The 517,281-nt window shown below is 35.6% G+C and overlaps 2 protein-coding genes across 3 annotated transcripts; both read left to right on the top strand.

Annotated features, from left to right (window-relative positions):
* Positions 1-30,103: 30,103 nt before the first annotated feature.
* On the top strand, positions 30,104-302,080 carry LOC150107633 (uncharacterized). Of its 2 annotated transcripts, XM_090391983.1 has the most exons (11): positions 30,104-30,637; positions 68,472-68,687; positions 85,318-85,404; positions 111,986-112,271; positions 148,750-148,853; positions 176,064-176,187; positions 200,108-200,215; positions 225,709-225,823; positions 244,229-246,208; positions 272,960-273,028; positions 297,947-302,080. In XM_090391983.1, exons 1-11 carry the CDS (start codon positions 30,111-30,113, stop codon positions 298,069-298,071), a joined length of 3,741 nt encoding a protein of 1,246 aa, XP_090248109.1. In that variant the 5' UTR covers positions 30,104-30,110; the 3' UTR covers positions 298,072-302,080. The 2 variants fall into 2 exon arrangements, with proteins under 2 accessions (XP_090248109.1, XP_090248110.1); XM_090391984.1 differs by lacking the exon at positions 68,472-68,687.
* Positions 302,081-342,459: 40,379 nt separating this feature from the next.
* Positions 342,460-506,325, top strand: LOC150107632 (solute carrier family 25 member 36-A-like). The gene is made up of 7 exons (XM_090391982.1): positions 342,460-342,599; positions 365,159-365,410; positions 387,923-388,000; positions 418,825-418,925; positions 478,952-479,018; positions 479,141-479,424; positions 505,323-506,325. The coding sequence occupies exons 1-7, from the start codon at positions 342,559-342,561 to the stop codon at positions 505,559-505,561; spliced, it is 1,062 nt and encodes a 353-aa protein (XP_090248108.1). The 5' UTR covers positions 342,460-342,558; the 3' UTR covers positions 505,562-506,325.
* Positions 506,326-517,281: the final 10,956 nt, after the last annotated feature.

The following is a 517,281-nucleotide window of genomic DNA, read 5'->3' as shown; positions in this document are numbered from 1 at the left end:
ATCTGCATTCGCAAAAAATCTAACAATTGTTGTATTTTATTCTAGTTTGTATATACCCCTGTTGATGTAAATCCGATGATTTATGAAACTTGCTAGGTTATGTTGTTTATTTTAATAAATTATTTTATGTTTAGAAAAAATGTTCACAAAACCAGAAGTTTAATGTAAATGTGATTTGCTGTTTTGGCTTCTTTTGAAATATGCCCTTTAAAGTTCAACTCCCTGTTCAAGCATCCCAAAGTACATGTGTCCTCTTCTGGTTCCTGTAGTTCCGTTTCATGAGTATAGTACAGAGCGATCTTAAGATGAAATAAGGCAATTAACTTTAAACTATGGGAATATGATTATCCACCGTATTCCGATAGTGGATCTACATTAACTGGAAAGAATTTCTTTTACCCCTAAAATAATGGTATTTCTGGAATGGAATCTGATTCGGAAATTAAATTATTTGTCCTACCCTGCCTTAAAATAATACCAAAACAAATAGAAAGTGTACGGTACTTTCTGATTGCATTCTAGCTGAGATAGAATGTTTATGAAGAATTGCATACTCATGAGCAGTACAATGTGCAAGCAGGAAAGGTGACTAGTATGGTAAGGAAGGCCAAATCAAACTATGAAAGAGAATTAGCCAAACAGGCAAAAGTCAACCCAAAAGAGTTGTTACTTAATGTAGCAAGTAAGAGGAAAAATCGCTATTGTAGAATCACTTTAAACAATGCTCATGATAGGAAGGTGACTAAACCAAAAGAAATAGTTGAGTTTCTCAGTGATCATTTTGCAAATGTGTATCATCCAGGTGGTGATGTTACAGTTGCTGATGTGAAAGATGTTACAGAGATGCATATTAACATTGAGGCGGATGAACTTGTTAAGTTCAGCTTATTAAAAACATGAATGTGAACACAGCAGTAGGATTGGATGACAATTCGGCCCGTGTACTACATGAATGTGCAAGAGAATTGGCATTGCCTCTGACGAAGTTCTTCAATCTAAGTCTCAGCTCTGCAAGGGTTCCATGCGAGTGGAAAGAGGGTAAGATAGTACCAATGCATAAAGGAGGCTCCAAGACAGAGGTAGCAAACTACAGACCAGTTAATATATCGGGAGTGGTTGCTAAAGTATTGGAAAAGTTAGTGAAAGGCAAAATACAACAGTGGGTGGATAGGGATGCGATACTCTAAAGTGAGTAGCATGGCTTTGTAGAGGTGGGGCCTGTCTTAGTAACCTATTCACATTTTATAATAAAGTGGGCAGCAGAATTGTTAAAAGGTAATGGCTACAGCAGAGAATGCTTAAGGAATTTGAAAGAATATCACATGGAAAACTATCACAAAAGCTGGGGTGGATGAGAATGGATATGACGCTAGAAGCATGTAGGGGTAGCTGACAGATAGAATAGTATATGGTGGGGTGGAGTATAGGAGAATAATAGTGAGAAGTGGAATACTGCAGGGTTTGGAACTAGGGCCAATACCAATTAATCTGTATATCAGTGATATAGGGGAAAGATTTAGGAGGTGATATTCAGTTGTTTGCTGATGATGCAAAACTGTGAAGAACAATAAAGGTGATGTAGATATCCTGCAGGATGATTGTCAATTTAATGTTAGAAAATGTAAGCTTATGCGCTTCGGGATGGAAAGGTTGCATGTGGTGTATTATATTGATGGATTTGGTCTGCAGGAAATTTATGAGGCTAGGGACTTGAGGATGATGGTGGACAAAGAGTTGAAGTTTAGAGGGCATATTGCAAAATTTGGTAAAATACCTCAACGAATTACTTGGATGTTGAAAAAAATGCTAACAAATAAAGATAAGGAGGTTATTATCCTTCTTTATATGGCTATGAGTAGGTCAAATCTTGAATACTGCACACAGATTATGTTACCAGGGTTTCTTGTGGACCAGAAAGTGATGGAAAGGATAAACAGATGAGTGACGTGGTGACAGGTCTCTGGAATACTCATTACAAGAATAGGTTGATTATTTGTTGGGTTACAAAGTTTAGTTAATAGGCTGAAAAGTGGGGACATGATAGAAACTTTTAACATAGTAAACGGGTTTTATAACATTGATGTAAGTGAAAATTTTCAATATATGACAAATAGTCAAAGAACTAGGGGCCATCCATAGAAGTTGTGGTTGTGGAAGAGTGTGGGTAGTAGGGGCATGCAGACCAGATTTTTTGCGTGGAATGAGTGGAATGGATTGCCAGAATTGGTTATGAGTTCGTTCAAGATAAATGGATTCAAAGAGCAGTATGATGAGAATTGTGTGTATGGTGGTTGTTTTAGATCTCCGATAAACCTCCAAACTCCTTGGAGATGCCATAAAATAATAATAATAATAATAATAAACACTATTAGGCCTCTGCACTCCTGTGGAAATGGCATTGGAAACCAGAGCGCTAGGCCACCGAAAGAAAATTGTTCAAATTCGATTATAGTCACCGAGTAGAACTATATTCGTTTCTTTTCCCGGTTCTCGAATTACTCTATTTTCACCACGGAATAGCCGAGGTTTTAATCCCGCAATTCAATAAAATCATCTGTAAAACTCACGTTATTTCAAACAATATTAATTTTTCGAGTTAAATGTCAGCAGTTAGTGCTTTTTTCCGCAGATGATGACCTTTAAAATAACTGGTAATCTTTGGATAGCTATCTATGATTGGTTGAAAAGAGAGGTTTGGGTCACCCTACTTTCTAAGTTACTTATGTCTAAACAGTCTTGGCTACTCCTTTTGTGTATTTTTTAAATTATTTATTTAAAAAAACGATCGAGACAGTTTATCAATAGAAAGAAGGAATGTCCATATTTTATGGGCGCAATGAGGCTAGACTTACTTTGGAAGGAGATGGAGCAATCCACAGCCTCTGCCTAATGCATCTTCATTAACCAAGGATACCAGTATGAAATCCATGGTTAATGGAGATGAGGTAGACAGAGGAAGGGGAGATGAGAGGTGGAAGAGTCATTTGGTCAGTCAATAGTATAAAACACGAGGCAGTAGTTGAATTTCTTCTACATTAAAGAGGTGGAGAAGTATTATTCGGATACAAACCAGAAATGACAGCAAGATTTTCATGAATATCATTTAACATCACAGTAGTTTAGGTCTAATCATAATTGAAAAAAAAAAAAAGAAATCAGCTAACGCCTTTTTATTCCCGTATAGGGAGTGGGCGAGGCATTTTAGCCATATCTAACTTTTGGAGACTGAGTGGGCAGCTCAATCTCCACCTGTAGCCAATCAGAGATAGCTGGCCCAAGGCTATCATTAATTAAGCAGCATGCAGTGAAGATGCAGCTAAGTGTCGCCATTTTCGTGGTACCTAACCCTTACACAATATTTTTAACCATGTCGCCGTCAATATGGATAAAATACATCACTCCTATACACTTCGCATCCATCATATATTTCAATGTAATATAAATGGTATTACAATTTTAATATGCACTTCGCATCCATGGTAAACTTGGACTTATATATACGTCTTGGCCGGTTGGGTGGTTAATGTCTGAAAATAATGTAGGTTCGACAGTCGGATTTCTTGAGTTTAAGGGAAGAAAAACCTGCTTGCCCTTCCCAGAGATCGACTAACTCGGGAACGGGTCGAAAAAAGGCTTAGAAAAAGTTCATCTAGTCAACGACTAGAATCGAACTCATGACGCTCTTTCTTCGGGCGGTTTAGCGCTGGAGCAAAGGAGTGCAAAAGCCACTTCCACTGAGCTACACAGGCACATCTTCAGAAACTATTGAAAAAGAAATACCGTTATTCTCTAGCAACTTGGAAATAACCTTGAAATCAATACCAAAGAAAGATATACTCATTTATTATTTAGTGTATGTCATATTACAAATCACAAAGCATGAAATTAATAACAAACGATTAAGACTTACAAGTTAACATCTAGATTACAAATAAAATCAATCAATTCTTTGGTTGCAAACAGGAAGTCACTAAAACTTCCTTTATAGGCTCTTAAGGGGAAGTCCCATGATGCACTGATTGCTTCTTAGCAACTCAGTTGCAGTACGGGGTAACTACATTGCCCCATTTGTGAAAAGCATAGCATATCTATCGTGTCCTGATGACCAGATTGTACGCAGTAATTCATCGCGGGGTTTCTCCGTGATACATGGCGTAGTGTGGCACTCTGCTGGTGATTCTTCAAACTGCCAATGAATAGGAGTTGACTTGATTTTACCTGAGATCAGGTGCATGGTGGTGTTATTCAGTTGTGCATCTACAAATTTTACATGGCACTATTCATCTAAACTGGATAGCAGTATTATGCAGCAAAGTAGGCAAGTCCAAGGGCTGATCACCTTAACGTGTTAGCTATAGCACACCAAGAGGAGCCTCAGAGTTTCTGTATTATATTATTTCTCGTTTTAGGTTTTCACGATGTTTTACATAGGTAATATTTGTACGATAATATCCTGTCAAGGATGCCTTTAAGGTGTTGTATTTATGGTACTGCTTATATGGAAGAAGGTTATCCTCATGATAATCTTCTAAAGGTCTATTTGCAAATATTTTTGTTTAGGTGGAAGCATGATGTTTCTGTTTTGGTTATATCACGCTTGATGCTCCATTTTCGAAAATATTTTATGCCGAAATTTATATCAGTAGTTAGGATTTCTTCCATCATTTCTTCATTTCAACAGATTTATGTCTAGCTGATATAGCCCAGTCATCAGCATAACCAACGTTTTGGAGCATGTACTGGGAATATCGGCAACATTTAAGGAGAATAATAGCGGAGCTATTTTTCTTCTTATATGTGGCCCTTATGTGAGCTCTCTTCTATTAGGCTCCTTATATGAGCCTTGTAGCAGGCCATTGTTTATCATCGTTAGTAGTATAGATGGGACTAAGAACAAGATCAAGATGTAGATAAGACAAGGAGAAGTGACGTCATTGACTGATAAGATAAGAGTGTTCGTGACGCCACTGCGATCGGTGTGTGTTATTATCAGATCTAGTGACGTCATTTGTTAGGTGTAAACAAGTGACGTCATTGAGGTGAAGTCGAAACGTTATTGTAGGAGGGGGATGTGTGACTTCCTATGTGTCTTGTCTGCATGAGTTGTGCGAGTGCCCTGTTTTTGTTTGTTTTCAGTGGTGCATTATGTGTAATGGTTCGAGTATGGAATTCTGATAAGATTAACATATAGATAAGATAAGAATTAGATAATTGACGTCACGTTGTGTGTTTGGTTGGAGTGTGGAATTGTGGGTGATGGTCAGAGCATGGAATCCTGAGGTTAGAGTATTGAATTCTGACAAGATTGAAATGTTCATAAGATAAGAATTAGATAAGTGATGTCACGTGTCTTTGGTTCGAGTGTGGAATTGTCGGTAATGGTCAGAGCATGGAATTCTGGGATGTGGCGGTATTTGTCAGTGACATAAGATGAGCTTTTTGTTTATGTGTGGCATTATAGATAATGATTAGAGATTGGAATTCTGGGAGGATATTTGGTTAAATATTGGTGTCAAATGTTTTCCACTTGACTGTGGAAAACATTTGACAGTAGGTACTAGTAGGCATTTTCTAAAATAATTAACTACTGTATATCAGTGGTGTTCCCCCCCCCCTAAAACACACACACACACACACACACACACACACACACACACACACACACACACACACACACACACACACACACACACACACACACACACACACACACACACACACACACACACACACACACACACACACACACACACACACACAGATCTGCAGCCTGAAAAATGAATTGCAGTAAATAAACTGAAAATGCACTCAATTCTTGTTCCTTATAGGTTTCTGTCTGTTTCCTTCATAATGTTACATTCGCACTGTGGCTCATGGGAATGTTTTCCCATGGTTGTGGTTGTGACCTAGAAGTGACGTGCTCTACATAGTGATGTCATCTGGGCAAAGTTTATTCATTGGTGTCCATGGGAATTAAGATCTTAAAAAGTTCATTACTTTTTTCTAATTAAATGTTAAGTTTATTATAAAATCTAGCCAGAATTCATTACTAGATAATTAATTACTAGAATAACTGAGCAAAAAAATTGTGCTCGTAAATGTCCCAAAACACAGAATCTTTATCGAAGTGAATAAAGTCTTGAAAGTCTAATTTTCACCATTGATGAATTTAGATGGTTAGCAATAATTTTTCCCAGGATATGAATATATGGTAATTCAGTTATCAAAAGTAGTAAATGATTATCAAGGTCATACATTTTTGATGAAAATCTCTCAGCTTCTTCACAACTAATAGAGAAAACTTCCACCATCTCCTGTACCATTGACGATTAGTTCAGCATCCTGCATTTCAGAATATAACAGTCTCTGATGTCCAATTCATACTCTCCTCTTCTTTGCAAGTATCGAAGGATATCAGACAACTTCTGTTGTAACTTTTCCCAAGTGCTCCTGGATAACCTCATCACAATGTACGTATCTTCCAAAATAATAATTAGTTTCCATCCTTTTAGAGCTATGTGAAGAGTTTTGTCTCATGCTATTTTCCTGAAGAAAGAAAATTTTAGACTTTTGTGGCTCTCCCATTATTTTACTTTACTGGACACAAAACAGTACAACACAATATGATATCTGCACTGTATGAACGAATTGAAGTAACTGAAAAGGCACTCGAGTATTATTCCTTATAGTACTATTTACTCTGACAGTTTTTCTAAAACATTTGTGCAGATGACTCATGGACATGTTTTCGCATGCTGGTGTCTATGATGCTGATGTGATTTAATCTTACTTTGTGACATCATAGGGCAAAGCTTATCTCTGTGCCTTGAATGGTTTTCTATATTATTTATCCTTATTATGTTAAATATTTTTTCCGACACAATTAAAGTAATTATTTATTATTATTAATGTTTCAACTTAACATTAGGTCTGATACTATACTTTTGATGTTAAATCTTCTGCAATGAAAAATCTGGCTGTTAATTTTACAGCTGATTCCTTGTGCTTCCAGACTACGTCTGTGGCTGAATGTTTTTTGTCCAAAATGTTGACACAGGTTCTTGAAATATTTAAAGATTGGCATGAACAAATAAGACTAATAATTCACTGAGCTATTTTCAAAAAAGGCTCTGCTTAGTTTGTGGCAAGAAATTTCACAAGATTTCAATTCTACCCAAATCATATAAGACTCAAACATATCATAGCACTGTGTGACAAAACTTATTTTGTACTCTATGTCTGCAAACTCGCAAATGTCTTTGGTTTTTTTACACTTACTGTAAAAAAAGGTGAATTTTTTTTTCTGCCCATTTCTTGTTGTAACTTGGCACAAACATTAGTTTCCATATCTTCTCATTCCCCAAAATAATTGTATTTGTGTTTTGTGTTATCTGCAGAATACAATACATTTTTTTTTTCTATTCCAAACTTTTTAAGAGTTTTACTCACTTGTCGGGTTAAAATATCTGCTCTCTCTCTCTCTCTCTGTTAAATAACCAAATTCTAGCAGTTGTACTTTAATTCCAAACTGTTGAACAAATATTCTAATCTGTTGGATACATATACAGATATAGTAACAAAATTGCCACTGTTCAGTTCATTTTGTACTTTATCTATTAAAAAACTCACGATTACGTTTTTTGCTAGTCTATCTGCCTGTAGAATAAAAAAGATAGTAAAGGTCATAAAGTTTTGAAATAAGTATCAACTGTCAGCCACATGATTTTAAACTTTTATCATGCACATCTGTGTGAAAACAAAAGAAAATGTACATTCATTTTATTTTTGAAAACAATATCGACCATTCCTAATATTACTTGTTCTTTCAGGCTTTTAATGTTTTGAATGTCTAGTTCTGTCATTCATATGTCAAAAATTGTTGGGATGGGGAAAAAAAGAAAGTTCATAGGAAATGAGACTTAGGTAATCTATTTCTAATAGTTTTTTACATTAGCGACTGTTTGGTTTGATTACAAGTCATAGCGTCTGCTGTATGTTATAATTATTTGATAAATTGTCATAGATATATAATTAAAGAAGAATTTCGTATGAGGGAGTCTTCCCTACACCCGGTCGACTACTCCATCACCCTCCACACCTAATGCTATATATATATATAAAATCAGCTAACGCCTATTTGTTCCCGTATAGGGAGTAGGAGGGGCCGTTTACCCTTTCTAACTTTGGAGACTGAGTGGGCAGTTCAATCTCCACTAGTATCCAATCAGAGAGATAGCTGGCCCATGGCTATCACTGATTCATCGGTACGCAGTGAAGAAGGCGGCAAGCTAGTGCCGCCATCTCGTGGTCCCTAATCCTAACACAATATTTTTAATGTCTGAAAATAGTGTGGGTTCGACGGTCGATTTTCTTGAGTTTACGGGACGAAAAACCCGAGTTACCAGGAGAAAAAACCCGCTAGCCCGTGCCAGAGATCGATTAACTCGGGAACTGGTCGAAAAAAGGCTTAGAAAAATTTCTTCTAGTCGGCGACTAAGTTTGAAAACCACCAAATCCTTTTTTCATGCGGTCAAGCACTGTAGAGTGCAAATGCCAATTCTACGGAGATATTTTATTTTCTCAAAAGCATCTATGTACATTCGGACGAACTATTTACATATATACAATAAGTACATAGCATGCTTATTTCAGTTAACAATTTTCATTTACAACATGATAATATATACAATAAAATACTACAATATACAATAACATATATGCAATAAGTACATGACATGCTTATTTCAGTTAACAATTTTTATTTACATGATAACATGCCCAATATCTATTTTCACCTAGAGTTATTTTGCCATTTAACATCCATTGAAATATTACAATATTTTAACCTTATCTGAAAATTATAAGACATATACTTCCTCTTATGCAAATAGATATATTCATTACTATACAATATTTTTACACTTATACATACATATTTACATTATGTCTTTAGTTTTCTATTCCATTATTTTCATTTCAGAGTGAATTGTATTGGCTTGTTCATGTTTTTTTCTTTATGGTGGGTCTTTTATTTCTATTATTTGTATGTTTTCTTCATATTCATCAGAGATAAGGCCTGTCTTCCGCCATTGGTGTTTTGTTATCGTTTTTCTGTTTATTGTGTCTGTTATGATTTTATTTAGTTTGTTGAGTTTTTGCATTATATCTGGGCCTGTATCTCTTCCATAAATGGAGTATATTGTTTTAAAAATAGAAACTTTGGAATAATCTTGTTGTCCCGACTTCTTTTCAAGAAAGTGAAAACTTTTTGAAAAGTTTTCAAAAATACTCCTTATTTTCAATATACTCCTTTTCACTTTTTTGAAAAGGAGTATATTATTGTTATAATTATAATTGCTTCGGTTATTATTATGTTTCCGTCCTTTATCCAGAATAGTGTGTGTTCTCTGACCAGTTCTGTGTGTTTTATGAATTTCTGAACAGTTTTCCACATTGGAGAGGTGTGTGGGCAGTATAACATTATGTGATATAGTGTTTCTGGTTCAGGGCAGAAGTAGCATTTGGCTGGGGCTTGAAGTGGAATACCTTTGTATGCGCACCACATTCTGGTGGGTAGGCAAGCGTGGTGAACTTTGTAAAAAAATGTTTTTAGTTTCGGGTGTATAGGTAATCTGAATGCTTTTTGAGTACATTGGATAATTTAATTTTACCTCTTTCAAACTCTCGGTGTTGTGGTGGTGGGATAACTCCTCGCGTGAGAGTGATATGTGCAATTTTTGGTTTCATTTTGAGGAAATCTTTTATTGCTGTATGATTATTAATGATTTTGTACCCCTCCGCAACTTCAATGAACATTTTTGGTATTTTACAATTCGATTGTGGAAGAGAACAAATTATTTGGTGGGGCATTATTCTTTGCATGTAGTATATGATATATGCATTCCATGCTTTGTGTTCCGAGTAAGCTCTCTCTCTATGATTTTTTAATTATAGAGCGAGATTAATCACTTAGAGTTTTTAAATGTACATTTATTAAACCAAGTCCTCCAGCTTCTATATCATGAAATATTGTACACCTTCGTGCACATTCTCTGTGAATTTTGTCAACTTCGTTGCCATTGTAATTAATGTTGGCTACAAGGTACCATATTTTTGATAGTAAGAACTGGTTACATATTTTTGTCCTGGTTCTAATTGATAATTGTCTGGGTCTCATTTGTGAAATTTTTTTTTTGTAATTTTGTTATGAGTTACTTCCCATGGCTTGTTATGATGGGTTTGGTCCCCTATGGTGATTCCTAAAAGAAGGAGGTGTTCATTGATTTTAATTTCGTTCAGCACGGTTGGCTTATTTGCCCACCTGCCGACGAACATCGCGTGACATTTATGAAAGTTGAGTTTTAATGCGGATGCCTTTTCAAAAGATTTAAATACATTACAAGCAATCGTGAAGGACTCGGCTGTGGTTAGCGTTAACGTAACATCGTCGGCATAGGCTAGTACTTTTGTTTTACCTTCTTCTCCTATATGAGAACCCGCTATGCCGGGATGTCCCGATATCGCTCGTATCACCGGATCTAAGACAAGAGCGAATAGGATCATAGATAAACTGTCTCCCTGTCTGACCGAGCAGTCAATTTTAACAGGTGCAGACAGTTTCTTGTTGATTATGAGTTGTGACTGTGCAGTGTTTCATATGTTTGACATTAAGTTTTGAAATTTCTTCCCGAAACCTGCAGCTTTAATGACTTCTTTCAGGTAGTGGTGACTAACCGAATCGAAGGCCTTTTAAATGTCCAAACTTACCAACAGGCATGGTTGTTGTGTTGCCTGGTAGTGTTCATATAGCATCTAACTGTCAGAATATTAGCTTCTATTTTTCTGTTTTTAACGCCGCAGGTTTGGGATTCTGATATTATTTTATGTATGTGTATTTGAATTCGTTGTGATATGATTTTGGATAAGATTTTGTAGTCTGTGTTGAGAAGTGTAATGCCTCTCCATTGTGAGTTTGCATTGTTTGTGGTGTCTTTATTTTTTGGTATCAGTGTTATGTATCCGAGGTTGAAATATTCTAGGATGCTTTCCGAATTCTGTATTTCGTTCAGCATTTTCACAAATAATGTCTCAAACATGGGGTAGTAAGCTTTATAAAATTCCGCAGTGAGACCGTCGGGTCGTGGAGATTTGTGCAGTGACAGGGACTTTATAGTATTTTTGCATTCAGTTTTTGTAATGGATGAATCTATACTTTCAGCTTCTTACTTTGTTCATCTCGGTAAGGTTTTTAATAAATTTTGTGTTTCTGTTTTGTCACTTTATTTTTGGGAGAAGGTACTTGTGTATTGTGAGTGGAAGAATCGGAGGAGATTTGCATCTCCCTCGACCTCTGTCCCCTCATGTTTTATTTTATGAGTGGTGTTTTTTGTTTTCTCTGCTCTTCAAAGAGCCAAGCTGCTTTGAACTTCCCTTCATCATGTTCCATTGTTCTGATTTTTGCACGTATCCAGGCCCCTTCAGTCTCTTTTATTTCTATTTGTTTCAATTTTGCTTTAAGAGCGTTGATAGCTATTTTATTTTCTGGGAGGGTTCTGTCTGTGTTGCATTGTCGTGTTAGTTCTTTGATTATGGTTCTTTTTTCTTGGTTTGTTGTATATTTCTTATGTTTTCCTATTTGTATAGCAGCCTTTTTTAAATGTATTTTGAATTGGTACACTGGATTTTCTATTTCTGTTATGTTGTCTAATATTCTTTTTATTTCTGTTGTAAATGTATCTGTGTTGATTATACTGTTGTTTAGCTTCCACAGTGGGTAGTTTCTGTTGGTGTATGTATTTCTGTCGTTAGCTTCATAGGAAAGTTTGCCCTTGACCATGTAGTGGTCACTAAAAGTCAATGGCAAGTGAAAAACCTCCTTAACGGTTAATCCCATATATATCGGCTTATGTAGATTCTGTCTAGCCGTGAGACATTGGTGGGGGAATAATGAGTACAAGCTTTAGATGTTGGATGTAATTCTCGGAATATGTCTTTGACACATATTCCGAGAATTTGTCTCAAATCATCGCTGTATAATGTGTGAAAAATCGTTTTTTGTTATAGTATTTTTACCTGTATGTCTAATATATATTGTTTTCTAAAAAATTCATGTCTCCAGCCGCAATTATATTTATTGTGTTTGCCAGTTTGGTTTCTAGGGTATCCCAAAAGTGTTTTTTGTGTGTGTGTGTGTGTGTTCAGTTGGGTCGTACACGTTAATTAACGACACTATTTGATCTTCCCAGACTATTTCAACCTCTAGCACTTTGTGTTCTATTAGAGTAGAGTGTGATAATAATTGTATGCTACTTCTCTTACTTATCAAAGTCATTAAACCTGCAATGCCATTACTTTGGCATTGTTCGCCAAGAATGTAATAGTGGCACTGCAGATTTCTGTGTAGTTTTTGTTCTGCTTCTGAATTTTTTTTTTAAATCTGGTATCTTGTAGCATTACTATATCTACTTGGTTCTGGTTTATTGTGTTTGTTAGCAATTTTTGTGAAACCTGGTTATTCAATCATTTACAATTTATTGTACTTATCTTAATTGGCTTATTCTTCATTTTTTTATATATACATTAGCAGGCTTTATGTCTTTCTGTTTTTCCTTTTTCTCTTTTTGCTTTTACATTAGGTATGAACTGGATTTTTTTACGTCTTCCTGGGGTAGAAGCGCTGCCGTTTGCTTCATGTTTTCCTCTTTTGTCAGGTATCATATTCTTTTCTTCCTCTTTTCTCAGAGATATCTGATCTTTATCTGTTTCTAAACCAGTACTTTTCCTTTCCCTTTCTTCCGTTGTTTTTTCGCCTTCTGGATCCACTGGTTTTTGATGGCACAATTCATTTTTTTTTGAGAATCACCCCGATCCGATTCCTCCTTGTTGGTGCCTATTTGGTTTTTTCTTCTAGATGATGTACAGTATCATTTTCTTGTACATCATCTACTGACTCTAGCTCTTGTTCTTGGTTAGGTTGGTTTACTGCTGGTCGTTTAACCAACATTGATGCATAAGTTTGCCCTTTAAAGTCTTCCGCATCATTCTTTTGCATTTATCACACTTAGGTGCCGTACACTGCTTTCGCAAATGTCTAATTTTCCTGCATCTGAAACATGCCGGGGGGGGGTCGTCCTGGAATTATGACTATTCCGGTCATTTTTTGAACCTTAATTATGTTATAGCTTAATTCAGAGTTATAGTTAATTTTTTCTTATTAGAGAGAACATGGGCCCACACTTTATCTTTACAACTGGCGATATTTTCTAAAATTTCAATTTTTCACGAATTTTTCAAAGTGCATAGCTACTAATCTGTTTGATATTTGGGGGTTAACCAGTGTATAACAATGTCAATTTTACGGCATTTACTAATGGGTATTATTTCACATTTTAAATTACGAACAATAATTTCTCTTAATTTAACAAAATTGTCTTTCACAGATAGGTGTTTAAAAGATATTCGAAACACATCATTTTTTTTTAACGCACCTAGATGCCACACATCAGAACCTCTTACCTTTGCTTTTAAACCTTCCATTACATCCTCCTCCTCTGTGTATGGGGCACCGACAGGGTCGCATTTCAATATGCAGACTTTTGTCCAGTCAAGTTCTTCGGGTAGGTTTAGCGAGTTCAAGAAGTTCATTCCGATATCTTTATAAGTATTCAGCGACGTTTCTGGAGATTTCATTGTAGAATCCTTTACTTTATTGTCTTTTCCAATAGAAGTGGCCAAACTGGATATTGTAGAATTGCAGGGTTGAGTTACAGATTTAACTATGGTGAACATTCCTATGGCAATTACTTGCGGGAACACGGAAAATCACACTGGTAATCGGCTTAAGCCGAACTAATCCACTTACGATGGGAAAATAGCTTAGACACACGAGCACAAAAAAAAAACAAAAAAACATCTCTGCACTGGTCACTGTCCAACCACTACCGAACTACATACTTCTACTGAACTACACAGGCTCTGCTATATTTTATTAACACTAAAGCATCTATGTACAATCAAAATAAATATATATACAATTATTTACAATATATACATTTGTACATAGAATGCTTATTCTAATTGGCATTTTGATTTACATTTCTTGATATCTTAATAATATATATATTATGTACAATTTATTTTTTCTTATTTTTAACATCATAATCTGCTGTGTCTGCTTCTTCCTACAGTCCTTTTTACATGAGATGAGCAGTATTTTTCTTTTAATGTAACATAACTTTACTATCCATGGAATTATGTATTATGAATTTAAGTTACCAGTCACATTTCTATTTCCATTAATCATATTTCCTTTTTGTAATAAAATTCCTATATTTTTGTGGTATATTTCCAATTACATATGGGATTCGATCTACGTTGTTATCTCTTGTGAGGATACACCTTTCCTTAAACCTATGTAAGGTTTGTTTTAAAATATACAACAATGGATTTTATATTGTTAACTAATCTGACAATATTCATATATAAAAATACATATTTATACATGTATATACATATACACACATATGCATACACATACATATATACCTATTACTAATTTACATACAATACGTCTTCTATGCATATGACTATTTTACCTATAATAAATAATTATTCTTTCAGAGACACTTCTTTACAGACCTTTGTTATGTTTGATTTGACATATACATTTTAGATTGTACATTATACATATACAGTTTTGATTATACATTATTAAAATAAAGAACTTATATTATTAAAAGACCAGAAGGTAAATGATAAAATATACAAAGAGCCAACAAGTTTCACTAGCCACTGTCTAGCATTTTCAAGGCTGAACTGGTGTGAAAACAAATGCATTAAGTTACATTTAAAACATACACTTTAGTAACTGTTAGGCCGTTACATTTGATCATTCGTGTTTGATGACGTGCATGCGTTCGAATGCTTCAGTCAGAATCCGGTACATGACCACGTGTTGTGTCGTTTTTTGCATATTGTAGTTCTGTTGAACTGAGAGAGATGATGAGATTTTTCCATATGTCTTTAAGAATAATACCTTGATTTCTATTTAAATTATTGCATGTGCATAGTACCACACCTGCTTCTTTTAAAGTTCTGTATCTGTAGTCATTCTCGATGTAAGGCATAGAACTGTTTTTCCAATCTATAACGTGATTTGATGTTGAGAAATTGATGAGCTAAACCAGATGTGAAGATTCTATTATGATTGACATCCCCCACATGTTCCTTCTGTCTTATTTCAAAACTTCTAGAAGTCTCACCAATGTAAGAAAAGCCACACGTACGTGCATGGAATTTCATATACTCCAGGACATTTGAAGAAAGGTACCTCATCTTTGGGTGAGCTTACGATTTGTCTGATCATGGTAGTTGGTTTAAAAACCACTCTGATGTTATGAGCTTTTAATATTCTCGCCAAAGTTGTGGAAACTGAATTAATATATGGAATGACAGCTGTGGACACATATTGGGGCACCGTAACACGTTGTTGGTGGTTGTCTTTAAATAGCCATTTTTTTTAAATGTTAGAAGGGTATCCATTAAGAGATAGAGTGTTAGCTATTAGTGACAGTTCTCTCTGTACATCTGCTTCTTTTGAAATAGACCTTAAGGTTCTATTACGGAGCATGTGAATGATGCTGTGTTTTTGTGATCTAGGATGGTTGGACGAATAATGTAGATATCTATCTGTATCTGTGGGTTTCTTGTAAATGGACAGTTGGATATTGTCTATTGGATACTGATGACATCAACAATCTCACAGTTATTGTGACAGATGGCACCAAATCAATGTGTGGTACTCAAACAGGCTTAGCCGTCTTATTAAGGAAGACTGGAATCAATGCCCTGTACTGCACTGCATTATACATAAGGCGGCTCTGTGTGGTAAAATTCTGGAGATAGAGGATGTTATGAAAACTGTAATGAAGTGTGTGAATCTAGTTAAGGGCGGAAATCGGGCCTTGACACCGCAAGTGTCTTTATTTTCTAACAGAAATGGGGGCAGAATATGACGATTTAGTGTTGTATACAGAAGTACGTGGGCTAAGCAGAGGGAACTGTTTGAAATGGTTTTTTGCTTTGAGAAAGGAAATAAAACAGTTTTTAGAGGAACACAAGAAGACAAACAAAGAACTAGTCACAAAGCTATGTGATCCTCATTTTAACAGCTTACTCGACTTTCTAACAGACATCACACGCCACATGAATTCAACGTAAAGTTACATGGACGTAACCAAACAATTTCAGATTTAGTTGGACACCTAGATGGGTTCATAAGTCGAACGAAGGTTCTTAAATTCACCCTAGTCAGAGAAAACTTGATACATCTCCCTTCCTGCAGGGAGTTGATGGAGGAGAGCCATGACATTGACTTCAAGCTTTCTGTGCCAATGTTAGACCAACTTTTGGGGCAATTCAGTAAGCGATTTTCTGCAGTGACATGCGGCCACAACTAGCATTATTTAACAATCCAATGAACTGCAACATTTCAGAGCCCCATGACACTATTCAATTGTCTGATCTTCAAAGTGACCAACGTTTTCCAATCAAAGGTGGAGATAAGCATTGACTTTTGGAAACTGCTACCAACGAAAAATATCCTGCATTGAGTGGTTTCAGGTTGATAATTGCATCTATGTTTGGAAGCACATACATACGTGAATGCACTTTCTCAACTATGAGGGAAGTTAAATCGTCACAAAGAGGCTGACTGACTGATGAACACCTTCAGGATTTGTTACGAATATCGTCATCATCGCTGAAAATCGACTTTGATGAATTTGTTGTCGCATATGAATGCCTACAGTGTTCTCATTAAGTTGTGTTACATGTAAAAAAACCAGGAATATGTATTATCAAATTTAACAGCTTATATTTAAATAAATCAAGTATTTTATATTGTTCTCCTAGTAGTAAAATGATTTGACAAATATAGTAATTCAAAACATATAACTATTGCCTTGAAAAAATGCAGAATTTATTTTTATTTAAGTTCTGTCTAAAAGTGTGCGGCCCGTGACGGTACCACTCATCATATATTTGCCGTCGTATACAATGAAGTTGGCCAAGCCTGATCTGAATGAAGCAAAAATTTGTAAATATACAATTAAATGCTATACCTATTCATGACCTGTACTTGTAAAGAATGGATGGCTGGAAAAAAGGGACTATGAGGAATATATATTATCTGAACGAATGAGGAATAAAACTATATTAATATTTATCAGTTGCCTTAAATTGCCTATTCTCCATTATCGCAAAGAACATTCCCAATGAATAAAGCCGATATTATCATTGATAGATCCTTTCGAAATGTTGGAAGGGTGGGGACAACGAATATTTTAGGGAAAAAAAATACTGGGGAACGTTTGATACCAGTTTAATTTAACAGCTGGATGTATGTTATAGCCTGAACAACAAGTATTGGTCAATATACATTGTGAGGATTGGATGATATTTTCAATTATTTAATATATCCAAGACTAAAACCAGGTTAAACATCCTTTAACTATAGTAGATAATGTGGTGAAGTTCAGTTTCCATATTGCAAATATTGCAAATGCAACTCACAACCTAATTCCAGTGCAGAAACAAATCTTGCCATCTATGGATAAGTAGTTCTTTTTACCTCTTCACAAGGACTTGACAGGACTTCATCTAGTCGTAGATTGTAGAGATTGGCTATCAAATCCCATTAGTCTCTTCAGCCACCCTGGCCATGGTAGAATTTTAAGAAGACTAGTTGGCCTGCTTTCTCTCTAAAATTTGACAAATATACAAGATAGATAGCACCTACTAGTTGCAATTATAGTAGATTTGGGGACCCAGTAATAAAGACAGCTAAAAAGACCGTACCCTGTGGATACTGTAGGGCAGTGGTTCTCAATCTTTGTGAAACTGCAGCCCGGTAAATTCTTTTTTATAAGACGAAGGCCCTGTCTCAACATATTTATTCGTAAATACCTTTCCAATTTTTTTAAAGTTCATTCATTACTCTAACATAAGTATTAATAATTAATTATGACATAATCATAAAGAGTATTAGTAAATTTATGTATACGATGTGGCATGTTGACAAATATAAAATTACATATAAATTAGTTATTAATCACCATCTTTAGCCGAGTGGCTATGTGCTTAATTACAGGGCACTGGGAAAGGAGTGCCCTGTGTTCGATTCCCGATGTCGACGTGAGGAACTTAAGATCTTTCTCAGACATAGCTAAGGTAGCCATCTCGTGGGTGGACCGCATGGTTTTTCTCCCCAGTTTATCTGGGATTTTTACTCTCTCAAGCAGGCAAACCTGCCCCGTGAACACACACTCTACAGACATAGGATACCTCCAGGAATAAGGAGCAACCAACCTATTTCGTAGAATTGCGGTTCCTAATGCATACACAGTAAAAGTGTAGGTCTACGTGTGAGCATAAATTAGGATAGGATCAGTCACCTGACTAATGAATTCTTGTAGCATATTGTAATTTCCTCAGGTCAACATCACTAAATTAATTTGTGCTGATTTTCTTTGATATATCCCATTCTGAACACCAAAAAATAAAAAATAAAAATAATCAGTGTAAAATTGATTATTGTATTATTAAATTGATTTTAATGATGTTGATTTGAAAAAAATACGGTAGAGAGAAAAAACGTTATGCATTGTAACTCATCATATAAGTAAATCATCATTCTAACTCATCATCCATCACTGTAATGTGAGGGAGTTTGTCCAATGTTATGTGTGTGTGATGTATGCATTCCTAAAGGATGTTGGAGTTTGGATGGAAAGTGATAGTGCTGGGAGAATGTGCAGAAAGTGTAAGCAAAGTGAGGAATTGAAGTATGTGTAAGGTCGTGAGATAGTTATAGGTGAAGAAAGCCAGAATGTGAGTGAAAATAGTGACTTCGTAAGGAATTACGATGTTGTACAAGTTGGCAATGAGAGCGGTTATCAAAGAGAGAGAGTGAAAGCAACTATACACAGGGACAAAATGATTTAATTGATGAAAAAAATGAGGAATTATTTGTAGGGATTGATATCGCTAGGTTGCGCGCAGTGATAGACAGTGCGCAGCGCAAGTTGGAGCACTTGCAAAACTCTTTCCAGAGTGCCTCTGCTAACGGAAATAAACAAGTGTTTGGAAGGAAAAATAAGCGTAAGTGTGTGAGAATTTCTGATATGAAGGAAAGAATGTTGTATGGTGACCCGTTATTAAGAGGAGTGATAGATGGGAGTGTAACTAAAGTGTACTTACCGGGTGCAAAATTTAAGGATGCATGTGAGAGTATTAGAGCGCAAAAACAGAGGGTGATAGAATTGATAGTTGTTGCAGGTACGAATGAATTGAAAGGAGATAAATGTTTTATGAGGGAGGACTTGAAAGTATTGTTAAAGGTAGTGAAAGAAAAGAGTGACAGAGTTAGGATGGTGAGTCTGTTGCTGCGGTACGACACAGAGGAGTTAAGAAGGAGGGCCATAATCGCAAATGATTCATGTGCAGATTAGGCAGACGGTGTGGTGTGGAATTCGTGGACGTGTGGAATGAGTTTGATGGGCGAAAGGATTTATACATGATGGCTGGCCTGCATTCGAATGGATTTGGTGTGCAGAGACTGGAAAAAGTGTTGATGAATGAAGGAAAAATGGATGTGCAGAACCAGGGCAACTAGAACTACCAAGGGGGGGGGGGAGTGGATATGCGGACATCAGTCAGACAGTTGAGTGTAAGAATGTATATAATGTACCCGAGTCAGTATTAAGGACAGAATCTGAATGGGATAGTTAGAATAACACATCAAGAGAGGGGTGGGATAAAGGGACCTCTGTATTTCATGTATACTAATGCCAGGAGTATTAGGAACAAGAAGGAAGAATTTTTGACCTTGGTTGGCTCTTCCTGGCCACAGGTTATTGGCATTAGTGAAACATGGCTGACTGAAGATGATAGAGTTAGTGATATAGAATGTGTAGGTTATAATGTGTTTAGGAGGGACAGAGAGAATAAAATGGGGGGAGGAGTGTTATTGATGATAGCTGACGAACTGCACCCAATGAGAATTGAAGTTGTATTGCAGGATAGTGAAAAGAGCTCATTTGAGGCTATTTGGTGTGAGATTAAGACTGGCAGAACAAAATATGCAGTTGGGTGCTGCTATAGACCAGGTAATGGAATAGATGGTGGAGATAGTATGCATAAGGAAATAGAAGCAATGAGTGGAAGGAGGGTAATTATTATGGGGGATTTCAACTAAGTTAACATTGATTGGAAGGAGGAGAGGACACATGTGAGGAAGGAACTGGATTTTATTCAGTTATTAAGGGATAACTATCTGAGACGGCATGTAATTGAAAATACTAGGGGTTTGAGAGTGCTTGACCTGGTAATAGCATTTGAGAATTTGATTGTAATGAATATGACCATGTTGCCACCTATTGGTGAGAGTGATCATAAGGTCTTGACCTGGGAGGTGGCTAAAGGTGTGGAATTTTCGATTAAGACAGGGTATATGTGGAATTACCATGCAGACAAATATAACAAGCTAAGGAGATTGCTTAGTTCAGTGCATGGCATGTAAAGCTGCAAGGGCTGGATGTCGATAGAGAATGGGAAGTGGTCAAGGAGCATTTACTGGAGGTTATGGCTGATTGTATACCTAGGGTTCGAATAGTAAAGCAAGTAGAGGTTAAATGGATATATAACACCATTAAGCTTGAGCTGCAAAAAAAAGAAACAACTGTGGAGGGAATTTAAAGAGAAAGGTGACCTGCAGGCATACGAATGTTATAAACTGCAGGCCAGAAGGATAACGAGTGTGGTAAAAAAAAAGCAAAAGCGGATTATGCAAGGAAACTATCTATGCAAGCTAAAGAGAATCCCAAACAGTTCTTTCAATATGCTGCAAGCAAGAAAAAAAAAAAACTGTACACGGCAGAATGATTTTAACGAATGACGATGGCAAGGAGATCATTTAATCAGTCGATATAGTGGAATTACTGAGCGAGCACTTTGAAAGAGTATATCATCCAGGTAGTGACATTGAAAAAATGAAGGAACCATTAGTTTATATGGGAATTGTGATGAGTGAAAAGCAGGTGAATAGTCTATTACAGAACCTTAATGTGAATACATCTGTGGGATTGGATGGTATACTGGCACGGGTCTTACGTGAAGCGGCTAAAGAATTATCAGTGCCCTTGACCATATTGTTTAATCTGAGTCTCGGGTCTGGCTTAATCCCGATGGTGTGGAAAGAGGGGAAAATAGTTCAACTGCATAAATGAGGATCCAACACTACTGTTGCAAATTACCTACCGATCAGCATATCAGGTGTCGTTGTCTAAGTAACTCCCTCAGTTACTCGCTGAAGTTTTATAACACAGTGACAGCTGAACTGGATAAGGGTAATGGGTTTATAGTGATACTGCTGGACATGACTAAGGCATTTGACAGGATATCACATGGAATTCTATTCCGTAAACTGCAACATATGGGAATGGATATATAGGGTTGGTGAGATAGATAGGTGGGTGGTTGAAGGAGAGATATCAGAGAGTAGGTTATTCAGGATTAGAGTCCAAAAGACGGCCTGTGACTAGTGGTGTGCCACAGGTTTCTGTTCTGGGACCACTGCTGTTTAATTTTTTCATTAACGATATAAGGAAGGATCTAAGAGGAACAGTTCATTTGTTCGCTGATGATGCAAAGTTGGGTAGGGCAATAGTGAATGCAGAAGGTCAAAATCTTGCATGACGACTTGGATAGATTGGAGTTCTGGGCTAAGGAGAATGGATGTCAATTTAATCTGACAAAATGTAAGGTTATGCATTTTGGGGTGAAAAGATTAGCAGCAGTATACCACATTGGTGGAACTGTACTCCAGGATATTGATGAAGACAGGGACTTTGGAGTGTTGGTGGATAGGGAGATGAAATTTTGGGGTCTATTGCAAAAGTGGTTAAATCATCAACTCACTTGGTTGTTGAAAAATACTTTGAAGAGCAGAGACAAGCAAGTTATTGTATCTCTGTACCGAGCCTTCATAAGATGTCATCTTGACTACTGCACCAAGATTTGGTCACCTAGGTTTCTTCTTGATGGGAAAGAGGTGGAAGGGATTCAGAGGCGAGTGACCAAGATGATAGCAGGTCTATGGAATGAACCTTATGAAACAGGTTGAAAATTTGTGGGTTGCATAAATTAGTTGTTAGGCGAAAAAGGGAATATGTGATTGAGACATTCAAATTGCTAAAGGGATTCTATAGGATTAATTCAGAGGATATTTTTGAGACCAGGACTGGTGGTTGGAGAACTAGGGGACATTTACGGAAGCTGGGCAAGAGTGTGGTTAGCAAGGGTGTTAGAGCTGGGTTCTTTACTTTTAGAGTGGTAAATGAGTGGAATAAGCTGCCAGAGTCTGTTGTGGGTGCTATGACAGTGTGTGAGTTCAAGGCAAGGTATGATAGATACTGTGAGAATATCGTACAGTTGTGTGGACATGATGATTAGGGGCTCCCTCGATGAGTCTAAGGACTCCCTGGAGTCGCCCGTAATAATAATAATAATAATAATAATAATAATAATAATAATAATAATAATAATAATAATAATAATAATAACAACAACAACAACAACAATAATAATAATAATAATAATAATAATAATAATAATAATAATAATAATAATAATAATAATAATAATAATAATAATAATAATAGAAGTCAGCTGAGTAAGGGAAGCAGCAGTACTGTCAACTTGTCTGTGAAACACTTAGTATCACATACACATGTCAATTCTTCATGTATGCAAAGTATGTAGTTTAATAAATAAAAATGTATGAATCTCTCACTTCTAAACTCTTGTTCCACACTAATTCATATTTTGAATTTAGAAAAGCAGCACTTTATCACAGCAATTATAAGTTACTGAAAAAGTTAAATTTAGTTTCTTTTATTAGAACTGAGTTTTTGTTAGGATAGTGAGACATTTGTTACTGTTTTCTTTCCATTAGCTTATTAATTCTAGGATGAAATGAAATGATAGTCGAACGGAGACCGTCAGAAAGTTGCAGGCGGTTCCTCTGTTTCGTTTTAAGCAAACTCATGGCAGAAAATGCAGTTTGACAGAGATATGTGGTAGGAAAACAAAGAAGAAATCTCATTGCTATTTCATTTAAATTTGGATATTCATTTTTCATTCTTATCTAGAATTTCGAATTACTCATAGAATTAAAAGTACTTTTCAATCCTTTGTCCAATGATAATTGAATAAGTTGAAGGGTTTCTTCATGGGAAAGGATTGTTTCTTTGTGTTCAACAAAGGGGGTTCACAATTCACATATTTATTCTCCGGGATCCCCATGTTCGGGATAATACAGCAATCTCTCGATTAATGCGTGCCCGATTAGTGCGTCATTTTTTTTTCGATACCCAAATTCGATTATTGTGCCTACATGCATCTTAAAAATAAGATGCATCCCCCCCCCTTTATCTTCTGTGTTTATCGAGATTTGATCACTTTTCATTATTTATCACTGTTTGTTTTAGACTCCATTTCTTTTTGATGTTTCTGATCATCATATATAGTTAACTTGTTCTGTATTCACGAAAGAATTTATCGATATCTTCTCTAGCCATTCTGATTCTCTCCTAACCGCCTTGTTCATTTCATTTCATTTTGCTCTATAGTGTTCTTCAATTACCGCAGAACTCACTCTCTCCCCTTTTTCTTGAATTATCTTGAATGTCTCCTGTGACACCCAGTTCTCCTTTGGCATTTCTGTCATTGAGACTGTTTGTTCAACTGCTTTTTTTGATTTTACACACAAACTGTTGCTTATATTCTCCAGTTATTTTTCCGTAACGGATTTCAATTCTTCCCCCAGCACTTTCCGTGTAATCTCCTCATTGAGATTCTGAAACTGGGCCTTTACTTTTTGTTTCCGTTTCAACTTGATTTTTGGCAATCACTTAGCCATGATTCGATTTCCTGTCTGCTCTGTGAGACGTTCGACACTGTTGAACTGATATGGTCCATCGCTCGTTTATGACTATCATGAGTAGCCTTTTCTACGTTTTAACAACTGGAAATTGCAATGTCCACTTCCTGCAGTATTTGTGCTGCAAATATATGTAAAAATGACCGACCAGAAGAACGTAGAAAATGTTCCAATCTGGATAAATCAAGATAAAAAGTATAAGCTGTGCCAAATGCTAGTACTTGTCAAAAATCTTGTTACCTTTAATTAGGTAAATAGATCTCATAGTAAGGATCTACATATACATATTGAAATACCGTCGAGAATGCACCTTACAATCAACTTCTACAGACAACACTATATATACTCACCTAGCTATGCACAGCTTGGTGAGTATATTCTACAGAGTACTTGTGCCGCCAAGAGATAGTCGATGTATATAAGTGATTTCAATAGCCACCATGAACAATGGAAATCCCGGTATTACGACCAACATGGAGAAGTCCTAGTGATTTCAAATGAGAAAAACATACATTTAATATGTTTTTGCTAATTCCAAATATTTATAGTCATTTTAGGATCCAAGATTGTGGAGACAATCGAATGCTTCCTTATAGTCTGAGCATGCCATGTTTAAGGTATATAAGTCTTTTTTTTGTCTTTTTGAATTCTGAAATTGCATTTTTGTTCATTCGGATAAATCTGATTATCTGATAAGTAATGGTATTTGGAATTTGCTACGATTGCAGTAGGCAGCTTAAGCATAGTTGGTAGGCATGCTATTTGACGTTAGTTACTTGCGCCCGCACTCTTATCCTTATCGTTCACGAAGACAAAAGCACGCCCATATATCACTAGTCTTCCAATGAGCCTGACTGCAACAAATAATTAAATTTTTCTAACATTGAACTATGTAGATTATTAGATGCGTTGGCCAAAATCCATGTAGTTCGTGTTTGCCATGTGCACTGACCATTTTTTTAGTAAAAATATTTTGCATTTGTGTTTTTTCATTTCTGATTCTATTTCCTTAATCCATGAGGCATCTCTATTATGTTCAACTAGATCATCCCAGATTGTCTTCCAAAATTCGAGTGTTTCTTCCTTTTCTGATGAATGATTGTTTGCATTTGTATTTCTCTGGAGTGACTGAAAGAAGTGACAGTCTAAATTGCATATTTGGTATATATTGGTTGATTCTTGCTTCACGTTTTAATTTCTGTGCAGTCGCATCAGAAATTTTCTTTATCCCTTTGGTAACTTCAGCAATTGTTTTGTTGGCCAAACTATATGAATTATGAGTTTTTTTTTTTCATGCAATTATTTTCCAGCCGTTCTTCTTTATGACTGATTAAGTTGCTCAGATCAGCTCAAAGGCTGTCGACTCTTCGTTCCAATCGAATTTTAGTGGTGCTCCTTGCTTCACCTTCAGCTTTTGCTCTTGCAGTATCACAGCGGTTACGTGTAAGAGGAGCTGTTTTATTTTAGATTTATGTAAAGCTTGTAGTTGTAGGCCTATATGGTCGCTTATGGAGTTAGTATGTTTCCATAAGTAACATTTCATTTTATACTGCACTTAAGCCAAAACATTCTGAGGTATGTTGTCAGCTTGATGCTCATTGACTTGAATTCCGATGTCCGATACAGCTTCCTCCTCACGATTTGCTGTTGGTTTATTAGGTAACTCTTGCAACTCAAGTTTAGCAAATATTTTATTGTAGAAAATGAAATTCTTTTGGTCCATAAGTATTTGTTCTGTCATTGCAAAACTCTAAATTATTGTTTTCAAATCATGTGTAAACGCTTTCTAAAACGGCGTTTTTCTGGTGTCGATCTGTAAAAACATTCAAAAATGTCTTTGTTTTCTACTTTACAAAGAATTACGTTTGGTTTCTTCCAGTCGCTTTACAACATCATGCCCAGCAAGACGGAGAGCTGCATCTTATATCTCACGACCTGATGCCCAGGATCCCCAACATACAAAGCAGTCCTTGATGATCTGGGCGTCGACTGATCAGGTATGGATTTCTTGCTTTTCACCATTAAAATGGCGGGTGGAACACTGTTACCTTATGAGCGAGGCCCTCCTGGTAGCTATGCTACCGTCAGTATAGCTCTCAGCATAAATGATGCACGCAGACGCCACCAACATGCCATGGTGTTCCTTGGAGGGTTAATGATTATTGTTGTTGTTATTATTAGCAGGCCTCCATCGAGTCCATGATTCATCATGGTGGTGAATTTCATTTTATGGAGGTGTAATGAGGACGGGAAATCATTCATGGAAAATTAGAATGAATGCGTAGATCATTCATGGAAAATTAGAATAAATGTGTTAACAAAAGGGATAGAAAAATGTTGAAACAATCTTTGTCATGTAAATGTAAGAAAGATTCTCACTTTTCTTCTTTATAAGGCCTTGATTCGACTCGACTCTGAGTAGGTCTGGTTCCTGCTTTGCATGGTGGTTCTGATACAGTTCAGAGTGCAAAGGAGAGTGACAAAAATGATATCAGGATTGTGGTATTGACTATGGAGATAGATTGAGAATTTCTAGGCTGTAGACACTAGCAAACAGGAGAAAGAGGGGGTTAATATGATTGGGAGTTAGAATCTTCTGAAAGGGTCATACAGAATTTCAGTAAATGGAATTGCTCATTTTGATCATGGAATGTTAGGAAACGACACGAGGGCATCGTTTGAAGTAGAGAATGAATGCATTTCCAGAAGGGAGTTGTGGATAGATTTTTCTCTCATAGAGTGGCGCGTAATTGGAATAGATTCCCACTAAATGTTGTGTGTGCAAGTAGCATGAAAGAATTCAACAGGTATGACAGCTAATTCAAATAACATGGCCTTCCTTGTTGTGTTCCTGACTCCCTGAAGGTCTATCTTAATAATAATAACAATACTACTACTACTACTACTACTACTACTACTACTACTACTACTACTACTACTACTACTACTACTAATAATAATAATAATAATAATAATAATAATGGGATTGGAATGGCTTACCTTTATAGGTGGTGAGTCCATTCCGGGTGAACGATTTCAAGAGTCGGCATAGCAGGTGGTAGTATTAATATGTCACCTCTCTCGATGAATCTCTTCTAAATAATAATAATAGACATTTAAACATATTCGGGAACACATTTTTCTTATTATTTTAGGATTCATTATGCAGTACCTTTTAAAAATTTATTGCAAAAATCCCACAAATTTATGACCTCTCATCAAAATTGGGAGGTCATCAAATTTCGCATAGTGAAACACTCCCATTCATTCTACTTAATAGATTCGTGATATAATTCTTGCCATGATTTGTTTACAGAGTTGGGTTACTCAGCCGCTTATTTTCTTCTCACACAGCGGCGCAAGTGTGAGCTTTGCTGAACACACAAATACTATTATTAACAAACAAGCCATCATCTTCTCATACGAACTTAGAACAGTTAAACGGGTGAGCATTTACCAGAGCATAATCTGGTAAATGTAACTCAACCTCATGGTATCTCTTAGAGATGCTTCCTGATCAGCTGGCAAATAATCCTGATGATGCTATTTATTCTACCAAATTGGCAATTGCAAATGTAGGACGAAAAACTTGAGTTTCAGGGAGAAAAAAAACCGGTTTCCCGTTATCGAGATCTAACTTGGGAATCGATCAAATGAAGGATTTGGAGATCGTTCCTCTAGTTTGTGAATATATTCTAACTGAGAATGGCTTTCTTCGTGCAGCCTAGCACTATGGATGCAAAGCTCATTTCCAGAAAGGTACAAATGGCTTTATATTATTTTTTATTTTATTATTTTAAATTAGGTATTGGTTGGCGTTTGCTCTTCTACTCATGCTATGGGGATGTTTTTTTTTTAAAAAAATCAGCTAAATAACTCTAAATAATTTTAAATAATTCATTTCAGTTATGTTCAGTTGTGAATATACTGAAGATGCCTTATTAATAGGAAAATTTTACATCTATTAAACTATTAAAATTATTACTTGTAAGTTTTTAATTTTTGAATTTAATTCCTAGAAGAAAGAACTCTCTGTATGTGATATGTGCTTGTGTATATGTGTGGACGTGGTAGATATCTTGCGGTTAATTTGTGTGGGTTTTTTGTTTATTTTACGATTTTTGTAAGTTTTTTTGAATACTTTGTATTTCCTTAATTATTTGTAATATAAATTCTTCTTGGTGATGTTAAAGTTTTTTTTTTTTTTTTGTGTGTGTGTGATTTTCTATGTGTGTGATTTTCTGTGTGTTTATTTATTTATGATCCCTTGTTTGTTGGTAATATAAGAGTCATTTAAGATTAGAAAGCGCACTATTACTCCTACTTTCATATTTCTATTTTTTAATTATCTTCGAGCCTGTTTAGCTCAGTGGATGTGGCGTTTGCACACCTCGGCGTTGACCCCATGAAGGAAGACTTAATTTCGAGTCTAGTCGGCGACTAGAGGAAATTTTTCTAAGCCTTTTTTTTCCCGACCGGTTCCCAAGTTAGTCGATCTCTGGCACGTTTTTTCTCCAGGAAACTCTGGTTTTTCGTCCCGTGAACTCAAGAACATCGAATGTTGAACCCACATTATTTCAGGCATTAAAAATACGAGTGTTAGGGTCAGGGACCACGAGATGGCGGCACTTATTGAGCCCCATTCTCTTCACTGCGTGCCGCTTAATTAGTGACAGCCTTAGGCCAGCTATCTCTGATTGGGTTCCAGTGGAGATTGAACTGCCCACTCAGTCTCCAAAAGTTAGATAGGGCTAAAAGATCTCGCCTACTCCCTATACGGGAATAAAAAGGCGTTAGCGGATGTTTTTTTCTTTATCTGAAGATTCTCTAAATGCATTATCTAAAATTTATTTAATTATATTTTCTTCCTCATGCCATTTCACTTTTCTATCAATCCTATCTTAAAATTAACAAAGTGGACTTTTTTTAACACTTTCATTGCCAAGCTGAAAATTGGAATTTCGTGTGGTGGCCAAATTTTTTTTATTTTTTTATTTAGTTAGCGACGTCCACGCGATAACGCGTGATCGTCCGTTTGGTGAGAACTCGCATCGCGCGATATCGTGTGATTGGCAATGAACGTGTTAATGAGATATGGTCGTATAATATTCGGAACTATATCTCTCTTCCTCTACACTTTATATATCTACGAATAGTGTCCATATCGCTCTCCAGAGTTGGTATGGTTTGTAGAATTACTTGGGGGGGGGGGAACTGCCTTGTGTCTTCCCATATGACTAACGGGTTTTGAAAGGTGGTCCCGTAATTGTGACATGCCGTTTTTTATGTCTCCATAACTATGTCTCCTAGGCTGTCATTAGGTTTCTGCTCTGGCAGACCATCTGTGTTTTATTCGCTGATGACAATACGTTTTTCGTATTTTATCTTAGGAAAATTTGGCACCACTTAAATTGTATCTTTTGCTGAATTAATCTAATTTCGGTTTTTTATTTTATTTGATTTTTACTAGAGCCTTCATAGCTCAATCAGTTTAGACCAAGCCTTTTGGTCTGAAAGACATGGGTTGGATTCCGGTCCATGACGTGAGAAACCTTTATCTGGTCTCTTTCGACTAAAGGTGAGTTAGCCTGTCTCATACGGAGGTAGATGTTTTTTTTCCCGGAGAACTCGAGTTTTTCGTCCCTTAGAACAGGCAAACCGGCTTATGAACACACGCTACTACAGTAAAAAAAAAAAACACCCCCCCTCCCCAGAGGCAGTCCAGCGACACGCCGGTTGTTGGGGGGGTGGGGAGATTGTACTAAGAAATATCGCACAATTGTAACATGCGGACCCTCCATTAGAAGCGGGATAAACGCTCAGAGGAAGATTTGATTTGATTTTTACTGGCTGAGCTAACAACTTTTAATACTTCCGTCATCCTTCACATCTGTTTATAGTTTCAGTATCATTTTTTTTTATGATATCCTCCAGAACTTCAAGTAGCATTTATGCGATTCTATTTCAATTGACTTCATTCATATACGACTAACAAATTTAATTTGTTGTATTCATAGCCCTTTCTTATAAGTTGGTTTTTATTGTGAGGGGGCGATGCGATCAGCGTTGGAGCCTTCAAAAAGCTTTATGTAAAATGGTGTGAAGTGTAAAAATGTTGCTTCGTGGTTACCGCCGATTATTTTGTATCGGTGGCATTTTCTTAATGTTAATTTTGTATTTTCTTCCCTTTGGTGCTGTGTTACTTTTTGTTAGCCTTATATGTTTATCGCGTGTAGTATATATACTGAGAAAAAACCAAAACCTTGCTAAACATCGTCTTCTGCAAATAGGCTTAGGTAAACAAGCTAGGTCGGCACGTTGCTCTAGAAACAAGGAACCGTGTTCTAATTCTCTTAAATCTTGTGAATTCAATTATGTTGATATAAAGTCGTGTAATTCTGAATGTAATCATGTGACTGTTTTCAAAAGTTCTAAGATGTCACCTAGTAATCATGTTTGGGAGAAGGACCCTGATTGCGATCATAAAACTACATCCATGTTACGACCTCGACTCCGCAACGAAACCATTCTTGAAAATCCACCTGACGTTACAATTGGAGGAGACAAGGAGCAGCATTCAAATCCAAGTTTTACATCCAATTCATCTGGTTTTGCAAGTGTCCTAGCGAAGTCATTCAAGTAAGAAACTGAACAACTGTGTTACATGTTTATAGCATTTTATATTACAGTAAGCATCATTAAATAAGTTTACATTTCACTTCGTTGATTCATATTTTGCTATCATTTTTCTTCAAGTAACATCCTTATTTCTTCCAGCTAGGTGGTTAACCCACAGGTCGTTGCCCAGATGGGCCAACTGTTTTGCATTTTATCAAGTATGATTGTGAAATGTCTATCGACATTTTATGAATAAGTTTTTCAAAAGTCTGCTGGTGTGACATATACTAAGTCATATCATATGGATATTTGAGAATGCAAATTTTGAACCCTTTCTATGTTAAAACTGGTTGATGAGTCATTTTTATTTTTTCTTGTCATTTCAATATCAGAGTACCTCTGGCTCAGTACTTGGTCCCCGGTTGTTTATTTTGTACTTCTATAATATTGGAAATAATTTGACAGGAAATATCCACTTGTTTCCTGATGATGCAAAATTCGGAAGAGTGATAGTCAGTGAAGATGATGTAGATTTCTTGCAGGATGATTTAACCCTTTAACTGCTGATTTTATATTCTACTGACATTGTCCCACGTGCTGAATTAATTTTGCAAAAAAAATTTATAAATAAAATCAGTTAAAATTCTTACTGAAGTAAGAAGTCCGGACAGCATCATACATTCTTGATATACACTTGTTCACTCACAAAAATGGCAATAATAGTGTTTTATAAAATTTACATAATCAAGGGGTGTCCACTTATTATGCAAATTGCATACATCAATTTATGTAGAAATTAATCAAAATATATAAAGAACATTATTATTTACAACACAGTTATTACTAAGCCTACCAAATGCTAGGGTATGAAAATCCTAAAAATTTAGCATGCAATGATATTTTTCAAAACAGGGCTGTACACAGAGTCCAACGTCACATTGGTACACATATACCGGCTTGCACGACCCTTCTGCTCAAGAGTGGTATTGGAACAGACATAACAAACTCAAGCTGCATTCTTCTTCTTCTTCTCAGTACAAGAGAAAGGAAATGCCTTTCTTTGAGATGCAGTGGTTGATCTCCAGGTGATGGATGTCCTTTCAACCTCCCTGTTGTTCTGGGGATATGGTACTTTTGAATTATTTCCCTGATAAGCATGAGTTGGTAGTCTGCTAACTTTGTGTTTTTTCCAAATTTTACATTATAGAGACAGTGGGAATTTAGTATGGTCATATCCAGAAGGTGGAAAAATAGTTTTTTGTACCACTTCGTAGTTTTTCTCATGCACTCAACAAAAGTAACCATCGTATCTGTCCTGTCTACCGCACCCATATTGATATTGTAATCCACCATGCATGTTTCACAATATTCTCTCCTGTCTGTCGATCTTTTTTGTCCATCTGTGTAACATAATTTTCATGTAATATTGTCAGCATAGAAACTTCTCTCCTGTCAAGCCACTTTATTGCAAGAATATTGTCTGTATGTTTTGCTTCTATTTGTCCCTCATTTAGTTTCTATGAAAATTTAGGCATTCCCTTTCCATTTTTCCTGACTGTACCACATGCATTGGTCTTGTTTTTATGCAACTAGTCGAAAAGTAGAGGGCTGGAATACCAGTTGTCGATCCATGTATGTTTTGCTTCTATTTGTCCCTCATTTAGTTTCTATGAAAATTTAGACATTCCCTTTCCATTTTTCCTGACTGTACCACATGCATTGTTCTTGTTTTTATGCAACCAGTCGAAAAGTAGAGGGCTGGAATACCAGTTGTCGATCCATGGTGTGTGACCCCTATGTAAATATTTCATCATAAGTGTTTTCACAACTGCACCCGACACACCAAGGTCACGCTCAGGGAAGATGTCTATGTCCTTCCCAGTGTACACTATGAAATATGTGATGAAACCTGTTTCACAGTCACAGATGAGAAATAGTTTTATTCTGAATCGACTTCTTTTTGAAGGAATGTACTGGGCAAATGATAATCTACCTCTTGAAAAGAACAAGACTTTCATCTATACACAAATTTTGAAAGGGGTAAAATATTTCACTGAAACTCTTTCTTAGACTTTCAATTACAGATTTCAACTTATATAATCTGTCTCCTTCAGGTTGATTTTCATTATCACTAAAATGCAATAATCCAAGTAACAACAAAAATATGGCCCTGGCCATCAAATCAGAAAACTGGGAGGGTTGAGAGGAGAGGATCTGTAGACCAATATTCAGAAATTTAAAGTTTTTTTAACCTTGTCATTAGCAGTGTAATAGCTAGAAAAATGTAAAGTTCTTGAGGAGTGGTGTTTTTCCACTGCTTTAGTCGTGAAGATGGTGTAGATGGTCTATTATTTATGGTGAAGGTATGAAACTTGTTTGTTTCGTCAGCTATTCTTTTTTCCCACCAACTCACAAATTAGAAAACTCCACAGGCTTCTTAAGAAGGTCACTTCTTGGCTTGTGGAAATCACTAACAAATTAAAACCATACAACTCCAACTCCCCCCCCCCCCCCCCGTATTTATGGACTCCCAAAAATTCACAAGGAAAATGTGCCATTACGTCCCATAGTGGATGGCATTGATTCCCCCACATACAAACTAGCTAAACATTTGGCCAAAGCTCTCACACTATACTGGCAAAACACCTTCATACATAAAAATACTCAGCCCACTTCAAAGCCAGCATAGAAAACCTTCCACTCAAACACACTGACATAATGGTCAGTTTTGATGTCTCCTCCTTATTCACAAATGTCCCACTCAAAGAATCCTTAGAGCTAATCCAAGCTAAATTTCCTCCTGATATCACAGCCCTATTTCAGTTCACAATGAACTCAGGCTATTTTGTTTGGCAAGGAAAATTCTACAAACAAATAGAGGGGACAGCCATGGTTTCTCCACTCTCCCCACCCTTGGCCAACTTTTATATGGAGATTTGAAGAGAAAGCCTTAAACTCTGCCCCACAAAAACCAACCGTTTGGCTTCGCTATGTAGATGATGTATTTGCTATTTGGCCACGTGGCTCCGATGCACTCCTCTCCTTCTTAACACACTTAAACAACCAACACTCCAGAATCAAATTCACCCTGGAAGAGGAAAAAAACAACTGCATTCCTTTCTTAGACACACTAGTCACCCGCCAGCCTGATGGAACCTTGGTTTTCTCAGTATATAGAAAACCCACCCATACAGGCAGATACATTCACCAACAACCCCCCTTCCTCCCCTCACAACAATATGGAGTCATTAAGACACTACACAACAGGGCTAAACTTATCTGCTCGAATGACAATGCCCTAACCACAGAACTAAACCACATTCTCAACACTTTCTCAGCCAATGGCTACCCCTCCCCCCCAAAAAAAATCCAAAAAATATTGAAACCAGTAAACCACAACCCCCCCCCTCACAACAAGGATTACTCTAAATCCATCACCATACCCTCCATCCGAGGCACCTCGGAAAAAATCACAAAAATCTTAAAAAAACATAACTTCTTGTTACAGACCATATAAAAAAATTGGCATCCCTTATCCGCTTTACTAAAGACCAACCTCCCCCCCCCTGCAGACCTACCTGGTGTATACCAGGTCCCTTGCAGCTGTAAGCTGTCCTACTTTGGCCAAACAGGCAGGACAGCAAATATCAGAATTTCAGAACACAAGGACTACATCTGTTTTCACCAATACAGCCACTCTGGTCTTGCTGACCATGCACTGGATACCTGCCATAGAATACGGTGGAAGAAAGCCAGGATAATACACCATAGCAAATACAGATATGAAAGGCTTTTCATGGAATCAGCTTCAGCCCTAAGAAATGATGCAAACCTCAACAAATTTGGCTGCATCAGACTTCCTCAAATTTGGGAAACCTGCATCAGAAGATCTTCAGCCCCAATCGCCCAAGAATACCAACATTGTCCGCTAGAGGGCACAATCAGGACTTTAGGAGAAATAATAGCTTCCTACTTTCCTCACTTACTGTTTTGTTGTGCCTGCATGCACGTGTCTTGTACTTAAGTTCTTGAAAATGGCAATGTGACGTTGCCGAAATATTGAAATATATTAAAAATTTATTTTAATGTATATCCTAGTACGTTGTAATTTCCTTAAATTATATAGTGAAAATTCGTCAGCCATTGTTGTCATTAGTTTTATGGTAAAAAATTGTTCAAAAATATCTAAAACTGAAGAATCATCAGTGATATTACCTGTGATTATTCCTGAATTACTGCTATCAAATTCATGTACATTTGGAGTAAATGCATCATCGTGCCACTTGAACAGTACATCTTCGGTATGCATTCGCTTATGCACGTTCGTTTCAAAAACTTTTGTCACTATCTTGCTTGCTTGTAACACTTACATCACCAGGATCTTCTTCATCTGAAGTACACAATTCACTTAACTTGGACAGTTCTTCTTTGACTCATTTGTTGTTAACAATTCATCAATTTGATCATCATCTTGCTGATGATCAAATTGATCATCAGCAAGATAACATAAGATATTTACTGGTAGATGCCATATTGTGACATTCCGGAAATCCCTGCAGTCATGTGGTTTATGCATCATGCTGCATATGATTAGTTGCACCAGTTCAAAATTTTCTCTTCAGATGTGATACAAGCACAGAAACCAAAGTCAAATAAACTTCAATTGGTTGACAATAGATGGAGGAACCTACCTGCGAAGTTTGAATATCTTATGACAATTCTTTCCATACTAAAAAATTGTCTGAATATAGGAGGCATGCCAAACGTATATATACGGGTTCAGCAAAGCAGGCATGTATTTCCGAGCTCGTAATAATACGTTCTCAGCAGTTAAAGGGTTAAATATGCTGGCAGTATGGACAAAAGTAAATGGCAGTCAGTTTAATTGACTATGTGTAAGGTGCTGCACTTTGATAGGATGGGATCACATACTATGTACTATATCAACGGAATTGAACTGCAAGAAGTTAAGAGCCTGTGTAGCTCAGCGGATGTGGCGTTTGCACACCACAGCACTTGACCGCACTAAGGAAGACTTCTTGGTTTTGAATCTAGTCGGCCAGTAGAAGAAATATTTTTCTAAGCCTTTTTTCGACCAGTTCCCGAGTTAGTTGATCTCTGGCACAAGCGAGCGGGTTTTTTCTCCCGGAAACTCTGGTTTTTCGTCCCGTAAACTCAAGAAAATCGAACGTAGAACCCACATTATTTCAGACATTAAAAATACGAGTGTTAGGGAGCACGAGGTGGCGGTACATGTTGAGCCGTCTCTCTTCACCACCTGCCGCTTAATTAATGATAGCCTTGGGCCAGCTATCTCTGATTGGGTACAAGTGGAGATCGAACTGCCCACTCAGTCTCCAAAAGTTAGATAGGGCTAAAACAGCCTCACCTACTCCCTATATACGGGAATAAAAAGGCGTTAGCTGATTTAGCTGAATTTGTGGTTATTGTGGACAGAGCATAAAGTTTAGAGGGCATATTGCAAAGGTGGCCAAAATAGCACATTGAATCACATGGTTGTTGAAGAATGCACTGACAAGTAGGTATAGGGAAGTTATTGTACATTATAAGGCATTAATAAGGCTACATCTGGACTAGCCGATAGGCATGAGAAAGGAGGTATGATATAAACATAAAAGTTATTAAAGAGGTTTTATAGGATTGATACTGATGACTTTTTTTTTTTGTGCAGTGCAGGAATGGAGAGAACGAGGGGGTCATCCCTGGAAATTGTGTAGAAGTGTGGTTAAAGAAGGGTGTTAGGACTACATTTTTGGCTTGAAGGGTGGTGAATGTGTGGAATGTGTTAATAAGAGAGGTGGTTGTTAGTGCTTCATCTTTTAATGAGTTTTAAGAGAAGTATGATAGCTATTGTTGGTTGGTGTGTCAATGTAGGGTCTCTCATGATGCATCTTCTGACACCATGGAAACACCATTATAATAATAGTAATAATTTATTACTTTATTTTTTGCTTATTTGACTGTTTTTATTAGTAAAGCAGTGTGAATAATAATAATTCTTTCCTGTCTTGATGCATTTCAATACAAATTTGGTAGCTATGATCAATATTGCATGTTCTTGGATGACGTTAATTGCAGAATTAGGCAAATGTCAAAAATGTCTCCAGGTTTTCAGTTGTTATGGTAACAAATACTCTCACTATATATGAAACTTACATTATTTGAAGTTATTTCCTTGTTTAGTAATCCCAATTACAGAAATATCTGCTGTGTGCAAAAACTGCAGTGAATGTAATTTTTGACCATGGGAACATATTTGATGTTTTCTCATATATATATATATATATATATATATATGAGTATATTCATATGAATGTACCTTTGCATGTTTTTATATGTATGAATGATATACATATAAGAACATGCAAAGGTATTCTCAACTTCAGAAAGTGTTCACAGTAAAGCCAGCTAAGGATCAGATTCCCAATTTTAACTTCAGAGAAATTTGTGGTAGTTAAACTAATCAGTTTTGAGGTTTGATTTTGTGGTTGTAATATCACTAAGGACTGAAGTGAGTTCTTCCAACTTATTCCATCAAGAATTTTCTTATATTGAATTACCAACTACATCATAGAAGGGAGATAAAGCCACAAATCATTTTCTGGTATGTACTCATATATGAGGAAACATATTAGTTTAACCCCCACATATTTCTTTGATAGTTAAAATGGGGAACTTGATTTATAATGACATAACTGGTGAGAATTTCATATGTTAGATCCCTACTTATTTGGCACAATACACAGGAAATCTAAATCTTAAAACTTCTTTGCTTTGAGCTAGGAGAATGATATAGATAGCAGTGAATTTAATGATGTGATATAGCACACATAAACATTTATCACCTTTTGAAGCAAAAAAAAGAAAAAGAAAAGAATCATTGAGTGAGTAATTGAAAAACAAATCAACAACAACAACAACAAAAAAAGTTACAAAGTTTTATGAAGTTACCTGCTTAAGGAGTTACTTGAAGAATTTTAGTGTGTTTCTTTGACTGTAGATGAGTTGCTGTCCTCATCTTGCTTTGGTAGCTCTTCAAGTTTCAGATTTTTCAGGGTGTTGGTGCTAGTTACAGTTTGTGGTCTTCATTAATTTTCTAGTATATAAACCTCAAAGGGAGGATGCACTACATTTGACAGTCAGTCACTATTATTATTATTATACAGCCATCTTTATCGAGTCAAAAGACTCATTGTGGGAAATCCATTATTCACACAATACTTATTGTACTTCTCCCTAAACTCATTCAGACTCCTGGACTCATCACAACCTTTGGCAACCTATACCATCCATTCAGTGCAAACTTTGTTTGCTTACACTTGGATAAAGGATTAAACTAAATTTATTATAATATAAACCATAATAATCACTTGACTCAAGATGATGACCTTCACATTATGATCATCATCTGGAATATACACATATATACAAAGCAACAAGCTACGTTACATTCTACATCGTATGCTAAAGTTACATTAATTTAGTCAACAAACAGGAGAAAAAGATATCCTTGAAGTATGGAGTAATTACTTTGAAAAATTGTTAAATGAAACAAGCAGTGATAGCACGGTGGTAAAAAACACACAACAGGCATACAGTCAGGAATACGTATCCATACTTTATTATTATTATTACCCAAGACCTCATGGAGTCAAAGACTCATCTGGGAGGTCCTTTTATCACACACACATCTCATCATACCGTGTCTTAAACATACTCAAACTCCTTGCAGACACCACAATCTCAGGCAAAGCATTCCAATCATTCACAACTATGCACGAAAAAAACTTGCTTCTCACTCCCCTACTCACATCCTCTTTATACAGTTTCCAGGGATGACCTCTGGTTCTCCCCTGATCTCCCACTATTCTCTGTAGAACTTCTCCACCATTGATCTTATAACAACCCCTTACCAACTTGTAGGCCTCTATCATATCTCCCCTCTTCCTTCTCTCCACCAGACTCTACAAATTACATCTTCTCAATCTTTCCTCATACTCAACATTCCAGAGGTCAGAAACTACCTTAGTCAGTCGCCTTTGAATCCTTTCCAACATCTCTTCATCCTTCTGAAAACCCGGTGACCAAATCTGGGCACAATAGTCCATGTGTGGCCTAATCAAAGCCTTATACAATGGAACAAGAATCTCCCTACTTCTACACGTCAGTGTCCTCCGCATCATTCCCAGAAGTCTTTGTGTTGTCTTCACAATTTTCGCGATGTGTCCCCTAAATTTTAGATCCTTATCCACTATCACCCCCAGATCTGTTATATCCTCTACCTCCAACAATATATTTTCACCAGTCATAAATTCTGCATCCCATCTTTGTTTTCCAAATTTTGAAACCTTACATTTTGAAACATTGAACTCATATCCCCATTTCCGTGCCCAATCACTCAATTTATTCAAGTCTTCTTGCAAGGCCACAACATCTTCACTACTCTTTATGGTTCGTCCCAACTTTGCATCATCTGCAAACAACTGAATATCTCCATCCAGATCTTTGCCAATATCATTAATATACAAGTTAAATAGTAATGGCCCTAAAAGAGATCCCTGAGGCACTCCACTAGTGACTTTCCTTTTCCTGGATATCGCACTCCCATACACAACTTGTTGATACCTATCAGATAGCCAGTCTCCAATCCAATGCACTAATCTAATATCCAACCCCATCTGCTCTAGTTTGACTTTCAACTTGTCATGAGGTACTCTATCAAAAGCTTTTGCGAAATCCAAGTATATTACTGTGTATCCTACTCCTCTGTCCAAGGAAGCAGTCACTTTATTGTAATAAGTAAGTAGATTACTAAAACATGACCTCCCTTTAGCAAATCCATGCTGTCCATCAAAGATTATATCATTGTTGTCAACCCAACTCTGGATCCTAGTTCTCACAAGCTTCTCCAACAACTTAACCACAACACCTGACAAGCCATCAAAGGCTTGAAATGTGGAAAGTCAGCAGGAGTAGATGATATTTGACCAGAAATGCTGAAATATGGTGGTATAAAAGTCTTTCAGTGGCTGCACTGCATAGTTCAGAAAGCCTGGACAGAGGGATGAATACCCGATGATTGGAGTTGAGCTCTAATAGTACCCATATATAGAAAGGGAAATAAAACTGAATGTGAGAATTACAGAGGTATTTCCCTACTGTGTTCCTGGCAAGATCTATGCAAGCATACTTGAGAAACGGTTGAGAAGAATTGTGGAAGAACAAGCTGGATTCAGGCCAAATAGAGACAGTCAGGATCAGATCTTCACTTTACGACAAATAGTTGACAAAGCATGGGAATATAACAAAGATCTGTATTTAAGTTTTGTTGATCTGGAAAAAGCATGTGACAAGGTGCCAAGAGAGAAGCTATTCAATACGCTACAGTTATATGGTGTCAATGAGGCATTATATCAAGCAATACTTAGTCTTTATTTGAGTTGTAAGTCAGCAGTTAGAATTGAAGGAAGTACAGGAAGATGGTTTAATGTTAAATCTGGTGTGAGACAAGGATGTACATTATCCCCTCTGTTATTCATTATGTATATGGATCACATTATGAAGGAAAGTGGTATTAAACATGATATTAGAATTGGAGATGTTAATGTCAGCTCTTTGCTTTATGCAGACGATGTTATACTTCTAAATAAATCCGCTACAAGTCTGCAAGATTCTCTGATTAAATTGAATAGATGTTATAATAGATATGGTATGAAGGTCAGCATTAAAAAGACAAAGACAATGAAAATAGGTAGAATTGTTGAAAATGTCATCTGTGTTGTGAACGGAGAACCTGTGGAATAAGTAAAACATTTCAGCTACTTAGGCACGATTTTTACTGAAGATGGTAAATTAAATATGGAAATAGATAACAGAATCAACAAAGCTGGTATGGTAGGCAGTCAATTGAATAAATTCATGTGGAATAAGAGAGAAATTAGTTGGAACGCTAAATTTGCTGTATACAAGACGGTGTTCAAACCAGTTTTAACTTATGTATCTGAGAACTGTTGCAGAAGTAAAACACTTGACCAGAGACTATAGATGTGAGAGTCCTGAGAAAGATTAGAGGCGTGAACAGATGGCATCAATGGCAATATCATATTAAAAACAAGGATATTAGGAAAGAACTTTACATTGTCGGCATCCAGGAATGCATTAGCAGAGCTAATCTCAGGTGGTATGGTCACTCAAACAGAATGGGCGAGGAAAGATTAGGAAAACAAGTGTTCTCTGCCAGGTTGCTTGGAAAACGACTCAGAGGAAGACCAAGATATAGGTGGATTGAAATGGTACAATGTGCCTTAGACGATAGAAATATAAGATCTGATAATGATAATATTGGAGTCTTGACAAGTGACAGACTGATTTGGAGGAAAATTATAGATAGGAAGTTAGTAATGATGTAAATTTTTCATGTAGTACTATCATGTCCTGTACATCCCTTGAGGGTACATGTCAGTAATTTGATGATGGTCAACTGACCAAAGTTTCACCTGTCCTCTGTTGTGGGGAATGGGACCTTACTACATCAAAGATAATTCCTGTTATTATTATTATTTATTTGGTTACAATTCCTTAAGAGCTATATTAAGCTAGAGAGCAACATGCTTTTACATAATTACTCATATGTACACATAAATTGGAACAAAACAATATGGTTGGTGGCCAATAAGAGCTGAAATTATTGCTTAGTCCTAAAGTAAGGGTTGCTGGAAATCTTGAGGAACTTAAGTGGGCTGAGTATGTGCCATCCAAATTATTGGGATTTTTATGCCACCATTATTTTATTAGTAATGGCCACTAAAACTGCAGTGAAAGGGGGGAAAATCACCATTATTAAAAAAACATTCATTGTAAAATTATCTGAGAAAAAAAAGAAAAGAAAATTTAAATGTTCATTCCATATAAGTGTTAATATAATTTTGACATATCCTGTATTAGATGGTATATGTAGGCTAGCTTAATATCTTTTAAGGAATTGTAACCAAAGAAATAATAATAACAGGACTCTAACTTTAATGTAGTAAGGATTTTTTTTTTTTTCACCAGAGTTCAGGCTAGTAGTTTAATTAATCAAATTAATGTTACTTTAGCATACCATGTAAATTGTAATGTAGCTCATAATATGTGTATACTCCAGATGATGGAGTATACACACTTAATATGAAGGTCGAAACATCGAGTGATTCTTTTGGTTTATATTAAACTGAAGTTTTACTATAACATGATAGTTGTTTCCATAATTTTATGGAATTATAATTTTATAATACTATGGTTGATATTTACTCTTCATAACTATCAGTGTTGAAGCAATTAAGTTAACTGCTTATAGATTAGTGTGTTTTTCAGTTTATTAAAAAATTCATGTATTTTATAAGTGGTACCAAATCATTCTTTTTTTTTTTTAATTATATATGATCCTTTTCACATGTTTTCACTTCTATAACACTTATGTCTTGAATCACTTATGGAAAACATCAGTTTCTTCTCTGCAATTATAAACAAACACTGAAAACATTCAGTATCATAAAAACACTTAATAAATAAATAAATAAATTCCGTGTGATGATACAGCATTCCCCCTTTATACGGGAGTTCACGGTACCATCTAGTCCCCCCAAATTTTTATCCATGCTCCGGAACCGGCATAGGCTGACGAATCAGTCCTATGGCTGGGTCAGTATTCCTGACTGTAATCAGTGTGTATCCTCGGACCAGTTTGCCTGCTTGCGGGATGAAAAACGCCAGATAAACTAGCGGAAAAAATCCTGCTGTCCACATCCAAGACTGGCTAACTTGGCTATGGCTGAAGAAGATCCTTGAGCTCCTCACGTCGTTGACGGGAATTGAACCTAGGACACTCCTTCCCCAGGCATATGGTTGCGAAGCGCAAAGCCACTAGGCTAACCGCGTGGACAAAACACTTAATAATAAAACCCTTAAGTCTACCATATAATTACATTAGTGGGTTTCTGAATTCTGATTGTCTCTGAAATGTTGTCAGATGGACAGGGCCAGTGATGTTATGTGACATGGTAGCATCTCAGAAACTGTCAAAAAACATAATGAGGATATTAAAGATCTGTCATGGTTTTATAGTCAAATGCAATCAGATTTTGAGAAGTTTCAAAACTTTGCGAGAGAGTTTGGGAATATAACCTACAGCATCGGAAAATTGTCTTGGCTTGCACTACTTAACACATGAACTTTGCCCAGGCATATTCACCTTTTTACTAGTGCACTGATTAGCTTTCACTGGCCTTACAACTATTTTGCACTGTTGGTTCTCATCAGAAATTTGACAGAAACCTAAGAGAGCAAAAAAAAACAATATATTCAATACTACTGAATTCCCATGTCAGAGAGTTAAGTTCATTATAAGTGAACTTGCGGTGCGTACATAAATATAATACTAAGATATATTATTTAAAAAAAAAAACATCAATATATATTTAGGTTAGAATTAATATAAAAAAGTCTGTAATACTTCCTCAATTTTCCAACTTTTAATATCCACTATTTATGGTGGAATTTCAATATATTGATCTTGAAAAGATAAAGGAATATAGAGAGAAATAGAACATCTATTTAGAATGGAAAGATATCAACTACCAAATGAGGTGGGTAGTTATAGGCCAAAGGGAAAGAGAGAGAGAGAGAGACTAACTGCAAGATGGAAAGAACAGTGAAGCTGGAACAGGCAATTCCTAATCCTTGAAGAGAAGAAGAATGCTAACATTATGCTAGAGAAATTTTAATAAAATCTTTAATAAATTTTGAAGTTTATTAATATTTCTCTAGCAAATGTTAACATTGTTATGAACATTTATATTTTAAGGTTAAACTATATTTCTGTTTTAATTCATTAAAATAAATGTTACAGTAACCAATATAAGTTTAAAACATAAATGTTCATAAATTAACTTGAGGATTATATTGTGTTTTTGTGATAGTGCAGTTTAAATTGTTCAGGTGTATATTCACCAAAGGAACTTTTGTCTTGTGTTGGGTATAATTCATTTTTTGTTTTCATTCTTATGCAGCTACATTACAGGTGGTCTAAGGCTAGAGTATCTGATACTTGCAATCTACTATTCTTTTTATTGTTTGATGATGAGGACTAATTCCTCAGTCAGCATATATCATGTCATAGCAAATTTTGGGTGAAAAACTGTTACCTAACAGTCAGTTTTGATGTAGTCCTTGTCTTACATAAAAAGCAAAGACAAATTACATTTTTTTGTAATAGAACTTGCAAGATGAAGTTCAGCTATAGAAAAATTTTGAGATTCGAAGAAAAATGTGAAAAGTTCTAAGTGCTTTGTTGAGTTGACAGATAAGTACTTGAGAATGATATAGATAGTAAATGTCTGCTATAAGAAGAATCATAGCATAGCATAGATATACCTTTCAAGAAGGATGAATGATTGAGGAAGTAGTTTGGAAAAGTGAACATGAATACATGTAACTACATACAAACTTTCGTAGCTCATTCTTTGATTTTGATGTATAACAATAGAGACTATGTAGAAGAAGCCACTTTCATATGACCAGCCAACTCATCACTTCAAAGGCACAATAATGGTTATTCATGACCTGGATGGGATTCAAACCTACATCTTTACAATCAAATAGCATTATGGTCATGAGTAAGTGTTATTATGCCTTTTGAAGTAATGAGTTGGCTAGTCTCATATAGAGGTGGCATCTTCATGAGACCAGCCTCTTTAGAATTTTTTATTTATTTTTATTTTTAAATCTTGAAACAGACAAACCTGTCAGAGAATACAACTGAACATAGCATTAGTTATATTTTTATAAAGTTAAATATGGCCTGCTTACCTTGTTATAAATACAAAATTAATGATGGAAAATCTCATGTAAAAAGATTTTTTTAATAGTATAATTTTCGCCTGTGTGTCACAGGCATCTTCAGTACATGTTAAGCTCAAATTAAACAATAACTGACAATTCCAAAAAGTGCCACCTAAGTAGCTAGTGTAAGATAACTAAAAAGGTCAATAAAATTTCCTAACAAAAAAAAAACCTATATATACAATAAAAAGTTAGGAAAGATTAGCTGATTTGTAAAGTACTATATCCCATAAAGGGGATAGACATAAACCATCAGATCTGTTTAAGTTAGGAGAGTGGAGTAAAGTTTCACATTTCTTTATAAAGCTGTTCTATGAGGAACCGACTTTTGTGAAGGATTCTTGTCTTTTTCCAATTAACTCTGTCTGGTTAAGATGGCATGTTCTGCAAGTCCAGACTGTTCAGGTTTAAGGTACTGAATTAAGGCGAAAATTATACTATTAAAAAAATCTTTTTACGTGAGATTTTCCGTCATTAATTTTGTATTTATGTCTACTCATGGTATTACCTTGTTATGTTTCTATTTCCATAATGCTAGACTGCCAGAAGAATGACCTTTAAGTTCAATTCTCTTTGCTAAGGAACTTGTCTAAGCTTTTTTCAGTTGGTTTGAGTTATTATGAGTTAGCTATGTGAAAGGTACTTTGCAGGAAAGGAGACCTGAATGAGGTTATGGTCAGAATTACTAACAGGAGAGCTGACATCTGCAGTATTTATCAGAACCAAGTAAGAAGAGTGTTGAGAAGGCAGAGAGTTTCAGCATTTCTTCAAGCTTAATCGGTGGAATTGGAGAAGGGAAGAAGTGGATATTTGGATTATCTACAATCCCAACCCACTGTTTGGGTATTTGGATTGTAGATAATCATTATGGATAAATAATGAAAAAGATCTGATTATCAGAATTTGGAGAGTAGTCTAGATTTGCTGTTTTCTGACATGGAATATCAGATTTGAGCTAGTGTACTGTATGATTGAAGCTGTTAGTTGAGGTACTTAATACCACTCTGCAGAACTTGATCTATTAAAAATAATGGTTGGATTTAGATGTCTGTATGTGGTGGTATGCCATTTATGTTTGGCTTAAGACCATGAATGTTGGGTGGTATGTATCTTTTATTTTGGTCAGATTTTTTTGTTTATGTAATTTTTTTTTTTAAGGGGAAGTAGGGGTATCTCATGTGGGTGAAAGACATAGGCATGCCTCTCACGAAAGAGAGGAGGTATGATAGAAACATGTACATGTTATAAACACAAATGAGATTTTACAGCCCATGATAGCAGGGAGAGAACTCACTGGCTATCTCTGAAAATCAAGTAGGACTTGGTTAGAAAGCATAGAAGGTTGATTTTTCTCATGGCATATGGTGATGAGTGTAAGGATGATGTTCTGGTTGGAACAAGGAACATCATCCTTACATTCAACACACCAAAACTACCAATCATCTGTCAAAGTGAGCTATTGCAACTGCATAGTAAGGCTCTACATCCCAAAGCTTTTGCACTGCTTTAAATATCAGAAGTATGGTCATTCTCAGACTGCCTGTCATGGTTCTGCCTTCTGTGCCCAGTGCAGCAGTAAAGACCCATGAAAACAAAATATTGTAAGAGCAAAACTCCAAAATGTCCTAATTGTGAAGGATCATCCAGCTTACTCCCGAGCATGCTAAAGGTGGAAGGATGAGAAGATCCAAAAAATAAAACGGAGCAATGCATCACTGGGAGATGAAGAGGCAATATATCACAAAAGTGGCAGCAATATCTAGTAAACCCTCTTATGCTGAGAAGGCAGCTGTAAAAAGGTGTCAATAGGCATCGATAGTCATATGTCGATCTTAGCTTCTCACAATTGGAACATTCCTGAACGATATGACTTGCTTGCCATCTCCTTTTGAGCAAACGAAGGAGACCGATCAGTATGAACTCCTGAAGACATGTCAAAGATGGTTTTGCTACATGAAAATCTACTAATCAAAAATATAATGGAATGTGCACTGTAGAGGGTCAAAGAAATGCCTCAAGACCCTCTAATAGACTGGTCATCTTCAGATGGCATGGATACCTCTGTTCTTTGTGAAGAAGATGTAAAATAATTCATGTACCTAGTGTCGTAGAGGGAGTAGCATATTAGAATGTTTTGGATATTTTTCTTGATGAAGAAGAAATAGATACTGGCTGTCTTCAATTCTCTGGAGAAGAAAAAAAAATCCAGAACTATTGGATTTTTTCTGGCCTTCCTGTGCAGAATTACTCAGCACAGGAAGCCAGATGATACCAAAAAGAAATAGTGAATGCATTCCTACAATGGAATTATAATGGATTCCACAAAAACATTCATGACATCAAGGCCCTCCTGAACAAGTATAACCCAAAATACTACCAGTATTTGTAAGGATAGGGCAGGGAGAATGGACTTGTCACACAGAGGAGTTGCCATCCTTGTGGGAAACCATATCCCTCCCCCCTCCAGCATGTCTCATTCAATATGGATATAGAAGCAGTTCCTGTCCGACTCAGTCGGAACTCCATTAACAGAATGCTGCATACTCTTTCTGAGGCAATCTCTCAAGATGATTTTGATTATATCATATTGCAGTTACCATCCCCCTTATTTTTAAGGTGGGATTTAAGTGGACACGACACTCTGTGGGGTAGTGCTTAAATATCAGAGGAAAAATTGTTGAGCATATACTCAACAGTAATAATCTCTCCTTCCTAAACTCAGGAAGCAACACCGTCTTACACATGCCAACCCAAACATTCACTGCCAGTCTTAACTGCTCACTTTTCCTTTTCCCACTCTTCAAGTGGAAAACTGAGAACTTATTTGGAAGTGATCACTTTCCTATGATATCCACTTTTCTGCATGAGCACCCATGCACTACATCATGGGTATCACAATGGAAAATTGAGCAAGCTGAGTGGCTCACCTTCTCATCATTAGCAGAATTTGATTTTCCAACAGTCAGCTCTTCTTCCATCACTAATGTAGTGAATCATTACAGTCATAACTGCAATTCCTGAAACATCTAGTTGGTTTTCACATTTCCTTAAGCTGTGGTGGATGGAATGACAACTGAACAAGCTAAAGAGGCTCAGAAAGAATGCTTGGGTATTTTTCTTTGACGATATCCCCCACAGCAAAAACACTCATTGATTTCAAATGTGCCTGAGCTCAAGCAAGATGCATCCAGCATCAGAGTCAAAAGGAATCCTGGATCCAATATTCATCCTTCATAAGAACATCAATCAGCACTAAAGAAGTTACCGACAAAAATCTGGAAAATGAAGGGCAGATATGCGTACTGGCTCTCTGTTGAGCACAGTGGTTACACAATTGCTGATCCAACCAGTGATTGCCAATACACTTGGAGATTTTTGCTAAAACATCAGAATCTTATTCCCTTCCTTGATGAAAAAGCAAAGCAGAAAAATAACAAATTCACTTTTCTCCGAACATTACACCAACAATTACAATAGGCCATTCACTAAAGAAGAAGAAATGAAATCTGTTTTGCTTAAATGCCATAGCTGCCATTGGATTAAAAAACATCCATTATGAGATTGTAAAACATCTGTCACTGTCATCCATGGATCAACTCTTACACACCTTTGGAACAGCATTTTCTGTGAGAGCATATTTCCAGATACCTTGCAAAAGGCTGTTATAATTGCCTTTCCCCAGTCAGGGAAGAATCCAAAATTGAAAAAAATCTCGATTGAAAAAAAAAAAAAAAAAAAAGCATTATACTTAAAACTGAACTTATCCTCTTGGTTATGCTATCAGGAAAGAGCAGTTCCCGCTCAGATTTGATCAAATAAGGAGTTCTTGATAAAATAAATAAATAAAAAGGGGAGATTCCATCCAAGACCAAAATTATGTAATGTTTTAGCATTCCAAATCTTCAGTGTTGTATGCTTTTTTTTAAAAAGGAAATTGATACTGGATAGGTATCTATAATGAATGCCTCAGTTGGACTATCTATTGTAGAATGATATGTTTGGAAAAAAGGATGTTTCTCTCCAGAATCCATAATGGTTTCTGGAGAGAAAATAACAATGGGTAACAAGAGTTAACCATTCCCCCCCAGAATCTTGCACAAGCAGCTGTTCAGAGCAACTGGACAGTGGTTTTTGGGAATTTTGGATTCTTCCCTCACTTGGGAAAGGCAATTATAATAGCCTTTTGCAAGGTATCTGGAAATATGCTCTCACAGAAAATTCTGTTCCAAAGGTAAATGCCATAGCTGCCATTGGATTAAAAAACATCCATTATGAGATTGTAAAACATCTGTCACTGTCATCCATGGATCAACTCTTGCACACTTTTGGAAACAGAATTTTCTGTGAGAGCATATTTCCAGATACCTTGCAAAAGGCTGTTATAATTGCCTTTCCCAAGTCAGGGAAGAATCCAAAATTGAAAAAAATCTCGATTGAAAAAAAAAAAAAAAGCATTATACTTAAAACTGAACTTATCCTCTTGGTTATGCTATCAGGAAAGAGCAGTTCCCACTCAGATTTGATCAAATAAGGAGTTCTTGATAAAATAAATAAATAAAAAGGGAAATTCCATCCAAGACCAATGTGTCACACACATTGACACACAAACAGAAAGAACACCAGGTTGCATGTTGTCAAAATTTCATCTATGCAGTTGATCAAGATCGTGATGTGTTGCAAAGAATTCATCACTGGTGATGAAAGTTGGTGTTTTCAGTTTGATTCGGAAATAAAATGCCAGAGCATGGAATGTCTTCTCCCCAGCAGAAGAAAATCGAGTTGCAGAAATCACGTGTCAAGACAATGGTCATTGTTTTTATTTTGATGCTGCTGGAATTATCCCCTGCGGATTTGTTCCTGAAGGCACCACGGTGAATGTTCAGTATTATTTAGGAGTAATGCAACGTCTGTATGCCTGCATGAGACATGTCAGGAAAGAACTGTTGAACAATAATGCACCCATGCATGTGCATTGCCTGTGAAGCAGTTTCTGGCTTCGAAGTCAATCTGTGTGATCGACCCTCCACCCCCATTCACCATATTTGGCTCCCACAGACTTTTTCCTCTTCCCAAAGATTAGGTGTGCCTTGAAAGTAGAGCGCTTCAGCAACATTGAGGATATCCAATGCGGTGTGGAGGAGGTTCGCGTTCAATATTTCTACCATGCCCTCAAACACCTGTACGACAGATGTAAATGTTGTGTGGAGTTGGAGGGAGATTATTTTGAATCTGTGTAATTGGCATTTCCAAATATAGTTTTGTTTTGATATAATAATTGTCCCATTATTTAATGGGCACACTGCATATAGAGTCTGTTGACTTCGGCTATTGATTATAAAAGCTAAAACCTTATCATTTCAAACCACACAGATATATGGTGTATCCAAAAGTCTTAAACCTAATATCCATCTTCATCCAGTAATTAACAACATTGATAGCCCACTTATGAAATGACCAAACATTTATCCTAATAACTTCTCTTCTTTCACAGTAAACCCTACCACCAATGTTCCCTCTAAGCTGTGCGCATGTGTGCGCGCCCATGTTTTATAACTAGCGCACAAAGCAAAAAATATGCACACACTAGATTTTCAAGATGAAATTAAAATTTATCAATTAAAGAAGTTCAACCTAAACATTAACCTATAAATTCTTTGAAAAATATGGTAACTCAGCAAAGCTCAAGCCTATAACCTCGCATTTTTTATTACATTCTCAAAGTTGCACAAAACTTATAAATTATTAACAGTAACCCTATTTGATGCCAAAGTGAAAGGGGTGTGGCTTAAATGTGTAATTTTTAAGTAGCATATAGAATTGTGTGCAGTTTGTTTACGTCTCAGGCCTGATTCATGGAAAATTCCCAAACGTGATTGGCTGATCAAATTAGTTCAAGATCATGACAAATTAAAACAATGGTTTCATAATTTTAATAAAAATAATTAAATACTTTTAAAAACTTAAATTAGAGTACAATTAAAAATATTGTAGCATTTCAAAATTCTCTAATTTTTAAAACGACTTTTAAAATAGTAGACTAAATAATAACATTCGTGTACACGCATTTAGATACAACCAAGTTAATTAAATCTAGCCTCTAGGCATATCTTTTAGCTCTTGTGTTGCCCTCGGCAATGTTTAGTGTTGGTTCAGCTTTTGCCTTGCCAAGTTATTCAGTGAATAGTGTACATTTGTAAATTTATAAAAACAATAAAAAACAATCTTCAAATAACCAATTGCAAAATACTGATGCACCATGTCAAATTCAAAGGAAGCAAAAGGTGTGAAGCGAAAACGAACTGCTAGCTGCTTTAAAAGTGAATGGCTGGATGAAATAGTGAAAACTACTACACCAAAAGCTCATGAGTTGATAAACATTCAGCTGCATGAAATATTTATGTATGATGCTACAATTGGTGTTGTTTGTATTTATTGTCGCGATGCAAAGGTTGCTGGGAGTTTTGCTAATGGGAAGAAATTTGATGTCACTTGGAAGTTGGACTTTTTGAAATGCCATTTGACAAGTAAAATACATCTGGATGGTGTACACAAATTTAGGCAACAAAATTGTTCATTGCTAGCTACAGGAGTACTGCGTATGCTACGTGAAAGTTCAGATGACCGAGAGAGAAAAAACGATCAAACCCAGAGCAGATTAAAGTTCTTATTGACAGTGTCATATTAGTTGTTAAGATGAATAACTCTTTACTTTCAGTTCAACATATTAATGAACATATGGAAAAGTATGTTCAACTCCCAGACAGCTGGCAAAGCAAAAATTATGCGTTTGAATTTTTTGGAAACAATCAATTTAATTGTTGAAAATGACATGTTTGAGCAAATTGCATGTGCAAATTTTCACACCTTAACCATTGATGAAAGCACTGATATAACTGCTAACAAATGTCTCATTCTCTATTTTAAGTTTAGACCTAAAGATTGTAATGAATATAAAACATATTTTGGCGGAATAATTCAGTTGCAGGCATGTGATGCCTCCTCCATTGTGTTAGCTATTAAACAGTTTTATCAAAAAAAGAAGATCTCCAAAAAATGGTGATGTTTACCTCTGATGGAGCTGCAGTGATGCTAGGCAAAGTTAATGGTGTCGCTGCAAAACTTAAATTAGGAGTTCCACATCTTGTCCAGCAACACTGTGTAGCTCACCGTGGGGGTCTGTGATACGTGGAAGGAAATTAAACTAATCAGAGATATTGATACATTAATGAGAACAGTGTACACACTCTTTTCTCGTTCCATAGTGAAAAGACATGAATTTAAAGAAATTGTCGAGGCGTCTGAAAATGAAGCTATTGCCTTCAGACCACTCAATGAAGTGCGGTGGCTATCCAGACATTTTGCATTACAGGCAATAATAAGAAACTATGAGGGACTGATCACATATTTTGAAAAAGACAAATCAAATGATCCCATGGTTAATTATTGTCACAATAAATTAACTAACGTGACATTTAAAGTAGCTGTTAATGTTTTAAGTGATGTTTTTGAAGAAATGGCTTCCCTGTGCAAAATCTTACAAAGGAGTACCTTACACCACTAGACAGTCATCATTTTGTCAGAGGGAAGATTAACAAAATCAGGAATCTGTATTTAGAAGGTGATGCTTGCTGGAGTGACAGAGTAAATGCTTTTCTTAAACAAGAAGAGACTGAACCAGTAGATACTAGGCCCCTGGTATCTACTAGTTAATTAAATTTTATAAATTGTTTATATGCACATTTAGAGGACAGATTCCCTGAGAATGAGATAGAAGATACAAGAATGGCCAGTGTTTGATATCTCCTCTATTTCACATTGTGATTTTTCATTTGGTAGTGACCATGTTAATGCCCTTTGTCTTAAATGTCATGATTTTCTGGATGATACTACAGAAATAATTAGTCAGTTTAATGATTTCAAATTTTCTGTACAAGAAAAAATTAAATGCAAAATGATATCAAATTTTACACAAATGGTTGCATTTGCTCTTCAAAATGAGCAGTTTTGTGATTTGGCAAAGTTGATGGATATTGGAGGAACCTTCCTTGCATCTAGTGCAGACTCTGAGCAAGGTTTTAGTCTAATGAATCAAATAGAAACCATTTAGGAGAATGTCATTTGGATATGCTAATGAGAGTGAAAAGTTACCAATTATATGGAAATTAAATTAATTTAGTGTGTATAAAGAGTGGGTGAATGCCAAAGACAGAAGAGAGATAGAAGCTAGAACTAAACAAGATGAGAATTAGTAACGGACTTATTATGAATGTTTAACAAGGTGAGAATTAGTAATGGGAATATTTTATTAGGTATGTTTAGTTATTTGCAAGTTAGAAAATTTAAGTAAAGGCAATCAGTCACTAGTGTTATCTTTTATTTCTTACTTCTAATCAGATCAATATTAAATACATATAAAATATTTATGTTAGCTCTGTGATTGATGTCACACAACTTACTTGGTGATGGTAATAATACACACACTTAGAATCCTATCTAGTACAGTCGGTATCGTGTTGGCCTCGCATGCGCGAAGTCCCTGGATCGAGTCCTGCCCAAGGCTTGTGAATCTTGATTTCCGACTGTTTACTGGGGAGGCTACTGCCGTGTGTGGGAACACGGTGGGGAGTTGGGGGTGACCTTGCTGACGTCCCATTGACACCAGAAGGTAAAGAGTGAACTAAAATCTTTTAACTTTTTTGCTTAAATGATCAGTATGGTGACTCGTATGGGTGTGCACATACTTTTCAAAAGAAGGCAAATTTTGCACACACACAAATTTCTGCACACACTCACAGCAAAAAATTAGAGGAAACGTTGCCTACCACCTTTATTAAAATGTTTCTCCACTTTAAAACATTATTAATAAGATCTCATCCTGACAGATTTTGACATTATGGTCAGAAACTGAAATTTCAATTTCAGTTTCTGACATTCCTGAAACTGAAATTCAAAATCTGTCAGGATGAGATTTTATTAAAACATTATTAATAAAATCTCATCCTGACAGATTTTGACATTATAGTCAGCTTTGACATTATTTTGTTGTTTACTTATGTACCTTTTGAATATTCTTGATTTCATTAAGTCACATTTCCCCTCTGATGTATTTGAATTATTTAGATTTGCCATTTATTTTGGTATATTTCTTATGGAAAAGACAAACACAAACAGCTAGATGGGAGGACTGCAATGGGTTCCCATCCTTCACTAGCCAACTTCTATATGGAACATTTTGAAAACCAAGCACTCAACACAGTCGCACTTAAATGAATAGTTTGGCTTTGCTATGTTGATGATGTGTTTGCAGTTTGGCCTCATGGTCTAGACACATTGGATACATTTTTAGTGCATCTTAATAGTTGCATCCAAAAATAAACTTCATGAAAAGAAAGTAACAATTGTTACTTTCTTTTCATGAAGAAAGTAACAATTGTTACTTTCTTCATGAAAATAAGAAACACTACTACCTAATGGCTCATTATCCTTTTCCATTTTGAGAGAATCCACTCATATGAGAAGGTATTTACATAAGCCACCCATCCCAACAGTATGACATCTTCAAAATGCTTACACACACACACACACACACACACACACACACACACACACACACACACACACACACACACACACACACACACACACACACACACACAGCCAGGGCTATTTGCCCAAATGACACAGCCCCTGAAACTGAACTCAGGTACTTTCACAACACTTTTAGCCAATGGCTGCATCTCCTGTTAAATAGATAAAATACTGTATGCATCCATCTCCCATCCCTCCTGTAACTAGCACACAAGATCACAGCAGAACCATCCCTTATATTCAAGATGTATAATACGCCCACCATTTGTAGATCTCTGCAGAAGAAAAACTGATTCCAAATGCTGTTGTTATAATTGATAATGCTTCATATCACTATTCGATTAAACAAAGTTCCAAATTGGTCTAATAAGAAGCAAGTTGTTATGGATTGACTCTCTACAAATAACATTTCTTATTCTCCAAATATGTGAAAAATTGAATTGCTTAATTTGGTCAAAAGAAACTCGCCCACAACTAAACTATTTAAATTCGACACGATGCTCAAAGAGCATGGATTTCTAGCTTTGAGGCTACCACCATATCATTGTGATATTAATGCTATTCAGTATGTATGGGCAGAAGTGAAAAGTTTCATTCGCCATCGCAACGTAACTGGGGATATTGACATGACGAAACTTTTTAAACTTTCAGAACAGACGATTGAAAGTATTACAGTTCAAAACTGGGGAAAATATTGCTTTCATGTCACCTCATTGGAAAATATGTATTGGGACAGAGACGGAATTATTGAAGAATTGTGTGAACCTTTGGTGATCAATTTAAGTGAAAGTGATGGCGATTCGGACACCGATTCAGATGACTATGAAGATTAAAAGGATTTGATAATGGTATTTTTTTCCAACCTTTTTTTTTGCATGGGTTTGTTAAAAGAGTCACAACAAGTCATAATTAATTAATCGGTTGAGGACATTAAAGTGTCTCAGTTCTCTCAACTGTAAGTTTAGAATATATAAGTTCATTTGAAAAAAAATTTCTGTTTTTCTGTATAATTATTTTTATTTTATATAAAACTTTCTTAAAAATAAATTTCGTTAAATTTTTGTTTTATGCTATACCTTTTTTAATTTTGTTAATACTCTACATACATTTTTCCAACTGTTATACAAGCAAAATAGTTACCACTTTAAAAACTACAATGTTTGTAAAAGAAAAGCTAAATATTCTGACCTGTAATAATAAACAAACTCATCCCAGAAGATGGATTGATTACCCTATTATCGGAATGGATTCTCCTTTTTGAGACATGCGCAGAAGTGTCGAAGGGTCTCTAATCTGTGGGCGAACTATATCAGAAAAGATAGTTCTTTGCAAATATAATCTCCATGCCACTTTTATACCATTCATTCAGTTAGCTACCATCTTCTGTTCTAAAGATCAGCTTTATCCTCTTATGCATCATGAAGTATATATAGCTACTTATTCCTGGCAGTTTAGCCTACTTGGGACTGACTGGCAGATCACTTAACATCTGCCTTGAACAAAAATTTATATCCTTGATCATTTGTATATGGTAAGTTGGGACTGGCAGACTGTGTTTTGGATATTCTTTCACACAGGATTAAACGGAAGAAAATGTTGGTATTATGTAGAAGTTGCTATATGTCTGAGAGAGTATTTTTGGAATCAGCATCAGCTATGAAGCATTTCCCCAGCCTTAGCAAGTATGTCTGCATTAATTTGCCAAAGATCTGGGAAACAGTCATGCTCAGACACCAACTAGCTTGACTTCTCGAAATTAACTTTATGGTTATCTGATCCATAGAGAGTTCCTTGTTAGGATGATGGTTCTTTTCAGTTAGTTTGAGCTGTTTCTACAGCTATCTAGTTGAGTGCTGTATGCATGTCACAGTTGTGAATTGTGTTCATGATGCTGGATAGAAAACCAGCAAAATATTAAACAAGTTCAATAATTTTTTTTTTTTTTTCTCTTGGTGTACCAAGAACAAATTATGAACAACTTACAACATGTAACCCTTTCTTATACATACCTTATTTCTGTAAGATGCCCATTTCATCTTTCAATTACCTTTTCTTGCAGTCTTTCACAGAAATATTTTTAAAGTTTTTGTCCTTGCAATTTCAGATAAGTAAGTTTTTTTTTTTTTTTTTTAATACTCTGTACTGAATTTGGACGCTAGCATGTACCATGCTTTCTGCAGCTGGTATTCCTAAGCCACTTGCATGACTTATTATCCCAGGTAATAGTTGATCTGGTATGACATATTTCATTTCTCAGCTTCAAAGGGGATGATTGTCTGTGTGTTTCAAATATGTTCTATTAATATCAAATTGTTTAATTTGTTATATATAAGTCTTAAATTTTCAAATGTCATGATGGACATTTAATCATCATCATCATCATCATGTGTATTTAGGCCTAGCATGGCCTGTTCCGGCCTTATAAGTAATGTGACCAATTTTTTTACAATGAAAAGGAGGACGAAAAAATTTAAGAAAAAAGTACAACGTAAATAAATGAAACATTTTATTAATTTAAACAAAAATATACTAATTATGCTTACACCCCTTTTAATTATTTAATTAAACGAGTATTTTTCCATTGAATGAATATTTTTTGTCAATATATCATTTTCTAACAATATATTGGAAATTTCGGAGCAGGAAATATCCTTCATATTGAATTTTACGGCAAGTGCTGCAGCTAGAGTATCAACATTCAATCTTGATTTCTCACTTGTCCAAAAATCATTACCAATTGAAAAAAACTCTTTCAACTGCTGCATTAGTTCCAGGGAAGCACAACGTAAATTCAACAAGAATAACTAAATTTCATATGGAATGTGTTCATTTTTGAAATGGTTAAATATTTCCACCCATCTTTTATCAATTTCAACATGTTGATTTTCCCATTGTTCTAATTTATCAGAATTTAAATATACATTCAGTCTTCTAATTTCTTCAAACAGACAATTATCATCGATTTTAATATCAGGCATTTCTTTCGATAAAAACTCAACACAATTTTCAATATCTGCCCAATTTACTTGCGATGAAGTCAAAAAACACCATTGAAAACTGTTATTTCCTGTGATATTTGTTTCAGACCATTCTTCGACATATTGGAAACATGTTTGGCAAAAATTCTGCACTTCTTGGGTAAACTTTTCCGTTATGCCTGGATTTGATTCCTCTAAGTTTGACAATTTTCTTTTTATTATTAAAGGAATAAATTTTTCTTCAAATCGTGATTTATATTGAAGGACAAAATCGTTCAAAATAAGACTAACTTCTGTAGCTGAAATATGTTCACCTTCAATCTTTGAATCGTTTTGTGGAAAATAGATGCCTGATTATGTACAAAATACATTAATATCTCCGATAATTCATAATTGAAAAAAGATTCCAGAATTTTTGGACATTTGTCTAAACTTAAAAAATATGAATGGAGAGACTCAAATAATTGTAAAACACGCTCTATAGCAGGTGTTAGAGTGAGCCATCTAACTTTTGAATATCCTAAAAATTTTTTGTATTCAGCATTTGCGTCTTCACAAAATTGTTTTAAAGTAGCCACACGAACAGTAAAACAACTAAAATACAAATAAATTGTCGTTATTATTATTTCTGCATCAATTGGCATGGCACATGACGCTGTGTTGATTGCATTTGACAAAATATGTGCATTACAATTCCTAGTATTTTCTTTTGGAGTAAATCTTGTAATTTTACATAGACATTATTCACTCCTTTGCGTCTTTGCCCACCAAAATTTGTGTTTGTATTATCAGCTGTTAGTGCAACAACTTTAGATTTCAAATTGTTTTCATTTATTACTCTGCATAGGTGGTTTGACAAAATTTCAGCAGTTTCGCCCTCAATGGATTCTAAATTTAAAATTTTTACTTGAATGCCCTTGGTAACATTATAATACCTTATTAGTATTGGATACAATTTGGTTTCGTTATGATTTGATGCATCAGATAAAACCGTTACAAATGCTGCATTTTTCAAGTCTTCTGCAAGTATTTTATCACAGTAATTTTTAAATACTGATTTAATAATAGCCTCACATTTTGTTCTGGCACATGAAAATTTAGCATTGTGAAAGTTTTTCAATAATTTAGTTGTACAATCCATACTACGAAAGCTTTGATTGTGAATTATGGTATGAAATGCAAATGTTCCATCCATTACAGCTAACTGTTTTTCATCTTCAGAATAAATAGAAGTTTTAAAAAAATAGGTTACTTTACTACTGGAAGCTGATGCATCTAATGATTGCTTATGTTTGTTGGTGTTCAAGTGTTTCGTTATAGCTGCTCTGCCTCCAACTGCAATACAAAATTCTCCTCTGCAAATATTGCAGAAAACAATGTTGTCTCTCTCTTTGATATCAGGAGTGGAAATTCCTTTTTCAATTGATCGTTGAAATGGCATTTCCTCTTTCTTGATTTTTCCATCCCTTAAATGAAATTAAAAATAAAATATAGAGCCACATGAACGATGCAAGCACATTATGAATAAATAAAATTAATAATTAAAACTAAAACTTTACTAAATCTATATTTAAATTATTTTACACTTGTGTTGAAAACAGGGTTGTATAAAATTGAATTAATGAATTAATAAAACGTGAATTGTATTTACCTGAGTATAATATTCACTGAGAAAGAAATAATTTCGTATTTCCGTTAGAAATAAACAAAGTGAAGTGCGCAATGGTGCGAGACACGTGAAGTTCTCCTATGCCCTGCGCATGCGTTTCATAATCGCGTCCTTCCAAACTGTACCATCACATGACGCGTAACAGTTCGGCGCTTCATCTCTGAATACAGAGATTAACAGATTAGTTTTAAAATATCGAAAAGGGGGACACTTTTCGAGAAAGGACAGAACCTACAAAAGAAGGACTGTCCTCCATAAAGGAGGACGATTGGTCACCTTATAAGTCATCGTTTAAGAGGACGTCCTGGTTTTCTTTTTCCTAATGGCTTGTACTTTAAGGCTTGTTTTGGTAATCTTTCTGTTTTTCATTCTTTGAACGTCCATTTATGTTTATATTTTTTAATTTTTTCTATTACTGGTTCTTGGTTTAATTCTTTCATAATTTCTTCGTTTCTTTAGTGATCAAATGGGTATACTTTGCAGTTTTTCTCATAAACTGCATTTCTGCTGTTATTAATCTTTGTTTGTCTTTTTGTTTTATTGTCCAAATTTCGCTTCCATACATTAAGACTGGTAGGGCTAATGTATTGTATACTTTTATTATTATTATTACCACCCCAAGACCTCATGGAGTTAAAGACTCATCTGGGAGGTCCTTTTATCACACACACAGCTTATCATACCGTGTTTTAAACACATTCAAACTTTTTGCAGATGCCACATTCTCAGGCAAGGCATTCCAATCATTCACAACTATGCACGAAAAAAAACCTACCTCACACCCTCTTTATACAGTTTCCAGGGATGACCTCTGGTTGTCCCCCAATCTCCCACTATTTTTTGTAGAACCTCTCCAGCATTGATCCTATAACAACCCCTTAATAACTTGTAGGTCTCTATCATATCTCCCCTCTTCCTCCTGTCCACCAGACTCTGCAAGTTGCATCTTCTCAATCTTTCCTCATACTCGACATTCCAGAGGTCAGAAACTAACTTAGTCAGTCTCCTTTGGATCCTTTCCAACATCTCTTCATCCTTCTGAAAACCCGGTGACCAAATCTGGGCACAATAGTCCATGTGTGGCCTAATCAAAGCCTTATACACCGGAACAAGAATCTCCCTACTTCTACACGTCAGTGTCCTCTGCGTCATTCCCAGAAGCCTTTGTGTTGTCTTCACAATTTTGGCGATGTGTCCCCTAAATTTAGATCCTTATCCACTATCACCCCCAGATCTCTTATTTCCTCTACCTCCAACAATATATTCTCACCAAGCATAAATTCTGCATCCCATCTTTGTTTTCCAAATTTTAAAACCTTACATTTTGCAACATTGAACTCACATTTCCATGCCCAATCACTCAATCTATTCAAGTCTTCCTGTAAGGCCACAACATCTTTACCACACTTCATGGTTCGTCCCAACTTTGCATCATCTGCAAACAAATGAATATCTCCATCCAAATCTTCACCTATATCATTAATATACAAGTTAAACAGCAATGGACCTAAAACAGACCCCTGAGGCACTCCACTAGTGACTTTCCTTTTCCTGGATATCGCTCCCCCATACACAACTTGTTGATACCTATCAGGTAGCCAGTCTCCAATCCAATGCACCAATCTAATATCCAACCCCATCTGCTCTAGTTTGACTGTCAACCTATCATGAGGTACTCTATCAAAAGCCTTTGCAAAATCCAAGTATATTACTGTGTATCCTTTTCCTCTGTCCAAGGAAGCTGTCACTTTATTGTAATAATAAGTAGATTACTAAAACATGACCTTCCTTTAGCAAATCCATGCTGTCCATCAAAGATAATACCATTGTTATCAACCCAACTCTAGATCCTAGTTCTCACAAGCTTCTCCAACAACTTAACCACAACACCTGACACACAGATAGGCCTATAGTTTGATGCTTGAGTTCGATCACCTTGTTTATGAAGTGGCACAATCTTGCCTTCCTCCACTCCTTAGGAACTTGACAGAGTGCAAGACTCATATTAAAAAAATATGACAAGGCAGGTGTCAACTCCCTGGCACATTCTTTCAGAATACGTGGTGATATATTATCAAGTCCCACAGCCTTATTAACATCTAGTTTACTCAACTCCCCATACACCTCTTGCTTACCTACAGTCAGTCTCTCCTCCCCATCATCAACTGCTCTCAATCCCTCCATGAAGTCACATTCACAAGATTGAAAATCTTTATGAACTGCTCATTAAGTATCTCAACCACACATTCTGCATCAGCTGTCTTTATACCATTTTCTCCAATCAGTGTCATCCTTCCATAATTATACTTTCTTTTGCTAGCTACATATCGAAAGAACTCCTTAGGATTCTTTTTGGCTTCATTAGCCAACTGCTGTTCATACCTCTCTTTAGCTCCTCTCACCAACCAAGTCACCCTCCTTGCTTGGTCTTTGTAGACCTCATGGAATTGGTTATTTCCACTTCTTTTATACTGCCTCCACAATGTCCTTTTCCTCTGTATCGCATGCTTAATCTCTTTATTCATCCATTTCACACCCACCTTATTTAATCTTCTCACCCCTTGGAATACATTTAGACATTGCATCTACTAAACAGTTTTTGAAAATCCCCCAAGCTGCATTGATCTCTTTTTCAGCAAGCTCTTCATTCCACGCTACACCTGCAAACTGTCTCCTGAGCTCTTCATAATCACCCTCCCCCCTTGTAGTTCCACATATACCCTTTTCTCACAGAGGTCTTGCACTGCTGGCAACCACCCAAGTAATCACCTCATGGTCACTCTCACCAATTGGCGGATGATTTGACATCTCATTTACAATTACATCCTCCGATGAGATGACCAAATCCAAGATCCTCAATCCTCATGTGCCCTCTGTTACATACTGTCTGAGGTAGTTATCCCTGAAAAACTCAAGAAACTCATATTCTTTACTTCCAGTTGCTATCTCATCATTCCAGTCTATATTGCCATAATTAAAATCACCCTTTTCTTATTTACTTGGCAAATTTGATTGTACATTTCATTATCACCATCATCCACATTACCTGGTCTATAACAACATCCCACCAAGTATTCGATTCCATTCACCTCTATCTCACCATACTGCCTCAAAACCACTGGCACTATTTCCCTCTTGCATCTCTACCTTATATGGACATAACTCTTTCTCTATCATCATTAGCACTCCCCCCTCCCTTTTTACCCCTTCTGTCCTCACGAAACACATCATACCCTTCCATCTCTATTCCTTTCAGGATGTCATCCTCTTCCAACCATGTCTCACTTATTCCGACAATTTTTGGGTGAACAGGTGCAATTAGTGCAACCATTTCATCTGCCTTGTTTCTTATACAGGGTGTTCGGGATAAATTTGACATATTTATAATTAATTATATTTTTCCGTAAGTTACATGTATTAACACACACTTCTCTTCATTTAAAAGTTTGGACCCTTCTTCATTCATATACAAGATGTCAGAAAGGATGGATAGCTGGAACCCACCTGAATCATGGAAGAGAATAACTTGTATCATGATGATTCGTGCCCGCCATCAAAATAAGGATATTACGACTGCTGCCCAATGCTCCCTGAATACAGTAAAAACAATCAGGCATGAACTAGAGACTTGCAATGGTGACTACGAGGATGTAGCAAGAAGAAAGATCCCTAGCAGACGATCTGATTGCGTTCGTACAGCAGAATTCCTCGCAAATCTGCAGGAACAGGTGTTGAAGAACCCCGGCATTGGAATTCGGGCTTTGTTCGTGGAGTTGCTAACTGTAGTCAAGCCCTGGATAACAAGGGTAGCCAATGGTAGGCCGTATGTATGGCAGCAGGATTTGGCCCCTTGCCACACCTCTGGGAAAAGTCAAAAATGGTTGTCTGAAAATTTCTACGACTTCACCAGTCCAAATGTTTGGCCTCCAAACTCCCCAGACCTTAACCCCATGGATTATTTTGTATGGGGCACAGTTGAAAAAGACACCAATCGCACTTCCAGTAATACAAAAGCCCAGTTAATGGATAAAATTAAAACAGTTTTTGCGGCCCTTCCCAGGGAGACTGTAGCATCAGCTTGTTCGAGGTTCCGAAGCAGAATTGAAGCTGTGATCGATGCTAATGGTGGTTATTTTGAGTAAATCTTGTTGATAGTATTGTAATTAACTCTGCCTGTAATGTTTTTTTGTCAATTCATTAAATTTAATAGATACAAAGAAGATTTTCTTTTTCCTTACGAAACTGTCAAATTTATCCCGAACACCCTGTACTTCTAGCATTTGTATACAAACACAACAGCTCATTTCTGGATCTACAGCGAGTTCCACTGATACTACTCACTCGATGTGATCTCTCCATGCTCAACTGGGGCTCTTTCCCTTTCTGCTTCTTCATTTTAAAACCCTTTTCAATTCCAACTGTTTCCTCTTGATCTCTGGTCATCCCATTCCTTTCCTGCATACACATGCTCACCTCCTCTTGGAGCATCCACCTTTCTCATGCTGTGTACCCCTGTCCACCCTGAGCCTCCCCTTTTCCCTGCTCCTCTTGTACTCCCATTCTCTCATTTTCTATACTCATACCACTCACTTCCCCATTCATAACCACCTCTTCAATCTCTCCTGTCTTACTCTCCCGCTCCTCCACATCACTTCCCACTCAATCTGATTCATTCTCTCTATTCACTTCTCTACTTTCGAGCAGCAGTCTCTCCACGCAGCTCACACCATAACCACTCAAATGCAGTCCATCGCTCCCATACAGCTCACTTTGTCTTTCAAACTCATTCCACACATTAACAAACTGTACTCCCTGTCTCCTCACACATTTCAGCCAGCAGCATATCATTCATAATCCTTGCTCTCCGCCTCATTTCTCCAAAGTTATACCTAGGTAACACACTAACTACCCTTCCTGTCACACTATTCTCTTTTATCCTCCTAAGCAGCCTCCTGATATCCATTCTGACACACTCTTTGTCCTCTCTCAAATCATTCGTACCTATTAATACTATTAGGTCTCTTGCTTGCTCCTGCCTCATATCTTTTAGTCTGGTTTGTTTTTGAACTAGGTTTGGTTTAAATATAGAGTTAATTACACCTGTTATTTTTAAATATTTTGCAATTTTTATGTTTATATCTTTTTTTATTTTCATATGTGATCATACATCCTAGGTAGTTAAATGAATTCACCTGTTCTAAGATCTTGTTATCTATTACTATTTTAGTTCATGCTGGATCTTGTCTTTTAAAGGCCATAGTTTTTGATTTTTCTGTTGATATTATCATACCATAATCTTTGGCTATCTCATTTAGATCTAAAATGGCTTTCTGTAAGTTACATTCAGAATTTGTAATTATTATTTGATCGTCAGCAAAAAGGAGGATGTTTCAGTTCACTGTAGGAGAAAGTTTAATTCCTTATTGTATATTTTTATTCCATTTTATTATTATTTCATTTAAGTAAATATTTAAAAGAGTTGCTGAGAGAGATAAACCAAGGGGTCTGACATCCCTGTCGGACCCCTTGGTTTATCTCTCTCGTATATGATAGCTCGTGATTTAATCTTATTTTTTTTGATTATTTTCATATATACTTGTGATAGCTTTTAGGATTATTTGGTATTTGCCTTTCTTTTAATATGTTAAATAATATGTTTCTTTTAACTTTGTCAAATACTTTTTCAAAGTCAATAAATGCAATATGTGTTTCTAAATTGTATTCTCTTCTTTATTATTAATTTTAGGCAAAAGGCCGGGTCTATACATAATTGCCCTTTTCTAAATCCATTCTGTACTTCTAAAATAAAGTTTTCGGAATATTTCATTAGTTTGCTATTTAAGATTCTGCTATATATTTTGTAACAGGAATTTAGTATACTGATACTTCTATAGTTTTTAGGGTCATCTCTATTACCTTTTTTAAAGATAGGAATCACAATTGCTTTTTTCCATTCTATTGGGGGATACCAGTTGAAAAAATTTTATTTAAAAATAAGTCTTTCTTTGAATCTTGTTCCTGCGTATTTATATAGTTCTGAACCTAGCTTATCTTCTCCAGGTGATTTTCCGTTTCTTGTTTCTTTCAGGCTGATTTCTAATTCTTCTTTAGTTATTTCCTTTTCATTTTTGTTAATTGTTTGCCAGTTGTCTTTTTTAAAATATTTGTTTGTCCACAATTCTGTGTAGTAATTTAGAAATTCTTCTAATTTCAATTCTGTGTTTAATTTTATGTTTTCTTTGGTATCTGCATTTAAGTGTTTCAAAATTTTATATACATTGGGTCTTATTTTATATAAATCATGTTCTAAATTAGAAACAAATTTGTTCCATGATTATCTGTCTTTTTCTGACTTCTCTTTTAGCTATGGCTCTTATTCTTTTATATTCTATTTCATCTTCTAATCTTTTACTGCTTAACCATTTGTGATATGCTTCTTTTTTCTTTTTGATTATTTCTTTCATTGTATCATCCCAGATCTTCAGTTTTTTCCTTTTATTGAATTTTTTGGTCTTTCCTAAGCTTTCATTTGCTGCTGCATTTAGTATCGTTTTTATATTAAGCCATTCTATTTCTATTTCTTCATTTTGTTTTATTTTGTCTAGATATTGGTTAATTCTTTGTTCATATAGTCATTGTACATTTGTGTCATTCAATACTCTAGTTTTATAAACAAATGTTTCAATTTTTCTTTCTGTTCTTGTTACTTGTAGCCATTTAGGTGGTAATCTTAATTTTATTTTAACAAGGAAGTGGTCACTGCTTATTTCATATCCTTTGTGAACTCTAACATCTAGTGAAAATTTTGATGTCTTTTCATTTAGTATAAAGTAATCTAATATTGATTTCCATCCTCTTGCTGCCCAAGTATATTTATGCATGGCTTTGTTTATAGAAGGAATTCATTATTTTTAGGTTATTATAAACTACAAAGTCAATCAATTTTTTTACCATTCCTGTTTAGAGTATGTGCTCCATGTATTCCTATATTATTATTAATTTTCGTGTTTCCAATTCGTGCATTTAAGTCTCCTGATAAAATTACGTAATCATTTTTATTTATTTTATTATATATGTTTTGTAGCTGATTATAAAAATTAATGTTATACTTCTCTTCCCTCTTCTGGGACATATAAACCAATTATTGTTAAATAGCCTCTATCTATTTTTATTCTAGCTTCTATTATTCTTTCATTCCATAATTTATAATGTTTTAACTGTTTTGAAAGGGAGTTATGAATCCAAATCATGCCTCCTGCTTGTGCTCTTTGGCCTCTGTCAACTCCACTGTATATCACATTAAAATTTTCGGTTCTCATAGCTCCTTTTAATTTCTTTTTTGTTTTGGTGATTACTGCTATTTTAAGATATCTTTCATTTAATAGTTGGTCTAATTCTATTTCTTTATATCCTATTCCTCTTACATTCCAGTTTGCTATGTGTATTATATTTTGTCGTTAACATTTTTGTTTTACCTTTTCCATTCCAGGGTCGTTTTCCATAGATTCAATCTTATTATCTTTTTCCGTCAGTTTAGAAGTAGAATTATGTTCTCCATGTCAGGGGACTAGCCTGACGTTGGAATAGTTCAGTGGTAGGGCTGCTATCTTAAGGCTTCTGAAGTAACCTTCTTCCAAATTTAAATCCATATTAGGAATAGGGTATATTGAAAGGGGAAGAGTAGATTATAGAAGAATTATAGTAAGGTTTATAGAGAGGGCATAGTTGTAAGGTCAGAAATGAAGACCCCATGGTCCTTTATTACTCTAATAGCATAAGTGTCATAAAATAAAAAGAGTTGGCTGATAAGGCCTTATAGGAAAGATTAAAGTAAGTAGATCTTCCTCAAAGTAGAGGAAGAAGAGGATAGATCCAGCTAGGGGTCCATGGGAGTGCCACTTCCCTTACAATCAAGATAAATAAATTCTGTGTGATGATACAGCGTTGCGTTCCCCCTTTATACGGGAGTTCACGGTACCATCTAGTCCCTCCAATTTTTATCTGAGCTCCGGAACCGGCATAGGCTGATGAATCAGACCTATGGCTTGGTCAGTATTCCTGACTGTAGTCCGTGTGTGTCCTCGGACTGGTTTGCCTGCTTGTGGGATGAAAAACACCAGATAAACTGGTTGAAAAAACCCTACTGTCTACGCCCAAGACCGGCTAACTTGGCTATTGCTGAGGAAAATCCTTGAACTCCTCACGTCGTTGACGGGAATTGAACCTAGGACACTCCTTCCCCAGGCATATGGTTGCGAAGTGCAAAGCCGCTAGGCTAACCACGCGGACACAATCAAGATGATGGCTCTGTTGGTCCACGAGTCCTTATTCAGTATATATTCGGACCATCCCACCATGTACACGCGTGCACAAACACACACACACACATATGGTGGGCTCCCCTATCTGCCATCCAGGGGATGTGTTCTCTAGGGGTTACAGCCGTCTTTCTTTTTAATACTCTAACACGTTCTTATTAAAGCAGTATATGGTGGGCTCCCCTATCTGCCATCCAGGGGATGTGTTCTCTAGGGGTTACAGCCGTCTTTCTTTTTAATACTCTAACACGTTCTTATTAAAGCAGTATATACAGTTAGCTTCAAAAGAGTTATTTACAAAAACATCTAATACACACTATACCGAGACAAACAAAGTTTATTTTTTTACAATATTCACATGGGACCTAACCTAACTAAAAAATCGATGTACTGTGCTTTGGAATATTTAATATTTAAGCTACAATCGAGTTTTTGCACTTTGCTTATGATCGTATTCACTTGGCTCGCTGTTTAACTTCCACTGATCCAAATTAATTCATTTACCCGCACTTATAAGAAGATTACTGATTTGACAATTTTAATGAAAAATAAATAAACAATAGCAATACACTTAAAGCGAATTAAAAATAATACAAAATAATGATAAATAAAATATTATGTTTTCAGTTTTAATTAAATTTGTAAGGAAGGAGGAATATACAGAGATCGACTAAAAATTGCTCCCCGATCGATTGCGATCGACGGGTTGAACACCCCTGCTTTAGGGTGTGTGCTTTGTATTCACATAGCATTATATTTCATGTGCAAACTTTGTTTGCTTACACTTAAAGGATTAAACCAACTATATAATTTCTTGACATCTTTAATTTGCTAATGTAAATAATTTAAACTGAAACTGTTTATTAGTTATATACACCAATGCTTTTGTCATGTAAATGAGAAAATTTAAATGAATAACTTTGACTGTTAATTTAAACAAGTCTACGTGTATGGTCTAGGCTTGCTATTTATGCTCAAATGGTCATATGGATGAAATATATCAGTGTATGTTTTGTATCCATGGTAATTCAGTTTCAATAGTCACTTTGCATCCAAGTATATGTGGTCATATGCCACCTCCATATTACATCAAGACTGATATGGGTTAATATTTTATTTAATGTGCTTAAAGAGAGGGTGTATGAAGGTGTGTGTGTGTGGTGGGGATCAGCACTCCACTTTTTCAAGAAAAAGTGCAGTCTTCATCATTCAGTTGGTTTAGTAATACTGATATAAAATACTTAATTGGAAAAAAAAAAAATCTATATTTAGACAAGGTATTATTCAAATTGGTCATGCATTTTCTGAAATTAATTTATTTTCTAGTTTACTTTAAGAGTTTTTTAAAAAAATATGTCTTGAAATTTATTTGAAAATGCCATTGCATTTTTTTTAAAAATTAGTTTAGCCCAAAGTAGAGAACGGGATTCATCGCGAAGGATAATGATTGCCCGTAAACGTTATCCAACTCATCAGGCACAGTATGCAAGTGTTGGAATGTTTCCAGTAGTGAAATTAAAGAAACCTAATATACCAATATATAATGAAAGTAGATCAGTTCATAATTCTTCTGCCCTGAAAGTAGCTCTACCTGATGTTAATACAAGACCAGTAACAAAGTAAGCACCACCAAAGATTGTATATTTATTTTTTTATTTTTTTCTCAAGATTTAAGGAGTTCATGTTTCTAATTTCTGGTGTCCATAATGTAATATTATGAATACTAGCTTAACTGCCTACACCGCATATGATGGAATATGAAAAATTTTGTTACACAGAATATTTGGAGGCACAGAGAAGAAATACAAATCATTAATTTTGAATTCTTTGTACAGTTCATTTTCGAGTTGGCAATAAATTTTATGCATTTTGAGAGAGAGAGAGAGAATTTTGTTATTTCTAAATGTATTGAGAATAAATGGAATAATAATTATTATTATCACCTGGTTAGACTATAGTAAATTTAGTTTAATCCTTTATCCAAGTGTAAGCAAACAAAATTTGTGCCTGAAGTATCTTCAGGACTGAGGCAACTTGTAGTAATGGTAGACCAAGCTCTCATCACTCCTTGTCTCAGTATCTCCCATAATGCAAAGCACATCTCCTTGCAGACATGTATAATGCTATGCATTAAGAGAAGGACCATTACCCAGACCTGTTTCGACCTTTATTGAGGTCTCATCAGTGGGAGCCAAACCCAGAAGTGGTGATACTAAGGCAGAAGCAATGGAGAGGTCCTAATACGTTGCCAAAAGGTGTACCACCTTATTATTAAATTACTCTGGATTTAGAGAATGATGTTGGAAATTTATTTTCCACTTGGTTAGACTATAATAAATTTATTAGACTATAATAAATTTAGTTTAATCCTTTATCCAAGTGTAAGCAAACAAAGTTTGCGCCTGAAGTATCTTCAGGACTGAGGCAACTCGTAGTAAAGATGGACCAAGCTTTCATCACTCCTTGTCTCAGTATCTCCCATAATGAAAAATAATGCATAAATTTATTATAGTCTAACCAAGTGGAAAATAAACTTCCAACATCTTTCTCTAAATCCAGAGTAATTTAATAATAAGGTGGTACACCTTTTGGCAACTCGTATAAGTAAATATGACCTCTCCATTGCTTCTGTCTTAGTATGACCACTTCTGGGTCTGGCTCCCACTGATGAGACTTCAATAAAGGTCGAAACTGGTCTGAGTAGTGGCCCTTCCCTTAATGCATAGCATTATACAATACTGCAAGGAGATGAACTTTGCGTTATAAGGAGTGATGAGAGCTTGGTCCACCTTTACTATGAGTTGCCTCAGTCCTGAAAAACTTCAGGCACAAACTTTGTTTGCTTACACTTGGATAAAGGATTAAACTAAATTTATTATATTATTATCACCAGAGACCTCCAGGAAGTCAAGGACTTATTATGAGATGTCATACATCACCTGCACAGGCTGTCATACTTTCTCTTAAACCCATTAACATTGGATGTACTCATTGCTCTGTGAGAGAAAAATCTGGCTCTCACCCTTTCTTAAACTGCAGACAAACCTAACTTCCATGGATATCTCCTTATCTTCTTCCCACCTTTCATATAACGAAAAATTTCATTAGTTGATAACCTATAACACCCTTTCAGAAGTTTATAGACTTTCTATCTTTCTTTCTTTCTCCTGTTAACCAGAATCTGTAGTTCACATACTTACAATCTGTCCTCATAATATACATTTCATAATGCTGATATAATCTTTGTAATTTCCATGGCCTCTTTATCCACTCCAAAAAGAGAAGACTATATATGTGTACAGTACTTCAGATGCAATCATATCAATGCCTTGCAAAGAATGAAAATGACTTCCTTGTCCTTGCACGTCAACGATTGTTTCGACATTACAGTTATCCTCTGAGCTGTATTTGCAAGCTTTGCAAATGTTATTGTGGTACACTACTGAATACTTTTAATTCTGATAGATCCCCCCCCCCCCCATACACCACTTTCTGTTACCTATCTTTTATATTCCAACTCCACATTCTCCAGTTTATGCAAAGCCTTTCATGTCATATTCTATCATATGACTTAGCCAAGTCAAACACTGTCATGGTGTCCCATCCCCTTTATCCAATTTATCCATAACATTATTATAAAATATGAGCAGATTGCTAAAACATTACCTCCCTTTGGTAAATCCATGCTATTCTTTGCAAAGTATAGTTTGTCTGTCAAACCATTTCTGTATATGTGTTTTTTACCATCTTCTCTAAAATCTTGTATGTATGCTACATTTCCACTGATTGTAAAATGCACAAGCACAGATCAAGTTACTTAATCCTAGAAAGTTTTTTTTTCACTTGGTTACAAGGTATCTTATACTTGACAGGAAATTAAATTCCTGTCTAATTCTTTACTCAAATGTGAGCAAAGAAAGTTGGTGCATGAGATATCTTCACAACTAAGCTACTTGCAGACACACACACACACAGTAGAATCTGCTTATTATGATCGTGGATAATATTATCAATCAGCTATTATCAAAATCAGTCGGTTCCAGAACACACCATTTAAAATGAATTCAAAGTGATCCATCTATAATAATCAAAGTTCCAGTTATTGTTATCAAAATCCTTGAATGTTTAGCCTTTTGCATCTCATAATTGAGAACTTTAAAGGTTAATCAGGAGAAAATTTGTTCCACATACTCACTGCTCTGTGAGAAAAAAAAATCTGGCTCTCACCCTTTTCTTAACTGCAGACAAACCTGCCTTCCATTGAAATCTGACTTTTGTGTTAATCTGCTTTTAATCTTATTCTTCCATAAATCTTGTATCTTCCATGCAAATGCAGGTGGGTATAAATATGTAGTCAAATTGTGATTTTTCGAGTTTATTTGTGTGCTCTCTTTCAGTAAGTGAATTTGACTTTCAGCACTCGTTAAAATACCCCTTAGCATTATGGCAGAAGCAAGTAAAAAACTTAAATTTATCTTTTCAAGAAAAGCAAAGAATTTTGGAGTGCTATGATAAGTTGCCCAAAATGAGTCAGTATAGTGTGGCTGTACATTTAAAAATTTAATTTCATAACCACTCTTGTGTAAGATCTTAAAAAACAGATCAAACATTGAAATTTCAGCTCTTACTAATGAGAACATGGATCAGAAGAGAGCCCGATCTGGTAAGGATTCCCAAGTTGAATCAGCATTAAATATTTGGTTTAGTAATGTTCATGAAAAGAATGTTTCAATTAATGGGCCTTTGATGGGTCAAAAAGCAGAACAACTTGCAAAAAAAGAATGGGCAAAGAAAATTTCACTGCAACTGATGTATAGCTTAACAGGTGTGGAAAAAGTGAGAGAATATTGTGTACAAGCGTATTCATGATGAAGAAAAAAAGTGCTGATTTTTTTATCAGCTGATGCATGGATTAAGATCAAGTAGCCAAAAAGTTTTGCTGAATATTCTCCCAATATATACAATGCAGACGGAACAGGAATATTTTCGTGTAATGCCTGAGCACCGGTGGTGGCTCATCCATAAGGACTGCAGTCCCTCCAGTATAAAACGAAAGTTCCTGTTTTATTATTGGCATTCTTAAATTTTTATATATTTATCTAAAAACCATTATTTTCTTGTTTGCAATACTATACTGCTCAATAGTATTTTATACAATTCATTTTGTAGCAATAGTTGTATTTTTCTACAGTCAATGTGCTGTGCGGGCTAGGGCTAGTATCAGTACTGGCTAGTATACTCAACGCTGGAGCTGCATTCAGTGCAGACTGCATCAAACCACTACCTCGTGAGGATAATGTATGGTGTGTGTGTGGGAGGTAATGTGTGATTTGCTTGCTGTTTGGGCTGGTAGCATTGCAGCCCCACTACTACAAATTCTTATGAGCCGCCACTGCCCAGCATACTTATTTGTTTAAAATGAAAGTACTAAAGGATTTAAATCTTCAAAAGAGTGTGTGATAGTTCTTTGTTGTGCTAATATGAAAGCTGAGAGAGAGATGAGAGCACCCAATGATTGGAAAAAGCCAAAATCCTCTGTGTTTTAAAGGTATCAAAAGTTTGTCTGTTGACACTACTGTTCGAATGCAAATGCTTGGATGACTAATGCCATTTTCAACAGTTGGTTAGTTAAGTGGGATCTTAAATTAATTCTCATAGAATTATGATCCAGATTGAACGTGGTATCTGCCACCTTCCAAACTACATCGCCAACAATATTAGACTGGATGTAGCCTGTGTTCTCACCAAAGCAAGACCATCAAAACCAACATATCCAATAGCGAATATAAGGCTCTACTTGAAATGAAGAAAGACAAAGAAGCAGTAATCACCATAGCGGATAAGGGGAAGGCTACCGTGGTGCTCAACCATACTGACTATACAGGTAAGCTTAATGCTTTATTATTAGATCGGGCTAGTTACCTCCCCGTTGAATACAATCCCACCAACTCACAAATTAGAAAACTCCATAGGCTCCTTAAGAAGGTCACTTCTTGACCTCTGGAAGTTACTAAAAAATTAAAACCTTTCAACTCTAGACCCCCCCCCCCCCAATATATATATATGGGCTCCCAAAAATACATAAACAAAATGTGCCATTACCTCCCATAATGGATGGCATTGATTCCCCCACCTACAAATTAGCCAAACATTTAGCCAAAGCACTCGCACACTATACTGGCAACACACCATCACACATAAAAAGCTCAGCCCACTTCAAAGCCAGTGTAGAAAACCTTACACTCCAACATAGTAATATAATGATCAGTTTTGACGTCTCCTCCTTATTCACAAATGTCCCGCTCAAGGAAACCTTAGAGTTCATCCAAGCCAAATTTCCCCCTGATATCTCAGCCCTATTTCAGTTCACAATGAACTCAGGCCATTTCATTTGACAGGGAAAATTTTACAGAGAGGGGACAGCCATGGGTTCACCACTCTCCCCCACCCTCGGCCAACTTCTTTATGGAGACTTTTGAAGAGAAAGCCTTTCTCTTCAAATTGCCTTAAACCCTGCCCCACAAAAAACCTACCATATGGCTTCGCTACGTTGATGATGTGTTCGCTGTTTGGCCACATGGCTCTGCACTCCTCTCCTTCTTAACGCACTTAAACAACCAACACCCCAGAATCAAGTTCACCCTGGAAAAAGAGGAAAACAACAGCCTCCCTTTCCTAGATACACTAGTCACCTGCCAGCCTGATGGAACCTTGGTTTTCTCAGTTTACAGAAAACCCACCCATACAGGCAGGTACATTCACCAATAATCCCCCCCCCCCCCACCACACACACACCACCACAATAATATGGAGTTATTAAGACACTATACAACGGGGCTAAACTAATCTGTCCAAATGACAATGCCCTAACCACTGAACTAAATCACATCCTTAACACTTTCTCAGCCAATGGCTACAACCCCAAAAAAATACTAAAACCAGTAAACCACAGCCCCCCCCCCCCATTCACAAAAAAGATTACTCTAAATCCATCACCATTCCCTACATATGGGGCACCTCGGAAAAAATTACCAAAATCCTGAATAAACATGATCTGACCTCTTGTTACAGACCATATAGAAAATTGGCATCCCTTAATCCGCTCCACTAAAGACCAACCACTTTCCCTAGACCTATCTGGTGTATACCAGGTCCCTTGCAGCTGTAAGCTGTTCTACTTTGGCCAAACAGGCAGGACAGCAAATATCAGAATTTTGGAACACAAGGACTACATCCAATTTCACCAGTACAGCCACTCTGGGCTTGCAGACCATGCTCTGGATATACATGCCACAGAATACGGTGGAAGAAAGCCATAGTAATACACCTTAGCAAGTATAAATTTGAAAGACTATTCATAGAATCAGCCTCAGCCCTAAGAAACATGCCAAACCTCAACAAATTTGGATGCATGAGACTGCCCCAAATTTGGGAGATGTACATCTTGAGAATTTCAGCCCAGTGGCCAAGAATACCTAATATAGCCTGCTAGGGGGCACCATCAGGACTTTGGGAAAAACAGTAGTTTCCTCGCTTCGACCTCATTTGCTGTTTTAGTGCCTGCGTGCACGTGTCTTAATATTATATTCCCATGAAGATGGCAACGTGACGTTGCCGAAATATAGGAAGTATATATTAAAGTTTATTTTAATTTATATTCCAGCATGCGTTGTGAATTCCTTAAGTTATTTAGTAATCATGATCTTAAATTAAAGCGAGGAATTTTCTTGTTAGTAGACAACTACACTGCACACACACACAAACAATTTATTGTTAGAGAACATCAAAGTAATCATCTTGCCTTTGAACACTACATTGTTAATTCAATTAAACTTGGTTGGATGTTGATAACAACATTGAAGTGGTGGCTACAATGATAGTGTCGGAAATATGTCAAGCTGCTTCCGATGAGAATTTTTAAACTAGTAGAAGAAAGTGAACAAAACCTAATACAAGTATAGAAGAACAAATTTTAGAAGCTCCTCCAACCGATGTCCAGATGCAAGAAGCTCTACAAATACTTCATCACGGTGTGCAACATAGAGCAACAAACTTCAAAAGGCATTATGAGTATGAGCAATTTATTCACAAACTTATTCTTTATTGAAATTAATTATTATATATATTAATTAATTATTAAATAAATTATTGAAATTTATTCAAACACACAACAGACAACATTAGATAAGTTTTTAACATAACTTTTATGTTGTAAATGTTATAAATTTTATAACAATAAATTGAAATAAATGATGCAATTTTTTATATCCTTTGCTTAATGCAGCCAGTTATTGTTATGTAAAAGTGATTTAGTGATCACAGTAAGTACCATCTACTGTGTGTGTGTGTGTGTGTGTGTGTGTGTGTACACATGAGCAGTTGAATTAGAGATACCTGCCGTGTTGGCGAAATGGTGCTGTGGTCGCCCCGGTGAATAGAATACTGGCGCGTGATGGGGATGTCGTCAGACCTTGTACTGACCGTCTGAGTAATAGTCGAGCACAGAATGGGGAAGACTTGAGATCTCAGCGAATTCGATCGCGGCCAGATAGTTGGAGCCAGACGTATGGGGCACTCCATCTCCGAAGTCAGCAGGCACTTTGCTTTTCACGGGCCACTGTGTCAAGAATGTACCGTGAGTACATGGAATCGGGTATAACCACAGCCGCCAGGGAAAACTGCCATAGTGTACAACGTGTCGATGACAGGGGATGCCATCAGCTAGCTTGGATGATAACGACAGATAGATGGGCCACAGTGCCGCAGATCACCCGCGAATTCAATGCCGAACAACAAAGATGTGTGAGCAGCAACACCATCCAGAACCATCTCCTCGCTATGGGGTACAGAAGCCACCACATATGACAAGACACAGCGATTAGCATGGCCGCAGGAACACTGCCATTGGACCCTCGACGCATGGAAAAGGGTCGCCTGGACCGACAAGTCGAGGTACACGCCAATAGCATGGTACAAGTGCATCGCCAAGCACATGAAGCAATAGATCCCTCATGCCAGCAGGATACAGTTCAGGCCGGTGGTGATGGTATTCTCGTATGGGGACTGTTTACATGGGATGAAATGGGTCTCCTGGTACATCTACCATCGTCTCCTCACTGGCGAACGATACAGGGACCTGCTGTCAGATCATGTGCACCCATTTCTGCACCTACAGTACCCTGCAGGAGACCTGTATCTACAGCAAGATAATACACCTGCCCACGGCTCTCGAATTGTGGCTGAGTGGGTGGATGAACACTCCATGGACATGAGGATGCTTGGCTGGCTCCTGAGGTCCCCTGACCTCAGTCCTATTGAACACATCTGGGATGCTGTCGAGAGAGATATACGCGCCCTGGACCCTGCTCCGACCAGTCTCCATGCATTGTGGGAGGCTGTGCAGCAGTCATGGATCAGTTTGGTTCCCCAACGCTTCGGGTGCCTTGTGGAGTCCATGCCATGCTGCATCACCACCATCATCAAGACGAAAGGGGGTGCTACCCGCTACTAGGCAGGTATCTCTAATTCAACTGCTCATGAGTGTATATATATGAAAGAGAGGCTGTTGACTTCACATCACTTGTTTCAGTGTAAGTTAAGATAGAAAAATATAATTTCTTGTTGAGTATAATTTATAAAGCTACTTAATTTGAACTTTATCTTTCTGTTAAGTAAATTTCCCCATTGTTTTATAGAAGATGAAACAAAATGTTAAAATTTTTGTTGTTTAAAATTGTTAAATCCCAATTTATTTTGCATAAATGGCTGCTTATTTAGTGCAGGTACCAATAAACTGTTTATCCATTAAACAGATTCACAAAATACTACACTGGACCACAACCTTAACATGGATGAATTACTGTATTTTGTTAAGTAGGATATGCAGATCATGAAAATGATAGTAAAAAATTGATGACACAATTTTTTTAGTCCTTAATATTTGTCTTCAAAATATATGAATATATCATCTCTTCTAACTTTAAAAGATAGACGTTTTATCGAGACTTTCAGCCAATAAGTATAATCATAAAAAAACTGGATTTTATTTGTTTTTGGATAACTACAGTTGCAAAAAAAAAAAAAATGCCATGCATCACTTTCCTTGATGGCAGGCATTGCTCTATGATGCTTATATCTGGTGTAATCTTGTTATATATTTGTGTCGTGTTACTTTTCCTATAATAATTTACTTCCTTTATGGAATTTACCTCTCTACTTTAACTACAAGAGTTATAAAATTTCCCTGACTCTAATATCTGTATCACTTCTTACGTGTTCATTCTATAAGGAAAGCAAATTCTTTATCTCTAGTCGATTCCTAATTTTTCTCCGTGCTTACCCTGACTGTTAAAGGTTATTCCTTGCTAAAAGAAATGGATCCTCTAATTTCTTTCTGGGACCGTCTCCTCTTCAGATATTGACAAATTTATTTTTTAAAGCTGTGCCAGCCAATATAATATAATAGAGGGGATTCTTATTCAGGGAAACTTTTCCAGACTCTTGGTGCACGTAGGTGAATAAATTTAGTGCATATACTTATAAATCAAATGCTTTACTGTGGCTAAGTAAATTCTGGTTTGCAGTCATAACCTCTATAACAACATGTTATACCTTTCTTTCAACCCCCCCCCCCTTTATCAGATTACTGTTTCTTCTCCATATCCAGATACTCGTGATCTTGGTGGTCAAAGGAAAGAAAACAGCTTATCGTAATCAGCTTGAGACAGAAACTCCAGCTTCATTCATTGCCTAAACTGCAGGCTGCAATACTTGCAAAACCATCACGAACATGGCTACTTTGAAAGGACTAAATATACAAAACTTGCCACCTGTGTTAATTATACTGCATTTTGATCCTTTACAGAAGCTGTTGTGTGCAGTTTCCGTCCATCTGTGCTCCTCTCTCTCTCTCTCTCTCTCATCCATATGGCAGTGTTGCAGCATCGCTTAACGATAAAGTTGATCCCCGCAGCATCATTCTTCTTATCCAACTCCTGTGTAGATGACCAAGTCAGATAACCTCCTTCTTTAACTGCACAGAAACTGCACCCAACCTCTTCTGTAAGGGATCAAAAGGCACTACAATTAATACAGGTTGGCAAGTTTTCTACATTTAGTCCTTTCAAAGTCAAACAGCCATGTTCATGATTGTTTTGCAAGTGTTGCAGGTTTCTGAAATGTTGTCATGTATACCAAAAAGATTTCTGACTTCGATGGTTCAAAGGCATGCTTCTGAACTGACATCTGTTTTTTGTCATCCCTGCACAGTGTAGAGATGATAAAGAACACCCCACAAAAGGTGATAAGTGTCTACCTTCAAACTGTTGACTTATTGCTCTCACCTCATTCTGTAAAGTAAGATAAGGTCATCAGTAGTAACTTTTGACACCTGGAAAACTTTCAGCTAGTCAGTGACCACTAGTTTGGGTTTTATCAGTCAAAGCTCTTTACTTGCATCACCCATCTCTGGACATGTGCCATGGAAATGGTTTGGAGAAACCACTGCTGTTGCGCTTGACATTGTCAAGGTATTTGATAAGGTTTGGCATCAAGGGCTTCTCAGCAAATTGCTATTATGGCTTTTTCCTCTTTTTGCAATTGGAATGCCAGTTTTCTCTTGCTTCATTCATGACATATTCTGGTGGAGGATGTTCTCTCTTCAGATTTTCCCTATTAATGTAGGTCTTCCTAAGGGCTATGTAATTGCTCTCATTGACTTCAAATCTTGTTCCCAGTTTTGCTGATGATAGAACTCTCTACTCCTATGACAAGCCTTGCAGTGCTTAACCTCAAACTTCAAGATCATTTACAATTAGTGCTTAAACACTAATCTCCACACCAGCTTGCAAAGGGGAAATAACAACCTAGTCACTTACAGCTTCCAAAACATAGGTTTTGTCTTTTTTCCTCCTAAAAAAAAAAAAAAAAAAAAAAAAAATCCTTAGATCTTTTCTTCCTATATTTGACAATGCTCACCTTTTAATTCAACATCAGATTTCTTATCCCAGACTGATTCTTACTCTTAGCCTTTCCTGGCATAACATATTACCTCTATAGCAGTGACCTTTTTGATGTCGCAGACCCCCTATAGCAAATGTTAATTCACTGCAGCTCCCATAAAATCCAAAATGGAAATATTTTATATTTTACATATCATAAAGATGAAGGAATAAATTGCAATTTTACAACAGTAAATGTGTCATTTATGACAGTGCAATACTGTTATGAATGGAGATATTTGAAGAATATGAACATATCAATTAGGCCTAATATTATGAATTTAACACTCGCCTAATGTGATGGCTGGTGCTGTTTTTCAGACGTCAACTTTCGCATGTCAGGATCAAAACTGGATAATTTCAGACGTAGATCTGGCTCCACGTTAACTCTGTTCCTGTATTTGTTTTTCATATATACAAGATGGGAAAATGTTGTCTCGCACAGATATGTAGTGGCAAATGGCAACAGATGTCTTACAGCCCTTTTGGTTCCAAGAAAGAAGTTCATATTCTGAGTCTAGAAAGAGAGTTTTCATCCAGTAATTTTTTTCAGGACAAAGCGGAAAGTACAGATGTAGTTGACATGCCAATGACCTCATATGTTCAATCATACTTTCAGCAACATCACTAGAAAGAGGTTGTTCACTGAAATCAATGAAATCGCTCATCGTGTGAAAGGAATCGTGTTTTCCTTTCTCAATATGGTTATACCACAAATTTAACTTCTTGATTGTTGCCTCTATCTTGTCTTACACAGAAAACACAGTGACAGATATACCTTGAAGGCTCGCGTTAAGCCTATTCAAGATGTTAGAAATGTCCGATAAGTAAGCAAGAGATGAGAGCCACGAGAAATCATTTAAATAGTGTGTTAATGCAAATTTGGAGTTTATAAGGAACAACCTTACTTCGTCGTGAGGCTCATACAACAGCGTCAGAACCTTACCCCTGGGCAGCCATCGGATTTCTGAGTGCAATAATAAGTGTTCATGATCACTTCCCATTTCATTATAAAGCACAGAAAATAACCAGCTGTTAAGAGGACGGGCTTTAATAAAATTGACATTTTTTACTGCCTCATCTAGAATGGTTTTCATTTTGGAGGGCATACGGCATGTAGCTAGTACTTCGTGGTGTATACAGCAATGTGTCCATTTCACAAGAGGTGCAACCAAATCTTTATGTATTCCAGACATTGCCTGAGCACCATCTGTGCTGATACCTACACATTTTTCCCCATTGAAGTTTATTTGTAGTTATGAAGTCATTGACAACTTTGAAAAGGGCTTCAGCAGTTGTATGAAGAGGTAACAATTCACAGAACAAAAAATCTTCACAAACTTTATTTTATTTTCGTGTTCATATCGCACAAAAGCTAGCAAATTGGCATTATTTGAAATATCGTGGCTTTCATCCAACTGCAACGCAAAATATTCACTATGATATAACCGTTCTAGCAAAATATCTTTCACATTTCGAGCAATCTTGTCGATTCTTCTTTTCACAGTATTGTCAAATAACGATATTAGAGACACCTCGTTGACATGTTTTTCACTAAACAAGTTCTTTGTTATTGCTTTTGTCGCAGGCAAAATTAAATCTTTCCCAATTGTATGGGGTTGTCCATTTCTAGCGATCAGAAGGGCGACTTTGTAAGAGTCAAGAACAGCCTTTTCATTTTTTGTTTCACACACAATGTCCTTAACTAAATTCTGTGAACCACAAAGTTGCAGTTTTTTAATTTTGAAAATATTCTATTATTGGTTTATTAACTGATTCGCCATGTTTTGTTTCAGAGTGGCATCTCAACTTCGACGGTTTCATAGATTCATTTGATAACACTTCGCAACAAAGAACACACTGTGGTCTGTCTTCACCATCTTTATTCAGAACGGAAAATCCTATTTGCATATAGGATGGACAATGTCTGCATGATTTTTTGTACGAAGGAACTTTATCTGCACTAGTACTATTTTCGACAACACCAGATCCACTCGAATTATCGTCTGTCTTGCATTTCAACGATCCACACTTTAACTACCGATCCATATCTAAATAAGGTCGTGAACAAATTGAAAATCAGAAGTTTTGTTGTGAACTCAATTATTTGACCAAAAGCAGAAAAACAATATTAAACCAAGAAAAACACACTTGTATAATATTATCAAATTTATTTATAATATAAATTATATTATAATATTATAAATCTCAAATCCAATATAATATTATAAGTAATAATTTATTAAATTAAATTAAATTACAAAGAGTTGGCTATTATTCACCTGTGCTTTACAAAGGGAAGAAGTAACGGTATACCAACATTCGTGTTAAATTTTACTTAAACCATTGGCCTCAAGAAGCCAGAGATATACATTTCCAATATCCCAGGTGTGAGTAACATGATAAGATATAAAGTTTAATGAAAATAAACTATCCTGCAGACCCCAGATTCTATTAAAGAGGTCTTTCAGGACTGGATTTGGTGTGTGTGTGGGGGGGGGTACTCAGACTTTGATACTTTTAATGGAGCAACAAAAATGAAAAAAGAATCAAAATTACTGTTAAAAATACCAAGCTATTTTAAACCTGGTTTTACTCCATTTCCCAAGTAAGCAAACAAACAAGTCAAGTTTGCGCCTGCACGTATTGGAGGTCTAGCTGACCCTCAAAGTAGTGCAAGACCAGGGCAACTCCTTGGTAAAAGTAGAATAAGCTCTGATCACTAATCATAATATTTACCCTTAATGCAAAGCACATCTCCTGGAGGAGATGTATGATGTTTTGTATTAAAGGCAAGGGGCCACTACCCAGACCGGTTTCGACCTTTATTGAGGTCTCATCAGTGGGAGCCAGGCTAGAAATACCAAGATTTAGTAATACAGAGCTTATAAGTATTTTACCAGAACAAGTTACCATAAGGTGTTTTAACCTTATTAAATAAAAATCTCAGGAGAAGATATAAATGTAGAAAGTATTTTACCTTGGGTATAATAAATGTTAAAAATACCAAGCTATTTTAAACCTGGTTTTACTCCATTTCCCAAGTCTCTATAAGAAACAGCACACTTCATTGAAAAGACAAAAGATTAAGTAAGAGAACCATATGACCTACTGGACCTGAATAGAGAACTCTCTCAAGAATTATTTCTACGAGAGACACTAATGACTAATGTTATACGAACATTCCATCAATTACACCTTGACTTCACTGTCACTGCTTTTAGTGAACCTGATTATGGAGTCATTTGAAAACTGGCACTAGAGACTCATGAATTATGACTTAAAGTTTGGCTACTGTGTGTGTGTGTGGGTGGTGTTCCTAATATGGCCTAGCTCTGCAAATAAACTACAACACTTAATTTTTTGTCTTAACATTCATCTCTAGATTAAGTTCATTGTGGAATTAGAAACCAGTAATCTCTGTTTTTAGACACTCTTCCAGATGCCTCTGAACAAAATAAACTTATCTATTCAGTTTATTTCAGAAAGACACAGGGAGATACATGCAAAGTCCCTCCACCATTTATCACAAAAGATTGCCATTATGAGAACCTTCAAAGGCTTAAATTTTTAGCTAAAATTTTTGCTGTCCTCCAAGAAACTTTACCATTCCACAAATAGATGAAACTGGCCGTAGAACACATTCGGGCTTATAATGTACTTGGTCTCATAGCTTTAGTTGCTCGGCCATAAACTCTAAATTAATCCAAATTTCTGTCATATTAAATTTCTAATGTTGATTGAATTCTACATTGGCATGCCATAAAACAGCATTTCCCAAATTTTACATACATGTGGACTGTTTATCACATACATGCCTGAATTAAATAAGTAATTTTGTAACATAGTATCATTTTTACTCCTCTCTAATATCAGTTAAGCAATGAGCACAGATGTTTTCTGTGTATTATATGCATGCACACAATTACATTTTTTTTTCTCAAAGTGTTATTTTTTTATTGTTTATAGCTTGATTTTCTCAAGATATAAACAAAAAAACAGTTCGCATCATATTCAAAATACTCCCCTCTCCTCCCCCCCCAAAAAAAAAGAAAAAAGAAAAAAAAAACGACAGTGTGACCAGATCAGAAGAAATTCTGCTATAGAATATCTCAAAATATGCTCTTTAGTTTTGCATCATTTATATTAGAACTTATTTATGCAGTTTGACTGCACTGCATTTAAAATAAACTAACAGCAAAATGCAAATGAAACGCTTTGATTTTTAAAAACATACTAATGTTTTTTGTTATAAAATTTTATTATGTGGCTAATGTTTCACTTTTTTTTAAACACACATTTGTCATAGTTGTCATACTTCCAGTAGTTGTGGAAGCAATTCAGAATTGTAACAAATGAAATAATATTAATATGAAATAACTCAACATTTCAACCTTTCTACATGTCTGATAATATACATTTCTATTAATTATATTTAAGATGTTTCTTTGTTAAAATTGTTGCTTCATGCTACAGTGATAGTTATGAGAAAGCTCTCGTCTTTTGTATTTAAGAATTAAAGAGAAATGAACTTATTTAAAGACAAGATTTCATAACCAAAAACATAAATTTTTTTGTTGTGTCATTTTACGTACATGCTTGATTTCATTGATAAGTATTTGATAATATGGTAAGCCTGGTGTTAACCTGCAGATATTGGAGGAAAAGATATGGGAACGGAGCTTCTTGCAGTTAAATTCTTAATCTAGTATGAACTATACTCTAGGCCAGTGTTTTCCAACCTTTTTGATGTTGCGAACCCCCCTGTAGTGAATATTAATATGGCGCGGACTCCCTGTGGCAAATGTTAATTCACTGCGGCTCCCATAAAATCCAAAATGGAATTTTTTTTATATTTTACATATCATAAAGATGAAGCAATAAATTACAATTTTACAACACTAAATGTGTCATTTATAACAATGCAATACAGAATATGAACATATCAATTAGACCAGGTGTGAACAACGGGCGTGAGCAACATGATAAGATAAAGTTTAATGGAAATAAACTACCCCGCATTCCCCAGGTTGGGAAATGCTGCTCTAGGCTATAAACATGTTAAAGAGGGAGTGTTAATACTGATAAACTGCTTTTTGTTGTTTTGTAACACACCCAATGAGTATCTCCGATTCTATTTTATTACTGTTTTTATTTTTGATTTCCATTATAATATACTTCCAAAGTTTCACATTTTTTATTTTATCCTTTTTCAGACAGAAAGTGTATTTTTTCAGAGGAGTTGATTTTCCACCAATTTCCCCTCATTTTGTCATTTTTGTTATGCAGTGTCTTGAAATTTCTTCGTTCAGTTATTTTCTTATTATTGCAAAATGTATATTTTCATGAAGCCATAAACAAAACATTGTTCTTAATCAGTGCGAGTCCTGTTCAAATGACAATGATCCAACAGTTTCCATATAATTTTAGCTAGCACTTTAACTATAAAAATCTCCAAATCCAACTCATGAATGTGAATTTGAGCATACCTCTTTTTTCTCTCATACATAATTGATGTGAGCTGAGCTTTCCCTTTGATACCATGTTAACTGATTATATGGATTTGTCATGCTATCAGATACATTTATGTTAGGGGAAGTAGGCTTAGTTCAAAGTATTTTTTCAAACACTAATAAGGTGTGGGATCTATTTACTTGTGTATGAAATATATTATTCTTTTTTAAAAAAAAAAAAAAAAAATTTCTACAAACACTAATATTTTGTCTACAAGCTATTTTCCTGCAGCCAATAGTGCATATAATATCACATGATTTCAATTAAAATGTTGTTCTTTGTAGTGTTTTCCTATAACTGTATTGCTTTGAAACTTAGCAGAAAATTTTACAAATAAAGACATTAAATTAAACAAGTGATTCTGGTAATATTTTATGATGAACATTAATAAGGTGTGGGATATATTTACTTGTGTGTGAAATATATTATTCTTCTTAAAGGTGTGTTGTGATTCCTTTCAAATACATTTATAGTAGAGACAGTAGGCTTAGTTCAGAACATTTCTACAAATGCTAATAAGGTATGGGATATATTTACCTGTGTGTGAAATATATTATTATTCTTTAAAAAATACTAGGAAAAAGTTAAGTGATTCTGAGCATAGGAAAATACTTATTTGTATATAATAATTAATTATTAGTTTTTCATTAATCAAAACATATTGATTCCTTTTCAAATAACATTTATTTTAAAATATATTTTGCATGCTTTCACTGTCTTTTTCTTGTTTCTACAGCTGGAATTTTATATATCCATCATCCGAGGTGAAAAATAGTGATCCTTGTGATCCCAAGACCGTTATAGCCGCTCTGAAGGAAAAAAGGTAAGTTTATATATACAGTAGGCCCCCGCCCTCCGTATCTGCAGTTTTGGTGTCCGCTATTTCACTTATCTGCATTGCGAAAAAGCATGCGAAACGGTCGAGCGGCACGCTGTTTGAAACATGCATACGCACAGGCTAAAAACTTGTCGAAACATTCTTGTTTTGCTAGGTGCATGGACTTACGTGCGTGTTTGTTCATGTCTAGTTTTATTCGAATTGTTGAATAAAACAGTCAATTGTCTGTCATTGCAATTAAAAATTGCGTTTAAATTCAAGCAAATAAATTGAAAAATTTAAAAATGGCTTCAAAACTGAAAAGAAGACGAAGTGTTCAGTATTAGTGAAAAATCAGATTATCAATATGATTGAAGTAGAAAAACAGTCAATTGCAACTGTTGCCAAGATCTATAATAAAAATGAATCTTCTAGTTCAATCAATCAATTTGTTCTAATGAACAGGCTCTAAACCAGGAATACAAGATCATCAACCAAACATTTATCAAAAATGGATACAGTAAAAAAACTATTCACAAGATCTTCCATAAAGATACCAGTAAGAACAAAAAAGATTTCAAGAATGCTATTGCCATTCCTTATGTTAGTGGCATTTCTGAAAAAATAGACAGAACACTTCACAAATACAACATTAAAACCACCTTTAAATCCCCAAATAAGCTAAGACACTTACTCAGTTCTTCTAAAGATCCTCTTCCACACCTAGCACATCCAGGGGTATACAAAGGGGTATACAAAATACAATGCACATGTGACATACCATACATAGGGGAAACGGCGAACTATCCCAATCAGACAAGACGAACACAAATGACACATTAAATACCTCCATTTCGGTAAAACCGGCCTTTCTGACCATGCACTCCAAACATACCACAGAATTGACTGGAAAAATACAAAGTCCCTACACCGCACCAAAACCTGGTTTGAGAGAAAATTTAAAGAGTCGTGAAATGCTTAAACACAACCCAAATCTCAACAAAAATGATGGCCTCACACATTTCAAGAATGTGGAGGACCCATCTACAACCTGTATAACATCCTAAACTAGCCCTAGAAAAATCCCACTACAAGAAGACAACCTGGTGAAGTGTTTGGAACATTCAACTGAAAGAAATCAGTTTATAACAGTCAGAATTATCCAGAAGAATATTAATACATGAGGACTTTAGCAGTTTATTGTAGTTGTATTTATTTATTTATAATATATATATATATATATATATTCTTTATTTTATTTTTTATTTATTTATTTATTTTTTTTTTTTAATTTTTATTTATTTATTTTTTTATTTTTTATTTTTATTTTTTATCACTAGAGGTCAGGCTAGGAAAAAGGATTTATTAACTACGTAGATTTATTTTCCCGGTATGCAAGGCATGAACATGTAGCTTGGTTCCGTATACAGTTGTATTCTTCCGATGATGACCTCGATATAGAGGTTGAAACGTCAAGTTTTATTTTATTAGTAATTAATAAAATAATCTGTTCAACACGTGTGTTTTTGTGTGCCTAAATCTACAAATATGAATCTTCGATATGTTAAGTGTTGAAGAACAAAGAAAAAATTCGTGCCAGTCTTTCCATTGCACCCAAATCTGCAAAAGTTACAGGTACAGTGCATGATAAGGCATTACTCGAGGTAGAGAAAGCTTTGAATTTGTGGGCGGAAGACATGACAAGAAAAAGGATTCCTATTGATGGTAACACATTACGACAAAAAGCATTGATCCTATATGAAGACATGCGGCCACAAGACGAAACAGAAGAGGAAGAAAAGTCGTTTACAGCAAGCAAGAGCTGGTTGCATAGATTCAAAACTAGGTTTAATCTAAAAAACAAATTACAGGAGAATCTGCATCGGTTGATGAGAAAGCTGCTGCATTGTTCTCAGCAGAAATTAAAAAAAATTATTGCAGAGAAAGGTTATCATCCTAAGCAGTTTTTAATTGTGATGAAATCGGCCTCGTTTGGAAGAAAATGCCCCAACGGACCTACATCCATAAAACTGTAGAGCAAGCACCAGGCTTTAAAGCATTTAAAGACAGATTGATGCTGATACTTTGTGGCAACGCAGCTGGTCACACAATTAAACCTGGCCTTGTTTACTGAACACAGAATCCACGTGCCCTAAAAACAAAAGTTGTCTGCCTGTTTTTTGGCAATCAAATCTAAATACGTGGGTCACGGCCGTGTTATTTACAGAATGGTTCTATCGATCTTTTATTCTGGTGGTGAAAAAAATACTTGGAGAGGGAAGGATTACCATTTAAAGTTTTATTGATAATAGACAATGCTCCAGGGCACCCTGAGTCACTAGTCACCAAAAATGAAAATGTTGAAGTGGTTTTCTTCCCACCTAATACGACCTCATTGCTTCAGCCACTCGATCAAGATGTCATTAGATGCTTCAAAGCCTCATATGCTCGGCGGTTTTCGATATAATTCGTGCAATTGTTGAGGATTCTGCTGATGTTGGAGGCATGGAATGCTGGAAATCATTCACAATTGCAGATGCAATTGTATTCATCAAGGGAGCAATGGATGAATTGAAACCAGTTGAATGGATAAATTGATGCCCCTGATATTAACTCACAGATAACAATGATAATTAACACAGCATGGAACATAGGTGGAGAGGGATTTGACGATATGACAGAAGAAGAATTGAATGATTACATAGATGGACGTTGTGAGGTGCTCACTAATGAGGAGTTGAAAGATTGTAGCAAACACATAGGAATCAAAAAATTATGCTATAGTGGATAATTTTGCTTCACTGCATTTTCTTTTTTAGTTCATCAACAGTGTAAGAGTTTGGCCACAACTTTTTGTGCTTGTTACAGCAAGCTCATTGGTGGTGTCTGCTATGAGAGTCCAGTGTTTCTGCTGATTTTTGTACTTTTTAAGAGACTGCATCTCTTGCCAAATCTTCTACAGAAGAAGACGACGATGACGATGAAAGTGAACAAGAACCATCAGCGTGGACACTCAAAAAATTTGCTGCGATATTTCGAACAGCTCAAACATTAAAGGAACAGATTATGGATTATGATTCAATGATGGAGTGCAGCATAAAAATTACTCGCACAATAACCGAAGCTTTTGGAACCTTTGCAGAACCTGTTTACTGAATTGAAGAGACAAAAACGGCAGCTTCCAATAACAATGTTTTTTTAAAAAAAAGTCGACAAAGCTTCTACTATTGATGATCCTCAGCCATCCACATCATTTGCTCAGTAGGCAGGCAAGCAGCCGACTGCCAAAGATTCGGAAGATGAATAAATATGTAGCTGAACAACGAGGTGTTCTGATCTCAGTTGATTCCTCCTAATAAGAATAAAAATGTTAAGATTTTATTAACAATTACATTTTCATTAGCATATTTTATCATTTTGTTCTACATAATTAATATGTGGGTTAAATTTTGTCTAAAGACAAAGTTTTATTGAATGAGGCAATTTTTTTGGTTTGTCACTTCACCCATACTACTCGAGTGCTTTCTACCGCATTTGGACACACATTCCATTGCTCCTCATAGATTCTAAAGACGTAAAAATTGTTTCATGATAATATTAAATAAGTATGTAATATTATTATCGAGGAGCAATGGAACGTGTGCCCAAATGCAGTAGATAGCATCCCTGGATAGTACGGGTAAAGTGGTAGTGTAGAAATTACCTCATTTAATTAAAAAAAAAAAAACTCTTTTTATTATTATTTATTTAGTCATACAATTTAGTGTATACATTATATATTAACTACATAACATATTCACTAAAGAACCCTAGAGTCCTAGCATGTGAGACTGAGTCAATTTACTAATAATTTCCTGCTTCAATTTTGCTATATATGTTCAAAAATCTAGGTCTCACTAATGGTTCGCTACTATCCACGGAAGACGATGGAACCAAGCCTCCGCAGATATGGGGGGCCTACTGTATTTATATTAGGTTTATTTTATCTGTATGGGGAAAAAAAAATGCTAATTCACACCAAATGGCCAAGAACTCACTTTAAAATTACTTGTCTATTAACTTTCCCTTTAGGTGCTTGTGGAGATTTAGATCACCATTCAAAATACAGGTATCCCTCGATTAACGCGATTAATTAATCCCTTGATGTTACCGTGTATATCAAAATCGCGTTAATCAAATCTAATAATCAATGGTAAAAAGTATAATTCATCCCTGATCGATTACTGTACTAAGAGTTCGTTTTATATGGTACTCTTTTAGGAAAGATAAAAAATGAATGCAAAGTAAATGTTTAATAAATACTTGTACCCTACATTAGTCACTGCAATTTTTTTTAATCAAAAGAAGTTATAAAGAGTCATTTGTACAGTTTTAGTTTTTTTCTTATCGGCATAAATTCTACGATAACAAGCAAAATGACTCTCCAGACCTCGGCAAACAAGCATTCTTCGATTAACATCTGGATCCATATCCATTACTTGCTGCTTAAGCGATTCTAAACTGCGAAATATTCCATCCAGTTCTTTGACTGTTATTTCCTTTGGAACCTCATCTTCGCATTCCATTTTTTCATTCTCTTCATATGTGCGTTGTTCAATTTCAAGAAGATCGTTGTCACTGAAATCTTTTGAATCTGAATCCAATAATTCTTTAACATCTTCTGCATCAACACCATCAAAACTGAGGTCTTCACCATTTGCAATGATTTTTTTGACCACATTGTTCACAGGATTTTGAAAACAACCCAAGTCATTAGAGCATTCTGGCAGGTTTTTCCAAACGGCTTCATGCAACTAGAAGACGCTTGCTTCCACGAGTCACGAATGTTCTCAATTGCATGTTTAATGTTAAATTTTTTCCAAAATTCGTGGAGCATAATCGCATTTTCTCCTGTTGTTGTTTCTACTGCCTTTGAGAATGTCTTTTTAAGAAAATAGGCTTTGAAAGTTGCAATGACGCCCATGTCCGTGGGCTGTAGCAATGATGTCGTATTTGGTGGGAAAAATAAAACTTTCACATTCTCACACAGACCATTAAGAGAATTTGGATGACCATGAGACTAGCAGCCTCATGGCGTGAACATGATTTTGCGTGGTAAATTTAAAGGCGCATTAATCAAAACTCTTGCTGCGTATATCAAGGGATTGCCGCAATTAATTTCACCGCGATAATCAAATCAGAGTTAAGCAAGGGATACCTGTACAGAGCATAGTGGAAACTTAAGCTGTTATTGTAACTGGTTTAAAAGACAAGTAGACAAATTTTGAATAAACTCGATTCACTATTCAATATAGCAGTAGCAACTTATTCCTTATTCAGTTGGAATTTTGTACTGGGTATTCACCTTATTGCTTATGAAATTTAGCAAATAGCAAGATTTAATGCCAACTATCTAATTGGTGTTGCAATCTTTCATGAAGATCCTTCAGCTCCTCACATCACTGACGGGAATTGAACCTAGGATGCTCCTTCCCTAGGCATATGGTTGCGAAGTGCATAGCCACTAACCTAGTGGCTGTGTGCAGGAAAAAAAAAAATCTAGTCCTTATATCATTCTAATCACACTCATAATTTTTTTTTGTGGGTGGGGGGGCTTCATCCTTCAAGTTATACCAAAAATTTGCTATCCTTATCTGCTCACCAAAAGCTACATTCCATCACCTTGACCATTCTGGGGTCTTATGCATCCCTTGCTCCTGCAAGCTATCCTGTCTTGGATAAACAGGAAGAACAGCAAATATCTTCATGGAAGAACACAGGAACTATGTCCATTACTTGTAATAGCCATTCTGGTGAGCAGACCATGCCATAGATACTGATCAGTTTCTATGGCATGGTCTAGATACTGATTACCAGTTTTAATGGAAGGAAAACCTCCCTCTTATACAGGAATAAGAGGGAGGTTTACAGATATATCAGAGAGACTTTTTCCTAGAATCTACCTTAGAATTGCAGCAATGCTAAATCTCAACAAATTTGACTAACTCGCTTTACCTAAGATCAGAGAGATTTTCATCATGAGATCTTCAACTAGTTTCCATCATTGCACATGTAGAGGGTGATAGTTAAGGCTCTAGAATCCCACCATTCATATTTAGTCTGTGTTTGTTTTCTTACCAGTGTGACTGTGTGCACATGCTCAGTGTTTGTGTCCATGAAAATACCTAGGTGACCTAGGCAAACTGTGGCATAATTTATTAACTAAATAAATTCAGTTAATATTTATCATCTGTATGTGTGTGTTTATTTCACTAAACCTCAACATGAGTGATAATCAATGTCTAAGTACTCATACAAGATTAGTGTCACCCTTTCTAGTTTTGCATCATCAGCAAACAACTGGATATTTCTCTTTAAATTATTTTCTGTATCACTAATATACAAATTAAATTGCAGCAACCCAGGTCTAAGAAAAATCCCTAAAGGTTTATTCCTTGAAGTATTTTGTTTTGCTTCAGAGGACTTTGGTTTTTGCTATGTAAGTAGTTTGTTAAGCCTGATAAGTATTCATCATAGATCATGATAATGAAGTATTGGTTTGACAAAGCAGTTAGTCCCACTCCGTTTATGAGGACTAGCAACAATGCTTGGGCACCTCTTTATGCATGATTAAATTGGGAAAAAAAACTGCACCTTACTCTCTCTCACTGTAGCAAACTATTAACACTCCTAAGGATAGTTTGTCAGAAGACCTATAGATAGCAGAAAAGTTTACTATAGCGAATTTCTTTTAGCAGAATATTCTACCCATCGGACTTTTGTTCGGTGTTTTTATTAATTTGTTATAGTAGTGTTTGCTGTAGTGAGAGTTGACTGTTCATAGAAATCATAGTCTGAGAAGCTATTTTTAGCTTTAGCATAAAGCACACTGCTTGAAACCTTAACAAGTATCATTCTCATCCACCTACCATGAAGGGCAGATTTCCATTCCAGTCTCTCTGTGGCTAAAGAATTAAAATACTATATTCAAATCACAGCAACAATCAGAGAAAAGTTACAATGGTACGAACATACATGTATAGCACACCTACTGAAAGACTTCAGAAATTCTCAAAAATAGAAGAGAAGAAAATATACTAGAAGATCATAAAGGAAATGGATAGAAAATAAGACTAAGTAGACTGAACTCAGAAATCTAAATAACTTTATTTAGAAAATTATTAAATTTCTATTTTTAGAAATCTAAATGTCTAAAAAAAAATTTGTTACAGCTGTTATTCAATTTAGTTGGAGAATCCTGAAGATTTGCACTGGTTGTTTAGGAGTACATCATCTGCATAAAGCAAAGAGCTAAGTTTGATATATCCGATTCTAATACCAGGTTTAATGCCATTTTGTGTATCCTTGTCTCACACCTGATTTTACATCACCATCTTCCTGCATTTCCTTCAATTCTAACTGCTGATTTATTTAAATATAGACTGTTCCAATAATGTTAATGTCCCATTTACCCTGTATAACTGTTGTCTTGGAAAGCTTTTCTTTGGACTAGTCATACTCCCATAATTTCTCATCTATTTGTTATTAAGTGAAAGCCTGACCTGACAGCCTTTATTTGGCCTGAATCCAGCTTGTTCTTCTCCCAGTTGTTTTCCACAATTTTTCTCGGCCTCTTTTCAAGTATGCTTACATAAATCTTACCTGGAATACTTAGTGGAGAAATTCCTCTGTAATTCTCACATTATTTTATTTACTTTATTTTTATTTATTTTTTATTTTTTTTAATAAATGGGAACTACCCCAGTCATCTGGAATTTGACCTTCTGACCAAGCTCCCCGAATTATTTATACAAAAGTTTTATACCTCCATATATATGGGCATTTCTGGTTGAATTTCATCTACTTCAGCTTTTTCACATTTCAAGTTTTTGATTATTTTTTTTCCCACTTGAAGTAGAAAACTTTCAAATACGAATAATAAGTTTAGTTTAATCCTTTAACCAAGTGTGAGCAAACAAAGTTTGCGCCTGAAAGTATCTTCAGGACTGGGGTAAGGTAGTGCAACAACAGGCAACTCGTTGCAAAGGTGGAGAAAGCTCTCATCACTCCTATCTCAGTATCTCCCATAATGCAAAGCACATCTCCTTGCGGATATGTGTAATGCTATGCATTAAGGCAAGGGCCACTACCCATACCGGTTTCGACCTTTATTGAGGTCTCGTCAGTGGGAGCCAGGCCCAGTAGTGGAGATACAAAGGCAGAAGCAATGAGAGGTCATCCCAACCCATAGGAGTTGCCAAAGGGTGTGTAACCTTATTATTAAATTACTCTGGATTCAGAGAAAGATGTTGAGAGTTTATTTTTCACTTGGTTAGACTATAATAAGTTTAGTTTAATCCTTTATCCAAGTGTGAGAAAACAAAAGTTTGTGTCTGAAAGTATCTTCAGGACTGGGGTAAGGTAGTGCAACACCAGGCAACTCGTTGCAAAGGTGGAGAAAGCTCAATTGGATGCTAGAGACCAGGATCTCTGAAGCAGATCAAACTGTATAGTATGTATTTTTCTTGTAAAAATGTTCAAGTAAATATATACTATACAGTTTCAATATTGTCATGTACAGTAATCCCTCGATTAGTGCGTCATTTTTTTTCAATAGGAAGATCCCGAAGAATATGAAGAAAATTTAACCACTGATAGTCAGCTAAAAGAGATTTCACAGAAACAATTTGAAAATATTTTTTGTACAATTGAAGTTTTGAAGCAGCAATGCTTAGAGGCTGACCCTGATGAAGAGAGAAGCAGTAAAATTTGCAGAAGAGTAGAAGAGGCAATAGGGCTATACCGTTGGTTGTATGAAAATAAAGAAACAAAATGCCTGCCAAACTACTTTAGCTCAATTCTTTGTTAAGAAGTAGAATAATAAAATTTATATTCTGAATATAAAGGCCCTGAGACATACCTTAATTCTTTTAGAAAAAAAATTAAGGTTCAGAAAAGAAATTTGAGGAACGAATTATACTTTTTCCCATAGGTTATTTAGTGCGTTTAATGCACCTGTTTTAAAGAACGCATTAGGCGCACTAATTGAGGGATTGCTGTACACTATCATTTCATATTATCATTTACATGATTTTCCTGGAATTGAAGTTATTGACCAATTAAAATGACTTCAATTCCAGGCAAATTGATGGAAAAAAATCAAACTCCATTTGAATTACTATCTAAACAAAAATAATATACTACCACATTTTCAGGCTGCCTTCAGAAGAAATCACTCAACAACTCATCAACTTTTTCTACTTAACCCAGTCAGTTCAAGATAACCTCCAGATCAAACCTACCAAATCCACCATTGCAGCTTTTATAGATTTTAGCAGTGCCTTTGACAAGGTGTGGAGGCAGAAACTCTTTTCCAAACTTGATCATGTTGGAATAGAAAGGAAAGTTCTAAACTGGATTTATGACTTTCTGAGAAACAGAACAATTCAAGTTAAAATAAATAATGCCTTTTCCAAGAAAGTGAAAATGAGACAGAGACTTTCTCAAGGCAGCATTTTGAGACCACTCCTTTTATCCATCTACTTAAACGACTTAGACAAAAAATATAAAGAAACAAAGATAGCTATGTTTGCTGATGATTTCGTCCTATTATCAGCTCACAACAACTTAGAAATAGCAGAAGGTCCCTTAAACAAATCCATTGAAAGTTCATACTGTGAAATTCAGAACATCAAAATTAACCCTACTAAATCAGAAATTTGTGTATTTACCATTAAAAAGTGCTTGGAGTGTTTGAACAAGAATAAAACTGATTTTGTGCATTGATTTATTACTATGGATGAGACTTGGATTCACCATTACACCCCAGAATTCAAACAGCAATCAAAGCATTGGATAGAAGCCGGTTGTTCAGTGCCAAAGAAGACAGAGTCGGTTCCATCAGCAGGAAAGGTTATGGCATCGGTGTTTTGGGATGCTAAAGGCATTTTGTTTATTAATTATCTTGAAAAAGGGTAAAACAATAACCAGGGAATCTTATTTCAATATTTTAACCAGACTAGATGAAAATGTTTGCGAGAAAAGGACCCGGTTTGCAGAAGGAAAAAAAATCATCTTTCATCAGGACAATGCACCTGCCCACAAAGGTGTTATGGCAGTTGGCAGTGGGAAATTAAGGGATCTGCACTATGAATTCTTAGAACATCCATCCTCTTTCCCAGATTTGGCTCCCTCTGACTTCTATCTCTTCCCAAAACTTAAAACTCTTTTTCGCTGGGCAGCGTTTTTCTTCGAATCAAGAGGTGATTGCAGCTGTAGAGGGGTATTTTGCAGATCTTGCTGAGAACCACTACAGGGACGGGATAATAGCGCTTGAGCATCGCTTGAATAAATGTATTAGTCTTGAGGGAGATTATGTTGAAAAAGAAAAATAATTTTGAAATTATAAATTCGTTTTTTTCATTATAACTGAGAAGAGACCTCCACATAATCTTTAAAGGAATGTGGAGAACTGATCAGAGCTTCTGACCTAATGTCAATCGTCACCTTCTGGTGGTGCACCCTGTTAGGTATCTACCTGGATACTGAACGAACGAGGATGGGCTGGTAGTTTGGGATTTCGCCGACCAAATTGTATTCTTATTGGCTTAAACCAAAATAAAAAATGAGGTACAACATGACAGTATTTCATGCCAGCTGGGGTTTAGCCCGGTTAAATAAGTCCCCCATTGTTTTCACCACAGAACCAGGGTAAACAGCAAAAAGTCACCTACTGGAACAAATCCTAAAACCCACCCCAACTCAACATCATCAGAGTTCAAGATCGGTACTATCGACATAAGAAGCCTGAATGGCAAAGAAATGGAGCTATCTGAGGAATTAGATAAGTACCAGATCGACACAATATTGGTGACTGAAACAAAAAAAAAAAAAAAAAGGCAAAAACTGGTGAGATCTTTCTGAGCAATAAATACAAAATGTTACATTCAGGAAATGACAATCAAGGAAAAGAAGGCGTAACCATAGTATTCAACACTAAATGCAAGGCTAATCTTGAATGGCAGGCAGTCTCAAGTGGAGTGATGTGGGCAAATATCAGAATGGGGAACTGGACAATGAGACTTATTTGTGCCTATGGTCCCACAGAAGGTTCTCCAAAGTTAAAGTGGAGGAGATTTTTGAGGCTTTATAGAAATCAACTGACACAATAAAAAAGGAAAATTTGGTCCTTGTTTGGGGATCTAAATAGCAGAGTAGGAAATGATTTTCAGACATACAAAAATATATTGGGAAAATTTGAAGAAAAGAACAGTGCTAATAATAATGGCAAATACTTGTTGGATTTCTGTTCAGGACATGGACTGGTTATTATTAACACAATGTTCCAGCATAAAGATGTGCACAAATTCACATGGAGAGAAGAGGCAAGGAATAAGAAAAGTCTCATTGACTATGTTATTGTTGATAGTGATGTTTTCTCCCTAGTGCAGGACACCAGAGTGTACAGGAGATCTGAAATTGGAAGTGATCACCATTTAGTCTTGAGCAGTATAAAATCGAATATCATCCTGACAAGAACATGTAAGAAAGTTTTAAAGCGAATAAAAGTTGAGCAGCTCTCAGGTGTGAACTGTAGACTAAAATACACAAACATTATTGAAGAAAAAGTGACAGTTTGAGAACAAGGACCAAACCTTGGAGATTCATTGGCAAGCCTTGAAGAAAACACTGAGAGTCAGAGAGGCATGTGGTGAGGTTGTCTGTAAGGATAGAAAAATTAGAACTCCATGGTGAACACAGGAAGTTAAAGTGGCAGTGAAAGAAAAGAAGAAAGCACATCAAAAGTTTCTTGCAAATAAGTCAGCTTGTGCTCTTAGAGAAACTTTTGATGTGCTTTCAACAAATGTAAGAAAGCTAAACATTGTGTAAAACTAGCTAAACAAAAGCCATGGGAGGACTTTGGTAAGAACATAGAAAATAAATATCAAGAAGTGGGAAGATATTCTGGAGGTTGTTGATGAAGCTTAGAAATGGAGGAAAGAGTGCTGTAAAATGAGTTAGAGATGATAAAGGTGACATGAAAACAGGAGAAAAAGATATCCTTGAAGTATGGAGTAATTACTTTGAATAATTGCTAAATGAAACAATCAGTAATGACAGCACAGTGGTAAAAAAAACACCGACCAGGCATGCAGTCAGGAATACATATCCATACTTGAAGTAGAAAAAGCCATCAAAAGCATGAAATGTGGAAAGGCAGCAGGAGGAGATGATATTTGACCAGAAATGCCCAAGTATGGAGGTATAAAAGTCTTACAGTGGCTGCACTGCAGAGTTACAACAGAGGGACAAATTCCAGATGATTGAAGTAGAGATCTCATAGCACCCATATATCAAAAGGGAAATAAAACTGTGAGAATTACATAGGTATTTCTCTACTGAGTGTTCCTGGTGAGATATATGCACGTATACTTGAGAAACGATTGAGAAGGATTGTGGAAGAGAAGCTTGGTGAAGAACAAGCTGGATTCAGGCCAAATAAAGGCTGTCAGGATCAAATTTTCACTTTACGACAGATAGTTGAGAAATCATGGAATATAACAAAGATTTATTTAAGTTTGTAGATCTGGAAAAGGCATATGACAAGGTGCCAAGAGAGAAGCTATTCGAAATGCTACACTTATATGGTGTCAATTGAGATACTTAGCAATGTATCAAGCAATAATTAGTCTTTATTTGAGTTAGTGTGAGCAAACAAAGTTTGCGCCTGAAAGTATCTTCAGGAGCAGGGTAAGGTGGTACAACACAAGTGAAAAATAAACTTTCAACAACCTTATTTGAATTGTAAGTCAGCAGTTAGAATTCAACTAAGTACAGGAAGGTGGTTTAATGTTAAATCTGGTGTGAGACAAGGATGTACATTATCCCCTTTGTGATTCATTATCTATATGGATCACATCATGAAGGAAAGTGGTATTAAACCTGATATCAAAATTGGAGATGTTAATCTCAGTTCTTTGCTTTATGCGGATGATGTTATACTTCTAAATAAATCCGCTACGAGTCTGCAAGATTCTCTGACTAAAGTGAATAACTGTTGAAATAGGTATGGTATGAAGGCCAGCAATAAAAAGACAAAGACAATGAAAATAGGCAGAATCATTGAAAATGTCAACTGTGTTGTTAATGGAGAACCTGTGGAACAAGTAAAACATTTCAGCTTCTTAAGCACAATTTTTAGTGAAGATGGTAAATTAAATATGGAAATAGACAACAGAATCAACAAAGCTGGTATGGTAGGAAGTCAACTGAATAAATTTATATGGAATAAGAAAAAAATTAGCCAAAACACTAAATTAGCTATATACAAGACAGTATTCAAGCCAATATTAACTTATGGACCTGATATCTGGGTCAGAAGTATAACTCTTGACCAAAGATTAGAGACTGCAGATATGAGAGTCCTGAGAAAGATTAAGGCATGAATGGCAATATCATATTACAAACGAGGATATTAGGAAAGAACTTGACATTGTCAGCATCCAGGAATGCGTTAGCAGAGGTAATCTCAGAGGTTCTCTGTCATGTTGGCAGGAAAAAGACCCAGAAGAAGACCAAGAAATAGGTGGTTTGATACAGTAAAAAGTGCCTTAGAAGATAGAAATATAAGATCAGGTAATGTTGGAGTCTTGACAGATTACAGACTTATTTGGAGGAAAATTGTAGATAGGAAGTTAGTAATGATGTAAGTTTTCATGTAGTACTATCATATCCTGTACACCTCTTGAGGGTATATATATCAGGAATTTGATGATGGCTGAGAACTTTTCAGACCACCCACGTGTGTGTGTGTGTGTGTGTGTGTGTGTGTGTGTGTGTGTGTGTGTGTGTGTGTGTGTGTGTGTGTGTGTGTGTGTGTGTGTGTGTGTGTCACATTTGGATCGATGTCTAAGTGCGCAGAAATATAACAAACAGTTCACAGAATAAATATTATATATGATATCCTTTCTCCCTATACCTATTCCAGTTTTGTAAATATTAATATTCAGTAAGCAGAACCTGCAGTATTCTAGTAATGAAAAATATTTACAACTTTTTAAGATGAAACAGAAATTAAGAAACTCATCGATCAATAATATATTACTTTCATTGTAAAAGAATAAAAATATTATGAAAATCTGATTAAAATCTAAACAAATAATACATAAAAAACTATTTTGTAAAATTTATCTTGCACTGCATTTACTTTTCATGCATCGCTATCAATACAATATCATTTCAGTTTTCTCAGTAATATGTTTTCCTCCCAATGAATTTTGCTTATGATAAATTTGTCATGCGATAAATTTATTCTTGATGAATTGTCCGTGATCTTTCTGAATCTAACTTCTCCAGGTGATTTTCCATTTCTCGTTTCTTTCAGGCTGATTTCAAATTTTTTTTTAGTTTTTTTCATTTTCATTAAATGTTTGTGTTATTTTTTTAAAATATTTACCTGTCCACAATTATGTATAGAAATTTAGAAATTCTTCTAATTTCAATTTGGTGTTTAATTTTATGCTTTCTTTAGTATCTGTTCATAACTGGTAATTTGTTTACGGAATTAACAACGCATATAAAGTATATTAATTAAAGGTAACTTTAATACATCTATATTTCGACAACGTCAAGTTGCCATCTTCAGGAACATAAAGATATGGTATGTGCACGCAGGCACGAACAAAAGTAAATGAGGAAGAAAGCAAGACACTAATATTGTTCCTAAAGTCCTAATGGTGCCCTCTGGTGGGCTAATTTGGTTGACTTGGCAGTTGGGCTGAAGTTCTCAAAATGTAAGTCTCCCAAATTTGGGTAGTTTCATGCACCCAAATTTGTTGAGTTTAGGAACGTTTTTTTAAAGCTGCTGAAGATTCCTTGAATAATCTCTCATATTTAAACTTGCTGCGGTGTATTATTTTTGTTTTCTTCCAACGAATTCTATGGTGGGTATCTAAGGCATGGTCTGCCAGCCCAGAGCGGCTGCTGGTGAAACCGGATGTAGTCTTTGTGTTCTGAAATCCTGATATTTGTTGTTCTGCTTGTTTGGCCAAAGTAGGACAATTTGCGGCTGCAAGGGACCTGGTATACACCAGGTAGGTCTAGGGGAAGTGGTTGGTCTTTGGTAGAGCGGATAAGGGATGCCAACTTTTTATATGGTCTGTAACAGGAAGTAAGGTCATATTTTCTGAGGGTATTGATTATTTTCTCAGAGGTGCCCTGGATGTAGGAGATGGTGATAGATTTGGTGTAATCTTTATTGTGGAGGGGGGGGGTGTGGTTTACTGGTTTGTACCTCATATTGTTGTGAGGGGGGGGGGGGGGTTGCTGGTGAATGTATCTGCCAGTATGGGTGGGTTTTCTGTAAACAGAGAAAACCAAAGATCCATCAAGCTGGCGGGGTGATAAAAGTATCTAGGAAGGGGAGGGTGTTGTTTTCCTCTTTTTCTAAGGTGAACTGGACTCTGGGGTGTTGGTTGTTTAAGTGTGTTAGGAAGGAGCGGAGTGAGTCTGAGCCATGTGGCCAAATAGCAAACACATCATCCACGTAACGAAGCCAAATAGTGGGTTTTTGTGGGGCGGAGTTTAAGGCTTTCTCTTCAAAGGTCTCCATAAAGAAATTGGCCAAGGGTGGGGAAAGTGGTGAACCCATAGCTGTCCCCTCTATCTGTTTGTAGAACTTTCCTTGCCAAACGAAATAGCCTGAGTTCATTGAGAACTGAAAAAGGGCCGAGATATCGGGAGGAAACTTGGCTTGGATGAGCTCTAGGGTTTCTTTGAGTGGGACATTAGTGAATAGGGAGGAGACATCAAAACTGACCATTATGGCAGTGTGTTGGAGTGAGAGGTTTTCTACACTGGCTTTAAAGTGGGCTGAGTTTCTTATGTGTGATGGTGTGTTGCCAGTATAGTGTGTGAGCGTTTTGGCTAAATGTTTGGCTAATTTATATGTGGGGGAATCAATGCATCCACTATGGGACGTAATGGCACATTTTGTTTATGTATTTTTGGGAGTCCATATAATCGGGGGGGGGGGGGGTCTAGAGTTATAAGGTTTTAGTTTGTTAGTGACTTCCACAGGCCAAGAAGTGACTTTCTTAAGGAGTCTGTGGAGACTTCTAATCTGAGAGCTGGTAGGATTATATTCAATAGGGAGGTAAGTAGTACAGTCTAGTACTAAAGCATTAAGCTTACCTTTGTAGTCCTTTTGATTTAGCACCACAGTGGCGTTTCTCTTATCCGATTTGGTGATTACTATTTTTTTGTTATTCTTCATTTCTTGTAGGGCTGCATATTCGTCTTTGGATCGGTTGGTTTTTGGAGGTTTGGCTTTAGTGAAAACACCGACTACATCCAGTCTGACGTTGTTGGCGATATGGTTAGGCAGGTTGCAAATCCCACGTTCTATTTGTATCATGATATCTTCTTCGCCATCGCACATAAAAAAACTCAGCCCACTTTAAAGCCAGTGTAGAAAACCTCTCACTCCAACACACTGACATAATGCAGTTTTGATGTCTCCTCCCTATTCACTAATGTCCCACTCAAAGAAATCCTAGAGTTCATCCAAGCCAAGTTTCCTCCCGATATCTCAGCCCTTTTTCAGTTCACAATGAACTCAGGCTATTTCGTTTGGCAAGGAAAGTTCTACAAACAGATAGAGGGGACAGCCATGGGTTCACCACTTTCCTCACCCTTGGCCAATTTCTTTATGGAGACCTTTGAAAGAGAAAGCCTTAAACTCTGCCCCACAAAAACCCACTATTTGGCTTCGTTACGTGGATGATGTGTTCGCTATTTGGCCACGTGGCTCAGACTCACTCCACTCCTTCCTAACACACTTAAACAACCAACACCCCAGAGTCCAGTTCACCTTAGAAAAAGAGGAAAACAACACCCTTCCCTTCCTAGACACTTTAATCACCCGCCAGCTTGATGGATCTTTGGTTTCCTCTGTTTACAGAAAACCCACCCAACCACCACCACCCCCTCACAACAATATAAGGCAAAATTAATCTGCTCAGATGACAAGGCCCTAACTACTGAACTAAACCACATCCACAACACTTTCTTAGCCAATGGCTATAACCCCCCAAAAAATCCAAAAAATACTCAAACCAGTAAACCACAACCCCCCCCCCCCTCCACAATAAAGATTACACCAAATCTATCACCATCCCTTACATCCAGGGTACCTCTGAGAAAATAACCAATATCCTCAGAAAATATGACCTTACTTCCTGTTACAGACCATATAAAAAGTTGGCATCATTTATACGCTCTACCAAAGACCAACCACTTCCCCTAGACCTACCTGGTGTATACCAGGTCCCTTGCAGCTGCAAATTGACCTACTTTGGCCAAACAGGCAGAACAACAAATATCAGGATTTCAGAACACAAAAACTACATCCGGTTTCACCAGTACAGTCTCTCTGGGCTGGCAGACCATGCCTTAGATACCCACCATAGAATTCGTTGGAAGAAAACAAAAATAATACACCGCAGCAAGTTTAAATATAAGAGATTATTCAAGGAATCTTCAGCAGCTTTAAAAAAACGTTCCTAACCTCAACAAATTTGGGTTCATGAAACTACCCCAAATTTGGGAGACTTACATTTTGAGAACTTCAGCCCAACTGCCAAGTCAACCAAATTAGCCCACCAGAGGGCACCATTAGGACTTTAGGAACAATATTAGTTTCTTGCTTTCTTCCTCATTTGCTTTTGTTAGTGCCTGCGTGCACATTCCATATCTTTATGTTCCTGAAGGTGGCAACGTGATGTTGCCGAAATATAGAAGTTATGTATTAAAGTTACCTTTAATACATAACCACTTCTTTTTAAAAAAGTTACCTTTAATTAATATACTTTATAGGCGTTGTTAATTCCGTAAACTAATTACCAGTTATGTATGACCAACATATAAGCCTTGCTACTAGAATTAGTATTTGTTCATGTTCTAAATTAGAAACAAATTTGTTCCATGATTCTCTGTCGTTTTCTGACTTCTCTTTTAGCTTGGCTCTTATTCTTTTATATTCTATTTCGTTATTTAAAATTATAATAACAGAATTAACTCGTGTAAAATATTATTTATTAAAATTTTCACCTGAATATCACAGGCATATTCAGTACATGTAAAAATCTAATTAAACAATAACTGACAATTCCTAAAGGCACCACCTAAGTGGCTAATATAAGATGACTAAAAAAGGTCATTAAATTTTCTAAATTATTTAAAAAAACATAGATAAATAAATAAGTAATATATATATATATATATATATATATATATATATATATATATATACAATTTAAAAAAGTTAGGAAAGATTGGCTGATCTAAAAAGTTCTATCTCCCACAATGAGGATAGACGTAGACCATTGGATCTGTTTAAGTTAGGAGAGTGAAGTAAAGTTTCATGTTTCTTTATAAAGCCGTTATAATTTTAAGTAATATGTCTACTCATGGTATTTCCTTACTGAAACATTCTATTTCATCTTCTAATCTTTTACTGCTTAACCATTTATGATATGCTTCTTTTTTCATTTTGATTATTTCTTTGATTGTATCATCCCATACGTTCAGTTTTTTCTTTTTATTGAATTTTTGGTCTTTCCTAAGCTATCATTTGCTGCTGTATTTAAGTATCGTTTTTTATATTAAGCCATTCTATTTCTGTTTCTTCATTTCATTTTATCTAAATATTGGTTAATTCTTTGTTCATATAGCCATTTTAAATTTGAGTCATTTAATAATCTAGGTGTATAAACAAATGTTTTGAATTTTCTTTCTGTTATTTGCAGGCATTTAGATGGTAATCTTAATTTTATTTTAACGAAGAAATGGTAACTACTTATTTCATATCCACTGTGAACTCTGACATCTAAAGAAAACTTTGTCTTTTCATTTAAGATAAAGTTAAGATTAAGATAATATTGTTTTTCATCCTCTTGCTGCCCAAGTATATTTATGTATGTCTTTATGTTTATAGAAAGAATTCATTATTTTAAGGTTATTATTAACTACAAAGTCAATCAATTTTTTACAATTCATGTTTAGAGTATGTTCTCTATATATTTCTATATTATTAATTTTTGTGTTTCCAATTCTTGAATTTAAGTCTCCTGCTAATATTACATAATCAGTTTTATTTATTTTATTGTATATATTTTGTACTTGTTTATAAAATTCAGTATTATCTTCTTCTCTTCCTTTTTCTGGGGCATAAACTAATTATTGTTAAATAACCTCTATGTATTTTTATTCTCGTTTCTATTATTTGTTCAATCCATGAACTGTTTTGAAAGGGAATTATGAATCTAAATCATTACATCTGTTTGTGCTCTTTGGTCTCTGTCTACTCCACTATATATTACATTAAAATTTTCATTTCTCATGGTTCCTTTTAATTTCTTTTTTGTTCCAGTGATAATTGCTATTTGAAAATTTCTTTCATTTAATATTTGATTAAATTCTATTCTTTGTATGCTATTCCTCTTATTACGTTCTAGTTTGCTATATGTATTCCGTTTCCATTTTCATTTTACCTTTTTCGTGGATTCATTTTTATTATCTTTCTCTATTAGCTTCAAAGAAGATTAACGTTCTCGTGTCAGGTTACTAGCCTTGCAATGGATAGTCCATTGGTAGGGCTGCTACCTTAAGGCTTCTGAACTAGTCTTCTTCCAAATTTAAACCCGTAGGAGCAATAGTGTATATTGAAGGGGAAAGGGTAGATTTTATAGGGAACATAGATATAGGCCAGAAATGGAAAGACTGTATAGCTCTTGAGTACTCTAATAGCATAAGGGTAATAAAATATGAAGAGTTGGCTGATAAAGCCTTATAGAAAAGATTAAAGTGAGTGGATCTTCCTTAAAGTAGAGGGAGAAGAGGATAGATTCAGCTATGGGACCATGGGAGTGTCACTTCCCTTACAATCAAGATGATTGCCACTTATGGCCCTGTTGGTTCACGAGTCCTTATTCAGTAAATTCGAACCACCCTACCATATCTGGTGGGCTCCCCTATCCACCACCCAGGGGGATGCACTCTCTTGAGGTTACAGGGTCCCCGGAAAGCTTTTCACTTTCACTAACTACAAACATTTTCTTTGGCAAAAAATATTTTTGGAACTTGTGTGATTATACAGGGTACCACATTGGACCTCCCTAGTTTCAGCATGTTACTACTCTACTTATGTGTATGGACCATGGTGTCAAAATTTTACAAATGAAAAGGAATAAATAATAAATTACGCGATTACCACAGTAATTAACTTTAATGAAATAAAGGTACAAATATTTCGTACTGAAATTAACAGTACATCATCAGTGTAGAACAAACAGTTCAAAGGAATGGAATACAAAATACATAACAGTCGGTGGATTACCAATTAAAATTATTTCCATGTGCTAGAAATTAATATTAATAAATATTATTAAATAATTCTTAAAAACTATTTCTTTGATGGTTACATAAGATAAGAATCTCCCAAACGTTTGTGAGAGAGACAGACAATCATTTCAATTCATATTTGGCTAATGTAAAAGGGCTTCGCAACTTTCTTTGAAAAGGCGTTTGTATTTAAACTTGCATCTATGGAAAAGACGAGCTTTATCCCACTGGATATTGTGTTTAGCATCAATACTATGTTGTGCCAGACCAGACTTTTGATGTTTCATGTATTTTTTAAAAATTAAATGAAAAGGAACACTCACCAAGTTTTTGTAAAAAAAAAAAAAATAAATAAATAAAATATAAATAAAAAGAAAAAAAAGAGTCCGTACACTTCCATGTATACACCTTTAGTAGCATGCACAATGTCAAGTCGATAGTCTATCTCTGTCCAGGTTCTCTGAAGCATGTCAGCAGTGATATAGGACACAGTAGCAGAAATACAATGTTTCAGGTTCTCTAGGATATCCACATTAGTTGCATAAACTGTGTCCTTCACATATCCCCACAAGAAAAAAATCGTGGTGGCAAGATCTGGCAATCGTGGTGGCCAGGGAATCGATCCTCCACGTCTGATCCACCGCTGAGGGAAGACCCTGTCAAGAGTTGCACTGACCTCCAAATGCCAATATGGCAGGGCACCATCCTGTTGAAAGAGGATGGTGCATGAAGCCTGATAAAATCCTGGTGGATTTTGTTGGGCTTCACACAAAGGTCTTGTGAATCCTTTCTATCCCCTCTTCCGATATTGGCTGCTTCCCTCCTCCATGATGTTTTGAAACATTTCCTGTCATTAGGAAATTTTCTTTCCACAAACGGATACGCTTGGGGTTGGGTGCTGCCTTCTTGTACACCTGACAGAACTTACACTGTACTGCTTTGATTGATTTCAGCTCAGCTAACCACCACACAGCTTGCACTTTCTTTGCCCTTGACACCATGCTTAAAACTATGATAGCCCTGTCCAGCAGTGCCACTGCATCGCGATGCTAGAAAAAATTCTGGATGAAACTACAGTCTCGGAACTTTTGAACAACCCAAACCTTACATATTAATACATTTTGATTTTTTACCATTCTTTGAAACTAGGGAGGCCCAATGTGTACATCCTGTATTACTAATTGAAAGTTTCTAGTCTTGTGTGAGTAGGAAGTAGCCAACACCAGTGCTGGCATCTCCATGCAGCTGCCACAAGCCAGTTATCAACTTGCCACTGCTGTCAAAATGTTCTTAGTGTTTTCTCTTCAGTAATATATAATTCTTGTTAAAGAAACGACTAAATTTTCTTGTAGTTGGCATATGGATAAATACTTATTTTATGTTCTCTACAAGATATCTCGCCAAGAGTTGTATATCAGCTCCTGAGAATTAGGTTACATCTATGCAAAACTAAGGAACTCATGTTAACTGTCTGTCGATATAAGTATCATCTTAGTGTAGCCTATTTCTAATGAACTGGGTGCTCTTTTCCTTTGAATCTAGAAACTGAACCAGTAATATAAGCACACAAGCTCCAAAATATTGTTGGCACAACTCTGGGGTTACAATTTTTGAATTTATTTTACAAATCTGTTAAGTTAATTCTCTCGTTTATTCACTTGTAAAAAGTATTTAGTTTGATTTCACTATAATTACTCTGTATGTCAATTTTCCTTTTCTCATTTGAAATACCTGCATCAGCAACAATTTATTGTGCAGTTTGCAACAGTGTTCAGTCAGTAAAATAGGATATCAGATGACTCAGTTGGCATCCTAATACAGACACCCAGTTGCAAAAGCTTACACTGCAAGGATTGGATGTGATATTGGTACAGATGCTGAAGGAATGTGCAAGAAAGTTTACAATGCTCCTGACCTGGTTGTTCAACTTGAGGCTATTATATTTACTCAGTGGGGTGGGTATTGCCAGATAAATTTGTGATATGGATATGATTCTCATATCCATAGCCTGATAATCAATGAGATACGAGTGAGTGATTTTTCCATATATCGAAAAATGATGTGTAAAGAAAGTGAGAGAAGGAGGGTGACCAGTGGTATATTACAGGGTTCTACTTTGTTTTTATATATATATATATATATATATATATATATATATATTTATTTATTATATTGGGTATAGTTTAGAAGGTGATATCCAGTTATTTGGTGATGATACAAAGGTGTAGCATGTGATAACCTGATACAGAATCTCTGCAGGCTGACTTGAAGACTAATGCTATATGCAAATGTTGCGTGTCAACTTAATCTATCTAAGTGCAAAGTTATGCATTTTGGACTGGTGACATTGCAAAGTATTATATGCATGGGGAATCTGATGCAAGTGATCAGTGAAGCTAAAATTGAACATTGAAAAAAACATCTAGAAGCACTGAAGTTAATTGGATTTGAAATCGGGCAGCTGCAAAAGGCCGCTTTGTTCGGCACATCATTCATATTCTGAAGGTATTTCCATAACTCATAGGCCCTTGGGTAGGGCTTGAATTAGTGGAATATAACCAGCCTTTTACTTAAGGCTGAGGAAGCAAATCAAGTTTGGATGAATATCTCTCACACACACACACACACACACTAGAAACTGAGAGAAGAGGGGATTTGGGAAAAGGGATGATGATAGCATTACTAAAATCTTTCTGAAGAGAAGGCAGAGGATTAGGGGAATGAGTATTTTTTAGTTGAGCAGATAAGGGTAGTTAGTTTTAAAATGGGGCTTGAAAGTAGTACAGAGATTGTATTTCTTTAAGATTCTGGATTTTTTTATTTTTTTTAACATGCCTCGAACATAGGGGGATGATGATAGCATTATTAAAATGTTATTGAAGAGAAGGCAGAGGATTGGAGGAATGGTTATTTTTAATGGTACCGATCTGTAGCCATCAGATAGAAAGGCATGGTGTATATGATTGAGTTCTGTTGCAAAAGAGGCCTAATTGGAACAAAAGTTATAGACTCTGTTAGTGTTTTAATGTTACCACACTGTTGAGAGGGAGGGATAGCAAAGTTTGTGAAATGTATCTGCGGGTTTCCTGTATACCGAAAAGGACAGGTTACCTTAGGTAATGATACCAAGGTGTAATAATAGTCTAGAAAGGCTAGACTATTATTAGTTTCCTTTTCCGTAGTAAATTGGATTCTGGGGTGATGAAAGTTTGAGATGACAGAGGAAAGAGTGTTTGGGCCATGAGGCAAAATGAAAAACACATCATCCACATATGTGAGTGGTCAGTATATTTAACACTTCTGTGAAATTTGTGATTTTTATCTGTTTTATTATGATTTTTTTTAGAAAATTAATGTTTTATAGTATATTGGAATAGAATTTTTGTTTTTAGAGTATTTAGTGTTTATGTAACATATTTTTATTATGATAGTGCAATATTAAATGTAAAATGATGCCACAATCACACGAGAAATTGTACGCTAACAAGAACAGTTAAGTAGAGAACACCTTCCCTACTAAAGGTGATACTGAAAAAAAATTAACTTCTGAATTTGTAAGATTAAAGCAGATTATTAGACAGATGATGTGGGAATTACAACAAGTCGAGCGGCGTTTTTTCGTGGAACACATAAAATGTAAGAAAGTTAAGCAGCAAAATGGGAAAACAACAAAACACAGAATCAGGTAAATTAGTGTGTAATGAAAATCAGGTAAGCAAAGTTGATTGTAAAAAGAAGGATTATTTTGTATAGCAACTCTATCATAAAACATGCCATTGATGAGCAAGTTATAACTTCAAGATTTCCTGGAGCAGAAATTAAAAATAAAATATAGCATGCAATTGAAAAACAGAAAAAGCAAAACAAAAAAGATCGTAATTCTAGTAGTTACGAATGACTTGACTAGCAATAAATTCAGTATAAGAGAGGATATGGAAAGGTTGTTGGAAGTGAGAGTGAGAAAGTGAAAATTGTTAGTATATTACCTAGATATGACTAAAATGAATGAAGGGCTATGATGGCAAACAATTATAATGGAAGGAATGGTGAAAATCTATGTGTAAGAACGACAATGTTATGGCTGTGTTAATGATGGGGGATGGGTATTATTACAAAAATTATGAGGGGAGAATGATTTTGTGTTTGTCTCCAGGGAGCAAACATGTGCAAGAATGTCTGCATAAGTAGATAAGGTGCTAGATAAGAACAGAGATCTGAGTTTTTCAACTATGTCACACAGACTACAGAAAAGAGTATACAAAAAAATAAAATGAAATAAGAATGCAGATAACTTATGTTTGTACATGAATGCTGGGAGTACCAGAAATAAATGGATAGAGTGTGTTGCCTTGATCAATACATTGGAACCTCAGATTATAGTCATTAGTGAGACCTGGCTAATTGGTATCGAGTATAAAGGGTGCAGTATTTTTAAGAAGGATATACAGGATAGGAGATGAGGGATGTACTGCTAATGATATTAGATGACTTGAATTAAGTTAGAGTTGAGGCCTATGACTGCAATACTAGTTGCAGTTTTTCATGTAGCAGTGAGTTGGAAGCCATTTGGTGTGAGGTGGAGTCTAACAAGATCAAATACATAGTGGGATAACATTATAGACCTACTAGATCAGATGCTAGTGATGAAGATATATACATTGCTAAATAAAGATGATGGATGAGAAACATTTGAGAATCATAATTGGGGACTTTAATTATCCGAACATTGATGGGTAGCTGTGAAATCTCATGAGAAGAATGAAACTGAATTTATTGAGCTATTGCAAGACAACTTCCTCAAGCAGCATGTTATAGAAGTAACTTGAGGTCAAAGAGTGTTAGATCTGATTTTAGTGTCAGAGAGAATTTTAGTTTAAGATGTAACTATTCTGCCTCTGGTTGATGACAGTGATCACTTAGTACTCACTTGGGAATTGACTAAGTTTATGAATGCTCCATTCTGAAAAGGTTACATGAACTACATAGCAAGAAATTATGATTACCCGAGAAGAATGCTAGGTTTTGCACCATGGTATCGATTGTTGGATAGGAAGGATATCGACAGTGCATGGGAAGTGGTTAAAAAACACTTAAATGACATAATGTGTCCCTAGAGTTCAAAGAATAAATAGGGTAGGAGTGAAATGGATGTGAAATCTAATTTAGCAAGAGATTTGTAAGGAAAAAGATGATGTTGAAGGAATACCGTATACATAAGGATGATTTCAGTTATGAAAGAATAACTTGACTGAATGCAGATGATATATGACTGATGCTGAATAGATTGTTCAACTAATGAGTGGTTCAGTGAAAGTAACTCAAATAAATTATATACTTTGTTCCTCTAGTGTTATTTAAATGTTATTTTAATGGTATGTGTTATTGTTATCAGGTCTTCTATCATGAACAGGTAACCACCACCACCACCACCCAGACTTACTCTCAGATACCTTTTGAATTTGATAGGAGTTCTTGACCTATATGCCTATTATTATTTTTTTTCTCTCATTTCACAAGTTGAAACAACAAAAAATTTGAAATATGCACTGATTAGAAAAATAAATATCAAGTTATACAGATCTACAGTCAACTGTCACTATTTCAGATATCACTTTAACAAAATCATTCACTCACTATAACAAACTACTGAAAAGTCCTGACTAGAATTCCATTAGTACAATGCTATGCAAAGAAATTCACTATAGCAAACAATCTTGTGTGGTATCTATGATTTTGTTATAGTGAGAGATGACTGTAGTAATTTTTATTGTAGATGTTTCCTCCAAAATCTAAAAATACTTTTTGTTATAGTGGCAAGGTGGGCAGTCTCACACCAGCCATCAAATTTACTATCACCTAAAGACTTTCACAAACATCAATGCCATAGTGGGATTCAAATATACAGCCTGTAGATGGGAGTGGGTATATTATCCACTTAGCCGTAATTCGACAAACTCTGAAAATAACAAAAGGTACTGTTACATACAGATTTCTCTTCTGCAAAAAAATTGTACATGTTTGTAAAATTTGGAAATTGATAGGAAAAAAAGTATTTTGAATATGTTATGAAAATTAAGCCAAGACTCTATAGTTAGTTTTTAATTTTAATATATGTGGTTTGAGATTTGAGAAATGAAGTAACAAAAACAATGATTGCTTAAATTCAAAATTATTCTGTTTTTGTAACCTTGTTTAATTTTTGTTCCAGAAAACGCACTGTAAAAGATAAAGAAGATTCTTTTGATTTAGAACTAAAAAATAAAAGGCAAAGGCATGATAGTAGTTCTAGTAGTGGATCAGCATTTACTGCGGCTAATTCGAGCTATCTTGGTTGTCGAATTCTAGATTCCTCTTCTGCTTATGAAAAAATTTCTCAGAAAAGGCCACCATCGCCAGGAGGATCCATAGTGTCTGCTTATCCAGCAATGAAGAGGGTTAAAAATAATGCTATTTTCAGTTCTTATAGCTCAACATTACGCCTGGTTCAAAGCACGGTAATAAAAATTATTTTAATTTTACTTTAAAATTAGATTCATTATAAAATAGTAACTTTTTATTTAACTGCTTTTGCATTAGCTTATGATTTTTCTGTATGGAATTTTTTTCATATAGCATTGAAAGATTTATGCAAAGATTGGCACTATCAACATAAGAAGCATCAATGGAAAAGAAATAGAACTAGCAGAAGAGGATAGAAAGGATTGGATAAGAAGAGAGAATATTGAACGTTCCTGGCAAGTAAGTCAGCTTGTGTTCTTAGACAATACAGAAAGAGGTATTGTGATAGAATACCATTTGCAAGCCTATCTGTTCGACAATACAGAGAAAAACTGTAAGTAATTGAAGTGCTGTGTAAAACTAGCTAAACAAAAGTCATGGGAAGACTTAGGTGAGAACATTGAAAGTAAATATCAGGAAGGTGGCAAAATATTCTGGAGGCTGGAAAGGCTTAGAAATAGAGGGAAAGAGTACTGTAAAATCAACTGGAGGTGACATGAAAACTGAAGGTGAAGATAATCTCAATGTATTGAGTAATTACTTTGAAAGATTGCTCAATGAAACAAGCAGTGTCAGCACAGTTGAAAACACAACCAGAATGCAGTCAGGAATACATAACCATATCTGAAGTAGAAAAAGCTAGCACAAACCTGAAATGTGGAAAGGCAGCTGGAGTAGATTATATTCGACACCAGAAATGGTCAAATATTGAGGTATATAAGTTTTACAGTGGCTACACTGCACAGGAAAAAGAACTAACGAAGGACCAAGATTTAGGTGGATTAATACAGTCAAAATGCCTTAGAAAACAGAAATTGATAATGTTGGAGCATTGACAGATTAATTTGAAGGAAAACTATCGATCTGAGGTTGCTAATGATGTAACTTTTTCATGTCATGCTATCATAATATCCTGCACATCCCTGAGGATACATATCATGAATTTGATGAAATATTGCTATGGTTTTTGTATGGCTAACAACAAGCTGGTCATGTTGGAAGTTTTTCCACTTGGTTATACTATAAATTAAAGATGCCAAGAAATTATATTCTTGGTTTAGTCCTTTATCCAAATGTAAGCAAACAAAGTTTGCACCTGAAGTCATTTCAGGACTTCGGCAACTTATATAGAAGCTAATGACTTCACATCACTTGCCTTAGTATTCCATAATGCAAAGCACATATCTTTATAGACATGTATAATGATATGCATTATGGGAAGAGTCACTAACTAGACTGGTTTTGACCTTTATTGAGGTGAAAAAGTAAAGGGTTGCTCATGATAGACCTAGAGTAGTTAGTATAGGGGTGCAGGAGAGCCTGATAGTATTAGGAGAAAGAAAAGACAGATAACATGAGAGATAGAGAAAAGGTCTCAGCTCTTTTATATCATCATATAGCCAAAGCCTATCAGTTTTCCTTTTTCACCAGTCTCATATAGATGAACAACCAAAAGACCAATGGAAAATAAAGCGCAAAGATGATTTATACACAGGTGGTTAGCTCCATATGACTTATAACTGCCTTGAGTTGGCCTTCTCTGCCTGGGATTGCTCTCCAGTCACCCCTGCAATTGACTATAAGACCGCATTGAATTAAGAGGGTGAAACCATTTAAAAAAAACCTCTCATAGAAAGAGTAGACAAAATTTTATTCCCACTGGTGAATATTGCATAATGTGGGTGGTCTACACCATCTAGTCATTAATTTGATATCTCCTAGAATGCTTCTTTCTAAATACAAAAATCATCTGACTGAACAATAAAATTTCCACAATACAATATTATAAAGCATTCGGATGTCATGTTTCTGTTTTTTAAATCTGTTTCTTGTAACCTTTCATAAATGGTATTTTAATATTCATTAATTATAAAAATAAAAATTCTCTTCCTATTGCTGACAGGTGGTTGGTATTGCAAAAAAATAACCTGTTCTGTTGTAAGCAATGGAATGCCCAACATATCACGTAATCTGTTCCAAATATGCAGGGCAAGAGGGCAGCTGTAGAATGCATGTTCTACTGTTTCCAATTGGTAACAGATTGGATCTCCAATGTTCAAGTATCTCCATTTGATGGTATTGACTGGAAGGTGGCCATATGCAATTCTCCCAAGATCATTCCTGTTATGGCATTCTTCAAATTTCAGCAAGTTATGAAACAAGATATTGTTGTCAATACCCAACTGTGAAACTTCATTGCAAAAGAGATTAAAATTTCTTTTTACCAAATTTTACTTTTTTTAATGGAAAGAATGTAAATTTCAGAGTGCTTTAGTAGTTTTAGAGTTAAGTACACAGTGTTGTAGTATTCAGGAACAATCTAAGCTTTTGGACCTTTATAATCATTACTCCAAACAGATGAAGATGAAAACCCAGATAGTACAGGAGATGGTCTGCATATGTGTGATTAGTCTGCAATACTTTATGAATTTTTGAAGCTGTATTGCTTAAATAGCAGAATTTTAATACTGGAAGTTAAAATCCTTTATGCTTCTTTGATAGTTGGAGAAATTCCTTTTTAACTTCATGGTATCGGCTGGACCAAAAAAATTGCACATGTTTACTATATAATTATCCTTTCTTTTAGTGTTGCAGCATGATCAACATTCATTTTAGAAATTATGGACTTTATAACCATGTTATAAATAACTCTTTTAATTTCTTGACGTTTCGATCTTCACATTAAGATCATATACAAATATACAGGACAAGCTGAGTTACATTACATACAGTAAGCTAGAGAAACAATGATTTGATCATAGGGTATTTTACTGGCATGACCTCTAGTGAAAAAAAAAAAAATTTAATTCTTTAGAAACCACATCAAGCTAAATTCTGTTTATGATAACATGAATAAACATTTTTTCTTATAGATTGTTTTCTTTCAGTAACAATGATGTCCTAATTTTAGCCTTAGAATTGTTATTTTTGAATTAGGATCCTGGATTATCTACACTCCTGTTTATAGTTACTCTTAGAGAGGAAGGTTCCGTGGGTCGAATATGTGCCTTCCATATGTTTGGGATTTTTAGACCATCATTATTGTTCAGATTGGAGTGGTTGATAATAATCTCACAGGCTTCCTTAAATTTGCATTCATACCATGTTTTGGTGTGATGTTGACAACTAGTGCTTTTCCAGTCAATTCTATGTAAGGTGTTTAGGGCATGATCAGAAAGCCCAGCTTCACCATAATTATTATATTTAATGTGTTGTTTATGTTCTTTTTGTCTGATAGGAATTGTGCATCCTGTTTCCCCTATATATGGCATGTTACAGATGCGGTAAATATGGTATACTCCAGGGTGGGCCAGTGGAGGGAGTGGGTCTTTGGATGAGTTCATCATCATCATCAAATTCCTGCCATGTACCCTCAAGGGGTGTACAGGATATGACAGTACTACATGAAAAAATTACATCATTACTAACTTCCTATCTACAATTTTCCTCCAAATCAGTCTGTTACTTGTCAAGACTCCAACAGACAATATCAGATCTTATATTTCTATCGTCTAAGGCACTTTGTACCGTATCAATCCACCTATATCTTGGTCTTCCTCTGGGTCATTTTCCTGCCAACCTGGCAGAGAACACTTGTTTTGCTAATCTTTCCTCTCCCATTCTATTTAAGTGACCATACCACCTCAGATTACCTCTGCTAATGCATTCCTGGATGCTGACAATGTCAAGTTCTTTCCTAATATCCTCATTTTTAATATGATATTGCCATTGATGCCATCTGTTCACCCCTCTAATCTTTCTCAGGACTCTCATATCTGCGGTCGCTAGTCTTTGGTCAAGTGTTTTACTTCTGACCCAGCTCACAGATCCATAAGTTAAAACTGGTTTGAACACTATCTTGTATACAGCTAATTTAGTGTTCCGACTAATTTCTCTCTTATTCCATATGAATTTATTCAATTGACTTCCCACCATCTTTGCTGATTCTGTTGTCTATTTCTATATTTAATTTACCATCTTCAGTAAAAATCGTGCCTAAGTAGCTGAAATGTTTTACTTGTTCAACAGGTTCTCCATTCACAACACAGTTGACATTTTCAATGATTCTGCCTATTTTCATTGTCTTCGTCTTTTTATTGCTGACCTTCATACCATATCTATTACAACAGCAATTGAATTTAGTCAGAGAATCTTGCAGACTTGTAGCGGATTTATTTAGAAGTATAACATCATCCGCATAAAGCAAAGAGCTGACATTAACATCGCCAATTTTGATATCAGGTTTAATACCACTTTCCTTCATAATGTGATCCATATAGATAATGAATAACAGAGGGGATAATGTACATCCTTGTATCACACCACATTTAACATTAAACCATCTTCCTATACAGCCTTCAATTCTAACTGCTGACTTACAACTCAAATAAAGACTAAGTATTGCTTGATATAATGCTCCATTGACACCATATAACTGCAGCGTATTGAATAGCTTCTCTCTTGGCACCTTGTCATATGCCTTTTCCAAATCGACAAAACTTAAATACAAATCTTTGTTATATTCCCATGCTTTCCCGACTATTTGTCGTAAAGTGAAAATCTGATCCTGACAGCCTCTATTTGGCCTGAATCCAGCTTGTTCTTCACCAAGCTTTTCTTCTACAATTCTTCTCAACCGTTTCTCAAGTATACTTGCATAGATCTTGCCAGGAACACTTAGTAGGGAAATACCTCTGTAATTTTCACATTCAGTTTTATTTCCCTTTTTATATATGGGTACTATGAGAGCTCTATTCCAATCATCGGGAATTCGTCCCTCTGTCCAGGCTTTCTGAACTATGCAGTGCAGCCACTGTAAAACTCTTATACCACCATACTTCAGCATTTCTGCTGAAGTATGGTCGAATATCATCTACTCCTGCTGCCTTTCCACATTTCAAGCCTTTGATGGCTTTTTCTACTTCAAGTATGGATATGTATTCCTGACTGCATGCCTGGTCAGTGTTTTTTATCACTGTGCTGTCATCACTGCTTGTTTCATTTAGCAGTTTTTCAAAGTAATTACTCCATACTTCAAGGATATCTTTTTCTCCCGTTTTCATGTCACCTTTATCATCTCTAACTCCTTTTACAGCACTCTTTCCTCCATTCCTAAGATTCTAAATATTTTGCCACCTTCTTGATATTTATTTTCTATATTCTTGCCAAAGTCCTCCCATGACTTTTGTTTAGCTAGTTTTACACACTGTTTAGCTTTCTTACATTTGTCCCTGTATTCTGTAAGAGTAAAAGCTGACTTATTTGCCAGGAACTTTTGATATGCTTTCTTCTTTTCCTTCACTGCCTCTTTAACTTCCTGTGTCCACCAGGGAGTTCTGATTTTTTTATCCTTGCACACAACCTCACCACATGCCTCTCTGGCAGAATCAATCAATGTTTTCTTCAGAGTTGCCACTGAATCTCCAAGGTTTGATTCCTGTTCTCAAACTCTTTCATTTTCTTTTCAATAATCTTTCTGTATTTTAGTCTACAGTTCACATCTGAGAGCCGCTCAACTTTTATTTGCTTTAAAACTTTCTTACATGCTATTCTTTTCAATATGAAATTCAATTTTATCCTGCTCAAGACTAAATAGTGATCACTTCCAATTTCAAATCCTCTGTACACTCTGGTGTCCTGCACCAGGGAGAAAACATCACTATCAACAATAACATAGCCAATGAGACTTTTCTTATTCCCTGCCTCTTCTCTCCATGTGAATTTGTGCACATTTTTATGTTGGAAAATGGTGTTAGTAATAACCAGTCCATGTCCTGAGCAGAAATCCAACAGATATTTGCCATTATTATTAGCTTTGCTCTTTGCTCCAAATTTTCCCAAAATATATTTGTATGTCTCACAATCATTTCCTACTCCTATTTAGATCCCCAACAAGGACCAACTTTTCCTTTTTCATTGTGTCAGTTGCTTTTTCTAAAGCCTCAAAAAATTCCTCCACTTCTACCTTAGTAGAACCTTCTGTGGGACCATAGGCACAAATAAGTCTCATTGTCCAGTTCCCCATTCTCATATTTGCCCACGTTACTCTACTTGAGACTGACTGCCATTCAAGAAGATTAGCCTCGTATTTTGTGTTGAATACTATGGCTACTCCTTCTTTTCCTTGATTGTCATTGCCTGAATATAACATTTTGTTTTTATTGCTCAGAAAGATCTCACCAGTTTTGGTCTTTTTTGTTTCAGTCACCCCTATTATGTCGATCTGGTACTTATCTAATTCCTCAGCTAGCTCCATTTCTTTGCCATTCAGGCTTCTTACGTTGATAGTACCGATCTTTAACTCTGGTGATGTTGAGTTGGGGTTTGTTTTCAGATTTGTTCCAGTAGCTGACTTTTTGCTGTTCGCCCTGGTTCCCTGGCGAAAACAACAGGGGCCTTGTTTAACCGGGCGACGCCCCAGCCGGCATGAAATTTTGTCATGTTGTACCATCATTTTTTATTTTGGTTTAACCAATAAGAATACAATTTGGTCGGCTAAATCCCAAATTGCCAGCCCATCCTCGTTCATTCAGTATCAAAGTAGATACCCAACAGGGTGCACCACGAGAAGGTGAGGATTGGACATTAGGTCAGAAGCCCTGGTCTAAGCTTTTTAATTTTGCAGGAGGTTTAAAGGTGGCTTTAAGGTGATATTTTTGTAGCATTCTGTTTATTTTATCTGATGTCCCTTTAATGTAAGGAATGGTTATCATATTTATTACCAGACTAGTCAACATCAGATAAAATAAGCAGAATACTACAGAATACAACCTCAAAGCCACCTTTAAACCTCCTGCAAAATTAAAAAGCTTACTCAACTTATCCAAAGACCTACTCCCTCTGCTGGCCCACCCTGGAGTATACCATATTTACTGTACCTGTAACATACCATATATAGGGGAAACAGGATGCACAATTCCTATCAGACAAAAAGAGCATAAACGAGACATTAAATATAATAATTATGGAGAAGCTGGCCTTTCTGATCATGCCCTAAACACTTTATACAGAATTGACTGGAAAAGCACTAGTTGTCTACATCATACCAAAACATGGTATGAACGCAAATTTAAGGAAGCCTGTGAGATTATTATCAACCACCCCAATCTGAACAATAATGATATTCTAAAAATCCCAAACACATGGAACGCACATGTTTGACCCACGGAACCTTCCTCTCTAAGAGTAACTATAAACAGGACTATAATAAGTTTAGTTTAATCCTTTATCCAAGTGTGAGCAAATAAAGTTTGTGCCTGAAAGTATCTTCAGGACTGGGGTAAGGTAGTGCAACACTAGGCAACTCGTTGCAAAGGTAGAGAAAGTTTCCATCACTCCTATCTCAGTATCTTCTATATTGCAAAGCACATCTCCTTGCGGATATGTGTAATGCTATGCATTAAGGCAAGGGCCACTACCCATACCGGTTTCGACCTTTATTGAGGTCTCGTCAGTGGGAGCCAGGAGATACAAAGTGGAGATACAAAGGCAGAAGCAATGAGAGGTCATCCCAACCCATAGGAGTTGCCAAAGGGTGTGTAACCTTATTAAATTACTCCGGATTCAGAGAAAGATGTTGAGAGTTTATTTTTCACTTGGGCCTGGCTCCCACTGACGAGACCTCAATAAAGGTCGAAATCGGTATGGGTAGTGGCCCTTACCTTAATGCATAGCATTACACATATCCGCAAGGAGATGTGCTTTGCATTATGGGAGATACTGAGATAGGAGTGATGGAAGCTTTCTCGACCTTTGCAACAAGTTGCCTGGTGTTGCACTACCTTACCCCAGTCCTGAAGATACTTTCAGGCGCAAACATTGTTTGCTCACACTTGGATAAAGGATTAAACTAAACTTATTATAGTCTAAACGAGTGAAAAATAAACTCTGAACATCTTTCTCTGAATGTGGAGTAATTTAATAATAAGGTTACACACCCTTTGGCAACTCCTATGGGTTGGGATGACCTCTCATTGCTTCTGTCTTTGCATCTCCACTACTGGGCCTGGCTCCCACTGACGAGACCTCAATAAAGGTCAAAACTGGTATGGGTAGTGGCCCTTGCCTTAATGCATAGCATTACACATATCCGCAAGGAGATGTGCTTTGCATTATGGGAGATACTGAGATAGGAGTGATGGAAGCTTTCTCCATCTTTACAACAAGTCGCCTGATGTTGCACTACCTTACCCCAGTCCTGAAGATACTTTCAGGCGCAAACTTTGTTTGCTCACACTTGGATAAAGGATTAAACTAAACTTATTATAGCCTACTAACCAAGTGAAAAATAAACTCTCAATATAAACAGGACTGTAGATAATCTAGGATCCTAAATCAAAAATAATAATTATAAGGCTAAAAATAGGACATCATTGTTACTGAAAGAAAACTATCTATAAGAAAGAATGTTTATTCATGTTATCATAAATAGAATTTAGCTTGATGTAGTTTCTAAATAATTTAATTTTTATTTTTATTTATTTATTTTTTTTACTAGAGGTCATGCCAGTAGATGATCAAATCATTGTTTTTCTAGCTTCCTGTATGTAATGTAACTCAGCTTGTCCTGTATATTTGTATATGGTCCAGATGATGATCTTAATATGAAAATCGAAATGTCGGGAAATTAAAAGAGTTATTTATAACACGGTTGTGAAGTCCATAATTTCTAAAACGAATGCTGATCACCGTGCAACACTAAAAGAAAGGCTTATGATAATTCATGGAGATTTGACCCACAAGCAATGCAATCAATATGGTGAGCTGAAGATTCATGTTTCTGGTTTGATCAATCGACTGGCCTTTTTAAAACAGTGTAGGGACAACAATAGCATTCCGAATTGCATCAAACTAAAGAAAAACTTTGCCTCAACAAAGTTATAACGAATATACCACTGCATGGAGAAAGCGCCTACTCAGAGAACAGATCCAGGCTAGTAGAAAGAACTTAGCTGTTACTCAAAACCAGCTACAAAATGTAAAATCGGAACTTTCAAGCTACTTAGACGCAGATATCTGGATGATCCTGTAAATGAAAACGAAGAAAGAAAACCTAATTTCCAAATTTCATAGACTAAAAGATCGACAAAATTAACGGCCATATTCAAATTTCGCCACACTGAATAATAACAACCAACCAGAAGCAAGAAACAACAGGAGCCATCAATTGCCTGCAAGTAACGGTAACGTAGTTAACCTATCCAACCACGCTTTAAACAACGATGAACTCTTGGTACTTAACAAAGGTCTAAATTTTGCTGTAGCACCCAGATCGATAAACAAACTGGAATTTATTTTGAAAGAAGCTTAAGATTCATCCCAAATAACATAGCAGATAAAATACGTTTAGAAACTGTCAACATTTTAAATCAGTGCTTCCCAAACTTCTGGATGTCAGGGCCCCCTTTGCAAAAAATTAAAATATTTCACGGCCCCCCTCGAAACAAAATTGTAATAGAGAGATATATTATTATAATGTTTATTGTATTTATATTCAATACAAAACATATTAGTGTGTTTTTATCCCAGTTGTCTCTAATTGCACTATTTGTTGAGAAATATATTACACAGACTCCTTATACCTTATTCACTGGCATAATAAAAGTACTTGTTTTTATTATCTCTGCAGTATATTTTTACGAATATTGCAAAAATCAAATGCATATATTACATTTTTTGCCTCTTACCGTTTGGTTCTGAAGACGATGCGGGCTGTTCTGGTAAAATATGAAATACTGTCCCTTTTTTCTTTTTTTTTTTTTTTTAGTCTGTTTCTGCTTCTGATTGTGCATGGGATTTTTTTTTTTTTTTTATCAGCCACTTATCCATCTCAGGGTTAAATTTTTTAACGTAGAATAGATCAAATAATATCACCACAGACTGATAACATGAAATTAGTGAATATTACCTGAATAAGGGAATCCCCGGACCAGGAACATTTTTCTGTTTTGTGACTTTTCTCCCTTTACGGTAATCAAGTCTAACGTGAAACAGACAGCAAAGCAGGTTAATAAAACGTGCATATGATTGGTGCGGTATTAACAAAAGATCGCTCAACCGAAAGATAAAAGCATAGCTGACAGTTGAGTTAAAATGCTAACTCTTTTCAACTGAATTCCATATGTGAAACTGCCATAACATTCATTATATATATATATATATATTACTTAGTTTAACACTTTTACGAATTTTAACACGTTCGGTTGAATTTTATTGCTGCCTTGGGAAATCGAACTCACACATATCTAATTAATAACAATAGTTTATAGTTAGATACTATGTTTGCCCATGCAACATATGGTTTTGTTTCAGTCTATACAGCATAGTTTATGTATGAGGGGACATGTGATTCATTAATTAGTGTGTTTTTATCCCAGTTGTCTGTAATTGCACTATTTGTTGAGAAATATATTACACAGACTCCTCATACCTTATTCACTGGCATAATAAAAGTACTTGTTTTTATTACCTCTGCAGTATAGTGGCTGTTAGGGAGGCATGTTGTTTACCACTGCAAGCGAGTTACTATCTCCCCACATGAACTTCTTTAAGCTTTTTTTCATGTGTGAAGTATATGCGAAACTTTTATTGGTAACAGAAAACTAGCTCGGATGACAGTGATAATATAAAACGAGTTTTGATATGTATATAAAGTCAGTATCAACAGTTCTTGATATTAAAATATAAAAAATAACAAAAAAGAAATAATAAATAATAAAAGTTAAATACGTTTCTTTTAAAATAAAAAAATTACTTAGTCTTAAAACATTTTAAATTTGTTTTCATTATTTCACGGGCCCCCTCAACAAAACCTACGGCCCACAGTTTGGGAAACGCTGTTTTAAATCATAACAAAACAATAACAAGCAACTTAACAAAACACGAATTAACAGCGGTGAAATCATTAAATCAAATCCGAACATCGTAATAACTAGAGCCCGATAAAGGAAGTGCCACCATTATTTTAACCGAACCACTTATTTAGAAAAAATGAATCTGCTAGTCTCGGACAATAATACATACCAACTCGTTAACTACAACCCAACCAATAGAATAAAAAAGAAAACAGAGAAACTGCTTAAGTCAATTACCACATGGCCCGAAGATAAGGTCAAGAAACTATTTCTGCACTATGCTCGTTCCCCAAGAATTTATGGGCTACCAAAAATACACAAAGAAAACACACACCACTCCGGCCGATAGTCGAAGGGATAGATAGCCCAAATTATCACTTAGCCAAGAAATTAGCAGCAACCCTCAAGGAGTTGGTAGGTCATTCCCCCTCCTATATCAGAAACACATAACACTTCATAAACATTATCAAAGACATTACATTAGAAAAAGATGATTTATTAGTCAGTTTTGACATCTCTGCCCTCTTTACGAATGACTCAATCAATGATATAATCCTTCTTTTACAGAACAAATTCCCTCCAGATATCACGGTGCTCTTTGCGCATGTATTACGTTCTGGTTATTTTGTATGGCAAAACGCTTTCTACCTACAAAAAGAAGGCACAGCCATGGGCTTGCCATTATCCCCCTCTATTGCTAACTTTTATATGGAACATTTTGCGCAACATGCTTTAGATTCCTCTTCTTTAAAACCCAAAGTCTGGCTTAGATACATTGATGGTGCTTTCGCAATCTGGTCCCATGGCTGCTAGACACATTCCTTAGCCACCTAAACAAACAGAAATGCATACAGTTCACAATTGAGATTGAAAAACAGAACACACTTCTGTTTCTAGATACGCTTGTCACACGTCTTCCTTCTGGCAATCTTTCCTTCACTGTTTACCAGAAACTGACACATGCTGGCCAATATATACACATAAACTACTACCACCACCCAACATAAAAACTAGGTCTCATTAATACTCTAAAAAACAGAGCTCTGAAGATCTGCTCCAGTAAACATGCACTGAAAGACGAATTTAAAGTTATCAGCAATACTTTTCAAAAAAATGGGTACAGCCAAAACACTACTAACAAACTTCTCTACAAGACCTCAATAAAAAACAAACCAGATTACAATAAAACTATAACCATTCCTTACATTAAAGGGACATCAGATAAAATAAACAGAATACTACAAAAATACAACCTCAAAGCCACCTTTAAACCTCCTGCTAAATTAAAAAGCTTACTCAACTCATCCAAAGCCCCAATCCGCTCGCTGGCCCATCCTGGAGTATACCATATTTATTGCACCTGTGACATACCATATATAGGGGAAACAGGATGCACAATTCCTATCAGACAAAAAGAACATAAACAACACATTAAATATAATAATTATGGTAAAACTGGCCTTTCTGATCATGCCCTTGAAATACCTTACATAGAATTGACACCAAAACATGGTGTGAATGCAAATTTAAGGAAGCCTGTGAGATTATTGTCAACCACCCCAATCTGAACAATAATGATGGTCTAAAAATCCCAAACACGTGGAAGGCACATATTCGACCCATGGAACCTTCCTCTCTAAGAGTAACTATAAACAGGACTGTAGATAATCCAGGATCCTAAATCATAACATGAATAAACATTCTTTCTCTATAAGAAAGAATGTTTATTCATGTTATCATAAATAGAATTTAGCTTGATGTAGTTTCTAAATTATTTTATTTATTTTTATTTTTTTTTCACTAGAGTCATGGCAGTAGTATATCCGATGATCAAATCATTGTTTCTCTAGCTTTCTGTATGTAATGTAACTCAGCTTGTCCTGTATATTTGTATATGCTCCAGATGATGATCTTAATATGAAGATCGAAACGGCCGGAAATTAAAAGTTATTTATAACACGGTTGTAAAGTCCATAATTTCTAAAATGTTTACTATATAATTACTTTTCTTCAGTTTCTCTGTCCGTAATATTTATTATAAACTACTAGTAGGAAAGATTATGGTTTTGAGTACTATGACTTTAGAAGACAAGGAGAGTAGGTCTATTTTCCAGTCTTCTAACATTTCTTGTATACAAGTTCTTGGACTGGTAATATTGGGTGAGTGGAGAAGGGAATACCAAGTATAATGAGCAGTTCTTTCTCAGGGGTTAGTTCAAAAGGAATGCCTCCAAGATCCCGCTTTCCAAAAACTTAATTTTGTCTTGTCTGCATTAATAGTTAATACATTACTTTTGCTGAATTTTTCCAAAATATCAAAAAATATATATAATCATTATCTTTCAAAGTTCCCATTACATCATCGGCATATGCTAATACCTTATTTTCCTTTATAGTTGAAGGAACTGTTATTCCTTGCACTGCATGTGTATTGTAGACTTCCTGTAAGAAAGGTTCAAGAACCAATGCAAAGAGCAGCGGACTAAGAGGACAACTTTGCTTGACTCCTTTTTGAATTTTTACCATGTCTGACTGGAACCCATTAACTAGGAGGCAGGTAGTTGAATTGGCATAGGCTCCTTTGATAATGGATAGCAGTTTTTTACCTATATCAATTTGCTGGAGGATGTGGAACAGAAAGGGATGTCGGACATTATCAAATGCTTGAGTAAGGTCTACTGATAGCACTGCCATCGACTGCTTTTTCGTGTTAAGCGGATTAGATCGCGTAGCAGAAATAGATTAAATTCTACTGCTCGACCTGGTACTCCATACACCTGTGTGCTTTTAATTATGTATCTCATCCCCACTTTGAACCTGTTATTGATAATGCAAAAAAATCTCGTCAGTATTGGATAGAGATATAGGTCTCCACCTTGCTTATTAAGGTGCGATCTCTATTAGGTTTTTTTTTTTTTATACAAGAGGTTGGTAGATCAACCTATAGTACATTAGTACTGTGTATGGGTTGGGAAAGAAGGTACTTGTTCACATCAGATTCGAATGATTATAGATTGTATTCCCTAGGAAAACATCAAGGGGAAGACTTTCATAGTATAGCAGTTGCAGGGACAAAGGAGGAGGAGAAGAAATTTGTTCTGTGGGTTTCAAGGTGCACTGTGTAGGGATGTTGAGCAGCAGCTACACATGTTCCATTGAGCTTAGTACTAAGTGGGAGAATTATTGATGCTATTTCAGATGAACATTTTCCATGAAAACACATAGTGCAGAGACCAGTCGTCTGTGTGAGAGTGGTGGGGGGGTGAGTTGGTAAGAGATGGGTCATTAATAAGTCTGCTTGCTCTCCTCTGTATGGAGTTGAGCAATTTGAGGGAGCTTTTTGAGGCCCACCCCATATGTGGGAGCAATATTCGATGGTTGGGCAGATTTGTGATTTGTATAGGGTTAATAGCTGTTTGGGGATGAAGTAACGTCTTGAGCAAAAGAGAAATCCTAGTTTTTTAGAAGCTGAGGATGCAATGGTTGTTATGTGTTTATGCCAGGAGAGGCTTGATGTCAGGGTAATTCCAAGAAGAGAAATCTCAGATTGTCTGGAAATTTGGGTATTGTCAAAAATAATACTGGGAGAAACTGGTTCTTTTTTTATGAAAATGAGACAGTACTGGGTTTTATTTGCATTGAAATTGACTAGGTTATCTGAACCCCATTGGAGGATGGCTTGGAGGTCTGAATTAAGGGCAGTGGTGGTTGCTGAACTGTATGTTGAGGTGAGGTTGTGTGGAGTAAGGTTTATCAAAAGAAAGGGAGGAGTGCAATGTGCTCTCATCTGCAAAATTGTGTATTGGGTTGGAGGTAAGCTGAAGTAGGTCATTGATATATATATAGTAGGAAGAGGGCTGGTGAGAGAACAGAACCTTGAGGAACCCCATCATTGGTTGAATGGTGAAAGGATAAGGAGCCATCCACCACCACATATAGTGAGCATCCAGACAGAATGCTGGCAATCCAATTACAGAGGTCTTGAGATAGACCAAATGATGGCAGCTTGCTTAGTAAGCCTTTGTGCCACACCTGGTCAAACGCCTTGGAAATATCAAGTCCAACCGCTTGAGATTTGCCAAATTTCTCCATGGCATTTGACCAGAAATGGATAACATGTGAGCAGATCTCCTGTTGATTGGCAGCAATGGAATCCATACTGGCAGTCATTTATTAGACAGGTAGCTTCAAGGTAGTGTAGGAGTTGGTAATTGATGATTTTTTCCATTACTTTAGACAGGACTGATGTGAGTGAGATGTGGCGGTAGTTGGACGGCAGTGACTGGTTACCCTTTTTGGGAATGGGTTGAATATAGGCCAATTTCCAGGCTGTGGAATTGATACCAGTGGAGTAAGACAGTATATATAAGCAGCATAGGACAGGAGACAGTTCTGGTGCACAAACCTTCAGGACAATTGGAGGAATGCCATCAGGGCCAGGAGACTTTTTTTGTGTCTTGCTGATTTCTTTCTGGCAAAAGGATATGGTTGGCATTGTATGTTGGGCATCTGGAATGGTTGGGGGACATTTGCCATTGTCGATTGCATGTGCATTGGAGGCAAAGTGTGAGGCCAAGAGATTAGCCTTTTCTGTAGGAGATGATGCAATGGAGCCATCCCATCCGGATACGATAGAGGTGGGAATAGTGTTGGGCAGAAGTTATGGCTGATTGCTTTGGTGAGAGAACAAAAGGCTCGGCTGCTAATTTCTTGTTTTTTGCTCTTTCGAACTCTATTTAGCGTTGATTGTTTTTTTGCATTTATTTTGCGCTTGGGTATAAGCTCTAAAGAAGGATGGGGGTTCTTGATCTGAGCCAGTGATGGTATGTTTGGTTTTTTATTTGTACTGCCTTGGCACATCTTTGGGAAAACCAGGGTTTAGTTAGGGAATGGCAAGTCAGAGTACTGTGGGGAATGTATGATTCCATGCCAGTGAGGATTACTGTGGTTATGAGTTCAGTGCATGTGTTTGGGTTGGAAGTTCGGAAGCAATAGTCTAACCATGGGAATGAGGCATAGAAGTTGTGGAAGCTGTCCCACTTTTCACTGTTATAATGCCAAACTACTCTTGTATGGGAGTGGCTGTGTAAGTGTTGTTGCATGGGGGGGAGATGAGCGCTAGGTTGTGGTCAGAATTGCCTAGTGGGCCCTCTACTTTCACTGTATATTTGGAAGGGTCATTAGTCAGGAAGAGGTTTAGGGTGTTTGGAGAGTGGTTTGGGTTATCAGGTATTCTGGTTGGCATCTGAATGAGTTGTAAGTTCATTTGAAACATTTCCCATTAGTGATGGCAAATGTTTCAGCATCTCTGCCTGCAAGATCTGTACAGCTGGAGGAGGAAAGCCAGTTGGTGTTGTGGACATTAAAATCTCCTAAGAGGATGATTTCGCTGTTGGGAAAGTGGGACTGGAGAAAGTCAATTTTTAGGGAGAGGAAATTAAAGAGCTCGGAGTGGTTGGTTGCATTTGGCGAGCGATAGAGACAGCATATGAATTTGACTGAATTGGGCAGGGATATTTTCATCCAGAGAAGAACAAAGTTAGGTGATTCTAGGTTGGGTGCTCTCTCTGGCAAGGTATGTCAGAATGGATGTATACACAGCCTCCACCCTTGGGTTGGCAGGTTCAGATGAATAGTGCTGAAGGGAGGTGAGATCTGAGTTTCTACCTGAAAGAGTAGGTGGGGTTTGATAGACTGCAAGTGGTAGTGGACACTATTAAGGTTGGAGTTTAGGCCACGGGTGTTGATGAAGTGGATTTGTAGGGTTTATGAGTCATATGTTTGACTGCAAGGGGAGGGGGGGGTCCTGCACGTTTCCTATGCAGTGTCTGCATATTGGTCACCATGGTGGTTTCTAGTGGCATCAGTTGGTTTTTATACCAATTTAACTTGTCTGTAGTCACCATTTTCACGTTTTTCTGCAAGTTGTCTTCAAAGATGGCATCCTTGTTTCCTTTGTGCAAATGATAAATCTGGGCAAGCACATGTGGGACTGGGGACAAGTGTCTTTGAACTTGTTGATCGCTGCTATTAGTTTTGATGTGCGTGTCGCAAGTCACTTTTATGAGGCGTGGAAAGTTCTTTCCATCCTTGCTTTTGTTTTTGGGTCCGAAACGATGGCACCTGATGATATTTTTATGGTCGATGTCGCATTCTTCAGCTAGTTTTAGTGCTTTTCCGTTTTCTTTTTGAAAGTTCAAAATGGCGGCGTTGAATTTTTTGTTTTTGGCCTCCATCGAGTTATGCACCATTGATGCAATTACTTCATGGATTTCATTTGCGGGGAGGGATGAACTTGCGTTGCGCCGCTGTTCATCAGTTGATTCGAGCTTGGTTTCTAGTGTGCGTATTTTGGAGGAGAGTTTCGTTCATAACACTGATGTGTTGTTCAAGACTTTCCATTCGTTTACCTAAGTTCAGGAGCTGTTTTGCAGACAGGAGGCACAGCCAACAGAAATAGGGCTTGTTAAGGTCGATATATATCTTGTGTGCCATTTCATCCATTTTTGTGCAGGAAGCATGTAACCAGTGGCAGCAGAACTCGCACATTATACCCTTTTTTTATCGCTGATATCGATTTTGCAGCTTTATGTGTTTGTCAGCAATTGTCGGTGCTATGCTGGCGAGACATGGGGTGCTTATTCGTCATTGGCTTTTGTTGCCGCCATCTTTGCTTCATACGGTAGGCATATACGGGTGCTTGTGCTGAGGTTATCTGCTTCTTGGTACCCGCTGTTAAGATTTCCTTTTGGCATTTAATTTGAATGGAAAACTCTTGCAGTAGCAATAAAATGCTGGAGCACTACTTTATAGTAACTTACTCACAGATGCCCAATTAGGAATGAGGACAGTATGGCTTGCTATAAATTCACTTGGTATGTGTCCTGATGAGAGAAAGGAATTAAAACTAGAATGGGAAGAATAAAATCCGAGGCCTTGCGATAAATTTTTATCCCTAAACCATCAGGTCGTGGGGATTTTCTTGTCTGGCATTCTTTATAGGCTGTGGTAACTTCAGATGCTGTAATGGGTCTGTTAAGCCTTGGATATGAACAGGAAAGCCATTAATGTTCCAAGAGTTATAATTTCCAGCCATACCATTGTCTTCAAGCAGATTTTTATAGTGTTTTTGAAAGGAGTCAAGGATGTCTTGAGTGGTGGACATGTCTTCTCGATCAATGCAGATTTTAATGATAGTCCTTTCTTTGCAAAATTTTGTGAATTGTCTATTGAAGAATGCAGCTGAAGGGTTATCTGCTAAGTGCTGCTGTATTCTTATATTAAAATTTCTTCTACTTGTTTCTGCCTTTCCACTTCTATCTCTATGTTAATGTTTCTAATAATGTTGCTACATTCTATACCATTGCAAAATTGTTGGAAGTTTTTCCACTTGGTTATAGTATAAATTAAAGATACCAAGAAATTATATACTTAGTTTAATCCTTTATCCAAGTGTAAGCAAACAAGTTTGCTCCTGAACTATTTTCAGGACTGAGGCAGCTTGTATAAAGAAGCTAAGACTTCACATTACTTGCCTCAGTCTATACCATTACGTTGGTTTGTTATGAACCAGCTTCTCTTTTTATATAGGTCTTTCAACTTTTTCCTTTTGAGGAAAGCCTGTTCCTTTCCCCATTCCATCATTAATATTATTCCAATTTCAACAGAGGGTCTGGAATTTGGATTAAAAGATCAACGAAAAATTTGGTGGAAGTCTTCATGGTCCAGAACACATACTTTTTCATGCAGTAGAATGGGATTATGATCTGACATTTGATGTCAAGATGTTTTATCTGAATTATCCTATTTATAAGGGAAGAAGATATATAAATTAGATCAGGGATCGGCAACCTTTTCAGACTCATGGGCCACATTCAACTTTTATTTTTAATAATCGGGCCGCAAGCATTTAATTAACACTTGTGGCCTGCAAGCGAAAATAGTGAGTGAAAAAAATACTTAAGTTATCAATTTTTATTATATCAATCTTGAAAAACACAGAAATATTTTAAGTACGAGATATGAAACAAGCATGAAAATGAAACTCGATGAAAAATTATCACGTAAAAACAAAGTAATATAGTTTATGCATCGCAATATGGAGCCTCCATCGTTCAGTCAGTATAGATGAAGCCCTTTGGTCGGAAAGACCTGGGTTTGAAGGGGGGGAACCCTCTCATACAGAGGTGGGGGGTCACCCTGTAACTCGGGTTTTTCGTCCCCTGCAACAGGCAAACTGGCTCTGTGAACACGTACGAGTATTAGTCATGAATATGTCCCAGCCATATGCCAGTCCCAAGCCCAGATAAAATGTGTGTGTGGGGGGGGGGGGGGGAAGCATTGGTGTGAACTACCCTGTAAAAATCTCACCAGGAATACTTTGTGGGCAATGCCTACAAAGTCACCTATGATCTGAAATGACTGAAAAGGTAAAACCAGGAAAATCACAAATGTATAATTCGTAGTATAACCAAGTGGAAAACAACCATTGACTATCTCTAATCCAGAGAATTTTAATAATAAGTTGTGACACATTTTGGCAACTCGTATATATAAATATGACTTCTGCATTACTTCCACTTTGGTATCACCACCTCTGGGTCTGGCTCCCACTGATGAGATCTCAATAAAGGTCGAAATCAGTCTGGGTAGTGACCCTTCCTCTAATGTATAGCATTATACGGATTCGCAAGGAGATGTGCTTTGCATTATGGGATACTAAGACAAGTGATGTGAAGTCATACCACTTTTGTCATGAGGTGTCCCATTCCTGAAATTACTTCAGGCACAAACTTTGTTTGCTTACACTTGGATAAAGGATTAAACCAAATATATAATTTGTAGGAAAATCACAATGTGTGTGTCTGTGTTATCTACCTGCTTAAAGCAACTTTATTGATTGTTTCCCTTAGCCAAATTATCTATATCCACTTTATAACCTGAGGTGCAAATTTGAATCTAGGCATGCAAATGTTCGTCAGCCAGTTGAGAAGAAATTTTATTTTTTTTTTAAACTCGTGGCAGAAAATGCTTGTTTACAAATGTATGTGCTGCTAATGCAACTATCATCTTCTTTGCGAAACTGATTAATCCTTCAAATTTTTTTTGATAAGCATCGATAAAATTTTTTGGTATTTTCTAATGAAAATGCGTTCTTTAATGGTTCCTTGTGTTGTAATTCCAAAACTTCCATCTGTAGTTGGTTTGGTACGTCATCAATGTCGACATTAAAAGGTTCAAAAATAATCGCATTTTGATGCTATTTTTATGAAAATCCACAAATGTTGTTAAAAATTCTGTTTGTAAATCTTCAATAATACCAACAAAAGTTTCCTTTTGTGTATGCCATCCAACTGTAGATGCAGATTTGCAACATATATAATGATGTAAATTTTCTTCCATGACATGTTTCTTCAACGTAGTTTGCCTTCAGAAGCTGTCAAAAAACAGTTCTGCTAATAATTTACCTTGGCCCTGTAGCTTCAAATTAAGTTCATTAAGGTATGTTGTAATATCTACCATATATGCAAGTTTTATCCGATAGTTGTGGGACAGTATTTTTGTGTTCCATCATGAAAATATCTATTTCTTCACGTAAATTAAAAAATCTTTTCAGCACAGCACCTCTACTTAACCATCTAACAGCTGAGTAGTAGATAACGTCCTTATACTCCAATTCTATTTCTATCAAGAAATGCAAAAGTTCATCAATCTCGGTTGTCGTCGGATGAAGTCGCCTTTGCTATCCCCCGCTCATGATGATTCACACAATTGATTCGCACCAAGTTGCACAGCAATATCACGAAGTATAGGTATAAAATAATTTTTAATTTATTATTCATATTATAAAATGTATTATTTAAATAATTCAACATATCATGTAAGTATGGTCAACCTTTTATGGGCTGCCAAAAATGCACGTTTGGGCCACATGCAGGCTGCTGTTTGCCGACCCCTGAATTAGATCAATATGAGTACCATTGTCAAGACATGTTTCAAACTGTGCATATCTCACTTTTTTACTCCTGGGGTGTCCTCCTATTTTGTTTAATGTGGGGTTTTCAATACAATTCCAGTCTCCAGCTTCTATGATGTAGTGGGCACTGTATAAATATGGCTCCAATTCCTGGAAGAATTTTTGTCTAACTGTTCAATTGGATGGCGCATGAACATTTATAAACCTTATTACACATCCACAGTATTTCCAGTCTATTGTCAAGATTCTCCCTTTTGCTTCCCCTGGATATTACAAAATGACCCAAGGAGGGAGGGAAAGAATAAGAGCTCCTCCTCCAGCCCTGTTAAATCTTCCAAAGCTCCAATAAGAAAAAAGTGGATACCTATGTATTAAACTTTTTATATCTGCAGAAGTATGTTTCTTAGAGAAACAAAAACCTGATATTATGGCATAGCATAAGTTTCCATATAGTTTCTTGTTTAATTTGCCTGTGGAATCCTCGTACATTTAATAAGGCAGTGCAGAAAGGAGATGCTATGATTAATGGAGTGTCTGGTGAGTCTTCAACTTCTAAATCTTGGATGAACCTGATGAGGTCTTCAATCTGTGAAGGAGCAACTGTGTAGCCTGCTTCTTGTAAATTGTTTTCCAGTTTTTTACAGTTGCTTTCCATTATTTCAATTTCATGCTTATCATTCTTGATTTTGAAGCTAGTTATTTTCTTATCATGTAGATGGTAATTGTACTGAGAACACTTTGAATCAGTAAACCCTTTATTAAATTTTCTTTAATTGTATCTCTTACTTTCCCTTTATTTGCATGAGTTGGTTCTTCATAATCCATAAACTCTTCTGAGCTTGAAGAGTTTTTATTTGATGATCCACAGCCTTCTCCATCTTTACATTTTTTATTACTTCTTTTTCTTTTAGTTGTAGTTCCTTTTTTTAATTTTTTTCATTAAATCATCTTTCCTTTTTAATGAGCTTGTCTACATATTAAGTTCTTTCAGTTGTCTTACTTGCTTTTCTGTTTCTTCTCCAATTTCTCCTTGTAGAACAGTTGCATGTTTTTGCATTTCGTTTTGTACCTGTTCAGATGTTATACTAGATTCATTATTGGTAATTTCAACTGATATTCCATCTGTAATTGACTGGGAAAGTCGCTCCTGCTGATCTGGAATTTTGGGGCTAATTTCCAGCTGATTTGGTCTTGCACTTTTTGTGATTTTTACAAAGTGTAGTTTGTTTAAAAGTGCCATCTTTACTAGACTGAATTGGAAGATCCGGGAATGCTTCATTATGCCTCTCTGATATATACGGTGTTATAATTGGCTCTATCAGTGCTTCCACTCTTTCAGCAAAAGATCTAAAAGGACAGGTGTTAATGTGGTGTTCAGAACTTTCTTTTGAGGCACTAATTAGCAATATGTCCAATCTCCATGCAGTTGAAACATTTAGATTTGGAGCATTTACCATCCAAGTGATCGTATGAACCACAATGCAGGCATTGTACTCCAGGATAGTTTATCATAACTCAGGTAGTGCCGATGTTGACAAAATTTGGTATGGGCGTCTTCATATCCGTTGTGACGGTGACATCACCAGAAAACCAATTTAGATCTTCACCTGATAAACCCTTTCATATATTACTAATCTTACCCCACTTTGAAAATGTCTGTATAAGAATTTTATGACTGTTCTCTATATGTTCCATCGGAAATCTTTCAATTTTTACTGTTTTTACCTGGCTCCCAACCATTACAGGAATAATTGCTGCCTTCGAAAGTAAAACCCTGTAATAGTTTGTCCCTTGTTTCCACATCTTTAACTACAATTAAATATTTCCCTCCACCATAAGGGATGAAAGAATAAATCTTATTTGTGCCGACTATCTCTATTGAAACCTTAGTTACCCATCTCGCTTCTTCACATCTGGGAATTTCAGTTCCTAGAGTTTGCACCCTTGGAGGAATTAGTACCATTATCTCAGGTGGGGAAATGACTATAACCAGGGCTGGTCCGAGAGTATCTGATGCCCCTAGGCAAAGAAAATTTAGGCATCCCTATACGTTGTCTCTCTATATGTATTTTGTCATATTCACATAAGCACACATACACATATGGATATTTATAAAAATAAATAATCACCCCTAAGCGATTGCCTAGGTGCGCCTAATGATAAAACCGGCCCTGACTATGACCTCTGTATTTGATTGTAAGAGAAAAAAAACCTTTTCAGTCATAAGACTGATAATTAAATAATTCCAAGTTAATATGTGCATTACAGGATTACTTTTGGCCATGATACCTCCAAAAGTAATCCTGTAATGCAGATATTAACTGCATTACCAGCTTTTTTTTATTTTATTTTTTATTATTATTTTAAAAAAGAAACCATTGCTAGTGGGGACAAAACTACCACCTATCACCAGTAGAAGAAGTGAAAAACAAAGAAAAGAAAACCAAAGTACTTGCCAAAAACTGAGATCTCATCAGTGAGAGCCAGACTGAAGGTTGAAGTAATGCAGAAGTCATATTTCCATATATGAGTAGCCAAAAGGTGTCACACCTTATTATTAAAATACTCTGGATTAGAGATAGATGTTGGAAGTTTTTCCACTTGGTTATATATGAGTTGTCTATCTTTATCTTGGCATCTTTAATTTATAAACAAGCTAGTCAATCTCACAATAGCAAACCTTTTGGCACCACCCTCTGAATAGTCTGTCATTGTAGAACAATGACAGATAGCCTTTTAAGATTGATAACTACTAGTATTTAATTGCTGTCTTGCAATTAAATACTAGTAATTAAATACCAATATACCATTAGCAAATATTACATCTTTCTCAAGATTATATGGTCTGATTTATGCACCCAGATAGCTTCTGTTCTTTCAACTAAAATAATCTTGGGAGAGATATAACCTTCTTGTGGTGCACCCTGTTATGTATCAACCTGGATACTGAATGAATGAAGATGGGCTAGCAATTTGGGGTTTAATTGATCAAATTGTATTCTTATTGACTTAAACCACACGTAAAATGATGGTACAACATGACAGCATTTCATGCTGGCTGGAGCATTACTTGGTTAAACAAGGCCCTCATTGTTTTTGTCAAGGAACCAAGGCGAACAGCAAAATGTCAGCTCTTGAAACGCACCTAAACTCAAGATCAGTACTATCAACATAAGAAGCCTGAATGGCAAATAAATGGAATTAGCAGAAGAATTAAATAAGTACCAGATGGATATGATTAGGGGTGACTGAAACAAAAAAGACAAAAACTGGTGATCTTTCTAAGCAGTAAATACAAAATGTTATATTCAGGAAATATAACCTGGATTAATTTTTTGAAGCTTTGGAAAAAGCAACCCCACAGTGAAAAAGGAATACCAGAGTAGGAAATGATTGTCAGACATACAAAAATATTTTGGGAAAATTTGGAGAAAAGAGCAAAGCTAATAATAATGGCAAATACCTGTTGGTTTTCTACTCAAGACATGAACTGATTATTACTAACACCATGTTCCAACATAAAAATGTTCATAAATTCACATGGAGAGAAGAGGCAAGGAATAAGAAAAGTCTTATTGATTATGTTGATGGTGATGGTTTCTCATAGTGCAGAACACTAGAATTTGAAATTGGAAGTGATCACCATTTAGTTTTGAGCAGGATAAAATTTAATTTCATAATGAAAAGAAGAACATGTAAGCAAGTTTTAAAGCAAATAAAAGTTCAACATCTCTCAGTTGTGAACTATACACTAAAATACACAAACATTATTCAAGAAATCGTGAAAGAGTTTGAGAACAGGAACCAAACATTGATTAATTGAACCAGAGAGGATGTGGCGAGGTTGTCTGCAAGGATAGAAAAATCAGAACTCCATGATGGACACAGGAAGTTAAAGAGACAGTGAAGGAAAAGAAGAAAGCATATCGAAAGTTCCTAGCAAATAAGTCAGCTTATGCTCTTAGAAGAGAATACAGAGACAAATGTAAGAAAGCTAAATACTGTGTAAAACTAGCTAAACAAATGTTATGGGAAGACTTTGGCAAGAACATAGAAAATAAATATGTCATGGGAAGACTTTGCCAAGAACATAGAAAATAAATATCGGAAAGGTGGGTAAGATATTCTGGAGGCTGTTGAAAAAGCTCAAGATTGTGGAGGAAAGAGGGGTGTAAAGGGAATTAGAGATGATAAAGGTTACATGAAAACTGGTGAAAAAGATATCCTTGATGTATTATTATTACAGGCAACTCCAAGGAGTCCTTAGACTCATCAAGGGAAGCCCTAAACATCATATCAACAACTATTCGGCATTTGCACAGTATCTATCATACTTTGCTTTGAACTCATTTATAGTCATGGCACCAACAACAAACTCTGGCAGCTTATTTCACTCTCCAAGTAAAAAACCTAGTTCTATCACCGTTGCTAACTACACTCTTGCTCGGTTTCCATGGATGGCCCCTAGTTCTCCCATCACCAGACCTGTTCTGAAAAATTTCCTCTGAATTAATCTTGTAAAAACCCTTCAGTAATTTGAATGTCTCAATCATATCACCCCTTTACCGCCTATCAACCAATTTCTGAAACCCACAGATCTTCAATCTGTTCTTGTAAGGTTCATTCCATAGACCAGCTATCATCTTGGTCACTCGCCTCTGAATCCTCTCCACCTCCTCCCCATCAAGAAGAAACCCAGGGGCTCAGATCTGGACACAGTAGTCAAGATGGGGTCTTATGTATGGAGTAATTACTTCAAAAAAATTGCTAAATGAAACAAACAGTGACAGCACAGTGATAAAGAACACTCTACAGGCATGCAATCAGGAATACATTAGAGAAACCATCAAAAGCTTGAAATATGGAAAGACAAGAAATAGATGATATTTGACCAGAAATGTTCAAGTATGGTATAAAAGTCTTGCAGTGGCTGCACTGCATAGTTCAAAAGGTTTGGACAGAGGGATGAATTCCAGATGATTGGAGTAGAGCTCTCATAGTACCGATATATAAAAAGAGAAATAAAACTGAATCTGAGAATTAGAAGTTTTCCCTACTGAGTGTTCCTGGTAAGATTTATGCAAGTATACTTGAGAAATGGTTGAGAAGGATTGTGGAAGGGAAGCTTGGTGAAGAATAAGGATTCAGGCCAAATAGAGGCTTTCAGGATCAGATTTTCACTTCATGACAAATGGTTGAGAAATGATGGGAATATAACAAAGATCTGTGTTTAAGTTTTGTAGACCTGCAAAAGGCATATGACAAGGTGCCAAGAGAAAAGATTCAAAATTCTACAGCTGTATGGTGTCAATGGGGCATTATTAAGCAGTACATGGTCTTCATTTGAGTTGTAAGTCAGCAGTTTGAATTGCAGGAAGTATAGAAACATGGTTTGATGTTAAATCTGGTGTCAGACAAGAACATATGTTATCCCTTCTGTTATTTGTTATCTATACGGATTGTATTAAGAAGGAAAATAGTATTAAACCTGATATCAAAATTGGAGATATTAATCTCAGCTCTTTAGTTTATGCAGATGATATTATACTTTTAAATAAATCCATTACAAGTCTGCAAGAATAACAAGACAAAGACAATGAAAATAGGCAGAACATTGAAAATTTCAACTGCATCGTGAATGGAGAACCTATTGAAGAAGTAAAATTTCAGCTACTTGGGTACCATTTTTAGTGAAGTTGGCAAATTAAATATGGAAATAGACAACATAATCAACAAAGCTAGTATTATTGGAAGTGAATGAACTGAATTAATTTATATGGAATAAGAGAGAAATTAGTCAAAACAAATTAGCTGTATACAAGATAGTGTTCAAACCAATTTTAACTTATGGATCTGAGAGCTGGGTCAGAAATAAAACACTTGATCAAAAACTAGAGACCACAGATTTGAGAGTCCTGAGAAATATTAGGGGCATGAACAGATGGCATCAATTGCAGTATCATATTAAAAATGAGGATATTAGGAAAGAACTTGACATTGTTAGCATCCAGGAATGTGTTAGCAGAGCTAATCTCAGGTTGTATGGTCACTGAAACAGAATGGAGAGGAAAGATTAGCAAAACAAGTGTTCTCTGCCAGGTTGGCAGGAAAAAGAACCAGAGGAAGACCAAGGTATAGGTGGATTTATACAATAAATATGCCTTAGAAGAGAGAAAGATCTGATAATATTGGCTTCTTGACAAATAACATTGATATGGAGGAAAATTATTGATAGGAAGTTTGTGATGATATAAGTTCTTCATGTAGTGCTATCATAATATCCTGTACACGTCAGGAATTGGATGATGATGATGATGATGATAAAATAGGCAGAATATCTTCCTGTGTGTGTGTTTGTGTGTGTTGGTTTCTATAAATGAAAAAAGATAGCGAACCATCTGAAAGCCAAGTGACTAATGTCTCAAGAAAAGGCAAACCTTTTTTTTTCCCTACTGTGAAATGAATTTTGGGGTGTTGGCTATTTAGACAGGTTTAAGCAGTATCTACAAAGGAATTCAAGGTGTCTGTGGGGATCAATTGATAAACACATCAACAAAACATAACCACATTAAGGGCTTGTATGTAGCTGTGGTAAGTATTTTGTTTTCGAAGTGTTCCATGTAAAAGTTAGCTGGGCAGGGAGGGGGAATCCATAGCAGTATCATTAGTCTGCTTGTAGATATATCCTTGTCATCTAAAGTAACCTGCATGCATAGTAAATTTGAATAATTCAAAGATATCAGGGAGGAAATTAGACTTTATTAATTCTAGTGTGTATTAGTGGTACATAAGTAAACAAAGACGTGACATCGAAACTAACCATTATATCTGTCACTAACCATTAAAAATACAATAGACAAAGTTCATTGACAAAATTAGTTACCTGGCTTTCAGATGGTCCACTATTTTTTTTCCATTTACAGAAAACCAACACACACAAGAAGATATCTACATCATCTTCCAGCTGTGGCTGTTTGTTCTAATGATGCAGCTCTTTCCAAACATAAATATCGCACCAAACTTTTTTTTGCCAATGGATACAGCTCCTACAAAATAAAATACTACATGGCCTTCTTACTTCCCCCTCCTTAAATACAAGAACAAAATCACTATTCTCTTGTTATAATTCTGTTATGTAATTCTCAACCCTTCTTTGTCGTTTACTTAATATTCATGAATAGTCAACTGCCGCCATTTATTTATTTCTATTAGATCTTATTCTCACGCTCTATAGTGTAACAAATTTATTAATTTTATGACTGTGCAAGTTAGACTGTGTCTTGAGTGCAAGATTATAAGAATTTAAACTAAAGACAAAGCAGTTATTTCAGCATTATAGTACTCCCACAGATACGAGACCCTTCGACACTTCTGCGCATGTTAAAAGAAGGAGAATCCATTCCGATAATAGGGTAATCAATCTGCATTGTGGGATGGGTGCTTATTATTACACATTGGAAAATTTATCTTAATTTATCTTTTATGATCATTGTAGTTTTTAAAGTGGTAACTATTTTGCTTGTATAACAGTTGAAAAATTTTACTTATGAAGCACATGATTTTGTGTGTTGATGACCAATTCGTACATTGCCTTATTTTTTTCTCCCCTTCAACATGAATTGACTCTTCTTGACAGTCTGCCAACGACAGCTCTCTCTTCTGTGTTCGGACTATACCCATTTATGTTAATCTTTACCTTTAATTAGTCATGACTTGATTAACGATCACCTAAACTTTATCTTATGCAGGTTCAAAATTTTCAGGACATTGCAACTACAGAATTGGTCTAGTGTGTCGTTCACAAACCATTTAATTAAATCAAAAAGGAATATTTATACAGATTGGTTCACATTAACATATATATATAATTCCATTACAAGTTTTGTCAATTTCAGTTCTTTCCGACTCACACTTAATTCTATGTTTCTTCCCTTAAAGTTAAATCACAATTTTGAGAGATGTACGCATGTGTACATCTCTCAAAACTTCCATATAGGGTCATGTATTGACATTCGTACGACATACTCCGCACGTTTTTTGAAATTGCAATACATGGACGTGGGTTAAGCATTACATAATGATGTCATGTGCCACATTATTATAACAAAGGCCTATGGTTAAGTTATTACAAATACAAAATTATTGCAGTCAAAAACATGATGATAAGTTACATAGTAACATATCATGAAAGATTTTACACCCTGTGTACAAGGTACATCTGAAAAGATAGCCAAAGTACTAATAAAATATAACCTTTGCACCACATTCAAACCGCTCGTTATATTAGCAACTCTGATCTGCTCTTCTAAGGATAAACTCCATCCCTGTCATATCTTGGAGTGTATGAAGTTCCACACGACTGACCTGGCCTGCTATGTGCAGACAGGAAGAATTGTTAACATCTGCCTTGAAGAACATAAAAAATACATTCATTACAATTATTATGGCAAGTCTGGACTTGGCAGACCATGCTTTGGACATGCCTTCACACAGGATTGGATGGAAGAAAAGGAGTGTGCTTTATAGAAGTCATTACAGGTACACAAGATTATTTTTCGAATCAGCCTTGGCTATGAAGCATTCTCCTAACCTGACAGTATGGTTGCATTCTTCTTCTTGAGTATTCTGCAATTGAGCAGGTTCTTCTTTTAGCAGCAGAAACTTTCCTTCCGGTCTCTTCTGAGCCTTCTCTTTCAAGGTTGTGTACCTGTCTCCATTCAGCGTGTCATTTAACAAAGGAAATGCCATCAAAGGAAAAATAGACGGAAAAAGAACATCCTCTGGATCTTTTTCTGTCTATTTTCCTTCGATAGCATCTCTGATGATTCCATTTTCTCTCAGAATATGTCTGATCCAGTTTCCCTTGCTTCTTTTTATCCTCCTTAAAAGACTTCTTTCTTCTTCTACTCTTTTTAAGACCTCTTCATTAGTTATTTTATCTGTCCATTTGATTTTTTCCATCCCTCTCCAAATCCACATCGCAAAGCTTTCCAAAATCTTAATTTCTGCTTTCTTCAATGTCCAAGTTTCAGCTGCATAGAGGGCAACACTCCACACATAACATTTTATTAGTCTTTTCTTTAGGTTTCTATCCATTTTCTATTAAAGGCATCTCTTTCCATCATTATTCTTGCTTTTATGTCACTTTTACATCCTCCATCACTGCTAATAATGCTTCCTAGATATTTAAAATGTCTTTATTTGATTAATTTTTCCCCATTTATTCTGATATCCATATTTGCCTCTTTCCTTGCTATTTTCATTATCTTTATTTTTCTGATGTTAATTTTCATAATTGATACAAGATTCCAGTAATCTGTTCAATAGATGTTGTAGTCCTGTTTCAGTATTTGATAATAATACTTTGTCATCTGCGTATCTTATTGCAAATATCTGTCTACCTCCAATCTTTATTCCTTCTTCCGTATTCTCCAGTGCTGCTTTAAACATTGCTTCAGAATACATGTTAAACAAAATGTGACAGAGAACAGCCTTGTCTTACTCCTCGTCCAATGATACCTGGTTCTGTTGTACCATATATATCTCTCACCATGGCAGTTTGTCCCATATATAGTGAAATAATTAGCCTTCTGTCTTTCCAATCTATACCGATCTTTTCCATTACTTGCACCATCTTATCCCATTTTACAAAGTCAAAAGCTTTTTCAAAATCTATATAACAGATATTAACTTCTCTTTATTCACTTCCAAACTTCTTTCACTTATTATTCTTAACAGTCCAATTGCATCTCTTGTTCCCCTGCCCTTCCTGAAACTCAAACTGATCTTCAACAAGAAATTCTTCCACTTTAGATGTAATTCTTCGTGTTAAGATTCTCATAAGTATTTTTGATGTATGGGAAATGAGGATTATTGTTCTAAAATCCTTGCAGTTCACTGCATTACTTTTCTTTGGTATAAATATTAAGGCTATAAAATCTTTTGGTAGTACTCCTTTGTTATAAATTAAATTTATTATTTTGGTTATTTCTACAGTTTCTTTCTTCTGAAGTTGTTTCAGGAATTCTGCAGGTATTTCATCTATTCCTTCTGCCTTTCCACATTTTAGTTTTTTAATGGCCATTTATACTTCTGTCTTCAAAATCTCTGGGCCTAGATCATCTTCATTTACCTTCTTTATATCTTCTAATGGCAACTCATTTGGTCTATTTTCCTTGTCATATAGATGTTCAATGTATTCCTTCCATCTCATTAGGATTTTATCTTCTTCAGTTATGATTTCTCCATTCTTATTTTCTATGCCTCTAGCTCGAATTCCATATCTTTTGTGATTCATGCTTCTTGCTTTTTCATATAAAAGATCATACCTTCCCACTCTCTCATAATTTTCCATTTCTTCACATTGTTTTTTTAAGCCAATCTTCTCTATTTCTTTCTGCTTCCCTTCTCAATTTGTCATTCAGGGTTCTATATTGTATTTTCCGTTCTGGGGTGTCTTTATTTTTCCAATGTCTTCTTTCTTCCATTAGAGAAATCATCTTATTAGTTAACCCGAGTTTTTTTTTTTTTTTTTTTTTTTTTTTTTTGTAGCTCTTACATATCCAATTTCTTCTTCTGCGATCTTCTTTATTTTCTCTTTAACTTGTTCCCATTTCTTTTCTGGATCTTCAGTTTTGACAAAATGGTTGCATTAATTTGCAAAAAATTTGGAGATTGTTATCTTAAGATCAACTTTTATATAGCTGTAATATTTCTTTTTTATAACATTATAGGGTGCCAAATTAGGACTTTAGATCTTGTGTCAATTACAACTTTAAATGTTTCATTTGTTCTGTTTTCATTGTCACATGTTGACTGTAATGTGTTCTGAAGATGCTGGCTTGAAATCCAGCAAAATATAAACCAGTTAATAAACATCTTTTATATATATATATATATATATATATATATATATATATAATTTAGTTGGTTTGGTGTTGTGATACCATTAAAATAAGTTATACATAACATTCAACACCTAAGCTTGTCTATTAGATAGAAGACCAACTGTTCTTAACTAAAGTTGCCTGTGCCAATCTCTATTGGATGCTGTTCATTCATCATTTGTCCCTGAATCAGAACCTTCATTTTCCGTCAAAAAATTTCCAACCTTGGATAAAATTCACCTTGAAAAAGGGAAAAGGATAGTTACCCTTTTTGGATGCTCTTCTTATAAGAGAAACAGATGATACCCAAGTCCTGTATGCATACCACAAGTCATCTTTCCCAGGTAGATACTTGCAGAAAAAAAATCATGCCATCTGTTACAGAAATATTGCATTGTGTAAATGTTATTAAGCAGTGCCCATACAGTATCACTTTTGGAAAGAACTGTGTACAGTCAAATCAGATGCAACAAAATGGGTACATTCTGAAAATTATTTAAAGAATCATAGATAATAACTGCATACCATCTCAAATCATTCTGCATTTGAAAGAAGAGTTCTATCAATGATGTACTTTAGAGGTCTCCAGAATATATTAAATAGTTTCAGTTCTATATTCGCATCTATTTCTGCTTTCCACCAACACAACAGACCCCCCCTTATCTTTGCCCAGAGTGTCTAAAATGCCATACAAATGCAGTTTCTCTCTTACGTTAATCAAACAAGTCATTCAACAGACATAAGGATTGAGGGACATGAAGGATACATTTAATGTATCATGTCTCACAAGTTGAATTGGCCTAAATGATGTTCAGAATTTTTTGGAGTTGTTCAGAAAACTACTCCAAAAATTTGTGAGACTAATATTTTCACTGCATCAAAGGCATTATAATAGGATGATAACATGCATTCTCTGGTATTCAGTCTTTATTCTTGAACTCTTAGTCAATTATTGAAGTTATTTTTTAATTTAAATGGTGTGATTGAAAGACTTAGGCATTGTATTCATAGTTGTGCTTCACAATATGAACACCACCAAAGGAACAAAAAATTAAGTTGCGTTGCTAATCTTTTATGGATTCAAATAAAACATCTTTAGAGTACAAAAATATGCTTCTTATTGAAACAACACAAATATGAGGTGGTTGTCGAAAACATCTCAAATTGGAACTGATAAAAGGAACTAATGTCCTGTTGTACCCTTTAAGCCCAAATGAAAGAAAGTTTATTGAGAGATGTTAGCTTAGATGGTCTTATAATGACCTTTCCCAAATCTTAAGTAAATTAAGGCAGTCATACTTATTGTGGCCAGGGAAATTTCTTTACAGCTGATGCTGACACCAGAAATAATCTTCTTTCCCCTTTCTTCCTCCTTCCCAATCATTAATCCATCCCATGTAGGCATACTGGTCCTCGAGCATCTAGAGCAGTGGTTCCCAACCTTTTTCCACTTGTGTAGCCCTTTTAAAACCATTTCTATAAATTGTATCCCTTGTTTTTAAAATAGTGGAAATGAGGTTTTCCCATGATGATCTAGAGCATAGGTTGCCAAATTTTTTCAGGCCACTGCCCACTTTGCAAGACATAAATTTTGTAACGCTCCCCCATTATAACAGTTTGAATAAAACCATATTTCAAATATTTGAGACTGAATAAAACCATATTTCAAATACTCAGTACTGTACTGTCGACAATTCTTCTTATATTCAGACATAATAAGTAATAAAATTTGCAAAAATATTCACAAAATAAAAGATTTATTTACACTTTTTATGACTCCACTTATCTATCTCACTTTTGACTGATGATTGTTGGCAAAGCACACAAAAAATAACGAAACTTATTTCCTAAACCACTTGTATTTATAGATTTGAAATCTAGTCCGAATCGACTTGCATGCATTGACTTGTTTGCGATACCATCGTACTCATGCTTTGAACAAGTCACTGCAAGCACCCATATTCCTGTCAAAACAAGCTGAATTGAGTGAATTACCTACGTAATAGTTGACCAGCATACTACTAGTTAACACTTGTCTGCTGCGTGGATAGACTAAAGCCTGTATGGCACGATCAATTTTTACAATAGCAAAAAATGAATACATTTTTTAAGTATATAAAAAATAGAAGTTAAAATATCCTGTATGACACGTTCAATTTTCTCATTGACATAGAAAATTGACATCTATTTCTATCTGGCATGGTAAATTTTCAAATGATTAAATAATTGAAATAGAAAATTGATAAAAAAATTGATGATGTAAGTAATTTCTTCTATAAAGAGCCATAGACCGCCTGAATGCCCTCAAATGCTTCTGATCCCACTATAGCCCCCCCCCCCCCCCCCAGAAGGCTTCAGTGCCCACTGGGGGTGGCACCGCCCATTTTGGGAACCTATGATCTAGAGCTTCCACCTGTCCCAATTTCCATAACATTGACAGGGAGGGTTTTTTTTTTTTTTTTTGCTCCCACCTATAGTGCCTTTTGTACCCTGGGTAGGTTAAAGAGGATTTTTTTCCTTCTTTTTTTACTGATTTTATATATATATATATATATATATATATATATATATTTTTTTTTTTTTTTTTTTCTTTCCAATTTTATTATTTTTTTGTAAATTCTTTGTAAAAGAAGATTTAATGCCAAAAGAAATTCATTTGAAGTTCATAAAAGTTTATGGGCACTCTTCTCCTTCATTTTCGACAATTAAGAAATGGGCTGCCGAGTTTAAACATGGCCGTGCCAGCCTTGAAGATGATCCACGTGAAGGACGTCCAAAAAGCGTAACAACACCAGAAATCATTGATCAAGTGCACGATATAGTATTGGGTGACTGGCGAGTCAAAGTTTGTGAAATTGCTGAGACTATAGGCATTTCAAAAGAATGTGTAGGATATATTTTGCATGAAGAATTGCAAATGAGAAAGCCGTGTGCAAGATGGGTGCCATGCTTGCTCACAGCAGATCAAAAATGCACTCGCATGAAAAATCTCTGAACAGTGCTTGGAGCATTTTAACAAGAATAAAACTGATTTTGTGTATCGATTTATTACTATGGATGAGACTTGGATTCACCATTACACACCAGAATCCAAACAGCAGTCGAAACAGTGGACAGAAGCCGGTTGTTCAGTGCTAAAGAAGACAAAGTCAGTTCCATCAGCAGGAAAGGTCACGGCAATGGTGTTTTTGGATGCTAAAGGTGCATTTTGTTTATTAATTATCTTGAAAAAGATAAAATAGTAACTGGGGAATATTATTCCGATCTTTTAACCAGACTAGAGGAAAACATTTGTGAGAAAAGACCCAGTTTGCAGAAGAAAAAAATCATCTTTCATCAGAACAATGCACCTGCCCACAAAAGTGTTGCAATGGGAAAATTAAGGGATCTGCACTATGAATTGTTGGAACATCCACCCTATTCCCCAGATTTGACTCCCTCTGACTTCTGTCTCTTCCCAAAACTAAAACTCTTCTTCTCTGGTCAGCGTTTTCTTTGAATCAAGAGGTGATTGCAGATCTTATTGAGAACCACTACAGGATGGGATAATGGCACTAGAACATTGCTGGAATAAATGTATTAGTCTTAAGGGAGATTATGTTGAAAAATAAAAATAATTTTGAAATTATAAATTTGTTTTTTCATTGTTAGGCCAAGGACCACCCTCATATCTAATCCAAATTCTTTACCTTCTTCAGTTAGTAGCTGAAATTTGATTAACTTGTTTCTGTTTTCTGCTATGGTATCATCAGAATATCTAAGATTGTTGTATTTTACCATTGATACTAATTCCTAGTTTTTGTTTTTCAATCTTTTTCATCACTGTCTCAGTATAGACAGTGATGCCCCCCCCCCCCCCCCCACACACACAGAGGATTGGATGGGGAAAAGACACTTTCTTCATGTGAATCACTGTGGGTGGGAAGACTATTCCTGGCATCAGCTGTGAAGCATTATCCTCATCCCAGTAAGTATGGCAAATTAATTTAAAGATTTGTGAGACAGTCATATCAAGACCATCTGTAACCTAACCTCTGTAAATAAACTTCCTTTTCTTTCAGTTAAAATATGAGATGTTTCTGTGACTGCTGAATTATAGTATTGTATTCAATAATAAGCATATTTTTGTATTTTTTGAAGATGGTAGCTTGTGAAATTTCAAAGCTTAAGAAATAATTTTTGTTCTTTTAATATTCATACTGTGAAGTATAACTATGAATTAAAATTGACTTTAAACAAAATCTACAAGAATGAAGAAGAATGAATTCATCATTTGAGTAGTTAATTAATAAGAAATTATTGCTTGTATTCTGATAACATGTTTGTCATCAGAATACAAGTCAAATTCACCAGTATCATTAAGGCCACAGTTAACAATTGCCCATGGGGTTTGTTTAGCTATTTTTACATAGCTTTCCCACATTCTTTGAAATAATTCTTTACGAATATTCATTGCCTTACTAGTGAAAAATTTCTGATATGTTTTCTTCTTTTATGTTCTTAAATGTATAGTGAGTGAGTTATTAATTCTGCACTCATTTCTTCTCAGTGAAGTTGAAAGCATGTGCATAGCATAATGTTTGAATGAGGAGTACAGTATCTTATATGCATGCTTCTCCATTTCCTTTATTTTATATAGAAAACTTGTTTTCTCACCATATTATTATGTGCAGAAATTTTCAAGAACTTGTCTTTTGCATTAATGTTGCTGTAATTTTTTATACCCTGTGTTTAATCCATAATTATTTTTATATTCCAGCCAAGACCAAACACCTTGAAGAGAAAGGCTGTAGAAAATTTGTTTTCCACTAACAAGTTATCGAGACTTGGTGATGCCGTTTGTAAATACAGCAGTGATGATAGGTATGCATTGAGATGTTAATTTGCCTAGTTTTTATGATTTGTATCCATTTGTATTCCATGTACTGCAAGAATGACCAATAAGACGGTTTTAGAGAGTATGAAGACAGAAGGCTTCTTGGAGGCAATGATCGCTACACAGAAGTTAATGTACTTTGGACATGTTTATGCAAGTAGACAAATTATTGGAAATGGCAGTTATGTTGGGAAAGATTGAGGGAATAAGAAGAGGAAGAGAACAAAGAGTTGGATGGAAAATATAAAAGAACTTACCAGCTTAAACTTATAATTGCTGTAAGAAAGAACAGGAGGCCAAGTGGGATAGGGAGCCTTTGTTCACAAGATCACTAAGGATTGAAAATGATTGGATGGCACATGACAACAACATCCATTAATAGGTTTAGGCATAATTGTATCAGTGTAATTATTATAATTACACTGATACAACACATCAGGGGATTATTCCTTAGGATCACAACACTTGTTGCATAAAATTGCTTAAGCAACTTTTGACCCTTAAGGATCAAAGCCAGATAACCAGGAGAGACAAGGGCTTCTGACCTAATGTCCAATCCTCACATTCTTGTGGTGAACCCTGTTACTTTAAATGCATGCTATAGTGAACACTATAATGAAATGTTGCACTATGGAAAAGTCCCATACCATCAATGCTATTTTAAGTTCACTATTAAAAATAGTAAAAGCTCAAAACTTTCACAATACTGAAGTGAATATCCCAGCAAATGTCATGATCAATAGACATAGGAAATTGTATATTGATGACAGAACAAATGCAAACAATAATAGGAAAGATGTGTGTGAAATTATAAAAAGGAAAATGTAGAATTAATGTATAAATTTTGATATATTGTGTTAGCCTAAATGATAGTTGTGGCAGGTACGAATGAATTGAAAGGAGATAAATTTTTTATGAGAGAGGACTTGAAAGTATTGTTAAAGGTAGCGAAAGAAAAGAGTGACAGAGTTAGGATGGTGAGTGTTGCCATGGTACGACAGAGAGGAGTTTAGAAGGGCCATAATCACAAATGACTTTATGCGCAGGTTATGCAGACGGTGTGGTGTGGAATTCGTGGACGTGTGAATGAGTTTGATGGAAAAAAAGAATTTATACAAGATGGATGGCCTGCATTTGAATGGATTCGGTGTGCGGAGATTGGAAAAAGTGTTGCTGCATGAAGTGAAAATGGATATGCAGAACCTGGGAAACTAGAACTACCAAGGAGGGGGGGGAAGTGGATATGTGGACATCAGTGAGACAATTGAGTGTAAGAATGTATATAATGTACCCGAACTAGTACTAAGGACAAGAAATCAGAATGGGATAGTTAGAATAACGCATCAAGATATGGGTGGGACAAAGGGACCTCTGCAATTCATTTATACTAATGCCAGGAGTATTAGGAACAAGAAGGAAGAATTTTTGGCCTTGGTTGGCTCTTCCTGGCCACAGGTTATTGGAATTAGTGAAACATGGCTGACGGAAGACGATATAGTTAGTGGGCTATAACCTACACATTCTATCCCACTAACTATATCGTCTTCCGTCAGCCATGTTTAGGAGGTTTAGTGTGTTTAGGAGGGACTGAGAGAATAAAATGGGGGAAAGAGTGTTATCGATGATAGCTGATGAACTGCAGCCAAGGAGATTTGAAGTTGTTTTGCAGGATAGTGAAAAGAGTTCATTTGAGGCTATCTGGTGTGAGATTGAGACTGGCAGAACAAAATATGCAGTTGGGTGCTGCTATAGACCAGGTGATGAAATAGATGGTGGAGATAGTATGCATAAGCAAATAGAAGCAATAAGTGGAAGGAGGGTAATTAATATGGGATATTTCAACTATGGTAACATTGATTGGAAGGAGGAGAGGGCACGAGAGGAAGGAAATGGATTTTATTCAGTTATTAAGGGATAACTATCTGAGACAGCATGTAATTAAAAATACTAGGGGTTTGAGAGTGCTTGACCTGGTAATAGCATCTGAGAATTTGACTGTAATGAATCATAAGATAAGGTGAGAGTGATCATCAGGTTGACCTGGGAGGTGGCTAAAGGTGTGGAATTTTCGATTAAGACAGGGTATATGTGGAATTACCGTGCTGGCAAGTATGACAAGCTTAGGAGATTGCTTGGTTCAGTGCCATGGCACGTAAAGCTGCAAGGGCTGGATGTTGATCCGAATAGTAAAACAAGTAGGGGTTAAATGGATGAATAACACCATTAGGCTTGAGCTGCAAAAAAAAAAAATGGCTGTGGAGGGAATTTAAAGAGAAAGGTGATATGAAGGCACACAAACGGTAAAGCGCAGGCCAGAAGGATAACGAGTGTGGTAAAAAAAAAAAAAGCAAAAGCGGATTATGAAAGGAAACTAGTATGCAAGCTAAGGAGAATCCCAAACAGTTCTTTCAATATGCTGCAAGCAAAAAAAAAAACTGTACACGGCAGAATGATCTTGAGGAATGCCAATGGTAAGGAGGTCACTGAATCAGTCAATATAGTGGAATTACTGAGTGAGCATTTTGCAAGAGTATATCATCCAGTTGGTGAAAGAATGAAGGAACCATTAATTTGTACAGGAATTGTGATGAATGAAGGAACCATTAATTTATACAGGAATTGTGATGAATGAAGTGGAGGTGAATAGTCTATTACAGAACCTTAATGTGAATACATCTGTGGGATTGGATGGTATACTGGCATGGGTCTTACGTGAAGCGGCTAAAGAATTATCAGTGCCCTTGACCATGTTGTTTAATCTGAGTCTCGGGTCTGATTTAGTCCTGAAAGTGTCGAAAGAGGGGAAAATAGTTCCACTGCATAAAGGAGGATCCAAGACTACTGTTGCAAATTACCGACCGATCAGCATATCAAGAGTCATTGTCAGGGTCTTGGAGAAAGTAATCAAGGGAAAAATACAGGAATGGATTGATGAAAATGAGATACTGTACAGGGGACAGCATGGCTTTGTGAAGGGTAGCTCATGCCTCAGTAACTTGCTCAAGTTTTATAACACAGTGACAGGTGAACTGGATAAGGGTAATGGGTTTACAGTGATACTGCTGGACCTGGCTAAGGCATTTGACAGGATACCACATGGAATTCTAATCCGTAAACTGCAGCATATGGGAATGGATATGGGGTTGGTGTGATGGATAGGTGGGTGGTGGAGGAGAGATATCAGAGAGTAGTTTATTCAGGAGTAGAGTCCAAAAGACGGCCCGTGACTAGTGGTGTGCCACAGGATTCTGTTCTGGAACCACTGCTGTTTAATTTGTTCATTAACGATATAGGGAAAGATGTAAGAGGAACAGTTCATTTGTTCACTGATGATGCAAAGTTGGGTAGGGCAATAGTGAATGCAGAAGATGTCAAAATCTTGCAGGATGATTTGGATAGATTGGAGTTCTAGGCTAAGGTGAATGGATGTCAATTTAATGTGACAAAATGTAAGGTTATGCATTTTGGGGTGAAAAGATTAGCAGCAGTATACCACATTGGTAGAACTGTACTCCAGGAGATTGATGAGGCCAGGGACTTGGGACTGTTGGTGGATAGGGAGATGAAGTTTAGGGAACACATTGCAAAAGTGGCTAAATCAGCTCAACTCACTTGGTTGTTGAAAAATACTTTGATGAGCAGAGACAAGCAAGTTATTGTTCCTCTGTACTGAGCCTTGATAAGACCTCATCTCGACTACTGTGTCCAGATTTGGTCACCTAAGTTTCTTCTTGATGGGGAGGAGGTGGAGAGGATCCAGAGGCGAGTGACCAAGATGATAGCAGGTCTATGGAATGAACCTTATGAGAACAGGTTGAAAATTTGTGGGTTGCAGAAATTGGTTAATAGGTGGAGAAGGGGAGATATGATTGAGACATTCAAATTGCTAAAGGGTTTCTATAGGATTAATTCAGAGGATATTTTTGAGATCAGGACTGGTAGTTGGAGAACTAGGGGACACCTACGGAAGCTGGGCAAGAGTCTGGTTAGCAAGGGTGTTAAAGGGATCTTTACTTTTAGACCGGTGAATGAGTGGAATAAGCCGCCAGAGTCTGTTGTGGATGCTGTGACAGTGAGTGAGTTCAAGTCGAGGTATTCTGTGATAATGTCAAATAGTTGTGTGGACATGATGTTTAGGGCCTCCCTCGATGAGTCTAAGGACTCCCTGGAGTTGCCTGTAATAATAATGATGATATAGATGACAGATCTTTGTTCTGCTGGCTGACAGATCAGAATATTTACCCACGGTTTGTGGAATTGATAAGTAGAACTTGTGGATAGAGTTAGCTTTCATTGCATAGCGAGTAGTAAAAATTTGAATAACTGAAAATTTTGAGTTTTAATAATAGTCAGAAACATTTGGAACTTGAATCACTCTTGATGAGCTTGTGTAGCTCTGGTTGTGGCGTTTGCATACCACAGTGCTTGATTGCACAAAGGATGACTTCTTGGTTTCAAATCTAGTTGGCGACTAGAAGAAATTTTTCTAATCCTTTTTTCGACCGGTTCCTGGGTTAGTTGATCTCTGGCACGGGCGAGCGAGTTTTTTCTCCAACGAACTTGGGTTTTTCGTCCTGTAAACTCAAGAAAATTGATTGTAGAACCCACATTATTTCAGACATTAAATACAAGTGTTAGGGACCACGAGGTGGCGGCACTTGTTGAGGCGTCTCTCTTCACTGCATACGGCTTAATTAGTGATAGCCTTGGGCCAGCTATCTCTGATTGGTTACCAGTGGAGATTGAACTGCCCACTCAGTTTCCAAAAGTTAGATAGGGTTAAAACGGCCTTGCCTACTCCCTATATATGGGAATAAAAAGGCATCAGCTGGTTTTTTTTTTTTTTTTTTTTTTTCACTCTTGATATACACCATCCTATGAACTTCCCTGACACTGTCAGTAGTGAATGTTGATTGGAAGCCAGTGGGAGAATTACCCCTCCTTTTGTGAAATTAGAACAAATATTATTGTAAATTTTCATTGAAAGAACCGAAAGAGAATCATAATACTAATTACAATTTGATATTTGACCAGAAACTCAAATATTAAGGTATATAAATTTTACAGCAGTTGTTACACTGCATAATTCAGAAAGTTGAATTAAGATGATTTGAATAGAGCTCACATATTACCTATCTATAAAAAGTGAAATAAAACATTGTGAGAATTACAGAAGGGATTCTAGAAAGTGCTTCAGTTAAAATTTAGGCAAGTATATTTGAGAAGATTCTAAGAAAATTGGGAATCACAAGCTCAGTGTACAGAAAAATGTGTCGCCAATTTTTTTTTTTTTTACTTTAAAATACTTTAGAAAAACATAGAAAAATAATAACTATCTCTTTAAAATAGTGATTTTATTACCTTTGTCATTTTTTATTATTATTCTATTATTACAGAGCAGTTAAAGAAGTAGGTACTTATGATGAATTGAAGAAAGATTTAAGTTCAGTATCACTGATCTTGATAAAATGCCACTTCCTTTCATGATGTGATCCATATACATGTTGAATAACAGTACAGATGGTGTGCACTACATAAAAAGTAGTATTGAATGCTATTGAGATTAGTGATGTTTTAACTTAGGTCTTTCTTTATATTACACTAATAATACTCCATTCCTAAATAAATCTGCTAACTGAATTGCATATTTGCTGAAAATGAACAAAAAAGAAGAAAAGAAAGCAAATAGGAAATAATACAGAATCATTTTAGCCTCTTTTTATGTTGAGCCCATACACGAGAGGTTGGTTGATCAACCTATAGTACATTAGTATCATATATGGGTAGTGGGTTGGGAAAGGAGGAACTTGTTTACATTTGATTTAAAAGACTGTATATTGTATTCCTTGGGAAACACAACAGGGAGAAGACTGTTTCACAATACAAAAGTAAGAGGATGGAGGAGGATGAGTAGAAACCTGTTCTGTGGGTTTCAAGGTGTACTGTGAAGGGATGCTGGGCAGCAGCTGCACATGTGCCAACAGAGTGGGGGAATTATTGATACTATTTCAGATGAACATTTGCCATTGAAATATTTATAGAATACACATAATGTAGAAACCAAACATCTGTGCAAAAGTGGGAGGAGTGAGTTGGTAAGAGATGGGTTATTAATCAGTCTAATTGCTCTCCTCTGTATTGAGTCAAGCATTTTAAGGGAGCTCTTATGGGCCCCACTCTAAATGTGAGAGCAGTATTCATTAGCTAGGTGGATTTGTGATTTGATTAAGGTTAACAGCTGTTCAGAGGTGAAGTAATGTCTTGAGCAAAAGAGAAATCTTTGTTTTTTAGAAGCTGAGGATGCAATGGTTGTGATATGTTTACGACAGGAGAGGCTTGATGTTGATTCCAAGAAGATAAATCTCATTTTGTCTGGAAATTTGAGTGTTGTCAAAAATAATAGTGCAGTTAGTGTGTACTACATTAAGAGAAGTATTGAATGGTATTGAGAGCAGTGATGTTTAACTTAGGTCTTTCTTTACATTACACTCATAATAGTATTGGTGTATAGCAGTAATGGCGAACCTTTTTACCCAGGTATCAAACATCTTTTTTTTTTTTAAATATTGACTTTGTTGATGTGCCACTTGCATACATGCATTATAAATTTAACTACTTAATCATAGATGGTGACTTATGCATATCATATTAGGCTATTTAATTAATAGGACATTGATATACAATCTATGAATTCATATTATACAATTAATTTAATAAACTGAAATTATTAAAATTAGTGTTTTCATCAGAATACCAATATTTTTCAACATCCAAGGTGTATCACCTGAAACCCTCAAGTTTGTCAGTGCTGACACGCGTGTCATAGGTTCGCCATCACTGGTGTATAGTAATAATAATAGAACCAATACCATAGAAAATGGTATTGGTTCTTTTTTGTAGGAAATAAGACAGAACTGTGTTTTATTATCATTGAAATTGATGTGGTTATCTGAACCAAATTGGTGGATGGCTTGGAGATTAGAATTATGGTTGATGTTCTGTAGGTTGAGGTGAGTTGTGTAGAGTAAGGTTTATCAAATGAGGGAGGAGTGCAGTGTGCTGCCAACTGCAAAACTGTGTTGGGTTGGAGGTAAGAAGTAGGTCATTGATATATAGCAGGAAGAGGGTTGTTAGAGGACAGAACCTTGTGGAACCCCAGTATTAGTTGAATGGTGAGAGTATAAGGAACCACCACCACGACTACAGTGTGCATCCAGACAGAAAGCTGGCAATCCAACTACAGGTCCTCAGTTTGCTTAGTAAGCTGTTGTGCCAGACCCGGTCAAAAGCTTTGGAGATATCAAGTTCAACCATTTGAGATTCACCAAACTCTGGTCAAAACATCTCTGGACAAATGCCATGGATGGATGACATATGTGAGTAGATCTCCTTTTGATCGGCAGCGACAGAGTCCATGCTAATGCCCACGTGCTTGTGAATATATACCATTGTGGACATGTATCTGCATCATACGGACGAGGCAACATAGAGCTATGAGAATGTCTGGATACTTTTGACAATGTCGTGTATACTATAACTATTATTAAATTGTCTTTTTCACATCTCTCATCCAGATATTTTTCAGACTTTGAAAACCATATTTCATTGATGTTGAAAATTTTTCCACTTGATTATACTATAAATTAAAGATGCCAAGAAATTACCATAGTCCCCCCCCCCTTATCCGTGGGGGGGATACGTTCCAAGACCAACTGCAGATAGTACAGACCCTATATTTACTATGTTTTTCTCTATACATACATATATATATACATACATACATACATACCTATGATAAAGTTTAGTTTATAAATTAAACACAATAAGAGATTAACAACAATAACTAATAATAAAAGTTATAAATATAAAAGTGGTTAGTAGTTGGAAGGGGATCAATCATTTGATACTGTTGGCACACTCTCCCTCGATGAGTCTTTGGACTCCCTGGAGGTGTCACATAATAATAAAATAGAACAATTACAACAATATACTGTAATAAAAGTTATGTGAATGGAATCTTAGCGACTTCAGTATAATTTTTTTATCATTTGTTTATTTATTATTTTATGTTTATCTTAAAAGGAATCACTTTATGGCTTCTCTTTGGCATATCCGAATTGCCATCATCTCTACTCTTGCACTTTGGAGCCATTTTTAATTAAAATAATGGTTACTTGAACACAAGCATTGCAATACTCTACAGTTGATCTGATAACCGAGAGCTACTCAGAATGGCACACAATTTAAAACTTATGTAATGTTGATTTCTGAAATTTTCCGTTTTCAGGCTGGGGTTGACCACGGATAACTGAAGCTGCAGAAAGCGAACCCCTGAATGGGGGGGGGGGGGAACTACAGTATATTCTTGGTTTAGTCCTTTATCCTTAGGAATTTATCCATGGAAGGTAACTTCACAACTGGGCAACTCATATATAAAGGCTAATGACTTCACATCACTTACCTTAGTATCCCATAATGCAAAGGCAGATATATGAGTTGCCCAGTTGTGAAGTTACCTCACATGCAAACTTTGTTTGCTTATACTTAGATAAAGCACTAAACCAAGAAAATGATTTCTTGGCATCTTTAATTTATAGTATAACCCAGCACTTCCCAAACTGTGGGTGCGGCCTTCTTGGGAGCCGTAGGTTTTGTTGAGAGGGGGGGGGGGGTCCTTGAAATAATGAAAACAAACTAAAAATCTTTTAAGACTAAGTAGATTTTTTTATCTTAAAAGAAACATATTTAATTTTTATTATTTATTATTTCTTTTTTGTTATTTTTTATATTTTAATGGAAAAAAATCACACATTGGTGCAGGTTTGTAAATTTTGCTTCCTGTGTATTTCGGCACTTAATGAATATTAGTAAATATATGCTTATTCATATAAGTTTCATTTCAAAGCAGAAATCTAATGCAGTTTCAAATATTTTACCTGGTGTTTTTTTTTTTTTTTTTTTTTTTTTTTTTTTTTTTTTTTTTTTTTGTAGCGATATTGAAACACATCCATCACATTAAATTGTTATTAAACTTCTTTTATGTTTTTAATTCTTTCTTTATTACTAATCGTTTTACGTTTCATGTGCCTATACTACAGATGTACAATAACAAGATACTACTATATGAAAATATAAGATAATGTGAAATGTGTATGTAAGACTTTAAAAATGTAATATTTGCATCTGATTTTTGCAATATTTGCGTGTATGTTTTGTATTGAATTTAAATACAATAAATATTATAATAACATATGTTTATATTACGATTTTTTTTTCAAGGGGGGGGGGTGAAATATTTTAATTTTTCCAAAGAGAGCCTTGACCATTCAGAAGTTTGGGAAGCAGTGGAAAAACTTTCAATATCTATCTCTAATCCAGAGTATTTTAGCAATAAGGTTTGACATCTTTTGGCTATTTGTATATGGAAATATGACTTCTACATTACTTCAACCTTGGTATCACTTCTGGGTTTGGCTCATACTGATGAGATCTCAATAAAGGTCAGAACTGGTCTGGGTATTGACCCTTCCCATAATGCATTACATTATATATGTCTGCAGGGATGTGCTTTGCAATGTGGGATACTAAAGCAAGTGATGTGAAGTCATTAGCCTATATAAGAGTTGCCCAGTTGTGAAGTAACTTCACGTGCAAACTTTGTTTGCTTACTGTCATGTCATTGTTGTTTTTCTTAATTTTATATCTTCCCTTTCTATCTTTCAATCGCTATTTTAATTCTTCAGATATTGGGCCTCATATACTTACATCTAGGATTGTTACCTCTTCGGATACTGGCAAATTTATATTATGCTGCGCCAGCTAGTATCCTATAGCAGAAAAGATCCTTACTCAGTGAGACAATACTAGATTCTGAGGCGTTCTTACACTATATTTTACTTTAATATGGCTGTATAGATTCAGACTGCAGTCGTGACCTAAATCTATGATTATATACACTTTCTAATTCCTTCCGGCCAAAAGAGGTTCAATTTTTATAAGTGGTAATTCGGAATCGTAATCAGGCATGACTCAAGTATAGGCAAATAAATCATGTCAAAGCAAAATACGCTAAAGAAATTCAGGCATTCAATTTATCTCAATACTAAATAAGGAAACTCGAGTTAAAAGATCAACACACTTTAAATTAAAGGTTATAAAGCATATAAGACACAGTGACTGATAATTGGGATAGATAGCAAATGATATGGTGTTAAGCTAAAATTCCCTTCTGCAAGCTATTCATAAGATAATATAACTAATATTCTAATGTTATTCAGTTACTATAAGTCTACAGTCCTAATCTCGTTATTTCAAATCAATCACATACAACACAAAAGACCTCCTCCAAACAATTCTTCTTATTCTCAAAAGGAGACTAACATTCTAATTATAGTCTGTCCACAAAGTTCTTTAGAATAATGTTCATAATTTACATTCACAAGTAATTTTCTCTCTTCTATGCCTTGACTCTACCATATTCATGCAAGATGAAGCACCACCTTACATTGGATTGCTGGTACAGCAAATGTTACAAAAACATTTCACAGTACACACAGTGATTAGTCGTGCATTTCCCACATTCACACAGCATGATAACCTTCTTTGCCTGAACTCAACCCCTGTGACTTTTGGTTGTGGAGCCATCTGAAATGTGTCCTTCATACATGAAGGACATATTCCTGATTTGGCAACCTTGATAAACAGAATAATGCAACTTGTGAGGCAAATTGATGCAGATCTATTATGTTCTGCTGTTGCAAATGTCATTCATAAAATGCAGGTTCTTAAGACATCTGAAAGGAGGACATATTGAATCACATCGGTAAGTTATATGAACACAAAAATTTATTTGTTTTATCTCTTCTAGCCATTGCTGTTTAATTAATTCCAAACCATGTGCTTATAGCTTCCAATGTCCTCTGGTGGCAGAATTTTGTACTATTTTTTATCTTGTTCATCTTCTGTAAATAAAAATCCCATGTTTCAGAGTGTACTTACACCAAGTTTGGTTGAATTTCTTCCAATTCATATTTTTCACTACAGTGCTCTGAAACACCTCTTTAATTATGCCACTCTGTATATATAAAATATATAAGTATGTATAGACTTTCTCAATTCATGAATATGTGACTAAGAGTGAGTTTGTGGCAGAACACCAGAATAAGATGATAACATTTATTTTAATTGACAAAACAACAAAGGTGACAACTGTTATGTAGTTATAGAAGAGGTTGATGTTAAATATTTTTAAATATTTCTACTTGTTCAGAATGTCGTGCATGTTTACACATTCACATGCACATATTTGGCTAACGAAGGCTAGGATGTACTCAAACAAGTTGATACTTGGGTTAATATTTAGATGTTTAGGATCTAATGCCATTTCCAAAGACTTCCAGATTTTTCTCTCTATTGTATCATAGCAACATTGTATTTTTTGTGAAGTGTCTTGTGGGTCAACTGAAGAAGCATGTGATGACAAAACTGAGGCTCAACTCCTATGGTATTCAATATCTCAAATGTGTTCTTCAATACATTGTTCAATTGATTTTTCTGTCAGTCCATAGGAAGATGACTGGCAGTTGTACAATAGCCAATAAACACCTGGATATTGAAGTGGGCTGTGTTGAGTTTTTGTGGATCGGAGTAGTGGCCTCATCTTGATAAAGGGGGTAAATGCTACTTTGATTTTATATGAATCTCCTGTTTTGAAGGAAAGTGTTTTTAAAATGTTGAAGTTCTTTGGCTGGTTCATCCTTGTCAGTGTGCTAGTGTGAAAATAATACCCAATTTTTGAGGTCTATAATGATGGGAAGAGGCATGTAGATATCTGTCAGTATGTGCAGGCTTTTGAAATATAATTTCAGAGACTTTTAATTTACCCAATTCCTTAGTTAGTAGAAGGTCCAGAAATGGGAGTGAACATTAGATTCTAATTCATATGTGAATTTTATATTAAGATGTTGATGATTCAGGTACTGATGAAAAAGCAGAAGTGAAGGTAGTCCATGGTTCTAGACATCAATGTACCTTTTCCATAATTTTGATTTATGATGATATTTTCTAGGACCTTGTTTTCGAATGTTTCCACATAAAGATTTGCTAAAACGGGTGAAAGAGGGCTGCCCATGGCTAGACCAGAGTTCCGTTTATATATTGCATTTCTATATTTGAAGTATCCAGGTGAAATACAGTGTTTGAGCAGTGCCATAATCTTCTTAGAGAATTTATCTTGTAGCAGCACAAGAAGATCATCAGTAGGAACAACATTGGTAAACGGATAAACTACATCAAAGCTGGCTAAAATGTCATGTCCATCAAGGATAATATTGCTGATGCTTGAAACAAAATTCTTGAAGTTTTTAACAAAGTATAGTCTGTGTCCTGTCAGGCCCTTTTTTAAAGAGTTTAGCTAGATGTTTGTCAAGAAGGTATGTCAAAGAATCTTTCCCTTCTGCTATTGGACTGTGTCTACTTTATGAATTTTAGGTATCCCATATAGACATGGAGGAAGAGGATGAAGAGATCGGAGAGCTAGTCTGGGTTTTCTCTTAAACTCATAGGTTGTTTTCAAAAGGTTATTGGCACAATTTTAAAACTCTTTAGTAGGTTCATGATCCATAATGGAGTAAGTGTCAGTATGAAAGATTATCAATAGGAGGTTTTGCTGCATTTATGGCATTTGAACCGAGGCTTTGATGCTTCTTGTGCAGAGGAGATAGGTGAAGCTCATTCAACTTTTGCTGACAAAATTTCTTTCGATACTTTTCAGGGTCACCGCAAAGCTAAAACCCTTGCTGAGAACATCTTGTTCCACCATAGACAAGACATGCTTGGATTTATTAACAGCTGTTTTTGAAACGAAACATTGATTATGAGGTTTTATCTTCTGTATTTTGTCTGACATTAAGATATCAAAATTTTTAATCAAAAAAAAAAAAAAAATCAGCTAACGCCTTTTAATTCCCCGTATACGGGGAGTAGGCGAGGCCATTTAGCCCTATCTAACTTTTGGAGACTGAGTGGGCAGTTCAATCTCCACTGGTACCAATCAGAGATAGATGACCCAAGGCTATCACTAATTAAGCAGTACTCAGTGAAGAGAGACGGCTCAAATGTGCCGCCATCTCGTGGTCCCTAACCCTAACACAATATATTTAATGTCTGAAATAATGTGGGTTCTACGGTCGATTTTCTTGAGTTTACAGGACGAATAACCTGAGTTTCCGGGAGGAAAAACCTGCTTGCCCGTGCCAGAGATCGACTAACTCGGGAACCAGTCGAAAAAAGGCTTAGAAAAATTTCCTCTAGTCGCCGACTAGACTCGAAACCAAGTCTTCCTTCGTGCGGCCAAGCGCGGTGGTTGGCAAACGCCACATCCACTGAGCTACACAGGCTCCTAATTAATCAATTTAATTTTATTATATATTCATAAATTCTATCTGCTTGTCTTTTGAGAATGGAAGTTACATTTTGCCCAAGATAATGTCAAATTTGTTTTGAAGTATATTAACAACATGTAATTTTCTGTTCTCAATAATGCCAGGAAGATGCTTAGTATCAGCAATGCATTTAAGTAGCATGTTTTTGTTTTATTATATATTCTAGATGCTCTAGGTGTGTGAAACTTTTCTTTAAATTCAATAAATATGGGCCAGATGTTTTACACCAGTGTAGAAACACTAACCTGTTGATATATGTAGACACACTATTGAAGTATGTGGACTTTGCCAGTTCATGAGTATGTGACTAATAGTTTATAAGGCAGAATACTAGAATAAGATGATAACATTTAATATATATATATATACACACACAGTAATAAACAGATGGTTGCAATCAAACTACATGATGGGACCATCACCAGAGATAGATATGCTATAGCAAAAAGAGTTGAAGAATTTTACTCAATATTATATCAGGATGATGAATTAAATGAAGAAGACAACTACGAAACAGATGAAGTACCACAGATTCTACCAAAAGAAGTTATATGGAGCATCCAAAGCTTGCAAAAATCAGAAAGCTGCAAGGGAGGATGGAGTTACAGCTGAAAACTTCTAAAAACAGGTGGAGAAATAACCTACAAACTCTTAGCAAAACTATTTACTTTATGTCTGAAGAAAAATTATGTACCAAGAACATGGAAGAAGACTACCCTAATTCTGATACATAAAAAAAAAGGTGAGGTAGATGACTTGACAAACTGCCGACCTATCAGTCTACTATCAGTGGTTTACAAAGTGCTTACAAAAGTCTTAATTCATAGGTTTTGTGCGTCTCTAGACCCAGCACAACCAAAAGAACAGGCTGGCTTTCTAAGGGGCTTTAGTACAATGGACCATATTCTAGTTGTACAGCAGATTATTGAACGGTGTAATGAATATCAATTACCACAATGTCTTGGTTTTATTGACTATGAGAAAGCCTTTAATTCACTTAAAACTTGTGCAATACTTAAAGCATTACAAAACCAACAAGTGGAGGAGCCATAAATCAGGACCATGAAATCAGCATACGTCAATGCCACAGCAGCAATTCATTTCAATGGAAAAATCTCTACTGTGGAAATACAGAGAGATATAAGACAGGGTGACACAATATCTCTAAAATTATTCACAGCATGCCTCGTCTCTCAGAACTGGCAAACCGGCCCCGTGAACACACACACCGCTACAGTCATGAATGCTTACGGCAACATGTGGAAGAGATATGGTCCTCACCACATGTCATTACTCCCGTAGTTAACCATGAGTATCATCATGGTAGTCAACCTCCTAGATAGGAGATGGCACATGAATGGATGGATGGATGCCTAGAAGAAATATTCAAACTTCTTGACTAGGAAGGGAAAGGTCTGAAGATAAATGGAAGATATTTAAGCCATTTACACTTTGCAGGTGACATAGTTATCTTTACTTCAACTGTACTTGAATTACAGACTTGCATCCATGAACGCCAAATTGCTAGCAATTTGGCGTTCATGGATGCAAGCAGCTGGCCTAAAGATAAACCTAAAGAAGACCCAAGTTATGTTCAATAGCTATGTCCAACCAGAAATAGTAAAAATCAATAAATTAAACAATTTCCTCATTATTGATTTCAATGGTATCAATGGATCAGAATATCATGACGAAATTAAAAGGCGCATGATGCTTGGGTGAAAAGCATTTGGAAAATTACATTCAATATTCAAAAGCCAACTACTATTATGTCTGAAGAGAAAAGTTTTTAACTAGTGTATTCTTCCTATATTAACATATGGCTGTGAAACAGGGACACTAAATGCAAAGGAAATTCAGAAATTAAGAACAACATGATTTAGTATGAAAAGAAGTATGCTTGGTATCACAAGACTGGATCACAAAAGGAATACGTGGATAAGAAACCAAACAAATCTCTGTCATCATAGGAAGAGTGAAACAGTTGAAGTGGCAATGGGCTGGTCATATTGCTCGAAGACAGGATCAACGATGGACAAAAGAAGTACTGGATTGGATTCCACAAGAGGAAAAATGAGCGCGACGCTGACCTAAATCATGTTGGATTGATGATCTCATCAGCTTTGCAGGAGTGACATGGAAAAGGAGAGCCACGGACAGACAGTTTTGGAGTAATCTTGGAAAGGCCTTCATCCAGCAGTGGATCGACAATGGCTAAGAATGATGATGATGATAACACTGCCAACAACAAAAAAAAAATTTTTTCTGCTGATTATGATCTGACACTTGTTTTTTACTAATTTGGGTGCGCCGATTTCAAATATCAAACCTTTTTCTCTATCACATCAGGTTTTTCCTCTATGGCATTTTCTTTTTGCTAATTTGTAAGTTTTTGATAGTTTTAAGGAGGTAGTACTATTTAGAGGATCAAAAAAATCGATTTTTTAATATTATTTTCTGAAAGTACGTACTTTTAAAAATCTGTTCCTAGCTTTTTATTAAGAAATTTGAAAAATTCCCAAAGATATAGCCTATTATTCAAAGCGGTGCGCAGATCAGAATCGGAGCGCTCACCGCTCTCGCTTGTTAGCAAACAAATAAATGCTTAAGAACCTGCAACAGCATGTACTGGTGCATTGAATGGGAGAGAGGCCGATAACCGACCTAATACATTTAGGTGATGAAAAGTAGGCGATGACAACTGCCTAAACAAATGAATGGTATATGCATCATAGCGGACAAAGAACGATCGAAATCAGTTAATCGATCGTGAAAGTATGATGAGCGCTTATAACGTTTCAGTAAAGTCTCTGGTTTTTTTTTGTCTTGTTAATTGCATGTTAGTCGGCAGTGAAGAAAATACATCATGTCTACTACTCGAAAATGTGTCAATAGTGTAGATTCTTTCTGCTACATTTGTGGCAGCTTTACTGTTCCTAGTCAAAGGACAAATATCACTGATTTCATTAAGAAAGTGTACTTTGCATACTTTGACGTAAAACTTGCAGATCAGGACAATTCATGTGCTCCAAATAAAGTGTGTAAGTCATGTGTAGAAAATTTACGACATTGGAGCAAGGGAAAACGCCAAAAATTAGCTTTTGGCGTGAACCGAAAAATCGCGTAGATGATTGCTATTTTTATTTAGTTCAGACTTCTGGTTATAATAAGAAGAATAAGAAAAAAATTGTGTATCCAACCAGTTGCTCATTCCAATGAAATAGCCGTGCTAATTTATAAAGGACTTCCTTTACTTGAGAACGAGCATGATCGGGATATGCCAGATGTTCTTGAGGAGCAAGACCCGGATGTTGATTTAGACAATGAAAATTTAATTTCTAGTTCTGGACCACAACGTTTTACTCAAGCGGAATTGAATAACTTAGTAAGAGATTTGAGCCTATCAAAGGAATCATCGGAATTGTTAGCTTCAAGATTAAATGAAAAAAACTTACTGGAGCAAGATACGAAGATAACTTTTTATCGTAGCAGGGAAAGTAATCTTGTACAATATTTTAAACATGAGTGTGGGTTTGCTTACTGTAACAATGTGTCAGGTTTACTAACCGAAATGAGTGTTGTACATTATCATGCAAATGGGTGGCGTTTATTTATTGACAGTTCAATGGGAATGTATATGGCTCAATTCCTATTGGCTATTCAGTCCACTTAAAGGAAACATATGAGGACATTAAAAAGGTTCTGAAGTTATTAAAATGCACAGACCATAACTGGATCATCTGTGTGGATCTTAAAATGGTGAACTTTTTACTTATCTTTCAAAGAGGCTATACAAAGTTTCCGTGTTTTCTATGCTTCTGGGATAGTCGAGCTAGAAACCAACATTGGAGTCGGAAACATTGGCCTCTTAGAATATCCTTAAATGTTGGAGAACAGAATGTTATAAATCAACCTTTAATCGACAGAAAAAAAATCATTTTTCCACCTCTACACATCAAACTAGGTCTTATGAAGCAGTATGTTAAAGCTTTAGATTTACAAGGTGACTGTTTCCAATACACATGTGAAAAATTTCCACGACTTAGTTATGAAAAAATTAAAGCTGGTGTATTTGATGAACCGCAAATTAGAACTTTAATGAGAGAATCAAATTTCATCAACTCTATGAACGAAATTGAGAAAGAGGCCTGGACTTCATTTACGATGGTTGCGAATAATTTTCTTGGAAACAAAAAAGCGTGCAATTACAAAGATCTAGTGGAAACAATGTTTGAAATTTTCCAGCGCCTAGGTTGCAACATGAGCATAAAGCTTCATTTCTTATACAGTCATCTTGATAGATTTCCCGAGAATTTAGGTGCTGTAAGCAATGAACAAGGCGAAAGATTTCATCAAGACTTAAAAACTATGGAAGATCGGTACCAAGGAATATGGGATTCTCACATGATGGCCGACTACTGTTGGAATATTCAAAGGGATTGCCAAAACAGAACACACAGCAGAAATTGCTACAAACAAAAATTTATTCTCTGAAACTCGTGTAAGTAAAATTGTTATTTTTTTATAAATATTCTTGTAATTTTTAATGAATATTGTTAAGTAGTTATGTATCTAATTATCGGCCTCTCTCGCATTCAAAGCGCCAGTACGTGCCGTTGCAGGTTCTTACGCATTTTTTCGTTTACTAACAAGCGAGAGCGGTGAGCGCTCTGATTCTGATCTGCGCACCGCTTTGAATAATAGGCTATATCTTCGGGAATTTTTCAAATTTCTTGATAAAAAGTTAGGAACAGATTTTTAAAAGTACATACTTTCAGAAAATAATATTCAAAAAAATCGATTTTTTTTGGTCCTTTAAATAGTACTGCCTCCTTAAAACTATCAAAATCTTACAAATTAGCAAAAAGAAAATGCCATAGAGGAAAAACTTGACGTGATAGAGAAAAATGGATTTGATATTTGAAATCAGGCGCACCCAAATTAGTAAAAAACAAGTCTCATATACAAGTCAGCAAAAATTGTGTTGGACTGTGTAATATATATATAATATTCATCCAAGCTTTGATTTACTTCGTCAGCCTTAAATTCTCTTTGCACAATCTGCATTTACTGTCTTCTCGAATTTTTTGTATTTTTGCTTTCATAACATTGGTTTCAATGACCTGTTCTTGTGCTGCAAAAATTACCGACTCTGTTTCTTTCTTTAGTGCTCCATTTATCAATCATTGCCAGGTCAAGTGCTTTCAGCACTGTCCTCTATGCTGTGAAGGTAATTTCCATGCAGCCTGCTGAATATATCAGAACAGGTTTGCCCCAGGTGTTAATTGCTTTTATCAAATTTCCGGCATTAAAAAATAAGGCTGGTTATATTTCACTAATTCGACCCCTACCCAAGGGCTTATGAATTGTGGGAAATACCTTCTGAATATGTATGCAATGCCAAACAGAGTGGCCTTTTGCAACTGCCCAGTTTTTAATCCATCTAAGTCGAGTGCTTCTAGGTGTTTTTTTCTGTGTTTTATGGATGGTGCCTAACCTATTATTATAGGAACAATTTTTTTTTCTTTTGCCAAATTCGTTCAACTTTGATTTGCAACTCGCGATACTTTGTAATTTTTTTCATTTTCTTTTTCATTAATTTGGCTCTCTCCTGGTACTGATATTTTGATAAACTGTGAACACTCTTGTTTTCACCTTTTACAACCACTGTTATATCAGGTGTATTACATTCCAAGCTTTTGTCAGTCTGGATTTTAAAATCCCATAGTATTTTAGCTTTTTCATTCATAATCATCTTTTTGTCAACTTTATGCTTCTAATAGTCTTTAGATACTTTAGACCTGTATTTTTTACATAAATGCCCAGTAAATTATTTTAGTCACGTTATCGTGCCTTTTACGGTACTCAGTTTGTGCGATTTTGCTGCACCCGCTTATAATGCGGTCTTCAGTTTCTTCCTTCTCTTTGCACAATCTGCATTTATTGTCTTCTTGAATTTTTTGTATTTTTGCCTTCATAACATTGGTTTCAATGACCTGTTCTTGTGCTGCAAAAATTACCGACTCTGTGTCTTTCTTTAGTGCTCCATTTATCAATCATTGCCAGGTCAAGTTGCTTTCAGCGCTGTCCTCTATGCTGTGAAGGTGGTTTCCATGCAGCCTGCTGAATATATCAGAACAGGTATGGCCCAGGTGTTAATTGCTTTTATCAAATTCCCGGCATTAAGCATTGACTTAAGGAGTTTTCTTAGCCACCTTATGTATTCTGTTCTAGTTTTTTCCCTGATCTTATTGTGCAGAATTTCTGATGCTTCTAAAATTCCCAAATATTTGTAGCTATCTTCGAATTTTATTGGTTTGATTTTTTCGCCAATTGAGCAGCTCGATTTCGTTCAGGTCTTCAAACTTTCCTGTTGTTATTCCAAGAATTGCACATTTGTCTAATCCAAAATCCATTGATATATCTTGACTGAATATGTGCACAGTATCAAGCAATCATTCAAGTTTATTCTTTGATTTTGCATACAGCTTCCGATTATCAATGTATAAAAGATGAGATATCTTTGCACTTTTTTTTTTGCACAGTTTGGTAACCATGAGCAGTTTTATTTAAAATTCTAGTTAAGGGGATCAATGACAAGGTAAACCAGCAAAGGTTGGTCAATCAATTGGTAGAGCCTCTGCTACTAATGGCTCATGCAAAAAGTTAAGCAAGTTTGAGCATGGTTAGTAGTTGGAAGGATCAATAATGCTGTTGGCATACTCTCCCTCATGAGTCTTTGGACTCCCTGGAGGTGTCGCATAATAATAAACAATAAAGGAGATAATGAGTCTCCTTAAAAAATACCCCTTTTTATGTTTACCTCCCCAATTTCTTCTCTATTCAGGATCAACATTGTATTCCAATTTTTCATGCTGGTTTTCAAGAATTTTTGTACTTTTTTTCTAATGCGAATAATTCTGTGCATTTTAAAATCCAAGTATAAGCCACAGTATCAAACTCCTTTTTATAATATGCCACATGAAGGCTGGTTTTTCTATGCGTACAATTTTTCAGAATCATTTTGTCAATCCACTTTGTCTTATTATTATGCCTTTTAGGGTTGTCTCATAGGCTTTGCCAAAATTTAAGTGCATTTTCTTTAAAATTATCATTCCTGCAGCTATTTATATATATAGTTTTGTCTACTAGTTTGTATGTTTACACCTGAAGAAATCCTGTGCAGTTGAGATGAAATATCATGTTGTCAATTAAAATGTTATCTGGTTGGCCAAGTGGTTAGCGTATCCACTCTCCAGCCAAGAGGCTGCAGGTTCGAATTCTGCGTAAGCAGGGATGTTTGCGATTGTTTTCCACCTTCATTCATTCATTCGTACAAGTGAATAAACACTCTCCCAAGATGGAGTGGGTCACCATGGGAGAAGTAGACCCAACCCTCCCTCAACGGGAGAGGCCTTTATCCCTGCAGTGGGGAAAAGTTACAGGCTGTTAAAAAAAATAAAAATAAATATATTATGGGATTGCTTAAGGACCAAAACCTGGGCGGTGTCCTCCCAGTTATCTCGAATGCAGGAACCAAGTGGGACTTCTGACGTAATGCCCAATCCTCATCTTCATATATTGCACCCCTTAGTAAGTATCTACTGGGTACTGAATGAATGAGAATGGACTCACAGTTTGGGACTTAGCCTACCAAATTATGCTCTCTATTGTCTTAAACCACAAATGCATATGATGGTACAACATGATGAGATTTTCATGCTGGCTGGGGCTTTCCTGGTGCAAACTCCAGCTCAACATCTAGAAGAAGAAGAATAAATGCAATGTCAGAAGAACTGAAAGGAACTATCAATATAAGCAGTATTAATGGAAAGGAAATCGAACTCGCAGAAAAATTGGAAAGTACAATGTGAACATAATTGGCATGAAGTTCTGAAATGAAGACTAAAACAGGTGAGAACTTACTGATGATCATTAGATCATCAAAGAAAGGAATGAGTAGTGATATAGGAAAACTTCAAAATGGACAATGAAACTTATTTGTACCTATGGTCTAACAGAAGGTGGTTCTAAGAAAGAAGTGGAAGAATTTTTTGAGTCATTAGAACATTCAGCTGACATAAAGAAAATGGAAAAAGCAATTTGTGTTGTAGATCTAAACAACAGAATAGCAAATGAATTCCACCAGACATAAGGAACATTTCAGGAAAATTTGGAGAAAAGGTCAAAGCTAATAATAATGGTAAGTATTTGCTGGATTTCTGCTCAGTACACTGACCAGTCATTACTAGCACCATGTTCTGACATAAAGATATGGACAAATTCACATGAAGAGAAGACCCAAGAAATAGGAAAAGCCTCATTGACTATGTCATCGCTGATAGTGATATCTTCATGCTGGTTCAAGATGAGAGTGCACAGAGGATTTGAAATTGGAAGTGACCATTACTTAGTTCTAAGCAAGATAAAAATTGATGTTACATGTTACTTATGTAAGAAAGTTTTTAAAAGAATTAAAATAGAGCAGCTTTTACAAATAAAATGTAGACTGGACTATAAAACATTATTGAAGAAATTTCAAAGCAGTTTGAAAACAAGAACCAAACCTTGGAGTCTTAGTGGCAAAATCTGAAGAAGACATTGATTCAGCTAGGAGGTATGTTGTGAAGTTGTCTGTAAGGATAGAAAAATAACAACCCCATAGCAGATACAAGAAGTTAAACAGTTCTGAAAAAGCACACCAAGAGTTCCTAGCAAAAGTTGGCGGATGCCCCAAAAGAATACAGAGAAAAATGTAAGAGAGCTAAGCTCTGTGTAAAAGTAATAACTAAACAAAAGTCATGGGAAGACTTTGGTGATAATATAGAAAATAAAATCAGGAAGGTGGCAAAAATGTTCTGGAGGCTATTGAAAAAGCTTAGAAATGGAAAAGAAATGGAGTACTGTGAAGGGAATCAAACATGAAAACTGAAGATAAGGATATCCTAGATGTCTGGAGTAATTACTTTGAAAGACACTTAAACAAAACAAGCAGTGACAGAACCATACTAGAGCATTGCAATGAGGAGTATGTACCGATACTTCTTCTCTTCAAGGATTAAGCATTTGCCTGTTCCAGCTTCACTTGTCTTTCCATCTTGTCACTAGTTGGTCTATATCTATCTGCCCCTTTTGGTAGCTGATATCTTTCCATCCTAAATAAAGGTTCTTTCCTTAATGGTATCTCCACTTTGATGTGGTAAGGAGGCTTGCGTGCACCAATGATCTCAAGAGCTATGCTAGCTATAGCTAAGCTACTGGTAGGACCTCCTTAGCTGGACAGGTCGAGAGGTAGAAGCCAGACTAAGAGAGATATCCTGGTCCTCCAGGTTGGGGGTTTTTGTGTAATGCTGGTTTCCTTACTAAGTAAAACATTTCTACAACTCAGATGCTGGAACTGGAAAATTCATGTATCAGTACTTGAGGTGGAAAAAACCATCGTAAACTTAAAATGTGGAATGGCAACTGGAGCAGATGATATTCAATCAGAAATCCGTAAGTATAGAGTGTAAAACTTTTATTGGGGTATAAAAGCTTTGCACTGCATAATTCAGAGGACCTGGTCAAATTCTGGATGATTGGATTACAGCTCTAATAGTTCACATTTATAAAAAAAGACAAAGCTGAATGTGAGAATTACAGAGCAATTTCTCTGCTAAGTGTCCCAGGTAAGATGCATGCTAGCATAGTATGAAATTGTAGATAGGAAAGTAGGAATGATGTAAATTTTTCATGTAGTACTATCATATCCTGTACATCCCCTTGATGGCATGGCAGGAATTTGATGATGATAATGACATCAAAATATCAAAGGGGGGGGGTGTTCCTAGCTTGCATCCACATGGTGCACCCTGGGTAATACTAAATGAGCTAGAGCTATTGCTGGCAGCCAGATCTATCTTAACAATCTCCTGGCTATAAATACATGAAATCACAACTATACAATCACCAAATGGTCCTTTTCAGGACCACAAGAAAAGAAAACTGGGTGCTAATTTCCAGATTTGCCAACTCAACATTGAAGGAATCAGCTTTGCTAATAGTCTGAATGCTCTAATTGTAATGAAGACCACTCAGTGTACTCACGACCATGCAAAAGGTGGAAGCATGAAAGTTCAAAAAAATAAAAACTGTGTAGAACATCCCTTATCATGATACAAGGCAGCGGTATACTACAAAAATAGCAACATCTAGTGGTAAGCCCTCCTATGCTGAGAAGGCAGTTATAATGAAAGTCTGAGTAAGTACCTTAATGTGCATGTCAGTCCCATATTCTCACAATTACAGTATCTGTAAATGGTATGATTTGTTTGCTATCTCTTTAGAACTTATCAAAGAAAAAAAATATATGTATGGGCTCATTCCCGATGATATAAAAAAATTATGGTTCCATTAAATGAGAAGCCACTAGTAAAAAAAAAATATATATATATATAAATAACAGAACATGCACCATAGAAAATCAGGTGTATACTTCCAGACCTGTTAATAGATGGCATGGATATTCTTTCTCACTCCCATTCCCCATGCAAACAAAGGACAAAGCAGTTAATATGCCTAGTGTCCTAGAGGAAGTCCAATTTGATATTTGGATATTTTTCCTAATGAAGAAATGATGGACACTTGGAATCCACAATTTGTCAAAAAGAAGGGAAAAAAATCCAAGATGAATGAAAGCAAAACCTCACGTCATCAGAAGCCAAATGATATCACCAAAAATAAATAATGAAAGCATTTTTAGAATAGAATTTTCACAGATTCATTCAAAACATTGATGACATCAGTGCTCTTTTGCAGAAACGATCTGCTTTTCCTGCAAAGAAATTTACTTGAAACCTGGTGATGCAAAATATAACCATCATTTGCAAGGACAGGATGATGTGTGATGGACCTGCCCATGGAGGAATTGCAATTCTTGTGGGCAACCATACCCAACTTCCAGCAAGTCCCACTTCATATGAACATAGAGGCAGTTGCTATCTGACTCTCAGTCATGTCTTTTGTAATAGTATACCACAGGTAACTCTCAAGATGACATTGTAATGCAGTTACCATCCTTTTTACTTTTAATGGAGGAGTTAAACAGACCCACTGCTCTTTGAGGTAGTGCCCAAACTAATACCAGAGGAAAAGCTGTCGAGCATATGCTTAACAACATAATCTCTTCTTAATACATGGAGCAACATCTTCCATGTCCCTACATGAACATTCACTACTGCTGATTTCACTATCTGCTCACCCCACCTCCTCACTGTTTAAGTGGGAAACTGATGACAGCTTAGTTGGGAGTGATCATTTCCTTGTCATTTCTCCTTTTTTGCTTGGCAACCATGTTCTATATCATGGATATCATAGCACACAAGTGCCACTAAATGCACTGCTGCCATGGCATTTATACATACCCCTATGTAGCTTTTCTTTTTGTAGGCTACCAAAACATTCCAACCCTCCTGTTGTCTACAAGCAGCTCTTTCAAGCACATAGAAGGAAATACTCTGAATTTTGTGCCTATCTACACGGATGTTTCAAAATCAGAGGATCTAGTGGGGTCTTCTGTCTTCCCAGACAGCATAATATCTGCTCTGATCTCAGTGTAAGTAACAAATTCACTGCTAAACTGTATGCATTAGAGCTCTTGGTTTAAACTACATAAGACTGCATCACTACCAAAGGTGCATTTTGTATACAGATTTGTGAAGTTGTCTATAGGCAATAAGATGTCTAGAGCTGTAGAAACATCCAGGGATCTCTTTTATCCAACATTTGCTCTTTTGTTATAGAAGCTGCACTTGGATATATATTTCTGTTGGATTCCAAGTTACATTCGGATTAAAGGAAACAAGGCTGTAGATTCAGCAAAGGTTTGTCAATTGGTAGAGCCTCTGCTACTAATGGCTCGAAAAAAGTTAAGTTTGAGCGCGGTTAGTAGTTGGAAGGAGATCAGTCGTTCAATGCTGTTGACACACTCTCCCTCGATGAGTCTTTGGACTTCTGGAGGTGTCAAATAATAATAATAATACTGTAGCTAGGTCAACTCATTTCTCACTTTCACCATCTGCTTATCGATACACTGATTACTGGCAAATCATCAAACGCAAACTTTTTATATGCCAGTTTTTTATATACCAATATATACTTTTTATGTAAAAGCTTGTGTTTTTATAAACACAAACTTTTTTGAAACCAGTGGCAGTTCGTCTTGAATTGAGAGACCAATAATAAGTCCTATCAAAGTGTGACAGTCTATTCTAGTCTTTGCGGAGACTGTCATGGGGGAAGTTGTTTTTGTTTGGCTCTGCATAGATCATAGTCTCCCCCCTCCCTCCCTCCCTGTTTAGAGGTGATGACATGCCTGTCTGAGGTTTGTGGTACCAGACTAACTATCATTCATATTTGAATCGACTGCCCTCATTTTGCCAATGAACACAATCATTATTTTAGTCTCATTCATAATCTGACAACTGGGTTATTTGCAAATGCTTTATGATTTTTTTTTCTACTCCTTTTTTATATTTATTTCTGTGTACCTTTTACATTTGTTTTGTATATACTAATTTTTTTATACTTGGCTATGCCCTTTATTTATTACCTTCTGTACTGGCACAGTATGACTACAGCTGTTGCTAATTAAATCCAAAACAAAAAACCACACTGAACACCTTCCATAGATTCGTCACTTCCATACATCAGTTTCTTGTCGTACACTTTTATTTATGTAATACACGGCTTGTAGTTTTCATCAGAATTGCATAAGTTTCAGACATTGAATTGATAACTGTTATCCTGTTTTTGAGTTCAGTGTTCGTGGCACCACAGTAGTCAGAAAAACAACTCAATACCATCACCCTCCCCCACCACCATCCCTAAATTTCATAGTTGGAGGTTACGTACTCTGATAAGAGACCTTCGCCAGGCATCTGACACACTCACACCTGTCTAGGATGTAGCATGATTTGTCTCCATAACACCACTTTACAAACTTCCACATCCCACTTGTACACACTCTTTGCACAACTGAAGACACTGCATGTTGGTTCAGGTAATGTGAAGCTTGCCTATTGTGGTCCTACAATGGAATCCCATTTTGCGAGCCTCGGTTATGAATGTTTTGTGCAGATTTGTGTTTCAATCGATGCCTGGAATTTCGCATTCATTCAATGTGTAAGCTGAAAAATGGCAGTATATATATATTATCCTTTGTAGCAGCCTACGGTCATGTTTGATGAGTGTGTTGGGTCAACCACTTCGGATAGCACTTGCAGTTGACTCCTGTGCTTCCATATCAGTATGGTATTGCTAATTGTTGACCTGGGATGGCCTGCAACGTGACATCCTATCACAACACACTTTTCAACTCCATCAGTTCCCTTCTCATAGCCATTTCACCCAGGTGCAGTTGCACTGACTTGGGAGCATCACATTCCTCCAATTTATACAGACACATGATTCCTTACATGCCATGATGCACTTTGCCCATGGGGTGTCCATTGATTTCTTTCCAAGCAGTGTATAACTGCTTACTTAAAGAGATGAGGGATTTTTGAAGTTCTAGAAGCATAACATTCCTTATATGCCGGAACAGCATTCCTTGGAGGTAAGGTAGAGCTGAGATTTCTTCAGAGTTCATTTTGAGAATAGTCCCTTATGGGGAATTAATAAAGTTATAAGTAATAGATTTATTTTCATATTAAAATAGCACTTAATTAATTTAAGAAAAAAGAAAGTTAAAAATTTCATTGTGAAATATTTTTTCAGTGTGAAAGGAGATTTACCAGAATATAATTCAAAAGCAGAAAGCAAAAAAGAAGAAAAAGAGAATACACCAGAAACTGTTAGGAGAAATAGGCTGAACAGTTTGTCTTCTGAAATTTTGTTAGAGGTAAGTTATAATAATAATGTGTTCTGTTGCTTAAAACTCAGTTGTAGCTTTGTTATCCAGATTTATAAATATATTACCCCCCACACACACACACAGAGGTCTCAAGACAATAACACATCAGTGTGTGGGAAAGGGATTAGAAAAAAGAAAGCAGTATATAATGTGCTTCTTGAAGAACTGGAAGTTGTATTGATTGGTGAAAATAGTATGGAGAAGACTGTTCTAATGTATGGAATGAAGGAAGAGGATGAGGCGTTTGTTGGATAAGTCTGGAGCTGAACCATATATGGATGCTGACCGACACCTGTCCATGTTCATACACGATTATAAAAAAGGAGGAATGATAGTAGCCAGTTCAGTAGAGCAGTCTGGAGGACAGTAACTGGAGAGAATCAGTAAGAGATGGGTCATTTATTGAGCGAATACCTTGCTTCTGGATACAGTCAACCATTCTGAGGAAGATTTTTGATGTGATCTCAGATGTGAAAACATGTGTCTAATATTAGGTGCATTTGTTATTTATTAAGTTAGGAGTTGAGCTGAAGTGAGGTATCATTTAGAATGAAAAAGGATACAAACTTTGCGAAGCCTGAAGAGGCTACAGATTGAGTGTGTGCTTGAGGATAGGCTAGATGTGAAAGTTGACCTGAGGAAACTTTCTAAATTGTGAGGAGAGTAAAGTATGGTCTTTCATTCAGGAAATAAGACAGAATTGTGTTTTGGTAACATTAAGGTTCACTAGATTATCGTCACCCCATTTGAAAATGGCAAGATGAATGTTTAAGGCACATCATAATCATGAAACTCCTGATACATACCCTCAATGGTGGATGTGATGATACATGAAAAGCCACATCATTACTAACTTCATATCAGTATATTTCCTTCAAATTAATTTTTATCTTCTGTCAGGACTTCATTATTGTCAGATCCCTTATTTCAGTCTTCTAAAGTACTTCTTACTATCAATTCACCTAGAGTTTGGGTTTATGACCTCCTCTTTTCCTGTTATCCTGCAAAAAGAAAAATTGTTTTGCTAACCTTTCCTCTCCCATCCTGTTTAAGCGACCCTATCACATTGAGCTTAGTTCTGCTTACACTACTCTTACTAATAACATCAAGTTCCTTCCTGATATCTATATACTTTATCATGCCTTTGCTGGAGCTACAAACTTGAATACAGATCCTTGTTATATTCCCATGATTTTGCAATTAAAGTGAAAATCGGATCTTGACAATCTCTTTCTTCTGAATCCAGCTTGTTCTTTTCTATATTCATTATCACCAAATTCCTGACATATACCCTCACAGCATATACAGGATATGATAGTACTACATGAAAAATCTGCATTGTTACTACACCGTTGAACCAGTGTTGAAGATATTACTGTCAACAATAACATAGTGAGTTTTCTTATATCTTGTGTCTTCTCCCTCATTGTGAATTGTGTACATCTTTATGTTGAAACATGGTGTTAGTAATGGCTAGTCCATGTGCTGAACAGAAATCCAGTGCGTGGGGGGGGGTCACTTAAGTGTCAAAGCTGGATAACTTAGATCTCCATAAAGCCTTTTTAGAACCAACCAGGGATTCCAGCCTTATGTCCAATTCTCACTTTCTTATTTGCAACCTGAGTAAGTAGGTTTCTACCTGGACTTAATGAACAAGGGTGGTCTGGCCATTGGGGACTTAGCTAAGCAGATTGTATTCTTTATTGGTTGAAACCAAAATAAAATAATGGTTAAGGCACTAGAGGTTTGGTAAATGAAGAAGAAGAATGGAGTATGCTGTCATCAGCAAATGCTATGAATAGGATTTGATATTAGAGAGAGAGAGAGAATAAATATCTTGAAGAGAAGAAAAATGTAGGTGTACTGGCATTGATGGAAAAAGTTAAATAAGAGGAAACCACCCTTCATGGCATGCATTGAGTGACCAGAGAGGAAGCTGGCAGTCCTCTCATAAAGATTAGGAGGGAGACAATAAGATTATATGGAGGCTGTTCAATAAGTTATAAGACTATATTTATACAGAAATTATACAGATTTATACAGATTACCTTTAATCGTCATCATTTACATGGTCTTTTTCGAAGTAACTACCTTGAGATGCGATGCATTTGTCCCAACGTTGCGTCCACTTCTTAAACACATGTGAAAGTCCTTTTTTTGAGAGTTCTTTCAAAACTGCCTCCGCAGCTTTTACACATGCTTTGTTGCTTTCGAAATGGCGGCCTCTTAGTGGTTTCTTGAGCTGAGGAAACAGCCAGAAATCGCATGGTGCGAGATCAGGACTGTATGGAGGGCGTGGTAGGATATCTATGTTGTTCTTCTGCAAAACGTCCACTACACAACCAGCAATATGTGGCCTTGCATTATCGTGGTGCAATAAGAAGCCATTCTTCAGCAATGGACGCTTCCTTTTGACGTGCTGTACCATTGTCCGTAAAACATCCGCATAAAATGGGCCGTTTACAGTATTCCCGGGTTCTACAGCATGTTGGTAAACGATGCCTTCGTCGTCAAAAAAACATTATGGTCATAACTTTACCAGCTGATTTTACAGTTTTTGCTTTCTTGGGGGTAGGCGAAGACGGATGCTTCCATTCACTGCTTTGTTGTTTCATTGTAGGGTCATAGTGATACAACCAAGCTTCATCTGCTGTAATGATGCATTTTAAGAAGTTGTCGCCTTTTTGTTCCAGTCTTTCTTTCCATTCTGTGCACACATCCACTCAATGCTGCATTTGCTCCGGTGTCAAGAGTTTGGGAATCCATTGGGCACAAACACGTTTCAGTCCCAAATGTTCAGCCATGATTGAGTGAACACTTCCCACAGAAATATTCAGGACAACATGCAGCTGGCATACTGTAATTCTGCGATTCTCTTTGATGATAATCGCTACTGTGTTCATCATTGTCTCTGTGATGGACGTTGAAGGTCTTTCCTTACGTTCAAGATCTTCCACATTTTGCCTTCCTTCCTTAAAAGTTTTATGCCAGCGAAAAACACTTGCCCTCGACATTGCTTCATCGTGGAAAGCTTCGCATATCATGTTAAAAGTGTCCGATGCCGATTTTTGCAAATGCACACAAAATTTAATTGTATAATGCTGTTCCAAGGATGCTTCCATTTCGAAGACTGGTCGCGCCTCGTAGGCACGCCAAAACCAGCTTGCGTTTAGTCACGTGACACTGGCACATCAGCCCGTATACGCCATCTATCAACCTCTTTTGTTAATACAGACAGCAACATTTCTTTATTCCACAGAAATTAATATTATGATGAGTGGTTTCGCGACAATAAAATTAGTCTTATTACTTATTGAACAGCCCTCGTACTTGGGAAGAAAGTTGTAATGCCAGACTTGATCGGATGTCTTGGAAATATCAAGAGCAACCACTCAAGTTTCTCCAAATCTTTTCATGGCCTCTGTCCAATTGGTGAGTAGAGCTAGTAAGAGGGTCTACTGTAGAAAGAATGGCAAAATCCACATAGATAACTAACTAATGGGTCTCTAGGTAGTGAAGTAACTAGTTATTGATGACATGACCTTCTCAATCACGTTTTGAGAGTATTGAGGTGAGGGCAATGGGGCGAACAGTTTGATGGCTGAATTTTCTCTCTCTTTAGAAACAGGTTGGATGAGGCTTGTTTTAATGATTTTGAATAATTCACATGCCAGATGAGTAGGATAGTATAAACTCTAAACCAGATAGATATGTTAAATTCTGGAGCAAAAGGAGAATTTATTAGTGCATGCTGGACATCATAAAAATATTCCAGCATATACTAATAAGTTGGTTATTATTAGCCCTCCTCATGTACTAATAAGGTGGTCACTGAAGGTGTTTATGGAATAGTAGGAGAGAATTCCCTTGGTCATCTAAACAAGAGTTAGAGCAGAGGACTGATGCTAAGCAGTCTGCCTTATCTTTAGGAGATGCTACTATTGTACCATCAGGATGAGTTGGGGGGTGGGGGGGAGCTAAAGTTATGCCTAGTGTCTTTGTTTAGAACCAAAAGCCTTCAGTCCTTTAAAAAGGTCGCAGTAGATTTTTGCATTTGTTAAGACTGTGGTGTAAGTTGAGTGAGAAGTTGGAGTTTTTAACTTGGATTATTTAGGCTCATTTGTTGGAAAACTAAGACTTGGATAAGGGTTGAGGATTTTGAGTAGTTGGAAATAAAGACCTCAGCTAGCAAGAATAACTTCACTTATCAGATAGAAGCAACTGCTTGGATTAGGAGAGCAAAAGCATTAGACTACAGAAAAAAGATTTAGAAATCCTGAAGGTCCTCTCAGTTGCGACCAGTGCAATGCCATATTGGATTCAGGGCTAAGATTGGCTCGGAGAAGGGATAACCTGTAGAAAAAGAAACATCTCATCTATTTTCCATTTCATGTTAGGCAAGTCTAGATCTGATGCTCTTTGGCATGGGTGAGTTTCATTTGTAGAGGATACCAGTTGAGTGAGTGATAAATAACAGATTCAATTTGGATGTCTGGAAGTGGGAGTGCATATTAGTGATGTTGTTGCAAAGTCCCCTGGATACTGGTAAAGTCAATGTGGAAGTTTGTTTGATTTTTTACCTAGAATTTTGTTTTGTTGGATTTTTTGGGGTATATATATATATATATATTTTGCAATTTTTTGTTGGTTTTGTGGATAGCTTTTAATTGCAGTGGCGTAATTTTTTCTACCATCTGTCTTGGCAGTGTTATGCAGTAGACCTCTCCCCCCCCCCCCCCATGCACTTTTGCAACTAAGAAATTTTCTATTATTAATGTATAAAATGCTGGACCACAGAAGAGAGACTATTGGGATGCATATTCTTCTATACAGTGTTGCTGACTTAACAGATACGGTGCACAACTGAGAATAAATTATTTTAATTAGTATGAATGATTTCTAATAACTGAATGAACAAGGTTTATTTTTTTTTTATCCAATGATAGTTTTACATCATAATATATTGCATACATATTTGTGTTTAAAAAGGAAAAAAAAACAGTCACTTTTCCAGATCATTTCACAGGTTCAGAGGGGAAGTCTACAATCAAAAGAAACTTATCAGGTCATCCCAAAAGTAATGCCATTTTTAGCATTAAGTTTTAAAAGGATAGAAAAGATAAATCTCTTGCTAATTTAATCAAGTATATATTCCCTATTTGGATATCAATAACACTCTTCCAACATTGTGAAAGCTTCACAATGCCATTTCTACAGAATTCAGGAGGTTTGGGGACAAAGAAGTCACATAGGCTCAATTTCACTGCCTCTAATGTATTGTATTGTATTGTTTTTCATTAATGAAATGGTGTAAACTTCGAAATAAGTGGTAATCTGAAGGTGCAAGATCAGGAGAATACAGAGGATGTGGAAGATTGTCCCAGCTGAGTTCCTCAATCTTGGTACAGATGATTCTTGCACTATGAGGAAGTGCGTTATTATGGTGAAAAACACCCCCTTTTGATTGACCAGAGAACACCTCTTTTCTTTCAGTTTTTTCATTCATTCAGTCAATCGAATTGTTCAGCTGTGATTGTTTGGTTTTGTGGCAAGAGTTCAAAGTGTATAATATCAGCCATATCCCACCAAATGCTTAACAAAACCTTCTGAGGGTGAAAGTCTTGTTTTGGCTGAGGTTTAGCGTGTTCCCCTGAATGAACCCACTGTGCCTTCGATGCTTAACATTCTTGTAAAGTATCCACTTTTCATCATCAGTGACTACGACTCAAAAACTGAGATTGAACCTCTCGAGAATGAAGAGCAGTACAGATGTTGACGTGCTCTCTTTGATTGTTGTTTGTCAGTTCATGAGGAATCCACTTGGCGAGCTTAGACGCTATTCGAAGTTCTTGCAAATGGCGATAGATGGTCAATGACAATGAATTAAGATCTTTTGCTAAATCTTCAACAGCTGCATTGGCATTTCTTGCAATAGCGGCTTCCAGCATATATTATCAAGAGAGATAGAGTGCCCAGAGCTAGGGGAGTTTTTCAAGCTAAAGTCTCCTTGTCGAAATTTTTGGAACCATTGCTGGCACATTCAAAACATTATTGCCATATACTTGCATATTTTTTTACAGTGTTAGCAGCATTGTTGCCTTTTTTGAACTCATAAAGCATGATATGTGCATAATGGGCTTTTCAGTGATCTTCATAGTAATAAAGGGTTAAATAATAACTTATGTATGATGTTCTTGCAAGGTGGAATTCCTTAGAATGAGGCTGCCTCAGCTTAGCAGTACTTATAAAGCTTTAAAATTCATGTTTAGACAAGCTGAGACATGTTTGAACAAGTACAGTATAAAAAAACATTACTTTTGGGATGACTTGATATAAATTGCCTCGGTCTCTATTTATTGTCAATTTAGTTTAAAATTATTTACAGTGCATTATATATTTAGCATAATATGGGTGTATTTAATTAATGCTCCTCTGAAATTAATGATTTCTTTCAGTTTTACTGTGTTATTTTCTTAGAATTAGTTTTTTTTTAATAGCAATATTACTGCTGATTATTGTGTATTTATAGTTTTTAATCTATTTCCCTATATTTTGTTGGAATACTGTAATGTTCAAGTAGTGTCATTTTATGACACCACAGACTTGCAAGAATATAGCAGCAACAAAGAGGAATGCTAGTGAAATTGTTAACAAAGTGACTTGCCCCATTGAACATATTCATGACATTTTAGAAACTAACAAGGATATGGAGTATGAATTAACTTTGAAACAATAGATGGCAAGGGAATTGGAAAAGGTTTGAAAAATGATTAGAGAGGCATTGGAGGGCATGAAGGGTGAGCAGCAAAAGGAGAAACAAAAAAAAGCACTGAATTAAGTAAGATGTTGTGTATTGATAATTCATGTTCCTCGTATAGTTTTACTAAAATTAAAGAGGAAAAAAAATGTAATTATTATACAGACACCTCCATGGAGTCTGAAGACTTATTGTGGGAGACCCATTCTATCCACACAATCTATCATATCTCTCCTTGAACCCATTAACAGACATAGCACTCACAACTGACTGTGGCAACCCATTCTACTCATTCACCACTCTCCAAGCAAAAAATCTAGTCCTCACAGCCCTACTGACCACACCTTTATTTAACTTCATCTAGCCAAGTGCTGAAACATTTCCCCTACATCTATTCTATAAAATCCTTTAAACAACGTAAATGTTTCTATCATATTTCCCCTCTTTTTCTCCTATCAATCAACTTCTGCAATCCACACTAGGATCAAATAATTTGTCTGGTGATAAATATGGTATGGTGGTGGGGGGGGGGGGATATGAAAGGACTGCTGGATGAAGTGAGAGTGATGAGTGAGAAAGTGAAAATAGTATATTACTGTTGTTTTTATAATGTCTTTATTGTGTAAATTTGTTCACATGGAACAGATAAATAGGGGAATAAAATCAAGTGCAAAATCATATTAGCTCATATGTGATTTTTCATAGGTTGATTATGTTTTGCTACCTGGTAGCACCAGGTGAACTCAAAAAATGCCATCTGGCTGAACATAGTTACCTGCAGAGGAATGCATGAAGCATGCATGTCTCAACTTCTCTCTCTCTCTCTCTCTCTCTCTTTTACTGCATTATACCCACATGTGTTTCCCTATAATTCTTGTAGAAAGGCTTATTCGCTGTTAGACATGATAACTAAATACTTAAGGAATTCACAGCGTAAACTAGAAATATAAATTAAATCAACTTTAATATATACTTTCTGATATTTCGGCAACGTGACATTGCCGAAATCTTCACGGGAACTTAAGATAAAGACACATGCACGCAAGTACTACATAACAGCAAATGAGAAACGAAGCGAGGAAGCTACCATTTTCCTAAAGTCCTGATGGTGCCCCCTGCCTGGTTATATTAGGTGTTCTTGGCCTTTGGGCTGAAGTTCTTCTGATATATGTTTCCCAAATTTGGGGCAGTCTGATGCATCCAAATTTGTTGAGGTTTGGCATGTTCCTAGGGGCTGAGGCTGATTCCATGAATCGTCTTTCATATTTGAACTTGCCGCAGTATATTATTCTGGCTTTCTTCCACCTTATTCTGTGGCGAGTATTCAGAACATGGTCTGCAAGCAAAGAGTAGCTGTACTGGTGAAATCGGATGTAGTCCTTGTGTTCTGAGATTCTGATATTTGCTTTCCTGCCTGTTTGGCCAAAGTAGGACAATTTACAGCTGCAAGGGACCTGGTATATGCCAGGTAGGTCTAGGGGAAGTGATTGGTCTTTAGTGGAGCGGATAAGAGATGCCAATTTTCTATATGGTCTGTAACAAGAGGTGAAGTCATGTTTTTTTAGGATTTTGTTGATTTTTTTTGAGGTGCCTCGGATGTAGGGAATAGTGATGGATTTAGAGTAATCTTTTTTGTGAAAGAGGGGGGGGAGGTGGGTTGTAGATAACTGGTTTTAGTATTTTTTTTAGGGGGGGTAGCCATTGGCTGAGAAAGTGTTAAGGATGTGATTTAGTTCAGTAGTTAGGTCTTGGTCATTTGAATAGATCAGTTTTGCCCTGTTGAATAGTGTCTTAATAACTCCATATTGTTGTGAGGGGGGTGGGGGATTGTTGGTGAATGTATCTGCCTGTATGGGTGGGTTTTCTATAAACTGAGAAAACCAAGGTTCCATCAGGTTGGCGGGTGACTAGTGTGTCTAGGAGGGGGGGCTATTGTTTTTCTCTTTTTCCAGGGTGAACTTGATTCTAGGGTGTTGGTTGTTTAAGCGTGTTAAGATGGAGAGGAGTGTATCCGGGCCGTGTTGTCAAATAGCAAACACATCATCAACGTAGTGAAGCCGTATGGTAGGTTTTTGTGGGGCGGAGTTTAAGACTTTCTCTTCAAAAGTCTCCATAAAGAAGTTGGCCAAGAGTGGGGAAAGTGGTGAACCCATAGTTGTCCCCTCTATCTGTTTGTAGAATTTTTCCTGCCAAATGAAATAGGCTGAGATATCGGGAGGAAATTTAGCTTGGATTAGCTCTAAGGTTTCTTTGAGGGAGACATTTGTGAATAAGGAGGAGATGTCAAAACTGACCATTATGTTGGAGTGTAAGGTACTGGCCTTGAAGTGAGCTGAGTTTTTTGTGTGTGATGGTGTTTTGCTAGTATAGTGTGAGAGCGCTTTGGCTAAATAATTAGCTAGTTTGTAAGTGGGAGAATCAATGCCATCCTGGCTAAATTTTTGTTAAATCTTTGGCTAAATATTTAGCTAGTTTGTAAGTAGGGGAATCAATGCTGCGGGGATAATCAGGTAATCCCAAATTGTGTAAAATTTAAGCACCGTTTCGTTTCACAGAAACCTCTCTGTATCTACAACTGGGCGAGCCAGGCTTTACTTCAGGAGCAAATTAACGCTATGCACAGATCCCTAGCCAACGTAAACAGAGCTATTTTAGCTCTAGAGAATGAGGTTTCAAATATGCTAAATCACGAACTTTGGACAATTCTACATGACGTCTCGTGCACTGCAGCAAATAAAGAATTCGAACGAATAAAGAGTTGACATATCAACAAGTTTGATAAATTAAAAAAGAACTCTATGTCCGAACCAAAACTACAAACCAACACTGTAGTTAACCTTTCTCCAGTCATCTTCAAGCCTGAAGCACTCAACCCTCTGTCATTTGGTCACAACTTCGCCATTGCTCCTTGGAAATTACCGGCCGAGGGAATTAATGATCCAGATTGAACGTGGGATTCGCCACCTTCCAAACCACATCGCCAACGATATTAGATTGGATGTAGCCTGTGTTCTCACAAAAGCAAAACCACCAAAAACCAACATATCCATTAGTGAATACAAGTCTCTACAGGAATTGAAGAAAATCAAAGAAATAGTTATCACCAAAGCGGATAAGGGAAACGGCACTGTGGTACTCAATCATAATGACTACACAGGTAAGCTTAAGGCTTTACTATTAGATCGAGCTACTTACCTCCCCACTGAATACAATCCCACCAACCCACAAATTAGAAAACTCCATATGCTCCTTAAGAAGGTCACTTCTTGGCCTGTGGAGATTACTAACAGACTAAAACCATATAACTCTAGACCCTCCCATATATATGGGCTCCCAAAAATACATAAAGAAAATGTGCCATTTCGTCCCATAGTGGATGGCATTGATTCCCCCACTTACAAACTAGCTACATATTTAGCCAAAGCGCTCTCACACTATACTGGCAACACACCATCACACATAAAAAACTCAGCCCACTTCAAAGCCAGTATAGAAAACTTTACCTTCCAACATAATGGTCAGTTTTGATGTCTCCTCCTTATTCACAAATGTCCCCCTCAAAGAAACCTTAGAGCTAATCCAAGCTAAATTTCCTCCCAATATCTCAGCTCTATTTCAGTTCACAATGAACTCAGGCTATTTCGTTTGGCAGGAAAAATTCTACAAACAAATAGAGGGGGGACAACCATGGGTTCACCACTTTCCCCACCCTTGGCCAACTCCTTTATGGAGACTTTTGAAGAGAAAGCCTTAAACTCTGCCCCACAAAAACCTACCATATGGCTTTGCTACGTTGATGATGTGTTCGCTATTTGGCCACATGGCCGGATACACTCCTCTCCATCTTAACATGCTTAAACAACTAACACCCTAGAATCAAGTTCACCCTGGAAAAAGAGAAAAACAATAGCCTCCCCTTCCTAGACACACTAGTCACCTGCCAACCTGATGGAAACTTGGTTTTCTCAGTTTATAGAAAACCCACCCATACAGGCAGATACATTCACCAACAATTCCCTCCCCCTACAACAATATGGAGTTATTAAGACACTATTCAACAGGGCAAAACTAATCTGTTCAAATGACCAAACCCTAACTACTGAACTAAATCACATCCTTAACACTTTCCCAGCCAATGGCTACCCACACACACACACACCTTCACAAAAAAAATTACTCTAAATCCATCACCATTCTGTACATCCGAGGCACCTCAGAAAAAATCAACAAAATCCTAAAAAAACATGACTTCACCTCTTGTTACAGACCATATAGAAAATTGGCATCCCTTATCCGCTCCACTAAAGACTTACCTGGCATATACCAGGTCTCTTGCAGCTGTAAATTGTGCTACTTTGGCCAAACATGCAGGACAGCAAATATCAGAATTTCAGAACACAAGAACTACATCAGATTTCACCAGTACAGCCACTCTGGGCTTGCAGACCATGCTCTGTATATTCGCCACAGAATAAAGTGGAAAAAAGCCACAGTAATACACCGCAGCAAGTTCAAATATGAAAGACGATTCATGGAATCAGCCTCAGCCCTTAGGAACATGCCAAACCTCAACAAATTTGGATGCATGAGACTGCCCGAAATTTGGGAAACATATATCAGAAGAACTTCAGCCCAAAGGCCAAGAACACCTAATATAGCCTGCCAGGGGGCACCACCAGGACTTTAGTAAAACAGTAGCTTCGTTTCTCATTTGCTGTTATGTAGTACTTGCGTGCACGTGTCTTTATCTTAAGTTCCTATGAAGATGGCAACATGACGTTGCTGAAATATCGGAAAGTATATATTAAAATTGATTTAATATATATTTCTGGTGTACGCTGTCAATTTCTTAAGTATTTAGTTATTGTGTTTCCCTACAAGTGTATACCATGCTGCTGTTCTCGAGTTTGTGTACTTTTCTTAATATGGCATCACAAACATGAGTAAGCATCCTGGTCCTAAGAATCCAAGTAAGGAGAAGGAGTGAAAAAAGCAAAGCCTTAAGTACTGAGGATATGCTTGAAATAATAAAACATTTTGAAGGAAATGAGAGATCATGTGATGTTGCAAGAGCAACAGGCCTGAAGGATCCACATTGCATACCATCAGAGACAATACTGCAAAAATAATCTTTAGCAGGAACATCTGCAAGTGCTACAAAGTATTTACTGTAGTACTGTTTCTTTATTCATTAGAAATTAAAAATGCTTAAAACTGTAGTAGATTATTTATTGGGTTTGTTATTTTTATTTTTTTAAAAATTAACTTAATTAATTTCATGGCACCGAATTGAAGCCTTTGACTCTTTATATAATTAATAATTGTTTTTTTATTTTTTTTCTTACAGTATTTCTGTTGAGACTGTACAGGTGTTCTGTCCCTAATTCCAGTTTGTTGTTTGCCATAAAGTAGAAATGATCATCTGGCATTATAAGAATACTAAGTAGAACAGTCCTTGCAATATTCTATACCTTGATTGGATTATCTGTCCACACATTTGCACTGAACACATCACTAAAACAATTGTTACTTGTATGAAAGTGTTTATTTCTCATTTTGTTTTATTAAATTCTGATCATTATCTAATCAGCACTTCCAAAAGTGATTTTGAAAGGGCCAGAAACAGGAAATGCACATTATGTCCAAATGGCAGACATATTTCTATCTGTTTCTGTGTTGGCTGCAGTTTTATCCACCACTTCTCCCCCCCCCCCTCCCCCTTTTCTTTTTTTTTTTTTTCAGTGGTGTTTCACCATTGCACATGGTAAAAGCAAATCTTGTGGTTAGCTTACTTACTTAAAAGGCTTCTTGCTTTTTCTTCAATTCTTGCATTGATGTCCTCTACCATTCCAGAAACATGCAGCATTCAATGTTCAAATGATTTTTTTTTATCACAAAAGATCAGAAGACTTGACTAAATGGATATCAAAAAAGGCTCCTCATCCTGAATGCATTTCTACTATTTCCTGAAGATCTGTGCCTCAGAATTGACAGTGTTGCCATTTTATTCTCCTTTCACTGGTTTTCAGTCTTACAGCCTGGAAATTTGCTCGTATTCAACCATCATATTATCATCTTCTTTTCTTTCTGAAGTAATGGAGAAAAACATTAACACTCAACATGGACATTTCTTAACTGTAAATCACCAATATGGATTTCACCATTCTCAACAGGAGACCTTCTTCTTTGTCTCTCTCTCTCTCTCTCTCTCTCTCTCACACACACACAAAGAAGTTCCCCTGTTGTTTGAACAAATGACACAAAAATGTTTGGGGAATTTAAGTAATTGTTCTTTATAGATTAATTTGTATTTGACTTCTGTAGCTGAGTTGCCAGCTTTCTTTCTAGTTATACATCACATGCGATAGTGGATCCTTATCCTCAAACTTTATTTGATAGTCTTAAACCAATGCTGGTATTCAACATGACTCCGTTTAACCTACTTTCTTCCTTCTCTATATCTGTGACCTTTTCCAGTTAAATGAATCTAATCTAGTTTTGTTGATAATGATATGCATTACAGTATTCCTCATTAGACAAACCTTGTACTGCAGAAATCAACAAAATCTTCCAAATTATCAACTTCTGTGTTCTTAATTCCGATCTCCAAATCATTTTTCAGTGAGTTCTGATAACTTTGTTAATTTCATTACTAATTAAACTCAATTTGAATCTTGTTTCTCACAAAAAAATTCTTTCGCACTTACTTTCAACTTTATCCCAACTCTCTTGACAAAATAAGATTTCTCTTGGAATAATATGTAACCTTTAATCTTTCATTGCATGAACATATTAAAATATGTTGTTATCGTTTGCCTTAGCATGTAAGAAATTAACTTTACTCTTTTGCTCAAGGTGTCACTTTACTTCTGAATAGCTACTGAAGATTGTTTTCACATTTGGGGTGATTCCTCTTAAGAACTCCAGAAGAAATCAGTTAGGTTGATTAATGAACCATTTATCACAAATTTACTGTTCGCTTTCATATATGTTTAGTTTATGCTGCTTGCATTTTTGAAGAAATATTTCCACAGTAACAGCTCTTTAGATGTAATGCTAAATTGGAAGCCCTGTGGACTGTACATTCTAAAATATACCATGGGGAGGGTCTCTCTCTCAGAGAGAAATTTCATGTGAAGACTGTAGCATAAACAAAGATAAATGGTGACTGGTCATGGTATGGTATAAACAAGGCTATAGCTTATTGATTCGAAGAGCTCGAAAATTAACTCAGCAGTAGTATGTATTGTCTTAGGAACAAATTAGAGCAGGTCACTTAGAACAACGAGTGGAATATATCATGCAGGAGTGGACACAGTCTAAAGGAGAAGGGAGATCATCCATTTGACATATTTTGTAATTTAAATGATCAGACCAACTGTATCTTTTCCAATGTAATCTTTCTTCAGATGTATACTTTGCATGGAAAGTAACAGAAATATTATTGGAAAATTGGGGGAGGGAAGCTTACGATTAATAGCAATAGTAGGTATCTGCTTCTGTTCAGGATATTGACTAATCTCTGTTCCAATATAAAGATATATATAAATTCATATAAGAGAGAAAACAGAAATAAGAAAAGGCTTGTTGTTTAAGTTAGGGTCTATTGATAACTCCATATTGCTTTAAAATACAAGCATATCAGGGATTTCAAATAGGAAGCAGTTGTAATACAATTTTGAACAGAATAAAAATAATGAATATCCTTTTTATTTTATTCTTTTGTATGCAATTTTGTAAAATGCACACATTAAAATAATAAATAAAAATGGGGTGCTAAGGGTCAAAGCTGTATAACTGAGAGGAGACCTCCACATAGCCTTTAAAGGAATGCAGAGAACCGACAAGCGCTTCTGACCTAATGTCCATTCCTCACCTTCTCGTGGTGCACCCTGTTGGATATCTACTTGGATATTGAACGAACAAGGATGGGCTGGCAATTTGGGATTTAGCCGACCAAATTGTATTCTTATTGGTTAAACCAAAATAAAAAATGATGGTACAACATGACAAAATTTCATGCCGGCTGGGGCGTTGCCTGGTTAAACAAGGCCCCCGTTGTTTTCACCAGGGAACCAGGGCGAACAGCGAAAAGTCAGCTACTGGAATAAATCTGAAAACAAACCCCAACTCAACATCACTAGAGTTAAAGATCAGTACTATCAACGTAAGAAACCTGAATGGCAAAGAAATGGAGCTAGCTGAGGAATTAGATAAGTACCAGATCAACATAATAGGGGTGACTGAAACAAAAAAGACCAAAACTGGTGAGATCTTTCTGAGCAATAAATACAAAATGTTATATTCAGGCAATGACAATCAAGGAAAAGAAGGAGTAGCCATAGTATTCAACACAAAATACGAGGCTAATTAATCTTCTTGAATGGCAGGCAGTCTCAAGTAGAGTAATGTGTGCAAATATGAGAATGGGGGGAACTGGACAATGAGACTTATTTGTGCCTATGGTCCCACAGAAGGTTCTACTAAGGTAGAAGTGGAGGAATTTTTTGATGCTTTAGAAAAAGCAACTGACACAATGAAAAAGTAAAAGTTGGTCCTTGTGCGGGATCTAAATAGCAGAGTAGGAAATGATTGTCAGACATACAAAAATATTTTGGAAAAATTTGGAGGAAAGAGCAAAGCTAATAATAATGGCAAATACCTGTTGGATTTCTACTCAGGACATGGACCGATTATTACTAACACCATGTTCCAATATAAAAATGTGCACAAATTCACATGGAGAGAAGAGGCAAGGAATAAGAAAAGTCTCATTGACTATGTTATTGTTGATAGTGATGTTTTCTCCCTGGTGCAGGACACCAGAGTGTATAGAGGATTTGAAATTGGAAGTGATCACTATTTAGTCTTGAGCAGGATAAAATTGAATTTCATATTGAAAAGAATAACATGTAAGAAAGTTTTAAAGCGAATAAAAGTTGAGCAGCTATCAGATGTGAACTGTAGACTAAAATACACAAAGATTGTTGAAGAAAAATGAAAGAGTTTAAGAACAGGAATCAAACCTTGGAGATTCAGTGGCAAGCCTTGAAGAAAGCCCTGATTGACTCAGCTAGAGAGGCATGGGGTGAAGTTATCTGCAAGGATAGAAAAATTAGAACTCCATGGTGGACACAGGAAGTTAAAGAGGCACTGAAGGAAAAGAAGAAAGCATATCAAAAGTTCCTGGCAAATAAGTCAGCTTGTGCTCTTAGAGAATACAGAGACAAATGCAAGAATGTTGAACACTGTGTAAAACTAGCTAAACAAAAGTCATGGGAGGACTTTGGCAAGAATATAGAAAATAAATATCAAGAAGGTGGCAAAATATTCTGAAGGTTGTTGAAAAAGCTTAGGAATGGAGGAAAGAGTGCTGTAAAAGGAGTTAGAGATGATAAAGGTGACATGAAAATGGAAGAAAAAGATATCCTTGAAGTATGGAGTAATTACTTTGAAAAACTGCTAAATGAAACAAGCAGTGATGACAGCACAGTGGTAAAAAACACCGACCAGGCATGCAGTCAGGAATACATATCCATACTCGAACTAGAAAAAGCAATCAAAGGCTTGAAATGTGGAAAGGCAGCAGGAGTAGATGATATTCGACCAGAAATACTGAAGTATGGTGGTATAAAAGTCTTACAGTGGCTGCACTGCATAGTTCAGAAAGCCCTCGATAGAGGGACGAATTCCCGATGATTGGAGTAGAGCTCTCATAGTACCCATATATAAAAAGGGAAATAAAACTGAATGCTAGAATTACAGAGGTATTTCCCTACTGAGTGTTCCTGGCAAGATCTATGCAAGTATACTTGAGAAACGATTGAGAAGAATTGTGGAAGAAAAGCTCGGTGAAGAACAAGCTAGATTCAAGGCAAATAGAGGGCTGTCAGGATCAGATCTTCACTTTACGACAAATAGTTGAGAAAGCATGGAAATATAACAAAGATCTGTGTTTAAGTTTTGTCGATTTGGAAAAGGCATATGACAAGGTGCCAAGAGAGAAGCTATTCAATATGCTGCAGTTATATAGTGTCAATGGGGCATTATATCAAGCAATACTTAGTCTTTATTTGAGTTGTAAATCAGCAGTTAGAATTGAAGGAAGTACAGGAAGATGGTTTAATGTTATCTATATGTTATCTATAATTATCTATATGGATCACATTATGAAGGAAAGTGGTATTAAACATGATATCAAAATTGGAGATGTTAATGTCAGCTCTTTGCTTTATGCGGATGATATTATACTTCTAAATAAATCCGCTACAAGTCTGCAAGATTCTCTGAATAACTGTTGTAATAGATATGGTATGAAGGTCAGTAATAAAAAGACAAAAACAATGAAAATAGGCAGAATCATTGAAAATGTCAACTGTGTTGTGAATGGAGAACCTGTGGAACAAGTAAAACATTTCAGCTACTTAGGCACGATTTTTAGTGAAGATGGTAAATTCAGTATAGAAATAGACAACAGAATCAGCAAAGCTGGTATGGTGGGAAGTCAATTGAATAAATTCATATGGAATAAGAGAGAAATTAGTCGGAACACTAAATTAGCTGTATACAAGACAGTGTTCAAACCAGTTTGAAATTATTGATTTGAGAGCTGGGTAAGAAGTAAAAACACTTGACCAAAGACTAGAGACCGCAGATATGAGAGTCCTGAGAAAGTTAGAGGCGTGAACAGATGGCATCAATGGCAATATCATATTAAAAACGAGGATATTAGGAAAGAACTTGATATTGTCAGTATCCAGGAATGCGTTAGCAGAGCAAATCTCCGGTGGTATGGTCACTTAAATAGAATGGGATAGAAAAGAGAAATTAGTCGGAACACTAAATTAGCTGTATACAAGACAGTGTTCAAACCAGTTTGAAATTATTGATTTGAGAGCTGGGTAAGAAGTAAAAACACTTGACCAAAGACTAGAGACCGCAGATATGAGAGTCCTGAGAAAGTTAGAGGCGTGAACAGATGGCATCAATGGCAATATCATATTAAAAACGAGGATATTAGGAAAGAACTTGATATTGTCAGCATCCAGGAATGCGTTAGCAGAGCAAATCTCTGGTGGTATGGTCACTTAAATAGAATGGGATAGAAAAGATTAGCAAAACAAGTGTTCTCTGCTAGGTTGGCAGAAAAACGACCCAGAGGAACACCAAGATAAAGGTGGATTGATACAGTACAAAATGCCTTAGACGATAGAAATATAAGATCTGATAATGTTGGAGTCTTGAAAAGTAACAGCCTGGTTTGGAGGAAAATTGTAGATAGGAGTTAGTAATGATGTAATTTTTTCATGTAGTACTATCATATCCTGTACACCCCTTAAGGGTACATGTCAGGAATTTGATGAAGATGTAAATAAAAATTGATGTTGAGCAATTTCAGGCATGAATCAAACATTATTTGAGAAAAAAAATTAACGAGTTTGAAAATAAGAACCCGATATTAACGACCCAATGATATTTTGGTCTCTAAATCAAAATGTTGATTGCAGGTGTTATCTGCAAGGATAGAAAAATCAGAGATCCGTGTTCAAGAAAAGGCAGTCCCAGAAACAAAATCATACTGAAAAGTTTCTGGCAAGTAAAGCAGCATTTGGCCATAGAGACTACAGTGGAAATGTAGGAAAGTTAGTCTTGGGAAGACTTAGGAAGAATATAAGGAAATAAAATATTCTAGAGGCTATTGCAAAGAATTAGAAATTTTAGAGACCTATAAAAGGAAATGAAGATGGTAAAGGTAAATTAAGATAAGATTATTCCTGTTGTATATAATAAATTTAGTTTAATCCTTTATCCAAGTGTGAGCAAACAAAGTTTGCACCTGAAAGTATCTTCAGGACTGGGGTAAGGTGGTACAACACCAGGGAAACTTGTTGCAAAGGTGGGGTGGAGCAAGCTACCAACACTTGGGTAGTGGCCCTTCCCTTAATGCATAACATGAGACATATCCGCAAGGAGATATGTTTTGCATTATAGGAGATACTGAGACAGGAGTGTTGGTAGCTTGCTCCACCACACCTTTGCAACGAGTTGCCCTGGTGTTGTACCACCTTACCCCAGTCCTGAAGATACTTTCAGGCGCAAACTTTGTTTGCTCACACTTGGATAAAGGATTAAACTAAATTTATTATATACTCTAACCAAGTGAAAAATAAACTTTCAACATATTCTTGTTGTATCTAGTAATTAGTTGAAAAATTATTATATGAGATATGAAGTGTCAGAAATATTAGAAAATATCCAGGAAGAATGTACACTTCAGTACTGGATGTAGAAAGGCCTCTCAGAAAATCAAAAATGTGAAATAATGCTGAAATATACAATATTCAATTTTACACTTCAGAGGTGTAATAGTTTTACAGTGGCTGTGTTGCATAATTCAGAAGATGAAATTCTGGATGATTAGAATAAGGTGTCTATATTGCCGGGCTGGTTGGCCGAGTGATTAGCGTATCCGCATTCCAGCCAAAAGGCCACGGGTTCAAATCACGCCATGGGCATGGATGTTTGTGATTGTCAGTGATAGCACTAGTGGTGGCAGTCGGCGGTAGATGGCATTGGTGTTAGATGATTAAGGTTGTGGAGTATTGAGATTGTAGAGTAGATGCCCTCCCTCGATAAGTCTTTTGAAGTAGCAAAAGAAAAGAGTGAGAGAGAATGATTAGTCTTTTGCCACGGTATGACAGTGAAATGTTTAAAAGGAGGGCCATAATTGTGAATGACTTTATGCGTGGGTTATGTATGACGAGTGGTGTGGAATTTTTGGACATGTGGAGTGAGTTTGATGGGCAAAAGGATCTGTAGAAGATGGATGGCTTGCATTTGAATGGCGGTGTAAGAAGACTTGAGAAAGTGTTGCTGAATGTAGTGGATGTGCCAATTCAGGGAGGCAGTTGAATGTAAGAATGAATATAATATGCCAGAGCAAATAAGGACAACAAATCAGAGTGGGATAGTTAATATAAGGCATCAAGGTAGGGTTGGGGCTAATGAGGGTCTTAAATTCATGTACACTAATACTAGGAGTATTAGGAACAAGAAGGAAGAGTTTTTGGCCATGGTTGGCACTTCCAGAACACAGGTTATTGGTATTAGTGAGACATGGCTGACTGTAGATGATAGCCAATGGGATTGAATGTGATGGGTATAGTGTGTTCAGGAATGACAGAGAGAATAAAATGGGGGGAGGAGTATTGTTGATGATAGCTGATGAGCTACAGCCAACGAGAATAGAAGTTGAATTGCAGGATAGAGAAAAGAGCACATTTGAGGCCATTTGGTGTGAGATTGTGGCTAGCAGAACTAAATATACAATTGGGTGCTGCTATAGACCAGGTGATGGAAAAGATGGTGGTGACAGTATGCACAAGCAAATAGAAGAAATGAGTGGAAGGAGGGTGATTATTATGGGAGATTTCAACTATGGTCGCATTGATTGGAGTGAGGAGAGGACACACGGGAGGAGGAATTGGTTTTATGCGGTTATTAAGGGATAACTATCTGCGACAGCATGTAATGGAAAATACTAGGGGTCAGAGAGTGCTTGACCTAGTAATTACATCTGAGGATTTGGCTGTAACAAATATGACCATATTGCCACCAATTGGTGAGGTGATCATAGGGTCTTGACTTGGGAGGTGGCTAAAGGTGTAGAATTTTCAATTAAGAAAGGGCACATGTGGAATTATCGGGCTGGAAAGTATGACAAGCTTAGGAGTTTGATTGGTTCAGTGCCATGGCATGTACAACTGCAAGGACTAGAAGTTGATAGTGCATGGGAGGTAGTTAAGAAGTTCTTGCATGAAGCAATGGCTGACTGTATACCTAGAGTCCGAATAATAAATCAAGTAGGGGTTAAATGGATGAATAACACCATTAAGCTTGAGCTGCAAAAAAAGAAACAACTATGGAGGGAATTTAAGGAGAAAGGTGACCGGCAGGCACATGAACAGTATAAAGCGCAGGCCAGAAGGGTAACGAGTGTGGTAAGAAAAGCAAAAAAGGATTACGAAAGAACATTGGCCATGCAGGCTAAAGAGAATCCTAAACAGTTTTTTAGATATGTAGCAAGTAAAAGGAAAAATGTTCATGGCAAAATGATTTTAAAGAATGCCGATGGTAGGGAGGTAACTGAATCAGTTGATATAGTTGAGTTACTTAGTGAGCACTTTGCAAGAATATATTATCCAGGTGGTGACATTGCAGAAACGAATAAACCAGTAGATTATACGGGAATTGTGGTGAATGAAGTGGAGGTGAGTAGTCTATTGCATAACCTCAATGTCAATACATCTGTGGGATTGGATGGTATACCAGCTCGTGTTGTACGAGAAGCAGCTAAAGAATTGTCAGTACCTTTGACCATTTTGTTTAATTTGAGTCTCGGGTCTGGGTTAGTCCCGAGCTGGTGGAAAGAGGGGAAAATAGTTCCACTGCATAAAGGTGGTTCCAAGACTGCTGTTGTAAATTACCGACCGATTAGCATATCAGGAATCATTGTCAAGGTCTTAGAGAAATTAGTCAAGAAAAGAATACAGGATTGGATAGATGAAAATGGGATATTGTATGGGGGACAACATGGTTTTGTGAAGGGTAGATCATGCCTCAGTAACTTGCTCACGTTTTATAACACAGTGACGGCTGAACTGGATAGTGGTAATGGGTTTACAGTGATACTACTGGACCTTGCCAAGGCCTTTGATAGGATACCACATATAACCCTAATCAGTAAACTGGAGCAGATGGGGATAGATATAGGGTTGGTGAGATGGATAGGAGGGTGGTTGAAGGAGAGATACCAGAGAGTGGTTTATTCAGGAGTGGAGTCTAAAAGACGTCTTGTGACTAGTGGAGTGCCGCATGGCTCTGTTCTTGGACCACTGCTTTTCAATTTGTTCATCAATGATATTGGAAAGGATTTGAGAGGAAGTGTTCACTTGTTTGCTGATGATGCAAAGTTGTGTAGAGCAATTGTGAGTGCACAGGATGTCAAAATTTTACAGGATGATTTTAATAGTTTGGAGGACTAGGCTAGGAAAAATGGATGTCAATTTAATGTGGCAAAGTGTAAGGTTATGCACTTTGGGGTGAAAAGAATAGCAGCAGTATATCGCATTGGTGGAACCGTACTCCAGGAGATTGATGAGGCCAGGGATTTGGGAGTGTTGGTGGATAGGGAGTTGAAGTTTAGGGGGCACATTGCAAACGTGACTAAAACAGCTCACCAAATCACTTGGCTTCTGAAAAACACTTTAACATGCAGAGACAAACAAGTTGTTGTTCCTCTGTATCGAGCCTTGATAAGACCCCATCTGGACTACTGTGCCCACTTATGGGCACCAGGGTTTCTTCGTGATGGGGAGGAAGTGGAGAGGGTCCAGAGACGAATGACCAAGATGATAGCATGTCTGTGGAATGAACCTTATGAGAATAGGTTGAGGATTTGTGGGTTGCAGAAATTGGACGAGAGGCGAAGGAGGGGTGATATGATTGAGACATTCAAATTACTGAAGGATTTTTATAAGATTGATCCAGAAGATATTTTTGAAAATATGACTGGTGGTGGGAGGACTAGGGGCCATGCATGGAAGCCGTTACCCAAGTCTCCACTTAAAATTGAATGTACAGAAAATGAGTTATATTAGTCCCTACTATCCCCTTCTTATTCATTTCTATTGTTATTCATCTCTGTTGTTATGTTATAACATATTGTTATATGTTATGAAGGGAAGTGGTATTCAACTTATCTCTTTACTTTATGTAGATATGTTATATACTCTTTGATAAATCCAGTACAGTTATCTTTATTTAAATTGGATAAATTCTATAACAAACTGGCATGAACATCAGCAGTAAAGTGATAAACTGTGAAAATCATCTGCACTGAATAGTAAACCAGCTTTCATTTATGGATCAAAATGTAGGATGGGAAAAAAATACAGATGTTAGTTCTGAATAGAATTAGCAGTGTGTAAACAGCTGTCATCATTGACAGAATCATATTAAAAAGGAAGATAGAAATTAACTTCATATTGAAGTTAGTACAGTCACTTAAACAGAATGAGAGAGGAAAGGTCAGTGATCCCAGGTGTTTGATGCCAGGATAACTGGAAAAAGATCCAGAGGAAGACTAAGATTTAAGTGTGTTAATGCAATTAGAAGTGCCTTCAAATGTTTGAAATGTAAGTGTTGACATATTGATGACCTAAGAATATATTAATTCGAAAGAAAATTGTTAATAGGCAGCTGGTAATAACATAAACTTAATTATGTAGGACTTTCATAGTATTCTGTACACTCCCTTTAAGAGAAAATTATATTGATGATTTTGAAACAATCCTTTTTTTTTTTTTTTAACTTAGACTTACTGGTTCATATATTTGCCCCTTCCCTTACAAATAACATTGTGTATCTTTCTTCTAGATATTAGTTTCTGTCAGTAATACATTTTTATTTCTACTCATACTGATAAGTCATTGTAGCATCTCATTTTTTGACTGGTAGTAGCACTTCCTGTAATTAAACTCGAACTGAGATCCCTATTGTGATTAAAAGGATGGTGTGAGAGACAAGAAAACCTCCAAATTTGCATTCCATTCTCTTGTGAGTGAGTAGTAAAATTTCTCATTTTAAGAGAATGCTGCTAAACTTAGATTCACAAAAATATCACCTTAGTACAGTTAATCAAAAGTTGGGAATTGGTGGCTCCAAACGTGATAAAATATGCTCTCATTTTGTACATAGTTAAAGCTAAATCTTTATTTTTCTTACTCTTGCTTCTTTCAACATTCTGAAATCATAAAAGTAAACTTCAAAACATTGGATAAAATATCACCCATAGAAACAAGCTCTCCTTAGTGCTTGTGTGAGTTGTGTATGTTTTATGAAATAGATCCAGCAATGCTTTTCATCTCTAGATGCAAATTACATGTGCTAATCTAATTTTCAACATTGGTATTTGATATTCAAAAAGTTTCCCATTCTGCTGAATTGTTATGTTTTCTGACATGCAGCTTACTCCTGATATTTTTGTAGTTAAGACATTGTATTTACATTTTTGTTTTAATAAATATATGCATTTAAGTCTGAACTTAGTATTTTGTCAAATTTTATTTTATATGTTATTATTTCTTCTAGCAAAATGAATTGCAAAGTTCTCATAAAGAAATTACTCCACATTCTGCATTATCATCTAAACCACTTGTATCCCATTTTGAACGTACTATATATGATATCTCAGAAATGGTAAGCTTCATAAATATTTAAACATTCTGTTATCTTTTTACCCATCACTTTATTCAGGCTAGCTGACTATCTGCATATAGTCAGGTATATAGTCTGTATACAGGATATCATTAATTGTATTTTATTTAATGATATAAGAACCAAGAATTTTTCATACTTTTTGATGTTATGACCCAAAAATATATTTAAAATATTAATTATATATTTTATGTTGCTTCCACCCGTGAAAGGTTATTTTGTAAACCTGTAGTATATAATTTGTACTGTGGGCTAAGGGTTTTTAAATCAATTTTTAAATTTTTTTGTATTTTTTATTTATATTTTTACATAGTCTGGAAACCCTGCTCTAGAGACCAAACACAAAACTTTTTCAGGCCTCCAATAAGTGGGGTGGTGGTCTTACACCTGGCAATGACATTCATCTTCCACCTAAAGACGATCACAAACATTCATGACCACAGCAGGATTCGATATATATACCACTTGGCTAACCAGGCTGGGGATATATATAATGTGGATAAGAAATCAAACCAACTTCTCTGATGTCATAGGAAGAGTGAAGCATCTGAAGTGGCAATGGGCTGGGCATATTGCTCGAAGACAAGATCAGCGATGGACAAAATAAGTACTGGATTGGATTCCACAAGAGGAAAAACAACCACAATGCCGACCTAAATCACGGTGGATTGATGATATCATCAGATTTGCAGGCGTGACGTGGGAAAGGAGAGCCATGAACAGACAGTTTTGGAGTAATCTTAGAAAGGTCTTCATCCAGCAGTGGATTGACAATGGCTGATTATGATGATGATGATATATAGGTATCCCTTGCTTAATGCGGATTTGATTATTGCAGCAATCCCTTGATATTATTATTATTATTATTATTATTATTGTTCCGGGAAACTCCAAGGAGTCGACAGACTCATCGGGGGAGGCCCTAACATCATGTCAAGAACAACTATTCAACATTCACACAGTATCTATCATACCTTGCCTTGAACTCATTCACGGTCGTAGCACCCACAACAGACTCTAGAAGCTTATTCCACTCATTTACCACTCTCCAAGTAAAGAACCTAGCTCTAACACTCTTGTCAACCACGCTCTTGCCCAGCTTCCGTGCATGGCCCCTAGTCCTCCCACCACCAGTCATATTTTCAAAAATATCTTCTGGATCAATCTTATAAAAACCCTTCAGTAATTTGAATGTCTCAATCATATCACCCCTCCTTCGCCTATCGTCCAATTTCTGCAACCCACAAATCTTCAACCTATTCTCATAAGGTTCATTCCACAGACCTGCTATCATCTTGGTCACTCGTCTCTGGACCCTCTCCACTTCCTCCCCATCACGAAGAAACCCTGGTGCCCATAGCTGGGCACAGAAGTCCAGATGGGGTCTTATCAAGGCTCGATACAGAGGAACAACAACTTGTTCGTCTCTGCATGTTAAAGTATTTTTCAGAAGCCAAGTGATTTGGTGAGCTGTTTTAGTTACTTTTGCAATGTGCCCCCTAAACTTCAACTCCCTATCCACCAACACTCCCAAATCCCTGGCCTCATCAATCTCCTGGAGTATGGTTCCACCAATGCGATATACTGCTGCTATTCTTTTCACCCCAAAGTGCATAACCTTACACTTTGCCACATTAAATTGACATCCATTTTTCCTAGCCTAGTCCTCCAAACTATCCAAATCATCCTGTAAAATTTTGACATCCTGTGCACTCACAATTGCTCTACCCAACTTTGCATCATCAGCAAACAAGTGAACACTTCCTCTCAGATCCTTTCCAATATCATTGATGAACAAATTGAAAAGCAGTGGTCCAAGAACAGAGCCCTGTGGCACTCCACTAGTCACAAGACGTCTTTTAGACTCCACTCCTGAATAAACCACTCTTTGATATCTCCTTCAACCACCCTCTTATCCATCTCACCAACCCTATATCTATCCCCATCTGCTCCAGTTTACTGATTAGGGTTCCATGTGGTATCCTATCAAAGGCCTTGGCAAGGTCCAGTAGTATCACTGTAAACCCATTACCCCTATCCAGTTCAGCCGTCACTGTGTTATAAAACGTGAGCAAGTTACTGAGGCATGATGTACCCTTCACAAAACCATGTTGTCCCCCATACAATATCCCATTTTCATCTATCCAATCCTGTATTCTTTTCTTGACTAATTTCTCTAAGACCTTGACATTGATTCCTGATATGCTAATCGGTAATTTACAACAGCAGTCTTGGAACCACCTTTATACAGTGGAACTATTTTCCCCTCTTTCCACCCGCTCGGGACACAAATTAAACAAAATGGTCAAGGGTACTGACAATTCTTTAGCTGCTTCTCGTACAACACGACCATCCAATCCCACAGATGTATTGACATTGAGGTTATGCAATAGACTACTCACCTCCACTTCATTAACCACAATTCCCGTATAATCTACTGGTTTATTCGTTTCTGCAATGTCACCACCTGGATGATATACTTTTGCAAAGTGCTCACTCAGTAACTCAACTATCTCAACTGATTCAGTTACCTCCCTACCATCGGCATTCTTTAAAATCAATCTGCCATGTACATTTTTCCTTTTACTTGCTACATATCTAAAAAACTGTTTAGGATTCTCTTTAGTCTGCATGGCCAATGTTCTTTCGTAATCCTTTTTTGCTTTTCTTACCACACTCGTCACCCTTCTGGCCTGCGCTTTATACCGTTCATGTGCCTGCCGGTCACCCTTCTCCTTAAACTCCCTCCATAGTTGTTTCTTTTTTTGCAACTCAAGCTTAATGGTGTTATTCATCCATTTAACCCCTACTTGATTTATTATTCGGACTCTAGGTATACAGTCAGCCATTGCTTCATGCAAGCACTTCTTAACTTCTTAATATACGTGGCAAGAGTTTTGATTAACGCACCTTTAAATTTACCATGCAAAATCATGCTCACGCCACGAGGCTAGCAGCTTCGTCATCCAAATTCTCTTAATGATCTGTGTGAGAATGTGAAAGTTTTATTTTTCCCACAAATACAACATCATTGTTACAACCTATGGACATGGGAGTCATTGCAACTTTCAAAGCCTATTTTCTTAAAAAGACATTCTCAAAGGCAGTTGAAACAACAACGGGTGAAAATCATGCCACGAGGCTATGAAAATTCCGAGAAAATCATGCCACGGGGCTGAGTGCCAGCCAGTTACTTTGCTGCTAGCATTAAGAGTGGGTGCATTACAAGCTACAGTTGTTCTGTTGTATGTATTTACAAATTACCTGCTTCGTAAATTTTACAGCCCATTGATCATGTCGAAGAATAAGAGCAATCCCACAACCAGGTCATTAAGTGAAAAAAAGAAGAGGAAGGTAAGTTTTGTATTTTAATTATGTCAAGTTTTATATCTAATTACCAGAGATACAAAACTTGATATAATTAAAAGATTTAAACGTGGTGAAAGTAAAAGTAAGATCGCATGCGAATTTGGTTTTAACGAGTCTACAATAAGCACTATTTTATCCAAAGCTGATGAGCATTGCAAGCAAGGTAAAGTGGCATCTACATCTGCAAGTATGCAATGCACGCGTAACCGGAGCGCTATAATGGTTGAAATGGGAGATCTGTTGATTATTTGGCTGGAAGACTGCCATCAAAAGAGAATTCCAATTCGATGAGAATTCCAATCCTATAATATCACGGCCAAAGCTCTAAGCCTGTTTTCAAGATTTAAAGAGACTAAATATAAAGAAGACAATTCAAAATTCGTAGCTAGCAAAAGCGGGCTTGAAAATTTTAAATCTAGAGCTGGACTAAAGAATGTGAAAATAACAGGTGAAGCTGCAAGTGCCAATGAAGATGCTGCATCCACATTTCCTGCTGAGCTGCAGAAAATTATTGAAAATGATTACGATTACTGCCAAATTTTCAATGTAGATGAAACTGGACTCTATTGGAAAAAAATGCCATCTAGAACTTTTATATCAAAAAAAGAAGCAGCGCAGCATGGCTATAAAGTATCAAAAGATCGCTTAACTGTTATGCTTGGAGGGAATGCTAATGGAGATTTTAAATTGAAGCTGCTGCTTGTCTATCGAACTCAGAACCCAACGGCTTTAAAAGGGTGTAACAAGAACTCTTTACCTGTAATTTGGTGGGCGAATCAGAAGGCTTGGGTTAACCAAATTATATTCGAAATTTGATTTAAGTCTTATTTTTGCCCAGCAATTCAAACTTATTGCAAGAGAAATAAATTAGCTTTCAAAGCTCTTTTGCTTTTAGACAATGCACCTGGTCATCCAAATTCTTTTAATGATCTGTGTGAGAATGTGAAAGTTTTATTTTTCCCACCAAATACGACATCATTGCTACAACTCATGGACATGGGCATCATTGCAATTTTCAAAGTCTATTTTCTTAAAAAGACATTCTCAAAGACAGTAGAAACAACAACGGGAGAAAATGCGATTACGCTCCATGAATTTAAAAAAAAAATTTAACATTAAACATGCAATTGAGAACATTCGCGACTCATGGGAGCAAGTGTCTTCTAGTTGCATGAAAGCTGTTTGGAAAAACCTTCTGCCAGAATGCGCTAATGACTTGGGTTGTTTTCAAAATCCTGTGAACAACATGGTCAAAGAAATAGTTGCAATTGGTGAAGACCTCAGTTTTGATGGTGTTGATGCAGAAGATGTTAAAGAATTATTGGATTCAGATTCAAAAGATTTCAGTGACAACGATCTTCTTGAAATTGAACAATGCACATATGAAGACAACGAACAAATGGAATGTGAAGATGAGGTTCCAAAAGAAATAACAGTCAAAGAACTGGATGGAATATTTCGCAGTTTAGAATCGCTTAAGCAGCAAGTAATGGATATGGATCCAGATGTTAATCGAAGAATGCTTGTTTGCCAAGGTCTGGAGAGTCATTTTGCTTGTTATCGTAGAATTTATGCCGATAAAAAAAAACTAAAACTGTTCAAACGACTCTTTATAACTTCTTTTGATTAAAAAAAATTGCAATAACTAATATAGGTACAAGTATTTATTAAACATTTACTTTGCATTCATTTTTTATCTTTCCTAAAAGAGTACCATATAAAACGAACTATTAGTACAGTAATCAATCAGGGATGAATTGTACTTTTTACCATTGATTATTAGATTTGATTAACGCGGTGACATCGAGAGATTAATTAACCACGTTAATCAAGGGTTACCTGTGTATATATATGTGTGTGTATTTTTTTTTTTTTTTTAATTTACAATTTTGAAATTGTAAATTGTATATTTTAAATTGTGCATACACACACACAGTAGACTCAAGTTCCTTCCTATGCCTTGATAGAAGTCACCAGTGCAACACTGATGAGCAATTCGGAATTAATAGAGGCTGCATAAAAGTTTGAAAGCACTTCTTTCATATCATGGATCTTATCTTTGCTCAGCAGGTTCAAGATCATAGATCCCATGAAAAAAGCCATAGTGGTGGCTAAGTGTAAGAAGTTGATTAAAAAAATTCTATTGCAGAAATCAAATGCTGCTACTGATTGCTGTCATGGAAACCAGAATACAAATAGGGAGTGTGTATGATCCCTCTCTCTCTCTCTCTCTCTCTCTCTCTCTCTCTCTTCCAACCTGAGTAATGTACATTTTCATCTCCAGTCTGTAAAATCTTACCTGCTTTTTGCTGACAAACTAACGTTTTAACTCCTCACGTACTACTCATTTCAACTTTTCCAGTTACACAGTATGTCAGAAAGTAACTTAGAATCCCATGATTTTGATCTTGTTTAGCTAAAAATCTCAGCTCTGTTTATCAAATTCATTAGCTGTCTCTATCACTCTTTTAATGCCACCAACCCTTCTGAACTTTTCAACTTCTTTTCATTAAATGTTGATGTTCTTTAGTCCAACTTTCCTAACAGTGAAGTCACCTTCCTCTGAGATTTTGATGTTCACAACACCAACTGGCTTTTTTCCTCCAGCTGCAGAGATCAAGCAAGTAGAAGATGCTGAGATATTTGCTGTCACAAGAGATCTTACACATTGTCCACGTGACTACCAGAGTATCAGACAACTCCAGTCACTTTCCAAACACTCTAGATATCTTGTTTACTAGTAACCTCTAGGTATTGTGGATGTAGTTTGTCCTCTAGGCAATTCAAACCACAATGCAGTAATCTATTCTCTTCTCCACCTGCTTAGCCTCATTCCCTTGGATTATTAATTTTGGCCTTCCAACCCAAACATTGAAGTAATCCTTATTGGTATGTAAACATTTATGCCCAGTTTGACTCTACAAGTCTCATCCCCTTTTTAAGTTTTGGTTCTCCAAAAGGTGTACCACGGCTGTACAAGAAAAGAACTGGGCATATTGTAACTGGCTTTCATCCCAATCTCTTTCTCCTTTAACAGCATACAAACCTGAAATAGCTGCAAGAAAACTATCAATACATCCAAAACCGATTTGAAATATCCCAAAGCAGGAAACTTGCATCCATCTTGTCCAAATAGTAGTTATGCCTTGCGTTCTCTTGCCATATCAGTTGATCACAATTTCTCTTGAACATTTCTCCCATCCCTGTTATGCCTGAATTATTCTATCACATCGCCCACAGAAAAAGCAACAATCCCCTGGTTTCAGGCTTTTTCCTCAAATGTGTACATAATTGATCTTGGTAAATGTTCCCCAACCATTCCCACACTGTCCCTTTGACTTTTGTTCAGAAAGAGAGTAGAGGAATCTTATTCAAATTAGATACAAAGAATCTCCTGTTTTGTGGTTTTCATGATCTCTTAATCCATTGGCATCTACCCAAAACAGCCATGAAATCAGTGTATGTACAATTCATGAAAGGTGAAGACTCATTCAACTATCATCTAGTTTCTCACATCTCAATACTCTCCAAAACCATTAACACTCATCTTCTGCACTGCCTTAAAGGATCTCACCTGATAAACTTTATCCAGTAGGGATTCCACTACTGTTGTTCAACAGGCGATCTGCTTATCTATATCACCAATCCTTGGACAGATGATTGTAAAAGCCTGCTCTGGATGAGTTTGTATAGCTCCTTGAGTTTATAAGGCTCATCTTTTTTTTTAATTAACAAATCATAAAGGATTCCTCTTGATATCTCCAAAGCCTTTGACCAAATCTGGCACACTCCTTCCTGTATATCAAGAAGCATTATCAAAAGTAAGTGGAGAAAACCTGAGGTCTTTTTTTATTGGAAAACAAACAAAACTGCATTTTGGAAGCATTGAAGTTGACTAGATTGCTTTTACCCCACAGATTGTGTGAAGATCAGTGTTCAGGGCACTTATTATAGATGATCTTGAAGCATGAGATGTTTGAGCAAGCACTGCAAGGCCTGTCATATGAGTAGGATGAGTGGAGTGTGCTGTCATCGGCAAAACTATGAATAGGGTTTATGGTGAATGAGAGCAGGTCATTTATATAAATCAGGAAGAGGATAGGTGAAATAACAGAGCCCTAGGGAACACTGGCATTAATATATTCATATCAAAATAAAAATGTCACTTTCTCAGATTGTGAAATTATTATCAAAAGACTTTAACTTTGCAATTAGCATCAAAAGTTATTCCTAAAGTAGATTCATGGTGAAAATTGATCATGTATTACTAATTTATTGAATGCAAAAATGAATGGCACCCGTCTTTAAATTACCTTGGTTTGTTTACATTATCATTCTCCTTTAAATTAAAGATGACCAGAAACCCCTGTGGGATCTCAGAAAATAAAACATTGTCTTCTTATCTGAGAGAGAGATAATGGAACTATAATCTGTGTGCTACTATTTCTTGCTATTTATAAAGCCTTCTTGGTTACTGCGCCTTTTGAAATACCGTTATTCTAATTAGCAGTGCGCAACTTTCTCTCTCATAACCTTTCTTGCTTATACTATTGCATGCTATGTTTATCTACCTTTTGCACTACGAGTCTTATGCCTACGGATACTAGAAAAATTATTTTATTGAGACTCTGCACTAATATCTTTTAATTGGCATAAAACTCAGTAATATGGCCGGTTGATTTCTCTCTCTCTTTCTCTAACACAAATTCCTTCAGTAAAACTTTACACAAACAGTCCTGGTCTATTTTGCACTTAACTATACGCTTCGGCTATCTCACTTGGTTTACTGCTCACAAGTCCGAAATTTTTTTAGGAACAGTGCATTGTAAAATAAACAATTAGGTGGCACTCTATAGACATATAATTAAAACACATTTATTTACATTTAAAATAAAGTACATTAAATAAGTGATAAGGAGGTTACTCTTCTCTCTCTACCTATCCTTTTGGTATAAAGAAACAAACTTTCTCTTTTCAATATTAAATGACTAAACTTGCCATAGCTAGTTAATCTCATAAAGAGATTAACTAGCTATGGCAAGTTATCTTACAATTTATATTCTAGTTAACAACAACTCAGAGGACTCTGCAGATTAGCTAGTTATGGAAAGTTATCTTACCAATTTATATTCCAGTTAACAACAAATCAGAGGACTCTCTTATAGATATTTCTTATTACTATTTCTTATCAGCCCATCTATGACATATCTCCTAGATTACAAAAAGAATGTACATTAGAGGTTGGACACACTTACCGAGGCTCTTTGTCATGCCACCTTCCATAGGTCCAGCATCAAAGACTCTGTGATTCTTCTTTCATCTCAGGCCTTGCTTCAGGGGGCGTTTCATCAGTGTATTACCGGTTCTTGGACTGCAGTTTTCCCGGTACTCAAAAGCTCAGGCAAGAAGTTTCAGCATACAGGCTTGAAGATCGTTCTGTGGCTTTTGAATTTGGTTGACTTCCCAATTTTTTTCTCTGGCATGGGTTTGCCGTAAGGTCTGTTTCTGTGGGTCAGTATGATTCTTGGTTCTCCGCCGACTGCCTCTGACTCTCTTCGTAACAGCGCCTAGCCTCTCCTTCTGTCAGCAACTGGACCTTGCCTCTTCTCGACTACCTCTAGTTCTCTGCTGAAAACTTGCCACTAGTTCTCTGCCGGAGACTGTCCCACAATGTTCAGCTCAGTCCTCTTTTATTTTCGCCATCTTGGGACCTTGCACCAAGGGTTTTAAACCCCGAAGAAATCGGCAGTTCCCCTTGATCCTTTTGTTAAGGCCAGCCCATTCTTTTTTTATTTTCATTGTCTTGTCGGGCAGTGGAAATTTCTCTGAAACTAGCAGACCTCTTTAATACTAGCTTTGAAGGTGTTCATGCGCAGAGCTTACAAACAACTTTCTCACACACTTAATCGTAAACAACTTTCTTGTGCTCTTATACATAGCTATTATACAAAGTTCTGATGGCATGGCATTGCCTTTGTTTTTGACATTCTAGAAACTTTAGTTAAAACAGTAAATACAATCAATTCCCATAGGGTTATTTACATTAATAAAATACATATAGACAAACAAGGTTATTTTTGTAACAGTTCTCATGAGACTTGACCTTAGTAAAAATCGATGTAAAGCGCTTTGATATTTTTAAGCTACATTGAATTTTACAGAACTATCATTTTACACAACAGACTATGAAAAGATGTTGACCATATTAGAAGATTGAAATCTTTTATATGAGAATCAACTGAGTTCCTACATGGAAAATTCATCTGAGGACAGATGATCTCGCAGATAATTTTCTTGGTGTCAAGAACTGAAAATAAACTATACTGGTTCCACTAAGATTCAGAAGTCTCGAGATACAGAAAGGAGATATTTCACTTACCCAGTTGACGATGTCAACAGACTTGCTCACTCACTCACTCACTCACTCACTCACTATTTACTTCATGATTTTAATGTTTTGTACAATTCCCTTGCAAATCCAAATGTAGTGTCACTTTTCACAGATGAACCTGTTGAAAAAATGCTAAGCATTCAGGAAGGAAATAGAATTTATACTGCTGAGAGATAATTACTTAAGGGAACATGTGATCGAGGGGTCTAGGGGTGGGAGAGTATTGGACTGGTCATAGGATCAGGAGAGCTATCCATAATCAAGGTGAAATGTTAGTGAAAGTGACTATGCAGTCTTGACTTGGGAGATTGTAAAACATGAAGAATATTCTATCAAGAAGGAGTATTTGTGGAACTACAAGGCAGTTGATTATGACATGCTTAGGAAGAAGCTTAAATCTATACCATAGCATGAAACACTGCAGGGTAAGGATGTTAATAGTACATGGGATATAGTTAAGGGTCATCTAGAGAGAGAAGCAATATTGAATTCTATACCTAAGATAAGGAGGGTTGATTAGGTAGGAGTTAGATGGATGAGTAATGTCATTAAGCACTAGCTGCAGAAGAAGAAAATACTGTCAAGAGTATATAAAGAGAAAGGTGACTAGTAAACTCATGAATTTTTTGAGTTTCAGCTCTGGTAGAACTCCAAGGGACTGGAAAGAGGGCAAAATAATTCCCTTGCATAAGGGAGGTTCTAAGACTGCAGTAGAAAATTATAGACCAATCAGTATCTCAGGCATGGTGGTAAAAGTACCTGAAAAATTGGTAAAGAGAATTCAAGAATGGATAGATAAAAATACGATACTGTATGAGGGTCAACATGGCTCTGTGAAGGGTCAGTCATGCCTTAGTAATTTACTAACTTTTTATAATAGAGTAACAGCTGAGTTGGATAAAGGAAATGGCTACATGATGATTTTGCTGGATTTTGCAAAGGCATTTGACAGAATACCACATGGAACTCTGTTATGCAGATTAGAACAAATGGGGGATGGATATGACACTGGTTAAGTGGATAAGATGGTGGCTGCTGGACAGATATCAAAAAGGGGTATATTGAGGGACAGAATTGAGGCAAAAACAGGTGACTTGGAGGTGTGCTGCAAGGTTCAGTCCTGGGACCATTGCTGTTTAATTTGTACATAAATGATAAAGGAAATATTCATTTGTTTGCTGCCGATGATGATGCAAAATTGGGAGAGTAATATTAATCAAAGCAATGTGGAAAGCTTGCAAGATGATTTAAATAGGCTGTCATTATGGGTAAAAGTTAATGGATATCAGTTTAATGTTGAGAAATGTAAAGTTATGCATTTTGGGATAAATTGATTACAAGCCATGTATCACATTGATGGCACTGCTCTCCAGAAAATAGATGAAGCTAGAGATTTAGGGGGTGGTAGTAGACAGAGAGTTAAAGTTTAGAGGACATATTGCTAAGGTTGTCCATAAGATTACTTGGCTATTGAAGAACACATTAACAAGTAGAGATAAGGAATTTCTTATTCCTCTTTATATGGCCTCGATACACCCACATCTGGATTACAGTGCTTAAGTCTGGGTTTCTTGGGGATGTGAAAATGGTGGAGAGAATTCAGAGGCGAGTGATCAAGATGATGAGTAGCCTGTGGAATGTTCCCTATGAGGATAGATTGAAGGTGTGTACAATGAACTTCTGCAATGTGGATTGCAGAAGTTCATTGATAGGACAAAAAGAAGGGGTATGATAGAAACATTTAAGTTGCTTAAAGGATTTTATGGGATTGATGCAGGGGAAATGTTTCTGCACTTGGCTAGAGGGACCAGAACAAGGGGTCGTTGAATAAAGGTGTGGTTAGTAGGGATGTGAGGACTAGATTTTTTGCTTGGAGAGTTGTCAATGAGTGGAATGGGTTGGCAGAGTCAGTTGTGAGTGCTTTGTTAATTGGTTCAATGAGAGGTATGATAGATTGTGTGGATAGATTGGGTCTCCTTGGCACCTTGATGGAGGTGTCCATATTATAATAATAATCCTAAACAACATGTTACTGAATAATCAGGTGCTCCACTTGATCTCTCCATTTAATAGTATTACACCACACCAAAACAATTGTAATAATAAAAAAATTATTAACTTGAATGGCTTATATTTCACTGGATTTCAAACAAGCATTTTCAGAGCACAGTTACATGTTACAATACACCAGCAACAATGAGTATTGGAAACAATTCAAGTTGTTAGGGCCAAAAGATTTAAAGTCCTCCAATATTGTATAAATTTTTTTATCTTAAGATGACTCCCAGAACTTCCTCTTTGTCAATAGTAGGCCAGTGACAATCATGGGTCACTTTGTACATGCTCTGGGATGTAATAGAGACCAAACTTTGTCCTTTGGTGAGGAGATTGTGGTTTTGAGTTTCAAGTATGGGTCACAAAGAAATATAACCATGTAAATATGGCATGAAGATTGCATTTCTTCACAGTCTGTTTGGCAAAGTGGTTAGCATAAATGTTCTCCAACCAACAGGTCACAGATTCTAATCCTGCCATGGATATTTGTGATTGTCTTTAGGTGGGAGATGAATTTCATCATTCAATGTGAGATCCCACTCCTTGCTTATTGGTGGCTTGAAAAAGTTCCATGTTTGGTCTCTAGAGCAGTGTTTCCAGACTATATATATATATGTTTATTTGTTTTGCTTTCTTGGGAAAAGGATTAAAGCCAAGTATAAAATTTCTTGGTATCTTTAACGCATAATACACCCGGTAAAAAACTTTCTACATTTTTCTCTCATCCAGAGATTTTTATTAAGAAGGTCAAGCACCTTTTGTCTACTTGTATCTGAGATATATATGACTTCCGCATTATTTCAACATTGGAATCTCTCCTGGGTCTGGCTCCCACTGAAGAGACCTCAATAAAGGTCAAACCGGTCTGGGTAGTGGCCCTTCCTATTATGCATTGCATTATACATGCCTGAAAAGGGGGTGTGCTTTGCATTATGGAATACATGCTAAGGCAAGTGATATGAAGTCATCAGCCTCTATATACAAGAAATAGCTCAGGCGTGAATATATTTCACTTGCAAAACTTTGTTTTGCTTACTTGGGAAAAGGATTAAAACCAAGTATAAAATTTCGTGGTATCTTTAACGTATAATACACCCAAGGTAAAAAACTTTCTATATATATATATATATATATATAAAGGGTGCTTAAGGGTCAAAGCTGTATAACTGAAAGAGACCTCCACATAGCCTTTAAAGGAATGTGGAGAACCAACCAGAGCTTCTGACCTAATGTCCAATCCTCACCTTCGCGTGGTGCACCCTGTTGGGTATCTACCTGGATACTGAACGAACGAGGATGGGCTGGCAATTTGGGATTTAGCCGACCAAATTGTATTTTTATTGGCTTAAACCAATATAGAAAATGATGGTACAACATGACAAAATTTCATGCTGGCTGGGGCATCACCCGATTAAACAAGAGCCTCTGTTGTTTTCGGGAGGGAACCAGAGCAAATAGTGAAAAGTCAGCTACTGGAACAAATCTGAAAGCACACCCCAACTCACCAGCGTTAAAGATCGGTACTATCAACATAAGAAGCTTGAATCGCAAAGAAATGGAGCTAGCTGAAGAATTAGATGAGTACCAGATCGATATAATAGCGGTGACTGAAACAAAAAAGACCAAAACTGGTGAGATCTTTCTGAGCAATAAATACAAAATGTTATATTCAGGAAATGACAATCAAGGAAAAGAAGGAGTAGCTGTAGTATTCAACACAAAATAGGAGGCTAATCTTCTTGAATGGCAGGCAGTCTCAAGTAGAGTGATGTGGGCAAATATCAGAATAGGGAACTGGACAATGAGACTTATTTGTGCTTATGGTCCCACAGAAAGTTCTACTAAGGTAGAAGTGGAGGAATTTTTTGATGCTTTAGAAAAAGCAACTGACACAATGAAAAAGGAAAAGTTGGTCCTTGTTGGGGATCTAAATAGCAGAGTAGGAAATGATTGTCAGACATACAAAAATATTTTGGGAAAATTTGGAGAAAAGAGCAAAGCTAATAATAATGGCAAATACCTGTTGGATTTCTGCTCAGGACATGGACTGGTTATTACTAACACCATGTTCCAACATTAAAATGTGCACAAATTCACATGGAGAGAAGAGGCAAGGAATAAGAAAAGTCTCATTGATTATGTATTGTTGATAGTGATGTTTTCTCCCTGGTGCAGGACACCAGAGTGTATAGAGGATTTGAAATTGGAAGTGATCACTATTTAGTCTTGAGCAGGATAAAATTGAATTTCATATTGAAAAGAATAACATGTAAGAAAGTTTTAAAGTGAATAAAAGTTGAGCAACTCTCTGATGTGAACAACTGTAGACTAAAATGCACAAAGATTATTGAAGAAAAAATGAAAGAGTTTAAGAACAGGAACCAAATCTTGGAGATTCAGTGGCAAGCCTTCAAGAAAACCTTGATTGATTCAGCCAGACAAATGTAAGAAAGCTAAACAAAAGTCATGGGAGGACTTTGGCATGAACATAGAAAATAAATATCAAGAAGGTGGAAAAATATTCCGGAAGGTTATTGAAGAAGCTTAGAAATGGTGGAAAGAGTGCTGTAAAAGGAGTTAGAGATGATAAAGGTGACGTGAAAACAGGAGAAAAGATATCCTTGAAGTATGGAGTAATTACTTCGAAAAATTTGCTAAATGAAACAAGCAGTGATAGCACAGTGGTAAAAAAACTCTCAACAGACATACAGTCAGGAATACATATCCATACTTGAAGTAGAAAAAGCCATCAAACGCTTGAAATGTGGAAAGGCAGGAGTAGATGATATTCGACCAGAAACGCTGAAGTATGGTGGTATAACAGTCTTACAGTGGCTACACTGCTTAGTTCAGAGGGATGAATTCCCGATGATTGGAGTAGAGCTCTAATAGTACCCATATATAAAATGGGAAATAAAACTGAATGTGAGAATTTCAGAGGTATTTCCATACTGAGTGTTCCTGGCAAGATCTATGCAAGCATACTTGAGAAACGGTTGAGAAGAATTGTGGAAGAAAAGCTTGGTGGAAAACAAGCTGGATTCAGGCCAAATAGAGGCTGTCAGGTTCAGATCTTCACTTTACGACAAATAGTTGAGAAAGCATGGAAATATAACAAAGATCTGTGTTTAAGTTTTGTTGATCTGGAAAAAGCATGTTACAAGGTGCCAAGAGAGAAGCTATTTAATACGCTATAGTTATATGGTGTCAATGGGGCCATTATATCAAGCAATGTTTAGTCTTTATTTGAGTTGTAAGTCAGCAGTTAGAATTGAAGGAAGTACAGGAAGATTGTTTAATGTTAAATCTGGTGTGAGACAAGGATGTACATTATCCCCTCTGTTATTCATTATCTATATGGATCACATTATGAAGGAAAGTGGTATTAAACATGATATCAAAATTGGAGATGTTAATGTCAGCTCCTTGCTTTATGCAGATGATGTTATACTTCTAAATAAAGGCGCTACAAGTCTGCAAGATTCTCTGACTAAATTGAATAGCTGTTGTAATAGATATGGTATGAAGGTCAGCATTAAAAAGACAAAGATAATGAAAATAGGTAGAATTGTTGAAAATGTCAACTGTGTTGTGAACGGGGAACCTGTGGAACAAGTAAAACATTTCAGCTACTTAGGCACGATTTTTACTGAAGATGGTAAATTAAATATGGAAATAGACAACAGAATCAACAAAGCTGGTATGGTAGGAAGTCAATTGAATAAATTCATATGGAATAAGAGAGAAATTAGTCAGAACACTAAATTAGCTGTATACAAGACGGTGTTCAAACCAGTTTTAACTTATGTATCTGAGAGCTGGGTCAGAAGTAAAACAGTTGACCAAAGACTAGAGACCGCAGATATGAGAGTCCTGAGAAAGATTAGAGGCGTGAACAGATGGCATCAATGGCAATATCATATTAAAAACAAGGATATTTGGAAAGAACTTGACATTGTCAGCATCCAGGAATGCGTTAGCAGAGCTAATCTCAGGTGGTATGGTCACTTAAACAGAATGGGTGAGGAAAGATTAGAAAAACAAGTGTTATCTTCCAGGTTGGCAGAAAAATGACCCATAGGAAGACCAAGATATAGGCGGATTAATACAGTACAAAGTGCCTTAGACGATAGAAATAAAAGATCTGATAATTTTGGAGTTTTGACAAGTAACAGACCGATTTGATGGAAAATTGTAGATAGGAAGTTAGTAATGATGTAAATTTTTCATGTAGTACTATCATATCCTGTACACTCCTTGAGGGTATATGTCAGGAATTTGATAATGATGACGATGATGATATTATATAATTGAAAAAAATCCTTAGCCCACTCACTAATAACATTTTTGTGGGTGGGAACCACATTAAAAAAAAAGTGAAGGCAGTACATTTACCTTCGTGTTTTTTTATGTGGCTACCAACCATGAAATTCATGTAAACATATAGCGCATTCCTTTCTTGGTGGGCTAAAGATTTTTTTTTTTTTAACATTATCTGGAAACTATACTTTAGAAACCAAATATGGAACTTATTGAAGTTAGTTAAGGCCTAAAATGAGAGAGAAAGGTTGTCTCACACAGAGTGATCTAGCTCATTTCCCATCTAAAGAAAATCACAAACATCCATGCCCATAGTGGATATGCTCAGCTGGCCAGATACACCCCAGAAGTATGGGATGTGGGAGTTCTGTGGCAAGAGCTGCATCACTAGAACAGATAATCCTGATTCTACGAATTAGTGTTTTGAGGATCACATACTTTTGGGATAGTGTGATTGTTTATGCATTATCGTGTGTGTGTGTGTGTGTGTGTGTTGACTTTCTATGAATAGAAAAAGATAGTGAGCTGTCTGAAACATGTGCAACTAATGTATCAGGAAATGACAGGCAGCTTAGTAAAATACATGTCCCACCTTATCTCCCTCTCTCCAAACACCTCAAAGCAATACTATTCTTATCCCATATGTCTGAAATTATGGCTAAAGTACTAAAGACATACGACCTTCACCACAAAATTCAAATCATTCTTCAAACTAACAATCTTGATTCATACACCAAAGGACAAACTCCACCTTCTTTTACATTCTATAGTGTATGAATTGCTCTGTCGTTATAGCTTGGCCTATTATGGACAAACTAGATGGTTAACATCTGCCTTGGACAATACTAGGAATACACTTAGTACCTTCATAATGACAAGTCAGAACTGACAGCCATGTTTTGGACATGCCTTTATACAGCATTAGTTGGAATAAAACCACTGAGCTATATAGAGGTCATATCAAGTCGAGAGACTATTTTTAGAGTCAGCAATGACTGTGATACACTCCACTAACGAACTTCAACAAGTGTGGCTGCTTTAATCTGCTAGAGGGAGGAGACCATGAAGTCATCCCTAGAAATTGAGTAAGAATGTTTTTAGCAAGGGCATGAATACTAGAATTTTCACTTGCAAGTGGAATGGGTTTCCAGAATCTGTAAGTGTTTTGTCAGTCATCAAATTCAGTGAGTGAGAGAGATATTATAGATATTGTAGTGGACTGTGTGAGTCTCCCATGATGAGTCTTCAAACTCCTTGGAGGTTCTCATGCAGTAATAATATTAATATCAGTTGCTTGCTGTTATGAAAGGGCAAAATGGATGTCAGTTTGCTGTGGTTAGCCAATAAGGCTAAATTGAAATTGTAATTTTTGCGATGTCTGAAAAGTATGGAACACAGTTGCTGTGAGATATATGTAAATCTTTGAGTTCAGTTAGAGGAAAGAACCACCATCAAAAGTGCAACACATGCTGGACAGTTGATACTTTTTAGTACACTTGCACTGAAGCTGAAAAAAATTTGGTTTGGAATGTGCTGTGTGCAAAATATTTCCAGTTTAAATTTCTGTAGCTGTGGCTATTATTCATGGGGAAGTTTCTGTATTTCTGTTCTTTTTGTCAAAAAAATAATAATGCTGAATAAGTTGAGATGCTTAGATGTTAAGCCATGACACAGCTATGGACAACTTTAGTTATTTTGCACATATTCTTCATGTCGAAGTTTCTGGAAAAGAAGACTATGTAGACACTGGAATAAAAAAAAAATAATTTACTACCTAAAATTAATTATTTACAGAGATGTTTTGCTAGCATTATCAGATGCAATTTAACACCACACACTCTACAAAAACACAAACTAAAATGACCTAGATAACAAGGGCAATCATGTGCATGTAGGAATACAATGGCACTCTTTGTGGTGATTCCTGTTGTTAATGCTGATGGGTAGATAGGGAGGTACAAAATCTATTTAAAATCATACCGTCTGTTCTGTTACAGTTAACCGGATTCTGTAGAACTTGTGCAGCCTCTAGCACTCCCTCTGATTTAGACTGGGATTTGTAAAATGGCTTTTTTCCATCTTATGAAGTAGTCTTTCTTGAAGGCATTTTGAGATAGTCTGCCTTTTGGCTTTCCATTCCAGGTGTTTTTCTGGCCAAAATGTTTGCCCTGTCTGTCCAAAGTATTGAGTTCTACACTGACAGAGGATGCTGTAGACCAGTGCTTCACAAACTTCTGGATGTCAGGGCTCTCTTTGGAAAAATTAAAATATTTCACGCCCCCCCCCCCCCGAAAAAAAATCGTTATATAGACATATTATTATAATATTTATTATATTTATATTCAATACAAAAATGCACAGCGAATATTGCAAAAATCAAATAGAAATATTACATTTTTAGTATCTTACATACACATTTGACATGGCACATTATCTCATATTTTTATATAGATAGATATATTGTTATTGTACATTTGCAGTATGAGCACATGAAACGTAAAATGATTAGTAATGAAGAAAGAATTAAAAACATAAAAGAAGTTTAATAACAATTTAATATGATGGATGTGTTTCAACACTGCTGCACAAAAAGTCAATATCAGGTGAAATATTTGAAACTGCAATTCTTAGATTTCTGGTTTGAAATGAAACTTATATGAATAAGCATATAATTACTAATATTCATTAAGCGCCGAGATACGCAGGAAGCAAAATTTGTGAAAACCCGCTCCAATGTGTGATTTTTTTCCATTAAAATATAAAAAATAACAAAAAAAAAAGAAATAATAAATAATAAAAATTAAATACGTTTCTTTTAAGATAAAAAAATCTACTTAGCCTTAAAAGATTTTTAATTTGTTTTCATTATTTCACGGCCCCCCTCAACAAAACCTATGGCTCTCAAGGGGGCCGCGGCCCACAGTTTGAGAAACACTGCTGTAGACATCTGGGAAGGAGAGAGAGAGAGAGAGAGAGACAAATGGGGGGGGGGTATCCAGGCAATTCTTGATTTCTTTTAGGCAGGTAGAAATTTTGTTTAGAGGTTTGTATACAGTTCTGATTGTGTGTCATTTCAGGAGGGAGCCTAGTTTATCTGTTGTGCCTTTGATATGGGGCAAATATCTAGTTTATGTGTAGTCTGGTTTGGGGCGTGAGAAATTGTTGTTCTTGTTAATGAGTTTGGTGAGGCCTTTATTTTTGTATTCATTTTGTTGGATTGAGGCGAGTAGAGCCTGTTGTTGCACATGCCACTTCACACCACCATCCTGCTCAGAAACTTGGAATTTCAAACCTTTAGCCTCTAGGGCAGAGCATATTTTGTCCTCAGGACCAGCAATCCACTTGGAACAACATTCCATCAAAATGGATACAACAAAAAAACTTTTTCTAAACTCCTTAAAAAAGAGTTTGCAATGTTTTATCCTACATTCCATCAAAGGCACAGATAAACTGGGCTCCCTCCTGAAACAATACAGAATCGGAACTGTATACAAACCTCTAAACAAAATTTCTACCTGCCTATGACAAATCAAGGATTTCCTAGACCACTTATTCAGATGAAAGAATATCATGTTACTGTACAAATCCCAGTTTAAATCAGATAGACTGTTCCTGGAAACTGTAACAGAAAAGATGGTATGATTTTAAATAGATTTCGGCATACCTCCTATCTACTCATCAGCATTAACAACAGAAATCACCATGAAGAGTGCCACTGTCTCCCTTCATGCATGTGACTGCCCTTGTTATCTAGGTAATTTTAGTTTGTGTTTTTACAGAGTGTGTGGTGTTAAATTGCATCTGATAATGCAAGCTTAAGCGAGTAAATTATTTATTTTCATTCCAGTGTCTATGTAGTTTTCTTTTCCAGAAACTTCAACATGAAGAATGTGTGCAAAATAATTAAAATTATTAAGAATATCCATAACTTTGTTGTAGCTTAACATCTAAGCATCTGAACTTATTCAGCAATTTTATTTTTTTGACAGAAAATAACAGAAGTACAGCACCCTTCGTATTTGGTTCCATGTGATTTGTTCCAAAAAAAAATGTAATGCATTAAAACTTTTTGTATATTTCAAAAATAAGGTTTTATAAATATGCTAGCTGTGTCAGAAATGATGACTGTGTTGCCACAGGTGACAAAACTTTGCATCATTCTATATCTGCTTATCATATTTTTGGTACTGCAAGTAGTTTAGTTCACCATAGTTGTTTGATGTGAAGTACACTGGTATTGAATGTTTAAAAAAAAAAAAAAAATTAAATGTATAAGCCTTGTAGATTTTGGCTTTACTTTTGTGTAAGATCACCATATGAAGTATCACAGATTTCATAAACAGTTGCTTAAGGAGAGTTTACCCTGAACTAGCACTGTGCATGTGTGTCATTTTTCTCATATACCAATACCAAACTTTTTTTAAGAAAATATGTTCTGAATGTACTGTCATTTCATTCATGGGGTGAATAAAACGACAATGAAATGAATATATGAAATGATATATTTTTATTATCAACATGGGTTTTTATGAATATACAATTATCATTTCATACAACATCTCTTGAATAAAATGATATAATGTATATTCATAAAAACCCAGGTTGGTAATAAAAATTTATCATTTACTAACTATTATAATAACGGAAATTGACTCATGTAAATTATTCTTTATTCATAGAATTTTCACCTGAGTATCACAGGCATCATCAATACAGATACAAGGCTAATTAAACAATAACTGGTTATATTCACAAATAGTTAAGGTTAAATTTCCTAAATTTATTTAATTATTATTTTTTTCTATTTTTATTTATTTAATTATTCAATTATAATAATTAAAAAAAATTTTTAATATTTTTATTTTATATAATTAAATATATATGTGTATACAATTATATGTTAGGAAAGATTTGCTGTTTTATAAAGTGCTATCTCCCACAAGGGGGAAAAACATAGACCATCGGATCTGTTTAGGTTAGGAGAGTGAAGTAATGTTTCACGTTTCTTTGTATAGCCGTTGCATTAGGAACCGACTTTTGTGAATGACTTTTGTCTTGTTCTGCTTAACTCTATGTCTGGTGTTAATGGCATGTTATGCAATTCCAGACTGTTCGGGTTCAAAGGTACTGGATATACGATTGGTGTTCTTCTAACTGGACCTGAGTAGATCTTCCTGTTTGTCTGAAATATGATAATCCACATGAGCAGGGAATCTGGTAGACACCTGGATAGCTGAGATGTGGGAGCTTGTCCTTTGGAGACATTAGGAATGTGGAGATTTTTCTGATGGGTTGAAACGCCACATAGATATTTAGTGGTTTTAGCACCTTAGCTATGCGTTCACTAACCCCTCGTACATAGGGCGGGGGTGTTCAACCCATCAATCGGGAAGCGATTTTTGGTCGATCTCTTGTGTATTCCTCCTTACTTACAAATTTAATTAAAACTGAAAACATAATATTTTATTTATCATTATTTTGTATTATTATTTTTAATTCGCTTTAAGTGTATTGCTATTGTTTATTTATTTTTCGTTAAAATTGTCAAATCAGTAATTTTCTTATAGGTCTGGGTAAATTAATTAATTTTGATTAGTGGAAGTTAAACAGTGAGCTGAGTGAATAAGATTATAAGCAAAGTGTAAAAACTCGATTGTAGCTTAAATATTAAATATTCCAAAGCATATTACATCGATTTTTTACTTAGGTGAAGTCCCATGTGAATATTGTAAAAAAATAAACTTTGTTTGTCTCGGTATAGTTTGTATTAGATGGTTTTGTAAATAACTCTTTTGAAGCTAACTGTATATACTGCTTTAATAAGAATATGTTCGAGTGTTAAAAACAAAGGCAATGTTTTTGTTGCCGATGCTGTACATGGCGTCATTAGAAAGATTGTTATTGAAACTTGTACATATGAGAAAGGCTTGCAGGCTCTAAGTGTAAACATCTCCAAAGTCAGTCAGAAAGAGTTCAAACAACTTTCCGATGGCCGGCAACTTACTATCAAAAGAAAGCGGAGGAGAACAAAAGGCGTGCCGAACTTGAAACTTAAGATGAAAGACTCATACCGATTCTTTGGGGGTTGCCAAACTTCATGCAAGGTCTCAGAGGAGGCCTAATAAAAAAGGACTGAAGCAAGCAGAAGGGGTCCTGGTTCCAGAATTGCTGTCAGAGAGGAAGCCGCCCGGTCCAGAGTCGCTATCAGAGAGACTGCCCAGATCCACGGATTAACGATATAAAAATTTTTCTTGATGAAAAAGAAGATTTATCCACAATTGAGTGATAAAAGATGGTTGTTACACTTATCATTTTTAGTAGATTTCTGTACAAAATTAAGCAATTTAAATTTAGAGTTACAAGGTAGAGATAAAAATTTAATTGACATGTTAATTCAATAAAAACTTTCCAACAATACTTACTTTTATTGAAGGAAAATATAAATGACCGCGAATTTAGACATCTCCCATATTTATTAAAATTTTTTGAACAAAATCAAGAAATGCGTCGCTATGATTTAAAAGAATTTATTCGTGAAATAGAATTAGTTGAGGAAGAAATAAATTCAAGATTTAAAGATTTTAATAAAACTGAAATGATTGTATCTTTTATCAATAATCCATTTCAAGAAAACTTCAACATCACAGAAATTTCAAATAAAATTAGTGGGCTGTTTGATATAAACCAAGCTGAAGTAGAACTTGAGATAATAAACATTCAGAATAGTTTACATTTAAAATCAATAAACAATGAAGTCATTTGGAAGTATGCACATGAAAAGTTCCCAATATTAACTGATATCGTGCGAAAAATTCTGTTGTGTTTCGGATCGACATACTTGTCGTAATCTGCTTTTTCAAATATGACCGTCATAAAAAATCAATTAAGAAACCAAATTACAAATGATCATTTGGATGATTGTCTGCGATTGGCCACTTCTTCATATCAACTTGACTATGAAAATATTGCGAGGCCCAAACAATGCCAAATTTCACATTATCTTTTTTTTTTTTTAACTTATCTGTTGTTTTTTCTAACTTTGGTTTTCCAAAATAAAGAAATATATTATTCCAATATATTTGTTTTTGTTTTGTTTTTTGTTGTATTAAAATAATTAAAAGTGATAAATAAATTTTTAAATACACAAAGTTTTTAGTTGTTTATTTGTGCGTAATCAGATATCAGGTTGGGGGAACATGATCTATATAAGAGAGTAGATCACCGAATAACTTTTTATAGAAAAGTAGCATGTGTAGTAAAAAAGGTGTTGAACACCACTGACATAGGGGATAGGTATACGTGTAGGTTCTTCTGTACTTGAGGAGGATGCTGGAGCACGACTACTTAAAGCTCTTTTTATGAAGGACTTCTTATAGCCATTGGATATGAAGGAGGAATTAATATACTGTAATTCTTTTTGTAAAAGTTCTTCTGAGGAACAAAAAGGAGTAGGCTCTATGAACCTAGTGTTTTTATAGTACCTGCCTCTTGACTGGGATGGTGATGTAATTCAGCGTGGATGTACTGGCGCCTGAATGAGTCTCTTTCCTATAGACTGTGAATTGTAGATAACCATCTGGTTGACGAAGAATCAAGAGGTCTAGAAAGGCTAACTGCTTATTTACTTCTAGGATGAAGTGCATTAATATTGGAGAGAAACTGTTGTAGTTTTTCTGAGGTGTCCTTCCATATGGCAAAAATGTCGTCCACATATCTGAAATAAATGTTAGGTCTGGGTGTAATGTTGTCAAAGATTTGCTGTTCGAAATGCTCCATGAAGTAGTTGGCAATAGTAGGAGATATTGGATTACCCATTGCTGTCCCTTCAATTTGTTGGTATAACTGGTTTTTGAAGGAAAAATAACCGGACTTTATTACAAATTCAAATAATTTGACAATGTCTGGAGGAAATTCTTGGTAATTTCCTCCAGACATTCTGGAGGAAACATTCCTTCTAGTAATTCTATGCTGTCTGCCAGTCTATAGGAAAGAGACTCATACAGGCCAGTACATCCACGCTGAATCACATATCCATCCCAGTCAAAAGGCAGGTACTATAAAAACACTAGTTCATAGAGCCCACTCCTTTTGTTCTTCAGAAGAACTTTTACAAAAAGAATTACAGTATATTAATTCCTCCTTCATATCCAATGGCTATAAGTTGTCTTTCATAAAAAGAGCTTTAAGTAGTCGTGCTCCAGCATTCTCCTCAAGTACAGAAGAACCTACACATATACCTATCCCCTATATACAAGGGGTTAGTGAACGCATAGCTAAGGTGCTAAAACCACTAAATATCTGTGTGGCATTTCAACCCGTCAGAAAAATCTCCACATTCCTAATGTCTCCAAAGGACAAGCTCCCACATCTCAGCTATCCAGAGGTCTACCAGATTCAAGATTCCCTGCTCATGTGGATTATCATATTTCTGACAAACAGGAAGATCTGCTCAGGTCCGGTTAGAAGAACACCAGTCATATATCCAGTAACTTGAACCTGAACAGTCTGGAATTGCAGAACATACCATCAACACCAGACATAGAGTTAAGTGGAACAAGACAAAAGTCATTCACAAAAGTCGGTTCCTAATGGAACAGCTATACAAAGAAACATGTGAAACATTACTTCAATCCCCTAACCTAAACAGATCTGATGGTCTATTTCTTTCCCACTTGTGGGAGATAGTACTTTATAAAACAGCAAATCTTTCCTAACATGTAATTGTATACACATATATATATTTAATTATATAAAATAAAAAAAAAATTTAATTATAATTGAATAATTAAAATAATTTTAAAAATAAATAAAAATAGAAAAATAATAATTAAATAAATTTAGGAAATTTAACCTTAGTTACTTAGGTGGTGCTTTGTGAATATAACAGTTATTGTTTAATTAGCCTTGTACCTGTACTGATGATGCCTGTGATACTCGGATGAAAATTCTACAAATAAAGAATAATTTACGCGAGTTAATTCCATTATTATAATAGTTAGTAATATGTCTACTCATGGTATTTCCTTACTGAAACTTAAATTTATCATTTCATGTTCATTTTAAACAACTTTGCAATGAAAGAAAATGAATTTCAGTATTTTATTTATTGGCTTTGTTAATTCTTACTTAAAGTTATGTTTGTTACAAACAAATCCATATACTAATTATTTTCATGTAACTAATCATCAGGGTTTTTACTTTGCAATTATTAGATGACAAAAATGAACTTTATTCTTTTTCTTAGCTATTCACCTTTTCTAGTTAGTATGGTGTCTTAAATTTGTATATTCTGTCTGTGTTATAAAGTGTCATTAACTGTAGCATGTCTCTTTTGAATTAGGCTAATACTGTGCCTATTCATTTATCTACTTTGGAAGAGCATCAGCAAGATAAGAAGAGAGAGCAGAAACGATTACAAATACTCTTGGCTGGAGTCAAAGAAGCCTTTCAAAATGGTAATATTTTTGACTCTGGAAAATATTTTATAATATGCATGCTATACAACCTATCCCTTAATATTGTTAACATGCAGAAAAACCTTGATGCAATGAGACTGATTTTTAGGTACAGATACTCATTGTAAGATTTAATGGTAAAGAAAACAAACACATGAAGTATATCAAATGACACAAATTGTATTTGTTGAAGATTATTGTTATAATTTTTCAAGCACTTTCATCTGTGTGTGCGCGCACGGTCAGTTACTGTGTTTTGATTAAAAACAGGAAGGATTGTATCCTGCTTTTTTGCAAGAGAAGCATAAAAAAAAATCATCAGGACCGTTTTTTCATGCCATCTGTTCCTGTTATCCTCAAGAGATAGATATACCATGATACATAAAGAAAGGTTTAGCTGTTGTTCATTATTATGCTAAGAAAATGCATATTTGGAATTATTAATCAGGCATTTGTAATAAACTGAGAAGGCAACTTGAAGCAGTACCTTGGCATGAGAAACTGCATTGTAGAAGAATCGGTAGTACAGGAATTAGTCAAAGGGTGTCTAAAGGAAGCTATATCTGACTGCATTGCCAGAGTTAGAAGAATTAATTGTATGGGTGAATAACACTTTATTCATTAAATGGATGAATAACACTTTAAAGCGATAGCTACAACAACAAAAGAGAGAGAGAGAGAAGGAAAGAAACAAAGGATATTGTGCTTCCAGTATCGTGAGATTAGTGGTGGTGAGATGAAATGCTATAAAAAGCAGACAAGGAGAGTGATAGCCATGGTGGGGAAGGCTAAATTATATCATCAAAAAAAGTTATCAAATAGACCAAAGAAATTTGAAAACCAATTTTATCGGTATGTGTTGCCGATAACAGAATCCCTACAAGCTGAATTGAATATATTGACTATATGGACAAATGGCAGTGAACATCATTTCAGTGTTTGTGTTTTGGACAGAGGTCATTACAGCCAGAGTATTGTATTAATGGGAATTTGATGGAAGTAGTCAATGAAGCTAGAAACTTAGGGTTATCATGGACAGAGAAAGTCGCATTGTGAATATGGTTAAGCCATTGCATCAAGTAGTAGCACTGTTAAAAGGAATACTAACTTAGAAATAAGGAAAATTTTTTTTTTTTTTTTTAAATAACGAAATCTGTGGTGCGATCATAATTAAAAGAAACACACGTATTAACCAAAGTGAAAATTATTTAATTGTAAATATTTCATTTAATTGTAAATATTTCATGTTTAAAGTAACACAACTATTTAAATCCGGTAAGTACATAAATTGGGGTGTTTAAGGGTCAAAGCTGTATAACTGAGAGGAGACCTCCACATAGCCTTTAAAGGAATGTGGAGAACCAACCAGGGCTTCTGACCTAATGTGCAATCCTCACCTTCTCATGGTGCACACTGTTGGGTATCTACGTTGATACTGAACGAACGAGGATGGGCTAGCAATTTGCGATTTAGCTGACCAAATTGTATTATTATTGGTTAAACCAAAATAAAAAATGATGGTACAACATGACAAAATTTCATGCCGGCTGGGGCGTCGCCTGGTTAAACAAGGCCCCCGTTGTTTTCGCCAGGGAACCAGGGCGAACAGCGAAAAGTCAGCTACTGGAACAAATCTGAAAACAAACCCCAACTAAACATCACCAGAATTAAAGATCGGTACTATCAATGTAAGAAGCCTGAATGGCAAAGAAATGGAGCTAGCTGAAGAATTAGATAAGTACCAGATCGACATAATAGGGGTGACTGAAACAAAAGACCAAAACTGGTGAGATCTTTCTGAGCAATAAATACAAAATGATATATTCAGGCAATGACAATCAAGGAAAAGAAGGAGTAGCCATAGTATTCAACACAAAATACGAGGCTAATCTTCTTGAATGGCAGTCAGTCTCAAGTAGAGTAACGTGGGCAAATATGAGAATGGGGAACTGGACAATGAGATTTATTTGTGCCTATGGTCCCACAGAAGGTTCTACAAAGGTAGAAGTGGAGGAATTTTTTGACGCTTTAGAAAAAGCAACTGACACAATGAAAAAGGAAAAGTTGGTCCTTGTTGGGGATCTAAATAGCAGAGTAGGAAATGATTGTGAGACATACAAAAATATTTTGGGAAAATTTGGAGAAAAGAGCAAAGCTAATAATAATGGCAAATATCTGTTGGATTTCTGCTCAGGACATGGACTGGTTATTACTAACACCATGTTCCAACATAAAAATGTGCACAAATTCACATGGAGAGAAGAGGCAAGGAATAAGAAAAGTCTCATTGACTATGTTATTGTTGATAGTGATGTTTTCTCCCTGGTGCAGGACACCAGAATGTATAGAGGATTTGAAATTGGAAGTGATCACTATTTAGTCTTGAGCAGGATAAAATTGAATTTCATATTGAAAAGAATAACATCTAAGAAAGTTTTAAAGCGAATAAAAGTTGAGCAGCTCTCAGGTGTGAACTGTAGACTAAAATACAGAAAGATTATTGAAAAGAAAATGAAAGAGTTTGAGAACAGGAATCAAACCTTGGAGATTCAGTGGCAAACTCTGAAAAAAACATTGATTGATTCTGCTAGAGAAGCATGTGGTGAGGTTGTGTGGAAGGATAGAAAAATCGGACCTCCCTGGTGTACACAGGAAGTTAAAGAGGCAGTGAAGGAAAAGAAGAAAGCATATCAAAAGTTCCTGTCAAATAAGTCAGCTTGTGCTCTTAGAGAATACAGAGACAAATGCAAGAATGCTAAACACTGTGTAAAACTAGCTAAACAAAAGTCATGGGAGAACTTTGGCAAGAATATAGAAAATAAATATCAAGAAGGTGGCAAAATATTCTGAAGGTTGTTGAAAACGCTAGGAATGGAGGAAAGAGTGCTGTAAAAGGAGTTAGAGATGATAAAGGTGACATGAAAATGGAAGAAAAAGATATCCTTGAAGTATGGAGTAAGTACTTTGAAAAACTGCTAAATGAAACAAGCAGTGATGACAGCACAGTGGTAAAAAACACTGACCAGGTATGCAGTCAGGAATACATATCCATACTTGAACTCCAAAAAGCCATCAAAGGTTTGAAATGTGGAAAGGCAGCAGGAGTAGATGATATTCGACCAGAAATGCTGAAGTATGGTGGTATAAAAGTCTTACAGTGGCTGCACTGCATAGTTCAGAAAGCCCTCGATAGAGGGACGAATTCCCGATGATTGGAGTAGAGCTCTCATAGTACCCATATATAAACAGGGAAATAAAACTGAATGTGAGAATTAAGGTATTTTCCTACTGAGTGTTCCTGGCAAGATCTATGCAAGTATACTTGAGAAACGATTGAGAAGAATTGTGGAAGAAAAGCTCGGTGAAGAACAAGCTGGATTCAGGCCAAATAGAGGCTGTCAGGATCAGATCTTCACTTTACGACAAATAGTCGAGAAAGCATGGGAATATAACAAAGATCTGTATTTAAGTTTTGTCGATTTGGAAAAGGCATATGACAAGGTGCCAAGAGAGAAGCTATTCAATACGCTGCAGTTATATGGTGTCAATGGGGCATTATATCAAGCAATACTTAGTCTTTATTTGAGTTGTAAGTCAGCAGTTAGAATTGAAGGAAGTACAGGAAGATGGTTTAATGTTAAATCTGATGTGAGACAAGGATGTACATTATCCCCTATGTTATTCATTATCTATATGGATCACATTATGAAGGAAAGTGGTATTAAACCTGATATTAAAATTGGAGATGTTAATGTCAGCTCTTTGCTTTATGCGGATGATGTTATACTTCTAAATAAATCCGCTACAAGTCTGCAAGATTCTCTGACTAAATTGAATAGCTGTTGTAATAGATATGGTATGAAGGTCAGCAATAAAAAGATGAAGGCAATGAAAATAGGCAGAATCATTGAAAATGTCAACTGTGTTGTGAATGGAGAACCTGTGGAACAAGTAAAACATTTCAGCTACTTAGGCACGATTTTTACTGAAGATGGTAAATTAAATAAAGAAATAGACAACAGAATCAGCAAAGCTGGTATGGTGGGAAGTCAATTGAATAAATTCATATGGAATAAGAGAGAAATTAGTCGGAACACTAAATTAGCTGTATACAAGACAGTGTTCAAACCAGTTTTAACTTATGGATCTGAGAGCTGGGTCAGAAGTAAAACAGTTGACCAAAGACTAGAGACCGCAGATATGAGAGTCCTGAGAAAGATTAGAGGCGTGAACAGATGGCATCAATGGCAATATCATATTAAAAATGAGGATATTAGGAAAGAACTTGACATTGTCAGCATCCTGGAATGCGTTAGCAGAGCTAATCTCAGGTAGTATGGTCACTTAAATAGAATGGGAGAGGAAAGATTAGTAAAACAAGTGTTCTCTGCCAGGTTGGCAGGAAAACGACCCAGAGGAAGACCAAGATATAGGTGGATTGATACGGTACAAAGTGCCTTAGACGATAGAAATATAAGATCTGATACTGTCTGTTGGAGTCTTGACAAGTAACAGACTGATTTGGAGGAAAATTGTAGATAGGAAGTTAGTAATGATGTAATTTTTTAAAAAAGGGTGGCACACCATTTGGCAACTCCTATAGGTAGAGTTGACCTGCTAATGCTTCTGCCTGGTATCTCAACTTGGGCCTGGCTCCCACTGAAGAGACCTCAATAAAGGTCGAAACTAGTCTGGGTAGTGGCCCTTCCCTTAATGCATAACATTAGACATATCCACAAGGAGATGTGTTTTGCATTATAGGAGATACTGAGACAGGAGTGTTGGTAGCTTGCTCCACCTTTGCAACGATTTGCCTGGTGTTGTACCACCTTACCCCAGTCCTGAAGATACTTTCAGGTGCAAACTTTGTTTGCTCACACTTGGATAAAGGATTAAACTAAATTTATTATACTAATGTATTGTATACTTTTAGTCTAGTTTGTTTTTGAACTAGGTTTAAATATAGAGTTAATTACACCTGTTATTTTTAAATATTTTGCAATTTTTACTTTTATATCTTTTTCATTTTCATATGTGATCGTACATCCTAGGTAGTTAAATGAATTCACCTGTTCTAAGATCTTGTTATCTATTACTATTTTAGTTCTTGCTGGATCTTGTTCTTTAAAAGCCATAGTTTTTGATTTTTCTGTTGATATTATCATACCATAATCTTTGGATATCTCATTTAGATCTAAAATAGCTTTCTGTAGTTTATCTTCAGAATTTGTGATTATTATTTGGTCGTCGGCAAAGAGGAGAGTGTTTGAGTTTACTCTAGGAGAAAGTTTAATTCCTTGATGTAAATTTTTATTCCATTTTATTATTATTTCATTTAAGTAGATATTAAAAAGAGTTGCTGAGAGGGGACATCCCTGTCGGACCCCTTAGTTTATCTCTCTCGTATATGATTGCTCGTGATTTAATCTTATTTTTTTTGATTATATTCATATATACTTGTGATAGCTTTTAGGATAATATTTGGTATGTCTTTCTTTTAATATGTTAAATAATGTTTCTTTTAACTTTGTCAAATGCTTTTTCAAAGTCAATAAATGCAATATATGTTTCTAAATTGTATTCTCTTCTCTATTATTAATTTTAGGCAAAAGTCCGGGTCTATACATGATCCATTCTGTACTACTAAAATAAAGTTTTCGGAATATTTCATTAGTTTGCTATTTAAGATTCTGCTATATATTTTGTAACAGGAATTTAGTATACTGATACCTCTATAGTTTTTAGGGTCATCTCTATTACCTTTTTTAAAGATAGGAATCACAATTGCTTTTTTCCATTCTATTGGGGGGGGGGGTACCAGTTGAATAAATTTTATTTAAAAATAATAAGAGTCTTTCTTTGAATCTAGTTCCTGCATTTATATTTATATTTATATAGTTCTGAACCTAGCTTATCTTCTCCAGGTGATTTTCCGTTTCTTGTTTCTTTCAGGCTGATTTCTAATTCTTCTTCAGTTATTTCCTTTTCATTTTTGTTAATTGTTTGCCAGTTGTCTTTTTTAAAATATTTGTTTGTCCACAATTCTGTGTAGTAATTTAGAAATTCTTCTAATTTCAATTCAGTGTTTAATTTTATGTTTTCTTTGGTATCTGCATTTAAGTGTTTCAAAATTTTATATACATTGGGTCTTATTTTATATAAATCATGTTCTAAATTATAAACAAATTTGTTCCATTATTATCTGTCTTTTTCTGACTTCTCTTTTAGCTATTGCTCTTATTCTTTTATATTCTATTTCATCTTCTAATCTTTTACTGCTTAACCATTTGTGATAGGCATCTTTTTTCTTTTTGATTATTTCTTTGATTGTATCATCCCAGATCTTCAGTTTTTTCCTTTTATTGAATTTTTTGGTCTTTCCTAAGCTTTCATTTGCTGCTGCATTTAGTATCGTTTTTATATTAAGCCATTCTATTTCTGTTTCTTCATTTTGTTTTATTTTGTCTAGATATTGGTTAATTCTTTGTTCATATAGTCATTGTACATTTGTGTCATTCAATACTCTAGTTTTATAAACAAATGTTTCAATTTTTCTTTCTGTTCTTGTTACTTGTAGCCATTTAGGTGGTAATCTTAATTTTATTTTAACAAGGAAGTGGTCACTGCTTATTTCATATCCTCTGTGAACTCTAACATCTAGTGTAAATTTTGATGTCTTTTCATTTAGTATAAAGTAATCTAATATTGATTTCCATCCTCTTGCTGCCCAAGTATATTTATGCATGGCTTTATGTTTATAGAAGGAATTCATTATTTTTAGGTTATTATAAACTACAAGGTCAATCAATTTTTTACCATTCCTGTTTAGAGTATGTGCTCCATGTATTCCTATATTATTATTAATTTTCGTGTTTCCAATTCTTGCATTTAAGTCTCCTGCTAAAATTACGTAATCATTTTTATTTATTTTATTATATATGTTTTGTAGCTGATTATAAAAATCATTATTATACTTCTCTTCCCTCTTCTGGGGCATATAAACCAATTATTGTTTAATAGCCTCTAACTATTTTGATTCTAGCTTCTATTATTCTTTCATTCCATAATTTATAATGTTTTAACTGTTTTGAAAGGGAGTTATGAATCCAAATCATGACTCCTGCTTGTGCTCTTTAGTCTCTGTCAACTCCACTGTATATCACTTTAAAATTTTCAGTTCTTATAGTTCCTTTTAATTTCTTTTTTGTTTCAGTGATTACTGCTATTTTAAAATTTCTTTCATTTAATAATTGGTCTAATCTATTTCTTTATATGCTATTCCTCTTACATTACAGTTTGCTATGTGTATTATATTTTGTCGTTTCCATTTTTGTTTTACCTTTTCCATTCCAGGGTCATTTCCTATAGATTCAATCCGATTATCTTTTTCTGTCAGCTTACTAGTAGAATTATGTTTTCCATGTCAGGGGACTAGCCCGATGATGGAATAGTTCAGTGGTAGTGCTGCTACCTTAAGGCTTCTGAACTAGTCTTCTTCCAAATTTAAACCCATAGGAGGAATAGGGTATATTGAAGGGGGAAAGAGTAGATTATAGAAGAATTACAGTAAGGTTTATAGAGAGGGTGTTGGATTCTGATTATGTAGAAATTAGAATAAATGTTATTTGATTCAGAATCCAACATGATTTTCCGTCACAAGAGCTACATTTGTAAATATTATTTACAATAAATATTAAATATTTAATATTTATTGAAGAATTCAAAGGAATGTGTTAATGATAATAAGATTCTGTATTAAATATTATTAAGCTATTTTATTTATTGTTATGTCAATATTATAAGAACTTATATTTGCAATTTAACTACGCATTTATTGAAAAGCAAATATTCTAATTATACCTATTTTGTGAAAGCTTAACGTTATGTAATAACTCAATGTAGTAGTATAGCCTAATGTAACATTGGCGAGAATGTTTACGTTTATCTGTTGTCATAGAGACGCGTGAAATAAACGAGCACGAGTGGAACAGAGCGTGGGCTAAATAAAGAAGAGAAAATATATAGGAGGTAAGAGAGAGGGGACAGAAACTTGGAAGTGAAAGGAAGCAAGGGGATAAACTAGAGAAGTAGAAGTAAATAAAAGGTTCTTAAGGGTAGGACTTAAGTGGATAATTTTTATAAGTGAGCAAGGATGAAACAAATTTTATAGTTAGCTGAAAGTGAAATCAGCAGTAATAATAGAAGGGAAATTAATGCTACAATCGGATAAAATAAAAAGCTGGAAGTTTAAGGAAGAATTCTGAATAAAACCAGCTGGTCTAGAATTGCGGCTTATTTCCGATTTGCCCTAAAAAGAACCTCACAGTGTTTTAATTGGTTTATGAGTGGTAACAAGGATAGTTGAAGTACCCTGTAATATATGTCTAGAATTCTGAAGTACGATTGATAGTGCTTTAAGTATAACTGTGGATAAGTCTTGTAGATGTGTTTTTTTTTAAGTAAGATAAATAAATTCCAAAAGTTTGCTCGCAACATAATTGATGTACTAGGAACTATTTCCAGTAAGGTCTATCATAGTGTATTATTTCAATGCTTGAAGAATTGTGTGTTAATTACGCTATGATTAACCTAACTTTAACTGTGGAAACTCTTCGTGATTGAGAGTTGGAGATAAGAATTGTTTGAAAGATATTTTCAGCTATTAGTGCCTGTGATATTTTGAACTTATAGCATGACTAGGAAATGTGTGAAAACTGATTAGATTGGATGTTCTATTATATTTGTTTAAGTGTAGAAACTTTGTAACCCAGAAGCTGAGAAAGTGCATGTGAAGACTTGGAAGATTGTGCTAATGTGATTAACTTGACTTAATGTTCGACTTGTTTCTTCTATTAAAAATTAGAAGTAAAATTTATGTATGTGTTATATGACCTATATTAAATGCTTCATTTGTTAATCTAACTATTGTATTTGCCTGAATTTCTTTTTACTGCACCGTTCACAAAAATTCGAATCTAGTGGGAATCCCAGAAAGAAAATAAATACTTCGGCCTGAATGAATGAAAAGACTGCTAACTAACTTTGAATTGATATTACTATTTCATATAGACTTATCTAAGGATAGAGTGGCGCAGTATAATAGAAATTTCTCTACCCTTGGATTAGTGATCAATTTACAATTAGTTGTGTTTTATTTTATGAAAGTAACTTGTAACAAGATGGCGGATTCGAACACGACATGAAGAAAACAACGTCACGACAAGGGCATAGTTGTAAGGCCAGAAATGAAAAGACCCCATGGCCCTCGAGTACTCTAATAGCATAGGGGTCATAAAATAAGAAGAGTTTGCTAATAAGGCCTTAAAGGAAAGATTAAAGTAAATGGATCTTCCTCAAAGTAGTAGAAGGAAAGGAGATAGATCCAGCTAGGGGTCCATGGGAGTGCCGCTTCCCTTACAATCAAGATGATTGGCCCTGTTGGTCCACGAGTCCTTATTCAGTATATTCGGATCATCCCACCATACACACACACACACATGCGTGCGTGCGCACACATGGTGGGCTCCCCTATCTGCCACTCACGGGACGTGCTCTCTAGGGGTTACAGGGTCCCCCGAGAGATTGTATTATAAGGCTATTCAATAGCAGCTATTGACTTGAATGTTTTGAAAATCCTTAATGTGATGGATGGGCTTCATGGAGACATAGTTTTCCTATGTCTGGTTTAATATAACTTGGCAGTAGTCTTAAATATCCACATTGAGTTATTTGGAGTCTTATTCAAATTAAGTGGATATTGAATCCAACATTATTTCAAAGCCGAATAGAGAAACTACAAAAGTTTCATACCGAATAGAGAAACTACAAAAGTTTTGGCGGATCAAGGCGTAAGCAAACCTTTTATGACAGGAGCAACTCGTAGTAAAAGTGGAGTAATACTGATCACTATCCTTAGTATTTCCCATAATGTAAAAGACATCTCCTAGTGGACATGCATAACATCATACATGTCCAATAGGAGATGTGTTTTATGTTATGAGAAATGCTAAGGATAGTGATCAGAGCTTACTCCATCTTTACTACGAGTTGCTCCTGTCATGAAAGGTTTGCTTACCCTTGGATCCGCCGAAACTTTTATAGTTTCTATATTCGGCATGAAATCTCTTTGCAGAAAGAGCAGAGATCTCTTTCTACAACCAAAACTCTTCATAAGATTTCTTAAATTTTGGCATCAGCTCAAAGTCATTTTGCAGCTCAATTAGTTTTTCCTCCATGGCTCCCACTACCTCAGTATCGGAAAATGGATTTATTATCTAATCTGGAACTTCCAACGAAAGTAAATCCTTGATCTACTTGCCTTGTCAGGATGTACCATCTTCAAATGTTCGATTATTTTGGAAGGCTTCATGGCCTCATTTGAGAAGACCCTTTCGCACATTGGCAGCTGCTGGTTTGTTGGTGCTGGTATGCATCCATATTTTAGGTATTCAAAGCTATTTCTTCTTTGACATATCTGCATCTGCCATTTCTATTCTGGAACATGCAGAAATAAGCGTACATACATATTTGAAAGCAGTTTTTATAAATAATAATCTTTATCTTTATATCCTCACAATATAACAGAACCTATAATTTGCCAAGCTGTGACACAACACTTGCATAGCTAAACGCTTCACATTTTTGTTCAGTAAATAAGAATATGGGAAAATACATTATAACACACTCAATACTATTAAGGTATAAAAGGACCACTTCAGAAATTACCAACAAAAAACTCGAAAAATATCTTGGAAACAGTATATGTCTTGGAAAACAACAAAAAATGTCTTGAAAACAATAACAATAATAATAATAATAATCAAACAGCCGCAATTAATTATTGCACATTTCAGCATTTTGCAGCACACCTTCAGTGCCCCCTTCCCCCCCTGCTTGCCTGAATGGCCAATTTGGAACCACTGATCTAGATCTTGGTCTTCCTTTTTTTTTGCGTACTGGCACTGGCAAAGAACAGTTATTTTATTAACTTTTACTCTCCATTCTGTTTAAATGACCATATCACCAGATTAGCTCTGTTAATACACTCCTGAATTCTAACAATGTCAAGTCCTTTTGTGATATCCTCATTTTTAATATCTGTGGTCTTCAGTCTTTGATCAAGTGTTATATTTCTAACCCATGTTTCAGATCCATAAGTTAAATTTGGTTTGAACAGTCTTGTATACGGCTAACAGACAAAGCACTTACAACTGACTCAGGCAACCGATTCTATTTATTCGCCATTCTCCAACAAAAAATCTAGTCCTCAGACCCTTGCTAACCACACTCTTACCAAACTTCCAGGGATGAATTTGTGTTCTGATTCTTCTAACCAAGTGTTAAAACATTGCCCCTGCATCAGTCCTATAAAATCCTCTAAGTCAGCACTTCCCAAACTGTGTGCCATGTCAAATGTGTATGTAAGATGCTAAAAATGTAATATTGGCATTTGATTTTTGCAATATTCGATGTGTATGTTTTGTATTAAATATAAATACAATAAATATTATAATAATATATGTCTTTATTACGATTTTTTTTTTTTTTTTTTTTCGATGAGAGCCGTGAAATATTTTAATTTTTCAAAGGGGGCCTTTACATCCATAAATTTGGGAAGCACTGCTCTAAGTAACTTAAACATTTCTATCATATCCCCACTTTTTTTCTTTTTTTTTTTTCCACCTAACAACCAACTTTTGCAATCCACAAAATTGCAATATATCCTCGTTGGGAGCATTCCACAGACCTCTCACACCAATCTAACTTAATTTAATTGTAATTGACCAGACCCGAGCACAGTAATCCAGATGTGGTTGTATCAAGGCTTTATAAAGAGGAATGATAACTCCCTTATCTCTGTTTGCTAGTGTGTTTTTCAATAACTAAGTAAACCTAAGCAATAACAATGTGTCCTCTAAACTTGAACTCTCTATCTACTATTCCCAAATCCCTGGCTTCATCAATTTCCTGGAGTACAGTTCCCTTAATGTAGTACATGGCTTGTAATCTTTGTATCCCAAAATGCATAACTTTACACTTTTCCGCATTAAATCGGCATCCATTATGTTTTGCCCATATTGTCAATCTATTCAAATCATCCTGCAAGATTTCTGCATCACCTTGATTAACTATTACTCTACCCAGCTTTGCACATCAGCAAACAACTGAATATCTCCATTCAGATTATTTTCTATATCATTTATGTACAAATTAAACAGCAGTGGTCCAAGTGCTGTGCTGTGGCACACCACCACTAGTCACCTGTTTCTCCTGGATTCTGCTCCTACATATACCACTTTTTTGGTATCTGTCCATGAGCCACCCTTTTATTCATCTCACCAGTTTCATATCCATCACCATTTGTTGCAGTTTGCATAATAGAGTTCCATGTGGTATCATGTCAGATGCCTTTACAAAATCCAGCAGTATCATTGTGTAGCCATTCCTTTTATTTAACTCAGTTTTCACCCTATTATAAAAAAATTTATAATTACTAAGGTATAGCCTACCTTCACAAGGCCATGCTGCCCCTAATAGAGTATCATAGTCTTATCCATCCATTCCTTTTCGGTATTTTTAAAAAGTACTCTTTTTCGGTACTTTTCTATGACCTCTCCTGAGATACTAATTGGTCTATAATTTGCTTCCACATACTTAGAACCTTCTTTATGGAAAGGAATTATTTTGCCTTCTTTCAACTCTCAGGAATTTGCCAGAGCTGAGACTTGTGCGTTCTCTTAAAATGTGAGCCAATATCCCATCCAATCTCATAGCTGTATTTGCAATTTGCATTCAGATTCTGCAATATTCTAAGTACCTCTAATCCATCAATCTCTGCCATAACAGTATCTTCACTTGGATAATATACCCTTGCGAAATGGTCACTCAGTAGCTCAGTGATTTCTTCTGCCTCTATTACCTCTCTACCATCTGCACTCATTAAAGTTATCCTTCCATAGTTATTCTTCCTCCTACTTTTTACATAGCGAAAAAACACTTTGGGATTTCTTTTCACCTCTTCAACTAATATCTTCTCATAATCTGATTTTGTCTTCTTTACCATGCTGGTCACCTTTCTTGCGTGATCCTTGTATTGTTCATGAGTTAGCTGGTCATCTTTTTCCTTATATAACCTCCATATTTTCTTTTTTTGCAGCTCATGCTTAATGATACTGCTCGTCCATCTAACTCCTGACCTTAGGTATACAGTGTGATATTGCTTCCTCCAGATATCCCTTGCAGATCTTTATACCATTGTACTGCTTCAGCTGCCTTCTAAGTGTATCATAATCATCTGCCTTATAGTTCCACATAGATCCCTTCTTAACTAGAATTTCCATGTTTCTCTACCTCCCAAGTCAAAACTACATGATCACTTTCCCCAATTGTAGACAATGCATCCACCTTAGTTACGGACAGGTCTTCTGACCCTATAACAAAATTGAACACTCTCATACCCTAAGTCTCTTCCATCACATTCTGCTTCAAGTAATTATCTCTCATTAAGTGTATAAATTCCATTTCCTTCTGCCATGTGATCTTTCTTCCTTTTGTTCTATGTCTCTGAAATTCCCCTATAACAATTATTCGACTTACACTCATTGTACTAATCTGCTGATGCATATCTTCCACATCATCCCTGACGTCCCGTGGCCTATAGCAGCAACCAGTTTTATATTTTGTTGTATTGGACTCAATCTTATGCCAGATTGACTCAAAAGAACTGCTATTGCCTGAGTAGACAGGACAGGAGGTGGGGTACAACAGTACCCCACCTCCTGTCCTGTCTACTCTATCCTGCCTGAAAATACTGAATCCATCACATTCTATCCCTATAACTTTGTCATCTAATGTTAGTCAAGTCTTACTAATGCCTAAAACTTTTGGCAAGGTTACACTAACCAATGCCAAAAACTCCTCCCCTCCCTCTTGTTCCTGATATTTCTGGCATTAGTACATAGAAAGTGCAGCATCCCTGTAGGTCCCCAACCATCTTTATTTCCTGACTATCCTATTCTTCCTATCCTATATTTTTGCTTGAAAGACTAGATTCTGCATTTGTTAGTCATTGTATACCCACTATATACACACACTCATTCGCTTCATGGGTACTTTCACTCACTCACTCACTCACTCACTCTCACACACACACACACACACACACACACACACACACACACACACACACACACACACACACACACCTGTATCTGCCCTAGTTGCTTTGATTTTCCTGACTTTGCACTTTCACACACAGTGAATAAAGCTCTCTCTCTCTCTCTCCAGACATCTAACTTTGAATCCATTAAGTGTATTCATCATCATTGTACCAATCTTTCCATACATCAGACTCAGGCCATATTTCCACAAACTCTACAACATTCCTTCTGCACAACCTGTGTATTGATGCATTAGCCATCATCTCTCTCTCTCTCTCTCTCCTTCTCAATTTGCTTCTATCATATCATGGCAGCAGACTTGCAAACTTCACCCTGTCGTTCTTCTTTTTCGCTTCTTCCAGTAACTCTGACAGCATTGCTACTATTATTAATTTTAGCACCAGGGAAACAAGATTTTGTAGCACTTGAATGAAAATTCCTCTTATCATAGAATTGCATTCTCAATTACAATCTCATTCTCTCGAGTATTCTTACAATTATCTTTTTGGTTTTGGACCTTTTCCAGTTTCGACTAATCTCTTGACATTTCTGCAGCCTTTCAGAAGGACTACTGCATTTTCAGTATTATCACCAATATTAACATTTTCAGTGTTGTATCAATGCTCTCTACTTTATTATCATGTAGTTTGTTCTCTCTATATTTACTTATAAAGCATTTATTACACACTCTCTCACTAGTTTTGTTTCTCCTTCCACAAATCTTTTAACTTACGCAATGAGTACACCTCGCAAATTTTACTCTGCACAAAATCACGTAAATTTAGTTCACGCAACATTGTTCTGCTATGCACAGGTATCATACCAAGAATATATTTAATTTAAGGAAATATAATCTTTTACTTATGTCTAAATAACTCTCTCTCTCTCTCTCTCTCTCACACACACACACACACACTTCCTTGTTAGACATCTTTGTTATATTCTTATGATTTCTCATCTATTTGTCTTAAAGTGAAAATCTTATCCTGACAAATTCTGTTTTGATGGAACTCAGCTTGTTCTTCACCAACCTTCCCTTCCATAATTTTTCTCAACTTTTTCTGAAGTATACTTGCATAAATATCACCAGGAAAACTCAGTAGGGAAGTTCCTCTGTAATTCTCAATTCAGTTTTATTTATCTTTTTAGAGATGGATAATATGAGAGCTCGACTCCCAATCATCAGGAATTCGACCCTCTGACCAGGCCTTCCGAATTATTCATTATAGCCACTGTAAAACTTTTATGCCTCCATATTTGAGCATTGCTGGTTGAATATCACTTACTCTAGCTGCCTGTCCACATTTCAGTTTGTTATAGTTTTTTTTTTCCACTTCAAGTATTAGTATGTATTCCTGATTGCATTCCTGTTGAGTGTTTTCCACCACTATGCTGTTACTAGTTCTTTCATTTAGTATTCTTTCAAAGTAATTACACCAGGCATCTGGAATATCTTTATCTTCACTTTTCATGTCATCTTTATCAACTTTTTTTACAGTACTCATTCCTCCATTTCTTTCTGAATTTTTTCAAGCCTCCAGAATGTTTTTTACCATTTTCCTGATATTTATTTTCTATGTTCTCATCAGCAAAGTCTTCCCATGATTTTGTTATAGATTTCTCTTTGGTTTTCTCCAAATTTTCCTAAAACATTTCTATATATATGTCTAGTAATAATTTCCTACTCTCTGTTTAGATCTGCAACAAGGACAAACTTTTCCTTTTTCATTTTGTCAGCTGACTTACTTTCTAGGAACCTTTTATTCGTTTTTTTTTTTTTTTTTTCCCGACTGCCTGTTTAACTTCCTGCATCCACTATACACATCTGATTTTTCTATCCTTGTAGACAACCCCTGCACATGCCTTCTGGGTGAAGCAATCAGTGTTTTTTGGGATTTGCCACTGAATCTCCATGGTGTGGTTCTTGTTTTGAGTCTAGTTCATCACTGAAAGCTGTTTCATCCATTTAAAAACTTTTTATATACCCTTCTTTTGGATGTGAAATGAACACTAAAAGGTGTTCACTTCCAATTTGAAATTCTCTTTATACTCTTGCATCCTGAAGCAGTGGGAAAACATTGCTATCAACAATAACATAGTCAGTGTGACTTTTCTTATTTCTTGCATCTTCTCTCCATGTGAATTTGTGCACATCTTTATGTTGGAACATGGTATTAGTATTAACTAGTCCATGTCCTGAACAGAAATCCACCAAGTACTTACCATTATTTTTAGCTTTGCTCTTTTCTCCAAATTTTCCCAAAACATTTTTATATGACTGGTAATCTTTTTTTTTAAATCTCCAACAAGAACCAACCTTTTCTCTTTTTGTTGTTGTTGTTGTCTGCTGCCTTCTCTAATGCCTTGAAAAATTCCTTCACTTCTTCCTTAGTAGAAACTTCTCTGAGAGCACAGGAACCAAATGTCTTATTGTTCAGTTCCCCATTCTGATATTTGCCTATATCACTCTTTGATATTGTCTGCCTTTCAAGAAGATTAACCTCATGTTTAGTTTTGAATACTATAGCTACCTTTTCTTTTTGCCTGAATGTAGCATCTTTTATTTGTTGTCTAGAAAGATCTTGCCTGTTTTTGTTTCCTTTATTTCGATGACACGTATTATGTTGACCTGGCACTTATCCAATTCTTCTGCTAGTTACATTTGTTTTCTATCGATGCTTCTTATGTTGATGGTACCAGTCTTGACCTCTGCTGATCTTAAGTTTTGATTTGGTCCAGTAGCTTTTTTTTTTTTTGCTGTTTGCCCAAGTAACACCCTATACTATAGCTACTTTTTCTTTTTTTCTGAATGTAGCATCTTGTATTTGTTGCCTAGAAAGATCTTGCCTATTTTTTGGTGGTACCACATGGATTTCTGTCGTGTGGTACCATCATTTTGCAGTATGGTTTAAGCCAATAAGAATACAATTGGGTGTTGCTAATTCCCAAATTAGCTGCCCATCCTCATTCATTCAGTATCCAGGCAGATATCCAACAGGATGCACCACAGCAAGAACGTGAGAATTGGACATTAGATCAGAAGCCCTGGTCAGTTCTTTGCATTCCTTAGAAGGCAATGTTGAGGTCCACTCCCAGTTACAAGGCTTTGACCCTTGACCCTATATTTTTTACTGTTATATTTAATCATATTGAAGCAGTACATACAAAATACAGTAAAAAATGTAATTTAGCTGTAGAAAATAAACTTTAGATTGTTTTTTTTTATTTTTATAAAATTTGGACAACAAAGCAGTCTTTAGATTGTGAAATGCCATTCAGTGGTGCATACAGACTGCCTCTTCATGAATTAACTTGCTTAGGAATTTCAATGTGGCTAACAGATTTATAAATAGAGCCAGTTAGATCAGTAAAAATTAATGGATTTAGATTTGGAGATTTCCAAATTTAAATTCAATTTATTTTTGCAAATGTGGAAGTGAAATAAGCATTGCTGTCAAGAGCTTTTTATTTGGCATCATTCTTTCTTCTTTTTTTATTAAAATATAGGTAACTTTTTCCATCACATTTTCAAATCACAAGGGCAGACAACAGATTCAGTAAAAATTTACCTTCATAACCAGTTCTTATACATGGACATTTATACATAATTTATAAATAGTACTATACTGAACAGGGTCCTTGAAAAATGTTAGAATGAAATTGCAGCTGGAAGTAGAATAATGCAAACCATTGTGTATAAAGAAGTCTTATAGATGAATATCACTTTCATTTGTGTAAAATTTTTTGTTTCAGTTAATGTTAATTATAAGAAAAAAAATTTCACTTTATTGAGTGAATATTTCCCACAGTTTTGATTTCATTTATTATTAATGTGCAAGTTCAAAAATTATTTCCTTCTGTGGAAGTGTGAATTGTTCAACTAATCAGACTTTAATTCATTGTTTCATTCCACTTTTGTATTCTTATTGGTTTTATCAATGGATATTTGTCCATGTTATCAGCCTTCCATCAGGAGATCAGTCCATCTTTGTTACCTGGTGTAAATACCACCAATCATCTGCCCAGACAATTTAAATATAATACTACTTCCAAAAATGTGTATCCAGACAATTTTATAATCACCAATATTTAAATGAATTGTCATTTAAATTTTGGTGAATTATATTTTTATCTCCTTTTGAAAACTTTAACTTCTGATTCTGTCTTTCTGTGCATGTGTGCAGATCTGCATGCACAGCACATTGCGTTTATTCATGTATGTAATGTATTTTCTTTTATTTTTCAGACTCGCATGGCAGCAAGACATCTTTTATTCTGGAATCCACTGGCATTGCTAAAAGAGCATCAGATGTTGAACTTCCAGTTACTCCTGTTCCTTTATCAACATCATCTTCGAGTCCCTTTTCAGCTGGTTTATTGATGTCATCGCCTCTTGGCTTATCAACTCCTAAAAAAAATCTTGTTCCATCAACAGTTACAGCTGAAGGATCATTGTCACCATTAAACACTTCTGTTACACAGTCTATTGTCTCATCAGTTATGTCAACTGGAATAACTACTGTTAATTCTAGTACTTGTAATAGCTTACAGTTTTCAGTTCCTGTATTGACAACCACAGCTTCATCTGCTGTGAATAACAGCTCATTATCAATGAATCTCCAAGTAAAAGAACATGAATGTTCAAACAGCACAAGCCAACCTGGTATATTCACTAAATCTAACAATGGTCAAACTAAAATTTTCATGTCTTCCTCCAGTGGAATTACTGCAGCTAATACCACAGTGTCTGTTTCACCAGAAAAAATTGTCAAAGATTCTAAAGAATTGGCCCAGAATAATTCAAATTTGACACCGGTATCACATAATACAACTGTTACTCCAAATAAAGATTCAAGTATTACTGTTCACCATAAAGGAACTGATTTATTGAAAACAGCACCTGAAGAAAAATTAGCTACTGGTATTACAACTGAAAATAAGAGCTTTATACCATTGACTTCTTCAGCAGGATTGGGTGGATTTCAGTTTGATTCATCCAAACTAACTGCACCTTTTACAAATTCCAGTTTACCCACTAGTGGTGGATTTCATTTTAGTTTTGGAACAAATGGTAAAACAGTAGAAAATGTTACCAGAACAAATCAGTCAACTTCATCAGGAAATGCAACAACTCCATTTCAAATTGCAACCTCCTCCAATTCATCTTTGGTAATTCAGAATACTAACAAAACACCTACAGTATCATCAGGCTCTGAACAGCTGCCTAAATTTGGTTCATCGTTATTTTCATCAGGGGTTGTTCAGAACATAAATCAGATACGTGGCACTTCACTTGCAATTTCTTCTAGTAATCAGAATGTGTTTTCTTCATCTGGAATGCCCACTCATTCAAGTACATTGCTTTCATCACCATTTTCAGTAGCAAATAACACTCAAAGTTCACAGCTTTTTGGAACAGCCATTCAAAATCAGACTTCTTTTGGCACTGTAAATAATCCTAATAGTTTTGGATCTACATTTCAAAGCTCATTTTCTACACCCATTCAACCACAGCTTCCAAGTAATAGTCCTTTATCACTTAATCAAGGAAAATTAGATAGCCAGTCACCATTTGGTGGAACTGTACAAAGTGCATCTGCCAAGACATTTTCTTTGGGGTCAGTAACTACTTTGTCTGAAAATGCCTTTGGTTCTAACAATCAGTGTGCTAATACTCAATCATTAGCAACTCCAAGTATTTTTGGTTCCCAAACATCAAATTTAGAAAAATCTGGAACAGGATTGTTTGGATCTAGCAACTTGAAAATGCCTTCTTTTGGTTTATCAGTTCAAAAAGAAAACAGTTTTGGAAATCAAGCAAATGTAAATTTGCTATCTTCAAGTAAACAAGAGCAGATTCCAGGTACAACTAATATCCAGAGTAGTTTCTCCTCTGGAAATTTATCTCATAGTGCCTTTGGACAAACACAGACAGTATTTGGCTTAACAAGTCAACCTACATTTGGTGTGCCCTCCACAACAAAAGATTTGTTTGATGCCACTTCTAACACTGTTCTTACTACTGCTAGCATTAATGCACCACCATCCACCTCAGGACAGAACTTTTTTACATCTCCAAGTAGAATTGTTAATTCTTCCACGCCTTTCCAATTTGGTAGTGGTGGTGATGGGAGTAGTAGTCAGAATCCAGGAACATTTTCTTTTTCCACAACTTCATCTAATTCTGCTGCATTTAACTTCAGTGCCACACCAAAACTGGATTTTGGTAAGAAAGAGTCAGTCTTATGTATATTATTTGTAATTTGCTTTGATTTTACAGAGGTGTAAACACAAAATTAATTCACCACATATTTTTATTTTAAAATAGTTTCCATAATATCTTGTATTTATTTCTGTATTGTTGATAGTTTTTAATATGACATTACAGGAGGCCAACAATTTTATCAGGCATGCCAGTTAAGGAGCATAGTTGTTTTTTGTTTTGTTTTTTTCATGCCTTGCCATCTTGCTAGTATATTTGTTTAACTGTTATATTAATAGAAATTTTCTCACATGCAAGAAAGGTGAAAGTATTGATCTATATCATCATCAGCCACTGTCAATGGCTTTCCTTTCCCTGTTACTTCTGCAAATCTTATATCATCAATCGACTGTGATTTGAGTTGATGTCGTGGTCATTTTTCCTCTCTTGAACTCCAATCCAGTACTTCTTTTGGCCATTGTTGATCCTGTCTTTGAGCAATATGCCCAGCTCATCACCACTTCAGATGCTTCACTCTTTTTATGATGTCAGAGACTTTGGTTTGATTTCTTATCCACATACTCATATTCCTTTTGTGATCCAGTCTACCAAGCATACTTCTATACTAAATTGTGTTGTTCTTAATTTTTGAATTTCGTTCGCATTTAGTGTCCATGTTTCATAGCCATATGTCAATATAGGAAAAATACATTGGTTAAAAACTTTCCTTTTCAGACATAATGAAGGGGGAAAAAAAGCATATCAAAAGTTGTTGGCAAATAAGTCAGCTTGTGCCCTTAGAGAATACAGAGACAAATGCAAGAAAGCTAAACAAAAGTCATGGGAAGATTTTGGTAAGAACATAGAAAATATATATCAAGACGGCAGCAAGATATTATTATTATTATTACATAGCACCTCCAAGGACTCATTGAGGGAGGGCACCTACTCCACAACTCTTCGTCACCACCACTCAACTACGTTCATCATCTACAACAACACCATATACCGCCGACCACCACCACTAGTATTTTTCACAAACATCCATGCCCACGACGGGATTCGAATCCCCCAGCCTTTTGGCTGGAGAGCGGATACACTAACCAGTCATTTATTCTGGACGTTGTTTAAGAAATGTAGGAAAGAGTGCTGTAAAAGGAATTAGAGATAATAAAGGTGACATGAAAACTGGAGAAAAAGATGTCCTTGAAGTATGGAGTAATTACTTCGAAAAATTCCTACATGAAACAATCAGTGAGTGCCCACTGGGAAATAACAGTGACCAGTCATGCAATAAGGAATACATATCCATACTAGAAGTAGAAAAAACCACCAAAGGCCTGAAATGTGGAAGGGCAGCAGAAGTAGATGATATTTGACCAAAAATGTTCAGGTATGGAGGTATAAATGTCTTACAGTGACTGCACTGCATAGATCAGAAGGCCTGGACAGAGGGACAAATTCCAGATGATTGGAATATGCTCTCATAGTACCCATACATAAAAAGGTAAATAAAACTGAATGTGATAATTACAGAGGTATTTCTCTACTGTTACTGGTAAGATTTATGCCAGTATACTTGAGAAACGGTTGAGAAGAATTGTGGAAGAAAAGCTTGGTGAAGAACAAGCTGGATTTAGGCCAAATAGAGGCTTTTCACTTTACGGCAAATAGTTGTGAAGTTATGGGAATATAACAAAGATCTGTATTTAAGTTTTGTAGATCTGGAAAAGGCATATGACAAGGTGCCATGAGAGAAGCTATTCAGAACACCACAGTTTATTGTTATCAAAGGGGCATTTTATCAACCATTACTTAGTCTTTATTTGAGTTGTAAGTCAGCAGTTAGAATTGAAGGAAGTACAGGAAAATGGTTTAATGTTAAATCTGGTGCCAGACAAGGATGTACATTATCCCCTCGGTTATTAATTATCTATATGGATCACGTTATGAAGGAAGGTGGTATTAAACCTGATATTAAAAAAAATTGGAGATATGATATGAAGGTCAGCAATAGCAAGACAAAGGCAATGAAAATATCAACTGCATTGTGAATGGAGAATCTATAGAACAAGTAAAACATTTCAGCTGCTTAGGCACAATTTTTGAAGACTGAATTAAATATGGAAATAGACAACAGAATCAACAAAGCTGGTATGGTAGAAAGTCAACTGAATAAATTTATATTTAATAAGAGAGAAATTAGTCAAAACACTAAATTAGCTGTATACAAGACAGTGTTCAAACCAGTTTTAATTTAACTTATGAATCTGAGAGTTGGGTTAGGAGGAGTAAAACATTTATCCAAAGACTAGAGACCACAGATATGAGAGTCCTGCGAAAGATTGTGGTGTGAACAGATGCCATCAATGGCAATATCATTAAAAACGAAAATATTAGGATAGAACTTAACATTGTTAGCATCCATGAATGTGTTAGAAGAGCTAATATTAGGTGACATGGTCACTTAACAGAATGGGAGAGGAAAGATTAGCAAAACAATAATTCTCTTCCAGGTTGGCCAGAAAATGATCCATAGGAAGACCAAGATATAGGTAGATTGATATGGTAAAAAGTGCCTTAGAAGATAGAAATATAAGATCTGATAATGTTGGAGCTTGACAGGTTACAGATTGATTTGGAGGAAAATTTAGATAGGAAATTAGAAATTATGTAAATTTTTCATTTAGTACTATCATATCCTGTACGCCCCTTGAGGATACATGTCAGGAATTTGGTGGTGGTGATGGTAATTTTCCAAATGCTTTCCATCCAAGCATCATGATATTTTGTTCCATTGTCCTAAGTATATTTAATGATATACTTGTTCATTTTCATTATTATTGATTTTTATTATTTCTGGCTGTACATAGGTATCAAACATAACTTTTGACTTATTTAGGATTGTCTAGGCCAGCTGTTTTGCTAGTAATTTGAAGTTCATGGGTAGGAGTCTGTCATTCATGCGCAATTGAAGTAAAGATAATTATGTCATTTGCAAAGCATAATGGCTTAAATATCTTCCATTTGTGTTTGGACCTTTTTCTTCATAATCAAAAAGTTTGCATATTTCTTCTAGGCTTGGTGTGAATAGTTTTAAGGTATTTTGTCACATTGTCTTATACTTCTCTGTTGTATTAGGGTATGCTAATTTCGTGGTCCTGACATATGGCTCCTCTACTTTCTGGTTTCATTATTCATTGCATAAGTTTTTACTGAATCAAAGGCTTTCTGATAATTAATAAAAGCAAAACATAATGGTAGTTGGTATTCATCACATCGTTCGATAATCTGTTGTACATTTTGAATAGGGTCCATTGTGCTAAAGCTACTTCAAAAGTCTGCCTGTTCTTTTGGTTGTGTTAGGTCTAGTGCTGCACAAATCATGACCCAAGACTTTTGTAAGTCACCGATAGTAGACTGATGGGTCAGTAGTTCATCAAGTCTTCTACTTCAGTTTTTTGTATCAGAATAAAGGTAGCATTTTTCCGTTAATGTAATTTATACATTAATGGAAAATTTATACATTAGGTACAAATTCTCATACAAAATATACATAGCAAGTCTGAGAAGCAGAACTGGTCACAAACTAGTATCTTAAAAAGAGCAACATTCATTTTAAAGCAAATTATGCCAAAACAAGGCAATGGTGTTACCATTGCTTTGTCAATTATTAAAGCTGGAGGTGAGTTTTTGAGGAAGGCTAGTTCATTCACAACAAAGCAGGTGAAATGAAAGAAGAAAGAGAAGCAGGTTCAATGGAGTTGCATTGGGCTATAAAAGAATATAGAGTAGCACTGCCCTTGTTTTAATAGGCCCTGCAGAAAATTGAGAAAAGTGGATCTTTTGAAAATATATGAGAGGGTAGATTTTTCAAAAAGGTGGTACCAGAAGGAATGAATAAAAAGTAAAAAAAAACTTTGTTTGCAAGTTTGAAGGTGAACTGTAAAGAAGTGTTGCTGTGTGTTTTAACAGATTAAGAACCATGGAAATATATATAGAAATACAAGTAACAGAAACTGAACATCTGTGTGAAAGAGTGGAGTGTGAACTGGTGAGTGATGGCTCATTAATCAACCTGATTGCCCTCTTCTGTTCTGAGTCAAATGGTTTTAGAAAGCTCATGTGACATAGTATTGAATCGTCAGATGGTTTTGCAATTTGCATAGAGTTAATAGCTGTTGACATTTATGTCAAGAATTCTGTTGAATAGTTCCAGAAGTATCCATAATAAAGCTTAATTGTATAACTAACACCAGAAGGAAAAATGCATTTATTAAACTCACTAATATTTTGTTGGTTTTTCTACCCAGTATCATCAGAGCACAGTGCAACTGTGACAGGCACACAGCACTAAACCAAATTGTAGAAACACTTTAAAATTGTAACTAAAACCTAATGTCCTAACGTGGGGTGCGTCCTCTATGGGTCAGATAACTACAAAGTTAATTCAGAGAAGTCTGGCTATTAGGTCTTAAAATGATAGTCTCCCAGATCTTTGGTTAATTAATGCAATCATATTTGTTGAGGTTGGGAGAGTGCTTCATAGTTGATGCTGATTCTAAGAATTGCCTCTCAGACCTGTAATGACTTCTGTGTAATAAAGATGTTTTTTCCCCATCTGATCCTATGTGAAGGAGTATACACAGCATGGTATGTCAATCCTGATTTGCCATACAGATGATCTTGGGTGTAATTTTTATGTTCTTCGGGGTAGATGTTAACTACCTGCAGTTAACAATAGTCAACAGTCTATCTTTAGGAGAACATATGAACGTAGCTAATTGAATGAAAGGCTTGAAAGTGGTATAAGATCATATTTGTAAAGAATTGGCTACTTTTTGTATGGCAAGTTAGGATTAGCAGACCATGCTCTGGATACTCCTTCACACAGGATCAAATGGAGAAAAACATCTTTATTACATAGAAGTTATTACAGGTCCGAGAGGCTGTTCTTAGAATCAGCATCAATTAGGAAGCACTCTCCCAACCTCAACAAATGATAGTTTCCCAAAGATCTGGGAGACTATCATTTTAAGACCTAATAGCCAGACTGCTCTGAATTAACTTTGTAGTTATCTGACCCATAGAGGATGCCATGTTATGGCATTAGGTTTTAGTTACAATTTAAAGTGTTTCTAGAATTATTTGGTTTAGTAGTGCTTAAGGGTCAAAGCTGTATAACTGAGAGGAGACCTCCACATAGCCTTTAAAGGAATGTGGAGAACCGACCAGGGCTTCTGACCAAATGTGCAATCCTCACCTTCTCATGGTGCACCCTGTTGGATATCTACTTGGATACTGAACGAACGAGGATGGGCTGGCAATTTGGGATTTAGCCGACCAAATTGTATTCTTATTGGTTAAACCAAAATAAAAAATGATGGTACAACATGACAAAATTTCATGCCGGCTGGGGCGTCGCCTGGTTAAACAAGGCCCCCGTTGTTTTCGCCAGGGAACCAGGGCGAACAGCGAAAAGTCAGCTACTGGAACAAATCTGAAAACAAACCCCAACTCAACATCACTAGAGTTAAAGATTGGTACTATCAACGTAAGAAGCCTGAATGGCAAAGAAATGGAGCTAGCTGAGGAATTAGATAAGTACCAGATCAACATAATAGGGGTGACTGAAACAAAAAAAGACCAAAACTGGTGAGATCTTTCTGAGCAATAAATACAAAATGTTATATTCAGGCAATGACAATCAAGGAAAAGGAGTAGCCATAGTATTCAACACAAAATAGGAGGCTAATCTTCTTGAATGGCAGTCAGTCTCAAGTAGAGTAATGTGGGCAAATATGAGAATGGGAAACTGAACAATGAGACTTATTTGTGCCTATGGTCCCACAGAAGATTCTACTAAGGTAGAAGTGGAGGAATTTTTTGAGGCTTTAGAAAAAGCAACTGACACAATGAAAAAGGAAAAATTGGTCCTTGTTGGGGATCTAAATAGCAGAGTAGGAAATGATTGTGAGACATACAAAAATATTTTGGGAAAATTTGGAGAAAAGTGCAAAGCTAATAATAATGGCAAATATCTGTTGGATTTCTGCTCGGGACATGGACTGGTTATTACTAACACCATGTTCCAACATAAAAATGTGCATAAATTCACATGGAGAGAAGAGGCTAGGAATAAGAAAAGTCTCATTGACTATGTTATTGTTGATAGTGATGTTTTCTCCCTGGTGCAGGACACCAGAGTGTACAGAGGATTTGAAATTGGAAGTGATCACTATTTAGTCTTGAGCAGGATAAAATTGAATTTCATAGTGAAAAGAATAACATGTAAGAAAGTTATAAAGCGAATAAAAGTTGAGCAGCTCTCAGATGTGAACTGTAGACTAAAATACACAAAGATTATTGAAGAAAAAAATGAAAGAGTTTGGGAACAGGAATCAAACCTTGGAGATTCAGTGGCAAACTCTGAAGAAAGCCCTGATTGACTCAGCTAGAGAGGCATGTGGTGAAGTTATCTGCAAGGATAAAAAAAAACAGAACTATCATATCCTGTACACCCCTTGAGGGTACATGGCAGTAATTTGATGATGATGATGATGATGGTGGTATTGTGTTCTGATGATGCTGGGCAGAAAACAAGTGAAATATTAGTGAGTTTAATATTTTTTCCTCTGTGTTAGCACCTTAAGCTTTACTACATACATCCATGATGTAGTAACAGGACACTACATCATGGATGTAGTGTCCTGTCATCTCCATCCTGGAGGTGGACTCTTATGGATGTCTACCTGAGATCCATAATTTGCAATAGAGAGATAACATGGTGTGGCTCTGATCTCTTCCATCTCACAGTTGGGTTTTTTTTTTTTTTTGCCTATTTTTAAGGACAGAAGACCTGGAGAAAAAAAAGCTCCCAGCCTCCATATGAGATTCAGAGCTTTTTCCTAATAGAGATTCCTCATATCATAGATGGGATTTGAACTAAGGTCTTTCCATCCAAAGGGTTCTGTTGAAGACTGCTGATATACATATGCTTTTTCAAATGAGAAAGAGGCATGCAGTATCATTGGGGAGGCGAAAAACTAGATTTGAATGGAGTAACCGGAGATTCTTTCATTGATACCTATAGCTCTTTCTATACGTCAAAGAACTGTGTTGTGGAACCCAAGATTTATTGCAAAGTTTGAGGATAAAGATCCATCTACTGTAATACGTATTGTATGAGAAAGCTGACATTCTAGTTGCAGAAAGTCGAAGAAAGGTTATGTGATTGGGATCTTATTTTGTAGGCTTTTGTGCAAAACATGATCTACTTTAGTGGTATCAGTGTAATCATTTGAGATTTCCCAAACTTTTTTCCATAGCATTTATCCAAGGTTGAATGGCATAAACAAGATCTCCTGTTAATAGGCCTTGGTGATCATTAATTAGGTGAAAAGTTCCAGGTAAAATAGAAGTAGTTTTAATAGTCTTCTCTATTACTTGTGAAAGAATTGAAGTGAAAGAAAATTGCTAATTTCCAAGTTGCAAGCTAAATACCAGTAGAATAGGAGAGATAAAAAGGTGATGTTGAACAAGAGTGAACTCTTAGAGCACAGACTTTCAGAAATTTGAGAAATGCCATCAGTTCTAGGAGACTTTAGTTTAGAGAACAGAATTTTGTTTGAAAAATTAAGGGGATAGGGCATTAAATATTGGGTGTTTAGAATGGTAGAAGTCTTTTTACCAGGATTGTTAATGAAAGAGTTGAAAGAGAAGTGATGCAACATGTAAACAGTTCATGTTAGATAATTGGTAGTAGCAAATTCCTCAACATCTCTCTTTCGGTAGAAACTAACACCAGGTGTATTTGTGTAGTGAATCAGTTTTCACGTAATCTTTCTTTTTTTCAACTTTTTCATGGCTGTTGAGTTGAATTGCAGTGGAATATACAGTAATGTTCTTTACTAGATCATAAACACAGAGAATTTCACTTAATTCCTCTGCAAATCTTGGCCTCAGCAGTATCCTTGATATACCATTACTTGGATATCCACCAATCGCATTTGGCAGAATTGTGGCAGCAAGATTGATCACTAGCTGACCTGGAGGCCTCCCAAAAGTCTCTTCCTGTCTCCCATTAAGTTAAATCTGAGCTACTTTGTAGTAGCTAGTCTACACGATCCCTTTTAAAGCTATTTCTTTGAAAAGGAGATGTCTTGAGTTTATGATGCTGTAACTCTGAAAACATCACTCATGTTGCTTGCTGGAAGAAATAGGGGGAAAGTAAATCTTTTTCTCTGTAATCTATGTAGTCTTGTAATGTAACATATAAATGTAAAGTTTCTCTTTGGTCTTGTAATGTAATATTTTTTTCTGTAACCTTGACATTATTTTTAACCATTTAGACTTTCAGTAAGCAGTGTGGTAGTATTATGCTGAGAAATAAACTCTTCTACCACATAATGGTGTTTAGTACTATAGAGACTTGGCCTTTCATCTTAGGGAGTTGTGGATGCCGCATCTCGATTCTTGCTTCACTTCTAGATGGTTTGATGTTTCCTCCAACTCGATGTTTTGGAATGGGGTGGGAAAATTGACATGCATTAATTACTATTGCGAGGGCTGAGGAGAAGAATCCAAGCATTTTTTTAGTTTAGAGATAACTTATGGACCATTTAATACCAGCTTAGAATCTTCCATTCTGAGTCCAGTTGGCAGAGTGGTTAGTGTATCTGCAGAAACAGACTGTTATTTTGGATGTTTGTGATTGTCTTTCAGTGAGAGATTAATTTCATCATCTAATGTGAGACCACTGCTCCTCTTACTGGAGGCCTGAAGTTGCTTGAAAAAAGTTCTATGTTTGGTCTCTAGAGCAGAGTTTGCAGACTATGTAAAAAATCAATAAATAAAGAAATTATATTCTTGTTTAATCCTTTATCCAAGTGTAAGCAAACAAAGTTTACACATGAAGTATCATCATGACTAGGCTATATACAGAGGCTAATGATTTCGTAACAGTTGCCTTATTATCCCAAAATGCAAAACATACATCCTTTTAGACATATATAACACTATGAGAAAGGCCACTACCCAGACCAGTTTTGACCTTTATTGAGGTGAGGATGGAAAAAGTAAAAGGGTGTTCGTTATACGAGAGTGGTGCCATAAGTTTCCAGCCTGACTAACTTTTAGGGGAGATAGAAAGAAAACAACTGTGTCACTTTTCAACATAATCTCCCTTTACTTCAACACACTTTTCACATCTTTGAATTAACATTTCTATGCCCTTGAAAAAATAGTCTGTACTTTTGTCTGCAAAATGACCTAAAACTGCTTCTTTCACCTCATTGTCATCTGCAAATTATCTTCCTCAAACGTCTTTTCAATTCTTCAGTTTCAAGAAGAGGTAGTATCCACTGAGTGCTAGATCTGGGCTGTAGAGTGGGTGTTCAATCTCCTGGAAGTCACAGTCCTTCACTGCAGCCTTTGTAACAGTAGCTGTATGGGCTGGGGCATTGTTGTGAAGCAGGCGAACACCATGAATCAGCATTCCTCGTCTCTTCTCCTTTATGGCATTGCACAGTTTGTGGAGGAGTGAAGCATAATATTCTGCATTCACAGTGGTATTTCTTTCCTCAAAGTCAGTCGAGAAATTTCCCGGCAATCCCAAAAGATTGTTGCCACGATCTTCTTAGTGGACTGAGTGACCTTGGCAGTGCTTCATCTGGTTTGTGCCACTCCATGGATTTCCTTTTGGAAAGAGGATCATAATAAAGTAGCATGGTTTCATCCTTCGAAATGCTGGAATCCGTGACAATGGATTCCAGCATTTCTCTCTAATTCCATTGGCACAGCTCTAAAAACTTGCAGAAACAGGTTGCTCAATGCTCCTTCTGAATTGAAGAGAGAAGTTGTGGCACCCACCTTGCACTGACCTTCATCATGTGAAGCTTTTCATGAATGATGTGAAAGACAGTTGTTATAGAAAGCCCCAACCCTGTTAAGATTTCTTTGAGCTTCAGCCATCTGTCATTGAGCAGTTCCTCTACAAGAAGAGAGACATTTTCCTCAGTCATCACTTCCACAGACCGACTATCACAAGGATCATCTTTGATGCTTTCTCTTCCTAGGCAAAATTGTTTAGCCCATTCCTTCATAGTGGAATTTGTACAAGAAGCTTCCCTATAAACACCATCATCCAATCATTGTTTGATAGCACTTGAAGAAAGCTCTTCTTCAGGGAAAAAGTTTATCACAGTGCAGTACTAAATTTTTAACACTACACCCACTTAGTGTGCCACGTGTTAGTCAAATGAGTGCCTCCAACTGAATGACACAAGTAGAGAGTTGAAACTGGCACTAACCTTCTCATAGATAGTGTTATCTGTCATGCATGGTGTTTTAAAATTGGCAAAAATTTTGTGTGTCAGGCTGGAAACTAGGCCTACTACCTTGTTGGCATAGAGTAGTTAGTATAGGGGTGCAGAGGAGCTATATAGTATTAGGAGAAAAGAAAGATAGATAGTATGAGAGATAGAGAAAAAAGGCTGCAGCTCTTATATCCATCATATAGCCAAAGGCTATCAGTTTTCCTTTTCAACCAGTCTCATACAGATGAACAACCAAAAAACCAATTGAAAAACTAAGACAAAGATGACTGATATCCAGGTGGTTAGCCTTGTCTGAGTTAACCACCTTGAGTTGACCTTCTCTGTCTGGGATTACTCTCCAGTCATCCCTGCAATTGACCATAAGACCATATTGAACTAAGAGGATGGAACTATTTAAAAAACTTCTCATAGTAAAAATAGAATTTTATCTCGCTCTCTGTTGAATATTGCATAATGTGGGTGGTCTATGCCACCTAGCCAAAAATTTGTTATCTCCTAGAATCAGTGGTGGCTCATTCATTATGGATGAGCCGCCACTGCCTAGAATGCTTCTTTCTAAATACAAAAATTGTCTTACTGAACAATAAAATTTCCATAATACAATATTATAAAGCATTTATATCTCATGTTGCTAGTTTTCAAATCCATGTTTTTTCCTAACCTTTCATAAATGGTATTTTAATTCATTAATTATAAAAATCAAAATTCTCTTACTATTGCTGACAGGTGGTGAGTGCTGCAAAAAAAATAACCTCTTCTTTTGTAAGTATGGAATGTCTAACATATTACATAATCTGTTCCAAATATGCAGGGCAAGAGGGCAACTGTAGAATGCATTGTCTGTTTCAGTTGGTAGTAGATGTCACAGATTAGATCTCTGATGTTACACTACCTCCATTTGATGGTATTGACTGGAAGGTGTCCATATGCAATTCTCCAAGCAAGATCCCTCGTTAGCGTATCCTTGGAATTTCAGCAAGTTATGAAACAAAGTACAGTGGTGCCTTGGTTAACGATGGTAATCTGTTCCAGGATTATCGTCGTTAACCAAAACCGTTGTTATCCAAGGCGCGATTCCCCATAAGATTTAATTGAAAATCGATTAATTTGTTCCATCTCCTCCCCACAACCATAGTACATATTAAAAATGCAGATAAAACTCATTTAAAATGTCATAAAAATATGGTAAATATAATTTATTTATTATACAGTACAATATATGTATTTGCTACAAAAAAAATAACATTAATAAAATGAATTGTTCACAAAAAGAGTTTAATTATCAATCTTCACCAGAAGGACAATTGGGCTCACTTCGGAGTTTTTTGACAAATGGACCTGTAAAAAACATGTCTAGGGTTGTTTGCTTCTGCCTCTTTTTTAAAATGTTTCTGAAAGGCTGCGTGGACTTTTCATTAAATAAATCTACAGTTCTGATAACCTCAGATTTGTTTGGATTCCATTTCATAGCAACATTTTGAACTTCCTCCCACTTTGCCAAAACATTTTTGATTTCAGCAGTCATAATAGGTTGAATCAGAGATGTAGTCTTGGGTGGAAGATAAAATCTAATTCTTCTGGTAGCTCTTCTTGTATGCCCGTTAGATGGCCAGGTGCGTTATCCAAGGTTAAAATGGCTTTTAGATGCAGATTGTTTTCCTTCAAGGTAGACTTTGACAGTTGGTCTAAACACTTTGCGAATCCAGTCTCTAAATTCTATTCTTGTGACCCAGGTTTTGCTGTTAGACTCCCACAAAACACCGAGATTGGATATGGAGACAGTGAACTTTTTGAATGCTCAGAGATTCTCTGAGTGGAAGATTAATATTGGTTTCACCTTGCAGTCTCCACTTGCATTTGCTGCTAAAAGCAATGTTAACCTATCACTCATTGGTTTATGCCCAGGAAGTGTTTTTTCTTCTTTTGTGATAAATGTCCTGTTGGACATTTTCTTCCAAAATAACCCAGTCTCATCACAATTGAAGACTTGTTAAGGTAGGTATTCTCCTTCTATAATTCTTGTAATGCTATTGACAAATTTATCTGCTGCTGCTGCTTTGTCAGCACTAGCTGCCTCTCCGTGTCTGACCACACTATGAATTCCTGTTCTTTTTTTAAAGATGTCAAACCAACTTCTGCTATGTTTTGAAATCATCATCATCTAGCTCATCCAGGATTCCAGGGATCCCGAAGTCTTCTTTTTCAAATCTTGATAAATCTGTTTAGCTTTCTGACAGATTGCATTTTGAGATGTAGTATCGCCCACCATTTCTCTTTCTTTGATCCAAATTAGTAATAGATTTTCCATTTGCTCAAAACGAAGCCCTCTGACATTCAACCTTGAAGTTCCCTTAGCTACCATAAGTTCTTCTTTCTTAGCCAAAATGGTTGATATTGTAGAATGACTGGTTTCATATATTTGAGCTAGCTGCATAACTTTCACGCTTTCATGATGTTTTGCTATTATTTCTTTCTTCTGTTCATTAGAGAAAATTTTTCTGTTTTTTTTCCCTCATTAGCTTTTTTTTTTTGGGACCCATTTTGTCACACGGCAAAAAAATTCACTCTATAAAAAAAAAAGATACGCAAAATACGGTATTACAAATTGTACAACACTAAGACAAGGGATACAAAGAACATATCGTCTCCTGAAATAAAAGTAAAAGATCAAATAAAAAAAAAAAACTTTTTGAAATAAAAGTTAACAGTTAAATTCAAAACCTGTAATTTTTGACTTAGTGCATTTTGCTTGTATCATCATCATCATCATCATCATCAAATTCCTGCCATTTACCCTCAAGGGGTGTACAGGATATGATAGTACTACGTGAAAAAAATTACATTGTTACTAACTTCCTATCTATAATTTTCCTCCAAATCAGTCTGTTACTTGTCAAGACTCCAACATTATCAGATCTTATATTTCTATCGTCTAAGGCACTTTGTACCGTATCAATCCACCTATATCTTGGACTTCCTCTGGGTCGTTTTGCTGCCAACCTGGCAGAGAACACTTGTTTTGCTAATCTTTCTTCGCCCATTCTCTTTAAGTGACCATACCACCTGAGATTAGCTCTGCTAACACAATCCTGGATGTTGACAATGTCAAGTTCTTTAGTAATATCCTTGTTTTTAATATGATATTGCCATTGATATCATCTGTTCATGCCTATAATCTTTCTCAGGACTCATATCTGCTGTCTCTAGTCTTTGGTCAAGTGTTTTACTTCTGACCCAGCTCTCAGATCCATAAGTTAAAACTGGTTTGAACACTGTCGTGTATACAGCTAATTTAGTGTTCTCATTAATTTCTCTCTTATTCCATATGAATTTATTCAATTGACTTCCTACCATACCAGCTTTGCTGATTTTGCTGAAATGTTTCACTTGTTCCACAGGTTCTCCATTCACAACACATTTGACATTTTCAATGATTCTGCCTATTGTCTTTTTATTGCTGACCTTCATACCATATCTATTACAACAGCTATTCAATTTAGTCAGAGAATCTTGCAGACTTGTAGCGGATTTATTTAGAAGTATAACATCATCCGCATAAAGAAAAGAGCTGACATTAACATCTCCAATTTTGATATCATGTTTAATACCACTTTCCCTCGTAATGTGATCCATATAGATAATGAATAACAGAGGGGATAATGTACATCCTTGTCTCACACCAGATTTAACATTAAACCATCTTCCTGTACTTTCTTCAATTCTAACTGCTGACTTACAACTCAAATAAAGACTAAGTATTGCTTGATATAAAGTCCCATTGACACCAAACTGTAGCGTATTGAATAGCTTCTCTCTTGGCACCTTGTCATATGCCTTTTCCAAATTGACAAAACTTAAATACAGATCTCTGTTATATTTCCATGCTTTCTCGACTATTTGTCTTTAAGTGAAGATCTGATCCTGACACGCCTCTATTTGGCCTGAATCCAGCTTGTTCTTCACCAAGCTTTTCTTCCACAATTCTTCTCAACCGTTTCTCAAGTATACTTGCATAGATCTTGCCAGGAACACTCAGTAGGGAAATACCTCTGTAATTCTCACATTCAGTTTTATTTCCCTTTTTATATATGGATACTATGAGAGCTCTACACCAATCATCGGGAATTCGTCCCTCTCTCCAGGCTTTCTGAACTATGCAGTGCAGCCACTGTAAGCCTCTTATACCACCATACTTCAGCATTTCTGTTTGAATATCATCTACTCCTGCTGCCTTTTCCACATTTCAAGCCTTTGATGGCTTTTTCTACTTCAAGTATGGATATGTATTCCTGACTGCATGCCTGGTCAGTGTTTTTTACCACTGTGCTGTCATCACTGCTTGTTTCATTTAGCAGTTTTTCAAAGTAATTACTCCATACTTCAAGGATATCCTCTTCTCCCGTTTTCATGTCACCTTTATCATCTCTAACTTCTTTTACAGCATTCTTTCCTCCATTCCTAAGCTTCTTCAATAACCATCCAGAATATTTTGCCACCTTCTTGATATTTATTTTCTATATTCTTTCCAAAGTCCTCCCATGACTTTTGTTTAGCTAATTTTACACAGTGTTTAGCATTCCTGCATTTGTCTCTGTATTCTCTAAGAGCACCAGCTGACTTATTTGACAGGAACTTTTGATATGCTTTCTTCTTTTCCTTCACTGCCTCTTTAACTTCCTGTGTCCACCAAGGAGTTCTGATTTTTTTATCCTTGCAGACAACCTCACCAAATGCCTCTCTGGCAGAATCAATCAATGTTTTCTTCAGAGTTTGCCACTGAATCTCCAAGGTTTGATTCCTGTTCTCAAACTCTCATTTTTTCTTCAATAATCTTTGTGTATTTTAGTCTACAGTTCACATCTGATCAGCTGCTCAACTTTTATTCGCTTTAAAACTTTCTTACATGTTATTCTTTTCAATATGAAATTCAATTTTATCCTGCTCAAGACTAAATAGTGATCACTTCCAATTTCAAATCCTCTGTACACTCTGGTGTCCTGCACCATTGAGAAAACATCACTATCAACAATAACATAGTCAATGAGACTTTTCTTATTCCTTGCCTCTTCTCTCCATGTGAATTTGTGCACATTTTTATGTTGGAACATGGTGTTAGTAATAACCAGTCCATGTCCTGAGAAGAAATCCAACAGATATTTGCCATTATTATTAGCTTTGCTCTTTTCTCCAAATTTTCCCAAAATATTTTTGTATGTCTTATAATCATTTCCTACTCTGCTATTTAGAACTCCAACAAGGACCAACTTTTCCTTTTTCATTGTGTCAGTTGCTTTTTTTAAAGCCTCAAAAAATTCCCCCACTTCTACCTTAGTAGAACCTTCTGTGGGACCATAGGCACAAATAAGTCTCATTGTCCAGTTCCCCATTCTCATATTTGCCCACATTACTCTACTTGAGACTGACTGCCATTCAAGAAGATTAGCCTCCTATTTTGTGTTGTATACTATGGTTACTCCTTCTTTTCCTTGATTGTCATTGCCTGAATATAACATTTTTTATTTATTGCTCAGAAAGATCTCACCAGTTTTGGTCTTTTTTGTTTGTCACCCTTATTATGTCGATCTGGTACTTATCTAATTCCTCAGCTAGCTCCATTTCTTTGCCATTCAGGTTTCTTATGTTGATAGTACCAATCTTTAACTCTAGTGATGTTGAGTTGGGGTTTGTTTTCAGATTTGTTCCAGTAGCTGACTTTTCACTGTTCGCCCTGGTTCCCTTGCAAAAACAACGGGGGCCTTGTTTAACCGGACAATGCCCCAGCCGGCATGAAATTTTGTCATGTCGTACCATCATTTTTTATTTTAGTTTAACCAATAAGAATACAATTTGGTCGGCTAAATCCCAAATTGCCAGCCCATCCTTGTTCGTTCAGTAGATACCCAGCAGGGTGCACCACGAGAAGGTGCGGATTGGACATTATTTCAGAAGCCTTGGTCGGTTCTCCGCATTCCTTTAAAGGCTCTGTGGAGGTCTCTCAGTTATACAGCTTTGAACCTAAGGTGACGATATTAGATACAGCACTTACTGTAACATACACTGATTATCAACTTATAGATACGACGATTATTATACAGATGAGATTTAATTTTGCCTTTTGATGGTGAACGAACAGTGACACACACCTGCCGATTTATTGTCTATAATGAACCAACACACAAAAAATAAATGCTTAAATATTCATTTTCATCATAAAATGCATTTATGACCACAAATTTTAAAATAAAAAATTTGTGGTCACTGCAAGAAAAGAAACAATAAACGGAAAACGTAAACAGCTGGCTATGATGGGTCAAACATATCTTAGCTTCACAGCTGTGCTGCATGGCTCTTCTCTATTCGACAATGTCTTCCGGTGTGTCGCTGAGTGCGATCGGACAATTTCAGTTTTTTAGATCGGATAGAGGTTCACATAATTGAGTGTCATCAACCAAGAGATATTTTTCTTACAGCCACTCATCGTTAACCAAGTACGCCATTAAATGAGGCTGTTGTTAACCAAGGCACCACTGTATTGTTGTCAATGCCCAACTGTGGAACTTTGCTGTGAAAGTGATTAAAAATTTCTTTATACCAAATTTTACTTTTTCTTTAATGAAAAGAATGTCAATTCCAGAGTATTTTAGCAGTCAACATTCTGTCTTAGAGTTAAGCACAGAATGTTGTAGTATTCAGAAATAATCTCAGCTTTTGGACCTTTATAATCATTTATTTCAGGGAGAAAATGAAAACCCAGGTAGTACCGGAGAAGGTCTGCAACTTTTTATGGATTCTTGAGCTCTCATATCAATGAGAACCAGATCCAGAAGAGATACTATACCATTAACGTTACTGACAGGATGGGTGAAGCACTAGTGCTTTTCATATTCCCCTTTATCTGTAATTGAGAGTTGTTTGCGAATGGGAGATTTGTGAGCAATTAAGCTCTCCCTCTGGGGGCAGTTGTGTTAGCTATGATCAGTTGAGAGAAGAGAGAGATACTATAGTTGAAGTAACAGTCATATATTAACCATATACAAGTAGTGAAAAGGTGTATCGCCTTATTATTAAAATACACTAGCTCAGATAGATAGTTGTAGAAATTTTTTTCAGTTATAAATTTAATTTAGATTTAAATTCTATGTGGGGAAAAATTGTACAACTATCTGATCCATTGTATTTTAATAATGGAGTGATACACCTTTCTACTACTTGTATATGGGAAATATGAATTCATTACTTCAAGTATGGTATATCTTGTGGATCTAGTTCTCACAGATATGAGATCTCCGATGAAGGTCGAAACTGGTCTGGGTAGTGGCCCTTCCTATAACGCATAGCATTGTACATGTCCAGAAGGATGTACTTGGCATTATGGGATGCTATAGCAATTAATGTGAAGGCATAAGCCTAAGTAGTTCATGCACAAATTTTGTTTGTTTATGCTTGTATAAAGGATTAAACAAGAATATAATTTCTTGGCAGGTTTTTGGTATTTATTGACTGCAGAAACACTTTCATTTCTAAAATTCACAAGATTGTGTACTGAGGATAATATTTTTGAGAATGATGTATTGCGACCATGAATTGTAAATTCTTGAAAGATAATTTGCCACGTGTACATGTAGGTGATGTCTTTCATTGCCCATTCACCACCCTGCCTTTTGGAAGCTTGTACTCAGAACTTGCATCATTGCTTCAAGATATCATACACTTTGGCATCTATCTAGCCTGTTCCCAAAAAGGAGATAAGTCAGCTATTGCCTTATTTTCCTTTTCATTATGAAATTCATTTTTATCTTGTTCAAAACTAAATGGTACACAAGAGTACACAGATATATTTCATATCCCTGTCCACTTGTGTCTTACACTAATGGGAAGATATTAGTATCAATAATATGGTCAGTGAGACTTCTTATTTCTCGTGTCTTCTCTCCACCTGAATTTGTGCACATCTGTATGTTTGAACATGGTGTTAGTGATGACTAGTCCATGTGATGAACAGAAATTTAGTAAGCTCTTATCAGCATTATTCTGACATAATTCTAAAATGTTACCTTGATGCTCTAAAAGAAAAGCAAAATATTAGGATTTAAATGTGTAACATGAACGCAGGAGTAAGAGGCATTGAAGCTTATGCTCTTAGAGAATACATTTGTCTCTGTATTCTCTAAGAGCATAAGCATAAGAAAACTAAACAAAAGTCATGGGAAGACTGATAAGAACATAGAAAATAAATATCCAGAAGGTGGCAAGATATTCTGGAGACTGTTGAAAAAGCTCAGAAATGGAGGAAAGAGTGCTGCAGAAGGAATTAGAAATAATAAAGGTGACATGAAACCATAGAAAAAAAAGATATCCTTGCTGTATGCAGTATATGTATAATTACTTCAAAAAATTATAATAAATTTAGTTTAATCCTTTATCCAAGTGTGAGCAAACAAAGTTTGTGCCTGAAAATATCTTCAGGACTTGGGTAAGGTAGTACAACACCAGACAACTCGTAGAAACGGTGGACTAAGCTAACATCACTCCTATCCCAGTATCTCCCATAATGCAAAACACATCTCCTTGCAGATATGTATAATGTTATGCATTAAGGGAAGGGCAACTACCCAGACTAGTTTCGACCTTTATTGAGGTCTCTTCAGTGGGAGCCAGGCCCAGAAGTGGAGATACCAGGTAGAAGCAATAGCTAGGTCATCTTTACCTATAGGTTGTACTACCTTACTCCAGTCCTGAAGATATTTTCAGGCACAAACTTTGTTTGCTCACACTTGGATAAAGGATTAAACTAAATTTATTATACTCTAACCAAGTGAAAAATAAACTTTCCACTTCAAAAAAATTGCTAAATGAAACAAGCAGTGACAGCACAGTGATTAAAAAAAAAAAAACACTCAACAGGCATGCAATCAGGAGTACATATCCATACTTGAAGTGGGAAAAGTCATCAGAAGCTTGAAATGTTGAAAGGCAGAAGGGGTAGATGATGTTTGAGCGGAAATTCTCAAGTATGGAGGTATAAAATTCTTACAGTACCTGCACTGCATATTTCAGGACAAATTCAGATGATTCAAGTTAGAGCTCTCTTAGTACCTATATGCAAAAAGGGAAATAAAACTGAATGTGAGAATTACAGAGGCATTTCTTTACTCAGTGCTCCTGGTAAGATTTATTTAAATATACTTGAGAAACGGTTGAGAAGGTTTGTGAAAGGGAAGCTCAGGGAAGAACAAGCTGGATTCAGGCCAGATAGAGGCTGTCAGGATCAGATTTTCACTTTACAACAAATAGTTGAGAAGTCATGGGAATATAACAAAGATTTGTTTTGTAGATCTGGAAAAGGCATATGACAAGGTAGTACCAAAAGAAAAGCTATTCAAAACACTACAGTTATATGGTATCAATGGGACATTATATCAAGCAATACTTAGTCTTTATTTGAGTTGTAAGTCAGCAGTTAGAATTGAAGGAAGTACGGGAAGATGTTTGATGTTAAATCTGGTGTCACACAAGGATGTACACTATCCCCTCTGTTATTCGTTATCTATATAGATCACATTATGAAGGAAAGTGCTATTAAAGCTGATATCAAAATTTGAAATGTTAATCTCAGCTCTTTACTTTATGCAGATGATTTTATACCTTTTAAATAAATCCAGTACAAGTCTCTAAGACTCCCTAACTAAATCGAATAACTGGTAATAAATTTATATCCCTGAACACTTTACATAGTATTGACTGAAAAAGCACCTCTTGTTTACATCACACCAAAACATGTATGAACGTAAATTTGAGGAGGCCTGTGAGATTCTTATCACCCACCCTAGAATATAGAATACACATATTCTATCCACATACCCTTTTTATGTTTTATTTTTTTCCATTAGAGGTCAGGCCAGTAGAATAACCGTTGATCAAATCATTGTCTCTTTAGCATTCTGTATATACTCCAGATGATGATCTTAATATGAAGGTTGAAATGTTCTGGAAATGACACGGTTGTAGAGTCCATAATTTGTCTAAAATGAAGGGATTATATAGAGTAAGAGAGAAATTAGTTAAAACCCTAAATTAGCTGTATATAAAACAGTGTTCAACCGATTTTAAATTATGGATCTGACAGCTGAGTTAGAAATAAAACACTTGACCAAAGACTAGAGACCACAGATATGAGAGTCGTGAGAAAGATTAAGGGACTGAACAGATGGCATCACTGGCAATATTGTTACTATTATTATTATTATTATTATTACATGACACCTCCAGGGAGTCCAAAGACTCATCGAGGAAGAGCATCTACTCTACAACTCTCTTGTCTTCACCAACGCCATCTACCCCCCCCCCCCCCCCCTTGTAGCATCCAGGAATATGTTAGCAGAGCTAATCTCAGGTGGTACGTTCACTTAAACAGAATGGGAGAGGAAAGAATAGCAAAACAAGTGTTCTCTGCTAGGTTGGCATTAAAAAGACCCAGAGGAAGACCAATGTAGGTGGATTGATACAGTAAAAAGTGCCTTAGAAGACCGAAATATAATATCTGATAATGTTGGAGTCTTGACAGGTAACTGATTGATTTGAAGGAAAATTGTATATAAGAAGTTAATATGATATAAGTTTTTCATGTAGTACTATCATATCCTGTATACCACTTGAGGGTACGTCAGGAATTTGATGATGATGATGATGGTGATGAACATGGAAAAATTCCATAATAGCCAGTGATAATAGAAGTGTTAAAAGCAAAACTAGATTAAAATTTTCACATTACTGTCATCATATAGAAATGCTTTTTTAGCACAGTAAATAATGGAAAGGAAAAGAAACCTGTTATTAGAAACAAATGCAGGCTATTCTAAGAATTTTTGTAATTACATTAATAAATTTCTAATGCTGAAAAACTTAATTCTGAAATTAATTGCCAACTCTTTGGTGGGGGGGGGATGGACTTTAAAATGCATTGGATAATTTTTGAATAAGTATTTTGAAACCGGAAAAATACCTGTAGAATATTAGTCATTTAAATAACTTGTTCTTTTAATAGATTGACAGTCCTATTTTTTTTGTATGGGAAACTTCTTTGACATTTTGCTTTTGTATTTCAAGGATCATAGTTTAAACATTACAAAGAATGCATCATAGCGGAGAAATTTTTTTTCTTTGTGTGTTTCTGCAATAATTTAAATTTTAAAAATGCATAATAAGTTTAGAAACACTTCCAGCAGTAATGAAAGTTGACTTTAAAAAAAAAAAAAAAAAAAATTGCTGTTGTAACTTCTTTATTTTTCCTATTTCTCTCTCCCTTTTCAAAAAGTACATCAAATGTGCATATAATAACCTCTGTGATTCTAAGAATACACCTGGGTTTGGGGTGTATTCGGGCATTAGAGTGTATTTGGGCACTCATTTGCTCATCCATAGTGAGTGGGAATTTTTGGTTGATGAGTAAAAAAAATCAGAAGTTTTATTTATGTAATTGGAATTTTATTATATGTTTTATGTCATAAATAGATTTTTTTATTTGTATATTTTTACCTCATTGCACCTATTGGGATGTGTTGGTCATAATACATGTTTTGTCAATTATTAATTTTGCCACAATGAAATATGACCATTAAGAGGATAGGATATTCCATTTCATCTTTAGAGAACACTCAAGCTTACCATGAAGTAACCAACTAAATGTGACATTGTAACCTGAAATAGATTCTCTGCAAACAGCAGCAATTAGCTTGTTTCATGCTAAGTGACTTTTCTCAATTATACATAATCTTTGATGTTTATCACATGAAGGTGACATTTGTACGTTATTTGCTCTGATACTCCATGTCAGAGTGTGTTCAACTTAATCCCTTTTTATTTCTTAATGTACCAACTTCTGGACTTTTTTGGTTTCCTTTCTCTAAATGCTGATTTTCTTTCATCTTACTTTTCTAATAATGAAATATTTCTTGGAAATTTTAATGTTCATGATTCTGGCATTTTTTCTTTTCTGATTGCACTGATCTACCATGTAGAAATATTGAAACATTTACCTATCACTAGTAATCTTACAAATTGTGTGTGCTATCTTCCAAACATTGGATCTTTTTCTCACTAGTGATCTTCTTAATGGGGAACCTACCAACCTATAGTATGCTAGTACTATAGATGGGCAAGAAGGAACTCATTTACATTTATCTTAAAAAGCTATGGAATGTATTCCTTGGGAAACATAAGATGGAAGACAGTTTCAGAGGGCAGCAGCAGCAGAAGGGTTAAATGAAGAGAAGGAGGAATTTGTTCTGTGAGTTTGGAGATACACAGTTAAGGAGTGCTGGTTAGTTATTGCACACATTTGAACTGATTTGACAGGGAGTGGGGGGGGGGTATTATTGATGCTAATTCAATGAACAGTTGCCATAGTATTTGTAGAAGATGCAAGTAGCAGAAACTGAGGACCTGTGTGAAAGTGAAGGGGATTGTATTAGTGAGTGGAGAATCATTAATCAATCTGACTGCCCTTTTCTGTGCAGAGTTCTAGTATCTTTAGGGAACTTTTGGGAGCACCCCATATAAGTTTATAAGTTTTGCTTTTAACAAATCCATCTGACCAATATTCAATGGTCAGATGGATTTGTGATTTGTTCAAAATTAAAAGAGTTGTTTGGAGTTAAAATAACACTTTGAGCAAAAAAGAAAACCTAACTTTTTGGAGGTAGAGGAGACAATATTTGTAATGTGTTTGTGCCAAGAGAAATTTGAAATCAGTGTTATTCCAAAAAGATAAATCTCATCATGCATGTGGATTTGGGTATTGCAAAAGCAAGGCTACAAGAGAAGGGTTTTTTTTTGGGTGATATAAGACAGAGTTACGTTTTGTTTGCATTGAAATTGACCAAGTTATCCAAACCCCCATTGATGAATGTTTCAGAGATTTGTATTTTATGGTGGTAGTAGTGGAGATTGTGGTGATTTGTGAATTGGCAGATTTGTCAAATGAAAGGGAGAAATGCAATGTGCTGTCATCAGCAACACTATGTATTGGTTTGGTAGTCTGCTGGAGTAAGTCATTTATATATAGAAGGAATAGAGTGGGTAAGAACAGAGCCTTGTGGAACCCCCTGCATTGGTTGTATACTTAGAAGATAAGTAACTGCCTACCATCACCCAAAGTGAGCATCCAGTCAGAAAGCTGGTGCAGAGTCAGGGAGTTGACGAATCGATAGGAGTTTACTTAACAGGCCTTTGTGCCAGACGCAGTCAAAGGCCTTAGAGATATCAAGGGACTTGCCAGACTTTTCCATGGTATTTGTCCAGGTGTGGATATAAGTGAGTAGATCACCTGTTGACTGACAGTGACTGAACCAATATTAGTGATCATTTATTAGCTGAGCATCTTTTGGATAGCATAGCAGTTGAGTGTTGATAGTTCTTTGTATTACTTTGGAAAATACTGGAGTAAGAGAAATTGGACAGTAGTTTGAGAATATTAATTTGTCTCTCTTTTTAGGGATAGGTTGAATATGAACTAATTTCCATACTGCTGGATAGATATAGGTGGAATAGGAGTGTGTAAAAAAGATGACACAGGATGGGAGTCAACTCTACAATACAGACCTTTAGGACAATTGAAGGAATACCATTGGGGCCAGGAGACGTTTTTTGTATCCAATTTGAGCTGAATTCTCCTAATCTCTTTTTGGCAAAAGGACACACTGGGAATTGACTGTAGAGTGTGTGGGATAGTTGGGGATATTTTACCAAAATCAGCAGTGCAGTAATTGGAGGAGAAGTAGGAAGCAGGTAGATTGGCTTTTTCTGTGGGTGATGATGATGTAACTTTTTTTAGTATACTATGGATGTTTGTCACTTTTGAGACATTAAAGGAATGTGAAGTTAGGGTTGATCTTCATTATTTATACTCATTTACTTGGTTTTCAATTCTTATCTAAATTTTGCACAAAATGCATCACCAGATCAATATTAAAAACATCCATTCTTATTCAAGTTTATATTATCACTTATTTAAACCTTGATTATCCAAGAGGTGTACTAAGTCTGTTCATTTCAGAGAGAAAGAGAAACAAACAATCATATCACAACTGGTTTACATTAAAATCTCCATGTTCTTTTTTTTGCCTATACTAAATCTCTATACATTTACAAGCAAAGAAAAATACAGTAGATTATAACTGATGCAAAACTGATTATGAAAAGTGGAAAGCTAGCATCATAATAAATTTCCTAGCTCCTTACTTTTCTTTGAATTTGTGTAGTTGATGAGCTTTGTAAATATTCTCCTGCTATTCCAAACTCACAACATTCAATTTCTTTGATTTCTAATCAGATAGGAATTGGAAGAGTTTTCTAAACTGAATACTGGAAAGTTTCTTGATCTCCTGATAACATTTCTCTGATTATTCCGAAAGTGTTGGTTCACAGTTGACTCCTGTTTTATGTCATTTTTTTATGTTCTCCTATATATCTGCAGCCATCCACTTCCTAAAAAAGGATGACATTCCTTTATCATCCAATTACTTTCGCTTTCATTCTTGCCAAAATAGTAGAGGAATTCTTTCACGGTCAGCACCTGTGTTTTATGGAAAATAATAAACTATCACTAGTATAGATTCTCTTGCTGTGCATTAATAGATCTTGTGTTTATGTCCCTTGCCTTTGAACAAATACCATAGAAAGGTTTGGAGAAATCAGCTGATTTATCATAATATTACTAAGGCTTTCAGTTAGATTTGACACAAAAAGCCATTATTCAAGCTTCCATCTTGCTTCATAGAAATTTCTGGCCATATATTGGGTTGACAAATAAGTTTGTTCGGCTTATGCGTTAGTATAAGTTTATGCCGCTTCGCCTGTCACTATTGTTGCGGTACCACGCAACGCTATTGCGCAGTTGAAAGGCGACATTTCACATAACCTTTCAGTGAATTTTCGTTCGGCCTACTTCAGTTGCATGTGTGTGTAACATTTTTAGAAATGGAGGGAAATAACGTACATTACCAGCATATTTTGCTTTTTTTTATTTTAAAAAAGGCAAACGAGCTGTGGAAGCCCATAAAAAATATGCAGCGTATATGGGGATAGTGTCTTAACAGAACACATATTCCAAAAGTGATTTGCCAAATTCCGTTCTGGAGATTTCGACATCAGTGATGCGCATCGCACTGGTCACCCGACCGAGGTTGATTCGAGTGTTGTGAAGGATATTGTTGACAAAAATCCCTCACAAACAGTGCGGCAGATTGCTGCAGTACTGAACATATCCCATACAAGCGTTGAAAACCATTTGCACAAGCTGGGATATGTTTCAAAACTCAATGTTTGGGTGCCGCATGAATTGACTGAGACCAAAATATGACTGCTCACATATCTATCTGTGATTTGCTGCGATATCGCCAAGAAAACGACCCATTTTTGAAGCAGATGATTATGGGAGATGGAAAATGGGTCGTGTACAATAACGTGGTACATAAAAGATCATGGGGGCACAAGAGCAAACCGCCGCGAATAACCTCGATTGCACCCAAAGAAGATCATGCTCTCTGTGTGTGTGTGGTGGGATTATAAAGGTGTTGTCCACTACAAGGTGTTACCGTCAGGCAGAACGATTGATTCAACTGTCTCTTGCTCACAGTTAATGCAACTGGCCCGTGCAATTAGCACAAAACGTCCTGAATTGGCAAATCGGAAAGGAGTTGTCTTTCACCACGACAACGCCAGACTTTTGCATTATATGATAAAATAGAATAGTAAGTTTGATAGTTCATCCTGTTCATTATTAGGAATAATGCTCCCATCTTATTCCTCTCACATCATTAATAACCCGGAGTAAATTGTTACGTCTTGGCTGGGATGTTTTGCCGCATCCTCCGTATTCACTGGACCTGGCACTTTCCAATTGCCACTTATTCCGATCGTTGCAGAATTCTCTGAACAGGAAAACCTTTGCTGATGAGGAGGCTGTCAAAAGACACCTGGATCAGTTTTTCGCCAGTAAACCTCAGGAGTTTTATGAACGTGCCATAATGAAGTTGGTGGACAGATGGCAAGGGGTCATTGATAAAGAGGATCAATATATAACTGACTAGTATATATTATATATATATATTAAATAAAATGGGTTTCATTCCACTCTGAAAAATCGAACGAACTTATTTGCCAACCCAATAGTATGTATCATGGATGGATTGTTATTCTCAAACTTTGCAACTAATGCTACAGTACCAGTGAGCTATTTCCTTTTTCCTATTCTTTTCTTCTAATTTGAAAGTTGTCCAGTAACTGCAGATTCAGCCAGTACTTTGTACTTTTTTTGTTTGGCAAGTATAAATCATTATGTAAATTTTATGAGTATATTTTGTTGTGGTATTTATATTTAATGACATTTAAAATAATGTGTGTTAGTGTAGTTAAATATTTTAAAAAAAATTTATTTCAGCTGCTACTGCTGCTGCTTCTCCAAACAGTGGGTTTGCTCAACCAACTCAGCCATTCATTTTCTCTGGAGGTAAATTTTTTTTGTGTTTTTCATTCGGATTATAGTGATTAAATAGACATTATTATAACTGAATAAATTCTGTTCATTTCCTGATGCTCACAACTGTGAGAATTTAATACGCATGTTTTAATATTAAATTTTGCATTATATGATAAAATGGAATAGTAGGTTTTGATAGTTCATAATAAATTTAGTTTAATCCTTTATCCAAGTGTAAACAAACAAAGTTTGCACCTGAAAATATCTTCAGGACTGAGGTAAGGTGGTGCAACTCCGAGCAAAGGTGGACCAAGCTCTCATCACTCCTTGTCTCAGTATCTCCCATAATGCAAAGCACATCTTCTTGCAGACAAGTATACTGCTATGCATTAAGGGAAGGGCCACTACCCAGACCGGTTTCAACCTTTATTGAGGTCTTGTCAGTGGGAGGCAGACCCAAACGTGGAGATACTAAGGCAGAAGCAATAGGAGGGGTCATATTTACCTATAGGAGTTGCCAACAAGTTGTACCCTTATTATTGAATTACTCTGGATTTAGAGAAAGATGTTGGGAGTTTATTTTTCACTTGGTTAGACTATAATAAATTTAGTTTAATCCTTTATCCAAGTGTAAGCTTCATCCTGTTCATTATTAGGAATAAGGCTCCCATCTTATTCCTCACAAAATACCTTAAACACTATTTTTCTTGAGATTAACTTGCTAATGAGATTAGAAGATCCCATTAGCAAGCTTTGATATGGTTGAGAATTAAATATTATGGATAAATAATTATGCTGATTTTGAGATTTTATATATATGTATACATATATTTATATAATCTTTCAAAATAATCATATTCATTTTCCATTGTGCATCCTGAAAAGGCCTACCAGGTTTGGATAGTCCAGTCCCATATTTCACGATGCTAGTTTCTTGTCCACAGCTTTCTTCCAGGTGACGTGTTGTTTGTAAGATACATAGGCTGGTGTACCTTAGATCAAAATTAAAGAACTGATTAAATCAGAGGTCTTTAAAAATAAATGTGTGAATATATAGTAAAAATATTTTCGGGATTCCCGAGGGGGAGCCTGAGACTTTTAGATGGCATATCTCTTAGTGGTAGATAGATATGAGTGTTAGGAGAAACATGAAATACTTCCCATGGACCTGTAAAAATATTTATGTAGCTATAACAAGTCTAAATATTTTTACATAAAGTTTACCAAGGTCGAGCCCAGTAACTTTATTAACTTGTAAATAGTTGTATGTTATATGTAAATAATCCCAATGGGAATTTGTATGTGCTCTATGCCAAATAAGGGAATATTCTAGAAGGTATAGTATTAAGGCAATACCTTGCCAATAGTAAGCAGTATAATTTTAGATTTTTGCAAAGACGTCAAACTTTGTGCGTGTTCTACATGGGAAGCTCAAGGTCTTTGCTAGGTGGACCGACAACAGCTTCAAACAAATGTCCGCTGCCAGAACGAATAGGATTTGGGGAGGGTAGGTGAAAAACAAAGGAAGGGTCAGTCAAAGAAAAGGATCGAGGGATTTCGCCGAAATGTTCGGGGTTCACATATCTCCACACAAGGATTCGGAAGTGACCGAATAAAAGGCGTTAGCAAAAAGATCGCAATCATCTGTTCGAGAAATTTTCATCAAGGATCCCGAAGTCAGGATCGAGAAGTCGCCAACGGTTGTCCGGCAGATGTAAGTCATTGAGGACGCGATGTCGGGAGAAATTATGCCAATGATCTGAAAGAAAGATGATGAGGAGCCAATCCGCCAGGCAAAGCTGATAGTCGATGACGAATTGACGAGTCTTCGCCGGGAGCTGTTGTCAGAGGGAAGAAATTGCTCCATTAATCCAACGCGCATGCAAGCATTCCACAAGCCGATAATCTTCATCCAAAGTGCGGCAGTACAGCGTCCCAAGGAAGCATCAGTGACTCATCGCCAGCATAAAGAGGGATTGAGAAAAAAGACCTGACACAGAGTGGAAATCCAGTTCGAAGTCAAGTACACAGAGGGTAACAGCTGTAAAGTGAGTTGTCCCATTTGTTAAATTTCCTTGAGCTTTTAAGAGAACACTTATTAATGGACTGTAAGTAAGTAGAGGCTGATCTAAATAGTCAAATCTAACAGTTAAAGAATTATAAAGTAATTAAGTGTCAGGAATTTGTAGGTTGAATTATGTCATAGTATAACTGTTTGCTGAAACCTGCCTATAGAATATTCCCAGCATAGAAAGGAAAGAGCAAATATCTTTTGTGTAAAAGATATTGTTTATGTGCTAGATGAGTAAGAGTTAATATTTAAGTAATAAGTACCATTGCTCAGTATAAATGATTTATGTGATATTAAGAAAATTAGTTAAATATGTAATATGATTTGTGTGAGAAAATGCAGGAATTTAACTAGTCTATTTATGAGGATTTGAATTGTGATGTTTCTTTTTATTATTGAAAATGCAGTGTAAAACTTGTCCTATGTGAATTAAATCTTTGTTTTTTAAATATTAATAGAGTGTTGCCTGATATTTTAATTCTTTGATGCACTGTTCTAAAAAAACAACCGAGCTTGTGAGCGGGGAAGATAGATAATTAATACGAGATTTAGATAAAGGGATAGTCACGACTGTATATAAGAGTAAGGAATGATATCTACCGAAAGTAGTAATATTTAATGCCATAAAAGGATTTCCGGAGGCGCAGTCACTAATTCAAATAAATATCTAGAGATCCTTGGTAAAATAAAAATAGGAATACTGGAGGAAAAAATAAGGAACAGGAGGATATAAGTTTAAAGTTAATAGAGTTGTATAAGGGAAAGAGACATAAGTTAAAAAAGTGGGTAAGATATATAAGTGATATAATAATAGAAGAGATATATAAGATATAGAAATAAAATATAGAGATAATATAATATAGATAAAGAAAAACCCTAAGATATAAAGAGGATATTAAAGAATATTAATAAGATAGAATAAAGACAAAATAGAATAAAAACACTATTAGTTTACAGACCAACAGGTGACAGCAGCATCTGTTCCCCATTTTCCTCAATGTGTACATAGTGGTGGTGACTTCCTGGATAGTCTTGGTCCTTTTTGTTTTTATTCTCAGTTCTCCTGAGTTATTTTTACTATCCTGTCTTCCAGACCACCATCACTGGGATCCAATTCCTTACCACACATTTTCCATGTGGTACAATTCATGGACATCCAGAAAGGAGGATCCTGGTAATCTAGTGCTACTTTGGCCTCTGCTTTGGCAAAAGAAGGCCCTGGAAGTTCCAACTAGGATCATTCAGCTAATGAACTTTCTTGCATCATCAACATCATTTGTTTGGTATATCTCCTTCCCCATGGTCCCCAAGGACAGAGCCTAAAACTTGCAATGCCACTAGTATAGCATCTAGGGTAGCCCTGGCATTCCACTCTCAAGCACAGTCATTGTTTGCCAGATAGTGGGTGTCCATGTGTTGCATTGTGGCAAGTGGGGAGCTCTTGCATTAAATAAAATTCCCTTTGAGAATGAGTTAATTTTTCATCTTCAAGTTTGGTTATCAACTTGATAACCAAAGAACTTCCTCCAACAGTAACTAATAATTTTCTCTATGTGAATGATTTTACCATCTTCTCTCATTCATGTAATATGATGATCATAGAAAGACAGCTGCAGCAAGGCCACTGACTGTCTTTCAAAATGGGCACTTGCAAATGGATTCAGATTTTTCACAGCAGAAGACAGTTTGTGTGCATTTTGCTACAGATGTTGTCTTCATCCCAACTCAGAACTCAGGAAAAACTTTAATCCCTGTTGCACCAGAAGCTTGGGGAATCATATTTGGCATGAAACTAAATTTTCTCCATCACACACATCCATTACGAGACAAGTGGCAAAGCGATGAACATCCTTTGCACTGTCTTCCACCTCTTGGTGCGCAGACTGGTATTCTTTGCTCTGTTTGTATCACACATACACAATTGAAACTTGATTATGGGTTCTAAGTCTATGCCTCAACCAGAGAGAGCACTCTACAATGGCTAGACCTTATTTACCTATCTAGTCTCCATCTTGAGACAAATGAACCACCTTTGTTGCTTCAACATCAACAGCTGTCTCTATGATATATTATAAAAATCCCTGATAGACCATTCCAGATAGCCAACTATTTTTTTTGTTCATGATGGGGAAAATCTGTGTAACACCCATCAGACTACCATAACCTTTTCATTTGCAAATAAAAGCTGTCTTACAAGCTGTAGATATTGAGGTAAATAACACAGCTTAGACATCACTGAACACACCTCTACCATAGGATACTTACATACGTACATACCATTATAGTATATATGTATGAATGTATACCAGCGCCCTCCTGTTGTCTATCAACAAGTCTTTAAGGCTCATAAAATTGAATACTCTGATTTTATACCTGTCTTCACAGATGGTTCAAAATCAGTGCCACTGGTGGGATCTTCTGCTGTCTTCCCATACAATACATTAATTTGCTAAAATTTCAATTTCATGAAGTTCTCTACAGGCAATAAGATGTCTCAAGCTACAGAAACACCCAGGGCTCTCTTAAATCCAACATCATCTCTCTCAGTTAAGGAAGCTACAGTTAGATGTATGTTTCTGTTGGGTTCCATGCCACATTTGAGATCCAAGGAAATGAGGTTGAAGATACTGCAGATAGGTCATCAGCTCATTTATCAAGTCTCCAACAGCCTGTCCCACACATTGATTATTGGCAGACTATCAGACACAAACTTATGACAGTGATAGATGCCATGAAATGGAGAGACTAATAATAAGCTCTATCAAATCAAGCCTGAAATTAAATGGTAGTCTAGTCCAAGCACAGTCCATAAAGAAGTAGTTCTTTCTCAGCTTCATGTAGGTCATAATAATCTCACACATTCCTTCCTATTAAATGGTAATGGCATGCCTGTGTGCTAGTTTTATGGTACTGGCCTAACGATCAGTCATTATTTTATTCACTTTAATAATCTGTCTGAGCCCTATACACTCAGACAGATTTTATCAGACTCACCGATGTTTCATTGATTTATAAATTTTTACAAGAAATAAATGCTTTTCACTGTATATAATGCATATATATTATTATATATGTTATTTTTATCTAATGAATTCATCTTTGTATATAGTCTTTTGTTACCTAGTTGTGCAATTTCCTTTTTAGGAAATTGCACAACTAGTTATTTGATTTCCTAAAAAGGAAATCAAAAAAGATATTAAAAGCAAATCTTCACAAAACTGGAAGCAAGATGGATTCAAAACACATAAAAAACAGTTTCCTACGGTGGATTGTTGCAGATCTTTAAAACATGGATGATATCAAGGCTCTCTGTCTGCATGAGATGTATTTGAAACCTGGCAAGAATTCAGTTGTGGTATTCTTTGCAAGGAGACTGGATAGGGGACAGACTTTCCCATGCGAGTTACCATCCTTGTGGGCAATCATTTCCCTATCCAGCAAGTCCGATTTAATATTTAGAGGTATTAGTGGAATATTACATAGGCCGGATATCTTATTACTGTATGTGTACTGCATTTATCTACTGCACAGTTCAGATGTTTTTAGGATGATCTAGATAACCTTTTGTTGTATTTGCTACTCCATACTCTTAATAGGAAATTAAATGACCATGCTACTTTTTGAGCAGTGCACCAATCAAAGGAGTTATAGACACATCTCAACCCCCCCCCCTCCTTCTAAACACTGGAGGTAACAACTTTTTCCACATGCCTACCCTACCATTCACTGCTATTGATCTAACAGTTTGTTCACCATCCTCTTCTGTTTAAATGGAAAGTAGAGATAACATCTATGAGAGTGATCATTTTCCTGTGATATCCAATCTCTTATATGGTCTACCATGTATTCCATCACTGATATCATAGCAAAAAACAGCTATCATATTACAGTCATATTGTAATATGATTCACTGCTCCATTAATGAAGCAATGAATCATATTATAGTGTATAATACCATCTGCTACAACTACATTGCCCAAAATATCAAATCAGTTTCTGCCTTTCCCCAAACTTGAACAGTGGTAGAAATCAGAATGTCCAGCAGCCAAGAAAGCCCAAAAGAAAATCATCTTCCATAGATATCCCTGCCATATGAAACTTTTAATCTTTCAAACTTGCTCATGTTCAAGCATGATACATTCAGTATCAGAGCCAAAAGGACTCATGGATACAATTCACTTCTTGTGTCACCAGATCAACAAATACTAAACAGGTATGTGTGGCAAAATCTGGGAAATGAAGATGATATATCCAAAACATATGCTGCATCCCTAGCCCTTAAAGCAGCAAAGTGAACACCTGTTTGCTGTTGCACATGTATATGGCTCTGTTGTGTTATAAGTCTTTGAAGCCTCTTGTGTGAGGTTGATACATAAATATTTGAATGGCCTGGAAGATTACAATAGGCTATCCAAGAAAGAAGAACTGAAAGCTGCTTTGCTTCACTGTTGACCAATAAGTGTAGGACTAGCTAACATCCATTATGAGATGATTAAAATGTCACTATCCTCCACCTTTTCCATGGATCAATTGCTCTACTTTTTCAACAGAATTTTCTGTGAGAACGAATTTCCATAGTCCTGCTAAAAAGCAATTATTGTCCTGCCAGAAATACCAACATTTGCTCTTACCATATGTTCTACAGAATATGGCTTTCAGATGAGCTGACAACATACATACAAACTATTATGATTGCTAATGTTAAAACCAAGGTATCATTTATAGGAACTTTGGTAAATATCAGTCCTCAACTAAGCAGCAATCAGATGTTATCTGTTGCCATACTCTCCTTACAGTAAGGATAAGCTAGCTATCTTCTCCTATCCTGGAGAAGATAGCTAGCCTGGTTGACCAAGATGGCTTTCCCACTCTCCAACCAACAGCTTGTGGGTTCGAATTCTGCCATAGGTTTAGATGCTTCTGAATGTCTTTAAGTGCAATATGAATTTCATTACCTGGTGTGAAAAGGTCTGCTTTAGGTGTTAGATTGTGTAAAAATAATCTATTAACATATTAGTGTTGGATTCCAACACTAATAAGTTGGTTGGTAGATGTCCTAAAACAACACAGAGAAAAATGTAAGAAGATAATCTTTGTGTAAAAATAGCTAAACAAGTAATGGGAAGACTGTGGTAAGAATATATAAGATAAATATCAGAAAGTGGCAGAATGTTCTGGAGCAGGGGTTCCCAATCTTTTTGTTTCCTAGAGCACATTCTAAAATACCGATAGGGCGACGGGCACCATCTATTTTTTCAAGCAAATTTTTTGAATTCGTTTGTTAAATGAATACATACAAAGTTTACATTATAATCAAATGTTTTATTACTTAAAAGTGTACATTATATAAAAATTTAAATATATATATATATGTAAGTTAGTGTGATCTTCGGCATAGTATTGCATTGGCCAGTGCTTCATAATTAGGAGAATATGATCATATTCCAGTTCTTAATCTGGAATGAGCAACTTTGAATGCGTGTCTACTTTACATTGTATGCGTTTAATACTTGTCATGTGTCATTAACACATGCGTCATATAGCATGCCATGAATTGTTGCGTGATTATTTCAAACTATACGGCACACGGTTGAACAGCGGTGGACACACACAAATTGGTCGACGGGTGCCATGGTGCCCATGGACATAGGGTTGGGAACCCCTGTTCTGGAGGATGTCGAAAAAGCTTAAAAGTAGTGGAAAGAGTACTGCAAAGCTGGTTAAATGAAGCAAGAAGCGATAGAACAGTAGCAAAAAATATTTAGGAGGAATGCAAACATTTATGTACATAAGAACATCAACATAGAAAAGCTGTCAAAAGCCCAAAATGTGGAAATGCAACTGGAGCAGATGATATTCAACCAGAAATGCTCAAATATGGAGGTATAAACATTTTGCTGCGGCTATACTGCATAATTCAGAGCACCTGATCAGAAGGTTGAATTCCAGAGAATTGGAGTGCTTGAGAAGAAGCTTTTTAAAGTTAGATTTTCACTTCACAACAAAGATTTGTATTTAAGTTTTGTAAATCCAGAAAAAGCATATGACAAAATGCCTAGAAGGAAGCTTTTCAAAATGCTCAATTATATGAGGTAAAAATGGAAGGATTCTACAGAGCAGTTCATAGTCTATGTTTAAGTTGTAAGTTAGCAGTTAGAATCAAAGTAAATACAGGAAGATGATTTGATGTAAAATAAGGTATATGATAAGGGTGCACACCATCTCCATTTATCTATATGGATCATATTATGAAAGAAAGTGGCATTAAACCTGATATTAGAATCAAACATATTAAACATAGCTCTTTGCTTTGCTCCAGTAAAAGTCTCCAGGATTTTCTGACTAAATTGCATAACAGCTGTAACAAATTTGGCATGAAAACCAGCAATATAAAAACTAAAACTATGAAAATAGGTAGGAACATAGAAAACTTCAGCTGCATTCTCAATGGAGAACCTATGGAACAAGTAAAATATTTCAGCTATTTAGGCACAGTTTTTAGTGAAGATGGTAAATTAAACATGGATTTAATCAAAACTGGTTTGGCCATAAATGCATATGGAATAAGAGAGAAATTAGCCAAAGCACTAAACTTGCAGTGTTCAAGACTGTTCAAACCAGTTCTAAGTTATAGGTCTGAGGGTTGGGTTATGAATAAAGCACTTGATAAAAGATTAGAGACCACAGATATGATAGTTCTGAGAAAAATTAAGGGACTTGACATTATTAACATTCTTTCTTTTAAGGTTATACGGTGATCAGCATTCATATTTATGAATTTAGAGACACAAAACACACCTGTTGAAAAGATTATTTTACTGATTAATAATAAAATAATAACTTGATGGTTCGACCCCTGTATTGAAGTCATCATCAGAAAGATACATGTGTATAAGAACCAAGCTACATGCTGTTGCACTATATACAGGTAAATTACAACTACATGGTTAACTAAGTTTGAGCGCGGTTAGTAGTTGGAAGGGGGCCAATCGTTCGATTGGCCCCCTTCCAACTACTAACCGCGAATGTAAGATTGACAATCATACATTTGCTAGTTTTCTGGTAGTAATTGGCTATTTAGCATCTTATTCATGGATTCTAGTATTTTGTATCTGAAGTTATCTCCAGAGCATTTGAAACCTTCCATATTGATACCATCTTCTCCTGGGCTTCTATAGTTCTTGCATTATTTAAGTGTTGACTCAAATTTCAAGAGTAAAGGAGTCTGTTGAATTATTTGCAGATAATGGTTTTTAGTGGGTTGTCCATAATTCTTTATAGTATTTAAATCAGTCCTCCAAAGGTATGGTATTGATCTTGATGGATTCTCTAAGGTTATTATTCATGTGTCTTATAAATTTATGTTTGTGTTTGAGGTTTATCAATATTGTTTTCTAAATTGGTAACGAAATTGTTCCATTGATTTCTGTCTACGTTTTTCTCTCTTTTGTGTTTATATTCAATTTCGTCCTCTATTTTGTTTGTGCTTAACCATCTTTCATAGACCTTCATTTTTTTTTTACCTTTGATTTTCCTGATTTTTGGGTCCCAGTTACAAAGACTTTTCTTTTCCATTGTTTTTTCATTCCCAAGATTTCTCAGGCTGGATCCCCTAAAATATTGCAGAGATGATTCTGCTCTTCATTAATAGATTCATCTGAGTAGTTGCTGTAATTTTTCATTTATTTTTTGCTAGTATAGTTTTCTTTTATCACAATCAGATAATGGGCTGACTTTGAACCTAAGGTCTCAGTTGTCTAATGGATACTGGTTCTTTATCCCGTTTGGTTTGGGGCGGAACCATATTGATGTCACACATAGATAATGATCTGATTCAGTTTCAAAAACCTCAGAAAACTAACATCACAAATGAATCTACCTATTTTATTATCTGCTATTGTATAGTCTATAATAGATTTCAATCCTCTTGCTGATCATGTGAATTTATGAATGTGTTTGAACATTCTATTTATTATTCTTAGATTATTGTAGATAGAGAAATCAATTGAACTTTGGGCATTTCTATTTTTTTTACTAATTCTTCAAAAGTTCCTATATGATTTTGGATTTTCATATTGCCTACAGGAGCATTTAAAATCACCCAGCTGTAAAAACATGTCATTTTTGTTTATCTTCTCTATTATATTTTGGAGTTGATTATAGAAGTCTGAACTTTCTTCTTCTTCCCCCTCCTGGAGCTTATAATCCGAGAACTGTGAGATATCCTCTATTAAGTTTCAATCTGAGTTGTAATATTCTTTGGTTCCAGTATTTATAGTTATTGATGTTGTCTTTAAGGGCTTTGTGAATCATGATTGATACTCCTGCTCTTGCTCTCTGGTCCTCTTGTACTCCACTATAGATATGTATGTAGTTATCAGTTTCTTTGGTTCCCTGATTTTTATTTTTTTAAATTTTTTTATTCTTTGTTTCAGTTGTCTAATACTGCAGTTTCGATTTTCTTTTGATATAGAATTTCATCTATTTGGTTTTCTTTGTGAGATAACCTTCTTGCATTCCAAGTAACAAAATCAGTGATAATCTTTTTCCGGTTAGTACTTTTAGCCTGTCTAGGGTTATTTCCATTTTGAGAGCCCCTTGAATTCTTTCATTTTAATTATTTAATTAAATTAATTATTTGAAATTTGAAATTGATTAGAATACTTGTTAATTGATTACTAGCCAAAGCACAAGGTGTCTCTAGTGGTGGGGTTGCCACCTTGAGGCATTTAGGCTTGCCTTTTTTTTTTAGTTGGTAGTGGGAAATATAGTTTGAGAGGAATGAGTCACCCCTTCTTCCTCAAATTGTTCTAATAGCACTGGGGGTGAAGGAGCAAAAGAGAGTAGAGGAAAGAAGAGTAGAAGACCAGTCAACAGTTATAATATACCAAGTGGTATCTTTGGTTTGCCATGCCTGTACTCAGTAGTGTGAGCCTCTGATATAATGAAAGGTTAGCAAAACAGATTTCTGGTGTTAAGATTGCAGGAAAAAGACCCACGGGAAGACCAAGATATAATTGGATTGATGCAGTAAGAAGTGCCTTAGAAGACTGAAATGTTAGATAGGACACTATTGGGAGTGCTAACAAGTAATAGACTAATTTTGAGGGAAATTGTTGATAACAGATTAGTATGATTAGTATTATATGATAAACTTTATCATGTAGTACTGTCATAGTAGTCTGTGTTCACCCTTTGAGGAGTAGGAAATTGATGACGATTAAGAGATTATTTAGGTGATTGATATATAATTAGCAATGCTAAACATGTTGATATTGTCACTCTGCACATTTCTCACAAACATATACTTCTGGTGAACTGGCTAACATGATTTCTCAATTTCTTCTAACCTTGTAAAAAAAATGTTTGCAGCTACTGGTTGACATTTATTTACAGTCTAACTAACCCATAGAACTAACTTCTCTTTCTTCTGGAGTGTGACAACCAATTGTGTGCTTATCCCTTTTTGCCTACACCTAACCCTAATGTACTGTAGGTTCCTCTGTTTGCTGCATGCATGCAGGAGAGGATTATTATATATAACATCAATAACTTTAAAAAAAGAGGAAAAATAAACCCAGTGATCCTTTAACATCTGAAGCTTTAAATTCATCAGAGACTCTTAAACACTTATTTCCATACTATCCTTCAGTGGAGTAATAACAACCTAGTTACCTTTCAAAACACTTCCCCACTCCTTTCTTTCTCTAGCTCTCACAAGAAAAAGATCTTAGCTCCTCCACTCCTTGTCTTTTATAACTCTCAGCCCAAACACATCACTATAGAATCCTTGGCATTCTTTTTTCCTTAAGGCGTTACTTTTTATCTGTCTACTCCTAACTCTACAAATCAAAAATTCATCCAATCTTGAAATACTGCTCACATTTTTGGTGATTCACCTAAGACCTCTCGAAAAGTTATTGATACTGTTCAAAAGATTGCAGTTTCACTAATTGATGACTCCATTCTCCTCTCCAGCCATTCCTCTCTTAGAATGGCTAGTTTCTGCATTGTCTTTTCTACAGATAATTTATATGGATGATGTTTAGTAGTACTGGCATTCTTTTACAATTGCATTGCTGGCTTTCTGAACCTTCTGCTCCCTTTCATTTTTCATTCCACCTACCACTGTTCTGTGGAACAGCCTTCAAAAAAACTTCAGTATACAATAGGAATTGGATGAGTTGCAGAATCGTTGCTGTTGTCATTTTTATCATCTCATTCATTATTATTATACTGCAGTTACTCTGTAGTTTCCCAACTACAGAGTAACTGCAGCATAATAATAATGCACTTATGAACTCAAATAGAAGTAGTTTTCAAGATAGTGAAGAGTTGTATATAGCAGTGCTTCCCAAACTTCTGGATGTAAGGGCCCCCTTTGGAAAAATTAAAATATTTCATGCCCCCCCCTCGAAAAAAAACCCCTGTAATATAGACACATATTATTATAATATTTATTGTATTTAAATTCAATACAAAACATACGCATTTGACATGGCACATTAGCTCATATTTTTATATAGATAGATTTATTGTTATTGTACATTTGCAGTACAAGCATGAAACGTAAAACGATTAGTAATAAAGAAAGAATTAAAAACATAAAAGTAGTTTAATGACAATTTAATGTGATTGATGTGTTTCAATACTGCTACACAAAAGGTCAATATCAGGTGAAATATTTGAAACTACAATTCTTAGATTTCTGCTTTGAAATGAAACTTATAATGAATAAACATATATTTACTAATATTCATTAAGCGACGAAATATGCAGGAAGCAAAATTTGTGAACCCGCACCAATGTGATTTTTTTACATTAAAATATAAAAAATAACAAAAAAGAAATAATAAAAATCAAATACGTTTCTTTTAGGATAAAAAAATATACTTAGTCTTAAAACATTTTCAATTTGTTTTCATTGTTTCACGGTTTTGGAACAAAACCTACGACCCCCAAGGGGCTGTGGCCCACAGTTTTGGAAGCGCTGATATATAGTATGCAAAAATACTGCATTTTTCCGAGTATAAGACGCACCCTACTTTTTCCAACCCAAAATTAAGAAATCAATATTTTAAACATAAAACAGAACACATTTGATCATCTCTCAGGGGACCCTGTAACCCCTAGAGAGCGCATCCCGTGGGTGGTGGATAGGGGAGCCTACCATGTGTGTGTGTGTGTACATGCGCTTGCGTGTGTGTGTGTATATATATATATGGTGGGGTGGTCCGAATATACTGAATAAGGACTCGTGGACCAACAGGGCCATAGGGGGCAATCATCTTGATTGTAAGTGAAGCGGCACTCCCATGGACCCCTAGCTGGATCTATTCTCTCCTCCTTCTACTTTGAGGAAGACCCACTTACTTTAATCTTTCCTATAAGGCCTTATCAGCCAACTCTTCTTACTTTACCCTTGTGCTATTAGAGTACTCGAGGGCCATGGGGTCTTTTCATTTCTGGCTTTACAACTATGTCCTCTCTATAAACCTTACTATATTTCTTCTATAATCTACCCTTTCCCCTTCAATATACCCTATTCCTCCTATGGGTTTAAATTCGGAAGAAGGCGAGTTCAGAAGCCTTAAGGTAGCAGCCCTACTACTGAACTATTCCATCGTCAGGCTAGTCCCCTGACATGGAGAACATAACCATACTTGTAAGCTGACAGAAAAAGATAATCGGATTGAATCTATGGGAAACGACACTGGAATGGAAAAGGGAAAACGAAAATGGAAACGACAAAATATAATACACATAGCAAACTGGAATGTAAGAGGAATAGCATATAAAGAAATAGAATTAGACCAGTTATTAAATGAAAGAAACTTTAAAATAGCAGTAATCACTGAAACAAAAAAGAAATTAAAAGGAACTATGAGAACTGAAAATTTTAATGTGATATACAGTGGAGTCGACAGAGACCAAAGAGCACAAGCAGGAGTCATGATTTGGATTCATAACTCCCTTTCAAAACAGTTAAAACATTATAAATTATGGAATGAAAGAATAATAGAAGCTAGAATAAAAATAGATACAGGCTATTTAACAATAATTGGTTTATATGCCCCAGAAGAAGGAAGAGAACAGATAATATTGATTTTTATAATCAGCTACAAAACATATATAATAAAATAAATAAAAATGATTACATAAATTTAGCAGGAGACTTAAATGAAAGAATTGGAAACACAAAAATTAATAATAATATAGGAATACATGGAGAACACATTCTAAACAGAAATGGTAAAAAATTGATTGACTTTGTAGTTTATAATAACCTAAAAATAATGAATTCCTTCTATAAACATAAAGACATACATAAATATACTTGGGCAGCAACAGGATGGAAATCAATATTAGATTACTTCATATTAAATGAAAAGACATCAAAATTTTCACTAGATGTTAGAGTTCACAGAGGATATGAAATAAGCAGTGACCACTTCCTTGTTAAAATAAAATTAAGATTACCACCTAAATGGCTACAAGTAACAAGAACAGAAAGAAAAATTGAAACATTTGTTTATAAAACTAGACTATTGAATGACATAAATGTACAATGGCTATATGAACAAAGATTAACCAGTATCTAGATAAAATAAAACAAAATGAAGAAATAGAAATAGAATGGCTTAATATAAAAACGATACTAAATGCAGCAGCAAATGAAAGCTTAGGAAAGACCAAAAAATTCAATAAAAGAAAAAACTGAAGATCTGGGATGATACAATGAAAGAAATAATCAAAAAGAAAAAAGAAGCATATCACAAATGGTTAAGCAGTAAAAGATTAGAAGATGAAATAGAATATAAAAGAATAAGAGCCATAGCTAAAAGAGAAGTCAGAAAAAGACATAGAGAATCATGGAATAAATTTGTTTCTAATTTAGAACATGATTTATATAAAATAAGACCCAATGTATATAAGATTTTGAAACACCTAAATGCAGATACCAAAAAAAACATAAAATTAAACACTGAATTGAAATTACAAGAATTTCTAAATTACTACACAGAACTGTGGACAGACAAATATTTTAAAAAAGAAACTGGCAAACAATTAACGAAAATGAAAAGGAAATAACTGAAGAAGAATTAGAAATCAGCCTGAAAGAAACAAGAAACGGAAAATCACCTGGAGAAGATAAGCTAGGTTCAGAACTATATAAATACGCAGGAACAAGATTCAAAGGAAGACACTTATTATTTTTAAATAAAATTTACTCAACTGGTATCCCCCCAATAGAATGGAAAAAAGCAATTTTGATTCCAATCTTTAAGAAAGGTAATAGAGATGACCCTAAAAACTATAGAGGTATCAGTATACTAAATTCATGTTACAAAATATACAGCAGAATCTTAAATAACAAACTAATGAAATATTCCGAAAACTTTATTCTAGAGGTACAAAATGGATTTAGAAAAGGACGATCATGTATAGACCCAGCCTTCTGCCTAAAATTAATAATAGAGAAAAGAAGAGAATATAATTTAGAAACACATATTGCATTTATTGACTTTGAAAAAGCATTTGACAAAGTTAAAAGAAACATATTATTTAACATATTAAAAGAAAGACAAATACCAAATAATATCCTAAAAACCGTCACAAGTATATATGAAAATAATCAAATACAAATAAGATTAAATCATGAGCTATCATATACAAGAGAGATAAACCAAGGGGTCCGACAGGGATGTCCCCTCTCAGCAACTCTTTTTAATATCTACTTAAATGAAATAATAATAAAATGGAGTAAAAATTTACATCAAGGAATTAAACTTTCACCTACAGTTAACTTAAACACTCTCCTCTTTGCAGACGTCCAAATAATAATTACAAATTCTGAAGATAACTTACAGAAAGCTATTTTAAATCTAAATGAGATATCCAAAGATTATGGTATGATAATATCAACGGAAAAATCAAAAACTATGGCCTTTAAAGGACAAGATCCAGCAAGAACTAAAATAGTATTAGATAACAAGATCTTAGAACAGGTGAATTCATTTAACTACCTAGGATGTATGATCACTTATGAAAATGAAAAAGATATAAACATAAAAATTGCAAAATATTTAAAAATAACAGGAGTAATTAACTCTATATTTAAACCAAACCTAGTTCAAAAACAAACCAGGCTAAAAGTATACAATACGTTAGCCCTACCGGTCTTAATGTATGGAAGCGAAATCTGGACAATAAAACAAAAAGACAAACGAAGATTAACAACAGCAGAAATGAAGTTTATGAGAAAAACTGCAAAGTATACCCTATTTGATCACAAAAGAAACGAAGATATTATGAAAGAATTAAACCAAGAACCAGTAATTGAAAAAATTAAAAAATATAAACATAGATGGATGGAACACGTTCAAAGAATGAAAACAGAAAGATTACCAAAACAAGCTATTAGGAAAAAGAAAACCAGGACGTCCTCTTAAACGATTCAACGATGACTTCTAATTCCGGAACTGGCCGTACTAGGCCTAAATTCTTGATACGTATGATGATGATGACATTTGATCATCATCATCAAATTCCTGCCATGTAGCCTCAAGGGGTGTACAGGATGTGATAGTACCACATGAAAAATTTACATCATTACTAACTTCCTACCTACAAAAATTTTGTCCAAACCAGTCTGTTACTTGTCAGGACTCCAACATTATCAGATCTTATATTTCTATTATCTAAGGTACTTTGTTACTAACTATTATAATAACGGAATTAACTCACGTAAATTATTCTTTCTTCATAGAATTTTTACCTGGGTATCACAGGCATCATCAGTACAGGTACAAGGCTAATTAAACAATAACTGTCATATTCACAAAAGCACCACCTAAGTAGCTAAGGTTAAATTTCCTAAATTTATTTAATTATTATTTATTTATTTTTAATTATTTAATTATTCAATTATAATTTTTTTTAATTTTTATATATATATATATATATTATTGAAAAGAAAATGAAAGAGTTTGAGAACAGGAATCAAACCTTGGAGATTCAGTGGCAAACTCTGAAGAAAACATTGATTGATTCTGCTAGAGAGGCATGTGGTGAGGTGGTGTGCAAGGATAAAAAAATCAGAACTCCCTGGTGGACACAGGAAGTTAAAGAGGCAGTGAAGAAAAAGAAGAAAGCATATCAAAAGTTCCTGGCAAATAAGTCAGCTTTTACTCTTACAGAATACAGAGACAAATGTAAGAAAGCTAAACAGTGTGTAAAACTAGCTAAACAAAAGTCATAGGAGGACTTTGACAAGAATATAGAAAATAAATATTAAGAAGGTGGCAAAATATTCTGGAGGTTGTTGAAGAAGCTTAGGAATGGAGGAAAGAGTGCTGTAAAAGGAGTTAGAGATGTTAAGGTGACATGAAAACAGGAGAAAAAGATATCCTTGAAGTATGGAATAATTACTTTGAAAAACTGCTAAATGAAACAAGCAGTGATGACAGCACAGTGATAAAAAAAACACTGACCAGGCATGCAGTCAGGAATACATATCCATACTTGAAGTAGAAAAAGCCATCAAAGGCTTGAAATGTGGAAAGGCAGCAGGAGTAGATGATATTCGACCAGAAATGCTGAAGTATGGTGGTATAAAGCCTGGACAAAGGGACGAATTCCCAATGATTGGAGTAGAGCTCTCATAGTACCCATATATAAAAAGGGAAATAAAACTGAATGTGAGAATTACAGAGGTATTTCCCTACTGAGTGTTCCTGGCAAGATCTATGCAAGTATACTTGAGAAACGGTTGAGAAGAATTGTGGAAGAAAAGCTTGGTGAAGAACAAGCTGGATTCAGGCCAAATAGAGGCTGTCAGGATCAGATCTTCACTTTACGACAAATAGTCGAGAAAGCATGGGAATATAACAAAGATCTGTATTTAAGTTTTGTCGATTTGGAAAAGGCATATGACAAGGTGCCAAGAGAGAAGCTATTCAATACGCTGCAGTTATATGGTGTCAATGGGGCATTATATCAAGCAATACTTAGTCTTTATTTGAGTTGTAAGTCAGCAGTTAGAATTGAAGGAAGCACAGGAAGATGGTTTAATATTAAATCTGGTGTGAGACAAGGATGCACATTATCCCCTCTGTTATTCATTATCTATATGGATCACATTATGAAGGAATGTGGTATTAAACCTGATATTAAAATTGGAGATGTTAATGTCAGCTCTTTACTTTATGTGGATGATGTTATACTTCTAAATAAATCTGCTACAAGTCTGCAAGATTCTCTGACTAAATTGAATAGCTGTTGTAATAGATATGGTATGAAGGTCAGCAATAAAAAGACAAAGACAATGAAAATAGGCAGAATCATTGAAAATGTCAACTGTGTTGTAAATGGAGAACCTGTGGAACAAGTAAAACATTTCAGCTACTTAGGCATGATTTTTACTGAAGATGGTAAATTAAATATGGAAATAGACAACAGAATCAGCAAAGCTGGTATGGTGGGAAGTCAATTGAATAAATTCATATGGAATAAGAAAGAAATTAGTCGGAACACTAAATTAGCTGTGTACAAGACGGTGTTCAAACCAGTTTTAACTTATGGATCTGAGAGCTGGGTCAAAGTAAAACACTTGACCAAAGACTAGAGACCGCAGATATGAGAGTCCTGAGAAAGATTATAGGCGTGAACAGATGGCATCAATGGCAATATCATATTAAAAATGAGGATATTAGGAACGAACTTGACATTGTCAGCATCCAGGAATGCGTTAGCAGAGCTAATCTCAGGTGGTATTGTCACTTAAATAGAATGGGAGAGGAAAGATTAGCAAAACATGTGTTCTCTGCCAGGTTGGAAGGAAATCGACCCAGAGGAAGACCAAGATATAGGTGGATTGATACGGTACAAAGTGCCTTAGACGATAGAAATATAAGATCTGATAATGTTGGAGTCTTGACAAGTAACAGACTGATTTGGAGGAAAATTGTAGATAGGAAGTTAGTAATTATGTGATTTTTTCATGTAGTACTGTCATATCCTGTACACCCCTTGAGGGTACATGGCAGGAATTTGATGAATTGTATGTTAGGAAAGAATTGCTGCTTTATAAAGTACTATCTCCCACAAGGGGGAAAGACGTAGACCATCGGATCTGTTTAGGTTAGGGGAGTGAAGTAATGTTTCTTTGTATAGCTGTTCCTTTAGGAACCGACTTTTGTGAATGACTTTTGTCTTGTTCCACTTAACTCTATGTCTGGTGTTGATAACATGTTCTGCAATTCCAGACTGTTCGGGTTCAAGGTACTGGATGTACGACTGGTGTTCTTCTTACCTGACCTAAGCAGATCTTCCTGTTTGTTCAGAATATGATAATCCACACTAGCAGGGAATCTAGTAGACTCTTTCCTATAGACTGTGAATTGTAGATAACCATCTGGTTGGCATAGAATCAAAAGGTCTAGAAAGGCTAACTGCTTATTTACTTCTACTTCTAGGGTGAACTGGATCCTTGGATGAAGTCCATTAATTTTTGAGAGAAACTATTTGTAGTTCTTCTGAGGCGCCCATCCATATCGCAAAAGTGTCGTCCACATATCTGAACCAAATGTTAGGTCTGGGTGTAATGTTGTCTAAGATACGCTGTTCGAAATGCTCCATGAAGTAGTTGGCAATAGCAGGAGATATTGGATTACCCATTGCTGTCCCTTCGATTTGTTGGTGTAGCTGGTTTTTGAAAGAAAAATAACCGGACTTTATGACAAATTCAAATAATTTGACAATGTCTGGAGGAAATTCTTGGTGTAGTAATTCTATGCTGTCCGCCAACAGAACATTCGTAAATAGCAAAACAACATCTAGACTAATCATAATCTCCGAATCATCTAGATGCAGATTGGAAATTTTATTTCTGAAGTCCACAGAATTTTTTATATATGTAGCAGTTCTTCTAGTTGAAGAAGTGAGTAAATTTGACAGAAAGTTTGATATTTTGTAAGTGGGACAACCTATATAGTCTACAACCGGTCTTAATGGAATTCCTGGCTTATGTACTTTTGGAAGACCATATAATCTCGGTGGGAGTCCGAAGAAGGTCTTTAGTGTTTTCTTTTTATCTTCATCCCCTATTGATACTTTTTTTCCTATAAGGGCATTAAGCTTTTTTATTTGACTACCGGTAGGATCTGAAGTGAGGGGTCTACATAGAGTTGAGTGGAACAAGACAAAAGTCATTCACAAAAGTCTGTTCCTAATGGAACGGCTATACAAAGAAACATGTGAAACATTACTTCACTCCCCTAACCTAAACAGATCCGATGCTTTACGTCTCCCCCCCCGTGGGAGATAATACTTTATAAAGCAGCAAATCTTTCCTGACATATAATTGTATATACATATATATATTTATAAGAAAAAAAAGTTAATTATTATAATTAAATAATTATTATTTAATAATTAAATAAATTAGGCAATTTAACCTTAGCTACTTAGGTGGTGCTTTGTGAATATAACAGTTATTGTTTAATTAGCCTTGTACCTGTACTGATGATGCCTGTGATACTCAGGTGAAAATTCTACGTATAAAGAATAATTTACGTGAGTTAATTCCGGTATTATAATAGTTAGTAATATATCTACTCACGGTATATCCTTACTGAAACTTATATCAAAACCTCACGGAGAGTCTACTTCCAAACGATGTGCCAGATACGGTGAAGTATTAGTTAAGAAGGCGAATTGCATTAACAGAATAATATTCCTAAAGTGATGTAAGTTGGCTCAGGTTATTGCTACCTGCTGTAAACTAAAAGAAATTTTTAAGTCTCAAAGAGCCTATCGGATTTATATAAAGGCCAGTAGGTCACTGTTAAATTGTCAGCTACAAGAAGTAAAGAAATCTCTTGCACTTCTGAATAAAGAAATAATAGATATCAAGAACGCTATAGAACCAGTATTAGAGACTGAAAATTTTAACACCGTTTTATGCATTTCATTGATGTCATACCAAAAGGTTTTTAATGCTTCCCGTGATAGATTGAAATGCAAGTTTGATTCACTGGTGAGCCACCCCAAATCTAGTAATACTGTCATTGATACAGATACTGTCCACTGACAGACAGTGAACATTTCGTTCTGTCAAAAGGGCATAATTTTGCTATTGCTCCGAATAAAGTACCAATAATAGACTTTTTCCATAGTATAGACAGAGGTATTCCATCCTAACCCCAAAAAACAGCTAACAGAACAAGATTCGAGTGTTTAAAAATTCTTTTTAACGCCAAGCCTCCGTGGTCGAACCTATCATATGCTGGACAAAAAGCACTGAAATCGCTAAAAAATAACAAGAACCTAATTATTACGAAAGCTGACAAAGGGAGGCTGTAGTCATCCAAGACAGATGTGAATACGAGAGAAAAATATCACTGTTACTCCGGAACTATTCGACTTATAGGCCCTTCACTTCAGATCCTACCAGTAGTCAAATAAAAAAGCTTAATGCCCTTATAGAAAAAATATCGATATGGGATGAAGATAAAAAGAAAACACTAAAGACCTCCTTCGTGCGCCCACTGAGATTATATGGTCTTCCAAAAGTACAGAAGCCAGGAATTCCATTAAGACCGGTTGTAGAATGTATAGATTGTCCCACTTACAAAATATCAAAATTTCTGTGAAATTTACTCACTTCTTCAACTAGAAGAACTGCTACATATATAAAAAATTCTGTGGACTTCAGAAATAAAATTTCCGATCTGCATCTAGACGATTTGGAGATTATGATTAGTTTAGATGTCGCTTCGCTATTTACGAATGTTCTGTTGGCGGACAGCATAGAATTACTACACCAAGAATTTCCTCCAGACATTGTCAAATTATTTGAATTTGTAATAAAGTCCGGTTATTTTTCCTTCAAAAACCAGTTATACCAACAAGTCGAAGGGACAGCAATGGGTAATCCAATATCTCCTGCTATTGCCAACTACTTCATTGAGCATTTCGAACAGCATATCTTTGACAACATTATACCCAGACCTAACATTTGGTTCAGATATGTGGACGACATTTTTGCAATATGGAAGGGCACCTCAAAAGAACTACAAAAATTAATGCACTTCATCCAAGGATCCAGTTCACCCTAGAAGTAGAAGTAAATAAGCAGTTTCTAGACCTCTTGATTCTTCGCCAACCAGATGGGTATCTACAATTCACAGTCTATAGGAAAGAGACTCATCCACGCTGAATCACATCACCATCCCAGCCAAAAGGCAGGTACTGTAAAAACACTAGTTCATAGAGCCAACTCCTTTTGTTCTTCAGAAGAACTTTTACAAAAGAATTACAGTATATTAATTCCTCCTTCATATCCAATGGCTATAAGAAGTCCTTCATAATAAGAGCTTTAAGTAGACTGGTGTTCCTCTAACAGGTCATGTTAGAGGAACACCAGTCGTATACATCCAGTACCTTGAACCTGAACAGTCTGGAATTGCAGAACAAGCCATCAACACCAGACATAGAGTTAAGTGGAACAAGACAAAAGTCATTCACAAAAGTCGGTTCCTAATGGAACAGCTATACAAAGAAACATGTGAAACATTACTTCACTCCCCTAACTTGGACAGATCCAATGGTCTACGTCTTTCCCCCTTGTGGGAGATAGTACTTTATAAAGCAGCAAATCTTTCCTAACATATAATTGTATACACACATATATATTTATTAAAAAAAAATAATAATAATAATTAAATAAATTTAGGAAATTTAACCTTAGCTACTTAGGTGGTGCTTTGTGAATATAACAGTTATTGTTTAATTTGCCTTGTACCTGTACTGATGATGCCTGTGATACTCAGGTGAAAATTCTACGTATAAAGAATAATTTACGTGAGTTAATTCCGGTATTATAATAGTTAGGAATATGTCTACACACGGTATTTCCTTACTGAAACTTATAAGGTACTTTGTACCGTATCAATCCACCTATATTTTGGTCTTCCTCTGGGTTGTTTTCCTGCCAACTTGTCAGAGAACAGTTGTTTTGCTAATCTTTCCTCTCCCATTCTGTTTAGTGACCAAGCTAATGCATTCCTGGGTGCTGACAATGTCAAGTTCTTTCCTAATATCCTTGTTTTTAATATGATACTGCCATTGATGCCTCTGTTTATTCCTCTAATCTTTCTCAGGACTCTCATATCTGTAATCTCTAGTCTTTGGTCAAGTGTTTTACTTCTGACCAAGCTCTGAGATCCATAAGTTAAAACTGGTTTGAACATTGTGTTGTATACAACTAATTTAGTGTTCTGACTAATTTCTCTCTTATTCCATATGAATTTATTCAATTGACTTCCTACCATACCAGCTTTGTTAATTGTGTTGTCTATTTCCATATTTAATTTACCATTTTCACTAAAAATCGTGCCTAAGTAGCTGAAATGTTTTAATTGTTCCACAGGATCTCAGTTCACAACACAGTTGACATTTTCAACGATTCTGCCTATTTTCATCGTCTTTGTCTTTATATTGCTGACCTTCATACCATGTCTATTACAACAGTTATTCAATTTAGCCAGGGAATCTTGCAGACTTGTAGTGGATTTGTTTAGAAGTATAACATCATCCACATAAAGCAAAGAGCTGACATTAACATCTCCAATTTTAATATGTTTAATACCATGTTCCTTAATAATGAGATCCATATAGATAATTAATGACAGAGGGGATAATGTACATCCTTGTCTCACACCAGATTTAACATTAAACCATCTTCCTGTACTTCTTTCAATTCTAACTACTGACTTACAACTCAAATAAAGACTAAGTATTGCTTGATGTAATGCCTCATTGACACCATATAACTGTAGCGTATTGAATAGCTTCTCTCTTGGCACTTTGTCATATGCCTTTTCCGGATTGACAAAACTTAAATACAGATTTGTTATATTCCCATGATTCTCAACTATTTGTCATAAAGTGAAGATCTGATCCTGACAGAATCTATTTGTCCTGAATCCAGCATGTTCTTCACCAAGCTTTTCTTCCACAATTCTTCTCAACCATTTCTCAAGTATACTTGCATAATTCTCACATTCAGTTTTATTTCCCTTTTTTAAAAATGGTGCTATGAGATCTCTACTCCAATCATCGGGAATTCATTCTTCTGTCCAGTCCTTCTGAACTATGCAGTGTAGCCACTGTAAGACTTCTATACCACCATACTTCAGCATTTCTGGTCGAATATCATCTTCTACTCCTGCCTTTCCACATTTCAAGCCTTTGATGGCTTTTTCTACTTCAAGTATGGATATGTATCCCTGACTGTGCCTGTTGAGTGTTTTTTTACCACTGTGCTATCACTGCTTGTTTCATTTAGCAATTTTTTGAAGTAATTACTCCATACTTCAAGGATATCTTTTTCTCCTGTTTTCATGTCACCTTTATCATCTCTTTCTGAATAAACCAACATTCTGATTGGTTTATTCAGAATCAGCCGTTAATGACTACATAATGACGTCAATTTCCATAGTTAACAAAGGCTAGTGATTGGCAGAAACCTGTTCGTGGAGACAAGGTACCAGCAGTTTTGCCACGGCAACTGTGGGTCTCTCAACCGGTTACTTCCAATTTTTGGTCTAAAAATTTTAGAAAAAAAGTATTGTCTTATATACAGAAAAATGCGGTAGTACTGAGGGTTCCCCCCCCCCCCTCATTGTTGGTACAGAGCTCACAGCCTTAAATTCATCTAATATTAATCAGATGTCCAACATTTAGTCATCTTTCCTGTTTTTTTTTTTTTTTTTTTTTTTTTTCATGATCAAAATGATGTATAACTATATATTGTGTTGGTATTTTACACTCTTAAGCTATAAGTTATTTAACATATGCCTTTTTATTGTTAGCACCTACACATTTTGGTTCGACGGGTACTCCAAGTGCCGCTTCGGGACCTCTTTTTTCCATTGGAACAGTTAGCAAATCTGAAAAGAAAGGAATCCCAGCAAGAAGACGACTGCCAAGAAAGTGACGTTTCTGTTTTGTTAATGTGCATGTGTGTATATATATATATTTATATTTATATAACGTGCAAAGTTTTTCAGGTATTTTGTTGCACTTAATTCTAGACACCTTTGTATAGCCAGAAAATACATTGCAATTCAAATACCTCAGAATTCATTAGTGGGGGAATGTATGTCTCTGCTCTTCCATTTAATTATAAGTTAGATAACTAATTTATTTTAAAACAAACTGAAAAAAAATTGCAACAAAGAAATTTGATTGTAAATGAGAGCATTGTTGTTATTGTAATAATTAGTACAAAATTATAATGTTGAATATGAAATTGGTGAAAAAGTTCAATATATAATTAAAAATTACAAATATTTCTGTAATGAGGCAGAACAGTTTGTTTTACTTCATTACAGAAATTAATATAATAGATCACAATAATAGAAAGAAAAAAAAAGCCAAATTAATTTTCATTCATTTATATTATAAGCGAGAAGTTTTGAATTCAGTGGATTATGTTGTTCTTTTAACTTTCTTTCACAACATTCACTTTAACAATGCCAGTGAAATTTTTTTAAGTGCAAATTTTAGCTATATTTTATCTGACGCATACTTTAAACAAGTATGAAGCATCTTTCGTTTTTGAGAGTTTGATTATAGTGATGAGCATAGTTTGAATGACATGGTTATTTGAAATCATGATTCTTGGGAACCTTATTTTTTTTTTATGATAGCCTATTTTACTTAAAATTCTCCCAGCTTCTGCTCCTGTTTTGATTTTCTGTATGTATTAGATGTACATAAATTTTCAGCACGGGTTTCCATTGAAATCCATTCGTTTTCATATTTCTAAAATATTGTACCTTAATTAATGCCTGGAAGAAAAAATTATATGAAAGATTTTCAAAAATGGTTTTCTTAAGTTAATCAAATATACACTGAGTGGCTACTTTATTAGGAACACCTCCCCTCCCCATTGTTCTAAATGGGAAGGTGTCTCTAATAAAATTTTGAAACATAGCTAATTATTTGATATTTAATCCAGCTTGTAATGATCATTGAAATTTTAATAAATTCATAAAATAAGCATAATGGATTTTTTAAAGATTGATTTAATGCTTTCTTTAATGAAATTTTGATTATTATTATTATTCTGTTGAATTAAATATTTTCATGATTTTGAACCTTAAAAAAAAAAGAATACAGACATCTTTACTAAAATATTAGTTTCTTAGCATAATCACTTTTTATAGCTTATACTAATGGAAATATTTCTAAATTTTTGATATGACTTCAGAATTTATTAACTTTGCTTCAGCTTTTAAATTTTTTTAGGAAAAAAGAATTCAACAGAAATAATAATTTTATTAATAACAGAAGTCTAGATTCATGTTGCACTCCAAGGTTGCACCTCTTACTTTACTACAATCAGTTCAGCAGTTTTGGGCTTGGCTTACTGTGGTAATAAATCTGATGTAATATGTCAAGTATTGTATGTGGTTTCTTTACAGCTGTTATATAATTGTTTTCTTTTCTGCAGGATGTTCAAATATTTTTTTAAAAATAAGTTTATTATATTCCAGTACCTACAGCGTTGTATGTGGGAAATGCCATCAAAAGTATTTTTTTTAGCTCTAATAGGATTATATAATATCTCTAGATAATGAAAATATTGCTAGTTTCTTATATATTAAAAATGTTTTCTTTTTTTCAGTTCAGAATGTTGATCACATTTGTTAATTAATTTTTATAATCTTCCTACAGTTTGTATTCAGTAACTATCTTTCATTATAAAGTGAAGGTAGTAGTACTTCCTAACTAAATTCAGAACCTTACATATATCACTGTAAACACAAAACATAACATGGTTTGAGTATATGTAAATATTCACTTACGAAATACAGTTCACATTTTCATATACCATATGGACATATGGAAATACTGACAATATAAATAATGTTCAAATTAATTTTTTTATATTTTCGTAGTTATTCGAGAGATAGAAGGTTATTAATTAATCTTGGTTGTCATGATAATTTCCTTAACTATACCTTAGACAGTTTTCACTGTGGAAGCTGTGTGACATTGATTGCTAATATCGGCCAAATTAAAAGTTTAACGATTCAAATTTAAATATTTACATGTTGCAGAAATAAAATTTCTTTTATTAAGCACTTCAGTACTAATTGATATTCTATTATGAATATCAATTAGTACTAATGAATGATACAAAGACATGCCTTTCACAGAGTATGTATCTGAAAAAAACTAGTTCTTTTGTATAATATTTGAATTTGACTTTTCATAAGAATTCTGACTCCTGGTTTGAAATAAATATCCATTTGTTTCTAATGTGCGAGTTTTATTAATCACAAATTGCAACCTCCACTGACTGTTTAAAAAGAATTTGATCATTTTCGGATGAATTGATTATTCTTTTGCTGTTGCCATTTTTTTTTTTTTTTTCTATTCAACAAAGTAATGTCTTTTTTAATTTTGATTAGACATTAATGCAGGAATTTCATATTATTTTGAAATGAATGCTTACTTATTTTATTGACTTCTAACTTTTAATGTGTTATTGGAATTACTATGTCAGTTTTATTAGTAACAAAAATATAAAAAAATTATTTTATTAATTAAAAAGCATATAAAATTAATGCCCAGTTATAGTAATTTTTTAGTGTATGTGTGTTAGACATCATGAATTACTGAAATACTAATTTTAAACTGTTAAGTAAGTAATCATAGAGAAAATGAAAGGTACTATGCTATTTAGGAATATTTTGTAAAATTGTTATTTCTGCTTAAAATTATATGGTACTTGGGCAAAAATTATTGCAAACAACAACTTAATATTTAGATAATCAGCAAGAAAACTTATTACTTGCCTACTTTTCTCTTTCTATACATGTGTTTACAGAAGGTATTGCCCTCCCTCTTTATGTATATTCACGTACAAAAAAAATGTGCATCCATGAGAGGGGGAGAGAAATTGTATATAGCATAGGCAGTATTACTCTTTTATAAAATGTTTTTCTTTAAGAGTTGAAAGAAGCATCAGTAGGCAGTTTTATGCCTTCTCACTAATGTGATTAAGCATTTTCCTTTAATCAGTGGACTGTAAATTTTTTTATGGTTTCTTTTTAATTTTAGTAATAGTAGGATGCCATTTATAATTTTATAATTTGCTATGAAATGTATTTTATTCTGTGTATAATTGTTGATAAAAGGGAAGCATTCATTAAGTTGACATTTTAGTAAGCATGCTTGGAATGAGAGCGGTCATTGTATAAATTTCATAATTGAGTATTAAAATGAATATGTGATATTGTTATTAGAATGAAAGGTAACTGTTCTCATAATTCGAAACATCTTAATGCATGCTTCCTTTTATTATATGTTGGCACTCAATGCATTGTATAGTTTGGCATGTGCAATTTGTTTGTCTAATTGTTAGAACTGTAAGAATGTTTGTATTACTCATTGAACTGTCCAAAGAAAAGTTTTTTCGGTATAATCATTTGTTGTGTTGATTGAATCTTTTAAGTAGTGTGTTTATGTAAACACACACATGCACACACACACACACACATGCTATTTCTTCTATTGTATATTTTTGAATTTGCTTAAATTCTACAAACAAACATTTTGTATAGGTGTTTTATTTTATATTCATATGTATGCGTGTATATATCTATATGCATATATGTATGGGCAGCAGAGTGAAAGCCGTGAATTAGTAACATTTCAATATAATTTAGTGCATCATTTAATTTTTTTGGGGGGGGGGGGGTAAAAAAGTGAGAGATCTTTAATTCGTGGCTGCCATGTATAGACTGTAAATTCATTGCACTTTTATTAGGAATTATGTAAGAACCATTTGATCTTCCAAGGGATTTCATTTGTTTGGGGAAAACAGATTAATCAAGATGAAGAGAATGTTAACCCATAATTACTTCAGCTTAATGCTGAAGGGTGTATTCTGAAATGTGTTCAAGTTGTAAATAAATACATTGTATAGTGAACTACACTGCAATAATTTCTTTCTTGTATAGTATTTAATGAAATGTAAATACTTCACTTATTACTTAATATATTTTATATATTATGAGCACTCAATAGTACAATTTGCAGGAACCACACAAAACATTTTGGTTACACGACCTAAGTTGTGATCCCATCTAGGTTGGAAGAACACCTCCTCCAAATACCTTACAAAACAGACAAACCATCTAGAGAATACAAGCAGTTAATTTGTAGTAGACAATGGCAACAGAATTAAGCATTACTTGGCTATAACAAGCCATTTGGGCCTAATTTATTAAATAAAGAAGATTTGGAAGAACCTGTGTCCTGATTCCATCTGTTCACTGAGAAGTAGACACTAATCTTAGAAAAGATGTTTAACACTGCTGAAAAATGAAGTATTCTAAAATAACAAATGGTGCACTAGTATAACTGCCAATTTGTCAGGTTTTTTATTACTAGTTGATAGCATATTGTTTTTGATAATGTGCTGCCATCTCATGATACCTAACTCTAATGATATATGTTTTTGTCTGAAATGATGTGGGTTCCAAGGTCAATTTTCTTGAGTTTACAGGACGAAGAACCCGAGTTTCCGGAAATAAAAATTTGCTTGCCTGTTCCAATTAATAAAGAAAAGCTTAGAATAAGTTCCTCTGGTGGGAAACTAGACTTGAATTGAAGTCTATCTTCGTGCGGCCTAGCACCGTGGATGCAAGCGCCACTCTAACAGAAAATATTGCGATGTTAGAACTAAAAAATACAATAAATAAGACGAAAAAACAGGAGAACACAAAAATGCAGATGAAAATTCTAATGAAAGACTTCAGAAATTCTTTAGCATGTTCTGGATTTCTTAAAGAAATCCGAACACTTAGAAAAAACATGTCATCTTAATTTATAAAAAAAAGAAATAAAGATGATCGCAATAACTGTAGGAAAAATTAGTCTCCTAAATGCAGAGTGTAATGCAGGAATATTAAAAGAGAAACTGAACAGAGGAGAAACTACAAGAAAAACAGTGGATTCCGGAAAAAAATAGAACTTGAATAGACCCGATTATCGTTCTAAAAATATTAATTGAAAAGCGAAGAGAATTTCAGAAAGAAACACATGGCTTTCGTTGATTATGAAAAAGCCTTTGATAAAATCAATAGACGAAAGTTATTTAAAATATTAACCGATCTAAATGCACCAAACCAGGTCTTACAGTCCATTTGAGAAATATACACGGGAAACAAAATAGAAGTCAAATTAGAACATTCGTTGATTATGAAAAAGCCTTTGATAAAATCAATAGACGAAAGTTATTTAAAATATTAACCGATCTAAATACACCAAACCAGGTCTTACAGTCCATTTGAGAAATATACACGGGAAACAAAATAGAAGTCAAATTAGAACAAATATCAGAATGGAAAGTCATATCAAGAGGAGTACGACAAAGATGCACCCAAACGTCAGTGCTTTTTAATATTCATTGAAAGGAATGAAATTAACAGACACCATAGGATAATGAACAAACAGCCATAGTGCGCACTTTAAGACTTAAGATGTAGAACCTCCTTTCGCTGCGATCACTGCAGCAATCCTACGGGACATACTTTCCACAAGTGAACGAGATAGCGATTAATGGGAATTTTAAATCATTCTTACCTTAAGCATGTAACGAACTGCTGGACTGTTATATGGCGGACATCCCTTAACTTCACCCAATGCTTTAGTTCATCCCACAGATGTTTAATAGCATTGAGATTAGGACTCTGGTTGTCAGTCAGGGGTAAAGATGTTAATATCCACAAACCATGCAGTTACAGCAGCAGCCTTATGACATGTATTATCTTGATGAAAGAGACAATGGTCATTTATGCCACGAAGTAGGAAGCCTTGTCTTTCAGAAGGTACAGACTTCTAGGAGTTCATTGTTCATGGCACCACAAGCCGAAGTCCGAGGAAAAACAACTATACCATCACCTCCGAATTTCATAGCTGGGGTTATGCATTCTGGTAAGAGATATTCACCACATCAACACCTCTTCATGTTCAGTAGATGGTGTAGTATGATTTGTCGCTACATAACAGCTGTCCACGTCCTACTGTAAATGCTCTTTGCACCACTGAAGCTGCAGTGGTGCTTTGGGTAATGTGAGGCTTGCATATTGCGGTCCTATACAATCCCATGTGATACTCGGTTCGGAATATATATGTGTAGATTCGTGTTCCAGTCGATGCCCAGAACTCCGCATTCATTCAACGTGTCAGCTGACGAATGGTGTTATTTACATATCCTTCGTAGCGTCCTACGGTCAAGTTTTGTGAGTGTAGTGGGTCGCCCACTGCCAGTATCACTTGCAGATGACTTTGTGCTTCTGTCAGTATGGTATCAATTATTGATCACCTGGGATAACCCAATTTGTCAACCAGTTGTTGAGCAACAGATAGACCTGCATCAAAGGATTCTATCACAATGCCTCTTTAAAACTTCGTCAGTTTCCTTCTCGAAGCCATTTCGCCCGGACACAGTTGCACTGACTTGGGAGCATATTATTCCTCCAATTTATACCAGTTACATGTTAGAAAACACCTTGCCCATGGGATGTCCATAATTATTTCCAAGCTGCTGTGTGTGTGAGAGAGAGAGAGAGAGGCTTTTTAAAATTCCAGCATCGGAAGTAGGCAAGGCCGTTTTAGCCCTATCTAACTTTTGGAGACTGGGGACAGTTCAATCCAGACCTGTAGCCAATCAGAAGTAGCAGGCCCAAGATTATCACTAATTGTACATAGCGTCCGATGAAGAGAAGCAGTTGAGAAGTGCCGCCATCTCCTGTTCCCTAATCTTAACGCTATGTTTATTGTCTGAAAATAGTGTGGGTCTACGGTCGATTTCCTTGAGTTTACGGGACAAAAAGCCCGAGTTTCCAGGAGTAAAAACCGTTTTCCCCTCCCAGAGATAGACAACTCGGGAAACGGTCCAAAACTAGCTTAGTAAAAGCTCCTCTTTGCGACTAGAACAGAACTACTACGTTCTTTCTTTGGGCAGGCCAGTGCCTTGGACAGCACACGCCACTTACACTGAGCTACACAGGCATTATATAGAAATTGGGGATTTTAATCCCCGAACTTAGAAAGTGATGGAACGCGTACTATTTCAGAGAATAAATACTAGTTAGGGATACAAGATAGGTGTTGTATGTCGTATTCTCATCACTGCAAACCAGTAATTTGAGTTCGGTTTGGAGGTAGATTAATTGGGCCAAACATTTTGCAATACAACCATAGAAGATATTTGTGCCTTAGTACCATATCCTCTTACAAAACTATGTAGAAAACATTTTTCATAGTGTATTCAATGACGTTTTCTCCCTTAAAGGTTTTCTAAAGGATGGATCGGTACAGCTGGCCCGATTACATGGCCTCTTCAATCATCTGATCTATGAATTTTTTTCTTTTTTTTATCTGAACCCATTTGAAATTATTGATGTTCCCAATCTCAGTGGGGAATGTTGAAATCACAGGAATTGTGTGGAACATGCACACACTGCTGTTAGACACTAGCCAGGTACTTGCGGACGTGTGAGGCCGTCAGTAACGAGACATCCCAACGGCTGCATGGCTGACCATGGTGGTAAATTATAACACTTGCTGTGAGGTATGTTCATCTTATAGTTACAAAACGATTTATGATTATTTCATGATAGTTTGCCTTCTATTGGAGGTTGCCCATTCTTTCTCGTGCTTCAACTACAAAATATAAGAGGTTTCTGAATCTATGTTTTGGGATATTTTGATTAGTTTGAAGGTGTAGAATTCGTTAGGAAGATAAAATTTGTGCGATTTAAAAAATAAATAGATTATTGCAGTCTATTTTTCTTTTAACCTCTGATTTTACAGACGTGATAAATATTTCAAAATGACTGATAGTCAGGAAAGTCTTGATTGAAAGTGTTCGAAACAGATATCTAAATATATTTTGGATATTTTCAATCACACTATTAAAGAAATGTTAATATCAATAATCCATACACCAAGTTTGTGTGTGTGTGTGTGTGTGTGTGTGTGTGCGCGCACACACACGACTCCACTTAAGTCCTAATGAAAGAAGGGGACGGTGGGTCCTTTTTTTTTTTTTTTTTTTTTTTTTTTTTTTTTTTTTTTTTTTTTTTGGTGAAGAACTATTAGCATACTATTTTTCAAATTTAAAAAAAAAATCATTTCATTAGAACATTACTGGAAGATCATAAGCGGATGGCAATTTTATCATTATTTTCCCAATTACATTCAAATAAAATCTAGCCACTTCCAGAAGATGTCTAGGCCAACACACACCAAATAAGAAGAATGATGGGCAATTATTTCATTTTTGTGATCTAAAGATATCGCAGAAGTAGAAGCTTGCAAACTGTAAAAAAATCATTCGAGGCAAGTAAGGCGACTAAATTTACTCCTTACACTTGGGATATATTTATTTTCCTCTGAAGAGGATGAAAAATAAACAAATCGATAAAGGTTTTTGATTTTATTTTCATGCTGTTTCCATACACAACAGGCAGACATATAAAACCGTTGGTGGACTAAGGTTTACATAATCCAGTTTACCCAGTCTAGAAACTAAACATGAAACCATTTCAAGTAACTTCCAGAAAAAATCGATGCTAGTTCCGTACTTGGCAAACGACATTATCAAATTATAAACTATTTTAAAAAGAAATCAAAAAAGATCTTCCCTAATTCAGATAACACCAATTTTAAGGATCCATTATGGTCATGCGAACATAGTCGATCCTGCTCTCTCAAAAGGAGTCGATCCGACTCCTTTTGTGACCCATTTGGTCCATCGAACAGAACGTCCCTGCATTGACCAGACCAAATGTAAATAAAACAGTCTTCTTTCGTTCTTGATATGTTAGCGGTCACTTTTTTTTTCTATTTCTATATTTTCCCAGGTCTTCAATTCAACAGACCTCTACAGAAGCACAGTAAATTATTTAAAAAGTTAGACTCGTTATCATTTATTTATATACATAATTGTTTCTGTGCATAACACTTGTTTAATCGTAGTATTATACGAACAATTTTCGCTTCTTACGAAGATACTTCTTGCGTATCCTTCAGTTGTTCAGTTTAGTGCATTCTACTTGTAGTGCATTTTTATAAAGCCAATTCATTTTTATTGGTAGTAATTACGATTCTTTTTCTTTGGTAATGGCTATTATATATCAGAAAAAAGAAAGGCATGGTAATTCAAGCCTCGAATGGTTCTCAAGTTAAGGAGCTACTGGCTAGATGCTTACCAGAAGACTAATCGGAGAAGACTCCACACATAAAGGAAGGAAATGTAATCATAAAGTGATTAAACCATCGAGTTTCTGTGTAAAATCAATGGAAGCAAAGTGTGGCATAAGATATTAAATTCTATTATATCGGTCTACGTATCAATGAAGTCATTTGGAAGAAATTCTGTAAAACAGGAGTTGGGATCCTTCGTTGCATTCAGAGCCATGAACAAGCGGGGAAAGTTAATTATGTACAGTTTCATAATTTTATATTCTGTCCTGTTTCGGAACGGACACAAAAGTCATGTGAAAGTTGGAAAAAAAATTATTATATTAAAAGCTTCTACGTTTTTACAGATTTTAAGTTGTTAATAAATTAGAGTTAATGTCAATAAACAGAACTCTAAATCCCAGTTTAGTTAAAAAAAAAAAAAAAGCATTTAAATGTACAGTATCATAAATGCACTTATATGCTTATGAAAGTGAAACATGCATAATAATGCAAGATAAACAAAGAATAAAAAAAGTGTAAATGAGTATATTAGAACTGTAAAATAAGACTTTATTTTATCATAAAAGAAACGATGATACATTAAACAAATTAAAAGTGATATCAATAATGAAAAAAAATAAATAAAACAAGATCAACATAACTGAATAAACACAAATCGAATGACAAATATTCGATATCCTAAACTAATGTTTAATTATGTCTATCATGGTAACTTCCAGCACTAGATTAGCAAGCAAAAAAAAAAAAAAACTGTTACAGGTTCGATTCTTTCCATGATCCGATAAACTTTTTCTGCTGATTCCAGATTCAACAAAATTAATAAAATTGGAATTTTATTAACCGATTCCAATTGATTAATAAAATATAAACCAATTGGAAAGAGAAGGCCGGATATACCTCAAAATGATATCAGATGGATAATGAAACCGGAACAGACCAATATGGTTTATATCCGTAATTAGCGCTAAGATGATGATGATCATGATCATGCGAATCATAGAAAAATTCTGTATTCTCTATTTTGCCTTTGTTTATTTTCGACCAAAGGAATATTTACTAACCTTTTTTTCGACCGGTTCACGAGTTAGTCTATCTCTGGCACGCCAAACGATTTTTTCTCCAGAAAACGGTTTTTTTCGTTCCGTATTTTTCGCATCTTTGAAATGGCGGGGCATTGGAAACCATAAAGTCAGGCAGTGGGAAGAACGGGGTTCACGTTAGGTTAAAGTGCCAGGAAGTGTCATTATCTCGGCACTGTGGAGACGCAAATTTTTCATGAGACAGAAACCAATACGAGAAGGGCTGGTCAAGGTTGCCAGGCGGCTTCGTCGCAAACTGCCTTAGTTAAATCATATCGAGTAAAGTGTTATGTCAATTTTCTTGAGGAATGTAGAAGTGTGAAAATATAGTAAGGAAGATAAAATTACAACATAAGCAGAGACAAGAACTGCAGACTAGGGAAATTCGAAGGGATTCTTTTGTGGCAACCAGGAGAAGGACATTATAGACGAATAAGCTTGCTAATTTCACTACTTGACAAAGTAGTGAATACTTTACTATGTAAAATCGACTGTAGAACCCACACTATTTTCAGACAGCAAACATAGTGTTAGGATTAGTGAGAACGAGACAGCGCCTCTCTTCAACGGATGCCATGTATAATTAGTGATAATCTTGAGCCAGCTTTCTTTAATTAGTTACCGGTGGAGATCGAACTGCCTCATCGGTCTTCAAAATGTTAGATAGGGCTAAAACGGCCTCACCTACTCCCTACAGGGAAATCAAAGGCGTTAGATGGTGATTTTTCCCGTCGACGACATGAGGAGCTTAAGGATCTTCCTCAGCCATAGCCACGTTAGACGGTCTTGGGCGTGGACAGCAGGAATTTGTTTCGCCAGTTTATCTAGGGTTTTTCATCCCGCAGGCAGGCAAACCGGCCCTGTGAACGCATATGGATTACACAATGTGATCCATATGCGTTCATGGCATTGACCGTGAACGCATATGGATCATATTACATATGCGTTCACGAAATACAGCGCTGACTATCTTAATCTGGTGTTTTGGTTACTGAATTCAAGCATGTTTGGAAGGTTGTGGGGGCTTAAAGGCCTGATAAAGCCACTGCATAAGATAAGTTCGCGATGAAACCTTCGGGAAACTTTGAACAACCCTTCTTGTAATGGTTCCCTGTTTCCTGAAAAAATTGCCTCCATAGTGCTGGGATGACGGCATTTCTGGCACTAAGTTAACGTGCTGTCTATTCTCCCAGTTGCCTGACTTCACGTTTTCCAATGGTCCACCAATTTAAAGAAAATAGCTTGTCATCTTGAATGCACTGGAGATGTGAGCAAGCTAAAAATACAGAAATGAAGTGATGTGATCATAGCCAGTATTTTTATAAGCATGAATAATTCATACTTTGCGGAGACCTTCTGAGCAGCAAATCAGTTTATATTGGGTATTCGGAAGTTCACGCAAGAATGCGTGTTATATCAAATATTCGCTTGCAGAGAGACTGTTAGATATTCGTAGAACGCATTTGTTTGGTTTAAATTTGTCTACCAGTATATTCCATATGAACACATAAAATGCCCGTGTAACCTCGTGGAACTTATGAAAGATTGCAGAAGAAAGAATCTAATAAATTCGGTTGTAGTCATGCCCAGAGAAATTCTTTTTAGACCTAGTTTTCAACATACCTTAAGTAGCTGAGTGGACCAAGGATCAAATAATCAGATAACCATGTTGTAGAAATGAACTATGAATATTTTCCCCCAGAACACCTCAGTCCTTCGAGAGGAAGGTTACCGGACATGCAGCCACTTATTGCATTCACGAACATCTAGATTCGAACATATCCAGAGGTGTAGCTAGGGAGGGGAGAAGGGGGAGAGGTCCGCCCCGGGCGGCACTTTGAACCTTTTTGAACTTTTGCAGTTAATTCTAAAATACAGTCTCGAGAACTCATTTCGAAATATTGTAATACTACTGCAAATTTTCCTCACAACTGCTGTAAGTGTTGCTAGTTGTGAGAGGAGTTTTTCTAAATAAAATTGATTAAGGATTACCTACATTACTATGAAATAGACTTCGCCAATGTCATCGACGATTTTGCTAACAGAAAAGCAAGAAAAATAATATTTAGAATGTTGAAATTAAAGTTTTAGTTCAAATAAACATAGTGTTTTTAATTTATTTACCTATACGTCGTTTTGATTTTTTTGTAGTATTTTTAGTGTGTATTGAGAGGGGTGGCAAATTCACGGATCCCCGGGCGACAAAAGCCCTAGCTACACCACTGAACATATCACTCCACAACCTATTGGTTGGAAAGTATAGCAGCTATCTACTCGGCCATCCAGACCAACAATTATATCTTTATGACATAGTTACTTGTATCTTTGAAGAGGAACAATCGTTGCATCATTTGCTCAGCAATGGAAATATTTCTATTACGAACAGAGGATACATAATAAAAATGACTCGCGGGGTTCTTTTGCTGTAGTAATTCTTGCAAAACAGACAAACTTGCTAAAGAGAACAGCAAGTTTGTCTGTTTTGATGAACAGCATTGTATGTTGTTCCTCAGTTACCCTGTCCACATTTTTAATACCCATATACCATAAAAAATTATACCAAATAAATTTTTATAGGCCTTTCTTCGGCCGGTTTCCGAGTTAGTCGGACTCTAGCATGGGCAAGTAAGATTTTTTTAAAGATTTTACCTCCTTAACACCTGAGTTTCTGGGAGAAAAATCCTGCAACTAAAAAAAAAATAATAAAATAAAAAAAATAAAAAATAATAAAATAAAAAAAATAAAAAATAATAAAAAAAATCGATAATAGCACTCATTCGAATTCAGACAATAATGTAGAACATTACTTATGGATAACAAGATGGCGGAAGTTGTCTGATGTATTCCCTTCACCAGATGCAATTTAGAATGATTGATAGTTTGGGCCAGCTATCTTTGATTGGCTAAGGGTAGAAATTGACTGCTTGTCCATCTCCAAAAGTTAGTAGGGGTAATAGGGTTAGATAGCAGCCTCGCCTACTTCCTTTGGAGAATGATAGGAATTAGCAAATTTCTTTTTGTTTATTGATAATAATGTCACCATGTTTTCATATTTTATGTTTAATGCAACTGCATTCATGAACTAAAAGTATGTTATGACGATGATCTTCCTATTACTTTTCCTTCTGAACAGGCTTCATTATTCAAACGTAAGTTTCTATGGTTCAGCAGTTCTGCGGGAAGTTTTCGGTATTGAGAACACAGTGGGATATAAATAAAGAGTTTAAAAGAAATAAGCAATTAAAACCCGACAAGTTTCATAAGTCGAAAGACTTACATCATCATCAGGGGTATTGGTACAGAAAAGTTTTATATGACAAATTAATTCATTGAGTAAAACCTTTTTTTGTTGCAAAGTAATTAATCGTTAAAAAATAGCCTTTTTTGTGTAAAACCTTTCTGTACCAGTATCCCTGATGATGTAAGTCTTACGTCTTGCGAAACTATTCGGGGTTTTAATTGTTTATTTTTATTAATCTCCTTATTTACATCACAATGTTGTATCAATACTGAAAACTTCCCACAGGCTTCGTTATTATTATGCTCCAATTATTCAAATAATCGATATGACGTCATCAATGAATAATGTCAGAAAACAACTTTTAATTGTTACATCATCTTGAATTCAACAATAACAAATAACAAAAAAATATATAAATGTGATCTGAACTCATGCTTTTTTTCAATAATTGACCGTGAGATGCGGTGATTAATACTCTTGGAGGGTAATGGATGGCAATGCTGTAGCCAATGAAGTTCTAACTGAGGCTCGGCTATTGCTGTTACCCACTTGCCATGATCAGAGCTTTAATAGCTCAATAACACCTTATCCCTACACTCTCCTCTACAGATAACAGGGAAGATGAAAAGCATTCTTGCTTCGCCCCTTTAAGTCAGTCCTTTTTTGTGTAAAACCTTTCTGTACCAGTATCCCTGATGATGTAAGTCTTACGTCTTTACGACTATAAGGACTTTTTTTGGGATGGTGGGAGGGTGATTGAATTGGTGCATAAATTTCAAATCGACTGCTTCAGTTTGCACTTTTGTGGGTTTGAAATATTTCATTATTAAAAAATGACTTGTGCCAGTTCTAGTGGACTGATCAATTAACGATAATATTTGATTATCATATACGATATAAGTTTATTGCGTAATCATTCTGGTTTGGTATGAGGTTGATTAATGCTCAACAAACGAAAAGTGCTTCGCTCCCAACTATAGTGTGAAAAGTTTAAATTTTCAGCTGTGGTTTGGAACATGGAAGAGAGGAGAGGAAAGAGGATGGGTTTGTGTTGTTCATATCAAGTGGAATATTAGTACTAATGCTGACACTGGCCCAGGCTCGTGATCTGTTAGTATAAGGGTTTTGGATAACCAATGTCACTTTGAACTGACGTTTTGTGGCAGTGGCGAGGTGAGGAGCAATGAATGAGTAACTAAGTAAGTTCGATTGGAAGACATGAGGTGGGAGGGTGGGAGAAGCAAAAATTCAGTAGTTGCACAATGGATGAAGTTGCTTGCACATAACAAGCAGTTTCATCCAACTGAAACAAGTAAGTCAGTGTGTAATTTCTTCTTTTTCTTTTCTTCAAAGATTAGGCATTTTCCTGTCCTGGCTTCATTGATCTTTTCATCTTGCCGCGGACTCCCCCCCCCCTCTCTATTTCATTTTGATCTCTCCACTGCTATTGGTAGCCGATAATCTTCCGTCCTAAAGAGATGTTCTTTCCATTTCTCTCTATATTCCTTGATCTTTTCATTTACGTTATTAAATATCTGGTTCTTTTCTGATGTCTTAATTTCTTATATGGTCCAATTTTTTGCATCCTTTAACTGCTCTTAAAAATTTAATCTCTGCAGCTTGTATTTTACTTTCATCTTTCTTTTTAACAGAACATGTTCCTGAGTGGGAGTGGCCATTACTTTATAAAATTTTAGCTGAGTTTCTCGTCGTTTTTTTTTTTTTTAATTCAGTGTCCTTTTAATTGTTCCACAGATTTTCTGAAATTTGTTTATTTTTTCATCTATATCTTTATCTTTCAGATATGTTATTATGCAGTCTAAATAATTAAACTGTCATCTGTTCTATCGTTTTATTTTCTATGATCATGTTAGTTCAAAAGTAGTTATACTTTAGACCTAACATGATCCCGACCTTTAAATTCCAATGACTTTTCGTTTTCTTTTGTGAGATTTTTAAATTGTTATTGTTGGCTTATTTTGTTTAATTCGTTAACTGATTTTTGAAGGTCATCTTCACTGTCATGCAATATAATCTGATCATCTGCATACAACATTGTATTGATAACAGTTCTTCTGGTTAACTGGATACCTTGTTTTATCGTTGCTTTCCGTATTTTAATAATGAGATTATTATCTCTTTTTCGATATCTTTATTACTTCTTTTAGTTCTTCCAATTTTATTGCTTCTATATCAGTACTGATTTCTTTATTATTTTTTTTGTCATTAAATTTGGGTCATACTATAAATTCTTATAATGTTCTATCTATTGTTTCTCTTGTATTATGTTTTCGGTTGTCTCTCTTTCTTCGTTGTTTGATTTCCTTAATATTTCCTTAATATTTGTAAGCTGTCTTGTTTTTCATGTATGTCTTCTTTTATTTTATGAATAAATCTGTCCCAGACATCTTGGTGAGCTTTCTGTACCATGGTTTTAGCTGTATTTCTTTTGTTTTTGTATATTTCTTCTGTTTCCTTTGTATGCTTTTGAAGGAATGATTTGTATGCCATTTCTTCTTTTATTGCATTTTTTATATCTATGTTCCAAAATTTTAAAGTTTTTCTTTATTAATATTTTATTTTTCTTTCGAAGTACTTCAGATGCTGCTTTATTTAGTTGGCCCAAGACCGTCACAAATTGTGAATGGCACCCTACTTCAAAAATAAGTAACTCAAGTACCATCTCACGCAAACACGAACTCGTTAAACTTCAAGATCCTACATGAACTCCGGCCTTAATCTTATTTTATTTCTGATCTATAGCTGTATCATTAGAGTAGAATGGGCTGACTACATCCCGTTTATTAAGATAAAGTGACATGTCAAGAATTTTGAAATAAAATTTTGAATTAAATTTTATCTGCAAAGATAAAATTTAATTCAAAAATAGATAAATTCATCTTATTTGAACTGAAAGCAACGTAGACAATATTCATTGAACTGTCTGTGACTCTGGAATTTAATGTAAATGCGATATTACTGAGAGACTGCATGCACTCTGTTCGGCTCAATACAACAATAATTTAAAATGACAACTTATATTCGATCTTGATGAAAGTTGTATTTGGTCTTTTTTTAAGATTAACACATACTATTTGGATTACAAGACCATAGGTTTTAATACACATATATAAAAACGTCGACTAGTTTCGCTAGCTGTAACTGACTAGCTTTGTCAAGACGAGAAGGTAAAGAACTACTAGTAAAAAAAAACAAAGGAATGCAGTAACTGAATGCTTTTCGCAGTAAAAGGATGTAGGACCTCCTTTCGCTGTGGTTACCACAGCAATCCTACAATTGTGTGATAGCGATCAATGGGAATTTTGGACCATTCTTCCTGTACAAATGCATGCAGTGAGGTCCTAAGCTGTTGTCAGGCGGATGTCCCTTGACCTCATCCGACGCTCCAGTTCATCCCACAGGGCTCTTTGGAGGTCTCTCAAATGTGATGACGTTCATGTCCACAAAAGCATGCAGTTACAACAGGCCTTGACTCAGTGCATTGTCTTGCTGAAAGAGAAAGTGGTCAGTTAAATCACGAAGTAGGAAGTATTGCATTGTTAAGAAAGTTCCTCTGAGAGTTCAATTTTCGTGGCACCGCAGAGATATGAGTCCAGACCAGGAAAAACAGGACCATACCATTAACTGCCACTTCCAAATTTCGTAGTTGTATTCACCACACCCACACCCACCATATGCTGGTAGAGGGTGTAGGTGATTCTTCGCTCCATAAGACAGCTTTTCAAGTGTAAACGAATTCTGCGCCATTGTAATCATATGCTGTTAATTTCTCTTTATTTTAAGTGTCTTTATTTTCTCTTAAAACCTTATATACCGTTATTCTTATATTCTTATTAGTTAATTAGCTGTGTGCGTTTTCTCTCTCGTAACCTTTCTCACTTACTCTATTGCGTATTATGTTTATCCACCTTCCGTATTTATCAGTCGTATGCCTATGAACACTGAATAATTTATCTGTCAGACTGCGCCATCAGTATATCATTTAATTGGCATTAGACTAAATAAAACGTTCGGTAGATTTCCCTCTCTCTTACTAGCGAACTTTCCTTTATTAATGTTTACTTAAACAGTCGTGGTTCGTAAGTAACAGAACTGCGCTTTTATTGCCTTAAATTATTTCCCACTCACAAGTCAGTTTTATTTAGGAACAGTGCAGTTGTGAAATAAAAGACCAGGCAGCACTCCGTTAACAAATAATTAAAACATATTGAGTTACAAATTATACATGAATTAAACAATAGGGAGATTGCTTTCTCTATCCATTTATAAAATCTTTAGCATAAGTTAGAACCTTTTTATTTTAACACTAAATACTATCTTTAACTCAAAAACTTAGTTATTCTCTGTTTACAATTTCCACTTATTAAACTCCTAGTTTACTTACAAGGAGGTTAGCTGACTCTCGGTTAAGTTATTTTTACAATTTTTATATCAACTACCAACATGCCAATTGATTCTCTTAATGACACTTCTTACTGCTATTAAACAAATTCTTAATAGTCCTAATACATACCATAAAAGGAATTGTACAAAAGGGTGTAACTTACAAAGGCTCTGTATTCACATTCAGTCAAAGGTCTTGCACAAAAAAGTTCTGTGACAATTCTCTCATTTCAGATCTCGAGCTTCCTCAGGAATGTCTGGCTTCAGTAATATCTCATTCAAAAAAAAAAAAAAAAAATAGCGGGCAGCGTAATGCGCCCTGCGGTACTCATACAGCTCCGGCAAAAGGTTATTCTCCTACGGCGAAAATAAAAACTTCCGAGCGACGCTGCTTCGGGTAATTTACATCGCCTTTTCTCCTCTGCTTTGGCTCACCGAAAATGCTTGGACCACTGCCGTCTCCAATAGCTCGAACTTCCGCCTCCAAGAAATTGAAACTGCCGCCAACTCTCAACCGGGTTCCCTCTTTCTAGCATCTGGAAGCCTTCTCCTCAGCAATGTTTGGAAGCTCCATCTCTGGTGACTGCTGGAACCGGGAAGACCCATATGCTTGGCTTAGTCCCTTTTTATTCTGCGATCTCGTGACCTTGCACTAAGGATAGAAAACTCCGAAGAATTCGGCGTGACTCTTTCCTCTTCCTTTTAAGTTCGGCCAGCTCTTTGTACTCCTCTGAGCTTTCTGTTGATTGTAAGTCGCCGGCCAGCGGAAAGTCGTTTGAACCTTTCTGACTGACTTGAAGGTGTTTACGCGCAGAGCTTTTAAGTCTTTCTCATACACAAAAAAATCATAAACAACCTTTCTTATGCCGTCATCATATAGAGCTACTATTACATAAAGTTTTGGAGGCAAAACCTTGCCTTGTTTTTTAACACTCTGAAATATTATTATTAAAGGAGTATATACAGTTAACTTCCAAAGGGTTATTTACAAACATATCTAGTACAAAATATACAGACACAAACAAGTTATTTTTACAACATTCTCATGGGACTTGACCTCTGTAAAAAATCGATGTGAAGCGCTTTGGTATTTTTAAGCTACATCGAGATTTTACACAAGCTTCTACCACTGTATATACACTGTTTGCTCCACTTAAGATGACGTTACATGTTGTTCGGGTAATGTAGGACTTGTATATTGCAGTCCTACCATGCGAAAGTATGTTTTTGTGCAGATTCGTGCTCCAGTCGATGCCTGGAAGTCCTCATTCAACGTGTCTGCCAACGAATGGCGGTTTTTACATACTATTCTTCGTAGCACCCAACAGTCACATTCGGTGAGTGTGTGGTGGATCACTCATTGCGAATAACATTTGTAGTTGACTCCCTGCTCTTCCATCTCAGTATGATATTATTTACTGTTGACCTAGGATACCCAGTTTGTCAATAATTTGCCGAACAGAACATGGCATCCTATCATAACGCTTCTTTCAAACTCCATAAGGTCCCTGAGATAGCATGTACAAACACATCAGTCATCTATTACTCTATATCTCAGTAACTGGTTTTAAATCATGAGTTATTTATAACTTCATTTTATCTGTCTACGAGAGGCTCAGAGAAGAGTGGTCTGTGTTCTGTGTGTTAGTGTATGTACCAGTGTCGACCGGTGAAAATTTTAAGTGGGGGTGCTGCATATATTTGAAAAAAAATTCTAATCAGTAACGAATTTATTAATAAATAAATTTACATATTAATAATTGCTTTATTAAAAATATTTCATCCTCACCACGAACAAACACCAATAATAAAAGTTTCGTATCAATAGCAATGACAAGCGCAAACGAATATCGGCGTTAGATCGCAGTGCATTTTTTTCGTGTAACGATAATTGAAAAAATATAATTCTTTTCATATTTTCAACAGTGTGACACTCGTCATAATTCAGCCTTGTATCTATAATAAATAATTATACGTTATTTTTACAAAATAAAATAAGATTTACAAAATATAGTTCACTACGCACATGCACTAACAACATGCGTTTCATATATAAGTCGTTTTTAGCACCTCCATAGCGCAATTGGAAGAACAGTGGTACATTGCGCCTTTCGATTGGAATAGGCCTAAGTTCGATTCTCGTCGTGACGGGAGGAATTTTTGTGTGGACTTTTTCAATCGAAGGTGAGTTAGCCGATCTCATATGGTGGTAACAGGGTTTTTTCTCCCGGAAAACTCGGGTTTTTCATCCCGCATACAGACAAGTCGGCCGTTCAGAACACACGCAATTTACAGATAAAAAATACTAGTTGTGGGGGTGGGAGGTAGATGGCGTTGATAGAGATGATTAGTAGTAGAGGTGTAATGGTGGAGACAGTTGTATAATGGGTGACCTCCCGCGATGAGTCCTCGGACTCCTTGGAGGTGTCATGAATAATAATAATAAATATAATAATATCTCACAGAAATAACGTGCATAAGGATACTAAAAATACACTGCCGAATGGGCAGTGTGGGAATGACGTAACGTGCAATGACAAGCGCAAACGAATATCGGCGTTAGATCGCAGTGCATCTGTTTCGTAATCTAAAGCGTTAATTGAACAATTCCAATTATTAACTATGCAATCACTGTTGAAACATAAACTGTAACCTTTAACATTTATATAATGTTGTAAGCATTGTTATTATTTATAAACACAAACAAAATTAAAATTTTTCATTTTTTTCTTGGGTGTGCTGCAGTATCACAGTGCTTATGTACGGGCCGCCACTGGTATGTACTGAAATACAAAGAAAAAAAAGAGAGTGGAAGATTCGGGAGCTGGAAGAGTACTGCCTTTCAGGGCTTCCCGCTTCGAGTTTTCCTTCACAGCTTAGGTTCACTTAGAATTTCCACTTCGTTAAGAGAATAGAGGAAAGCAAATTGAAAAGAAGAACAAAAACAACTGAATCTTGTGCTTACCTCGATCTAATTTGGAGATAATGGCTGGGTTACACCACTATTCTACCAAGCCTGATGTGCTTAAAAGAGCTTTTCCAAGATGAGGAAGCTGAAAAACGAGTGAGAAAACGTACCAGTTATAGTATTATATAACTTTCGTAGGGGGGGGTGTAAGATATGTCGTTCTCATAGATATATTTAATTTGTTGCCGTAAATTCGCTCCTACTCCTGTCGAACACTCTCAAAGGCTTTCTCCAAATCTATAGCGACAAATCATTAAAGAGTAATTTTTATGACGTCTCACAGTAAAAAGAGGGAAAGTCATTTCTCTGCTAGAAAACTCGTACGCCTACGTTCTGGTAATTACACGACACGAGATATAGAGATCTTGAGCCTGTTATTTATGATCCGTGTTAGTAACTTGTACTCAACATTAATTAGAGAGATTGGGCACCAATTTCCTATGATCTTGAGATCTTTTCCTTATTATTTCCTATACTATCCTATCCTTCTCATCCGTCTAAGACGAGTTGAGTTCCCCTCCTAATGAGGGGTTACTGGCGTATTAATGTAGCCGGTTCGCCACTCCTCTACTGCATCTCCTAAGGGAGATATTCATGACTGTATCCGTGTGTGTTCACGGGACCAATTTGCCTGCTTGCTGGATGAAAACCCCCAGATAAACTAGGGGGGAAAACCCTGCTGTCCACGCCCAAGCCGGCTAACTTGGCTATGGCTGAGGAAGATCCTTAAGCTCCTCACGTCGTTGACGGTAATCGAACCTAGGACACTCCTTCCCCAGGCATATGGTTGTAAAGCTGTGTGCTTTGCAACCATATGCCTGGCTAACCGCGCGGACTATTATTATTCATCTATTTATTATTTTTTAAAATATTAATACGGTATAATTTCTACAGAATTCAGAAGGTATGTATCCTGTATGCAAAATTCTATTTAAAAAAATCAATAGTACCGGTGACACAAAAGCCCACGCTGACTTAAAAGAATTCTACTGCAACCCCATCCGATCCGGGCACTTTCATATTCTTGCAACCTTTAATTGCCTGCTTGAGCTCCGCTTCCACTGTTTTAGCATTATTCCGCTGTAGTTTCTACTATATTCCCGTCCGTGATAATTCTGTTAATGGTTTTGTCTTCTATTGTTCTCAACAACATTTTCTTATGAAATACCTCTGCTGGAACTTCCGTACTCCTAAATTTAAGCTTGACGTTGAGATTCTGTTGATCGGCTATTCGTTTCTTTTCGCGGTTGATTTCCAAACCTGATGTTTAAGGGGTGGATAGCTAGTCATTGTTATTTATTGTTTATGCCCCACCTTAGTTCCTTGGAGAGTCTGCAGAGCTCTCTCTCTCTCTCTCTCTCTGTTGAAATTTTCCCTCTACTTCCCAGTTCTTGAAATAATCTTTTACAGCCCTTTTGAAGCCAAGCCAGTTTTCTCAGCTCCAATCCGTGTTACAATTACGAAATCTGTAACGTCAGAATTACAACAAACACCACTTCCAATGAGCTACACAGGCTCTTGGGTTACACAGCCTCTGCTAAACAAGGATAGCTATTATTATTATTATTATTATTATTATTATTATTATTATTATTATTATTATTATTATTATTATTATTATTATTATAGACATCTACAAAGAGTCCGTGGACTCATTGCAGGAAGGCACTCTTGTCTACTCCGCTACACACATCTTACCTTCTACCTTACTATTTGATTCTCCAACTCACACAAGGACACTACCAACGTCAACGCCATCTACCGCACATAACCACCAACAACAATCGTCTCTAAACAATTTATTTTGCAAATGAATGCCAATTAATTAGAACCTTTTTGCAATCGACTCAGGACACTAATTTAGCTGCAAGCAAAGTCAAAGTTCCTCTCACGGATAAAAGGTTCTAGATTAAATGCAATACTTCATTTTGCAACACGAAACGAAAAAGCAGGTATTGACATGTTAGTACAGAGGAAAAGATGTCAGGTTTCAGGATCAAAATCAAATTTAAAAAAAGTACTCGTACATAAAAATCTTTATTTTTGTAAGTCAAAATTATGTATTGAAATAATTTTCTCAAAGTATGAATAAAATGTAATTGAACTTATATTTTCTAAACTTGTTATATTTTTAAAATTTAAAAATTAAAATGGTTATACATTTAAAATTTAAAAATAAAAATGGTTATAAATTTAAAATTTAAATGGTGGTGTAACTGTTTTCATAAGTCGTAAAGGCCCAGGAACAAAAGGGATTTTGTCAGAGCCTTTCTTTTTTTAGTTTATGTTTTGGTTCACAGAATAATACTGAATACGGCCCTCGTCAGCTATACGTCTAATTGGCTGGCCCTTTGCTGCGTTTGAGTTTGAGATCCCCTGGACTAAAGCTTTAAAGCTATTGCATTTGTCTGTTAGTTGTGTACTCTTCTGGTAAGTTTGCGATTTTGTGGAATAATAATAATAATAATAATAATAATAATAATAATAATAATAATAATAATAATAATAATAATAAAAACAGTTTTCGGGAGGATAAACCTTTCCACTCCCGTATGAAGCCGGCTAAATCATGCAGGGCCGACTCCGGTGAACACCTACATTTGCACGGGGCGACAAGTTTTTTCGGGCGACAAAATTGGCCTAAACTATAAAAAATAAATCATAAAAAAAAAGGTCATTTATTTTCCTTCTGTGTTGAAACCAGACTTCAGGATGTCGTTAGTTAAATTTTACATAATAAAAGTTTTACTGTATATTTTTTAAAAATCATAATCATTTAAACTAATGTAGTATTGTGTTGCGTTTAATATCGCACTATCGGTGTTAATATCAGACGACATGACAATAACAGAACACCTATCTTGCGTTTATTTCCGATTCCATTGTTGGCCTTGAGTTGACCTCGACCTGAGGTTAAAATACGTGCATATTTATCAAAATTGCTTAATGAAAGTACAGTAACATATTCTTAATGAATATAGAATTACAAGATTGGATTATATATAAAATTTCCGAATGATTGAATTAATTTGAAATTTTGTACGACGTGACAATGGTCGTTATTCTGTCTTCTATGTCGCTTTCCGTCGTTTCTTATTTGTGAGCGAGAATCCGATGAGTCCGCAGTGCAGTGTTAAAATTGATGTGGTGACTGTGTCTTTCGTGCAGGGAATGCAGCTGGTACTGACGTAGTCTTCAACGATACCTTAAATGCGGACACTGTCTTTTCCCAAGCGGCGAGCGTAGTATTTCAAAACTAAAGATTATTAAAACTTATTATTATTATTACGTGACACCTCCAAGCAGTGATGTAGCTAGAGCTTTTGCACCCCAGGCGGTCCCTGAGTTTGTTGCCCCTCTCAATACACACTAAAAATACGACAGAAAAAAAAAAAAAAACTACGTATAGGGAAATAAATTAAAACACTATGTTTATTTTTGAAGTAAAACTTTAATTTCAACATTCTAAAATGTTATTTTTCTTGCTTTTTCTGTTAGCAAAATCGTCGATGACATTGGCGAAGTCTATTTCATAGCAATGTAGGTAATTCTTAATCAATTTTATTTAGAAAAACTCCTCTCACAACTAGCAGTTTCCCTAGCTACGCCTCTTCCTCCCAGGAGTGCAAAGGCTGATCGAGGGGAGAGGGGGGGGGAGCACCCACTCTACAGCTCTACGTCTCGAATACTCAATCCACCAACTACAGCGAACCGCATCATCTACACTAGGGCTGTCCAAAGCATTGCCGGCGGCCCGCGGTGCGATTTTGTGCGGCCCGCATGTGGGTTTTGATTTTTACGAGCGAAAAAATAAAATAACAATTTGAATCGAATGCGTCTTAGATATTTTAATTCTATCACTAATCGATAATCTCGATGTTGATAATTTTATTTGGTGGTTTTATCACTATATACCCACGTGTTTTTCAAAAATTAGATGTGTCAAAGAAGTTCTTACACTGTTTTGTTCCAAAAACAGTGTAAGAAGAGGCATACTCCGGGTGCTCATGGGGAACGTAAGCGCACGATTAGAGTTGTTCGTTTGTTCAGCTTTCGAGGTTGTGTCGCTATTGCTCACCGAATTACTAGATACGCATGATGGGGCCCTCGGGTAGATTTTTTTTTTTTTTTTTAAATGCGACTTTCGGATTACCAAAGGTTAGACAGCCCTGATCTACACCAACGCCATCTTCTGCCTACCATTAGTACTTTCACAGACAATCACAAACATCCATGCCCACGGCGGGATTCGAACCCCCAGCCTTTCGGCTGGAGAGCGGATACGCTAACCATTCGGCCTACCAGGCCGGAATTTACGTTCTACAATGGCCGAAACTCGATTGGAAAGTCTTGCCATGATTTCAATTGAACATGAAAACGGTCAGAAACTAGATTATATTGGCCTTATTTGTGATTTTGCGAATATGAAAGCAAGAAAAGTTTCGTTTTAAAAAGTTAATAAGTTAATTTACATTTTAACAGTGAAAATGTAAATTAACTTATGTTAAGACATGATACGTGTTCTAAAATCTAAAAAAATTATATTTACCATAGTTACGTGTTTGCGATTTAGGTTCATTCTACATGACGTGATGAGTATTACATGTAAGTTAATATATAACAATTGCCACTTTGTTATAATTTAATTAAAATTTATAGCAGGTGTGTTTACTCTGCGTTTGACGAGTATACTTGTCTTCGCTTGATTTTAATTACCCATGCAGATGCACATTTTCAGAACAAAATTCCACCGTTAAAGGATTAATGTAAAAATATAGATTATGATCATTTTTCATCTGGCCTGTTCGGTCTCATGCCATCTCTTTCTTGGTCTTCCGATTCTTCTTTTTCCACTTATTTTGTATCTGTATAATATTTTTGGTAGTCTGCTGTTGTCCATTCGATTTAAATGTTCTAGCCATTTTTGTTTATACTGTCTTATGTAGTGATTAATTGGTTTTATTTTCAGGGATTGTAAGATTTCTTCATTTGTTTTGTGGTCCCACTTAGTATATCCAGCTCTTTTTTCTGAGGAACTTCATTTCTGCTGTTTGAATTCGTTTTCATCTTTCCTTTTCATGGTCCATGTTTCGCTTCCGTATAGTAGAGTTGGTTTTGACAAGACATTATATAGTCTGATTCTAGTGTGTTTTTGTACCAGGGATGGCTTAAATATATTATTTATTATGCCATTTACTTTGACAAAGTTTGATATTTTATTGTCTATGTCTTTTTCTTCTTCGTATGATAGATCACATCCTAAGTATCTGAAAGTGTTTACTTGTCTAGTATTTTATTATCTATCACTATTTTACTTCTTATTGGGTTTTCTCTTTGAATGCCATTATTTTTGTTTTTTCTTTAGATATTGTCATATTATATTGCTTTGAGATATCATTTAATGATTTTAATGATCTTTGTAAGTCATCTTCTGATGTAGGTAATACTATTTGATCATTTGCAAATAGTAGTGTAGCTATCTTCATTTGCGGGGTTATTTGTATGCCAAATGGATTATGTTGTTTCCAGATTGTTATAATTTTATTTATATATATATTGAAAAGCAGAAGTGAGAGGTACATCCTTGTCATACTCCTCTTGATATATCTTTCCATTCTGAGATGTGTTCTAATTTAACTGCTATTTTATTTCCTGTATATATTTCTTAAATGGATTGTACAAAGTTGGTTTGGTATGTTTAAATCGGTTAATATTTTAAATAATTTTTGTCTACTAATTTTGTCAAAGGCTTTTTCATAATGAATAAATGCCACGTGTGTTTCTTTTTGAAATTCTCTTCTCTTTTCTATTAATAATTTTAAAGTAAAAATTGGATCTGTGCAGGATCGGCCTTTTCGGAAACTATTTTTTCTTCTAGTAATTTGTCTTCTACAATGCTGCTTAGTTTCTCTTTTAATATTCCTGCATATATTTTATATCCTGTATTCAGCAGGCTAATTCCCCTATAATTATTGCAATCGTCTTTGTTTCCTTTATTTATAGATTGGGATAGCCAGTACTTTTTTCCAAGTGTTAGGAGTTTTTCCGGACATCCAAACCATATTAAAAAATTTCAAAAGTCTTTCATTAAATTTTTTACCTGCATTTTTGTATAGTTCTATATTTATATTGTTTTCTCCTGGTGTTTTCCTATTTTTCATCTTCTTTATTATATTTTGCAGTTCTAATATTGTGATATTTTCTATTAGGTCATTCTTTGCCTCATAAAATTTTATTTCATTGTTCTTCATTTGTCCAGAGATTTTGGAAATAGGTCACCCATTTTTCTAAATCTATTGTTTGTATTTTTATTTTTTCTTTTATTTCTTTATTCATGTATTTTATTACTTTATAGGTTTTGGGTTGTGGCTTAAATAAATCCTTTTCTAGTTCTGTTACGAAATTGTTCCATCTTTCTCTATGTTTTTTCCTTACTTTGAATTGCACTATTTCTTTTATACTCTATTTCTGCTTCTATTGTTTTGGAATTTAGCCATTTTTGGTAACTGTCCTTTTTGATTTTTATTATATTTTCTATTTTTTTGTTCCAGTCTCGTAGTCCTCTTTTTCTAATCCATTTGTGCTTTATTCCTAAGGTTTCTGTTGCTGCTTTTGTGAGAATTTGTTTCAAATTTTCCTTCATCATCTATATCACTTGATTCATGTGTGGTTTCTGTTAAGTTTGTGCATTTTAGATATTGTTGTCTAACTTGAGGATCCTCCTCATGAAGAAATTTTGTAGCTTGGCTGGTAAGAATTTTCAATTTTATGTGTTTTTAGCCACTTTGGTTTAAATCGAATTTTTGCTGATACCATATAATGATCAGAGTTTAATTCAAAACCTCGATATGCTCTTACGTCAAAAATTACCGTAACTCCGCTAATTTAAAATTTGTGATAACGTAGTCAATTACTGATTTGTATCCTCTGGCTGACCAAGTATATTTACGTATTTCCTTGTGTTTAAACATTGAATTCATTATTCTCATATTATTATAAATGACAAAATCGCGCAATCTGCGACCATTTTGATTACATGTATCTTCGCCAAATTTGCCTATGTTTGTTTTGTATTTTTTGTTTCGTATTCTGACATTTAAATCTCCTGCTAGCAGCAAATAGTCAGTTTTGTTTGTTTTATCTATGGCTGTAATTTATCTGTAATTCTTTATAAATATATTACTTTCTTCTTCTTTTCCCTCTTCTGGTGCATATGCACCAATTATTGTTATGTGGCCTCTTAATATCTTGAGTCTAATTTCTATTAGTCTTTCATTCAAATAGTTGTAATATACAATATTGTTCTTTAGGGATTTATGTACCATAATCATTATACCTGCTTTTGCTCTTTCTTCTTTTTCTACCCCACTGTGGATTTGTATACAGTTGTTTGTTTCTTTTGTACCTTTTTTTTTCTTTGTTTCTGTTACTATACATATCTGTATGTTAGCTTGGTTTAGTTGTTTATCAAGTTCTTCTTCTTTGTGTGCAATGCTTCTCACATTCCATGTTGCAATCTTCATTATGTGTTCCTTTTTATAATTTCGTTTACAGTTTCCTGGATTGTGATCTTTTCCCTGATAGTCCGTCCGGCTTTTCTTTACATGAAACTTGAAAGTATTTTGAATTTCCCTAGGGCAGGTTACTAACCTGTCGCTGGGTAAGTCCAGTGGTAGGGCTGCTACCTAACGCCTCTGGACAGGCATTATAGGAGATACTAGGATAGGAGTGTTGGTAGCTTGCTCCACCTTTGCAACGAGTTGCCCTGGTGTGTACCACCTTAACCCAGTCCTGAAGATACTTTCAGGCGCAAACTTTGTTTGCTCACACTTGGATAAAGGATTAAACTAAATTTATTATACTCTAACCAAGTGGAAAATAAACTTTCAACATCTTTCTCTAAATCCAGAGTAATTTATTAAAAAAGGGTGGCACACCAATTGGCAATTCCTATAGGTGGAGATGACCTCCAATGCTTCTGCCTGATATCTCGATCTCGACTTGGGCCTGGCTCCCACTGAAGAGACCTCAATAAAGGTCGAAACCGGTCTGGGTAGTGGCCCTTCCCTTAATGCATAACAATAGACATATCCGCAAGGAGATGTGTTTTGCATTATAGGAGATACTAGGATAGGAGTGTTGGTAGCTTGCTCCACCTTTGCAACGAGTTGCCCTGGTGTGTACCACCTTAACCCAGTCCTGAAGATACTTTCAGGCGCAAACTTTGTTTGCTCACACTTGGATAAAGGATTAAACTAAATTTATTATAGCTCTAACAGCATTTACTCTGTTAGGGTTATATCGCCCATACTCGGTCGCCAGTGCCTCGTTTGTACTTTTAGAACAGGATGGACAAGGGAAGGTGAGGTTGACATTTGAGCGGGAGAGGCTATGTATTGCTCTTCACCACCCCATCATTTTTCATTAACTTATGAATATGAATTTTCATTAGGTAATGCTACTATTTAGAATTTATGATCAGACATGTCGAAGTCTAGCTTAACATCATGGCTTTTAAGACGTCATTAAAAGAGTTTTTTTTTTTTTTTAATGGGAAGGGGCGGCAAAATATGCTATTGCATGGAGCGACAAAATTCCCAGTCGGTCCTAAACCCATGTTCTGTTGAAAAAAAAAATCCTTCCAAATATTTTTCAGGTCCTTGACTGGATTTATACCTTGGTGTTCCCAGCCGAAGGGCATCGTCGATATCGACTAAGCTCCGTAGGCTCCCATACTACCAGTGAAAGAATTAAAACAGTGTCAATAAATTTTTTTAAAAAAATTATTTTTTTATCTACAAAAAAGAAATAAATTAAAATCATCAGGCCATGAGCGCTGAATAATTAAAATTTTACTGTTAGATATTCGCAGGACTGCGTCTTAAAATTTTGCTTTTTCCTAATGTTTCTTTCCTTTATATTGGCATGCTAATATCCTTGTGCTAAGAGACCATTCAAAATAATAAATGCCTACCCATCGATCTGCAGCGGGATGGCTTGATCATCGGTTCATGACAGATTTGAAATGATGGCACAATCATGATATATACACCTATCCTTCCATTGCGAGTAGCGGAAAGAAAGAAAATGCTTTTCCTCTCTACGACATTCAATCTGTTTAAATTAGACATCTCTAAGCAACAACTAATCCCATTTGTTTGTATGTACCCATCACATCCCTTCCACTTCTCACACCAGGGCTTTGTTCAATCTCGTGTTAGCTGTCTTCGTGAGAATCTGTAGTTGTACTGAAGTTGACTAAATCTGATAACAGAGTACTCTGGTGGTTTTTTGTTGTTAAAGAAGTGTCATAAAGTTGCTTATTCTGAATTATCTCAATTAATAGACGAAAGTGAGTTTAAGTAACAACCTAAAAGTACCAGTAAAATTTAGATCAGGTGTAAGTAATGTTGAAAATATTTGTACATATTGCTATAAGAAGTATGCGAAAAAAACAAAAAAATAAAATAAAAAAAAGAATAATAAAAATAAACTGTTATACTGTTAAATGTCCTACAGAGAATGAGAACACAGAGATCTTTATTACAGGAAATGATCCAGAGAAAGATGAGATTCGCAGGACATGTACTGAGAGGTTCAGCAGAACAGAGGATATTAACAGTTTTAGAAGGGAAAATTATGGGAAAAGGATCAAGAGGCAAAAAGCGAAGGACATGGCTTGAAGATATAAGACCATGGGCAGGATCACATGGCTATGCAGAAACAAAAGCCACCAACAGAGAGAACTGGAAGGACATGGTGCTTCACCCTCTCACTGAGGAAGCTACATGAAGAAGAAGAAGAAACTGTTAGAACTTATATCCGGTAAGGCTATATGCACTGCCTCTTGAAAATTTAAGCCTCTAGAATTAGAAGATATAGAAGAAACATGTTGCGATAAGATCATTGAGCCAAAGTGTATTCTTCTAGAATTAATTAACCAGGTATGTGCTACCCTGGATAAATCTTCCTTCTTTTTGGTTACAGAAACTACCTTTTTTCTAAAAGAAGAAAAACGCAGCGTAAAGCCGACAACTAGCAAATCATATCAGAAGGAAATTAGAAACTGGTTTTTCTATTTCCTGATGATTTCAGTAATCATAATGACGAAAGCTAACTGTTTGAATTAATACTAGAATTAAAGGAGAAATTCCAGAAAGCTAAAGTAAAGTTTAAATAAACATCACTATTTATTTAAACAGTGACGTTTATCCTCTTTGCCCGTCAAAGTCATCATCAATTCATTAGTCACACATCGACCGTTATGAATACGTGTCTAGCCAGCCGTCGAGGTTACGTGACTCGGCGTCCGTACGTATTGGTTTCTAGAAATATGCAAGATCTAGTCATGCTGTCTGTGTGGCATATTATCTCTGAAAAATATCCCACTAACGATCCTTTTTATCAGCAGTTTTTCGGTTGCTTTTTTATCTTATCGTCTTGGCTTGTAAGCAATACATTTCATGTTCCGAACATTCTGATGTCATTATTATATATTTTTAAATACAAAAAAAAAAAAAAAAAAGAGTTTTTCCATTCCATTACATGAGAGAATTTATTTATATTTGTATTTCGTGACACCTCCAAAGACTCATCGAGGGAGGACATACTCAACAACTCTCCCATTTCAAAATATTTTATTTTCACCAATTGTCATTACACTATTTTAGCTAATATGTTATCTTCTTCTTTACTATATCAATGCATAATTTGATTTTATTTACTGTTGCATCTTAAAACGTGTTTAAACAATAAAGAAAGATTATTTATAGGAAATGTAGCAAGGTGGAGAAGGGTTGAGCCCTCCTAATGACGGATTACGAATATATATTTTTATGAATAAATCCGTGTATGTTCTTGGAGTTCGTTTGTCTGTTCTGAGGGAACAGACATGAGGGACGAAAAACCTGAGTTTCCGAGTGAAAAAACTCATCTATTTATTAGTCACACATCGACCGTTATGAGTACGTGTCTAACCGTCGAGGTTACGTGACTCGGCGTCACGTAACCTCGACGTATGAGACCGGCTAACTCATCTTAATCACGTGAAAAGCAACTAAGGCTATGATAGCAGTATGTGTTTCATAACTGACGGCGATAAATATGGCTGTCAATTGTGCATGTGTTCTTCGGCTGTTTTGAGGGATAAAAAATCCTAGTTTCTGGAGTGAAAAAAAAAAAAAATCATATCAGACTGGCACCTACTTTCAACTGGAAAGCCCTTTTACATAGTTGCTTAGACCAAAAAATATCATAGCTATGATAAAACAAAAATAAGCAGGGGCGGCTCGTGCATAGGCACTGTGGAACTGCAGCACCCTCAATTTTTCTCGATATATAAATATATTTATTAATTTATTTATATTTGCTTGTAATATTTAATTTTATCATCAACAATCCTATACAATTCTCTTATTTTGTATAAAAAATAATAAAAATCGATCTTGTAGCACTTAGGAGGGCGAAGGACGCTAGCAGCAATGTGTTTATACCACAGTGTCATATTGCTACACGCGCAAGCATATACACGTCATAGTGAGATGCCAGCTATTAACGAAATACTGCACTGTTCGTCGCGCAGTTCCACTGTTGTCTATATGCAGTTTGCGCCAGGCCAGTAGTAGAGTGTTCGTAGTACTTATCGTGTTTACTCCGTCTCTTTAAATATTTGGCCATTACAATTAAAGAATCAGGATAGGTTAAATGCACTTGCGATGATTTCAACGGTGATTTCAAAAATTCTTCAGCAGTCACACAAACATCAAGGAAAAAGTTATTGACCTTTTCGCTCGAAACAAAACAGGAAGAATGGATTTTATTTTAAAATAATTTTGAATTATACCAAACTGTATAATTTTAACGATAATAAACAATATTTTTTCATGTTTAATTTATTTTTTTTTAATTTTTGCCATAATTTTGATATTTTATCCAAACACGTATACACTGCACTTACAGTGTGTATGTTGTATATTTCGAAAGTTGCAACACCCCTACGATTTCAAGCCATGAGCCGCCACTGAAAATAAGGTATGGTAAATATTGGGTAAATAATGGTAGTTTGAGCATCTTGAGGTGGGGGGGGGATATAAGAAATATGATAGGGACATTGTGAAATGGTTACTGTGGGTCTTCCGCAATGAGTCTTAAACTCCATGGAGATACCTAGTTGATGATGATGATGATGATGATGATGATGATAATAATAATAATAATAACAACAACAACAACAACATAAAAAGTAGATCCAAGTCCGCCATGTAACTTACTTCATCTCAGCTCTCTGAAATATAATGGAAAAGATCATGAATAGTCGACCGCTCACAATGTAGAAATTCACCAAAGCAATAATCCGTAATCACCAGTATGCATTCTGCCACTTTCAGTCCACAGGAGATCGCCTCACTCACGGGTATAACCTCTGAGAAAGTCATGGTTGACAACAGCCAGCTTGGACGAGTGTCAACCTGGCCATTGACAGACTACATTTAATCCCGTTGTGGCATGGGTGTTTGTGAATGTCTTTAGACGACAGATGACTCTCGTCGTCCGGCATGGTGTGAATTCATTCATAGTGTGTGTGTGTGGGGGGGGGGGGGGGGGCTGAGATGGCTTGAGAAACATGGACATGTTTGTCTGAAAAGTAGGTTTCCTGGATTATCGAATTCTTAGTTCAACCATGACACTAAATTATGCCATAGATTTTCAGCTTTTCGTGAACGGGAATTACATTTAAAAAAAAAAAGAAAAAGAAAAGATTACTTTCTTAGCTCTTAATGCTATCAAAAATTATGAACTTCATGCCGCACGAAGTGTGGTAAAAAGTTCATATTTTTTACTTAATTTTTGACGAGACTTTTGATTATTTGTGATAGTTAACAATAGGCGAAGGCATTATTTATGGAACAAGTGAAAAGGAGGTTCAGCATCATCTCAAAAAAAAAAAAAAAAAAGGAATATAAACTCGTGTATAGATTTCTGTGAATATTTTTTTCACCTTTTTAAGCTCCCTTTTCCCCCCTTGATGACATTTTTAGAAATGCTAAGTAAAATGCGTTGGTTAGCATTTCAGATATTATATGAATTAATTTTTTCTGTTGTTGTTGTTATTATTATTATTATTATTATTATTATTACATATGGGCACCTTCACGAGTCCATAGACTCATTGCGGGAGGTCCATCATATAAACGTTAATTATCAATATCAATAACACCGACAAAGCACACACAACTGACTCTGGTAAGTAATCTGTTCCACTCATCCACCACTCTTCAATCAAAAATCTTGCCTTGCTAACCACACTCTTACTCAGTTTGCATGGATGACTAGTTTTTCTCACACTATTCATGTACTGAAACATTCCTACGTAGACATTGATCCTATATATCTCCAATAAGAATTACATTCCCCCCCCCCTTATCAGCCAGCCTCTGTAATCCATAAATCTTCAATCTCATATAGAGCAGCACGCCATCTTTGTCACTCACCTCTGAATCGGCTCCACCTCGTTCACATCTCTAAGAAACCCAGACAACCAGATCTGTGCGCAGTAATTCAGATGATGCCTTGCCTTATAAAGAAGAAGAATAATCTGCGTCAGGGTGTGTTCTTCAATAACCAGGTAATCACAAGGCCTATTTCAGTCACTTTTGCAATATACGATCTAAATTTCAACTCCATATCCACCAACACCTCCAGGAAATCAGTTTCCTGGAGTACATTTCCATCAATAATGGTACAAAGCTGGTAATCTTCTCACTCCAGAATGCATAACCTTACACTTTGCCACATTAAATTTACATATGTTCTCATTTGCCCATACTGCCAGTCTATTAAATCACCCTGTAAAATATCCACATAATTATTCTTATTGAGTATTGCTATACCTAATTTTACATCAGATGCAAACAACTTATTTATATCCTTCAGATCATTTACTGTATCATTAATGTACAAATTAAACAGCAGTGATCCAAGCAACATTTTAGATATTTAAAATTATCTGGAGCTTGCAGCTGTTAAAACCCTCATTAAGTTTATGCTCTTCTGATGCACACATCTCGTGTACAAGTATTCACTATAGGTTGGCATTTAGAGATATTTGTGACCTTTCTTATCTACAACGTGAAACTGCCTGATATTAAACTATGACAAGTAAGTGTGCTATATTTATACATCGCTTCGGCCACTGTACCTTAAACACTATACGATCTATTTAGAGATAAAATTTGTTTTTATCTCTAAGTGAAGAAGCTAATAAAGTAATTCTTTATTCTTGTTTTTCTTGAATTATTTATCTCTAGTAATAAAGTAATTCATAAATTTGTTTGCCATGTCTATTTTTGACTGCCGAAAGTAATTATGTGAAATTATACATATAAAAAATACGATACTAACGACAAAAATGCAATAGTAAAATGTTATGGTCATTTTTGCTGAATGGTGGCTTTTTAAAAGTAACGTTCCTATGTTAACAAAAATTGAAAAAATTTCAGACATGCTCTACGGTTTATACACACATACACACACATAAATTTTCCTTTCACCTATATAAAACTACTTGACTTGTAGAGAGTATAAAGTTACTGGTGGATGTTTACCGAAAAGTTTGTTTTTCATCGATTATCTCAACGCAAGTTAGGTTTGCGATAACGAATCAGCCACAAATACTAAGCACACACGGTGTTTATTCAGAACTGAATAAACATATAGGCACTTGGCTGGAAATCTGACGGATATCAATGAAAAATCCCTTTACATTTTCTATGCGAATGCCTAGCTAACACGTTCGACTTGACATCATCAGATATTTTTTTCAAGGTTATCTAAAGTTTACCCGATGAAGTCTCTTAACGAAATATAGATACACAGAAATATATCTAAAACCTATATATATATATATATATATATATATATATATATATATATATATATATATATATATATATATATATATATATATATATATATATATATATATATATATATATATATACAGGGTGCTCGGGATAAATTTGACATATTTATAATTAATTATATTTTTCCGTAAGTTACATGTATTAACACACACTTCTCTTCATTTAAAAGTTTGGACCCTTCTTCATTCATATACAAGATGTCAGAAAGGATGGATAGCTGGAACCCACCTGAATCATGGAAGAGAATAACTTGTATCATGATGATTCGTGCCCGCCATCAAAATAAGGATATTACGACTGCTGCCCAATGCTCCCTGAATACAGTAAAAACAATCAGGCATGAACTAGAGACTTGCAATGGTGACTACGAGGATGTAGCAAGAAGAAAGATCCCTAGCAGACGATCTGATTGCGTTCGTACAGCAGAATTCCTCGCAAATCTGCAGGAACAGGTGTTGAAGAACCCTGGCATTGGAATTCGGGCTTTGTTCGTGGAGTTGCTAACTGTAGTCAAGCCCTGGATAACAAGGGTAGCCAATGGTAGGCCTTATGTATGGCAGCAGGATTCGGCCCCTTGCCACACCTCTGGGAAAAGTCAAAAATGGTTGTCTGAAAATTTCTACGACTTCACCAGTCCAAATGTTTGGCCTCCAAACTCCCCAGACCTTAACCCCATGGATTATTTTGTATGGGGCGCAGTTGAAAAAGACACCAATCGCACTTCCAGTAATACAAAAGCCCAGTTAATGGATAAAATTAAAACAGTTTTTGCGGCCCTTCCCAGGGAGACTGTAGCATCAGCTTGTTCGAGGTTCCGAAGCAGAATTGAAGCTGTGATCGATGCTAATGGTGGTTATTTTGAGTAAATCTTGTTGATAGTATTGTAATTAACTCTGCCTGTAATGTTTTTTTGTCAATTCATTAAATTTAATAGATACAAAGAAGATTTTCTTTTTCCTTACGAAACTGTCAAATTTATCCCGAACACCCTGTATATATATATATATATATATATATATATATATATATATATATATATATATATATATATATATATATATATATATATATATATATATATATATATATATATATATATATATATATATATATATATATAAAAATATATATATATATTTTTATTTAATAAAAATATATATATATTTTTATTAAATAAAAATAGAATATTTTTATTTAATAAAAAAATAACTAGGCCTATGTAGCTCAGTGGACGAGCTTATAATATTCAAAAAACAAACAGCAATGTAAAAGCAGAAAAAATTCGATTAAAAAAATAAAAGAACTACAATGCAATGAAATAGAAGGTGCATGGATACGGGCGTGTTTAAAAACTGTAGAAAATGATGAAGGCAAAACATCTACTGGCTGACTGTTCAAAAGAGACAGCAACGAAAGAAGAAGGGTAAATGCTCTGCATTATGAAGGGGAAATGCTCTGTTGCAAGAAGATGCAGACTTACTGAGGGTGTCTTACAAATACTTTACAGCTATATTTACAGAAAGAGAGAGAGAGAGAGAGAGAGAGAGAGAGAGAGAGAGATACCATTGAACGAAATGAATTCGTGTCATTTTTACCCAAGATAACTAGAATGGAGGCTGAAGAGATTGATGCTCCATTACAATATCGGAATGCAAGAATACAATAAAGCATCTCCCAGAAAGAAAATTTCCCGGAGCAGATGGTTTAACTGGTGAATTCTACAAAAGATATTTTCAAAAGTTTGAAAATTTGTTTATGAGGATGATTAAACAAATGTTAGAAACAGGCAAAACCAGAAAACCTCAACGGTGGATACATCACCTTAATACCAAAAAGAAAAACTGAAGGATACAAAAAAATGGAGAGGTATAACATTGTTAAATACAGATATAAAAGAATTTAAAAAATTCTCACAAACAGAATACAGAGATTTCTACAGAAACTTCGCCTAATTAAGCTTGCGCAATTAAAGAAATATAACAGATGCCATAACACGTCTTAGTTGTATATACGAATACTATCAATTGATTAACAGACCATGCATATTACTAAGTCTAGAACATCGAAAGAGCATTTGACACTGTGAGTCAAGAATACATATTTGAAGTGATAAAAGAAATAGGATTTGGAGAAACTTCAAGAACTGGTTAAAAATATTTTATGAAAATGCAGAAAGTTGTATAATCATAAATAAAAAACTCTCCGCACCTATCCAAATCAATTGTTCTGTACGACAAGGTGACCCCCTCTCTATGGCCCTTTTTGTATTAGCACGTGATCCACTAATCAGGGCAATAAACTCAGATAAACAAATTCAAGAAACAAATATTCATGGAGAAAGCGAAGCAAAATTGGTAGATTATGCCGATGACATAACACTCACTCTAGAAAATGAAAAATCCATGGAGGAAACAATAAGAATATTGGACTCCTTTGCAAAGGTCTCAGCTCCTAGGGTGAACGTGGCGAAGTCTTGCTGTTTGGTGGTCGGCGATTGGAAACAGGAACCAAACTACTGGTGGGAATGTTGAGAAAAAACCACTTGCAGTATTAGGAATAAAAATTGGGGGGCCAAGACACATATGTAGATCAATGGAAAGAGTTGTATGAAGCCATATTAAAAAAAAATTAATAATATGCGAAATAGATACCTTTCTGTGAGAGGCAAAGCTAGGATTTGCAATATGTACTTAGCCTCTCGACTGTGGTACAAAATACATAACATTCCACACCACGGACAATGGGCAGATAAAATGCATAGGCTCTTTGCGACATACATATGAGGTTCGCAATATGAACCAATGCGCCATACAACACTCTTCCACGAAATAGAAGCTGGAGGTCTCGGTCTAGTTAATATACACCTAAAAACATTGATTATAATCAGAGCAATAAGTACAGTAAAAGCACATAATAAATTATACCACTGATACGCAATTGTTTTTCTACAAAAATGCCTTCCTGACAAAGTCATCAGCTCTCTTCCTTCGATCAAAAAAATACCACCAAGAATGTTCACTAAAATGGCTGAAGGATACCGGTTTATAGAAGAAAATTACGGCATTGAGAAGTTATAAATACCAGATCAAGAGCAATATATGCAAAGGTAACTAGAACTATTTTCCCAATACCTTGGCATCGAGAACAAAAAAAAAAAAAAAAAAAAAAAAAAAGGAGAGATCAAACTAAGCTCAGTCTTAAACAATTTATTTCGTCTTTCAATAAGTCCCTTCTATAAAACATTTTTCTTTAGAATTCATCATACATGTTTGCCAACCAAAATGTGGGTTGTTGCAAAAGGAATGCCTTTGGATGGTCTTGCAGCCTGTCAATTCTGTAAACAGGCAGAAACACTTTACCACATGATGATTTATTGTAAAAAATCAGAAGAAATCTGCAGTCTTGTGAAACAATGAATACCACAGAATCAAATAATTAATGAAAATCTAATATTTTGGCTAAGGAAAAGTTCTTTCTGTTCAGCTACCTTTCAGATAGCTGAACAGAAAGAACCTTTGTATATAGGGTGTGTGTGGGGGGGGGTGAGAGAGAGAGAGAGAGAGCATCAATGAACTGGAATGCTAACAGAACTTTAAGAAATCAAAATGTGTAATCAAATAACGGTGTGTTAAAATATCTAACAATTAAATAGTTAATAACATTAAAGCAAAGATATTAAGAGTTAAAACGTGAATGTAACTATTCACCGTTAATGACTATGAGGTTAAAACATATGTAAATATAAGATTTATATATCTATTTATGATGTATTTTTTTTTACTACTATATATTTATTTGTTATTGGTTTAATAAAATATACTCAGTGGAAGTGGTGCATGCTTCTTCTGCGCTAGGCAGCCCGAAGATAGACTTCAGTTCGAGTCTACTCGCCGACTGGAGGAACCTTTTCTAAGCCTATCTCCGACCGGTTCCCAAGTTAGTCGATCTCTGGCACGGGCAAGCGGGTTTTTCCTCCCGGAAACTAGGGTTTTCATCCCGTAAACTCAAGAAAATTTTAATTGACCGTAGAAACCACATTAATTCAGACAGTAACATATTCTGTTAGGGTTAAGTATCAAGAGAGGGCAGCACTTGCCTGCTGGTCTCTTCATCTGTGGCGGCTTGAAATTAGTGATAGTCACGGGGCCCCAATAAATTTTCATAGCTGGAAGGAGTCTTTCAACATATGTGCCATAGTGGTTCAGTCAGCAAAAGAAGTAGAAATACTGGACAGACGTGAACAATATTCGTTTTAATGAATACATTACAGGTGCCTGTGTAGTTTGTGGTCATTTTACGGCAAGAAAGGCAATTATTTTATCAGCAGAAGAAAGAACGTTATTTATTTATTATTTTTTATGCCAATCCAACTATTTTTATGTAAATAAAAAACTTTAAAATATTTATTTTATTCATTTGAATCTCATAGGCCTGGGACGTTTGCTTCTATCGCTAGGCTGCCCGAAGAAAACCCGTTCCAGGTTCGATCCTACTCCCCGCTTTTCTTAGGCTTTCTCAGACTGGTTTCGAGGTAGCAGTGGCGAATTCTCCATGCATGCTATGCTTGCTGCGCAAGCTCATTACTTGAGAAAGAAGTGATATTTATTTGTTAATAAATGTATGCATTCATAATGCATACATCATAAGCATTCCATTTAGGCTTTTATTTTTGTAGACAGAAGACGTTTTAAGCTTGCGCGAAAATTATTAAGCTCTGCGTTGTGTATCGAAGGCTGATGCTAGTCAAGCTACCTTGACTTGCTCGGTTGTGGGAGCATCCAGGTCCTCTCTTCAGCACTGTGCATAGCTATTTCCGCTTCCTCCACGTCATCTCAGCTTGTTGCTTCTATGTTTTTCACCGCGCGACTTAAAAATCAAATTTTATCTTCGTTAAATTTGTGCCTGCCTGTATCCCGCATGTAGTTATAAGTAGCGAATTTATATTAGGGGAAATACCCTTTAGCACGCATGTACCGCAATTGTTTACCGTATAAAACGTTTATTTTGAAAATTATCCTCGTTTCTGCCAGGAAAGTGCATTAAAAATCATAAGTGTGTTAGCTGAGCACTTTATTTTCTGGTGAGTTACATACAATATGAAATGCTTGCTTTTTCGTGAAAAAAAAAAGATTTTTATAATAATGGCCACATACTGCAACGAAGGGGAAAAACCAACATTGAAAACAAAATTAATTTCTCTCGAAGAAAAAAATTCAAAATCTTGGATCTGTTGAAAAATGGAGAAAAACCAGGAGTTTTTGCGGGACTTTGAATTTAAATGAATCAACAATTCGAACAGTCAAACAAAATGAACATAAAATCTGAGAAAGTGTTTATTGCTGGGTCAACGATAAGTGCAAAGCGCGTTGCTCGTGTACGCGATATTCTAATGGGAAAATGGAGAAATCTCTAATGATTTAGATAGAAGATTGCACCTCAAAAGAAAATTCCTATGGATGGAAATCTTATTAAACAAAAAGTTCTCAAAGTTTATAAACATTTACAGTGCAGACTAGATGTTCAATGAGGATGAAATCGGGTTTTATTGGAAAAAAATGCAAAAACGCACCTATATTTCGAAAAACGGAATCTCAGCTCCTGGACTCAAAGTTTCCAAAGACAGAATTACTCTGTAATGCATCACGTGATTACATGACAAAACCAATGTTTATTAACCAATCCTCAAATCCTCGTGCTATGAAAGATTAAAATACGCACTTATTTTTATTTCGCCTAAAACATCTATGCATTATGTGCAATGAAGTTTAAGTACAATTTATAATTTTTATACTTTTATACTATGTATTTGTTTCATAGTTTATATGTTTTCTTAACTTACATGAATTACCCGAATTAAATAAAAATATTTTTTTGTTGGATATGTCATTGTTGTTTATATAATTAAAAAAAAAACGATTTCGGAACATAACCTTACTTTTTCTATGTGATCTAAGTCTCGCATAACGCGATTTATATAACGCGGCATTTCTGCGGAACCTAACATTCGCTTTATACGAGGGTTACCTGCATATAATTTTAAATGGTCAGTAATTCATCATTCTGCTAATTAGGCTTCAATCACACCTCTCATTCCCTGAATGATAACAAGAGCAAGTATGAATTTCAAGACCAACATTCGCCCCTGCGAGGTAGTCATTCTTTGGTTCGGGCAAGCAGGGTTCTTCTCCCTGAAACTCGGGTTTTTAATCTGCAAATTTGAGAAACTTTACTCTAGAAGTCTTCACTATTTCAGACAATAAAATATTGCATTTTGGTTTGGGACTACTTGTTTTCCATACTCTCCTCAATGGATGCAGGGGCACACCAGTAGTGTCCGGCGCCTATGTGCAAAACTTTAGTTGGCTTTCCTATATTCCCCCCCTCCCCCAATAAAAAAACACTTTATAAAAACGCCATTTTTAATATTTGATGCCAATAAAGTGAGTATTTCATTTTGAATTTTATCTCCTAAATAGGAGGGCACATTTTTAAAGTCCGGATCATTAGCTACACGTAGCGTGTGTTCCGATATAAAAGGATCAAACTTTTCTAAAATCTCAATGGATTTTAAAAAATTGCCATTGTTGCGATCGTAAAGTTTATTACTTTTACCATGAAGAGCTAGATTTTGTTTGCCTAAAAACTGTAGTACAAAAATTATTCTTTTTATAACTTCACACCAACGTTTCCTTTCATTATCTAAAACTATTTGTTGCAAATGTCAATACAAGTTTTATTTTTTAAGGATGTAATTAATTCTGTCCATTTTTGTAATTGTTCTAATGATTTAAATTTTTCTCATGACAATTCAGGTACATTGCAAGATGTTGCCTATAGAATAAAGTTAAAAACTGCAGCAGATTTTCTTATATATGTTTAGAGCAAATGCGGGTGTGAAAAAGATTAGACAAATTCAAACGCGCGTCATCCTGTAAACAATAAACTCACGCAAGTTCAAGTTTTTACACTAAACTACTTGTTAGAACTAGGATCAGAATAAAATAAGATCAAATAAGGAATAATAACAAATAAGTAATTAGAAATAATTTGCTTAAGACAAATTGCCGGCGGGCGCGCCCCTGATTGGATGCCATTTAACTTGAATAGTTTTGGCCAGTTATATCTGATACCCTTCAATCTGCGAAAATTTGATAGAACTACAACATCCTCTCCTATTCCTTTCATGGAATATGGGAGGATGTTTGGTTGAGGAAAGTTGAACTTTTTTAATTTCGAAAACGTTTTTAACTATGGAAGTAAAAATAATGAAATAAATAATAATCAACTGTAGAAGTCATACTATTTTTGGGATACGAGATGGCGGGAGTTGGTTGTTGTACTCATTTCCAAAAGTTTGAAATCGTCAGTAGCTTGAACTGAATTGTAAGTATATAAAAGCGAGTAGAACTGTCTACGATTTCCAAAGGTTACAGCCTAAAGGAGTTCCACCTATTTCTTTTTTGGGAATAAATGGCGTTAGAAAATTTGTTCATGTTTGTTTTTTCTTTATTTTAATACTTCAAAAAAAAAAAAATTGTGGTTAGTAGTTGGAAGGGGACCAATCGTTCGATGCTGTTGGCACACTCTCCCTCGATGAGTCTTTGGACTCCCTGGAGGTGTCAAATAATAATAATAATAATAAAATCTTAAATAAAATTATGCTTAACTATATTTTTATCTTAACTTTGGTGAGCAATAAATAAAACTTCTAATTAAAGTTTTGGAATACATTGACGCAACAGTTTAGAGAAAAGCTATTATTTTAAACATCATTTATTCAAAACTCATCAAACAATACTGCTACTCTTGTTTAACCAAACAAAAATGTAATTTTGGCGAATGAAAATATTCGGTCTATGAAGCAATAAAAAAATGTTTCATCTAATTTATTTATTTATTTTTTTTATTGGCATTTTATGAACATTCACATGATCTGTTTATCAGTCAAAACAGTCTTTTTTTAATTTCTTTTTCGGAACGATCTGCATATGTCATTCTACTTTACGAAAACGAAATGCCACTAGCTGTTGCAACTTAGTACGACTAACACCGAGTTTTGTTCATCGGTCATATTTTCTGAACCAAAACTTTATTCAGAAAATACGGAAAAATTTGTATGCACTTGGTTTCTTCTACGGTCGCTATTGCTGAGCTCTGCAATTAAAAACCCTGCTAACCTACATCAGATTGACTAACTCTGGATTCTGCTGAAAATTGGCAGAGAAAAGAATAAGCTCAGTCAATGACTGGATTGAACTAAGTCTTTCTTCTACAGCCTTATAGGTCCAATCTCTTTAAAACTTTAGAATGATTAAAAGAAATAGGACGTCGATTTTAACTGTGTTGCTCAAATCTGATTTATTGCTGAAATTTTGTCAACTACGTTCACGTGCACTCGTGCTGTTACGAGTCACATGGGTAAGATAGACACCAATGAACTGTTCTGTTGCACGTGTCTGCATCGTGACCAATAGTACGCTTCAGTTTCTCATCTGAAAGTGCCGATGTGTCTGTATTTTCAGTTTTACTTAATAAATTGAACAGTTTATTTGAATTCGATAAGCATTAATAGAAACAAATGTCGGGATATGATGCAGCAGTGCATCTGCTGGCCGGAGGGTAATGTAGTTAATTTTGTATACTGTAATTAAAAATGAGGATAGATGTATATATAAATAATAAACATACTGGTGATGTTCTGTTGATAATATAGTGGTGGTGCAATTTTTAGTTTGCCATGGCTTCGTCTAACGAATGTCTGATAGTTTTGTTCATAAAGTTATTTATGTAGCTAGAAAATGCGAAGATTGGTTATTACAACCAAGATTGTAAATAGTAAAAATAGTCATTTAGTTGTTCTTATCGGTTTTATCAAATATTGTAATTTATTACGCAAAGTTACGGAAATTTCACAATTAGTCATTACTGTAACATTTGGTTTCTTACCACCTAGACAGAATTGAAAACCCACGATTATTATTATCCATACTACTTTGAATCACTATGGAATCCAAGACTCATCTCAGGAAGCCTACTTGGTACCTGCGATGCGTTTGAACTAAATTGCAGTTATATCAGTCGTATCAACGATATGCATTAATTTATTAGCTGGCTACTTTCAAGGATGACATCCTCCGTTTTCATAATTATTATAGTAAATTAAAGTACTTTACTTACGTTGTACTCATCACCCTTACCGCAGCATATTCCTGAGTGATGAGCCATCCACTGACATCCCTTGCCATGAGAAAATCTCTTCCTTGCTAACTGCACTCTAACGCAACCACAAGGTTGAGTGATTTTTCTCCTCCTACCCTATAAAATCCCCCCCCCCTTTTGGCATATATCACAAATTCATAGGCCTGTATTTTATTTAAATAGACAAGTCTTATAAACTTGAGGAGCTATACAAACATCCATGCCCACCGTGAGATTCGAACCCACGACCTATTGGTTGGAGAGTGGGTTTGCTATTCACTTGGTCAACCAGGTTGGGGCATGAGAATTTATCCTCAGTTAACATGCCACAGTTCTGAAATTATCTTATTTCTTAACCTTTGAATTCTTAGATTTCATCATCAACCCTACTGAGGTGACCAAATCTGTACATGAGGTGGTTAAAATGTGATCAAATCAACATCTTATATATAATGGTATTGTTACTTTTTTTATACTAACTTATTAGTTTGGTTCATTATTTTGACACTCCTCCATGATCTTTAGTGTCTTTTTTTTTTAATTTTTTTTTTTTTTATGTACATCCCATGAACTTAAGCATTCTTCTTATCCTCATATCCCATGCTTCCATCTTTTGTAGTGCATTCTTCACCTACATAGTACACTATATTCCATTCCCTTTGCTCAAAATGTAAAACCATACACTTGCACTACTGAACAGATTATTTACTCATTTGTCCATTAGAACTAGCCTGTTAAAATCCTTATGGTGATGCATCCACATACCATGTCATCAGTATTTAAATTAAATAGCACTCCACTTGCCATGTGCTCTCTCTCTCTCTCTGACATACTGATCTCGTATATGCATCTCCCTGATAACTACTATGTAGATAGTCTGAGTCTTCAATTTTTGTTGTTTTTCCAACAGTTTAAAATATTTACACACAGAACTTTGTGAAATGCCATTAAAAATCCAGAAAGGTTAGTTGTATCCCACATTGTTATCACTTGGGACGAAGTGTTATTAAAGTCCCTCCTAACTCACTGAATCTCTTACTTGCTAATTGCATCTGTTGAAAATTTTCTATTATCTTTCATTATTACTATTATTTAGAGCATAAAAATTGGGAAAGGGAGTTTTTCCTTGAAAGTCATTGTTTATCATATTCTGTTTGATAACTGTAGTAGTTGGCACTAATATTGAGTATTTTGGTATTGAGTGGTAGCGATGGAGAGTTGTAGAGTAGGTGCCCTCCCTCGATGAGTCTTTGGACTCCTTGGAAGTGTTACATATTATTATTGCGTGACACTTCCAAGGAGTGTCACGTAATAATAATAATTAACACTAAACATTATTGAGTAGCTGTCATATTTAGCACTAAACATTATTGGCTAACTATGATTTCGTAACATTAAACATCATCAGGTAAGCATTAAACATTATTTGGTAACTGTGGTATTTAGCATTAAATATTGAGTAAATTGTGGTACTTAAATATTACATTAAATAGTATTGAATAACAGTGAATTACTAAATACGGGAGCAATTTCCCATTTCTTGAATGGGAAATTGATTCAAGTAGCATGATGTGAGCAGAATTCAATGACATGGATTTATTTAGCTTCCATGGAAGCTGCCAGTGAGGTCTTTAGAAAGAATACTTTACCTAAAGAAAAGTAGATTCTTGCAGGAAACTTAAACAATAAAGCATGGCTAAATAATAATTGTCTGCAGGATTTCTACACTGGGAATAGATTAGTCATTAATTGTCATTATTCAAGTATCTCCACAGACTCAGAAGACTCATTCTAGGTGCATATCATGCCTCTCCTCAAAATCATTCACTCTCAGCACTAACAATCACCTCCAGCAATCCATTCGTCATTTACCATACTCAAAGCAAAAGTTCTAGTCCTCATACCCTTTACACAACCTAGGGGTGACCCTTGTTCTCTACCTACTCATCATATATTGAAAAAATTACTTTTACATTAATATTATAGAACCCTTTTAGTAATATATAAGTTTCTATTGTGTCCGAGGACTTTACTGCTTGTCAGCTGGTCTTTCCAATCCATGCACCTGAAGTATGTCCTCATAAGGAGCATTTCACAGATCTGTCACCATTTAGTCACTCATCTTTGGATCTGCTTCACTACCTCTTTGTCCTTAATAAACCTAAGTGACCAAATCTATATGCATAGTAGTAGGGATGTAGTGTATCATAACCTTATAAAGAGGGATGATAACATCCCTATCTCTGCTTATCAATGTTTTCTTCAACATCAAAGTAATTCTTTGAGCTATTTTGCCTACTTTTGCAATATGTCCTCTGAACTTCAACTTCCCATCTACCATCACCCAAAGTCCATATGTAACTTTACATTTTTTCACATTAAATTGACAACCTTTATCTTATGCTGCCAGTTTATATTTTTATATATTAGTGGCATGTAAAAGATCCTGAGAACTATGTCACAAGTGTGTGTGTGTGGGGAGGGCAAGTGGTTAGAAAGAAAATAATTTGTTAATGTGTTTCTTGAAGCCCTTTGGATGCAGTGGCATTGAAAAATATGATCTATTAGACCCATGAATGACTGGAGAGGAAAACCAATCCATTTGTAAAGGGAAGGAATACCATAAGATTGTAGCTTGGTAAGAAGGTTACGATGTGAAAATGATCAAAAGCGATCACTTGAGTTTCTCCAAACATTTCCGTGGACTATGTTCAAATGTGGATGAGGTTGGTAAGATCTGCTATGGAATGAGAATGCTGATATCTGAATTGATCATCACTAAGCATTTGGTATCTCCAAGTAATGAAGCAGTTTATTATTATAAAAACCTCCATGGAGTCAAAGACTCATCGTGGGAGGTCCACTGTTATACACACAGTTTATCATACTATGCATTAAATATATTCATCGTCTCTGCACACACCACACTCTCGGGCAAAGCATCCCAATCACTCACCACTTCCTTGCTCACACCCTCCTTATACAGCTTCCAGGAATGACCTCTTGTTCTGCTATCCTCACCCATTTTGTTCAAAACCTCCCTGACATTAATCTGGTAATAACCTCTTAACAGCTTATATGTCTCAATCATACCCCCCCCCCTCCTCCTCCTATCCACTTTCTGCAAATTGCATTTTGTCAATCTGTCTTCATACTCTACATTCCAGAGACCAGAAACCACCTTAGTCAATCGCCTCTGAACTTTTTCCAATGCAATTTCATCTTTTTGAAAACCGGGTGACCAGATCTGTGTACAGTAATCCATATGTGCCTGATCAAAGCCTTATACAAAGGAACCATAACATCCTAACTTCTACAAGTCAATGTCCTCCGCATCATTCCCATTATCCGCTGTGTTGTCTTCACTATTTTAGTAACATGTCCCTGAAATTTTAGATCCTTGTCTACAATCACTCCCAGATCTCTCATTTCCTCTACCTCTTCCAAAATATTTGCACCGATTGTGTACTTTACATCCCATCTCTGCTTCCTAAATTTCAAAATCTTACACTTTGAAACATTGAATTGACATCCCCACTTATTTACCCATTCAGCCAGTGTATTGAAGTCCTCTTGCAAAGCTACACCATCCACACTACTCCTGATAGCGCTCCACAACTTTGCATCATCTGCAAACAAGTGCACATCTCCATTCAGACCTCTCCAGATATCATTTACATACAAATTAAACAGCAATGGACCCAAAACAGATCCTTGAGGTACACCGCTAATAACTTTCCTCTTCTGGGATATTGCTCCTCCATAGACAACTCGCTGAAACCTATCAGACAGCCAATCCCCCATCCAGCGAACCAATCTACTGTTCAGCCCTATCCATTCCAATTTAATTACCAGCTTGTCATGTGGCAATTTATCAAATGCCTTTACAAAATCTAAATATACCACTGTATATGCAACACCCTTATCCAACACATTTGTCACTTTATTATAAAAAGTAAGCAGGTTGCTAAACATGATCTTCCTTTAGTAAATCCATGCTGGCCGCCAAAGAGTATTTTTCTGTTGTCAACCCAATTCTGAATCTTATTCCTAACTAACTTCTCTAATACCTTGATCACAACTCCAGACACACAGACTGGTCTATAATTCAAACTCTTATCACTACCCTTATGAATTGGAACAATTTTACCCTCTTTCCACTCTTTTGGAACTTGACCCAGTGAGAGACTCATGTTGAAAAGATATACAAAAGCTGTTGTTAACTCTCTGGCACATTCCCTCAAGACACGTGGTGAAATAGCATCAAGTCTCACAGCCTTATTTACATCAAGTCTATTCAATTCCTCATATACCTCCTGTTCACTTACTAACAGTTCTTCCTCCTCTTTTCCCACTGCTTTCAAGTTCTGCATGATGCCACATTCACAAGAATGAAATATCTTTAGAAATTGCTCACTAAATATCTCAACTATATCCTCCACAGCAGTTATCATTCCTCCGTTTTCACCAATCAATCCCATCTACCATAATCATTCTTTCTTCTACTGGTGACATATCGAAAAAACTCCTTAGGATTTTTTTTGGCTGCTTTAGCTAACTGCTGCTCATACTGCATTCTTGCTACCCTTATCAAGCTAGTCACCTTCCTCGCCTGCTCTTTGTACTTCTCATGCAACTGGTTGTTATAAATACTCATTTTGTGTTTCTTCCATAACACCTTCTTCTTCCAGATTGCATACCTTATCTCTTGATTCATCCATTTTACGCCCATATCGAGGTCAGAGCAATAAGGCTATAGTTTGATGGTTGGCTTTTATCTCCTTTTTGGAAACAGCCTGGATAAAAGCTTGCTTCCAGGCTGTAGGGTGATGCCAGATGAATGTGATAACTTGAAGAGATGATACAAAATAGATGTAAGTTCTGGAGCACAAGCTTTTAGTGCACTGGATGAATACCCATCAGGGCCAGGAGGCTTATCGCTATCAAGGCAACTGAATATTTTTCTGATGTTCTTCTGTCAGAATTTCAGAGGTGGCATACTGTAGATAGTATGGAATATTGGGAGGAGATTAGAAGTCCTTATCTTTTAGATGTCACCATTTTATTATCAGGATGTCAGAGGTGGAAATTTGGAAGGAAGCCTTGATAAAGTAAAGTATCAGAAGGCTCAGCTGCCATTTGAACAGGAGATAGGTATAGTGCATTTGACCCTAAGAAAGTCTTCTTTGGATTTGTTGACAATTTGCAGTTGTTACAAGCTGTACTGTAAGATGAGTGAGAGTTTGAAGTTTCTAAGTTGCGCCATTAGGCATATGCATAATTTTTTGGCCTGGATTACTTGGATGCAAAAGTTGAAGAAGCAAGGTTTGGATAAGAGTTGTGGGATTTGAGTTGAGTGGGAAATAAAAGCACTCATTTTAGTGAGAATAATTTCTATTATTAGATCAGAGCAGGTGCCAGAATCAGCAGAGTTGAAGCAGAAATCAGGCTATGGAAACAAGGTGCAACCAGGGATGGAATCTACATTCCATCCCTAGTTTCGCATCCTTGGCAAACAACTGCATACTGCTTCTCAGATCATTCCCTATATCATTAATATACAAATCAAATGGTGCTGTCTTTAGTACAGAGCCCTGAGGTTCTCCACTAGTTACCTCATATTTCTGAATTCTACTCTGCCATGTACTACTTTCTGCTGTCTGTCAGCTCCCCCCCCCCATTACCACCAGCTTAATGTCCATTCTGTTTGCTTCAGTGTAATAGTTACTGCTGTGATATGCTGTCAAATATCTTTGCTAAGCTCAGTATAATAATGATGTAACCCATTTCCCTTATCCAACTTAGCTGTCATTATGCTATAAAATGTGAGTCAATTACTGGGGCAGGACCTGCCTTTCACAAAGCTCCTCAGCCCTCCATAGAAAATCATATTCCTATCCATCCATTCCTGAATTCCATTTTTTATCAACTTTTCTAGTACATTACTTTAATACCTTGATCACCACTCCTGAGATATTAATTAGTTTGTAATTCTCTGCTTCTCTCTTGCAGCTTTCTTTATGGAAAAATTTTGCATTCTTACTATTTTCTTAGAACTTTACCAGAGCTGAAATTTAAACAGTTTGGTTCAAGGCAGTGCCAGTTTTCTTGCACATTCTCGTACATCCTGCTGCATTTATGTTGACATTTCTCCATATGCTGAGCATCTCGAGTTTATCTACCTTGTTAATTACTTTTAGTATGTCACATTGACAAACTTCAGTATTTCTGCCTAGATGATACACCCTTGCAAAGTGATCACCCAGTAACTGAACTATTTCTCCTACTTCTATCACTTTCCTACCATCGGCCCCAATTAAGGATATCTTTCTTCCTTCCAGTTCCCTATGTGGAGGGGGAAAAATAAAATTGAGGTTCTAGTTTTTTTTAATGTGAATTGGAAGAAATGGGAGTTGGCATGCTATTAAAAAATAAATGGAAGATGTTAAATAACTTGATCTTTAATGGTAAAATTTTTACGTAAGTGTCATCATCTTCAGTACAGAAATGGAACAGCATAATATTCACATAACAGAAAGATTCTAAACAAGCACCACCACCATAGCTACAGTATGGTCAACAGATTACTAATTTTATATATATAAATATATAAACAAATGTATAGTTTTAGAGCCTCTGAACAATTTTGTAACAAAACAAAAAAAAAATTAAACAAATTAGTACTTTTGCAATCAATCTGCTAACTTTTTATCTTCCATAAAAGAGAAAAATGTAGACCATCAGATCTCATTATTATTGTTAACTTGTATCACCATGGAGTCCAAAGACTCATTGCAGGATGCTCATAGTATAGTTCACAGTATATCTATCATACAACTCTCATTCCAACTAGAATTTCACCATGTGTGGCAGAAGCTAACATTATTTACATTGTACCTATTCATACTTCTCCTTAAATGATTCACTGATAAAGAACTAATAACCACATTAGGCAACCAATTCTACTCATTCACCACCCTAATAGCAAAAAATCTAGACCTTGCATCCTTGCTAACTGAAGCTTTATTCAACTTCCAATGATGACCTGTTGTTCTATCCCCAAGAATTATTCATAAGAATAATTTCTCTCACTTCCATTTTATAACACCCTTTCAGTAACTTAAATGTTTCTATCATGTAACCTCTCTTCCTTCTATTTGCCTTCATGTGGAATCAAAACTATCTTGGTTACCTGTATCTTCTCAATCACCTCCATATCACTAGGAAACCCAGGAGACAAAATCTGAGCACAATAGTTCAGATGTGGATGTATCGGAGACCTGTAAAGAGGAATAACTTTTTTTTTTTTGGTCCCTGCTGGTCAACATATTTTTGAGCATTCAAGTGGTCTCCTGAACTGTTTTGCAATATGACCTCTGAATTTCAGTTCCTAATCAATCATAACACCCAGATCCCTGGCCTAAGCCTAATTAATTTTCAGCAATGAAACGTCATCAATAGAATACACAGACTGATACTTTTTTTTCAATCCAAAGTGAATAACTTTACATTTAGCTATATTAAAAGAAAAACCATTACCCTTTGACCACAATGACAATTTATTCAAATCATCCTGCAGGAGTACTACATCGACTTTATTTACTATAGCTTTTCCCAACTTAGCATCATAAGCAAAAACCAACTTGATATCACTCTTCAAATTATTTCCACGACCATTAATATACAGATTTAACAACATTGGACCAAGAACAGAGCTATGTAGCACACTTCTGGTCACCAAAAAGTAAAAGCTTTACCAAAAAGACTGGAAAACTTTGTAAACTATCTGTACTACAAGGTAAGCTATGAGCAAGGATTATTTTTCTAAAAAAAAAGCCGTGACAATCAGATCATTCCAAACTTCGCTAAGATAAAAGAAACTATTAAATCATCTGGAGCTCATAATGTCTACAGGAATATTAGCTTGTCTTTAGTCCACAATCAACTCAGAGCAGCTAAACATGATCTTGCTATTAACCCAACATTAGTAAGGTGGGGTGTCACAGACCCCAAAGATTTTAAATTAACTAACTTTTTAACAATGCGTGGCAGTGAGCATGCCTCAGTATAGCTCCCCCCCCCTCCCTTAACCCACTACTCGATGGCATAGACAACAGGCTGTTGTGCGCAAGCAAGTTTGGGGGGGGGGGGACCCCCACCTTACTAACGCCGGGTTAACATTCGTCAGGTTGCTGATCTCCGAACTTTTATCTCCGCAAACATAGACCGACAACTTTCCTAAATAGTTCTAAACGCCCTCTGCAACGTTCATTTAATGAACAAAATCGACATCTAAACCGTAAATTCAAAGTCCTTGTTACTACACAAATTGAGCCTTTCCATGTTCCAGATAATTGGGTTATCAACGTGTCCAGATACCCTTTAACGGACAGTGAAACGCTTATCCTCCCAGTAGGACATGAATTTGCTATAGTCTCTAAAAAGATTCCATGTTTAGATTCCCTTTTTAACATCGGATGAAACTTATTTCACCTCTCCAGTGAAAAGGCTAATACTCTCTGCCTAGAAGTTGCATCCATCATGCTTAAAGCCAAGCTTCCCTCCATCTGAAAAGAAAGCTCTACATTCCCTAAGAAGCAACAGTCACCTTGTTATCACTAAAGCAGACAAGGGAAAAGCTACAGTAATTATGGATTCTTCAAATTACAAAAGAAAACTACGAGATCGCTCAACATACCAAGAACTGGATCATGACACCACTAACAGGTAATGGAAGAAATTAAATTCCCTTCTAGATGAAATTATAAGTTTAGATGCAGACACCATAGAAAGGTTAAAAATTCATTTTGCGAGACCTCCTAGGTTTTATGGTCTACCAAAATTCCACAAGACAGACATTCCTCTCTGTCCTATTGTAGACTGTATTGATTCATCTACTTACTGCATAGCCAAATGTTTAGTGAATTTATTGAAACCACATATAGGCAATTCTCGCTCTTTTTTTTTATAAAGCTCTCTTCTGATTTCTTAAAAAAATTTAAAAAATGTCTCAATACAATCTACTGATCTTATTGTGAGCTTCGATATAGAATCTCTATTCACAAATGTACCTCTCAAAGAGACTTTACAATTACTTACTGACATCTTCCCACAAGATATAGTAAAATTATTTGGATTCGTAATGCACTCTGGATATTTCTTGTATCAAAACAAATTCTACAACCACGTAAAAGGAACTGCCATGGGAAGTCTGCTTTTCCCTGTTCTAGCCAACTTTTATTTGGAGCACTTAGAAGAAGACATTCTTTTTTCATCTATACACAGGTTAGATATATAGATTACATTTTTGCAGTGTGGCCTCACAACAGATTCCTTACCTTCCTTTTTTAGCCAAAATCAATACTTTACACCCTCGTATCAAGTTCACCATGGAAATTGAAAAAGACAACAAATTATCCTCTTTAGACATCCTTCTCATCCGCTCGCCATCAGGTAATTTAACATCTGTTTACAGAACACTCACTTTTACTGGAAGTTACATTCTCAAACAATCTGCTCATCGTACTTCTCAAAAGACAGGAATCATAAAATGTTTAATTCGATGAGCTAGAACTAAATGTTCAACTCGCCATCATTTACAGAAAGAATTTTCTATTATCAAACAAAACGTGAAGTTAAATGGCTTCTCCAAAAGGACCACATCTGTTTGACTCCTATAAGCCATGCCAAAAAACAAAGAATCAATAATTTCAGAACCAATTTCAAGAATTTTAAAGAAATATGATCTAAAAGCTACTTATATTCATCATCATGCATATCAAGGATTTAGACCTAGTGTGGCCTGTTCCAGCCTTAGAAGTCATCGTTGAATCTTTTACAAGGGCGTCTTACTTGTATTCTTATTAATAAAATATCCACATATTTTCCCTCGTCTAAAGATAAATGCTCAACTATGCCTCTTCCTGGTGTATACCAAGTTTCATATGACTGCCATCTTTCTTATTTTGGACAAACCGGATGCTCTATAGAAAAAAGAATACAAGAACATCAATCTTATATTCTTCGCAACAAATTCGATAAGTCTGGATTGGCACAGCATTGTCTTTGTTTCAAAACTGGTCCAAAACTCGCCTTCTACACAGATGTCAGTATAAATTCAAATGCCTATTCAAAGAGAGTGCTGAGGCCTTACTTCAACGCCCTAACTTGAATCGGAGTTATCCTTATCAAAAATATGGGAAAGTTTGATCCGAATAATGCATTAATTTTAATTTTTATTTTTTTAAATTAAGACCACCTAGATACTGCATCTGTTTAATGATATCTTTAGTATGATTTTATAAATTAAGTGTTTTGTATGACATTGTAAATTTATACATGTAATTTATTCTGCACTCTTATGTTTACCTTTCTTCAGTGAAATGATATCGTGATTAGTGATGTAACATCACGCAGCTTGTTCTAATTTTGAATGATCAATTATTTGTATTCTACCTTGTAAAAACTGTTTTCTGTCAAGCCACTGATGATAGTTTATTTTAAAAACTGAAATATCTGGCAGAATATTAAATATACTTTTCTTGTGCTAATGTGTAGATAATTCTTAATTACACTACTGGTCACTTTTCTAATCTTTAACCATTGCATCATTCTAGTTATGATCTGTGACTCACAGACATGGCCAATAACCAAACAATTACTGGACAGAATGAGGAGAATAGTGTAGGATGGAGAGTGCCATGCCAAACATCAGACTACATGACAAAATAAGAAATCAAGATTATAAGAAACAAAAGTGTTGGATATAGGGGAGGAGATTTTAAAATTACAATGGTGATGGGCAGGACATATTGCATGGATGAAAAGTGATGGATAGATAAAGGCAATCACCCAGTGGCATCCATACAAAGGAAGATGAATTCCAGGACAACCAGAAAGAAAATGGAAGGAAGACCTAGTGGATAATGTTGCTATTAGAAAGCCTTTAGCAGAGAAAGGAAACAAATAGTGGATGCCTATCATTAAAAATGGTTTATGAAAAAGGACTTAGAGGAAGTGTCCTCACTGGGGTTTAAATGTTTCTTGCAGACAAACAGAAAGGCTTGAGTTTTTACAACACAATCTTGATATCGATATTTTGCAAAACCGACAACAGGTTTTGCAAAAGTTCTACAATAGTTCCGTTGTAAAAATTTTCCAATTTTTTGGCTTTGCAGACTTGTCTGATTTCTGAGCGATTGATGGCTTACCATTGTCAACTTTATATTTATCAATATTTTTGATAAATATAAAGATTTTTGGAAGTATGGACAGCCAGTATTCATCTCTTCCAAAAAATCAATTGATAAATGGAAAAAGGTTCAGTACATCATCCAAAGTGATAGGATCATTTAAATTTAATTTATTTTCAGTGTATATTGAAGTATTTATTTTTTCTTTGGGCATGTCTGGTGGTTTATCTTTAAGTAATATCCTTGCCTTTTTTATATATATATATATATATATATATATATATATTCATCTGTATGAGTCTTTTGACTCCTTGGAGGCTTAAATATTAATAATCTTTCTCACCTACAAACCTGCACATGTCACCAGTTTTTAGTGATATCTCCCATATAAATCAAAGTGTGCCAAACCAGATTCCAACATACAGTGGAAACTATGACACAACATTTTGCTTACTCCCACTATGCTCTACAAATTTCACCTTAGAGAATCAGATCTGTCTCTTGTGTGAAGTTTCAGGTATCTTGGAATATACATATCTAACCTGTCCTGCAAACTAAGTAATGATCGCCTATGCCCTGAATACTGCCTCTAGTATCTGTAACTACACACACATCCAAAAAGACTACTGGAATTTAGTGCATACAGAACAGAATATGCAACTGTCTCTTTGACTACACCAAGGCCATCATTTACAGCTTCTACCTTAAGCACACAAGAACTTACCAGCACCCATCAATCACTGAATTGTAAGAAATCCTCATGTGGAACCTATGTAGGAAAACTATGAATCTGGCTTGCACTGGAATAATGATTACCACAAAGGAAACAAAAACTGTAGCCAAATTCATTGAGGAGTGGAATCCAACTGGTATCCTGTTCTGGATTGCTGACAATGATACACTTCAACTGAAAGATAGCTAAGAGTGATACTGAACTGTAATGTTGACTCTTTTACTAAAAAGACAAATCTTCTCTATCATTCATGTATCATTTGCCTCCTTTCTATTGTATGTCCAAAAAGAAAATCCCTTTTCTCTGTAATAAATTTTTATATGTAAATAGTCTTTTTGTTGCCTATCTTCCAATGTATATTTTATCAAGTTAAGTGATAAAAAAAAAAATACATACTGATGCACAATATGTTTACAACCTTGGAGTGAGATTCACATAACTATGGTAACATTGATTGGAAGGAGGAGAGGACATATAGGAGGAAGGAATTGGATTTTATGCAGTTATTAAGGGATAACTACCTAAGACAGCATGTAATGGAAAATACTAGGGTTCGAGAGTGCTTGACCTAGTAATTGCATCTGAGAATTTGGCTGTAATGAATATGACCACTTGGCGAGAGTGACCATAAGGTTTTGACCTGGGAGGTGGCCAAATGTGTGGAATTTTCAATTAAGAAAGGGTACATGTGGAAGTACCGGGCCGGTGAGTATGACAGTGTCCTCAGCTTGTCATGCTTGGTTCAAGGGCTGGAGGTTGATAATGCATGGGAAGTGGTAAAGGAGTGTTTGAAGGAGATAATGGTTGACTGTATACCTAGAGTCCAGATAGCAAATCAAGTAGGGGTTAAATGGATGAATAACAGCATTAAGCTTGAGCTGCAAAGAAAGAAACAACTGTGGAGGGAATTTAAGGAGAAAGGTCACCTGCAGGCACACAAACAGTATAAAGCACAGGCCAGAAAGGTAAAGAGTGTGGTAAGGAAAGCAAAAGCTGATTATGAAAGGAAATTAGCCACGCAAGCTAAAGAGAATCCCAAACATTTTTTTCGATATGCTGCAAGTAAAAGAAAAAATGTATACGGCAGAATGATTTTAAGGAATGCCGATGGTAGGAAGGTAACTGAATTAGTTGATATAGTGGAATTACTGAGCAAGTACTTTGCAAGAGTATATCATTCAGGTGGTGATATTTCAGGAATGAAAGATCCAATTATACGGGAATTGAGGTGAACGAAATGGAGGTGAATAGTTTATTACAAAACCTTAATGTGAATACATCTGTGGGTTTGGATGGTATACCAGCTCGGATCTTACGTGAAGCGGCAAAAGAATTGTCAGTGCCCTTGACCACTTTGTTTAATTTGAGTCTCGGGTCTGGGTTAGTCCCGAGGGGGTGGAAAGAGGGGAAAATAGTACCACTGCATAAGGGAGGTTCCAAGACTACTGTTGCAAATTATCGACCGATCAGCATATCAGGATTTGTTGTCAAGGTTTTGGAGAGAGAGTAGTCATGAGAAGAATTCAGGAATGGATAGATGATAATGGGAAACTGTATGGGGGACAGCATGGTTTTGTGAAGGGTAGATCATGCCTCACTAACTTGCTCACATTTTATAACACAGTGACAGCTGAGCTGGATAAGAGTAATGGGTTTACAGTCATACTGCTGGACCTTGCTAAGGCCTTTGACAGGATACCACATGGAATTCTAATCAGCAAACTGCAGCATATAGGGTTGGTGAGATGGATAGGAGGGTGGTTGATGGAGAGATATCAGGGAGTAGTTTATTCAGTAGTAGAGTCCAAAAGACAGCCTGTGACTAGTGGTGTGCCACAGGGTTCTGTTCTGGAACCACTGCTGTTTAATTTGTTCATTAATGATATAGGGAAGGATGTAAGAGGAACTATTCATTTGTTTGCTGCTGATGCAAAGTTGGGTAGAGCAATAGTGAATGCACATGATGTCTAGATTTTGCATGATGATTTGGATAGTTGGGGGACTGAGCTAAGGAGAATGGATGTCAATGTGATGTGGCAAAGTGTAAGGTTATGCATTTTGTGGTGAAAAGATTAGCAGCAGTATATTACATTGATGGAACTGTACACCAGGAGATTGACAAAGCCAGGGATTTGGGGATGTTGATGGATAGGGAGTTGAAGTTTAGTGGGGGACATTGCAAAAGTGGCTAAATCAGCTCATCAAATCACTTGGTTACTGAAGAATACTTTCACGAGCAGAGACAAGCAAGTTATTGTCCCTCTGTATTGAGCCTTGATAAGATCCTATCTTGACTACTATGCCCAGATCTGGGCACCAGGATTTCTTCTTGATGGGGAGTAGGTAGAGAGGATCCAGAGGCGAGTGACCAAGATGATAGCAGGTTTATGGAATGAACCTTATGAGAACAGGTTGAAGATTTGTGGGTTGCAGACATTGGTTGATAGGTAGAAGAGGGGTGATTGAGACATTCAAATTACTGAAGAGTTTCTATAAGATTAATTCAGCGGATATTTTTCAGAACAGGTCTGGTGGTAAGAGGACTAGGGGCCATCCATGGAAACTGGGCAAGAGTGTGGTTAGCAATGGTGTTAGAACTAGGTTTTTTGCATGGAGAGTGGTGAATGAGTGGAATAAGTCTGTTGTGGGTGCCATGACTGTGAGTGGGTTTAAGGCAAGGTATGATAGATACTGTGTGGAAGCTGAATACCCATCTTTGTACCATTGAATCACTCATTGCATGTTCTCCATAAATCTCAATAATTTGCTGATGAATTTCAACTGCTTTAATGTTCCTTACAATCAAGAAACGGATAATAACCTAATTTCACATGTGGTGGGCAATTCGATTTTCTTTGACATTGTAAGCACACACAAGAAGTGTATGCATTGCGAGAATGTCTGAAAATGGCACCAACGCCTTCTAACGAATCAACAAACTCATTTCGGTCGAAGCGCTGCAGTGAAGATATTTAAAAACAGAACTTACTTTCTGGACGTCCCTCATATCTGATTGAAATGAAAGCTGAAGTTTTTTTTTTTTTTTGTGTATGTGTATGTGTATATATATATATCTCCTAAATCCCAAAATTTTTTAATTTTCATCCAGCTATTGTATTATTGCAATACATAATTTCAACCTGTGTTTTCCCCTTTGTCCCTGCAAACGTTTGACTGAAACAAAAATTGGAATTGGCTCAATAAATGTTTCCATATTTCAGTGAAATTGATTTAACCAGAGTATTAGAATAACTAATTTGCATACCAGCAGATCCTACTACTGTATTCCCACTGATACACATGTCAGGAGGAGAATCCATTCCAATAATAGAGTAATCAATCCGTCTATTTTGAGTTATTATTACGTGTCGGAAAATTAACTTTTCTTTTATGAACATTGTAATTTTTAAAGTGGTAACTATTTTGTTTGTGTAACATAATAAATTTAGTTTAATCCTTTATTCAAGTGTTTGCGCCTGAAGTATCTTCAGGACTGAGACAACTCGTAGTAAAGGTGGACCAAGCTCTCATCACTCCTTCTCTCAGTATCTCCCATAATGCAAAGCACATCTCCTTGCAGACATGTATAATGCTGTGCATTAAGGGAAGGGCCACTACCCATACCAGTTTCGACCTTTATTGAGGTCTCGTCAGTGGGAGCCAGACCCAGAAGTGGTGATACTAAGGCAGAAGCAATGGAGAGGTCATATTTACCTATATAAGTTGCCAAAAGGTGTACTACCTTATTATTAAATTACTCTGGATTTAGAGAAAGATGTTGAAAGTTTATTTTCCACTTGGTTAGACTATAATAAATTTAGTTTAATCCTTTATCCAAGTGTAAGCAAACAAAGTTTGCACCTGAAGTATCTTCAGGACTGAGGCAACTCGTAGTAAAGGTGGAGCAAGCTCTCATCACTCCTTGTCTCAGTATCTCCCATAATGCAGAGCACATCTTGTGGACTTGTATAATACTATGCATGATTTGACTCTTCAACTCAGAATTGACTCTTCTTGGCAAATTGCCAGTATGGTCTCGGATCTGTGGTCAGACAGTAGGTGCTTATGCATTTTGTGAAATGCATCTTAAAGGACTAAGATAAAGAAATGCGAAACTACAAACCAGAAAATTATTCCAAACATAAAAGATTGCTTGAAACAGTACCATGACATGGAGAGAAAAATCAATTCCAAAATTAAGAGGATAAATTGAGTGAGGGGTTAAATGGATGATTAAGGAAGAAAATTTCTGAGCTGGTTTGAAGGAAGCATATAGATTGAATTTATGTAAAAGGATGATAATTATGAATAATTTTTGAATTGTATTTTGTTGTATCCATTACATAGCAAATTGCTTTTAATTTTATTCAGTTCATTTAACAAAAGGGATTAGAAGAGCAGATCATATGATCTGTGTACAAGATTCCTGATAATAGAATGGGCAATAACAAACAAAACAACAACAAAAAAAAAAATTCTTGTAATTTAGGAAGTAGGGTGATGAACTGACTGGAAACATATAGGACCATGTTTAGAAAGTCATGAATATTCTAATGAACATAGGAAATCATTGTTAGTATGGTTAACACGTGACACACAGTTGCAGGCGAAACTAAGAAAAGATATGGAATATTACCACAATGTCCTAAACATGTTATTGCAGTTGTGAAATATTTAAGTGTAAGAGGCTTAGCATTCAGAGGTCACGAGGAAATATTTGGCTCTCCACAATGGTAATTTTATGGGGGCTCTGGAATTATTATCAAAGTTCAATCCATTCATGCGCAAACATATCCAACAACGAGAACTGCGACCAAAGCCTTTCACTTCATACTTATCAAAAGCAGTTTATGAACAAATAACAGAGATTATGCGAATACAAGTAATAAAAATAATTATAGCTGAAATAAATAGTGAAGATGCAAAGTACTACTCAATTGTGATGGACTCGATACAAGATTTGTCCCACAATGACCAACTAGCTATTATAGAATGATATTGTTTTGAGGGAAAAGTGTATGAAAGATGTGTATCTTTCATCAAAATTTGTAGTCCCATTAGCCTATCTTTATTCAATTCCTTACAAGGATTTCTAGAAAAAAATGGACTGCCATTGGATAATTGTAGAGGACAATCTTTTGACAATGCGGCAAATATGTCCGGCCAATACAATGGTGTGCACACACATCTCAAACAAACAAAAAAAAATACGCTGATTATGTGCCGTGTGCTGCACATTCCTTAAATCTAGTTGGAGGAGAAGTGATTAAAGTTGCAACTCAAATTGTGAACTTTTTTGGAATAGTGCAACAAATATGTTTTCTTTTCTGCATCTACCCATAGGTGGAAGCTTCTAAATCGTGAAACAAAACTAAAATTTTCGATAAAACGTTTAAGCCAGACTAGATGGTCTTGTCACTATGATGCTGTTAGAGCTTTAAAACATAGTTATGGTGATATCATGAACATATTAAAAACGTTTAGTTGACAATATAGATGAGAAACTTGATTTTTGAAAAGAGGCACAGAAATTATATAATGATTTGGCGAAACTTGAAACTGCAATTTTAACTGTTTTTTGGGAAGAAATTGTAGAAAGATTCAATTTAGTTAACAAAAAAGTTCAGACCCCAGGCTTAGACATATGTGAAAGTGAGAAATTGATTACGTCATTAGAAGTGTTTGTGAGCAACTTACGAGAACAATCAGATCAGAACTAAACGAATATGAGGAGACAGCCAAAAAATTAAGTACTAGTGTGGAAAAAGAATGCAGTGATTTAAAAAAGAGACGTATTACTTCAAACTTTTTGGAAAAACCTACAGAGAAAGTTTCGCTAAATGAAGCAGAAAAATTTAAATGGGATACGCTATACGAATTTTTAATGGATTTGCAAGACATTAATATCGAAAATATTGACTTGGAAAGTGCACGTAATGTTGTTGATTATTATTTGGATGATATAGATCTCATGTTGGTGTGATGCAGTCCATCATGTAGAAGGGAGACAAATATTAGAGGAATAGGTGAAAGAAACAGGAGTAACAAGTGTTGTTTGGGTTAGATGTTAATAAGACTGTGGAAATGGATGGCACATCACCATGTATTTTTAAAGAATGTGCAAAAAGAGTTAGTTATGCCTTTTGACTGGTTATTTAATGAAAGTCTTGCAGTGGGAAACCTTCTTAAGGAGTGAAAGAAGGCAAAATAGTATTTCTGCATAAGCATGGTTTTAGGACAACAATTTCCAATTCTAGACCTATCTATATACCTGTCATTGTGGTTGAAGTGTTGGTGAAGCTAGTTGGAAGTAGAATAGAGGATTGGATTGATGGACATAGGATTCTCTATGATGATCAGCATGGGTTTGTGAAGGACAGGTCTTTTTTTACTAATCTGATTACATTTTATGATAAAGTGACGAATGTTCTGGATGAGGGAGATATACATATATGGTGCTATTCTTGGCCTTTGCAAAGGCACTTCATTATCCTGATTTTAATATTCTCAGTCAATCTAAATGAAATAACATTAACAAATAAGTTAAACAGTAGGGGCTATGAGGCATGCCACAGGTCACATTCCTTTTCTGAGGCACTGCTTTGTCATCCACAACTTGCTAGTATCGTTCAGAAAGCCAGCTTCAATCCATCCAACCAAACTAGCAAGTTGTGGATGACAAAGCAGTGTCTTAGAAAAGGAATGTGACCTGTGGCATGCCTCATAGCCCCTGCTGTTTAACTTATTTGTTAATGTTATTTCATTTAGATTGACTGAGAATATTAAAATCAGATTATTATCGATGTTAATTCTCAACAGGAAGATTTGAATAGACTTAGTTTTGACAATGAGCAGGTTTTATTATTAATAAATGCAAGGTGTTGCATTTTGAGGTGCAGAGGTTAAATCTGCATACTGTATTGGTGCAGCTGTACTTCAGAAAGTGGATGAGATTCAGGATCTTGTAGTAGACGTTGGACTAAAGTTCTGATGGCATATTGCAAGTGTTGCAAAGATTGCACGTTGCATTGCTACTATGATAATAATAAGAATATTGATATGTAGAGATAAGGAAGATATGGAGGTGGTTCTGCATAATTCAGTGATCAGACCACACATGGACTGTTGTGCTCAAATTTTGTTGCTTAGTTTTCATTATGATTGAAAACACTATATAAGATTCACAGATGAATGACCAAAGTGATATCGTTACTCTAGAGTGTTGGTTATGCACAGCAGTTGAGGGAATGTAGATTGCAGAATTTGGTGAATAGGAGGAAAAGAGGTGGTGTAGTAGAGACCTTCAAGATAGTTAAGGGATTTTACTAGATTAATATGAAAGGGATTATAAAAAGAGTGGAGGGTAAGAAAGGAAGAACGAGAGGCCATCCCTGAAAGTTATGTGAATGGTGTGAGGAGTAGATTTTTTTTTGCATGGAGGGGGGGGGGGTGATGAGTGGAACACATTGCCTGAATGCATTGTGAATGGGGAGTGTAGATGACTTCAAGATTCAATATGATAGACATGTTGCTATTTAAGTTGTCTCCCATGAGTACTGGCTTTATGGAAGTTACTGTAATCATAATTTTCATTGTTTTCTTTTTATTATGGAAATTCATTATTTGGTAAATACTATTATTTAAAATATCTGTTGCACTGTTATTAAAGCCTTGCAAAAATATCCTTAAGACAGTCTTCATTTTGCTTGTGATTTGAAATTCAAAACAACAGATTATTTCCAGGCCTCCATGGATGCTACCTTCATTTCAGGTCCTGCACCTGGAATTCTCTTGATGTTGGCACACTAACTCACTACCTACTTTTCAGTGTATCCACTTAATCCCCATGGATTAAGTGAATTCTTAACAAGAAGTTATTATTTTTTTTCCTTGCTCATATTATTCTAATATAGCTTCCAGGGATGACTTCTTATTCTTCCATTACCCTCTGGATCCTCTTCAGATGTATTCTAATCAGTGCCTTGTGCACTGGTATAATTACATTCTTATACAAAGTCGTTAGTACCTTTCTCAGTTTGGAAATCTTTCCCCAACCATTGCAATATATCATCTAAACTTTAGTCCTTAAATCATTATATTCAGAAGAGGCAAAGAATTCTCTTCCTCCTCCTCCTTGAGCACTGTTCCATTAATATGATACACAGAATTCCATTTCCTCTAACCAAAGTGCAAAATTTGATACTTGCCAGTGTTAAACTGAAACCCCCCCCCCTACTCATATACTTGTCAAACTAGCCAGTTCAAATCAAGTGAAATAATTCTCTGCTGTTATCTTCTTCAATTTTTCATAATTTACAGACAGTTGAATATTTTCCTTTAAACCTTTGGCTATATATAAACTTATACCATTAGCATATAAAATAAATAAGATTCCAGGACAATTTGTGTATGCTATTTTTCACCTCCTTCCATTAAGATTCTCCCCATATACATATTGCTATTATGGCACCCATTCCTCTCCTTATCCAAGCTGCTATCTGTTTATTTCCTTCATTGCACATATAGAACTGCTGTAAAGTAAGTCTACTTTATTCAATGCATTTGTCTCTCTATTGTAAAATATTTTTACAGAAGCTGTAGAAATTTATATTTTTTGCATAGGTTATATGTTTTCCTTTGTAGTGATTCCTGTTTTTATTAATTCAGCCTTATATTCTTACGCTAACCAACCTCTCCAACTCCTTTTACCACTCGCACAAGCACTTCACTTACAAGTTGTACTGGGTAGCAGCAAATGTAGTGGTAGTTCAACAGCTGACTGTAATGAATCCCCTTTAAGCAGTTGCTCTGTCTTCTCTTTTTCTGTTCCTCAGGAACTTCCCCATTTATTTATGTATATCATTTTGGGGTTTCCCCTGTCCATTAGGACTGATTGAGCCCTCCTAACGAAGGATTAAGTATGTATTTTACGACCGTAAATCTCTCTCTCTCTCTCTGTGTGTGTGGATGAAACCCTTTGGTCAGAAAGACCTGGGTTCGATTCCAGTCAGTGATGTGAGGAACCTTTATCTGGTCTCTTTCAACTAAAGGTGAGTTAGCTGGTCTCATAAGGAGGTAGGGAGTTTTTTCACTCGGAAACTCTGGTTTTTTGTCTCCCAGAACAGGCAAACCAGCCCCTGAACATACATGGATAATAGTCATAAATACGTCCCAGCCATACATATGCTGGCCCCGAGCCCGGATAAAATTGGGGGATTGGGGAAAGCAATGGTGAACTCCTTGTAAAAATCTCACAAGGAATACTTTTTGGGCATGCCTATAAAGTCACCTACGGTCGGAAACGACTGAAAGGGAAAATCGGAATCAATCGCCTCTGTATGAGACTGGCTAACTCGCCTTTAGTCAAAGAGACAAGGTAAGGGTTCCTCACATCTTGGACTGGAATCGAACCCAGGTCACCTGTTTATTTGCAGGAATCTGCAAATAAACAGTACCCTTAACTTGATTGTTCAATGAGTATCTTGCAATGGGGAAAGTGAGAACCTCTGTAGCTCACATCTTGGGCCATTGCAAGATACCCATTGAACAATCAAGTTAAATGTACTGTTTATTTGCAGATTCCTGTAATACATGAGTAACTTTCTATCTAACTTTATCTTAAGCACCTTACATTTAGCTATTTCTTCCATTTTTACTCAGTATTTCCTTCCAGCCCCTATATGGAATAGTCGTTAAACATTTGTATTATATCATCCTACTATAACTAATGATATCTCAAGTTTTCAAGCAATTAAACTTGAGATTTTGAAATTATTTTAAAAATCTTATTCTTAATGTAATAAGAATGATACTTCATTCGTAGATAACAAGGTGATAAAATTATAAAAGCTGTTATTAAGGTTTGAAGTTTTGTGTGCTAAATGAGAATATATATTTAATCTTTAAAGATACCTGTGGCATGGCTGTAAACAACAAAATTACGTAACCATAGTAATTAACTTTAATGAAATGAAAGTACAGATATGTTGTGGTTATTTTATAATTTTGTTGTTTAATATATGTGTAAGTATTTATTTTTCATTTTATATTTCTAGTTTGGGAGGAACTGCAGGAGCCATTGTTACATGTCCTTTAGAAGTAGTGAAAACACGACTTCAGTCATCAGTTGCCAACTTCAACTACCATTTACTTGTTTCATCTTCAGTGCAAAACTGTGTTGCAGCAGTAAATTATGCTGGGCCAGAAGCTGGACTGTGCAATTTTACATGTGCTACTTCAGATTCATATAGACAGATGCTGAATAATGTTAAATGCCGATCTTCATTTGGTGTATGGAGGTGCATCAGGTATGTGTTAGTTCAGACTGAACATTGTTTGCAGAATAAAGTATTTTCCCCTTAAAATACAACAAAAGGCTGATTATCTGTGGGATTCGAATTAACCGTGGCCCACTGTAGTATATAGAAATTTAATTTTTTAAAAATTCTGTATGCAAATGGATTCATAAAATAAGTCATTACTCTGTATTTAAAATATGTTGCATCATAAATAAACACTATTGCATCACCCTTCTAGCAGTGATGTTACGGTTTTTTTATGTAAAAAACCGTAACATCACTGTTACGGTTTTTTTGTTCTGCCTCCAGAATGCACAGTCAAGTGTATAATGCTACAAAGAAAACAAACAGAAATCAGTTACTTTCTACCTAAACAAGTTTAAAAATGTTCAGCTTTGTATTTATGTATTACAAGAATGTTTGTCTTATGTTTTATGCATTTTTTTTTATGTATTTAACCCAATAAAACACAATTTGGATTAATCATGGGTAATTGACCATTTTAATGTATTACTTTGACCATATTTTCCACATCACATGTTCTGATACAGGTCTAACACCTTTCTGTGAATGAGATCTTTCTTGGATCTTTTGAGCTAAGCCATGAGCAGGGGCACGCCAGTAGTGTCCAGCACCTGTGTGCAAAACTTTAGTTGGTGTCCCCCCCCCAATAAAAAATCACTTTAAAAAAACGTTTTTTTTAAAGTATTTCCTCCTCTTTGGCACCTTTACTATTTTGCCGCCTGTGTGCGTCGGACACATTGCACATATGGCCGCCGCATCCCTGGCTATGAGTTATGAAAGGTTCATTTAAGCCATTTTAAACAAATTACTTCTGAACAAGTAACTTGTTCTAAGCATGGGTAAAACATTTTTTTGAAATGAATTTTTATTTATTTGTTTTTTTTTTATTACTTCTTGAAATATTCATATTTGATTCCAGTGGAATTCCAGCACTGAGGAAAAAAGATCCTTCCACCATCACGCATAATGAATGTACAACCAGAGAGTTAATTTTCTGGGGCATTCTTTCTAATAAGTCAGATGACAGACCATTTAATGAAAGCTTCCTTAATAGATTTTTGTTCCAAATCCAATTGCATGCCTTAGTGATACCGCAGACAATCGTTTTGAGTTTTTTTCCAAATTTTTGGTAAAATTTGCCTGAAGGTAGGTGACTAGCAAGAAGATGTTCATTGTTTATTAGTTAGAGGTTACTGGATGGCATCAAGTTGACCATTATTTTAGAACGAATTGAAGTCAGATCAATAAAACAGTAATTTGATAGTAGAGATTTTTTACTTTAACATGTTACTGCTGGGTTGTGTGTCAACAGGAACTCACTTGATACACATTGTTCCTTTTGCATTGGAAGGGCATCTTTACAAATTTTTCAGTGTATATGTATATATTGAAAATAATTGAAACTGGCATACCAGTTTCAATTATTTTCAGTATACTTTTATTCATAAAATGATTTGTAAACTGCCTTAAAGATATAGAAAATCTTGCATGTAACACCATCTTATCTTGACTTATGAAAAAAAAAAAAAAAAAAAAAGAACAGTCACTTGCTTTTTTGAACGTATCTTACATACATCATTTGGTTTCTTCACTTGAAGTACATTTGACTCTCGCTATAGAGTGAGTTAACTAGCATGATGAACTACTGTAACCACATAGAGCTGAAAATGTTTTTTAAAATAAAAATTTGCTTTGAGAAAGAGGGAGGGAGATGTGACCTCTTGTGGAAATAATTTACAAGTCTTTCTAATTATCACTAGTACATAAAATCTAACACTTAATTTTTTTTAAAATCAAAGTAAGCCTGTGTAGCTCAGTGGATGTGGCGTTTGCACACCACCGCGCTAGGCCGCACGAAGGAAGTCTTGGTTTCGAGTCTAGTCGGCGACTAGAGGAAATTTTTCTAAGCCTTTTTTCGACCGGTTCCCGAGTTAGTCGATCTCTGGCACGGACAAGCAGGTTTTTCCTCCCGGAAACTCGGGTTTTTCGTCCTGTAAACTCAAGAAAATCGACCGTAGAACCCACATTATTTCAGACATTAAATATATTGTGTTAGGGTTAGAGACCACGAGATGGCGGCACATTTGAGCCGTCTCTCTTCACTGCGTACCGCTTAATTAGTGATAGCCTTGGGCCATCTGTCTCTGATTGGGTACCATTGGAGATTGAACTGCCCACTCAGTCTCCAAAAATTAGATAGGGCTAAATGGCCTCGCCTACTCCCGTATATACTGGAATAAAAAAAAAAAAAAAAAGGCGTTAGCTGATTTTATTTTATTTTTTTCATTGCAAGTTCGTTGAACTAATGATGATTTTATATACTAGTGGGGAATACAAATGTTAAACTGAAGTGTACACTTTCTGTCTTTCAGTCATTGAAAATAGTCAGTCCTCAAATTATGACGTGTGCAACTTAACAGTCACTCATACTTATGATATCCATTCCATTAACATGTTCACTGAATATCACCTCACTCCTGCAACCTGTGGTCCAGGGTGTTATTGCTACTTTCAAGACATATTATTTAAGAAATACTTGTACTCAGCTATTGCTGCTACAGCTAATTCCTTTTATTCCAGTATAGGAAGTACACGAGGCTATTTTAGCCCTATCTACCTTTTGAAGATTTAAGGGATAATTCAATCTCTACTGGTAGCCAATCAGAGATAGGCAGCCCAAGATTATCACTAATTATACATGCCGTCCGGTGAAGAGAGGTGACTGACAAGTGCCATCATCAGTTTACGGGATGAAAAACTTGAGTTTCCAAGAGAAAAAACCTGCTTGCCCATGCCAGAGATCGACTAACTCGGGAACTGGTCTGGGGGGGGGGGGGACTTAGTAACCATTCTTCTAGTTGGCGACTTGAATTGAACTTACAAACCCCTCTCTTCAGTTGATCTAGTCCCATGGAAGGCACATGCTTATACAGGTGCTTATTGCTGCTACAAGGATGTGAAAACTCTCAGACTTTTGAAAGGAATATATTTTGCATTGTACAAAGAATGTAGACACAGCATGAAGTGCCTGCAGAGTGTATGAATGATGTTTGGAAGAGGCATTTGAAAATATGTTCATCCAGTTACAAGATTCAACAAAGATTAAGCCTTTCAAAAGATTAGTGATAAAATAATACTGCAAACTGAAGGGTTGGAACTGGAGGTAGACAGTGAAGGTATAGAGCAGTCATGCAAGAAGAGCTCAAAGTCATTAGTGAAAAAATTGGCAGAGGCATTTGCCTCTATTAATGAGGCATTGAGGTTGTTTGAAGAGATGGAACTTAGCAGAGATTTATCAAAGCATGCAGCAATGCACATCGTACAGACTAAATTAAAAATATTGTACAAATTTTTAAAGAAGTTCACTCCTGCTGTCATCTCACTTCTGAAGATGAGTGTATACCTTCCACGAGTTATTCATCTGATGATCCATCTTCAGAAAGCTTTGTTGCAATTCCTGAATTTGAGGAATTTATTGTTGATGACCTAGCCTCTCCTGTCTCCTTCAGTGAATTGTTAAATTAATAGAGCAGTAGCTTTGAAAAATTATTTTATTTATTTATTTTATTTTATTATTTGACACCTCCAGGGAGTCCAAGGACTCATCAAGGGAGGGCACCAACTCCACAACTCCGTCTCCACCATTCAATCACCAAATGACCAACTACACCAATGCCATCTACCACCGACCACCACTGTATTTCCACAGACAATCACAAACATCCATGCTCATGATGGGATTTGAACCTGCAGCCTTTTGACTGGAGAGCAGATACACTATCCACTTGGCCAACCAGGCTGGCAATTACTCTTGCTCCATGTATTTCCAGTTGATTAGTAAGCATACAGAAGCACTGTATGCACATTTCATTATTTATTACTGTACAGTATATATAGTAATCTCGGTATCTCCTATAATGCAAAACACATCTCCTTGTGGATATGTCTAATGTTATGCATTAAGGGAAGGGCCACTACCCAGACTAGTTTCGACCTTTATTGAGGTCTCTTCAGTGGGAGCCAGGCCCAAGTGGAGATACCAAGCAGAAGCATTAGCAGGTCATCTCTACCTTGCAACTTTCAGGCGCAAACTTTGTTTGCTCACACTTGGATAAAGGATTAAACTAAATTTATTATACTCTAACCAAGTGAAAAATAAACTTTCAACATCTTTCTCTAAATCCAGAGTAATTTATTAAAAAAGGGTGGTACACCATTTGGCAACTCGTATAGGTAGAGATGACCTGCTAATGCTTCTGCTTGGTATCTCCACTTGGGCCTGGCTCCCACTGAAGAGACCTCAATAAAGGTCGAAACTAGTCTGGGTAGTTGCCCTTCCCTTAATGCATAACATTAGACATATCCACAAGGAGATGTGTTTTGCATTATAGGAGATACCGAGATAGGAGTGTTGGTAGCTTGCTCCACCTTTGCAACAAGTTGCCCTGGTGTTGTACCACATTACCCCAGTCCTGAAGATACTTTCAGGTGCAAACTTTGTTTGCTCACACTTGGATAAAGGATTAAACTAAATTTATTATAATTTTAGGTTATCATTTGCATTGTATTATTTCGCTATAAACAAAAAGTAAAATTAGTTTAATAAAAATGGCAAAACTGACCTACACATTTTAGCATTCAGGAAAAAATGTGTAGGTCTGGAATGATGAACTTATAACCTTTCAACTTGCTATTGGATTATTGGAACAGACCCCCCCCCCTTCCCCCATCGTAAGTCAAACACTGACTGCATGTCAAACATTGCATAGTAAACACAGAACACTCATTGTCACTTTTTTTATAAAATAATCTGCTTTCTTTCACTCTGTTTTTTTTTTTTTAAAAATGTAAACTACCATTAAGACATTTCACATTTCTGTATCAAATAGTCTGGCATATATATATATTAGCAAGCTTTGAAATGCATGGCATAAGCTTCAGGATAATTTTCATCTTTCTTACTCTCAGATGATTTCAAAAGGTGGGTGTGAGAGAGAGATTAAAGAAATAATGTGACTTTTTTTGGAAATATATTTCAGAAACCTCAATCCTTTCTTTTTTTGGAAGTAGAAGAATACGATGTAAGATCATCTCACATTCTTAGAATAAATTTCCTTTATCAGTTATTTTGAAATAGGTTGTTAGTACATTGTACTATATTCATTGTTACAATAAAACCTCTACTCTCTTTTGTTTTATTCTGTGCAGTATAGTGTGTGTGTGTGTGTGTGTGTGTGTGTGTGTGTGTGTGTGTGTGTGTCTGAAGTTCACTATACAAGGTCATTTTCATTCCAGTCATCTGAAAGAAAGCTTAGATTTAGTAAGTAAAAATCCATTTATTCCTCAGCACATGATAATGAATCATATGTTTTAGAAGGAAAGGACTGCATCTAGTGATTTCCATCAAAATATTAGCATATCCAGTACTGATAGATATCGTCATTTTATTCTCCATCAATGCATGTAATTTCATGCTTCACCCAGTTGAATCATGCGATCATATATTATTAGTTTGATATATATATGCCATCCAAACAGAAATGTCTAGAGATTATAGGATGACATATAATTTGTTTTGTCCTATGGATTCATATAATGCCACAACTCTAAATTATTGGTAATTCATTTCTCTTCTTCACCAACAACTTAATGGACTATTTAGGTCTAATGCTGCCATCATCATAAGGTCTCCATCTGCTTCTGTCATAGGCAGTATGTTCAGCAAAGCGCTGGCATGGTTGGCTGAGTAGTTAGCATACCTTCTCTCCAACCAACAGGTTGCAGATTTGAATTCTGCTGCAGCATGGAAGGGATGTTTTTGATTGTCTTACCTTGTTTACTACTTTAACCTTTAATGTGGTGCAGTATGACTTTTGCTGTCCTTGTGCCATTAAAACCATAAAATCATCATTATCACAGCAAAAGTGTTCATTCAGTTGTCTAAATTCTTTCATTACCCTATCCATTGTGCTTGGGGTCTTCTCATAGGTCTTTTCTTGTTGATTTTATTTTATTTGTGGCCCTTGTTTTATCAACTGGTCATCTACCCTCCAAACATGACTGCACTCAATTTTATTAATACTTATAAATGATAGCATGGTGGGTTTTGAAACAGATTTTGTACTTCCTAATGTCTTCATTCATATAGTCCAGCATTCTGATTGTAGGATGGTTAAAAAAAAAAAATTCTCATTACTGTTGACCTTGATAGCCTAAATAAAATTTTTCTTTGGATTTTTTTGATAATATTATATATCATCATCAGTATCAAATTTCTGATATGTACCCTCAAAGGGTATAGAACAGCGTTCTGCAACCTTTTTACACCTGCGGACTTGGGAAAAAGGGAGAAATATTTCGCGGACCGGCTAAGACAGAAACATAAACCAACGTAGATAGTATTTTATTTATTAAATCCAATTTATAAAATTACAATTTTTAGTTAGTGTGACATCTGCTGCTGCTTAGAGGTTAGAAAATTTGATATAAGTGGCTGGAGCATTGTTTCTGGGAGACGAAGAAATTTTTGGCGGACCATCACTGGTCCGTGGACCACAGGTTGAAGAACATGGGTATAGAGGATACGATAGTACAACATGAAAAACTTATTACATCACCATTAACTTCCTATCTACAATTTTCCTCCAAATCAATCTGTTACCTGTCAAGACTCCAACATTATCAGATCTTATATTTCTATCTTTTAAGGACTTTTTACTGTATCAATCCACCTATATCTTGATCTTCCTCTGAGTCTTTTTCTTGACAGAGAACACTTGTTTTGCTAATCATTCCTCTCCCATTCTGTTTAGGTGACCTGTGATTAGCTCTGCTAACACATTCCTGGATGCTAACCGTGTTAAGTTCTTTCCTAATATCCTCATTTTTAATATGATATTGCCACTGATGCCATTAGTTCATGCCTCTAATCTTTCTAATGACTCTCAATCAGTGGTCTTTGGTCATCTGTTTTATTTCTAACCCAGTTTTTGATTGCATAAGTTAAAATTGGTTAGAACACTGCCTTGTATACAGCTAATTTAGTATTTTGACTAATTTCTCTCTTATTCTATATAAATTTATTCAGTTGACTTCTTACCATACCAGCTTTATTGATTCTGTTGTCTATTTCCATATTTAATTTACCATTTTTGTCCCTAAGTAGCTGAAATGTTTTACTTGTTCTATAGATTCTCTATTCACAATGCAGTTGATATTTCCTATGCTTATGCCCATTTTCATTGTCTTTGTCATGTTATTGTTGACCCTCATACCAAATCTGTTACAAGAGTTATTCAGTTTAATCAGGGAATCTTGCAGACTTGTACTGAATTTATTTAGAAGTATAACACCATCTGCATGAAGTAAAGAGCTGAGATTAACATCTCCAATTTTGATATCAGGTTTAATACCACTTTCTTCATACTGTGATCCATATGAATAATAAATAACAGAGGAGATAATGTGCATCCTTGTTTGACACGAGATTCAACATAAAACCATCTTCCTGCACTTCAGTTCTGACTGGTGACTTACAACTCGAATAATGACTAAGTATTGCTTGATATAATGCTCCATTGATACCATGCAGTGTAGCATTTTGAATAGCTTTTCTCTTGGCACCTTGTCACATGCCTTTTCCAGATCTACAAAACTTGAGGGAGGTCTGAAAAATTCTTGGTCTCGACCATAGATGACAACACTATCGGCAAGATTTTTTTTTTCTCAGTTGGTACATTTGTCATAAGTATCCATGTGAAATTGCAAGTCATTCTATCAAATAGTTTGTTTTATAATTCTCATGGAAAGGCTTAGACATTGGTTATACATTCTTACTAAATAGCTTAATGAAATTACAGCGCACAATAAAATATACATTAAAATAAATTTTAATACACTTCCAATATTTCGGCAATGTCACGTTGCCATTATCACAGGAACTTAAAAGAAGACACATGCACACAAGCACAACACACAGTAAATAAGGAACGAAGCTTCTGATGTAGGTTTCCCAAATTTGGGGCAGTCTCATGCAACCAAATTTATTGAGGTTTGGATTGTTTCTTAGGGATGAGGCTGATTCCATGAATAGCCTTTCATATTTGAATTTACTACGATGTATTATCGTGGCTTTCTTCCACCGTATTCTATGGTGGGTATCCAGCGCATGGTCTGCAAGACCAGAGTGGCTGTATTGGTGAAAACGGATGTAGTCCTTGTATTCTGAAATTCTGATATTAGCTGTCCTGCCTGTTTGGCCAAAGTAGGACAGCTTACAGCTGCAAGGGACCTGGTAAACATCAGGTAGGTCTAGGGAGGGAGGTTGGTCTTTAGTGGAACAGATAAGAGATGCCAATTTTTTATATGGTCTGTAACAAGAAGTTAAGTCATGTTTTTTAGGATTTTTGTAATTTTTTCCGAGATGCCTCGGATATAGGGAATGGTGATGGATTTAGAGTAATCCTTGTTGTGAAGGTGGGGGGGTTGTGGTTTGTTGGTTTCGGATTTTTTTTTGGGCAGGGTAGCCATTGGCTAAGAAAGTGTTGAGAATGGGGTTTAGTTCTGTGGTTAAGGCATTGTCATTGGAACAGATAAGTTTAGCCCTGTTGTGTAGTGTCTTAATGACTCCATATTGTTGTGAGGGGGGGGAGATTTGGTGGGATTGTTGGTGAATGTATCTGCCTGTATGGATGAGTTTTCTATAAACTGAGAAAACCAAGGTTCCATCAGGCTAGTAGGTGACTAGTGTGGCTAAGAAAAGAACGCAGTTGTTTTTTTCTTCTTGCAGTGTGAACTTGATTCTGGGGTATTGGTTGTTTAAGTGTGTTAAGAAGGAGAGGAGTGCATCGGAGCCATGTAGCCAAATAGCGAACACATCATCAACATAGTGAAACTGATTGGTTGGTTTTTGTGGAGCAGAGTTTAAGGCTTTCTCTTCAAAAGTCTCCATATAAAAGTTGGCCAAGGGTGGTAGAGTGGAGAACCCATGACTGTCTCCTCTATTTGTTTGTAGAATTTTCAAAGTAGCCTGAGTTCATTGTGAACTGAAATAGGGCTGTGATATCGGGAGGAAATTTAATTTGGATTAGCGTCCCACTCAAAGGATTCTTTGAGTGGGACATTTGTGAATAGGGAGGAGACATCAGAACTGGCCATTACGTCAGTGTGTTTGAGTGTAAGGTTTTCTATGCTGGCTTTGAAGTGGGCTGAATTTTTTATTTGTGAAGGTGTGTTGCCAGTATAGTGTGCGAGGGCTTTGGCCAAATGTTTAGCTAGTTTGTATGTGGGGGAATCAATGCCATCCGCTATGGGATGTAATGGCACATTTTCTTTATTTTTGGGAATCTATATACAGGGTGTTCGGGATAAATTTGACATATTTATAATTAATTATATTTTTCCGTAAGTTACATGTATTAACACACACTTCTCTTCATTTAAAAGTTTGGACCCTTCTTCATTCATATACAAGATGTCAGAAAGGATGGATAGCTGGAACCCACCTGAATCATGGAAGAGAATAACTTGTATCATGATGATTCGTGCCCACCATCAAAATAAGGATATTACGACTGCTGCCCAATGCTCCCTGAATACAGTAAAAACAATCAGGCATGAACTAGAGACTTGCAATGGTGACTACGAGGATGTAGCAAGAAGAAAGATCCCTAGCAGACGATCTGATTGCGTTCGTACAGCAGAATTCCTCGCAAATCTGCAGGAACAGGTGTTGAAGAACCCTGGCATTGGAATTCGGGCTTTGTTCGTGGAGTTGCTAACTGTAGTCAAGCCCTGGATAACAAGGGTAGCCAATGGTAGGCCGTATGTATGGCAGCAGGATTCGGCCCCTTGCCACACCTCTGGGAAAAGTCAAAAATGGTTGTCTGAAAATTTCTACGACTTCACCAGTCCAAATGTTTGGCCTCCAAACTCCCCAGACCTTAACCCCATGGATTATTTTGTATGGGGCGCAGTTGAAAAAGACACCAATCGCACTTCCAGTAATACAAAAGCCCAGTTAATGGATAAAATTAAAACAGTTTTTGCGGCCCTTCCCAGGGAGACTGTAGCATCAGCTTGTTCGAGGTTCCAAAGCAGAATTGAAGCTGTGATCGATGCTAATGGTGGTTATTTTGAGTAAATCTTGTTGATAGTATTGTAATTAACTCTGCCTGTAATGTTTTTTTGTCAATTCATTAAATTTAATAGATACAAAGAAGATTTTCTTTTTCCTTACGAAACTGTCAAATTTATCCCGAACACCCTGTATATGGGGGGGGGGTATAGAGTTAAATGGTTTTAATTTGTTAGTGACTTCTACGGGCCAAGAAGTGACCTTCTTAAGGAGCCTGCAGAGTTTGTGGTGGAAGAAAGCCATGATAATACACTGTACTAAATTCAAATACAAAAGGCTATTCATGGAATCAGCCTCATCCCTAAGAAACAATCCAAACCTCAATAAATTTAGTTGCATGAGACTGCACCAAATTTGGGAAACCTACATCAGAAGACCTTCAGCCCAATCGGCCAAGTATACTAACATTGCCTGCTAGGTGGCACCATCAGGACTTTTAGGAGAAAGAATAGCTTCCTGCTTCGTTCGTCATTTACTGTGTGTTGTATTTAAGTTCCTGTGATAATGGCAATGTAACGTTGCCAAAATATTGGAAGTGTATTAAAATTTATTTTAATGCATATTCTATTATACGTTGTAATTTTCTTAAGCTATTTAGTAAGTTTGTTTTATACCACTGTCTGAAGCAAGTGTTGTCTGTATCCCTTGAAATGGATAAAATTGAGTATTGTGCAGTCATAAAATTCTTTGTAAAAGAAGGTTTAATGGCAAAAGAAATTCCTTCGAAGTTCATAAAAGTTTGTGTGCACTCTTCGCCTTCATTTTCAACAATTAAGAAATCAGCTGCCGAGTTTAAACATGGCTGTATCAGCCCTGAAGATGAACCAAAAGGATGTCCAAAAAGTGTAACAACATGAAAAATCATTAAGTGCACGATATGGTATTGGATGACTGGTGAGTCAGAGTGCATGAAATTGCTGAGACTATAGACATTTCAAAAACTGTATGATATATTTTGCATGAAGAATTGCAAATGCAAAAGCTTTGTGCAAGATGGGTGCCTCGCTTGCTTACAGCAGATCAAAAACGTACATGAAAATCTCTGAACAGTACTTGGAGCGTTTTAACAAGAATAAAACTGATTTTGTGCCCCGATTTATTACTATGGGTGAGACTTGGATTCACCATTACACACCAGAATCCAAACAGCAGTTAAAAATGTGGACAGAAGCCAGTTGTTCAGTGCCAAAGAAGATAAAGTAGGTTCCATCAACAGGAAAGGTCATGGCATTAGTGTTTTGGGATGCTGATGGCATTTTGTTTATTAATTATTTTGAAAAGGGTAAAACAATAACCGTGGAATATTATTCCGATCTCTTAACCAGATTAGATGAAAAAATTCTTGAGAAAAGACCCGGTTTGCAGAAGAAAAAAATCACCTTTCATCAGGACAATGCAGCTGCCCACAAAAGTGTTGGAATGGGAAAATTAAGGAATCTGCACTATCCTTTAATTTTTTGAACTGTTTGAACATCCACCCTATTCCCCAGATTTGACTCCCTCTGACTTCTATCTCTTCCCAAAACTAAAACTCTTCCTCACTGGTCAGCGTTTTTCTTCGAATCAGGAGGTGATTGCAGTTGTAGAGGAGAATTTTGCAGATCTTACTGAGAACCATTACAATGATGGGATAATGCCTCTGGAGCATCGTTGGAATAAATGTATTAATCTAAAGGGAGATTATGCAGAAAAATAAATAAAAATAATTTTGAAATTATAAATTCATTTTTGCATTGTTAGCTCGAACTTTTCAGACCGTAAATACAGATCTTTGTTATATTCTTATGATTTCTCATCTATTTGTCATAAAGTGAAAATCTGATCCTGACAGCCTCTATTTGGCCTGAATCCAGCTTGTTCTTCACCAAGCTTCCCTTCCACCATCTTTTTGAACTGTTTCTCAAGTGTATTTGCATAAATCTTACCAGGAACACTCAGTAGGAAAATACCTCTGTAATTTTCACTTTCAGTTATTTGACTAAATTATTATTTGACAGCCTCTATTTGGCCTGAATCCAGCATGTTCTTCACCAAACTTCCCTTCCACTATCTTTTTGAACTGTTTCTCAAGTGTATTTGCATAAATCTTACCAGGAACACTCAGTAGGAAAATACCTCCTGTAATTCTCACTTTTAGTTATTTAAATTAAAGAGATATTAAATCCCACATTACTTCAAAGCCGAATAAGAAACTCAAAGATCTCGCTTTTAGTTTTATTTCCATTTTTATATATATCGTAGAGAGCTCTACTCCAATCATTTGGAATTCCTCCCTCTGTCCTGGTCTTCTGAACTATGTAGTGCAGCCACACTCCATATTTGAGCATTTCTGGTTGAATATCATCTACTCCTGCTGCCTTTCCACATTTCAGGCTTTTGATGGCTTTTTCTACTTCAAGTATGGATATTTCTTCCTGATTGCACCTGTTGAGTATTTTTTTATTACTGTGCTGTCACGGATTGTTTCGTTTAGCAATTTTTCGAAGTAATTACTCCATACCTCAAGGATATCTTTTTCACCAGTTTTCATATCACCTTTATCATCTATAATTCCTTTTACTGCATTCTTTCGTCCATTTCTGAGCTTTTTCAGCATCCTTCAGAATGTTTTGCCACCTTATTTATTTTCTGTTCTTACCAAAGTCTTCTCATGAGTTTTGTTTAGCTAGTTTTAATACTGAGTATTTAGCTTGCCTACATTTGTCTTTGTATTCTCTGTGAACACAAACTGACTTATTTGCGAGAAACTTTTGATATGCTTTTTTCTTTTCCTTCACTGCCTCTTTAATTTCCTTTGTCCACCATGGAGTTCTGAATTTTCTATCCTTGCAGACAACCTCATTACATGCCTCTCTCTTGCTGAATCAAACATTTTTTTCTTCAGCGCTTGCCACTGAATTTCCAAAGTTTGGTTCCTGTTCTCAACTTTTATTCTCTTTAAAACTTTCTTACATGTTCTTCTTTTCAATATGAAATTCAATTTCATCCTGCTCAAGACAAAATAGTGATCGCTTCCAATTTCAAATCCTCTGTACACTCTGGTGTCCTGCACCAGGGAGAAAACATCACTATCAGCAATAACATAGTCAATGAGACTTTTCTTGTTCCTTGCCTCTTCTCTCCATGTGAATTTGTGCACATTTTCACGTTGGAACATGGTGTTAGTAATAACCAGTCCATGTCCTGAGCAGAAGTCCAACAGGTATTTGCCATTATTATTAGCTTTGTTCTGTTCTCAAAATTTTCACAAAATATTTTTGTTTGTCTGACAATCACTTTCTACTTTGCTATTTAGATCCCCAACAAGGACCAACTTTTCATTTTTCATTGTGTCAGTTGCTTTTTCTAAAGCATCAAAAAATTCCTCCATTTCTACCTTAGAAGAACCTTCTGTGGGACCATAGGCACAAATAAGTCTCATTGTCCAGTTCCCCATTCTCATATTTGCCCACATTACTCTACTTGAGACTGCCTGCCATTCAAGAAGATTAGCCTCGTATTTTGTGTTGAATACTATGGCTACTCCTTCTTTTCCTTGATTGTCATTGCCTGAATATAACATTTTGTATTTATTGCTCAGAAAGATCTCACCAGTTTTTGTCTTTTTTGTTTCAGTCACCCCTATTATGTCGATCTGGTACTTATCCAATTCCTCAGCTAGCTCCATTTCTTTGCCATTCCGGCTTCTTATGTTGATAGTACCGATCTTTAACTCTGGTGATGTTGAGTTGGGGGTGTGTTTTCAGGATTTGTTCCAGTAGCTGACTTTTTGCTGTTTGCTCTGGTTCCCTGGTGAAAACAACTGGGGGGGCCCTTGTTTAACAGGCAACGACCCAGCCAGCATGAAATTCTATCATGTTGTACCATCATTTTATATTTTGGTTTAAGCCAATAAGAATGCAATTTGGGTAGCTAAATCCCAAATTGCCAGCCTATCCTTGTTTGTTCAGTATCCAGGTAGATTTCTAACAGCGTGCCCCACGAGATGGTGAGGATTGGACATTAGTTCAGAAGCCCTGGTCGGTTTTCCGTATTCCTTTAAAGGCCATGTGGAGGTCTCCTCTCAATTATACAACTTTGATCCTTAAGCCATCCTATACACGTTTGCAAAATGATTCTGCATGTAGAGAAATGATTATGAAATGCTGAATGCAGTTGCACACATTTGAAATCTGAATAGGTTCGTAATGACATTAAACAAGAGTATCCAAGGAGATGTTGAAATGCACACAATACCAGAAGTATCAGAAATAAGGGAGATAGGTTTTTGATGTTGGTCAGCTTGACTTGGCCAAAAATTACATGCAACTGTGAGACCTGGTTTATTGAAAATGATAGTTACTTGGAATAACAAGTATGTAAAGGGTATTGTATTTTCAGGGAGGACAGGAGGTGGAATAAGTAAGTGTTTATGTTGAACTAGAAAGCTGGTAATTATGACAGGCACCGTGGATTAGTGCCAAGCTACAAGGAAAGAATGTAATGGGAAGTAGTCAGGAATTGGTCAGGAGGATAAACTAAGTGAATGAGTAGAAATGAAAAGCAAGGGTGATAATAGTATGGCAAGAAAGGCCAAATCAGATATGAGAGAAAATTATCTAAGCAGGTCAAAGTAATTCCAAAAGATTTTTATGTAGCAAGTAAGAAGAAAAATAGTGGAAGGGTAAATTTATCAATGCTGATGGTAGGAAGATGACAGAGGCAAAAGAAATAGTTGCTGAGTGATCATTTTGCAAAGGTGTATCATCCAGGTGGAGATTTTGCAGTTGCTGATATGACAGAGACCCCATGTCAAAGTTAAGGTAGATGAACAGGAGGTGTTCAACACATCGAAAAATATCAATATAAATACAGCAGTGGAACTGGATGGCATGTCAGCCTGTATACTACATGAATATGCACGAGAATTGCTATTGCCTCTGAACTTGTTCAATCTAAGTCTCAACTCTGGCAGTGTTCTAAGGGTGTGGAAAGAGGATAAGATATTTCCATTACATAAAGGTGACTACATGACAAAGTAGCAAACAAACCATAGATCAATTAAGATCTCAGTAGTAGTTGTTAAAGTATTGAACAAGTTGGTTATAGGCACAATCCAGCATGGGTTTGTAAAGGAGAGGTCCTGTCTTAGTAATTTATTCGCATTTTATAATAAAGTGACAAAAAATTGGCTAAAGGAAATGGTTATGTCGTGATACAGCTGGGCTTTGCAAAGGCATTTGACAGAATACCATATTGAAAACTGTTACAAAAGTTTGAAGCAAATAATAATGGATATGAAGCTAGTATCATTTGGAGCTCACAGACAGACACCAGAGAGTGGTATATTGTGGAGTGGAATGTAGGGAGTGGTGCTTAAGGGTCAAAGCTGTATAACTGAGAAGAGACCTCCACATAGCCTTTAAAGGAATGCGGAGAACCGACCAGGGCTTCTGACCTAATGTCCAATCCTCACCTTCTCGTGGTGCACCCTGTTGGGTATCTACTTTGATACTGAACGAACGAGGATGGGCTGGCAATTTGGGATTTAGCTGACCAAATTGTATTCTTATTGGTTAAACCAAAATAAAAAATGATGGTACAGTGTTCCTGGCAAGATCTATGCAAGTATACTTGAGAAATGGTTGAGAAGAATTGTGGAAGAAAAGCTTGGTGAAGAACAAGCTGGATTCAGGCCAAATAGAGGCTGTCAGGATCAGATCTTCACTTTATGACAAATAGTCGAGAAAGCATGGGAATATAACAAAGATCTGTATTTAAGTTTTGTCGATTTGGAAAAGGCATATGACAAGGTGCCAAGAGAGAAGCTATTCAATACGCTGCAGTTATATGGTGTCAATGGGGCATTATCTCAAGCAATACTTAGTCTTTATTTGAGTTGTGAGTCAGCAGTTAGAATTGAAGGAAGTACAGGAAGATGGCTTAATGTTAAATCTGGTGTGAGACAAATGTACATTATCCCCTCTGTTATTCATTATCTATACGGATCACATTATGAAGGAATGTGGTATTACACCTGATATCAAAATTGGAGATGTTAATGTCAGGCTTTATGCGGATGATGTTATACTTCTAAATAAATCCGCTACAAGTCTGCAAGATTCTCTGACTAAATTGAATAGCTGTTGTAATAGATATGGTATGAAGGTCAGCAATAAAAAGACAAAGACAATGAAAATAGGCAGAATCATTGAAAATGTCAACTGTGTTGTGAATGGAGAACCTGTGGAACAAGTAAAACATTTCAGCTACTTAGGCACAATTTTTACTGAAGATGGTAAACTAAATATAGAAATTGACAACAGAATCAGCAAAGCTGGTATCGTGGGAAGTCAATTGAATAAATTCATATGGAATAAGAAAGAAATTAGTCGGAACACTAAATTAGCTGTATACAAGATTGTGTTCAAACCAATTTTAACTTATGGATCTGAGAGCTGGGTCAGAAGTAAAACACTTGACCAAAGACTAGAGACCGCAGATATGAGAGTCCTGAGAAAGATTAGAGGTGTGAACAGATGGCATCAATGGCAATATCATATTAAAAATGAGGATATTAGGAAAGAACTTGACATTGTCAGCATCCAGGAATGCGTTAGCAGAGCTAATCTCAGATGGTATGGTCACTTAAATAGAATGGGAGAGGAAAGATTAGCAAAACAAGTGTTCTCTGCCAGGTTGGCAGGAAAACGACCCAGAGGAAGACCAAGATATAGGTGGATTGATATGGTACAAAGTGCCTTAGACGATAGAAATATAAGATCTGATAATGTTGGAGTCTTGACAAGTAACAGACTGATTTGGAGGAAAATTGTAGATAGGAAGTTAGTAATGATGTAATTTTTTCATGTAGTACTGTCATATCCTGTACACCCCTTGAGTGTACATGGCAGAAATTTGATGATGATGGAATGTAGGGAGAATGAGTGCAACTAGTGTAGTACACCTTTAGATTTCTCTACTAGAGCCACCATTCTCCAATTTTTATATCAGTGATAGAGGGAAAGATTTAAGGGAAGATATTGAGTTATTTGTTAATGATGCAAACTGGAGAGCAGTAATGGATAATGGGTATGTAGATATACCCTTTATCAGGATGATAAAGGGTATATCTACTGCAGGATGAGTGAAATAAATTGACATTGTGGACAAAGAATAATGATTGTCAGTTTAATGTTGCAAAATATAATGTTATGCACTTCAGGTTGAAAAGATTACATACTGTGTTGCATTGATAGTACTGCATTGTAGGAAATTGATGATGCTAAGGACTTGGGGATAATGGTGGATAAAAGTTGAAGGCATATTGCAAAAGTTAGTAAAATAGCTCAGAAGATTACTTGGATGTTGAAAAACATAAGTAAAAATAGGAAGTTATTATCCCTCTTTATAAAACTATGATTCAGCCACATCTTGGCATTTCTTGGTAATCTGGAGGTGGTAGAGAGGATTTAGAGATGAGTGACCAAACTGATGATAGGTCTGTGGAATGCTCCTTGTGAGGATAAGTTGCAAATTTGTGCATTACAAAATTTAGTTAATAGGTGGAAAAGAGGGGCCATGATAGAAACTTATAAGATATTAAAAAGGTTTTTATAAATTGATGCAAAGGCAAGTTTTCAATATATGACATAGAGTACTAGGTGTTGTCTGTGGAAGTTGTGCAAGAGTGTGGTTACAAAGGGTGTTCAGACTAGATTTTTTGCATGGAGAATGGTGAATGAGTGGAATGCCAGAATTAGTTGAGTACTCTGATAGTGAATGGATTTAAGGAGAAGTCATAGGTTTTGTGTGTATAAAAGTTAGTGTGGTTCTTCCATGATGAATCTATGTACTCCATAGAGTTGCTGTATGATAATAATATTCTAAGCAGTCTCATTGCAATGTCATAGTGCATTTCTATGTATACTTCATATGCTTATTTATTTATCATCAGACCTTCATGCACTCAAGACTCATCATGGTAGGTCCCACTCTCACATGCACAGCTCATCATACCTCGACTTAAATGCATTCCAATCACCCCATCACTCTCTATGCAAAAAATTTACACCCCTTGCTCACACCCTTGCTATGCAGCTTCAAGGGATGGCATCTTGTTCTCCCCATCTCCAGACATTCTTTAAAAAATTCATTTACATTAATCTGGTAATTAACCCTTAACAATTTATGTCTTACATGTTCCTCTTAGTAACTTATGAACACATATTCCCCTCTTCATTTTGTCCAGTAGACTCTGCAGTTTGCATGCATTCTCACAATCTGTCTTTATACTCCACATTCCAGAGACTAGAAATCAACCTAGTCACTCATCTTTGAACGCTTTCCAACAATTCGTCCTTCTGAAAACCAAATGTGTTCACAGTAATCCATATGCTGCTTGATCAAAGCTTTGTACAGTGGAATCATAACATCCTTACTTGCATGTCAGTGTTCTCTGCATCATTCTCATAATCCACTGTGTTGTCTTCACAATTTTAGCAAAATGTCCGTGAAATTTCAAGTCCCTATCCACCATCACCCCAAGATCTCTTTCATCTCCTCCACCTTCTCTAAGATATCCACACCAATCCTATACAGTGCATTCCATCTTTTGCTTACCAGATTTTAAAACCTTACACTTTACTACATTAAACTGACATCCCCAGTTTATTGTACCCATTCACCCATTCAGACGATCTATTCATATCCTCTTGCAAGGCTACAACATGTGCTCAGTTTTCTAACCCTCCCCAGCTTTGCATCATCTGCAAATAACTATATCACCGTTTTATCCCCCTTCCAATGTTATTTACATACAAATTAAATCATAATGGGCCCCAAAACATACCCCTGGGGCACACCACTACTCTCCTCTTCTGAGATATCATTTCCCCATACACAATTTAACTACTAGTTCGTCATGTGGCAATCAATTGAAATCCTTTTGCAAAAATCTAAATACATTAGTGTATATGCATCCCCCTTGTCTAATTTATTCATCACCTTGTTAGAATAAGTAAGCAGATTGCTAAAACATGATTTTTCCTTTAGCAAACACATGCTGTCCATTAAAGAGAATTCTACTGCTCAACCCAGTTCTGAATCCTTCTACGCAGTAGTCCCCAACAACTTTATCACAACTCTAGACAAGCAGATTGGACTATAATTTGAAGCCTTAGTCTTATCACCCCCTTTATGAAGCAGAATAATTTTGTCCTCTTTCCACTCTTTTGGAACTTGGGCCACTCTAAGACTCATGTTAAAAAGGTAAGTTAAAGCTGTTAACTCCCTGGAACATTCCCTCAAGACACAGTCCCATGGCCTTGTTTACATCAAGTTGACTAATTTCTCATATACCTCCTGCTCACTCATCAGTAGTTCCTTCCCCATTCCCACTGCTCTCAAGTTTTACATTGTTACAATCACAAGAATGGAATACTTTAATGAATTGCTCATTTAACATAATGTGCACTATATCCTTCTGGAGGAACATCTGACCATATTTATTGTATACAACTTATAGTTTCTTTTTTCTTCATATTTTACTTATTAGTCCCTGTGTAATTCACCTACCAAATTTAAGCTGTTCTCATTTGTAATGTATCCTAATTTGTTGTAAATAATGTACCATTAACTTACTACTGTACCACTTGTGTTTGGATACGAAATAAATAAACTATATCCTTCTCAGTGTTTATCATTCTTCCGTTATCACTGACCAGCATTATCCTCCCATAATCATTCTTCTTTCTATTGGCCACGTATTAAAAAAACTTCGTGAAATCTTCAGGATTTCTTTTATCCTCATTTGCCAACTGCTGCTCATACTGTACTTTCAATACCATTACCAAGTGATCTTTCTTTCTGCCCTTTGTACTGCTTGTGTAACTGATTATTGCCGCTCATCTTGTGCTGACTCCATAATGCCTTTTTCATCCATATTGTATGCTTAACCTTTTCAGGCATCCATTTTACTCCTACATTATTTGATCTCCTGACTTTTGTAATACACTCATAATTGCCTCTGTCAGATAGTTCCTGAATAGAGACCAAGCAGCATTGATTTCCTATCCATTTAATTCCTCATTCCATGAGATCACTGCAAGCTGCCTCCTGAGTTTGCCATAATCACCTGCCTTATAATTCCACCTTTCTCACAGAAGTTGTGATATGACTGGCTGCCACCCAAATGATCGCTTCACAGCCCTTTCACCAACTAGAGGAAAATGTGACATTTCATTTACAATATCTTCTGATGAGATAGTCAAATCCAAGATCCTCAATCTGTGTAACCTCTGTTACATACTGCTTGAGATAATTGCCCCTCAAGAACTCAAGAAATTCATTTTCTTTGGTTCTAGATGATGTCTCTTCATTCCATTCTGTATTAGCATTATTGAAATCATTCATAATGATTGCCCTTTTCTTATTAGCCAGACCAATTTGCCTAAACATTTCTTTCCCACTGCCTTCCACATTATCGGTTATAGCAACACCACTAAACATTTTATCCTGTCCACCTCCACTTCATACCATGCTTCAAAACCACTGTCACTATTTGTTTCTTGCATCTCCACCCTAGATGGGCACAGCTCCTCTGCCATCATCAGTAGTGTAGTGCTCCTCCCTTTTTTCCTTGTCTGTCTTCACGAAAGACTACATATCCTTCCATCTCTATTTCTGTAAGACTTTCATCCTCGTTTGACCATGTTTCACTTCCAACAATTTTTGGGCAAATGAACTTTGTCAGTGCTACAATTTCATTCTTGTTTTGAATACTTCTAGCATTTGTAAACATACACGCTAGCTCATTTCTGTTTCCGTTACAAGTCCCACTGACCCTACTTCTCAGATATGACACCTCCACACTATTCCCTGTCCATTCCTCTATCATCACTGATATTACACTCCTTTCCAGATCTAAATGTCATCCCCACATTCTTGACTATTTAATCCTTTCTTGCATGCTCATATCTACTCCTGAAACCATCATCTATGCTTTTCACACATTGTCTCCCTGTGCACTGTGATCTCCCCCCCCCATTTCCTTGTCCAACTGAATAAATTTATCTGGAGTAGGTAAAATTGCCAAAAACACTACACTATCATATACAAGACTTAAACTACTTTTACAACTTTTTGTATGTGAAATTCATATATAAAATAAAAAATCTTTTTAAGAGGTTAACTAACTCAACTTCATTTAGTCCTTATTAACATACGTCACATCTTAGATATTATGCAAACCATTGTCTTTCCAACCAAAGGGAGTGATAATTACTGTGACTGCATATCAGAATTGCTATGTTATTATTCTATAAACATCTGAATCAGACTTATTGTGAAGAGTATGCACATCACTGATTAAAGACCTGAAGTCACTTGAAAAAAGTACTATAATTTTATAATCTCAAATTATAGAACCCTTGGTCTACCCACAGTAACTAAATACATGATAATTTTACAATCTTGCACGAGGGGAATTCACATTAAAAAAAAATTGTGTGCACGCGTTGTTTTTTTTTTTTATAAGAAAGAGAAAAGCAGTTGTCATTAGAATGCATGAGAGTTTCAGACAGCATAGCAGTATTAAAATAAGAAAATTGCTAATTTGTTCATATTTGCATTACTTTTTAGAGGAAAGCATTGTTTTTGTAAATAAATGAAATGCTCAACTTTTATTGATGCAGAAGTATTTGGTGTCAAAATTATAATGGATTATCATGAAAAATATAAAAGTTTCTATGTATAAGGTGTAGGCACCTGAAATTTTTGTGACAAACAGAATCTCAGTATAAATTTGATTGTCTTTGTATAATAGAAAATTTTATAAAATTACTCATGATATTTACTTTTTTGCTATCTTGAGAGGGTGGGTGGGGAGAGAAACTTATTAGCCTTCTGTTATTATTCCCATAGGCATATACAAATAATCACTACAGGGAATATGTGCACATGTGTCAAGAGGTCAATTGGTGTTTGAATCATAGTTAATGAAAAAAAGAATCTAAAAGGCTTGAACTTAGCAATGAACTTTCATTAAAAGAAGAGATGAAAATGTTATTTTATATGAAGCAGACAAGCATATGTGGAAGATTTGTTACCCTCTTGATCTTCAAAACTCGTATAGTTTTGATGTACAAACATTGTTTTCCTACTTGGTACAAAATAAATAATATACATAATATACAAAATAATAAACATCCATTATTATTATAATGGATGTTTATTATACAGAGATATCCAACTAACCAAACAAAAAATTAATGTAAATATTATTTCAACTTTTTTTTGACAGTTTTTTTATGTTAATTTTACTGTATCAGTATTAAGTTGAATTTGTTTATGCTCAGTTTTCCTAAGCTTAACAATTTTTTCAGGCATATTGTTGAAACTGAAGGTGGCTGTGCACTTTTTAAAGGTTTGGGACCCAATTTAGTTGGTGTTGCACCATCCAGGTAATTCAGTGTAATTTTCACTTGTATTTAATGTTGTTTTTATGATCAGGTATAATTTTTTAAATGTTATGCTTATATAGTTCCCCTTTCCTTCTAATATATTTCTCGGTTTCTAAATATTAAATAAACAAAATATTATTCTATAAGTATTGACAGTATCTGGCTGTTCACTATCTACATACATACACAATAAACGTTCATCTTTGTTGACAGATCACTCATTGATGCTTAGTGCCAACTCATTATTAAATGGTCAGTTACAGAATGACTAGTTCGAAGTATAAAGTGTTGAAAGTTTTCCGACTTGGTTATATTATAAATTAAAGATGCTAAGAAATTATATTCTTGGTTTAATCCTTTATCCAAGTGTAAGCAAACAAAGTTTGCATGTGAAGTAACTTCATGACCAAGCAACTCGTATATAGAGGCTAATAACTTCACATCATTTGCCTTAGTATCCCATAATGCAAACTACATGTCCTTGCAGACATGTATAATGCTGTGCATTATGGAAAGGGTCACTACCCAGACCGGTTCCTTTATTGAGGGTGAAAAAGTAAACAGTTGCTTATCATAGGCCTAGAGTAGTTAGTATAGGGGTGCAAGAGAGCCTGATAGTATTAGGAGAAAGAAAAGACAGATTGATAGTATGAGAGATAGAGAAAAGGTCTCAGCTCTTTTATATCATCATATTGCCAAAGGCTATCAATTTTCCTTTTTCGCTAATCTCATATAGATGAATAACCAAAAGACCAATGGAAACTAAAGTTCAAAGATGACTGATACCCATGTGGTTAGACCCATCTGGGTTAACTGCATTGAGTTGGCCTTCTCTACCTGGGATTGCTCTCCAGTCATACCTGCAATTGACGATAAGACCACATTGAATTAAGAGGATGGAACTATTTTAAAAAACTTCTCATAGCAAGAATAAACAATTTTATTCTCCCCCCCCCTTCCCCGGTGAATATTGCATAATGTGGGTGGTCTACACCATCTCGTCATAAATTTGATATCTCCTAGAATGCTTCTTTCTAAAACAAAATTGTCTGAACAATAAAATTTCCGCAATACAATATTATAAAGCATCTGGATGTCATATTGCTGGTTTTCAAATCTGCGTTTCTTTCTAACCTTAGATAAATGGTATTTTAATTCATTAATTATAAAAATAAAAATTCTCTTTCCATTGCTGACAGATGGTGGGTATTGCAAAAAAATAACCTGTTTTGTTGTAAGCATGGAATGCCCAACACATTACATAATCTCTTCCAAATATGCAGGGCAAGAGGGTAGCTGTAGGATGCATGTTTTCTACTGTTTACAATCGGTAACTGATGTCACAGATTGGATCTCCGATGTTAAAGTACCTCCATTTGATGGTATTGACTGGAAGGTAGCCATATGCAATTCTCCAAGCAAATGTTAGGATATCCTTGGAACTTCAACAAGTTATGAAACGAAGTATTGTTGTTAGTACTTAACTACGGAACTTTGCAGCAAAAGAGATTAAAGATTTCTTTACACCAAATTTTTTTTTTTAATGGAAAGAATGCCAATTCCAGGGTGTTTTAACAGCCTTAGAGTTAACACAAAGTTTTATAGTATTCAGGAACAATCTCAGCTTTTGGATCTGTATAATCATTAACTCCTAACAGGAAGATGAAAACCCAGGTAGTACAGGAGAAGGTTTGCGCATGTTTGATTAGTCTGCAATATTTTATGGATTTTTGAAGCTGCATTGCTTAAATAGCAGAATTTTAAGACTGGAAGTCCAAATCCTCCATGCTTCTTTGATAGTTGAAGAAATTCCTTTTTAACTTCTTGGTATTGGCTGGACCAAAAAAATTGCACAGGTTTACTATATAATTGCTTTTCTTCAGCTTCTGTGATGTCTGTAATATTTATTATTTACAACTGAACAGGAAAGATTATGGTTTTGAGTACTATGCCTTAGAAGAAAAGGAGAGTCGCCCTATTTTCCAGTCTTCTAATATTTCAAAGTTCTTGTATATAAGTTCTTGGACTGGTAACATTGGGTAAGTGGAGTAGAGAATTCCAAGTATAATGAGGGGAAAAGGAATGCCTCCAAGATCCCACTTTCCAAAAACTTTTAATTTTGCCTTGTCTGTATTCCACTGCTTTTGCTGAATTTTTCCAAAATACCCAAAAAATATATATATGGAATCATTATCCTTCAAAGTTCCCACTACATCATCGGCATATGCTAATACCTTATTTTCCTTTATAGTTGAAGGAAATGTTATTCCTTGCAGAGCATGTGTATTTTCTACTTCCTATAAGAAAGGTTCAAGAACCAATGCAAAGAGCAGTGGATTAAGAGGGCAATCTTGCTTGACTCCTTTTCGAATATTTACCATGTCTGACAGGAACCCATTAACTAGGAGGTGGGTAGTTGAATTTGCATAGACTCCTTTGATAACGGATAGCAGCTATTTACCTACATCAATTTGCTGGAGGATGTGGAACAGAAAGAGATGCCAGACATTATCAAATGCTTGAGTAAGGTCTACTGGTAGCACTGCCATCAACTGCTTTTTTGTGTTAACTAACTGGATTAGATCACAGAGCAAAAATAGATTAAATTCTACTGCTCGACCTGGTACTTAATACACCTGTGTGCTTTTAATTATGTATCTCATTCCCACTTTGAGCCTGTTATTGATAATGCAGAAAAATATCTTGTAGTCAGTATTAGATAGAGAAATGGGTCTCCAGCTGCTGATTAATATATGATCTCTATTAGATTTTGGAATGAGAACAGTATGGCTTGCTATAAATTCACTTGTTTTGTATCCTGATGAGAGAAAAAAAAAGAATTAATTAGTGTAACTAGAATGGGAAGAATAAAATCCCAGGCCTCGCAATAAAGTTCTATCCCTAGACCATCCGGTCCTGGGGAATGCAGAAGTCAAATTTCCATATACAAGTAGCCATGCCACACCTTTTGGTGTTACACTCAAGAAATTATATTCTTGGTTTAATCCTTTATCCAAGTGTTGCTAGTTGTGAAGTTACTTCACTCACAAACTTTGTTGCTTACACTTGAATAAAGGATTAAACAAAGAATATAATTTCTTGGCATCTTCAATTTATAGTATAAAGTGGCATATGTGTGGTTTCTTTAGCAATATTTGGCTTCTGAACAAAACTCTTTCAAGGAATACTAATTAGGGATGTGCTGAAAATTTTCTGAGAAACTGAAAATAGGCTTATTGCAAAATAGGTTTACTCATTAGATATTATAATAGTACTGTATTTCTTTATCACAGCTTAATTGGGATACTAGGTAAAGTTGGCTCTCCTGGGAACCACAGAAATAGTTCGTTGTAGTTCAGGGATGTCCAGCTTTTTATAAATGTAAACCAAATAAGTTTCTAACTTTTTTTTAATATTGTGGTCTACATGTATCAGTGTGTGTATTATATAAATCATTGTACATTTAGAGAAAGAGGGAAAAAAAAAGATATGGGACCACAGATGTGTAATGTTATGACCTCGGTGAGTCACAAAACGTACTGAGCAGGGTGGAAACAGATTCTTCTCCTGATTATATGATTCAAGGGTGTCTCTTAACGAATACTTACTATTTGTTGTTTATAATAAATTATGGGAACAGCTATGGTATTAAAGTAATAACTTTAGTTTAATATAAGCCAAAATAATCGCCCAACATTTTGACCTTCATATCTAGTTCATCATCTGGACTACACACACACACACAAAGAGAGACAAGGTATATTACAATATACATAGTATGCTAATTTGCCCAATTATTAATACTACTGATCTGTGATTGGGGGGGGGGAAACCTAATACTAAATCAAAATTAGTGTTTAGCTGGAGATTAAGTAATCTCTAGCCACACGTATAGGACTAAGATAACACAATTCCTAATCCTAAAAAAACAAAAAAAATTTAAGAGATTTTTTCAAACATTAAATATTAAAGTCATGCTGTTATTCCATTGTTTTTCTATAAATTTCTTCATCACATGAATTAAGATTATTAGGATGCACCGGTTATTCAATTATGCCTCGATATTTGACTTTTTTTTTTTTTTCTTCAGATATTTGGCTTCAGCAGAATCAGTAGAAAGATTTGGTATTCAACTGGTTGAAGCAGAAAAAATTCCTGTTGCATGCAAACAAACCTAACTAATCAGAAAAAAGCCTCCCCTTATCTTGTGTGACCATTCATATAGAAGGGTTTGGGTTTCTCTGGCTAATGAGTAAACCTATTTTGCAGTACAGTTTCTCAGAAATTTTTCAGCACATCCCTAATTAGTATTCCTTGAAAGAGTTTTTCAGAAGTCAAATATTGCTAAAGAAACCACACATATGCCACTCCAGAAAATGCTGAAAAATTCATTTTGATTATTGAATCTATAATTATTCTTGATATTTCACAATTTAAAATAAGTTCTGTTAATATTTTTGTTATTTGACGAAATAAGTGCAGTATTTTTTTTTCTGATTTTTATTCTGTATTGTTTTTTAAATTTAGTGTTCGCTACGAAATTAAATGATAGTTTTATTATATCAAATTGGAGGATATTATGGATCCATCTATATTATATATAGCCAAATGTAGAAAGAATGTGAAATTTCGAAAATTTACCAGTGAGTTTATGAGAACAAGACTAGAATTGGAGTTGTCTTGGCTTGCACTATTTAAACAACACTAACTCTGGCCACAACCCATATATTTGAGTTTTATTAATGAATTGACTAAGTTTCACTAGCATGAAACACCAGACTTCAAATTGACCAAGTTCAATAAATGAGGTAAAGTGCAGGGAGCATGAAGTACCTCTCCACAACCCTGAGTGACCTAAAATCACTACTAAACTCAAACTCTCATTGGTAGTGCCAACTAAGTGACAAAAAAACTCGTTCAACACTGTACCTAACCTGTGTCAGAAAGTTAAATTCATCATAAGTGATCTTTCAGTGGGTGCATAATAAAATATTAAACAGTAGAGCTAAGAAGCTTATAATTATGTTTTATAAGATACTATGATAGACAATATTACAGATACATCTATGTTTCGTAGCAAAATATGGAAACAAACGAAAGTAAGAAACGTAGAAAAATTTTCTTTCTTTTGAAAATTTACTGGAAGGAGCTTATGACAGGCCTGCACAACATATGGCATGCAGTGCTATTTATTTTGGCCTGTCTGCCTGATTGAAATTATTTAATTGTAGGGGTTATGTGAAATTAGATGATTTTTTTCCTAGCGTCGAATTGAATTAAATTTGATGGTACAACATGACAAAATTTCATGCCGGCTGGGGCATTGCCCGGTTAAACAAGGCCCCCGTTGTTTTCATCAGGGAACCAGGGTGAACAGCGAAAAGTCAGCTACTGGAACAAATCTGAAAGCACACCCAACTCAACATTACCAGAGTTAAAGATCGGTACTATCAACATAAGAAGGCTGAATGGCAAAGAAATGGAGCTAGCTGAAGGATTAGATGAGTACCAGATCGACATAATAGGGGTGACTGAAACAAAAAAGACAAAAACTGGTGAGATCTTTCTGAGCAATAAATACAAAATGTTATATTCAGGCAATGACAATCAAGGAAAAGAAGGAGTAGCCATAGTATTCAACACAAAATAGGAGGCTAATCTTCTTGAATGGCAGGCAGTCTCAAGTAGAGTAATGTGGGCAAATATGAGAATGGGGAACTGGACAATGAGACTTATTTGTGCCTATGGTCCCACAGAAGGTTCTTCTAAGCTAGAAATGGAGGAATTTTTTGATGCTTTAGAAAAAGCAACTGACACAATGAAAAATGAAAAGTTGGTCCTTGTTGGGTATCTAAATAGCAAAGTAGAAAGTGATTGTCAGACAAACAAAAATATTTTGTGAAAATTTTGAGAACAGAACAAAGCTAATAATAATGGCAAATACCTGTTGGACTTCTGCGCAGGACATGGACTGGTTATTACTAACACCATGTTCCAACATAAAAATGTGCACAAATTCACATGGAGAGAAGAGGCAAGGAACAAGAAGAGTCTCATTGACTATGTTATTGTTGATAGTGATGTTTTCTCCCTGGTGCAGGACACCAGAGCGTACAGAGGATTTGAAATTGGAAGCAATCACTATTTTGTCTTGAGCAGGATGAAATTGAATTTCATATTGAGAGAATAACATGTAAGAAAGTTTTAAAGCGAATAAAAGTTGAGCAGTCTCAGATGTGAACTGTAGACTAAAATACACAAAGATTATTGAAGAAAAAATGAAATAGTTTGAGAACAGGAACCAAACCTTGGAGATTCAGTGGCAAGCCTTGAAGAAAACCCTGATTGATTCAGCCAGAGAGGCATGTGGTGAGGTTGTCTGCAGGGATAGAAAAATAAAAACTCCATGGTGGACACAAGAAGTTAAAGAGGCAGTGAAGGAAAAGAAGAAAGCATATCAAAAGTTCCTGTCAAATAAGTCAGCTTTTGCTCTGAGAGAATACATACACAAATGTAAGAAAGCGAAATACTGTGTAAAACTAGCTAAACAAAAGCCATGGGAGGACTTTGGCAAGAATATAGAAAATAAATATCAAGAAGGTGGTAAGATATTCTGGAGGTGTTGAAGAAGCTTAGAAATGGAGGAAAGAGTGCTGTAAAAGCAGTTAAAGATGATAAAGGTGACATGAAAACAGGAGAAAAAGATATCCTTGAAGTATGGAGTAATTACTTCAAAAAATTGCTAAATGAAACAAGCAGTGATAACACAGTGGTAAAAAACACTCAACAGGCATATAGTCAGGAATACATATCCATACTTGAAGTAGAAAAAGCCATCAAAGGCTTGAAATGTGCGAAAGGCAGCAGGAGTAGATGATATTCGACCAGAAATGCTGAAGTATGGTGGTATAAAAGTCTTACTGTGGCTGCACTGCATAGTTCAGAATGCCTGGATAGAGGGATGAATTCCCGATGATTGGAGTAGAGCTCTAATAGTACCCATATATAAAAAGGGAAATAAAACTGAATGTGAGAATTAGAGGTATTTCCCTACTTAGTGTTCCTGGCAAGATCTATGCAAGTATACTTGAGAAACGGTTGAGAAGAATTGTGGAAAAAATGCTTGGTGAAGAACATGCTGGATTCAGGCCAAATTAAGGCTGTGAGGATCAGAACTTCACTTTACGACAAATAGTTGAAAAAGCATGGGAATATAACAAAGATCTGTATTTAAGTTTTGTCGATCTGGAAAAGGCATATGACAAGGTGCCAAGAGAGAAGCTATTCAATATGCTACAGTTATATGGTGTCAATGGGGCATTATATCAAGCGATACTTAGTCTTTATTTGAGTTGTGAGTCAGCAGTTAGAATGAAGGAAGTACAGGAAGATTGTTTAATGTTAAATCTGGTGTGAGACAAGGATGTACATTATCCCCTCTGTTATTCATTATCTATATGGATCATATTATGAAGGAAAGTGGTATTCAACATGATATCAGAATTGGAGATGTTAATGTCAGCTCTTTGCTTTATGGAGACGATGTTATACTTCTAAATAAATCTGCTACAAGTTTGCAAGATTCCCTGACTAAATTGAATAACTGTTGTAATAGATTTGTTATGAAGGTCAACAATAAAAAGACAAAGACAGTGAAAATAGGTAGAATTGTTGAAAATGTCGACTGTGTTGTTGTGAATGGGAGAACCTGTGGAAGAAGTAAAACATTTCAGCTACTTAGGCACGATTTTTAGTGAAGATGGTAAATTAAATATGGAAATAAGCAACAGAATCAACAAAGCTTGTTATGGTTGGCAGTCAATTGAATAAATTCGTATGGAATAAGAGAGAAATTAGTCGGAACACTAAATTAGCTGTATACAAGACAGTGTTCAAACCAGTTTTAATTTATGGATCTGAGACATGGGGCAGAAGTAAAACACTTCACCAAAGACTAGAGACCGTAGATACGAGAGTCCTGAGAAAGATTAGAGGCATGAACAGATGGCATCAATGGCAATATCATATTAAAAATGAGGATATTAGGAAATAATTTGACTTTGTCGGCATCCAGGAATGCGTTAGCAAAGCTAATCTCAGGTGGTATGGTCACTTAAACAGAATGGGCGAGGAACGATTAGCAAAACAAGTGTGCTCTGCCAAGTTGGCAAGAAAACGACCCTGAGGAAGACCAAGATATAGGTTGATTAATACGGTACAAAGTGCCTTAGATGATAGAAATATAAGATCTGGTAATGTTGGAGTTTTGACAAGTAACAGACTGATTTGGAGTAAAATTGTAGAAAGGAAGTTAGTAATGATGTAAATTTTTCATGTAGTACTATCATATCCTGTACACTCCTTGAAGGCACATGTTAGGAATTGATGATGATGAATTAAATATTTACTAAGACTGCATGTTTACATTCATGCGATTATTTATCACAATCATGTTTCTTTCAACTCGAATAATATTTCCACTGTCGTATTTAATAACAAATTATTGCAATTGCTTTGAGGTTTTGTTAGCGCTAGTGTCGCTGCGGGGAAATTCAAAGATTCATCCCCGTGATAATGACTTAATGTCTACTACAAATGAGAACGAATCATATTATCACACAAAGTTGGCCGTGCTTTGGCAGTGTAGTGGTTGGTTGTAGCTGGAGCAATTCATTACATAACTGTTATCATAACCTGCATTATTGCGAGTTTTTCATCATTAGTATTTTGTAATTAATATTTTCAATCTCGACACAATAAGCTTGAGTAAAAAGCGTAAAATAGATATGGAACATCGAGCATTTAACCCTGAGTGGACAGACAAATTTTTTTTTATGTTAAGGACAAAATAGTGTGCATTATTTGCCAGGAATCTATCGCTATGCCGAAAGAGTACAATCTGAGATGTCATTTTGAATCGAAACATCCTAACCTTGGCAAGTTGGATGCAAGTGAAAAGCAAATAAAAGCAGCAAAGTTATTGAAAGTCCTTAGCAGTGAGCAACAAGCCTTTAAAGAAGTGACATCTGCAAATGAAGTTGCCATAAAGGTAAGCTTAAAAATATCACAAGAAATAGTTTGTGCTGGCAAATCATTTACTGAGGGTTGATTAAAAAAAAAAAAAAGTGTCTGATGATTGCTGTTTCCTAATTTTGTCCTGATAAGAAAAATAATTTTGAAAATATCGTTGTGTCCCATATGACTGTTCAGCGCAAGGTGACTGATATTGCCGAGGATCTTAAAATGTTGGTGCTGTAACATTTATTGAACAGTATGCAGGTAAACCATTGACAAAATTTCACTGTCTAATTCATCAGCAGGTGTTATGTCGTTCAAAGGTTTTGCAGTTTGATCATCTGATTAAAGTAGTATTTGCTCTGGTCAGCTATATTTGAGCTCGAGGTTTGAAACACAGAATGTTTCATGTGTTTCTAGAAGAAAATGATGCCGAGTATGGGGATCTACCATCCTACACTGATGTATGTTGGTTGAGCCGTGATAAAGTTTTTTGTCACGCTTTGTTGCTCTAAAAAAGGAACTGGTTGAATTTTTGGAATCTCAAGAGGATATGGAAAAATTCCCAGAAATAATCGATGAAGAATGGAATCAAGATTTATATTTTTTGTGTGACATTTGGGTCACTTGAATGACCTTAACTTATAGCTTCATGGAAAAAATAAGTCTGTTTTTCAGTTAATGTCTCTTATAAAGGCATTCAAAATGAAATTAAATTCACAACTCGGATACTTATATTAAAAACTCGCAACATTTTATTGAAAAATTAAAAAACATCCCTATTTCTGAAGATGATATACTAGCAAGCCTCGACGTCACATCTCTGTTTACAAACATTCCAGTTGTGAAAGTCATCAATATCTTAGACAACTTGTTCCCAAGAAACATCACTACTTTGTTCGATCATTGTTTAACTTTGAACTATTTCATTTGGCAAAAAACAGTCTACAAACAACTTACCGGATTAGCCATGTAACCCCCTCTCTCCGTCTTGTGCTGACTTATTCATGGAAGACCTAGAAGATAAAATCTTATCCCAAATTACCCCAAAACCGAAAACTTGGTACAGATATGTTGATGACATCTTTATCATTTGGAATCATACGAAAGAAGAACTAATGGATTACCTCAACCAAATCAGTAGTTTCCACCATACCATCAAATTCACATTAGAAATAGAAACAGATGAAAAACTTCCATTTCTAGACATCCTAATAAAGAAACAAACCAGTAACAGTATCAACCTGTCTGTATATAGAAAAACCTACGAATACTGGACATTACCTCTATTTCATCTCGTCACATCATATATCTGAGAAACTTAGCATTATCCATATACTCAAGAAAAGAGCTATACATTGCACAACAGACCAAAATGACTTACAAAAAGAATTAACTACAATATCCAGAAAGCTATCCTTAAATGGTTATCCAAAAAGACTGCAACAAGATTCTCTTTTCAGATGTACCACAAAGACAACGTGATGACACCCAATACATCTGTACTATAACTATTCCATTTGTCAGCAGCATTTCCAAAAAATTTGCTATCCTTCTAAAACTACGTAATATTAGAGTAGCATTCAAGCCAGTCATTACTATTCGGAAATTTTTAAGATCACTGAAAGACCATCATCCATTCCACAAGTACTCTGGAGTATATAATATACCTTGCTCCTGTGGTGTTAGTTACGTTGGTCAGACCTCTAGAAGCTTTGAAATGAGACAGAAGGAGCACATAGGGTATGTCAAAAACAACAGACAAAACATTTCAGGCCTTTCTTGCCATTTTGCCTCTACCAACCATATCATTGAGTGGGATAAGAGTCATATGCCCTATATAGAAGAGAACTACCATTCCAGAACCTTCAAGGAAGCTGCTACGGTCGCCGTTCAACGGGAAACCTAAATAAGAATCAAGGCCTAATCCTACTGGAAATTTGTAAAGCTTTAATTAGATCACTAAACGTCAAAGAAATGAACTTTCCCGCCAATTACATCATGTCTCGTAACAAATAAATCTTGTTCCCGAGACATGCACATTGTCTCGCACAATACTAATTTTGTATGAATTAGAACTGTCAGTTAAAAACCTGGTCTGTTACCTTCATATATCTTGCCAATTGTATTCCCTGAAGATGCCGATAGCTGAATCGGTGAAACATGTAGGATAATAAATTAAAAAATCACTTGACTAACATTCAAAAAAGTGTTGTAGTTATGAAATTAAGTTTGTTTGAAAATCAACTTGCTAAGGGGGGGGGGATATGTTGTCACATTTCTTAACTTGTCGACAGAATATTCCATCAATGGTGGGTGGAAAATATAAGAAGCACATATCACTTCTAAGAGGAGTTTCGGAAAAGAATACCATTGAGTAATGAAGACAAAGTCTGCATAAAAGTGATTGAGGATCCGTTTTCTGTCAAAGCAGGAAATCTACAGTAAATCCAGATGGAAGTTATTGATCTCCAGTATTCTGAAAACTATCCGGTCAAGCATAGGGGAGAGTACTTTACAAGAGTTTTATTCTATCCTGGATCAGGATAAATTTTAAAGTTTGTTGGATACTGCCTACCAGGCATTTTGTATGTTTGGGAGTACATATACTTGTGAACAAACATTTTTGGTCATGAACTTGAACAAAACCAAATAATGTTCATCTTTAAGTGATATCAATTTAGAGGCCATATTAAGAACGGCCACTTCAAACATGACACCAAACTTTGATAAAATAGTGGCAACAAAGAAATGCAATGTGTCACATTGTGACATTCAGTCATTGATATATCACTGAGAATAAGTGTGATATTCTCAGCGAAATTATTAGTAAACTTTGTGTTTATGTTTAAGTGGTTTTTATTGAGAAATTTTGCAGCTATATCTGTTTGTAAATAATTTTGATTATAATTTTAATTGTAACTCTAAAAAATTTAAATATGCATATTAATTAGTATTTATTGTAGATCTACTAACAAATTTACTTAAGTTTAGCTACAGTGGACTAGTCTAAGATTCTAGGTCCGAAGTGATCTGGCCCTTGGTCAGGTGGTCCAAGTTGGGTTTAGCCCTCAAAAACAATCGAGTTGTGCAGGCCTGGCTTATGAGAAGGTTATGTTCTTAAAAACTCTCAAGTAAATTTTCGAAACTTAAGTTTCTTTCTATATTTGGCTATAAGAAGTGATGGATCCTTAATATCGCCCATTTCAGTATCCTATTTATTTCACATTGAAACATCTCAGCTCTATACTTCGGAATTTGACGGTTATTAGATTTAGGGAAAACAAAAAAATTATTTTCTCTTTTTATCAAAGAAGATCATTTGGGCAATGTAAAATAAATATCAGTAGGAGATATTAAAGATACATGCTTATTTTGTAGTTTATTTTATTTTTGTACATCATTTATTGCTGTTTTGGCTATCCATAATTCTTGATAATTCACAATTTAAAATGTTCCATTTAATATTTTTTGTTATTTGAAGAAATAAAGCAATATTATTATTTTTTCTGATTTTCATGCTATATTGTATTTTAAATATGATGTTCTCGATGAAATTAAATGATAGCTGTTTTGATATACAATTTTATTGATAAATAATATATGCACTACAGAAGAAACTTTCCAGGTTTCTTAACTAGTGCACAAAATATGGATTGATCTTTTTATTTTACAATGCCAAAATGAATACATTTAGGCTCTTTGATAATTACTCTTAAGCACTGACTGTTCAGTTTTATGAAAATACAATTCTCTGAATTGCTTTGGTATTGAATGAGGATTCTTGTCATTTTACGGTTTCTGCCTTATCTTCAATGAGAACAAACAGTTAGAAACAGCTGCCAGGCCATTGAAACTAATCAGAAGAGCTAATAGGCAAATATACATACGAACCTTATAGTGTGTGTCTTTTTTAGTAGTGCAATCTAAGACAACTCTGATGCCGATGGTTCTCTCTGGTCAGTTTTCGAAACTTTATAAGTTCCTATGTGTGTGTGTGTGTGTATTTATTTATTTAAATGTGGTTACATGATTTAGGTGAAGCATTACTACACACGTTTTTTAAACTTTCTTCATTCTGCAATTTGGCTAAAGTGCTGAATATTCAGCTGAAACATAATTAATTTTTAAACATTGTGACTTAAATTTTATAAACATATGTTTTTAACAAAAAATATACTCGTTAAAAATTGAAAGTTTTAAGTGAGTGATTCCCCCCCCCCTTTCAAAATTTATAAAATTTAATTCAGTATGCTTCAGCCAAATATTCAGTGCTTTGGCAAAATCCTGCTTTAGTACATTCTTAATTAGTACTAATTTTTAGGTATTCTTTACCAATAAAATTGATAGCTGAATGCTGGTTGGATTTGTCTACCACATCATGATGTATTTGTTGATAGATACAAGAAACGTAATTTTTACTAGAAGTAAAATCTTTAAAAAAGTAAGGCCTTGCATTATGATGCTTAGCTTTATGATATGATCCACTCATACAAATACTCATACAGTGATTTTCACTTATGACCAATGTCGTGTTTTATGAGAGTGCCACAAATCGATTTGATTTGTGGACTTTGTTTATTACATCATTGCTCAGTACATCTCTCTCTGTTTTGGTGTTTTGCTGTGAATTATAAACTGTTTAAACTATTACTTTATTTGTTGTTAATAATGGCAGATAAAAATAAAGTAACAGTTCTATTATTTCCATTGACAAAAAGACTCATAAATTTGTTACATTAGATGTGCTAAGATTAAAAATTAGTGACGATATGTATTGCAGAGTTTTCCAAACTATGTTCTGCAGAACACTGGTGTTCTGTGGAAAGTGAATAAGTGTTCTGTGAAAAATGATCAAAATTAATATGAGCTTGGAATGGTTTTAAATGCTGCGACAAGTTCAACATGTTTGAAAATCAGGTGCTCCTCATTTTGCATGTGGATTATGCTATTAAGGCCAGCGTGTATTGGCCTTGACTCAGCCACTGGCTGACAGCTGCCCGCCGTAGTTGATACCTCTGAGTGCGAGTGAAGTACGGAGATATCTATTGTAGGAAACGTGCTGTCACAAGCAAGGTCAATGCAATGCGCTTTGGCCCAGCATGCCTGTAGTGTGCGCTGTCACATTTTTGCAATGTGATACAGCCTGCTTCAGCGATAGTGTGCACTTAGCTTTACATTGTATATGAGACTGATGATACTAGACTCTAACCAAGGTATTCCGTTAAAATTTCAGGATTTGTGAAGTGTTCCATCGTAGGAAAAATTGGGAAATGCTGATGTACTGAACACTAGGATAATCTGTAGACTAAACTTAACTTGCACAACTGTTGTTACAGTTGTTAAAAACGAAGGTAAAGTTCTTAGTGAAGTGAGAAGTGCTACAAGAGTTAATACTACAGTTATTTGTAAATGTGTTTTATTGCCAAAATGCAAAAACTTTAGTCTTGTCATCTACCTGCATCATTAATCAGCAAGTTCCCATTCATCCTTCCTTCAATAATTTTTTGTTTCCAAAAATTATTCTGAATTTTTCAAATTTTGATTTCCTTATTAATTTGCTTACTTTTTATAATAAAATGACAGTGGAGTTGGATAAGGAAAATGGCTACTGAGTGATATTGCTAGGATTCCACACAATTGCATAAATTGGAGCAAATAGAGATGGATATGAATCTGGGGATTTCAATTAGAGGATGGCTGATGGACAGATATCAAATAGTGGTTTATGGAGGGATTGAGTCCAGGAGAAGGCAAGTGATCATTGGTGCACCACAGGGCTCAGTACTTAGTCCTCTTGTTTAATTTGTACATCAGTGATATAAGAAATTATTTGACAGGAAATATTCATTTATTTGCTGATGATGCTAAACTGGAAGAATGATAAGTGAAATGATGCAGAGATCCTGCAGGAAGACTTAAATGAAGTAGCAGTATGAGCAAAGGTAAATGGTTGCCAGTTGCATTTTGACAAGAGATCACAGCTGTGTGCTATGTTGATGGGACTGAACTGCAGGAAAGCAGGAAGCAGGAAACTGATGAGGCCAGATACTTGGGTGATTGTGGACTGGGAGTTGAAGTTTAGAGGGCATATGTGAAGGTAGCGAAAACAGCACATCAAATTAAGTGGTTGTTGAAGAACACACTAACAAGCAGGAGGTAGGGAAGTTTTTGTTCCCCTATATAAGCGATACCCTGACAAGCAGATCTACGTTAATATTGGCTATGAACAGCAAGTTGGACGGCAGCAGCCCTACGCGTGTAAAATCTACCTATGCACAGTGCAAAAAAAAAAAGGTGGCAATTACAAAAAGAACTGGAAGAGAAATGTCAAAGTGGAGATGAATCATGTACAATTAATAAGAAGGGATACTAGTGAGAAAATAGAATTCTGTAAATTACAGCTTGGAAACCTGGGCTACCTTGAAGACTTGCATTTAATAAATGACCGACAGCATGGATTCCTTTACTGTTGATCAATAGGAGATCTGTTAACTTACATCACCCACTCATCACCCACCAAACCTTTTCATGGACAAACATCATGAAAAGGTTTGGTGAATCTCAAATGGTTGTTCATGATATCTCTATGACTTATGAGCAAGTTTGGGACAAAAGCCCATTAAGAAAACTCCCATCATTTGGTCTATTCCCTGACTTCTGCAATTGGGTAGCCAGCTTTTTGGCTGGACACTCACTTTGAGTGATGGTGGCTGACTCTATCTTCTGTCTGTACTACTAGTGCTGAGAATCCTGCAAGGCACTGTTTTTTTGCCTACCTTCTTCCTTTTATACATAAACAATATACTCCAGCTGACTACCAATCCAGTACACAGCTTTGCTGATGAGAGCACATTGCTCAAAACATTCACCAAATGGAGTTTGGATAACATTATCAACTTCAAAATTAGCAGAACACAGCTCTGCATTATTTCCCATAAGAAAGAATCCTGTTCTTCCAATCTTATCTTTGACAAAACTCAAATAGCTATATGAAATTCATATAGCTATTTGAAATATCTATATGAAATATACAAGATGAAATTCACCTTCTCGGAATAACTTTAACCCTAAACCTCTCTCTCTCTTGACACAAACATATCACATATATTGCCTTCTATACATTCAAGAACTTAGGCTTTTGTTCAAGGCATTACTTTAACTCCATACTGCTCCCATATCTGGAGTAGTCCGTCCAGATATGGGAGTAGTTTGCTCCTATATCTGGAGTAATAGAAAAGAGTAGTCTGATTGACGATCTCTCTCTCTTTCACTAATACACTCCACTCACTTTTGCACAGGCATTCATTCTCCACTGCCTGCATCTTCAATAAATACTTCTATGGCTGCTGTTCATCAGAATTGGCATCAATAATTCCCCCACCCTCTCACAAATCTATCCAAACGTACTATGCTAGGTACTGCTGCACGCATCCACAGTAATGTAGGTTCGCCAACTTCTCTTAGATGAGTTCTCCATTAAAAAAAATAATAATAATAAAAAAATATAAGGCCACCACATACAGACTGCTGTTCACAGATCTGGACATCCAGATTTCGTGGGGGATGAAGAAATGGTAGAGAGGACTCAGAGGCAACTGACAAAGGTTGTTGCAGATCTATGGAATGCTCCATATAAGAATAGATCGACCATCTGTGGGCTTCAGAAATTAGCTGATAGGTGGAAAAGAGGAGACATGATAGAAGTATATAAGTTATGAAAGGGGTTTTATAAGATTAATACTGACTACTACTTTTTTTGGTACAGTGCAGGAGGGGAGAGAATGAGGAGCCACTCGTGGAAATTGTGTAATAGCATGGTTAACAAGGCTGTTAGGACTAGATTTTTTTCCTGGACAGTGGTGAATGGGTTACCAGAAGTGACTGAGAGCGTTTCATCAGCGAATGAGTTTGAGAGTTATGATAGGTATTGCGTGAATAATGACTAGTGTGGGAATAACAGATCTCCTGTGATTAGTCTTCTCGCTGCATACCTGAATAATAATTATTTTCTGAACAGAAATCCAGCAGGCACTTATCATTATTATTTTCTTCAAAATGTTTCAGTTCATGTGGTACTCATTTTCTTCTCTTTGGATCTCTAACAAGGACCAATTTGTCCTTTTTCATGTCAGCTGCCTTGTCTAGTGACTTAAAAAATACCTCTTCTTCTTCCTTAGGAGGATCAAAGGTACAAATAAATCTCATTGTCCACTTACTCATTTTGATGTGTGCTTACATCAGTATATTTGAAATCGTCTACCATTCAAAGATATGTGTTCTAAGTGTTGAATATTACAACTATTCCCTCTTTATCCTTGATCATTTTTTGCTTGATATATTGTGTACTTTATTTAGAATAATCTCACCAGATTTTGTCTGTTTCAATAACACCAATTATGGCAACATAAATTCTTCTGCTAGTCCCACTTCTTATACATTGATACTTCTTACCTTAATGACTCTCTTGAGAGATGAATTCTGGTAATGTTGAGATGGAAGCTCAAATATTATTGGAGGAAAGTTGAAATCAAGTATCAAATCTTAGAGATTCATTGGCAGAATCTGATGACATCCTTGATCACTTCAACGAGAAAGACTGGAAGGTAGGAAAATCAGAACTTCATGAGAGATTTGAAGTTAAAAGCAACTGGAAAAGAGGATATCAAAAGTTCTTGGAAAAATGAGTCAACATGTGCTCAAGACAATGCAGAGGAAAGAAGTAGGAAAAGTTATGTATAAAAATAGCAGTGACATCATGTGCCCATTTCGGTTGGGTGTGCTGTCATGGCTTATGCAATCTGTGCTACAAAATTCACGTCAATTTGATTATGATTGCATTTTTATCAATGTATAAAAGGTTTACGAGTGTATATCGCATCAGTGCTCAACTTAATTGGTCCAATACAATTAATTGTAGGATAATTTTGAATACTTTAATTTATCAGTTAATTGTAACCAAATCTGCACAGAGTGGGGGACATTGTGTTTATTTTAAGATACTGTATATTAGAAAACAGTAATGAAGGAAATTCTATATTTGGTCGGTTTTGAATTACTCAAAGGTGTAAAATTTGAAAAGGAGGACGAGGCTTATGGACAAAAAAGTTATAAATATATGATGAAACTTGGAAAACAAAAACAGCAACTCATGATAGACACCATTCAATTGGATTGGTTGGCATAATAACAAATAATAGCCTCTAGGTGCTATTGTCTGAGAGTTCATCCTGCCTTACCTTCTGAGCAGTTTAAAACTACTGGAATGAATTTGACTAGCTGCAACATCTGTATATCTTTTCAAAGGGCTGAAAGGTGTATGTATTTAATATATAATTTTGAATGCATACCCATTCTATTGACATGAGTGTGATGCTACATGTCAAAGTGTCCTCTTTGTGAAGCATTAGTATATTACAGGTATCCCTCATTATACGCCATCTCACTTTACGTGTTTTCCCTATAATGCGATTTTAAAAAGTTAATTTTAAAAATCGCAACTGGTAGCAATTTCGCAGTCGCCCTGTGCGCGTGTGTGGTCATGTGACTTTGTGCACGCACCGCTTTGACAAGGTGGCATTGTACTGCATGTCAGTCTCACAAAAGGTGTAGAACTAGTAAGCTCCATTGTTGGAGTCTTCTGCAACATAAACATTATGGGAAAAAAAGAGGTAATTATGATCCGAATACTTCCAAGACTAAAAAACAGAGTAAAGCTATAACACTGGAGGAAAAATTAGAAGTTATAAAGAGGTATTAACGTAATGAGCGCACAGTCGACATAGTCAGAGCTACAGGAATTTCTGAATCAACTTTAAGAACAATAAGAAATCATGCAGAGAAAATAAAAGAAAGTTGTAAAAGTGCGACGAGAATGTCGACAACTAAGATAACACAGATAAGGGCACCAATTATGGAGAAATTGGAAAGGATGTTGGCCCAATGGATTGAACATGAAAATCAACGTGCTGTTCCATTATCCAGGCTGATCCTAAAGTGCAGTCTTTTGCTTCAAGTGCTGGGTGATTTGAATGTTTTAGGGTGCAAAATGGATTCCATAATCTCAAGCTGACTTGTGAGACTATGGGAGCTGATGTTGCTGCTGAGAAGTGTTTAGGAACATGGTTATTTGCCTCAGCTAGTGTTCAATCTCGATGAAACAGGGTTGTTCTGGAAGTGTATGCCTAGTAGAACATTTCTCTCGGTGCAAGAAAAGAGGGCCCCAGGTTTTAAAGCTTCCAAGGACTGTCTCACCTTGCTATTAGGAGTAAATGCATCTGGAGATCATAAAACTAAACCACTGATGGTTTATCACTGAAAACTCAAGTGCACTCAAAGGCTACTCAAAGGAGGATTTGCCTTTTGTATGGTGGTCAAATAAAAAAGCATGGATTACCGGAGCTGTGTTTGAGTCCTACTTTTGCAATGAACTGCTCGTGAATTGAAGGTTTATTGTAACAGGATAAATGTACCCTTCAAAATTCTTCTGCTTCTGGACGATACACCAGGACATCCTCCAAACATTGCTGAAATTGATGAGAATATCAAAGATATTTTTCTGCCACCAAACAACCCATGGATCAGGGTGTTATTGCAACTTTCAGAGTTATTAGCTCTGCGGAACATTTTCGCAGCTAGTTCAAGCTACATGTACTGATGGTGAAGATAAAATTTCAGTGGAAGAATTTTGGAAGAAATATGATATAAAAATGGCAATTGACAACATTGGAGTGGCATAGGAAGAAGTTAAGCAGTCCTGCATGAAGGGAGTTTGGAAGAAAAATTTGAGTTGGCAAGCTCAAGACGATGTCCCAGTCAAAATCTGTTGGATTTGAGGATGTGGATGAACTGTAGAGTCCCACTAATCAGAGCTCACTAATGAAGATCTTCCAGAAATGTAAAACAACACGAATGACGAAAGTCAGGAGCTCTTTGTTGCTGAGCCCATCAAACAGCTTTCAACAAAACAAATGACTGAATTTTTTAAACACATTGACAGCGCCATCAGAATAATTGAAGAAAATGATTCTAATGAGACTAGAAGTGCCAAAGATGCCAGAGAAATTCGAATTCTTTGACTTTCTACAAAGAACTTTATAGAGAGAGAGAGAGAGAGAGAGAGAGGAAGAATGCTGCCTGTCAGCTGAGTCTAGACTGTTTCATTAAAAAAAGTTGAAGATCATCATCTTATCATCCCAGGGACTTCAAGAGAGCAAGAAACAAGAGAATGATGATCTGGACTTACCAGACCCAGTCCATTCATTATCTGATTGAAGACTGTCATAAGTATGTAGTGTTTAGGTTTTTTATGACAGTATATTAATTAAATTCATTCATCCAGCCATTCATTCATTAAAATTTGTGTGTTTTGTTTATAAGTTTAACCCTTTAACTGCTGATTTTATATTCTACTGACATTGTCCCATGTGCTGAATTAATTTAGCAAAAAATTTATAAATAAAATCAATTAAAATTCTTACTGAAGTAAGAAGTCTGGGCAGCATTATACATTCTTGATATACACTTATTCACTCACAAAAATTACAATAATAGTGTTTTATAAAATTTGCATAATCAAGGGTGTCCACTTGATTATGCAGATTACACCCATTAATTTATGTAGAAATTAATCAAAATATATAAAGAGCACTATTGATAGTTTATTTTTCACTTGGTCAGACTATAATAAATTTAGTTTAATCCTTTATCCAAGTGTGTGCAAACAAAGTTTGCGCCTGAAAGTATCTTCAGGACCGGGGTAAAGTGGTACAACACTTTGGGCGACTCCTTGCAAAGGTGGAGCTACCAAGTATCTCAGTATCTCCCATAATGCAAAACACATCTCCTTGTGGATATGTATAATGTTATGCATTAAGGGAAGGGCCACTACCCAGACTAGTTTCAACCTTTATTGAGGTCTCTTCAGTGGGAGCCAGGCCCAAGTGGAGATACCAAGGCAGAAGCATTAGCAAGGTCATCTCCTCCTATAGGAACTGCCAAACGGTGTGCCACCTTTTTATTAAATTACTCTGGATTTAGAGAAAGATGTTGAAAGTTTATTTTTCACTTGGTCAGACTATAATAAATTTAGTTTAATCCTTTATCCAAGTGTTTGCAAGGAGTCACCCGGTGTTGTACCACTTTACTCCAGTCCTGAAGATACTTTCAGGTGCAAACTTTGTTTGCACACATTTGGATAAAGGATAAAACTAAATTTATTATAGTCTGACCAAGTGAAAAATAAACTTTCAACATCTTTCTCTAAATCCAGAGTAATTTAATAAAAAGGTGGCACACCATTTGGCAGCTTCTATAGGAGGAGATGACCTTGCTAATGCTTCTGCCTTGGTATCTCCACTTGGGCCTGGCTCCCACTGAAGAGACCTCAATAAAGGTCAAAACTAGTCTGGGTAGTGGCCCTTCCCTTAATGCATAACATTATGCATATCCGCAAGGAGATGTGTTTTGCATTATAGGAGATACTGAGATAAGAGTGTTGGTAGCTTGCTCCACCTTTGCAAGGAGTCGCCCGGTGTTGTACCACTTTACCCCAGTCCGCAAACTTTGTTTGCACACACTTGGATAAAGGATTAAACTAAATTTATTAAAGAGCACTATTATTTACAACACAGTTATTACTAAGCCTACCAAGTGCCAGGGTGTGAAAATCCTAAAAATTTAGGATTTTCAAAACAGGGCTGTACACAGAGTCCAACGTCACATTTGGTGCACATATACCGGCTCTCATGACGCTGCTTCTGCTCAAGAGTGGTATTGGAACAGACATAACAAACTCGAGCTGCATTCTTCTTCTTCTCAGTAGAAGGTACAAGAGAAGAGAAATGCCTTTCTTTGAGATGCAGTGGTTGATCTCCAGATGATGGACGTCCTCTCAACCTCCCTGTTGTTCTGGGGGATATGGTACTTTTGAATTATTTCCCTGATAAGAATGAGTTGGTAGTCTGCTAAGTTTGTGTTTTTTCCAAATTTTACATTATAGAGACATTGGGAATTTAGTATGGTCATATCCAGAAGGTGGAAAAATAGTTTTTTGTAATAGCTAGAAAAATGTAAAATTTTTGAAGGGTGGTGTTTTTCCACTGCTTTGGTCCTGAAGATGGTGTAGATGGTCTATTGTTTGTGGTGAAGGTATGAAACTTGTTTGTTTCTTCAGCTATTGTTGTCATTAGTTCTATGTAAAAAATTGTTCATAAATATCTAAAGCTGAAGAATCATCAATGTTATTATCTGTGATTATTCCTGAAGATTCCTGTGATTATTCGTGATGATGCAATTTACTCCATTGGAGTAAATGCATCATCATGCCACTTGAACAGTATATTTTCGGTACGCATTTGCTTATGCACGTTCATATCGAGACTTTTGTCACTATATTGCACGCTTGTAACACTTACATCACCAGGATCTTCTTCACCTGAAGTACACAATTCACTTAACTCGGACAATTTTTCTCCCGACTCCTTTGTTGTTAACAATTCATCAATTTGATCGTCAGTAAGATAACACGGATATTTATTGGTAGACACCATATTGTGACATCCCTGAAATCTCCACAGTCACTTGGTTTATGCATTATGCTGCATATGATTAGTTGCACCAGTTCAAATTTTTCTCTTTAGATGTCATACAAGGACAGAAACCTAAGTCAAATAAGCTTCAATTGGTTGGCAATAGATGCAGGAACCTACCCGCGAAGTTTGAATATCTTACGACGATTCTTTCCATACTAAAAAATTGTCTGGATACGGGATGCTCAGCAAAACAGGTGTGTATTTTCGAGCCTGTAATAATACTTTATCAGCAGCTAAAGAGTTAAATAATTCATTCATTAAAATTTCTTTTGCTGACAGGTGTCAAGTTTTCATTTTTTTATCCTTCTGAAGAAACCCCTACCCCTATCTCACCCATGCTAAATTCAACTCACTGTTTGCAATTTCATGTTATGCAATTATTTCATAGAACCATTTAATTGCATAAAGCGAGGGACACATGTATTGTGTTTACTTTTAGGAATCACGTGACGTCTTCTGGAAACAATTAGGGGAGTCTTTAATGGGAATAAATGCAAAAATATAATATCCGGTGATATTGCTATTTAGTAGATGAACCCCACACACCTAGCACAACTGGAATATTCTTTCCTAAAAAATAGCTAAATAAAAGATGCTATAACAAATACAAGATAAATATCAGGATATCCTTGTGTTTTCATTATATTCCATGGTTTATTTTTTTTTTGTGCGTGTGTGTGTGTGTGTTTTATCGAAAGCTTTCTCGTAATCTGTAAAGGCCATATGAGTCTCTAAATTAAATTCTCTTTTTTCATAATTTGTTTTAGCACATAAATATTGTCTATACATGATCTACCATGTCTGAAACCATTTTGTTCTTCTGAGAGTAGATTGTTTGCAATATTTCTAAGTCTTTTATTCAGGATTTTACTGTAAAGTTTGTAACCTGTATTTAATAAACTTATTCCTCTGAAATTTCCCCAATCAATCTGTCTTCTTTCTTAAATATGGATATAGCTTTAGCTTTTAACCAGTGTGATGGAACCTTATATTTCCTCCAACAGTTAATTATTAATTTTAAGAATCTGTGATGTAAATATTCTCCACCATATTTCCAGAGCTGTGTATTTATGCCACCTAATCCAATTGATATTCTATTTTTTGATGCCTTTATTGCTTCTTTTAGTTTCCAGTTTTATTGGTTCTATATTAGTACTGATTGCTTCATTATTATTTTCTGTTATTAAATTTGGGTCATACCATAAATTCTTATAATGTTCTATCCATTGTTTCCTCTTGTGTCATATTATGTTGATTTGTGCTGTATCTCTTTCTTAATTGTTTAATTTCCTTCCATGTGTGTCTTCTATTTTATTAATAAATCTGTCCCAAGAATCTTGGTAAGCTTTCTGTACTATGATTTAGCTTTAAAGTTTTCCATTCTTCTTTATCTTCAGTGATTTCGGTTTCTTTTAGGTAATCTGTTAATCCTGATTGATATAGCATTCTAATGCTTTCTTCTTGTAATAGATATATTTTATATACTTTTCTATTTCTTGTTTTTTCTTATTTACTTCCTTTCTCCATTTTGCTAGTATTTCTATTTTTGAGACTTAAATAATGAAAGGGAATATCAACCTTTATGTGCACAAAGTCTGGAATGGCCAAGATGGAAGAAAAATCAACATTGACTGATAAAGGGCATGACAGCAAGATGTGTGGCACATTGAGGGCACACTCCTGACACCTAAGGGGACTTGTAGCCAACTGTCGTGGAAAGGATTGGAGCCTCACCACATATTTATCCATAGTCAACCATGAAACACACCATGTCACAATATGAAGTTAGGGATGTGGTTGAGACCCCTGCAACCATCAGTTTTTATAGCTACAGAGAAGAAGAGCTTGAAATCAGAGTGAAGATGATATTCCAAACTCTCTGGGGAGGATATTCTCAGATGTCCCTTGTCTGAAAACCAGGAGCAATCTCTTGAAAATAATAACATAGAACGTCAGGACTCTCTATGAGGCAGGCAAATTAGACAACTTAATCCAGGAATTAGAAGTGATGAACTGATATTGCAGGTATCAGTGAAGTGAGGTGGACAGATACAAGCATAATAATAAGAAAAAAATCGCACTATAATCTACTCTGGCAGTGACTTAGGATGTAACTTTCGTAAGTTGCAAATGTAGAGAATTGCAAAATCTCTACATTGATATTGGTCCATAAATGAGAGAATCATAACAGCCAAAATTACTGCACAACCATTCAACTTATATATTATCAGCACATGCACCAATCAAAGACTACCCAATGAAGAGTTGGAACAATTTTTATGAAGACATCCAAACTGTAATCTCTAGTGCTAAGTCAGATGATATTATTATAATGATGGGCAACCTAAATGCAAAAGTGGGTTCAGAAAAAATCTCATTTTGCATGGGAAACCATGGCTTGGAATCAGAATTGAAAGAGGTGAAAGATTAATTCACTTCTGTGAAACCAGTAACCTAATAATTGCCAACACACTGTTTAAACATCCTTTCCAGAAGACTGTATACATGGAAAAGCCCTGGAGACACCAAATTGACTATATAGTAATAAGCAAAAGATTCCGAAATGCAATAACACAAACAAAAACATATCCTGGAGCAGACATAGGATTGGACCACAACCCAGTGATTGCAAAAATGAAACTTAAGATACCAAGCCAACCATAAGAGAAACTTATAATTCAGACTCGCTTAACAACCAAGAAGTTAAAGACTGCTTTATAAAAGAATTCAAAAAATCCCTTAACAAGTCTGACACCACAATGCACACAGAAAATAGAACACCAATTGATGAAATTAACACGAATTGGCAAACGTTCAAGAATAGCATCAATGAAGTAGCCAAAAATACTCTCATGATTAAAAAGGAAAAGGATAAATGAAAAAATATTAAAGTTCATGGAACAAAGAAAAAAAGTTAAAGAACAAACCTATAAAAGCATGAATAAAGAAATAAAAAAAAATGCAGGAAAGCCAAAGAGGAATGGATTAAGAATAAATATACAGACATGGAAAACACAGAAGCAGAGAAATGACTAGCAGGATGAATACAGTAAGTCATGCAAGTGTCATTAGAGACTCAAGAGACCATATTCTAATGGATAAAAAAGAAATCATGGAAGAATGGATTGAATACATGAGGAAATTATATTAGCAACAAAGAAATAATATTCCAAAACAGACAGATTTAGGACCATCCATTTTACTTTGTGTGTTGAAAATGCCATCAAAAAACTAAAACTATATTCTAATGGATAAAAAAGAAATCACGGAAGAATGGATTGAATACACAAGGAAATTATACGAGCAACAAAGAAATAATATTCCCAAACAGACAGATTTAGGACTATCCATTTTACTTTGTGTGTTGAAAATGCCATCAAAAAACTAAAACCATATTCTAATAGATAAAAAAGAAATCACGGAAGAATGGATTGAATACACAAGGAAATTATACGAGCAACAAAGAAATAATATTCCCAAACAGACAGATTTAGGACTATCCATTTTACTTTGTGTGTTGAAAACGCCATCAAAAAACTAAAACCACATAAAGCTGCAGGAATAGATAATATCTTGGCAGAATGGAGGACTGAAATTCCTAATAAAATTATATAGTAAGATAATAAATAATAACAGTAAGATATGAGACTGGATTTCTACCCAAAAAAATATTAATCACTCAATTTTTGTTCCAGTTCTCAAAATAACAAAAGCTAGAAGATGTGAAGAGTTTAGGACAATTAGCCTCATCACTCAAGTATCAAAAGTCCTATATGTTATTCTTGAAAGAAATAAAAGAAAAATAAACTTAGAAATAAATGATACACAAAGTGGCTTCAAGGAAAATGTAGGTATAAGAGAAGGTATTTTCAACGTCAGAACCATCATAGAAAGATATCTAGAAAAACAAAAAGATGTGTACCTCCTTCATAGATAACAAAAAGGCACTCAATGTTCAACATGAGCAATTAATTGCTCATGTTGAACATGATTAAACGTCTTTTCCAATCATGTCTTTCCAATGGTACGTCTTTTCCATTCATGCCTTTCAAAGATAGGCATGAATGGAAAAGACATTAGGCTAATAACTAATCTTTACTGGGAACAGACTGCATATTTTAGAATACCTCAGAAGAATTCCCAGTTCAGAAAGGTGTTAGACAAGGCTGCGTCTTGTTTTTAATTCTCTTTAACCTGTACACAGAAGAAATATCAAAGGAATCTCTGTAGAGGGCAGAAATATTAATAACCTGAGATATGCAGATGACACAGTTCTTCTAGCTGAAACAAATGACCTCAAGATTCTTATAGATGAAACCCCTCAAGTACAGCGAACAGCGTGGCCTCAGTTTCAACTTTAAAAAGACAAAATCATAATTTCAAGAGAAAAGGAAATAACAAAAATATGCATCAGTATAAAAGGAAATAAATTAGAACAGGTGCAAACATACATATACAGGGTATAATAAATTTAGTTTAATCCTTTATCCAAGTGTGAGCAAACAAAGTTTGCGCCTGAAAGCATCTTCAGGACTGGGTTAAGGTGGTACACACCAGGGCAACTCGTTGCAAAGGTGGAGCAAGCTACCAACACTCCTATCCTAGTATCTCCTATAATGCAAAACACATCTCCTTGCGGATATGTCTATTGTTATGCATTAAGGGAAGGGCTTAACCCAGTCCTGAAGATGCTTTCAGGCGCAAACTTTGTTTGCTCACACTTGGATAAAGGATTAAACTAAATTTATTATACTCTAACCAAGTGGAAAATAAACTTTCAACATATACAGGGTGTTCGGGATAAATTTGACAGTTTCGTAAGGAAAAAGAAAATCTTCTTTGTATCTATTAAATTTAATGAATTGACAAAAAAACATTACAGGCAGAGTTAATTACAATACTATCAACAAGATTTACTCAAAATAACCACCATTAGCATCGATCACAGCTTCAATTCTGCTTCGGAACCTCGAACAAGCTGATGCTACAGTCTCCCTGGGAAGGGCCCCAAAAACTGTTTTAATTTTATCCATTAACTGGGCTTTTGTATTACTGGAAGTGCGATTGGTGTCTTTTTCAACTGCGCCCCATACAAAATAATCCATGGGGTTAAGGTCTGGGGAGTTTGGAGGCATTTGGACTGGTGAAGTCGTAGAAATTTTCAGACAACCATTTTTGACTTTTCCCAGAGGTGTGGCAAGGGGCCGAATCCTGCTGCCATACATACGGCCTACCATTGGCTACCCTTGTTATCCAGGGCTTGACTACAGTTAGCAACTCCACGAACAAAGCCCTAATTCCAATGCCAGGGTTCTTCAACACCTGTTCCTGCAGATTTGCGAGGAATTCTGCTGTACGAACGCAATCAGATCGTCTGCTAGGGATCTTTCTTCTTGCTACAGCCTCGTAGTCACCATTGCAAGTCTCTAGTTCATGCCTGATTGTTTTTACTGTATTCAGGGAGCATTGGGCAGCAGTCGTAATATCCTTATTTTGATGGCGGGCACGAATCATCATGATACAAGTTATTCTCTTCCATGATTCAGGTGGGTTCCAGCTATCCATCCTTTCTGACATCTTGTATATGAATGAAGAAGGGTCCAAACTTTTAAATGAAGAGAAGTGTGTGTTAATACATGTAACTTACGGAAAAATATAATTAATTATAAATATGTCAAATTTATCCCGAACACCCTGTATTTTGGACACTTGATCACAAAGAATGGCAGGACAGATGAAATTAGGAAAAAAGGATTGAAATTACAAGGTTAGCTTTCAACAGTATGAAAAATCTACTGACATCTAGATAATTAAATCTGAAACCAAGACTAAGAATCTCCAAATGCTACATATAGTCCACATTATAATATGGAGTAGAGACATGGACACTCTCCAATCTGAGTGTGAAAAAACTGGAGGCCTTTGAAATGTGGATGCTGCAAAGAATTATGAGGATAAGTCAGCTATTTTGGACATATTTTCAGACATAACTGCCTACAAAGGACGCATCTCGAAGGAACTGTCGAGGGAAAGAGAAGGAGAGGAAGACAAAGACGAACGGATGAAAAATATAGAAGACTGGACCTATCTCTCATATGAGGTGCAGAATACGACATGGGAAGTATATAGGAAATATTAAAAATCTGTTTTAATCATTTCTGAGTGCTGTATACAATCCATTAAGCTTCCAACATGATTAACTCGTGCAACTGTTTGCCAATGATGCAATCTCCAGTTAAGCCAGTCTCATTAACATACAAGCTAAACAATAATGGTCCCAAAGCAGATCTTTGTGGCACTCCTGGGGATCTTCCTCTTTTGGGATACCATTCCTCCATATACAACCTACTGATAACTAGCTGACAGCCAGTCAGCTATCTAACTGATTCGTCTGTTATCTCATTCCATCTGTTTCAGTTTAGCTACTTATTTTGTTATATGGCAGTCTATTAAAGGCCTTTGAAAAATGCAAGTACAACACTGTGTATGCACCTCCTTTATTCAGTGAATCTGTCACCTTATTGTAATACATTAGCAGAATGCTGAAACATGACACCTCCACCCTCCCAACAAACCCATTCTGACCATCATAAAGAATACTGTTATCAACTCATTTTCTCAATCCCAGAAAATGGGATCTAACTTCTGTAGCACCTTAATAACTCCAGACACACAAATTGGCTGGCCTGTAATTTGTAGCTTAAGGGGGAACAATTTTTAATAAGGTCAAGCACCTTTTGGCTACTTATATGAGATATATGTGACTTCTGCATTACTTCAACCTTGGTATTTCTCCTAGGTCTGGCTCCCTCTGATGAGAACTGTGTAGCGGCCCTTCCCTTTATACATTGCTTTATACATCTGAAAGGGTGTGTGTGTGTGTGTGTGTGTGTGCGCACGCGCAAAGCACACACACACACACACACACACACCCTTTCAGATGTATAAAGCATTTTATACATAGGTAAGTTATATGAAGATACTAAGGTAAGTTATATGAAGTGATTAGCTTCTATATACAAATAGCTCAGGCGTGAATATATTTCACATGCAAAACATTGTTTTGCTTCCTTGGGAAAAGGATTAAAACCAAGTATATAATTTCTTGGTATCTTTAACATGTTATATGACGTAATTGGGACATTATATCAAACAACTCATAGTATGTATTTGAAAGAGGTATAGGAAGATTTTGAGGTTAAATCAGGTGTGACAAGGGTGTACATCATCTCCACTGTTATTCATTATCTATGTGGATCACATTAGAAAAGGATGTGGTATTAAATCTAATATAAAAATTGTTGATGTTAATCTTATCTCTTTACTTTATGCAGATGATATAATCTAGAGAAATCTGCAGGATTCTTTCATCAAATTGAATAACTGTTGTAATAAATTTGGTATGAAAATCAGCAATAAAAAGACAATGGAAATAGACAACAGAATCAACAAAGTCGGTATGGTAGGAAGTGAGCTAAATAAATTTATGTGGAAGAAGAAAGAAAGTAAGTCAAAACATTAAATTAGCTGTATACAAGATGGTGTTCAGGCCACTTATGGATCAGCGAGCTGGGTTAGAAATCAAGTACTCGATCAAGACTTGGGGACCTCTGGTATAAGAGTTATGAGAAAGATTAGTGGAGTGAACAGATGGCATCATTGGCAGTATCACATTAAAAATGAGGATATTAGGAAAGAACTTTCCATTATTAGCATTTAGGAATGTGTTAGTATAGCTAATCTCAGGTGGAATGGTCACTTAAACAGAATGAGAGAGGAAAGATTAGTTCTTTGCCTATTTGGCATGAAAAAGATCCAGAGAAAGACAAAGATGTGAATGGATTGATACAGTAAAAAGTGTCTTAAAGTCAGAAATATAAGATATGATAATGTTAGATGTAATCTGATAACAGATTAATTTGGAAGAAAATTGTTGTTCGGAAGTTAGTAATATAGTACTATCGTTTATCATGTTCACCCCATGAAGGTACATATTAGGAATTTGATTTTGATGATGATGATAAAAAATACTTTGTTTCTAATGGAATTAAAATAAAAACGGAGCAGTGTCTGGTATGGTTGACACAATTATGAACATTGAAATTTTTGAAGAAAATGGATGAGACTCAAAGCATAAACAAAATATATATTTTATTATCAAAACTGACTGATTAAATACTTAAAGGCTTGTAGTGATTAATTTTCTTTTTATTTCAGAGCAATATATTTTTGTACTTATTCCAATGCAAAACAGTTTTGGAATTCAAGGTTAACTCCTGATGTTCCAGTAGTTCATATTCTTTCAGCAGCAACTGCTGGTGAGTTTCAGATTTTGTACAATCATTAATATTATGTTATGATATTTGTACTATGTGTGAACATTTTACTGTTAGAGGATAAAATGTGTGCTTTATAATTAATTTCCTATTTTTAATTTAGTTAGATTTTATCTGTAATCTTAGAATAATGCTTTAGCTATATTACAGCCTCTGATGAAAGCTATTATTAAGATGAATCAATTTAAATATGATTAATAGAAATATTTGAATGTGAACACAATAATTTTCCTATGTTTTTAAACAAACTTTGCAGAATTAATATTATTGTGAATAAAAGTATCTGTTATATACAACTGTATAACAGAATACAGCAGTGTATTCACTGCGTTTCATAGTAATTACAGTGTATTTGATTTATTAATTCTTTGCTTCCAGACTTATAGTTCACACAAAATTAATTTTGCACAGTTTTGTTAGAGGTGCAGAATTTATTCCAAAAATTATAAGAAAAACTATAGTCATTTGAAATTTTTAGCTAGAAGTGAAATGTAGTTAACATGCAGTGCTGTGATATGTATATATATTTTTGTTTTCTTAATTTATTGAAGTTCAAATATTGTATATTAGATTATAAATGTTGCTTTGTGTGGCTGCCCTGAGCACTTAAATATTTATTTATATAATAATTTCACAAATTGGTGAAAATTTACATTAAATCATTATAATATAGATATATTAGTTATTCAGAATATAAGTAATAGCATTAGGTTTCAGAAATTCTAATTTAAATTCAATGTAGTTCTTATTTTAATACAATTACTAATAACAAAGCTTGGTGAAAATGGATTTACTCTAGTGCATCAACCCAACAAAGCTAATAAATCAAATATGTAAAATTACAAAGTTTATTTTAGAATATGTTGGAGATGGGGGGATGGATGGATATTCTTGAAAGCTTTAAAAAAGCATTTTGGTAAAAGCTTTAAATTTAGTTATTTCAATGCTAGTTTCTAATACTCAACTTATGTTGGGGCCAAAAATAGTAAAATTTATATATATCCTCTAGCACTTAATTTCCTGAAAGGAGAAGGGAGAACTCTTTTAGTCCTAAATTTTTGAAATTGAAAAGCAGCTGTACTCCACCCTTTAGCTGCCATTAAAAGCTTGGATGCATTAATGAATGATTTAAGTCACTGGGGTATTGAGTATGGCAGACTACTACCACCATCTTGTGAATCTTAACCATAACACATGTATTGTCTGTAATAGTAAGAGTTCTGCAATTGATTTTTCTGAGATGCTGGATTAAAAAAGCTAAGTGTCTGGGTGCTTTAGGGTCAAAGCTGTATAACTGAGAGGAGACCTCCACATAGCCTTTTAAGGAATGCAGAGAACCGACCAGGGCTTCTGACCTAATGTCCAATCCTCACCTTCTCGTGGTGCACCATGTTGGGTATCTACCTGGATACTGAACGAATGGGGATGAGCTGGCAATTTGGGATTTAAATTATACATTTTTTGTCGTTTTATAATAGAAATACAATTTTATTAATACAGACCAGTATTTTACAATAAAAACATTTATTCAAACCTACCAGTTTCGCCAGCAAACTGTCTGGCTTTTTCAAGGCATTACGAAGATATGAAAGTTAGTAAATGCAAATTAAAAGGAACATAAAAAACGTTGTAAACCAAACTAGTATCTATGGTTACACGTTCACGCGAAACGTGTAACCATAGATACTAGTTTGGTTTACGTTTTTTATGTTCCTTTTAATTTGCATTTACTAACTTTCATATCTTCGTAATGCCTTGAAAAAGCCAGACAGTTTGCTGGCGAAACTGGTAGGTTTGAATAAATGTTTTTATTGTAAAATACTAGTCTGTATTAATAAAATTGTATTCCCATTGGTTAAATCAAAATACAAAATGATGGTACAACATGACAAAATTTCATGCTGGCTGGGGCATCGCCCGGTTAAACAAGGCCCCCCGTTGTTTTCGCCAGGGAACCAGGATGAACAGCAAAAAGTCAGCTATTGGAACAAATCTGAAAACACATCTCAACTCAACATCGCCAGAGTTAAAGATCGGTACTATCAACATAAGAAGCCTGAATGGCAAAGAAATGGAGCTAGCTGAGAAATTAGATAAGTACCAGATCGACATAATAGGGGTGACTGAAACAAAAATGACAAAGACTGGTGAGATCTTTCTGAGCAATAAATCGAAAATGTTATCTTCAGGCAATGACAATCGAGGAAAAGAAGGCGTAACCATAGTATTCAACACTAAATATGAAGCTAATCTTCTTGAATGGCAGCAGTCTCAAGTAGGGTGATTTGGGCAAATATAAGAATGGGGGAAACTGGACAATTAGAGACTTATTTGTGCCTATGGTCCCACAGAAGGTTCTACTAAGTAGAAGTGGAGGAATTTTTTGAGGCTCTAGAGAAAGCTACTGATACAATGAAAAAGGAAAAGTTGGTCTTTCGGGGATCTAAATAGCAGAGTAGGAAGTGATTGTCAGACATACAAAAATGTTTTCTGAAAATTTGGAGAAAAGATCAAAGCTAATAATAATGGCAAATACCTGTTGGATTTCTGCTCAGGACATGGACCTGTTATTACTAACACCATGTTCCAGCATAAAAATGTGCACAAATTCACATGCAGAGAAGAGGCAAGGAATAAGAAAAGTCTCATTGACTATGTTATTGTTGATAGTGATGTTTTCTCCCTGGTGCAGGACACCAGAGTGTATAGAGGATTTGAAATTGTAAGTGATCACTATTTAGTCTTGAGCAGTATAAAATTGAATTTCATATTGAAAAGAATGACGTAAGAAAATTTTAAAGCAAATAAAAGTTCAGCAACTCTCATATGTGAACTGTAGACTAAAATACAAAGATTATTGATGGAAAAATGAAAGAGTTTGAGAACAGGAACCAAACTTTGGAGATTCAGTTGCAAGCCTTGAAGAAAAACCCTGATTGATTCAGCTAGAGAGGCATGCGGTGAAGTTGTCTGCAAGGATAGAAAAATTAGAACTCCATGGTGTACACAAGAAGTTATTGAGGCAGTGAAGGAAAAGAAGAAAGCATATCAAAAAGTTCCTGGCAAATAAGTCAGTTTGTAGGAATACAGCTATTAGGGAATACAGAGACAAATGTAAGAAAGATAAACAGTGTGTAAAATTAGCTAAACAAAAGTCATGGGAGGACTTTGGCAAGAACATAGAAAATAAATATCAAGAAGGTGGCAAAATATTCTGGAGGTTGTTGAAGAAGCTTAGGGGAGGAAAGAGTGCTGTAAAAGGAGTTAGAGATGATAAAGGTGACATGAAAACGGGAGAAAAAGTTATCCTTGAAGTATGGAGTAATTACTTCAAAAAATTGCTAAATGAAACAAGCAGTGATAGCACAGTGGTAAAAAACACTCAACAGGCATATAGTCAGGAATACATATCCATACTTGAAGTAGAAAACGCCATCAAAGGCTTGAAATGTGCAAAGGCTGCAGGAGTAGATGATATTCGACCAGAAATGCTGAAGTATGGTGGTATAAAAGTCTTACAGTGACTGCACTGCATAGTTCAGAATGCCTGAAGAGAAACGAATTGCCAATGATTGGAGTAGAGCTCTAATAGTACTCATATATAAAAAGAGAAATAAAACTGAATGTGAGAATTACAGAGGTATATCCCTATTGAGTGTTCCTGGTAAGATATATGCAAATATACTTGAGAAACGGTTGAGAAGTGTGGAAGAAAAGCTTGGTGAAGAACAAGCTGGATTTGGGTCAAATAGAGGATGTCAGGATCAGATCTTCACTTTACGACAAATAGTGGAGAAATCATGGGAATATAACAAAGATCTGTATTTAAGTTTTGTCAATTTGGAAAAGGCATATGACAAGGTGCCAAGAGAGAATCTATTCAATACGCTGCAGTTATATGGTGTCAATGGGGCATTATATCAAGCAATACTTAGTCTTTATTTGAGTTGTAAGTCAGCAGTTAGAATGAAGGAAGTACAGGAAGATGGTTTAATGTTAAATCTGGTGTGAGACAAGGATGTACATTATCCCCTCTGTTATTCATTATCTATATGGATCATATTATGAAGGAAAGTGGTATTAAACATGATATCAGAATTGGAGATGTTTAATGTCAGCTCAGTTTAATGCGAATGATGTTATACTTCTAAATAAATTTCAGGTTATATCGTAGTGTTTAGTGTTCGTGCAAGCTCCTGATAAGATAAGTATTATTTTCAGTTATTGTTGATAAAATTAGTTAATATTGCGTAGTTTTGTTTGCCTTGCGTATTTTAGTGCGTCTGTTTGTTTGTTTTTGGTGTGTATAACTTATTATTTGATAAAACACGTTGCAATAATTATGGCACCTGTACGAAGGAAAATGGCGGCCAGTAATGATGGTTTGACATCGTTATCAAAGAACAGTAGTATAAAAGAAATGAGTCAGTGTACTAGCTGTGAAATGTACGCTTTACGGAGTGCAGTCGGAGTGTGGATAGATTATGATAATAATGGATTGAATGTGTGTAGAAAATGTAAGGAGAATGAGGAATTGAAGTGTATTTCGGATCGTGAGTGTGATATTTTTGTCAACCTTCAGAATGAAGAAAATAGCGATATGACAAGAAATGGCAAGGTTGTACATTAGAATTATGAGAGTGTGAATGTAGAAAGTGTGAATGATAGTATTAATGGTTTCTCAGAGAATAAAAAAGATGAGATAGATGCATTGAATGGGATCGCGTTGTTGAATGGTGCGATAGAAAGGGCAAAACAGCAGCTAGAGGGCATGAACAAAAGTCGACTGAATGAACCAACCAATAATAAAAGGTATGACAGGAAAAATAGGCGTATGAATGTGAACATGAACAAAATGAAGGATAGAGTGCTGTATGGAGACTCGTTAGTACGAGGTGTGTTAGTAGAGGATGTGACAAAATCGTACCAACCTGGTGCGACCTTGAAGGATGTAACTGAGTCTATTAGAGAGCAAAAGGAAAGGGTGAAAGAAATGATTGTTGTGGCAGGTACGAATGATTTGAAAGGAGATAAAATGGAAATGATAGAAGACCTGAATGAATTGTTTGAGGTAGCAAAAGAAAAGAGTGAGAGAGTTAGAATGATTAGTCTTTTGCCACGGTATGACAGTGAAATATTTAAAAGGAGGGCCATAATTGCGAATGACTTTATGCGTGGGTTATGTATGACGAGTGGTGCGGAATTTGTGGACGTGTGGAGTGAGTTTGATGGGCGAAAGGATCTATATAAGATGGATGGCTTGCATTTGAATGGGTATGGTGTAAGAAGACTTGAGAAAGTGTTGCTGAATGTAGTGGATGTGCAAATTCAGGGAAACTAGATTCGTTAAGGGGGGGGGGAGTAGATATACAGTCCTTAGGGAGGCAGTTGAATGTAAGAATGAATATAATATGCTAGAGCAAATAAGGACAACAAACCATAGTCTAATACTAGGAGTATCAGGAACAAGAAGGAAGAGTTTTTGGCCATGGTTGGCACTTCCAGATCACAGGTTATTGGTATTAGTGAAACATGGCTGACTGTAGATGATATAGCTAGTGGGATTGAATGTGATGGGTATAGTGTGTTCAGGAATGACAGAGAGAATAAAATGGGGCGAGGAGTATTGTTGATGATAGCTGATGAGCTACAGCCAAGGAGAATAGAAGTTGAATTGCAGGATAGAGAAAAGAGCACATTTGAGGCCATTTGGTGTGAGATTGTGGCTAACAGAACTAAATATACAATTGGGTGCTGCTATAGACCAGGTGATGGAAAAGATGGTGGTGACAGTATGCACAAGCAAATAGAAGAAATGAGTGGAAGGAGGGTGATTATTATGGGAGATTTCAACTATGGTCGCATTGATTGGAGTGAGGAGAGGACACATGGGAGGAAGGAATTGGATTTTATGCGGTTATTAAGGGATAACTATCTGCGACAGCATGTAATGGAAAATACTAGGGGTCAGAGAGTGCTTGACCTAGTAATTGCATCTGAGAATTTGGCTGTAACAAATATGACCACATTGCCACCAATCGGTGAGAGTGATCATAGGGTCTTGACTTGGGAGGTGGCTAAAGGTGTAGAATTTTCAATTAAGACAGGGTACATGTGGAATTATCGGGCTTGAAAGTATGACAAGCTTAGGAGTTTGATTGGCTCAGTGCCATGGCATGTGCAACTGCAAGTACTAGAAGTTGATAGTGCATGGGAGGTGGTTAAGAAGTGCTTGCATGAAGCAATGGCTGACTGTATACCTAGAGTCCGAATAATAAATCAAGTAGGGGTTAACTGGATGAATAACACCATTAAGCTTGAGCTGCAAAAAAAGAAACAACTATGGAGGGAATTTAAGGAGAAAGGTGACCGGCAGGCACATGAACGGTATAAAGCGCAGGCCAGAAGGGTGACGAGTGTGGTAAGAAAAGCAAAAAAGGATTACGAAAGAACATTGGCCATGCGGGCAAAAGATAATCCTAAACACTTTTTTAGATATGTAGCAAGTAAAAGGAAAAATGTACATGGCAGAATGATTTTAAAGAATGCCGATGGTAGGGAGGTAACTGAATCAGTTGAGATAGCTGAGTTACTGAGTGAGCACTTTGCAAGAATATATCATCCAGGTGGTGACATTGCAGAAACGAATAAACCAGTAGATTATATGGGAATTGTGGTGAATGAAGTGGAAGTGAGTAGTCTATTGCATAACCTCAATGTCAATACATCTGTGGGGTTGGATGGTATACCAGCTCGTGTAGTACGAGAAGTAGCTAATGAATTGTCAGTACCCTTGACCATTTTGTTTAATTTGAGTCTCAGGTCTGGGTTAGTCCCGAGCGGGTGGAAGGAGGGGAAAATAGTTCCACTGCATAAAGGTGGTTCCAAGACCGCTGTTGTAATTACCGACCGATTAGCATATCAGGAATCATTGTCAAGGTCTTAGAGAAATTAGTCAAGAAAAGAATACAGGATTGGATAGATGAAAATGGGATATTGTATGGGGGACAACATGGTTTTGTGAAGGGTAGATCATGCCTCAGTAACTTGCTCACGTTTTATAACACAGTGACAGCTGAACTGGATAGGGGTAATGGGTTTACGGTGATACTACTGGACCTTGCCAAGGCCTTCGACAGGATACCATATGGAACCCTAATCAGTAAACTGGAGCAGATGGGGATAGATATAGGGTTGGTAAGATGGATAGGAAGGTGGTTGAAGGAGAGATAGCAGAGAGTGGTTTATTCAGGAGTGGAGTCAAAAAGACATCTTGTGACTAGTGGAGTGCCGCAGGGCTCTCTTCTTGGACCACTGCTTTTCAGTTTGTTCATCAATGATATAGGAAAGGATTTGAGAGGAAGTGTTCAATTGTTTGCTGATGATGCAAAGTTGGGTAGAGCAATTGTGAATGCACAGGATGTCAAAATTTTACAGGATGATTTGGATAGTTTGGAGGACTGGGCTAGGAAAAATGGATGTCAGTTTAATGTGGCAAAGTGTAAGGTTATGCACTTTGGGGTGAAAAGAATAGCAGCAGTATATCGCATAGGTGGAACCATACTCCAGGAGATTGATGAGGCCAGGGATTTGGGAGTGCTGGTGGATAGGGAGTTGAAGTTTAGGGGGCACATTGCAAAAGTAACTAAAACAGCTCACCAAATCACTTGGCTTATGAAAAATACTTTAACATGTAGAGAGAAGCAAGTTGTTGTTCCTCTGTATCAAGCCTTGATAAGACCCCATCTGGACTTCTGTGCCCAGTTATGGGCACCAGGGTTTCTTCGTGATGGGGAGGAAGTGGAGAGGGTCCAGAGACGAGTGACCAAGATGATAGCAGGTCTATGGAATGAACCTTATGAGAATAGGTTGAGGATTTGTGGGTTGCAGAAATTGGACGATAGGCGAAGGAGGGGTGATATGATTGAGACATTCAAATTACTGAAGGGTTTTTATAAGCTTGATCCAGAAGATATTTTTGAAAATATGACTGGTGGTGGGAGGACTAGGGGACATGCATGGAAGCTGGGCAAGAGCGTAGTTGACAATGGTGTTAGAGCTAGGTTTTTTACTAGGAGAGTGGTGAATGAGTGGAATAAGCTTCCAGAGTCTGTTGTGGGTGCTACGACCGTGAATGAGTTCAAGGCAAGATATGATAGATACTGTGCGAATGTTGAATAGTTGTTCCAGACATGATGTTAGGGCCTCCCTCGATGAGTCTGTCGACTCCTTGGAGTTTCCCGGAACAATAATAATAATAATAATAATAAATCTGCTACAAGTCTGCAAGATTCTCTACTAAATTGAATAACTGTTGTAATAGATATGGTATGGTCAGCAATAAAAAGACAAAGACAATGAAAATAGGCAGAATCATTGAAAATGTCAACTGTGTTGTGAATGGAGAACCTGTGGAACAAGTAAAACATTTCAGCTACTTAGGCACGATTTTTAGTGAAGATGATAAATTAAATGTGGAAATAAGCAACAGAATTAACAAAGCTTGTTATGGTTGGCAGTCAATTGAATAAATTCATATGGAATAAGACAGAAATTAGTCGGAACACTAAATTAGCTGTATACAAGACAGTGTTCAAACCAGTTTTAATTTATGGATCTGAGAGCTGGGTCAGGAGTAAAACACTTCACCAAAGACTAGAGACCACAGATACGAGAGTCCTGAGAAAGATTAGAGGCATGAACAGATGGCATCAATGGCAATATCATATTAAAAATGAGGATATTAGGAAAGAACTTGACATTGTCAGCATCCAGGAATGTGTTAGCAAAGCTAATCTCAGGTGGTATGGTCACTTAAACAGAATGGGCGAGGAACGATTAGCAAAACAAGTGTGCTCTGCCAAGTTGGCAAGAAAACGACCCTGAGGAAGACCAAGATATAGGTTTGATTAATACGATACAAAGTGCCTTAGATGATAGAAATATAAGATCTGGTAATATTGGAGTTTTGACAAGTAACAGACTGATTTGGAGTAAAATTGTAGAAAGGAAGTTAGTAATGATGTAAATTTTTCATGTAGTACTATCATATCCTGTACACCCCTTGAGGGTACATGGTAGGAATTTGATGATGATGTGTCTGGGAAGCACAATCCTATTTGCACAGTTGAGTGCAGAAAACCTAATGAAGAACTTGAGGAAAGTCTTATAAAAAAGTTCTTCTACACTGAATTAAACCTATAATGCTCTACCTTTTAGCAGTTTGCCATTATGGCACAAGATTACCACAAGACCACACAGGCGCCTCTGAAAATAGTATAAGATTGAAAATAATATGAAATTATATGAAAATAACAATGAAGAACCAAAAATTATGTGAAGGGATGAATTTGTATAAATTTAAAACATGAAATAGCAAGAAAATGCACCAAAAATTAAAAATGTAAAATGTTTTTTCACTTGGTTATGAATTAAAAATTCTTAGAAGTTATATTGTTTAGTCCTTTATCCAAGTTACATGCAAACAAAGTTTGCATGTAACTTCACATTTTTCTTCACAATTAATCTACTTGTATATGGAAAATAATGACTTTACATTAATTGCCTTAGTATCCTGTAATGCAAAACATGCATCCTTTATGGGTGTGTATAATGCTGTGCATTATGGGAAGGGTATTACCCAGACCAGTTTTCACCTTTACTGAGGTCTCATCAGTGGGAACCAAACGCAGAGGAGATACCAAATTCCTTCGACCTTGTTATTTCTTCTGTGTCTGGTTCCACTGCTGAGACCTCAATGAAGATCATACCAGTCTAAGAAGTGGGCCTTCCCATTATGAATAACTTTATACACGCCCATAAAGGATATGTTAAGTTTTGATTGAACGTTTGCACTAGACATATTAAAATAATTTTCATGGCTTATACATGTAAGAAAAACTACATAGAATTTGAATATAGATTTAAAAACTCCAATATATTTTATCCAACCTAACATGGACATTGTCAGGGAGACAGACCATTAACTACATTTATTTCTTATGGGTGTTTTCCCTTGAACAGGTTGAATCCTCATAATGAGGGATTAAGTATGTATTTTATGACTTTAGATCCATGTGTGTTTTTTTTTGGGGGGGGGGTGGTTTGTCTGTTGGGAGGGACGAAAACCCAAGGTTTCGGATGAAAAAAAATCTCTACCTCCATATGAGACTGGCTAAATCACCTTAATCGAAAGAGACCAGATAAAGTTAAAGATAAAGGTTTCTCACATCATGAATGGGAATCAAACTCAGGTCTTTCTGACCAATCTGCTTCGTCTATACTGACTGAGCTATGGAGGCTCAAGATTAACTACATTCAAAACATTAATCACAATAAATAAGTCATAAATCATGCATATATTAGTTCTGTCTTGGTCACAGCTGAAGAATATGATATTACACTATTAAAGTTCAAAGGAACAATTGTAGAAAGTTGCATAGATAAATATTATTTAAAATAATTAATTTAAAAACACAGAGGATATGAAATAAGCAGTGACCACTTCCTTGTTAAAATAAAATTAAGATTACCACCTAAATGGCTACAAGTAACAAGAACAGAAAGAAAATTTGAAACATTTGCTTATAAAATTAGACTTTGAATGACACAAATGTACAATAGCTATATGAATAAAGAATTGGTCAATATCTAGATAAAATAAAACAAAATGAAGAAATAGAAATAGAATGGCTTAATATAAAAACGATACTAAATGCAGCAGCAAATGAAAGCTTAGGAAAGACCAAAAAATTCAATAAAAGGAAAAAACTGAAGATCTGGGATGATACAATCAAAGAAATAATCAAAATGATAAAAAAGAAGCCTATCATAAATGGTTAAGCAGTAAAAGATTAGAAGATAAAATAGAATATAAAAGAATAAGAGCCATAGCTAAAAGAGAAGTCAGAAAGAGACATAGGGAATCATGGGACAAATTTGTTTCTAATTTAGAACATGATTTATGTAAAATAAGACCCAATGTATATAAGATTTTGAAACACTTAAATGCAGATACCAAAGAAAACATAAAATTAAACACTGAATTGAAATTAGAAGAATTTCTAAATTACTATACAGAATTGTGGATAGACAAATATTTTAAAAAAGACAACTGGCAAACAATTAATGAAAAGGAAATAACTAAAGAAGAATTAGAAATCAACCTGAAAGAAACAAGAAACGGAAAATCACCTGGAGAAGATAAGCTAGGTTCAGAACTATATAAATACGCAGGAACAAGATTCAAAGAAAGACTTATTATTTTTAAATAAAATTTATTCAACTGGTAATCACCCCAATAGAATGGAAAAAAGCAATTGTGATTCCTATCTTTAAAAAAGGTAATAGAGAATGACCCTAAAAACTATAGAGGTATCAGTATACTAAATTCCTGTTACAGCAGAATCTTAAATAGCAAACTAATGAAATATTCCGAAAACTTTATTTTAGAAGTACAGAATGGATTTAGAAAAGGACGATCATGTATAGACCTGGCCTTTTGTCTAAAATTAATAATAAAGAGAATACAATTTAGAAACACACAGTGCATTTATTGACTTTGAAAAAGCATTTGACAAAGTTAAAAGAAACATTATTTAACATATTAAAAGAAAGACAAATACCAAATAATATCCTAAAAGCCATCACAAGTATATATAAAAATAATCAAATACAAATAAGATTAAATCACGAGCTGTCATATATGAGAGAGATAAACCAAGGGATCCGACAGGGATGTCCCCTCTCAGCAACTCTTTTTAATATCTACTTAAATGAAATAATAAAATGGAATAAAAATTTACATCAAGGAATTAAACTTTCTCCTACAGTAAACTTAAACACCCTCCTTTTTGCCGACGATCAAATAATAATTACAAATTCTAAAGGTAACTTACAGAAAGTAAGTTCCAGTTTTAGATCTAAATGAGATAGCCAAAGATTATGGTATGATAATATCAACAGAAAAATCAAAAACTATGGCCTTTAAAGGAAAGATCCTGCAAGAACTAAAATAGTAATAGATAACAAGATCTTAGAAACAGGTGAATTCATTTAACTACCTAGGATGTATGATCACATAGGAAAATGAAGAAGATATAAACCTAAAAATTGCAAAATATTTAAAAATAACAGGTGTAATTAACTCTATATTTAAACCAAACCTAGTTCAAAAACAAACCAGACTAAAACTATACAACACATTAGCTCTACCAGTCTTAATGTATGGAAGCGAAATCTGGACAATAAAACAAAAAGACAAACAAAGATTAATAACAGCAGAAATGAAGTTTATGAGAAAAACTGCAAAGTATACCTTATTTGATCACAAAAGAAATGAAGAAATTATGAAAGAATTAAACCAAGAACCAGTAATAGAAAAAATTAAAAAATATAAACATAAATGGATGGAACACATTCAAAGAATGAAACAGGAAGATTACCAAAACAAGCCTTAAAGTACAAGCCATTGGGAAAAAGAAAACCAGGACGTCCTCTTAAATGATTCAATGATGACTTCTAAGGCCAGAACAAGCCATGCTAGAAATCCTTGATACGCATGATGATGATTAATTTAAAAAACTTGTAAACGATTAATAGTGATCACTTCCCAAAACTTAGATTTATGACTTTTTTTTATTACTGGTAATACGGTAAATTTTCAAAACGTTACCAGTTACTGGTAATTTTTAAATTTTGACTCCAAATGTGAAAATTTTAATAATAAAATCATGCTTAACAAATTTTGTATAAAAAATAATCAAAAATAGAACAAAAATGAAACAAATAATTGAATATTTTATTTATTAAACACTTATAAGACTACATTGTTATTTTTCTTGTTGTGATAAAATACTCTTGAAAAACAGGGTATTTTAACTATCATCCTCCAGTTGTGATCTAATATTGGTGTTTTAATGACTTAGGGAAAATCCAAGTCAGTAGTGTCTTTGTCTGTGGTTTATCTTACTTTGGCTGCTCCAGAACATCTGCAACTCTTCATCACAAGGAACACAAAAACTTATATGAAGTATCATGAGCTGGAACACTGAAGTTACAGATCTTATCATATCCAAGTACTGGCTTTTCTGGAGAAGAAGAGTCCTTCACATGAGCTGTGAAGTGTTACGTTGCCCTATTCTTAATAAATCTGGTGATTTGCATTCATAGCTATTGTGGAAGGTAGTGCTACTTTACATTGCTCACCTTAATCAGAAAAAAATACTACACCAGTGTTCAGTTATAATTAGCCTATACAGCTCTATTGTCATATACTTTTATGTTTGCTTTGTTCATTTGTCTGTTATACATGTGTTTGTCTTCCAGTTTTATTCATACCAAATATGCTTTAGTGAATTACTGAAATAAAGAACCAAAAGGCTTCACTTCGGCGATGCAAAATTATACAAATTAAGTGGATATTGAATCCAACATTGTTTCAGAGCCGAATATATAGAAACTACAAGAGTTTCATGCTGAATATAGAAACCATAAAAGTTTCAGCAGAAAGTGTAAGCAACCTTTCAGGACAGGGCAACTTGTGGTAAAGGTGGAGTAAGTTCTGATCACTTTCCTTAGTATTCTCCATAATGCAAAGCACATCTCCTTGCAGACATGTATGATGCTATGCATTATGGGAAGGGGTCACTACCCAGACTGGTTTCAACCTTTGTTGAGGTCTCGTCAACAAAGTCACATTTTAAAAGATGCCAAGAATTACTGAAATAAAGAGCCAAAAGGCTTCACTTCGGCGATGCAAAATTATACAAATTAAGTGGATATTGAATCCAACATTATTTCAAAGCCGGATATATAGAAACTACAAGAGTTTCGTGCCGAATATAGAAACTATAAAAGTTTCGGCAGATCCAAGCATAAGCAACCTTTCAGGACAGGGGCAACTCGTGGTAAAGGTAGAGTAAACTGGATTTGAAATGCAACGAAAGCAGCAATTTAACATTAAGTAATACTTATAAACTAAATAAAAATAATTGAAAATTATAGCAGGGTCATTCTTATTCTTGGACCACTATCTTTGTTGAGAATTTTTTGAAACGTCCAAGAAGAAAAGGAGACAACAGTTCAGGATTTGACTTTTGTTCTTTTGAAATAAATAGAAATAAGGTTATCAAGCCAATACAGTCATATATCATGTAGAACCAACTTTCAGATTTTTGCAGAATGACAGCAGTAAATAAGAAAGGATTCATTAGAATATGAGAATGATTGGAAAGGTAGAAAAAAATATGGTAATGAAAAATATTATCAATTCTCCCCTTCTCCTTTCAAATATTATTTTGCAAAATGCTAACAAAAGTTGGAAAAAACATTGCTCAAGCTGTAGTTAAAAAATTTTTTTTTTTTTTTTTTTACTAGTGATGCTAGCCTCATTATTCCTGTTTAACAATAAACACAATCTGAAAAATAAGTTTTCCATGATAAACATGTTAAACATCTTAAGTGATAAGTGGAAATCATTGAGATGGAAACAACTCAGCATGATAAGTCATATTTGTATGATCATCAGACATCTGAAAAATGCCTTAGCAGGAGCATGCTTGAATCAGCAATGTTTTTTCCTACACGCACGCACGTACATAGTGCAGAGATTAGCATTTTTATAAAGACATGAATGTTAATTTTTTTTATTTAACGTCATTTGATACAAATTTAAGATGCAGTAGGTCTTTAATTATTGTTGATTGATTTTATTATGCTTTATTAATTTGTTTTAATTTTATAATAATTTTATGCACTTTTTTATAATTTTAAATTAAAATAGTTCTTAAGTAATTTTATAGGTAAATTGTTAACAGTTGACTAGATAAATTTGTTTATAAATATAGAGTATAGTATCCATATACAAAATTATGCTGCATAGATTGGTCACTTGAATATCATTTAAGATAACTGAAGTCGGATATAATAAAATTTTTGCCAGTTACTTCTGCTTTCCAGTTTTGTTTTAATGGCATAATTGAAAGTGATATAGTGATGCTTACTGTCGCTTATAATATTTATTGAAATATGGTTTGTCTCAATAAAAATCTTTTATTCAGAATATACAAATGTTTTGTACATTTTATGATTTTTACTTTGCTGGATAACATTTTCAGTAGATTTTTTTTTATAATTCAAAATATCAGATGTTATATAAGGAATTAACAAAAGATTGCTAATGATAGATGGGAACATTATTTATTTTGCATCATCACATCTGACATCTGTTTCTTTCCCTTTCCATCTCAGTCTTATTCTGGCAAAATTCTTCTTATATCATTTCTCTAAATTGCTAAAATAGGTATGTTTTTTCAAACATGAATACAGTTGTTTTTAACTACATGCATGTGTCATTATTTTTCTTTTGTGGATTGTCACACTACATTCTTTTATGTATTCTGTCCTAATGACTCCTGTTTATCACATTCAACATAGAATTGAAATCTGGGCAAGCAGAGCATCAGATTAGTAAAAACTAGTTTTTGTGTGTGTGTGTGTGTGTGTGTGTGTGTGTGTGCTGTCAAAAGAAAATGGCACTTTCCATTTAAAGGGTAATGCAGAAAAAATTATTTACTGTGAAATACTGTATTTTTCCTTTAATTGTCAAGTAGATAGTGCTTTTGCTTTCCAACCAAAAGTTCATGGGTTTGAATCCTACTAGCATGGATATTTGTGGATATCTTTAGGTGGCAAGTGAATTTCATCACCTACTGTGAGGCTACTACCCTGCTTCTCAGACTGCCTGAATAGTTGGAAGTTTCCATATTTGGTGTCTACAGCTGGATTATCTGAATTATCTAAACCTTAGCCCATCCACAATAGTGATATAATATACTGTACATATACTGAATTTTGTAGGTGATATTAACATAAAAAATAAAAAGCACTGCCAAGTGCATCTCCCAGAAGTCAGCAAGAAAATTTTAATAGTTCTTTTACTACATTTATGCAGAAAACATTCAGAAGGTCATACATGTTTATTTGGGTTTCATGTCAGTGATTGGCTTCCAAAAGAAACCTGATATAATTTGAGGTGCTTATGCATTAGATAAGTATAGCGCACCTGGTTCCCCTTCCATTAAAATACTGGTCTGTAGCGACACTGGGTCACTGTTATGGATTGCAATTCTTTTATAGGTAAATGTAATCCATCTAAAAATTTTTATTCCCTAGCCAGTAAGGACTGTGGTGAACTTGACTGGCTTCTGAACCTTTGTCCAATCCTCACTTTCTTGTCTTGTCATTAGGTATCCACCTAGATGCTGAATGAATGAATGAGGATTAGTTGGTAGTTTGGGACATAGAAGGGTCTCTAGTAATAAAGAAGTAGAAAGCTTTTTTTGAATCAGTACATAAAGAGAGAAAAAATTAAAAAAATTACCATTAGAGATCTAAATGGCAGAGTAAGATATGAATATTAGGCATATAAATAAATGAGAATTGGGAGAAAAGAGCAATGCCAACAATATAATAGTAATGGCAAGTATCTGCTTGTTTTCTGTTCAGGACATGGTATAGCCATTGAAAAATATGTACCAACCAAAAGATGTGTATAAATTCACATGCAGAACACGCAGGAAATAAGCAAAGTCTTATTGACTATATTATTGTTGATAGCGATATGTTGGCAGGTTTAGAATACAAGAATATACAGGGTATATGAAATATGAAGTCATCATCACTTAGTATTTTTTTAATTAGACTAAAAATGAGTATTAGAAGAAAAATAGGTATGAAAACTTTAAAATGAATCAAAGTTGAACGACTTTCTGAAATGAACCTGTAAACTCAAATATACAAATATTATTTGAGAAAAAAAAAGTTTGAAAACAAGAAGACTTTGGAGACCCAATGGCAAAATGTGAAGAAAATATATAGGAAAGCACATGCATGATGAAGTTTCTTGAAGGATAAAAGTCAGAACGTTGTGGTAGACTTAGGGATTAGAGGCAGTCCTGAAAAGAAATTATTAATTGTTCCTTGCAAGTAAATGAACAGGTGTCCTGCTCAAACTGAAGATTAAGATATTTTGGATTTTGCACTTAATTATCTTGAAAGATTGTTAATTGAAATAAGCAAGCAAGCAACAACCATAATATGATAAGTTGCAAGAACAAGGAACCCTGTAAACACCTGGAACAAAGACGCGAAGAAGTGGATAAGGGTAACTAGCTTTATCAACTCTTCTAAGGATCCAATTGCAATAATAAATTGCAACCCTGTGTTTACAGGGTTGCAATTTATCATATTACAGTAAAACTAGGAGGTCTGCTAATATCTGCCTAGGTGAACACAAGAAATAAATATTCTGCCATAACTATGGTCAGTCAGCTCTAGATGACCATATCTTTAGATACCTAGCACAGAATTGAATGCAAAAACTACTATGCATCAATACAGGAATTACAAAAACTTGACATTTTTTAGAATCAGTAGTAGATTGACTTTTTTAGAATCAGCAGTAGATTTAAAAGACCAGCTAACCTAAATAAGTACAGTTGTGTTAACCTTCCCAAGATCTGGGAAACTTGAAACTTAAGATGTCCCCTCATAGGACTTCAGGCCTTAAAAACAGTTATTTCTTCTACTTATTGTTTCTGTGTGTTTAGTGTGCATGTATGTATGTTGTCACAATTTTAATGTTATATTCCTGAAGATGCCTCTGTGACCAAAATGAAATATTGGAAATATTAAAATTGTGTTCAGTTATTTTTCTGTGCCATATTCATCCCATTAAACCTAATTATAACTATAAACCAGCACCTAAGCCTAAATATCCACAAAAAATATTCAAGATTAATACAAACAGACATCAGTTCTTGAGTAAAGATAAAAACCATTGAAAATGTGAAATGTCAGCTCTTTCTGACCTGTAACAACTTCTCTATAGCTTTCATTAGATCCTGTGTGAAAGGGTGTATAAAGTGTGGTCTGCCAATCTGGCTTGCCATAATAAAATGCACACAGATTTAGATGGAAGTAAACCAATGTGCTATATGGAAGTCATTACAGAACAGAAAGATTATTCAAATTAAGGGGATATTGAATCCCACATTATTTGTTAGCCGAATAAGAAACTCTAAGATAGAAAATCTAAGAGTTTCATGCTGAATATAAATAAAAACTATATAAAGGTTCGGCGAGTCCAAGCATAAGCCAACAGGTAGTACATGGCCGGGGCAACTCATAGCAAAGGTGGAGTAAGCTCCAATCACTGTTCTTAGTATTTCCCCATAATGTAAAACACATCTCCTAGGAGATGTATGCTGATATGCATTATGAGAGGAGGTCACTATCCAGAACAGTTTCAACCTTTATTGAGGTCTCATCAGTGAGTAGGTAGACCCTGATGTGAATACTAAGATTGCAGTGATGTAGTTACTCTTTTTGCATTGCCGAAGTGAAGCCTTTTGGCTCTTTATTTCAGTAAAGAACAGAAAGATATTTTTAGCCAGCCATTGCTATTAAGCATTCTCCTAACCTGAACAAGTATGGTTGCATTAATTTGTCAAAAAATTTGAGAAACTTAAGATCAACTTCTACATAGCTGTTACTGACTGTTACATATAAACTGTGATGTGCTGCTTTTTGTTCTCCGAAGATGCTGGTTTTGAAATCCAGAGAAATATAAGCCAGTTAATAAACTTTTTTTTTTATATAATTTAGTTCATTTGGTGTTGTAATATCATTAAAATGTTTTTTTTTAAAACAATCTGGATCAATATTTGGATCAGAATCACATCCTAATCATGGCTCAAATACCACATATGCAAAACTTCAAAATAAAAAAAATAACTTTACACTAAGTTATTACAAAAATCTCTCTTTCATTCACTCTCATGCACACAGACAGAGAAAGACAGAGAGACATCCTACTCAATTCTCCATTCTTTGGCTTTTTTTTGATAGTCAGTATAAAGTTTGGACTAGAAGTATATGTGTGTGGGGGGGGGGATTAGCATCCTAATCGAATACAAAGCAGTGAGAGTTAGCATCACTATATTGAAAGCAATTTATACTTTTTTTCCCTCCAAATTGTATGTGTGTGACTGAACTAGTTTTATGCTCTAAGAATATTGCAGTTCCATGATTTTGCTGTTTAAATTGAGCTAATGCTTTATTATTATTAATTTTATTTTTATTATAATTTTTTTGTTGAAATTTTATTTTTATTATAGATTGCTATACATAACAGTGAATGTGTGTGTTGCTTTATTTTAACATTATTCTTTTAACAGAATTGCTCTGAAATCTGTTTTTTTAAAAAAAAATGAAAATGTACATTTCTTAATTAGAGCTTTGCTTTATATTGTCCTGGATACTAATGGTGAAGTCATCAACAGAGTTAAAGGTGGTATGAATTCTTAGTAATCATAACCAATATTCATATATAAATACATTAATGACATATTTGACTCCATTTATAATTGTGCATTATACTGAAAGAAGTTACTAGAATACTCTCAGATGTAATATGGTGTGCAAACTTATCAGTATAAAATTACTGGGGTAATTATATTTTATCCTTTGATAACTGAAGTAAATGAAGGTTCATTGGCAGTGAATGAGAATATACTATATTTACACCTTTCCTGTGAGTGAAAAATGGAAATGTAGTATATTTTAGGATATTTTTTGGTCTGTTTTTACATGTAAACCTTCCAAATGTAAATAGCTTTTGGGGGACATATTATATCTGTGAAATCGCATATACAGCTTAGATCATTAAGATTTCTCTCATACTTAATAAATTGATTAAAATTATTTAAACTCAGTACAAAAGCAATATTAAATAAAAATGAAGTATATTCATTTTATTTAATTTTATTTGAATATTTCAAAAATGAAATATTCAAAATTGAATATGATTAATAAAATTTAACAGCCAAAAACAAATTTATTGGAAATCTGTTCATCCAGATTGAAATTATTTTCACTTGAGCAAAACTGATGATTTCTTATTGACTAAATGACCAACATAGACATTAGCAGAATAGAAAAAATTTTTTTAATTAAACTAATTGTCTGAATCCTGCAAATGTCAAAGCATTTATTCCTGAAAATAGATGGCACCCAGACAGTAGCGTAGCTGGGGAGGCACTTTGAACCTTACCCTATACGTCATTTTGACTTTTTGTAGTATTTTTGGTGTGTATTGAGAGGGGCAACAAATTCAGGGACTGCCCTGGCCTGCAAAAGCTCTAGTAATGCCACTGCACCCAGACATTGAAACCTATGCTTAGTTTCCCACCTGCAGATCAGCTTTGTTATAATATGTTAACAGGCAAGAGAGTTACAGTGGCATGTGGGAAATAAACCAAGTATAAGCCTGCCTGAATGTACTCTTGGTAGTAAAGGAAAATACTTATTTCAGTGATGAAGTTTCGAAAAACTTCTAGAACAAAAGCCTAGTGAAATAATTTATGTAACATTCCTTTTTTGTAATGACATAAGAGTAATTACTGATTTTCAGTCAGGCTTTTTATCATTGAAAAAGCTATTTATTCGAGATATTTTTCATCAGCTCATTAGTTGAAGCTGAACCATTTTTGAGCCTTTGACTGCAAAAGTGCATGACACAAACACGTGTTTTCCTTAGGTGAGGTGGGAATCGATGAGTCTTGACAGGACATGTAGTGGATAACGATTTGAGACCATGTAATCATTTAAACAAACAGAGAAGCTCTTGAGAAACAAATGTATCTTAATGAAGAAAGAATTGAGGAAGTCAGCAAGTTTGAGTACTTGGGATCCATTATTAATGTGAAGAATTGCTGTTCAGAAGATGTCAGAAAAAGGTTAGGAATGGCTAAAACAACAGTCAGAGACCTGTCTAAAATCTGGAAGGATGGATCTGTCTCCATGGGAACAAAGTTGAGGATTTTGGATGCAGTTGTTTTTCCAACAGCAACTTATGGATGCAAGACTTGGAACCTAAAGAAGTCAGATAAGAAACGGATATCTGCTTTTGAGATGTGGTGTTACAGAAGGCTGTTGAGGATATCATACACTGAAAGGTGTACAAATGAATGGGTGTTAGAAAAGATTAGTAGAACTTTAAGGTTCCTTAAGGATATTGATAGAAGAAAATTAAAATATTTTGGACACATAGAAAGGATGGAAGGAGGGGTTCTAAGAACAGTAATAGAAGGTAAAGTTCCTGGAAAAAGAGGCAGGGGTAGACCATCAATGAGATGGATGGATGGCGTGTGTGGAGTGACTGATCTTCAGAGAGTTAAGGCTGCCAGAAGGGCAAACAACAGGACTACATGGCGCGGCCTAGTGTGGAACATCATCGAGCATCGGAGTGACCATACGGCATCTGTAGATGCCCAGTGAACACAGACAGACATAATCATTTAAACACAAACAATAAATAAAAATGTGTTTAATTCTTTTAGCATTATATTAGTGAAATATAAAGTTAAAATTAGTACAAATATTATACTTGATAAGAAATCATATTCTTGTTTTAATCCTGTACTCCTAAGCATATGCAAACAGTTCACACGTGAAGTATGAAGACTGTTGACCTTTATTGAGATCTATTTCCTAGAGTACAGTTCTATTAATATGATACACATCTGGAGATCTTTTTGCCCCAAAACATATAACTTTACACCTTGATACATTAAATTGACTTTCATTCTCCTTTGCCCAGACTGCCCAGTGTATCTTAGCCATCCTGCTGAATTTTAACATAATCTGTATTAACTATTGCTGCTACCCAATTTTTGCATCATATGCAAACAACTGAATAGTTCCACTCAGATCATTTCTTATGTTGTTAATGTACAAATTAAATAGCAGCTCAAGAACAGAGCCCTGTGGCATGAAACTAGTCACAAGCTTTCTGTTGCACTCTTCTCGTGAATAAACTACTCTCTGATATCTCTATCAACCTTCCTCTTATTCACTTCACCAATTTTATATCCACCCCATGTGCTGCAATTTATTGATTAGAATTCAATTTAGCATCCAGTCAGAAGCCTTTGTAAAGTCCATCAGTATCACTGTAAACCCATTATCTTTATCCAACTCAGCTGTCACTATTATAAAATGTGAGAAAGTTGCTAAGGCATGACCTAACCTTCATAAAACCATGTTGCCCATCATATAGTTTCTGTCTATCCATTCCTCTATTTTATCTTAACCAACTTCTCCAGTAACTTGACTACAACTCCTGATTCATGCTGATTGGTTGGTAATTTGCTACATCAGTATTGGAGCCTCCTTTATGCAACGGAACTATTTTCCCCCTCTTTCCACTTCATTGGGACTAAACCAGAGCTGAGACTTTGGTTAAAGGCACTGCCAATTTCCTAGCACCTTCTCAGCAAACTTGTATACCATCTAATCCTATATTTGCATTCACATCAAAGTTCTCTAGTATGCTATTCACCTTCAGTTCATTTACTTCAGTTTCCATAGAAGCTTTTGTCTCTCTTGATACTGCAATATCTCGACGATGATATAATCTTGCAAAGTGTTCACTTAGTAATTCTACCATTTTGCTTGATTCAGTTACCTTCCTACCATCGACATTCATTAAAATCATTCTGCCATAAACATTCTTCCCTTTACTTACAACATACTGAAAGAACTCTTTTGGGATTTTCTTTGGCATATACTGCTAATTTCCTTTCAAACCCTGCTTTTGCCTTTCTTACCACTGGTTGCTCTTCTGACCTGTGCGGTGTACTGTTTGTGTGCCTGCCGATCTCCTTGAATTCCATCCACAAATTTTTCTTTGTTTTGTAGCTCCAGCTTAATGATGGTATTTTTCCATTTAACTCCTGCTTGATTTATTCTCATGTCTCTAGGTTTGCAGTCTGATATGATTTCCTCAAACACTCATTTACCACTTTCCCATGCACTGTCATTCAGCCCTTGCAGTTTCACATGATATGGCACTGAACCAAACAATTTCCTAAGCCTATCTTACTTACCAGCCTTGAAATTCCATATATGCCCCTCCTCCTAACTGAAAATTCCACCCAGATCAAGACTATACGATTACTTTTACTGTTTGAAGGCAATGTGGTCATATTGGTTATAGATAATTACTTACTATTATAATAACTGAATTAACTCATGTAAATTATTCTTTATCTGTAGAATTTTTGCCTGAGTATCACAGGCATCATCAGTATAAGTACAAAGGCTAATTAAACAACTGTTATATTCACAAAGTGCTACCTAAGTAGCTGAGGTTAAATTTCCTAAATTTATTTAAATTATCATTATCATTTTCTTTTTTTTTTTTTTTTTAAATAAATTTAGGAAATTTAACCTTATCTACTTAGGTGGCGCTTCATGAATATAACAGTTATTGTTTAATTAGCCTTTGTACCTGTACTGATGATGCCTGTGATACTCAGGCAAAAATTCTACGGATAAAGCATAATTTATGAGTTAATTCCGTTATTATAATAGTAAGTAATACGTCTATTATTATGGGGGGGGGGAGCAGAGTGACATATCTCATTTTCTCCACATCCTTCACTGGTTGACTCTTATGGATGCTTCATGATTTCCATTCCCTAAACTACGACTATCCTATTTATAACCTGCTTATTATAAAACCTGGAATTAATCACTTTCTCGTTTTATTGTGCAACAGTGCTATCACATTGTTGTAAAGCAGTGCTATTGATTATTGCAATTTCCCTTTTCAAGTATTACTGTTTTCATTTTGCATCATTTAGATACTAAAAATTCTCTAGTTAAATCGAAATTGAAATGTACCAGAAAATTTTGTAGACTTTTCATTTAAATTTCATGATAATCTTGTCCAGCCAATATGTGGATCATTTGTAAAGTGTTTCTAGGTACTTGTATATTGTTGTGAAATGCATCTTTTTCCATTTTTTAATTATCTAAATATTTTTTTGCTTGGATTCTTAAACATATAAGATTATGACACTAAAGTTTTCTGAAACTTATCAGTATTTGTATTTCTCTGCACATCTGGAAGGAAACGGCTACTAAACAAGTTGTGTGTGCACGCGCACAAGCTCGTATACATACACACACACCTTGGAGTGCTTTTGAAAGTGCCTAAATAGTATGAGCTTTAAATGATATCATGTGAAGAAACTTCGAAAAAATTATTTCCATCAAGATGAAAAAATCCAATTTCTAGCGTTCAGTTAGGAGCATGTAGGTTTCACGCTTGTTATTCTGGCCAAAAAATGCTGAAAATGTAACTATTATTTAACTGTATTAAGTTATATTTCAGTATTTCCTTGTGAAATAGACAAAAAGAAGAAAAGAAAAAGTAACCTATCCAGTTACTATATGTTGTGTGAAGAACCCTTGCATAAAAGCATCATGTCTAACATATATAGAAATAAGGTTGGGGGGGGGGCACGAAATACAAATATGGAGAGGTTAATATTTGAGATAAGGATTGTAATTTCTCCTTCAAAGTGAGTTAATGGTATTTTCCTCTTGATTTGAATGACATAGGGGCAGATGACATGCAGCACTTTTCAAAGTATTCCTTAAAATTCTAAATTAACTGATAAACTAATCTAATCAACCACCCTATTGAACATTTGGTTAATTTTCGAGAATGAGGGATACTAAATCACTCTTGAATACATGTTTTTCAGCATAGGCATTTACATTTCCAAAAGCTAAGGACAAAGTGCATTTTTAACTGTATATGAAAAAATTTTCATGACTACAGCCAAATGCAAACATAAATTTATTGCCAGCATACTAAAAAATTATATTACACAAAAAATGTGTTATAAATTTCATACAAATAAAATTACAATACATTTTTGGCAAAAGTTACAAATTTTCTAAGGATGTAGTTAAGGAATTAATGCACGGTGCTTACAGAAAAACATGCGGAGACACATTTCAGTATGGAATATATCCACCCCGAACACAGTACAACGTTGTGTGCAACTCTCACAGCGTCGTACTGTCCACGTAGCACTAAGTGATTCAGAAGTTTTTGAGGCACACTGACCCCTCCTCTTTCAAAACAAGGATAAGGCCTTGTTTTCTGGAGGGGAATTTCAAGCAGCAATGCATCACCCCATTATGTTCCATGGGATTGAGATCTGTGGAATGTGCTGGCCACTCAATTTGCTTTAATATCCTTTATTTATCGGTGCATTCATTGAGCATAATGTCTCCCTACACAATGACCCCAGTACTGCCGTATCTCTTTCGAGAACATTTTCACAATAGTAAGCACTACCACTTTCACACGAGATCAAACGTTGTCTAGAATCTGTGGAAAGACTAAAACTGGTTTGAAATGCTGCCCAGAGCCTGGATACAACTGTGTGAGATTCCCAAACTGGCAATATTAGTAAATCTGCAGCCTTGAAGCTTTCCAATAATTATTTTTCCAAAAGTTCCTGGCAAATAAGTCTGCTTGTGCTCTTAGAGAATACAGAGACAAATGTAAGAAAGCTTAAACACTGTAAAACTGGCTAAACAAAAGTCATGGGAGGACTTTGGCAAGAACATAGAAAATAAATATCAAAAAGGTGGTAAGATATTCTGGAGGTTGTTGAAGAAACTTAGAAATGGAGGAAAGAGTGCTGTAAAAGGAATTAGAGATGATAAAGGTGACATGAAAACGGGGAGAAAAAGATATCCTTCAAGTATGGAGTAATTACTTTGAAAAACTGCTAAATGAAACAAGCAATGATTACAGCACAGTGGTAAAAAACACTGACCAGGCATGTACTCAGGAATACATATCCATACTTGAAGTAGAAAAAGCCATCAAAAGCCTGAAATGTGGAAAGGCAGCAGGAAGAGATGATATTTGTCCAGAAATGCTCATGTATGGAGGTATAAAAGTCATACAGTGGCTGCACAGGATAATTCAGAGTGCCTGGGCAGAGGGACGAATTCCAGATGATTGGAATAGAGCTCTCATAGTACCCATATATAAAAAGGGAAGTAGAACTGAATGTGAGAATTATAGAGGCATTTCATTACTGAATGTTCCTGGTAAGATATATGCAAGTATACTTGGGAAATGGTTGAGAAGGATTGTGGAAGAGAAGGTTGTTGAAGAACAACTGTATTCAGATACGAGCAATTTTATAAATTAAGTTTTAATCCTTTTTCCCAAGTAAGCAAACAAACAAGTAAGTCAAGTTTGCACCTGAACATAGTTCAAGTCTGAGGCAAATTGTGGTAAAGGTGGAGTAAGAACCGATCACTTTCCTTTGTATTTCCCCCTAATGCAAAGCACGTCACCTTACGGAGATGTATGATGCTATGCATTAAAGGCAAGGAGCCACTACTCAGACCGGTTTTGACCTTTGTTGAAGTCTCCTCAGTGGGAGCCAGACCAAAAAAAAATGCCAAGGTTGAAGTAATGCAGAGCTTATAAATTTTACCTAAACAAGTTGCCACAAGGTGCTTTGACCTTATTAAATAAAAATCTCAGGATGAGAGTAAAACATAGAAAGTTTTTTAATTTAGGTATACTATGTTAAAGATACTGAGCAATTTTATAAGCTTGGTATTAATCCTTTTTTTCCCAAGTAAGCAAACAAACAAGTAAGTCAAGTTTGCATGAACATAGTTCAAAGCTCAATAAAGGTCGAAACCAGTCTGGGTGGTGACCCTTGCCTTTAATGCATAGCACTATACATCTTCATAAGGGGATGTGTTTTGCATTAGGGGGAAATACTAAGGAAAGTGATCGGAGCTCACTCCACCTTTACCACCAGTTGCCTCAGACTTGAACTACGTTCAGGTGAAAACTTGACTTACTTGTCTGTTTGCTTACTTGGGGAAAAAGGATTAAAACCTAGCTTACAAAATTGCTTGGTATCTTTAACATAGTATATCCAAGTTGAAAAAAACTTTCTACAAGCTGGATTCAGGCCAAATAGAAGCCGTCAGGATCAGATTTTCACTTTACGACAGATAGTTGAGAAATCATGGGAATATAACAAACATCTTTATTTAAGTTTTGTAGATCTGGAAAAGGCATATGACAAGGTGCCAAGAGAGAAGCTATTCCAAACGCTACAGTTATAGTGTTATGGGCATTATATCAGGCAATACTTAGTCTTTATTCGAGTTGTAAGTTAGAATTGAAGGAAGTACAGGAAGATGGTTTAATGTTAAATCTGATGTCAGACAAGGATGTACATTGTTCCATCTCTTATTCATTATCTATGGATCACATTATGAAGGAAAGTGGTATTAAATCTGATATCAGAATTGGAGTGGTTAATCTCAGCTCACTGCTTTATGCAGATGATGTTATACTTTTAAATAAATCCACTACAAGTCTGCAAGATTTTCTGACTAAATTAAATAACTGTTGTAATAGATATGGTATGAAGGTCAGCACTAAAAAGACAAAGACAATGAAAATAGGCTGAAACATTGAAAATATCAACTGCATTGTGAATGGAGAACTTATAGAACAAGTAAAACATTTCAGCTTCTTAGGCATGATTTTTAGTGAAGATGGTAAATTAAATATGGAAATAGACAACAGAATCAAAAAAGCCGATATAGTAGGATGTCAACTGAATAAATTTATATGGAATAAGAGAGAACTTAGCCAAAACACGAAATTAGCTGTATACAAGGCGGTGTTTAAACCAATTTTAACTGATGGATCTGAGAGGGTTAGAAGTAAAACACTTTACCAATGACTAGAGACCACAGATATGAGAGTCATGAGAAAGATTAGGGGCATGAACAGATGGCATCAATGGCAATATCATATTAAAAACAAGGATATTAGGAAAGAACTCGATATTGTCAGCATCCAGAATGCATTAGCAGAGCTAATCTCAGATGGTATGGTCACTTAAGCAGAATGGGAGAGGGTAGATTAGCGAAACAAGTGTTCTCTACCAGGTTTGTAGGAAAGAGACCCAGAGGAAGACCAAGAAATAGGTGGATTGATACAGTAAAAAGTGCTTTAGAAGACAGAAATATAAGACCTGATAATATTGGAGTCTTGACATTTAACAGACTGATTTGTTGGAAAATCGTAGAGATAGGAAGTTAGTAATGATGTAAATTTTTCATGTAGTAGTGTCATATCCTTACACCCCTTGAGGGTGTATATCAGGAATTTGATGGTGGTGATATTCTAAAGTTTCAGGATTTTTTTTTTTTTTTGAGTAAACATTTGTACTCATATACTAAGACTATTTAATCTGATTTTCATTGAGTTCTTCATACAATGAGTGTCAGTTCTCTGAGTGAGGATGCATCATTCGTATACCACCTTCAATTTTCAGTGAGTGTCATTTATATTGTTAAAATGCTCTTTCAGTTTGCTTGCTACTTTCAAGAGGCAGAAAAAAAAATTAGGTGCTAGATTTTGGGAAGTGGTTGAGTTGGGTGTTATTTTTTGTGTGTATGGGATGTGAAACTGTCCATGGACAAAGGCTGAGTGATTGGGACATGGCATAGAAACTAGTTGCCATGTTCCATTTCTGTAGTAGTTCATGGTATGTTCTTCTTTTACACCCCTGAAGCATTCACATTTAATTTGCTATACAAATTCCTTGTAAATGACCCCTTTCTTCATTGGTGGGATGGGGGAGGAAGGCAGAGTAATATCGAACATGGTGGTTGGCTTTTCTCTCCCTTGAATCATCTACAGACATTCATAACTACTGGTTTTATTGACATCACAATATGCTTGCTTCAAAGCTTCACATTTTCTGAGATTAGCCAGTTTCATACAAACTATATGTAATTGTATTTCATTTCTTCTTCTTTGGCACTACAGCCCCATGTAGGTAGGGCCTTGGCCTCCCATTTTTGGGTTTCATAACTCACTACTAGGTGGGGTCGTTACCCCCATGCTCAACCATGTGTAATTGTCTGTGAAGCATTGTGTTCTTAAGACCGGTTTGCCTGCTTTGCGGGAGGAAATCCCCAGATAAACTGGGGAGAAAAACCCTGCAGTCCACACCCAAGACTGACTAACTTGGATATGTCTGAGAAAAATCCTTAGCTCCTCACATCAGCGATGAGAATCGAACATAGGACACTCCTTTTCCAGGCATATGGTTGTGGAGCACATACCCACTCAGCTAACTGTGCAGACAATTGTATTTCATTTAAACTATCTTATTATGGGTGCACATAAGGACCTTAACAAGTGTGCAGAGTTGACTGCAACATTCCCTGCTGGTCAAAGGTCTCATTCAACTAGTAGTGATCCCTCCACTATTCATAGCCTTTGCTGGATACTGCATAAAACCATTGTTCCGTAGTGGTCAATTCCCAAAACTTTTGGATTGCACCTTATATAATACAAGCTTCTTAAATTATAGGTTAGTAAAATCAAATAAAATATTCATTTTATTTAAAAATGCATATTTCTTTTGGCTGTGTCGAAGCTTTCACTCTAAAATGTATAATGTTATAATCTTTGTGTGTGTAATTTTTTAAAGGTGTATTATAAATCATTAAAACTGTAATGTTGACATTTTGGCTCATTTCAAAATATTTTTGGGTATTGTCATTTCTGAGTTTATAAAATAGATTTCTAATTTTTTTTTTTTTTTTCCCTTTAGAAAGTTTCTTTTATTTATATATTATTTAGAATATTTGCTTTCAAAAATTTCATAATTTTTATCTATGCATTTTGTTGAATTCATCACTCTCTCCACAAAAAATATATGGCTTATAGAAAAAAAAAAGGTACTTAAAGAATTCTTTCAGAATATTCTTGTTCAGTTATTTTGCAGATAATATACACTTAATCCCATTATAAAGTAGATTAAACAAGACTGTAAGAGATATATTAGTTCTGATGTCATGCATAATTTCTTCATGGAGCCTTTTTTTTTGTCTGATTTATTTCTCTTTTTTTAAATATAATAATGATTTAGTATAATATTAAAAATACCTTGGTGGGTATTTAAAACATTACAATAATTGAAAATGCTACTTATGCAATTAGAATTTCATAATTCAATTAACTGAATTTGGAAATCATCTGAAATTTAAAATATGTATATATGCATACTTGCAACATATTTTTAGAACATTAGTTTAGAAACATGAATAATTTCAACCTGGACTTTTTTAGATATTTAAGAAAAGGGAAGTCAGGAGAAGGGTAGACTTTTATAATTCTACCCTCCTCCCCATAGAAAATCTTAGAAAAAAGAAAAGAAATCTTGCAATAGATCATGTTTTAAAGAGAGAGAGATTTGAGTATTTTGCATGTTGAAACCTGTTCTTGGTAATATAAGATTGCATTGTTAACTGACCTACAGATCTGAATCTTAAACCTTATCTTCAGATTAATCTTTCCTTCGGTAATTTATTGTATATGATAATTTTGATGCATTCCATTTAATAGCCATACATATGTTATAAACATAACACTGAATTTTTACAAAAATTTGAAATTACTTTTTTCAAAGTTTTAAACTGATTATTAATATTGTTACCACTTAGTTTCAGGTTATAAGAAACATGGCTGCATTGCTTATAGCAATAAAGTTCCAGTCTGTGAAATGCATTTATATAATAAATTACATCACAACAAATTTAGTTTGGGTCCAGTGTGCAAAAACCCCCCAGGAAGTTGATTTAAAATTTGTATTTATACTATTATCATTTTAGACAAAACTTAAATTCTGCACTTTTTTGATTAAATACCAGTTTTTGGAAAGTAATACAAATTAAAACTTGCTCTAGAGATCAAATGTTGGAACTTTTCAGTCTGTTCCAGGTTTTCATTAAGATGCATGGTGGTGGCACGGTTGCTACACTAGATGATGAAATTCATCTCCCTCTGAAAGATGTTGCAAATCCAAGCAACATCTTTCGGAGATGTTGCTTGGATTTGCAACATCCAAGCCTGTTGATTGGAGAGCAGGTACATGCATTAATCACTCAGCCAACCAGGCCTGTAATTGTTCAAAATTTTCATAACACTTAAAAAAAAAAAAAAAAAAAAAAAGCCTATAATCAAGAGATCTTCATGATAAAATATGAAAGTTAAGAAATGAAATGCATGTTGAATGGATAAGGGATTCCAACCTTTAGATGAACAATGCACTACTTAAGATCATGCAGAAATAATTTAATTGTAGGCTGCATTAAATTATGTATTTAAAAATTATGATCTTAAAGAATCAAAATTTCCATGGCATGTTGTATCCATGTTTTGTTAATTACTGGTAAAAACCATGTAAAGAGGAAAGTACTTTAATAAATTAATTACTATTTTCATACAACACTATTGTGTATTTCTTCAGATTGGGACTTGACATAAATAAAAAGCAGTACTTCACAATTTCTAAATTAACTGTCATTTTTAACTTATTCTCATGAGACAGATGTGTGTTCATTCTTACAAGATATGGCATGGCTTGTTTCATAGCCTAACTTGTTAATTTGTAAATCCTTTATGTATGCTGCCAAGAGTTGATTCAATATTAGACCTTGGTTTTTATTACATTGAGTCAGGCATCATCTTGCTTGCCTCCTTAAATTTGTGCACATAATTATTTAATTCCACGTATGCCATTTTAGTGAGTTGCCAATTAACTTGATGTTTTTCATTGGCAGTGTGAAAAGCTAGTTCCGATTTATTTGCCCATCCCCATCTCTATTCTTTTTGACAGATACCTCCAGACTGTCCCATCTATCCAACATAAGTGCTGCAATTACAAAAGATTTTGTATATTCCAGGTCTCTTCATAGGATGATGAGGTTGTTTTGGTGATCTTAACATCATGGATACTTTTTGTAGCAGTTGGAAGGCAACCTTCAAGTTTTGTTGTAGGATGGTTATGATCTTGTCTAAATGCATTCATTTATCAGGCAGTGGTCCAGCGCATGTGTGTGTGTGTATCACTATAGTATGAATATGTGTGTGTGTGTGTGTGTGTGTGTGTGTGTGTGTGTGTGTGTGTGTGTGTGTGTGTGTGTGTGTGTGTATATCACTGTAGTATGAATTTTAACTCTTAACTCAACTACAAAATAAATATGATGATCTCTTATCTCTTAAATCGGGTTTTTTGTGAATGCCATCCATAAGGTTGTAAAATTATATCATCATCATCATCATCATCAAATTCCTGCCATGTACCCTCAAGGGGTGTACAGGATATGACAGTAAAATTATAATGGTACATTAATAATAGTGCTGTGGGCTGTCTAAAGATTTAGTTAATCAGAAATCCTGCATTCTCTTGGTTGGAAAGTGGAAACATTATCCACTCAGTCAACTAGACTGACATCTTTTCAGGGCATATCATCTAGAATGCTTTCTCCCATATGTTCAGCACAGTAATATAGTATGTGTGGAATTCTCAGTTAAGATGGGGGGGGGGGAATTACAGGGCAGGTAAGTATGACAAACTTAGGAGATTGCTGGGATCAGTGGCATGGCATGTGAAACTGCAACGGCTGAATGTTGATAGGGCATGGAAAGTAGTAAAGGAGTGTTTGAGAGAGGTAATACTGCATACATGAAGACTGCATATCTAGAGTCAGGAGAATAAATCAAGCAAAAGTTAAATGGATGAATACCATCATTAAGCTGGACCTACAAAAAAAAAAAAAAAGATTTGTGGAGGAAATTCAAGGGGAAAGGTGATCAGCATCCACATAAGCAGTACAAAGCACAGGTCAGAAGGGTAACCATTGTGGTATGAAAGGCAAAAGCAGAGTATGAAAGGAAATTAGAAGTACAGGCCAATGATAATCCCAGAGAATTCTTTCGGTATGTTGCAAGTAAAAGGAAGACTGTTTTTAGCAGAATGATTTTAATGAATACTGATCATTGTTAGTTAACTGAATCAAGCGAAATAGTAGAATTACTAAGTGAATACTTTGCAAGAGTACATCTAGGTGGAGGTATTGCAGTAACAAGAGAGGCAATGGTTTACATGGAAACTGAGGTAAATGAACTGGAGGTGCATAGATATTATAGAACCTTGATGTGAATACAGCTATGGGATTAGATATAGTAGCTCAAGTTTTACAAGAAGGTGCTAGGGAATTGGCAATGCTTTTGACCATTTTGTTTAATCAAAGTCTCAGCTCTGTGTTTTTTTTTTTCCCAATGAGGGGAAAAATAGTTCCATTGCATAAAGGAGGCTCTAATACTGATGTAGCAAATTACCAACCAATCAGCATATATCAGGAGTAGTAGACAAGGGACTGGAGAAATTGGTCAGCATTAAAATACAGGAATAGTTAGACAGAAAAGGGATACTATATAGGGAGCAACATAGTTTTGTGAAGGGTAGGTCATGCCTTAGTAACTTTATCACATTTTATAATACAGTGACAGCTGAGTTGGATAAAAGTACAGATTTTACAGTGATACTGCTGGACTTTTGCAAAAGGCTTTTGACAGGATGCCAAATTGAATTCTAATCACTAAATTGCAGCACATGAAGTGGATATAAAACTGGTGAAGTGGATAAGAGAAAGGTTGATAGAGTGATGTCAGTTTGTTCAGGAGAAGAGTCCTGTAGAAAGCTTGACTAGTTTCGTGTCACAGGGCTCTGTTCTTGGGCTGCTATTATTTAATTTGTAGATTAACGACATAGGAAAGGATCTAGGAGGAACTATTCAGTTGTTTCAAGTGATGCAAAATTGGGTAGCAGTAATAGCTAATGCAGATATTAAAATTTAGCAGGATGATTTAAATATACTGGCAGTCTGGGTAAAGGAGATTGGAAGTCAACTTAATGTTGCAAGGCATGAAGATGTGTTTTGGGGTGAAAAGATCACCAAATGTGTACCATATTGATAGGGTTGTACTCTAGGAAATAGATGAAGCTAGGGATTTTGGGGCATTAGTGGATAAGGAGTTAATGTTTAGAGGACATATTGCAAAAGAGTGGCTAAAGCAGCTCATTGGATTACTGAGGAATACCCTGACAAGCAGGTTATTATACCTCTTTATAGAGCCTTAAGTGCAGATCTGGTCATCTTACAGATGAGGAGGTGGAGAGGATCCAGAGGCAACTGACCAAGACAAGTCTATGGAATGAACCTTATGAAGACAGGTTGAAGATTTGTTTGTTACAGTAATTAGTTGACTGATGGTGATGTGATTGTCATAATGACACGATTGACACATAAATTACTGAAGGGTTTTTACAAAATTACTACAGAGGAAATTCCCTAGTTCTCCCACCACCAGACCTGGGGCCAGGGATTAGTTAGTTTCCTTGGAAACTGAACAAGGTTGTAGTTAACAGGATGTCAAGGACTAGATTTTACACTTGGAGAGTGGTAAATGAGTGGAATATGTTGCCCGAGTCTGTTTTGTGTGTGTCATTACTGTGAATGAGTTCAAAGCAAAGTATGATAGATACTGTGTGAATGTTGGATTGCTTGTCATGATGTTAGGGCCTCTCAATGGGTCTAAGGAGTCCATGGAATAACTCATAATAGTAGTGTAGTATACTCAAGACCACTTTTCAGTTAGTTTCCTTTGTAGTCCACATGAAAAAAACAAACAGATAACTTATTACAGTCCAAATACCTTAATAATTAAAAAGTTATAATACAGTTGCTTCAATATTATATTTTAGTTCAAAATATTTTATTTCTGCAATCATTTTTCTGAAAATGAAGCCAAATTTGTACTTAGTATTTTGAGGAACTGCTCATGTTCATAGCATGCAAAAGTTTTATCAAAAACATAAGAAAATACGGATTTTACAGATTGGCTTACATAAACATATAAGGAAAGTTTTCAAATATCATTTTTTAAAACAGAGACTAACAAAAACGTAAAAATAAAATAATTGTTTTATATGCAACTAGGGGGCGCTTACCCCTGATGTCTCTCCCCCCCTTGAGTTCCGGACTAGTAGCTGGGTTCTCCTTGAATTTTGATGACTCAAAAAATTCGTTTTTAGTTTTTGTCTAATTAATTTTCCATCCTCATTATATGCAGGATTACAGAAATAATCATACAGCAATGCAGTTCAGAAAACAAGTACTGGATAATTGTGGAATATTATAACCTGAAACATATGGTAACTCATATTACTTGTTTTCAATTTTTGGATTCATTTCAATAGAAATGGCTAAGTAAATGGTCCTCGATTTTAATCTTGGTACCTATATCAGATCACCTGATTTATTTAATGTGATAGCATGAGATTTGATTCATATGCTTTCTTACCATTACTGACTTTGCATTATGACTGGAATGTATAATTTCCTAATATTACTCAAAATAAATTAGGTGATTTATTTATAACTGCTGTTGTGTACTCATACTTAGTCATTTCTATTTCTTAAAAATCCTTCATAGTATGACTTTCATTAGTCTTGATTTCACTATAGATTTCTGGAATCCATTACACAATGCAAAATAAAGAATATTTTTCTTCAAAAACTTATAACATTAAGGTTAATTTGTACCTTTTTTTTTTGTGATATGGAAAATAGACCCTACTGTTTGTTTTCAGTACTGCTGAAGTGACTCCCTGCCCCCTTTTCCTTGTATATTTTGTACCTATTACTCCATTAAGAGGACGGACTGAAATCGAGTCCATGTGCATTCTACAAAAGAAGTGCCTTCAACAAAAGTAGCTTACTCTTAAAGGTTTGCTTGACATATATTTTATAGTGCAACATCTCAAACCTCTATGAATTTATTTCACTTGCACTTTCTCTTTGGATCTTAATGAACAAGTTTTGATTTAGAACTGTTTTAGCTAAAAAAAAATACACTGAGCTCATAACTTGTCCTGAATGCTGAAGTTTACTAAGTTATTTTGTTCATGTTTTAAAGACTGCAGCATATATATGATAAGTTTTGAGTTATATAGTTATGCAAACTATACAAGTGTAGCTGAACCTCAATAATTTCTTTTCTAATGCCTTTCATAAATCAGATCTCAAAATTGCCTAATCTCACTATATTTTTTAAATAGTTCTATTTTGCTAATCAAATTGTTGTTGAACACACCAACTAATATTACTGTCATCTGTTGTGTTGCTCATTTATTTTAAATGTGTTGCTCATTTAAAATAAATTTATGATTAATGTTTAAACATGCACAATACATTATAACATAAGTCATTTTAAATTTAAATGAGAAATTACTGAGGTTCTGCTTTAACGACTAGCAATTATTCTTATGAAGCAAATTAGAGAGTGAAATATAATCATGGGTGTGAAGGTGTGTATTACATTGATCATATATCAAATGGTGAATCCTGAAATAGTTTTTTAACATGGGTATATAGGCTAATGTGACTTCAGTCATATTAGTCTATTTTCCAAGTTACTGTGCTTTCTTTCTTTTCAACTTAGATGAGAAAGAACTTTGATTTGCAGAATTCTAGCTGTCAATTTTCAGCAGAGTGCTGTAGAACATGTTGCTGAAAATATTAGTTGATTAGTATGTATGCATGTATATTCTACTGAAAGATATAAAATATATTTAAGAAGATGATTGCCAATTGAAATCAGTTGAAGTGCATTTCATTGTGTAGGCAGTGTTCATCTTGAATAAACAATGTGAATAAATACAAGAAGAAATAGTTACTGCAAAATATATTGATTGAATTACAAAGTGACATGAAGAATAGAAAATTAAGTTTCAGTGTATACTTATTGTAGAAGTGACTGACATACGTATATTGAAGATATTGTGAACATTTCATATATTTTGCAAAATTCGATAATCACATGGTGGTGTGGAGAAAACATTGAATATTTTGGGAAATACTTGTTTTAAATATTTTGACTGCAGATTTATGGAGGATGTGTAAAAATATGTCTGTAATACAAATGCTCAGGCAATATAAACAAAGAAAATGCCATACTAATCATATGCTGATTTATATGTGATGGTAATGGAATCAAAAATGTCACATCATGTGCTAACAGAAATCATACCTGATGGTTAAGTTTGATTCGCATTTGACATTGTGTAATGGTAATCTAACTCGAATTGCTGAAGAAGACCTGTGGTGCATCCATCAAGAATTGATTGGATTTGAATGTGTGTGGGTCAGTTTTTAGAAAACAGATGGAGGAAAGTTGTTCCATAATATAGTAGTGAAAGAAGATAAAATGGGTGGTTATCACCACTTATGTTTTAACAGTAGTAGAAATAAAATTGCAATGTCCATTGAAAGTATCTAGAAAAAAGTTCATCCATAAATTGTGCATCTGTACAGTAGAATGTAGTGAATCATTGAGAGAAGAGAGGAGATGAATTTACCTAATTGCTCTTCTGAACAGATTTTATAAATAAAAAAAAATATATTAGCGAACTGCTACAAATGTGGAGACAAAGGTTTGCAAATTTGTAATAATTTGCAATGAGTTGATAGTTTTTCAGGAAAACACTGAAATATTTGTATTTAGAGAGGTTAGAGGTGAAAACTATTTAAGAAGAGAACTTTGAATATTATTGAATGAGTAGATGGAAAATTTTTGTTTGAATTGTGACAGGATTGAATTTTAATGTCATAAATGTTATCTTTTTCATGGGAAATAGTATAAAAATTGAAAGAATTGATGTATCAATGATACTCTTCATGCTCTTCAGAATGACAGATGGGATTTAATTTGGAACTCATTCCTTTACGAGTTCCAAATTAATGGATAAGATAAGAAGTTAAAAGCTGTTAGTTAAAATCTATCAATATACAATTGTTTGTACTGTGCTTCTTGAAATCTTTAATTCTGCTGTGATTTTAGTGGCTATTCAAAATTGCCATCCTTATAAGCAAGTGAGAGATCATTAAGTTACAGTAATTCGAGCTGCGGAACTTTGGATTTGTCAATATTTTTTACTATGTCAAAACTTGCAATTCTGATAAAGTAAAATTAATTTTACTAAATTTTTAATTTTCAAAGACCTCTAAATGTATTTGTATATTTATTACTTTTCAATGAAAGCACTTCTTACAAATACACTCTCTGGTTGGATGTAACTAATAGTACCTATTACCTTCAGTATCTTTTGAAATTCATGTAAAAGAATGTTGTCTGACTGTCACGTCTAAAAAATGTTTAAAGAAATGTGAATCATAGATATGGATTTGGAAGAACTGCCTATGAGAAAATGGTATAGAAGAGCTTTCATGAAGTAGTGACCAGTGTGTGATAAGGAGTGATTGAATCAATAAGAGAAAGAAGAGAGAGAATATTGATTATTCTATTCATGCTTTTGAGTTAAAATATGAGATTGTTTTTAAGGATAAGTCATACCAAATATTCAGTCAGTATTCTAAGATGACTCTGATATTATATGTCTAATATTTCTTCAGAAGCAAGGAAAACCAGGAGCAAAAAGAGAGAGAGAGAATCTAATTTTTTATATGCTGAGGAAGCTATAGTTTTTTAAGAAAAAAAAAACTGTATTGATAATTTCACATATATGTCAAATGCCTTGGTTTGTTTGTCCAGAATAAAGTTTATCAACAGTAAACAAGAATGTTGTCATTACTGAAATTGTGAATAAAAGTGAATATTGGAATTATAGAGGAATTTTCTTACTGAGTGTTTGGAAAGATGCAGAAAAAATAAGAAAAATTGAATAAGCTACATTTAAACTAAATAAGATTTGCAAAGACAAGATTTTCTTAAACATAATTAACAGTGGAATAACTTAGTGAAAACTTTTATTTCCATAACATTTTTGACCAAGTATCAAGGACATCTTTATTATGAAATTCAGTTTAAACATAATACGAGTGATATAATGATGAATCAGCAATGAGAGCATGTGAGCTACATGTAACTTTGACATACAGAGGCATAATCTAAAGTACTTAATAATATTATTTAAAGTTTTATACATATAAATATATAAACTGTTGATGGTGGCAAGATGTATTTAGAACTATTTCCCATAGGAGGAATAACTTCAGTCTGTTGTTTCTATTCAGATTGAAGTAAGATCTTGCAGCTTTTTGTATACTAATATTCTATGAAAAAGTGATTTATGTAGAACTCTAGTCTTCTTTCCAAGGATCTGGTGTTTGGTGGAGATGTCACATTCAAGTCCAGATTCTTCAGATTCCTGGATCTAAAGTAGTCACAATAAACAACTACAAAACTAGTTGGTTTTGTAGCTGTTTATTGTGTAGCTGAAGGAAGGAGACCACAGTCCAATGTGTCAGAAGCTGATCTCTTATAAAACATTTGTATATTTAATGTAAGGTTTAATGTTGAATCTACTAAAAAACAGGTTGTACACTATTTCAGCTGTATTCATAATCTGTTAAGGAAAGCAGTATTAAATCTAATATTCAAATAGGAGATATTAAACTTATTTTTTTTTTATTCTGTGCAGATATCTTAAAAAAATTTGAAGTGTTCAGTTAAATAATTGCTGTGACTAATTTGATATGAAAAAAAATATTGACTGTCCAGAAAAGAGAGAACATCAACTGCAGTATTGGTATCATCCATTTCCTGATATGTACCCCCCCCAAGAGGTGTTCAGGTTACTATGACAGCACTATATGATTAAGTTTACAGTATTATTGATCTCCTGTCCACAGTTTTCCTCCAAATCAATCTATTACTTGTGAGCACTCCAATATTGTCATATCTAACATTCCGTTTTTCTAAGGCACTTCTGACTGAATCAACCCACCTAGACCTTGGTCTAGATGGATTGATTCAGTCAGAAGAGTCTCTTCTTCTGAGTCTCTTTCCTGCCATCTTGACATGAAGCAACTATTTTGCTAAACTTTCCTCAATTCAATTTCAGTGGCCATATCTGAAGTGTATGACCATTCAATGTATCAGCAGAGCTAATCTGTAGCTCTGCTGATACATTGAATGCTAATAATGTCAAGTTCCTTTTTAATGTCTTCATTTTCAATATGATTCTGCCATTGAAACCATCAGTTCACTCCCATAATTTTTCTCAGATCCATAGTTTAAAACTGGTTTAAACACTGTCTTGTATATTCCTAGTTTAGTGTTCTGGCTAATTTCTCTCTCATTCCATATAAATTTATTCATATAGCTACCGACCATCCAGCTTTGCTTCTATTTCCAAATTTAACCTGCCATCTTCACCAAAAACTGTGCCTACTTGTTCTATAGATCTCCATTCAAAATGCATCTCATGTTTTCTATGGCTTATTTTCATAGTTTTGGTCTTTTTATTGCTGATTTTCAATCCAAATTTGTTACAGCTGTTGTTCAGTTTAGTTGGTGAATCCTAGAGCTTGCACTAGATGTGTTTAGGAGTACATCATCTGCATAAAGCAAAGAGCTAAGTTAGACATCTCCAATTCTAATATCCATCTTGATGTCACTTTCTTTAATAATGTGATCCATATAAATGATAAATAAGAGTGGAGATAATATGCATCCTTGTCTTACCCCTGATTTTACATCAAACCATCTTCCTGTATTTCCGTAAATTCTAACTGCTGACTGACAACTTAAATATAGACTATGTATTGCTCTGTATAATGTTCCATTCACCCCATATAACTGTAGTGTTTTGAAAGGCTTTTCTTTTGTATTCAATTGTAGATCTACCTTTTCCAGATTTACAAAACTTAAGTACAGATCCTTGTCATATTCCTATGATTTCTCAACTATTTGTCTTAATATGAAAATCTGATCTTGAAAACCTCTAATCTTTGAAGGCACTTGTGGCATAACTATCATCATCAAATGCCTGCTATGTACCCTCAAGGGGTGTATAGGATGTGATGGTACTACATGAAAAATTTACATCATTACTAATTCCTATTTACAATTTTCCTCCAAATCAGTCTGTTACCTTGACAGGTAACAGACTGATTTGGAGGAAACAACATTATCGGATCTTATATTTCTATCTTCTAAGGCACTTACTGTATCAATCCACCTATATCTTGGTCTTCCTCTGGATCTTTTTCCTGCCAACTTGGCAGAGAACATCTATTTTGCTAATCTTTCCTCATACCACCTGAGATTAGCTCTGCTAACACATTCCTGAATGCTGACAGTGTCAAGTTCTTTCTCATATATCCTCGTTTTTAATATGATATTGTCATTGATGCCATCTGTTCATGCCGCTGATCTTTCTCAGAACTCTCATATCTGCAGTCTCTAGTCTTTGGTCAAGTGTTTTACTTCTGACCCAGCTCTCAGATCCATAAGTTACTGGTTTGAACACTGTCTTGTATATGGCTAATTTAGTGTTCCGACTAATTTCTCTTTTATTCCACATGAATTTATTCAAATGACTTCCCACCATACCAGCTTTGCTGATTCTGTTGTCTATTTCTATATTGAATTTACCATCTTCACTAAAAATCGTGCCTAAGTAGCTGAAATGTTTTACTTGTTCCACAGGTTCTCCATTCACAAAACAGTTGACATTTTAAATGATTCTGCCTATTTTCATTGTCTTTGTCTTTTTATTGCTGACCTTCATACCATCTCTATTACAACAGCTATTCAATTTAGTCAGAGAATCTTGCAGACTTGTAGCACCTTTATTTAGAAGTATAACATCATCTGCATAAAGCAAGGAGCTGACATTAACATCTCCAATTTTGATATCATGTTTAATATCACTTTCCTTCATAATGTGATCCATATAGATAATGAATAACAGAGGGGATAATGTACATCCTTGTCTCACACCAGATTTAACATTAAACCATCTTCCTGTACTTCCTTCAATTCTAACTGCTGACTTACAACTCAAATAAAGACTAAGTATTGCTTGATATAATGCCCCATTGACACCATATAACTGTAGCCTATTGAATAGCTTCTCTCTTGGCACCTTGTCATATGCCTTTTCAAAATCGACAAAACTTAAAGACAGATCTTTGTTATATTCCCTTGCTTTCTCGACTATTTGTCGTAAAGTGAAGATCTGATCCTGACAGCCTCTATTTGGCCTGAATCCACTGGTTCTTAACGCAGCTTTTATTCCACAATTCTTCTCAACCGTTTCTCAAGTATACTTGCATAGATCATGCCAGGAACACTTGGTAAATTAATTACAGAGGTATTTCCCTACTATCTTCACTAAAAATCGTGCCTAAGAAGCTGAAATGTTTTACTTGTTCTTTACTTAATGCTGACTTTCATACCATATCTATTACAACAGATATTCAAATTAGTCAGGGAATCTTGCAGACTTGTAGCAGATTTATTTAGAAGTATAACATCATCCACATAAAGCAAAGAGCTGAGATTAACATCTTCAATTTTGATATCAGGTTTAATACCACTTTCCTTCATAATGTGAGCCATATAGATAATGAATAAGACAGGGGCATAATGTACATTCTTGTCTGACACCAGATTTAGCATCAAAACATCTTCCTATACTTCATTTCTAACTGCTGACTTACAACTCAAATAAAGACTAAATATTGCTTGATATAATGCTCCATTTCTTCCACAATCCTTCTCAAGTATACTTGTGTAAATCTTACCAGGCACACTCAGTAGAGAAATTCCTCTATAATTCTCACATTCAGTTTTATTTCCCTTTTTATATATGGGTACTATGAGAGCTCTACTCCAATCATCTGGAAATCGTCCCTCCGTCCAGACCTTCTGAACTATGCAGTGCAGCCACTGTAAGACTTTTTTATACCTTCATACTTGAGTATTTATGGTTGAGCATCATCTACTTATGCTGTCTTTCTACATTTCAGGCGTTTTGTAACTTTTTCTACTTCAAGTATGGATATGTATTCCGGACTGCATGTCTGTTGAGTGTTTTTTACCATTGTAAAAATTACACTCAATTGAGATTCAACTCAACTATCACTGCTTGTTTCATTTAGCAATTTTTCGAAGTAATTACTCCATACTTCAAGGATATCTTTTTCTCCGGTTTTCATATCACATTTGTCATTTCTAATGCCTTTTACAGCACTCTTTCCTCCATTACTGAGCTTTTTCAACAACTTCCAGAATATTTTGCCACCTTCTTGATATTTATTTTCTATGTTCTTACCTAAGTTTTCCCCATGACTTTTATTTAGCTAGTTTTAGTTTTTAGCTTTCTTACATTTGTCTCTGTATTTTCTAAGACTTATTTGCAAGGAACTTTCCTTATGCCTACTTCTTTTCCTTCACTGCCTTTTTAACTTTCTGTGTCCACCATGGAGTTCTGATTTTTCTATCCTTGCAGGCAACCTCACCACATGCCTCTCTGGCTGAATCAATCGGGGTTTTCTTCAGGATTTGCCACTGAATCTCCAAGGTTTGGTTCCTGTTCTCAAACTTTTTCATTATTTTCTTGAATAATGTTTGTGTATTTTAGTCTACAGTTCACATCTGAGAGCTGCTCAACTCTTATTCGCTTTAAAACTTTCTTATATGTTCTTCTTTTCAATATATTCAATTTTATCCTGCTCAAGACTAAATGGTGATCACTTCGAATTTCTAATCTTCTATACACTTTAGTGTCCTGCACCAAAGAGAAAACATCATTATCAACAATAACAGTAACTGAGACTTCTTATTACTTGCCTCTTCTCTCCATGTGAATTTGTGCACATTTTTATGTTGGAACATGATGTTAGTAATAACCAGTCTATGTCCTGAGCAGAAATCCAACAGTTATTTTCCATTATTAGCTTTGCTGTTTTTTCCAAATTTTCCCAAAATATTTCTGTATGTCTGATAACCATTTCATTTCATTTGCTTCCTTTAAGGCCTCAAAAAATTCCTTCACTTCTAACTTAGTAGAACCTTCTGTGGGACCATAGGCACAAATAAGTCTCATTGTCCAGTTCTCCTATTCTGATATTTGCCTACATCACTCTACTTGAGACAGCCTGCCATTCAAGAAGATAATCTTATTTAGTGTTGAATACTATGTCTACTCCTGGCATAACTATAAACAACAAATTACACAATAATCACTGTAAATGTAAACTTCAAAAATAGTTTTGATATTATTTATTAATATATTAATTTCTAGCACGTGGCAACCGTTTTTAATTGGTAAACCAATTATTATGTACCTTGTGGTCCCATTTCTTTGATTTGCTTATTTCTATACACTGATGATATAATGTTATTTTCAGTATGGAATATCTGTACTTTCATTAATTAAAGGTAATTACTGTGGTTTTCATGTAATTTATTTTTTCTTGATAACTCTGTTTGGCCCGAACCCAGCTTGATCAAATTTCTCTTCCACAATCTTAACCTCTTTTCCAGAATGCTTGCATAAGTCTTACTTGGAACACTTAGTACAGACATTCCTCTGTGATTCTCACAATCAGTTTTATTCCCTTTTTTTATAGATGGGTACTACGAGTTGTACTCCAATCATGGGAATTCGATCTTCTGACCAAGCACTCTGAACTATGCAGTGAAGCCACTGCAAAACTTTTATACACCTCCATACTTGAGCATTTCCGATCGAATATCATCTACTCCAGCTGCCTTTCCACATTTCAAGTTTTTGACAGCTTTTTCTACCTCAAGTATTGATATGTGCTCCTCTGCATTTCTCCTCTTGAAAAATTTCTAGTATTTTTATATCAAAGCTTGGTTCATTTTAAGTTTTTCAGAATAATTACTCCAGACATCTAGGATATCCTTATCATCAGCTTTCATGTCACTGTTATCATCTTTGATTCCCTTTACAGTACTCTTTCCTCAATTTCTAAGCTTCTTCAATATTCTTACCAAAGTCTTCCCATGACTTTTGTTTAGCCTCCTTTTATACCAAGCTTAGCTCTTACATTTGTCATCATCATCAAATTCCTGCTATGTACCCTCAAGGGGTGTACAGGATATGATAGTACTACATGAAAAATTTACATCATTATTAATTTCCTATCTACAATTTTCCTCCAAATCAGTCTGTTACTTGTCAAGACTCCAACATTATCAGATCCTATATTTCTATCGTCTAAGGCACTTTGTACCGTATCAATCCACCTATATCTTGGTCTTCCTCTGGGTCGTTTTGCTGCCAACCTGGCAGAGAACACTTGTTTTGCTAATCTTTCCTCGCCATTTCTGTTTAAGTGACCATACCACCTGAGATTAGCTCTGCTAACGTATTCCTGGATGCTGACAATGTCAAGTTCTTTCCTAATATCCTCGTTTTTAATATGATATTGCCATTGATGCCATCTGTTCACGCCTCTAATCTTTCTCAGGACTCTCATATCTGTGGTCTCTAGTCTTTGGTCAAGTGTTTTACTTCTGACCCAGCTCTCAGATCCATAAGTTAAAACTGGTTTGAACACTGTCTTGTATACAGCTAATTTAGTGTTCCGACTAATTTCTCTCTTATTCCATATGAATTTATTCAATTGACTTCCCACCATACCAGCTTTGCTGATTCTGTTGTCGATTTCTATATTTAATTTACCATCTTCAGTAAAAATCGTGCCTAAATAGCTGAAATGTTTTACTTGTTCCACAGGTTCTCCATTCACAACACAGTTGACATTTTCAATGATTCTGCCTATTTTCATTGTCTTTGTCTTTTTATTGCTGACCTTCATACCATATCTATTACAACAGCTATTCAATTTAGTCAGAGAATCTTGCAGACTTGTAGCGGATTTATTTAGAAGTATAACATCATCTGCATAAAGCAAAGAGCTGACATTAACATTAAATTACATCTCCAATTTTGATATCATGTTTAATACCACTTTCCTTCATAATGTGATCCATATAGATAATGAATAACAGAGGGGATAATGTACATCCTTGTCTCACACCAGATTTAACATTAAACCATCTTCCTGTACTTCCTTCAATTCTAACTGCTGACTTACAACTCAAATAAAGACTAAGTATTGCTTGATATAATGCCCCATTGACACCATATAACTGCAGCGTATTGAATAGCTTCTCTCTCTTGGTACCTTGTCATATGCCTTTTCCAAATCGACAAAACTTAAATACAGATCTTTGTTATATTCCCATGCTTTCTCGACTATTTGTCGTAAAGTGAAGATCTGATCCTGACAGCCTCTATTTGGCCTGAATCTAGCTTGTTCTTCACCAAGCTTTTCTTCCACAATTCTTCTCAACCGTTTCTCAAGTATACTTGCATAGATCATGCCAGGAACGCTCAGTAGTGAAATACCTCTGTAATTCTCACATGCAGATTTATTTCCCTTTTTATATATGGGTACTATGAGAACTCTACTCCAATCATCGGGAATTCGTCCCTCTGTCCAGGCCTTCTGAACTATGCAGTGGAGCCACTGTAAGACTCTTATACCACCATACTTCAGCATTTCTGGTCGAATATCATCTACTCCTGCTGCCTTTCCACATTTCAAGCCTTTGATGGCTTTTTCTACTTCAAGTATGGATATGTATTCCTGACTGCATGCCTGGTCAGTGTTTTTTTACCACTGTGCTGTCATCACTGCTTGTTTCATTTAGAAGTTTTTCAAACTAATTACTCCATACTTCAAGGATATCTTTTTCCCCCATTTTCATGTCACCTTTATTATCTCTAACTCCTTTTACAGCACACTTTAATCCATTCCTAAGCTTCTTCAACAACCTCCAGAATATTTTGCCACCTTCTTGATATTTATTTTCTATATTCTTTCCAAAGTCCTCCCATGACTTTTGTTTAGCTAGTTTTACACAGTGTTTAGCACTCTTACATTTGTCTCTGTTATTATTTTCGGGCATCTGCTGAATTATTTGCTAGGAGCTTTTGGTATGCTTTCATCTTTTCCATGACTGCTTCTCTAACTTCATGTGTCCACCATGGTGTTCTTATTTTTCTATTCTTGCAGACAACTGCACCACACACCTCCCTAGCTGAATCAGTCAATGTCTTCTTCAGGGTTTGGTTCTTGTTTTCAGTTTGTTTCTTTTTTTCTTCAATAATGTTTGCATAGTTGAGTCTACAATTTACTTGTATAAGCTGCTCAATGAATGAAATTCATTGAGCAGATATCAATGAATGAAATGCTCTACTGAATGAAAGTCAGTAGATAAATTTTTGTGTGAGAGAAATTAGCCAGAACCCTAAACAAGCAGTATTCAAGGCAGTGCTCAAGCCAATTTTAACTTATGGATTTGAAAATTATAATGGAAATAAAACATATGATCAGAGACAAGAGTCCACAGATATCATCAGTGACAGTATAATGTTAAAAATGATATACAAAAATTTAAAATTATAAATATTCAGTAATGTATAAGTCAATACAAAACTAGCTAAATATATTACAGTGCAGAAACCAATTTTTAAGTTATGAATCTGAAAGCTGGGTTAGAAATAAGACTTGATCAAGGACTGGAGACCCATTTCTTTTAGTGTTACACTGTGATCAGCATTCATTTTTGAAATTATGGATTCTACAACCGTGTTAGAATAACTCTTTTTATTATCCCGACTTTTCGATCTTCATATCAAGGTCATCATCTGGAGTACACATCAATATACAAGACAAGCTGTGTTACATTTCAAACCGTAAGCTAGAGAAACAATGATTTGATCACATGCTACTCGCTGGCATGACCTCTAGTAAAAAAAGAAAAAAAAATTACATCAAGCTAATTTAATTTTTGATTACTCGAATAAATATTCTTGCTTACAGATAGTTTTCCTTCCAGTAACAGTGATGTCCTATTTCTATTATTACAATTGTTATTTTTAAATTATGTCATAGCACCCAAATCAATAAACAAACTTGAATTTATTTGTAATATTGAATCAGGCCTAAGATTCATCCCAAATAAATAGCAGAAACCAATTTTTAAGTTATGAATCTGAAAGCTGGGTTAGAAATAAGACTTGAAACCGCTAGCATTTTAAATCATAACAAAACAATAACAAGCAACCTAACTCAACACGAAATAACAGCAATAAAATCACTAAAGTCAAATCCAAACATCTTAATAACCAGAGCAGATAAAGGAAGTGCCACCGTTATCTTAAACCGAATCACTTATGTGGAAAAAATGAATCTGCTGGTCTCGGACAATAACACATACAAATTAGTTAAACATAACCCAACTAATAAAATCAAAAAGAAAACAAAGAATCTACTTAAGTCAATTACCACATGGCCCGAAGATACGGTCAAAAAACTATTTCCACACTACGCTCGTTCCTCGAGAATTTACGGGCTACTGAAAATTCACACTGTTAAGGCCTATAGTCAAAGGGATTATACAGCCAAAAAATTAGTGGCAACAATCAAGGAGTTGGTAGGTCATTCCCCTTCCTATATCAAAAATACACAACACTTCATAAACATCATCAAAGACTTTACATTAGAAAAAGATGATCTATTAGTCAGTTTTGATATCTCTGCCCTCTTTAGGAATGTCCCAATCAATGACACAATTCTTGTACAGAACAAATTTCCTCCAGATATCGCGGCGCTTTTTGCGCATGTATTACATTTTGATTATTTTGTATGGCAAAACGCTTTCTACCTACAAAAAGAAGGCACAGCCATGGTCTTGCCATTATCCCCCCTCCCCTCCCATTGCTAACTTTTATATGGAACATTTTGAACAACTTGCTCTAGGATCCTCCCCTTTAAAACCCAAAGTTTAGCTCAGATATGTTGATGTTTTCGTGGTTTGGTCTCATGCCGGCTAGACACTTTCCTTAGCCACCTAAACAAGCAACACAAACGTATACAATTCACAATTGAGATTGAAAAACATAGCACACTGCCGTTTCTAGATACACTTGTCACACGTCTTCCCTCGGGCAATCTTTCCTTCACTGTTTACCGGAAACTGACACATGCTGGCCATGTTGTAATAGATTTAACTGTATTGATATGAACACAGATGGATAAGAAAATAACTATTGATTAACTTAAAAGCTAATATTTTGCTGGTATTATATCCAGCATCTTCAGAGCACACAACACAAAGTTTGTTACAAATGCAAGAAAACTACAATCCAGTGTAACAGTGGGGCTAGTATAAGTAATTGCAGCGTGCAACACAAGACTGAAGTCCTAATAGAGCACCATCTAGGTTTAAAAAAAAAAAAAAAAAAAAAAAAAAAAAAAATAGTAGTTCAAAGTTTTGAAATAGTAGCCCAAATAATAGTCTTAGAAATTTTGAAAAAATAAAATAAAATAAAAGGTAATAAATATTAATTTGGTCTTAGGATGACTGTCTCCCATATCTTTGGTAGATTTATACAGCCATACTTGTTAAAGTTTGGAGTATGTTTTAAGGCTTCTGTTCATTCCAGGAACAACCTCTCTGACTTGTAGAAGCTTCTGTGCATTACTTTTGTTTTTTTCCAATTGATTCTGTGTGCTGGGGTATCCAAAGCATGGTCTGCCAGACCTGACTTGTCATAGCAAAAGTGTTGGATATATTTTTTGTGTTCATTGAGGCAGATGTCCACAGTTCTTCCTGTCTGTCTGTAATAGGCTTAATAGCAAGAACTGGGCACTTCATAGACTCCTGGATGTGATAAAGGAGTGCATTTGTCCTTAGGTGAATGGATGAGCGTTGCTAATTTCACATAAGGTTTAAATATGGTGCGCAGTTGGTGTTTATTAAGCATCCTAGATATCTTTTCAGATGTGCCTTTGATGTATGGGATGGTGATAGTTTTGTTGTAATCGTCTATCTGTGGTAGATAGAAAGGATTTCTGGGTAGCATTTAGTATGTTATCTATCTTATGGGGATTATAACCATTGGTTAAGAAGGTGTGACATAGGTGAGAAAGTTCAGCAGTGAGAGCAATGTCATTGGAACAGATTGCTCTAGCTCTATGGGTTAGTGTTTTTAAGATACCATATTGTTGAGAAGGGTGATGGTGTGATTGTTTGTGTGAGTATCTCCCTGTATGTATGGATTGTCTATAAACCGAAAATGATAAGGAACCTTCTGGAAGACGTGTGATCAATGTGTCCAAGAAGGGCAGGCAGTCATTGGCTTCTAGTTCTATCGTAAAGTGGATTTTAGGGTGCTGGCTATTTAGATGCACTAAAAATGTATTCAATGTGTCTGGGTCATGTGGCCAAATAGCAAACACATCATCAACATAGCGTAGCCAGAGACTAGGTTTGAGAGTGGCTGTGTTGATAGCTAGTTTTTCCAGATGTTCTATGTAGAAGTTAGCTAAGGGGGAAAGAAAGGAGGGAACCCATAGCTGTCCCATCTAATTGTATATTTTCTCTTTCCATGTAAAATAACCTGCCTGTACTATGAATTTAAATAGCTGAAATATATCTGGGGGAAATTGTGAATTAAATAAGTTAAATGTTTCAATCAGTGGTACATTAGTGAATAATGAGGTGTTATCAAAACTCACCATTAGGTCTGAATTATTTAAGGTGTGGTTTTCTAAAATACTTTTTAGGTGGGTAGAATTTTTAACAAAAGAGGGAGAATTGTTTGTGTAAGTGGCTAGTAATTTGGCTAAATGTTTAACTAGTTTATATGTAGGACTGTTTATACTATCTACAATAAGACGCAAAGGTGTACCTTGTTTGTGTATTTTAGGAGCACCATATATTCTGGGTGTTTTAACGTGCAAGGGTTTGAGTTTTTTGACAATTTCTTTTGGCCAGGAAGTGACTTTGTTCAGTAACTTGCACACCATATTCTTTTGTGAGTTGGTGGGGTTCCCCCCCCTTCTCCCCCTAGCCAATTTCTACATAGAACATCTGGAAAAAATAGCTATCAACATAGCCACTCTCAAACCTAGTCTCTGGCTATGCTATGTTGATGATGTGTTTGCTATTTGGCCACATGACCCAGACACATTGAATACATTTTTAGTGCATCTAAATAGCCAGCACCCTAAAATCCACTTTACAATGGAATTAGAAGCCAATGACTGCCTGCAGTTCCTGGATACACTGATCACACGTCTTCCAGAACGTTCCTTATCATTTTTGGTTTATAGAAAACCCACACATACAGGGAGATACTTACACAAACAATCACACCATCACCCTTCTCAACAATATGGTATCTTAAAAACACTAACCCATAGAGCTAGAGCAATCTGTTCCAATGACATTGCTCTCACTGCTGAACTTTCTCACCTACGTCACACCTTCTTAACCAATGGTTATAATCCCCATAAGATAGATAACATACTAAATGCTACCCAGCAATCCCTTCTATCTACCACAGAAGACTACAACAAAACTATCACCATCCCATACATTAAAGGCATATCTGTAAAGATATCTATGGTGCTTAACAAACACCAACTGCGCACCGTATTTAAACCTTATGTGAAATTAGTAACTCTCATCCATTCACCTAAGGACAAATGCACTCCTTTATCACATCCAAGAGTCTATGAAGTGCCCTGTTCTTGCCATCAAGCTTACTACGGACAGAAAGGAAGAACTGTGGACATCCGCCTCAATGAACACAAAAAGTATATCCAACACTTTCGCTGTGGTAAGTCGGGTCTGGCAGACTATGCTTTGGATACCCCAGCACACAGGATCAATTGGAAAAAAAGAAAAGTAATACACAGAAGCCTTAAAACATACTCCAAACTTTAACAAGTATGGCTGTATAAATCTACCAAAGATTTCGGAGACAGTCATCCTAAGACCAAATTAATATTTATTACTTTTATTTTATTTTATTTTTTCAAAATTTCTAAGACTATTATTTGAACTACTATTTCAAAACTTTGAACTACTACTTTTTTTTTTTTTTAACCTAGATGGTGCCCTATTAGGACTTTAGTCTTGTGTTGCATGCTGCAATTACTTATTCTAGCCCCACTGTTACACCGGATTGTGGTTGTCTTGCATTTGTAACAAACTTTGTGTTGTGTGCTCTGAAGATGCTAGATATAATACCAGCGAAATATTAGCTTTTAAGTTAATGAATAGTTATTTTCTTATCCATCTGTGTTCATATCAATACCGTTAAATCTATTATAACATGTCTGACGAACACATAAGCCTATCCACGCGTTTACATACTGGCCAATATATACAGATAAACTCCTACCACCACCCAACACAAAAACTAAGTGTCATCAATACCCTAAAAAACAGTGTCTGAAGATCTGCTCCAGTGAACAGGCACTTAAAAACAAATTGAAAGTAATCAGTAATACTTTTCAAAAAAATGGATACAGCCAAAACACTATTAACAAAATTCTCTACAAGACCTTGATAAAAAACAAAGACAAACTAGACTACAATAAATCTATAACCATTCCCTACATTAAAAGGACATCAGACAAAATTAACAGAGTATTATAAAAATACAACCTAAAAGCCACCTTTAAACCTGCAAAATTAAAAAGTTTACTCAACTCATCCAAAGATGCACCCTGGAGAAACAGGAAGCACAATTCCGATCTGACAAAAAGAACATAAACGACACCTCAAATATAGTAATTATGGTGAAGCTGGCCTTTCCGATCATGCTCTGAACACCTTACATAGAATTGACTGGAAAAGCACTAGTTTTCTACATCACACCAAAACATGGTATGAACGCAAATTTAAGGAAGCTTGTGAGATCATTATCAACCACCCCAATCTAAACAATAATGGTCTAAAAATCCCATACATATTGAAGGCATATATTCGTCCCACGAATCCTTCCTCTCTAAGAACAACTATAAACAGGGCTCTAGAAAATCCAGGATCCTAAATCCATAATGACAACTTTAATACTGAAAAATAGGACTTCACTGTTAAGGAAAAAGAAAAAAAAAATCTATAAGAAAGTTCATTCATGTTGTAGTTTATAATTTTTTTTTTTTTTTAAAATAAAAAGTAACAATTGTAATAATAGAAATAGGACATCACTTTTTCTGGGAGGACAACCATCTGTAAGCAAGAATATTTATTCATGTAATCAAAAATTAAATTAGCTTGATGTAATTGAGTGGGAGATGGTAAATCCCGTTTTATTTTATAGCCCGGTACGAAACTCGGGTCAAAATCCATCGACATCCATAGAGTTTCAATGTCGAAAAAACTATCGGCGGAACCAAGTGTAAATGATCACTTAGGTCGTACAACACCAGGGCAACTCCATGCAAAGGTGGAGCAAGCTCCTTCACTAACTTTAATATTCTCTCATAACGTAAAACCCAGCTCCTAAGAGATGTATAAATACTGTTTTACATTATGAGAAGAGGTCACTACCCAGACCGGTTTCAACCTTTTTTGAGGTCTCATCAGTGAGTAGGTAGACCTGGAATATCAAGGTTTTAAGCGAACCAAAACTTACATACCTCTACTATCGAGTTGCCGAAGTGGTATACTATATATTGTTAATTACAAAGATAATAAGCCGAAAGGCTATTTTACGGGCAAATTTGTTAATTGAGTGGGAGATGGTAAATCCCGTTTAATTACAAAGGTGGAGCAAGCTCCTAAGAAGCTTGCTCCACCTTTGCATGGAGTTGCCCTAGTTTTGTACTACCCAAGTGATCATTTACACTTGGTTCCACCAATAGTTTTTTCGGCATTGAAACGCTATGGATTTCGACCCGAGTTTCGTACCCGGCTATAAAATAAAACGGGATTTACCATCTCCCGTTCAATTAACAAATTCACTGGTAAAATAGCCTTTTTTTGGCTTATTATCTTTGTAATTAACAATATATAGTACACTACTTCGGCAATTCGATAGTAGAGGTATGTAAGTTTCGGTTCACTTAAAACCTTGATATTCCAGGTCTACCTACTCACTGATGAAACCTCAAAAAAGGTTGAAACCGGTCTGGGTAGTGACCTCTTCTCATAATGTAAAACAGTACTTATACATCTCTTAGGAGCTGGGTTTTATATTATGAGATAATATTAAAGTTAGTGACGGAGCTTGCTCCACCTCTGCATGGAGTTGCCCTGGTGTTGTACTACTCAAGATCATTTACACTTGGTTCCACCGATAGTTTTTTCGGCATTGAAACTCTATGGATGTCGATGGATTTCGACCCGAGTTTCGTACCCAGCTATAAAATAAAATGGGATTTACCATCTCCCGCTCAATTAACAAATTTGCCGGTAAAATAGCCTTTTGGCTTATTAGCTTAATGTAATTTTTTTTTTCTTTAGCTTACGGTTTGAAATGTAACGCAGCTTGTCTTGTATGTTTACGTATGCTCCAGATGATGATCTTGATACGAGATTGAAACGTCAGGATAATAAAAAGTTATTCTAACACGGTTGTAGAATCCATAATTTCAAAAATGAAGACTGGAGACCCCAGTTATGAATGTTCTGAGAAAAATTGGGAGTATGAACGAATGTCATCATTGGCAAAACCATGTTAAAAATGAGAATTATGAGGATGGAACCTTTGCATTGTTAGTATTCAGAAATGTGTGACCAGGACCATATGGTTAGGTTAGCCGGAACACTAAACTAGCATAATTCAAGCCAATTTTAACTTATGAAGAAAATTATGATAGTGATTAAAATTAATGATTTTAAAAATTATGACTATTGTTCAGAAATAAAAGTGCTAAAACCTGTTAAGTCCTGATCACACATTCCTGCTGATTGCTGACAATGGAAAGGATAGTAAAATAAGTGTTTTTATTTTTCAGGGAAAAGAGCAGAGAAAGAACGAAAATTTCATTCCATGTATAGTATACATGGAATGGAATTCTGTTTACATAAATGAAAGAACCATTTTCAATCGTTATGTAAGTAGTTTCACAAACTTGACTGCATATGTACATGTGTACACTATTTCTTAAGTATGTATGCATATGCATTTTTGTATATATGTGAGTAAGAGACCCAATGTATATGAAAGCTATGGACAAAACATACTGACATTTGGTTATAAGCAATCATTAATTCTTCATTTCTCCTTCTCTGAATCAGTCTTCACAGCGGAAAGATATCAATAGCAGCTTGGTTGTAGCTATGTCATGAATATATCAGGTGTTCTTTGATTTAAGATTTACAAAAAGGGGTTGAAGGTTAGGTTGCTGTCAAATTACTTGGGCTCTCTACCTATAATATTGAAAACCTATCACATATTAGTGTTGTCATAGATGGGCAAAAGGTAAGATAATCTGGAAACCTTGCTCAAGAAACCAAACATGGAACTTTTTCAGTTTACTTCAGGCCTCTAGATAGGATGGTTATCTCATGCTGAACATTGAAAATCATTTCCCACATCCATTCTCATCCTGTGAATTGGGATCAGTGAGATCCCAATTCACAGCCTGTTGGTTCAGGCAGTACCAATATAAGTTGGTATTTTGATTCATATAATCTACCACATATATGAAATTGGCTGCCTGTCGAACAAACACAGATTTTCAGTGAATATTTTCCAGATTGTTTTAATTTGTTGCCATATCTAAACATTGACTCTTATAAATCTTCTGAGTGGGTTATTGTTACATCCATTCCTGAGATTTATATGATGTCCATGATTTGTGTCTGAAAAATATACAGAAACGAATATAAATTTAACACATTTTTTAAAGGTAACTTTTATTTTTTTCATATTTATTTTTAAACACTAATATATAACCATTGAAGTTGCAGTACAAAATGTCACAAAAGCATCAACTGAATTAGGTTTATTGCAGAAGATTTGGCCAGAGTAAGTAAGTGGACATATCAGGAAATTCATACAGATAACTTATGTAAAAAAAAAAAAAAAAAAAGATAATAATTGTATACACTTAATTTTTGTGTTTAAGTATGATGATTGTTTATATGTTCTCAAGCGAATTATTTGTTTACAAATATCAAGGGCATTAAGAAATAAGAGTTTATGGCATTGACCGAAGCTTAATTTCTCCCCAGTTCATCAGTAAACACGAAATCTCGTTTAACTTGGGCTAGTATTCCAAAAAGAATAGAAATGGAGGGATAGTTGTATACTGGGAGTTCAGCAAAACAGAGTAAGAGTTAAATGAATGGATGAATAGTGAAATTAGGTAAGTGGCGTGGGAAAAGAAGAACAGGCACTTGCGCACGACAAAAATTTATCAAGGCAGTATAAATTATTCAGTAAGACAATAAAGGTTAATTAATATTAAAGTCCAGTTAAGTGTAATGTATAAAAAAAACATTAAAAAATTAATTATGAGCAGAGTCAAGGAACACTATTTCCAGTAAATGGGATAAACATAGTTCATCAAACTTGTTAAGATTGGAATGATGCAGTTATGCTTCACCACTCATTTTATACAGTCTATTCTTAAGGAATCTGCTCTTGAGCATGCCCTTCATTTTCTTTTTTTCAAACAACTTTTTGTTTACAGGGAATTATCATGTTCTGCAATGCAAAACTGGACTACTCGGATTCATTGCACTTGTGTAATTTTTATATTCTTTATGGCAAAGAGTGACTGATCTTCTGGACTGGCCAGAGCATGATAAATCACAGGGACATGGAATCTGGTAAACACCTAAGAAGATAATTTGGGAAAGGTTGTATTTTGGTGATGAAAAATGAAGAAATCGTGCAAACCAGTTGGGGGGGGGGGAAAGCTCCTTGAATATGAAGCAGCATGTAAGGGATGAAAATACATTTGGGAGGAAGAAATAGCTTTGTTGATAAGACTCCCCCCCCTCTTGAAACCATTAGATAATGCATTCTTCTTATGGCTCTACAGTCCAAATCAAGAGCCTTGGCATTCTGGATTTGTTGCCTCCAATCCCTCTCTGTCCAGACCTTTACTTTTCCAATTTGGATATTTTAATATGATGTTGCTTTCTTGATTAATGGTGTCTATCTTGTTTTTTTTCTTTTGGTCTTTTACTAATAATTTTGCTATTTATTGCCATCTTAGAAGAATACTGTCATTTTCCATACAAAAAAACATGTTCTTCCCACTGGAACTTTTGAACTTGATTACACTGGATATTGTGGGTTCTAATATTTGTATCTGATTCTCCAGAAACCATTATCATTCACTGGATGAAATATTTTTCTAAGGATTTTCCTTTCAGTATCAAATTCTTCACTCTTGCCATAAATATCCAGGTTTCACATCCGTAGATAACAACCGGATGAATTATCGATTCATATATTTACTTTTTTTACTTTTGTCTTCCAATGACTATCTTTTGAACTGGGTATATATGAGAGAGTATAAAAAAAAAATTAAAAAAAAACCTGATTACCTCTCGTTATTCGATTCTACACTTCCACCGTCTCATTTGGTTTGCCAGTGATCATTACTGCTAAACATTTAAATCCTTCCACTGTTCTTGTTCCCAGTTTTCAAACTTGTATCAATTAACTGATTCTGGCTGGTATTAATCAAGTTCATATGCCTGGGATCCATTATTAATGTGAAGAATTGCTGTTCAGAAAACATCAGAAGAAGATTAGGAATGGTTAAAACAACAGTTAGAGACTTGTCTGAAATCTGGAAGGATGGATTTATCTCCACAGGAACAAAGTTGAGGGTTTTGACTGCAGCTGTTTTTCCAACAGTGACTTATGAATGTGAGACTTGGACGTAAAGAAGTCAGATAGAAAAAGGATAGCTGCTTTTGAGATATGGTGTTACATAAGGCCTGTTGATGATATCATATACTGAAAGGTGGACAAATGGATGGGTGCTAGAAAAGATCAGTAGAACTTTAAGGCCCCTTACCGATATTGACAGAAGAAAGTTGAAATACTTTGGACATATTGAAAGAAGGACGTCTCAAAATAGTAATAGAAGGTAAGGTTCCTGGAGGAAGAGGTAGACAATCGGTGAGATGAATGATTGGTAGTCTTGAGTGACTGATCTTCAGATAATTTGAAGACTTCAGAAAAGCATGCAACAGGACCACATGGTGAGGACTTGTGACACATCACCAAGCATGTGAGTGACCATGCGGCATCTGTTGTCCAGTGAACAGATTAGATGGAAACCTCCTTGTAGATACCAATTATTTTCTCCATATATGGATTTAATCTGTTCTTCAAAATAGAGGTAAATATTTTATATGTTGTACATAACAGAGAAATACCTCTGTAATTTCCACAAACTATTTTATCATTCTTCTTATGTATCAGACCGATCAGACTCTTTTTCCATTCTTTTAATATTTTCTCTTTCTTCCATGTAATTAAAATTAGTTCATATATTTTGTCTTCTGGTTTCTTTCCACCTGCTTTTAGTGATTCTGCAGGGATTTTGTCTATTCCTGAGATTTGTTGTTCCTGACAATGTATTATTAAGCTCTTGCCATGTAGGTGGCTCTACACAACTTATTGAATTACCTGAAGCAACAATACCTCATTGGAGCATAGAGAATAAACACAATGAACCAAGATTGTGTTAATATGAGATTTTTGATATAGATAGTGAGACTGTGCATTGATGTGAAAGACTGAAAATTGAAGTTCTCCATTTTGTTCTCTAAGAATTAGATTTTCCTCCATTTCTGAACAAACTGTATCCTTGGATTTACAGTATTAATCTTAGTAACAAATTTATGGAATTCCAATGTAGAACTGAGCCAAATAGTGAAGATCAAGTCTCAAGAAGAGCAGATTAAGTCTTGGAAGAATGTCATAGAGATCTCCAAATTGCTTTATAAAGTAATGATCATTGGGGAAAAATGACTTCTGTGCATTCCTGTTGCTAAACAACTTATATTGTCAAGTAAATAGCCAGCATATATGACAAAATAAAAAAAAAAAAAGTTATGTCAAAAAGAAAAATTTATGATTGTGCAGAAATCAAGACATAGAACATTGATTTTGTTTTTAAAAGCCATGTCATTCTTTACATGAGACGATTGCAAGACAGCTATGAAGGTGGAGAGCAAAATGGTTGCCTAAGAGTTTTATAAGTGGAACAATAAGTTCACTCAGTCACGGGTCTTAAAGGAATAATACCTGTTTATTGTCCTTAGAAAGAATATAGAAGAAATGTCTGCAAATAAATTTTTTCTCCCCTTTAAATTCATTTCAACAAGACCCTGTCTGTAAGCTGTCTTTAAAATATCGATCTGTCTTAATGTAGGATGGAAGGGGATAGAAGAGATGAAAGGTAGTCTTGGAGCATTTCTTGCTGTATAAGTTGTATGTTATTTAAATTTGTTTGTACATATATTTTATTTTATGATTCTAATTTTCTAGGATTTTGATTTTAATGTGTGATACTTCCATAAATTTTGAGTCATTATGAAAGGATTTTTGCTTTATATCAATGTTTCTGCAATTATTTTAATAATCTACCATTTGGTTACATTTTTATAACTAACGCCATTCTTATTAGAATGGTGTTACAACTAGAACCATTCTAATAAGATTTCTGGAGGTAATATGTTGTTTCCATATTTAACGTGAAAAAGTTCTGATTTGTGCAGAAATGACTTATTGAATAGACATTTTGAATTCCTTGAAAATGTAGCTAAATTTATTATATTAGTAAGTTAACAGATTTAGGGTCAATTTCTTTTCACTTTCTTTATTTACAGATCTCACTAACCTTCCTTCTGTTTTTTAATACACAAATAATGATGTGTGTATAACTGAAATATTTTTGATCTGCATGTAATATTTTCTCAGGCTAAGACCATAATTTATAATACCCTTCTGCACAGAATTGTATATAATCCATTTTGAGCAGATTAACAATCTAACTGAATATTTGTGTGTTCCAGCTGTAAGAGAATAAACTAGCTTGAATATTTTTTATAAGTTAAATGAAAGCTGATAAAAAAAAAAAATAATAATCTTTCTCTTAACAAAAGAGAAAGTGTGACACTGTGTATGCATCCATGCATGCACACATTCACAAGAAGAACTGCAAATATGAAAAGAAAAAAGGCTCTTCCACTGACATATACATAGTATGGACCATTTTCATTTATTTGAATAATAAAAAAAAAGTATATGCCAAACTTTTTTGTTAATTGCCTCCTTTTCTGATTCTTTATTCTTCCTTTTCACATCTCCAATAAATTAAAAATAAATAAAATTAAACTTGTGTCTTTCTTTTTTCTATGTTCAACTTATTCTGAATGTTTTTATGCCTGGTAAATTTTTCATGGAAAATTACTTTTGTTAATTTGTTCAAGCAATATATTAAGTTGAATAGAATATTATTTTATATATACATATGTATATATAAACATTGCAAAGTTCAGTTTCTATTTACCAAGATTGAAATATTATATATTTCAGGTTTTGTTTCCTGTACCATAACAAATCCTTTATGGTTTGTGAAAACCAGGTTGCAGTTGGACCAAAGGTATGGAAACTAATTTCACCCCAGAATAAATTCAAAATATGAGATTTTATTTCTCAGTATGGATTATAGAAACTTTTTTTATTTAATTTTGTTACAAATGCTTTCCGTTTTTCTGTTTATAGGAGATATGGAAGCAGCATATCTGCTACACAGTGTGTTAGAGATGTTTATAAAAAAGGAGGGATTCGTGGTTTCTATAAAGGAATTACTGCTTCCTATTTCGGAATTTCAGAAACAGTTATTCATTTTGTAATATATGAATATATCAAAGCCAGGTTTCATGAAAAAAAAAGGCAACATGAGGATATCAGTGATTCCACAGAAAAGAGTACCAGAGATTTTGTTGAATGCATGTTTGCTGGTGCAGTATCAAAAACATGTGCATCATTGCTAACATATCCACATGGTATGTAATTATAAAAATTTGGTAAAATATCATTTAGAAGATACACTTTAAAAGTTTTGATTCTTATTCTATTCTTATGAAAATAAGATGAAAAAGAACAAATTGATATTCTGTGGTATATACTTTTTGAATGTGATATGATTTTTTTTCTTTATGGCACTATTATTTGTTTCAAGGTTAGGCATAGAACTGTATACTTTTTTTTAGGTTTGAGTGAATTAAAATTATGTAACTTTAATGCTGGGGCTGTAATGTAATCTTAGGGCACACAAATAAGCAGTCCTAACCATTAAGCAAGAATAATATTCCTCATGAATTTGTGTTCTGTAGCTCTAGTGCTAGATATAATAGATGAATTAATTTATTATTATGTATGTGTCACTCAAGAAAGGTTGTAAACTTACACATTACATTAATATTAGTACTGTAGTTGAGATAAGGATAGATAAGACAGCAAAGGTTGGTCGATTGGTAGAGCCTCTGCTACTAATTGCTCACCCTAAAGGTTAAACAAGTTTGAGCACAGTTAGTAGTTGGAAGTAGATCACTCATTCGATGCTGTTGGCACACTCTCCCTCGATGAGTCTTTGGACTCCCTGGAGGTGTCACATAATAATAATCTAGAAACAAATGTGATCACTCCCTCCCACAGCAATACAGCACTCACAATGGTGTCCATTTAGTAATAACAACCATAGCTTCTTCAAAGCTCTCATTAGCCCTTAAGGGCTTTGGGGAGGAGCATCCTAGATATGCTCAATAAGATTAAAGTCAGGAGCCCTGAATAGCCAATCTATACGTACAATAGTCTCTTTTTGAAGATATTGATCCACACTTTCACTTCAGGAGGACTAGCATTATTGTTTCGAAGGATAAATACCTCCCCTATTGCACCTCATATGGATGAAAGGGATCCAGGACCTTGTCTCTATAAGTTGCAGCATCCATTGTTCCTAAAGCTATTTACACTAAAATGCTCATGCATTTTAGTGTAAAATAGTAACAAACATTTAGCTATTTCAACAATGCCATATATCTAAACTAGAAGAAAATGTCGTTATATCTGCTAATGTTAGAACATAAATAATTTTTTCTAGCATGATTTTTCTATTAGTTATAATGTAATAAATTTGCAGATTTTTGCCCTTTTGTATTCTCCCATGTTATGTGCAGTGATTTATTCTTTGCTACAAGAAAAAAAATAGATAATAATAGAAGAAAAATATGTAGCATTTTCTTTTTCTTTGGGTGAATTTACAATGTTCTTTCTTTGTGTTTTGAAAACAAAGTGCAAATTATTATTTTCTTACTATTTTTGCCAACAGAACATTTTTGTCAAACTTTATTGTAGCCGAAATTTCAATCACAAAACTTTGCTGTTTTTGTAATAAAAAATATTATTAGTGCTACTTTGAAAATTTCTAATCTATGGCACATGCACAGTTATGAAAATTGAACAAACAAAGTTTCACTTTTGGCAAACTGTATTCTTATTTATTAAAAACAATCTTATAATAGACAAATTTCAAAAACAGTTGCTTTAGGTGGAATTGTAGTATACAGAATGTTTCAAAAATTAAGAAATAAAACATCTCAGAGAATGATTTAGCCTACTACTATTCAGAATTGTTTGGAATATAATTAAGGTATCACATTTATATATATAAAAATCTCCCACACAAGAAATTTGTAACCCATATCACATCAATGCTGTGTGTTGGCAAGCGGAAAATGTTCATGTTATTTACATATTTCATTTTTTTTAAAAAAAAAATCAGCTAACACCTTTTATTCCCGTATACGGGAGTAGGCGAGGCCATTTAGCCCTATCTAACTTTTGGAGACTGAGTGGGCAGTTCAATCTCCACTGGTACCCAATCAGAGACAGATGGCCCAAGGCTATCACTAATTAAGCGGTGCGCAGTGAAGAGAGATGGCTCAAATGTGCCGCCATCTCGTGGTCCCTAACCCTAACACAATATATTTAATGTCTGAAATAATGTGGGTTCTACGGTCGATTTTCTTGAGTTTACAGGACGAAAAACCCGAGTTTCCGGGAGGAAAAACCTGCTTGCCTGTGCCAGAGATCGACTAACTCGGGAACCGGTCGAAAAAAGGCTTAGAAAAATTTCCTCTAGTCGCCGACTAGACTCGAAGCCAAGTCTTCCTTCGTGCAGCCAAGTGCGGCGGTGTGCAAACGCCACATCTGCTGAGCTACACAGGCTCTAGTCTTCATATTTTATTTTTTGGCGAAATAATTTACTTTTCAATTGTAGCATGTTTCTCGATTGATGAAGTTGATATTTCATGAAAAACAGAATTTGAGTATTATTAGATAACATGAGCATCTTCTGTTGACAATAACTTTAGGTATGTGGAAAATTGAATGTTCTAATATTGACTGGTTTTCTTTCTTTCCCATTAGAAATAAAAATGTGATAATAACAGTATTAGTTAATCTTATTTTATTCGTTCTTCCTGAGTGAATAACACGATTTTCTATATTCTGAAAGTAGCTATATTTCTTGTTTTTTTCCTTTCAAGTAAAACTTGAAGCCTGGTATGTTCTAGGACAAACAGTAGAAACTCTTCCAAGTGTTACTTTTGCATTTGCTAGTTGTGGAAAACTGAGTATTTCATAGCTCATCCAGAAAAACTAAGAACTGTGACCATTAGATTTCTGAAACAATAGAAAAATTATCCCAATTTCATTCCTTTTTAGAAATTAGGGCTCTTCTCCCTGCAAAACAAATAAATTTGTTGGTGAACATCTGTTTCCCAGATATGAGATGAGTTGTCCATAGTATATGCCTCTAAAGAGATGTGAGGAGAGTGCAACAGTTTTCTTCAGTTAGAAAACCTGGGTTTGAAACAGTAGTATAGTACTATGAGAACCTTCATCAGGGCTTTTCAACTGAAAATAAGTTAGTCTTACTAAGATGATGGTTTTTCTCTTCCAGGAAGTCACGTTTTTCAGCAAACAGGCAAAGCATTGGAAAATAAACGCACGATGTACTTGCCCTCATAGTTGCTCCTGTCATAATTTCAATCAAAACAAAATCATAGTCTTACTCAATCATTTTCCTGATTGAGACAACTCAGCTTGGATTAGAATCTTCAATACTGGCATGAATGCTTATAAAAATATTTAGGTTATAAATGAATTTGGTTCTGTAAATGGTTCCATTCAAAATTTATATATCTTGAACAGTATGCAACAACCTAAAACAAGGATAAACACATAAAGCAGTTCTACATTCTGGACACCAAATTATTATCTCCTTTCTGATTTTTTTTAAAGCAAATATGACATTTGCGTGCTGTGTTATTTATTTATTTTTGTGGGTGGTAAAGTTTCCGAGAAATGTTAGTTAGCATTGTTCATCTACAGAAATTTGGAAGGATTGCCTGTTTTCCTGTTTGCTGAAGAAGGACTGTAAACTTGTAGCAATGCTTTGGTGATTTCTACTCTGTAATCTAGATATGTTATGGTAGGCAAATTGTTTCTTGTATAGGAGGAAACTGTTCCAAATAATAAAATCCAATATATGTCCAAACACTTTTTTTTTAACATTTTTTATGCTGTTTCCTCATTACAGAGTAAAATGTTAGCTACTGATTGCATCTGTAGAGTTCTCCCATAGTGTCGGTATATGCACACACAGCAGTGGGTTTGTCTTTCTTGAAACCATGCTTTTCCACAGAATCCATTGATGGTTTGTGCAGGGAAGATGGCAAAAAAACATCTTTTTTGTCTTTCAAACGTAGTGCAAAGACTTTCCTTCGCTGCTAAGCTTGGATTTCAACCTTTGACAGTTTTCTTGACTACAGATCTGAAGGATGTCCCATCTTTATGCATTTAGGTACAATAATAATCTGTAAGATGCTGTAAATGCAAAGTAGCGAGTTCAGGACACATACATGTCTCAGTATCAGTACTTCAAAACTGTGCTATTGTTGCTACTTGCCATCTCAGAAATGAATTGTATCTTAATACTTGCTAGTGTTCCTTTCTGCTCGAGTAGCAGTCTGTAAGCTAACAAATTATTGAGAAAGTGAGGAAAGAACATGTCCAGTATATGCGCAGAATTTTTTTTTTTTTAAACCTTTCTGATTGATTTACAGATATTCTAAACATTTTATTCTGATATTGCTTTTGTAAGATAACACTGTTTTTTTTTTTAACATTAATTTCTCCAATATCACATAATTTAATGATTTATAATTATCAGGAAATAATATGAGAAAATATACAAAATTTGCTAATTTATAATAATCACAATTTAATTTTTGTATCAGAATATTAAAAGTTATCTGGTACAATTACTCGGGAAATATAAAGAATTCAAACACAAAAAGTGAACATATGTTACCTAGCAGTGTGTGTGTGATGGTTTTTTTTTTTTTTTTTTTTTTTTTTTTTTGGTGGGGGGGAGGTAGCCATCAAAGACAAGTACAGTTTTAATTCTATTATGAAAATTTCTGAAATAAAATTTCATTCAACAATTATACATGATTTGAGTCAAAAACTGTAGGAAAAGTACTTCAAAGCTGCTGCATAATATCAAAATTAGCAGAAAATATATAACAGTTGACTTCATAATCATTGTTTATTTCGATTTGTAGTGAGTGATTAGGGGGGAAACCAAGAAAGTTGAAGTGCAAAGAACTACAGATTATGTTATAAAGATTTACGTACGATTCTCTACAAAGCCAAATCGTAAAAGTGTGAAATTTCATGTAATCTGTGAACTAACCTTCGAACTAAGATTATGAATAAAAAAATAAAGAAAACTTAATTTGGAACAGATGGAGGCTGTATTTATTTTAAGATTTGGATTTTCATGAATTCATAAAATAACTGTTTGACAAAAATAATTATCTTGAATCAAGTTCTGGGAGAATAAAATGTATTGGCGACAAAGATAATTAGCAAAAAAATTGATAGTGACAATGATCTTCCAAAGTGATACAAATTAAGTGAAGAAAGTATGAAATGATCTCTTATTTTGCACTGGCATAAACTATAATTATACGATAAAACAAGTAGCAAAAATAAATATAACTTTTAGGTATTTAATCTAATATAACTTAGATTCCAGTTACCAAGTAAAAGGGGCAAGCAGCTGCATTTCTTGCTATAGGCAACTGAACGTAGCCACGTACATGAGGTAATCTGGTTAAGTGTTCTCCTCACCGTGAAGGGATTATCGCACCTTCTGATAGACATGACAGCCAAATTGCACTTCATATCCATGTTCTTTCAACAGGTGGTCTGAATCATATCCAGGATTTGCTGGACGTATATATATATGTCCTGACTGGTTGGGAGATTAAGTGAAACCTGGCTGTCAGAATCAGATATGGTAACTGGGATCAAGTGTAATGGGTATACTATTTTTAGGAGAGGAGGAGTACTGCTACTAATGATATCAGATGACTTAGGTCCAGTTAGGGTAGAAACACAAGAAAATAATGATTGTAACAATGTCCTATGTAGTGCTGAGTTTGAGTCTATTCTATCTGGTGTGAAGTGGAGGCTAACAAAATGAAATATATGGTGGGGTGTTGCAATAGACCTGGTGGCTGAGTTGCAGGGATGAAGAAATGCATCGCCAATTTATCTTTATGGGTACCAAACAAGTGATCATTATGAGTGACTTTAATTTTCCAAACATTATTGGGTAGATGATAAATCTCCTGATAAGAAAGAAGAGGAATTTATTGAATTGTTGCAAGATAACTTTCTCAAGCAGCATGTGAAAGAAGGAACTCGAAGTCAAAGAGTGTTGGATTTGTAAAAAGATTACATGTTTAACTACAAAGCTGGAAATTATGATCAACTTAGGAGAATACTATCTTTGGTCCTATGGTATCAGTTACTGAATGGGAAAAAATGTTAGCAATGAATGGGAACCTTTGAAAAAGTGCTTAAATGAGACGGTATCTGAATGTATCCCTAGTGTTCAAAGAATAAAATAGATTGGGGTGAAATAATATGAGACCTTATTAAACAAGAGGTCATCTTCTTGTGGATCTGAAAAAATATCATGAGAATAAGGGTGAGAGGAGTTAAATATATAAAGCTCAAGCCAGAAAAGTAACGAGTATTGTGTGGAAAGCTAAATCGGAGTATGAAAAGAAATTGGCCATGCAAGCTAAAGGCAATCCAAAAGAATTTTATCATTATGACATAAACAAAAGAAAGAATAAGTGAAAGAATAACGTTATTGAATGCAGATGGTACTCTAGTGTCGGAAGCTAATGAGATTGTTTAATTAATGAGCATCCACTTTGCTAAGATAGATCAACCAGGTGTATGTAACGTGGTACATAATGCTACTGCTACATTGGATGAAAAGTTAGACTTTCATGAAAATGAGGCTGAAGAGCTGTTGCATAACCTGGATAAGAATTTGTCGATATGGGACATATGGAATATGAGCTCATTTGCTAAAGGAACGTTCAGCTGAATTGGCTAGGCCTTTCACATATTTGTATAACTTGAGTCTCAGCTCAGGAATGATACCACAGGAATGGAAGTAACGTAAGATAGTTCCATTGTACAAGAAAAAACTGATGTGTGTACTGACCTATCAGTATCTCTGGTGTTGCCAGTGAAGATTTTAGAAAAGTTCATAAGAACTTGCATACAGAAATGGATAGACAAACAAGCTATACTCTGCAAGGAGCAGCATGAGTTTACTAAAGGAAGGTCATGTTTTAGCAATTTGCTCATATTTTATAACAATGTTATGGCCAAGTTGGATAAAGGGAATGGATACACTATGACAATGTTTGATTTTTCTAAGGCATTTGATAGGATACCACATGAAAGGATGTTGCATAAACTGGAGAATATGGGATTGGAATATAAACTCTTGACTAGGATCAGGGGATAGTTGACAGGCAGATATTAAAAAGTGGTATACAGTGAGTATGAATCTGCCAGATTTAAGGTGACCAGTGGTTCTGATGTCATTATCTATACAATAATGACATCAGGCAGGGGTCTAACATCGGATTTGCAATTGTTTGTCGATGATGCGAAGATAGGCATGGCAATCAGGGATGCTACTAATATTCAGCACTTACAAAATGATTTGAATAGGCTAGAAATTTGGGCAAATGAAAATGGCCTTCAGTTTAATGTAAGTGTAAAGTTATGCACTTTGGCATGATTAGAGTTCCAGAGGCAAAGGATCTTGGCATATTGGTGGATAGGAATTTAAAGTTGAAAGGTCACATAGCAAAAGTTGCAAATACAACTCGAAGAATAATTGTGATGTTGAAGCGAACCTTGACATCTAACGGTCCTATCCTATCCTATTCCCTCAGCCATATGGCTGATGGAGAGTAGCTACATGCTTCCTTACTAAGGAGATGATTATGAGTATGGCAGTTTCTCGTTGCCTTCCTTGCCATTACATATTTTATGACTGTAGCCGTGTGTGTTCACAGGACCAGTTTGCCTATCTTGAGGGATGAAAAACCTGAGTTACCGGGAGGAAAAACCCTCCACCTCTGTATGAGATGGAGGGTTTTAACTCACCTTTAGTTGAAAGAGACCCGATAAAGGTTCCTTATGTCATGGACTGGAATCAAACCTAGGTCTTTCCAACCAAAGGGCTTCATCTATACTGACTGAGCTATGGAGGCTCCAAACATCTAAGGGTAAGGATGTCATTTTGCCTATTTATAAGGCTTTGATAAGACCACACCCGGATTATTGTGTGCATATTTGGTCTCCCGAATTCCAAGAGGATAAAGAAGCTGTGGAAAGGGTGCCAAGAAGAGTTACAAAGAATATATCTGGATTATTGGATTTAGATTGAGGACAGGTTGCAAGTATGCAGATTACAGACTCTCGGTAACAGGAAAAAGGAGGGTGATATGATAGAGGACTATAAACTTTTGAATAGGTGTTATAGGATATCTTCTGAAATTTTTTGTTATATGGAAGGTGGGGAGAGAATATGCGGTTGTCATCTGTGGAAGTTAAGTTTGTTTGCAGTCAAGAAAGGGGGTGGGCAAGGTTTTTTTCTCTTGCAGAGCAGTGAGTGAGTGGAATAGTTTGCTTTTAGGGGTAGTGAGTTCACCTAGTGTTGGATGAATTCAAGGAAAGGTATTGACAGCTGGTTTGGGTGATTTATAGCCTCTCTCAATGAGTCCCTGATTCCCTGGAAGTCTCAGATAATAATAATAATAATAATCTGTAATCCACTCATTGAGTCTATTTGCCAGTGCATACTATCTCCATCTTTTCCATCCCCTGGTCTATAGCAGCATCCAACTGTATGTTTTGTACTTCTGGCCTCAATCTCACACCATATAGCCTCAAATGTGCTGTTGAACTTCTACTCTTTTTGGTTTCAGTTCATCAGCTATCATCAGTAACACTTCTTCCCCATTCTTTTCTCTCTATCCTCCCTGAACACTATATATATATATATATATATATATATATATATATATATATATATATATATATCCTTCACATTCTATCCCACTGAGTATATCATCTTCTGGGTTACAGGAAAATTCATCGAAAAACAATTCACCGAAAATTTTAAATTTTCGATAATGTTATGGTAAAAGTAATCCATTTAGAACAAAAACTGAACCATGCAGACAGCTTCTTGTACCAACAACTTCTACTAAGTCATTTAAGTCAGAGAGTTTTTGTAATACAGTACATAATTTGGACACATTATTTCTTTGTCGCCCCGAATATAGCTGAACTGAAAACTGGAACGGTTCGACATTTTCTTGTAAAATAATTTTCAAATAGCGAATCTGAGTAAAATTCATCCCATAATAATTGCTGTATTGAAGTCGCATATTACTACTCGCAACAACAATAATAATAATGAAGCCCACATAGTTCAATCGGCAAAAACGAAGCCGTTTAGTCAGAAAGACCTGGGTAGTTGGATCCCATTTACGCATAATTTTTATCAGTCCTGTTCTGCTAAAGGTAAGTTAGCAGGCATAATATAGATACAGCTGGGCTTTTCTTCCGTAAACAGGCAAATCATTCCGATGAACAGACATGAAACAGTTATCGGACAAGAAAGACTATAAGAACCATGTTGTTCTATAATTTTTCCCTATGAAAGTAGCATTGTAATCTCCTTATTCACGGTTCAGGTTTTGTTCTAAATGGATCAATTTTCTCATAACATTTTCGAAAATTTTAAATTTTTGGTGAACTGTTTTTTCGATGAATTGCATTTGCGACGAATTGTCGTTCGATGAATTGTCTTTCGATGAATTGCCTTTTCGACGAACTCTCCGGATACCCATCTTCTGTTAGTCTCACTAATACCAATAACCTTTGGTCAGGATGAGCCAGCCAATGTCAAAAATTCCTTCTGCTCATTAAAAAATTGCAAGATATTCATTAATTGTGCAATCTCTGTGCCCCTCTAACAGTATAATGATCGTTACAATCTTGATGCTTATTTATACTATCTGTCCCATTCTGGTTTGTTACCAGTGGTACTAACTTAAATATTATACACATTCTTACTCAACTGCCTCACTGATGCCTGCATATCCACTCAACAGCCCCCCCCCCCCCCCCCCAAACAACACACAAAAGCTCTAGTTTTCCTGATTCTGCATATCCACTTTCACTTCATTCAACAACACTTTCCAGTCTCCAAACACCAAATCCATCATCACAATCAAATTCCTGACATGTACCCTCAAGGGATGTACAGGATATGATAGTATTACATGAAAAATTTACATCATTACTACCTTCCTATCTACAATTTTCCTCCAAATCAGTCTGTTACTTGTCAAGACTCCAATATTATCAGATCTTATATTTCTATCATCTAAGGCACTTTGTACCATATCAATCCACCTACATCTTGGTCTACCTATGGTTCTTTTTCCTGCAACCTGGCAGAGAACACTTGTTGTGCTAATCCTTCCTCACCCATTCTGTTTAGGTGACCATACCACCTGAGATTAGCTCTGCTAACACATTTCCTGGATGCTGACAATGTTAGTTCTTTTCTAATATCCTCATTTTTGATATCATATTGCCATTGATGCCATCTGTTCATGCCTCTAATCTTTCTCAGGATCTCATATCTGCATATCTCATATCTCTAGTCTTTATAGAATAAATTTAGTTTAATTTCAACATCTCTAGTCTTTGGTCAAGTGTTTTACTTGTGACCCAGCTCTCAGATCCATAACTGGTTTGAACATTGTCTTATATACAGCGAATTTAGTGTTCCGACTAATTTCTCTCTTATTCCATATGAATTTATTCAATTGACTTCCTACCATATTAGCTTTGTTGATTCTGTTATCTATTTCCATATTTAATTTACCATCTTCACTAAAAATCGTGTCTAAGTAGCTGAAATGTTTTACTTGTTCCACAGGTTCTCTGTTCACAATGTAGTCGACATTTTCAATGATTCTGCCTATTTTCATTGTCTTTGTCTTTTTATTGCTGACCTTCATACCATATCTATTACAACAGTTATTCAATTTAGTCAGAGAATCTTGCAGACTTGTAGCAGATTTATTTAGAAGTATAACATTCACATAAAGCAAAGTGCTGTCATTAACATCTCCAATTCTGATGTCATGTTTAATACCACTTTCCTTCATAATGTGATCCATATAGATAATGAATAACATTTCTTCCACAATTCTTCTCAACCGTTTCACAAATATATTTGCATAAATCTTGCTCAGAACACTCAGTAGGGAAATACCTCTGTAATTCTCACATTCAGTTTTATTTCCCTTTTTATATATGAGTACTATTAGAGCTCTACTTCAATCATCAGGAATTTATCCCTCTGTCCAGGCCTTCTGAACTAGGCAGTGCAGCCGCTGTAAGACTTTTATGCCACCATACTTTAGCATTTCTGGTCGAATATCATCTACTCCTGCTGCCTTTCCACATTTCAAGCTTTTGATGACTTTTTCTACTTCAAGTATGGATATGTATTGCTGACTGTGTGCCTGTTGAGTGTTTTTTACCACAGTGCTATCACTGGTTGTTTCATTTAGCAATTTTTTCGAAATAATTAAAAAAGGATATCGTTTTCATGTCACCTTTATCATCTCTAACTCCTTTTACAGCACTCTTTCCTCCATTTCTAAGCATCTTCAACAACCTCCAGAATATCTTACCACCTTCCTAATATTTATTTTCTATGTTCTTGAAAAGTCCTCCCATGACTTTTGTTTAACTAGTTTTACACAGTGTTTAGCTTTCTTACATTTATCTCTGTATTCTCTAATAGCACAAGCAGACTTATTTCCCAAGAACTTTTGATATGCTTTCATCGTTTCCTTCACTGCCTCTTTAACTTCCTGTGTCCACCATGGAGTTCTGATTTTTCTATCCTTGCAGACAACCTCACCACATGCCTCTCTGGCTGAATCAATCAGGGTTTTCTTCAAGGTTTGCCACTGAATCTCCAAGCTATGGAGATTCAGTTCTTGTTTCTTGGTTCTTGTTCTCAAACTCTTCAATTTTTTTTTCAATAATCTTTGTGTATTTTAGCCTACAGTTCACATCTGAGAGCTGCTCAACTTTTATTCGCTTTAAAACTTTCTTACATGTTATTCTTTTCAATATGAAATTCAATTTTATCCTACTCAAGACTAAATAGTGATCACTTCCAATTTCAAATCCTCTGTACACTCTGGTGTCTGCACAGAAAACATCGCTATCAACAATGACATAGTCAATGAGACATTACTAGTTCCTTGCCTCTTATCTCCATGTGAATTTGTGCACATTTTTATGTTGGAACATGGTGTTAGTAATAACCAGTCCATGTCCTGAGCAGAAATTCAACAGGTATTTGCCATTATTATTAGCTTTGCTCTTTTCTCCAAATTTTCACAAAACATTTTTGTCATCATCATCATCATCATCAAATTCCTGCCATGTACCCTCAAGGGGTGTACAGGATATGACAGTACTACATGAAAAAATTACATCATTACTAACTTCCTATCTACAATTTTCCTCCAAATCAGTCTGTTACTTGTCAAGACTCCAACATTATCAGATCTTATATTTTTATCGTCTAAGGCACTTTGTACCGTATCAATCCACCTATATCTTGGTCTTCCTCTGGGTCGTTTTCCTGCCAACCTGGCAGAGAACACTTGTTTTGCTAATCTTTCCTCGCCATTTCTGTTTAAGTGACCATACCACCTGAGATTAGCTCTGCTAACGTATTCCTGGATGCTGACAATGTCAAGTTCTTTCCTAATATCCTCGTTTTTAATATGATATTGCCATTGATGCCATCTGTTCACGCCTCTAATCTTTCTCAGGACTCTCATATCTGTGGTCTCTAGTCTTTGGTCAAGTGTTTTACTTCTGACCCAGCTCTCAGATCCATAAGTTAAAATTGGTTTGAACACAGTCTTGTATACAGCTAATTTAGTGTTCCGACTAATTTCTTTCTTATTCCATATGAATTTATTCAATTGACTTCCCACGATACCAGCTTTGCTGATTCTGTTGTCTATTTCTATATTTAGTTTACCATCTTCAGTAAAAATTGTGCCTAAGTAGCTGAAATGTTTTACTTGTTCCACAGGTTCTCCATTCACAACACAGTTGACATTTTCAATAATTCTGCCTATTTTCATTGTCTTTGTCTTTTTATTGCTGACCTTCATACCATATCTATTACAACAGCTATTCAATTTAGTCAGAGAATATTGCAGACTTGTAGCGGATTTATTTAGAAGTATAACATCGTCCGCATAAAGCAAAGAGCTAACATTAACATCTCCAATTTTGATATCAGGTTTAATACCACATTCCTTCATAATGTGATCCATATAGATAATGAATAACAGAGGGGATAATGTACATCCTTGTCTCACACCAGATTTAACATTAAACCATCTTCCTGTACTTCCTTCAATTCTAACTGCTGACTCACAACTCAAATAAAGACTAAGTATTGCTTGATATAATGCCCCATTGACACCATATAACTGCAGCGTATTGAATAGCTTCTCTCTTGGCACCTTGTCATATGCCTTTTCCAAATCGACAAAACTTAAATACAGATCTTTGTTATATTCCCATGCTTTCTCGACTATTTGTCGTAAAGTGAAGATCTGATCCTGACAGCCTCTATTTGGCCTGAATCCAGCTTGTTCTTCACCAAGCTTTTCTTCCACAATTCTTCTCAACCGTTTCTCAAGTATACTTGCATAGATCTTGCCAGGAACACTCAGTAGGGAAATACCTCTGTAATTCTCACATTCAGTTTTATTTCCCTTTTTATATATGGGTACTATGAGAGCTCTACTCCAATCATCGGGAATTCGTCCCTCTGTCCAGGCTTTCTGAACTATGCAGTGCAGCCACTGTAAGACTCTTATACCACCATACTTCAGCATTTCTGGTCGAATATCATCTACTCCTGCTGCCTCTCCACATTTCAAGCCTTTGATGGCTTTTTCTACTTCAAGTATGGATATGTATTCCTGACTGCATGCCTGGTCAGTGTTTTTTATCACTGTGCTGTCATCACTGCTTGTTTCATTTAGCAGTTTTTCAAAGTAATTACTCCATACTTCAAGGATATCTTTTTCTCCTGTTTTCATTTCACCTTTATCATCTCTAATTCCTTTTACAGCACTCTTTCCTCCATTCCTAAGCTTCTTCAACAACCTCCAGAATATTTTGCCACCTTCTTGATATTTATTTTCTATATTCTTGCCAAAGTCCTCCCATGACTTTTGTTTAGCTAGTTTTACACAGTGTTTAGCATTCTTGCATTTGTCTCTATATTCTCTAAGAGCACAAGCTGACTTATTTGACAGGAACGTTTGGTATGCTTTCTTCTTTTCCTTCACTGCCTCTTTAACTTCCTGTGTCCACCAGGGAGTTCTGATCTTTTTATCCTTACAGACAACCTCACCACATGCCTCTCTGGCAGAATCAATCAATGTTTCCTTCAGAGTTTGCCACTGAATCTCCAAACTTTGATTCCTGTTCTCAAACTCTTTCATTTTCTTTTCAATAATATTTCTGTATTTTAGTCTACAGTTCACATCTGAGAGCTGCACAACTTTTATTCGCTTTAAAACTTTCTTACATGTTATTCTTTCAATATGAACTTCAATTTTATCCTGCTCAAGACTAAATAGTGATCACTTCCAATTTCAAATCCTCTGTACACTCTGGTGTCCTGCGCCAGGGAGAAAACATCACTATCAACAATAACATAGTCAATGAGACTTTTCTTATTCCTAGCCTCTTCTCTCCATGTGAATTTGTGCACATTTTTATGTTGGAACATGGTGTTAGTAATAACCAGTCCATGTCCTGAGCAGAAATCCAACAGATATTTGCCATTATTATTAGTTTTGCTCTTTTCTCCAAATTTTCCCAAAATATTTTTGTATGTCTCACAATCATTTCCTACTCTACTATTTAGATCCCCAACAAGGACCAACTTTTCCTTTTTCATAATGTGAGTTGCTTTTTCTAAAGCCTCAAAAAATTCCTCCACTTCTATCTTAGTAGAATCTTCTGTGGGACCATAGGCACAAATAAGTCTCATTGTCCAGTTCCCCATTCTAATATTTGCCCACATTACTCTACTTGAGACTGACTGCCATTCAAGAAGATTAGCCTCGGATTTTGTGTTGAATACTATGGCTACTCCTTCTTTTCCTTCATTGTCATTGCCTGAATGTAACATTTTGTATTTATTGCTCAGAAAGATCTCACCAGTTTTGGTCTTTTTTGTTTCCGTCACCCCTATTATGTCGATCTGGTACTTATCTAATTCCTCAGCTAGCTCAATTTCTTTGCCATTCAGGCTTCTTACGTTGATAGTACCGATCTTCAACTCTGGTGATGTTGAGTTGTAGTTTGTTTTCAGATTTGTTCCAGTAGCTGACTTTTCGCTGTTCGCCCTGGTTTCCTGGCGAAAACAACGGCGGCCTTGTTTAACCGGGCGACGCCCCAGCCGGCATAAAATTTTGTCATGTTGTACCATCATTTTTTATTTTGGTTTAACCAATAAGAATACAATTTGGTCGGCTAAATCCCAAATTGCCAGCCCATCCTCGTTCGTTTAGTATCAAAGTAGATACCCAACAGGGTGCACCACGAGAAGGTGAGGATTGGACATTAGGTCAGAAGCCCTGGTCGGTTCTCCGCATTCCTTTAAAGGCTATGTGGAGGTCTCCTCTCAGTTATACAGCTTTGACCCTTAAGCACCCCCAAAACATTTTTGTATGTCTGACAATCACTTCCTACTCTGCTATTTAGATCCCCAACAAGAACCAACTTTTCCCTTTTCATTGTGTCAGCAGCTTTCTCTAGATCCTCAAAAAATTCCTCCACTTCTACCTTACTTGTGCCTTCTGTGGGACCATAGGCACAAATAAGTCTCATTGTCCAGTTCCCAATTCTTATATTTGCCCATATCACTCTACTTGAGATTGCCTGCCATTCAAGAAGATTAACCTCGTATTTAGTGTTGAATACTATGGCTACTCCTTCTTTTCCTTGATTCCCATTGCCTGAATATAACATTTTGTATTTATTGTTCAGAAAGATCTCGCCAGTTTTTGTCTTTTTTGCTTCAGTCACCCCTATTATGTCGATCTGGTACTTATCTAATTCCTCAGCTAGCTCCATTTCTATGCTATTCAGGCTTCTTATGTTGATAGTACCTATCTTTAACTCTGGTGATGTTGAGTTGGGGTGTGTTTTTCAGATTTGTTCCAGTATCTGACTTTTTGCTGTTTTCCCTGGCGAAAACAACGGGGTCTTGTTTATCCATGCGAAGCCCCAGCCAGCATGAAATTTTGTCATGTTGTACCATCATTTTGTATATTAAGCCAATAAGAGTACAATGGCTTAAGCCAATAAGAGTACAATTTGGTCAGCTAAATCCCAAATTTCTAGCCCATCCTCATATTTTGTATCCAGGTAGATATCCAACAGGGTGCACCATGAGAAGGTGAGGATTGGACATTAAGTCAGAAGCCCTGGTCGGTTCTCTGCATTCCTTTAAAGGCCAAATCCTTTAATTCCTTTAAAAAACACCAAATCCATTCAGATACAAACTATCCCTTCTTGTATGAGTCTTTTAACCTATTAAACTCACTCCACACCACTCCTCCTACATAACCTATGCATCATGTCATTCGCTGTAATGAGCTCCTACTCAGCTCTACTCTATCATACTGCGGCAACAGACTCACTATCTTAACTCTCATTCTTTTCTTTTGATGCTTCCAGTAATTCTTTTATGTCCTCTCTTGTGCCATACTTGTTTCCTTTTAAATCATTTGTTCCAGCCACTACATTCATTTCTTTCATCCTACCCTTCTTGTGCTCTATGATAGCCTCACTAACATCATTAATTTTCACACCTCGAAAGCGCAATTTTGTCAAACTCGCTGATGACAATCTTTAATAATCAAGTCGCCACACAACACTCACTCCTTGATTTTTTTCTTTCTTTCTTGGTCAAGCCCTCATTTCTCTTATCTTGCACTTCTTTTTTTACTGTTATTAATTGATCCACTCACCAAACATTTCTGCATTCGCTTAATCTACTGCTTCACCCTTGGTATGACTCTGTGCAACCGAGCTATCGCCTTCATTGTAGCCAACTCTTCATTCTTTACATCAATGTCAATACATCCGTGGGATTGGATGGTATACTAGCTCATGTTGTATGAGAATCAGCTAAAGAATTGTCAGTACCCTTGACCATTTTGTTTAATTTGAGTCTCAGGCCTGGGTTAGTCCCGAGGGCATGGAAATAGGGGAAAATAGTTCCACTGCATAAAGGTGGTTCCAAGACTGCTGTTGTAAATTACCGACCGATTAGCATATCAGGAATCATTGTCAAGGTCTTAGAGAAATTAGTCTAGAAAAGAATACAGGATTGGATAGATGAAAATGGGATATTGTATGGTGGACAACATGGGTTTGTGAAAGGTAGATCATGCCTCAGTAACTTGCTCACGTTTTATAACACAGTGACGGCTGAACTGGATAGGGGTAATGGGTTTACAGTGATACTACTGGACCTTGCCAAGGCCTTTGACAGGATACCACATGGAACCCTAATCAGTAAACTGGAGCAGATGGGGGATAGATATAGGGTTGGTGAGATGGATAGGAGGGTGGTTGAAGGAGAGATACCAGAGAGTGGTTTATTCAGGAGTGGAGTCTAAAAGATGGCTTCTGACTAGTGGTGTGCCACAGGGCTCTGTTCTTGGACCACTGCTTTTCAATTTGTTCATCAATGATATAGGAAAGGATTTGAGAGGAAGTGTTCACTTGTTTGCTGATGATGCAAAGTTGGGTAGAGCAATTGTGAGTGCACAGGATGTCAAAATTTTGCAGGATGATTTGGATAGTTTGGAGGACTGGGCTAGGAAAAATGGATGTCAATTTAATGTGGCAAAGTGTAAGGTTATGCACTTTGGGGTGAAAAGAATAGCAGCAGTATATATCGCATTGGTGGAACCGTACTCCAGGAGATTGAGGCCAGGGATTTGAGAGTGTTGGTGGATAGGGAATTGAAGTTTAGGGGACACATTGCAAAAGTGACTAAATCAGCTCATCAAATCACTTGGCTTATGAAAAATACATGAACATGCAGAGAGAAGCAAGTTGTTGTTCCTCTGTATCGAGCCTTGATAAGACCCCATCTGGATTACTGTGCCCAGTTATGGGCACCAGGGTTTCTTCGTGATGGGGGTGGAAGTGGAGAGGATCCAGAGACGAGTGACCAAGATGATAGCAGGTCTGTGGAATGAACCTTATGAGAATAGGTTGAAGATTTGTGGGTTGCAGAGATTGGACAATAGGCGAAGCAGGGGTGATATGATTGAGACATTCAAATTACTGAAGGGTTTTTATAAGATTGATCCAAAAGATATTTTTGAAAATATGACTGGTGGTGGGAGGACTAGGGGCCATGCATGGAAGCTGGGCAAGAACGTGGTTGTCAAGGGTGTTAGAGCTAGGTTTTTTACTTGGAGAGTGGTGAATGAGTGGAATAAGTTTCCAGAGTCTGTTGTGGGTGCTACGACCGTGAATGAGTTCAAGGCAAGGTATGATAGATACTGTGTCAATGTCGAATAGTTGTTCTTGACATGATGTTAGGTCCTCCCTCGATGAGTCTGTCGACTCCTTGAAGTTTCCCGGAACAATAATAAATAATAATAATAATAATAATAATATCCATTTAGGATGGCTGTATTTTTGATTACTTCTAATTCCTGGTTTAAAGATTCTTCAGAGGAGCAGAATTTGTGTGCTCTGGAAACTAGTGATTTAATAATGCCAGATTTCTGAGGTGGATGATGAGCGGAAAATTGTGAATGTAGCGACCTGAGAATGTAGGCTTGCGAAAGACAGACGTGGTGATGGAACTGTCTTCTTTTCTTTGGGTGTGTAAATCCAAAAAAGGAGATACCCTGTGGAGATTCATTTTCTAACGTAAAGTTTATGCAATGATGAAGAAGGTTAATTTTATCTAGAAACAGTTGTAATTCATGTTTGGGATGATCCCAGACTGCAAATACATCGTCGACATATCTTAACCAAATTTTTGGTTTTTGGCTCAAAAGCGAATATTTTACTTCAAGGTGTTCTAGAAACAAGTTTGCTAGGTTTGGTGATAAAGGAGATCCCATTGCTTTTCCTTCTTCTTGCTTGTAAATTTGACCTTTCCAGGTGAAGTAATCTGATGCAATAACAAACTTGAACAATTCAACTATATCAAACGGAAATTTTTGAGTTAGTAATTCTATTGTTTCTCTATGGGGAATGTTTATGAAGAGGGAGTCAATGTCGAAGCTGATTAACAAGTCAGTTTTTGATAGTTGAATGTCTTTAATTTTTATGTGAAACTCAGTAGAATTTTTGATTGAAGAGACTGAGTGGCCTGTGTGAGGGCGGAGAAGGTTAGATAAGAATCTTGATAACTTGTAAGTTGGACTGCTGATAGTCTACAACAGGTCTAAGGGAACATTAGTTTTGTGTAGCTTAGGTAAGCCATAAATTCTAGGAGGTCTTGCATGGTATGTCTTAAGTTTTTTGATTGTTTCTTCATCTAAGGAGGAAGTTTCATTAAGTAGCTTATTTAATTTTCTGAGTTGATGTTTTGTAGGATCATAATCCAATTTGGCATAAGTATTACGATCTCAAAAGAAGTAAATTCATTTTTCGGTCATATGAAAAATGAATTTTACGTAAAATTATCCAATTTTACGTCAAATTGGATTATGATCCTACAAAACGTCAACTCAGAAAATTAAATAAGCTACTTAATGAAACTTCCTCCTTAGATGAAGAAACAATCAAAAAACTTAAGACATACCATACAAGACCTAGAATTTATGGCTTACCTAAGCTACACAAAACTAATGTTCCACTTAGACCTGTTGTAGACTGTATCGGCAGTCCAAGTTACAAGTTATCAAGATTCTTATCTAACCTTCTCTGCCCTCACACAGGCCACTCAGTCTCTTCAATCAAAAATTCTACTGAGTTTCACTTAAAAATTAAATACATTCAACTATCAAAAACTGACTTGTTAATCAGCTTCGACATTGACTCCCTCTTCACAAACATTCCCCATAAAGAAACAATAGAATTACTAACTCAAAAATTTCCGTTTGATATAGTTGAATTGTTCAAGTTTTTTATTGCATCAGGTTACTTCACCTGGAAAGGTCAAATTTACAAGCAAGAAGGAACAGCAATGGGATTTCCTTTATCACCAAACCTAGCAAACTTGTTTCTAGAACACCTTGAAGAAAAAATATTCACTTTTGAACCCAAACCAAAAATTTTGTTAAGATATGTCGACAAGGATGTACATTATCCCCTCTGTTATTCATTATCTATATGGATCACATTATGAAGGAAAGTGGTATTAAACATGATATCAGAATTGGAGATGTTAGCTCTTTGCTTTATGCAGACAATGTTATACTTCTAAATAAATCCGCTACAAGTTTGCAAGAGTCCCTGACTAAATTGAATAACTGTTGTAATAGATATGGTATAAAGGTTAGCATTAAAGAGACAAAGACAATGAAAATAGGTAGAATTGTTGAAAATGTCAATTATGTTGTGAATGGGGAAACTGTGGAACAAGTAAAACATTTCAGCTACTTAGGCACGATTTTTACTGAAGATGGTAAATTAAATATGGGGATAGACAAGAATCAACAAAACTGGTATGGTAGGAAGTCACTTGAATAAATTCATATGGAATAAGAGAGAAATTAGTCGGAACACTAAATTAGCTGTATACAAGAAGGTGTTTAAACCAGTTTTAACTTATGGAGCTGGGCCAGAAGTAAAACACTTGACCAAAGACTAGAGACCGCAGATATAAGAGTCCTGAGAAAGATTAGAGGCATGAACAGATGGCATCAATGGCAATATCATATTAAAAATGAGGATATTAGGAAAGGAACTTGACATTGTCAGCATTCAGGAATGCATTAGCAGAGCTGATCTCAGGTGGTATGGTCACTTAAACAGAATGGGTGAAGAAAGATTAGCAGAACAAGTGTTCTCTTTCAGGTTAGCAGGAAAACGACCCAGAGGACGACCAAGATATAGGTGGATTGATACGGTACAAAGTGCCTTAGATGATAGAAATATAAGCTCTGATAATGATATTATTGGAGTCTTAACAAGTAACAAACTGATTTGGAGGAAAATTGTAGATAGGTAGTAATGATGTAAATTTTTCATGTAGTACTATCATATCCTGTACACCCCTTGAGGGTACATGTCAGGAATTTGGTGATGATGATTACATGCAGAGCCAAGGCCATTTGTTCAAATGATTCCGCCCTTGAACCCAAGCTCAGGTACTCTCAGCGTTTTTTTTTAGCCAGTGGCTACAACTCTTATAAAATGGATAGAATACTGAATGTTCCCCCATCCCTCCTACAACCAACACAAGATCACAGCAAAAATATTTCAATTCCTCCTACTCAGAATATATTGGAAAATATAGATGAAGTTTGCCACAAGTATAATCTTCATGATACTTTCAAACCACTTATTCAGTTAGTCACTTTCATCCATTCTCGTAAGGACAATTTCAGAATCCTCTTGCACATCCTTGAGTGTATAAAGTACCTTGTGCTTGCATTTTTTCCTACTTTGGACATACTGCTAGATCTGTTAACATCCATCTTGAAGAAGACAAAAATGACACAAGAAAAGGAGTGAATAATATTTATTCAGAGGCCATATCTTGAATATCATAATCTCAAAACATTCTGAAAAGCAGGTGAAAAGATGTACTGTCAGAGAGCTCCTGATAGATTTGTGATTTTTGTTGATTTATTAGGTGTTCTTAGATTTAATTGTGTATTTTTAGTATATTATTGTAGTTTTATTAGTGTAGTTATTGTACTAAAGTGTTTTATAACATAATTTCAGAGAAATTATTAGTTTTTACTACTCTTGAAAATGGCACCAAAAACTCGTCGCAACAAGGCAGTGACTAAAGCTAAAGTTACTACTGAGGAGAGCATTTGTCCTGAACTAAAACACTACTGCAGTGATGATAATAATATATCTGAGGATATGCTGACATTAGAAATAGCTCGGTTAAAAGAAATTATTAGGAAATTGACCAAGGAATTGGAAAAACGTTTGTTTAAACTTTGACAGGATAAATAAAAGGATGAGAACAACAACAGGCAGGAAATCACTGAACTTGATAATCAAAATATTAAGTCAGTATCTAAGAAAAAAGAGGTGATATGGTATGGTAACTCAATTTTAAAATTTCGCTTGGCGAGGGAGTCACCACTTCTAGTTTTCCAGGAGCGAAAATTAAAAATATGACAAACGTAATTGAAAACCAAAAAATAAATGTAAAAGAAATGGTAGTGCTCGTAGGTACAAATAATTTAAGTGGTGAAAAACATAGTATGAGAGAAGATAGGAAGGGTCTGTTGGAAGAAGCGAGAAAGAAATGTGAAAGAGTAAAAATTGTAGGATTACTACCTAGATATGATAGGAAGGCGATGATAGCAAATGATTTCATGCGCAGGTTATGTAGAAGATATGGATGCGAGTTTTTAGACGTGTGTGGTGTTTTTGATGGCAGAAAAGATTTGAATAAGAATGATGGCCTGCACTTCAATTCATTTGGCATCAGAAGCCTGGAGAAATTACTTCTTGGTATGAAACTTAATGCAGAGAGTCAGGGAAACTAGATCATCAAGGGAGGAATGGGGAAAATGTGTGTGAAAGTTCAGCTATGGTATACAAATGTGATAAAGATATAAATGCCTTTGAACATGGTTATGTATGTGGCGAAGGAGTGGAAAAATATGCTTTGGGATCAGAACCTTTTAAGTATGCTTGGGGAGGGAAAAGAGAAAATTCTAGAACAAGATGATATATTGCATATCTAATTATAAGAATAGGCTAGGTCATAATTTATTATGTCTATACACAAAGGGGTTGAGTTTGTTGCTTTATTGAATACGACGCAGCCTAAGATTGTTGGCATTAGTAAAATCTGGCTATCAGAATCAGATATGGTAAGTGGGATTGAGTGTAACGGATATACTATTTTTAGGAATGACAGAAGAGATAGGAGAGGAGGAGGAGTGCTATTAATGATATCAGATGACTTAAGTCCAGTTAGGGTAGAAATACAAGAAAACAATGATGGTAACAATGTCCCATGTAGCGAGTTTGAGTCTATTTGGTGTGAAGTGGAGGTTAACAGAATGAAATATATGGTGGGGGTGTTGCTACAGACCTGGCTGCTCAGTTGTTTGGACGAAGAAATGCATCGCTAATTTAACCTAATGGGTACTAAGGGAATGATCATTATGGGTGACTTTAATTTTCCAAACATTGATTGGGTAGAAGAGAAATCTCATGATCAGAAAGAACAAGAATTTATTGAATTGTTGTAAGATAACTTTTTTAAGCAGCATGTGAAAGAAGGAACTCGGGGTCAAAGAGTGTTGGATTTGCTCTTAGCATCAGAAGGGATCTCTGTCAAGAATATGGCTATTTTACCACCAATTGGTGACAGTGATCATGCTGTTCTTTCTTGGGAAGCATCTACTTGTAGTCTTCAATTAAATGAGGCTACATGCTGAATTACAAAGCTGGAAATTATGATCAACTAAGAATACTATCTTTGGTCCCATGGTATCAGTTACTGAATGGAAAAAATGTCAGCAATACATGGGAATCTTTGAAAAAGTGCTTGAATGAGGCGGTATCTGAATGTATCCCTAGTGTTCGAAGAATAAATAGGTTGGGAGTGAAATGGATGTGCAGCCTTGTTAAGCTAGAGATCCACAAGAAGAGGATGTAGAAAGAATATCGTGAGAACAAGAGTGAGAGGAGTTATGAAATGTATAAAGCTCAGGCCAGAAAAGTAACGAGTATTGTGAGAAAAGCTAAAACGGAGTATGAAATTGGCCATACAAACTGAACGCAATCCAGAAGAATTTTATTATGTTGCAAGCAAAAAAAAGAATGAATGTGGAAGAATAACTTCATTGAATGCAGATGGTACATGAGTGTCGGAAGCTAAGGAGATTGTTCAGTTAATGAGTGCTCACTTTGCTAAGATATATCAACCAGGTGTATGTATCATGATGCTACTGGTACGTTGGATGAAGAGTTACAGGTTCATGAAAATGAGGTAGAAGAGCTCTTGCATAACTTGGATAAGAATTTGTCAATAGGGACAGATGGAATATCTGCCCGTTTGTTAAAGGAATGTTCAGCTGAATTGGCTAGGCCTTTTGCACGTTTTGTATAAATTGAGTCTCAGCTCAGGAATGTTACCACAGGAATGGAAGGAATGTAGGATAGTTCTATTGCACAAGGGTGGTGCAAAAACTGATGCGTCAAACTACCGACCTATTAGTATCTTTGGTGCAGTAGTGAAGATTTTAGAGAAGCATACAGAAATGGGTAGACAAGCATTCTGTACTTTGCAGGGAACAACATGGGTTTACTAAAGGAAGGTCATGTTTTAGCAATTGGCTCATATTTTATAACAATGTTATGGCTGAGTTGGATAAAGGGAATGGATACACTATGATAATGTTGGATTTTTCTAAGGCATTTGATAGGATACCACATACCACATGGCTGTTTGTAAACTGGAGAATATGGGATTGGAACATAATCTGTTGACTTGGATCAGGGGATGGTTGACAGACAGATATCATAAAGTGGTATACAGCGGGTGTAAATTTGCCAGATTTAAGGTAACCAGTGGTGCACCACAGGGTTCAGTCCTTGAGCCATTATTGTTCAATCTATACATTAATGACATCAAGCAGGGTCTATTATCAGATTTGCAATTGTTTGCTGATGATGCAAAGATAGGCATGGCAATCAAGGATGATACTGATATTCAGCAATTACAAAATGATTTGAATAGTCTGGAAATCTGGGCAAATGAAAATGGCTGTCAGTTTATTGTTAGTAAGTGTAAATATACATACCTACAAGTATGTATCTCTAAAAGAACAACAATGATGTCTACAATCATCTGTATCGCAAGTTGGAACTTGGAATGGCAGATCATGATTTGGATATATTTTCACACAGAATTGAATAGAAGAATACATCTTTGCAACATAGAAGTTATTATAGGTCTGAGAGATTATTTTTAGAATCACCATCTGCTATGAAGCACTTCCAAACCTCAAGTATAGCTACATTAATTTGCCAAGGATCAGGAAGACAGTCATTCTGAGATCATATAGAGCCTGGCTTCTCCAATTTTAACTCTATGATTATCGTTTCCTAGAGTGTACCTTGTCAGGACATTAGTTCTTTTTAGTTATAATTTGAATTGTTTCTACAGTTGTCTTGTTAGGTGCTGTGTTCTTCATGTTGTATTGTTCTCTAATGATTGTAGGGAAAATCATCGAAATATTGGTATATTCAGTTAACTATATATTTTTTCTTCTTGCTGTTTATACTATGAAACACTTATGTACAGATTATCAGGAAGATTTGGTCTTGCATAAAATAACACAAGAATGGTATGGAGAGCAATATTTAAGGAGCAAATGCTGCTCATCATCCATCCATCTATAAATTGGATCAGTGACTATATAGAACTTAGCAGTGAAAAAAAAAACTTTGAGATACTTTTGCATTAATTGAGAAACTTGAAGATAAAAATACATGTTTTCATTAATTTAATTTAATGTGACCAGAGAGGAATTAGATGGCTAATTAAAATTCAAACAGAAGACCATAGCTAAGAGTTCAGGCTTCAAATATCTTGAAATATTAATCCAAACTTTATGTGGCATTTATTTATTCACAGGTTGGTGAGTGTGCAATTAGATCTTCTGTACAGTGGCATTTATATTGATGGTTATTGAAGGTAGAAGATTCTTAAGTGATTATCATTAATAAATCTTCTAGAATTTTAATATTGGAAAATTTCAATAATAAAACAGTGAAAGAAGAAAATGCTAAAAAATTTTTTTTTCATCCTCTCTGTGAATAAATGTTTATAATAATTCTTTCAGATTATTCATTATAAAAATAGTAATTATCATCAAGCATCCTGAACATTTTCAGGATGCTTGATGATTATTACTATTTTTATCTCTATTTTTATACTCTCTCTTGTTTACTGCTTGATTGTCTTCCTTTCTGTTTTGTCTTCCTGACAAAGTAAGAGAGATAGATTAGCCATCTATCTCTCTTACTTTGTCAGGTAAAATAGATAACTGAAATTTATTTGCTATATTTAGAGAATATAAAAATTTTCTATTCATTTGATGGCATATATTATTAAATTTCATCATAGTGATCATGCTATATTAACATTTAATATTAAATTTTTTTGCAGAAGTGATCAGAACAAGATTACGTCAAGAGGGCAATAAATATTGCTCTTTTTTTCAAACTTTATCGCTTGTATTCCAAGAAGAAGGCTCCAAAGGTTTATACAGAGGACTAGTAACCCAGTTGATTAGACAAATTCCTAATACAGCCATTATGATGGCTACCTATGAATTGGTTGTGTATTTTTGTTCTTGTCATCGCTTCTCTTCTCATCTAATTGAAGATGAAGAAGAAATTTACTAGACTTGGACTTCATTTCAATTAACAGTGTCATGTTTAGAAGGGAATCGCAAAATTATATCAACTGCCAATTATATATATCTTACTGTTATATGAAAAATGACTGAATAATGCCTTTATGTAATTTGATGGACGCATTAGCTTTTTGCTGAAGATTTGTATATATTGTATATAAATGTGGTCACATCGTACTGAGACATTTTGTGATTTCTCATTATTGCATTTAAATGTGCAGCTAAACAATTTTCTTTGTAAATAAATCTCCGTGTTTTTCTAGGTGACATTTAAGTTCAGTTCAAGTGATTAAAAAATATTTTAGATAATTTATTCTTACATCCTGTGTTGCCAGAGTTTAATGAAAAGATTTTTGGATCTACTTCAGTTGTGAATAATTTTTTAAATGGTGTAATGGAATTATTGATTAGGTCAATCTGTTTTATCTGTACTCATATGAATTAAGGCAAGTATGCACTTAAAAATAATTAAAATGCTATTTAATTATTTCGATAAGTGCCTGCTCAATGTTTTCTTTAACTTTTGGACAATTCCTTTAATTAGAATTGCTTTTAAACTAATTAGAAATAAGTGACTTTTTAAATATTGAATTTTCATCTTAACCTCACCTTAAAAAGTCAAGGGTTGAAAAAAAAAAGAAGCCATATTTCTTAATTTTTACATTATGTAACCATTTATAAAAACTGTAAAAAAAATCATTGTATGTATATATATTCATTTCTGTGTAAAAATAAAATACTTGGCTATTTTTATGATATATATTTAATATAAATCCAAATATGAAGAGCAGTACATCAATTTTTAATTAACGATCTTATCCTTTCTTCTATTTGTTCACATTATTCTAATTTACCTCTGTTCTATTGATGAAGCTTAATTTGGGATTCAAAATAATCCAAATGGATTGCAGGAGGCACTTAGATTTAAACTTTACTAACAACTTTAAGAAATTACAATCAAATTGCATTATAGATACTGTAGACATTTGAGTGTTTCACAGACTTCAAAACACCTTTGGCTATTTTACAATAGAAGACATGTCTTTTCACTTATATATATGTATCTAGGGATGGCACAGTTCATCTACTTGTAAACCTTTTCCCACCAGACAGTAAGACGATTCAAACACTGTACGGACAAATTTTTTTCTTATTTCAGGACAAATACTGGGATCAAAAAGGACTTGCTATTGATCCCCCTATCTCCAGCCTCTTAATGGGAAATTTTGAAACGAATACTATTGAAAACCGTCACAAGAAATCAAAAGCTTAGTTATGTTACATTGAAATTTTCGTTTGATTCAGGAACAATGGATGATTTATTTCAAAGATTATCTGAACAGCTTGCATCCCAATATAAAATTCAAGAGTGGAAGATGACAAAAAAAAAAAAAATTACTGTTCCTTGATATCTTTTGTTGAAATTATCCATTTCAGCATACAGAAACGTACTGCAATTGGAAGATTTTAGCATAGGCATTTAAAATATTACGAGATGCCCAGTATGTCAATTAATACGAATGAAGAGCTACACTACTTGAGGCATAACTACTACTTCAGTGGTTATGAATCCAATATGATCAACAAAATTCTTAATACACCTACAACTCCTGTACTTAAGATTTTAAGAATGTAGTCAGGCTACCTTACATCAATAATGGTGCAAAGTTGCTCTGTGGGTATAATATAATATGTGCATTAAATTAAAGTGACATTTTTGCCATTGCATAAAATCTCCAGATTCTTACATCCACCAAAACCTCCACATCATCCATCCCATGAAAAGCCTGGCGTTTATGAGATTCGTTGCTCTTGTGGCATATATCCAGTAAAACCCCGAAGTCACGCGGTAGGTGGGACCAACAAAAAGTGCGCAAGTCGAATTCGCGTGACTCGGTGTATAATTTTGCATTTAATTTATTTATAGAAACATACAGTTGGGACCAAAGGTTTACAAAAACACATATTTTTTAAGAAATATAATCATAATTGTAGTTTTGTGTATGTACATAAAAAAAAGAAAGTTATTTCGATGTCGATGGTTTCATAAAATCTAATAGATTCGTCTTTTTCTTGTCACGCAAAATTTCATGGCAAGCTAATGATTTTTTTATTCCTTGCCTTGTGGCTACAATTCGTTCCTCGTTAGAATCTATGTCCTCCAAAATCTGTAAACCTTTCTTTTATGATTATTCTCACTGTGGATTCCTGTAGATCGAACTTCCTTGCTAGCTCACAAATTTTCATTCTGCCTTCAAAATCCTTAATGTTGAGTTTTGTTTCCAAAGTCAATGTTTTTCTTTTCTAGCTAGCAGTAGAAGAATCGGACTTGCTTCTTTCTTTTGGATGACATTATTTTTTATGTGATAAATTTTTTTATCAAGAGCATAACATTAAACAATAGCAAGGCTTGTAGACTAAAAATCGTGTATGAATGGAGACCGCGCAAAACACGTCAGTGCTTGTTCGCAGCATGTGCGACACTGGCGAATGCGGCTGGCACCTGAAAGATACGACTTAGTGGTGAAGCGGGACGGGAATACCTACATATATAAGAAACCGCGTAACTCCGGAATCGGGTAAATCGGGGTATGACTATATATATATAGAGAGAGAGAAGAGGGGGTAGGGAAAACGGGAAGGTCAGGGGGGGCGGAGATCCGCATGTCTGATTACACAAGAGACGTCGAAAAAAGATAGTACATATCAGGTTTGGCATCCCATACAATTACCACAGGCTGTCAAGTAGTTTGGCAACAAACGAAAATGCTGCATACTGATCAATTGTTTTACAAGAAAGTTTAAAGAAGCTTCGGAACCCCACAAAACAACTGAAATCGAGGCGTAATCCTGCACCAGGTTTGGTCTACTTTCATTAAAATACTGTGCCGCCGACCTACGATACAAAACGGGCGATGCTATAGAACAGTTTCCCAAATTGCGTTTCGTGATGTCAGTGACCAAGCCGTGTATTTTTAAACATGGAAGTAATTTGGGAAAGGGAATACTGCTGTTTATGACTCAAAAATTGCCTGCAAGCCGACGACAATGGGCGGCGAATCCTCTGTTCTCAAAACAACGAAATAACATCTGTGTTGCAAATGTTAGTGACCTATCAGCAAGGACGCATATAGAAAATATTTCCACTGAAATTGAAGATCAAGGTAGTCTGTATCTGGTTCTCAAATCTAATAATACTGAATGCTTTCTTAGCAAGTTCGTATCGTAGGATGAAAGTGCTTGTTTCGAACTATAGTGCTGTGATTTTTTAAAAGTAATAGGCCTACAGATTTAAATTTTAATATGAATACAAGTTGAAGAGAGAAAAAACATTAAAATAATATATGACTAACTTAATGCTATAAAACTAACCGAAGAGGAAGTGTAGTGTCCCCCTTTTGCCGTCCTATAATTGTTAATTACTCTTACATGTTTATTTCTTTTTCTTGTTTGCAACAAAGTGTCCTAAAACATTTATATTTTTATAGGTGCACCATTTAGTTTATGAAAAGAATCAAAACAAGCAATTTCTTAAATATGTTTAGGTGTGAAACAATTATGCAAGCGTGACCTTGAACTCGCATCTTAATTTTTCTTACCCCCCCGCAGCTAGATTCGTACGTTATTACAAACGGTGCATTGAATGGCAATTTCAGACAACTGAGTTTTCAATGAGCAAAAGTTTATTATACACATAAGCACAATACAATCCATTAAAATTCGTTAAAACTTAATTCAATACTAAGCTAAAGCAATACTAACAAAATGCAATACAAACACTATCACAAATGGTAGGTTATAAAATTCTATGTGGGAAGGGCGATTATACCGCCACAAGACTCCACGCATACGATAAAAGGATATCCTCTCAAATGTTAACAACTGACTAAAACTTCTCATCTATCTGCGCACAATATGATACAGTACCTTAATTAAACAATTAGTTTACACACGTTAACTCACGAGAGTAATATGGGAATATTGAACCACATTCAATTCTTCAAACAGCTCTCAGACAAAATATAGATGACATGCATAAGTTTCTAGACACATGATTATTTATCTATTCATACTGACAAGCTTATTCTCTTTCTATTCTTAAATGCACTAAAGCCCTAGTTCAACTTTCAATTGATCGGTAACTGAACTACAATCACAGCTACATTAAGATTTGAAATAATATAAGATTTTATGATACCGTTTGACAAGGATCTTATATGCTAGTTTCTGCTCTTACTCATCTGTAATTTCTGAGGACGAATTCTGTAGTGGACCATATCTGAGGTTTCTCGGATCAAGGTGGGCCTTCACGTCTTCAGCACATCATGCTTCTTCCAAGGAAACAATGGATCTGCGATTCTATAGTCGTGAGATTCACTATGCGGGCACCTACTTCTCCACAGATTTTCCTTTTTTTTTTGTCACGAACACGGTTGATATAACATGCAGTAATTACCTTTCTTCTCAGTGTATGGCGTCCCTCTTTTCTATAATAGGGAATTGGGACAGAAATCCTGCTTGCTTTGTTCCCTGTCATGGCGGAAGGAGATAACTCCTGACCGTCACTCAGCAAAAAAGAAAAAAAAGAAACTCACTCAGAAAAGAAATCCGAAGCGATTCTCCGGATTTCTTTTTGTCGGGAGACATGAAGGGAACTTTGCCCAGTTCATTCAAATTTTTACAAAATCAGTGTATTTGACAATGAAATGATAGAAAAAAGTGAAAGAGTCAAAAACCAAAGTGACTTGGCCCATAATATATAAGCTTCATATACTGGTATAGTAATATGCATATACATATATAGGAATTTTAAAAAAATCGCGAGTAGGCGAGGTCGTTTTAGTCCTGTCTAACTTGGCATATGGCAATTTCATTATAAATTACGTTCACACTGAATAAATAAATATTTCCGATATTGCACGATGTCCATATCGCTATTTGCCATGACGGCAGAAACTGCATGGAAAAAGAATTAAGTACGAAATATAAAAATATTACAAGGGAGATTAGATGGTCGTAATTTCGCTTAGGAGTTTTTTTTTTTTTTTTTGAAAATCAAATTGTCCAATGGGGATGTATCTTTATTCCATAACGTCTGGTCAAATTCTTAATGAAAAGAGTATCGTTTTTTTTAAACCAAATTGTCCAAATGGAATATATCTTTATTCATATTGTCTGGTCAATTTAATAAATTAATATTTATCAGGCTGCGCTGCCGTTTTAGTCCTTATTTATAAATAATGATCTATTATTCCTTGATCCATAACATATATATATATATACATATATATATATATATATATACATACACACACAGGGCTTTTTTTTTTCAGCCGGAACGCATTCTGGTAAACTTCTAGGACTTTAATGGTCTTAAACACATATTTTATAAGTATTTCAAAATTAGGACTGCCTCCATTTTAAATTCTCAATTATGCCCGTTGACTACGTAATTCAAAGGTTATCTTTGGTTCAAACAATCTAGTGGTGCCATCTTGTGTTGTTGACACTGAACCTCGAAGATCGAAGTTTTCGATTAGAATCGATAGTCTGCCCGAAGTTATGGTAGTTATCGGAAGCGGAACTTCTATGTGAACAATGATGCAAGCAGACGTTCTCTACACAGGTGTCGCACTTTTACAACGTGGATGAGTGAGGTTAACGTATTTCATGGAAGTTTCACCAGTTTTACGTGATGAATAGTAAAATAACACAATTTTTCTCTTCTGCTCCAGCACCTAAAAAGTTAAAGCTCCAGAACAGTAAATGTAGTGATAGTGATGGAGTAAAAACAGACCCGATGGACAGTGGTACAAAAACTGAAGGGAAAAAACACGTGGCTAAGAATTCCAGAATGACAGATTGTTACAGGTTTGCGTGAATTCCTGACAGAGAAGAAAATGCCTGCTGAACTATTGCAGCTAATAAACACTATCAACAGCTTACCCATTTCTACTGCTGAATGTGAGCGTGGCTTTTCCCAGATGAACCTGATTATCACGCCGAAAAGAACTTGTCTGCAAAAAGCACGAATTGTGAAGTTCTGATAACATCTAATATGTGTAGGTAATTGTTTCTAGTCTCTTTTCTATACATTTGCTAATAACCCTGACGACTTACGAAAGTTGTAGAAATGTTTTATTTAACTCGTTATCTTAAAACATGTGCTCTCAATATTGGAAGCAATCTACAGAACTGCTAAACCACAGAAACACACTCATTTATGAATGCGTTTTCATTTCACGCAATTCATTTTATTGTAAACGGAAATTAACCTGATGTGTGGCATGATTCATTGGCCTGCAGTGCTCATGTAGAATAGCATTCTTATGCTCTTATTGTTGAGAATGACTGGAATGTATGGCATTCCTCCAGAAACAGCACAAAGTGAACCACATTCTTGTCATTGGCTTTATCTGATAATAACCCCTTACCAACTGTCATCTGGTTTCTGGAATGAAAGGAATTCCCTCTACATGTTTTAGAACAAGAAAACATGGATACTGAACTGAAAAACTTTTTTTTTGTAGCAAGGTATACTTTAGTTGAATGTTAAAGATACCAAGTTATTTTAAACCTGGTTTTACTCCATTTCCTAAGTAGCAAACAGACAAACAAGTCAAGTTTGCGCCTGCAAGTGTTGCAAGTCTAACTGACCTCACACGGAGTGCAAGATCAATGCAACTCATGGTAAAAGTAGAATAAGCTCTAATCACTAATCTTAATATTTACCCTTAATGCAAAACCCATCTCCTGGAGGAAATGTATGGTGCTTTGTATTAAAGGCAAGGGTCCACTACCCAGACCGGTTTCGACCTTTATTGAAGTCTCCTCAGTGGGAGCCAAGCTAGAAATATCAAGATTTCAGTAATACAGAGCTTATAAGTATTTTACCAGAACAAGTTACCATAAGGTGTTTTAACTTTATTAAATAAAAATCTAAGGAGGAGATATAAATGTAGAAAGTATTTTACCTTGCGTATAATAAATGAAAAATGTTCATTGACATTTCATTTTCATTTACAACTAGATAACATGCTCAATATCTATTTCCATTACAACATTTGAGCAGTTATTTTAGGCCATATTTCATAAATTACATATTGAATTGATGCAACGTTATTACCTCATAGTAAGATAAAAGGTTACATATACAATTAGATGTACATATATTTTTGGCAGTATATCATACGTTACATATTGGTTTAGTCTTATATTAGTAATTTATCTTAATGAATAAATTACTGTTGACATATTTACAATGGCTGTTTATCATAGAGCCTGTGTAGCTCAGTGGATATGGCGTTTGCACACCACGGCGTTTGGCCTCACGAAGGAAGACTTGGTTTCGAGTCTAGTTGCAACTAGAGGAAATTTTTCTAAGCTTTTTTCGACCGGTTCCCGAGTTAGTCGATCTCTGGCACGGGCAAGCAGGTTTTTCCTCCCGGAAACTCGGGTTTTTCGTCCTGTAAACTCAAGAAAATCGACCTTAGAACCCACATTATTTCAGACATTAAATATATTGTGTTAGGGTTAGGGACCACGAGATGGCGGCACATTTGAGCCGTCTCTCTTCACTGTGTACCGCTTAATTAGTGATAGCCTTGGGCCATCAATCTGATTGGTACCAGTGGAGATTGAACTGCCCACTCCGTCTCCAAAAAGTTAGATAGGGCTAAATGGCCCGCCTACTCCCCGTATACGGAATAAAAAGGCGTTAGCTGATTATATATATATATATATAGAAAACTTTTGGCAGCATATCATATGATACCATATCATACAAGGAGAATATCATATAAGGAATATATTATATATTAGTATATATCAGTATATAGTATATATATACGTAGGCTGTTCAATAAGTAATAAGACTATATTTATACAGAAAAGAGATTACCTTTAATTGTCATCATTTACATGGTCTTTTTTCGAAGTAACTACCGTGAGACGCGATGCATTTGTCACAACGTTGTGTCCACTTCTTAAACACATGTGAGAGTCCGTTTTTTGAGAGGTCTTTCAAAACCGCCTCCGCAGCTTTTACAACATGCTGTGTTGCTTTTGAAATGGCGGCCTCTTAGTGGTTTCTTGAGCTGAGGAAACAGCCAGAAATCGTACGGTGCGAGATCAGGACTGTATGGAGGGTGTGGTAGGATATCTGTGTTGTTCTTCTGCAAAACGTCCACTACACAACCAGCAATATGTGGCCTTGCATTATCGTGGTGTGCAATAAGAAGCCATTCTCGCAATGGACGCTTTCTTTTGACGTGCTTGATGATAATCGCTGCTGTGTTGATCATTGTCTCTGTGATGGACGTTTAAGGTATTCCCTCACGTTCAAGATCTTCCACATTTTGCCTTCCTTCCTTGAAAGTTTTATGCCAGTGAAAAACACTTGCCCTCGACATTGCTTCATCGTGGAAAGCTTCGCGATCATGTTAAAAGTGTCCGATGCCAATTTTTGCAAACGCACACAAAATTTAATCGCATAACTCTGTTCCAAGGACGCTTCCATTTCGAAGACTGGTCGCGCCTCGTAGGCGCGCCAATGAGCACTTGCGTTTAGTCACGTGACACTCTGGCACATCAGCCCATATACGCCATCTACCAACCTCTTTTGTTAATACATACAGCAGCATTTCTTTATTCCACAGAAATTAATATTGTGATGAGTGGTTTCGCCACAGTAAAATTAGTCTTATTACTTATTGAACAGCCCACATATATCAGTATGGTGTATATCAGTATATCATATAAGGAGGAGAGGATACATGTGAGGAAGGAAATGGATTTTATTCAATTATTAAGGGATAACTATCTGAGACAGCATGTAATTGAAAATACTAGGGGTTTCAGAGTGCTTGATCTGGTAAAAGCATCTGAGAATTTGACTGTGATGAATATGTCCATGTTGCCACCCATTGGTGAGAGAGCGATCATAAGGTCGTGACCTGGAAAGTGGTAAAGGTGTGGAATTTTCGATTAAGACAGGGTGTATGTGGAATTACCATGCTGACAAGTATGACAAGCTTAGGAGATTGCTTGGAAAAGTGCCATGGCATGTAAAACTGCAAGGGCTGGATGTCGATAGAGCATGGGAAGTGGTCAAGGAGCATTTACAGGAGGATATGGCTGATTGTATACCTAGGGTCCGAATAGTAAAACAAGTAAGGGTTAAATGGATGAATAACACCATTAAGCTTGAGCTGCAAAAAAAAAAAAGAAGCAACTGTAGAGGGAATTTAAAGAGAAAGTTGACCTGCAGGCACACGAGTGGTATAAAGCGCAGGCCAGAAGGGTAACGAGTGTGGTAAAAAAAATGCAAAAGCGGATTATGAAAGGAAACTAGCTATTTTGGGATTCTCTTTAGCTAGCTATGCAAGCTAAAGAGAATCCCAAACAGCTCTTTCAATATGCTGGAAGCAAGAAAAAAACTGTACATGGCAAAATGGTTTTAAAGAATGACGATGGTAAGGAGGTCACTGAATCAGTCGATATAGTGGAGTTACTGAGCGAGCACTTTGCAAAAGTATATCATCCAGGTGGTGACATTGAAAAAATGAAGGAACCATTAGTTTATACGGGAATTGTGATGAATGAATTGGAGGTGAATAGTCTATTACAGAACCTTAATGTGAATACATCTGTGGGATTGGATCCTGATAATTCCTTAGCCGCACCAAACAAGAACCGGCACGGTTCTTGTTTGATGCGGCTAAGGAATTATCAGTGCCCTTGACCATGCTATTTAATCTGAGTCTCGGGTCTGGTTTAGTCCGGAAGCTGTGAAAAAAGGACGGAAATAGTTCCACTGCATAAAGGAGGATTCAAGACTACTGTTGCAAATTACCGACCGATCAGCATATCAGGAGTCGTTGTCAAGGTCTTGGAGAAAGTAGTCAAGGGAAAAATATAGGAATGGATTGATGAAAATGAGATATTGTACGGGAGACAGCATGGTTTTGTGAAGGGTAGATCATGTCTCAGTAACTTGCTCAAGTTTTATAACGCAGTGACGGCTGAACTGGATAAGGGTAATGGGTTTATAGTGATACTGCTGGACCTGGTTAAGGCTTTTGACAGGATATCACATGGAATTCTAATCCGTAAACTACAACATATGGGAATGGATATAGGGTTCGTGAGCTGGATAGGTGGGTGGTTGATGGAGAGATATCAGAGAGTAGTTTATTCAGGAGTAGAGTCCAAAAGACGGCCTGTGACTAGTGGTGTGCCGCAGGATTCTGTTCTTGGACCACTGCTGTTTAATTTGTTCATTAACGATATAGGAAAGAATCTAAGGGGGGGGGGAACAGTTCATTTGTTCGCTGATAATGCAAAGTTGGGTTGGGCAATAGTGAATGCAGAAGATGTCAAAATCTTGCAGAACGACTTGGATAGATTGGAGTTCTGGGCTAAGGAGAATGGATGTCGATTTAATGTGACAAAATGTAAGGTTTTGAATTTTGGGGTGAAAAGATTAGCAGCAGTATACCACATTGGTGGAACTGTACTCCAGGAGGAGATTGATGAGGCCAGAGACTGGGAGTGTTGGTGGATAGGCAGATGAAGTTTAGGGGGCACATTGCAAATTTAGCTAAATCAGCTCATCAACTCACTTGGTTGTTGAAAAATACTTTGACGAGCAGAAACAAGCAAGTTATTGTACCTCTGTACCGAGCCTTGATAAGACCTCATCTCGACTACTGTGCCCAGATTTGCTCATCTAGGTTTCTTCTTGATGGGGAGGAGGTGGAGAGGATCCAGAGGCGAGTGACCAAGATGATAGCAGGTCTATGAAATGAACCTTATGAGAACAGCTTGAAGATTTGTGGGTTGCAGAAATTAGTTGATAGGCGGAAAAGGGGAGATATGATTGAGACACTCAAATTGCTAAAGGGTTTCTATAGGATTAATTCAGAGGATATTTCTGAGATCAGGACTGGTGGTGGGACTAGGGGCCATACATGGAAGCTGGTCAAAAATGTGGTTAACAGGGGTGTTAAAGCTAGGTTCTTTACTTGGAGAGTGGTAAATGAGTGGAATAACCTGCCAGAGTCTGTTGCGGGTGCTATGACGGTGAAGGAGTTCAAGGCAAGGTATGATAGATACTGTGAGAATGTTGTATAGTTGTGTGGACATGATATTTAGGGCCTTCCTGGATGAGTCTAAGGACTCCCTGGAGTCGGTCGAAATCATCATAATCTTAATAATAATAATACATGCTGGATTAATACAGTATTATTAACTTATCTTATATATATATATATATATATATATATGTATATTATATATATATATATATATATATATATATATACAATATACACTGTTTGTTTCCAAACATATATATACAAGTAGATATATGTTTGGTTTTCAAAGTTTTTCACTTGGATATATTATAAATTAAAGATAATAAGAAATAATATACTTGGTTTAACCCATTATCCAAGTGTAAGCAAACAAAGTTTGCGCCTGAAGTATCTTTCAGGACTGGGGCAATTCGTAGTAGATGTGGTATGACTTCTGATCACTTGCCTTAGTAGCCCATAATGCAAATTACATCTCCTTTTGGACACGTATAACGCTATGCGTTATGGGAAGGGTCACTACCCAGACCGTTTTCGACCTTTATTGAGGTCTCATCCCTGGTAGCCAGATCCACTGTTGAGATCAACTAGATCAACAACTATCTATCTATCTCTA

Source organism: Typopeltis vanoorti, chromosome 4 (assembly GCF_054136105.1).
Source record: "Typopeltis vanoorti isolate ZY-2024b chromosome 4, IOZ_Tvanoo_1.0, whole genome shotgun sequence".
Classification (NCBI taxonomy): domain Eukaryota; kingdom Metazoa; phylum Arthropoda; class Arachnida; order Uropygi; family Thelyphonidae; genus Typopeltis; species Typopeltis vanoorti.
This window is presented reverse-complemented; position numbering and strand designations above follow the sequence as displayed.

Excerpts from the sequence above, each read along its gene's own strand:
- LOC150107633 (XM_090391983.1), top strand. The coding sequence starts at position 30,111 with ATGTTGCTTCGTGGTTACCGCCGATTATTTTGTATCGGTGGCATTTTC. Across the intron at positions 85,405-111,985 it reads GCCGCTCTGAAGGAAAAAAG|AAAACGCACTGTAAAAGATA; the intron begins GTAAGTTTATAT and ends TTTTTGTTCCAG. Across the intron at positions 225,824-244,228 it reads CAAAGAAGCCTTTCAAAATG|ACTCGCATGGCAGCAAGACA; the intron begins GTAATATTTTTG and ends TTTATTTTTCAG.
- LOC150107632 (XM_090391982.1), top strand. The coding sequence starts at position 342,559 with ATGTCGGGATATGATGCAGCAGTGCATCTGCTGGCCGGAGG. Across the intron at positions 388,001-418,824 it reads GTTGGTGTTGCACCATCCAG|AGCAATATATTTTTGTACTT; the intron begins GTAATTCAGTGT and ends TTTTTATTTCAG. Across the intron at positions 479,425-505,322 it reads ATTGCTAACATATCCACATG|AAGTGATCAGAACAAGATTA; the intron begins GTATGTAATTAT and ends ATTTTTTTGCAG.